This window comes from Schistocerca serialis, chromosome 4 (assembly GCF_023864345.2).
Source record: "Schistocerca serialis cubense isolate TAMUIC-IGC-003099 chromosome 4, iqSchSeri2.2, whole genome shotgun sequence".
Taxonomy (NCBI): domain Eukaryota; kingdom Metazoa; phylum Arthropoda; class Insecta; order Orthoptera; family Acrididae; genus Schistocerca; species Schistocerca serialis.
This window is the reverse complement of record NC_064641.1, coordinates 818,110,590-818,616,693: the sequence shown is the minus strand read 5'-3', so window position 1 is coordinate 818,616,693 and position 506,104 is coordinate 818,110,590. Positions and strand designations below refer to the sequence as shown.

Here is a 506,104-nt window from a genome sequence, read left to right as displayed (position 1 = left end):
CATGTGGTGCACCATTTTCCAGTAGGCATGACTTTCTTCAGTTCGGCAGAATCATAGTGGCAGTACTGTTTATCCCTCACTGTTTGCTTGTGGTACAAAGGAAATGGCTGTTGCAGAGGGACAAACACAGTGGAACAATAGGCACTCAAGTGATCTATCACCACAAGCCTTAAAATAGAAGGGGAGTCATAGTACTTTTTCGAAGAGAAGGATGAGAATTTTCAATGTCTATTATGCAACTGCTTAATCATTGGGCACCAAATATTTATTATAGAGTGGCATCATGGCATGATGCTTGAAGAACTTAAACATTTAGGTAACAAAAACCAAAAAATTACAATGATCAACAGACGATTTTTATAGGATTCATTGTTTTGTATTCAAGAAGCACTTTGTACTAAATTTCCAAGCATGAGCCCATTATGAAATTAGTGGTACAAATAGTAAATTGTCATAAGTCAAATGAATTATTATACTTGTCAGTTTCAATAGTTTTTTATGGAATTGGATGACGAGATTAGGGACATTATACAGGGTGTTACGAAAAGGTACAACCAAACTTTCAGGAAACATTCCTCACACACAAAGAAAGAAAATATGTTATGTGGACATGTGTCCGGAAATGCTTACTTTCCATGTTAGAGCTCATTTTATTACTTCTCTTCAAATCACATTAATCATGGAATGGAAACACACAGCAGCAGAACGTACCAGCGTGACTTCAAACACTTTGTTATAGGAAATGGTCAAAATGTCCTCCGTTAGCAAGGATACATGCATCCACCCTCCGTCGCATGGAATCCCTGTTGCGCTGATGCAGCCCTGAAGAATGGCGTATTGTATCACAGCCGTCCACAATACAAGCACGAAGAGTCTCTACATTTGGTACCGGGCTTGCGTAGACAAGAGCTTTCAAATGCCCCCATAAATGAAAGTCAAGAGGGTTGAGGTCAGGAGAGCGTGGAGGCCATGGAATTGGTCCGCCTCTACCAATCCATCGGTCACCGAATCTGTTGTTGAGAAGCGTACAAACACTTCGACTGAAATGTGCAGGAGCTCCATCGTGCAAGAACCATATGTTGTGTCGTACTTGTAAAGGCACATGTTCTAGCAGCACAGGTAGAGTATCCCATATGAAATCATGATAACGTGCTCTATTGAGCATAGGTGGAAGAACATGGGGCCCAATCAAGACATCACCAACAATGCCTGCCCAAACGTTCACAGAAAATCTGTGATGATGACGTGATTGCACAATTGCGTGCGGATTCTCGTCAGCCCACACATGTTGATTGTGAAAATTTACAATTTGATCATGTTGGAATGAAGCCTCATCCGTAAAGAGAACATTTGCACTGAAATGAGGATTGACACATTGTTGGATGAACCATTCGCAGAAGTGTACCCGTGGAGGCCAGTCAGCTGCTGATAGTGCCTGCACACTCTGTACATGGTAGGGAAACAACTGGTTCTCCCTTAGCACTCTCCATACAGTGACTTGGTCAACGTTACCTTGTACAGCAGCAACTTCTCTGATGCTGACATTAGGGTTATTGTCAACTGCACGAAGAATTGCCTCGTCCATTGCAGGTGTGCTCGTCATTCTAGGTCTTCCCCAGTCGTGAGTCATAGGCTGGAATGTTCCGTGCTCCCTAAGATGCTGATCAATTGCTTCGAACGTGTCCTCGTCGTTCTAGGTCTTCCCCAGTCGTGAGTCATAGGCTGGAATGTTCCGTGCTCCCTAAGATGCCGATCAATTGCTTCGATCATGATGCACAAATTTTAACTCTAAAAGATTTTTGTGCTGCAACACATGTTAAATATAGTTATCAACTTTTTAGGAAAGCTGATCCAATTGCTGTAGAGACCTTTGTGAACCTTATCAAGGAACAAGAGTGGCAAGATGTTTATAGTGCTGATACAGCAGACGATAAATATAATGCTTTCCTCAAGACTTTTCTCGTGCTCTTTGAAAGTTGCTTTCCGTTAGAACATTCAAAACAGGGTACTAGCACAAACAGGCAGTCTGGGTGGCTGACTAGAGGGATAAGAATAACCTGTAGAACAAAGTGGCAATTATATCAGAACGTTAGAAACAGTCAAAATCTAAATGCAGTGGTCCACTACAAACAGTATTGTAAGGTGCTTAAAAAAATTATTAGGAAGGCAAAAAGTATGTGGTATGCAGATAGAATAGCTAAGTCTCAGGATAAAATTAAAACCATATGGTCAGTCGTAAAGGAAGTGGCTGGTCTGCAGAGACAGGTCAAGGATATAGAATCAGTGCGTAGTGGGAATGTCTGTGTTACTGATAAGTTGCATATATGTACAGTATTTAATAATCACTTTCTGAATATAGCAGGTGAACTAAATAGAAACCTAGTCCCAACAGGGAATTATATAGCGCTCGTAGAAAAAAGTGTTCTGAGACTGTTACCTGAAATGCTCATCCATGATACTGACAAGAGGGAGATTGAGTTAATAATTAAATCACTAAAGACCAAGAAATCTCATGGATATGACGGGGTATCTAGCAGAATACTGAAGTATTGTTCTATGTATGTTAGCCCAGTACTTAGCCATATCTGTAACTTTTCCTTCAGGAGTGGTCGGTTTCCTGACCAATTAAAGGACTCGATAGTGAATCCACTTTATAAACAGGGAGACAGGGATAATGTTGACAATTATAGACCTATTTCTATGCCATCGGTGTTTGCTAAAGTTATTGAGAGGGTTGTATATACAAGGTTACTGGAGCATTTAAATTCACATAATTTGCTGTCAAATGTACAGTTTGGTTTTAGAAATGGTTTAACAACTGAAAATGCTATATTCTCTTTTCTCTGTGAGGTTTTGGACGGATTAAATAAAAGGTTGCGAATGCTAGGTGTTTTCTTTGATTTAACAAAGGCTTTTGACTGTGTTGACCACAAAATATTACTGCAGAAGTTGGACCATTATGGAGTAAGGGGAGAAGCTTACAATTGGTTCGCCTCTTACTTTAAGAACAGAAAGCAGAAGGTAATTCTCCGCAATATTGAGAGTGGTAGTGATGTTCAGTCCCAATGGGGCACTGCTAAGTGGGGCGTTCCCCAAGGGTCGGTGCTGGGGCCACTGCTGGTTCTTATTTATATAAATGATATGCCTTCTAGTATTACAGGTGATTCAAAAATATTTCTGTTGGCTGATGACACTAGCTTGGTAGTGAAGGATCTTGTGTGTAATATTGAAACAGTATCAAATAATGTAGTTCATGAAATAAGTTCGTGGCTTGTGGAAAATAATTTGATGCTAAATCACAGTAAGACTCAGTTTTTACAGTTTCTAACTCACACTTCAACAAGAACCGATATTTTGATCAGACAGGCATATTATAAGCGATACGGAACAGTTCAAGTTCCTAGGTGTTCGGATAGATAGTAAGCTGTTGTGGAAAGCCCATGTTCAGGATCTCGTTCAGAAACTAAATGCTGCTTTATTTACCATTAGAACAGTATCTGAAATAAGTGACAGTTCAACACGAAAAGTAGTCTACTTCGCATATTTTCATACGCTTATGTCATATGGTATTATTTTTAGGGGTAATTCTTCTGATTCAAAAAGGGTACTTTTGGCTCAAAAACGGGCTGTTCGAGCTATGTGTGGTGTAAGTTCGAGAACCTCTTGTCGACCCCTATTCAATAGTCTGGGAATTCTGACATTGCCCTCACAGTATATATTTTCTTTAATGTCATTTGTTGTTAGCAATATTAGCTTATTCCCAAGAGTTAGCAGCTTTCACTCAGTTAATACTAGGCAGAAATCAAATCTGCATGTGGCATGCACTTCCTTGACTCTTGTGCAGAAAGGAGTGCAGTATTCTGCTGCATCCATTTTCAATAAGCTACCACAAGAACTCAAAAATCTCAGCAGTAGCCCAAACACTTTTAAGTCTAAACTGAAGAGATTCCTCACGGCTCACTCCTTCTATTCTGTCGAGGAACTCCTGGAAGAGCTGAAAAATTAAGCAAATTCAAGTGTTACATTGTTGATTTTCTTTATTTAAACTTACGAATTGTCGCCTGAATATGTTACTTATATTTCATTTTATCTGTTTCTACTATCGTGTTATAATTTCATGTATTGACTCGTTCCATGACCATGGAGACTTCTCCTTAATTTGGTCCCACGGAACAATAAATAAATAAATGTCTTCCTTTCGGGATACCTTCATTCTGGCAATCTGTCTCGATACTAATGAACCGCACCGCTGCTATTGCCCCGTGCTAATCCATACATCAAAAGGGCATCTGCCAACTCTGCATTTGTAAACATTGCACTGACTGCAAAACCACATTCGTGATGAACACTAACCTTTTGATTCTACGTACTGATGTGCTTGATGCTAGTACTGTAGAGCAATGAGTTGCATGTCAACACAAGCACCGAAGTCAACATTACCTTCCTTCAATTGGGCCAACTGGCGGTGAATCGAGGAAGTACAGTAGATACTGACGAAACTAAAATGAGCTCTAACATGGAAATTAAGCGTTTTCGGACACATGTCCACATAACATCTTTTCTTTATTTGTATGTGAGGAATGTTTCCTGAAAGTTTGGCCGTACTTTTTTGTAACACCCTGTATATTACAGTGAAATTCGTTGCAATGCCATCAATTGATGGGATGTGAGAGTTTCTGGAGACTGTCGATCAGTCAGTTTGATGGGTTATGATTTTTCCCAATTTTAAATATGAAATCGCATATATTGATGGGTTTGACTGGTCTTCATTGTGTTGCAGGAGACATGTAGTCCCTAAAACAGCCATAAAAATGGCTGACATCATAAGAAATAGTAAGTTTAAGTGGCCGGCAATCTAAATGTTAAGACAGTGTTGATACCTGCAGCAGTTTTTCAGTTTAAGACCCACTATCATTTAATTTCTGATGGAAATGGGAAAGCACGGATCAGAATTACAAAATCCAGACTTTACTGCAGACCTCACATTTTTAATAGAATTGACTTCTCACTTGAGCATCCAAGTAGTGCATTGAAAGATGAGAAGCAATGTATTTCTCAGTTTATGGGGAAGTGGAAACAATTAAAAAGAAAATCTGACTTTGGAAGCGACAATTTCCCTAGGTTCTCTTCTTTAAAGGAAATGCAAATTTTGAAGAATTCATTGCAGCACATAGAAAGCATAATATGAACAGTTTTTGAAATGTTTTCAGGACACTGCCAATCTTTCATCCATTTTTGAGTAGTTTTCAAGACTGTTTATCTTTTCAGTTGAAAGTTGCACTGTGCAGGTGCATATGGAACTGATCAATCTGCAGTGTATTTCCAGTTTAAAAGACAGATTTTCTTACGTTAATACTGTCCATTAGTTCCATGAAGTTTTTCTTTGGAAGAGATTCTGTATCTCCATAATGAGACTGCAAAAGTTATATCAGTTTGTCAGTCAATATATGAATGTTATAGGTTAAAAAAACTAAACAACGGCCGAGCGGTTCTAGGCACTTCAGTCTGGAACCGCGCAACTGCTACAGTCACAGGTTCAAATCCTGCCACGGGCATGGATGTGTGTGATGTCCTTAGGTTAGTTAGGTTTAAATAGTTCTAGGGGACTGATGACCTCAGATGTTAAGTCCCATAGTGCTCAGAGGCATTTTTTTGAACCAAACAACAAAATTACGTGGCAGCCTGAGGAAAATCTGTGAAACAGTCTGTGTTTGTCTTTGTGTCAACAATTTGCGTGTCATAAAAATTTTATTTTGTGTTCAGCTAACCAAAAAATAAATAATAGTGAAAATTTGTTTTGTTTGTGATCTCTGTTACAGAGAAATGGTGCCATTATAATGTCAGTAGAGTAGTTCCAGAGAATAAAATCTGTCTGTAACTACACATAAAAGAAACAGTTGCTCCACCTTTACCTTCTTGCTAGAGAGACTAGTTGTTTCTGACTCTCTTTCTATATTCAAGAAAGCTTAATTGTTGTAAGAGTCTACAGGGAACTATGTGCCACACACAATATTGCTGGTGTATTGTAGTTGCAGATACAGCTTTAAAAAAATAAAGAAAGAAAATGAATATACAGTATTCTCTTGCACCAACAGTCAGTTACAATATAATTTTGCTTTTCATTGGCAGTGGGGAAAGTGTGCAGTCAGATGGAAGAACCACATGCATGCAAGAGGTCCGCATATGTGCAAGAGCTCCATATACTTACAGAAATGTTGACTATCCCTGTTGTAGACAATTCAATGTTTTTTTTAAGTGACCTTAATGTCATAACTCATACTGTATTATTTTGAGCTTATATATATCTGTGTGTGCCTTTATGGCCATTGTAGTTTAGGTTAAAACTTGTTAGGTTATCATACTGCATCATTTTCTGTTTTTTTTCTCAATGTTTCTGAGCCATTGGAGGATCCATTCACCAGGGGTATTCTTCAGCCCCCTCAGATTTGATGATAAGCTTTGACAGTAAACCAATGTTTGTGAATATTCCCAGTCTGGAAATTTTAGAACTTTTGAGAAGTCACCGGCATCAGATGTATGTGGCATGATTCAACTCTACCTTCAGATCAGTTATTTTTTAGGAAGTTTTTTTGCTGCAACACGTCATCTTATATCCTCACTTATTGTGGAATTTTTTATGTAACATTCTGAGCTACAAATTATGGATAAAACAGTCATATAGAAAAGGGTATCACACACTTTTCACAACGCAGTAACTGATGCAAAACTATTTGCCTACAACACAAGCTCTGGTGATAGCCATAAAAACAATGAAACACAGTTGCACACAAGCAGAAGACGTCATTGGACATCAATTTCTGGTCAACCACTGACCCCTCTTCCCAACTCCCTCCCCCCAAATACCCCAACAGCCCCTCCAGCAATGAGCAATAAACAAAAAATTCTGTGTCAAGCTAGTATAAGAGAATTTATTTTTAAGTATCAGTTTTCTGTATGCATAAACACCTGAAATTATGTTAAACATAAAACAAATAAACATGACTGATAGCAAAAAATACAAATAAATAGTTATTCCACAAAGTCACAATTCTCAGACATAGCCAGTATGGCCACAATTAATTAATGGATAAAGCTACTCTGTAATTGTATAGTTGTTTGTGATACATGGGCATGTTTGTTAACATATGTTCACGTAGTGAGGCAAACTGTATATGTTGTTGTTGTCTTCAGTCTGAAGATTGGTTTCATGCAATTCTCCATGCAACTACATACTGTAGAAGCCTCATTATCTCCAAATAATTACTGCAACCTACATCCTTCTAATTCTGCTTACTGTCTTCATATCTTGCTCTCCCTCTATGATGTTAAACCCCCACACTTCCCTCTAATACTACATTGTTGATACCTTGATGTCTCAGAATGTGTCCTATGAGCTGATCACTTCTTTTAATCAAGTTGTGGCATAAATTTTGTTGTCTCCCCAACGCTGTTCAGTGCTTCCTCATTAGTTACCATCTAATCCCCAGCATTCTATGGTAGTACCACATTTGAAAGGCTTCTATTCGCTTCTTGTCTAAACTGTTTATCATCCATGTTTCACGTCCATCTTGGCGACACCCTGGACAAATACCTTCAGAAAAGACTTCATAACACTTCATTTATATTCGATGTTAACAGAGTTCTCTTCTTCAGAAATGTTTTTCTTGCAGTTGCCAGGCTACATTTTATATCCTCTCTACTTCAACCACTGTTTATTTTGCTTCCTAAATAGCAAAACTCATTTTCTTCTTTTAGTGCCTCATTTCCTAATCAGTATATAATTCAATTTATTTCGGAACAGCATCCAGATATCTCAATATTTCCGTAACACTGAAGAAGGGGTTTACAGAGAGCTTGCAATTCAGATATGTTATGGTGTACAGCAACCCCCAATGATGTTCCAAAGTGTCAACGGTAGAGAAAATCAATGTGTACTGGCTGATTCCTCAATGCTCCATCACATGATCACCCATTTCCAAAGCAGTCAGTACTGTACATGTTGACTGAGGTGGGAAGGAAATGTAGGCACAACAGTCAGCAATGTGAAAGAATTTATATATAATGGGTACAATGTCAAGACTATAAAAAAAGAAATGAATGACTGGAAAGTTGTTACCATGAGGAGAATAAGTGGAGTGCTTTTCCTTTACTTAAAAATGTGACCAACCCCTTAGGGAACTTCCTCTGGAAAAATGGACTGACACGTATTTCAACTGAAATGAAATAAAGAATTTTATAGCCAATAAATAGATTCAGAGAATGATCTGCAGACATCGTGTGTCTATGCGGATGCCATAGTGTATGTGAACACACACAGAATGAGCAGCTGTAGAATGAGTCAAGGTCATGGAAGAACGGGGGATGCTCAAACAGGCTCTGGTCAAGGCAGCGGAAGAAACATGTGGAAGGACATCAACAAAAGTTAGACACAACAAAACTCCATGATAAAGTGATGGTATTTCAGAAACTGTCAAGAAGAAGAAGAAGAAGCATAATCATGGAGAGAATGGTTGAAAAACAGAATGGAATATAATAGAGACAAATGGAAACGACTAAGCAGAGCTGCTAGGAAAATGATAGTGCTGGGAAAAATTAAAAAAAAAATGGATGAGAATCTTTAGGATGACAAAGAGATGTACCACATATTAGGTAACAGAAAGAATCAAAAAGAAAATACTTCAAAAGTCTTAAAGAAGGAAAACCTATGTGGGAGAAAGAAGTAATTTTGAAAGTAAGGAAAAAGTACTTCCAGAAACTGAGAAGAAAAGGTGAAACAAATACACATCGTGAGACTGAGGGAGAATAAAGAAATATCACCATCATAGAGGAAATCGAAAGAGAAGATCTGCAGATGGAGGACGTAGAGAAAGCTGTGTTTGATGCTTATGACACCATTAGAAGGGAAGAGATATGGCAAGATCTGAATAGGCTGGAATTGCCAAAAGAAATAAAAGAGAGAATCAGAAACATATATAATAAATACTAGAACTGTGTTATAATAGATGGCAAAAAATCAGAATGATTTACAATGGACAGAGGGGTTCAGCAAGGAAGCAGGCTCTCACCAGTGCTTTTTAATATAGTCTCAGACAACATCGTAAGGAAAGCTCACCAAGAATGAACAGCAGATGATATGAAAATCATAGTATATGCAGATGGTGTGATGACTTGGGAAGAAAATTAGCAGAAATTGGAAGAACCAGTAAATACCTGGCAGAGAGTAATTGGAGAAGCAGACATGGAAATAAGCTTAACAAAAAGTGAAGTAATGAAAATCAGCAGGAAAAATGAATGATGTAAGTTGCAGTGGAAAAATTATTAAAGAAGTAGATGCTTTTTAAGTACTAGGAAGCAAATTAACCATAAAAGGAAATATCAAGCCAGGAATTTCGGAGAGAATAGAAAATTGTTTGAAATTGTATTATTGTATACTGGTCATAATTGGAAATTGGACGGTACCTCCCAAAGCAAAGATCATGATATACAAGTCATATCATTTGTCAGTTTTGATGTATAGATCAAAATTTTGGGCTTGGACAAAGAAAGATCTGAGCAGAGTACAAGCAACAGAAATGCACTTTCTACTAGTGATCCTGGGTTAGGATGAGAACGGATAGGATAAGGAATAAAACAATTTCCAAAACACCCTGCACATATAGCCCCTAAAAGAAACTATGGAGGGTAATAGGCTTAAATGGTTTGCCCCCAATAAAAGAATGGGACCAGAAAGACTTCTGAGAAGAGCTGTAGAATGGACAAAATCTTGACAAACACCAATTGGAAGACAATGAACAAGATGGAGAAATTGGGTAAAGGATGATGTGAACTGAAGGGGACAGCAATTGGAGGCGATGCTAAATGATAGACTGTGGAAGAAAAGAGAAGCTTGGAAGAGGCTCTGTGAACAACCTGCATAAGCAGAAATGATTCAGGAAGAAGAAGTAGAATAATAATCTGTAGCTGAATCTCACCTAGGACTAGTGAGGCATCCCAGGCTGTTCCAAAGATAGTAGTCAAAAAAACAACAGGGAAGACTGTTTCATATTCCCAGGGGTGTGAATTCCACCCCTTGATATAACAAAAATAACTCACCAATGTGTGTCGTGCAAAAGCGTAGAAACTAGAGAAACATGTGGCATCAGTCAGACAGTCGGGAGCTAAGGAACACTTGACAACAAACTTGTTTGTGTCCGTAGTTACCAACACCTCTCTTTCTCTGCATCCACTGGGAAGGAAAGAAGTATTCATACATCAAAGCAAATCAAACAGTGAGCCACTGAACCAGTAACAGCTGTCATTACTGAAAACTGCTTTCTAAGTAAATTGTGGAAAGTTCACACACTGTGGAAAGTATAGTGAAGTGAAGCTCACTGAAGAAAGAGCCTTGTGGAACAGGAACAAAATATTGTGAGAGAAGGTGAAGATGACATTTTATAATAATGCAGTAACTTTTGGCCTTAATGTTTTGGGCTCTTTTGAGATCCATTTTCAGTTATGTCTAAACTAAACAATGGAGAGCACATGAAGGAGCAACAATAATTTCCAAAGGATAGATTGCTACTCACCACATAGAGGAGGCACTGAGTTAGAGACAGGCACAGTGAAAAAGTATGCTTGAACTGTTCAGCTATCAGACTATGTCCTTCATCAGAAAGAGAAAACAAATACACATTCTCACAAGCACCCTCACACACATGGCCTCAGTCGCCTCTAGGCACTGGGTGTATGGGTGGGTGGGTGTAGAGGGGCGGGGGGGGGGGGGGGGGAGGAGGAGGAGGAGGAGGAGGAGGAGGAGGTGGTGGTTCTCTTTCTGATGAAGGACATAGTCTGAAAGTTGAACCATTCTAGTATACTTTTCCATTGTGCCTATTTGCGACTCAGAGCGTCCTCTATATGGTGAGCAGCAATCTGTCTTACCCATATTGTTGTTGTGTCCAAAACAGATAATTATTCAGTGTTCTCAGGAATGTATCCTCATTCATCAGATGATACAGTATATAATGGAAAACATTTATTATATTAGTTTCCTTTCCATTCAGTCTTCTGCTTATGCTGTAGAAAGAGAACCACTACACAGAATGATGTCAGATTTGAACAGCATTTTATAGATACAGGGGAAACGTCATGGAACAAAAAGAAAATTTGACCAATAGATGGTACTGTAAGCATCAGAATATGCATACCAACAGATGTGTGGCACATGGCTGTTCCTCTGTTTGCATCCAAGATGCCCAACTTAACTACCTCCATGAAGAATTGCTTGCTGCTGGTAAAGCTGTTTCACAAGAACAGTGATTGTACGCCAGTAGTCCTGCAGAACATCTCGACACTCAAGGATATGAAAAAAAAGGCAATGGTCTGATGTCTGCTAAGGGTCTAGAGAAAATGATTACAAAAGTAGAAAAGACAGGTTCTGCATATGTGTGTGTGTTTTCTACTTTAGAACACACCTTTTGGCTGAAAGCTCAAGTGCATATTCATGTTTTTGCTGTGGCTATATGCAGCTCAGCTTCTCCTCTATATGGTGAGTAAACACTCTATCCTTTTCATAATATTGTCATTATTCTATCCTGGATTGTCCATTGTTTGAAAATGATAACAGAGCATGTTGTCATGTTTATGTGTGCCGTAACAGAGTTTGTGGGATCACGTATTGGTTTCTCTGCTGAGAAGCCATTATGGATGCGAAACTGCACATACCTACATTTAATCCCAAACACATCAATATCTACACTTCACCCCAAACACGTCAGTCATGATGTCCTCTCCAGGATTGGGACTTTGTCAAAGCTTTTATGTGCCAACACAGTGCCTCATGCAGTCACAGAACTATGAATTCTGCCTTCCAGTTGGCATGCTGCACAACTGTGTGACAAACCGGAGACACAATGATTACCCTGGTACAATCCTAGGCTGCTAAAAGTTGGTTCTACCAGCCAATTTGAGAATGGTTTTGGGATGATTCCTACATTCATCTAGTCATTTATTGGCCCTAGGTTACACTTTACATAATCAACCCAAATAATGTACCTTTCAAAACATATTCTGTTTAGCTACGTCTGTTATGATGTAAAGTCAAGCACTGGCATGCTAGTCGGGAATAATAGAGAAGAGATGGCTGTGAGAAGACGCCAACCAATAGCATGCTGACCGACCCCTCTCCAGAACGACAACACGACAGCAGAGGCTTCAAGATTAGGCACATGGATAGAGTGTCAAGACTCATTACTTCACTTGTACAGACTTGGAATTGTTTATACTGAACCAGATCCATTATTTCATATGTCACCCTTTGCTTGTGACACTTCTGTTTAGTTGTCAAAGCATTGTCAATTACTTTTTTGTAATAAAACTCTTCAATATGATGTGTTTGAATGTTGTCTGGTGATCTGAGAAAGTAGGTTTCTTAGACACCCCACATTTGATGATGAACATGGAGACATAATAACGTCAGTTGACAGCAAAAGATATAAATCAAGAAAATAACACAATAAATCCATTAAAATGAACAGATGTGGAGTTTTATAAGGAAACTGTACTATAGAAGGTATCAAAGTTGAAGAAGCCTTATTTTAAATCTTATTCCCTGTTTCTCCACTTGGAGGGGTATCAATGCAGCATTTTTATTGGTATCCAGCAGTATTTTCTACTCGTTCTGACTCTTGTTCACATTTCAGATTTTTAATTTTTGGTTTAACCTAATAATATGTGAGTATGAATAAATTATTTTCAAAAATGTTTTCAAGCTTTATTTCGTAAATCCTTGGACAGCCTGGATTTAACTGTATGAGGCTGAAATTTCAGGTCATTATATAAAAAATGTGACATCCATGTCCTTAGGTTAGTTAGGTTTAAGTAGTTATAAGTTCTAGGGGACTGATGACCTCAGATGTTAAGTCCCATAGTGCTCTGAGCCATCTATATTAATAACATATAGATATGTACTTTGCATGTATTATAGAAATACAAATATGTTTAATGTTTAGGCACCAATGTAATCATGTTCAAAATACCAAGATAGCTATTAATATTTTGAGATACAGTAAGTTTTGTGTGCCACTCACCAGATTTAGTTTATGGGGCACTCACATTTTCAAACTCGCCAATCAGTTATATCAAAATGCAACTTTTGACACTTGCTCCGTCTTAGAAAAAATTCTGCTGACACCTGTGGACATACACACATCAGAGCTTCTCCCACTTGATGAAGTTTGCTGAACTGTATACATCCCATTAACTACAACTCATGTACAATCAATTACAGAAGAGTGTAGTAAAGTTTCAAAACAATTCCTATGATGTGTAAGGAAACAACACTCACACATTTCAGACATTCTTGGAACAGAAGAGATGGTGATTTGATTTTCGTGAAACAGTAGCACTGTTCCAGTTATCAACACATGTCACTCCACTCACAGTCCCCTATATATCCAGCTCGTGGCTCAAAGATTCAAAAGCTTCTCACCAGATAACAGCATATGATAGATATGGAACATTAATGCCCTAATTCTAATTACTGCATATTACTTTAGAGCGTCATATGTGTTCCATCAGCAACGAACGGGTTAAATGGCTCTGTGTGTGGTAAACAGTCTAATCTTGTGTTTGTGGGCCATATGGGAGTGATACACAGAAGGCAACAAAATATTTCCAGATTTTACTTAGGGTTGGGTCTTGAGCTCTGTAAAATACTTTTGTGACATAGTTGAGATCAATCTTCAAGTGCAGTTTTTTCACCATTTTTGTGACACACTCATGGGTCAAACAGTTCTGTCATAGTCCATACCACTTTTCTTGCCAGCTGCGGTGGCTGTGTGGTTCTGGCGCTGCAGTCTGGAACCGCGGGACTGCTACGGTCGCAGGTTTGAATCCTGCCTCGGGCATGGGTGTGTGTGATGTCCTTAGGTTAGTTAGGTTTAAGTAGTTCTAAGTTCTAGGGGACTTATGACTTAAGATGTTGAGTCCCATAGCGCTCAGAGCCATTTGAACCATTTTGGACCACTTTTCTTTGTATCTGTTTAATATTCACTGTTAGACCTATTTGGTATGGATCCCACACACTCAAGCAGTACTCTAAAATGGGTTGCACAAGAAGTTTGCAAGCAGTCTCCTGATATTCTGCCAACAAACCTGTCTGCACCTTGCATTATCTATGGCTTTCCAAATATTTGTATAACTTGACATTCCAATAACAACCTACTGAATATGTAATCATAGGTCACTGAGTTTTTGTGTTTCGTGTTGTGCACATTTTTACATTTCAGAACATTTAAAGAAGTTGGCAATCTGAGTACCACTTTGAAACCTTATCATGATCTCCCTGAATATATGTGAGGCTTTTTTTTTCAATACTACTTAATTACTGATAACAGCATCACTGCAAAGAGTCTGAGACTACTATTAATATTGATTACCAGGTTAGCAGCATACAACATGAGTAGTACGGGCACCAACTCACATCACTACAGCACTACTTAAGTTATCTCTACATCTGTTGATGACTCTCCATTCAAAATAACACACTTTTCTCCCCACCAAGAAATTCTCAATCTAGTCACAAATTTTGTTTGATTCCCCATATGTCCATACTTCTGTTAGTAAGTATTAGTTTGGCAATCAGTCGAAAACTGTTTGGAAGCCAATAAATACTGCATCTACTGACTGCTTTGATCTGTGGCTTTCAGGATGTCTTGTGAGAAAAGTACAACTTGGATTTACACGACTGATGTTTACAGAATCCATTCTGGTTGGTATGGAGGAGGTCATTCTGTCCGAGATACCTCATTGTGCTTAAGCTCAGAATATTTCAATAAAGTAAAGTTTGTGCTGTTAGTGTATTCTTACCCGCTATCCATTTGATTCTCTAGTAAGTATCTGAAGTGGGAAGTTCCAAAATAAGTGAAAAGTTTGTATAGTGTAGGCTCAGTTCTGTGTTTACCTTTTATTTCATCTCGCAAAAAATACAGGTTAAATCGTTTTTGTTTCTCCAGAACTTTTGAATTACCATCCAAACTTTAGGCCTAAACTTTCTAAGAAATTTAATATATTAATTGAGTAGTCTAGGAAGTTATTCTTGTTTTAACTTACACTAAAGCTAAAATTTGTTTGCCATGAGTGAGGAGTGTATAACTTGCTGTAGGATTGTTAGTTCTGGGGTGTGGGGTGAGAGTTGTTGCAGTTTCTTTAATGTGGGTGACTGTAGTGGCGTGGGGATTGGGGAAGTAAACAAGGCTCACTGGTTGTGTAGGATTTGATGTAGAGATAGGAAGATAGTGGAACAGGAGGAGAAGATTGCTGCCCTTCAGGTGGAACTAGATAAAGCAAAACAAGGTTAAGGGGGGAGAAGGGACAAGAGAGGTGGGAAGTGACAACAGGTAGTAGAAGAAATGGGAATATGAGTTTCTCAGACAGTTTTGTTGTCAATATGGAAAACAGGTTTGATCTGTTGTTACAGTTGGAAACTGATGAGTCACAAGTAGATTTAGGAGTAGACAGGACACAACAAACTTTCAAAAAGTGTTTGAAAAGTAAAAAGTCAGAAAAATAAGGAAGTTTTGTTGTTAGGTTGTTCACATGGTAAAGGTTTTGGGCAACTGTTGAAGGATGAACTAGAATCAGGTTACCAGGTCACAAGTTTTTTTGAACCTAGTGCGAGTCAGGGTCAGGTGATAGAGGATGTAGGTTCACTTTGCAAAAACTACACAAAGGAAGACAGTATGGTAATAGTGGGTGGGGTGGGCAACAACATAGATAGGAACCCTAATTATTCAACTGAGATTGACCTGGTAAAGATAGTTTCAGCAACAAGACATACTGGTGGTGGGCTCGTGTCTGTTCTGAGGCACCATGACCAGCCTCATTTAAACTCTTCTGTTACGAGAGTTAATTTAGAGGTGGAACATCTGCTTGGATCAGGTATGGGGTCGTCGGTGTAGTTCCTGCTGACTCTATCAGCAGGTGGGACTATATTATGCATGGCCTTCACCTCAACAGGGAAGGGAAGGGAAGGGAAAACTGTCTGGGCTAATAGCAGATAACTTGGAGGGGGGGTGGGGGGGGGGGGGGGGGGGGAAGCACTGTCACAAGTGGTAAAGTACCAGTGGTTACAAGTGAAAGAACAGCACGTTCTTTTACGGTAGGGAGGGTCGAAACAAAAGATTTTCAGAGACAAGCTAAAAATTATATTCACATTGATAAAACAGGCATCCAGAAAGCAAATTTTAATGTACACAATCCATGCAGACAGCCTCTGATTGAAATTAGAGACACTCAAAACTGACAAGAAAATTAGGTTCATCCAGTTGTAATTCTCCTTCAGGGACTCACACCTAGTGAGTACGTGGCTGGCGACCACAGGGTCCCGAGCTGAGTCCTGGCATTGCTTCCACTTACTTATGCCAGGCTCCTCACTTTTATCTTTCCTATTTGGCCACCCTCGGCCAACTCTTGCTCTTTTCCGACCCTGACGCTATTAGGTTTCGAGGGCTAGGGGTCTTCCATTTCCAACCTATACTTCTACTGAGCCGAATATCTCCCGGGATAAGGAGATTACCTTCTATCAAGTGCCAACGGCCTTCTAGGAGGGCAGATGAGCGGCTAGAAGGAAGGGCACTCTCTTGCCCTTGGGGTGGGAAACTGCTCCTAAAGGCGGAGGAGCCACAAGGTGGCCAATGGCATAGAATGGAGAAGGCAACGGGAAACCACTCCATTAAAGACCCGGACGGGTATCCCAAGTATCAACAGCTTATGATGAAAAGCTCTTTGGTTAAATTCTCCAGAGGTAAAATAGTCCCCCATTCGGATCTCCGGGCGGGGACAACTAAAGAGATACCAAAATCCAAAAGCATTAATGTAAGAAGAATAGCAACATGGAACGTCAACTCACTTCTTAAATGCGGTAAACTGGAAAACTTGAAAATGGAAATGAAACAAATGGATATTGATGTACTGGGAGTCTCAGAAATGAGATGGCCAAATGCTGGCAACTTTTGGTCAGGGGATTACAGAATCATACACACTGGAACAGCACAAGACAGTCCCGCCTGGAGACACTGACAGATTTCAGATAGATTATATAATGGTAAGACAGAGATTTAGGAACCAGGTTTTCAATTGTAATACATTTCCAGGGGCAGATGTGGACTCTGACCGCAATCTATTGGTTATGAACTATAGATTAAAACTGAAGAAACTGCAAAAAAGTGGGAATTTAAGGAGATGGGACCTGGATAAACTGACTAAACCAGTGGTTGTACAGAGTTTCAGTGAGAGCATAAATAGCAGAAATGGGGGAAAGAAATACAGTAGAAGAAGAATGGGTAGCTTTGAGGGATGAAGTAGTGAAGGCAGCAGAGGATCAAGTAGGTAAAAAGACTAGGGCTAGTAGAAATCCTTGGGTAACAGAAGAAATATTGAATTTAATTGATGAAAGGAGAAAATATAAAAATGCAGTAAATGAAGCAGGCAAAAAGGAATACCAATGTCTCGAAAATGAGATCGACAGGAAGTGCAAAATGGCTAAGTAGGGATGGCTAGAGGATAAATTTAAGGATGTAGAGGCTTATCTCACTAGGGGTAAGATAGATACTGCCTACAGGAAAATTAAAGAGACTTTTGGAGAAAGGAGAACCACTTGTATGAATATCAAGAGCTCAGATGGAAACCCAGTTCTAAGCAAAGAAGGGAAAGCAGAAAGGTGGAAAGAGTATATAGAGGGTCTATACAAGGGTGATGTACTTGAGGACAATATTATGGAAATGGAAGAGGATGTAGATGAAGATGAAATGGGAGATATGATACTGCGTGAAGAGTTTGACAGAGCACTGAAAGACCTAAGTCGAAACAAGGCCCCGGGAGTAGACCACATTCCATTAGAACTACTGACAGCCTTGGGAGAGCCAGTCCTGACAAAACTCTATCATCTGTTGAGCAAGATGTATGAGACAGGCACAATACCCTCAGCCTCAGCCTTCAAGAAGAATATAATACTTCCAATCCCAAAGAAAGTAGGTGTTGACAGATGTGAAAATTACCGAACTATTAGTTTAATAAGTCACTGCAAAATACTAGTGCGAATTCTTTACAGACGAATCGAAAAACTGGTAGAGGCCGACCTCGGGGAAGATCAGTTTGGATTCCAAAGAAATGATGGAACACTTGAGGCAATACTGACCCTATGACGTATCTTAGAAGACAGATTAAGAAAAGGCAAACCTACGTTTCTAGCATTTGTGGACTTAGAGAAAGCTTTTAATGATGTTGACAATCTGTATATTGAGCAAGCAGTGAAGGAAACAAAAGAAAAATTCAGAGTAGGTATTAAAATTCATGGAGAAGAAATAAAAACTTTGAGGTTCGCCGATGTCATTGTAATTCTGTCAGAGACGGCAAAGGACTTGGAAGAGCAGTTGAATGGAATGGATAGTGTCTTGAAAGGAGGATATAAGATGAACATCAACAAAAGCAAAACGAAGTTAATGGAATGTAGTCGAATTAAGTCGGGTGATGCTGAGGGTATAAGATTAGGAAATGAGACACTTAAAGTAGTAAAGGAGTTTTGCCATTTGGGGAGCAAAATAACTGATGATGGTCGAAGTAGAGAGGATATAAAATGTAGACTGGCAATGGGAAGGAAAGCGTTTCTGAAGAAGAGAAATTTGTTAACATCGAGTATAGATTTAAGTATCAGGAAGTTGTTTCTGAAAGTATTTGTATGGAGTGTAGCCACGTATGGAAGTGAAACATGGATGAAAAATAGTTTAGACAAGAAGAGAATAGAAGCTTTCGAAATGTGGTGCTACAGAAGAATGCTGAAGATTAGATGGGTAGATCACAAGAGATGAATACACCAAGCAGATTCAGAAGGATGTAGGTTGCAGTAGGCACTGGGAGATGAAGAAGCTTGCACAGGATAGAGTAGCATGGAGAGCTGCATCAAACCAGTCTCAGGACTGAAGGCAACAACAACAACAACAAGTTATCTGTCAATACAGGAATTGGCGAAAGTTCAAGATATACCTTTTTTAATATATTTAAAAATTATGGCTGGATTGTGTACCATAGGTCAAAATGCAACAATGCGGGTGCACTACAAGCAGCACCTTGTCAAAGTTCTCAAAATGTGTCCAATGCGCTATCAACATGATAGCACCACAATATTAGCTGTTGTGCACCACCAACAAGAATTTTCAAATTGAGCAAAAGGGGGGGGGGGGGGGGACAGAGAGTCACACAGTTACAATATAAGTACAGTAGGAAGAAGTATCGTTAGCTCTCCAATTAAAAGATATAGAAAAAATAGAAATAACAGAAGCTAGCAGTTTTAAAATCTTAACAGTGCTTACAATATTGGAAGGTTGCATGAAAAGTCAATCTTATAACAATGTTGTTTGAATCTCATAGCAATTCTGTAAGAAAATAAGCAAAAAGAAATATTATACAGGAGAAAGTAAAATGAAATTATAGATGCTCTGCACTTGAGGGAGTAAAAACATACAGCGACAGACACTGCTATGTATTCAAACTGACTACAGATACCCATGTTTGCAAAGTGCATAAAGTAATCACAGTTTTATTATAATGTGAGTAATGGGGAAAATTTGAAAAGAGGAAATAAAACAAGAAAACATAAATACTCTGTAGGATAAAGAGTAAGAGTATGTAAGCAGAAGCTTTTAAAATTCAAATTTAAATTCTCCTCTGCTGCCAGAGCATCAGTTCTTCACTTCATGCAGCCAGGTTCCGCTGAGATGCAGTCACATACAGAAATTTGTGGCAATGTGGAAACTAGTGCTGATGTGTTATCCATAGTTTGCAGAATTTACAACCAAATCTTGAAGTTTAGTCTAGATAAGAATATAGTTTGTTCAGGAATTGCTCTTCCTTATAATAAATATTTTAATCTCTTCAAATTCATTGAATAAATTCCCTTTAGCTGCAGTGTGCAAAAAATTTTTTGTTGTTATATAATATACATTGAGCTTTCAACAGTGTGATTTCTCTCTTTTTTGCAGATATGAAAGTGATGGTGCAACAACTGAATCCACTTACCTACCCACTTTTTACATAAGAACACACACACACAAACGCACATACATGTGCATGCTCTTTCAGGCCAGGGGGGATAATAGTTGGCTAGAAAATGTTTGGTAAAAACAGACTGCATTATGAATGAAACATGCACAACACTGGTGTAATATTCTACAATATTTATTATTTGTTACACAAACCAGTTTTCAGCTGTTACACCATCATCATACACAAAGATAAGTATGTGGTGCAGTGAAATTTTGTCAGATCAAATACTTTAAACTAGTGCATCTACAGAGTACCTCCAATTCCAGACACAAAAATGTTAATGTTCCAAAACAAGAGGGATCATTTCAGTGTAGATGTGATGAAATATTATTTAACTAAGACACAATATCCAACATTAACAAATGAGCTATAGACAAATTACAACAGTTGCACATAGAAGAAGATAATTTAACATTAAACTTTGGTAACATATTCCAAAGATGTGGCTGGACAAAACAATCTTGTCTTTAATAGGTCCTAAATTCCAAGCAGATGATAAGATATGATAGTGATATTAAGCAAGTGAGTGAAGCAGCTATGATTATAAAAAATATTTTTTTTAACACAGTGAGAGAAGTTATAGTAACTGAAATAAAGGTAAAAGGGCATGAGAGTAAGAGGGGTAATTTACAACATGGCCTGGATGTGATTGTGAGTAATATCTGGAGTTAGAAGTGGGGAGTAAGGGAACTGTGCCTGGTCATTGAGTACTAACCTAGGTGTTCATTAACTTGTTCACATTTTTAACTTCCATTATTTCAAGATAGTTCATATTTTTTCCTTTATGGATGTAATGTAATATTAACATTTCACCTGGTAACTATGGCCTTCTTTAAGCAGGTGATCAGCAAAAGAACAGTCTCCTTTTCTAAGTTTCTAACTTCTGTGGTGGCCCTCCAAACATTTACATATTGTTCTCCCAGACTCACCTGTATACACACATCCAAAAAAAAGTTTGGGATCACCTTGGTTCCAAGAGTTCTGGAACCTGTACAGAAAATTGGAATAGAGATCAACATAAACATCATTTCCACTCTTTTTATTGCTCATGAAAACCACACATTGCATGTTGTACCACCACACAGTGAGACTTTCAGAGGTGATGGTTCAGACTGCTGATGGTACCTCTAATACCCAGCAGCATGTCCTCTTGCAATGATGCATGCCTGTATTCATTGTGGGATACTGTTCACAGGTTCATCAAGATATTGTTGGTCCAGATTGTCCCACTCCTCAACAGCGATTTGGCGTAGATCCCTCAGAGTGATTCATGGGTCACGTCATCCATAAACAGCCAGTTTCAATCCATCCCAGGCATATTAGATAGGATTCATGTCTGGAGAACATGCTGGCCACTCTAGTCAAGAGATGTCATTATCCTGAACGAAGTCATTCAAAAGATGTGCACGACGGGGGCGTGGATTGTTGTCCATGAAGACGAATGCCTCACCAATATGATGCCGATACGGTTGCACAATCAGTCGGAGGATTGCTTTCACGCATCGTACAGTTGTTACAGCACCTTCCATGAATACCAGTGGCATACATTGGCCCCACATAATGCCACTCCAAAACATCAGGGAACCTCCACCTCGCTGCACTCGCTGGACAGTGTGTCTAAGGTGTTCAGCCTGACCGAGTTGCCTCCAAACACATCTCCAAAGTTTGTCTGGTTTAAGTTTGTCTGAGTGGTCCACTCGGCATGTTGTTGGGTCCATCTGTACCACGCTGCATGGTGTCGTGGTTGCAAAGATGGACCTCGACATGGACATCGGGAGTGAAGTTGCGCATCATGCAGCCTACTGTGCACAGTTTGAGTCATAACACGACAGCCTGTGGCTGCACAAAAAACATTATTCAACATGGTGGCATTGCTGTCAGGGTTCCTCCGAGCCATAATCTGTATGTAGCAGTCATCCACTGCAGTAGTAGCCCTTGGGCAGCCCGAGTGAGCATGTCATTGACAGCTACTGTCTTTCTTTATCTCCTCCATGTCCGATCAACATTGCTTTGGTTCACTCCGAGACGCCTGGACACTTACCCTTGACAGCCCTTCCTGGCACAAAGTAACAATGCGGATGTGATCAAACTGAGGTACTGATCGTCTAGGCATGGTTGAACTACAGGCAACATGAGCCATGTACTTCCTTCCTGATGGAATGACTGGAACTGATCAGCTGTTGGATCCCCTCGGTCTAATAGGCACTACTGATGCATCGTTGTTTACATCTTTGGGTGGGTTTAGTAACATCTCTGAACAGTCAAAGGGACTGTATCTGTGATACAACATCCACAGTCAACATCCATTTTCAGGAAACTAGGAACCGGGGTGATGCAAAACTTTTTTTGATGTGTGTAGAATTTGCCACAATTACAAATAATTTTATATATTCCACTCTTTTCCAAAGCCGGAATGCTGTCTTTACCATTGGGCAAAAAGTGTCCAACAGTGTTGTGCATATAGAATGATGTTTTTACATTCCTGGATTTAAGCTTTCTGGCTATTTAGGTTGAAACTTTTCCTAAGTATGGATTGTGCATCATTTATTGTATTTTTGAGTTTGTCAGTTAACTTATCTTTGTACCTTATGATGACATAACAGCCAAAAACCAGTTTGTGCAACAAATAATAAATATTGTAGAATATTACACTAGGGTCGTGTGTGTTCCATTCATAATGTATAAAATATTAAACCAAGAACTGACAGAATAGTCAATCAATGCAATGAACTACTTTGCTGAGGCCCTGTATCTTCCAATTAAGCTGGTATCCATCAATATTGTATTCATTTCAATGAGTGATGTGCATTACTCCAGAATTCAAGGTGTTGTGATTGAAGCCACCAATTCCAAATCATCACCTTCCCAATGAACTATTTATGAACAAGTGACCCCAGTAGGAGATTATTCAGCAGATGAACATTAACATACACTTAACATGACACCTGTACAAAATACGCTGCCACACAAGACTTCATATATGAAATCCCAAGATATTTAAGATACTGCTAGGTGCCATACACAATAAGATTATCCACTACTCTTATGTATCACCCACTCAACGTGACCATAAAGCCACCCATGATTATCTATCACATCACTGAGAATATGCACAGCAACATACTGAGCATAGCCTTACTTACCAGTGCCATTCTGAGGCATGTCACAGTAATATCATCTAAGCTGAAGTCATCTGATCTAACCATGTCTGAGTCTATGGTTATTGTCACCATTCAAAATAAAACTTTTGTGGACCACTTCATATGCAGTTGTACATTGTTTTACTTTGCAACATCAGATGAACTACCAATAAAGCTTACCATAATGCAGAGATCGAACCACCTCCAGCTACAAGTTAACTTTCAGCCAACCCCATCGCGATCTGTTCACACAAGGCATCCTGTATTGAAACTTTTCACTTGCTGTGACACCATATACATCACTTTTTGTAACATCCGTGATTAGACTACTTTTATTATTGCCTATCACTGGTAGACTATATCTTTCCTCCCATCCTACAGGGGTCTCCCTCTCTTCCCTCAAACTGTGTCTTACTTTTTAGTTTCAATGGAAGTATTCCTACAACAATACTCTAGAATATTTGAGACATCTCTTTCTCACCCTCTTGGACATGGCTTCCACCAGCCTGTTATAGACTCACATCGCATGCTGCTATTTCTCATCACCTTGAGTAACAATGGCCAAGCATGGCTGCTGCAAAGCTCCCTGAATTCTGCTGCTCTGATTCATTAAAAATTATATAACACACAAACCAAATGCTGCATTTAGATGTGGGTTATATCAAAAAATTCAAAATTCTAGCTACATATTGTATGATGTATTCTAAAGACGTTTTGCTTTTCCTCAACTTAATGTATCACATAAAATCCTTTGTGGAAATGAGCATGGGCAGGGAAAGAAGATGTCAATGCCACATTTCGCAGCTTCCCCATTGATTATGAAACACAGAATAAATTACAAAACCAATGTTTAATTATGAGTTGCATGTAAAAGCCTGAGATGATGATACTGTTAGTGCTACTGCTAGTGCTAGTGATAATGACAGCAAAATTAAACAGCAGTGAAGGCACAGTCAAACAACATTTGAGAGTGATCAACCAGAAATATCTAAATCACATATGGTGGATCTTCACTAGTCTGCTGGATTATATCCTGCACGAAATGTTACTTTTCACAGTGCAATTTAGAATACATACTCCAGTCAAAATTGCTTCATCCCACAATGCTTTTGGTAGACTTATTTTGGACATGAGTTGACAACTTCAATATATATTTAAAGAGTGACATTGTTTCCACAAGGTTGTTATTTTAAATTAGTACTTTATATTGCACTAATAGACAGTTTCAGGAGTATGCTCATTTTTAAGTGTGCAATAGATGTGAACACATCAACTTCGTGCGTGACCTCAGAGTAGGCATCCACAAACAATGCATATTAGCCACTCATGGTTAAAGTGCAAGAAGCTACATATGTCTGGTGCATGGAAACTATTCTGATGTCAAGTACAAGGATGATGTACCCACATCTACTGTGCATTCCCAGATTTTACTTTTGTTCACCATTTACATTATTTTCAGGAGATAACTGTTGTAAGCTCTGTTTTTTCAATAAATTGTTTTTCTGTCTTTGTATATGGATCAATCAAGGAAAATAAGCACATTTATAAAAGAAAATACACTCAGAGACAAAAATTCCTGTCTGTAATGGTGCACTAACCGACAGCATTAAGTTTATTTATTTATTCCTTCGTGAGATATGTCATTGGTTTACACACACACACACACACACACACACACACACACACACACACACAAAAATCATCCAACATTGGCTGTTGTTCTTGTAGTTGTAGATGCTGAGAAAGTGTACCTGCCGAACACTGTTTTCACTCTTTTCAGAAATAAAACAAAAACACACTCAAATCAAATGGAGCACAGCAGCAATTACTGCATGGTAACTACAACAGAATGCTCGTGATTTACAATACTGCTGCCAGGGAGCAGTGATGGTACGTAAGTGGTGTAACAAAGTACAACTGAGCTGAACTTTTTGTGACATGACAAAAGTTACATCTCTCAAGTTGCACTACAAAAAACTGGGAGTTCACACATGCAACTGCATTATGCCACTAGCTGTGACGACACTTTTATTGCGTGTGTGAGCCTGGGTTTATAGTCCCATGGTGCTGAAAAAGCACACACAACCTACAAAGCACATCTTTAACTACTTTGGAATATACCAACTATGGATGTAATGACACCCAATCAAAATGGAATGTTTGTCAGGTTGTATAAGATTCAATAAAATTAATGGAACCACCAATCTCCCTTTCTTTATTTTTCAATGTATTTTTCAGCATTGCAAATAATGACCTTTTCATCAAAGTACTTTTAACAGAGATATTTGAGTTTGAGTCACTCTTTTCTGGTAATATTTCATCACCTTAAATTTCACTGTTAAAAAAATCATTCATGTAGGAAGATCATACAGGCATACCCCTGTTTGACGACTGAATAGAATCCCTTGTAGAGAATATAGAGACTGGCATCCTTCATATTGAGAAGTACCTGAAAGAGTTGAAAACAAGTAAGTAAAAACAGGTCCAGATAGAATCCCAGTTTGGTTCTACAGAGAGAACTAGGCATTGGCCCATTACCTATCTCGTATTCACCATCAATCTCTCAACTTAGTACAGAGTACCAAGCAACTAGAAAGAAGCGCAGGTGACTCCTGTATACAGGGTGTTAATTTCAACTGAGGACACTGAAATATCTTGAAAACTACACATCAGATCAAAAAAAGTTATGATTCCAATTTGTTTGTCTCGGAGGGGGTCATCTAATGATACCACACTTGACTCACTACTGTACCCCATGCATGAGTGGCGGGAGAAAACTATGAAATCTTCAATGGTAATCCCCATTTTTTTATTGCAGATTATGTTTTCTTCATTTTGCTGCAGATGGCACTGTACTCAGAGGAATAGAAATGAGTATACAATCATATTTTACATGCTATTGAACGGCCATTGAATATCCAATGGCATGTGGGACCCCATCTCCATGCTACGAGGTTAAGACAAGCCAGTATTTCATAAGTTCTAATTGAAAACTCCATTCACATTTTTGTATTCCTCCAGCATACCAGACAGGGGACTACCAAATGCACCTCTGTGGCTGTGGCTTAATGTGACTGCTGCTGTACTTTTCGAATTAGAATAAGTGTTCAAACATAATACTGCCAACTTCAATACACTTGGTGATCCACTTTTCAAATGATCGTACACAGGGCAGAAGCATACCTGCAGGAATGTCAGCACAGGTGTTTCTGATACAGTCAACATTGTCTTCACGACCTGTTGGCACTTGCTGATACACCCTAACTTTTAAATATCCCCAAAGAAAGCAATCCAGTGACGTCAAATCTGGTGACCTAGTGGGCCAAATAATAGGGCGACCTCTGCTGATCCACCAACCAGTGTAAACATGGTCTAATACCTCCATACTTCAACTGCTTAAAGCGCTGGGTAACTATCATACTGAAACCACTTATGTTGTCGAATTTCCTGCAGTAGTACCAGTAGTTCCTGTTCCAAAAATGTTCAATATTTGCAGCCATTCAATGTGCCATCAATAAAATACAGACCAATAAGTTTGTTCCCCACGATGCCACACTGTTCATTAACTGACCAAGAATGTTGATGGTTGACGTGCCATAACTAGTGGGGATTGTCTACATCCAGTAATCCATGTTATGCTGTTTAACACTGCCATGGTTTGTGAATGTAGACTCATCAGAAAATAGTACCTCCCCAAAGAATGTGGTGGTAATTGCATTTGTTGATGTGCCCATTCATGAAACACTGCCCAATCATGGAAATTGGTGCCATGAAGTTCTTGATGCAGTGACATGTGATATGGATTATACTTATGATTATGCGGTATTATAACAATACTACCTACAGACATACTGGAATTGTGGTGTAATTGTCATGCACTTATCCATGGGTTGTGGTGCACTGCCGCTAGTACAGTTATTTCATTAGCTTCTCCTGTAACAAGTTTGTGTTGTTTCCTTTTGCCAATCTGTACACTGCATCAGACATGAAGGTGTTCACAACCTTGTAAAAGAACGAATGAGATGAGCTTTCTCTGGAAAATGCTTGGCATACAAGGCAACAGCATCCTCATTTCTCCTACTTTCAGCATAAATCAGGATCATTTCAATTTTTGCTCCTGAAGTTGCAACATTCACTGTCCACTTGCACACATGCCCTCCATATAATAGCTAGGTGTGCAGGCAATAAGAACTGTGCAAGTATTTTAATGTTTAGAGCCACTATCTGTTTTATGTCTGGATGACACATGAGCTTCAGTTGCAGTGGAATGCCTGTTATGATATGTCATAGTTTGTTATATGGCCATGGTGGCATGACAACTAGTCCCCTGCTCAATATGTTGGAGGAATACAACATTGTGAATGTGGTTTCCAATTAGAAGTTATGAAGTACTAGCCTATCCTACCCTCACAACGTGGAGGTCTGGTCCCATGTGCCATTGGATATTCAAGGACCATTGAGTAGCATGTCATGAATTATGACTGTGTATCCATTTTGATTCCTCCAAGTACAGCACCATCTGTGGTGAGGTGAAGAAAATGCTTCAGAGAAAATTTATGTAGATTATGCCTAGAACTGTAATCTGCAATACATAATAGCGGTTTCCATTGAGGATTTCAAAGGAGCCCCCCACCAGCCATGTGCAGGATGGGGTGGAGGGTCAAGTGTGGTATCATTGGATGTCCCCCTCTGAGGCAAACAAATTAGCACTAAAACCTTTTTTGATCTGATATGTAGTTTTCAAGATATTTCAATATGTTCAGTTAAACTGAACACCCTATATAAGAAGGGTAAAAGAATGGGCTTGCAAAATTACAGATCAATATCCTTTACATTGGTTTGCTGCAGAATTATTGAGCAATTCTAATACATTAAATTTCCTTGAGACAGAAAAGCTTATGTTCACAAATCAGCACAGATTTAGAAATCACTGCTCTTGCAAAAATCTGCTTGCCCTTTCCATACACAATAACCTGCAAAGGACACTGGGCATATTCCATATTTGTAGATTTCTGGAAAGTGTTGGACACAGAGTCCCACTGCTGACTGTAAACAAAGTTCTGAGCATATGGTACGGGTTCTCCGGTATGTGAGTGCCTCACAGACATTCTGAATAATGTATCCCAGTACATTTTCCCAGACGGCAAGTCTTAATCAGAGACAAGGGTATCATCAGAAGTGCCACAGGGAAGTGTGATAGGACTGCTTTGCCTGTTGGCTTCTGTCTTGGGTTCTTCAGCTGACATTTGTTTGATAATTTTCTGATGTTTTGCCAGCGTGAGCAACCCCGACCGTTTTTACTCGCAATATTCAGGAAACACGCATTTACATCTTTGCATTACCTGCACTATCCTGGAGCACAAACTGCAATATGCCTAATCTCAAATTGCTTTGTGTGGCCAGGGATGAAGAAAGACTACCGCGAGTGGACACGATGTTGTATACAGCTTCAGTGCAGTAAGGTTGGTCGGCACTTGCATGCACCTATTGGAAACTTTCCTGAAACAACCACTTGTTTTACACACATACATGTCGACGTCATGGGACTGTTACCACCTTCAAATGGCCATTGATTTTTGCTGACAATGATCGACCAATTCATGCGTTGGCCAGAAGTGGCCCCAGTGGACAATGTCTCGGCAGAAACCTTGGCATATGCTTCAAATTAAACTGGGTGTTACGATTTGGCTGTCCTTCGCACATCACCATAGATCATGGTAAACAATTTGATCTGATTTGTTCACAAACCTAATGGTGTTCTGTGTGATGAGCCACCAAAACACAACCAGCTACCATCCGGCCAGTAACAGCATGTAGAGCATTGGCACTGCACTTTGAAAGCAGCCCTGATATGCCATGATGCCGGATGGACAGAAGCTCTCCCAATGGGCCTGCTTGGCTTATGAAACTCTTAAAAGCCAGATCTAGACAGTTCCTCTGTACAACTATAGTTCAATTCTTTTATCTTGGTGGCTCGCGCATGCCCGCCCAGACGCTCGAGATTGCTGCGTTGCCAGTTACCTGCATTCCGCGCTGTGGGCGATTTTGTCACTGCACTGCCCGCCTGTGCAGACACATTGTGTTCCGACTGCTTTGACACTCTTTATCATTCGATTCCACAAAAACTATTTGGCTCAAAAATTAGATTTTTACCTATCTTCTTGACTGATACCTTCCCCCCATAAATGACTTAATTTTGTTTCGATGTTCAACGCAGTTATTATGCAGCATTAAATATAGTAAACCTTTGCACGAAATTTTGAAGAGTTTGCAGAGATAAAAGTCCATAGAGTATACTTTCCGTATGGTCGATTTTAGTTGCCACAATGTTGAGAATGAAATGTGGACAAGATACCTATATATTTCATTTAATTTAAGTACCACATAAGTGTCGTATGTAATATTGAGAAATATTCCACCTTTCGCGACTGTAACAAAAGTTTTACTTACACTGGGCACGTTTGACTTTATTTTAAAGCACTTCAATCAATCAAAAGGAAGTAGACAAAATACATTAAACAAAACTGTGGACTTACAAAAACATTAGGATGGACTTGAATATACCGTCTGTCAGTGAAGTGCTCAGAGCTATGTCAAATATAATTTTGTGTGTAGCACACACAAACAGCATTTATTTGCTAAAACACTGATGAGCTAACACAAACGTTGAATATTGTGCTACCGCAGCACAAAACTACGAAAGGTGACTTGGCAATGAAGGACACAAAACACAGTCCTCTTATGATGCTTCAAAAGAGAGAAACGCGTCTGGTCTAAATAAGTTGCTTATTACAGTTGCAGAGGAGGGATATATTTCAATACCATTGGTAAAACTGCGACTGTGGAACAAAAACAAGAAATAGAACATGAATACCATTGTGTATGTGCCATACCTTTCACCGATGGAAGTGCTTTAAAATAAAGCCAAACGCGCCGTGTGTATATTAAACTTTTATTACAGTCGCGAAAGACGGAATATTTCTCAATATTACATACGACACCTATGTGGTACTTAAATTAAATGAGATATTGTTATACAGTAAATATTATATGAAATTTAGGTATCTTGTCCACATTTCATTCTCAACATTGTGGCAACTAAAATCGACCATACGGAAAGTGTACGCTATGGACTTTTACCTCTGCAAACTCTTCAAAATTTCGTGCAATGGTTTACTACATTTAATGCTGCACATCAAACAAAACTAAGTCATTTATGAGGGGAAGGTATCAGGCAAGAAGACGTGTAAAAATCAAATTTTTTGGCCAAATAGTTTTTGTGAAATCGAATGATAAGTGTGTCAAAGCAGTGGGAACACCATGTGTCTGCACAGGCGAGAAGTGCAGTGATGACAAAAACGCGCACAGCGCGGAATGCGGGGAGCACGTGTCTGCTGCAGCGAAAAAGTTAATGAAGAGGCAAAGCACTAGAAATTTCATTCACACGAATAAAATTCGTGAAGTAAGGCACTCCAATATTGTTTTTAAAAAAAGAAAATATTAAGCACCGCACAAGGTTTGAACTCATTATCTTTCACTTGGCAGCCCAACACCTTAACCGTTCCGCTACCTCAGCTCACCAAACAGTCTAACTCCATAAGGACTCTTAACACCTCACGCAACTACTTATAAACACTGTTGGTATGACTATGAATTATTCACACTTCGTCGAAGTACAATAGGAAATAAACAGTTCTTTATTGTGAAAAAGCAGTTCGTGAGATTGAAACAAACACCTTTCCTTGCTATCGCCTGAATTAGGAGTCTTATTGCTTGTTTGGTTTAATTAATTAATAGTATGAAGCAATTGGTATAAAGAATGCTTTTTCCAAACTTTCTGTGAAAGAAAGCCTGCTATCAAGACATTGCTTTTGTTCTATTACTTTATTTATGACTGAACATTTCTAAAACTGAAGACACTCGTCCGTGCTCTGCACTGCTGTCGAGATCTGGCAACGTCGTTCTCTGTTCATTGGCTGACTGTGTTTTGTGACGTCAGATGCGCAGAACGAACCTAAACTCGGCCGCCAAGATATATGACGCGCACTTTAGTGTATGGAGAGTCATTACAACTGCCTGGCGAGTTTGTAGACATGACTCCACAGCGTGATATAGACCCGTCTACGTTCATCAGTCACCTTCGTGATCTTGTCAGGGAAATTCAACCTCCACAACTGACCAGGCACAGAACTGTTGCCACCTTAGTAAACAAAGACATCAGGACATGGACTCACATTATGTTACAAACTCATGGCGTCAAACTGTCCTCCAGGCACCGTACACCAGGCCACATCGAATCCTCAGTAGGGGAGGAGCACCCTGGGTATTCTTGTGAATGGAAAATGAGCCTCTGTTACAATTGACAGGGTCAAACCAGCCTACATCTTCAACAAGCCACCCCGCCACTGAGACTCGGCGAACACAGCTTCACTCAGAACTTGGTCTGGCAACAGCAGCTCCGGCACCACCACCGAGCAGGATGTCAACTCCGGTGGACCAGTGCACCACCAGGTCAGGTCGGCGCATGCACTTCCTGGTGTGCTACCTGGATGGCACTCCACTCCTGCCAAGGGGGCTGTTGTAGCGACCACAATTAGCAGTGCAGTTCAGTTCACGAGTGCATCACCCTTGTGTCACACTGCAAGTATTTTATTTTGCACTGATAAATTACTTCTGTGCCAGCCACCAGGAGTGCAGTGCTGTGTCCGTTACTCTGTGCTGTTTATTCTTAGTATATGAATCAAGTTTTTTTAAAGGGGTGTAACTCATCATTTCACTGATTTTTAGTTTTTTGTTGTTTCAGAAACCCAATAGATATGCCTATCGATTAGTTCTAAAAGGGCGTTTCTAATGTCTCACATTGAGTGAGAATTGCAGACCAAAGATCATAGTTTTTTTTAAAAAATGGGCATATGTCACTGACTTCCACCTCTTAAAAAAAATCTGTTGGTAGCACTGTAAATAGCTGTTTCAATTTTCCGCTTATTTTCTAACCTGTGATATACCGCCTTCGTTCCATTGCTGTTCAGTTGACAATTAGTTCACATCAAATGATAAAATGAGTGACATTGATAGCGTGTGTAGTGGTGATTATGCTGACAAATCATGTAAAAGGAAATGTGGTGCAAATCCGTCATTATATAAGGTAAACAAAGTAAAAGCAGCCCAACTCAAGGGTGAAGGTCATGTTAACCACAGAGGCAACATTGTTGAGGCTAAAAAAACTGTGTTTTCATGCAGGTAAGCCACTTTGCTTCCATTATTTTGCTCTGTTTTTGTGTTAATGATTTAGATATACATTATTGTTTCAAAGCTATACTTTATGTTTATAATTAAAGCAATTAATAACAATATTACTGATAGGTAACCAAAGTTGTTTTAAATGGTAGCCTCCATCTTCTTCATAACAGCCGTGTACTAGTTGTGTTTACTGCAACAATTACTCATTTGTTTCTTTCTTTTTCTATCTTCTGTTAGAGGTACAAGAAAGTTTTTGGACAATCTTGGGAAAGACAACTGTTTGGATGTGTTTTCAAAATTTTACAGTATTCTTAGTAAGAATGCCCAGGATTTGTATCTACAAGGCTTGATTGATGTAGGTGAAGTTAAACAGAGAAGACCAGAGGGCAGAACTAATCCGAAGGTAGTGAAAAGTGCTACTTTCTCTTACCACATTCTTGTAGGAAGTGATCAAACGAAGGTGTGCATGAAAGTTTTTCTTTCAATTTTTTCTGTGAGTGAAAAGTGAGTCAGAAGAATCAGAGATTTAAAAATGGCTGGATGTACTCCAGAAGATAAAAGAGGTAGCACCTGAAATGCATGAGGCAATTCATGATCATATTATATCTTTCCCATTGTATGAATCGCATTATTCTCAGTACAAAATATGCTACCTGAGCCCTCAGCTATCAATAAAAACAATTGGAAACTGTTCAGAATGAAATATCCTGAATTCAGAACTGTCTCATACTACACATACTGGTATTATTTTAACAAGAACTTTGGCTACAGATTTCGTAGGCCTCAGTAGATGTATGTTGTACCTGTGAAGAACTTAACCAGAAAATTAAAGCCCCTCATCTTAATGAGGTTGCTAAAAGGACAGCTACAGCTGAACTACTAATACATAAACACAGGAGTAGGAAGTTTTATTCTGCTCTAAAGCATGAATTATCTGTAGAGGGGCAAAAAGAAAGTAATGTTTTGTCCATCACAATTGACTACATGCAGAATACAAGCCTACCAAAGATTCCAGTTCAGGAGCTTTTCTATTTAAGACACCTTACTGTTAGTATATTTTGCATCAGTAACATTAAACAAAAGAAGAATACATTGTATGTTTACCATGAAGGGAATGGTAGAAAATTGCCAGATGAGATCTGTTCTTTTTTATCAGCTTTTATAAAAGAGGTGCCTCAAATTAAAACAGAGCTCCGTTTATTTTCAGATAACTGCACAGGCCAAAACAAAAATCAGACACTTTCTCAATATCTTCTCTCACTCACAGACACAGATCGATTTAAGAAACTACAACCATTTTTCCCTGTGAGAGGTCACACTTTTTTACCTAGTGACTGTGATTTTGGAATCATCGCAAAACATCTCAAAAAAATTGATAGAATCTATTCAGCGCACGCGGTTGCTCATCATATTATAGAGAGTTCTGTACCAGGAAAGTTTGCGGTGAAAGAAGTGGCAACCACAGAAATTCTGGATTTCAAAAGCTGGTGGCCATTGCACTACAAAAAGTATGCTATCTCTGAAGAGACTAAAAGTAAACCCAGAAATGAAAGAATTAAGTTTTCAATTAGTACACTTTATCACTTTGTCTATTCCCATGAAAGAAAGGGTTACATTAAGGGGTATTCAATAATAAATGGTATGGTCAGACACACTTTCTTCATAGCTCTCAGTTCAATGACACCTGCTCCACCATCATCACCATCGCACTCTTCTGGGAAACTTCCCATCAGAAGATCAAAGACTGAAGACCTGAAGAAAATCGAACTCTACATTCCTCAAGAGCACAAGTATTTCTACACAGAACTATTTTCTTGGCCAACTGAACCTGAAAATGCCACAGAATAATAAGAATGCATTTTATGTAATCTAGCTGATGACAGTACTAGTGTTATATTCTTTAATAATTATTGTGATTTGTATCATAAACCATTGCTCTTAATAGTATTTTGTATACCTCTGAAAACTAATTAAACAAAATTTTAAAAAGACAAAGCAAAGTTTGCTTAATTCTGACATGGTTTTTTTTTTTTTTTTTTTAATTTAGGATGTATTTTTTTAAAAGGGTGTAAATCAATGAAGTTTATAGCTCAATTACACATAGCATAATTACTTAAGGTGAAAATCTTTCTCACTTAAACTCAGACATTACTTTGCTAATCACATAAAATCACCAAAAAGCATCTGTTTCATAGTTTGGAGTTGACACAGTTTGTTGTGTGTCCTGAAAAATTTACTCAACATTAGATATACCCTTTTAAAAAAACTCGATTCATATAGTTTTTTACATGTTCTTATTTTCTCCACATTAATTCTTAAGTATCTTCTTTATACTTTGTTCTTGAGGAACCAATCAACAAGTCACTCATTCATTTTCACGTGTGTCTTCCACTGACCTACACTGCGTCTAAAAGACATCTTGTATTAACTGCCGAATGAACAAACAAAGATCTTGTTATCTCAGCATAGGAGATATCATTGTGCATTATTTATCATAAACTAGCAGGCTAACCAGTCAGATGGGCCAGTATCCAGCCCTACTGCCAAAGTATCATTAAAAGTATATTTGAAGGGACAATAGAAGAGAAAAATGCAAAAGACAGACTGAGACTAGAATACATCAACAAGATCATGGAGATTACCAGCTGCAGCACTGCTCTCAAGAGGGTGGCTGAAGACAGAAATTAATAGTGAACTGCTGCTAACCAATGTGATGGCTGAAGACCTAAGACCTGATATGTGCTCCATAATCATGTTGTAGCTGAATGTGGCACTGTGTGCATTATCATTGGACATAATATAAGAGTGCCTAGCAGATATTTTTACAAGACTATCATTCTTGATTATTCATGTCTAAGGAAGGTTAGTTTATAGTGTTCTGTCAACATTAGGGTCAGTAGAAGTGAATATTAGCAACGTTGAAGAAGGATGGAGCACTATCAAAAGAAACACCACTGAAAAAAAAACACAAAAGATGCAGAGAAGCCACAGGGTATTTAGCAGGTCATAAAAAAAGTCCATGATGTTAAGCACCCACAAACATTCTTCCATAAGCATCTAGGATCCTTGTTCATAATCCAGTGACCACATTTTGTATTCAGCAATGTCTTGATTTGAGCTTATTAGCAGTGTCATTATATGAAGCACTGATCTAATCAGCAATTTCAACATGCTGAATATGACTGATCATGTACTTTGAATAATTGATTAAGGTGTTCTCTTTCATGGCAACAAGGCTGTGACAATATTGTTCCAGTACGGATTCAGGAATCTTGGGCCTCACTATACTACATTTGGCATCTCTGCAGAAGGCAGTCCATGCAGAGAGAGAGAGAGAGAGAGAGAGAGAGAGAGAGACAGAGAGAGAGTGGAGAGCATTCTGAGGTACTGTTTGAATGGAGTGGTTGTAAAGAATGCTTGAAAACTAGGCTACTTGTTGACATGTCTCTGATTACAGCAAAGATAACTAATTATATGCACTAAACTTATTACTGCTCCAGAAAGAAATATGTGCATTACTGAATAACAGTCATTACCACTATATCATCAAATGGTTTCTTTTCATAAATATATTTATCAGTTCTTACTACCACCAAGTAACAATAAAATTCTGTAAGCAATAATACAAAAACAGCATTGTTATATTAACTGGATGACTCAGGGTAGGAAATTACAGCTAGAAAGACTAAAACAGGAACAGTGATGTGTGTGGACCGATTCATGAAGTTAGTTATTTATACCTGTACCACAATACAGCACTGGCAGACCAAGTATTGAGGCATATTCAAATCTAATCTCCATTTGAGTCCCTTACATTTCTTAATGAAATACTAAGCTGTCATATGACAAAGAATTACAAACATTCCGAAACTAAAAATTGTTATACAGACTGCAGAACATTTTAGAACAAAACTATATCCATACAGTGTCTGTACTATTGTATCACAAAGTTTACATGTCCTTGGCACAGTTGACAGTTTCTGAAAGTAAGCACCACCTGAAACTTGATGGGTATGAAGGGAGGGAACTTAAGAGTACCATAAGTTGTCATTCTCAAATTTCATCTTCTTCGTCTGCCACCTGCTCGTCCTCGCCCTCCAGAACCTCCGTGCGGGCAGCAATCAGCTCCTCTGCAGCCATCAGCTCTTCCTCCTCCACAGCCAGCTTGTCTATCCTCTTCAGACGAGGCAGCTCGGACAACAATGACACACGGTACTCCTCCTCTGCAGCCTCGACCATCGGGTTCTCCGAGATCACAATTGTCTCCAGCACGGGCAGGCATGCCAGCTTCTTCAGCTCACTCATATCTTCAATCTTACAGCCGCGCAGGTTGAGGTATGTCAGATGAGCCATTTTGTTACTGAAGCCCGTCAGCAACCTGAGAGGATTCTGCCGCAAGTGGAGGACACGCAGACTGGTGAGCGATTGCAGGTCCTCGAGTAGTTGGATAGAGTTCTGTGCCAGGTAGAGGTTCTCAAGTGTAGGTAACTGGATGCCTGCAGTGGAGGTGAGCGCATTGGCTCGGAGGTCTAGGGTGCGCAGCCTTTTGAGGATGTCAGGCTCCAGGCTGCAGATGTCACGGATCTGGTTGTGACCAAGTTCAAGGCACTCCAGCAGAGGATGCTCGATGCCATGTGTGTGTGTGATGCGGTTGCCATTGAGGATGAGCAGCTGCAAGTAGGGCATTGCTGGCATGGCAGCCGACTCCAGCAGGTTGTTCTCTGCCTTGATCATCACCAGGAATGGGATGGCCGCCAGCACATCCAGGCTTCCATCACGCAACCTGCACCATTCGAAACGCCGTACATGTACATTTCAAGCATTCCGTTTCCACATCTATATGTACACTCCAAAAAACTACTACAGTATACAAACCAATATTACTAAGTTTTTGTCCTATTCCATTCATGTATTGTATAGAGGAAAAATGACTATCTATGTGACTCAGTGTACACAGGAAGTAATAAAAGTGGAAGTTGAGGAAAGACAAGTCCACATTAATTCAACTGGTATGTTCCTTCAGAGAGAGGACATGGCCCACCCCTTTCCTGAATCTTTTCCAAAGAGCTAGCGTATAGGCAGTAATAATTTTGAAGCTGATGAGACTAATAAGTCTAACCATTCTTTATTAAGAGAAAGGTGCATTCTTTGTTGAATTGAAACCTCAAATTTTAGACAGAAATCTAACATGTCATCAGGATAGACAGTGTATGACAACAGTCAGTTCTTGACACAATGACAAGTGTCTGATGATGCACATAGATCTGAAACCTTTGTTCATGTAGGTAAATATTAATTGCTACTGTCTCCTGGTAGTTTCTGTTTACACCTTGCAAAGAACAATATCTGTACACCTCTAAACATAACTGCATTAAAAGATAAAGCTTTAAATCTCTGAATTGATCATGTTTCTTAAGATAAAATACTATGCAGCCAGAACTGCTGCAATATCTCAACATTTGTTTGCTGAGCAGGGGATGTCTGGAAAATTTCCAACCACATTTAGTACACATATGACTTATTAACTAGGGAGAAAAATACTGAGTGTGGATAGTAATAAGATAGCATGTAAAAATAACAAAAAAGAACTGGCTGTGTCATATCCACAATATTCGGGATCAATAGGCTGACTAGTGACAGTTACAATGACAGCTGTCCCACATGGTTTTCAAAGCTGGTACACTTACTATCTAGAAAACTAGTTTGGAATAATATTGCTTTGTAACTCTAGCTGTCGTGATGGGAATGGAAAGATGATGACATAGGAAAATGATCAAAAATGACCAAGTGTATTCGGGTAATCAGCTAGAAATATAAAAAATAAATAAAGGAGCTTTATGCAGATAGCCCCTCAATAATGCACAGGGATTGCATTAGTAGTATCTGGAGTGTTTTAAATATTGTTTTGCAAGAGTTTCTGGATGCTGCATTTTCGACTGTTGTTACAATCCTCCTTTGTCCTACGAAGGAGCTTTTGCAAAAATTATCTCATACAACAGCAGTGACTCTTCTTGGACATAATGTACATTCTTCAATATGTCCTTTACTGTACATCTAGCAAGTATTTTTATTCCATATGGTATTGTGATTAGTTTATTGAGGTAGTTGATAAGTGTGTGTCCCAATTCATGTTCTCCTGAACCAATATTCATAGAAATTTTGTGGAGTTTACCATTCCTAATTGTTTACTAAGGCGATTTATAGTGAGGGTTGTTCTATTTGGTCTGAAGGACCAGTGTGACAGTTTTCTCTATGTAAATGATTGTTTATAGTGAAGGTCCATTAGAGTTTGATGAAGACATATTATAAATAGTTGGACGGAACAACACATCGAGTGTTGGAAGTGAATACCTTCTAAGTGACATGATTCCACACTCAATATGAGAGTATCTGATGGGTTGCTCATTTTCCTGCTATTTCCCAGTAGCTACACGCATTCCATCAGATGTGAGGGAAATATTGCTACTGAAGTGGCAGTAATTGGAAAGTTTGTAATTTCTCCTCATTAGAATACATAATTGGTACAGTTGGAGATAATGTCCCACTGATACCACTCATTATAAGATGCAGATACAGCGGAGACATTACCTACAACAGTTTCAGACATGAAGTTTGCAACCGAGGCAGTACAATTTTGCTGTTTCTCTGCATATAACAAACTGAATGGTTGGCATAGAATTGTGTCCAGTTATGAAATTCGAAAGTGGTTGGTGTTCCACTGTGACTAAAATGGTGTGGTGAGTGTTGTAAAGTAGTTCTTCCATAATCATGAAGGCATAAACTGAATCCATAACAAATGGATGTAAATAGTAAAGAGGTCAAAGGTGCTAACTGAGAGACAGGAAAATACTATGATGCAGACAGTGTGAAAAAATAAAATAATTACTGAAAAATCACTTCTAATTACACTCAATCAAATCAGAGTCATGTTGATTAATGTTATTGTTATTTCTCATGGTATACAGGGTGAATCATCTAAAACTTGCCCCACAAATATTGCAGAAATGGAAAGTGCTGTTGATGTGCAGTTTTCGCGCAATGGATTGGTAGTCATGGGCTGATATTGTTAGCCAATCAACAGACTTTAATAATATTTAGAAAGTGTATTTTATATGAAAAAAACTAGAATGTCAAGGGTGTTTATTGCAGGATTCTAGTGTAAGTCCTTTATGAGAGATCATATTTTGAAAAGTTTCCACACTGACAGTTGTTTGTAGCATTCAAAATGCGTAGTTGCTAGGTACGATGTTGTTATTCCTTGATGGCACTGCGACTTACTAGTCAGTTCATGTATGACAGTCCAAGCAGTAGATTGTGAATGGACAATGGGATTTATCAATACAGAAAAAGCTGACATGCTCATGGTGTATGGAGAGCGTAGGAAGAATGTAGTTTGTTCTTATATGGTGTATGTGGCAAGATACCCCAATAGACGTCAACCATCTCAGCAATCATTTATCAGCCAGTTGCATGAAAGCGATATTTTAACACCTAGATAATATAACAGGATCATAACATAAGAGAGGGGAATTCATGTTCTTGCTGCCATTACAGCTGATACACATGTTAGCTTACATGCAATTGCACAAGGAAGTGGCATGAGCCAGGCAAGCGTCCTATGCATTCTCCATCAACATAGGTTCCGTCCCTATCAAATCTGTCTCCATCAAGAGCGGCATAGAAACAATTATAGGAATTGCATTAACTTCTGTACATGAGCATTAAAACAAGATACTCCAGATGCATCATGTATCTTGTTTAGTGAGGAAGCCATATTTACTAACCATAGCCAGATAAACCACCAAAATATGCACTACTGGTTTGTTGACAATCCATGTTGACTTCATCATATGGAATGTCAGCATCCATGAAGTGTAAATGTGTAGTATGGAATAGTGAATCAGCAGCTCACAGATAGAACACTAAACATGCACAAGTATCTCAGCCTCAGTATCCCAGCCTCCTAATAGACCATCTTTCACAGATGCTACAAGACATTTCTCTGCAGACTAGGAGGAATCTGTAGTATCAATATGATGGCTATCCAACATATAGTACACAAAGTATTACAGCATGTCTTCAGGAATTGTTTCCAAATTGTTGAACTGGACACAGAGAACCTGTACCTTGGCCAGCCCGTTCCCGGGATTTGATGCCTGTAGACTTTTTTCTGTGGAGAAAACTGAAAGATGGTGTCTACAAGGGTGTACCATAATACACAATGATGTATTACTGCAGCCTGCTTGGACATCTCTGCTGAAATTCTAGCAAATGCGCAGTAGTAGTTCCATATTGGATTGGAAGCATGTATTGCCACTACAGGCGGTCATTTTGACACAACTTGCAATGGCCAGTTGTCTTGTTACTGTTCATAATCCACATAACTAGCATATGCACTTCTGTTGTTCTTTGGTGTGTGCTACCACAGGTGTTGTTAAGTGTTGGTGTGGGAACTTTTCAAAATATGACGTCTCATAAACAACTCACACATATAATCTGCAACAAACACCACTGACATTCTAATTTACTCTAATTTTAGTTGGTTAATGTCAATACGCATTGTTCCACTTGAAAAGGTATATGTTTGCACATAAAATAAAATATCTAAGAATTATTACAATCTGTTGATTGTCTAACAGTATGAACCTCTGACTACCAATCCATTCTGTGAAAACCGTAGATCAATAGCACTTTCCATTTCCACAATATTTGTGGTGCAAATTGTGGGTGATTCAATCTGTACATGCTGATGTGCAAAACTTAAGGACAAAAGTAACTTTCACATGATGTGTCACTGCCAAGTACCACAGCTCAATGAAACTTGGATCATTTATAGAAAGAACTGCTACAGTATGGCACAGAAGGTAATAGTAAGAAATAAGCAATGAGACAAACAGAAATGACACTTTTATTCAAAGACAATAATTACGCTGAAGTCATTATGGTTTATGATGGCCATGAACAGTATAAACCATGGGAAACGGTTCTTAATAGACAAGTCTAATCACCACACATGGTAACTGCCATGCTCCCACTGTCCACCTAAAGGGTTTGGAAACTCCTCAGACAATGAAGCATCACAGGTTTGCGCATGTACAATGCATTGCCTCCCTGGACTGTATCGATCACAAGAAGGACAACAAATGGCAGGACAAGCACCACCAAAGGTCCTCTGTGTCAGGGATCTACATCCTCCGCCATGTCGTGTGCGGAACTGGATCAGCATGAATTCCTCCACACCCCATCTACATAGGATGGCACAATCCAACATGTCAAAAGTTCACTCCACTGGCACTTTTGGCCAATTCATGCACTGGTTCTTAGCAGCCCATTCAGTCAGAGCATGGTAGGAAGCCACCACAGTGGGACCTATGACTGTACAGTAATATCCCAAGACATACCTGTGGGCCAACCATGCCAAAAGCTCAACCTACATCATTAGGGTTTATCAATGGAATAGTCTTTATGTCCATTGATGTTTATTCACTGTGTGTTCCAGGCATATGCCTGTTACTGTCTGAGGAACTGTATTATTTTTTGCTAAGATGATATTTCCTTCATTGTTAAATATTTCCATTGTGGTTGCAATAAACCCTTGTTCTTTTTTCCTGGGTCTCGTTATTTATAATCAGGCATCTCTCTGAGGGAGATACAGCAGTAATGCATACTCTCCAACATGTTCCCATGCTGCCCACGAGGTTGTTAAGGAGTTCTTGTGGTAGGGCATTCCATTCCTCCACCAGTGTGGTTGGCACCTGCTGGCTGGTTGTTGGTCCACGTGGATGTGCTGCAATATGTCTCCCAAATGCATTCGATACATGCTTGATGGGATTTAAGAATAAAGTTGGGGAAACGAGCAGGTCAGTCCATTCACTGAATATCCCCTTGTTCCAAGAGCTCCTTAACCTGTGCACTTTGATGTGGTTGTTCACTGCCATCCATAAAAATGTAATCAGGGCCGAATGCTGTCCTGAAAAGACACATATGGGGATGAAGTATAGTGTCACGATTAACAATGATTGGTGAGTGTACCATGTTTGAAGATTTGGAGACCAGTATGGCCATGCAACATCATTCCTCCCTGCTCCATAGCACCTAGACCATCAAAACAATCATGTTTGACAATAATTATGAGTACACTACACACCTTCATATGGCGGGAGATGGGAACACTTAACTTTTTAAGCAGATACTTGATAACAGTTAAAGAGTTTGTACATTTGATTAGTCAGTATATGCTACAGGTAAAAATTTCTCAAAGACCATCTCAAAAAAAGGGGGGAGGGTGATTCAGGGTTGTCTTACTGTCTGGTAAACACAATAAATGAATTGAAATATTGTGTGAATGGGAAGAAAGACAGATCATTATTTGAATATATTACTGACAATAACACACTGGAAACAGAAACAACTGTAAAATACGTGTGAGAAAGATCTAATATGGAAAACTATGTAAAGAAACTTTTAGTGAAATAACAGACAATACTGATCACTCATGAGGAAATGTAATTCACACATAATAGACAGAACTTAAAAAACCCTTATTAAACAGATTATTTAGTATCTCTCATCAGTTGGTGATTCTTATTACATTATCTGATCAAAAGTATCTGGATTCCCTTTGTAATGTGGAATTGATTACTAGATATGAGAGACAGACTCACCACTATAAAAGAAAACAAGGAGTATTATGTTGATAGTAGCAAAGTAGTAACAGCAGAATATGTCAATCAGGAGAGCTCAGTTACTTCCAATGTGGACTAGTCATAGGATGACACCAGAGTAACAAATCCATTAAGGATATTTCGACTCTTCTAAAGCTGCCCAAGTCAATTGTTGGTACTGCAACTGTGTGGTGGAAATGCAAAAGAACAGTTACAGCTTAACCTAGACCAGACAGACATCATATACTGATAGAGAGTTTTGATGGAAGGAAGTAAGATTAAAGTTTAAGGTCCCATCAACAGTGAGGGCATTAGAGACAGAGCGCAAGCTCATATTACAAAGGGATGGGGTAGGAAATTAGCTATGCCCTTTTCAAGGAAACCATCTCAGCATTTGCCTGGAGGAATTTAGGGAAATCACAGAAAACCTAAATCAGCATGGACAGATGCAGATTTTAATTGTCATCCTTCCAAACGCTCATACAGTATGCTAATCACATGCCACCTCACTCGGTAGGGAGTGTAGAGAATTGTGGAGGCTAGCAGTAAAAAATCAGATGAAATCTGCAGAAGGAACTTGTGAGTTCCATAGTGCTACTGGTAGACCAGCTAGCTCAACAGCTATATGTGGGGATTAAAAACAATTGGGTACAATGGTCGAGCAGCTTCTTGCAAGCCACAAATTTCTGTAGACAGTTTTACCTGACACTTGAGGTGGCGTAGAGGGCAACGCCAGTGAATGTGAGAAAATAGGTGATTTGGAGTGATGAATCATGCTAACCTCATGACATTCTGATGTAAGGGTTTTTTGACAAATGTCTGGAGAATATTACTTGTCATCGCATGTAGTGCCAACAGTGAAGCATGGAGGAGGAGTTTTTTTTTGTTGTGATTAGGGCATGGTCCCCTTACTGCACCTAAGAAAACATTAAATGTGGAAGGATATGAACATATTTTACAGCATTACGTACTGAATGAAGTAGAGGAACCATTCGCAGACTATGATTGTATCAGCATGACAATGCACACTACTGTAAAGCAGCATCTGTCAGGCAGTTATTTGTGGACAATAACATTCCTGAAATGTACTGGTCTGCCCAGGGTCCTGACCTGAACCCAGAGGAATACCTTTGGGATGAGTTAAAACATCAGCTTCACTCCAGATCCCAGTGTCCAACATCACTACCTTCTCTGGGATCAGCTCTTGAAGAAGAATGGCCTGTCATTCCTCTACGGACATTCAGACACCTCACTGAAAGTGTCCTCAGTAGAGTTCAAGCTGTCATAAAGGCATAGGGTGAACACACCAGATATTAATGTCCACCCAAAGGTTTATGGATACTATTGATTAGATAGCGAAAATATAAGTAAAAAAAGTAGGTACACAGGATATAAATAAGAGTGACAAAGTCTGTCATGGATTATTTAGCAAGAATGAGAGTTATACACAGATGTTCACCAAATTACGGTGGAAGATGTTACATGAGAGGTGGTATGTTTCAGAGTTTTACTATTGAAATTCTGTGAAGTAACATACTACTTCTTCCCTTGTACATCTTGTGACATAATCTGGCACAAAAATCAAGGAAATCAGAGCTCATACCATGGTTCAGCAAAGTCATTCTTCCCACAATGTACCACTGCAATTGGAACAGGAAAGGAAGGAAATGGTAGTGATACCCAGAAGTGTCTTCCACTAAATATTACAAGATGGTGTGCAGAATGCAGATGTACAGGGTGTAATGAACTGATGTCAACAGACTTTGAGGGTCTGTAGAGGGTGTCATGAAGAGCACGTTGAGAATAGGAATCCATGTCAGAAACATCGTCCGAAGACAGGCACTTCAACATTTTAAAGTTATAGAAGCAAACACCTGCAGCTAGGTCGCCTAGTTCGGCATCAAATGTAAGTTTGAACTGTGATGGATCATAAGTGGAGCTCCTAGCAACATACCTGCATTCATTATATTATATCGTGTCAAATATGGCCATGCCTGTAACATCTCCATAGAGCATACAAACTCACTTTTACTGCCAAAGGACTGGCCCTGCTGCAATTGTTGGCCTCTTATCTTCAATACTTTCTACAATACCTGGATGAAGTTTTTGGACATAAGCAGCTATCCTCAATACGGTCCTCATGACCCATCCTACAATCCCTAGAAGTTTATCTGTATGATTTCATTACAACCAATCTGCAGATGTAGAAAACTGAGGTGCCTTGTGAACTGGATGACAAATACCTTCAAGTGACTGCTGTTTTATACTGACACAAATTTCTATAAAATAGTGATAAATTTTGTTAAGAGATGTGATTGTCAGTAAGGGTGATTCGGAAGAATTTTGCACGAATTTTCAGGCTGGCATAACTAACAACTGTTTGGTATCAGACTTTTGTCAAAATGAATGAAGATCAGTATCATGCAATCGCCAACATTTGTAAAAGTGTCCGTGTCTCATACAAAATTAAGTTGAATGAAGTTCATGTCAACAGTGCCAAAGCTGATCAGTTTTGAATTAAAATGATTAAAGAAGCGCATCTCAAGGTCAAAAGATAGTAAGACTAATACAGCAACTCTAAACTTCATTTACTAATGCCACCAGTTGTGATTTTTCTAGATGCACCTTGTACAATCACAACAAATGAGCAGTTCACTACAGATGTGTTCTTGATCTCTGCCAGGACGCCAAAGCGGTGAGCCCCTACGCAGCCTCATGGAAATTGGTATGTAGAAATATTCTGAGCAGGTGAAGGAAGTAATGCAGATTTGTGTAGATCCAAATGGTTAATACATTGAAAGTGATCGCAATTGACTCAACAGATCCTATAAGAATGAGTTTTTCCTTTTTTATATTTTTTTATAGGTGATGAAGAACAGAAACTGTTTATTGTTGTTTGTAGACAAAGAAGAAGTCTTTAATAGTGTATCTCTAACCATTCCATAGAAAAGCTTAAACATCAAGAGGAATAAATCCAAAAATAATAAAAGTAATTCAAACATTATTCAACAGTAAAAATAGGCAAAATGTTGTAAACAGCATTTCGAGGAACTATGCAAGGAATATTGTGTTTCATTTACAATATATTAAATATATACAATAACTCAAAAATGTAAGAAAGTCAGTAAAAGAAAATAAAGCACCATCATTAAAATTCACAAATGGCTACCTGGTTTTCACCTAAGAATATTAGGACATAGAGCATATGAATAAAAATAGTTATAATTCTGCATCATCCACTACGTGTTTCGATGGTATCTATTGTTATCAGGTGGAAGGTGTCTTTTACAAGGCTGCTCTTGTTTTAAGCACTGTCAGTATCAACGCAGCAGCATATTATGTGGCCAACAACTGCAGGATGTCTTGCTATAGTTTGTTGGAATAGCACAACATGCTATACATGCAATAGAAATCCAACAGTTGGGGACCAACAAGCTAGTAGACAACAATCCTCAATTGACTGCATCAGCTTGTTTAAAAAAAAACTGTTAATGATGCCATCAATGTTAAAGCTAAGTGCAAGTGAACTTTGTGCACTACTGAACAATGCTTTAAGCAACATGCAAGCACTGATGGCATTACAAGTAGATGTGCCTTCACAAGAGCAAGACATATTAACACCACTGCTCCTTATTAAAAGGGCTGAGCAGTCTATAACAAGAGTTTAAAAGCAGTGAGTTCTAACAGCTTCCTGACATTTTAAGAAAGGTGCACTTTTCTGTGCTGCATGTCACATAATCAGTCTTGAGCACTGCGCAAGTACCACACATTCAAACAAACCACATGGCACAGCCGACTATTAATTCATAGAAAAGGTGCAATCTGCTCAGAAACAAAACACCATGTATCGGTACTAGAGGGTTCCTGTATAAGCAGTTTAATGTTGTCTGTTGAATGTTTAGTTTTGCTGAAATTAACTGACACCTTGCCTGAACATACATAAGGAGTGTTGAAATGACAAGGTACAAAGTGTTGTAATAGCCAAACTACAAGAACTTTGCATAGGCCCCTTTGGGTAACATAGTGAGACATCTAGGTAAGTGAATGTAGTGTTGTCACCTTCACCCAAAAAGATTCAAAGTTATGCCCTCAGAAGACAAGGTGTTGCTGACCAACTTCTGTGGTCCGATACTCATTGACTCTCTCAAGCACGGACAAACCATTAACAGTGATGGGTATAGTGAGACACTCCATAGCCTACACAGGTCCGTCAAGAGCAAACAGCTTGGACTGCTCAGGAGGGGATGATTCTGCTCCAAGATATTGAGCATTTGCATGTCTTCACGGTCACGGAAAGTGTAACAGCCAAGTTCATGTTGGTGCTGCTTGAGCATCTGTCCTACAGCCTGGATGCTGCTGTGTGATTCCATGCATTTGGTCCACTTAAACACATCTCAATGTGAAGCACTTCAACTCACACGACAAAGTGAAGGACACAGTGGAGCTCTGCTCCTGTCACAGCCACAGGAATTCTGGGAACAAGGAATACTTTGGCTCATGGAACAGTGGGAAGTGGTGCTCAAGCCTCTAGTGATTCTGAATGAAGACTTCAGTTACAGCCATGGTGGTGTTTCACACCATAATTGATCCCAGTATGTGGTACTTGCAAAGTGTACAATTAACTGATCCAGAGTTTTGGTTACCTGGAAAGATTGATGTATTGCTAGAAGCAGAATCTTGTCTGCCCATTCAATGGTCAAGAACTATCTCCATAGGAGATGATCATCCCATGCTTCAAGAGACAGAAGTAGATGGAATCATATCAGGCCAGTAGAAAATGGTAGAGTACACAAATCTGTCACTGCGGTAGGTCATCTTGTGCTTTGTACAAAGTGACATGGTTGCTCAAACACATTCAGTTTTGGGAGGCAGAAGAATTACAAGTTACAACGACAAAAGAGCAGGACAGTATGAAGCACATTTCACTGTACACAGGATGAGAGATTCCACAGGCAGATTTGTTGTCTGCCTTCCATTTCACCAAGAGCAAGATAATTTAGGTGATTCTGTCCTCACTGCAGCAAATACTTCTCTCAGACTGAACAGAATCAAGCGAGGGAACTGAAGCTTAAGGGAAGCTACACTGACTCCATGAAGCGATACGATGACATCTGTAGGGAATCATTTGTTAGAGATACAAGAAATCATATTAGCTGCAGTATGGAACCATGTACCTATTACGGAGAATCCATTTCATCTTTTATCATGAGGAGCATCTCCTGCAGATCTCCAAGAAAACAGCCTTTGGTGGGAGGAACCAGCCTGGCTTAAAGAAGACACCACTTCACAGCCTGTAACTTACCTTTAACGATTTTGCATCTCAAGAGTTGCCACAAGAAAAGGCTAAAGTCCTCTATCACATCAGCGGAGCACTCGGAGATGGTCTCATCATTCAGTTCTCGAAATTATCATGATTGCAGCGGATAATGGCATACTGTCTCCGGTTTATTATTAATTGCAAGACTGCAGAGGAAACAACAATAATTGCTGAATGGTATCACAATGAACTGCAGGACATCTTGCTACGATTTGTCAGAATAACACAACAAGCTGTACATGCAATGGAAATCCAACAGTCAGAGACCAACAGGCTAGTAGACAGTACCGGTAATAGAAAGCTCAAATCACTGTATTGTATCCTTGGTGACATAAGTTACTACAGGTTGGAGGCAGGCTACGAAATGCTTATCTGTCATATGATGAGAAGCATCAACTCATACTGCCACTTCACCATCATCTCACGAGACTAATAGTGGAAGATGAACATCGTCGCCAGGCAGGATTAGCTGAGCGGTCTAAGGTACTGCAGTCGTGGACTGTGTGGCTGGTCCCGGCGGAGGTTCGAGTCCTCCCTCGGGCATGGGTGTGAGTGTTTATCCTTAAGATAATTTAGGTTAAGTAATGTGTAAGCTTAGGGACTAATGACCTTAGCAGTTAAGTCCCATCATCTCAGGAAGCAATAGTGGGCACCTAACAGGCGAAGTCCAGCACAGCATGTTCTGTGTCAGTGCTTGACTTTTCTGCGATTACTGGTAAAGCCTGCACAACACTCATGGGAAACTTGCCACACCCTTGTGTAGAAGCTGTGAGGCCTCTGTTCCATTATGAGATTAATTACACAGGACCGTACTAAGTGAAAACTGGCTCATGGCGATCTAAATTAAAGGAAAAAATGCTATGTTGCCCCTATTTGTGTGCTTGGCGACATAGGTGGTGCATTTGCAGGTACTGGTAGTTGGCAATATGACTGTTGAGGCATTCCTGTCAGCCCCTAGAAGATTTGTTATCACCACAGGTTAGGTGCCAAAACCTGTACAGTGACAATGGGGCAAACATTATCAGGGCTGTAAGGAACTCTCAGAGTTACAAGCTGCTATGAGCAGTCATTATGAGCATACACAGGTGTAGCAGGATGCAAACCTACTTCCTCCGACACAATAACCATGAACCTCTAACCGTACTACCACAACGTTCGCATACAACACTCGGCATTTGTAACATTTATCTTAGGCTCTCCTAAAAGCTTTTTTCTACTGGCATGTTGTTAACTGACATTTAACTGTAATAAATTGTACCAAGATTGACACTTGTGGTAAATCTTTAATGCACCATTGTCTTGAAACGGCATACTGTCATAACACACAGGTTATAACATTACGGTATGTAGACAGTATATCATGGCAATCAACTGCGACCATAAACAAAAGAGAACTTGAACTGTCCCTGGAGTGAAGATCTGTGCAAGGGAATGAGCCCTACCTCTATTTCGAAGAGCTGCCATCCTACGTCCACGTTCTGTACTTCCACAAAAGCGGAACTGACGTAAAGATCATAGGGATCGCTGACTTGTTATGTTCTGGTGAGAGCCGCAATCGAATCCCTTTATGCACCAGGATTAGTCTCTTCACTCATTACAAAGTAAGAAAAAGAAAACTACAATCCACAACACAAAGTAAATTTAAATACACAAAGCTAGTGACTACAGGACAATTGTTTGCTGCAATTGGCTGTGGTAGTTCAGGCCCGCTCTTTATTGGCAACCATAATTCAAAACATTTCGCACCTAAAACTGCCACAATATAGTGTCGGCATAATACAGAAGCAACATAATATGGATCAAATCTAATCTGGAGGCGTCAAAGTAGCAAGCGAGGGCCCTCACATGACGTGAAAATGTTACTCGTTATTCTTGTTTCAGCTGAGCTGTCCCTAAAGATAACTGTTGTCACTTATATTTGACAGCGTAGATCACTAGATGACTTCCCTGCTCGTAAGTTGTCCTGCTCACATGTATGCCTTTATTTATCAACCTGAACTATCCAAAAGCAGCATGGAAAATAGTTAAAGCAGAAACAGGGCTAATTGCAGAAAATTTACCTGTTCCTCTAAGTGCAGTTGAACTAAATAATAGTTTCATAAATTCTGGAGAATTAGCTATGACAGATGAAAGTGATTTAGATGATAGTGAGGACAGACATTGCAGGAAACAGAGTTGACAGGAGACTTGCCAAAATTTGAATGGAGAACCATTTATCCTCTGGATATACTGGATGTAGTCAGATCACTAAGCAACTCCAGAACTGAGGACATCCATGGTTTTTCTAATTTTACCATAAAGAAAATAATAGACACTATATGCATTCCACTGTCTTACTTAATCAATAGGATGTTTACAGAGGGAACATTTCCAGGCTGCCTTAAACTGACAATTGTATTGCCCATATGCAAAAAGGGAAACAGAAATTCACCCCAAAATTACAGACCTATAGCAATAGTACCAACATTATCTAAAATTATTGAAAAATTAATGAAAGACCACTTAAACGATTTTTTTGAGCATCACAACCTTCTCAATAAGGCTCAGTATGGATTCAGAACTGGGCTATCAACAATAAAAGCAGTTCAGGAAGTTTTCTTATCAATTTTACAAGGTTTTGAAAATAGGGAACATACCTATACAACTTTAGTTGATTTAACCAAGGCATTTGACACTGTCTCACATAGCATTTTAATTAAGAAACTAGAAAAATATGGAATAACTGAAACAGAACTATTACTGCTGAAATCATATTTGACAAACAGAAACCAAATGGTCTATATAAATTGAAACAACAAATCTGACCTTCTCAAGGTAAAATATGGAGTCCCACAAGGATCTGTACTGGGACCTTTCTTATTCATTGTGTATGTGAATGACCTGCCCAACACATTACCATATAAATCTGTAATGTATGCTCATGACACAACTTTTATAACGTCACATAATGATGTGAATGTTGTCAAACAAATGAACAAATCCATGATGGAAAAGGCAGCTCACTGGTTCCATGAAAATAGGCTGTCCTTAAATAAAAATAAAACTGAACACATCCTCTTTTCCCTTAGAGATATTAATGATGGACCTAATGAACTCAGACATTCAGTAAAATTGCTAGGCATTTATCTTGATACCAAATTGTGCTGGAATACCCACATAGAAAAGCTGTGCAGTAAGTTGGCAAGAGTTCTATATCTCCTTAAACTGAAGGATTGTGTCAGTAAGGAGTGCATACTTATGGCATACCATGCCTATTTTCATACTCATCTGCATTATGGACTACTTCTTTGGGGAAACTCTGCTGAGGCGAAAGATGTTTTCCTCTGGCAGAAGAAAGCCATTAGATGTATTTTTGGTGTGAGCAATTTAACATCTTGCAGACAGTACTTCATTGAGCACAAAATTCTTACAGTTCCCAGTCTATACATACTTAAAGCACTTATGCATGCCAAAGAGAATGCCCACATGTATGAAAGCAGGTCAGATGTGCACTCATATGAAACCAGCAATAGGAACTTATTAGACATTCCTTGGACATGTTTGAGTAAAATCCAAAATAATTTTTTAAATGCTGGCAAAACATTTTATAACAATACATCACATGGAACGAGGGAATTGCATGAGAATAGATTTAAAGTGGTGGTAGAGACATGGTTGAAAGAGAAAGCATTCTATAGCATAAGTGAATTCCTACATAATGAAAAAATATGGTTCTCTATTATTATAAATGTGATTGTGATCAAAGAAACTGTAATTTATGTCATACAACCATACTGACCTTTTGTATAATCATATACCATATTTTAACTTTCGTGTACTCATTTGTACCACTATCTGTATAACTATGTAACTACTGACCTCACGTATAATCATTTGTATAACCATCTGATGGTGCCTATACAACCCAACAGTTGTCTACAGGTAAATAAATAAAATAAAATAAATAAATAAATAAATGATACTGGAGTTTCTTGCAAGTACAATGAATAGTAAATTAGCAAATGTCATTATTGCTTTAATGGATTATACCATTCTAAAAAGGAAGAAATAAGCTAAAAATCTCTCGAACCTTCATACTTGGTCAAGGGACCCGATCATCTTTGGCAAACAAAAAAAGGATGTAATTTGTAAATATCATCAGCGTCTCATCCATTTTTTCGTATCTTCAACTCTCTTCACTTCCTTATGAAGCATAGTACTAAGGTTTGGATATGCTGTTTTATGTCAGCTGTGGCTTCCCTATTAGATGAACTTCTCATAAACTAAGTAGTGTGTCCAATTATTATTTGTATTTGCATAGTCCTTGTTTGTAATTTGCTAGAAATACAGAAACGATCTATTCAATTAAATTAATCTATTTATAATTTCTAAAGAAATCTTCACTGAAGTAATAAAACGCCACACACCTTGTGATTTATCTGTACCAGAGAAACAGCACAATTTTCTCGTTTTGTCTCAAAGTGCTGCGACTCGGTCAACATCACACATATCTGGTGATTTTGGTGCATATTCGTGTTGTTGCAATTCAACTGATGTCTCGTCCATGAAATTTCTTGATTAAACTACACATTAGCGAACACATATGTCTAACCCGCTGTTGCAAATAGCGCCAGACATTTTTTACCGTATTAAGATCAGGTGATTTAGTGGGCCAGTTGAGGTGCAATAGTGCATCTGAGTGTTCATCAAATCAAGAACATTTACATGCAATACCGTGAAATGGTTGTTGTCATCTTGGAAGATCAGAGTGCCCACAGCATGCTCATGGTGAAGATGTAGGAGAAAGGGCTGAACTTGGTAGCCTATTATGTTTAAATAAACATCCTGGTTTATGCTCACCTTGAATGTGGGCCCAAGTCATGACATGAAAAAGACCCTCAGAACACCACAAACTATCTCCAGGAGCCGTCGGCATACTCAGTGACTTGCATCCATTGAAAAGAGGAAAAATTGCAACTTGTTGGATCCAATTTGCGTGTTGTTTGGCATATTGAAAACATGCAGCTTTATGTGCCACTGTGACAAATGGCCATTTTCGAGGTACTCGACTCCAGATGTCTATTGCATCCAGTTTTCCTCCTAATAATCACTCGGGAACTGGTTGACATTGACTGGCATTCAGCGGCAGCGGCAATTCCTGTCTGGTTTGAATCCAATTGTCACTGAAAAGGAGGGCCACTCATCTCTGTTCCATGTCAGTTACAGTCTTTGTATGGCCACTATTCTTACGCTGTGCTATGTAGCCATGAGAGGTACACTATTCCTTGTAGATGTGCAATCCACACTGATACACCAACAGATCGAGCAACTTCATTCACAATGGGGTCGTGGATACGTCCAAACTCAATAGCTCCTCTCTGCCATTATGTCACGTCTCCAGGTCAATCTATCTTACAGTACTGATTCTGAGTGGCACATATACCAGATGGTGATGAAAAAATGATGAAGACAACACAACACCCAGTCCCTGCACGGAGAAAATCCCTGATGCAGCTGGGAATCAAACCTGGGCCCTCTAGAATGGCAGTCCGTCACGCTACCCATTTAGCTATCGGGGCATACACGGGGTGCAATGAATACACAGAAATGCCATATTTAGGGTACTTTTCCTACATGTGTTGTGCATTAAGAGCCACTACACTGACTGTATGTGACTGTATGGTGTGGATTCTCAAACACATTTATTCTCGGTCTGCTCTCCTTTGAAGAGAATATATCCAGAGGACCTGTCGGGTGTACAGTGACATCCTCATGTCAATGAAACCTCCATGTACAGCATGTGATTCCTTCTTTGGAAGAGCCCAAGTGAGTGGAAACCACTGTTTTCATGCAAAATAGGGTAACACCTCACATCGCTCGTCGAGTGTAAGATCTGCTTAATGCAAGCTTCCACGAACGTGTTATGTCCAGAGGTTTTCCAGATACATGGCCTGCAAAATCCCCTGATCTGAATCCATGTGGCTTTTGGCCTTGGGGATATTTAAAAGAAAGCATTTACCAGGGACATGTTCGATCTCTACCTGATCTGAGGACCAGCATATAGGAAGACATTGCTCAGATTCCACTGGAACTGCTTCGAGGAACTGCTGATCACATAATTTTATGTATGCAGCGCCTCATCGACGTCTCCAGTCCTCATATTGAACAAACTGTGTAACTGGTGGTCAATAAAAAAATCAACATTATGCATTACTCACTTGTATGACCTGCTCTGCCTATGTCCCATTCCTAATCCATCACATATGGAAACATTTCCACATGTTTTTTTGCATTCACCACGACTGATTTGCACCTGGTGACCAAAACTGGAACTAATTTTTTTCCAGCATAAATTGATTCCAGATTAATGCATTAGAATATCTGTTAAGTTACACTGCCATACGAGAATTACAGCCCACACTGGACCTCTGTGACTAGCTGCACCTTAATTTTAACCACATGGTCTATCATTTCACTGCCACGGTGTCAGCTGTGGAGGGTCATATGAACGCCTGGTACCAGTTCTACACTAACTACAAGCTCTCAAAATAACCCAGTGTCTTCTTTTAAAAAAGCGATTTTTTTGTCTAGTGTGATTATTCATCTGCCAATAGTGCATTCAAAAGTGGAAGATACATACCACCTACAAGAATGTTAAAGAGACCTTTACAGGAAAGAGAACCAACTGTATGAATATTAAGAACTCATATGGCAAAGATCGAACAGCTGCTAGATGGAAGTAGTATACAGAAGGGCTCTATGAGGCAAGTAAACTTGAAGACAAATGAGGCCCCTGAAACAGATAACGATGCCTCAGAATTATTGAGATCCTTGAAAGAGCCACCTATCACAAAAACATTCCACATTATATGCATGAAGTATGGGACAAGGGAAATGCCCTCTGACTTCAAGAATAATATAATAATTCCAACCCCAAAGAAAACGGGTGGTGACAGGTGTGAATATTAAAAAACTGACATTTGAATAAGTCATGCTTGCAAAATATTGACACAAATTATTAAGAGAACAATGGGAAAACAGGTAGAAGCCTATCTTGGAGAAGATCAGCTTGGATTCCAGAGAAATGGAAGAACACCCATGACAAACTGACCCTATGAATTACACTATGTGATAAAAAGTATCTGGTCACCTGGCTGAAAATGACTTACAAGTTCGTGGCACCCTCCATCGGTAATGCTGGAATTCAATGTGGTACTGGCCCACCCTTAGCCCTGATGACAGCTTCCACTCTTGCAGGCATATGTTCAATCAGGTGCTGGAAGGTTTCTTGGGAAATGGGAGCCCGTTCTTCATGGAGTGTTGCACTGTGGAGAGGTATTGATGTCAGTCAGTGAGGCGTGGCACGAAGTCAGCGTTCCAAAACATCCCAAAGGTGAAAGGTGTTATATAGGATTCAGGTCAGGACTCTGTGCAGGCCAGTCCATTACAGGGATGTTATTGTCGTGTAACCACTCCGTCACAGGGCGTTCATTATGAACAGGTGCTCGATCGTGATGAAAGATGCAACAGCCATCCCCGAAGTGCTCTTCAACAGAGGGAAGCAAGAAGGTGCTTAAAACATCAATGTAGACTTGTGCTGTGATAGTGCCATGCAAAACAACAAGGGGTGCAAGCCCCCTCCATGAAAAACACGAACACACCATAATACCTCCGCCTCCAAATTTTACTGTTGGCACTACACACGCTGGCAGATGACATTCACCAGGCATTCACCACACGCATACCCTGCCATCCAATTGCCACATTGTGTGCTGTTATTTGCCACTCCACACAACGTTTTTCCACTGTTCAATCGTCCAATGTTTACACTCCTTACACCAAGCGAGGCATCGTTTGGCATTTACTGGTGTGATGTGTGACTTATGAGCAGCTGCTCGACCATGAAATCCAAGTTTTCTCACTTCCCGCCTAACTGTCATAGTACTTGCAGTGGATCCTGATGCAGTTTGGAATTCCTGTGTGATGGTCTGGATAGATGTCTGCCCATTACACATTATGACCCTCTTCAACTGTCGACAGTCTCTGTCAATCAACAGATGAGATCTGCCTGTACACTTCTGTGCTGTACGTGTCCCTTCACGTTTCCACTTCACTATCACATTGGAAACAGTGGACCTAGGGATGTTTAGGAGTATGGAAATCTCGTGTACAGATGTATGACACAAGTGACACACAATCACCTGACCACATTCGAAGTCCGTGAGTTCCGCTGAGCACTCCATTCTGCTCTCTCACAATGTCTAATGACTACTGAGGTCGCTGATATGGAGTACCTGGCAGTAGGTGGCAGCACGATGCACCTAATATGAAACACGTATGTTTTTGGGTGTGTCCTGATACATTTGATCACATATTGTATCTTAGATGACAGGTTAAAGAAAGGCAAATCTATGCTTATAGCATTTGCAGACTTAGAGAAAACTTTTATCAACGTTGACTGGAATATACTCTTTGAAAATCTGAATGTAGGAGGGAGGAAAAGATTATATACAGCTTGTGCGGAAACTAGACTGGAGTTATAAGAGTCGAAGGACGTGGAAGGAAACCAGTAGTTGAGAAGGGAGTGAGACAGGGTTGCAGCTTATCCTCGATGTTTTTAATCTGTATATTGAGCAACCAGGATAGGAAATAACAAAAAAAAATTGAGAATTGATTTAAGTTTCAGGAGGAAAAATAAAATGCATGAGGCTTGCCTGTGACATTGTATTTCTGTCGGAGATGGAAAAAGACATGAAAAAGCAGTTGAACATAACGGATAATGTCTTAGTAAAAGGTTGTAAGATGAGCATCAGTAGAAGTTAAAGAAGGGTAATGGAATGTAGTCAAATTAAATCAGCTGATTCTGAGATAATTTGATTAGAAAATGAGATACTTAAAGTAGAAGATAAGTTTTGCTATTTGGGCATCAAAATAACCAATGATGGTTGAAGTAGAGAGGAAAGAAAATGCAGACAGACTAATAGCAAGGAAGGCATTTCTGCAAATGAGGAATTTTTTAACACCACATGTGAATTTAAGTGTTAGGAAGCCTTTTTCTTAGGTATTCGTCAAGATTGTAGCCTTGTACAGAAGTGAACCATGGATAATAAGCAGTTTAGATAGGCAGAGAATAGAAGCTTTTGAAATGTGTAGATAAAGAAGAATGACGAAGATTAGATTGGTAGATCATGTAAGTAATGAAGAGGAACTGAGTCAAACAGGGGAGAAAAGAAATTTGTGACAGAAATTGAAAAGAAGATTAGAGTTTAACATCCTGTCGACAGTGCAGACATGACAGAAGGAGCATAGGCTCGGATTACAGAAGGATGGGGAAGGAAATTGACCATGTCCTTTTCAAACGAACTGTTCTGGCATTTGCCTACAGCGATTTAGCCAAATCATGGAAAACCTAAATCTGGATAGCTGGACAGGAATTTGAGCTGTAGTCCTCCCAAATGAGAGTTCATAGTGTTAACCACTGTGCTAGCTCACTCAGTAGCACAAACTGGTTAAAAGAAGGGATCAGTTGATAGGATGCATCCTGAGGCATAAAAAGAATAGTCAGTTTGGTAGTGGAGAGAAGTGTGTGTGGGGGAGGGGGAGAGTAAAAATTGTACAGGGAAACCAAAGCTCGAATACAGTAAGCAGGTTCAAAAGTATGTAGGTTGCAGTAATTGTGCAGGGATGAAGAGGCTTGCACAGGATGGACTAGCGTGAAGAGTTGAATCATATCAGTCTTTGGCTGGGAACTATAACAGTGATTTCACTAATTAAAAATTGGTCATACTGACTAATAAATAGTATCATGTATAAGCCGCTAATGCCAGAGGAAGATGGTCACCTATTGTTGGACACGTCGATCAAGAGAATGTTCTGAAAGGCAGCTGCAGCGGAGATGTCGCAGAGGCGGCAGCCGGGCAGCCGCATTGCCAGGTAGGCATAGCGCAGCCCATCGGCTGCCTTGCCCAGGTGGCTGAGCGCCGCACTTGCCTGCTCGCGTGTCAGCACCTCCTCTGGTTCCTCCTCAGGCACCGGCTCACCAGCTCCCACCTCTGTCGGAGTCCTGCACAGGCAAGACCAGGGAAACGGAATACCGTAGAGGGGCAATGCTGCGATGACAGCTAGGCAAACTGAACAACCCTATGCCATGTTTTATGTGATCAAAACCAAAATGGACATGCTATAGGATAGTGGTAGATAATGTTTCAAGTAACTAAGGGATAACATCCAATAGTTACAATGAGAAACGAAATTACTCCTGATTATAGCGGGCGAATGGTGGACAAAAATTTGAAAACTCCAAAAACGTAACACGCCACCATGCTTAATACAATGTAGGAAAACCATTGGCATTCAAAACAGTCGTTAGCCATCTTGGAATGGATAAATCGAGATGTAGTATGGTTTTCAAAGGATTCTTATAGCATTCTTCCTGCAAAACTGAGGCAATTTCAGGTAAAGGTGAGGGAGGAGGATAGTGATCACACACCCTTCTCTCCAAAGTAAGTTATAAGGATCAATAATATTGAGATCTAGTGACTGCATACGGCAGGTGAGATGTGACAGTTCATCCTTGTGCTCGCAAAACCATTCCTGGATGATGCGAGCTCACAGGGTAATCATGGGGCGCACGGAACACCACAACATGCATGCCCAAATCATCACCGAACACAGGTCATATTTCAAAATTGGGATGTAAACTCTGTCAGAAGTTGTAAACAGTGTGAAACAAGACTTGTTCGACCATATCACTTTCTTCCATTGCTCGATACCTCGAGTTTTATGATTTTGGCACCAAGTTTTCCAGTTAGGGGAATTTGCATCACTGACGAGTGGTGTTGAATTCCAGTTTGCCCTGCTATTCCCTACTTATGGAGGTCCTCTCATGTTCTTAAGGCATTGACAGGTTTTGCGAATGGGACATCCAATTTTGTACTGCGTTTTGTAGTGTCGTCTTATAATTTTTCGTCATAATCCTGTTCAGTGACTGTCTGTCATGAAAATTCAACACACACTTTTATGGTTGCCATATACTGCGGTTTTTCCAGATTTATCAGTTTTTTTTTTTAATTTTGATACTCCATTTTTTATTTCTCCTGAGTTTGTAACTAGCCTTTTTTAAAGTTCATGTTCATGCAAAAACTTTCCTGAATTTCAGAAGAATTTTAAACGCTAGGGAACTATAAGTAGTATGGCAAAGCTGGCATCAGACCATTTCATTAGTGCAGGTTGCCTACATTATGAGCAAGCATACATTCAGAGGCAAACCTATTGTTCTCTTTTGATTGTCAGGTCCTTAACCTGTTGTTCTGCTAAGTGGATTATGAGTGCCTGGGAATAATCCATCCTTCCTAGAAACCCCCATCCATCCCCCTCCCATCCCCCTCCCACACCTCTCTGGGAACTCCCTTCGGCAATACAAGTACACTTCCAGGCCTGAATTATTCGAATAGCCACTCCCAATATATCAGTTTGATTGACTAATTAATTAAATTGATCAATTAATTAACCCCACCTCTGTGGGAAATCCCCCAGCCCTCTCCCAATCCGGAAACTGGTGAGAAAAGGACTCTATCTGTGCTGAAGAGGAAGGATATCATGTCAGGAAATTCAAATCAATGTCAGTTACATAGCAAAGGATATAGTGTTTATTTATAACATTCAGTTTGCAGAGGTTGGATCTCTCTTTTATTTGGTGGGAAAAACTTACATCAAGCAACTACATGTCCTAATTAAGTAATTACACTGTTGCAGATTGGAGATGTTGTCCTGTTGGAAAAAATTTCGTTCATGTGCTCACCGTGACACGCAGTGATCGACTGAGCTAGCTCACAGTGCCACCACCAGAGGACGTCCCACATCCTCACCCCTCGCTACCTCTCACCCCCCTCCCCCCCTCCCCACCAATCCAAGAACAAAATTACAGGTAAAAGACTCACTCTGTGCTGAAGACAAAGGATCTCAAGCAACGAAATTCAAATCAGAGTCAGTAATATATTGATATATATTCTTTTGCAGGAGACACGGCTACCCCTCTTCGGTAAAATTCACAACTGACCTCCACTCCCACCACCAACGCTCCCCATGACGTAATAACTGTAATCACTCAGGAATTGAATGAAGTGTGGTACCGTAGTCACTGTTTGAGGTCTCCCACATGTGTGTCAAAACGGCCCAATGTCCTAATTACAGACCATGTTACTAAATACCACCAACTGCAGACCAGATATCACCCTCCCTTGATCACACAGTCCCCAAACAAAGCATCAAGTGGCGGCATATTGTTGATCAGCAAATGCCAGACTCACTTCCTGTCTCTGTCTCTCTCAAGAGAACATCTCCAAACATACAGATGGAGGTTTTCATCTCTCCTCAGAACACCATATTCCTATTGGCTAATGCTGGAGACAAAAGGAGAGTTGACGCAATTTCGACATCAGAAATTAATTGTTTAACAGTTTACATGAGACAAATAGATAGCTTAAAACACTCACCACTACCTTACAGTGATCTTCTTCATAAGAAAACACATTTTCATTGTATGAGTATCACATGCAAACATTAAGCAAATCAAGCAATGAAATTTCCATCACAAATAGATCATTCTTGTATGAATATACATTGGAGAACACAAACGCTCTCCTCCAGCACAACGTTTCCATCTAAACATATCTAATGAAAAAAAATCCTACCGATCACACAAATTCGTGATCGAGAAACCCGTGCCATCGGCCAATTGCAGGGTAGTTCCATCCATGCCAGCCACGAAGGAGGCCCAGAACAGCAACAGCTATTCCAGGAGCTGCATACCTATCTCCCGGCATCCACAAGCCCGTCATACCGAATGCTCAGAGATTAGAGCGACTGTCGCCAAGCAGTCAACCAATCAATTTACATGGGGGGGGGGGCAATAATCATCCACTGCAAACATCTGTCATGTTGAATCTTCTCTTATACAACACACATGTCTGTTTCTGTCTCTGGTCACCCACTGCACTGGTCACTTCACCAGCCCCAACTGCCCTGGGCAAGACCACACTGGTCGGTGCATTCTTTGTAACTAACAGCCTGTCACACAATGATCTAATCCGTTACTTCCGGTCACCGAAGCCTTGTGACCATACCTGCCACTAGCCCCAACACCCTCCAAGACAACAAAGCAAACAGCTGCTCTTGGATGTCTACAGTAGTTCTAACCAACTCCACCCCAACATAGACCCTCCCCCCCATCCCCCACCCCCGTCTAAAAAATACATTTTACGCAAACCGAGTGAGCCATGTTGTTGGTCATTCACCTCGAATTTCTCATGTGAAATAGAGATTTCTCCATTTTATACAATTATTAACAAGGACAAGAAATTGGTGCAAACACATGCTTTCACATCACTAAAGTATCGTTACTTGTTGTGAAAACTCTGTAACAGTATGGCGTAGGCTATATTTCCTCTAAGTATTTTTTCATCAACTAGAAAAAATCTTTTCTAATCAGCTTGATATCTGTTACACCCTGCCTCACAGGACTATAATATTAAACTCATTTATGGCTCATGACACGGTGCTAAGATCTATCTCTTGTGTACGATGCACCCTCACTTTCGAACACCCCTTAAAACAACCAAATGCCTCGTCACATACGAAGTCTCTTAAGGTAATAGGACAGAGAAGTTGTAAATATCAGGTTTATACTACGTATCACTTTATAAATTCGGTAATACATTTAATTTTATTACGATAACATCTTTCCCTGTGCAGGTGGAAGATTGAAATTTTCGTTAAAAGATATCGCCGCAGCGAAAAAACGCCTGATTACCACTCCAAGTCAATAATTAAATTGATAGGCCAATTAATTAAACTGTTCATGAGAGTCACTTGCATTTGCAGTGCTTTTGCTCTGTTTTCAGTATATGTGTATCTGTGCATGCGTCATGGATGATTCCCATGACCCAGAGTAGACCCGAGCTAGTGTTCGAGTATGGATCAAAATGTTCAAATGTGTGTGAATTCCTAAGGGGCCAACCTGCTGAGGTCATCGGTCCCTAGTCTTACACACTATTTAAACTAACTTATGATAAGAACAACACATACACCCATGCCCGAGGGAGGACTCGAACCTCCAGTGGAAGGGGAGGGTGGATCCACCACACATTATATCCGGAGTGATATTCGGATACAGATCCACAATATGCTATGTCCGGGGTAGCGTTTGAAGGTGGATACACTGTGCAATATATCCGGAGTGATGTTCAGAGGCGGAGCCACCATACGCCATGTCTGGGACATGGCTCAAAGGTTAGTCCACCATGAGTTACATCCAGAGATGTGTTCTATGTCTTGAAGTTGGATCCACCAGTGGGAGGACTGGGTCATGGGAGCCACTAGTAACATGCACAGACATAGATATACTTAAAACAGAGCAAACTCAATGCAGCTGTAGAATATTTGGTTGGAAGTGACTGGATGCATTCGAGTACAGTGCTATACCATACAGTCCGACCAAGAAAATAATGCATTTGCACTAAGTGTTGACAACTGTGTTACATTTACAAGCAATTTTAGACTACACGACGAGAAGTGATGTCATGATCGCTTGGGCTGAAGTGACACAAAATCGATAAAATTACGAAAAATGACCGAAAATAAGTATAAATTGAGGGGAAATACGCCAAATTGTGGGGAAAATTGAGAGGAAATGAGGAAGTACTTGCATGGTGCAACAAAATTCTTGTACACGGGGACGAGTACGTGACAGCAAGTGAAATACGAGAAAAAGTTGACATGGAAGCACCAGGAACCAGGGAAACAGTCATTTTTCGTCGACAGCGATAAGAACGTTGAAATAAAATGTATAATGTGGATGACCACCAAATGTAGATAAATAAATTTATGTATGTCGGATCATGTGCCCAGGTAAGACCCCAAAGTTATCATCAACATCTTATAAATTTTTATAAAGTGTCCTTAGCTAAAAAGCGTTGCATTACCAGGTGGGATGATTGCAACATACAACTACAAAATGGATCGCGTGTTTGACTTTGTGCAAGACTGTTTCAGAGTTTCAAACCCTAACAATCAGTTTTTACAATGTGCTTCTCTGTACTCTCCACCAATCACAACCATGTTGTGTCAGCTACCAAATACCTTACAGAACAGTTGCTGTATAGCTTTTTAACAACATCCTACTGTATGTCTATCGAGGTAATAATGATACATGCAAGTTGACTGTTGTCTTTGATGCTTTCTTGGAAAAGAGAACCATTTGTATTAAAGGATCTGCTTTAAAGGATATTAGAAAGTATATGCAGTGATCGATTGAGAGGGCTTGTAACGAGATATGATTTAACGGAAGATTGATGATGCATTCTAGAGAAATGGACATGTTGCTGCAGGTCATTTATCACGTAATTAACCATTTTTTTCCGTTGTTCTCTCAGGGTGCATCAACTGTGTGGTATAACTCGCGATCGACTGGTACACAACTGCGTGTTATGTGTGTGATTTAAAGCGCTATCCACCTGCAATCGTTAACAGCAAATGTCTCCACAGCACTGTCAGGAGAGGGTTTCCAATGCATGTGTGGTGAATCATATTCATCGATGGAAAAACTATTTCAGCATCCTCCTATAGACAAACGAAGCTGTATGCGAAGTACTCCATTTCTCTGTCACGTCTTGGGCATAAATCGAGTCCTCGGGTTTCATATTGGTACAAAGCGACTGATACTATACTTTTCATGTTCGCCCTATCTAAAATGCATGCATGTGGGTCATCACTGAGAGGGCAAGTCTGAGGGTTTTTTAGTAGGTTCGTATATAAGATACTCAAATATTCTCGTAGAAAATAAAACAGCACATGGTATGTCAGCAATATGACCATGTACATATTGAAAACCGTGGAAAAAATATGAGAAATGACATAAAATCGGCAAAATTCGAGGATACCTGGCTTAATCACGAAAAATTGATGTGAAATACGTAAAAATGAGGGAAATATGGTGATAAGTGTAAAATCCCGAAAACATACTAAAATTACTGAAACTGACTGAGAATACATAAAATCAGAGAAAAATACCATGGAATGATTAATGAACAAAATCAGTAAAATTGCGTGATCTGGAGGAGGGGAGCAGACTGATGCTACATATATGCCTTAGAGGAGGCATTCTAGAGGCGTGGCGTCAAGGAGAAATGGCGATGTTATCCCGCACATGAGCAATACAATCTAACATCGGACCATGACTTGTATATGCAAAAGGAAGGTTACTAGGGGCAATGGTTCAACTGTGATAGGGCTGTCACATCCCCTCTGGCTTCTGATTGTGGTGTTTAATTCCTCGTAAGATATCACTTCATCTTCATATGCATTTTCGATGCCATCAATCATTTTATAGCGTCGTTGTGAACATATCATAATTTCCGAACTGTAATCGGGTTTGAACTTCATTAACAGGAGACGTCATACACCTCTGTAAACCTATGTAGTGTTTGTGACACAAAGAATCGATGTTTTCTTTGGTGTGCAGATAGTAGTTATATCACTTTACTGTTTGTCACCATAATTTATTGTAGAGAAACTTGTAGGGAGACTGTATGTCCTGTGCTGGAACTGTATTCCTTACATTGGATTATTGACAGCATTGCATTTTATACCCTAGTATTATAGCGTGTTTAAGTGTACAGCCGTTTACCTTTTGGAACGTGTTTGTGTTTGACGATCATTTCTCTCTTTCCATTATCTTCTTGGTACGGACACCAAACACCAGAACTGACAGCGCAGTTGATTTATGTAAAATGTTTCCAACTCCATCTATCTGGAGCTTCGTCATGAGTAAAACTGCGCATTTCTTCTTAACTGTCTGTTATATCATCACAACACTCTCACTTCTACTACACACCAAAAAGAGTGCTAACCTCCTCAACAACAGCGCATCTGGCGAGGTCTTGTGCGCTTGGATGGGCACTGTGAGTAAGATTGGTGCGGAACAGTCTTCACAGAACAGCAGTTACTGACTCAGCTTGCTCTGTTCCTTAATGAGACGTGGAATGTAGCATACATAATACCCTCTTACTTCTGGTCAGCTGCAAATTTAATTGGTGACAGTGTTGCAGGGAGAGTTGGTGAAAGACAATGAGGGGAGACTTTTCAGTCTCTAACTTTATCCTAAGGATGTGAGAATGCTCTGTGATTCCCATTCACAAACAGAAAGATGGGTAATCGAAATCGTAAATTATGCACTACGATCAAAGCGCTAGAAGTATGTAGATCAGTATAGAACACTGTCTGGTACACTTTGGTATATATATTCGAGAATAACGGTGATTGGACGTACTGCACAGTCATTTATCTATGTTCACATCTACTACATGGTGGGTGGGGGGTGGGTGGTTAGTGTTTAACGTCCCGTCGACAACGAGGTCATTAGAGACGGAGCGCAAGCTCGGGTTAGGGAAGGATCGGGAAGGAAATCGCCCGTGCCCTTTCAAAGGAACCATCCCGGCATTTGCCTGAAACGATTTAGGGAAATCACGGAAAACCTAAATCAGGATGGCTGGAGACGGGATTGAACCGTCGTCCTCCCGAATGCGAGTCCAGTGTGCTAACCACTGCGCCACCTCGCTCGGTCTACTACATGGTACTCATAAAGTAGTAGAGGGGTGGTTTAGCGATGATTCACAAACTGATAATCATGCTGTTGTGTCACTGGTCGGCATTGAAATTACGGAAAAAATGGTAAGATTGCTAAAACTGACAACACTGTCAACTGTGGTGCTTATTGCATAATATTGCCCCAGCAGAAGCATAGTTTACACCAAGCAATGTCTTGCTATCAGTCAGAGCCAATGGATTAAAAAGCGTTAATGTCAGTTTAGAACCTGACACAGACACAGACTTTGAAGTCGCGGTGCAGAGAACAAAATGTATGGCAGTGTACAAAGCTGTAGACATACACTGCTTGGGTATGTTACAGCAGAAAAAAGCCAATGAATCAAACAACAACGCAGATACCTCTCTTACGATCGATAGTTTGTGGCATGTGGTCCTCCTACAGCGACGAAACTTTACACTGGTCTGTATAAGCGACTTCAATCATTGGCCACCTGCACCAATGGACCAAATGTTTCCCAATACATCAGAAGAGAGAGATGTGGTAATATCTTACTGACGAGGGGACTTTCTGATAGGTGCATCGAGTTATGAGCTCCCACTTCACCTGCTTATAGTATGGGTAGGCATCTATCACACCCTAAAATTGTAGGTGCCAATGCGGCCTCGTTTTTGAAATATTGCCTGTTAAAGAAGTTTGGGCAGCTCTTTATATACAGAAAAGTTTCACAGTTCTGCTGGCAAGTGAACGAGTGTGCCGGCACGGTAGCTCAGCGTGTTCGGTCAGAGAGATGGTTGGCCTCTGTAATAAAAAACTGAGTGGAAGGATCAACAAACGATCTAGCCAAAAGTGGGAAGCGAGCGAGACTCCCGTCCAGGGGTCCCTGGTTCGAGACGCGTCTATGTTACTTTTGTTTCCTTTTTTTCAAATGCCTGTTTTAACTTATAATTAATCATGAAAATTCAGCAAGGAATTGATTAAAAGGAATTACAAGCCTCTATAAATCAAAATTACACATTGAATCTCAAATTTTGTTTCTATCTTTTCCGTTTCTTTTATTTTTTTTTATTTTAACAGTATTCCATAACGTCATTGCAGTGGCGTTTCCAGCGGATTTGAGAAAATACAGATGCGATTGCGAAGAAAATGAATGTGTGTTCGTACTATGTTCGTGGTGTCGAAACTACAAATGTTTTAATTGTTTTTATAACAAGTATCATCCGTCGGAATGTACTCGTCAAAATATAGGAAATATCGATTAACTTTCCATTAAATGAAACATATTTTTAATCCCTCATTCGTTGGTATTTTTTTTAATATACCCTACCTCAACGGAAGAAAATTAAAAATACAACGAAAAAAAATTGAACAATAATAAAATATTTTAAGAAATTACATTACGGTTAATTTCCTGTTAAAATAAAAAAACGCAAAAGATTAAAACAAAATTTGACATTCAGTGTGTGTACCTTTGATTTATAGAGGCTTCTAATTCTTTTTAATCAATTCCTTGCGGAATTTCCATGATTAATTATAAACTAAAACAGACATTTGAAAAAAAAGGAAATGAAAGTAGCATAGACGGGTCTCCAACCAGGGTAGCCTGGACGGGAGTCTCGCTCACTTGCCACTTTTCTTCTTCTTCTTCTTTTTTTTTTCTTTTTTTTTTTTTAATTGTGACGAAAATGAACGTGCATTCGTATAATGTTCGTGGTGTCGAAAGTACAAATGACTCGGCTACTCGCTCACTTGCCACAACCGTGAAACTTTTCTGTATATAAAGAACTGCCCAAACTTTAACAGACAATATTTCAAAAACGAGACCGCATTGGCACCTACAATTTTAGGGTGTGATAGATGCCTACCCACACTATAAGCAGGCGAAGTGGGAGTTCATAACTAGATGCACCTCCCAGAAGGCCCCCTCGTGAGTTCTCTACTGGGTGACTTTACTGGAATTTTTATAGTTCGTAGTTTTTCTCTTTGAATGGTAGAAAATAACGATGATAGAGAGAATGTTTGGGTGACAGACATGAATGCACCTGTATGTAGTTTTCGGATGCACAGCAATGCAGCTGTAAAATCTTTGCCCTTCTTCAAGTTCCTGTATGATGTGGCGTCTTCCTAATTTTCCTGATAAGAAACACCACCATAACTGTTTGCACTGTTTTTTCTACTACCTCATGTTGCAGGAGAAAGCTTCATTTGGTGTTGGCCTTTCACACGGTACACAGTTGGTGGAGCTATGACAACACGATCCCATTTCCACTGAGTGGTCAAAACACGGTCCTGTTGCATTAACTCAGCTCACCCTGTTTCTCCACAGGATCCAGAAGGTGGCAGATATAGCGCTCTCTGCTCAGCTCCGACTTAAATGGGAACAAGCACATGGACAACACAGCAGGGAAGGCGGGCCAGAGACTGAGCAGCAGTCACAAGATGCAGAGGGACTGTCTAAAACTACTTTGGAGTTTTACTGTAGCATACAGGTTTGAAAAAGGTGACTAGTTTCGAGATATGAGTTTTGCTGGAGTTTTGCTGTATGGCTTCCTTAGCGGATTGGTTGGAAAAACATAACTGGTTTTGAGATGTAAGAGTGCCACGAATATGATTCTCTAGTTGCCGTAATCATTAAAAGACATCTCCATGGGATCCAATGCAAGTATGTGGTTGAATGGAGAGACTTGCTTCTAAATCGCAGACAGCATTTTTACCAGAAAGCGTAACACTATCAGCGACTCTTGTGTGTACCTGTAGAACCAAGACCACTTTTTGTTCAGTCACTTTGATCGTGCTTTTAATAGCACGGTTCTTACGCAAATGTATGTTGCCAGAAATAGAATCCTTTGGTGGTCAACTTCAAATGTCGGTTCTCAACAATGTTCCCCAAAAAGAACATTGTCTTCCCTCCAGCTGCCTGGCTGCAGAAAGAAAAAAAAAATTGCTCGTCAAGCAATTTAATTAACTAGCCAATTAATTTGATATCAATGATGTGCTGTCTGGCGGGTGGAAGCGATGGCTAGTGCACCACGGGTATGATTATTGAGTTAGAGTGGTAATCAGGCGTTCTATCCTTGCGGTGGTATCTTTTAACGAAAGTCTTCCACCTACACAGGGAGAAACGATATCGTAATAAAATCGGATGTATTACCGAATTTATAAAGTGATACGTAGTATAAACCTGATATTTACAACTTCTCTGTCCTATTACCTTAAGAGTCTTCGTACATGAAGAGGCATTTGGTTGTTTTAAGGGGTGTTCGAAAGTGAGGGGGCATCCTATGCAAGAGATAGATCTTCACACCCTGTCATGAGCCAAAAATGATTTTAATATTCTAGTCCTGTGATGCGGGACATAACAGATATTAAGCCGATTAGAACAGATTTTTTTCTACCTGATGAGAAAAAAATTGGAGGATATGTAGCCCATGTTATACTGTTACAGGGTTTTTACAAGTAGCGATATTTTAGCGATGTGAAAATGCATGTTTGCACCGATTTCTGTCTACATTTCACATGGGAAATTTGAGGTGTATGGTCAACAACACTGGATTGGGTAAAGTTTATTTTTTAAACTGGGCGTCTACGTCAGAGTGGAAATGTTTAGAGCTACTGCATACATCCAAGTGGCAGCTGTTTGTTTTGCAGTGCACCTAGGCTGGTGACAGGTGTGGTCATGACGCTTGGTGACCGGAAGTAATGGATTAGCTCAGCCTGTGACAGGAGGTTAGTTACAAAGAAAGCGCCAATCTGTCTGATCTTGAAATTTCCTGGCAGATTAAAACTGTGTGCCGGACCGAGACTCGAACTCTGGACCTTTGCCTTTCGCGGACAAGTGCTCTACCGACTGAGCTACCCAAGTACGACTCACGCCCCGTCCTCACAGCTTCAATTCTGCCAGTACCTCGTCTCTTACCCTCCAAACTTTACAGAAGCTCTCCTGCGAACCATGCAGAACTAGCACTCCTGAAAGAAAGGAGGACCATTTGCTTAATAACTTGTTTGTCCATCTTTGGAACGAAATACATAACTGATTCTGTGTCTCAGGGATCTGACAGTTTGTCGGTAGGTTTGTGGAGCTATGTGGCATTAGATGTCTATGCGCAGGTCACGTAATTCGCGTAAATCATAGGTCAAAATTTGCATATGCGGTGATGGCACTCAACAGCAGTATTAGGACAAAGTGGGCATCATCTCACTCGGCATTGTTGCCAGATTTATTCAACATGGCGGATCCAAGATGGCGGCCATATATGTGGCAATATTGCAGTGACTTCATGGAGGGAAGTTCAATATTGGCAGGAAAATAAGTCAATGGGGCTAGCTCAACTAACCTAACTAACCACCCCTCCCCTCTCCTCGCCCTCCTCCCTTTCCCCTCCTCCCCTCCCCTCCCCCATCACGAAATTGGCAGGAAAAGCACTCAGTCTGTGCTGGGCTGCCAGAGAGGACAGACGTAAGTTTTTATTTTGCATGCATTGATCCCCTCTCCTCCCCATCTGGAAAATGGCAGGAAAAAGACTCAGTCTGTGCTGGGCTGCTGGAAAGGATGGACGTAAGAATTGCACTGTTTTCTTAAACAATTTGAGTTATCAGAGTCAGTAGGTCCATTCAGTGTGCTCACCATGAGGTCCAGAGTCCAACTGACCTAGGTCAAAGCACCACTACCAAAGGGCACTGTCGCCCCTCCCCCTCGCCCATCCTGTGACGTAATCCAAGATGGCGTTCTGGGGACTCACTCTGTGTGTAGGTGCTGGACTGGGAGGACGGACATAATTGCTTACTGTGTCCAATGGATGTGATGTCTGTGCTGGAGGAGGAGTGTAATGGGAATATTACCTGTAACTATGCATCTGAGGATCGTGTGGATAGCAATGATATTTGGTGGAAATGAATAAGCTTCATAAAATAATGAAGATCCAGCAAGATCGCAGCACAATTGTGAAACCATCCCAAAGACACTTCGGGCGTTTTTGTGAGAAATAGCCAGGTCTTTGAGCACGAGCTGCTTCAATAGTTACTAAATACAAATGAATATTTCTCTAAATACACTGTCAAAAAAGATCACTGCACAGTAGTTTGACTCAATTTTTCGATGTATACCGCCACACTTCAACACATGCCCTAAAAAAATCGTGGCACATTTGTGAAACCTCCCTGAGACACTTCACATGCTTTTATGGGAAACAGATCCAGAAACCGATATCAACCACAACATCTGACTCCACACGTCAAAACGGTGATACTTGGAAGTCGAAATAAATATCTCTCTAACTCTTAACAGACGATTACCACTTTTTGAGTTTTAGCTGCTAGTTTGAAGGCACTGCCAAAGGAGAAACTTTTCCCAGTCTACTTTACTGAATCGGCGAGTGGCCTTAGTTTGCATTTGTTGCTACTGGAGTCAGGGACACTATTTTCCTCACTTCTCGAAGCGCACGCTAGCGTCAAAGCACAGACGGTAAAATCAGAAAAATTCCAAGTAATCTCCTACAAACGAGAAAAATGACTGGAATTCTCGGTGTACTACAGTTTCTGGTTTGGGTATGTTTTAAAGATATAATGGCAGATAAAGGACAGAATTTCGCCAGAGGTGGATGGTCTGCTTGGACATGCCTCTGAACACTCGAACGAAGAACACATGACAGTACTCTCAGGCGTTACAGAACTTTCCGTAGATACCAAACCCCTGTCTTGTTCTATCCAGTCTGTAGAAGCTCCTGTGACCCACACAAAGTATATCTTGTGAATGGAGCATTCTGATTGGCCTTACTGAATTTACCTGGGAAACTGCTGCTGCTGCCAGTATGGAGCACTGTCGCCATTTTCTGCAGACAGACAAATTACGAGACTTTCAGCGGCAAAACTATTTTGTACATATCGAAAAAAATATATGGCAGTCATTCTGTACTCACTGTTAAACCCTGCATATTGGTCTACAGATCATGAAATATGGAAACTATCGCCAAAGACGCTTCCTCAATTACACAGCTCTGCTACTGTCAAGGAAAGCTTGAATTTTTTGGTGTGAAATCTGCTAAACTGCTGGAAATTTGAGAAGATTCAATATAGGCGTGTGTATGTGCTGGACAGTTTCTCACTTCCATGTAAATTGTCCGGTGTCTGCTTCCGCGCATTTCCCGTCTTTATGTAGTACAGAGAACATCAGTTGTGATATGTGTCATGTGCATCCATATGGTGAAAACAACTTGAAGAGACTTTTTCTGATTCTCTAGAAATGAGATACGCTTAGTGAAGCAGAAGGATGATTTGGAATCTGTCACATTGTTGACATCGGTATTCGTGAAAAAAAAAATACGAGTGGAACATCCAGTTTCTTCTATTTTCGAGTTTTCACGTAAATATCATCGCAGACAAGATAGTTTCTAGTTACTCAGTGGTTTGCAGCATGTCCCACCTCGCTAAAATTTCGGGTTGCTGTAGCTATAATCTCCAGTCTTTATCTTCGGAATTATACTGTGCAACTGAGCAGTAGCACGCTGCTGTGTGCTTGATTTCGAGAACTATCGCGTAAATGGTATGATATTCTAGCAAATCATGTGAGAATACATATGTTCTTGTAACCCCAGAGTCTGGAGATGGCTGTAGAAAGCATGGCAGCAAGTAAGCAAGCATGTCGGAGCCGGAAACAGTAATGCTTTTGTGCTAAGGTGAACCACCCCAGCCTTTGCACATCAGTTCAGAGACTGACATTTGTATGATGTCTTATGGCCTATAGCTATACGCAGCATGCAGAAATGGTTTTGTATTGTGGAGGGTACGAATTGTGTTTACTACATCGGTATGGTATGTGTTGATATAGCTCAGTTGGAGATCGGTTTCACGCTGAAAAATGCAAACTTTCCTCGAAAGTAGCAGAGCAGTGTAATTGAGGATTAGTTTTTGGCGATAGTTTCTGTATTTCATGATCTGTAGACCACTTTTGCAGGGTTTAACTGTCAGTGCAACATGACTGATGTAGATTTTTCTTCGATCTGTACCAAATCGTTTTGTCACTAAAAGTGTCGTAATTTGTCCGTCTGAAGAAAAAAAAGGCGGACAGTGCTCCTACACCGGCAGCAGTTTAGCAGGTTTCACACCAAAAAATTCAAGCTTTCCTTGACAGTAGCAGAGCTGTGTAATTGAGGAAGTGTCTTTGGCGATAGTTTCCGTATTTCATGATCTGTAGACCAATATGCAGGGTTTAACAGTGAGTACAGTATGACTGCGATATAAATTTTTTTCGATCTGTACAAAATAGTTTTGCCGCTGAAATTCTCGTAATTTGTCTTACTGCAGAAAATGGCTGACAGTGCTCAGACACTGGAAGCAGCGGCTGCTTGGCAGGTAAATTCAGTAAGAGCCGATCAGAATGCTCAATTCACAAAATATCCTTTGCCAGGTCACAGAAGCCTCTACAGACTGGTTTGTACAAGACAGGGGAAAGGTATCTAAGAGAATTCTATGACATCTGAAAGTTACGTGATGTTTTCTTTATTTCGAGTATTCAGAGGCACGTCCAAGCAGACCATCCATCTCTGGTGGGATGCTGTCCTTCATCCACCATTATGTCTTTAGGGCATCTCCAAACCAGCAGTTAAACGACACTGAGAATTCCAAACATTTTTCTCGTCTGTAGGAGGGTGCTTCAAGATGCGACGAAAATAACGTCCCTGACTTCAGCAGTAGCAAATCTAATCTAAGCCCACTCACCATTTCAGTAAAGCGCGCAGCAGCTGTAGGACTCGGCAATTTCTCTCTCTCTGGCAGTGCCTTCAAACAAGCAGCTAAAACTCGAAAGTGGTGATCGACCTGTTTAGAGTTACAGAGATATTTATTTCAGCTTCCAAATATCATCGTTTCGCTGTGTAAAATCAGATATTACGGCTGATGTCTGTTTCGGGGTCTGTTTCCCACAAAAGCACGTGAAGAGTCTCAGGGAGGTTTCAAAGAGTGCCACGAAGTTTCTAGAGTCAGTGTGATGTGTGTCGGTATTCATTGGAAAAACTGAGTCAAACTACTGTGCAGTGATCTTCTTTGAAATGTGTATTTAGAGACATATTCATTTGGATTTAGTAACTCCTGAAGCAGCTTATGCTCAAAGACAAGGGTATTTCTCACAAAAGCTTGCGAAGTGTCTCTGCGATGATATCGTAAGTGTGCCGTGATTTCTAGAGTCTGTGGTCAAGTGTGGTGGTGGTGGTATTCCTCGGAATGAAATGTGTCATTGTCTAAATAGTCATCTACAAAACTCTCTCTCTCTCTCTCTCTCTCTCTCTCTCTCTCTCTCTCTCTCTTGTACAGTGGTACATGTAGTTTCTGTGTTATCTTCAAGTTATATATGTGACAATATTCCGCAACACCAGATGTAATAACTCCCAAAGCAGTTCGTGTTCAATGACAAAGGGTATCCGTGCACTGGGGATGACGAGGGCTGCACGTATTTCCAACGTGACAGGAAGTATGTGGCCTCTCCTGCGGCTACCGTGTGGCCATGTTGTAAGCCAGCATGTGGCCTCTGGGTGCTGGGAGCACGTGCCCCAGAATAAACATCGTGCCCCTTGCGCTTCAGAAGAGTGACTGGACTTTCATTGAATGATGTATAGTTACAGCACACACATTTATCAGCATGAGCTGCGAAGTGTGCCTTAGTCCCATCCTGCTACATCTTCATTATTTGGTGTAGTGTATTCGTCTTCACCAAATATCATTGCTGTCGACACAGTCCTCAGACGCATGATTACAGATAATATACCCATTAAACTCCTCCTTCTCCAGCACAGACTTCTCATCCGTTGAACACAGTAAACAATTATGCCCATTAAAATTACCAAATATGCAGCAATCAGTTGCAAAATCATGTTTTATTTATTCACTTTTGCAAATCGATTTTAACTGATTAACAGCCATCATCGGTGCTTTCAACCAATATGTGCCCTGAGTAGTAATACTGTCTTAAGCAGAGGTTAAACATAAAGTTTGTGATGGACACTCTGAAACTGTATTAATATATTCACATTTTATATGTTTTTTTTAATTGCGGTATATTTATAATTTTTTTTATCCTCCTCAAGGACTACCACCTTAACATCGGTGGGGAGGTTTGTGTGTATCAGTGATCCACTGAGCTATGTTCCCGGTAGGGTCACCCATGCCAGACAGCTCAGTTGGTGAGATTCCAGACAGAGAGTAGACCCCCAGGGGGCTCCTGTCTTGGGAATATGTGTGTGGCAACCACATGGACCCTTAGCTAAGTCTGAAATTACTTCCACTTACTTGTGTCAGGCTTCTTATGTTTCCTTTCCTATCGGCCTCCCTTGGTCAACTCTTACTCTTTTGACCACAAGGGTATTAGGTTGCGAGGCCGGAGGGTGTCTTTCATTTCTCTTTCCTATTCTCCAACAATCAAAGGTTGGCAAAGGACCCGGAGTCTGCTCAGGTTGCCGACACCTGTTTGCAGAAACAAAACTCTGGGAAACGTCCACTGAAGTTTGAGAAATCAATCAGACGTCAAGGATTTCAATGCAGCTCTGCCAAAAAACCCTACTCCCACATCCTAGAAGGCTTGAATCGTGAGACTACTAGACAATGTATCACACACAGTGGAGACAGGCTACAAAGCCAATGGGAGAGGATGAAAGGCGAACTTATTTCTGACGCTTTTAAATAATCAGAATATATTGGCTAAGGGAAATAGACCAAAAAGAAAATCCAGGTCCTCCTAGAAGGGGGCTAAGCAGATGGCTGGTGACAAACTCTCAGAAAACACAGGCTACTCCCAGTACCCAAACAAGCCTCGGAAACAGGACGATCTCAAATGAAAATGACAAGGGGCTATGAAAAAGGACAAAAGAAAATGGATAAACGGACACATTAAAGTAGCAACCTGGAATGTGAGACGAATTTCCCAAAAGGAGGTAGAACTAGTAAATATACTAAGCGATATGAAAATCGATGCTGTAGCACTCACAGACACTAAAAAGAAATTCAGAGCAAATAAATATGTAGGGGATTACATTATATTCTATAGTGGTGTTGAACAGCATAAAAGAGCAAGCAAAGGTGTAGCACTACTCCGGCATAAAAATGGTAAAAAGACATTCAGGATTGTACATAAGTAACTGAAAGAATACATACAGTCAGGCTGAAACCGTTAATACGTAACGCCACCATTATAAGCTTATATGCACTTGAAGAAGGGAAAAAAGATAAATCTGAGAGCTTCTATGAAGAACTACAGAAGACTGATTAAATACAATGCTACTGATCAGATTATTATGATGGTTGATATCAATACCAGAATAGGAAATATCCCAGTAACAAACGTTGTAGGTCCGTTTGGAGAACCAATATGTACTGAAAATGGGAAATTAGTAAGAGATTATACCATGTACAACAATTTAAAAATCATACAGTCACTTTTTAAGAAAAATGATATACGCTAGTATAATTGGGCCAGCAGATGTCTTAGATCAGTAATTGACTACATCTTAGTAAATGATATATTAGCGAGCCAAGTAAGGGATACAAGAGTTTATAGAGGACAAGATATAGGATCAGATCATTTCTTACTAATCTCCAGAATAGATCTTTTTACAAAATGGAAGAAAAAACCTAAACAGTAACAAACCAACAAGATCAAAGCGTTTGTAAGGTATACTTGCTTGAAGAGGACTGTATCACACACCCGTACCAAAGCAGATTAAATGAAGAACTGGCAAACATACGAATAGAAGAAGAATGGCAAACTCTGAAGAATACTGTATGCAGAGTAGCAGAAGAAGCTCTCGGTAAGAAGAAAAGAATACAGAAAAGAAAAGACCTAAAAATTTGGAATGAAGATATAACGAAAGCTGTCAAAGAAAAACAGGATGCATATACAAAATACTTAAGCAACCCCATTATTGAGAACAAACAATACTACAAGAAGAAAATAAATAATGCTAAATCCGTAGTAAGGAAAGCACATCAGGAACACTAGGATAATTTTATTTCTAATATCGAACATGATATCCACAGAAAACGACAAATGGCATATAAGGTTTTAAAAATGTTAAACACAACAGAAAAAGAGAAAATTCGTATGATATTGAGGAAGAACTGTTTATAAATCATTACAGCGAATTGTGGTATGATCATACAGCGCAAGAAACTGAATTTGAACAACTAGATGAATTAACATCCTCACTAACATCACATAAGAACAGAAAAGCAACAGGAATAGATAGCATTAATGCACTGAATTATTAAAATATGGAGGAATGATGCTACACCAACGACTGCTACATCTCTTCAATGAAAATTGGAAGAAGAAGAGTGTCCCCGAAGACTTGAAAACAGCTAGAGGGATATCATTTCTTTTAAAAAAAGGAAATAAAAGCCTATACAGCAACTACAGAGGAATAAGTTTACTGAACTCAGCATACAAACTGTATGCTAAGAGTTAAAATAAAAGACTTAAAAAGTAGCAGAAGCAGTACTGGATGAGTAATAAATAGATTTTAGGAAAGGACATTCCACAATAGATGCAGTTTTTATTCTAGGGCAAATACTGGTAATAGAAAAATCAAGAGAGAATAATAAAGAAACACACATTGTTTTTATTGACTTTAAAAAACCTTTTGACAACGTCAATAGACAGAAACTTTGGGAAATAATGACGAATTGTGGATATCCAAAGCATCTAGTAAATACGATAAAAAGTATATATCAAGACACAAATATCACTCTAGATCTCAAAGTTAAACAACTAATGAGATACCACTAACAAAGGGGTACGAAATGGCTGCTGCATCTCTCCAACTTCGTTCAACATCAACACTAATGAAATAACACATATATGGAACTCAGAATTTCAGAACGGCATCTACCTAGACAGGAACATTATTTTCAATAATTTACTGTATGCTGATGATGCAGTGATCCTAGCGGATAAGGAAGATGACCTTCAGAAAGAAATCTACTTGCTAAAACAATTAAGTGCAAAATTTAACATGAAAATTTCAAAAGAAGAAACTAAGACAATGGCCTTCATGGGGAAAGAACCAATCAGAACCAAAATAGTGATAGATCAGAAGATTTTAGAGCAAGTAAATCATTTCAATTACCTCGGATGGGAAATGACATATGGTTACAGCAGATATATTGAAATTAAGCTTAGTAAATTCAGCTGGGCATGTTGAACAATTAACAGAAACCTAAAAATCAAAACCAGGAAAGACACTCAAATTAAATTTTACAAAACTGTTGCAGTTCCCACACTGCTTTATGGAAGAGAGACCTGGGTGATTACTAAAAAGCAAGAAAGCCTGATTCAGGCACAGGAAATGAAATTCCTTAGAGGTGTTAAAGGTTGCACAAGAGAAGACAGGCTAAGAAATCAAGATATTAGAAAAGAACCGCAAATCTTTAGCCTCAATGATAAAATTCGAGTTTACAGAAGAAAAAAATGGTTCTAAGCACTATGGGACTTAACATCTGAGGTCATCAGTCCCCTAGACTTAGAACTACTGGGTGATCAAAAAGTCAGTACAAATTTGAAAACTTAATAAATCACGCAATAATGTAGATAGAGAGGTAAAAATTGACACACATGCTTGGAATGACATGGGGTTTTACTAGAACAAAAAAAATAAAATATGGCTAGACGCGTGAAAGATCTCTTGCGCGCATCGTTTGGTGATGATCGTGTGCTCAGCCACCACTTTGTCATGCTTGGCCTCCCAGGTCCCCAGACCTCAGTCCGTGCAGTTATTGGCTTTGCGGTTACCTGAAGTCACAAGTGTATAGTGATCGACCGACGTCTCTGGGGATGCTGAAAGACAACATCCGACGCCAATGCCTCACAACTCCAGACATGCTTTACAGTGCTGTTCACGACATTATTCCTCGACCTCAACTATTGTTGAGGAATGATGGTGGACTTATTGAGCATTTCCTGTAAAGAACATCATCTTTGCTTTGTCTTACTTTGTCATGCTAATTATTGCTATTCTGATCAGATGAACCGCCATCTGTCGGATATTTTTGAACTTTTGTATTTTTTTGGTTGTAATAAAACCCCATATCATTCCAAGCATATGTGTCAATTTGTAGCTCTCTATCTACCTTATTCCATGCTTTATTCAGTTTTCAAATTTATACTGACTTTTCGATCACCTGGTACTTAAACCTAACTAACCTAAGGACACCATACACAGCCATGCCCAAGGCAGGATTCGAACCTGCGACCACAGCAGCAGCACGGTTCCGGACTGCAGCGCCTAGAACCGCTCGGCCACACCGACCAGCACAGAAGAAAATGGAACTAACATCTACAAAGAAAGGAGAATGAGAAACTTCCCTAAAGACAAGAAATTATAAGTCCCATGGGAGGAGAGACAGAGGAAGATCACAAGAGATGGGTACCGTAACAGGCAATTCCTGCCAACTAGCTGAAGAGAAGATGATGACGATGATTGTTCTTATTCGGATTTTATCATTTGATATTATTTTCTTTTTAACAGTTTTAAGTGATCGAAACAGATAATATATTCAAGAAAGAGAAAGACAAAGTGGACACAAAACATTAGGCCACCTGTTTTGTGTTATTTCTATTTTTGTTGTTCAGGTCCATCCAAGTCGTGAGTCTGTGCTATGTTTGTATATGTGAAAGTCTGAACAATGCAGTGTACCAAATAGTTTCTGTTGCAAGATACACACACACACACATATATATATATATATATATATATATATATATATATATATATATATATATATATATGTGTGTGTGTGTGTGTGTGTGTGTGTGTGTGTGTGTGTGTGTGTGTGTGTGTGTGTGTGTGTGTGAATTGAATGTCCTAAAAAATTACTTACATGTATGAAATGTTGGTGAAGTAGTGTATAAATACGATCAGAAATTTATGGATGAAAAAATGTGTCTAAGCTTGAAGCAAATAATGATGGATTTTTGTCTTATTATTCACGCAGTTCCATAGGTTTTACATTACTGACAGGTTTGTATACATAAACTACAAGACAATAACTGACAACGAATGGATAGCTTTCTTTTTGCATCCATTTTTATTAGTTATTTTTAACAGGGCTTAACCCCATACTGTAAGTGTAATACCACCACAACAGAAAACGATGTAAACAAATTGCTCAAAGATGGTAAACCTCACTAGTTAGTATGGATTTTATATATTTTGGTTTCAGTCGAACTGAAGTTAACCACCAAGATTACACGAGTTAGAAGGAAACATACGACGCAGTTAAATGTAAAACACTAATTCCTGGAACATCAGCTGCTCATCACCAAAAATCTGAAACTTGTGACTATGCTGGTACATAGTCGAGGAGGTTTCCTGAAGCTAGGAGATACTACGTTATAAAAATGAGAGCAGAAAACGAACTTGATTAGAGGAAGACGCAATTTAGATAAAGATTGTTTTCGAAAGGATTTAAAAAACTGGACAAAAATTAAAAGATCATGGCTAGCCTATAGTAAGAGTAAAATGCTTTGATTGTGTAACCTGCACGTTATTTTCTCAATTTAAGTTCTGAGTCAAAATCATTCATAGCTGAACAGGAAGGGATGGTTTATTCCAAAGCTCTTAGTGAATAATTAGCTGGTAGTGAAATTCGCCGAACCATAAACTTTGTTTTTGCTTGTGGAAGTCAGTGGTGTCTACTTTTGGAAATGGGGCAACTAATAGAGAGCTACAAGACCAGATAAAATAACAGGAATCTCGTTGGAGAGCAACGTTGCACTAGAGAGTCCATTAAGAAGAATAACAGAAGTTGATGATTGTGGTGATTCAGAGAGTGGAAAATTTCTAGATACCACTGATCTCATATCACACTATAGGGCCCCCTTTTGTCAGCATATTGAAAGCCAAAAGAAAGGGCAAATTAGTTATTTTTCCAAAAATATACAAGATGAGTTCTTTGACATAATTCCCAACAAAATAAGACAATATATAATTAATGATATTCTACATGCTAAATATTTTTCATTGATGTTTGACTGCACTCCAGAAAGGCCCCAAGTTTCAGATGACTCAAGTAGTTCACTATGTTAAGTCAGATGACTCAGAAGTTGTGAAAAGTTTCGTGATTTTTTTTATAATTGTAGACATAACAGGAGAAGGTCTTAGTCAAGAAAGGTTGTAAAAAATAAAAGAATGTGGACTGAACATGAAATACTGCAGAGGGCAGTCTGATGACAATGGGGTGAACTTGGCTAGATAGTAGAAAGGGACCAGTCAAAAACGCTTGAGAAGAATAAACTGGCCTAGTCCTCACTCTTTAATTTAGTAAAAACACATCTTCCGAAGCCCAACTATCTATCGTTTATATCTATTGCTTATGGCTTCAGCTTCAAGATGGGAAATCTTACAAAACTATGTCCCCACAAAATTAAAATCCCAAGGAAAGGGTAGATGATTTGCAAGGGTAGAGGCTGTGAAAGCTGTTTAAAAGCATTTTGATAAATCTGTAAATGCTCTCGAAGATTTTGCTGCTTATAACTTGTCGACTCTAGAAACAAAAACGGATGCAACACCTACTTTTAAAAATATGAGAAAACTGAAATTCATTGCTTTAACTTGTTCTTGGATGCAGTATTTAAAAAAATAGATCATATCAATCAGTTTCTGCAAAGCGAAGATCTTACCAATGATGCAGGTGCTCGAAATATTCAAGGCCTTATGAGCTTCCTTAAACTTCTCAGAAGCTATTAATAAGGCCAACGTATTAGCAGAAGTCAATGAGATATAAGTGGGATTCTCAGAGCAAGGATTAGAGGAAAGAGAAAATGGTATATGATCTTTGTGAGGATGAATTATCCGAACATTCACAGAAAAATCTTTTGAGAATGTCCCTGTCAAAGATAATTTACAGAGTGATAATGGAGCTGAGCACCACGTTTAAGATACTTGAAAAAATCTGTGTAAAATTTAGTTTTTTTTGTGATGCCCAAATTCAAGAATTATTAGTGGAGAACTTAAAGGCGATAGCAGTGGAACTGGTAGATACATATATAGAAGATATTAACTAGAAAGGATTTATTTTTGAAATTAAAAATTTCAAACAACTTGCACCTGTCAACATAGAGAGGCTTTGAAGATGGCACTGCATTGTCCACATTAAGTTTAATTTTAAGAAAATAAATTGGTAGAGGGGTATCCAAATCTTGCTACATCTTAAAAATATTTCTTAGCATCCCAGTTTCAGTTTTCTCTGGAGAAAGGAGCTTCAGCAAGCAGAAACTAATTATAAATTATTTGAGGAGCATGATTACTCAACAAGTTCCCAGCGATTTGTTGAAAAATACTTGGAAACCGAAATTTTAATTTCGTTGTTTGTACAAGGAGTAATCACGTTTTATTTTTTTAATTAATTTTTATTCGTTTTCATTTTTACCTTAATTCAGCCAAGTTAATGTTACGAGATGGCGATATTTATTTCCCAATGTGTTACCTGAATTGTTGTTATAAAACTGATGGTCTTTATGGGGCAGGGGGGGGGGATGGAGGATGAAAGAAGAAGGGGCAAATTTAAGCTTGCCCAATAATCCAAGTTCTGGCCCTTTAAGGGACACATAAGGGATACTCGAAAGATTGTCTGATAAATAGACAACACAGACAGCATTTGCTTATCATTATATTAAAATGGATAATAAAAGTGCCATATGGAAGCGTGCGTATCTACATGCACATTCATGTCTGTGCCTGAATAATAAAACCACAATATAGTCATGACATAAAACACAAAACAGAAAGATATTTAACTGAGAAAAGTGATAAAGCATTTTCCCTAGTACATGGCAGCGGCCCGATCAGTAATAAAAGAAAAAACAGGGAAAGAGCCAGCCAGTATGAGAACAAGGCAAAGTTGATTAACTGTTCTACATATGCTTGAATAAAAACCTGTTCTCAGTAACAGATATACAGGATAGGTCAAATAATGTGAACTGTGGTGTAGTAATGGGATGGTTGTGTTTGACAGTCAACAACACAGGTAAGGCACCTGTCACGCTGGACTGTGTGTTCAGTCCGGAATAGGCATCAGTGGAGGTTGTTTACGAGTAGTCCATATTTCGTGTTTGCATTCAGAGGCCGAGGACGACGTGCAATGAAAGACCTAATAGAGTTCAAAAGAGGGCAGATTGTGGGGCCAGATTAGTGGGAGCATCAGTAACCTAGACAGCCAACTTATTGATGTTTCAAGAGCAGCTGTTTCAACAATCATAACAGCCTACACAAAACATGGAAAGACATCATCGTGTAAACGCAATAGTGGGCGCAAATCATTATTAAATGACAGAGATCGTTGTACGCTAACATGGATTGTTTCAAAACGACACAAAACTACGCCGTCTAAAGTGAGCTCAATAGCCATCTTCAAGACCCCTTATCTATGGACACTGTCCTCCGAGAACTACATAAAGCGAATATTCATGGGCGAGCTGCTATACCTAAACCATTATTGACGACAACCAACGCAAAGAAGCGTAAAACATGGCGTCAGGAGCTTATATCCTGGATGGCTAATCAGTGGAAACACGTCATATGTTCCGACGAGTCAACGTTTCCGTTATTTCCAACATCGGGCCGGGTTTACGTCTGGAGAACGCCAAAAGGAGCCTATAATACTGATTGCTCGATTCCAACGATTGGTTATTTTCCAAAATGATTGCCTGTCGAAGTCGCTGGGTCGAAACGATACATATCGAACGTGCGATCGGAAATCGATCATGCGACCCCAGTGGCGGGCGTTGTGGTCAATTATTTATGATCGTCATTTTTATCTGTTTTCCGTCGTACCCTTCTTGCTCTAAATTACATAAGGCCGCGAATTATTTGTGAGTTGCTAGGGAAACCCAGGCGATTTATGTCGTTAGTGAGTAGGATGTCTGGTGTAAGCATGGAGTTGGAAGTGTGATGGTGTGGGTAGCCATATCATGGTATTCTGCTGGTCCCATCATTGCTCTCAAAGGGCGAGTTACAGTCAACGGTTACGTGAACATTTTAGTTGATCAGGTGCACCCCATGATTTAAATGCTGTTCCTCAGCACGATAATGCACCCATTTGCACAACCAGGACAGCAAAATCGTGGTATGACCAGCATGCATCTGAACTACAGCATCTTCCCTGGCCAGCACAGTCCCCAGACTTCAACATTATCGAACCCTTGTTGGTTGTGTTGGTGCGCAGACTCCAGGGCAGATTTCTGCCTCCCTCGTCACTACAGGAGTTAGAAGGGGTTCTGATCGAAGAGTGGCATTACATTCCGCTGGAGACTATACAACAATCATAAGATGCAAGAAGAATCGCAGTTGTATAAAGGACAAATGAGGGTCCAACCCTTTATAAATAAACCATTCCCAAGCAAGCACAGGTGTTCACATTATTTTGCCTATCTCCTCTATATCAATAGAACAATTCCTTTGATTTTCAGACAACATCCCGTTGTTTGTCTATGCACACATGCGATTTACCTTAACAGTTTACATCATTCCTATGTACCAGCCTGTCCTATGGACCACTCTAGTGCGTTGTACCTGTACCCTCAAAACCCAAGTAGCTATTTCGAATACATCGTGGTTTCTCCGCATGCCTGCTTGGGTAATCACGCCTGTGCAGATTCTCCACCCCACACTTTTTAATTTGACTGCACAGGAGTGCGCGTGCAGGTAAGCCCGTTAGGTCTACCTGAACGTGCGTGGCGGCTTGTACAGTAGATATACAGTTGCACCTTTTTACAGCATTTATCGCAAACAGCTCTACCCTCTGCAATTACCCGTCATCCGGTTCAAAAGATTATCTTGGAGGGTCCATAATTCAAAATATAGATTTTACTGTTTGATAAACGTACAAAATAATCACTTAGAGATAAAAATTATGTGCGCAAGAGTGCGTAATCTTCCTTTAGAACAAGTATCTTTCTAGAGGGTAAGTTTTTTTCCGTTCTTAGTTTGTCGGACTACTGTCGCTTCTCGTAAGATAATAAGAGGCGTGTTTTTTTTTTTTAAGTAAGTACCGTTTTGAAATTACAAAAAGACCTGCTAAGATATCTCAATAATTTTATTTTTACATGAAAGCCTGTACCTTAATTTACGTTTCAACATAATTTCCGTCAATATTGAGGCACTTATCATAACGTTGTACCAGTTTTTGAATACCCTCCTCATAGAAGTCTGCCGCCTGACTGCATCACCACTGTTTTGAGTTCGTCATCGTCTTGAAGACGCTAACCGCCCAGGTGTTTCTTAAAGTGCAGGAGCAGATGGTAGTCACTGGGCGCAAGGTCGGGGCTGTGCGGAGGATGATCTAGAGTTTCCCATCGGAAAGATGTGATGAGATCTTTGGTCTGATTCACCACATGCGGACGGGCATTGTCTTGCAGCAAAACGAAGCCCTTGCTCAACTTCCATGGACTGTTGCTTTGATTCTGGTGTGACGTAGGCCACCCATGTTTCATCACCCGTAACAATTTGGCTTAAGAAATCATCACCGTCGTTGTGGTACCGCTCAAGGAAAGTCAATACACTGTCTAAACGTTTGGTTTTGTGCACATCTGTCGACATTTTCGGAACCCAACGTGCGCACAATTTTCGGTAATTCAAGTGCTCGGTCACAGTGCCATACAAAACATTACGAGAAACATTAGGAAAGTCATCCCGCAAGAGGAAATCGTAAAGCGTCTGTTTTCTCTCACCTTATTGTCCACTTCCTGCACCAAACTTTCATTAACGACCGTAGAACGCCCACTCCGTTATTCATCATGCACATTGTGCGGCCATCTTTAAATGCTCTCCCCCACTTTCTTAACATTCCATCACCCATAATGTTTTCTCCGTAAACTGCACAGATCTCACGATGGATATCGATCGCTTTTAGACCTTTAGCACTAAGAAATCTTATAACAGCCCCTACTTCACAGTCGGCGGGACTCACGATTATCGGAGGCATCTTAAACACTCAGTAGACAGCGTAAACAAGGAAGAATCAGACTGCAATGGTGTCAGTGCGTAGATTAAGGTACAGGCTTGCATGTAAAAATAAAATTATTGAGATATCTTAGCACGCCTTTTTTTAATTTCAAAACGGTACTTACTTAAAAAACACGCCTCGTACATAAAATTTATCATTCACCCTGCTGTCAAACATTTAAACTTTACACGTACGCTTGCTGCATTTTAATTTTCGTACTTTGACAATTACTTGAAAGCAAAATTGCTGTTTTGGCGCAGATGACACTACCTACAACAACACGTTTCCAATGAAAAAGCGACGGTATGCGAACACAGTGGTATAACTCGTCAGGAAACTTCGCATAACACTTTGATCTGTCCGATCTTTAGTAGACAAGTTATAAATCGATTGCTTTCAAAGACTGGCTCAAATGCTAATACGATAAACAACAAATAATTTCTGTTACACAAGTAAAATTTTCTAGAAAACTGCATATGTCAATTTTATAGCGGTGAGAGATACTCTTGTCACATAATCCTAAGAGAATGATTTACCAACCGTTTCTCCTGTTCTTCAGCAACTTCCTCGTCTTCACCCTCTTCCTCCTCCTCTTCATCGATTTCGTCTTCGTTTTCAGACATTGCGATTCACTTTCTAAAACTCAGTAGAACACTTATTTGTCCTTGGTTTACAACTTTTTCCTCAAAATAGCAGACTCTACAGTGAACCAATTACTAAAGAAATAGTAAACAGAGCCGACCTTTGTTTTGCTGCTGAAACTACACCAGAGGATTTATTCTTGGTTGCTAGAGCATGATCATCGATGATTTCAACCACAGTCTATCTACCGTTTCATCCACTGAGTAGGAATATCTATGGAACGAAGGTGGAATAGTGGATGGAGGTATAATTATACCTTCACGGTCTAATGCCAACACCATCTATTGGTACTGCTTACTTATTTGTATTCTCCATTTGCTTCCATATTCCGCAAGCTGCCGTACGGCTCGTGACGGAGGGTATGTTGTACCACATTCTGCTCCGTTCGCAAATAAAGCCATGGAAAAACGACTGTCTGTATGCATCCGTATGAGCCTAATTGCCCTTAACTTATTGTCGTGGTTCTTTCGCGAAATGTATGTTGACGTCAGTAGGATCGTTCTACAGTCAGCAGCAAATGCCGATTCTCTAACTTTTTTTGGATAGTGTTTCTGGAAAATAGCGTCACTTCCCTCCAGGAATTTCCATTTGAGTTCCCGAAGCATCTCCGTAATACTTGCGTGTTGATCGAACTTCCTTGCCACAAACCTAGCAGTAAGCCTCTGAATGCTTCGTCATCTTTCTTTAATCCGACCTGGTGGAGATCCGCAGCACTCGAATAGTGCTCAGAATGGGTCGCATTAGCGTTCTAAATGCGGTCTCGTTTACAGATGAATCACACTTTTTTTATATTCTCCCAATAAACTCAAATCGACCATTCGTCTTTCCCCGCTACAATCCTTACTTTTTCGTTCCATTTCATATCGCTTTGCGACGTTACGGTTAAGTAATACTTATTCGATCTGACCATGTCAAGTAGCACACTACTAACGCTGAATTAATCAGGAATTGTTTTTCCCACTCATCTGAAGTAACTTTCATTTCTCTACATTTAGAGCTAGCTGTCACTCATCACATCAACTTTAAATTTGGTCCAAGTCGTCTTGTAATCTACTACAGTCACTCAACGACGACAAGGGCGCCTATATGATAATTTGTACGGCGGGGCCAAAGCGTGGGGAGAGGGGTGGTGGTATGGAGTACATCTCTCGGTATGTACAGGTTAATCTCAAAACTACTGTAGGGATTTTGATAGGGTTTTCTGTAATCCAACGAGCAGCGGAAACGAGGCCATAGCCACCTGTGAAACTCCTCGGAAGTACAGCTCTATGAAGCGCCACGTAGTCCTCTCGAAACTGCCAAAGAGTGTGCGGCGACGAACACTTTCTGCCTGTTGCCGGTACATTAAAGGAAGCCGAGCGTTGGCACACATTCACTCAATGTGGAGGTGCCCTAACATATTCAGATATTTTCTTTTGGGACAGTTTGAAATTACACGTACGAGTGTATTCGTGAATTTCCTCAAGAAGGAAAAACCCACATCATCCTGGCACCTTAAAAATGGATATGGAATGGGATCCAGAAATCCTGCTGATAACTACTACGATTTTAGAAGACTTCTTCATGTCGTTGGGGACACATTTCTACAAAAAGATGACAATTATGGTCTGCCAGTTTCTCCTTCCCTCAGATCAGCAATCGCAATTCACGTATAATTTTCATTGCAAATTCTTCGAAATACTGTAATCATCAAATTGCGATGTGAGTCAATAAGATGCTGACGAAAAAAATATTTTTACCGAATACTTCCCCGCCATCGTTTGAGAATAATTCCATAGCGAAAAACTGTGCGAATCCAAAATCCATAGTTCTTCATTTTTTATGCAAAATGTAAAACTTTTCCAAAAAATAAAAAAAAACCTTCAGCAGGGAACGCAGCTTCGCTTCGTTCACACACAGAAGGTTATTCCAGCAGTGCAGCACACGATTATTTGCGCGGCAGGGTGAAAAAGGTCTGCCAGAAAGAGTCCACGACAAATATTTGGGGAATAGTCCGCCTTTTTAGTTGGGTGGTAAAGTGCTTACCTCCCGTACAGCGGGCCCGGGTTCGATTCTCGGTCGGGTTGGAGATTTTCTCCGCTCGTGGACTGGGTGTTGTGTTGTCCTCATCATCGGCGCGCAAGTCGCCCAATGTGACGTCATCTGCGATAAGGCTTGCACATGGCCGCCGGACTTCCCCTGGTGGGGCTCCCATCCAACAATGCCATACGCGCATTTATTCATTTGCGGAACAGAGTCTGAACAATGAATCATTGTTTACTAGGCTTTAAAACTGGACGGCTGTCACGGGTTATACGTCTACGTTAGGTGCATTTTTTCTGTTTAATTTTATTTGTAGCCTTCAGAAATGATCCATTCAGCCAGCCTCCGATATATGATACGCTACAAATTAAAAGTCCGCCCCTAGTAGCTGAGTGGTCAGCGTGACGGAATGTCATTCCTAACGCCCCGGGTTCGATGCCCGGCTGGGTCGGAGATTTTCTCCGCTCAGGGACTGGGTGTTGTTTTTTCCTTATCATCATCATTTCATCCCCATCGACACGCAAGTCGCCAAAACGGCGTCAACTCGAAAGACTTGCACCAAGCGAACGGTCCACCCGCCGGGAGGCCCTAGCTACACGGCATTTCCATTACAAATTAAAAGACATATTCAATCACGCACATACATACACATCCATTAATCGCAAAGAATATTTACGTGGCCCATAAACAAATTTACCGCCACACTCGACAAGTCGTCCGGTGTACATTCTACTTACAATTAGTGGCCGGCCTTGGTGGCCGAGCAGTTCTAGGCGCTTCAGTTCGGAACTGCGCGACCGCTACGGTCGCAGGTTCGAATCCTGCCTCGGGCATGGATGAGTGTGATGTCCTTAGGTTAGTTAAGATTAAGTACTTCTAAGTTCTAAGGAACTGATGACCTCTGATGTTAAGTCCCATAGTGCTCAGAGCCATTTGAACCATTTTACAATTAGTGCTGACTTTGCAAAGCCGGAGCGGGTTGCTAGCTTTTAATATTTTGGAAGACGAAGGGCTACTTTAATGTAGCCATAAAAAATTTCCACTTCCGTCCCTCTTCAAAACTTTGTCAGGATACGAAGCCACAGCACTCATACTTACAAGAAGCAATACGTTATTTTAACTATTTTATTGAAGCAGTGAATGTTTTGCTACACAAATTGAGGAGGAAAGCCCTTGTACTTTAACACAGCAAGCAAACTAACAATGCACACCTCAGAAGTTTTTTCATCAGAACTTAAATAAAAAGCATAGATTACTTTATGGATTTGACACTAATATTTATCCGAAAAAGCGAACCATAAATTTCTTATCTTTTTGCCGAGCAATTCAGTCACTTTGTCCTCGAAACCATGATTTTTCAGTCTTTTGCTGTGGACACTAAGGAGACACAAACCTAACAGACAGTCCACTCTAGTTGTACTTCCAAGCTAGGCCTTCAGTCTACATAGTGTGCTGAAGTAACGCACTACGGTGTAAGCTATGGAGGGTGTGGTTTGGGAGAATATACGCAGTCTCCTTACTGCTGGTTAAAACATAGTTTCTGCAAGTACACCATGGAACTTTGTTTTCTTCGGAACACTCTTTTTTGATCGAGGCTTCGTAACATAATCTGCCTTCTACTTTCAAGTTGTCGATTTGACAAGCCGTTTGCAAACTTTTTATGTCTCTCATGAAATATTCTTTCTCCTTTTTCATTAAATGTTGATGAAGAATTCCACCTTTGAGAGGTACCGGTATGCCTTTACCTTTTTCATATCTTGCGATGAGTGACGTGATTAAAGAGTCCATGTAAAGATTGTAAATTGCCTCTTTGAAAGAGTCTTCAGGCATTGAGAAATTGACATTCACATTGCATCTGTGGGTCTGCCTTCCAGTCGATCTTCGGATTTTTATATCTATGTCAAGTTGCTTACAGTCTTCTTTTACTGCCCTGAAAATATTTGTGAATTCGTCATTGCTTTCTCTCTGCTTTTGAAAATTGGCTAGCAGCTCTGTGTTGATGCATCTGTAGACTGAGTGGAAATCAGTATTACGGGCGTTGACTGAAAAGTAATGTCTCCACCTTCGTAACTCTTCAACAGTTGACAGCATTGGTATGCGGCAGGTACTGGCTTGTTTTGTAGCATGGAGGTAAGAATAGTTCTTACCTCCATGTTCTGTAGCCTCTTCTCTACAGCGTTGCCAACCATGCGGTAAATTATCGCGATATACGATAATTACAACGTGAACACGATATACGATAGTACATTGCTGATATTTGCGGAATCTACGATAATTTTTGTGAAGCTTTAAAATGAAAATAAATTGATACTTGTAGTAGTTTTATACGTTAATAATCTGTTTTCAGTCCATACTCCATTCAATATAAGCAATTTCCTCTTTTTCTCTCGTCCACTCCCCGCAACAGTCCAACGACTCTTAACATTGTATATTCGCTTCCGGGGAATACCCCTACTGCCTAACAAATAATGTTTCACAACAATATGGGCTATTAGGGCTAGGCCATCGTCATCAGTTGCTGGTGAAATTGGGACTTGAATGCAGGGGTAGTTGTCTTTGTGCTCTTAAAAGAATATTAATTTTTTGTTCTTAAGGGAAATTAAAGTGTGGTGTTCTTTAAATAAATACTGTAGTAGTGTATTCAAATATAAATAATGGAAAGTGACAACAGAGATGTAGATTCTCCGCGGACCCCACAGAATAAATTGAGGCTGCGTGGTGAGTTGAAATTAAAACGTTTGAAACAAAAGTTCAGAAAGGAATGGTTGACTGATTTATCTTTCAAGTTTGTAGATGTGAATTCAGTGCTGAGTTGACTGTAGTGAAAAATCACGCTAAAGGGAAAAAACACGTAAGTGCTGTAAAATGTGTCGGGCCTCTACAAAAGAAACTTGACTTTTCATCACAATCAAAATCGTCTGATACATTTGATAAGCAGGGCAAGAGGAATGAAATACTGCTATGTGGATTTTTGGCAGAACATAACAACTCTATTTATACAGCCAATCACTTAACAGATGTAATTAAAAGTGCCTTTCCCGATCCTAAAATAGTTGAGAACTTGAAGTTGGGTAGAACTAAAGCCACAGGGGTGATAAAGAATGTCATAGGTAAATGTCATTTGGATGAACTGAATGAAGTTTTACGGAGACAAAAGTTTCATAATTGATGAATCTATCGACATTTCCGCTACGAAAAATTTGTGTATTTGTGTGCGGTATTTTGATGAAGATAGCTCCAAAATACATACTAAAGTTTGGCAGTTGTTACAGCTGTTTGACGAGAAAACTGCAGAGGCCGCTCATGAAGGTGCCACTGCTAATCGTTTATACGATCTCGTACGTAAAGCCTTGTCAGTACATAATATTCCTCCTGAAAATTTAGTAGGATTTGCTTCGGATGGGTGCAACACAATGATAGGGAAAGATAATTCTGTTGCTAGACGAATAATTAGAGATTTTCCTGGTATTTTTATACAGAAATGTATATGTCATTCATTGCACCTATGTGCAAGTGAGTCTTGCAAACAATTACCAAGACTATGTGAAGACACAGCAAGGGATACATATTCAATCTTTAAGCATACTTCAAAAAGAATAGCCCAGTTTGTGGAATTCCAACAGTTTTGTAATGCCGAACCTCACAAGATACTGCATCCATCTCAAACAAGATGGTTATCTTTGTTAACTGATGTTTCACGTATTCTAAAACAATGGAATGCATTGCAATTATTTTTCACTTGCAAGTGGGAAGAAGAAAGACTGTATGCAGCTGAACAGTTAGCAAAGGCATTCAGGGACAACTTTGTATGTGTATTTTTTATATTTCTCGAGTGGATTCTACCGAAATTTGTGTCTCTGAATCAATATTTTCAAAGCGAGAAATTAGTAATTTGCTCTTTGCATGATAGAATGTGCAAACCGTACAAAGAAATCCTTCTCTGCTATTTGTCTCCTGATATATCAATAAAACTGATTTGACAGACATAGATCCAGCACACCCAGCCTAACTTGAGCCTTATACGCAAATGTATTTAGGTGTAGGTGTGATGGGTTTCATGAGCCAATCTGAAAACATCTCACAAAAATCTAAAGTGACTGATTTCTACTACAAAGTGCAACAGTTTCTTATAGTATCTTGTTGTGAGATAAAAAAGCGGTATGATTTCAACAATTCTGTTCTAAAAATGTTGAGTTGGTTAACACCAGAAATAGCATTGTCAAAAAGTGCTGCAAGGCCGTCAACGCTTGTTCCACTTATAAAGTCGGTTCAGAGGATTTCTCCAAAAGACGAAAGGCGTATGCAAATGATTGATGATCAGTGGAGAGCATTGCCACATGCAGAATTTCCCGAAAATCTACGGTCTAAAGAGGTGGACGAATTTTGGTTGTTCATAAAGTACGCTAGGGACCTTCATGGTAACCAAGAGTTCCTCCAAATAGTAATCTTTGTGCTAGAATCTAGATATATTAGTTTTACCACATTCTAGTGCTGATTGTGAGCGGGTCTTTTCAAAAATGAATCTAGTGAAGACACCATTGAGAAATAAGTTACATTCGGGTACAGTAAGCGCAGTAATGCTCACTTCCCAGCGTGTGAAGAATTGTGTACAGTTCGAACCAACCAGTGCAATGATTGCATCAATGAACACGTCGAACATTTATGCTAAGAAGAAGGAATCTCATCGGGATAGTGACGCTGATTTCGCCGATGTGGAGTTCGACAACGATGCTTATTAGGGTGAGATTAATTATATTATTATTTTTTATTATATTACGTACACAGTGCTACTTTTCGATCGGGGTTAGCGAATTTTCCTTGCATAAAATCTGTGTTCTTTGGACACTTCCGAGTTTATCTGGTTCTGAACGTATTTTTAGTACTTAGCATCGCAATTAGAGACGTTTAGGTTAGTAATTAGGACGTTTTTTGGATAAAAATTTTAAAAGATGAGAAGACTTTGCCATTCGCGATTGAAAACAAATATTGTGTACGTCATATTATCAGCATTATTGTTTTTGTTTTTGAAGGATTATCAATATACGATAATTTTAGATAAAAACGATAATTTTAAATACAAAATGCCATAATTTTATCTTCTGAGGTTGGCAGCGCTGCTTCTCTACAGCTCTAGTTGCCGGGAAGCCTTAGCATTGAACGGTTGTATTGTTACAGTGGAAAGTATGGAACCCTGCGCAGACGGCCGGTCAATGCGATTTAAGGAACGTGCAATCATTGAATTCTTGACAGCAGAAGGCGTCACCCCAAAGATGAGTCATCAGAGAATGGAAGCATTTTATGGCGATTGTGTTGATGTGAGTACTGTACGTCGTTGGGCGAGTAAGTTTCAAGATGTTGAGGCGGGAACATCGAACCTCCGTGACAAACAAAAAGTTGGATGTCCTGTGACAGCAACCACCGAGTTTCACAAGCAAAATATTGACAGATTGATTCAGGACGAGAGTAATTTCAAGCACAATCGGAATTTCACTAGAAAGTGTGGGTCACGTTATTGTTTTGCTTGGCTATCGGAAGATCTGCGCACGATGGGTACCCCAGGTGCTGACTCCTGAAATGAAAGCGCACAGACTCGAAGTTTGCCAGGAACTCCTCTCGCGTCACGAGATTGAAGACGCACAGTACTCACATCAACACAGTCAACATAAATTGCTTTCATTCTCTGATGAATCTCCTTTGGGGTGACATCTTCTGCTGTCAAGAATTCAATGACTGTACGTTGCTTAAATCGCATTGACCGACCGTCTGCGCTGGGTTCCATACTATACACTGTAACTACACAGCCGTTAAATGCTAAGAATTCCCGCCAACTGGAGTGTAGAGAAGAAGCTACGGAACAAGCCAGTACCTGCCGCATACCAATGCTGCCAACTATTAAAGAGGTACGTAGGTGGAGGCATTACTTTTCAGTCAACCCAAGTAGTATCATGGAGTTTGTTTACTGTTGGCTCTAGATACGAAGAATACCTTCATGTAATGTGTAGACAAATAATAGATATAGCTGACCATGTTGCGCTATCTAGTTGGTTGGCACGTAATCTAATGTCTTGATTGTTTTCACTGTTGTTTGTAAAGTGACTGCCAAGAATTTCTTTGAATACTCTGATTGATGTATATTTGCGTGACCACCTAGTTTCGTAGAGCAATGTAATGTTACGTATAGTTTTCCTATGCAATTCACTTTCTCTAAGGAACCTAGTAACTCCTTTTATTGTTCCGACTGTGTTACAAATTTCCTGGACACTGTTAACGTCATTGCCAACTAACTTAAGTCCGTGCGATGCACAATGGAAGTGAACAGTTCAAGTATACTTTTCTTTAATCCTAGCTTAGACTCCAGTTTCATGGCCTGCCATTCATGAACAGCCATCAAAGCCCAAGCCAATTAACTTATTCATATTAATGATCAAAATTTTCGCCAAATTTTAAAATAGGCGAAGAAATTCCCTCAGCATCCAATGTAGTTCGTTCTGCAAACCGAAAAATTCCTCTTTTACTGTAAAATTCAGTTGCTGGTCTACAAATCGCACTCCCACCGACAGTTGTTCTTTTCCTCTAATAGGCCGGCCAGAGTGGCAGAGCGGTTCCAGGCGCTACAATCTGGAGCCGCGCGACCGCTACGGTCGCAGGTTCGAATCATGCCTCGGGCATGGATGTCTGTGATGTCCTTAGGTTAGTTGGGTTTAAGTAGTTCTAAGTTCTAGGGGACTGATGACCACAGCAGTTAAGTCCCATAGTGCTCAGAGACATTTGAACCATTTTTTCCGCTAATATCAGCCCTTTCATCGGCCAATTATGAAAACGCTGCTGATCTGCTTACCTCATCAACAATCTCGTGTCGTAACGCAGAAAAATATGTACTTATTGAATTGTTTTGGACACTGTGCAATGTATATTTTGCTTTTCCAGTGCGGTTTTGTAAATGATCCTCCAATAATGTGCCACCCACATTTACCCAAACAAAAGCAAATATTGAAAATTTCCTCCATTCGAATTATTTCCTCTGTGGATACGTCACGAGTGTCAAAAAATATCGAAGCAGCAAAAACTGATTTCTTTTCTATTGGTATTTACAAACTCTGTGATCCCACTGTCTAACTCGTCTAACTTTTCGATCACGTATTTCTTTCTCGTTTCTGCAGACTCACAGAATCTTATTGCCTTACTTTCTTTCGTTCTCGGGCCTGTGTCCCCCTCCAACGCGGGGTCGGCTTTGTTATGACTGATTTGGCAGTGTTAATTGCAGAGGGTGGCCAGATGCTCTTCCTGCCGCCACCCTGTACCCCCCGGGACAGAAGTAGTGTACCCCTGCTGTCTGCGTCTAGTGTAAATCATGAAATAGTGCGAACGTTTTCAAATGTCTGTGAGTCGTGTAACTGATGCAGACCTTGGGGACCAGCCCAGTATTCACCTAGCGGGATGTGGAGAACCGCCTAAAAACCACATCCAGGCTTGCCGGCATACCGGCCCTCGTCGTTAATCCGCCTAGCCATGAGAACTTCCTTTGAATAGGGCATTTTATAATTTTTTTTAATCATCAATGTCCATTTGAAATCATGAGACGAATTTAGAGCTTTTGGGTTTGTTAGCAACAGATACTTGATTTCGTCTGGCACTGAGTGGTTTAAGCATTCACCTAAATCAAAGCTATGAGTAACTGCTAATGAATGAAGCTTATTGACAGTAGAGACTGAAGATGATGGGTTGATGTCATCCAGCTCAGTAGCGTCAAGAGTAGTGATATCAGAAGACTCAATACTGATGATGGAAGAACATTGTGGCAAATGACACTTCTGATGACTGGCGATAGTGGAGATTCTTCTCGACAGATAACGTGAAGTTAGAAACTTGTGTTGATAATTAAAAAAAATTCAAATGTCTCTAAGCACTATGGGACTGAACATCTGAGGTCATCAGTCCCCTAGACTTAGAACTACTTAAACCTAACCTAAAGACATCACACACATCCATGCCAGAGGCAGGATTCGAACCTGTGACCATAGCAGCAGCGCAGTTCCGGACTGAAGCGCCTAGAACCGCTCGGCCACAACGGCCGGCTGTTGATAATAAACTGGAAGTTGTTGTGGGACGTACTTTCTAAGGTATTGGACCCAGAACTTTTAATGAGTCGTGCCAAATTCCTTTTCTGTGTAACAGAAACACCTTTCTGCCAAAAGAAGTTTCTGATATCCCTCACTGAAAAAATATAAGGAAACTTAAATTCAGAATAAATTAATAATAATCCCCTTCAGAATCTCTAACCAGCCATTGTAAACCGGCTTAAGAATGTAGTGTCTTTCACATTTTCTTCGGCGAATTGCGGTAATGTTGAGGGTCCTGGGTTGTCACTGATAACGCCACTACTATTACCATAGGCTTGGATGATGCCTATGAAGCGAACAATATTTATTTTGTAAAGTTTGGTAGTGTAGAAAACTCAAAACATTTATAAATTTATGTGATTATTCAATTATTTCGAAACTTACATACTTTGGTCAAAACTGCATCTTCAAATTGAAACTTGTGACAGTACATTCCGAGGCGCCGGAGGCCATCAAGAATCGTCGGATCGTAAATTCAGCATTGAGGCCCTCATCCTGTTTCTACATAAACTTTTGGCAATATTCATTTCACTAAAGCACCTCTCTACTTTTGGATTTGACCAATGCAGCACTAGAAGTATCCCAGCCAATTTGCCGAGTTTACTAAAAGGCTTTTGTTTACTTGATTTCACATATTTTGATACTTCAGGTCACTTGAGTTCTACTTAAAAGGGAATGACTGGTTTGATACCTACTTCTAAAGCTAATGATGTGATACTCTCTTTTACTCTTCTTAAACAGTTTTTTAGTGTTATAGATGGCACTTAGTGTAGCACTTCCAACATTCTTCGGGATACAGTATTGGAGTTCATTGGCAAGGCATGCTATAAAGTTTTTGCGAATTTTCCGAAATCACATTTCAATATCCACAGTCATTTTACCGCTCGGACGCAAAATTCCCACCTGCTTTTCAAAAGCGGAACCAAGCGTGGCTTGGGATGAAGAAAATTCTTAACAGTTACAAAAAATAAAGACCCTTTGGCACTCTTTCACGATTACCATTTGTACAAGAGCTCTGATAAAAACAATGAGCTTGGTGAGATCAGCAGACCTAGAATGGAGCGCCTATTAACCTTATTGCACTCTCGCTGAACTGATTATAGAAATACGAAAAACATCTTGTTGTTATTGCCTCTATACACTTTATGTAGTGTACAGTGTATAGCGGTTTTCGTTCACTGAGGCTTTCCTGTTATACTCCCACTGACTCAGTATTCGTTCACAAGACTGGCTCAACTGAGATCCATCTTGCTCCGGCGATTTATAGTATCTTCAAGGGATCCTCATCAAATAGTTTATTATAAAAATCATTATAGTTCTTTTGCCTTGTCCAGGAGCGGTAAAACCTACTGTGTGTTTCTGAAAAAATGAATTCCAAATGGGCTAGTAATTATTCTTTGCAAGAATCATCAAGGGCCAATAGGATGGAGTGACAAGAACCACGCATTTTCTGCAAATCCAGTTCAAAGTCAGCTAATATAACTTTCGGGACTCCGGCCGCGGTGGTCTCGCGGTTCTAGGCGCACAGTCCGGAGCCGCGCGACTGCTACGGTCGCAGGTTCGAATCCTGCCTCGGGCATGGATGTGTATGATGTCCTTAGGTTAGTTAGGTTTAAGTAGTTCTAAGTTCTGGGGGACTGATGACCACAGAAGTTAAGTCCCATAGTGCTCAGAGCCATTTGACTCTAACAACTGTTTTTGCGTCAGTCTCTGTTTCAAAAATGGTGAAACTGCACACCATTTATTTTCAGAGAAGTATAAAATACAAACACCTGGTTGTTTCGTAATAGTAATGTCTGTATTCTCGTCCACAAGTATGCTGTACGAATAATCACCAACATCGTTTTTCAACAAAACTTTAAGAGTGTGGCTACATTATATTTATTACACTTCACTGGATTTTGGGCCATGTATTTTCAGATAGGTTATTTGGAAACACCGTTTGTTCAGCTCGATGAGATGAACAAACTGTATAACAAATATTTAACCTGAAAACACTAATTCGTTACAGAATCTCAAGAGGCCAGAGATTTGCAATAGTATTTGTAGATTTCAAAAAAGCATACGACTCGGTAGATAGAGAAACATTACTGAAAGTATTGGAAGAATTTGGGGTCGATACGAAAACAATTCAAATTATCAAACAGACGCTAACAAACAGTAAGGCCAAAGTTAAATTTATGGGTGAAATTTCAAGGAAGTTCGAAATTAAAACAGGTGTTAGACAAGGTGATGGTTTATCCCCAATCCTCTTCAACTGCGTACTGGAAAAGATATTGAGAATATGGAAAGAAGAACTCAAAGGCACCAAGAATGACATCAGAATTGGAACAAAAAAAGAAAAAATAGAAGTGGACTGTTTAGCTTTTGCAGACGATCTGGCAATAATTACAGAAAACGAAGAAATAGCTCAGAACTACCTGGAGAAACTACAAGAAGTTTCGGCCAGAGCTGGACTGCAGATTTCATTTGAAAAAACCGTGTATATGTCTAATCATAGAAATAACAAGAAAAATCTTATTACTAAATACGGCAATATTAAGAGAGTAGAAAAATTTAAGTATTTAGGTGAAATAATTCAAGTGAATGGTTTAGACAAGAGTGCAAACCAGGCGAGAGCAAGGAAAATGGAATTTGCTTTTCAAAAAACCAAAGACATATATAACAAAAAAAACATTTCGATTCAAGCTAAATTAAGACATTATAAAATTGTCATTAGACCAGAATGCCTGTATGCATCGGAGTGCCTAACTCTTAACAAAAAGGGGGAAATAGAAAACATGGAAAAGAAAGAAAGGAAAATTTTGAGAAAAATATTAGGACCGAGAAAGATTGGAGAAGAGTACAAGCTAAAGAGTAATAAGGAAATATACAAAACTATTGAGAAAGTGAGTGAGGCAATGCGTAAACGCAGACTAACGTTTTATGGTCACCTGTCGAGGATGGATGGAAACAGACTAACAAGAAAAGTGTTTGAACATAGTAACAGGAACGAAAAAACCAACAATAAATGGATACAGATGGTGAAAAAGGATTTGGCCTATTTTAATGTCACCCGTGAGTCAATCAGGGACAGGGAAAAGTTTAGACAAATAGCGAACGAAATTAAGTGTTTTCCAGAAGAAACGAAACTAAAGAATAATAACAGGAAATGGTCGGAAGAGCGGAGGAGGAACCACTCGAAAATGATGAGGAAATATTGGGAAGAGAGAAAAAAAGATCAAAAAGCCGGGCAAGTGAATTGTTGAACGTGGTCCAAAGATGGCCGAAATCGAAAGAAGAAGAAGAAGAAAATACAAACACCTGGTTGTTTCGTAATAGTAATGTCTGTATTCTCGTCCACAAGTATGCTGTACGAATAATCACCAACATCGTTTTTCAACAAAACTTTAAGAGTGTGGCTACATTATATTTATTACACTTCACTGGATTTTGGGCCATGTATTTTCAGATAGGTTATTTGGAAACACCGTTTGTTCAGCTCGATGAGATGAACAAACTGTATAACACAATGGATACCCTCAAATTATGTCATTCTGGTCTCGGCTCTAGTTGTTGTGACTGATATTTCGGTCCCGCATACTAGCAGTTTAGAGGGTACTGACAAAATCGTATCTTTGTTTTATCTATCGGCACTTTTTGTATCCAGTCTCTTAGCTCATCGTCCTTTGGCCGTTCTTCTCTAAATTGGTGCATTTTTTAAATAAAACGTGTACGCGTCTAAGAAAACTGGCTTTGTATTTAAAGTGAGAAAAGTTAAATAAATGCACTAGGAACGATTAGAGACTGCTACCAGTGTATTGTTGGTAATAAGAATGGCTGGAATCGTTCCGCAGACTGTGTGATTGTTTATTCAGGCAACACACTGTGGTCCAACTGCATGCAGTCTGTCAGCCCGTTTAATTGTGTGGCTCGTAAAACCGGATTTGGTAAACCGATTTCCCAGTACCGCTTCTGGGTGGTCATGTAAACACTTCAAAACCGTTCCTGGAAACCAGCTTCTAGTTGCCGGTTTTCCAATTCCACAATCATTTTCGCTCCCATGTAAACCCAACCGGTTTTCAGTCGTGCTTCATCTGTCAGGTTTCGTCTTGTTTTTAAAAATTTTTGACAAATATGGATGGAGTGGCTTTTTGTACAGTGAAGGGGAAGTAGAAATATTAGGGTGAAGCTGTTTACAACTCATCTAATTGAAGAGAAACAGCGATTGTGCTGACTAAATCAGAATCTGTAACAGCTGTTTCCCAGGTGCCATATTTAACTGTGCCAGCGAATCCGCTTCATATGTAAACACGACAGCGAAAAATTATATTTGAAATTCGGTCTTCGTGTTTAGGAAGATGTGTCGCATGTAAACGTAGTGTGTTATTGCGTCAGACATCACGCAGTAGGCAACAATAATCAGAATACTGATTGTAAAACAATGTTTAACCTCTATTTTCTGAACGTCCGTCCAAAATATTAATTCCCTATTTTCGGTTGCCGGCAGAAATGATTATTTTCCGGCCTTAAGGAACGCTTTGTGCAACAAAGCTTTAATTAGGTTATTATATTAGTAAGAGGCGCTTTATGTGTAGAAAAATATTGGGACACAGCGTAATAAATAATTAATACTGTAGTACCATTTACGTGAAGTGTGGCTACATAATTTATAACCAAGTTCTAGGTAAATTCGGTTATGTGCTTCCAATCAATGCACTGACTGTATGCACAATTCGAGCAATTGTCACCTGCAGATAACATTAACATATGATGGTCTGTGCCATTTACTCCTGATTACAAGGTTCCGAAGCCATTAGCCTTATTTCAAAGTAGTTGGATTAAGAAACTGTATTACGATAAACTTACGACGTTGAGAATAATTGTGCCTGATAAGTATAAGAGTTTCTCTAAGAATGAGCGAAGTCTGAAATGATTTCAGTACAAAGGTTTTTACAGTCAGTGTTATTTTTAACAGAATAATATTGGGTACTAGGTTGCAGTAGCATAGCTGGCTCGGTTCTGGTATGATAGTCTGGCGATATGAGCGTCATTGATGATGTCACCGATGAATCACGAGATTTCCACACCACTCCAACTTCTGACAAATGCCAATTTCCCGTTGTATAAATTGACAGGTGATTCAAATTTTGGCCAGAAATTCCAATTTTAGTGGGAAATTTAAAAATAGCCCAATTGCACTCAAATGTTTCCTACATATAAATTGGCGGGAAATCCAAGAGGAAGTATTGTCCTGCTGGTTGACTTGGAATACTGGCCATGGCGCTATGACATCACAATTTGAGAGCTCAGATGTATCAGGCTATTTATAACGGGATAGAATTCTGGCATACTGGCCTAGACTTGAGATGATGCATTGCCATGCTGGCTGACTTGGAATACCGGTGTAGCCTCAGTATGACGTCACAATCCAGCTCAGACCTGCCAGACTATTTATAACAGTGTAGAATTCCGCAATACTGGCCCAGACATGAGATACTGGGACAGGTTCTATAACATCAAAACATGAGTTCTGGACTATTGACACTACATCTGAAACAAAGGATATTTGTGAAGGTCCAGGCCTGCCAGATGATCTGCTTGACATGCATATCTCCTTGAGCTACTGTTCACTCACTTCTAAATCCAAATTTGAAGACACATTCCGTGATGCAGCTCGCAACAAATTGCAGTGGAAATCAAATACATTTGAGATGTATCACAGAATTGCACAAAATATCAAAAATCTTGTTGTATATAATAGCCTAAAGTCTTACAATTTTAGCTCTAATATTTTTGGAGATATATATGTTTAAGTACAAGAATGCATTTTGCCCTAGTCTGTCCTTAAGAAAAAGCCAACCCTGGAGATCCATGAAGACAGCAGTGGCAAATTTCATAACAAACTGAGGCCATGGATGGTTACAGAAGAAAATATCTAACATATACATAACCTTTCTAAGGCTTTTGGTTGTATCTGTCATACAATTATTCGAAAGAAAGTGCCACTTATTGTGTAAGATGGAAATCTGTCACCATTATAAAAACTTTTGTTAAAAAACATACAGCAGTGTGCAGAAAACATAAATCTGCTAACCTTTTTTTTTTTTAAAAAAAAGTGTTTCCTCTGATGTTCTGGAGGTAAAGTATGAAGTTGCTAATGCTTTGAAACAATAAAAAAAAAGATCTGGTTCAGAATAACAAAATGATTGACAGATAGTTGTTTACGTGACAGCTGTCATGCCAACAACCAAATGAGCTGGTCATCCATATTTTTAAATGTATATATCAGGCTGCATCATTATGAAACGCTACATCAACTAATTGCCAATGTTTTCGTTGACTTCAAAGTGGTATTCTTCAGGGCAGTTAACTGTGACTCAAAGGCATCTTAACAATTTGCATTATATATCTGGCACAAACTTGCCTTAAGGCTTTCAGGACACAAACACAAGAGCATTTTGCCTATTTGCATCAAGTGACAGTTAATTTCCCTGAAGAGGACCCCTGCAAAGTCAGTCAAATGTTGGCAATTAGTTGCATTATGTTTTACGCTGAGGCAGCCAGTAATACAGTTGTGTGAGTTCTGGCATGATTTTTTTGTGGACTGATGTCATCAGTGAGTCTTGGGAATCTCTACTCCCCACCACCTGTAACAAACGCCAATTGTCATTTGTATAAAATGTCAGGTAATTCAAGTTTTCGCCAGAAATTCGAGATATTGGTGAGGAATTTAAAAACTAGCTAATACGGTTCACTATGGATGGAGGGTTGTTGTCCTCAGTATAAACTGGCAGGAAATCCAAGATGAAGCATTGTCTTGCTGGCTGATTTGAAATATTGGCCCTTACTGTATGACATCACAATCTAAGAGCTCAGATCTGTTATAACAGGATAGAATTCCAGCATACTGACCCAGACTTGAGCTGATGCATTGTCATGTTGGCTGACTTGGAATATTGGTGTAGCCTTTGCATGACATCAGAATCCAGCTCAGACCCATCAGACTATTTACAACAGTGTAGAATTCTGTCATACTGGCCCAGACAGGATACTGGGGCAGGTTCTATGGCATCAAAATCCAAACTCTGGAATACTGGTACTACGATGTCTGAAACAAAGGATGTTTGTGCAGGTCTAGACATGTCTGCTGATCTGCTTGAGATGTTTCTCCCCTTGAGCTAGTATTCCCTCGAAGGCGTATGGTCAGTGCTTCCCCTAAAACCTAGTTTGAATCTCTCCAATTGTGTCTTTATTTACACAAACACAGGATGAACAGTCCTCCAGGAGACACCGCTCCAACTGTGTCCCCTAAGTTAAAGTCCAAACTGTTCACTGTATAGCAGGAACACTTGCATCCTTATTTCAATAAATACATTTGCATGGAAAGTTCCTTTTCTGCAGTCGAGAAATCCGCCACCACACACCACGGCCATCCACAGAAGTTTGGGCATAGCTATCAACAGCCACTGTTGCTGTGTTACCTAAGACATAAAACTCTGGCATGTGGTAGTAAGCCCACCACCCATCAGTGACAGCTCCAGGCGGAGAGGGAGACAACAATCCTACTTCTAATTCAATAAATGTGCAGTCCTAAATTATTGACAGCACACCACCGTGAAACGGCATCTAGAAGGTGCTGACCGGTGCACTAATGGCGAGAGCGGGCAACTCCCCACCTCCAGTAAGACAGAGTTCAGCGCCCTCTGTCAATGCTGATTTAACCAGCTGCCCATCGGTGGACAATCGGGTGTGGTCGCAGTTTTCCAGAGCATCAGTATAGAGTAATTGTAAGATGTTACTTAGCCTGTGTTCTGTGAGTGGTAATAGAGACTAAAGTACTTGTATGCAGGAGGCACAGAAAGCATGGGAATGAAGAGAAGTTAAGATAACCTCATTTTCTTCTTAGAAATAAAGAGTTCAATTAATCTTCAAGTGATTTGTACAGATGATTTTGTTACAGGCCATCGCACCTTCTCTCCTTTTTTTGTGTTGGTGCTGAAGCTTGCAAAAGCCAACACAACAATGATCTAATGCTGTGGTGGACACCTGTGCGGTGGCTTTGAAGCCAAAAAAAGAAAAAAAAGTTAAGGTGTTATGCTTATAAAATTCACAACATAAATAAATGATGTGTGGAATGGGTGGTGTCTATTTACCAACAATAAAATAAGCAACATCACAGAGCTGTGAAACATTTGACCTTGTATGTACTAAATGTGTAGCAATAACATTTGAGAATGAAACACGCTTATACTTACTGAAAAGGCAAATTGTTCCAATCAAACTGTGACAAATACATGTGATGGGAAAGTATGATCTTTTTTGTGATAATGTTGGTCAATACCTTACTTGTACATACATATCAAGACCAAAAACTGAACTACTTTTGCAACAGAGTGCACTGGCAACAGAAAGCAAATGACTGTAGTATCACCCAGGGACACAGCAGAGATTGCTAAATCCATCTGGTGGAAGGAATATACCAGTAACAGGTGATGACTCTAGCCACCACATGATTCACACGTGCCAGCAATGTTGGCTGCACTCCATCTCTCTGGACGGAGAGCTATCACTACTGGGATCATGCATGCTGACTCCACTCACAAGTCATCCTTGTGTAATGGCTTGCAGAGTATAAATAGTCGATTTTCTAAGACTTGTAGTTTAGCAGAAGCAGTGTGAAAGTCTGCAGCATAGAATAATATGATAATTTTACAAGTTACTTCGACACACTGATTTTCACTGTAGATAAGCCTTGGTGTGACAGAATATCTGGTACCGATGCACACAAAATATTACACTAGCCATGGTCGTGAACAAAAAAGTGAACCCCCCCACCATTAACACCAACATGATATTTGCTAGAAACTCACCAATTCATTCATAATTCCCACATAAGCAATCCATATTTAGCTCATGTTGTAACTTCTGGGAACTGTATTTAAGGCGTCGAAATCAACAAATATGCTACGAAATAACCAATTTTCCACATACCAGGTGTGGTCTTATGCTTACTACAAAGAATATTTTACCAACAAACTCCATCTCACTATTTATGGCGTATGGTGCCTATATGTCAGACATTTCCCATAAGATTTCTGAATGGAAGCAGCTGACATGCACACTGCGAGTGACTGAATTTTCCTGTCAGTTTTATGGTGAAATCAACAAATAATGTATTGAATTCAATGAAGTTCCCACCTAAACAAGCTTTAAGCCCTTTTCCAGGGGTGGTAATTTTAGTGTAGGTACACCTAAAAAAGGGGTTAACACTTATTTTGGTAGAAACTTCAGTGAACATTGTACCAACAACTCCGAATTTTGCCGTGCTGGCCCACTTCCAGTCACCAGACATTAGATGACAGAACAGTTTAAACACGAAAAACAATCACCAGTGTCAGGCACCAGACCACGGCACAAATCGTATTTAACACTGAGCAGAGGTCAGGAATACTAACTTTATATTCCAACACATACTTGACAAACGTAATCAAAGAACAGTAAAGATATGTTCACCACAGTTAGTCTTTCTATAGCAATCCGTATTGTAAAGTGCAAGTTGCAGAAGTTCATCACACGCGAATGCTTAAAGTTACTTGGCAAGGACACATATTCATTTGCCCATTGCTCCATATCCAAGTGCAATAGCAAAAGGAACCAACTAAAAGTGATGTAAGATATTCTCCACAATGTGTTGTATGCTGGCTTACTCCCATCAATAATATATTGGAGCAAGGCAGCACCAAAGTACTTAACACTGCATATCAGACAGAACTAGCTATACATTCCAACACATAATTGGCAACATAATCAGGGAGTAGTTTAAGATATGTCTACCATAGGCTGAGTCTCTCCATAGTGATCCAAATTGCAGAGTACAAGTTGCACAAGTTCATCTCAGTGGAACATTTAAAGTTACTTGACGGAGTCACAAATACATTCCCCAATTGTTATGTAGGTAGAATAGCAAAAGGGGCCAAACCACTCTTCCTTCTCTCTCAATGGTCGTATTTAGAAAATCAAGAGATGTACATTCATCCTCCCAATGGTGGGCCATTTCCTTCTGATACATGAAATTTCAACACAAAAAACTGTTGACAGTGCCAGATGCTAGACCACAATGCTCCTGTATTTACCCACTTAAAGTTTTACAGAGGCACATATTAAATCTCCCATTGCTCCATATGCAGGTCGAATAACAAAAGAGCTCAGCTAGTAGTGACATAAAATATTCACCACAATGTATTGTATGCGGGTTTGCAGACTATATGCAGTGTATTTCTAAGGTTTAAGCTTAGCAGAAGCAGCATCAAGGTCTTTAACACCACACACAAAATGCACCTCTCATTTTTTATGTATTACTAGAGTGCCTGAAGAGAAAAATGTGCTATAATAGCTCATGCAGATGTGTGGGTCACTTTGGCTCTGTTGGCATTAGCATTTGTAGTAGGCCAATGGCCTTGTTGCAGTGGTAACACCAGTTCCCATCAGATCACTGGAGTTAATCGCTGTTGGGCTGGGCTAGCACTTGACTGGGTGACCATCCTGTCTGCCAAGCACTGTTGGCAAGTGGGGTGCACTCAGCACTTCTGAGGCAAACTGAGGAGTTATTTGATTGAGAAGCAGCAGCTCCTGTCTTGTAAACTGACAAAACAACTGAAGAGAAGTGTGCTGACCACATACTGCTCCATATCTGCACCCAGTGACACCTGGGGTCTGAGAACGATATGCCGGCTGGTTGGTACTAGTAGGCCTTCATGCTCTGTTCAGTTGGAGTTTCAGTTTAAACATTTGTAGTAGTAGTAGTAGTAGATTCAAATGGTAAGCCCCTTGGTGAATTCAGATTGCATCTATGATTTCCAGCAGATTTATATCCACTACTCTCCTGTATCGTTCAGGCCCACTACCCATCAAGAGTGAAGTCGCTGCTATGAATTTTTAGCATGCTATTCACATCTAACATTCCAACACAGTAAACCATTGAGCAGATTAATGCTCTTTCTATGATGTCACCCACAGACACTATCCTGCATGTTTTTAAGTTTACAAATCCAAGATGGCAATCTGTAATGTCTTAGATGATGACAGAATCTGAAATGGCTGCCCTGGGGATAGGAATCCAGTTTAAAATAGTTGTCCCAATTTCTGTGGCACTGCAGTCATCTACCCCCATCACTCATTCTCAGCACAGGCATACTAGCCATCAAACGAACCCACATTATTAGTGTACTCCTTACTGAAAGGCCAATCATCATCATCACCATCATCATGAAGCTTCATCAGAGATCTACCACCTCCAGACAGAAGAAACCGACTCACTCTTACTCCATTCTTGTCTCTTAAACTTCAACCTCAATTCAACAGCTCCCTGCTGTACACAATGCAGTGTGTGATACACCTGAGGAGCAGCAATAGCAGCAGGATGAGATATGAACCCAGCATGAAGACACATTCCCTGATGCGGCTCCCAACAAATTGCGGAGGAAATCAAATACATTCGAGATGCAGCAGGAGCAGAAACTGAGTCAGCATGTAGAAAGCTCCCTGATTCGGATCCCAATGCGCTGGAGTAGAAATCAAGTCTGTGTGGAGAACTGTTTCCAGACTTTGAGTTTGCACTCTATCCAACTCCTGAACTCATGCACCACTCATCAAGCCTCAGCTAAGTCATTACAGATGCTTTTGTTCGACACTGTTAATCAGTTGACCGTCAACAGGTTGTAGTGTGTTAATGTTAGTTTGGCACCTGACACATACTTCAGAGTTATAATGGAAATAGAGAATGTTCGCTGGGATACAAAGCTGCAGTTCAAATCAGACAATAGAAACTCCAGATAGGAATATCAACAATGTAGGAAAATACAGATTGCTACTTACCGTAAAGAAGACATGTCAAGTTGCTACAGGCATATTTAAAAGAAACTCACATATAGCTTTCAGTCAGCCTTTGTCAGTAAAAGACACACACACACACACACACACACAACTGAGCATCACCTTATGCATACTACTGCCAACACCAGCATATTGGGCCATAATATGTTTTGTCTTGTGATGCTAGAGTTGGTGGTCATGTGAGCATGAGGTGTGCTTGCTCAAGTGTGTGTGTGTGTGTGTGTGTGTGTGTGTGTGTGTATTTGTATGTGTGAATAGTGTGTTTGTGTCTATTTTACTGATGAAGGCCATGGCTGAAAGCTATATGTGAGTGTCTTCTAAAGGTGCAGTTCAGTTACGTGGAGGTTGATCAGCTCTGCAGTAAGCAGAAGGATTGTATGAGAACTGAGTACAGACCATTAACATATCAATATCTTTGGTATCAAAAACACATATATCATCAACATATTTGGGGCAAACCCTGCACAACATGTATGTTTAAAGTGATCAAGTGTCACGAACCTGCTTGGCTTGTGCGATGCAATATGGATCACAGGGGGGGGGGAGACTCTGTCTATGGCGAAAGTATGTAAGTATGTTAAACCACTCTTTGATGATATTCTCAAGTATATTTTTTTGGAACATGAAGTACACAATGAGGGTGAGGACTTAAATGTGTGTGTATGTGTGCTATACCTAACTTTGTCAGTATTACTCCTATAAACAGAAACTCCATACAAGCAGAGTTTATAGATGGTATTCCTAAATCTGTTAGTGTTCCAATTGGTTTGCTTCAAACATATTTTGAATTTAAAGAAAGCAAAAAACAGTTATTTGGAAAGTATTGCAGAGTGACTAATAAGGTTGATGTAGAAAAAAAGAGAATGACAATGTTTTCTTTAATGACGGTTATTTATTTTCTCAGTTCACAAAGTACAAAATGTATATTAGTTGTGCATAAAAGTTGTAGATAATAAATAATACTATCCTCTACTCCATCATACATATAGCCCATGAGACTCAACAGTTCGGATGTTGAAGAGAGAGCCTTAGTTGTTCAAACATCTGCAATGTCTGAGAGACACATCTCAGTCCAGTTGCTGCTGCTATGTTCAAGTACAGTTTATATGAGATGAAATTTTTATCCTAAAAAGTGTAAGAGTTATATTTTCTGATACAGCTTCTCACAGTTTCTTCCAACATATGACCATTATCAAGTACCTTCCTATCACATTCCTACAGCACTGGGAATAGTCTGTGACACTTTCAACTATTACAAAGGTAGATTTCCAATGAGGTGGCAAACATACTCTAAGAAAATAAAGCATAGGATACAGGGAAAAGAACTGTAACAAAATAACATATAGAAGAATTTATAAGACTGTAAGATCAAGAGTGAGATGGTTGTATTGACAATGGATAAGACAAACTTACAGTTGATCTTGTTCATTGAAGAAAAACTGGCAGCTGCTGTGATATTCAAGACAGTTGTTCCATCAGAGAACTAATTTCAACATCAGTCAATCCTAATTTACACAGTTTGTTCACAGGTCTTTAAGATGCTTTCTTACTGATTTTGGTCAGTATTCCTCCTGCTATCGCATTTCCATCCCCATGTAGCAGACGTGGTTTTTAAGCTTTGACTGAGATAAAATGAGAGCTTGAGAAATTCTTATAGGTACCATGCACATTTTGAAAGTGTTTGTGAGTTGGACTTGTCATCCTACCAATAAGTTGATGGATACATCTCAGATAACAAATATTTGTATCAAGCAGGTGAACAACACAAGGTGTTTATGGCAGGAGAGAGACTACCACTCGTGAGCATCACTCTATGCCAGGCCACAAAATCCCACAACCATGTTTGGGTACAGCGCTACACTACATGGTCAGGCTAATGCACTGTACCACCCCGTATGGAACCACATTCGACTGCGGTGGTGTATTTCTGTCAGCCTAATGTGCTCAACAACTGCTGAAAAACCACATTCAGATACACATTCAGGTATAGCACTATACTGTGCCATCTGTCTAAGGCACAGAATCGCCTGGTCCAAAACTGAATCTGACTACAGTGCTGTATTATACTACCCAGCTATTGAGCTGCACTACCTGTACATAGGGATGATGCTCATATGCTCATGATGGGGAATCTCTCCCCCGCCCCCCTCCCCCACTGCCACAAACACCTTGTGTAGTTCCTTTGTTTGATGAATATACATGTTTGTGATTATCATGTATGCTTCAACTTCTTGGTAGGATGACAAGTCCAACTGAAAAACGCTTTCAAAATGCATGTGGTACCTTTAACAGTTTCTCAAGTTCATCTCAGTCAAGGCTTAAAAACTATGTCTACTACTTGGGGATGATGATGTGATAATAGCAGGAGGAACTGCATTAAATCAGAAAGCATCTAAAAGACTTATGAACAAACCAAGTAATTCAGTATTCACAAATGTTAAAATCGGTGCTCTGATGGATCAACTGTCTAGAATATTACAGTAGCTGCCAGTTTTTCTTCAATGAACAAGATTAACTGTATGTTTGTCTTATGCATTGTCAATACAACCAACTCACTCTTGATCTTATAGTCTTATAAATTCTTCTATATGTTATTTTGTTACAGTTCTTTTCCCTGTATCCTATGTTTTATTTTCTTAGAGTATGTTTGCCACCTCATTGGAAATCTACCTTTGTAATAGTTGATTAGATTAGATTAGATTAATACTAGTTCCATGGATCATGAATACGATATTTCGTAATGATGTGGAACGAGTCGAATTTTCTAATACATGACATAATTAGGTTAATTTAACAACATACTTAAGTTAATATAACAACTTTATTTTTTTGTGTTTTTTGTTTTTCTTTATTTTTTATTTTTATTTTTTTTATTTTTTAAATATTTTTTTTCTTTTTTTCTTAATTTATATCTAAAAATTCCTCTATGGAGTAGAAGGAGTTGTCATTCAGAAGTTCTTTTAATTTCTTCTTAAATACTTGTTGGTTATCTGTCAGACTTTTGATACTATTTGGTAAGTGACCAAAGACTTTAGTGCCAGTATAATTCACCCCTTTCTGTGCCAAAGTTAGATTTAATCTTGAATAGTGAAGATCATCCTTTCTCCTAATATTGTAGTTATGCACACTGCTATTACTTTTGAATTGGGTTTGGTTGTTAATAACAAATTTCATAAGAGAGTATATATACTGAGAAGCTACTGTGAATATCCCTAGATCCTTAAATAAATGTCTGTAGGATGATCTTGGGTGGACTCCAGCTATTATTCTGATTACACGCTTTTGTGCAATAAATACTTTATTCCTCAGTGATGAATTCCCCCAAAATATGATGCCATATGAAAGCAATGAGTGAAAATAGGCGTAGTAAGCTAATTTACTAAGATGTTTATCACCAAAATTTGCAATGACCCTTATTGCATAAGTAGCTGAACTCAAACGTTTCAGCAGATCATCAATGTGTTTCTTCCAATTTAATCTCTCATCAATGGACACACCTAAAAATTTGGAATATTCTACCTTAGCTATATGCTTCTGATTAAGGTCTATATTTATTAATGGCGTCATACCATTCCCTGTACGGAACTGTATGTACTGTGTCTTATCAAACTTCAGTGAGAGTCCGTTTACAAGGAACCACTTAGTAATTTTCTGAAAGACAGTATTGACAATTTCATCAGTTAATTCTTGTTTCTCAGGTGTGATTACTATACTTGTATCATCAGCAAAGAGAACTAACTTTGCCTCTTCATGAATATAGAATGGCAAGTCATTAATATATAATAAGAACAACAAAGGACCCAAGACCGACCCTTGTGGAACCCCATTCTTGATAGTTCCCCAGTTTGAGGAATGTGCTGATCTTTGCATGTTACGAGAACTACTTATTTCAACTTTCTGCACTCTTCCAGTTAGGTACGAATTAAACCATTTGTGCACTGTTCCACTCATGCCACAATACTTGAGCTTGTCTAGCAGAATTTCATGATTTACACAATCAAAAGCCTTTGAGAGATCACAAAAAATCCCAATGGGTGGTGTTTGGTTATTCAGATCATTCAAAATTTGACTGGTGAAAGCATATATGGCATTTTCTGTTGAAAAACCTTTCTGGAAACCAAACTGACATTTTGTTAGTACTTCATTTTTACAGATATGTGAAGCTACTCTTGAATGCATTACTTTCTCAAAAATTTTGGATAAAGTTGTTAGAAGGGAGATTGGACGGTAATTGTTGACATCAGATCTATCCCCCTTTTTATGCGAAGGTATAACAATAGCATATTTCAGTCTATCAGGGAAAATGCCCTGTTCCAGAGAGCTATTACACAGGTGGCTGAGAATCTTACTTATCTGTTGAGAACAAGCTTTTAGTATTTTGCTGGAAATGCCATCAATTCCATGTGAGTTTTTGCTTTTAAGCAAGTTTATTATTTTCCTAATTTCACAGGGAGAAGTGGGTGAGATTTCAATTGTATCAAATTGCATAGGTATGGCCTCTTCCATTAACAGCCTAGCATCTTCTAATGAACACCTGGATCCTACTATATCCACAACATTTAGAAAATGATTATTAAAAATATTTTCAACTTCTGACTTTTTGTTCGTAAAGTTTTCATTCAATTTGATGGTAATACTGTCTTCCTCTGCTCTTGGTTGACCTGTTTCTCTTTTAATAATATTCCAAATCGTTTTAATTTTATTATCAGAATTACTGATTTCAGACATGATACACATACTCCTGGATTTTTTAATAACTTTTCTTAATATAACACAGTAGTTTTTTTTAATTTTTGATAGTTTCTGGGTCACTACTCTTTCTTGCTGTCAGATACATTTCCCTTTTCCGGTTACAAGATATTTTTATACCCTTAGTAAGCCATGGTTTGTTACAAGGTTTCTTACGACTATATTTAACTATTTTCTTGGGGAAGCAGTTTCCAAATGCATTTACAAAAATGTCATGAAATAAATTATATTTTAAATTGGCATCAGGTTCACGGTACACCTCATCCCAGTCTAACTGCTGTAGGCTTTCCCTGAAGTTTGCAATTGTTAAATTGTTGACTGAACGTACTACTTTGGAGGACTGTTTAGTATTGCTGAATGGAGCCATGTCATATATTGTAACTAGCTGTGCACCATGATCAGAAAGACCATTCTCAACAGGCTGAGCATTTATCTGGTTAAACTTATCTTGGTCTATAAAGAAGTTATCGATCAGTGAGCTGCTATCCTTTACCACCCGAGTAGGAAAATCAATAACGGGTGTCAAATTGAAAGAACCGAGTAATACTTAAAGGTCATTTTTCCTATTACCCTCTTTCAGAGAATCTACATTGAAGTCCCCACAAATAATAATTTGCTTCCCCCTGACTGACAGGTAGCACAACAAGGAGTCCAAATTTTTCAGAAATAGATGAAAATTTCCTGATGGGGACCTATATACAGTTACAATTATAAATGTGCCTTTATTTAATTTAAGCTCACAGGCACATGCTTCTATATGTTTCTCTACACAAAACTTTTTTGTTTCTATGCTTTTTGCACAATGATAACTTTTGACATATATGGCAACTCCTCCTTTCTCCATATTTTCTCTCATTACATGTGCAGAGAGCTTATATCCACTTACATTTACCTTATCCATATCAGTAACTATTCCCAGTGCTGTAGGAATGTGATAGGGAGGTACTTGATAATGGTTATATGATGGAAGAAATTGTGGGAACTTCTACACCTTTCAGGGTTAAAATTTCATCTCGTGTAAAATGTATGAAGTCTGTTGGACATAGGAGCAGTAAATGGACTGTGACACCTCCGTGACATTGCAAATGTATGAACTAGTAAGGCTCTCTCTTCAACATCTGAACTATTAAGTCGCATGGGCTATATGTATGACAGAATAGAGGTTAATATTATTTATTATCTACAACTTTTATACACTGCTAATATACATTTTGTACTTTGTGAACTGAAAATAAATAACCATTATGAAAAAAAAAAAAAAAACATTGTCATTATCTTTTTTCCCATCAACCTTATTAGTTATGCTTTCTAAATAACTGTTTTTATATGCTTGAAATTCAGAATATATTTCACGCAAATCAACTGGAGCCCTAATAGTTTTAGGAATACCACCAGAAAATCTGCTTGTATGGAGTTTCTGTTTGTATGAGTAATACTAACAAAGTTAGGTATAGTACACATATTTAGTTATTTATTTACTTGGTTTTGGTCCTGTGACATCTTGTACAGATATAGGAAATGTCAATAAATGATACAGAAAGTTAAAAATTACACACACACACACACACACACACACACACACACACACACACACACACACACACACACAGAGAGAGAGAGAGATATAATAAGATCAATACAATACTGTGGACTACAAATATCTATCAGATCAATACACTGTTGTGGACTACAAATATCTACATTAATACAATGTTACATGTACAACTAGTACACTTTAATAAACAAATAATTACCATAAATTGTTTATTAATTTAACATTATAAAATGCTGTTTCATTCTGAGAGGTATTCATTTACAGAGTATAAACTGTGGTTCATCAGAAATGACTTCAGCTTTTTTTTTAACAAGCTGTCTTGCTTTATCGACTTGATGTTGTTAGGAAGGTGGTTATACAATTATGTGCCTCTATGAAGGACACTCTTCCGGTAGGCCGATGTTCTGGCATATGAGACATGAATGTTATTGCCATTTCTTGTTGTGTAATTGTGCACAGAGCTGTTCAGCTGATAGGCATTGGAAGTTCTTAAATATTCTCTTACAAGGGCTATTGTTTTAAATATATATAGGCATGGAAGGTTCAGTATCTTTAGACTAGGAAAAGGAGAGTGACATGAACCTTGCCTCTGTATGTTGCAGATGATTCTGATAGCTTGTTTCTGGGTTTTGAAAACAGATTGACTACAGGGTGCATTCTCCCAAAATATTATTCCATATCTGATTGCTGACTGGAAATGTATGTGATACGCCTGTATTACTATTTCTCTACTACAGCTTGTGCTTAGTATCTGTAGCATGTAACAGATTGAAGATAGCTTGGTTGTAAGAGCTTTAATGTGTGTATTCCACTTGACATCATCAACTAATTTTACAATTTTGTTGTTTATTTTCAATGCATATTCATTTTGTTGTTTATAGTGGGATATATGAAAGTTCATAACCACCATTTTCCCAGTGTTAATTATGAGTTTATTTTTTCAAATCAGTGTGTTAGCTCCAGCAATGATGCATCTGTAGTTAATTGAAGCTCTTTTTGGTCTGCCCCTGTAATCAAAATTCTGGCATCATCTGCAAATAAAGTTTTCTGTTAGGCATGGACAGTGTCATTCAGGTCATCAATATACAAAAAAAAGACGATAGGACCTAATGTTGATCCTTGTGGCACACCATATTTGATGGTAGTTTTTTCTGCTGTGTATGTTGTTGTTCTTGAAATGTTTTCAGTTATTGTGTCTTGTTTGAGAACAACTTTTTGTTGCCGGCTTGTAAGATATGATCTAATCCATTCATTTGGAGTACCTCAAATTCCCTTTCTTTTCAGCTTACGTAGTAGGATACCAAGATCTAAAATATCAGGTGCTTTGGATAGGTCCAAGAATATTCCAGTAGCCATTTCCTTTTCATCTACAGCTTTTACAATGGAGTGCAAATATTCATAGACTGCTGTGGTTGTGGATCTAGATTGCCTGAAGCCATGCTGATGATTTCACAGCAATGAGTTTTTGTTAACAAACTCTAGCAACCTATTACAGAAGAGCTTCTGTGCTACAGGTCTGTAATTGTTAACATTGTCTGTGGCTCCCTTTTTGTGCAAGGGGGTTACTTTTGCAATCTTTAGAAGATTTGGAAAGGTACCTGTGGAAAAGAAGTGATTAACAACGTGCTTCAGAGGTTCTACAATATGATATCCTGTTTGGTTTATAATACAATCTGGAATCTCATCAAAACCACATGAAAGTTTCTTCAGTGAGCTCATTGCCAGTATGAACTCACTCTGCATGACCTGCTTAAGGTACATAGACCCCATAGGAGGTTTACAGTTCTCAATGTAGTGCGTATTAGTATTCTGAAAGTTGCTTTGGACAAGATCATTTGCAGCTTTGCCAAAGTACTCATTCAAGATATTAGCTACAGAGGTAGCATCAGATACTTGATTGTTTTCCAGGTTTAAGTTAATATTTTTTGCCGCTGGTTTTGTGTGTGTTTCAGATCTGAGGATGTTCCATGCGGCCCGTGTTTTGGTTTTTGATTTGCGGATATTGTCATCATTTCTCCTTTTCTTTGCCTCTTTAATAACTATGTAGTAGATCTTATTGTATTCTTTGATATAATTTTGCATTTCTAATGATATATTATTTTGTTTTTTTATACAAAGGTAGAAATCTTTTCCTTGCACTGGAGATTTTTATGCCCTTAGCAATCCAACTTTTGTTTCTGGTTGGTTTTAATTTACATTGCTTTAGTGGGAAGACTATGTCAAGATAGTACTTATATGATCCATGAAAGTTATCAAACATTCTATTTACATCTGTTTCATTGAACACTTCATCCCATGTTTCTCGGCTTAATATGTTGCAAAAGTTTGCTATATTGCCATCACTGAAATCCCCGTACTCATTTATTTTAATGGGAGACATTTTCTCTGAACATAATTCCAGGCCGGCCGGAGTGGCCATGCATTTCTAGGTGCTACAGTCTGGAACCGCAAGACCGCTATGGTCGCAGGTTCGAATCCTGCCTCGGGCATGGCTGTGTGTGATGTCCTTAGGTTAGTTAGGTTTAAGCAGTTCTAAGTTCTAGGGGACTGATGACCTCAGAAGTTGAGTCCCATAGTGCTCAGAGCCATTTGACCCATTTGAACCATAATTCCAGTAAGAACAACACAGCCTCATGATCACTGTATCCCATCTTATCAGCTTCACTACTGTATGGAGAAAAGTTTTCTTGAATAAAAATTTGGTCGGAACAGTTTTACTATACCTAGTGATTCTTGTTGGTGTGTTTACTGTGGGGATTAAGTTGAAACTCTTTGTCATATATAGTAATTCATATTTATAGTTTGAGGGTTTCAAAAAGTCTATGCTGAAGTCTCCACAAATGATTTTCTTCGGTTCTACAACATTTAACATCATTTCAAATCTACACTGGAATTCTTCTATGTCAGTGTCAGGGGATCTGTATATAGTTATAATAACTAGATGAATGTCAGTAAGTTCAATTGCCACCATTTCAAAGACTTTTTCTTTATTCAGTTCAGGATATGTTTGGATTGCTTTATACCTTAAATTCTGCTTTGCAAAGATAGCTATCCCTCCATTTTTATAATAAGAGCTGCAAAATGAACTGACTAGTGAAAAACCAGGGCTCTTTAGTGTTTCTATTTGCAGTTCTTCTAGCCAATGTTCTGTTATACAGATAAGATCTACATTTAGGTCATAACACCGTATTATTTCTAGTTCTTGCAATTTGTTAGTCAGAGACTGAATATTATGATACATTATGTGAAATGGCAGAATGTTGGATTTAATTTGCTTACTGCAGCTACTGCTTTTAGTCATTTCTGATGAACCACTTACCTCAAATAAAGTCCTGACCATGTTTATCTTGTGTTGTTCTTCTTTGCTTGGTTTTCTCCTAAACAATCATTCAGGTGGGAAGGTAGTACTCTTTTCCTTCTGCCCTGCTCAGTGGACACTGCTGCTGATGTTGTTTCTCCTCTATTTGTAACAGAAGCTGGGACTTCTGCACCTGTATTCACAATGCTAGCATAACTTTTTCTTGGGTATCGTCCTTGACAGGTATCTGGTGTTGACACTGATTATGTAGGCCTACTGTCAGTGTGGGAGCAATCTTCTGATGCTGTTCCTGTGGTTTGGGACACTTCACTGCACTTTGATAGACTATGATTAGCGTTCTATGAAACTGTTGGTACTGTCTGAGGTAGAGGAATGGTTGTTAAATTAGGTGTGCAATGAGTACCTCTCAAAATTTCCATGCATCTATACGTACAATTAACTTCATACACTTCATATTCCGAAAGATACTTGAGATTATAATCAAAGAGTGGTTTAACATATCCTTGCCATAGACTGAATCTCTCCCTTGCGATCCATATTGCATCATGCAGGTCGTGCAGATTCGTGAAACTTGGTCACTTTAAATATACACACTATGCTGGGTCTTGAGAAGTTAACTTCATTGTGTCACCCCATAACATGTTTTGCTGTTGTGAAAGATATTGTTTTGAGTGAGTGGTTTTTACTTGATTGTCATGAAATGCTCGATGTATTTCAGCTTACTACATAGCTGCTCCCACTCTATATCACAGAGCTGCATCTTTGTACTCCATTGGACATTCTCTGTTTCCACTATAACTTTGAAGTCTGTGTCAGGTACTAAACACACACTTCAACACATTGATGGTCAACTGAGAAATAGTGTTGGACAACAGCACGCTGTAACAACTTAACTGAGGCTTGATGTGTGGTGCAGACATTGGATATAGTGGGCAGTCAGAGTCTGGAAACAATTCGTGTGTCCTGTTCCAGAATGTCAGGTGCAGCATCAGAGAACTTAGCTGCTTGCTGACTTAGTGGTGCCAGTGATGGATGTAGTGGAAACTCAGATTCTGGAGACAGTTCCCAATGCTGACTTGATTTCCACCCCATCATGTTAGGATCTACATCAGACAGCTTTCTGCATGCTGACTTGATGTCAGCTACTTTTGCTGCTCAAATTTACTTTATTTCCACTCCAATGTGTTGGGAGCTGCATCAGGGAATGTGTCTGCATGCTGATATCTTCTTCTTGTTCTTCTTCTTCTGCTGCTGTTGCTGCTTCTGCTCCTCACATGTATCAGGCACTTCATCATCTACATCAGGAAGCTGCTGAACAAAGGGAAAAATAAATCCACATACATACACATGCACAATCACACATACACATACTGAATAATAAACCTTGAAAGAGCGGAATAGTTTAAGACTTAGAGTGTGGAAGTCAGTTTCTTCTCTCTGGACATAGTAGATCTCTGATGATGCTTCATGATGATGATTAGCCTTTCACTATTGAGTACAGGGCACAAGTAATGGGTTCGATTGATGGCTAGTAATCCTGCTTTGAGGATGGGTTGTGGGGGTAGCATTAGAACAATTGAAGCATGTGCACAAATAATGCTGTATGGCACATTTTGCAGTTGTTGGGAAATTGACAAAAACTGTTAGTTCCAGAGAATTAATACGATATAATAATGTAATAGCAGATATTATCAAAACTAGACATGATTGTCTTAATGGGAATTCCACGATCATTCATTAAATAAAATATGGCGTTTTAGTCTTCGATTGCTATTCTTTATTTTCAATTACCGGTTTCGGGCTTTCCAAAAAACATCGCAGTGGCATTTCAGAATGAAGGGCAAATGGCACATAGACTAAGACATAAACCAGCAACGACAAAACAAATGAAATACAACAATTCTGGAGTATATAAGATCAAATGTGCTGAATGTGACAGTTATTATATAGTACAAACAAGGCGGAATTTTGAAATTCGATGCAGGGAACATTGCAGTCATAACCATCGAACAGCATTTGGAACACATGTAAAAGAGAGTAAGCATGAAGTGAGTAATATAAATGAACGAATGGAGGTGCTACATAAAGCTCCAAAAAGTCTCTATCTCAACGTGCTCTAAGAGGTTGAAATATACGCTCATCAAAGAAAAACCCCAGGTCTACTACTTAATGAGCAACGCACAGGAGTTATTATGAGATTTTTAAAGACCTGTTTTAGGCTTACTCTTGAACGCAACAGCAAGCCCCAGTAAGAAACAGCTACGGCGGAATGGCCCTTAGCGTGCTGGTGGGGAGGTGAACTGGGCGCGGCGGAAGAGGACTCGGCGTGGCGTTGTATACGTTCTGACATAGGGAAATCCACTCCACCACCAATCAAAACAAAGAAGAGGAAACACACATTTTCGAAAGAATATCTACATTTTAATTATATTTTATGTTTCTTTATAAAGAAATTTTAAATTAGAGTAAACTTTTTTCGTTTCATGGTCCACTCAAAAAAAGATTGGTTATGAACTGTAGATTAAAACTGAAGAAACTGCAAAACAGTGGGAATTTGTGGAGATGGGACCTGGATAAACTGAAAGAACCAGAGGTTGTACAGAGTTTCAGGGAGAGCATAAGGGAACAATTGACTGGAATGGGGGAAAGAAATACAGTAGAAGAAGAATGGGTAGCTTTGAGGAATGAAATAGTGAAGGCAGCAGAGGATCAAGTAGGTAAAAAGATGAGGGCTGGTAGAAATCCTTGGGTAACAGAAGAGATACTGAATTTAATTGATGAAAGGGGAAAATACAAAAATGCAGTAAGTGAAGCAGGCAAAAAGGAATACAAACGTCTCAAAAATGAGATCGACAGGAAGTGCAAAATGTGGTTAAGCAGGGATGGCTAGAGGACAAATGTAAGGATGTAGAGGCCTATCTCATGAGGGGTAAGATAGATACTGCCTACAGGAAAATTAAAGAGACCTTTGGAGAAAAGAGAACCACTTGCATGAATATCAAGAGCTCAGATGGAAACCCAGTTCTAAGCAAAGAAGGGAAAGCCGAAAGGTGGAAGGAGTATATAGAGGGTCTATACAGGGGCGATGTTCCTGAGGACAATGTTATGTAAATGGAAGAGGAGGTAGATGAAGATGAAATGGGAGATATGATACTGCGTGAAGAGTTTGACAGAGCACTGAAAGATCTAAGTCGAAACAAGGCCCCGGGAATAGACAACATTCCATTAGAACTACTGACAGCATTGGGAGAGCCAGGCCTAACAAAACTCTACCATCTGGTAAACAAGATGTATGTGACAGGCGAAATTCCCTCAGACTTCAAGAAGAATATAGTAATTCCAATCCCAATGAAAGCAGGTGGTGACAGATGTGAAAATTACCGAACTATCAGTTTAATAAGTCACAGCTGCAAAATACTAACGCGAATTCCTTACAGACAAATGGAAAAACTGGTAGAAGCTGACCTCGGGGAAGATCAGTTTGTATTCCGTAGAAATGTTGGAACACGTGAGGCAATATTGACCCTACGACTTATCTTAGAAGAAAGATTAAGGAAAGGCAAACTTACGTTTCTAGCATTTGTAGACTTAGAGAAAGCTTTTGACAATGTTGACTGGAATACTCTCTTTTAAATTCTGAAGGTGGCAGGGGTAAAATACAGGGAGCGAAAGGCTATTTACAATTTGTACAGAAACCAGATGGCAGTTATAAGAGTCGAGGGACATGAAAGGGAAGCAGTGGTTGGGAAGGGAGTGAGACAGGGTTGTAGCCTCTCCCCAATGCTATTCAATCTGTATATTGAGCAAGAAGTAAAGGAAACAAAAGAAAAGTTCAGAGCAGGTATTAAAATCCATGGAGAAGAAATAAAAACTTTGAGGTTTGCCGATGACATTGTAATTCTGTCAGAGACAGCAAAGGACTTGGAAGAGCAGTTGAACGGAATGGATAGTGTCTTGAAAGGAGGGTATAAGATGAACATCAGCAAAAGAAAAATGAGGATAATGGAATGCAGTCGAATTAAATCGGATGATGCTGAGGGAATTAGATTAGGAAATGAGACACTTAAAGTAGTAAAGGAGTTTTGCTATTTGGGGAGCAAAATAACTGATGATGGTCGAAGTAGAGAGGATATAAAATGTAGAATGGCAATGGCAAGGAAAGCGTTTCTGAAGAAGAGAAATTTGTTAACATCAAGTATTGATTTAAGTGTCAGGAAGTGGTTTCTGAAAGTATTTGTATGGAGTGTAGCCATGTATGGAAGGGAAACATGGACGATAAATAGTTTAGACAAGAAAAGAATAGAAGCTTTCGAAATGTGATGCTACAAAAGAATGCTGAAGATTAGATGGGTAGATCACATAACTAATGAGGAGGTATTGAATAGAACTGGGGAGAAGAGGAGTTTGTGGCACAACTTGACTAGAGGAAGAGATCGATTGGAAGGACATGTTCTGAGGCATCAAGGGATCACCAATTTGCTACTGGAGGGCAGCGTGGAGGGTAAAAATCGTAGAGGGAGACCAAGAGATGAATACACTAAGCAGATTCAGAAGGATGTAGGCTGCAATAGGTACTAGGAGATGAAGAAGCTTGCACAGGATAGAGTAGCATGGAGAGCTGCATCAAACCAGTCTCAGGACTGAAGACCACAACAACATTACTTTAAAAATTGTTTCATTAAAAATAATATTCGCCATTAATATATACGGTGAAATAATAACAGATGCAGAGTTGTTATAGGTAGAGGGCACTTTTTACTGTTACCAATCAGGTTACTCTTAAAACTGCGATATAAGGTTTTAACAGATTAAAATTTACTTTACTTATAACAGCAAACCGATTGTTCTGTACGGACAAGTTACTCTGTGACTGCAATATAGGGTATGTTGACATTTAATGCGTTCCAAAATTTCTTTTTGTAAACTAAGATATTTCTATCACTGACTGTATCTCTCTTATTAATTATATTTTTAACTTTGTCTAACTGTTCTGAAGATGGGCAGCTAGCTCAAAACTGGTAATTGAAAATAAAGAATAGTGATCGAAGACTGAAACGCCATGTTGTTGTTGTTGTTGTGGTCTTCAGTCCTGAGAGTGGTTTGATGCAGCTCTCCATGCTACTCTATCCTGTGCAAGCTTCTTCATCTCCCAGTACCTACTGCAACATACATCCTTCTGAATCTGCTTAGTGTATTCATCTCTTGGTATCCCTCTACGATTTTTACCCTCCACGGTGCCCTCCAATGCTAAATTTGTGATCCCTCAATGCCTCAAAACATGTCCTACCAACCGATCCCTTCTTCTAGTCAAGTTGTGCCACAAACTCATCTTCTCCCCAATCCTACTCAATACCTCCTCATTAGTTACGTGATCTACCCACCTTATCTTCAGCATTCTTCTGTAGCACCACATTTCGAAAGCTTCTATTCTCTTCTTGTCCAAACTAGTTAACGTCTGAAATGCCATATTTTATTTAAATAGTAGATATGTATTGTTTGTGCATACAGACTGTGGAAAATACTAATTTCTTGTTTTTAAAATTGCGCTAAGCATAGATTTTTCGAAAATAAGTAAGTTTTAAAATGGAATAATGCTGTATGGCAATGGATATACAGCATTATTCCAGATCAGCCAGTGTTCTGCTGTAATTATCAGGTGTCTAGAATCCAAAAAAAGTAAAACCTGTAAGAGATTTAAAACAAGATACTAAATAATATTTATTGTAAACTGAATTGCTTGATCTTAAAAAAAATAATACAGCGTTAGTTTATCAAGTTTAGGCTCAAATCTAGTACATTATAGTCAGTTGTCACACTGCAGTTTTTCATAAAACTGCCTGTATTTTGATTCCATATATTTCGTCATGTCCAATAGATTCCTTTTCTTCTCCTTATGAACTTTCAGTGTCCCGTTATAGAGCAACCGGAATTCAGAAGGCAATGGACAATTTTTTACTTGATGTTCACAACCATGCTTTACAATACAGTGTCTTTCCCATGGACGAAGCACATTGTGGGTACAGCGCACGCATAAACCTCGAGGATCCTCTCTAGACAGCTTCAACCAAAGTACATCGGTAATTTTCAAAGCAGGCGGCTTCTTCAAAAGCAACTCGATGTATCCTATGTCCTTGAAGTCTTCCATCATCATCTCGTGAATGGTCAGTTTTGAAGGATCGACAAAGGCCTCAGCAATGACTTGCTTCCATTCTGAAGGAACCATGACTTTTGACTGCAAAATCCCTGTCACAAGGTAGGAAACTGTGACCTGAACATAAAAACTTCTGATGTATTTCTGTAAAGTACTTGCAGCTAATCAGATAGAAATAAAGCACTAAAACTCTCCAGTTGTTGTTCTGTCCGACACAGCGGTCAGACCAAACAATCAATTTTCGTTCCATACCTTCTTCAAGTGTATCAGAATTGTGCGTCACAAATTTAAGCAGACAGGAAACTATTTCGGCTGAACCTGTCCTTGCGGTGGATTCATCTCACAAATTTACGGTTATGTTTCCAGTAGCAACGTCATGAATCATGAAATTAAACGACGACAGCTGCCTCTGGTAGAATACCGTGGAATGAGTCAATGTAGGACAAAGTAAAACCTGTTGTAGGTCATCACATATAACATGTATATTGTTATTCCACTTAGCCATTTCCGTATCATTTTTTAGGGCTTTGTATGCTTGGTCTGCCCTTGAATGATGTGACTGACTCTCAATTTCGATCTTGTGCAGTTCTATTTCATCTGAAGCTGCAATAATTTTGTTAAACAACAAATCGCACAAACTGCAAGTATCTGATCTAGGTGTTCCGAAACGCAGATTAAAATCTGTTTGAAACACACTTTGATAGTATGACCTGCTTATTGACTTATCAGGAAACTTTTCGGCAAGCAACCGATACATTCTACAGAGATTGAGATCGGGGTGCAGACATTCTTTTGAGGATTTATTCCTGCTGTAATGGCTCATCTGCTTTGGGAGACTCGATATGTGTTACCGAATAAGGGCCCTGTAGTCATTTGATATGGCATGTAGCCTTTTGCAATGTTTTCCTCTACCGTCTTTAGGAGTGGTTATTCCACCTTTTACTTTATGTTGCAAAGTCTGCATTCGTCGCTGGGTGATGGAGAATATGTCAAGCAATGTTTTTTGACACACTTCTTTTGAGTAAACTTTGTATTTGAAAGTAGCTTGTTTCCGTGAAGTATCGTCTGTCTTACCTCTCTTGCGCCTGGCTGGCAAGCCTATTTCCATGGATTTTATTAAGTATATGGACTGCTCATCATATGTTTAGGCATGATATTCTTCGTACAGCTTTAACTTCATTTCCAGGTTTATGTCGTTGCATCCTTCTTTTGAGCACACTTCTGCATTGCATACATGATCCTAAATCATGAAAACAATCACTATTACTACCTAATATTCAACTAGATTATCAAATTTCACATTCTCTTTTAATAATATAGCATTACTCAGACTGAGTATTCTACTTTTTCGCCAATTATAACTACAGAACTGTAGTTAATTTTATTCATGTTACATACTTCTACTGTAATGTTTTCAGAAGATACATATAACATGTCATTAGAGCCATGTACTCTACGGGGCACGTCGCCGCTTTACAGGACGCATATGCTTCTCTAAAGACATACACCTTTTTACAAAACCCATACAGCATTATTCCACTCACCTGTGTTGGAGGCTGTTTTGCAGGAACTACCTTTCCTTTTCGTGATTTATGTTCCAGTCCAGCATCACGAAGCCTTTTCCTCTTGATATACTGCCAACTACCAATGTTAATTTTCCTTTTTTGTGCATTATTTGCACCTTTCAAACCACTTGCGGTAAGTGTCACCTTGCTGCACTCCGCCATTCTTCTAACATACAGCATTGTTCATACAGAGGCGTGAAAACTGTGCGCGTCTCGTCGCTGTTTAGTGCTGCCCTCAGACGGTGAACATGTCAATTATAACAGCAGGCAATGCAGACTGCCATATACAGCATTATTCCACGCGATTCTACGAAATGTCAAAATGTGCCATACAGTGTTATTCGTGCGCATGCTTCAATTAGTTTGGACTGTGTTCATATTTTCAGGTAACCACCTCAAATTCTGGTGTCATTGAAGATGTCATGGAACAGCATTTTGTATCCTAAAATTAGAATCATGCAGGTTAGTACCTGCAAGGGGATGTCATAGAAATAGTGTTACCCTGCTCAGTGGTTTACTATGCTGGAATGTCAGATGTGAATAACATGCTAGAAATTCATGGCAGAGACTTTGTTCTTGATGGATAGTAGGCATGGATGCTACAGATGAGTAGTGGATATAAATCTACTGGAAATCTTGAATGTCCTATGCACAACATGAAACACTTATAATTTATGTGAGGGATCACTTAAAAATGCAGTGCCAGCTTGGCCATTGGATCATATTTTGTTTGTAGGAAGGATGTCTACATTGATATCAAGTTTTATAAAGATGAGGTGACTTATCGAACGAAAGCGCTGGCAGGTCGATAGACACACAAACAAACACAAACATACACACAAAATTCTAGCTTTCGCAACCAATGGTTGCCTCATCAGGAAAGAGGGAAGGAGAGGGAAAGATGAAAGGATGTGGGTTTTAAGGGAGAGGGTAAGGAGTCATTCCAATCCCGGGAGCAGAAAGACTTACCTTAGGGGGAAAAAAGGACAGGTATACACTCGCACACACACACATATCCATCCACACATACAGACACAAGCAGACATATTTAAAGACAAAGAGTTTGGGCAGAAATGTCAGTCGAGGTGGAAGTGTAGAGGCAAAGAAGTTGTTGAAAGACAGGTGAGGTATGAGTGGCGGCAACTTGAAATTAGCAGAGATTGAGGCCTGGCGGATAACGAGAAGAGAGAATATACTGAAGGGCAAGTTCCCATCTCCGGAGTTCGGATAGGTTGGTGTTGGTGGGAAGTATCCAGATAACCCGGACGGTGTAACACTGTGCCAAGATGTGCTGGCTGTGCACCAAGGCATGTTTAGCCACAGGGTGATCCTCATTACCAACAAACACTGTCTGCCTGTGTCCATTCATGCGAATGGACAGTTTGTTGCTGGTCATTCCTACATAGAATGCATCACAGTGTAGGCAGGTCAGTTGGTAAATCACGTGGGTGCTTTCACACGTGGCTCTGCCTTTGATCGTGTACACCTTCCGGGTTACAGGACTGGAGTAGGTGGTGGTGGGAGGGTGCATGGGACAGGTTTTGCACCGGGGGCGGTTACAAGGATAGGAGCCAGAGGGTAGGGAAGGTGGTTTGGGGATTTCATAGGGATGAACTAACAGGTTACGAAGGTTAGGTGGACGGCGGAAAGACACTCTTGGCAGAGTGGGGAGGATTTCATGAAGGATGGATCTCATTTCAGGGCAGGATTTGAGGAAGTCGTATCCCTGCTGGAGAGCCACATTCAGAGTCTGGTCCAGTCCCGGAAAGTGTCCTGTCACAAGTGGGGCACTTTTGTGGTTCTTCTGTGGGGGATTCTGGGTTTGAGGGGATGAGGAAGTGGCTCAGGTTATTTGCTTCTGTACCAGGTCGGGAGGGTAGTTGCGGGATGCGAAAGCTGTTGTCAGCTTGTTGGTGTAATGATTCAGGGATTCCGGACTGGAGCAGATTCGTTTGCCACGAAGACCTAAGCTGTAGGGAAGGGACCGTTTAATATGGAATGGGTGGCAGCTGTCATAATGGAGGTACTGTTGCTTGTTGGTGGGTTTGATGTGGACGGATGTGTGAAGCTGCCCATTGGACAGATGGAGGTCAACGTCGAGGAAAGTGGCATGGGATGTGGAGTAGGACCAGATGAATCTGATGGAACCAAAGGAGTTGAGGTTGGAGAGGAAATTTTGGAGTTCTTCTTCACTGTGAGTCCAGATCATGAAGATGTCATCAATAAATCTGTACCAAACTTTGGGTTGGCAGACCTGGATAACCAAGAAGGCTTCCTCTAAGCGACTCATGAATAGGTTGGCGTACAAGGGGGCCATCCTGGTACCCATGGCTGTTCCCTTTAATTGTTGGTATGTCTGGCCTTCAAAAGTGAAGAAGTTGTGGGTCAGGATGAAGCTGGCTAAGGTAATGAGGAAAGAGGTTTTAGGTAGGGTGGCAGGTGATCGGCGTGAAAAGAAATGCTCCATCGCAGCGAGGCCCTGGACGTGCGGAATATTTGTGTATAAGGAAGTGGCATCAATGGTTACAAAGATGGTTTCTGGGGGTAACAGATTGGGTAAGGATTCCAGGCGTTCAAGGAAGTGGTTGGTGTCTTTGATGAAGGATGGGAGACTGCATGTAATGGGTTGAAGGTGTTGATCTACGTAGGCAGAGATACGTTCTGTGGGGGCTTGGTAACCAGCTACAATGGGGCGGCCGGGATGATTGGGTTTGTGGATTTTAGGAAGAAGGTAGAAGGTAGGGGTGCGGGGTGTCAGTGGGGTCAGGAGGTTGATGGAGTCAGGTGAAAGGTTTTGCAGGGGGCCAAAGGTTCTGAGGATTCCTTGAAGCTCCGCCTGGACATCGGGAATGGGATTACCTTGGCAAACTTTGTATGTGGTGTTGTCTGAAAGCTGACGCAGTCCCTCAGCCACATACTCCCGACGATCAAGTACCACGGTCGTGGAACCCTTGTCCGCCGGAAGAATGACGATGGATCGGTCAGCCTTCAGATCACGGATAGCCTGGGCTTCAGCAGTGGTGATGTTGGGTGTAGGATTAAGGTTTTTTAAGAAGGATTGAGATGCAAGGCTGGAAGTCAGAAATTCCTGGAAGGTTTGGAGAGGGTGATTTTGAGGAAGAGGAGGTGGGTCCCGCTGTGACGGAGGGCGGTACTGTTCCAGGCAGGGTTCAATTTGGATGGTGTCTTGGGGAGTTGGATCATTAGGATTAGGATCATTTTTGTTCATGGCAAAGTGATATTTCCAGCAGAGAGTACGGGTGTAGGACAGTAAATCTTTGACAAGGGCTGTTTGGTTGAATCTGGGAGTGGGGCTGAAGGTGAGGCCTTTGGATAGGACAGAGGTTTCGGATTGGGAGAGAGGTTTGGTGGAAAGGTTAACTACTGAATTAAGGTGTTGTGGTTCCAGATTGTGTTGATCGGAATTTTGAGGTTTTGGAGGGAGTGGAGCTGGAAGTGGGAGATTGAGTAGATGGGAGAGACTGGGTTTGTGTGCAATGAGAGGAGGTTGAGGTTTGCTGGAAAGGTTGTGAAGGGTGAGTGAGTTGCCTTTCTGGAGGTGGGATACCAGGAGATTGGATAGTTTTTTGAGGTGGAGGGTGGCATGCTGTTCTAATTTACGGTTGGCCTGTAGGAGGATGCTCTGAACAGCCGGTGTGGATGTGGGAGAGGAAAGATTAAGGACTTTTATTAAGGATAGGAGTTGATGGGTGTGTTCATTGGCTGAGTTGATGTGTAGGTGGAGGATTAGGTGGGTGAGGGCAATGGATTGTTCAGTTTGGAACTGGTATAGGGACTGATGGAAGGAAGGGTTGCAGCCAGAGATGGGAACTTTAAGTGTGAGGCCTTTGGGGGTAATGCCAAATGTCAGACAAGCCTGAGAAAATAGAATATGGGAGCGTAATCTGGCTAGGGCGAAGGCATGTTTGCGGAGGGAATGTAAATAAAACTTATTGGGGTCGTTGTGGAATGTTTCCCTCTATTATATTGATGTCAAGTTTCCTTCACACCAAGGTATGTCTACAGTGAAAATTGGCATTAGTTAAAAAGTGATACTGCCACCCACCTAAAGAGCATGTGGGTTACTGTGGTACAGATAGGTAAGAATCCTATAGTCAGTCGAGAACCTGTTGCAGTCTGAATTCACCATTGAGCTGAATGTTTGAATTTTGAATCTGTTGAATATACCAACACTCCTATTTCTACTTCAACTACTACTACTACTACTACTACTACTAGTACTAACGCTAATGTGGTACCACACCAACAAAGCCAAAGTGACATACAAGTCTATGTGAACTATTATGGCACAATTTTTTGTACAAGCACCCTTACAATTCATCAGAAATGAGAGGTGAGTGTCGTGTGTTGTACTAAAGACTTTGATGCTACTTCTGCTAAGCCAGAAACCTTAGAGAGACGACTGTATATACTCTGCGAGCCTGTGTACAACATGTTGTGGAGAATATTTTATATCACTGCTAGTTGACCCCTTTTGCTACTCCACCAGCATATGGTGCAATGGGAGAATGGTGCAATGGGAGAATGGTGCATTGGGAGAATGTGCCTGTGTCATGTAACTTTTAGTGATTAAATACAGGAGCACTGTGGTCTAGCATCTGGCACTGCTGACAGTTTATGTTAAAGGGAACAGCCCACCATCAGGAGGAAGTATGTGCACCTCTTGATTTTCTTGACACACACATTGAGATAAGCATTCAGTTGTGGTGAACTTGTGTAATTTTTACTCTGCAATTTGGATTGTTATGGAGAGACCTAATCTATGGTAGACATATCTTAAACTACTTTTTGATTATACTGTGAAATATGTGCTGGAATACGAAGTTAGTGCTGTTTTTGATGTGTGTGGTGTTAAATGCTTTGATGTTGCCTTGCTCCAATCTATTCTTGATGGGTAATAAACCTACGTATGACATATTGTGGAGAATATCTTTAATAACTGCTAGTCAGTCTGTTTTATTATTCCACTTGCATATGAGGCAATAGGAGAACAAAAAAGTGTCTCTGACAAGTAACTTCAATTACTTGAGTGTGGTGAACCTGTGCAGCTTGTACTCTGCAGTACCCTGGATTTATCTTAACTGTTCATTGATTATATTTTCAAGTACATGTTGGAACATAAAGTTAACTTTCGTGACTTCCGCTCAATATAAAACACATGGTGTGCTGTGGTTTGGTGTCTGACACATGACTATTTTTTGTACTGAAATGCATTGTGCTCTGGTGTATGGCACTGGTGACTGTGACAATTATGTGTTTTCTTCAAGCCTTTATGCAGTGGCGACTCACAAGTGGAGTCAGCAGCGGTGGCTCATGAGTAGTGTCAATGTGAACAGTCCCAGAGGTGACAGTCCTCTGCCAGGAGAGATGGCAAGTCTGCTTGTGTCTGTGTATGTGCGGATGGATATGAGTGTGTATGCGAGTGTATACCTGTCCTTTTTTCCCCCTAAGGTAAGTCTTTCCCCTCCCGGGATTGGAATGACTCCTCACCCTCTCCCTTAAAACCCACATCCTTTCGTCTTTCCGTCTCCTCCCCTCTTTCCTGATGAAGCAACCGTTGGTTGCGAAAGCTAGAATTTTGTGTGTGTGTTTGTGTTTGTTTGTGTGTCTATCAACCTGCCAGCGCTTTTGTTTGGTAAGTCATATCATCTTTGTTTTTAGATATATTTTTCCCATGTGAAATGTTTCCATCTATTATATTCATATATATATATAAAGGCATGACCAGCTCGTTTGGTTGTTGCCATGACAGCTGTTGCACTAACACTAGCCGTCAATGACTTTGTTATTCTGAATCAGAGGAGACACTTTTTTTAAAAAAAAAGATTACCAGATTTAAGTTTTCTGCTCACTGCTGTATGTTTTTAACAAAAGTTTTTATAATGGTAACAGCTTTCCGTCTTACGCGATAAGTGTGCACTTCCTTTCGAAGAATTGTATGACAGACACAACCAAAAGCTTTAGAAAGGTTATGTATAAGCTAGATATTTTCTTCTATAGCCATCCAAGCTCTCAGTTTGTTAAGAAATTTGCCGCCACCAACTTCATGGATCTCCTGGGTTAGCATGTTCTTAAGGACAGACTAGGGTAAAACACATTCTTGTACTTAAACATATATATCTCCAAAAATGTTACAACTAAAATAGTAAAACTTGATACTATTACATACAACATAATGCTTGATATTTTGTGCAATTTTTGTTTTTCAAAATGCGCATCGACATACATTTCATAAGGATTTGAATTGTTAATTACCATTGTTTCTATAATGTACCTTTTCTCGTAAACTAATCAAGCAATAAAACTGGAATTTCACAGTTTACATCTGCATAAGATGCTTAAAACATGTGGAACAGATCTTTGTTTGAACTGTGTTGTTGTTGTTGTGGTCTTCAGTCCTGAGACTGGTTTGATGCAGCTCTCCATGCTACTCTATCTTGTGCAAGCTTCTTCATCTCCCAGTACCTACTGCAACATACATCCTTCTGAATCTGCTTAGTGTATTCATCTCTTGGTCTCCCCCTATGATTTTTACCCTCCACGCTGCCCTCCAATACTAAATTGGTGATCCCTTGATGCCTCAGAACATGTCCTACCGACCGATCCCTTCTTCTGGTCAAGTTGTGCCACAAACTTCTCTTCTCCCCAATCCTATTCAATAATTCCTCATTAGTTATGTGATCTACCCATCTAATCTTCAGCATTCTTCTGTAGCACCACATTTCAAAAGCTTCTATTCTCTTCTTGTCCAAACTATTTACTGTCCATGTTTCACTTCCATACATGGCTACACTCCATACAAATACTTTCAGAAATAACTTCCTGACACTTAAATCTATACTCGATGTTAACAAATTTCTCTTCTTCAGAAACGCTTTCCTTGCCATTGCCAGTCTACATTTTATATCCTCTCTACTTCGTCCATCATCAGTTATTTTGCTCCCCAAATAGCAAAACTCCTTTACTACTTTAAGTGTCTCATTTCCTAATCTAATACCCTCAGCATCACCCGACTTGACTACATTCCATTATCCTCGTTTTGCTTTTGTTGATGTTCATCTTATATCCTCCCTTCAAGACACTATCCATTCCGTTCAACTGCTCTTCCAAGTCGTATGCTGTCTCTGACAGAATTACAATGTCATTGGCGAACCTCAAAGTTTTTATTTCTTCTCCATGGATTTTAATACCTACCCCAAATTTTTCTTTTGTTTCCTTTACTGCTTGCTCAATATAGAGATTGAATAACATCGGGGAGAGGCTACAACCCTGTCTCACTCCCTTCCCAACCACTGCTTCTCTTTCATGTCCCTCAACTCTTATAACTGCCGTCTGGTTTCTGTACAAGTTGTAAATAGCCTTTCGCTCCCTGTATTTTACCCCTGCCACTTTTAGAATTTGAAAGAGAGTATTCCAGTCAACATTGTCAAAAGCTTTCTCTAAGTCTACAAATGCTAGAAACGTAGGTTTGCCTTTCCTTAATCTTTCTTCTAAGATAAGTCGTAAGGTCAGTATTGCCTCACGTGATCCAGTATTTCTACGGAATCCAAACTGATCTTCCCCGAGGTCGGCTTCTACTAGTTTTTCCATTCATCTGTAAAGAATTCGTGTTAGTACTTTGCAGCTGTGGCTTATTAAATTGATTGTTCGGTAATTTTCACATCTGTCAACACCTGCTTTCTTTGGGATTGGAATTATTATATTCTTCTTGAAGTCTGAGGGTATTTCGCCTGTTTCATACATCTTGCTCACCAGATGGTAGAGTTTTGTCAGGACTGGCTCTCCCAATGCTGTCAGTAGTTCCAATGGAATGTTGTCTACTCCGGGGGCCTTGTTTCGACTGAGGTCCTTCAGTGCTCTGTCAAACTCTTCACGCAGTATCGTATCTCCCATTTCATCTTCATCTACATCCTCTTCCATTTCCATAATATTGTCCTCAAGTGCATCGCCCTTGTATAGACTCTCTATATACTCCTTCCACCTTTCTACTTTCCCTTCTTTGCTTAGAACTGGGTTTCCATCTGAGCTCTTGATGTTCATACATGTGGTTCTCTTATCTCCAAAGGTCTCTTTAATTTTCCTGTAGGCAGTATCTATCTTACCCCTAGTGAGATAAGCCTCTACATCCTTACATTTGTCCTCTAGCCATCCCTGCTTAGCCATTTTGCACTTCCTGTCGATCTCATTTTTGAGACGTTTGTATTTCTTTTTGCCTGCTTCATTTACTGCATTTTTATATTTTCTCCTTTCATCAATTAAATTCAATATTTCTTCTGTTACCCAAGAATTTCTACTAACCCTCTTCTTTTTACCTACTTGATCGTCTGCTGCCTTCACTACTTCATCCCTCAGAGCTACCCATTCTTCTTCTACTGTATTTCTTTCCCCCATTCCTTTCAATTGTTCCCTTATGCTCTCCCTGAAACTCTGTACAACCTCTGGTTCTTTCAGTTTATCCAGGTCCCATCTCCTTAAATTCCTACCTTTTTGCAGTTTCTTCAGTTTTAATCTACAGGTCATAACCAATAGATTGTGGTCAGAGTCCACATCTGCCCCTGGAAATGTCTTACAATTTAAAACCTGGTTCCTATATCTCTATCTTACCATTATATAATCTATCTGATACCTTTTAGTATCTCCAGGGTTCTTCCATGTATACAACCTTCTATCATGATTCTTAAACCAAGTGTTAGCTATGATTAAGTTGTGGTCTGTGCAAAATTCTATCAGGCGGCTTCCTCTTTCATTTCTTAGCCCCAATCCATATTCACCTACTACGTTTCCTTCTCTCCCTTTTCCTACACTCGAATTCCAGTCACCCATGACTATTAAATTTTCGTCTCCCTTCACTATCTGAATAATTTCTTTTATTTCATCATACATTTCTTCAATTTCTTCGTCATCTGCAGAGCTAGTTGGCATATAAACTTGTACTACTGTAGTAGGTGTTGGCTTCGTATCTATCTTGGCCACAATAATGCGTTCACTATGCTGTTTGTAGTAGCTTACCCGCATTCCTATTTTCCTATTCATTATTAAACCTACTCCTGCATTACCCCTATTTGACTTTGTGTTTATAAACCTGTAGTCACCTGACCAAAAGTCTTGTTCCTCCTGCTACCGAGCTTCACGAATTCCCACAATATCTAACTTTAACCTATCCATTTCCCTTTTTAAATTTTCTAACCTACCTGCCCGATTAAGGGATCTGACATTCCACGCTCCAATCCGTAGAACGCCAGTTTTCTTTCTCCTGATAATGACATCCTCTTGAGTAGTCCCCGCCCAGAGATCCGAATGGGGGACTATTTTACCTCCGAAATATTTTACCCAAGAGGACGCCATCATCATTTAATCATACAGTAAAGCTGCATGCCCTCGGGAAAAATTACGGCCGAAGTTTCCCCTTGCTTTCAGCCGTTCGCAGTACCAGCACAGCAAGGCCGTTTTGGTTATTGTTACAAGGCCAGATCAGTCAATCATCCAGACTGTTGCCCTTGCAACTACTGAAAAGGCTGCTGCCCCTCTTCAGGAACCACACGTTTGTCTGGCCTCTCAACAGATACCCCTCCGTTGTGGTTGTACCTACGGTACGGCTATCTGTATTGCTGAGGCATGCAAGCCTCCCCACCAACGGTAAGGTCCATGGTTCATGGGGGGGGGGGGGGGGGGGGGGGGGGTTTGAACTGTAGCTGCTTTGAAATTAATTTTTTTTTCAGTTTTGTGTTAGCCAGTACTGCTCTGTTCTTCTCAAATTCTAAAGGAGAACTTTTCTCAGAGGAAAGATAATGGAAAAATACTGCACAGGTTTACTTAGTAAGTAATTCTTAACAGCTATGCCAAATTTCAGGATGTTTGTTGTTATAGTTCCTGCCAAAACTTACATCATAGCTCAAAAAAACCGGTTTGCGGTAATTTGCATGTAATGCTTTTATTTCAGTTTTTGACAAGATTGCTATACCTCTAGCGACTAGTGCTGTTCATATCCATAATCTTTATTCTCTTCCTCATCTTCCTGGGGTGATCTCCTCCCCTGCTTCTTTTGCCTAGTCAAGTTTTGCATTTTTCTCCTGCTGCGTGAGCTTCATCCAGTCACGCTTCATTGATGCTTCTGAGTGTCTTCAGTTTGAATGCACCTGGATGGAAGTCTAGTCTCTGCAGGCACTTAATCCTACCTACATTTCCACTATTGAGCACCAGACAGGACTCACATGCAGCTATTTTCACAACATTTGAGGACACAAATACTGTTTTTGGACAATGCATCCATGTAAACTGATTGTAGCTCTCATTTGTATTCTGTGTTTTTGCTTGTACACATTTTTCAGCAGTTCAGGATTGGGTAGATACCTGAAAGCTGGTTTTATAATGTCTAAAACAGAAAGTGGCAAATCATATTTGTGGGTGTATGGCTTTCCACTGGGTTCTGCCTGAAGATATTTGCACCAGATATGTCACAAAGGGAATGCTGAGGATTATCATATGTGGAAAGTTTGTGAAAGAATATTGCCCACGCAGCTTGCTGCATTGTTTTCACACTGTGTAAGTTATCCCTGATAGCTTTTCCATAATATATTTGTAAAGTGTGTATTCCCTTGTCTGTCAGTCTGTTAACACCTCTCAGTGGGTTTCCATCTTCTGATTTATTGCCTTTCATTTCTTTCTTCAGTCTGAGAAGTCTACCTCCCATTAGCTTTTGAATGTTCAAAAGCTTCACACATTCCAGTCTTTCAGTTTTATTTTGTGAGCCATAAGGATTGCTCTCTAAAAAAAGTCTTAAAAGCACCTAGCTATTTCACATACCTAACACCATATTGTTCAACTGACCTTTGGAATATTAGTTTCATCTCAGCTGCTTCCATCCACAACTGGTAATTCTTACTCCACACTTTCTTGTGTTCCTACTGCCATTTTTCTTCTTTACTGCCATCGTTGTTCTTTCTTGTATCACACTGACAGCAATATTTGCTCATTACTTAGAAGTCTAAGATTTTTCCCTGTATCCACACTAATGACAGATGATACACGATGAAGTGATTTATGGCTCCTCTTCATGCAGGTTCCATCACAAGAGACACACATTCTGTCTTCACTACGCAGTGTCCTTCTTCCCCTTCACTGTTAATATCTACAGCTCCCTCAACAGCTGCTTTCATGTCCTCCTTGCACTCAACTTCAAGAACACTGAGGAGTGTTCTGTTTTAATCAGTGAATCTAGTCACTGGTGCAGGCATGCTCGTCAAGCCACAAAGCAAATTTTTGCCTTCTCTGCCTACACCTAAGCATCTCATGGCCTAACACAATCTTGTATTCACCTCGTACATCTTCCTAGCAGAAGTCTTGAACTGAACATCATATTTACAAACTTTACATGAAATATATATATTACATACAGTGCCAATTCTGTCACAGTCATTATACAGCCTAAGGCCCTTTGACCCACAATTACCATATGCACATGAAACATTAATCATATGCGCAAGTATTTTCAATGGAAAACTCATCTTTGGCACTGTACACAGCATCATCAATTCCTTCACTAACTTTTTTCTTCGGTGAACTCAGTGACTTTGTCAAAGATTGTTCTTCACACTTAGGAACAGCATCTGTAACAATGTTATTTAAATTTCCTGTACCTTTCACGTGTGAAATTCGACATTTCCTCACTTTTTAGAATGTGCATCCACTGTTATGACCCATTTTGAGCAAAACATGTTGATATATGCAAAATTAAAAACTGAAATAAGTTTGCAGCACATACTCTTAAAAAACCATGTTATAAACAAAGGAACAAGAAAATATAATTTTCCTCACAGTCGTTTAGCCTCATCTGCAGTTCGTTTTGATTGCGTGTATAAAAAATTAATACACAAAGAATTTCTAGCATAGAGAAGGCATGGTTTACATAACAGAAAGAGTGGGCATGGCAGGTGCAGACACCCAAACAAACTTTTTTAAAATATATTTCTACCTAGAATTTGATTATGAAACTTTGCAATGTTATTCTTAAAGAATCAATCTAATAAATTACATAATTTTTTCTCTACATCTGCCCTTGAGGGCCAGAGTGGCTTGGCCCCACCAGAAATTTTGTGATACAATTTTATTCTGTGTATTTTTACATTATTATATCAAACACTTTGACATTGTTTGAGTGACACAGATGAGAGGTAATAAGGCCCAGTTTCCACTGCTCCATTGCAGAGACACAATGTTGCTCGGAGCTGCCTGCAGTCTGTCCATTCTACCAGCACCAGGGGCCAACATCAGGTAGCCCATATTCCCTCCACACCCCCTGCTCTTAAAACTGCAGTCACAGTGACATGACCAAGCAGTTTCCCTTTCTCCACTTTGCCTCTCACCATAGCATAGCATATGGCCAGCTCAGGCATGCCTCCTGGATGGACCAGCTCATACATCCTCACCCTTCCCCCACACCCCAACAAAACCTGCAGCCTCTCCCCCATCCTTGCCCTCATGTCCACTTGTCTACACAATGTCTGGGGCCAGCCAGCTAGCACCTGAAGCTGGAGCCATACCGAGGTGATCCTGTACTGCTGGCAGAACTGCCAATGCTGCCTGCCCCTCCCAGAAAAAAACTATCTTTCTGCAATTTTTTCTACACAGATATATGATATTTTGTAATTTTCAAGGTAAGTGTAATGAAAATAAAGCTTTATGGAAGAATATTATATAAATTAGCTATACAGACAAAAAATATTACACAAATAAAATGTGTCAGTGAAGCAAATAAACTATGAATTGTCCAAACTTTCTAAAAGAATTGAAAGTAAAACAAAATCTGTCCTATTGTTTATAGCAGGTACTGTACATTGACTTTACCATAGTGTATAATAAAGAACAGATTATATTTGCTTGTATTAAAATATTTATTAACAGTGTACGAATGATTAATAGGAAATATGTGTTAAAAGCACATTCCTTGTCAAGAATTGTGTTCTTATTATAATTTTACTTTCAATTTCCTTGCTTTGAGGGTAGCAAACTCTGATAATGTCACTGAAGTAAAATTTAGCAGCTGTGTCATATTCCACTGACAAGATAGCTGAATTTGACAATCTGCTTCACTTACACTTGCCCATAAGTAGTTTTTTATCATCTTTAATTTGTTGAAAGTGCATTTTAATTGTTATAAATATCCTCAATGTTATTTTGATATTTGTATAAGCATCTTTTAATGCATATGTCAAAAACAAAAAATTCAAAATATCTAAATGGCAGTTTGTTACTGGGATTTGAAAGCAGCTATTTCATTAACTAGCTCTGGTTTATCAATGTTTATGTTGTATTTGGCACCAAAATCTGCTGCATATGTCTCAAAATAAGATACGGAGCTCTCACTGAATGCTTTTCTGGCAGTAAATTAAAGCGAGATGAAATGATGTGCCATATTTCAGATCCATTTTCCGTATTGCTTATTATTCTATAAAATATTTTGAAGCAGTGTAGCTTAAACAGTTTCACTCCAGTTCCTAGTTAACAGAAATCAGTAAAAATAGGTAGGCTTCCTTTAAATAGCATATTACACTCCTGGAAATTGAAATAAGAACACCATGAACTCATTGTCCCAGGAAGGGGAAACTTTATTGACACATTCCTGGGGTCAGATACATCACATGATCACACTGACAGAACCACAGGCACATAGACACAGGCAACAGAGCATGCACAATGTTGGCACTAGTACAGTGTATATCCACCTTTCGCAGCAATGCAGGCTGCTATTCTCCCATGGAGACGATCGTAGAGATGCTGGATGTAGTCCTGTGGAACGGCTTGCCATGCCATTTCCATCTGGCGCCTCAGTTGGACCAGCGTTCGTGCTGGACGTGCAGACCGCGTGAGACGACGCTTCATCCAGACCCAAACATGCTCAATGGGGGACAGATCCGGAGATCTTGCTGGCCAGGGTAGTTGACTTACACCTTCTAGAGCACGTTTGGTGGCACGGGATACATGCGGACGTGCATTGTCCTGTTGGAACAGCAAGTTCCCTTGCCGGTCTAGGAATGGTAGAACGATGGGTTCGATGACGGTTTGGATGTACCGTGCACTATTCAGTGTCCCCTCGACGATCACCAGTGGTGTACGGCCAGTGTAGGAGATCGCTCCCCACACCATGATGCCGGGTGTTGGCCCTGTGTGCCTCGGTCGTATGCAGTCCTGATTGTGGCGCTCACCTGCACGGCACCAAACACGCATACGACCATCATTGGCACCAAGGCAGAAGCGACTCTCATCGTTGAAGACGACACATCTCCATTCGTCCCTCCATTCACGCCTGTCGCGACACCACTGGAGGCGGGCTGCACGATGTTGGGGCGTGAGCGGAAGACGGCCTAACGGTGTGCGGGACCGTAGCCCAGCTTCATGGAGACGGTTGCGAATGGTCCTCGCCGATACCCCAGGAGCAACAGTGTCCCTAATTTGCTGGGAAGTGGCGGTGCGGTCCCCTATGGCACTGCGTAGGATCCTACGGTCTTGGCGTGCATCCGTGCGTCGCTGCGGTCCGGTCCAAGGTTGACGGGCACGTGCACCTTCCGCCGACCACTGGCGACAACATCGATGTACTGTGGAGACCTCACGCCCCACGTGTTGAGCAATTCGGCGGTACGTCCACCCGGCCTCCCGCATGCCCACTATACGCCCTCACTCAAAGTCCGTCAACTGCACATATGGTTCACGTCCACGCTGTCGTGGCATGCTACCAGTGTTAAAGACTGTGATGGAGCTCCGTATGCCACGGCAAACTGGCTGACACTGACGGCGGGGGTGCACAAATGCTGCGCAGCTAGTGCCATTCGACGGCCAACACCGCGGTTCCTGGTGTGTCCGCTGTGCCGTGCGTGTGATCATTGCTTGTACAGCCCTCTCGCAGTGTCCGGAGCTAGTATGGTGGGTCTGACACACCGGTGTCAATGTGTTCTTTTTTCCATTTCCAGGAGTGTATTTGCTTCAAAATTCGGTGACCCTGCTATGAGATCCTACAACATGGTAGTGAAGTACCAGCAAAAACTTCATTGTTGAACTGAGCTAGTTGTATAGGCAGCAGCTGTATGAATTATGTGCACTGTTAACAGATAACTGAAGTGATGCAAGTTCAGCCCTTCATTCCAACCCCCTCCTCTACCACCATTCATCAACAGGAAATGTTGCAGACAGCAAACAGCCCCATCTCTCAGTAATGTTCTGCATTCTGGAGCAGTGTTGTTAAAACTCAAACACATTTAAAACAGATAAAGTAGATTGCTTGCTAAAAATGCCCTTTAATTTATTAAGTGTGGAAGAAAAGCAATAAATCAAGCAATTAGGTGCACATCAACTAACTACAAAATTACACACACAACACAAAAAAAAGAGTTTACTTCTGTGTATAATTTATTAATAGCTACAGTATTTCTTGGGTTAGGCCTATGTTTGTAAGTGTATAATTTCCATATTTACTATTTTTCCTGTGTTTTTGAAGCAATAAGTTATAAGTGAATGTTATATAACAAACAGTTTGGAGCAATCCCATTATAAAGTTTATTGACTTTATTTCTGGGCCCCACCAATGAAAATGAGCACCAGCCACAACTGTGGATCCCCCATTTATGACCCCCCCCCCCCCCATTCTGTGTTCATTTCAGATGATTTGTTCATCTATGAAAGTCATTAGTCTAGCCTTTGTTACCATTTCTCATATTTACTGGTGTAGGGCTTTCTTTCTTTCCTGACTTTTGCTGCACATTTATGAGTTGTTGTGCCAACTTATGCCTTTGCAAGAACTGGGCAGCTTATCATCTAATGAAATGTGCAAGCTTCTCTCAACCTATTACTCAACAGAACACATGTCAGTGCGATGTGTTTAGGGTTTTACCGTTGTCAGAAACGCCCAAACCAATCTTACAAAGCCTGGGCTGCAGAATTAAAAGGGTTGAGCCATTGTTGTAAATTTATCACTAGTACCTATCCCGAATTCTACACTGATCACATGATGCGTGAAGTTATTATTCATCTGGCCCTGGATTGAGAAGTCCATGGAAAAGCACTTTGATGTGAGAATCTGACACTTGTGTATGTGCTCAGTATAGAAGTCTGTTGAAGTGTCATGGGCCACAGGCGATCAGATTGCTGCATGGGGAGAGCTATTGAAGTTGCTCAGTCAATCCTCAAGAGGCACACTGCAAGTTATCAGGATGATGGGCAAGCCATTGCAGCAGTACAACCTTCACCTCAGCGCCATATGGGGCAGCATCAGTTATGGCCAAAGCAGCGACAAACCACATCACAACAGCAGCCATGTGCTTCCTTTCTGCCTTGCACATAGTGCTTTGTCCAATATGAGTATGCTGTGTGTCCTAAGCATTCGGCTGTTTGCAAGAAGTGTCAAAAGAAAGACTGCATTGTATCGGTATGTAACTCCTCTTCAAACATGGCAGACACAGTAGCACCAGTGGACATAAACTGTACCATTCCAATGACTGTCTCCCAAAACAAATTGTTTATTGACTTCCATGTGTTTAATAAACTACTGAAAATGCAAGTGGACACTGGAGCTGCAGTGACTTTAGTAAATGCACAAAGATACATGACTTGGGCTCCCCTCCCCTAACATAGGTGTCATGGAAGTTAGTTAGCTACATTAAACAGCAGATTCTCACTCTAGATCAATTGTCTGCTCCTGTCTCTTACAAATCTGTTGTTCACTCTCTCACCTTTCTTGTTGTGTATCATTTCCTTACTACAAACATGTTTGGGTTAGATGCTTTAATGCTTTCAGTTTTCCATTCCCGGTGTGGTAAATTCAGTGTCAGCTCAAGTTCCATATCATCAACTGGACTCCTTCTGCTCAGAGTTTTCATCTCAGTTTTCGCCTGGGCTTGGTTGTGCTACCAATTTTCAGGCCCACATTACCATGAAAGAAGGTGCCTGTTCCATTGTGCAACTCTGTGAAGTCAGAATTAGACTGTTTGATGTCACTCAAAGTCATTTGGCCTATTTCTTTTGCTGAATGGACTACACTACTGGTCATTATTAAGAAGCTGCCAGGTAAGCTTTGCATTTGCAGTGACTTCAGCATCACAATAACTGCACAGTCCATGATAGATACATACCCTTTGTCCCACCCTGATGAGTTGCACACAAAATTATCAGAAGGCCGCTACTTTTCCGAGACTGATTTGTGACAAGCATACCTCCAGGTCCTCTTGGATGAGGCCAGCAGGTGCCTTCTCATTGTCAATACACCTTTTAGCCTATACCAGTATGAACACTTGCTTTATGGCATCACTAGCGTGCCCTCAATTTATTAGAACAGCTGACAGCAGGTCTGGCTGCATAAATTACCTCAATGATATCATTGTTTTGAATTCTTATGCTTAAGACTACCTTAGCAATCTCTGATCATTGTTTTCTGTTTTGCAGTCTGCGGGTCTCAAGTGTAATCTTGCCAAATCTCAATTTTTTCAGCCATCAATTGAGTACCTAGGTTTTGAGGGTTTTTGCACAGGGGTCAAGCCATTTTGTCATCATGTGGATGCAACTGAGGCTTTGCTACAGCTGATATCCATTAAGGAACTGCAGGCTTTTCTTGGTTAAGTTGCGTGCTACAGTAAGCTTTTGCTGGATGCATCCACTGTTGCTGAGCTCTTGCATGTGCTTTTGCATAAAACTGCGCCTTTTTTCGGGTACCCCATGTGTGGTCACTTTTCAGCAATGTCAGCATCTCTTATTGGCTGCAGATCCCTCTCAGTATGGTCTTGGCACAGTGTGGGAGCACAAATACTGCAATCCTACAAGCTGCTGAGAGAGACACACTGCCTCCAGCAGGGCCCTCTCTATGCAACACCCTTCGCACTTGCTTACACTCCTAAGACTTCAAGTCCTGTTCAGCAGTTCATTCTCAGATTGAAAAGGAGGCTTTAGTACTTGTGTTCACCCTCAAGAAATTTCACATCTTTTTGTACTGTTCTAACACACAAGCTGTTGGTTGCTCTTTTTAACCATTCAGCTGCCATACTGGACAAGGCAATGCATCGTCTGCAGCAGTCAGTTCTTTTCTTGTCCTGTTATCATTATCAGATCCAAGGACTTTTCTTGTCCTGTTATCATTATCAGATCCATTACTGGCTGGCAGCGCAACATGAGAAAGCCGATGCCTTATCTTGTCTTCTGATCAGGCCAGACCCAGCATTCGATCAGAACACATTGCTTTGTTTCTATTTGGATACTGAGAGCCAGAAGACGGTTGATGGTTTTCCCATCACTAGTACCACAATAGCATCAGCCATGACCATGGATCCTGTACTTAGTCGGGTCCTCTCTTTTGAGCACTAAGGTTGGCCAGAAAAACCACTCACTTGCACCTCACATCTCTTGCATAATTACTTCTCCCTCCAGGACCACCTCTCTGGGTTTGATGACGTTCTTTTTTTAGCTACAGAGGATGCTGCACCCTGAGTTGTGATTCCCCCTTCCTCACACCATAATGTATGGAGCTTCTGCACATCAGTCACTGGGGAACCTCTAACACTAAAGCTCTGGCCCACCAGCATGTGTATTGGCCAGGCATAGATGAGGACATTATGTGGCTTATTGCTGCTTGCACTCACTGTGTTCACCAATAGGCAGCCTTGGCAGTGTCTTTTTCCCCCTAGTAAACACTGCAGCACCTGTGGGAACATCTACATGTTGATTTTGCTGAGTCCTTCCTAAATCAGTATTGGCTCATTGCAGTGGATGCCTATTGCAAATTTTTCTACATGGCGCTTTGTCCGACCATGTTCACAGTGGCTACTATTTTGGCCTTGTCTAAGATTTTTGCAATCGAGGGACTTCTTTATATCATGCTTACTGATAATGCCCCCCCCCCCCCCCCAGTTTGTTTCTAGAGATTTCCATCTTTTTGTTAGGCCAGTGGTGTTCATCAATCTCACAGCTCCCCCATTTCATCCTCGACGTAGTGATGCCAAACACATGGTTCGGACATTAAAAACTATGTGGAACTATTTATCTGGCAGGCCCCCTGAAGCTGCTTTAGACCATTTTTTGAGTTTGCACCATTTCACTGCAGTGGGGGACAGGAGCCCAGCAGAGCTGCTACATGGATGCCCATTACGGACCCTCCTTCACTTGCTACATCCAACACCGCATCCACCGGTCTTGCTGGCTCCACAGCAGTTCCAGCCGGGTACTCCTGTCAGGGCTTGTAGTTTTGGCTGTTGGCTGAACTGGGTTCCTGTAGTCATTGAACATCACCAGGGCTGGCATCTATGCATCGTCCGCACTCCTGATGGGCGGATGTCCCATCACTTCGACCAGTTGTGGCTTCACAAGGCAGGTTCTGTTTCAGAGGACCCACCACTTCCCCTGTTTCTGCTACCACCGATGCTTGTCCCTGTGTCACAGATGTCTGTTTCGCACTGCAGCAGGGGTCGCTGCCCGGCAGATTGCTGTCTGGGGATCCTGTCTCAGCCCAAACTCCTCTACTGCCGTCACCGGTGCAGCCCTCAGCTGCACTTGACACCACAGTTGCTGCTGCCTCTGTTTCTAGGTCCTCTACAGCCATTGTCACTGATGGCCTGGCTGATGCCTCTGGCACTGACCGCTGACCTCAATGAGGAAATCGCTATGGAGACACCGTGCCCGGTCCTGCCCTACAACCTCTCACAAGAGGGGGGCGACACGCCAACCTGCCCCCTCATCCTTCTGCCCCTACCTCACGGTGACTGCCTGCCACATGCTGCAGCAACCACCTTCCACAGGTGATGAAATGGACATCATCACTGTCACTGGTGTTTCCCATAACTTGTAATCTCAGTGCCTTGTGAGATCAGAGTTTTCTTTTTTCATGGTACCAGTGCTTTTTCAGTACCAGTGCTCTTTTTATACCACTGCTTTTTCAGTACCAGTGCTTCTTCCAGTACCAAGAATTTTTGTCTGTACCATGCATTTTTTCTGTTCCATGTACTTCTTTGTGCATGGTGTTTTTATGTATTTATGTGGTTTTCCCATGCTCTAGAAAGGAGTGATGTACCTTCGCTCATGATGTGTGCGGTTTCAAAGATTGTGCGTCCATACATTTCACTGGCCTGCTTATAGAGGCCACTTGAGTTGACCCCATGGCCCACTCTGGTGAGCTGCTAAAGAAACAGTATCATTAAAGCAATCCCAAATGAGTGCTGCAACCAATAATGCCCAAGGGGGACAAAACTCCACCCAAAGACCTTCTGCTAAAAATTTCAAACAGGACACAAAAATCCCCAGAAAGATATAAAAAAAATGTATAAAATGCATATTTGAACCATCAGCTGTTTTTATTTTACATCCAAACATCTAACACTTTTGATCTTCGACCATCTTTGTGAATGAAGGGTTAAAATTGTTTAAGCCACCATATTGCATTAGTCGTTACTTAAAATGTACAGTGTATGCCATGAATGTAAATATATGACACAGGACTTTAAAAGCAAACATACGAATACTAAATGTATACAGAGCAGTGCTGAAGAGAAGGTCAGGGCTGATATGACTCAGGACTTTAAAAGTAAACATATGAATACTAAATGTGTACAGAGCAGTGCTGAAGAGATCAGTCTTGATGTAAATGTATATTGTATGCCATTAATGTAAATATATGACACAGGACTTTAAAAGCAAACATAAAAATACTAAATATATAAAGAGCAGTGCTGAAGAGAAGATCAGTCCTGGGGACGTGCTGCAGTGTGGTGGCACAAGAGGAAACACCCCAGAAATCGACAAGGAGGGATTTCAACTGGTGAAAAACAACCACCAGCTGTTCTCCCATCCACACTGACTGACCTCAGTAAGGGTTTGACGCAATTGTACTCAAGAAAACATGCATGAGCAAACAAGGGAAGAGGAAGAAGCAGAGGGAGAAACAGACACTTGAAGGTACAGAATTTCCCTGCTAATAATGCAGTTTCAGAAAATTATAAGGAACTGTCCTACATAGTCAAGGAGATGTGTGGGGAGAACAAATTGACTACCAAGACAACTGGGTGAGACAAAATAAAATCTCCCTCAAAACATTGAGGATTACACTGCAGTGAAGTAAGCTGTCCAGAATAGGAAACTTCCCTTCTTTACCTTCCCTCTGGTGGCAAGAAAGCCAATTAAGCTGATCTTTTGTGGGATCCTACATAAAATCACCACAGAGGACATTAAACAGTACCTTCAGGGCAAGGAGTTGGAGGTCATTTCAGTGACCCTGATGTTCCCGAACCGTCCTTGGGCCTTCACACAATCATCCTCCCAGACTCCAACAAGAACTGGAAAATCTGGGAGGTACAACAGATTCTGGGGCTTTTAGTAATGCCTGAGAAGCTAAAAAAGAAATCGGGACTGGGGTGCTATTACAGTTACCAGACCCACAGCCACATCGTGCAGGACTGCTAGATGCCAGTGGTATGTGTCAGATCTGCAGGACCACACATGTTCATGGAATGCCAGGTACCCAGGGTAGAGGAGAAAGAGACATGTGCCAACTGCAAGGGAGTGCACCCTGCTAGCTACATTGGATGCACGGAGTATAAAACTCTAAGAGACAGGCAAAGGGGGAAAAAGAGTGAGGCCAAAAGACCAGAGCAAAACTGATGCACAACTCTAGCACTCAGACCACCACCACCACCACCACAACCATCACCACCACCTTCTCCAGGATGACAGGATAGGTCGATAATGCCTAAGGTCTTTGCCTTGTCAGCATACTCTGGTGCACTTGTCAGTGACCCACAATACCATCCTCCACCACCCAGTTGTAACCATGTCTCCCAAACTGTGAAAAACTGTAGAGAAACCCCCACTCTGTCTGTCCACAACAGACCAGTCCATGAAAAGCAGCTGAGACTGTGACCATGGAACAGCTTGCTTCTTCCATCCATTTGCTGCATACTTAGATGAGCCAGCTGATCAATATTCTCATGACCATGTCGCAGCTTCCCCAAACCTCAAATCAGCAATACATCAGACACTTGTAGCAGTGACTTCAACTGGAAACCCCATCCCCCACCATAGACAGAAGACACAACATACAGGGTCTCAAAATTTGTGCACCTAACACAGATAACCTGACTCTACAACCAATAGAGCTCAGAGTGTTCATGGAAGAGGAAGATATAGACATATGCCTATTGAGCGATGGCTCCTTATCGATTCTTCCCTGCCTCCCATAGTCATATGTGCCTATGGTGCCACAGTTCCCTTTTTGTACTGATTCTTCTTGCGAAGCAACATCTCTGAAGGTGCATCAAGGAGGTGGAGGAACTTGGAGGGAGTCAGCATGATGAGGGGAAGTGAACAGCTGGGTACAGTGGATCAGGGAGACCAGCGGCGCAGACTAACAGTGGCCAGCTGTATTTCTCAGGCACTTGTTTTGGTCACGGCCTTAGGGTTTCTTGCCTGCTGCAATTTTTGGGGAGACTGTGTCCAGTTGTACGAATTCCTTTTGTCTTGACGTCCATTGGTTTTGATTCAGGTGATTCAATCTGTGTGTGACTGGATGTTTAACGCTGCCCTTACAGTATTCAACTTGTCTTTGCCTTTGGCACCTTTCATGCGCAGTGGCCATACTATGAGAGCTACTGGCTTTGCCTGGTCTTGGTGGCTTTCTGAAGGGCTGAATTTAATATGATTACTGATTGAGCCCCCTTTTTTTTGTTGGTATTTTGTATTAATTGTGTATTTGTGCCTTTTAGTGCCACTGTAAGCATGGTTTTTTGGATTATTTATTGCATGTGGGGTTTGGTCATGTAAGTCCGGTTACAGTGGCCAAAGGCAGTTATTCAATTAATATCATTTATTCTTTTAGTGTATTGGTGATTACTTTGAAGGTTGCCCTGTTTTTATCAAATATTGGTGACCACCCCTTTTTAATGAGAGTATTGTTAATTGAAGTTTAGCCCTTTAGTATTCTTTAAGCAATTTTGTGGTGTAACTGGTCTGAGTTTTGTTATGAAATTCTGACTGAACTGAAATGTTTAACTAGCCATATGGACACCTGAGACTAAAGTAAATTAAGTTTACTAGTTGCACTTTCTGCTGCTAGTTATTTTAGCTGTTGCCTTTTTACTGTTTTCATACATGGGGGCGGGGGAATGGATTTACACCTTATTTGTCTAATAGGTATACAAATCGTCTTACAGATTTCCTTTCTTAAAGTGTTGCATAGGCATCTAACAGATGTGAAAATTGTTTAATTCCAGTTCTGTAGAGTTTAAGCTCATTGCTTTCTGCCTTATTGTAATATTTGCCAACAAATGGCTTGGTGGCCTGACATTATCAGCTATGTTTGTTGCTGATATTCTTTATAATTGTGACCAGCCAGCTGATAAAACTTGAAGCTGCCTTTAATTCTCATGTTCTCTTTTCTTGAATAGAGATCTTTGTTATGAGAGTTAAAGATAAGTTACTACTCTTTGATATGTTCTTGTAAGGGCTTTATTTATAATTGTTAAACCACTTCTTTGGCCCTCCCTTATTTAGTGCCTTTTGTTAACAGCAGCTTGCCTCAGCTTGCAGCTGACTTCTCTACACCTCATGGGAACAGGGCCTGTTGATGTTACACACTGCCTTGTGTTTTGTTACCTTGTGTCGTGGCATGGGGAATTGGCCTAACCACGGTAATTCAGGCCGTCTGTTGGATGGTTGGCTGGTTGATTTGAGGAAGGGGAGCCAAGAGATAGGTCATTGGTCCCATCGGCTTAGGGAATGATGGGTAAGGAAGTTGGGTGTGTCCTTTCAAAGGAACCATCCCGGCATTTACCTGAAATGATTTAGGAGAACTCACGGAAAACCTAAATCAGGACAGCCAGACATGTGTTTGAACTGTCGTCCTCCCAAATACAAGTCCAGTGTCTAACCACTGCACCACCTCATTCAGTATTGTCTGTTGGAATGATTAGGTTAGTTTAAGTTGTCTTGTGTATTTTACACCCCAAATTATTATCCAAAATTGTACCCTTTCCCTCACAACATCTTGCTTATTAGGGTTTTAGATTTAAGTAAGTGTGCTGTACCAGCTTTATAGTTTATTTAATGATGTTTCTTTTAATTGGCTTCAGCCTGAACTGCCAATGTAGTGCTTTCACCTTGTATCCTCTAGAGCCATTTTAATGTTGTTTATTTTTTAAAAAAATTATAAAGAAAAGTGGGGGTGGAATATTCTGCTTGAATAGTATACTTGCTTCTTTTCTTGATATAAGGAACTATCAATGTTACTATGAAATAACTTGTTGCCTTTTTTGTTAGTGATAGTACTCTAAATTGTAACAGTTTCTGTGATTAGTGATATACCTTGGTTGAGAGCAAACTGGATGTGGGAATAGGCCCAGAGGCCTCATTTTAACCATTTTATTAATGTGAAGTGCTACTGTTGTTTATTGCGTGTATACCTCTGATACACATTTTTGATATATTTGCCCTTTGATTGTTGTTTGTTAAAAGAGAGTCTGATCATTACTGTGTTTTATATTATTTGTTGTTATTTGAATAAATGTAATCAAATGACAAATGACATTATTACTCTGGGTTGCTCCCTCATGCTTCCTTATCCTTCCATCCTATGTAAAGGGTTATCACGCGAAACATTGTTAAAACCAGGAATAAGAGTCTCTGTACCAAATTGCAATTTTTACAGAAATGAACATCCCACTGGTGGAGGTGGGGTCACAGTATATGTCAAAAGGGGCATCAAACATCACCAATTATACCCCACAATTACCAAGCTAGAAACCACAGTAATAGAGGTAGCAACAGCAACTGGACCCCTCCTCGTCACTGCAGTTTATTGAATGTTAGAGGAGGATGACATACCTGCATTAAGCCTAATCAGAGGCAAACTGCTAGTAACAGGAGATCTCAGTGCTAAACATGCAGACTGGAACTCAAGATATAGTAACCAAGCTGGTCAACAACTGCAACAATTCGCAGGGACTCACCAGTTTCAAGTATGGGAACCAGAGGAACCGATACACTTTCCCAAAACGAAGGGGAAGACCAGACATCCTTGACATTGCCATCACAAAAAATCTGGTGGGCTTTGTGTCTAGAGTATCAATAAACAGAACATCTTTGGATCACAACCCTGTCTTTCTAGAGGTCAGCATAGAAGAATGGCTCTCTACCCAAAAGTGCACTGTGATGTTCAAACATATAAATAGGGAACAATTCAGCAACACAATAGCTGCAGAAATCGCCAATGCCCCACCTCCAACAGCAGTGACTGCAGATCAGGCACTGACCAACCCCACAAGGGCAATCATACAAGCTGCTGAAGGAGCCACACTGCCTCCAGTGGGAGGGCCCTGCTCTACGCAACTCCCTCCGCTCTTGCTTGCACAAATACAGCAGAAAAACAGGATGGCCAAAGATTGGAAGGTCACCAAAAACAAAGACACAAGGAGGTTGCTCAACAAACTACAGAGGGAATCAAAAGCAGACCGCAATGAATACCGCAACCAGCAATGGTCTGCAAGGCTGTCAACTCCCAAAGTAGAAGATAACGGCTTGTGGCAAGCTACAAAGCAGTTCATAAAAAGACGCGTGAAAATGCCACTTCTGCATGGTGAACATGGACTGCAGTTCAGAGCTATAGATAAAGCTAATGCACTAGTAGACATATTTGAAAAGTGATTCAATCCAGCAGAGGCACAGGGCCAAGAACACTTTGCAACTGTCAGCCAACAACTGGTTGCCTTCCTCAAGGTGGAAGATGAAGATGACAACATGCCATTCTGCAGCCCTGAAGATGTAAGGCACAGCATCATGTCTCTGCAAGTTACTGAAACACCTCCCACCACTGGCTATCACCCACCTGGCAAACATACTCAGCAAACTCATATGATCACAAAAATTCCCTTCTCAGTGGAAACACACAGAAGTAATAGTGATTGCAAAACCAGGAAAAGACCTGGTGTTCCTGCAACAGTATAGGCCAATTAGTCTACTGCCCACCCTCAGTAAACTATATGAGTGCCTACTACTGATGCCTATGCAGGATCGTATTAGACAAGATGGTGTTGATGATGATGATGGAGGATGATGATGATATTCGGTTTGTGGGGTACTCAACTGAATGGTTACCAGCACCCTTATAAATTCCCAATCTTTGTCCTTTGCCGAATGATGATGAAATGAATAGGACAATACAAACACTCAGTCCCTGGGTGAAGAAAATCCCCAACCCGCCCGAGAATCAAACCCAGGACCCTGCAATCCAGAGGCAGCAATGCTTGGCACTGGACCACGAGTTGCAGACTTATATTAGATGAGTGCAAATATTGCCAAAATTTCAGTTAGGCTTTCAGCAAAAACATTCTGTTGCCCAACAAATTATGGGTGTCACTGAAGCAGTCACAGAAAGCTTCAGCTGAAAGGCATATTGCAGGGTTGTCTTACTAGATGTAGCAAAAGCCTTCAACTCTGTCTGGTACACTGTCACTACACAAAATGTGCAACCTAGGCTTCCCCTGAAAGATTGTCAAAATAGTGACAAACTATCTCTCTGGTGGCACTTTTGCAGTTAAGATCAATAGATCCTTGTCAACCAGGAGAAGAATCAGTTCAGGTGTGCCCCAAGGTTCAGTCCTGGGGTTGTCCTTTACAATGAGTGCGCTGCTGACATTCCAATGACACAGCATGTATACACTGTGCAATACACAGATGACACTGCATTCTTCTCCTGTTCAACAAACAGGAACCTGGTTACAAGAAGTATGCAAATCACCCTCAGCTCTGAGACGACACAAGCCTTGCTGCTCACCAGACATCATGGCAAATGCCATCCTCCAAGAAGACCCTATCAACTGCTAAAACTGCGTGGCCAAACTCTCCCTTGGAGAAACTCTGCGAGGCATTTCAGTATCACACTTGACAAACGCCTGACTTGGAAGTGCCACATTGAGGAGATTCACAGAATTGCTTTCACCAGGATGCACATACTGTACCCAGCCCTGAACTCCAGCAGTTCTCTCGATCCCAGTACAGGTGTAGTGGTCTATCAAAGCCTAATTAGGCTGATACTAGAATACATATGCCCTGTATGGGGCTTCACAGCCAGACTAATGGTAGACCAATTACAGAAAGTACAAAACAGAGCTCTAAGGAGAGCTCTGCATGTGCCAATGCTCTTCGCCAGAGCAGCCCTACACAAAGCTGCAGGCGTAGAACTATTAACCACGTTTTTCTTCTCCCTGGCACAACTGTCACAAATCGAGTTAATAAACAGCTTTGGGCAATGTGACCAAACACATGACACATACAAAATACAAAAATCACTACTTGAATAGCAGAATAGGCAACAAAGGAAAAACTTCTCGCCAAAATAAGAAATAATGCAAGAACAGGCAAATAGCATAACACAATGTCCTAGAGAAGGAAATGTCAACCAGAGACAACAACGTTTACAAAAACAGACTCTTAGGAAAGAGGACAAAAAGGAAGTGAACACATGGTCGGCCTATTATGTAACCTGTATTAGGCTATTTACTGTTGTCCAGTCATTGTGTACAGTGTGAACCACAACTCTTACTTCATTGTATCTTAAGTGTTGCTCTGTAAAGTACTATGTTCAATAAATTGTGTTTTTCCTGCTATAGCAGATACATTTTAAGATGTGATTATTTTTTTTCTTTTTTACATAATTCCAGAGCGTTTTAGAGATGTTAGAAAGCGTCTCTGTTTCTAGTATTCTGTAGCTAGACTGCTTTTGCTTCAGCTATTATCATTGACATGTATGCTTTCTTCTTGCTCTTGTAAGCTTCATCACTGGCCTGTCCTTTATCTTCTTGTTAATTTTCGTATAATTCTCTCAGTTACTTTCTAACTTTTTTTAATATCCATGACGATCCATTTCTTGTTTGATTTACCACTAACAGTCTGACATACAGATACCTTTGGGAAGGTACATATATGTTTTGTACCCTTGATTCTCTGCAACTGACACAAAACCCAGCAAATATCAGCTGCATAGAATTTGTTTTTGAAATTTTACTGAGAGAGATTGGTATCATGTCTCATGCCTATGTTCAGTGGCATATTGTAGTGTTTCTTGATATCTTGTAATTTGTCATCTGACAGGTGAAAACTGCACCATTTATATTGTATGGAAGCAGGAAAAATGTTTTTTTACACTCAGTTCTCTGCAGCTTACACAAAATTCATCTTTCATGACTAAAATATTAACTTAAGCTGCACAGAATTTGTTTATAATTTTTTTGTGGTGGACTGGTATCTACATTTATGTTGTGACTCAATATACAAGGTGAAACTTGCATTACAAATATTGTGGTAATGGAAAGTGCTATTGATGTACAGTTTTCACAGAATGAATTGGCAGTCAGGAGCTTGTATTGTCAACCAATCAACATATTGTAACAACACTTGGAACTAATATTTTTTGTGCAAACACACACGTTTTTTAATGGAACATTGCCTATTGACATTAACGAACTAAAAATAGGTTAAATTAGAATATCAGTGGTGTTTGTTGCAGGGTTCTGTGTGTGAGTTGTTTAAGAGATAACATATTTTGTGAAGTCCCCACACCAACACTTAACAATATCTGTGGTAGCACACAATAAAAAACAACACTAGTGCAGACATTAGTTATGTGGATTCTGACGAGTCACAAGACATACCAAAGGTTGTGTTCGAAACGACCAGAGCACCAGCAGTGGCAATACACGCTTCCAGTCCAGTATTTAAACAACTGCTGCACGTGTGCTAGCATTTCAGGGAGATGCCCGAGTAGGCTGCAGTAATACATCATTGCATACCAATGGGCATAGTTGGTATGTCCTTGTAGACGATGCCTTTCAGCTTTCTCCACAGAAAAAAGACTAGAGGCATCAAATCCAGGGAGTGGGCTGGCCAAGGTACAGGTCCTCTGCATCCAGTCCAACGATTTGGAAACAATTCATGAAGATATGCTGTAGTATTTCATGCACTACGGCCTGGACAGCCATCATGTTGGCACCACAGGTTCCTTCTAGTCTGCAGAAGAATGTCTCCTAGCATCCGTGGAAGAGGGTCTGTTATCAGGGTGTGCACGTTCAGGGTTCTTTCTGTGAAAAATGGACCTATGAGCTGATGGTTCACTATTACACGCTACACATTTACACTCCATGGACGCTGACATTCCACTTCACAAAGACAATGGGCATTGTCAACAGATCAATAATGCGTATTTTGGAAGATTACCTTTCCATGATTGGTAAATGTGGCTTCATCGCTAAACAAAATACGTGATACCTCTGGAGTATCTTGTCTTAATGCACATGTACAGAAGTTAACATGATTCTCATAATCATTTCCATGCTGCTCTTGATTGTTTCCATGCAGCTCTTGATGGAGAGAGATGGAGAACTCTCAATGGAGAATGCGTAGGTCACTTGCCTTACTCATGCCACTTCCTTGTGCGATTGTGTGGGAGGTAACATGTAGATCAACTGCAACAGCAACAAGAACATTAATTTTCCCTCTTGTGTCACCACTTGTTTCCTTCTGTTATGTTGTCTAGGTGTTACACTATCTCTTTGACATAAATGGCTGAAGAGGTTTGTAAATAATTGCTGATATGGCTGACATCTGTTGGGATATCTTAGCGCATATACAGTACAAGAACAAACAGGATTCTTCCTACTCTCTCCATACACCATGAGCATGCTGGCTTTCTCTGCCTTGGAAAATCCCATTATCCACTCACAACCTACTGCTTGGACTGTCACACACTAACTAACAAGCACACTGCAGTGCACTTAAGGAACACACAAGCACACTGTAAACAAACATAACCAACAGTGTACATGGAAACTCCACAGGTTGAATGGCACAGACAAGTGTCAGTGTGGAAACTTCTCAAAATATATTTCATAAATGACTACACTAGAATCCTGCAACAAACATCACTGACATTCTAATTTACCCTACTTTTAGTGTATTAATGCCAATAGGCATTGTTCCATTTAAAAAGTGTATGTTTGCACAAAAAATACACTTTGTATGTATTATAACAATCTGTCAATTGGCTAACAGTACAAACCCCTGACTATCAATCCATTCTGTGAAAACTGCACATCAGTAGCATTTTCCATTTTCACAGTATCTGCAGTGCAAGTCTTAAGTGATTTTCCTGCTGTCTTCTCAGCTGTTCTCTACATTACCTGTTGTGTGTAACTGTCTCATGAACTTGTTGTACTGAGACTGTTATGGACTAGTTGTCAAACATGTGATATTGTTACCACAATGTTTTTTGGGACTATGTCACCACTTATCGAGTGCTTAAAACTTCTGTGTCATTAGGAACCATCAAAAGTAAAAACCAGCAGCAAACATGCATTGTCAAACATATAGCTCTTTCTAGAACATCTCATGTTGGCCTGTTACACTCACAAGACTCAGTTTTTACTTTTGATGGTGTCTAATGCCACAGAAGTTTTAAGCGTTTGATAATGGAATTATATAGTACTGAAATGTTGTGGTAACAATATTACGCATTTGACAACTGGTGTGTAACATTCTCAGTAAAGTGTCCTCCACATAATTACCACCTATTCTATTTTTCACAAGAATGATAGCCTGCTTAAATACCCTAGTTTATACAAACTAAATTCAACCACTATGTTGTCTTCGTTCTACACCTCATCTCCCAGTTCAATTGTTTGCCATAAATGGTCTAAGATAGCAATGTTCACATCCTGATTTTTTTGATCTGTCAGTGGGTGCATTTGAAGGAACATACTCCATTAATGAGCTCGATGTGTCTGCAAACCTTATCAATTTCTAGTTTGAACTTTAATGTGTATGTTGTCAAAGTTTGCAGGGTATTTGGAGTTGTAAATATTCCATCTTCTGGCAGTGGGTATGTGCAGTTTTTTGAAATTGTACTTGTTGAGGTGGCCTGGTTACATGTGATTCTTGTAATATCACCAGCCACAGGGAGGCCTAAAATCTATTATATAAGGACACTGGGTTTGTGTAAACTGTATTCAGTCTGTGTGTATTTTTATTTTTTAAGTTTATCATATAGACAGCTTTATAAACTTACAAAATGTTCAGAAAAACACTGCACCATAATTCCTTGTATTTTTTGTGGCTGTAATATCCTTTTTACACTGCTTTAAGTTTTTCACAAGTGTAGTTCAGTTCAGTTCAGTTCAGAACAGTGTGAGCAGTGTAAATTATAATAAATAGATTCTGCATATGAATTATTGAAACCAGCGAATAATTTATATATTTGGGAAGGAAAATGTGGTGAATTTGTAGTATATGCAGAAATTCAAGAAGGATCCCAGGGAAAAGGAAGTCACTACAGTATGAATTTCAATGACAAATATACCACCAGAGTCAAATTTGATTTGCACGTGTAGGCACACCAGTACATGTCAGTCTAAATCAATCAATGTACATTTAACTGGAAAACTGACACCCCCACAGACACATTGGCTCCACACCCTTACAGACATCAGTCTGCCGGACCAAAGAAGACAACAGGCTGCAATTAAAAAATGTCACAAGTTTCATGCTGCCTAAGTTCCACAAGTACTTCTGATCCACATTATAGTGGATAACAATCCACACTCCCACCTGAAGTCCCACAGACCTGTGTGGGAAGATGATGTCCTGTTGCAATGTAATCCTTTCTCCTGGGGAAAGCTTGGAAAGAGAGATGGAAGATTTCTGTTCTAACATCTACGAGGACCTCACTATACATGTACGTATATTCTCTGCGTGACACCATGCGGTGCAAGGCAGAAGGTACACTATACCACTATGGGTCATTCCCTTTCGTATTCTATTCATAAAGGGAGTGAGAGAAAAATAACTGCCTGTGTGTCTCCATATGAGCCCTAATTTCTCTTATCTTGTCTTTGTAGTTGTTATGCGAGATTCACATGGCAGTAGAATCATTCTGCAGTCAGAGTCAAATGCTAGTTCCCTAAAACTTTCTCAATAGTGATTCAGAAAAAGACTGTTGTCTTCCTTCCATGGATTCTGATTTGAGTTTATGGAGCACTTCCGTAACACTCATATTTTGGTCAAACCTACTGGTAACAATCTAGCAGTGCACCTCCAATTTCTTCCTTCAACCTGACCTGTTGGGGATCCTAAACACTCAAACAGCATTCAGTCATGGGTCACACAAATGTTATATACACAATCTCCTTTATAGATGAGCTGCACTTTCCTAGAACTGTCCCAATAAACTAAACTCTACCATTCACCTTCCCTACTACTGACTTTACATGCCCATTTCATTTCAAATTCCTTTGTGTCATTACCATTAGGTATGTAACTGACATGAGTGTGTCAAACAGTATATCACTAATACTATATTTGAAGATCAGAGGATTATTTTTCCTACTCATTTGCATCAACTTACATTTTTCTGCATTTAGAGGAAGCTGCCATTCATCACACCAAATAGTGTGTGTGTTTGTGGTTTATGGTTGCTCAACACCCAAGCCAAATGGAAATTCTGTCTAAGTTTTACTGAACCTTCTTACAGTCGCTCAGTACTGACACTTTCTCACACACTACAGTGTCATCAACAAATAGTCACAACTGCTGCCCACCCTATCCATCAGATCTTGCAGTTCTATCACACTTCACAGTGACACTCCCAGTGTTGTCCTTATCTCTAATCAACACTTGCTGTCTACGATTTGAAAAATCATGAAGCCACTCACCTATCTGGAAGCCTAATGTGTATGCTCTGGCCTTTGTTAACGGTCTGCAGCGGAGCACTGTGTCACTGCAATGCAACACTCATGCCCGAAACCAAACTACCCAAGTGCAAATGTCCTGCTAAATTAGCTTCAGCATTAAACAGATTCCTGTCTTCTGAAAGGTTAACACCTGCCAAAGACAGAAGTCTGGCAGAGCTCCTATGTGGGCATCTTCACAGGATGTTTCTGGATCTCCTGTTTACACCCCAGAACAAAAAGCAGATGCAGCTACACTATGTGGATGTGCACTGGTGTGGGCATTCAAATTTAGATGGAGTCCCACGTAGGTTCAGCGTTCCACGGCACAAAAGCAAGAATGCCAGGTGTTGTTGGGCAGCTGTGCTGATATCAAAATCTACTCTGGTTGTGGCTCACTGGACAGCAGCCTTCCTCATCAGGGGGTCTGCCACTGCAACCACACTGTAACATGGACACTGATCTAGCTTCACTGATGGTTGAATCACCAGACCTACCATGTCCCACAGGGATACGTATGCTCCCAGAAATCTCTAGGCCTACGCAAGACACTTTGGATCCAACACCACTGTTGGCAGTGGCCCTGAACATCTTTGAGTAGCCCAGAGCATGGCCACTTCCACAAAATTGTCCTCCCCCTCACTGGACAGGCAGTTACAGTCCCTACATGCCAGTTCAAGGAAGGAAGGATTTATTAACCTCACCAGACATGCAAGTGGAAGATATGGACACTTTAATATGTATAATTCTGCCAACATCCAACACGTGCACCTGCTGATATTGCAGGGTCGTCACATAACTTCTGATGCATATGAATTTGAGACCATCCGGTGGAAGACACTCTCTCAGTTGATATTATTTGACTTATTTGCCTCTACATGTGAACTACAACCCCACTGCTATTAACCTGGACTGATTTTGACTTCTTGCATGTAGTGCTTGGACTGGTGAGCACCTGGTTCCTGCCAGCACCTGGCTTAATGTAACTTCAATTAATATTATAACTACTATTATGTCTGCATTGTGAAGTAGTAGTGCTCGGACATGCATCAGTTTCAGTTTTACATATTAACCTGGAACTATGGCTTATATTAATTCCCATCCAAATTTGTTATTGTTTGGTTTTGTGAACTTAATAAACAGTTTTAATCTGTTGTTACATATGTTTATTTGTGTTCCATAAATGCTGTTAGCTTTGAAGTCAAGGTTACAACAAGAGTCTTATGATACATTGGCTAATGATCCTGAGAGGTAGGTTCAGCTGCCTTGTCAGTAGGCACAATGCCTCTTTTCTCACATTGTACAACAGTTCTCTTAAGTTTATCCATCAAGTGCAGGTGAATGTAATGGATGTGTTTCAGTGTAGTCACATTTGTGTTGGATGATGATGAAAGAAGGGAATGTCTAGCCCAGGTGCCACCATATAGCCTACTGCTCTCAAATAATACTGAGGTTTCCAATGAGTTTAAGCAACTGTGTTGCGTGCCCTCATTCCATGAAACACTGCAGAGAGATTTGGAATTTAATCCAGAACAGTGGCATGATATCTGGTGATCAGAAACTTTATGCCACCACCTCTGCAAATGCTCCCACACATGTAAAGGTGCTCAAAATTTCTTCAATCACAGGGATTCAAACTGACTATCTTCAAGTCAAGCCCCATAAGTATCACTTCTATCAGGACCAAAAGGCAAGATTTTAATCCACCAGGAAGTTTCATGACAGTGCACACTCTGCTGCAGAGTGAATATCTCATTCTGGAAGATTACACTGTTTCGCAGCATGCAGAGAGTCACTGGGGGCATGCCTGTAGCAGTGTTTTGCAGAGTGTCGATGTGGAAAATAAAGGAACCGCTGTGTGCACAACATTTTTCCAGTAACAATGAGGCAGAAAAAAAATTTTTCTGAGTCAAACTCAGGACTGCTACAATCATGGCATAGAGCAAGTTGTACATCATTAGCTGAAAATGTGTAAATTTGTAGGGAGATTAAGTAGAGAAGAATTAATAAATCTTCAAAAGTTGAGATTTCTATCCACCCAAAGGTACAAATCTTATGTGACTTGGCCATCCCTTTATATGTCACACATTCAGTGGTGGCTCACCAATGTCAGCACACATGCTGGTTGGTAAAGTGCTTCCTGCTTATTCATTTTAACTAAAACAGACACATTTGACACCACATCTGTTTTTTATTTTGACCTCTGAACAGGCATAAGCCTCAATATTAAATAAAGAGAAGGGGAAAAAGAACAAAATTGTAATTCAGTAACAGCATTTAATATTTCAAAAAAAGTTATATCTGGCCATGACTGTAAACAATGAATGAAATAAATAATAACATGCTACTACGCAACATGGTGATTGTGCATACAGTTGCACAGCAAGAAATGAGTTATCTACATAGACTGTACACGAAAGATTTACATATTTGACACAAACAATACACACATACACACATGCTCATATATGTATATATAACTATATTAAGTATAAATAATCTTACTTGACTAGTACTGAAGGATGATCACATTAATTAAGCCTATTCACAATCTCTTCACACACATTTTCCACATTTTGTCACATTACATCACATCTTCTTACAAGAGAACATTTCTCAAATAAATGTGGAGAAAAAATGATAGGCATTAAGAGAAGCAAAAAATTAGGAACAATGTCAAGTGATAAATGGAAGAATATTTCAGCCACCAAGTTTTGTACAAAAGAACAAAGCAGATTAAACAAGACGTAAAAAGCATTGCATTAAACACTTTCAAGTAAACTAGAATTGTTTTTAGACTGCTGATATTAGGTTTCCCTGAAAATAACCATTTGTCACACAATCATATTGCTCTGTGATTTACAAATAAACACACAAATCTTGCACAAGAATAACAACCAATAAAATTTTCACATCACTTCTTTGTTTAAGCTGTAAGTTTGTAAATACTATGTCCATTCCTGCTGCTTATGAAACAGTTCTGTCATTCTAAGACCAATATACCTGTACTTCCCCTAGGTGATTACAACACAATATTCTTGATCATACACACAGCTTGTTTTATGAAAATATCGATTTCAGAGCCTTTGAATTATAATGCGGCTTACGAGTCTAAATACTTATGAACACAAACAGCACGTCCTCAAGATATTTTTTTTAAATATTAAATTTTTGAAAATTAGACTAATTTTAAATGAATTGTCAAAAGCATACTACAAAGTTTTGCTTTCCTCTATCTATACAACAGTAAGTGGATAATAGTGATTCTAAAAGGAAAATTTCTTTCATGTCCCAAAAGTATAAAATCAAAGACATATGTATAAATTAAACAAAAATGACAGAATGTCACCACACATACCCTACAGTATATACTGAACTAGCCACATACATTTATAACAGTAACAACAACAACAATAATATTGTGAGACTGTATAATTCTTAGCATGTTGAAAAATGCTTAAAAATTCACAGTGCCGCATGCAGTTTCAGTGCATGTAATCATATAATGGACATCAAAAATGTGCTGTTATATTTTCAAAGCCTCTTTAGAGGACATAGCAACTAGTGTGTGAGTGCAGTAATACTGAAGTATATACAGCCTCAGAATTTTGCCAGGTTTGTTGAAATCATGTGTTCTGACACAGAGATTCAAGTTTCAAGAAATGGTTTGGTGAATAATATGGTACAATTGTATGTAGCCATGAAGAGAATTTCAAAACCTCCCTTCTATAATCATAATGAAACAGAAATGTCTAACCTCTGTATGGCAAAAAGTTTATTTCTACAGTTGCCAGGTGAGCTAGGAGTAAAAATAATAAAAGAACAAAAAGGAGCAGCATTCAATGTAGTATCATCAAATAAAGAAACAAATAAACGTATTTCTGAGGAAGATAAATATTATATTGCTTGAATACAATATTTTGCTTTGAAGCAATCATAATGTGCTGTATGAGAGTGTAATTGACTAGGAATTATAGCTGATTTAGTACTACATGCAAATACTACTGTATTTAAATTTTGAGCAATCCCAATAAAGACACTTAGAAGTGCAGCTACTAATGAATTTAGCTGCACCAAAGAAATTGGTATATTATTATATTTGTTGGAACATGATAATCTTCAGGCACAAATAATTTGTGTTCTTTAATATTGTGAATTACTGCATAAACAAACAAACCTAACAAAATTCTGAAAGCATACATTATGTAAAACATGTATTGCAAGCTTGTAAAGAGACAAACTCAGTATGTCTACATTTTGTATAAAGCTCAAGAAATTCAATAACTACAGAACTGGAATGACAAGAATTTATTGTAGTTTCTTTTAATACTAAAACCCAGTAGCATATAAAGCAGAAATCAAATGAGGTTGAAAGTAAAAATAATACCAGTTAATTCAAAAATATTTGTTTCAGATGATATTAATTACAAGTAAACATGTATTAGCATATTTGCAAAAGCTGTAACTTGAAAGAAACATGCAAAGTATTCCATCTCAAATTTGTCAAGATTGTTGGCCCCTTGTTGATGCACCTCTCTTATTTGAAATGAATACTTAAAGCTGTTCCATTTAGAAATCTGTGCTGAATAAAATATGTGGACGCAACATAAATTTAGTTTTCTAAACACTTTAATGTCATTTATTTGTTTAATTTTTAAATATATATTCAAGGCAAGCACTGGTTGGCCGGAATGCGTAGCAAAATGTTTTGCTGATTCAGCAAAGGTGACAGAGATAGCTTCAATTCTTGAGCTGTTAACATCTCTTGTCAACAACTGCAAAATTTCAGTGTACAACAAACATTTTTTGAAAGTCTCTATGTGACATATTCATTTTATATGAAATTACTCAGCACTTATGCAGTAAATCTTTATATGAAAATTCTGTGATAATGCAATCAACTACATGAAGCATTATCTAAGGAGACTAAAAAAATCTGCAGTCAACTAATTTAGGTATCCTGATAAAGTTTTGTAGTTGTGTTTCTGTCTCACAGTTTCATACCACTGCTTACAGCATAAATCTTTACATTGAGAAATATCTCAGTCTATGTTTAATATGGATATAAAAATAACTGCCGCATTATTACACTGTTTGCAGCAAAGTATTTAAATTTTTATGCTATGACAATGCAGAGAGCTGGATATTCATAATTAAAGTACTCACAACAAGAGAGAAGTATTCATTTATATGAAAGAAATGTTTAATATGAACATTTGCAATTTCTTTGCTGATCAAAAATCAATACATATAAATTTTTTGTGTGCATGCTCATAGTAAAATAGCAAGCTTTGTCCGAAACTTTGGGACCTGAGAATTGATGGGGAAGCAAGCTAATATATTTCTTATTTTTCACATTTCAAACAGAGGAAAAATTTACAATACAAAATAAATTTCTCTTGTAAAATATCTTAATGATTTTCATGTACACATTACATGGAACAGATCACTGACCATGCTGTATTTCATTTGCCACATTTCACTGACAAAAGATTAACTATAGCCCTTGGCTAAAATCTCCCATACAAAAAGCAAAGTACCAGTCAATGCACAAGTGAATTGTAACAGGCAAGATACTTGTTTCATTTTACACAAATATTAATTATGTTGATAAAATATCACTATTAAGTCTTTTAACCTCTTCCAGCTTTGGTAACTAGCTGTAACATCGTATATCTGACCTGTAACTGTAAGTGATATAACAGGCGATTCTACAGAAAAATAAAATACTAAATGCCACAAAACTCATAAAGGGAACTCTTCCTAAACTGCACATCTTAAATTACACACAAAGATGCAAAACTCAATAGCTAATGCAGCTGATTCAATATGCCTGAGAATTTAGTTAACCATGTGACACTGTTGAATATGCTGTTTCCAGCATAACAAAACAGACTTCACAACAAATCACACATGCTGTCCTGATGAGTAGCCCTCATACGGCAGCTTTCTTTGGTCACAATTTGCTGTATTTCTACCAATGTGCTACTTTATAACATTTTGGCATTTCATTCTATACCAAATGTGTTTGTCTCTTCAACTGCCAGAAGTAACTTCTCATAAAGTACTTCTGGTGTAGGGTATGGTGGCAGGTCCAGACGGTTAAAACATGTGTGAGCCCTAAAACATAAAACAAATCTTTTATGTACAAAAGAAAATACACACTGAAAATTATTTTTACAAATAATTACAGTTTCTGAAAGTGAATAAGAAGGAAGAAAGATGCTTAGTGTGAGACTTGCGGCAACAGTAACCTTATACTAGAACCTCTGCCATCCCCACTATTTTTAAGTTCACTAAAATAACACTGCAGAGTTCATGGCATTTTATTGATATCATCAGTTACAGTTAAAACTCCTATAATGATGGCAGAAAAAAAAGAGCTGCAATGAAACCACATTATTAGATAATGACAAATTTTATGAGCAACACAGAACACGGACTTGATAGTAATGTATATTCAAATATGTATTCTTGAATAATCAACTCACACATTGCCATTTCAACATTAAATGACCACACCAGTAAGGGATATGAAGAATATTCAACGGCAAAGTGATAACAAAGTAGAGAAGTGACACCAACAGAACTTTCTGAGCTGTGAAGCAAAGAAATGGATGGTAAAACAGGAGTCCTACCAACAAATGGCATTTGAGAAGCACCTACAAATAATGAATACTCACAGGTAGCATTTACAAAATGTACAAAAAATAGTCTCCTTGCGCATCAAAGTCATGTATTTCTGTTCTCCAAACACCTTTTACATCAAACAGATAAAAACCTTTTTGTTCTAGATCTTATGTATAACTCAGTATTTCTGATGGCTGACTCAAACTTCAGTATGCTGAGGGTCTTGCCCCAAAGGCCTTCACAGACAGCCACTATCCCCCAGACCTGGTCCACTAACAGATCTCATGTGCCATTTCCCCTAAAACCCCAAATCCTTCCACCACCCCCAAGTACCAGCCATAAAGAAATACCCTCTTTGTCACCAGTACCAACCCAGACTAAAACAACTGAACCACATTCTTTCCCAGGGTTTTGATTATCTATCATCATGCCCTAAGGGTCACCCTACCCAAGATCCTTCCCAACCCTCCTAGAGTGGTGTTCCATAACCCACCCAACCTCCACAAAATCCTAATCCATCCCTATGCCACTCCCAATCCTAACCTCTTACCCCGAGGATCTTATCCCTGTGGAAGACCCAGATACAAGACCTGCCCAATACACCCAACCAGCACTTCCTATTACATTCTTGTCATGGGTTTGTCTTATCTCATCAGGGACTGGGCCATCTGTGAAAGCAGCCATGTCATTTACCAGCTCTGCTACAATCATTGCACAGTTTTTTTTATATATATATATTGGTGTCACTACCAACCAGCTGTCCACCAGGATGAATGGCCACTGCCAAACTGTGGCCAAGAGCAAAGTAGACCACCTGATGGCAGAACATTCAGCTGAACGTAACATGCCTCATTTCAATGGCTGCTTTGCTACCTGAGCCCCCTGGGTCCTCCGCTCCATGACTAGCTTTTGTGAACAGATGGGAGTTATCCTTACAATATATTCTCCACTCCTGTAATTATCCCAGCTTCGACCTATGGTAAGATTCTGTCCCCACACCCTCTGCCCAACAGTTTCCATCCCCCTCTGTCCTATCACATCCCACCCTCTTTGTTTGCTGCCATTTGCCAATGCACCCGCTCATGTTTCCCCACTCCTCATTTTCCCCACAACCTCCTGATGCCACGCCTGTTGGCATTCCAGTCCCTGCACACTCCCCCTTACCTATACACTGCTATCCCTTCCCCTTTCCCACCCCCTCCAGTTTGCTGCTTCAATCCCACAAGATAGTTACATTCTAGTCCAAACTGCCAGAGTTGGCAGTTATGTGTGCGTGAGGTGTGCTTGCTTGTGTGAATGGATGGTGTGTGTGTGTCTCTTTTTCTGACAAAGGCTGTGGCTGAAAGCATATGTGTAAGTGTTTTAATTATGCCTGTCTGCAACTTAATGTGCCATCTTTATGGTAAGTAGCAATCTATCTTTTCCTGTATTGTTGATGATATTCCTACCTGCAGTTTCCATTGTTTGATTCATATGTGGTTATATGACTTAATGCAATGTCAAAGCCTGTGTCTGAAAGTTCTAGGAGGGATATGGGAATATATTATAATTCTAAAATGACACTTTGTGAATTAAACAATGATTTATTGTGTAATCACTTGAAGGGAAAAATATGGGTAGGCTGCACACCAATCTACAATGCAGACTGAGTGTGACACTCTTATAACTGAATGTGTTACAGGGACACAAATTAAAATGACAACATGATGTAACTACTGGTATATGAAAATTATGACAACTGCTTGTCTTGATCTCATGCTCTGACATTTATAGCCAAATAGGTCTCAGATGAGACTGTTTAGAGCATACTTCTACTAAGGTTTAGTCTGTTCATGTATCTTGCCAAAATCTTCAAGCCCTGTCAGGCTAGGATAAAGTTGCTGGTATTGCCATGTGAAAGTTCCTGGAAATTCAGTAGTCTGACCCAGGTGAAAGACTATTGGGACTGAGGATAATCAAGCTGTGGCTTCAGACCATGGGGTTTGCCCAGCTGCTTTTGCATCCCTATCTTGACACTTGAAGTTTTGCTAAACAGACAATAACGTGGACCTTAGAAACAGTTATGGACAATGACTTGCAGATAGTTTAGTGATGTTGGAAGAAAATCTTGAAGAGACAAAATGATGCATAGTAGAGTTGTCAGAAATTTGGGTGTATTACTGAAGAAGAACACAACACGGAGTATATTCAGGTGTAGCCTTTATTGTAGACAAGAAAATTAAAATGAATAGTACAACTGAAGGAATTTTGATTAGAACACAAAGGTTTGTCCTAAAAATAAACAAATGTTATTCTATGGAAATCAAATCTATGCAAAAATGTTCTTGCATTAAGATAAGGAGGTAAACTTCTCTGATGAATTACAGAAATATAAACAACAGCAAATATCGCTACAAGAGGATAATGAGGGATTTTAATTTGAAAAAAAGACATAAATTAAATAAAAATTATTCAGTGGGAAACTCTGGATATGCAATCAGAAATGATAGAGATCACGCATTATTAGAATTTGGAAAGAAAAATGTCATTGCTTTTACCAGTTCTTCCAGAAAAAAACCAATAGCACTACAAATGAACCCAACTATTCAGGATGTTACAGTACCTAACCACATTTAAATTGCAAGTAATCACAAATTAAAATGAAGACAAGAAAATAAAAAACTATAGATGAGAAAAAAGGCTCATTAGGGATGAAGAAAAAATGTAGATTATGGAAATTTATTTAAGAACAGGGTATTACATCAGACTAAATATTATGCTTATACTACATCTGTTTAACAAATGTATTTTGGATAATAACAGATTATGCTTGCGTGAAGATAGTGAAAAAAAAGGAACGTCAAATGAAACAAGGCATTTAGTAAAGAAACAAAAACAATAATATGAACACAGCAGAGTAAAGACTCTTCAGTGATGTCTTTGAGATGGTGTGAAAAGATATAATGAAAACTTGATAAGTGAAGAAACAGAAAAAAATAAGACCATGGAAAAAAACATAAACTTTTGTTGGGTAGACATCAAATTTCATCAGTTAACATGACTAATGGCACAGTAGGTCTAACTAGCAATAGAGACAAAACTGTAGGAGAATTTTAAGACTTCTTTAAGTGTTTGCATAATTTAAGAGATGGTTTGCAAACACAGACAGTTAACAATGAAAATAGTGGCATCCAGAAGTAAGGCTACATATTTTGTATACAGTCATTTGAGATATGAAAATAGGAAGGACACCATGACATCATGATATTTAAATAGAAATGATTAAAGCTGCAGGAAAAAATACAAAAGGATTTTACAACATTATTTAAGAATATCTGAGGGCAAGAAAATTCGCTAAAGTGGAATAACATTGTAACTGTTTGACTTTAAAAGGAAGGAGAAGACAAGATATATAATACAGATTTCTTGGCCTCGTCTCTAATGTACATGGTACTCATCTAATTATCGAAATCTTTAAGGAAAAAACATTGATTTACATCAGGCACAGGGAAGAGCAAGCATCACAGGTGGATGTAGCACAAAGGAATACTTGCAAGTTTTGGACAATATCATAGAATAGGGTAATGAGTATGAATCACCACTTTGACTAGGATTCTCTATACATTTCAACAACATTTGTGCTAACAGCCCTTGAGAAAGTATGCGTCAGTTCAACCTATGTCAGTACACTGAAGAATATATATGTGTCAAAGCTGCAGCTTCCATTAGACATTGACAGGGTAATGAGATATTTATAACTGAAAGAGGTGTTAGAAAAGGAGATTCCACATTGGTAAAGTTTTTCTCAGCAGCTCTAGAGAAAGTTCCAAACTGGGAAAACAGAAAAGGAATGTGAGTTAATTGAACATGTTTTTTGTCACTGAAGACACGATACTTTTTGCCACTAATGCAGATAACATTCAATAATGAGTGGAGAGAGTTCATAGAGCTAGTTTGAAAGTAAGGTTGAAAATCAGTTACATAAAACTAAAACAGTGTACACAGTCAAGTCACATTAACATGACTACCACCTATGTGTGACATCAACTTGCAATAACTACTCACAAATGGCAGATGGCAGCACTAACAGTGGAAGGTACATAAAGTGTGTCGGGGGACACAGAAACAGTGCAGCTGTTGTTGTATTATAGGAACACAGTGATTTATCTTACATCCAAAAGGGCATGATCATTAGCTTTCAGACCAAGGGTGGAAGTATTTCTGAACCAGGTAAGTTTGTAAACTGTTCATGTGTTGCCATGGTTAAAATATATTATGCATAGCTAAATGGCACTATCCAAAACAGACATCAAGACAACTGTGCTGCACCAGGGGCCACAGATGATGGGGTGAACGACGGCTGCGGAGATGTGCATGAATGAATAAACATGCAATTGTTGAGCAACTGACTGTCCAGATGAATTGAGGGGCTATCAACAGTGTCTTCTCAATGACCATTCAGTGAACACAGCTGCATATGGGCCTCTGCAACAGGCATCTGGTTCATGCACACATGCTGGCTGCTATTCATCAGAGATGAATGCAATGGGCATCCACTGAGAGGCAACAAGTAGCCTTCTCAGATGAATCGTATGTTATGATATATATCAGACATATGACTGTTGGCATGTATGGCTTGAAACATCTGAAAACGCACACCCTGCAACGATCGCTGGAAGGGTCCAGGTCAGAGGAGGGAGTGTTATAGTCTGGCATTCCCTGAGTGATCTTGACACTATGGAAGGCACAATTGATCAACAAAAGTATGCATGTATCCTTGAGGCCACGGCTACCCCTATATGCAGTCTGTTTTTCTTCAGCACAATGGCATCTACCAGCAGGACATTTAATGTGTCACACAGCTCACAGTGTATGTTCATGGTTGAAAGAGCACTAGGATGAGTTTAGCAATTTACCCTGGCCACCAAACTCCCCAGATTTAAACCCAATTGAGAATCTGTGGGACCACCTGGATCAGGCTGTTTGTGCCGTGGTTCCTCAACCAAGAAATCACACAGCTGGCCATGGTACTGGAATTGGCATGGCTCCATATCCCTGTCAGTACCTCCCAGAGACTCAATGACACTTTTCCTGCACATCTCACAGCAGTTCACTTTGCAAAAGGTGGTTATTCAGGCTTCTGACAAATAATCACATTAATGTGACTTGACAGTGTATAAACAACACATTATGCAGAAAATGGTACAAATTAACAATGAAGTCAGTAACGCAGTTGATAAGATTAGGTTAAGTGAAGTCAATGATTGAACTGACAGCAAATGAAATAAAAACAGAAGAATACAATGGAATGAAGCGCTTGTTGTAAGCCAAAAAGAGCCTTCAAAAACAAGTTTTTCGTGTGTCTGAAGGGCAATGTGCATGCTACTAGTTTTAATTTAAAAGCAGTGAGATAGAGACTTTTAATGCAAGAGACATTCAAAACCTAAGACATCCTTGGCAAGCAATGGAGTGATGGATGTTGAGAATGGCTAGACATGACAGAGGACAGGCTGAAGTCAAAGGCATAACATCATCCATAATGGAAATGAAACAGGTAAATGACACATGTAGCAAGGTGAATGGATAGTAGATGGAGAAAGATACTATTTTGCTGGATTTGAAGAGGTGATATAAGACCAAGAAAATGGCCTAATGAAAGGTGAGTGGATGACATTAGAAAACATGCAGAAGTGACATTGATGCATAAATGTAAAAGTCTGCAGAAGGCCTTACTCCAACAGGGGATATCAAATGCCTCACTATGATGATAATGATGATGATTACGATGATGCAGATTAACAAAAAGTATTATTTTCAAGAATACTGACTGTCCTATTTTAGAAATACTAAGAACAAAATTTTATGTTCATCTAACAGCCACATGAATATCATTACTTGCTTTAAAACTATCATTAATACCAGAAAACTTCATATAACACGTATTAATTTATGCTACAAAAAGGTGAGTGTTAAAGACTAATTGCCTCTTTTTCTGTTAGTTATGCTTTAATTGCCTCTTTTTCTGTTAGATATGCTTTGTAGTTTGTATCTGTATCCTCATGGCTCAGTAAACCTCCATAGCTGCAGTAATGTGAGTGAATGAGACAAACAGCAAATAATAAAAGTGAACAAAGAATGCCACGATTTTACAAAATGAAATGTTTATCATTATATTAATGGATTCTAAGTCATGCCTGTCTGTGTGCCATTGAATAAATGTGATTTTCATTTTGTTGGAAGCATTAATTTGTTGTGGCATCTTCAGTAACCAGAAATGAGAACTTTCAGTTTGAAAGCCATAGACAAGTTGATGTAAGAAGGCCCCTGCCAGCAGCACTGTTGCCATCTTCCAGCTGCATAACACTAATAACAATGAAACATTGCCACAGAAATGTATACAAAATCATATTTCACGATTGGTAGAGGTACAAAAGTGAAGCTGCTCCACCCAGCCCATTGTAACAGTCAGTGATCCTCTTTTCTGATTTGAATATAGGAATAGTTTTCTCTGCTTTTAGTACGTTAATCAGTTGTCCTGGAATTTCGCTTATTGAAGGTATGCAGTGGCCACTCATTCTGTCTCTATGTAATTTTGATGCGTGAGTCGTTTCACTTAGAATATCTACTGTAATAAAACCTAGTTTTAAATTAAATTAACTAGATTACTGTCAGTAATATGTGCATAAAACCTCCAGGTCAAAGGAATAGAGAATGCAACAGCCTGGCATGGTTTAAATGATGGCAACTCAAAGAAATGGAAAATGATATCATTTCAGCCATCACTCTTCTGCCTACTACTGATGTAAGGAACAACTTGGGATGTCCAAAAGAATGTGTCATAGCAAAAACTCACGAAAAATTAAGCACTGCAAAACCTGGACAATATAAAAGCAATTGCCATAATGGCTATATACTGAAGAGGTCAAGAAAGCCATGCATGTTAAAAAGCAGCTATATCAGAAGTTCCTTACTTCTGAGACAGAGCAAAATTGTAATTATTATCACAAAGCTAGGAATACAGCAAAGACAGCAGTTGTGGTGGCAAAATCAGTCCTCTCCAGTCAAATCAGTGTTAAACTTGAAACACCAATTGTAGATCAAGAAATCTATCAACTTGCGAAGCAGCATCATAGACAAAGAGTGGATACAGAAAAATTCTGTGGAATCAGTGCTGAAGAAGATAAACATGTCACCAGAAGGAAGCAAGGAGCAGAGCAATGGTGGCCATATTTTAAGAAAAGTTGCAATGAGGTGTTTCCACATGTTCCAATTCCAGTGTTAACACTTGTACAGGGACCCACTGCGCCAACCACTAGGAATGATGTAGTTGGTGCATTGCATAATATGAAAAATGGAAAGGCAATGGGACCAGGGAACATACCTGCAGATCTGTGGAAATCAAAGCACTGGTTTTCAGCTGAATGGTTAACAGATTTCTTCAACAAAATTATTGAAAGATCCCACCTTATTGTACATGTAGCACAAAAGTTCCATTTTAAAAGTAGAGCGGTAGCTGAGCTGAATGTAGCAACTGTTGCCCAATATATCTTCTACTACACACAATCAAGGTCTTGGAACACCTCACTGATAAAAGATATCAATCTCACCACCAATCGATGTGGACTCGTAAAGGGCAGTGGGATGACAGATGAGATCCATGCTGGCTGAAAAACACTATAAGATGTCAAAGCACCTACACCTTGCGTTCCTCGACCTTGAAATGGCATTTGACTGAGTGCCACATGAGTAGCAAGGTGCTCAGATTGCTCTACCATGACTCAAAGAGCCAGATACAATCTGGCAATTTTTCTGTTTCTGTAGAAGTTCATCAGGGATCTGCTCTCTTGCCTCTCCTCTACATCACAGTCAAGGATACAGTCACAAGAAATCTTCAGAAAACCACAACCTGGACATCACTGTATGCTAATGTGCTATCGATGTGTGATATGTGATTTATTCATCTCATTACGTACAATTTTTCAAATCATTTGATTTGATGTACAGGAGACATGTCAAGTTTACAAAAGAAATTTTTTCACTTTTTTGAGAGAAATACAAAAGTTTACATTATATTTTACATTTCTAAGTAATAGCTACACATGTACATAAAATAATACATGTAATACAATCCCTGTGTTCAGACTGTGAAGCTGTCCTCAAATGAATTCATCGACAGAATAATAACACTTTTCCACCAGAAGAGTAAAGAGCAATCTTTTCAGTGAACCAATCTCCATTTTAAATGTATTACTGCCTTTTATTTTATTGAAAATGTTTAATGCCATATACTCTGGCATTTGGGCATAAAGTTTTAAACAATGTGTTGGAAGTTTGAAGTTATCTCTGTGGCGAGTGCTGTAGTTGAGGTCAAAACGGAAAGTGACTAGTGTATGTTGATTTCTATATAGGAACACCACCATCTCATATATGTAAAGTGAGGGCATAGATAGTATTTTTAAATTTTTTAACAGTGGTCAACAGGATTCCTGTTTTTTTGCAACATACATGTTTCTAATTATTTCCTTTTGTAATAGTAGGAGCCTAGTGACATTTGCTGAATTTCCCCAGAAGATTATGCCATAACAAATAACTGACTCAAAGTAGCAGTGCTAAACTATCTTTCTGGTATCCATGTTTGTGGCACCTGACAAAATACACATTGCAAATGCTAAGTTGTTCAGTTTATTTGCTAAGTAATCTATGTGTACCTACCAATTTAAATTTTTGTCAAGATTTAGGCCTAAGAACTTCACATGGTTTGCTTCTGTGATATCCTGATCATTGCAAGTCATCTTTATTTCACTCCTTTCTACTGATTTAGCTTCAAATTGCATCATTTTGGTTTTAGTTACATTTAGTTTTAGTCCATTTTGATAGAACCAAGATTCAAGTTTTTCTAAAGTACACTCCTGGAAATTGAAATAAGAACACCGTGAATTCATTGTCCCAGGAAGAGGAAACTTTATTGACACATTCCTGGGGTCAGATACATCACATGATCACACTGACAGATCCACAGGCACATAGACACAGGCAACAGAGCATGCACAATGTCGGCACTAGTACAGTGTATATCCACCTTTCGCAGCAATGCAGGCTGCTATTCACCCATGGAGACGATCGTAGAGATGCTGGATGTAGTCCTGTGGAACAGCTTGCCATGCCATTTCCACCTGGCGCCTCAGTTGGACCAGCGTTCGTGCTGGACGTGCAGACCGCGTGAGACGACGCTTCATCCAGTTCCAAACATGCTCAATGGGGGACAGATCCAGAGATCTTGCTGACCAGGGTAGTTGACTGACACCTTCTAGAGCACGTTGGGTGGCACGGGATACATCGGACGTGCATTGTCCTGTTGGAACAGCAAGTTCCCTTGCTGGTCTAGGAATGGTAGAACGATGGGTTCGATGACGGTTTGGATGTACCGTGCACTATTCAGTGTCCCCTCGACGATCACCAGTGGTGTACGGCCAGTGTAGGAGATCGCTCCCCACACCATGATGCTGGGTGTTGGCCCTGTGTGCCTCGGTCGTATGCAGTCCTGATTGTGGCGCTCACCTGCACGGCGCCAAACACGCATACGACCCTCATTGGCACCAAGGCAGAAGCGACTCTCATCGCTGAAGACGACACGTCTCCATTCGTCCCTCCATTCACGCCTGTCGCGACACCACTGGAGGCGGGCTGCACGATGTTGGGGCGTGAGCGGAAGACGGCCTAACGGTGTGCGGGACCGTAGCCCAGCTTCATGGAGACGGTTGCGAATGGTCCTCGCCGATACCCCAGGAGCAACAGTGTCCCTAATTTGCTGGGAAGTGGCGGTGCGGTCCCCTACGGCACTGCGTAGGATCCTACGGTCTTGGCGTGCATCCGTGCGTCGCTGCGGTCCGGTCCCAAGTCGACGGGCACGTGCACCTTCCGCCGACCACTGGCGACAACATCGATGTACTGTGGAGACCTCACGCCCCACGTGTTGAGCAATTCGGCGGTACGTCCACCCGGCCTCCCGCATGCCCACTATACGCCCTCGCTCAAAGTCCGCCAACTGCACATACGGTTCACGTCCACGCTGTCGCGGCATGCTACCAGTGTTAAAGACTGCGATGGAGCTCCGTATGCCACGGCAAACTGGCTGACACTGACGGCGGCGGTGCACAAATGCTGCGCAGCTAGTGCCATTCGACGGCCAACACCGCGGTTCCTGGTGTGTCCGCTGTGCCGTGCGTGTGATCATTGCTTGTACAGCCCTCTCGCAGTGTCTGGAGCAAGTATGGTGGGTCTGACACACCGGTGTCAATGTGTTCTTTTTTCCATTTCCAGGAGTGTATTTTTGGCTTCTTCTGGAATATTTTCAGATACCTCGTTTTCAATTAGAACTGATGTATCATCAGCAAATAAGACTGAATGAACATCAATAGCAAGTGGTAGGTCATTTACGTAAAAAAGAAACAGATAGGTACCCAATATCGAACCTTGTGGGACTCCTTGGGGAACTGTTTTCCAGTCTGATGAATAATTGGTTCCATTTGAAGTTAAAATTACTCTTTGTTTCCTACCTGACAGGTAAGAGCTAAACCATTTTAAAGCAGTGTCACTGGCCTCTGAAGATAAGACTGATCTGCAGTCTCAAGTCCAAACCCGGAAGAGCAACCTTGCAGAAGTAGGTCTACAACTAAACCTAAAGAAAACAACAGTATCTCACCACAAATCTAAATGACCCAGATACCATCAGAATCAATGGTATTGATTTTCCAACAACAAGGGCTTTTAAGTACCTACACTCAGTAGTTGCTGAAGATGGAAATCTCGGTGCAGAAATCTCTAACCACCTGAGCAGCACATGGCTCAAATGGCGCTCTGTGACAGGTGTACTCTGTGAGTGGAGGAGACCAAATAGGGTCAGGTTGAAAGTATGCTGATCTGTAATTTGTTCAGTTGCACTGTACGATCCTGAATGCTGGCCTTCAACAAAAAAAGTGGAACAATGACTTTCCGCCATAGAAACAAGGATGCTCAGGTGGACATCTGGATTAGCACTGCATGCTCACATCACAAATGATAAAAGTTCATAAGTTATACAGGGTAGCATCATTGGCAGACAAGATTAAAGACAGTTATGATGGTATGGGCACGTTCATAGAGCAGACACAACAGCAGTTGTTAAGATTGATTTTAGTTTGAGAGTAAATGGTAAACAGCCTTTAGGACGACCTAGGCATTGATGGCTTGACACACTACACAATGATCTCAAGATCTCAGGCCTACACCCCCATCAAGCACAAGAGTGGATAAAATGGTGACAGAGAGCCAAAACAACATACCCTGCCAGAGTGTGGGACAAATGTTCAGGAGGAAGAAGAAGAGTTTCAGTAAAGATAAAGTATACTAGCTTATTCTACGTATAATGTAAATCATTACCTTGGAAGTGAGTTTGGCTTTCCCCACTTCTCAATGCAAAATTTCCGTGGCCCAGTACTGCCCCTCAGTGCAGCAAATCCCTCATAGGGAATGCTAGATGTTCCCGTCACAAACTGCAATAATCTCAACCTCTGTTCATTTGTAAACCTCTCTATTGCTGCCCAGAACCACTGCATTACTGGATGGTTATCATGATACCCTGTAACATAGTGGGAAACATCATTTTAAAATCTAGTATTATCCGTGTGACACTGAAACGCTTTGTAAAATATGTAAAAGAGTAATTCACAAAATATTGACTCAAGTATGATAATATGATAAATACTCTCTGCATTTACAACTAACTTTTGTTGTATTGTTGTATACTCTTGAATGCACAAAGGGTGAAACAAGTACAGAAAGAGCAACAGGAAGCCACTGATTTGAATGAAATCACTGCTCCCTTCATGACTCAGAAGTGCATTGTAAATCACACATTCTCCAAGCAGACTATTCATGCTCAAACTTCACTTTATAAATTGTTCTGGCAACAGTTATATATGAGTGACATTGTACTTGTGACGTTGTATAACACTTGTCTTTAAGGCCAGTCCAGACACTAGTGTTTGCCTGCTTAAATCACACCTGCACAGACAGATCACAGCATGTGGACTGGGCTTAACATCTCAATCCTCATGGTGTCTGAGTGGCCTGCACTTGCTTTTTCATCTTCCACAACGTAGCCTTCTTTCACCCTCCCCCTAACCCCCTCTGGAGGAAGGAACTAGTAGTTTCAAAAGCTAGGATAATGTTGTCACTATTATATGTGTCTCAGGGCAGTATTAAATATTTTGTCTCCTAAAGTTAAGCACTGACCAGCAATTTTGTCTCAGTTTATTAGCTACATACTAAGAACACCAAAAAGAAATTCTAGAGAGTATGACACAGTAAACAGTGTTTAAGTGAGCAGTCATTTACAACAACTCATTATGGCTATAAATTCAAGACACTCTCTTGACATCAAATTCCTGGCAGAATAACTATTAAAATTAACAAACATACAATAATAATTGTGCACCACATATTAAAAGGAACTTTTTTAATTAAAACTGCAAACATTTATCCACATTATTTTGGAGAATAATTCTTGAGATTTGCTGACCTGATCTGTATTCTGTGTTTTTCCTCCAGTCAACAAGATCAATTTCTGCAGTTCCAGCAATAACTAATTCCAACTCACGGGCATCAAAAACGGACACAAGGCGAGGGTCTACAACTTCGTAGAAACCTCTGACTAGTGATTCTGTTTGTTCAGCTACTCCTCTCTCCAGCCTCCAACGCACGATACGTTCGAGATACTCCTTTTAAAAGAGAAACAGGATAGTCTTTAATTTAAAAGTGCAATAAATTTGAGAATCTGTTTTAGAATTTATTGTTGTTATGACTGTTATTGGTTTTCATCTGCAATGAAACAGATCATCAAACCGTATGTATCACACATGGACTGAGTCATTCAGACAAAGTCTGAGTGTTTCATTTCATGGATGGTAACAGAAAAGTAAGATACAAAATTTGCTACTGAAGATGATGGATATCAATTCTAATTTTGGGAAGCTTAAGATAAAGTACTGGTTGAAAATCAAGAACCTTGCTTTTACACTGTTTTGCTCCACATTTGTTTTCTGGTTATAATAATTCTACCAACAACACATATGTAATTTTACTGTTTACCACTAAAGAAATATGAAAAAAGAAAAATTCCCAAAAATTGTTTAGACAATGGAAAATCCAGGTTGAAATAATGATAATGTTATCAAAATGATAGATTGCTACTCACCATATAGAAGAGGCATGGTGTGTAACTTGCACTTACATGAATGTGTGTGTGTGTGTGGGGGGGGGGGGGGGGGGGTGTGTGTGTGTGAGAGAGAGAGAGAGAGAGAGAGAGAGAGTTTTCTACATTAGAAGGAAGCCTTTTGGTTGAAAGCTCACATGTACAGCAGTCTTTTTCTTGTGCCTGTCTGCGACTCAGCAGCTCCTCTATATGGTTAGTAGCAATCTATCCTACTCAGACTACTTGAAGCAGGAGGACCTTATTTACAAATGTTATGGGAAAGAGAATCCAAAAATAAGAGTGTATAAATGTGGCTGACATTCTGAAGGGAAGTAGGTTGCACAAATGTAGGATTCAGAGGAAGCCAAAGGAACAGCACATAAATTGAACAGAGAAGAGTAAAAGAGTTGAGTGAGCAATGAAGGGTCCTTGTATTGGGTGTTTATAAATAAAGTACAGCTTCTTACAGAGATCCAGTATTGGCTGAAATTATCATATGGCAGAGAAACTTGGCAGATATTCTAATGTGTAAATGCAGAACCACTTTACGCCAGAAAAAAAAAAAAGTTCTAATTTTGGTCACCAGTTGCAAATTTGGCACTGTGAATGCAAGAAAAATGTATAGAAATGTTTCCATATCTAACAGATTAGGAATGGGATGTTGACAGAAGAGGACAAACACGAGAAATGCAATTTTGCTATTAACTACCCCTTACACATTTTGTTCAATATGAGCCTCAAAGATGTCGACAAGATACTGTACAGTGCCAGATCTGCATCTGGTGGACAAAACTGAAACTATTTTTTTTTTCAGTGTAAATTGGTTCAACATTAGCACATATCTACCAAGTTTTGTTGTCATATGATACCTACAGCCCACACTGGACCTTGGTGAGTAACTGCACTTTAATTATAACCACGCGAAATGTCAAACAACAATGAACAAAGAATTTAAAGATGAGGAACAGAAACTGTTCTGAATACTTGGTTGGTAATATTTATTATAACAATCATCAGAAGTTAACAGGGAACATTCAAGCAGCAAGGTACCGTGTTATGCATCAACACATTTGCAAATACTTTAACATATTACATTTACCATCACATAATTCTGGCTCAAATAAATTTTTGCCTTGTAGCTTGAACAGGCAGTGGGCTGGAGTTTGGTCTTGAGCAGCTAATGGGAATAGTTCCTGTAGTCCACTACCATCAAAGATTTGAATATCGGCAAGTTATACTTTTTCTTTTATAACAAAATAAGTTGGTTGGGTTGTTTGGGGGAAGAGACCAAACTGCGAGGTCATCGGTCTCAATGGAGTAGGGAAGGATGGGAAAGGAAGTCGGCCGTGCCCTTTCAAAGGAACCATCCCGGCATTCGCCTGGAGCGATTTAGGGAAATCACGGGAAACCTAAATCAGGATGGCCGGACGCGGGATTGAACCGTCGTCCTCCTGAATGCGAGTCCAGTGTGCTAACCACTGAGCCACCTCGCTCGGTACAAAATAAGTGAATCATAAATATCATCTGTCTGTCACTCAACTTAATATCTCCAATGTTTCTGAACAGGGAGGTGCTATAACTATTAAATGTTCTAAATTTTTTTCAAAGCAGAATGCAAAAATGAAGACTTTTTAAGAGATCATAGTGTTTAATGGGCACAAAACAACTTAATGCCATGTGCTAAACTGTGAAATAAAAGGATTTTGCCAACTGTGAGCAAGGTCAAGTATCTCACAAGAAACATTCATGTTCACTTTAGCATTATTGATTCATTTAACAGATAGTAAATTTAAAAATTGCTTAAAAGTTAGAATGTACAGTGGGAAGTGTTGGTCCATAGTTGCTGATGGCTTTGAGTAACAATAAACCCACACCAACACACCCAGTGTGTTCATCTCATTTCCTGGATACACATTTTATTACAAACAGTTAAAGCAGGAAGAAAGATTAGAGTTCAATTTTTATTGATGTTGAGATCATTAGAAATGGAATACGAGTTCAGCTGCACAAAGTTGATGAAGAAAAATGGCTACTGTCTTACTGAATGAATAATAGATCTAAAAACAAAGATGATGTGACTTACCAAACGAAAGCACTGGCATGTTGATAGACACACAAACAAACACAAACATACATACAAAATTCAAGCTTTTGCAACCAACAGTCGCTTCATCAGGAAAGAGGGAAGGAGAGGGAAAGACGAAAGGATGTGGGTTTTAAGGGAGAGGGTAAGGAGTCATTCCAATCCCGGGAGCAGAAAGAATTACCTTAGGGGAAAAAAAGGACAGGTATACACTCGCACACACACACATATCCATCCACACATACACAGACACAAGCAGACATTTGTAAAGGCAAAGAGTTTGGGCAGAGATGTCAGTTGAGGTGGAAGTACAGAGGCAAAGATATTGTTGAATGACAGGTGGGGTATGAACAGCGGCAACTTGAAATTAGCGGAGGTTGAGGCCTGGTGGGTAACGAGAAGAGAGGATATACTGAAGGACAAGTTCCCATCTCCGGAGTTCTGACAGGTTGGTGTTAGTGGGAAGTATCCAGATAACCCGGATGGTGTAACACTGTGCCAAGATGTGCTGGCCGTGCACCAAGGCACGTTTAGCCACAGGGTGATCCTCATTGCCAAGAAACACTGTCTGCCTGTGTCCATTCATGCGAATGGACCGTTCGTTGCTGGTCATTCCCACATAGAAAGCTACACAGTGTAGGCAGGTCAGTTGGTAAATCACGTGGGTGCTTTCACACGTGGCTCTGCCTTTGATCGTGTACACCTTCCGGGTTACGGGACTGGAGTAGGTGGTGGTGGGAGGGTGCATGGGACAGGTTTTACACCGGGGGGCGGTGACAAGGGTAGGCGCCAGAGGGTAGGGAAGGTGGTTTGGGGATTTCATAGGGGTGAACCAAGAGGTTACGAAGGTTAGGTTGACGGCGGAAAGACACTCTTGGTGGAGTGCGGAGGATTTCATGAAGGATGGATCTCACTTAAGGGCAGGATTTGACGAAGTCGTATCCCTGCTTGAGAGCCACATTCAGAGTCTGATCCAGTCCCGGAAAGTATCCTGTCACAAGTGGGGCACTTTTGTGGTTCTTCTGTGGGGGATTCTGGGTTTGAGGGGATGAGGAAGTGGCTCTGGTTATTTGCTTCTGTACCAGGTCGGGAGGGTAGTTGCGGGATGCGAAAGCTGTTTTCAGGTTGTCAGGGATTCCGGACTGGAGCAGATTCGTTTGCCATGAAGACCTAGGCTGTAGGGAAGGGACTGTTTGATGTGGAATGGGTGGCAGCTGTCATAATGGAGGTACTGTTGCTTATTGGTGGGTTTGATGTGGACGGACGTGTGAAGCTGGCCATTGGACAGATGGAGGTCAACGTCAAGGAAAGTGGCATGGGATTTGGAGTAGGACCAGGTGAATCTGATGGAACCAAAGGAGTTGAGGTTGGAGAGGAAATTCTGGAGTTCTTCTTCACTGTGAGTCCAGATCATGAAGATGTCATCAATAAATCTGTATCAAACTTTGGGTTGGCAGGCCTGGGTAACCAAGAAGGCGTCCTCTAAGTGACCCATAAATAGGTTGGCGTATGAGGGGACCATCCTGGTACCCATGGCTGTTCCCTTTAATTGTTGGTATGTCTGACCTTCAAAAGTGAATAAGTTGTGGTGTCAGGATGAAGCTGGCTAAGGTAATGAGGAAAGAGGTTTTAGGTAGGGTGGCAGGTGATCGGCGTGAAAGGAAGTGCTCCATCGCAGCGAGGCCCTGGACGTGCAGGATATTTGTGTATAAGGAAGTGGCATCAATGGTTACAAGGATGGTTTCCGGGGGTAACAGATTGGGTAAGGATTCCAGGCGTTCAAGGAAGTGGTTGGTGTCTTTGATGAAGGATGGGAGACTGCATGTAATGGGTTGAAGGTGTTGATCTACGTAGGCAGAGATACGTTCTGTGGGCGCTTGGTAACCAGCTACAATGGTGCGGCCGGGATGATTGGCTTTGTGAATTTTAGGAAGAAGATAGAAAGTAGGGGTGCGGGGTGTCGGTGGGGTCAGGAGGTTGATGGAATCAGGTGAAAGGTTTTGAAGGGGGCCAAAGGTTCTGAGGATTCCTTGAAGCTCCGCCTGGACATCAGGAATGGGATTACCTTGGCAAACTTTGTATGTAGTGTTGTCTGAAAGCTGACACAGTCCCACAGCCACATACTCCCGACGATCAAGTACCACGGTTGTGGAACCCTTGTCCGCTGGAAGAATGACGATGGATCGGTCAGCCTTCAGATCACGGATAGCCTGGGCTTCAGCAGTGGTGATGTTGGGAGTAGGATTAAGGTTTTTTAAGATGGATTGAGAGGCAAAGCTGGAAGTCAGAAATTCCTGGAAGGTTTGGAGAGGGTGATTTTGAGGAAGAGGAGGTGGGTCCCGCTGTGACGAAGGACGGAACTGTTCCAGGCAGGGTTCAATTTGGATAGTGTCTTGGGGAGTTGGATCATTAGTAGCAGGATTAGGATCATTTTTGTTCGTGGCAAAGTGATATTTCCAGCAGAGAGCACGAGTGTAGGACAGTAAATCTTTGACGAGGGTTGTTTGGTTGAATCTAGGAGTAGGGCTGAAGGTGAGGCCTTTGGATAGGACAGAGGTTTTGGATTGGGAGAGAGGTTTGGAGGAAAGGTTAACTAATGAATTAGGGTGTTGTCGTTCCAGATTGTGTTGATTAGAATTTTGAGGTTTTGGGGGGAGTGGAGCTGGAAGTGGGAGATTGAGTAGATGGGAGAGACTGGGTCTGTGTGCAATGAGAGGAGGTTGAGGTTTGCTGGAAAGGTAGTGAACGGTGAGTGAGTTGCCTTTCCGGAGATGAGAAACCAGGAGATTGGATAGTTTTTGAGGTGGAGGGTGGCATGCTGTTCTAATTTGTGGTTGGTCTGTAGGAGGATGCTCTGAACAGCCAGTGTGGATGTGGGAGAGGAAAGATTGAGAACTTTTATTAAGGATAGGAGTTGACGGGTGTGTTCATTGGCTGAGTTGATGTGTAGGTGAAGGATTAGGTGGGTGAGGGCAATGGATTGTTCAGTTTGTAACTGGTGTAGGGACTGATGGAAAGAAGGGTTACAGCCAGAGATGGGAACTTGAAGTGTGAGGCCTTTGGGGGTAATTCCAAATGTCAGACAAGCCTGAGTAAATAAAATACGGGAGTGTAATCCAGCTAGGGCGAAGGCATGTTTGCAGAGGGAATGTAAATAAAACTTAATGGGGTCGTTGTGGGGATGTTGTGAGGGTGACATGGTATTATAAGGTGGAAAGTGTAACATGAGGCTGAAATGAAAATGAAAATAAAAATATATTGGGAGAGATAAAGGTGAACTAGAAAGCAAGTGGAGATCTGAATGAATAATAGAAAATCCAGGACAGAATGTGCCAATATTATGAAAAAGTGGTTGCTGCTCACCATATATTGGAGGTGCTAAGTCACAGATAAGCACAACAAAAAGGCTGTCACAAAGTCAGCTTTTGGCCAACAAGGCCTTCATTGGAAATACATAAAACAGACACATACACACACACACACACACACACACACACACACACACGCTAATGCAACTCATACACATAGACCACAGTCCCTAGCTGCTCAGCCATACTCAGCAGCCAGAGACTGTGGTCATGTGTGTGTGAGTTGCATTTGCAAGAGTGAGTGTGCATGTGTATTGTATATTTTTACTGAAGACCTTGTTGGCTGAAAGCTCACTTTCTGACCGTCTTTTTGTTGTGCCTATCCGCGACTCGGCATCTCCGCTATATGCTGAGTAACAACCATCCTTTTCGCAATACTGAATTAATAATAGCTATATTTTTATGAACTGATGTTACAAATCCTTGTCAGAATCACTAGAATGTGAGTTGAATGTTGGTTCTCTCAAATGTCATACCAGGATGTTAACCACTGTGTAATTTCCTTCAGAAATGGCAACCATATTTAAGCTTTTATGGTTTTAAGAAGGGATGCCCATTTTTGTGTGTCTCAAATTATGATATTCATTCTACAGTTTTTATGTACCAGTTAGTTTAAAAAAGAAGATCAGAGCCGTCTTAAAATTTTCATTGACAAAAGTAGTGATGTCAGAAACACGGCAACATACTCTTTTTTATGGCTGCTCTTTATAACTAAAGGTGGTCATACTCAATATAGAAATTATTCTATGAAGAGTATAAAACATCAAATACTATTGTACCTTCTTGTTTTTTTCGGTGACAATAATATTTCGGCCACCAGGCTTTAGCTCACGTTCTACTACTTGACCAAAAACCTCCTCTGTAACAGCAAAATTAAGATCCAGGAAATCACCAGTGATATCATTTTCCTTGATCCACAGAAGACTCTGATGAAATTCTGCATCCAGTGATTCAAGATCACTCAAGGATACTGGCCTGCAAAATTAGGGAATACAGCTTTTTGTAAATAACAAAATTGAATGTTGCCATTGTTTAGTTACTACTGTCTTAAATTCTCTCCATAGTTTTGTTATACAGCGACACATATAATTTATTATTGTACAACAAGTATTGGCCTGTTTCATGCTCACAGTACTTACAGTCTCAAGAGAGCCTTGTAAAATGGCCGGGTAAAGAATGCATCCAAGAGGTACTGATGCACCAAAGCCAGCCCTAACACTCGACCACTGAAACGGAACCTGTAAAGATATAAATTTACAGTAAAACGACATTTAACCCTATGTCATGCAAAACCTACAATGTTTCAATCAATATGCACATGATTGCTATATGTGCCACAAATATACACTAAAAACATACAAAACAATGGAACTAACACTAATACATTGTAACATGAAGAAATGAGACATAAGGCACAGAAACATGCCTTAGTCCATGGCCTAGTGTTCATAATATTGATATCACCAAGAGAGATACATTTAAATTTCGTTGCCAATGATTGACATATACACACAAATAAATTAAAAGGAGCTGCATTCATACAAGGTTAAGTGCAGGGGTTGAATCTGCCCCGCTGCACACAGTAGTACACACATTTTCACCAGTGTTTGATGTTTTAATTTACAACATTTCATTAAGCAAAATTACATAGTCCTTGTATAAGGAATAGAGCATATCCTGAATATAGCACATAATTCCATGTTTCTGACTATTGCACATCCTCCAATTGTGTCTAGTGCAGCTGTAGGTGTCAGTGAACTAGTCAGAGACTGGCTGGAGGAAACAGAAGATGCAGTCCTTTGACTAGAGTGTAGAACTGGCCAGCAGATGCAAAGTTGCTAAATAGTACACTTCAAATGGTCAATTGTGATACCATGATAGGAAGCTATGAGAAAACAGAGTACGTGATCTTTTAACAGAAAAGGGCAAACAGACTTTTACATTGTGTGTTGTGGCATACTTTACACACCACATAGGGAAGCATTTTCTTTGAGAATACTGTTGCATTTATAATTAAAAATAAATTATCTTTAGTTATGTTATATGGTGAAGCTAGGTGGCTCAGGAATAAGTGCCAGGCTATAAGTTCAAAGGCCTGGGATCCACCAATTGTTTTTCTGTTACTTATCATGGGTCCTTCACTTCTAGAAACAATTCTGGGCTAAAGACGGCTTTACTTATTTACGTCAAAATACAATTAAACATGAATCAATCTCAATGAAATAGTTTCTTTTAATATAATTAGCCAGACCAGGCCCAACAAAATTTTTGTTACATAGAAAAAACATATATTTCAGTAATCTTAACTTATTTTTTCTGATTTTCATGTCAAAACTAATAATAATATGTTACTTTAAATTCAGGTGGAATCTTCAAACTTTTCCATACTCTGCTAGTAGTTTCATCCTTGTAGCAAACAAAAATCCATTATGTCCTGCTGATTCTGTATTCATTATTCAGAATTTGAATGTTTTACTGTCATGTGCTCAAAAGAGATTTTTTTTCTTTACTGCATTTTTAATCCTTCTGAGGTGCACATAAACAATCATGACAATTCATGAAGTTTTTTGAGTCCAAAAACATCACAACCTTCTAAGGAAAACAATAGCTAGTCAGCCACATATTTGAATTTCTCATCCTTTCCCATTCACATGGAGGAAGTCATGGAGTCCAACTGAAGTGGCAGGGTAATGCCCACTCCAAGAAATGTGCTCCATAATGGTCAAGATTCACCTAAAATGCTTAAAAAGAACCATGGAATATCATAAAAATGAAGGGATTATCATTTTGAGCACAAGCCTCTCTATTTCTATTATACTTATAACAGCAGAGCTTTTAGCTGATGATAACAGCTTAGCGTATACAGAAACGTATTTGTATTTATTCCTTTTACAAACAGGTGCGCATCTTTTCTGTCAATTATATTGGGGACTTCACTGAAAAGTTTACATTTCAAATACAAGGAACAGTTAACAATTTTTCATTTGAGGACATTGCTGAAGCATATATGCAACCCAGTGCGACTCTGATGTGGGTAAACACTGACTTACAGCCAAGGTGTTAGTGTGGACTTTGAACAGAAACTTTTTCATCACCTCTTAAACATTTGTACTAACTAAAACTGTATTCATACATTGCAGTAGCAGCTTGTAACTACACATTCACAATTATGTCACAAAAAGCTCATTTTTGGGCCCATATTTACTGGAACACTGTTTCTATTATCATATACTTTCACCTATGTCACTTCTCAGTATCAATTATGTTAAATCCTGCATATTTTTATATAAACTCTAACACTCATTTGCACATAATCCTTGGTTTTAAAATAAGCGGCAGCATTAATAAGAAATATTTCATCACATAGCATATTCAAAAGCACAGGTCACACCTGTCCACAAATAAGGTAGAAGATCTGATCCACAAAACTACCATCCAGTATCCCTGACATCAGTTTGTTGTAGAATCTGGAACACATTCTGATATCAAACATAATAAGGTATCTTGAACAGAATGATCCCCTCAGTGCCAACCAGCATGGATTTCAGAAACATCAATTATGTGAAATCCAATTTGCACTTTTCTCATATGAAATACTGAAAGCTTTGGATCAAGACTATCAGGTAGCTGCAGTATTTCCTGATTTCTAAAAAGCATTTGACTCAGTACCACTCATCAAAAGTAGGATCATATGGGTTACCAAGTGACATTTGTGACTGGATAGTAGGAAAGAACCAGCATGTTATCTTGGATGGAGAGTCATTGTCAGATGTAGAAGCAACTTCAGATGTGCCCCAGGGAAGTGTTGTATATTAATGACCTTGCAGACAATATTAATAGTAGCATTAGGCTTTTGCAGATGATGCACTTATCTATAATGAAGTACTATTTGAAATAAGCCGCATAAATATTCAGTCAGATCTTGATAAGAATTCAAAGTAGTGCAAAAATTGGCAACAAGCTTTAAATGTTCAGAAACATAAAAATGTTTAGTATCTTATGACTAGAACATCAATGAGTCACTGTTGGAATCAGAACATCAGTGAGCCACAGTTGGAATCAGCCAGTTCATACATATACCTGGGTGTAACACTTCGTAGGGATATGACATGGAATGACCACATAGGTTCAGTTGCAGCTAAAGCAGATGGTAGACTTCTGGGGAAGTGCAGTCAGTCTACCAAAGGAGATTGCTTGCAAACCACTCATGCAACTGGTTCTAGATATTGCTCAAGTGTGAGGGATCTGTACTATATTGGACACAGAGAAGGGCTGCATGAATGGGCACAGGTTTCTTTAATGTGTGGGAGAATGTCACAGAAATACTGAAGGAACTGAACTGGAAAACTCTTCAAGATAGACGTAAACTATTCTGAGAAAGTCTATTAACAAAGTTTCAAGAACCAGCTTTAAATGGTGATTAAAAATAAACTACAATCCCCTATGTACCACTCATGTAGGGATCATGAGGATAAGATTAGAATAATTACTGCATGCACAGAAGCATTCAAACAATCATTATTCCTACACTCCATACGTGAGTGGAACAGGAAGAAGCCATAATAACTGTTGCAATGGAACATACTCTCTGCCATGCACCTCATGGTGGTTTGCACAGTGTAGATGTAGATAACACACAATATCTTCTGATTCAGTGTGAGGATCATTTATCCATCAACCTTTTCTGCACTGTGAGCAAAGAGGGAAATTTGTTTTCCATATGAATTGTGTTCTGCCTCTACAATACAGCAAATGGACTAGTGGCTGGTTCAGGCATTGAAATATTGTGCAGATAACTGAAACAAAAACTCGGCAGAATGCCCAGAAGCACACTTTTAATCAATTGCACTGAGAAAACCTTGAGAGATCACTTCCATCTACTGGCCACTGTCAAAGAACCACCTCATCTGTTTCATCATCAGTTCTTATGACAGTCCTAGCTACAAACTCTGGTTTACTTGCCAGTTAACTGGACCACTAACTAACTACATTCCAGCTATATTATTGCCCCATCTGTCTGCTCCAACTGCACACTGATTGCTTGTTGGCTCCTATAGTAGCTCTGGATATAACTGGAGTGATTACACTACTCATACTCTCAACTTATTCACCAGTTAATCCTTGACCTGCTGACTAGCTCCAATAGCATCTGTCCATAGCATCAAGTAGAGTGCAAATAGGCTTTCATCCCCATACACGGATTAATCATCTTGCCAAACATTCAAAAGATAACTTATAAATATTGTATTTGAAGCATATAACACATCGTCATTTGTCACCCCTTTGGGAGCTACCAATACTTTTGAAACAGTTATACGCTAGTAAATAAACTATACTTCACAAATGTTGTATTTATTCTACATCTACAAAAAACTATTCCGTATATATTTTTAAAGCTCTCAGATTCACTTACCACTCATGGTGATTGTCAACAAATGCTGACATGGGTGACACTTGCACAGTGTATGTATCATTTGCAGAATATTCAAACAACCCATAATAGGGATTGAATAATTCTCGTGAAAGCAAGAAGAAGAACTCTCTTGATGGGCCCCCATAATCTAGTCCTTCCTCCCGATCAAATGTGACATATAACTTGCACTTCTGCAAATCTTTCTTGGAGGCAGCCATTATTTTATTAAATGCGTCTTCAAGTAGATGCTCACGACGAATGTGTAGCCTATGAAAGATAAAATTCACATTACAAATGTACAACAGCCAGTTCCAACATCATTCAAAGCAAATCTTAAAAAATTAAAATATACAAAAAACATTACAAATGGTGTCACTACTATCAGTTACAATATTGTAAAAAAGAGAAGGCATCGTACAAAATGAATCTAAAAAAAAATTAAAACATACAGAAAATATTACAAATGGTGTCAGTACTATCAGTTACAGTATGGTAGCAAAGGGAAGGAAAAACACATAGAATTTAATACCTTGCCATTTTTGCTTTACGGGCTTTAGGCCATAGTCCAAGGCACACTTCTGTGCATATTTTGTCTCCTGATGCTGGAGCCATCATCAGAGGTCATAAAATCTTATAGTGCAGTTTACAACATAAACACACCCAGCAAATGAAACTGTTTCTAAGTACTGAGACTGTTTCTAAGTATTTGCACAACAACTGAGTCATGATGTCATCATACCTTTGCTTAAGATTGCAGAGTCACACCTATATTTGTTTGGAGCTTGTAATGAGGTAGAGTAGGCACTGTATGCTTTATCTAGCACTCTGTAACACACTTGTACAATTTCAATCCTCCTTCTTTTCTATTAAAGTTGTTTTTGTGCTTTTCAATGCCTATGGCCTCTTTGTGTTAGGTCGTAGTCCAAGGCATGGTCATGTGCTTTTACCTTTAGTCTCTTAATGCTGGAGACATCATCAGAGGAATCATATGACACAAAGTCTACAGAAATTATTGCATGTGGTATGGCCACTTTGATATTGAGAAATAGAGGATTCAGAGTATAATCTTCAGTTGTTCAGAGCCCCTCCGCCCCCCTCCCCTCCCTCTGTGATCTTCCTGCCTTTTATCTTTAATAGTATTCTGTAAAGTCCTGGTTGGAATACAAATATATAGAGTTAGTATACGTAACCACTCAACAGGCACATAAAAACATCATTTCAGTCTCATTTTATGTGGCTTTCAACAGTAGGGCCACCAACTTTTTACTGGGAAACAAGGGATCAAGAAGGAAGCCTACAAAATAAGCATTTAAAATGCTTTTTTTTTTTACAAAGAACAGTAGGAATACATTTATAACATGCATGCTTGTTTTATTTTACAATATTGCTTGTACTTATTAACAGTCTTTGCTTCTTTTTCACAAAGATTCATTAGATTTTACATGTGTAAAGCATTATGTACACCTAAAATTAAAATTCACTGCAGCTTGCAGTTCTGCTTTTATAAGATCAGGGGTACATTTGTTGCAGAATTCAGTCTATTTATGGTTCATTAGGGGAAAAATACTTTTTGCCTCAGCATTTGAACTAGGAATAATTCTTAATACAGGCCCAACTACTTTTAGCAAATTTGTAACCTGAACATTTTCGGCTCTCAAGATACAGAAAACATTGAGCCACCTTCTGTTTGCATTCACTTCCATGCACAAGCCTTGATTCAAAGTATCTTCTGTATTATAACGTTCAAAATACAAACAATCTTCAACTACATCACCTAACCAAAATGAGTCAATTACCTCTTGAAAATGCTTAAATTTTAGATTGGACAATAGACAAAGGAGCATCCAAGATTGTACTGCCAATGGCAAATGATCTTCAAATATGACATTCTTGACTAAATATGTTTTCAATTAAGCTTAAAAGCCTGAAAGATTATCTTCAAGGCGTTTTCTGAAACAGTTAACTCATTAAAAACTTTATTTACTCCACTACCAAAATATTTCATTCTTTGCTCAGTTTTACTAATCAGAGACTTGGTCACATGGAAAGTTTCCATTATACTAACATCAGAGTGTTCTAAAAAGTTAGAACATTCTAAAATGACTGCACCAGCATGGAAAAAATGTTGAATAAATGTCTGAGGTCAACTGTCATTCAGTGTCATTAGAACCATTTAAAAATAACTTCAAAGCTTTGGGACAACCATCATTACTTCTCGTGTAACATTTAATGGGTTCCCAATTTGTAATGATTCTGACAACTGCTCGCGTTAAAGAAAGCCATATTGTTGTTAAATATTGGAGAATTTCACTTCATTCTACACCTACAAAGTCAAAAAAGGACAAACTTCCCTTCACTTTGCAGAGACGGAGAAGAGACCATACAGTTTTAGGGACTGTTTACTTGGTCACCACAGGGGTAGAAATAGTAGAGAAGGCTGTGGCACATCAGTTGAAATAAATTGTTTTGTTGACCATTGCAAGAGTAGAAACATATGGGATGACCTTGAAATAATATGGGACACGGGAGCTAACCAAACAAAATAGCCAAAATACAGGATTTCCCGGGAGGGATAATTGGCAACCCTATTCAGCAGTTCAATGCATCAACTATACAGTGAGCAGTTGCCTTTGCTCCCTGCCTTATCAAATTTCTTTGCAATTGAGAAATGTTGAGCTCAACCCTGGTTTGGATTTCATGTTATGCTGCACGTCTCTCATAATTATCTCAGTGCTGTGCATTGAATTCAGACGTATGAAAGAATATCACCTCCAATAACAAATGCATAGTGTTCAATTGGCCTTCCAATTAAGGAAACCACATATGCAAAATACAGTTACTCGTTGCATACCTTTACTTGGCCGCTCGTGATCGGTGGAAGTCAGCTGACTTCGTGCTGCTTTGGAATGTTTAAATTCATTGACAACATTGGCTATGCAACAGTATCGTGCACCATAACAATAAGTAGCCATTGTGAATATAGTGCTGATCCTGTTGTGCATAGTGATTGTTGATATTATTTACAAAAATAAGTGAAGGGGCTTTACCTGGTCTTTCTAGTGACTCGCCATAAACTTTTGTGTCACCTCTGTGACACTTTTTTCCATTACATGTTTGTTTCTTCTATACACTACAAGCTAGCTGTTCTGGAGAAAGGAGGTATTCAGTATTCAGTTTATTCACCATTGACCACTTACAGCGGAATAGGTCTGAACATTAAATATACAATTAACAACAACTTTACAGTAAAGTTTTTACAATTTAATTCCTTTTCTTTTAGGAATATTCTTATATACTAATGTCAATGCTTATTTCAAAATATTCTGTTATCTTATAAAATGGGTGTTTGAGAAGCCAGTCATAAACCTTACGTTTGAAAATATTATTGGTCAGTGACCGAGCAGATGCTGGAAGTTTATTGAAGAGTTTTAAACTCATTATTTTGTGTGAGTTTGCAGTCTTTGTGAGTCTGTGTCTTGGTATGTCAAAGTCCAGTTTGCCTCTGGTGTTGTGGGGATGTATGTTCTCTCTGGTCTCGAACTCATTTAAGTTGCTTTTGACATAAAGCAGGGCTGTGTAGATGTATAGATTCACCACAGTTAATATCATGTGCTTGATAAAGAGGGGATGGCAGTGTTCCTTGAGCTTAGCTTTGCTTATTATTCTAATTACTTTTTTTTGAATTTTCAGAATTTCACTGACAAAGCAAGAATGTCCCCATAACAATATGCCGTAGGAAATGTGTGACTGAAAGAGGCCAAAATATACCACCTTTAGATACTCATCAGTGACTATATCTGTCAGTCTCCAGATGAGATAACACACTCTTGCTATTCTCTTGCAGATATGGCTAATGTGTTCCTCCCAGTTTAATTTTGAGTCAATGTGGAATCCTAATAATTTTATTGATTTGCTTTCAACAGCTGTAGTTAAACCCAGAATTAGCTCTTGTGTTTTATCAGGATTACACAGGAGTTCATTAGAAGAAAACCAATCCATTACTAGTTCTAGTTTTTCCTGTGTTGCCTGATGCAGTTCTGCTGTGTCATGGTGTGTATTGAGCAACGTTGTATCATCTGCATAACACACAACTGAACTTGCTCCTACATGGTAAGGTAAGTCATTAATTGCAATGATAAACAGAAAAGGACCTAGGACCGAGCCCTGAGGCACTCCGGTCCGAACTTCCTTCAGTGAGGAGCATCTATTTTTAATTGATACATACTGTCTCCTGTTACTTAAGTATGATTCGATTACATCCAAAGATGGTTTGTGTATGCCATAAAATTCCAGTTTTGCAAGTAGGGTGTTAGATGGTATGCAGTCGAAGGCTTTGCTAAGATCGCACAGTACGACTGACACTAGATCCTTATTTTCGAATGCAGTTAACACCTGGTTAACAACTTCAGTGACAGCAGTAGTGGTGTTTTTACCATGCTGATATGCAAATTGTCTGTTGGAGAGGAGATCATGCTTATCAAAATAGTTATTTAGTTGACTGTACATTACATATTCAAAAACTTTAGAAAAAATTGGGACAATAGAAACTGGTCGATAGTTTTGGGGCAGATGCTTATCTCCCTTTTTAAAGACCGGTATTACTTTAGCAGTTTTGAGTGCACCTGGGAAAACTCCAGATTCTAAACAAATATTAAAAATAAAAGAAAGAGGTTGACAGATAAGGTGTATTATTTTTTTCATTAGATAATTAGAAAACCAATAACAGTCCATGCTTTTGGAGTTGGTGAACCTTGCCACAGCTTTTACAATATCCTCTGGGGTGACAACATTCCAGTGGAAAGTATACATACTATGGGGCACAGCACAAAGATGATCTAGTGCACAAGTGCCATTTTGCTTGATTTTGTTTTTCAGCTCACTCACTGAGGTTAGGAAGTAATTATTTACTTCTTCTGGGACCAGCATTGCATCTTGTGTATGGGTTTGTGAATTATATTGGTTGATGATATCCCATGCTGCTTTACATTTGTTGGGAGCACTTTCAATGTAATGTTCACATGCTTGTTTTTTGGCCAAGGACAGTTTGTCTTTGTAGATTTTTTTACATTTTAGATCGCCAGGCAACGTGCTACGGGCCATTCACAAGCTTCCACTCCTAGCGCCCTTTGCTCTGGAGCCAGTATGATAAGTTTTTATTCAAGAGTGTGTAGATCTTAATTTTAGATGCATAGCAGAAACTTTGTCCGATTCATGATGCAGATGACATTATGGTTGTGCACAAGAGATTCGTTTCAAGATTCAGATGCAGTAAATAATATAAACATACAACAAAGCATTCTGCCACCTATCATATTTCATTTGTTTACATAAAGCATATAGGCATTTAAAAGTAAATGTAAATAACTGCCAGGGTCAGATATCCAGAGCAAAAGGATTTCATTTTGCTGCCTGTATTAATGAAAAAGTTACAACTGAACTCTTACTGCAAGCTGTATAGTGAAGAAAACAAAATCTAAAACATCAAAGCACATCAGTTTGTGTCTCACAAAATCACGCAATACAATAACCTGATAGCTCAAAAAAATAGCATACTTCAGTTTTCCTGGTCCTTGCCCATATCCTTTGGACTCCAGTTTACGATAGAAATTACGCAGCTTTGCTTCAAAATCCCGGCGGTAAGGTGCTGGGGCACGTGCATTGGCTCTAGAAAGGCCTGGTGAGGCCTGTGGTGACAGCTGAGGAGAGCCTCGAGGTGATCTGGTTGATGCAGGCACAGCTGGGACATAGCTCATAATCTCCTGCTCGAACAGGCTGAAAAATAAAATATATCCACTTGTCAAAAGAGAGAGACATTTGTTAGAATTACTGAATTTTTTTTAGCATGAACAAGTTTCTGGGTCCTTTTTATAAGGCACCTGTTGATCTAAGACATTTTTACTGTTTTGAGCTGTTTTTCTATTCGTACACTAAGAAGCCAAAAATACTAATTGCCTTTATGTAGCTCCACATCTACATACAGAAGTCCTGACTTTTCATTTATCATGCCAAGACAAGAGCCAATGTGTTGTTGGGCCTCTGTTCTGCAGCCATGTATGATTTTACATGCAGGAGTGGGAAAAACTGCAGAAGAACTACAGTCAACCTAACAAGAACAAGAACAGAGATTTATATCTTGTGGGTACAAGAGGTTTCTCACAGACATTGTGTTTAACTGCAGTCCATAAAGCAGTCAACTAAGCCTTTCTTTGTTAGATATCTTGTTAACTTGCAGTCATCATTGCTAATTTGTGACCAAAACACTTAATGGAGACAAGATTATGAGTAAAATCTAAACTGCCCAGGCAACTGTTTAATGTAGTTTAAAGGACATATGCAGGAAGATGAGATCAAGAAGATGCACACAGTAGTAAAAACAACATATGTGGCAATTTCTTTAGCAGGGGAGTATTCAGTGTGTAAGACACATCCACAGACGTCAACTTCAAATTGTCCGTATAGCTCAAGTAAAAACTAAAGGATACAGTAATCCATGAAATTCTGAACATACCAGTATACTCCAATATTTAAGTCCAGTCAACAATAAAAACATCAGAGACAAACTGCTAACGTATTTTAAATGACAGTAAGTGAAGAAAAAGGACACAGTCCTGTTGAATGAGGAAATTATGCCCAGCCTGACAAGTTATGCCTAACACGGGTTATCTGCTTCTAGATTCTCAGATCGGAAAGGGAGCTCTTCCTCAGAAAGGATAATGAACTGAGAAACTGGGTGTGGCTCCTACATGATGGACCATTTTGTCGGTAGGCAGTGGTGTTTATGGAGACCATAAATCTACATCTACATCCATTTTCCAATAACTTCCGGGAATTCAGCCAGGTAACACTTTCAGCGACTGCCGATATTTCGGCGGGAGAACACCCCACCATTTTCAAGGCAATTTACCTGGCTGAATTCCTGGAAGTTATTTGAACGTTGTATATGCCAGGAGAAACTCAGGTCTCACATCTACATCCATACTTTCCAAGCCCCTGTGAAATGCATGGCACAGGATACTACCTGTTTTATCAGTTATTAGGGCTTCTCTTCATTACATTCACATACAGAGCAAGGGGGATGACTGTTTAAATGTCTGTGTGCACACTGTAATTAATTTCATATTGTCCTCATGATCCCCATGAGAGTGTTACTTAGAGGGTTGTAGTACATATCTAGATTCATCATTTGAAACCGGTTCTTGAAACCTGGTAAGTAGGCTTTCTCGGTAGTTTCTATCTATTTTCAAATATCTGCTAGTTCAGTTTCTTCAGCATCTTTGTGACATTCTCGCACAAGTCAAACAAATTTGTGACCATTCATGCTGCCCTTCTCTGTAAACATTCAATATTCCTTGTAAGCCCTATTTAACACAGGTCCCACACACTTGAAAAATATTCCAGGATGGATCTTACGAGTGATTTATACACAATCGCTTTTGTAGACTTGCCCCCCTTCTAACAGCCGTGTACCGCAAGTCTCTAGAGGAACGGAGGGTTCCAAATGATTGGAAAAGAGCACAGATAGTCCCAGTCTTCAAGAAGGGTCGTCGAGCAGATGCGCAAAACTATAGACCTATATCTCTTACGTCGATCTCTTGTAGAATTTTAGAACATGTTTTTTGCTCGCGTATCATGTCATTTCTGGAAACCCAGAATCTACTATGTAGGAATCAACATGGATTCCGGAAACAGCGATCGTGTGAGACCCAACTCGCCTTATTTGTTCATGAGACCCAGAAAATATTAGATACAGGCTCCCAGGTAGATGCTATTTTTCTTGACTTCCGGAAGGCGTTCGATACAGTTCCGCACTGTCGCCTGATAAACAAAGTAAGAGCCTACGGAATATCAGACCAGCTGTGTGGCTGGATTGAAGAGTTTTTAGCAAACAGAACACAGCATGTTGTTATCAATGGAGAGACGTCTACAGACGTTAAAGTAACCTCTGGCGTGCCACAGGGGAGTGTTATGGGACCATTGCTTTTCACAATATATATAAATGACTTAGTAGATAGTGTCAGAAGTTCCATGCGGCTTTTCGCGGATGATGCTGTAGTATACAGAGAAGTTGCTGCATTAGAAAATTGTAGCGAAATACAGGAAGATCTGCAGCGGATAGGCACTTGGTGCAGGGAGTGGCAACTGACCCTTAACATAGACAAATGTAATGTATTGCGAATACATAGAAAGAAGGATCCCTTATTGTATGATTATATGATAGCGGAACAAACACTGGTAGCAGTTACTTCTGTAAAATATCTGGGAGTATGCGTACGGAACGATTTGAAGTGGAATGATCATATAAAACTAATTGTTGGTAAGGCGGGTACCAGGTTGAGATTCATTGGGAGAGTGCTTAGAAAATGTAGTCCATCAACAAAGGAGGTGGCTTACAAAACACTCGTTCGACCTATACTTGAGTATTGCTCATCAGTGTGGGATCCGTACCAGGTCGGGTTGACGGAGGAGATAGAGAAGATCCAAAGAAGAGCGGCGCGTTTCGTCACTGGGTTATTTGGTAACCGTGATAGCGTTACGGAGATGTTTAATAAACTCAAGTGGCAGACTCTGCAAGAGAGGCGCTCTGCATCGCGGTGTAGCTTGCTCGCCAGGTTTCGAGAGGGTGCGTTTCTGGATGAGGTATCGAATATATTGCTTCCCCCTACTTATACTTCCCGAGGAGATCACGAATGTAAAATTAGAGAGATTAGAGCGCGCACGGAGGCTTTCAGACAGTCGTTCTTCCCGCGAACCATACGCGACTGGAACAGGAAAGGGAGGTAATGACAGTGGCACGTAAAGTGCCCTCCGCCACACACCGTTGGGTGGCTTGCGGAGTATCGATGTAGATGTAGATGTAGATTACATTTGTCCAATATTCTATCAATGAAATGAAGTTTGCCTCCTGCTTTACCTACAACCGAGCCTATGTAATTGTTCCACATCATATCCCTACAAACTGTTACACGCAGATATTTGCATGAGTTGACTGATTCCAATTGTGACTCGTTGACAGTGTAGTCACGGGATACTATGTTTTTTGTTTTGTGAAGTACACAATTTTACATTTCTGAATTACTAAATTCTAATTATGAAATGTGTTTATCTAATGGCTGGGTACCGGAGGAAGGAACTTGCTGAGTGTGGGAAGCAGCACTGAAGTTGATAAGCAGCCAGTGTCCAGTTTCCACTAAATTCATGAGCAGATATGTCATGATGTGTATGGCCAAACTTGGTACACACAGGCCTACTGCATAATACTTACTATCTGAAAAGAAATGCTGTGGGGGTAAGAATCAGCAACCTTCTGTTGGGGTAGAGATGATAACATGGAAAGAGAAGGGACTAGGAGGAGATGAACAGATTGAGAGGGGCAGAGAGGAAATGGACACAGATAGGGGGAGTAGGAGGTGGACAGAAAGAGGGGGAAGGGGAAATGGAAAGAAAGCAAAGAAGAGGAAGAAGACAGAGAGAGGGAAGGATGAGATGGACATAGAGAGGGGGGAGAAGGAGATAGACAGAGAGACAGGGAGGAGGAGGCAGAGGGGAGAAAGTGACTGACTTAGAGTTAGAGGAGGGAGCAGGAGATGGACAGAGGGTGAAGGAACAATTTGATAGAGGGGGAGGAGCAGAAGGACAAAGAGATGGGGGAGGCGGAGGTGGATAGAAAGGGGAGAGGAGGAGAAGGACAGAGTGAGGGTGAGGAGGAGATGGACTGATAGAAGACTGAAGTAAATACATACCCATGCAATGCCAGGTACTCAGCTAGCATTATATATAGCCATACACATGTCTTTCCAGAATATACACCCTAACAGTCATCCCATTGTCCTTGTTTGGTGCAAACTGAATGTCACTGATTCTCACATTCAGCCAAGAACAACTAAGAGAAATGTGTGTCAAGTACAGTGCATTTCTAGAGTGAAAAACATCTGTGAACTGTCTCATGAAGACCCAAGTTGTTCAATGTCATATTACCATCTTGTATCTGGACAACTACAGAAAACATGAACGGTGGCATCAATATTAGCATGAGTCCCACAGAGTAACGATAAATGATGAGCCCTTTGGTCAGACATCTAATACAATATCTTGCCACTATCAATATGGAGACCGGCAATGGTATTGTTTTTGGGGGAAATAGTTCCACTTTTGGCTGCCAATCCAGGGACCTGAGCAAATACGTCACACGTGAAATGGCCGTTGACCCTCTACACAGGAAATAAATACTGACCTGGCATGTATTCGGCACTTCCAATCTTGTTATAGAATTGTCCGTACACGGATTCTCAAAAACAGCTGCACTCTGACTTGAACATTTTGTGATTGTGGTTTGCTGTTTAAGATGATGTCTTTGTTCATCAGCAATGACTTTAGCAAACATTACTCATAGCTCTAACATCCCCTCTACTACTTTTTAGCCACCAATTTTGCATTGATCTCTGTTTCCACATGCTACGTGGTTCACAGCAGTGACCCACCTAGTATATCTAAGGCAACAACACAAAAAGATATGTCAAGTAAAAAAAAAGCTTGTTCTGAGCATATGACGATGTGTGGTTACCCACTCAAAATTTGTTATGCATTGTAAAGAAACATCAAAGGTTGTGGTAATTGTACCATTACCAGAAAGAACCAGTATCATATATTAAGACACCTGTCTCTTACTGTCATTTGCTTTTATGTCCAAATAGAGAAACAGATAAAGCATCAATATTTCTTGATATCGGGTACCTTCATCTTAATACAGATACCTTTTTCACTCAATACAATTAATGTGATACTTTGACTCATTTAAATGCTTTTATCCTTGTAACAATTTATTTCATTTTTTTTTATTCAGCCAAAATTTTGGAAGCATGACAGATCCAAGACCTTCAACAATAGAGTGCACAAGTAGCAACAGGTCTATGATTGAATGAGCGGTGTATGTATGACTGACAGAGCAAGTGTATGACAACATATGCGATCCTTTGCCAAGCTTCATAACATTTCATTTCCAAGTTTGTTCACAGGGATTCCTCTTGCTTTCAACTTACTATTTGTTTTGTACTGTTGTTTGCTACAGTTTACACTGAGGTGACAGAAGTCATGGGATATGTCCCAATATCGTGTCGGACGTCCTTTTGCCCGGCGTAGTGCAGCAATTTGATGTGCCATTGACTCAACAAGTTGTTGGAAGTCCTTTGCAGAAATATTGAGCCATGCTGTCTCTATAGCAGTCCATAATTGCAAAAGTGTTGCCAGTGCAGGATATTGTGCACGAACTGACCTCTCAGTTATGTCCCATAAATGTTGAATGGGATTCATGTTGGGCTGAATCATTTGCTCGAATAGTGCAGAATGTACTTCAAACTAACTGCGAACAGTTGTAGCTTAGTGAAATGACATTGTTGTTCGGTAACATGAAGTCCATAAATGGCTGTAAATGGTCTCCAAGTGGGCGACCTTAACCATTTCCAATCAATGATCGATTCAGATGCACCAGAGTACCCAGTCCATTCCATGCAAACACAGCCTGGACCATTATGGAGCCACAAACAGCTTGCACAGTGCTTTGTTGACAACTTGGGTCCATGGCTTTGTGAGGTTTGTGCCACACTCGAAACCCACTGTCAGCTCTTACCAACTTAAAATCGGGACTCATCTGATCAGGCCACGCTTTATCATTCATGTAGGGTCCAGCCGATATGGTCACGAGTCCATGAGAGGCGCTGCAGTCAATATCGTGCTGTTAGCAAAGGCACTCGCTTCGGTCGTCGGCTGCCGTAGCCCATTGACGCCAAATTTCTCCGCACTGTCCCAAAGGGTACGTTCGTCATACGTTCCACCCTGATTTCTGCGGGTATTTCACGCAGTGTTGCTTGTCTGTTAGCACTGACAACTATACTCAAACGCCGCTGTGTTGTCTATATTGAAAAGTGATGCCTGAAATATGGTGTTCTCGGCACACTCTTTGACACTCTGGATCACAGAATACTGAATTCCCCACCGATTTCCGAAATGTAATGTCCCATGCGTCTTGCTCCAACTACCATTCCGCGTTCGAAGTCTGTTACCGTCGTGCATCCACAATCACGTCGGATACCTTTTCGCATGAATCACCTAAGTACAAATGACAGCTCCGCCAACACACTGCGCTTTTATACCATATGTACGTGAAACTACCGCCACTTCTATATGCGCGTATCGCTATTCGTCCAATTCGACGTTTTTATGATTATTCTCTAATTTTATATTTCAAGTTCCAGATTTTTAAAAGTTTAGACTTATGAAAATGGGCTATTGCACTCCATTGTAGATAGATTATGAGACGATAGCAACCATACCCCAAACATTTTATCAAAGTTAAGTAACAATACAGCTATCGATATTTTTCTTTCGGTACTTTTAAGAGTATGATACCTTTCTTACGACACCTACTACTCTCGAGTAAAGTATCGATGCTTTTCGTTCGATGTGCCCTTATACGTCATTCTGCGTGTTCACGATGAAAGGCGGCCTGCGTAGGATGAAGATGGTCGTTGCGCTTCAGATACCCCAAAATATTGATGACAGCTTCATTCTGAAATGTGGCGAGAAAGGGGATGGCAAGTGCAGATCCGGGGAGCATTTGTGATCGCTTTGCCAAGTAAATGCTATTTTAACATGTCTATGCAAGTTTACGTCGTTAGTGAAATATCGATATGAACTCCTTTGACTGATCCAAGTATAAATGACGTTTAACAATCTACACTTTATGGATGTATTCTGTGGACATGTGTTGCTCTAAATGGGTATGGTATAAAAATGGAAATGTCGTGTGGCTAGGGCCTCCCGTCGGGTAGACCGTTCGCCTGGTGCAGGTCTTTCGATTTGACGCCACTTCGGCGACCTGCGCGTCGATGGGGATGAAATGATGATGATTAGGACAACACAACACCCAGTCCCTGAGCGGAGAAAATTTCCGACCCAGCCGGGAATCGAACCCGGGCCCTTAGGATTGACGGTCTGTCAAGCTGACCACTCAGCTACCGGGGCGGACAATGGGTATGGTGACTTATGTAGAGAACTGTGCTCAAGTGACTGTGTTTTTCTTGAACTGTTATTAGCGAAAAAAGGTTTATGACGAGCAAGTGCCACTGAAACTGTCTGTGATTGCGGGGTCTAGACCGGTACTCTTGCCATATAAATGGAACTGTTAGGAAGCTGGTCATTGTCCAAGGTCAGCTTAATGCGTGACCAAGTAAAACCGAAAAACACTGGTGTTGTGCCCATTATTGTATGACTGTGTTCAATACTCAAAAGTTTTAATGTAAGAGACAAGGAACGCTACCGAGAACAAGAAGATGAGGCTCGTACCAGGTTAGTAAACACTGAAAATGGTGAATGCGCGCTTTGATTTTATACCGTATAAATTATGAAGCTGTCACAGTTGTGAAAGTTTGTTGCTGTTATTGTTCTTAAAAATTGCATGATTGGTGCTTTCCAGCATAGTTGGACGAATGCTTTTCAGTCGATGTATTTATCTTAACTGTAGTGTACTGGAAGCTATGCTAATAAAACTGTAAAACCGTCATGCCTGTATATTGGTCTGTTTGAATACACTAATTTCCAAAACTACTAGACGAATTTCGAAGGGTTTTCACAGGTAACTTGAGCGTAGCCTGGAGAAAAATATGGACACTATTGCATCATACTTGCAACATGGAAAAAGAAGATATCGTAATTTAAAATTTTATCTAAAATCATCTGCTCCGCTTAGTAGTTCGGATGATAAATCACCATGGTGTAGTACACCAACCAAACAATAGATGACGCTGTTAGTTTCGTAGTACATCAAAGAAGCAATAGATGGCGTTGTTAACGGTTTTTTTTTCTTTCTTTTTTTTAAATACCTGTGGCAGAAGCATTAAGTTTAGATCAGCGACAGAGTTAAGTGCCACAATCTCATCTTTAGGAATACAGACGACCAACGAATTTGCTTGGCTGGGATTTACAGATTTATTGATTTCACTTTGTGTATTAAAAACTTCACGACCTTGCTTTGCTTATTGAAGTTAAAATCTTCTGGGTTGTTAGGCCGCGTTATATTTCTTTTAAAATGTTCGACGTTTCGACCTCTCTGCTGGGATCTTCCTCAGGATCTCTTGGTGTCCACTACTGCTAGAACACTGTCAGAGACGAGTGTCGCGTCCACTTATAAAGGGGGAGTTTTCTGGCGTTCGTGCCGGGGAAGTGGTAGTATTGGTTAAAATTCATATGGCTACCATTGGCGGGCCATAGTCATAGGCTAATGCAGAAGAAGGGGCGTTGGTAGCTCATCTACCGTGGATACCATTGGCGGTCATCGTCATTGGATAGAGAAGCATAAACAACGTGCTGCAAGTCACTTCGGCGGACAATAATATTTTGGGCAAACATTCCCCTCTCTTGCTCTGTCCGTTTCGAATCTAGCCACTGATGACGACCAACCAATTGCGGTAGCAGGCATTTCAACCAATAACGCTTCTCCAGCATAAGTGTGGAATAGTGCCTTTCTATCCAATGTCGATGACCGCCAATGGTATCGACAGGAGATGAGCTACCAACGCCCCTTCTTCTGGATTAGCCTATGGCTATGGCCCACCAATGTAAGCCACATGAATTTTAACCAATACTATCACTTCTCCAGTACGAACGCCAGAAAACTCCCCCTTTATAAGTGGACGCGACACTCGTCTCTGACAGTGTTCTAGCAGTAGTGGACACCAAGAGATCCTGAGGAAGATCCCAGCAGAGGGGTCAAAACGTCGAACATTTTAGAAGAAACATGACGCGGCCTAACAACCCAGAAGATTTTAACTTCAGTGACAACGGCCATGAAAGCCTGCAGACTTACATTGCTTTGATTCTTTCAGGAGGTTTTATTTATATTCTCCACTACGACAACCGAATTTATTAAGATTGCTTTGTGATTTGGGGCCGGCCGAAGTGGCCGTGCGGTTAAAGGCGCTGCAGTCTGGAACCGCAAGACCGCTACGGTCGCAGGTTCGAATCCTGCCTCGGGCATGGCTGTTTGTGATGTCCTTAGGTTAGTTAGGTTTAACTAGTTCTAAGTTCTAGGGGACTAATGACCTCAGCAGTTGAGTCCCATAGTGCTTAGAGCCATTTGAACCATTTTTTGTGATTTGGGTGCCTACTAATTATATGTTTATTTGGTTTTGTTTAGGAATAAAAAAGCATAGAGAACGGTTGAGTCTTTCTGAATACACCAGAATGGCTAAAACACTGAGGCCTATGCGGTCTCAAGAATCCAGGAAGATCGTGAGGCTAGACTTGCTGCGGCTCCAGAACATTAGGCTGTAACTCGCTCTTTGGAAGCTTCTTCCGAAAGCGAGGTGTAACGTAACTCTGATTGAGAGCATCAAGCATTTTCTCACTCTTGAGAAACCTTCACTCACAGAGACTTAAAGTTACTTCTCTACTATGTAACATCGTAGAAATGGAAATTTTAATGGGAAGTGGCACAAAAAGGAAATGCTTATGCCCCAAATCGCACTTATTCCTAACAATTTACCATTTCGCTTTAAAAGTGTACAATTCCCAGTGACCTTACTTTTTGCCATAACCATAAACGAAACGCAAGGCCAGTTGCTGCGTCCTGTGGGTGTGGAGTTTAAGTTTCAGTTGCTATAAAGCGAAGGTAATGGATCAGTGTGTCTTCAGCAATTGTGCAGATAGCCTCGCAGATGTATGCGCGAACTGTACCGTCAAATTAATATGGTACTTTATTCAGTGTGGTGCAATTACAAATAATGATTACTGATCAATAAACCTTGGATAGTACTTGCACAACTGTTCAACTTCGCATAGTAGTCCATGATTCAGCTTGAGGAGTAGCTGGATTTGAAGAGAAATCGGTCATCAACAGTGGTGTAACAATGAGTGGTGAACTCAGCGTAGCGGTAGTCAGTGTATCTGAAGAAATGGAAGAGGCCATTGATGATGAGAAAAATTCCGACGTGTGCTTCTCGTCTTCGTACAGCTGCCCATGCAGAGGTAACAGCAAATTAGCTATCAGATCTCTTTTAAGCGTGTCACAAAGTTTTCGTAAACCAGGGAGTACAGATTGAAACATAATCCAGTCAGCCTCTCGGAGACGGCAATAACCTCGAGTGTGGCACCTAGCTGCCAACCCCATCGTAGAAAACATTCAACATATCTCACGTACTTTCTGGAGAATGGAAAGAGTTACAGCTCTCCTTCCATCGTTAAGAACAATTTCGTTACGTTAGCTATATTTCGTACGCGGCACTCTACAACCTAAAACCCATCAAACGTAAACTTACCAGCGACTACATTCCTCACTGCAAACTTTCCTAAATATGTCCGATGGTTTTCTTATTTGCGATGTATCACAATAACTGTCGACAACAATGAAAAGCTGTGTCACACTATAAGATGTGGAAAAATCAGGTTTTCATTTATTTTTTCTTGCCAGATAGTTTCCTCATAATCGAAACAAAAAGACTGCACATCGAAGAGCGCCCGCGAACCTCGAAACAGCGGTTTTTAATTTTTCACACGTAATGTAAAAGTTTTACTGTGAGAATTAACTACAAAGGCAGATGTGACTTTGCCTTATCTACATCAAACGTTTTTTAGGTACATCAGATGACTAGAAATTTCGCTCACCGTTTACCGTACGACACGCGTGGAGCGACCAGCACTGCCTATTCCGTCGGACTACGGACTATACGAAAGAGACAATGTGTCGGTGCCGCATCGCTGTCATACCAGTGTGAACCAATTACGTCTATGCGCTCCGCCGATGCGGGTTGCTTTTTCGTCGAATCGCGACTCACATCGCGTATCATACCGCATATACAGAAGAATAGAAAAGAAAACTGATGATCTGTTAGATGACAATCAGTTTGGATTTAGGAAAGGGAGAGCCACCAGAAAGGCAGTTCTGACGTTGCCCTTGATAAGACTGAAGAAAAATCAAGACATTTACACAGGAGTTGTGGACCTGAAAAAAGCGTTCGACTGTATAATATGGCGCAAGATGTTCGACATTCTGAGAAAAGCAAGGGTGAGCTATATGGAAAGACCGGCGCTATGCAATATGTATGAGAACCAAGCGGGAGCAATAAGAGTGGAAGACCAAGATTGTGGTCGGATTAAAACGGATGTAAGACAGGGATGCAGTCTTTCATCCCTGCTGTTCAATCTGTGTGCCGAAGAAGCAATGACGGAAATAAAAGAAAGATCCAAGAGCGGGATTAAAATTCAAGGTTCAAATGGATCTGAGTACTATGGGACTTAACATCTGAGGTCATCAGTCACTTAGAACTATTTAAACCTAACCAACCTAAGGATATCACACACATCCATGCCCGAGGCAGGATTCGAACCTGCGACCGTAGCGGTCGCGCGGTTGCAGACTGAAGCGCCTAGAACCGCTCGTCCACACCGGCCGGCCGGATATCATTGTTCAGATTCGCTGATAACATTGCTGTTCTCAGTGAATGTAGAGAATTACAGGACCTGCTGAGTGGAATCAACAGTGTAATGCGTACAGTATGTGGGCTGAGAGTGAACGAAGAAAGACGAAAGTAATGAGAGGTATCAAAGATGAGAACAGCTAGAAACTCAACATCAGAATTGGGGACCAGGAAGCAAACAAAGTTCAGGAATTCTGCTAACTAGGCAGCAAAATAATACATGACAGACGGAGCAAGGGGGATGTAAAAAGCAGAGTAGCACAGGCAAAAGTGGCATTCCTGGCCAAGGGAAGTCTACTAGTATCAAACACAGGCCTTAATTTGAAGAAGAAATTACAGAGAATGTAGGTTTGGAGCACAGCATTGTATAGTAGTGAAACATTGCACTGTGGGAAAACCGGAATAGAAGAGAGTCGAAGCATATGGCATGTGGTGTTATAAAATAATCTTGAAAATTAGGTGGACTGGTAAGGTAAGGAATGAGGAGGTTCTCCGCAGAATCGGCGAGGAAGGGAATATATGTAAAAAAAACTGAAGACAGGATCATAGGACATATGTTAAGACATTTGGGAACAACTTCCACGATACTAGATGGAGCTGTAATGGGTGAAAACTGTAGGAAAGAAGATTAGGATACATCCAGCAAATAACCGAGGACGTAGGTTGCAAGATAAAAGGTTTGGCACACTAGAGTAATCCGTGCCGGGTCGCATAAAACCAGTCAGAATACTGATGACTGAAAAAAATGCACCACATTAGTGTGGACCGCGCCAATGGTTGCCGCTTGGTGCTTACAGAGACATGAGCGTCCCAAAGCAAGGTGCATAGCGCAGCCGGCGTCGTTATCTTCCGGTCGAGAGCAGAGCCCATGACCTCTGGCGCGGAGAAAGCGTTCCGGGCGGGAGGTAGTAGGCGCTGCGAATCCAGCGTACCGCACCTTAGGTTGCAAGTGTTCGTCCTATAAATAACTGGTTGTGCGAACACAAGCACAGAAGATTCGTGACGCAGCGGCAACAGTAAGGTCACGTAGCTACAGAAATACAGACGAACCTCGATAATTCCAAGTTCAAGGGATATCTGAAAAAGTTCGAATAATCGAGAGTTCAACTGATCAAGTAGAAACAAGAAAAAGTCGAAGAGTAGCCGTACACTTCGAATTATAAATATTAACATACAGTGCGTGGCAGAGGTTGCTTAGCACGGTACCATATGATTTTTTTGCCCTTCCAATGGCGCATGGAGCGCGGGAAGACTGACTACTTCAATCCCCCTGTGCGTTCTGTTATTAGGTTCAAATGGCTCTAAGCACTATGTGACTTAACAGCTGAGGTCATCAGTCCCCTAGACTCAGAACTATTTAAACCTAACTAACCTAAGGACATCACACACAGCCATGACCGAGGCAGGATTCGAACCTGCGACCGTAGCAGCAGCGCGGTTCCGGACTGAAACGCCTAGAACCGCTCGATCACAGAAGGCCGCTCTGTTATTAGGCTAATCACTAACGTGAGTGATACACAGGAAGCTGAAGAATATCTCTAAATTCTTCACTCAATACTGGTTCCTGAAATCCTGTAAGTAGGCTTTCGCGGCGTAATTTTCGATTTTCTCCAGGAGTCTGCCAATTCAGGTTTCTCCAGCGTTTCTGCGACGCCTTCCGCGACTCAAACATGTCGCCATTCGTGTTGGCCTTCTTTGCATATCTTCAATATTTTCTGTTACACTTATCTGATATAGGTCCTATATACTCGGGCAATATTCTAAGACGTGACGCGCAAGTCTCTTGGGAGGAATCCTCGTTCGTAGACTGCTTGCATTTTACCAGTATCATGCCAAATACACCGAAGTCTACTACCTACGACCGAGCCTCGCTGATCGTTTCGGAGATGTTCGTTGAGGGTAGGTAGGACATTGTTTCTGTGGTTGTGTTGCTGCCGAGGAACTACCTGTCTCAAGAAAGATAGTGCACCATCATTACCTTGGAAGAGGGGGGTGGGGGGGAGGCGGTGGCAGTAGCTTTTAGGGAACGTGGCGTTATGGTTTATGATGTAATGTTGATACTGATATTTCGTCGGATGTGAACTGAAAGATATCACCGAAATATAAAAGATCGTGGAAGCATGAGCCGCAATTTTAGTTATTTTGCCAGAACGTGGGAATTGGCTAAGACAATTGCTAAAATACGTTTCGAACACTGAAACGATTGTTTCCAAATTTCGCAACTTTTGCTGATCTTATGACACTAATTTTTTTTCCAAAGCTGTTGCGTAGTTCCACTATCATTGGCCAAGTCTGTGCTGCGTCTCGCTACGTACTATTTGATGCGAAGGACGGGAGAAGCGTGCTATTACTAGTCAAGTAAGCTTTTGCCTTTGTGAGCTTTGCGTTTGGCATCACGATATGGAAACGCTTATTGGCTAATTGCTTATCGGGACGAGGAATCGTTTGTGACGACTGGATTGAGTCAAATGTGTCGCCTTACTCGTATGCTTGAACATAACGGCCATTCCAGTCCACTATTCTAGTAAATCATAGGATGGCACAGTGGCACGCCAATTTACGAAGTCAAATCAGTAGTGCAGCCGAGAGAGAGAGAGAGACACGTTGAACAAAGGCGTAAACACAATAATGGTTAAGCAACGCAGCGCTTCAACTGTCCAGCGCATCCATTAATGAGATATTGCGCAGTCAGAAAAGCGTTTTTCGGCACTTGCGTCAGTCTGTATATTGTTTTTTATATCTGTCAGCAAAATAGTAACTACAAATAAAACATTGTGTATTGGAATGAATATTTTTGTTCTTAGATAACGTCGGTATTGTATGTCGGAGAGAGTTCAATGATATTTGATATCAAGAGAAACAAATGCGAATTACAGAGATAATAAAAAAGAAAGTCATTACCGATCCAACACCCTTCTGCCCCAATTTGTCGGTCTTAATCACTACTAAGCAAAGCGTCAGTTGAATGACGGCAACAGTAAGGGCACGTAGCTACAGAAATAGATACAAGGATTTGTGGAACAACTCTTGTACAGTGAAACGACTCGAGTTAAAGTTCGTCAGGTGAGCGGTGCCAGTTTTTTATGAAACGGCAAAAGCTCAACGCTCATTGACGGCTTGGAAGGATAAAACACGTAAAGCGGAACTCCGATTGAACGCTTTCATAATATGCTGAACGAAAGCAAGCACGACATGTAAATAGAGTGGCACAGGTCGTCAAGCTCTCCGTCTGAGAGTGAACATCAATCATCTAAATAGCCGAACCTTCACGTCTTCTTCTGCAGGGTAGCAAATAGGACAAATTTTTGTCTGCGGTTTAATCTCTCTTCCATAAGCAGTAATTATATCAACATTGTGCTAATTAACGCGACAGATGGCAGCCGAAGGGTGCGAGTTAAAATTCATAGTGGGCATCTGTGTTGTTATATCCTGTCTGGCCGTCGTCCAGGTTTAGTGCTATCGTAATGTTGACGGCTGTGGACCACTCTGATCAGATGGCGGTACATGACTTTCACTGCGTGGCTTTGTTTACACGTCGTGGTGCCAACAAAGCTAATATTGGTAAGCTTCTGTTAACACGTTGCCGGTAACAGGACATCTGAGATGGTGCTGACACGAATTTTTTATTATTATTAGTGATCCACGTATTCTGCTTTTAGTTAAGTTCCTGCGCACTTTTCAGTGAATGTTGAGGGTTTCTTATTCTTCAAATAGACATTTAAATATATAATTAAGAAAGCGAGTTACACCGAACGTATGTCATTATTAGGAGAGACAGTATATAAACAGTTTACTTTCTGTACTAAGTACGCTATGCTAACGCTGGCATTAAGAAGCACCGTAAAACTGGGATGAGGGAATTCGGTACCAGTGAGAATAGTTTCATATTAGAAAATGGAGAAGAGGGACAGGAAGTTCCGGATTTGACATGTCTATGAACTTTCTTATAGGATAAAATGTATTCTCACTTGTGGGGCCTGTTTAGCGCATCTTTCTTTTATTTACCGAGCACAACGAAACAAAAGGTATGTTATTACGGGGCCTTAGTACCTAGCCAATGATCATATCATATTAGGACACATCGGTAAGTGATATTACTAGGTTTTCTTTATGTTCATTGTAATGACGACGTACATATTACGTAATCAACCAACCCAAGTGGCATATCTTCTCGCCAAGGGTCTAATTATTATGTACTAAGTTTGCAGGACCAGTCGACTACGAACCAAGAAAAGTAATACCCTAACTTTCCGATCACCGTCGTATTAGATGTTGCAAGATCGTGTTTTAATTTCTTTCAAACGACCATTAAATGTTGCTACTGAGCTGTGACATCACTACATATTATAAATTAAAGTCTCCCACCGCCTCTTTATATGTGAAGGCTAATCTCAAGAACTGTTGTAGGGACTGTGGTACGGTTTTCACTAATAAATTCACGAGGAAGATTTGTGTGCATAATTTATAAACAGTCGTGAAAAATTGACTGAACTATGATGTTCGTCGATTAAGCCGTGCACCTTGAGAACTTTCCTGGCGTACGCTGCTTAAATCGTTTAAGTTACACCAGAATTAGGTGCTAATTTTCAGTGGTCTGTAAACAAAATTACCGCTCCGCCGCCCGCAAATACTTAATGCTGCCAGTACGAAGCGAGGCGGCTCGCTAGTAGCTGTTATTCTGAAATTTGTCGTTACGACAATGCCAGTTGTCATACAAAACGTCAGACGATTATTTGACGGGCAAAAACATCAAATTGATGTCTCATTGCCCTTAGGCATCGGATGTACCGCCAAACGACTTCTTTCTGTTCACTTACATCAGATAAAAATGACTGAACAACAAATCTGATCACTTCAAGAAGCTGTTGTATGCTTTTAACACCATGTTTCTGAGACAGCAACAGCAGGGTGAAAATGTGTTTTCTAAACTGTTACGAAAGGACAGAAGTGTATAAATCCCACATACGAATATTTTGAGAAACAAGAAAACGATCTGTACAGAAAAAAGTTTTTCCTCTATTGTTGTTGTAAACACGTTACAGGTGGCGGCCGTATTGTTGGGTTGTATGCTGATGTACGGCACGAGGTGGCGCATGGGTTAAGATACTGCAGCAGCAACATTTGAGAGGAACCTGGTTGAGATCCCCATCCGACGACGTTTTTTGTGATTTCCCCAAATCCATTTAGGCGAATATTGGAATGTTTCCTTCATAGAGCCTTGATCTTCTTTTCTACCTTGAACTTGATGAGCCATGCTCCGTATCCATTGGTCTCGACATGGACACGTGTCACGTCTTATGGAAAATTTGTACGCTGAAACCACAGTTTACCTTTCGAAATGCACTAACTGGTTGAGCATAGGTGCAAACGTTGTCCCTGACACGTTAGGTACAAACGTTGTCCTTGAATTAAAACATAGGGATGCAGGCCTTAAGAGTACAGTACCTTCACATCTGTGTTTTGCGAATTACTGTGAAGTACTTCTTATTGCACCACATACTAAGGACTCATCGTGTTCCATTCACGAGATAAGCGTGGGAAGAACCTGCGAGCGAACTGCTGTTCCCAAATTTTATTTTCAAGATCTCTGCGGCACAGGTAAGGGGCCAAAGGACATTTACCGCTGAACTACAGTTCAATGGATGTGAGGCGTCTTTCTTCGAGTGTCTTCCAGGTAACGTTTTTCTACATTTCTGTCACTCTCCCTCGCCAGTCAGACAAGCCTGCGACCATGCGCACAGCTGTTCCCTGTATATGATTAATGTCATGGGACGTATGCATTAGAGCAATACGCAGTACACGTGTTTTGTACCGACATGATGTAGTTCCCATACATTTAAGCAGTATTCGTGTATTGGTCGTGTAAGTCTTTTCGTACGAACTCTCTTTTGAAGATAAATTGCAGTTTCCTAGCGTGGCTTGGCATTTGATTTTTCTACAGATGAGCATCAATGGGAGTTCCACATCATATTTGTAGACATAGTTCCTTCCCATTATTTGTTGACACGATTGACTCTTTAATGCTGTAGTCAAAGCACATATTACACTTCTTTACTGACACACACACACACACACAATTTTTTCAGTTTCGTGTGGAACAATGTTTAGCTCCAATCCCGCAGTTCCGACCGAGGTTCTCAGAACCTGTAATGCCTTTCCTTTTATTGCCAATTTGGAACCCCAGAACTAGTTCGCCTAGTAATTGGCCGAAACGAATCGCACCTCTATAATGGATCGATTTCAAACAACCCGCTCTGCAGGGGAAAAAAACATAGTCAAAGCATAGCAGGCTTTTACTTTTCGTGAAGCGCACAACTTCACTATAGCAGATTCATCTCCAGGTTCAACCAATTTGTGCATTTCGAAAGGTAAACTGCGGTTTCAGCGCACAAATGTTCCATAAGACGAAGCACGTGTCCACTAGAAACCGTGATTGCATGTTTAAAAAATTAAACAAGAAAGTAAAATCGTGTAAGAGTTCAATAATAACGAGACACTGGTCCAGTTGTTTCAAGAACAATAGGAAAAACCACACATCGGAAGTCGGAACCAGGCGTTCCTGAATACGACTCTGGCGTCTCACAGCTGATTACGTATCGTTTGAAGAATTAAACAAGAAAGTAAAATCGTGTAACAGTTCAATTATAACGAGACACTGGCCCAGTTGTTTCAAGAACACTAGGAAAAATCACACATCGGAAGTCGGAACCAGGCGTTCCTGAATATGACTCTGTCGTCTCACAGCTGATTACGTATCGTTTGAAAAATTAAACAAGAAAGTAAAATAGTGTAACAGTTCAATTATAACGAGACACTGGCCCAGTTGTTTCAAGAACACTAGGAAAAATCACACATCGGAAGTCGGAACTAGGCGTTCCTGAATACGACTCTGGCGTCTCACAGCTGATTACGTATCGATTTACTGATGTACGTACAGTTTCTAACCGCGAGAGTCAACACACCCACGATATAACCTAAAAAACGTAGAAGCACACACATGCAAACAAGCAACACTGTGCAAACACATTCGCCTCTGGATGTAACTAGTATCACGATTTTTTTCCCCCACACAGAAGCATCACGCAGGAGGTGTGAACCGACAGCCTTCTAGGGGCAAGATTTGTTGACACACAGGAGAGGGCAGGGTGGCACTGATTTGCGTCGCACACGCGTAACCGGGCAAGCGGCCGCAGGCGCACGTGTTCGCCGGCTACTCACAGGCTGAAGAGCACGCCAAGAGCCTTGGTGAACAGCCCCATGGTGGCTGCGGCACTGAGCCGTCTGCGACGGCGCTCCGTGGGGCGGCGGAGGTGGCCGACAGCTGGAGGGGCGCCGGGCAGGGTGGGGGGAGGGGGGGTGGAGGGGCGGCGCAACCCACAACACAACACAGCCCAGCACGCTGGCACGAGCGCCGCCGCCGGTATTAATACGCGACAAAATACGACCAAAAAAAGCGGACCGCTGCTTCCCATTCACTCTCGGCAGCGCTCACATGTGCGCCTCGCTGTCACCGCTACGGATACAGAACATCCGGCAGACCGTAACTACTCGAGTGCCACGTGAGGGCTACGAGAATTCACAGATTTGATGCCCTCCGGGCATAGTGATGCACATGTTTTTGTTATTGTTGTGATCTTCAGCTCGAAGACGGGTTTAATACGGCTCTCCTTCAACTGTGGTCCTACGAGAAAGAAAATAGGAATAACCCATTGAATTACAGAACCATATCACTGACCCTAATTTGCAGTAAGATTTTGGAGCAGAAAGCAGGTGTTGACAGATGTGAAAATTACCGAACTATCAGTTTAATAAGTCACAGCTGCAAAATACTAACGCAAATCCTTTACAGACGAATGGAAAAAGTGGTAGAAGCCGCTCTGGGGGAAGATCAGTTTGGATTCCGTAGAAATGTTGGAACACCTGAGGCAATACTGACCGTACGACTTATCTTAGAAGCTAGATTAAGGAAAGGCAAACCTACGTTTCTAGCATTTGAAGACTTAGAGAAAGCTTTTGACAACGTTGACTGGAACACTCTCTTTCAAATTCTGAAGGTGGCAGGGGTAAAATACAGGGAGCGGAAGGCTATTTACAATTTGTACAGAAACCGGATGGCAGCTATAAGAGTCGAGGGGCAGGAAAGGGAAGCAGTGGTTGGGAAGGGAGTGAGACAGGGTTGTAGCCTCTCCCCAATATTATTCAATCTGTATATTGAGCAAGCAGTAAAGGAAACGAAAGAAAAATTCAGAGTAGGTATTAAAATCCATGGAGAAGAAATAAAAACTTTGAGGTTCGCCGATGACATTGCAATTCTGTCAGAGACAGCAAAGGACTTGGAAGAGCAGTTGAACGGAATGGATAGTGTCTTGAAAGGAGGGTATAAGATGAACATCAACAAAAGCAAAACTGGAATGTAGTCGAATTAAGTCGGGTGATGCTGAGGGAAATTAGATTAGGAAATGAGACACTTAAAGTAGTAAAGGAGTTTTGCTATTTGGGGAGCAAAGTAACTGATGATGGTCGAAGTAGAGAGGATATAAAATGTAGACTGGCAATGGCAAGGAATGCATTTCTGAAGAAGAGAAATTTGTCAACATCGAGCATAGATTTAAGTGTCAGGAAGTCGTTTCTGAAAGTATTTGTATGGAGTGTAGTCATGTATGGAACTGAAACATGGACGATAAAGAGCTTAGACAAGAAGAGAATAGAAGCTTTCGAAATGTGGTGCTACAGAAGAATGCTGAAGATTAGATGGCTAGATCACATAACTAATGGGGAGGTATTGAATAGGATTGGGGAGGAGTTTGTGGCACAACTTGACTAGAAGAAGGGATCGGTTGGTAGGACATGTTCTGAGACATCAAGGGATCACCAATTTAGTATTGGAGGGCAGCGTGGAGGGTAAAAATCGTAGAGGGAGACCAAGAGATGAATACACTAAGCAGATTCAGAAGGATGTAGGCTGCAGTAGGTACTGGGAGATGTAGAAGCTTGCACAGGATAGAGTAGCATGGAGAGCTGCATCAAACCAGTCCCAGGACTGAAGACCACAACAACAACAACAACAACAACATACTGCACTCGAACATTATGAATCACCTTGAAGAAAATGACTTGTTGATACATAGCCAATACGGATTCAGGAAATATCGTTCTTGTGCAACGCAGCTAGCTCTTTATTCCCATGAAGTAATGAGGGCTGTCGACAAGTGATCTCAGATCGATTCTATATTCCTAAATTTCCAGAAGGCTTTTGATACCGTTCCTCACAAGCCACTATTAATCAAATTGTGTGGATATGGAGAACTGTCTCAGATGTGTGACTGGATTCGTGATTTCCTCTCAGAGAGGTCACAGTTGGTAGTGATAGACGGTAAATCATCGAGTAGAACAGAAGTGATATCTGGCGTTCCGCAAGGTAGTGTCATAGGCCCTCTGCTGTTCCTGATTTACGTAAGTGATCTAGATCTAGGCGATAATCTGAGCAAAATTCAAATGGCTCTGAGCACTATGGGACTTAACTTCTGAGGTCATCAGTCCCCTAGAACTTAGAACTACTTAAACCTAACTAACCTAAGGACATCACACACATCCATGCCCGAGGCAGGATTCGAACCTGCGACCGCAGCGGTCGCGCGGTTCCAGACTGTAGCGCCTAGAACCGCTCGGCCACTACGGCCGGCGATAATCTGAGCAGCCCCCTTAGATTGTTTGCAAATGACGCTGTAATTTACCGTCTAGTGAAACCATCAGACGATGAATTCCAATTACAAAATGATTGTGAGAATTTCTGTATGGTGCGAAAAGTGGCAATTGGCACTAAACAAAGAGAAGTGCGAGGTCATCCACGTGGGTACTAAAAGAAATACGATAAATTTTGGGTATACAATAAATCGCACAAATCTAAGGGCTGTTAATTCGACTAAATACCTAGGAATTACAATTACGAGCAACTTAAATTGGAAAGACCACGTAGATAATATTGTGGCTAAGGCGAAACAAAGACTGCGCTTTGTTGGCAGAACACTTAGTAGATGCGACAAACCCACTAAAGAGACAGCCTACATTACACCTGTTTGTCCTCTGGTGGAATATTGCTGCGCGATGTGGGATCCTTACCAGGTAGGATTGACGGAGGACTTGGAAAAAGTGCAAAGAAGGGCAGCTCGTTTCGTGTTATCGCGCAATAGGGGTGAGAGTGTCACTGACATGATACACGAGTTGGGGTGGCAGTCACTGAAACAAGGACGGTTTTCTTTGCGGCGAGATCTATTTACGAAATTTCAATCACCAGCTTTCTCTTGTGAATGCGAAAATATTTTGTTGACACCCTTCCACGTAGGGAGAAATGATCATCATAATAGAATAAGAGAAATCAGAGCTCGAACGGAAAGATTTAGGTGTTCCTTTTTCCCACGCGCCATTCTAGAGTGGAATGGTAAAGAAGTAGTATGAAAATGGTTCGATGAACCCTCTGCCAGGCACTTAAGTGTGAATTGCAGAGTAACCATGTAGATGTAGATGTAGACTGTGACCCTGCGCCTCTACAACAATAAATTATTCGCCGCCAGTTATGACGATCAAACGCTCGAGCTTTCCATCCCCTACAGCCCATCTTAAGCAGGTCCTCCATGACTCCATCTATACATCTGTTTCTCGGTCGACCACGCCCTCTTTGAACCTCTGGATTCCATATAACATCCTTTTAGTTACTTCTTATTACTCATCGGTACCACGTGCCCCACCCATCTCACTCCGGCTGATTTCACCATTCTTCTAATGCGATGATGCAGTGTCTGTATTGTTCAGAATTTCGATGCAATGCACTGCAATATCGTCTTTATCCGTCGATACCAGGCAAGCGACTTTCAATTAAAATGTCTCCTCCGTACGGTAATTTTCATAATGAATGTATGTGTGCAGGTTGTTAACGCATGGTTGACGACATTTGGAAGTTGGTTCTGGCCGTGGAGCTTGCTCGGAGAGCCTGATGGTAAGGCAGCCGCCCGCGATAAGAGGGAAATCCGGGTTCGAGTTCTGAGCTGGCACTTTCACGGCCGGAAATGTCACCATTAATAAAATGTTCCCGGCTATTATTATGCCGTGGTCGAATAGATTCCACTTTAAAACCCGACATTTCGTCCCCATCTGCGGAGGACATTTTCAAGGGTGATCGTAGCTTTGTTGAAAGTCCGGTTCACACCCTGGCTCGCAACTGACTACAGAAACATTCCGCTTCCGAGCAGCGGCGTGACGTCACATGTTTTGAACACACGAGCGCAGTTGACCGTTGTCGACTGCCGTCGTCTGCTTTTGCTATAATCCCATGGTGGCAGACTGGTACACATCTTCTTCATCATCGGAATCTAAATGTCATCCAATTTCACGCCCTCCTCCTTCGTATAGAAATTCCTGGAGTGTTTTGCAATCTGTATAACCTGTCTGTATAACCTTTCATGGTGTCCGCTTGTGGTTGCCAGTACTTGAGTCCTATAAAAATGAGTGTAAGGCATGTTCCGCAATAGCTGATCCGTCAATCTTCCCTCTTCTGCAATTGCCAATTGCTCTTCGCGTCCTTTCTTGATAGTTCTTTTTTTTTTTTTTTTTTGTGGTACTCACGTACACCTCCCAGTACACCTCTCCACAACTATACAGAATCCTATAAATACCAGCTTTTTCCAATGGTTGGCGAGCATCCTTGGCCGATTTTAGGTGATCTTGATTCTTCCGTGTAGGTGTATAGACTACCGCGATGTTCCGCTTTTTCAGGATTTTTCCTATGTGGTCAGTCACGTCCTTAACGAATGGCAGGAAAACTTTGGATTTCATGGGTGCTTGAGCATCGCTATAATTTCTTTTAACCTCAGTGAACGAATAACTATTCTTGAGCAATACACTGGTGAGATGTTTTAGTTCTGCGTCCGGCAGAAATGAAACTAACTTAAAATGGCCACCGAGTCCGCTACCTGCAGATAGAAGTCGTGGTGCTCCAACTCTCACAATCGGCAGAGATGGATTACTTGTTTTAATATTGGAGAGACGGAGTGCAATTAAATTTAGCTTCAAGGCACGTGGTCAACGGCCTTGCCGCAGTGGATACACAGGGTCCCGTCAGATCACCGAAGATAACCGCTGTCGGGCGTGGCCGGCACTTGGATGGGTGACCATCTGGGCCGCCATGGGCTGTTGCCATTTTTCGGGGTGCACTCAGCCTCGTGATGCCAATTGAGGGGCTACTCGACCGAATAGTAGCGGCTTCGGTCAAAGAAAACCATCATAAACCTATACGCATCCTCAGCTGAGGATGTCACGGCGGTTGGATGGTCCCGATGGGCCAATTGTGGCCTGAAAACGGAGTGCTTTTCAAGGCACGTGGAATAATCCAACTGATGACGGCCGCAGTCGCAGACAATGCATATTTGTCGGAAGATAGTCTGTGCCAACAAATGAAAGAGTATAATGTCACACGCAGGCCAGCCAACCACTTCAAAGCTCATAAAAAAGCTAGTGATCCCATGCATATCAAAAGAGCAGAGTATCTGCACAAGTCAAATTCATTCACTAAAACAATTTCGGGCTCTACTTTTAAGCATAAAAGTGTCAAGATTACCACTTCAAAACTGACTATTCCAAAGCCAACCCAGGCAAATCTTTTGGAACAAAATATCACCTGTTCCTTCTATTGATATACCATGAATTTTAAGAGGAACACAACAACTGCATGCAAATGGCTAAAGTCAGGCTGAAAATAATGTAATTGCCAAGAAAAAGAGGGATGAGAAAAGAAAGGAAACAGAAATAACGGACAAAAAGATCATCAAAGAGAAATACTATTGAAGAGAAAAACAGACTGAAGTAGCTAAAAAGGAACAATACTGCAACTAGATCACCGTGTTCATATAATGCAAACACTGTAGAAACGAAAATAACTTTGATGAATGGGATGAAGATTTATGTGTTGGGTGTTTTGAAACCTACTACTAAACTAATAAGAATGACTATTGGAGTCAACGAGTTTCCCATTCACGGTGGTCACATGAATGTTGTTCAATATTTGGTAACAACTGTAACTGGTATGGTGACAGAAAGATACGCTAATGCTTGAAAAAACCAACTACTCATTAGAAAAGCCAATGTTCAATCAACTTTATAATAAACTGGTAATATTGTTTCGGATTAAAATATTTAATATTATTATTCTTGATCATATTAGTTGGATTAAAATATTTAATATTACTATTCTTGATCATACTGCTTTGGATTAAAATGTTTAATAATATAATTCTGTATTCGGATCACCATATCCCACATGGAAATGAAAATGCCGTGTGGCCAGGGCCTCCCGTCGGGTAGACCGTTCGCCTGGTGCAAGTCTTTCGAGCTGACGCCACTTCGGCGACTTGCGTGTCGATGGGGATGAAATGATGATGATTAGGACAACACAAAATCTCCGACCCAGCCGGGAATCGAACCCAGGCAGTCAGGTATGACATTCCGTCGCGCTGACCACTCAGTCGCCAGGGGCGGACATGTGTCCCAAATAAATATATGTAATTTTAATTGTCCCTTTTCTTCACGTATAGCCATTTTCATATGGTCCGTCTCTCTCGGTTGTTGTTGTGGTCTTCAGTCCTGAGACTGGTTTGATGCAGCTCTCCGTGCTACTCTATCCTGTGCAAGCTCCTTCATCTCCCAGTACCTACTGCAACCTACATCCTTCTGAATCTGCTTAGTGTATTCATCTCTTGGCCTCCCTCTACGATTTTTACCTCCACGCTGCCCTCCAATGCTAAATTTGTGATCCCTTGATGCCTCGGAACATGTCCTACCAACCGATCCCTCTCTCTCGGTACAATGGTCCATCTCACCCATACACCTGAGTGTGAGATGGACCCTTCATGTATATTTTCATTTTATCATATCTCTTGTATTTTAAGTGGCAGTGCCTCAATAATACATTGCAGTTAAGTTAATACGAGGGTGTATATGAACAAGATGCTAATTCTCAAAAATGTTGAAAAACATACAAATTTTATGCTGAAGAAGAAACGTGGTTCGACTCTCCCGGACTTACCGTATCGTTGAAATTACCATTACATCAGTCGATCTTATTCTTATTAGGTTCAAATGGCTCTGAGCACTATGGGACTTAACATCTATGGTCACCAGTCCCCTAGACTTAGAACTCCTTACACCTAACTAACCTAAGAACATCAAACACATCCATGCCCGAGGCAGGATTCGAACCTGCGACTGTAGCAGCAGCGCAGTTCCAGACTGAAGCGCCTAGAACCGCTCGGCCACAGCGGCCGGCTTCTTGTTAGGAATGTCTTGCTAACTATACGTGCAAGAAAGGATCCTGGCTAGAACGCCGAGAAGAGGTGGCGCAGCCCTACGACGTTGTTGCTATTCTCCTACGCGTCGCCAGTAGCCGCAGTAGCGTGCGTTGTCCTAGAGTTCCCGGAACGGCCCTATCTGCGGGCCACGAGTACGACGGAGGCGTACGCGGCGCGGCTCGCGTTTCGGCATAGGTGCGCATCTTCGGGGGCGTGGCGCGCCGAAGCTTCCGGTCGCGGCCGCGCCTGCCGCCGGCGCGCGATACGGGGAAAGCGGCCACGCGATACCAGTGGGAAGCGCAGCCCGCGCCACGGGGCGACCTCGGTACTCGTCTGGTGTTCCGTGGGCGCCGACCACAGCCGATCACCCACCAGCGCTATTCTCGTCTATCGCTTTAAACGATACTCTAAAGCCCCCATCAAAAGCATTACGCACTATCTTCCAGATGTTAATTAAGTGCCCGCCGTTTTGCACGGAAGTGCCAAAGAAACTGGTGTAGCCATGCAAATACAGAGATACATAACCAGGCAGAATACGGCGCTGCGGTTGGCAACGCCTGTATACACTACTGGCCATTAACATTGCTACACCAAGAAGAAATGCAGACGATAAACGGGTATTCATTGGACAAATATATTATACTAGAACTAACATGTGATTACATTTTCACGCAATTGGGGTGCATAGATCCTGAGCAATCAGTACCCAGAACAACCGCCTCTAGCCGTAATAACGGCGTTGATACGCCTGGGCATTGAGTCAAACAGAGCTTGGATGGCGTGTACAGGTACAGCTGCCCATGCAGCTTCAACACGATACCACAGTTCATCAAGAGTAGTGTCTGGCGTATTGTGACGAGCCAGTTGCTCGGCCACCATTGACAAGGCGTTTTCAATTGGTGAGAGATCTGGAGAATGTGCTGGCCAGAGCAGCAGTCGAACATTTTCTGTATCCAGAAAGGCCCGTACAGGACTTGCAACGTGCGGTCGTGCATTATTCTGCTGAAATGTAGGGTTTCGCAGGGATCGAATAAAGGGTAGAGCCACGGGTGGTAACACATCTGAAATGTAACGTCCACTGTTCAAAGTGCCGTCAATGCGAGCAAGAGGTGACCGAGACGTGTAACCAATGGCACCTCATACCATCACGCCGTGTGATACGCCAGTTTGGCGATGACGAATACACGCTTCCAATGTGTGTTCACCGCGATGTCGCCAAACACGGACGCGACCATCGTGATGTAAACAGAACCTGGATTCATCCGAGAAAATGACGTTTTGCCATTCGTGCACCCAGGTTCGTCGTTGAGTACACCATCACAGCCGCTCCTGCCTGTGATGCAACGCCAACGGTAATCGCAGCCGTGGTCTCCGAGCTGATTGTCCATACTGCCGCAAACGTCGTCAAACTGTTCGTGCAGATGGTTGTTGTCTTGCAAACGTCCCCATCTGTTGACTCAGGGATCGAGACGTGGCTGTACGATCCGTTACAGCCATGCGGATAAGATGCCTGTCATCTCGACTGCTAGTGATACGAGGCCGTTGGGATGCAGCACGGCGTTCCGTATTACCATCCTGAACCCACCTATTCCGTATTCTGCTAACAGTCATTGGGTCTCGACCAACGCGAGCAGCAATGTCGCGATACGATAAACCGCAATCGTGATAGGCTACAATCCGACCTTTATCAAAGTCGAAAACGTGATGGTACGCAATTCTCCTCCTTACACGAGGCATCACAACAACGTTTCAACAGGCATCGCCGGTGAACTGCTGTTTGTGTATGAGAAATCGGTTGGAAACTTTCGTCGTGTCAGCACGTTGTAGGTGTCGCCACCGGCGCCAACCTTGTGTGAATGCTCTGAAAAGCTAATAATTTGCTTATCACAGCATCTTCTTCCTGTCGGTTAAATTTCGCGTCTGTAGCACGTCATTTTCGTGGTGTAGCAATTTTAATGGCCAGTAATGTAAGACAAGTGTCTGGCGCAGTTGTTAGATCGGTTACTGCTGCTACAACGACAGGTTATCAAGACTTAAGTGAGTTTGATCGTGATGTTGTAGTCGCCACACGAGCGATGGGAAACAGCATCTCCGAAGTCGCGATGAAGTGGGGATTTTCCCGTGCGACCATTCCACGAGTGTATTGCGAATATTAGGAATCCGGTAAAACATCAAATCTCCGACATCTCTGCGGCCGGGAAAAGATCCTGCAAGTACGGGACCAACGACGACTCGGAAGAATCGTTCAACGTGACAGAAGTGCAACCCTTCCCCAAATTGCTGCAGATTTCAATGCTGGGCCATCGACAAGTGTCAATGTGCGAACCATTCAACGAAACGTCGTCGATATGGGCTTTCGGAGCCGAAGGCCCACTCGTGTATCCTTGCTGACTGCACGACACAAAGCTTCACGCCTCGCCTGGGCCCGTCAACAACGACATTGGACTGTTGATGGTCCAACCTCATGGACAACCTCATGAGTCCATGGACCGTGCATGTCAGCAGGGGACTGTTCAAGCTGGTGGAGGCACTTTAAATGTGGGGCGTGTGCAGCTGGAGTGATATGGGATCCCTGATACGTCTAGATACGACTCTGATAGGTGACACGTACGTAAGCATCCTGTCTGATCACCTGCATCCATTCATGTCCATTGTGCATTGCGACGGACTCTGGCAGTTCCAGCAGGACAATCCGACGCCCCTCACGTTCAGAATTGCTACAGAGTGGCTCCAGGAACACTCTTCTGAATTTAAACGCTTCCGCTGGCCACCAGACTCTCCAGAGATGAACATTATTGAGCGTATCTGGGATGCCTTGCAAGGTGCAGTTCAGATGAGATCTTCAACCCCTCGTCATCTTGCGGATTTATAGGCAACCTTGCAAGATTCATGGTGTCAATTCCCCCCAGCATTACTTCCGACGTTAGTCGAGTCCATGCCACGTCGTGTTGCGGCAGTTCTGCGTGCCCGCGGAGGTCCTGCACGCTATTAAGCAGGTGCACCAGTTTCTCTGGCTCTTTAGTGTATACAGGACCTTCTACCACTAAATGCATAATAAGGCACTCACTGAGATTACGGTGATGTGAAGCTACCTTGCCGCTGAATGAAGTACAAGGTGACTGTAAGTTATCCACTGCTGAAGGACGACGCAGCATAAAAAGACAGCTGTATTTCTGGCCCCTCATCACTCGCAGTTAAGGAAGGAGTTTTTTCCTTTCTTCCCACAGAACGTAGCAATTATCTTGACCACCCCATAAACCTATTTCCAGAAGCAAAATAAAAGAAAGAATATGAATCAAACACATGTTGTTTCCTATGAGGCAAACATTAACCAGCGTGACTGCCTATCCTTTAACGTTGTACATTACGAATGTATGAAGAGCAGTACGTCTTTTTTAAATATTTTTTTGGTAAGTGGAATACTCTCTCTGCAATTCTGAAGGTAGCAGGCGTAAATTATAGGGAGCGAAAGGCTATTCACAACTTGTACAGAAACCTGACGGCAATAATAAGGGCTCAGGGGCATGAAAGCGAAGGGAGTGAGACAGGGTTATAGCTTATAGCCGATGTTATTCAACCTATTCATTGAACAAGTAGTAAGCAAACCAGAGAAAAATTGGAGTACGAATCAAAATTCATGGAGAAGAAATAAAAGCTTGGAGGTTTGCCAGTGACATTGCAATTCCGTCAAAGACAGCAAAGGACTGGAAGAGCAGTTGAAAAGAATAGACAGTGTTGTGAAAAGAAGATATAAGAATGAACATCAACTAAAGCAAAACAACGATAATGGAATGTAGTCGAATTAAATCAGGTGATGCTAAGGGAATAGGATTAGGAAACGAGACACTTCTACTGACTTTTGCTATTTTTCGGAGATGAAGAGCCTCGCACAGGATAGAGAACCAGCATGGAGAGCTGCATCGAACCAGTCTTCGGACTGAAGAAAAAAATGGTTCAAATGGCTCTGAGCACTATGGGACTCGACTGCTGTGGTCATAAGTCCCCTAGAACTAAGAACTACTTAAATCTAACTAACCTAAGGACATCACACACATCCATGCCCGAGGCAGGATTCGAACCTGCGACCGTAGCGGTCGTGCGGTTCCAGACTGTAGCATCTTTAACCGCTCGGCCACTTCGGCCGGCCAGTACGGACTGAAGACCACAACAACAACAACAACAACAACAATCCGGTTCCTCTCCTCAAGATTTGCTCGTAAACGTAACACATTGTGCCAGTCACATAAACATAGCGCCATTAAAATCGTAACACAAAACTGATTTTGACTTTCCTGTAATACCTGACAGCGCAGGTATCCGAGGTAACTTATCCATTTGCTCGAGCTTACAGTATACAAATGGAAACGGAAGGAAAATGCACATCAGTCATTTTGTCAGCCACATATCCCTGCCTGTGTAATTATTTTAGCTATCCTCTTCTATTACTCGTGTTTTAATTGACAGTTTTAGAACATTTGACCATTTTTCCGCTATCTTAAGGGATGTGAGGCAGTGTGATAGTGCGCGTGACCGTGAATGAGACTGGTACGGAGTCAACGAAATTTTATGTAAGATTGGCTATTTCTTGTCTCATAACATGCTAAACTGTTTAATCAGATTTATTTATACTAATTTTCGTAATGGCGCTGATAAACACATCGCTGAGTGCCTATAAACACACACACACACACACACACACACACACACACACACACACACACACATACGGGTGCGCGCGCACTTATATATACGGTGTAAATATTCAACCGTCTTAGGTTGAATGTCTGTGTGACTACAATGTACACCAACGAAGAAAAGGTGGAAATGCTAATACTGAGGAAATCATTTGTTACATTTTCTATTTTGGTTCAAAATGGTTCAAATGGCTCTGAGCACCATGGGACTTAACATCTACGGTCATCGGTCCCCTAGAACTTGGAACTACTTAAACCTAACTAACCTAAGGACATCACACACATCCATGCCCGAGGCAGGATTCGAACTTGCGACCGTTGCAGTCGCGCGGTTCCGGTCTGAAGCGCCTAGAACCGCTCGGCCACTTTCTATTTTGTTTCTGTACAAAATGTTATTTGGGATGCCCAAGACTAAACGGGATACATTCTTTCTTTCAGTCATTATCTGTTTCACTTTATTCGGATCTTCTGTTTGAAAAGAAACAAAAACAGTGGTAGTAAAATTCTAGGAGACTAATTTACAAATCAAACATCTACACAAATGTACGTCCATGAATACGTTACCTCGCAACCGATGAGACCCTGGAAAACAAAATGTTAACATTGTTGGAACCGAAGGCTACAGTTGCGAATTAAGAGTTATATGTGTTTACTTTGAGAACGCTTCTCAGAGCCTCTTCGGCTGACGAGTTTATGTAACGTATTCATGTCTATTCTTTGCAACAAGTCTGTTAACTCTTTCTTACACCGAGTCAGCAGGTCCGTGAAAATCGACCGTCCCGATTAGTCAGCAAAATTGCAGCCTCACTGTTTACAACCTTCGTAATGGTTTTAACAGAGAGAGCTCAGATTCCTTACGGACATCAGAGAGCAGATTTTTCAGAGAGAGATTTTTAAAAATCTCATCATACAAAAATTCATCCGTGCGCAATTGTTTTATTACACCCATCAAGGTCAGGCACGTTGTGGAAAACCTGCACCGTCATTATTCGTAAAATATTATTGTATTCCTAAATTCTGGTGTCTTGGAACGGCTTGCAAACTTCAGGAAATTTTGGAAATTTTTGGCGAGGTACTATGGGACCAAACTGCTGAGGTCATCGGTCCCTAGTCTTACACACTACTTAATCTAACTGAAACTAACTTACGCAAAGGACAACACCCACACCCATGCCAGAGGGAGGACTCGAACCTCCGACGGGTGAGCTGCGCGACCACACGACTTCCCCGCGCGGCAGCAAACTTTTGAATGAAGGAAGAGACATTACCGTTCGTGTGCAAGAAATCAGCAAATATTTTGTCCTCCGAAACTCACTGTATGCTTTTCCGTAGCTGTTTCCATCTAATAAATATAAACCATGCTCCTTTTCAATTAAATAAAAGGAAATAAACAACTTCGTAATTCAATACTTTTTCTTTCCCTTCAGTTAACATTAAATAGTTTCGTCACATTAAAGACGGTTTTTTTAAAGAAGCAAATAGCAACCCGACGAAACAATTACTACTCTAATGTGGTTGAGCCTTTTAAGTGGGATCGAGTCGACAATGAGAGCAGAAACCCGGCAGCCGAAACATAATTTCTAGAATCGGTAGAAGAATGTTTACAGGTCCAACCAGAGGCGGTATCGGGACTCCGATTTACTGAAAACGGACTTGAAAGCCAATGTAATCGGACTAAACAGTAAATCCCCACCCCCGATTGTTTAAAGAATCGAACTCTCATCTCTTAAAATGATATCCCCCGAAATATGTGTCATTCCGTGATACAATTTTTTAGGTACATGCAGTGGTTTGTGCAGATAATGTCTTTAAACGTGTTGTGAATAGAGTTAGTAGCAAAGAAGTTATAAGTTAGAACGTCATGCCTGATACCACAGTTTTATTGCATGAACAGCGAAAATGTAGTAAGCGATAAACTTTTTTCCTTTCATCATTTTGTGGGAGTGTCAACGAGAAAAAGTTTAGCATTAAGGTTTGAAATTACGCGTTAAGTTTGTAGGAAGTCGCTAAGTGCTCTCACTGTCGAATATTGGATGAATATAGTCTGGGTAATCGTGTGCCTCAAGGCATATGTAAAGTCAAACTGTAATAGTTAACTTACTGTGTTAGCCGCGCGGGATTAGCCGAGCGGTCTAGGGCGCTGCAGTCATGGACTGTGCGGCTGGTCCCGGCGGAGGTTCGAGTCCTCCCTCGGACATGGATGTGTGTGTTTATCCTTAGGATAATTTAGGTTAAGCAGTGTGTAAGCTTAGGGACTGATGACCTTAGCAGTTAAGTCCCATAAGATTTCACGCACATTTGAACATTTTGAACTTACTGTGTTAAAACTTTAAAATCAAATTATGGCTCTTAACGAGTAATTGAGTAATATATGACAGCATGTCTAATTTTTAAATTCGGTCAAAAACTATATGAAATATCGAAAATCAAAGTTTTTTGTCCCTGGAAGCCATTAGATACGCATTGTACAACTGGGACATCCCCCCAGGTTAGCCCATTTAGTACTACAGATAGTGATTTAAGTAGGCACGGCGGAATTGCGGCGGGGTGACACGGGCACGTGGCGGTCAACAGGTGGGAGGCGCTCATGCGCATGCGCGGGTGGGGCAGGCGCCGTGGGCGGAAGTCGGACGGAAACAGTGACGCAGCGGGAGGGCACGAGGGGGCGGGGGCGTGTGAGGGGAAGGAGCTTTGATTTATGTTTACGTCTGCACGCGACCACACAGCAACAGCAAGCAGGTCAAGCGCACGTCTAAACACCGGCGGCGGTAGTCTCTCAGATATACTGCGACAGACAAGCCACCCTGCGTACGAAACATGATCATACACGGAATCTGCTTTGTGTGTGGAAGGGGGGGGGGGGGGCGGGGCGGGGCGGCGGTCGTATATCTATTTGCGTAGGAAAAGGCTGTTTTCGACGCTCTCCCTCGGCGGCCGCCGAAATGGGTATCAAATTTCTTTCCGACTACTCCATTCACAGACATCGTCTCAAAGGGGTGCAAATCTAACACACGTGCGATTCTAACGGATAACGGCCGATACTGTGTACACTCGAAGGATATAAATAGTGTAGAATCATTTTACGGCTTTTTAAACTCATTACTTATGCCCGTGTTTTCGCAATAATAAGGTGCTTTTGTCTCAAGCAAAACACAGTGTTATTGTTTTTCACTTAACACTCAGACGTGTTTCTGTCCACGCTGAGGATTTTTTAGTTAGCTCCCTATTTGTTCATTTACATGACGCGTGCATTGTCTAGTAGAAGCCTATTTTCTTTACAGTTTTCAGCTGAAATTTTTCGTCGCATTGATATTAATGTTGTGCGATTATTTATATACATTCATTTGTATCGAAGATCTCATGCCAGTCTGCTCTGTAGCAATAATTTCCCTGGTTCGCAAAATCTCCGCTATAAATGTGCGTATGAGAACAGGCAGAGAACGTGGCATTACGGCACAAAATCAAAGGCGGAAACTGTAGAGAAAGTCGATCTGTCGTCTCTGAAAACTTGTCAGGATGTACGTCAAGGACAATAAAACTATGTTTCGCTCGAGCTGGCTTACTGAAATTGCTGGTGAAAAATCATGAACACTCGAGTTAATTCTGCATATCTGACAGGCGGTGCGTATTTAAACGCTCTTTGCTATGAAACATTTGTTGAAGTGGAAGTATGTCCGAGGCATCTGGAGAGATGTTTTACGAAGACGCACAATTGGATGTGTGTGATGTCCTTAGGTTAGTTAGGTTCACGTAGTTCTAAGTATGGCTACTTTGGCCAGTCCGTCGGAAGCGATACGCAACAATTTGGCTACCTTAAGAGAGTCGTTGTTAGTCACGCCAGTTGCTCCTCGTGTTGGACGATGCGTTTCGTCAGGTGACGAGGAATTTGGCTACCTTAAGAGAGTCATAATTACTCCTGATGACCTCAGATGTTAACTCCAATAGTACTTAGAGCCATCTGAACCATTTTTGAAACCTACGTGCAAATAATTCAGTAGTCTTGGGAGCGTTGTTATGTCACTACATACTGCACCCCGTCAAGAGCAGTGCAACTCAAAACTGCAGTACTTGAGAAAATTAGAGTGAAAGTACACTCCTGGAAATGGAAAAAAGAACACATTGACACCGGTGTGTCAGACCCACCATACTTGCTCCGGACACTGCGAGAGGGCTGTACAAGCAATGATCACACGCACGGCACAGCGGACACACCAGGAACCGCGGTGTTGGCCGTCGAATGGCGCTAGCTGCGCAGCATTTGTGCACCGCCGCCGTCAGTGTCAGCCAGTTTGCCGTGGCATACGGAGCTCCGTCGCAGTCTTTAACACAGGTAGCATGCCGCGACAGCGTGGACGTGAACCGTATGTGCAGTTGACGGACTTTGAGCGAGGGCGTATAGTGGGCATGCGGGAGGCCGGGTGGACGTACCGCCGAATTGCTCAACACGTGGGGCGTGAGGTCTCCACAGTACAGCGATGTTGTCGCCAGTGGTCGGCGGAAGGTGCACGTGCCCGTCGACCTGGGACCGGACCGCAGCGACGCACGGATGCACGCCAAGACCGTAGGATCCTACGCAGTGCCGTAGGGGACCGCACCGCCACTTCCCAGCAAATTAGGGACACTGTTGCTCCTGGGGTATCAGCGAAGACCATTCGCAACCGTCTCCATGAAGCTGGGCTACCGTCCCGCACACCGTTAGGCCGTCTTCCGCTCACGCCCCAACATCGTGCAGCCCGCCTCCAGTGGTGTCGCGACAGGCGTGAATGGAGGGACGAATGGAGACGTGTCGTCTTCAGCGATGAGAGTCGCTTCTGCCTTGGTGCCAATGATGGTCGTATGCGTGTTTGGCGCCGTGCAGGTGAGCGCCACAATCAGGACTGCATACGACCGAGGCACACAGGGCCAACACCCGGCATCATGGTGTGGGGAGCGATCTCCTACACTGGCCATACACCACTGGTGATCGTCGAGGGGACACTGAATAGTGCACGGTACATCCAAACCGTCATCGAACCCATCGTTCTACCATTCCTAGACCGGCAAGGGAACTTGCTGTTCCAACAGGACAATGCGCGTCCGCATGTATCCCGTGCCACCCAACGTGCTCTAGAAGGTGTAAGTCAACTACCCTGGCCAGCAAGATCTCCGGATCTGTCCCCCATTGAGCATGTTTGGGACTGGATGAAGCGTCGTCTCACGCGGTCTGCACGTCCAGCACGAACGCTGGTCCAACTGAGGCGCCAGGTGGAAATGGCATGGCAAGCCGTTCCACAGGACTACATCCAGCATCTCTACGATCGTCTCCATGGGAGAATAGCAGCCTGCATTGCTGCGAAAGGTGGATATACACTGTACTAGTGCCGACATTGTGCATACTCTGTTGCCTGTGTCTATGTGCCTGTGGTTCTGTCAGTGTGATCATGTGATGTATCTGACCCCAGGAATGTGTCAATAAAGTTTCCCCTTCCTGGGACAATGAATTCACGGTGTTCTTATTTCAATTTCCAGGAGTGTATTAATTCTATAAAACTTGTACTGAAGTAGTATAAAATTCCTTTAAATCTGAAGTAAGAATTGTTGCTAGCAAGTTACTTTAGTCTGTGTTTTTCGTCCATATTGGGGCGGGGCACTTCACACGTATTTTTCAGTGACAACGTAAAAATTACAGTTTTTCGACTTGCGTCACTTGTCTTGTCGGGTTGCGAAATGTTTCTGTAGGATCAAAAATGTGAAGCAGTACGACGATAGAACGTCGTGGTTCCTGTGCGTTTTCTCTTTCTCAGCTGGAGATGAGCTTGTTCGCTTTTATCCGCTCGAATGTAAATAGCGATATATGTGAATAGAAATGCAAAGTTAAGGTTTGCAATGACAGGTCAGACCATTGCGACAACTGGCAACGCTATACCTTACGCTGCCTGGTCGCGTTGCGGACGCGAAACGAGGAAACGGAAGTGTGTAAGTCCATTCTGGCGCCTATACGGGCCGCATATCGAGAAAACTTGTGGCACGGCGCCTGGGAACGAGCATCTCGGAACGGCAAACTGGCTTCTCGGCTGTTCGCGCGCAACTGTAGTGGGCATCTGTGGAATGCGATTGTAGGACGATAAGGCGATAAGATGTTGGACGTCCACACATGGTCACAGAAGGCGGAAGTCGAGGACTTGCCAGCTCTGTAAAGAAGGAGGGGGAGCGATCTGTAGTAAATCTGGCGACAGAGTAGGATCCTGGTGCAGTCAGAAGTGTTTCGTTTCACACCGTTCAGAGCCCGCTGAAACATGGGGTTCCACGGAAGGTGATCCTTGTAGCCTCTCACGTTGACCCAGTGACATCGTCATTAATGATTGTAGTAGCCTCTGGTTCATCAAGTTTGACCATCGAGCAATGGAGATGTGTTGTTTCGCCGAATGACTCAAGTTTCTTGTTACACCGGGTCGTGTCAATATACGTCGACACCTAGGCGAACGGCTGCTTGAAAGGTGTAGCGCGTAACCGACGTAAGACGTTGGGGGGGGGGGGGGAGGGTATTGGGCTATTTGAAGGGGAAGGGAGGACAGCATTGACCCTGGGTTTCAATGGAACCTACGGTAGTAATCTTAGGCATAACGACAGCTGAGGATTACGAGAACATCATTGCTGACCACCTAGATCCCCTCACGCTTGATGTCTTCCCCAGTCGTGGAGGAATCTTCCAGCAAGCTAACTGTCCTTGTCACCCGCCCAGAATTGTACTGCAGTTATTTGAGGAACATGATAGTGAATGCAGATTGATGTCTTGGCCACAAAATTCGCCTGACCTGAAACCGATGCTTGGCAGCGCCGCGCCGACAAGAGAGAAGGGAAGAGAGGGAGAGAGGGGTTATGGAGGACATGCAAATGAAACACTGGTCGCAGCTAGCAGGGCCAAGTTCGCACACTTCGAAGTCCGTACTTATACAAAGTTTAATTTGCGCTGGCAGCTATTAATGGGTACACGCACATCTGGATTGTTGCAGTCATAATATCTTATGGTAAGTGTGGCATCGCCCGAAGATCACACCCAAAGTCAGCAACGCACGTCGATACCACAGATATTAGTTATGTCTTGCTACGATCCACAACGATGAATAGGGGAGGCTAAAGAAGACATGCCCTCTCTTTTAGCACGGTAGTGCCTTCTCACGGAGGTCAATATAGAGCCAAGCATATTCGAGGACGTCTTTCACAAAGTTCTTGTGGATATACTGCACTGAGGTGGCACTTTACGCAGGTATAGTATGCAACTGTTCGTTTTTTGAATTTGATATGATTTATTTGTGTCAGGTTGTGTCAGATGTAAGTGTCAGGAAGTCGTTTCTAAAAGTATTTGTATGGAGTTTAGCCATGTATGGAAGTGAAACATGGGCGATAAATAGTTTGGACAACAATAGAATAGAAGCTTTCGAAATGTGGTGCTACAGAAGAACGCTGAAGATGGCTAGATCACATAACTAATGAGGAGGTATTGAATAGGATTGGGGAAAAGAGGAGTTTGTGGCACAACTTGACAAGAAGAGGGGACCGGTTGGTAGGACATGTTCTGAGGCATCAAGGGATCACCAATTTAGTACTGGAGGGCAGCGTGGAGGGTAAAATTCGTAGAGGGAGACCAAGAGATGAATACACTAAGCAGATTCAGAAGGGTGTAGTTTGCAGTAGATACTGGGATATGAAGAAGCTTGCACAGGATAGAGTTTCATGCAGAGCTGCATCAAACCAGTCTTAGGACTGAAGACCACAACAACAACATGATTTATTGCACAGTTAACTAGTGTTCGCGCAAATGTGGACTCATGAGATGAAGGTGTCACAGTAATATCTTTTTCTGGGCCAAGTGCTCACGAAAATAATGAATTTTTGACATAAGTTAACAAAATGATCACGAAAAAAAATCGCTAGGTTTTAGGATTCTTACATTTCACTGCCTCGTGGTATCCATGAGGAATTCGTTCCGATACTGTACCACGATCTTTTGTTTCAATCACATTTCATCACCTTATGCCTAAACCTCCATTATTTTCGTATGCACTACGACTCCAGCGTCTACTTGCTCTTGGTCCAAAAAATATTGTTCTTGAAAACCTCCACTTGAGGAAGAGCCTGCAGTAGCTCGAAAACTACTTAATGGTCCAAATCTGCACCATAATCAAAAAGCGAATAGTTAGATATTATACCTACATGAACCGCCAATTTAAACCACAGTTGCAGTTCATCATCCACAAAGGATATAACGGAAATAGACAGTTACTGCGTAAATCGTCAACTGTAACTCTCTTTTCTCGCTGGGTGTGAGCGAGTTTACAAGCCCAAAGGATCTTCTTTCGAACCTCGTCAGTCCTAAGATTTTTTTCTCTCACTTATCGCTTGGTTTTCCTGTCGTTAATGTGAAAAATGCCGAGCGGTACAGTAACTGGAGTCCACGTTCAACTGTAGTTTCCCCTTATAAGTGGCTGGCTGCCTCAGTTGGGTTCAAATGGTTCAAATGGCTCTGAGCACTATGGGACTTAACATCTGTGGTCATCAGTCCCCTAGAACTTAGAACTACGTAAACCTAACTAACCTAAGGACATCAAACACATCCATGCCCGAGGCAGGATTCGAACCTGCGACCGTAGCGGTCACGCGGTTCCAAACTGAAGCGCCTCAGTTGGGGGACAAGAGTGGAATACCAGTTCCAATAGGACTATGGTTAGCAAAGGACCACGGTGTTCACGCGAACTTTGAGATCGACGACAGCTTCACCATTTTTCATCATGCCCATCTAAGAAGAATGTGCATTTTTCGTTAGCAAAAAGAAAATACTTAAAAGTTTCTCCCTCATCTTCCTCCCGTCACCTTCGCAGGTCTTTTTTCCTTTCCATAATCCTGGCCTACTGCACTACCCTCTGACACCTGACTCCTACAGTTTATCCCAACCTGAAAGTCTCCCATTAACTTCTCCCCTCCTCCCCTCTTCCTTCTCATTACAGAGTGCCATGGTTAAGAGGATCTGGACGTGAACACGGCAGTATATTGCTTTTGATCTGCAATACTTAGGACGCTGCGGTTTTATTTCAACACAGCATAACATCACTAGGAAGCAATATTAGATATTATTTTTATTTATCTAAGATAGTTTGATTATTACAAAAAATTTTCTACGAGATAAATTTTGAATGAAAGTTTAGTTATCGGCACCTTATCTGGGGCATCATGCGTTAATATCAGTCGAAATATAGCAGGCCTCTTTCATCATTCATGGAAACTCACTGTCTGATAAAAAAGTGTACCATCCAAAAGGGGAGAGGGAAACGAAGTGAAACTTCACGGATTGACAGGATATGTGACGTTGTTTCAGTGATTACAATATCGAGACAAATTTACAAGGAAGTTGGCAGTACGGGCCCATTTGTCAGTATGACGTTGCACCCTTTCTGGCCTGGATGCACGTACAAATTCATTGCGCAAGGGTGTCATAAAGCCGTCGTATCCTCTCCAGGGGAAAGCTGGCCCAAAACTTTTGCAGCTGGTTCTTCATATCGTGGATATTGGCACTGGCACCCGGTTTTCCTGTCTGCTGGTCCCTCACATGTTCTATTGGGAACAGATCTGGAGATCTTGCTGGCCACGGGAAAACCTTAACATAACGTACATTGCGACAAGGGCCATGTGTGGATAAGCATTGTTCTGTCGAAAAATGGTACCATGATCCTGTCGCATGTGAACTATCACATGAGGACGCAGCATGTCCGTGACGCACCCGTTGTGCCGTCAGAGCTTCTTCGGTCACTACCAGCCGTGACCGGAAATCATACCTGACGGCTCCCCACACCATGACGTCAGCGGCAACACGAGTAACGCCGCTGTGCCTCTTAAAACATTAGAAAAATGGGGCCTTTCCCCTGTTCGACGCCATAATCGCAAACGATAATCACCCGCGCTAGTGCACAGACGCGATTAATCTCTGAACACAAAACGTAGGCATTCGTCACCATTACATGGTTCCCAGACACAGCGCCAGTCCAAACGCAGCCGTTTGCGTAATAATATTAACAGCAGCGAACGCGTGAGATGGTAATTCACTAGTCCGGCTGCTGTCAGTCTCCGACAAATGGTGCGGGATGAGACAAAATCTTGCAAGGAGTCCATTACTACACTCCTGGAAATGGAAAAAAGAACACATTGACACCGGTGTGTCAGACCCACCATACTTACTCCGGACACTGCGAGAGAGCTGTACAAGCAATGATCACACGCACGGCACAGCGGACACACCAGGAACCGCGGTGTTGGCCGTCGAATGGCGCTAGCTGCGCAGCATTTGTGCACCGCCGCCGTCAGTGTCAGCCAGTTTGCCGTGGCATACGGAGCTCCATCGCAGTCTTTAACACTGGTAGCATGCCGCGACAGCGTGGACGTGAACCGTATGTGCAGTTGACGGACTTTGAGCGAGGGCGTATAGTGGGCATGCGGGAGGCCGGGTGGACGTACCGCCGAATTGCTCAACACGTGGGGCGTGAGGTCTCCACAGTACATCGATGTTGTCGCCAGTGGTCGGCGGAAGGTGCACGTGCCCGTCGACCTGGGACCGGACCGCAGCGACGCACGGATGCACGCCAAGACCGTAGGATCCTACGCAGTGCCGTAGGGGACCGCACCGCCACTTCCCAGCAAATTAGGGACACTGTTGCTCCTGGGGTATCGGCGAGGACCATTCGCAACCGTCTCCATGAAGCTGGGCTACGGTCCCGCACACCGTTAGGCCGTCTTCCGCTCACGCCCCAACATCGTGCAGCCCGCCTCCAGTGGTGTCGCGACAGGCGTGAATGGAGGGACGAATGGAGACGTGTCGTCTTCAGCGATGAGAGTCGCTTCTGCCTTGGTGCCAATGATGGTCGTATGCGTGTTTGGCGCCGTGCAGGTGAGCGCCACAGTCAGGACTGCATACGACCGAGGCACACAGGGCCAACACCCGGCATCATGGTGTGGGGAGCGATCTCCTACACTGGCCGTACACCACTGGTGATCGTCGAGGGGACACTGAATAGTGCACGGTACATCCAAACCCTCATCGAACCCATCGTTCTACCATTCCTAGACCGGCAAGGGAACTTGCTGTTCCAACAGGACAATGCACGTCCGCATGTATCCCGTGCCACCCAACGTGCTCTAGAAGGTGTAAGTCAACTACCCTGGCCAGCAAGATCTCCGGATCTGTCCCCCATTGAGCATGTTTGGGACTGGATGAAGCGTCGTCTCACGCGGTCTGCACGTCCAGCACGAACGCTGGTCCAACTGAGGCGCCAGGTGGAAATGGCATGGCAAGCCGTTCCACAGGACTACATCCAGCATCTCTACGATCGTCTCCATGGGAGAATAGCAGCCTGCATTGCTGCGAAAGGTGGATATACACTGTACTAGTGCCGACATTGTGCATGCTCTGTTACCTGTGTCTATGTGCCTGTGGTTCTGTCAGTGTGATCATGTGATGTATCTGACCCCAGGAATGTGTCAATAAAGTTTCCCCTTCCTGGGACAATGAATTCACGGTGTTCTTATTTCAATTTCCAGGAGTGTAGTTTTAGGACGGCGCGCGTAGATGTGAAGCGATTACAATGTGCTCGGTGCACAACATGGCGATCCCCCCTTGTGGAGGTCAGAGTGGTCGACCGAAACCACGACGACGAGTATACCTGCCCTCACGTTCCAACATAGTTCAACATCGGGCAACCGTGACATCGACCAGCCGATGAAATGTAGACCCACAATCAGGCCCCTTTCAAACTCTGTAAGGCACTGATAACGCTGTCTCACACGAGTAGGCGGCATCTCCATTCCCTTCAAAGTCAGTAAACACGAACAACGTTAATGCACTCACGTCACCGTTCTGCCTGCACAGAGAATTGGAACTCTGGTCATCTACATACCCGCCGATACTGTGTACGTATAGGAAGTCACAGCGACATACGGCAATGTCTTCTGGGTGCTTCAATTTTTGGTCAGGGAATGTACGAGGTGTGGCTAGAAAAAAACCGGACTAGTACTGGTGAAACAATAAAACGAATGCAATAAGGCTGAAAGTCGCGTGGCCTGTCACGTGACTCTCGCTCCGCCTACTGCTCGAGTTTCATCTGCCTCCTGCACTCAGTCTGCCCGTGGCGTCTGTTTTAAGTAGTTGACGTTTTGTCTGTGCGTCGGAAAATGTTGAGTGTACAGAAAGAACAGCGTTTTAACATCAAATTTTGTTTCAAACTAGGAGAATCTGCAAGTGAAACGTTTGTAATGTTACAACGAGTGTACGGCGATGATTGTTTATCGCGAACACAAGTGTTTGAGTGGTTTAAACGATTTAAAGATGGCCGCGAAGACACCAGTGATGACACTCGCACTGGCAGACCATTGTCAGCAAACACTGATGCAAACATTGAAAAAATCGGTAAACTTGTTCGACAAGATCGCCGTTTAACAATCAGAGCAGTGTCTGAGTTAACAGGAGTTGACAAGGAAAGTGTTAGGCAGATTCTTCATGAAAGTTTCAACATGAACAAAGTGTGTTCAAAAATGGTTCCAAAGTGTCTCACAATTGAACAGAAGGAACGCCGAAGAATGATTTGTTCTGACATCCTGGAAAACATTGAAAGTGATCCCACCTTCTTACAAAATGTTATTACTTGCGATGGATCGTGGTTTTTTACTTACGATCCCGAAACTAAACGCCAATCGATGCATTGGAAAACTCCTGGTTCTCCACGACAAAAAAAAGCACGAATGTCAAAATCGAAATTCAAGGCAATGATGATTGTTTTTTTTTTTTTTTTTGACATCAAAAGGATTGGGTACCAGAGGGACAAACAGTGAATCAGCATTACTACATTAGCGTCCTGGCTACCCTACGTGAGCGAGTACGGAGAAAACGGAACGATTTGTGGAGAAAAAAGTCATGGATCCTTCACCAAGACAATGCCCCAGCTCACAGTGCGTTGTCAGTGAAGACGTTTTTGGCAAAACACAACATTCCCATCTTAGATCATCCACCCTACTCACCTGATTTGGCCCCCTGTTACTTTTTTCTTTTCCCTAAAGTCAAGTCAGCTTTGAAAGGAACTAGATTTGGGACTGTTGAAGCAGTAAAAGAAAAAGCGACGGAAGTAATGTATGGACTTACCGAAAATGATCTGCAGCATTGCTATGAACAGTGGAAAATTCGTATGGAGCGGTGTAGAGACCGAGGAGGACAGTACATTGAAGGAGATAACATGAAATTGTAAATAATTGTAAATAAATGTTTTTTCCAGCATCAGTCCGGTTTTTTTCTAGCCGCACCTCGTATGTTATGCTCCACATCGTGTAGCTTGGAGTATAACTGAGAAAACAAAAAAAAAGATAGATTTTATTTTATCATTACATCGTTTAGAAGTACCTTTAATGTAATATGTAGGTACCTATACACTACAAGATGTGCGGCATAATACAGGGTGATTATAATTAAACTTTCAAAACGCTGTCGAAATAACACCACTGGTCAGAATGACGCCAGATTGCAACGGAATATTATCGAAGGAGAGAGAAAACGTATGGCAGAAGAAAAAAATAGTATGAAATTGATCAATAGATGGCGCTATATGGGTCAGAATACGTAAATGAAAACACCTGTCATGCGCACGACCCATTGAAGTTCGTATAAACATGCCGAGTACACGGCTTTTCCTCCTTTCGCGTCTGCGACGTTCGCCATGACTGTCTCAATGCAGGATCCCGCTCCGCTTGCAAAACTGTATTACATGAATGATGACTGTGCACACGTCGCTCTGTAGAAGTTCCGGACACTGAAGGGTTTGAAAACAGGCGTTGGTTCGATTACTGCCATGGGTCTGGAGAAAATGATTCGGAAATTCGAAGAGACGGGTGTGCAACCTGGTAGAGGGACGAAACGATCTGATTCGAAGTCAGTGGAAGCAGTGGCCACAGCAATGGAGGTGGAGACGAGTGGTGGTGTGCAAACGTGTAGTGCACGGAGAGTTGCCGGAACGTTGGAAAAACCCGTGAGCACGGTGCGTAAAATCCTACGAAACATCCTTCTTTGTTTCCCATTCAGAATTACCCATGTGCACGAGTTGCTTCCTGTTGACCTGCCTTTGCTTTAGAATTTCTGGATCGCACGGAAGTGGACAATGATTGGCCGTGGAAGACTTTGTGGACGGACGTAGCCCACTTCCATCTGACAGGATATATCAGTAAACATAATTGTCGAATATGGGCAACGGAAAATCCACACGCAAATCAACCAGTACCACTGCATCCCGGAAAGGGCACTGTGTGGTGCGGGTTTACGGCATCATTTATCAAAGGGCCATATTTTTTCCAAGAGACACGTGCTTCCGGTCCTGTTACCTGTACCGCCGCTGGTAAGCGCTCTATCTGTCTTTGGCGCAACCACGGCATTTCAACTCCCCAACAGCGTGGATGTGTGGCTGGGATCATTTCTATGCAAGATGGCGCACCTACGCATATCGCAAAGCCAATTAAGCAACTGATGAAGCGCCATTTCGGAAATGCTAGAATTATCAGCCGCCATTTCCCTACAGCCTGGCCGTCCCGTTCACCTGATCTTAAGCCGTGTGACTTCTGGCTGTTGGGCTATCACAAAGATGTTGTGTTCAGTGTTCCGATTGCAAACTTAGCTGCATTGAAGGCACGCACTGCGCAACACATTCTGAAGGTGACGCCGGAAACACTTCGATCAGTTGTGGAACATGCTGCTTCTCGATTTCAACTTGTTGCTGAAAACAGCGGACAGCATATCGAACATGTTTTGCGCCAGTCACACGGGAGTTAATAATACGATTATATTTTGACTGATACTTTTTATGTGGTTTTTGGTCTCAGGACAATTAAAGATCGATGTGAGTGATGCCTTTTTATGCGCTTTTCGGTCTCACTACAGTGAAAAACAGGTTTATCCCATCCGATGTGATATGGCGTAGTCGTGGTGGATGGGCTTACGTAACTAACAGTATCACACCTGTACACCCTTGCACACTGCGTAGTACAGTTTATTTAACGTCAAACGTACACCTTATCATTGTTGTATGATTCATTTGTCATTTGTTGTCGACCACTATTAAATTATGATGCTTAAGCGCCATCTATTGCTACATTTTGTAACTATTTATTTTTTTCTGACATGCGTTTTCCCCCTTCTCAACAATATTCCGTTGCAATTTGACGTCATTCTGACCAGTAGTGTTATTTCTACAGCGGTTTGAAAGTTTAACTGTAATTACAATCACGCTGTATGTTTCTATGGATGTCGAGTGAAGCCTGCCATAGTTTGAGTGATGTTAGACGCAAGGCCCACCAGATAATGCCACTGAGAACTAAACGTGCATTCAAAATTAATCTCGTAGACAAATTGTAATAATTTACCATAGATAAATGAATTTAACTTCTAAAACTGCTTTCTGTAATGTCACGCAGTGTTGACATAAAACCGCAACGTCCTTGGTATTATAGATCAAGAGTACTGTGTTCTCAAAGTATGGGATTAAAATGCTACCTTTCACGTTCAGGTCCTCTAAAGGCACCGCAGCGTACTCAGAAGAAAGGCGGTTCTAATGCCGGCCCAACCATCCATACTCAGTTTCTGTATTTCCATCTTGTGTAAATGGAACTGGACTGCGGCTGGTCGAACACTTGAAAGTACATACCAACAGCCTTAATTTGAACTAACAATTTTATTTAGCTGTCAGTTTCGGTACCTCACTGGCACCATCTTCAGACCCCTAAATACGTAGCTAGGTAAGACATCTAATCGTTTGTGCTGTTATGGAGACCACTGTATCCAACTGGTTTCCGTAGACTTCTCGGCAGACGTCGACCCGTCACACAATTACAGTTGTTGCTAGAGGTGATGATGCCACTGAGGCACCGAAACTGGTACCTAAATAAAACTGTTAAATAAAATTACGGCTGTTCAAACAACTTGCGGGAATGCAGCCGGGTGAGGTCGTCGACAGCCGCCGATATTTCGGCAGGAGCACACCCTGCCATTTTTAAGGCTGCGTTCCCGTAAGTTATTTGGACATTGTATACGTCGGGGAAAACTCAGGACTCACAAAATTACAGCTTTTGGTGTCTATTTTCTTCAAGCATCAGTACTCAGGATTCAGTAAATCTTTTAAGGGGCTCCGGAAAGGCTCAAAATCATGAAAAGTTCAATTTTTACTTTATTGCGTTTTCTGAATCTGCAGACTATTACCTTTTAATAGATATATAATTTATTCAATTCCGAAGACTACAACTATTTTTAAATTTTTTTTGAAATGTGTTCTACATGGGCGTGACCCACTGTGGCGCTGTTAAACTGCTGTCAAATGGTGTTATTATTAACGCCCGTGTTCATCAGGTACATTTTAGTGATGTGAGATAAAGTATGTGTTGTGGCTAACCTGTGATGGTTCAATACATATCGCTGGTGTGATTGTCGATTGTTTCATGTTTATTTACTCTGTCGTTATCTCGAAAATATTCGTAATGAATTCTGTTTCTTGAGTCTCTGTTTTGTTGAAGTATAACAATGAGTAAAAGTAAAGTTATTAGAAATCCTCTGAAGGCTTTTCAGAAAAGGAGAAATGTTGGAAAGCCAAAGGTATGTGTTATTACTGTAAACAATAAAGACAATAACCAAGTGAGTGAACCTAATCTCTCAAGTACACCTGCCCATAGCAATCAAAGTGGGAAAGAAAATACTTCACAGAAGAAGCTTGGCTCAATGAGTGAAAACTATGAATGTTTTATGGGCGAATCGGATGTGAATGAAATATTTGATATGTCGGTTCTCAAAGGAATTTTTTCAAACTGTGTAAGATGTATTCATCGTAGTGAAGTTGGTCTGGAACTCTCCATAATAAAGCACGTAGGACTTGCTAGTGAAATACAACTGAAATGTGATAAGTGTTCGTACATGACCACCTTTTGGAACAGTGTTGCAGTAACCGCAACTGAAGAAAATGGTAGCAAAATCTACGAACACAACAACGAGCGATGCTTGCTTTAGACAAGGAACGCCTTCGGGCTGCAGACAGGGCTGTAAAGAGTCTAGAAATACAAGCAAGAGTAAACAGGAGGAGGAACAAGAGGAAGCTGGAGGAGGAGTTTGCAGAGGATGAATATAATCCATCCTATGGACCTGGAATGCACTAAAAAGTTAATCCAATCTTTGTCGCTCGATTCCCAAAACTTTTATTTTCTCATACTAATTACATGTTTTCTAAGGATCTTCCAAACATATTTGTTTCAAACTTTCAGTAAATGTTACACAGTACCTTCTGCATAATTTAACACAGCCTTTTTCCAAAAAACTGTTTATTTTTGAATATATAAATAAAAAATTGCAAAAAAATGTTGTGAATTTTCATTACAATTGAAAAAAAATCATCTTTAATAACTGAACTAAAATTTTGTAAAATCCCTGTGTTAAGTTGTAGCCCATATTCCAATAAATAATCTGTAAAAAGTTCAACTTCCTACCTCAAATACTTTGTGAGGAAAGATGTAATTTATAAGCGTTATTTTAACATTGCAAGTATAGGGCGTTCCGGAGCCCCTTAAGGCAAACGCCGGGACGATTCCTTTTAAAAAGACGCGCCAGAATTCCTTGCCCACCTTTTACCGAACTGAGCTTGCTCTCCCGTCTCTAGTGACCATGTCGTCGACGGGGCGTTAAATCTTCGTCCCTCCCTGCCCTCCTCCCGATGCGACCCACGGCCTCAGCAGTTGCTCACAGTACGCTGCGGCTTGTCAGGTCCGCTACCGCGCTTTCTGTTAACATCACGTGCCGGCGCTCGAGATGCGGCCGCCAGATAGCGGGGCTGCCGCGGACGAGACGAGATGATATTCGGCGCCTCCACCGCATCGGTCGGCGCGGCCTGTCTAGACGGCCAGCCGGGGGCCACCTGAGCGGAGCAGGTCACACGCCAGTCGCGCCGCCACAAAAAACTCCTCTCACTTGCTGAAGACCACTCCGTACTCAACTCCCCCTCGTCAGACCTGCCGTCTCGCAGCGCCTGTTTAAGTCACTGTCTACTACCAGGTGTGGAACCCAGACACTCTGATCTGATAAGATTCACGGTGCCAGTGACACAGTTCTGCCGCTGCGCTACGTAACGGAAGGCAGACTGAAGAAAAATAAGGGTACTTCGGACCTAGAGAAGGTCTTCCGCAATGAAGGGTCCAATCAGATTTTTTAAACAAGACCACCTTCCAGAACGAGATTGTCACTCAGCAGCGGAGTGTGCGCTGATATGAAATTTCCTGGCAGATTAAAACTGTGTGCCGGACCGAGACTCATATCAGCGCACACTCCGCTGAAGAGTGAAAATCTCATTCTGGAAACATCCCTCAGGCTGTGGCTAAGCCAAGTCTCCGCAAAATCCTTTCTTTCAGGAGTGCTAGTTCTGCAAGGTTCGCAGGAGAGCTTCTGTAAAGTTTGGAAGGTAGGAGACGAGGTACTGGCAGAAGTAAAGCTGTGAGGACGGGGCTCAGTTGGTAAAGCACTTGCCCGCGAAAGGCAAAGGTCCCGAGTTCGAGTCTCGGTCCGGCACACAGTTTTAATCTGCCAGGAAGTTTCAAGACCACCATGCCGCCGTTGTCTGTCAAGTTTATTTATTCAGTACACGATTATGATTTCGGTACGTAAGCGACTGTCAGGTGCTTAAGACAGTGTAAAGATGTAAACTTTCACTGCCGGATTTGTCACAATCGATAAAATACTCCGGACTACCATGCATGACTACAGCAAAATTCCGCTTCCGCAGAGTGGCGTAACGTAACATTGTTTGGAATACGCGAGCGCAACTGGCCGTTGTCGACTGCCGTCATACGCTGTTATATCATCCCACCATGGAAGACACACATCTTCTTCAGCACCAGAATCCAAATTCCATTCAGTTTCACGCCCTACTTCCTCCTATTAAAACTCCTTGGATATTTCACAATCTCTATGGCCTCTCTTTATAGCATTTTGTGGTATCCGTTTGTGGCTGCCAGTACTTGAGTCCTGTCAAAATGAATGTGGTGGTGTCCTGGCTGTAAAGCATGTTCCGCAACAGCTGATTTGTCAATGTCTCCTCTTCTACAATTGTGCTCTTCGAGTCGTTTTTTGACAATTCTTTTTGGAGTACGCACTTACACTTCCCCACGACTACGCGGAATCCTATAAATGCCAGCTTTTCCCAGCGGTCAGCGAGCATCTTTCTCTGAGTTTAGCTGATCTTGTATCTCCCGTGTGGGTGTGTAAATTACCGCGATGTTCCACTTTCTCAAGATTTTTTCCATACGGTCACGTCTCTAATGAATAACAGGAAAACTTTCGATTTCACCGGCGCTTGAGCATCACTATGATGGTTCAAATGGCTCTGAGCACTATGGGACTTAACATCTATGGTCATCAGTCCCCTAGAACTTAGAACTACTTAAACCTAACTAACCTAAGGACAGCACACAACACCCAGCCATCACGAGGCAGAGAAAATCCCTGACACCGCCGGGAATCGAACCCGGCAACCCGGGCGTGGGAAGCGAGAACGCTACCGCACGACCACGAGATGCGGGCCAGCATCACTATGATTTCTACGCGGTGCTCTTAACCCTCTTTTCACCTCAGCGAACGAATAACCATTCTTGAGCAATGCAGTGGTGGGATGTTCTAACTCTGCGTCAAACAGCTCTCGTTCACAGATTTTCTTTGCTCTATCCGCCAACGTTTTTATGGTTCCCCTAGAACTTACAACTACGAAAAACCTAACTAACCTAAGGACATCACACACATCTATGCCCGAGGCAGGATTCGAACCTGCGACAGTTGCGTTCGCGCGGTTCCAGACTGAAGCACCTAGAACCGCTCGGCCACAGCGGCCGCCTCGCTTTTGTTGCGGGTGGTGGTTCGAATCTCGGTGTAGGTAGCGGTCTGTGTGCGTGGGTTTTGAGTGAACTGTGTGGCCCAAGCTACCATCTTCTTTCTTGAAAACTAGGACATCGGGTTTTAAAGTGAAATCCCTTCGACCACGGCATAATATCCCGGAATATTTTATTAATTGTGCTTAAGACAGTGCCTCATATAAGTTAAAAATAACCATCAATTATAGCAACAAAGAGATAATTGTTTAATGATAGAATACTTTTGACACTAACTCTGTTTTAACCACATGACAATCGCTTAAGTGCCGAAATTGCAGTCGTGTACTAAAAATTAAAAGAGCTGCAATGGGTTGTTCAAAATGGCTCTGAGCGCTATGGGACTTGACATTCGAGGTCATCAGTCCCCTAGAACTTAGAACTACTTAACCCTAACTAACCTAAGGACATCACACACATCGATGCCCGATGCAGGATTCGAACCTGCGACCGTAGCAGTAGCGCCGTTCCGGACTGAAGCGACTAGAACCGCTCGGCCACCGCGGCCGGCTGCAATGAATTGGAAATAACAGGGAATCAATTGCAAAATAATGGTTTGTTAAACCTTGACCATGGGTTCGATAGTTTTGAAACTGTCTTCTTCAGTAGATATTGTAGGTAGAGTCACGTATTATCTATATCAAATCTGGAAGTCGTTGATTCTGTCTAACACATGTGCGTCTCATCTACCTAATCACCATTTAAAATACATGATTTAAAAGCCTTAGGTCGCTACTGTAGAGCTTTGTCTTAGAACTTTATCAAATACCACACATTTGACAATGGATCCAACAACGTGTAGAGTGCCACTTGAAAGATCTGTATTTATATGTATGACATTTACACATAAAAAGTGGCATCGGATCCTACAAATCGTATGTATGCCACGTAGTAAGCCAGTCGGCGCATTTACTCTGCATTGGAGGTGTTGCCATAGATTTCTTTTCTTTTAAACATTTTCTGATATGTAAGAATATCTTCCTTAACTAAGTGTCACAGGCACAAGGTTTACTGCAATAAAAAGAGCCGAGTAATTAAAACCACAAATGTAGTAAAGTATTATGATGTGGGTTTAAAATTTTGGCGTGGCTGGAGCAGCAACCGTAGGATGAAATCTTCTTTGTGAAAATAATAAGCAGCCAGTCATCTCCAAAATCGGAAGTTTATATAAACCCCTTTACTATAATTTCAATGTTTATAAAAAAGTCTACTTCAGAAGGAAATAGTGACAGCCTAAACAGATTAGCAGTGAAAACATGTTAAGATATATAGTGAACATACATATTGAGAAATATAGACTGTCACTGTTTCGCTATTAACCTGTTTAGGCTGTCGCTGTTTCCTGTTGAAGAAGAGGTCTTTCGTAAATGTTGAAACCATATTAAAGGGTTTAAATAAACCTTAATGAAGATAAGTGTAAATGTCGTGTGACTAGGGCCTCCCGTAGGGTAGACCGTTCGCCGGGTGCAAGTCTTTCGATTTGACGCCACTTCGGCGAGTTTCGCGTCGATGGGGATGAAATGATGATTAGGACAACACAACACCCAGTCCCTGAGCGTAGAAAATCTCCGACCCAGCCGGGTTTCGAACCCGGGCCCTTAGTACAAGAAGATATTATGATGGGCTTGCTTTAAAATAAAAGACTTTCTTTCTAATACGAAACTGATTGTCTGTAAACAAAAACCACACTGCACGCCACACATGTCGTAAAGGTTCATTTGAATGTGGTCGTACGTCACTGGAGGTTATCAAAGCCTCATGTCGCACCAGTATGTCACATGTAACTGCTGCCACAGGCAATAATGAAAAATAAACATAGGCCTACAACTTACGTTCCGTTTGCCCGGCTACATAAATCATGGAACTATCGTACAGTCGCTGTTTGCCCAAGTTTGGTTCAAATGGCTCTGAGCACTACGGGACTTAACGTCTCAGGTCATCAGTCCCGTAGACTTAGAACTACTTAAACCTAACTAACCTAAGGACGTCACACACACCCATGCCCGAGGCAAGATTCGAACCCGCGACCGTAGCAGCAGTGCGGTTCCGGACTGAAGCGTCTAGAACCGCTCGGCCACAGCGGCCGGCTTGCCCAAGTTTGCTGAGGGCAATTCTATCAGATTACGAGACAACCTGTTGCATCCAAACAGGAGGCCTGGCTTCCACACGGCACACCTCCAGATCTTCTATCGAAAGCTCTGGATCAAGCAGTGCGCTACGCGTGTGATCGGCTGTAGGCGTTTGTAGCGCGTGGCGTCAGGCGGCACCCACCAGGGTCGTTGGGGTGAGACAGTGAAAGGAAACTAGGAAATTCCTCAAGGTGTAAGATAGCGTACAGTTTTATTTCTTCAAGGTCTTCATCAGAGTCCGCAACAAACAAAACAAAATTTTCGAACTAACGCTATTGCTCTCAACGCTCTTTTACGTGGGGCACCTCTCACCTCCCGCCTGCAAAGTTCATTGGCGTAATAAAATGACTGACCATGTCGAACATACGTAGCTGTCCAGCAAATAATGCACTTCGTTAAACACTTGTGTTTAATATACACTCCTGGAAATTGAAATAAGAACGCCGTGAATTCATTGTCCCAGGAAGGGGAAACTTTATTGACACATTCCTGGGGTCAGATACATCACATGATCACACTGACAGAACCACAGGCACATAGACACAGGCAACAGAGCATGCACAATGTCGGCACTAGTACAGTGTATATCCACCTTTCGCAGCAATGCAGGCTGCTATTCTCCCATGGAGACGATCGTAGAGATGCTGGATGTAGTCCTGTGGAACGGCTTGCCATGCCATTTCCACCTGGCGCCTCAGTTGGACCAGCGTTCGTGCTGGACGTCCAGACCGCGTGAGACGACGCTTCATCCAGTCCCAAACATGCTCAATGGGGGACAGATCCGGAGATCTTGCTGGCCAGGGTAGTTGACTTACACCTTCTAGAGCACGTTGGGTGGCACGGGATACATGCGGACGTGCATTGTCCTGTTGGAACAGCAAGTTCCCTTGCCGGTCTAGGAATGGTAGAACGATGGGTTCGATGACGGTTTGGATGTACCGTGCACTATTCAGTGTCCCCTCGACGATCACCAGTGGTGTACGGCCAGTGTGGGAGATCGCTCCCCACACCATGATGCCGGGTGTTGGCCCTGTGTGCCTCGGTCGTATGCAGTCCTGATTGTGGCGCTCACCTGCACGGCGCCAAACACGCATACGACCATCATTGGCACCAAGGCAGAAGCGACTCTCATCGCTGAAGACGACACGTCTCCATTCGTCCCTCCATTCACGCCTGTCGCGACGCCACTGGAGGCGGGCTGCACGATGTTGGGGCGTGAGCGGAAGACGGCCTAACGGTGTGCGGGACCGTAGCACAGCTTCATGGAGACGGTTGCGAATGGTCCTCGCCGATACCCCAGGAGCAACAGTGTCCCTAATTTGCTGGGAAGTGGGGGTGCGGTCCCCTACGGCACTGCGTAGGATCCTACAGTCTTGGCGTCCATCCGTGCGTCGCTGCGGTCCGGTCCCAGGTCGACGGGCACGTGCACCTTCCGCCGACCACTGGCGACAACATCGATGTACTGTGGAGACCTCACGCCCCACGTGTTGAGCAATTCGGCGGTACGTCCACCCGGCCTCCCGCATGCCCACTATACGCCCTCGCTCAAAGTCCGTCAACTGCACATACGGTTCACGTCCACGCTGTCGCGGCATGCTACCAGTGTTAGAGACTGCGATGGAGCTCCGTATGCCACGGCAAACTGGCTGACACTGACGGCGGCGGTGCACAAATGCTGCGCAGCTAGCGCCATTCGACGGCCAACACCGCGGTTCCTGGTGTGTCCGCTGTGCCGTGCGTGTGATCATTGCTTGTACAGCCCTCTCGCAGTGTCCGGAGCAAGTATGGTGGGTCTGACACACCGGTGTCAATGTGTTCTTTTTTCCATTTCCAGGAGTGTATATACATACACAGAGAGATAATAAAAGTCCAGCGATACCTCCTAATGTCGTGTCCGACCTCCTCTTGTAGTGCAGCAACTCGGCATGGCATGAACTCAACGAGTCGTTGGAAGCCCCCAGCAGAACTGCTGAGCCATGCTGCCTCTATAGCCGTCCATAACTACGAAAGTGTTGCCGGTACAGGATTTTGTGAGCGCGCTGACTTTTCGATTATATCCTACAAATATTCGATGAGATTCACGTCGACCTATCTGAATGGCCAAATCATTCGCTCGAATAGTCCAGAATTTTCTACAAAGCAGTCGCGAAGAGTTGTGGGCCAGTGACATGGCGTATTGTCACCCATGAAACTTTCATCGTTCTTTGGGGACATAGAGTCCATGAATGCCTGCAAATAGTCTCAGTTGGCTCAGTTGGACCCAATCCATTCCAGGTAAACACAGCCCACACCATTATGAAGCCACCACCAGGTTGCACAGTGCCTTGTTGACAACCTAGGTCCATAGCTTCGTTGGGTCTACGGGGCACACTCGAATCAACAGGTCTTAGCAGCTGATATCTGGACTCATCTGACCAGGCCACGATTTTCCAGTCATCTAGGGTCCAAACAAATGGTCACGATTCCAGGAGTGTTGTTGCAGGCGATATCGTGCTGTTAATAAAGCTACTCGCGTCGGTCGGCTGCTGCCATAGCCCATTAATGCCAAATTTCACAGCACTGTGCTAACGGATACGTTCGTCGTACGTCCCACATCGATTTCTGTGGTTATTTCATGCAGTGCTGCCTGTCTGTAAGCACTGCAACTCTACGCAAATGCCGCTACCCACGGTTGTTAAGTGAAGGCCGTAGGCCACTGCGTTGTCCTTGGTGAGAGGTAATGCCTGAAATTTGGTATTCTCAGCACACTCTCGACACGGTGCATCTCAGAATACTAAATTTCCTAACGATTTGCGAAATGCAGTATCCCACGCATCTAGCTCCAACCACCATTCCTTTCTAAGACTGTTAATTCCCGTCACGCGGAAGACTTTTGACAAGAATCACCCGAGTACAAGTGACGCCTCAGCCAATGCACTGCCATTTTATACCTTGTGTACGCGATACTATCGCTGCCCCATGATTATTTACAGTTCAGTGTAAAGATTATACAAACTTTCTGCACAGCCTTTGCATCAGAAAGCTATACTGGCATAAGTAGATAAATTCAATTTTAGGGTCTTTGGTGACAGTGAGTTGTTAACCACTGTGCTCTTCAAGCGATTACAATGGTGTGCACTTCGAGTTTATAATATCTGCTAACGAAGAACTATCGCGATCGCAGACAGCTGCGAAAACAAGACCCTTTCAAATCAGGGCAGCTGGGCATAAATATCTAAAAACGATTGCTACAGATTACATCCTTCGCCAGGGTCAATATTTGTTGACGGCTACCAACTGATTTGTGATTAACAAGTCAACATCATCGTAACCATCATCAGGCATTTGACATCTAGTGCTGCCTAGAGGCATCCACTAGACTTTTCCATTGATTACAGCCTTCCGCGATATAAGTCCATGATGGTCAGGCAGATTTTCTAATAACTTCTAACCATGTTCCAATAGGTCTCTCGATCTTTTCTTATCACTGGAGTCCGACAAGTAAATTCCTTCGTCCCTCTAGCCTTCGTCGTAGCCGGCCAGACTGACCGAGCGGTTCTAGGCGCTTCAGTCTGGAACCGCGCGACCGCTACGGTGGCAGGTTCGAATCCTGCCTTGGGCATGGATGTGTGTGATGTCCTTAGGTTAGTTAGGTTTAAGTAGTTCTAAGTTCTAGGGGACTGATGACCTCAGCCGCGCGGGATTAGCCGAGCGGTCTCAGGCGCTGCAGTCATGGACTGTTCGGCTGGTCCCGGCGGAGGTTCGAGTCCTCCCTCGGGAATGGGTGTGTGTGTGTGTGTGTGTGTGTGTGTGTGTGTGTGTGTGTGTGTGTGTGTTTGTCCTTAGGATAATTTAGGTTAAGTAGTGTGTAAGCTTACGGACTGATGACCTTAGTAGTTAAGTCCCATAAGATTTCACACACATTTGAACATTTGAACAACTGATGACCTCAGATATTAAGTTCCATAGTGCTCAGAGCCATTTGAACCATTTTTGAACCTCCGTCATAATTACGTCACCCAATTCACTCGGTTCCGTAATCCATTGATTTGTTTTCTTGTGTTTCCCACGATTGCTTCCTGAGCTACAAGTCAGCAAGTTTCACACTAAATATTCATATATTATGCAGTATAATTGATTGTCCTTGCATGACCGACAGGTACGGTTACAAAAATTTCCAAACCCCTATGAAAATAGCCTATTTTCGTTTCTCATTTATGTAACTTAATAAAGAGTGATAAAAACCTTGTTGATATTGAACCAAGTCTCTCAACGTTGGAGCTCCTTCACGCCACACTTCAGCTGTTATAAAATTTTCTCTCTCCTCTGTGAGATGTTTGGTTTCTCAGTAGGAATAGTTGCTTGGCTGCAATACACTCTGGTCGCTGTTATTACCTTGATGTTATGTCGCTTCAGGAGAGCCCAAAGGAACGCGTTACTACCGGGCAGTATTTTAGCTCCTCTGGTATTCAATATTTCCACCAGCCTCTGCGTAATAACACACGAAGTTTCATGTATGCTGATGACCTCGCCCTCTTTTCCCAGAGTGAGATCTTTGAACAGGTGGAACTATATGTTAACGCTGCTTTCGAGGAGTTAGGTAAATACTGCTGTAAGAACCAGTTAAAACCAAATCGCAGCAAAACCCAAGTGTGAGCGTCGCTTCTGAGGAACAGACAGGTTCTCAGGAAACTTCGAGCGATTTGAAGGGGAGTGGAGTTCCAATACAGTTCCCAGCTCAGATCTCTTGAGTGTCATTCTTCACTGTACAGTGACTTTCAAGCATGATTGCCTGAATGTAAAAAAATTAAGAAAAGCTCTCTGCAGGAAATAACATATTGCGCAAAATTACGGAAAAATAAACAGCAGCAAAAAAATTAAAACTACAACTTTATCTTTGTGTTAAGTAGCAGGTGCATATGCTATCCCAGTTCGGTACAATTCTGCCCATGCTAAACAACCAAACATCTTTCTTAATGAGTCTTGCAGACTCATTATTGCATGTCTGAAGCCTACACTGCAGGGTAAATTTCACTGTTCAGCTGGAATTACCTCTCCAGACATCAGGCATGAAGTAGCTGCATGCAGAGAAATGTATAAGATGTCTACCTGCGATGAACTCCCATTATATGGCCACCATACTTCTCCTTCAAGACTTTCGTCCAGTAAAACAAGTTTCATGAAGGCAACAGGTAACATTCGCCAACAGATGTGTTCACGATTATCTATGAGGAAGACGAGCTCTGAATGTCATCGGAAAATGTAGCTGCCGGTTTCATTGAAAACTGGCCCTTAAGGAAAACTCTGAACAGGCTGAGAACAGGGGTTGCATGTTCAAAAGACAATTTGTAGAAATGGAGTTATTCAATTTGCAGAAATGGCGTTATTCCACAACATTAACTCTTTGTGTCTGTGGAGTTCAACAGAAGTGGAGTTATTCCGCACCATGAACTCTTTGTGCCTGTGGAGCTCAACAAACTACAGAAACTTATATCAATGTACACATGCCCTGCCAGATGTACCACTGATGGCCTGATGTTCATAAGCTCAGAAATCGTAATGATTGCCAAATACTGGGCTAAAGTTGCTTTATATTGACAATTTTATTTCTTTTGTATCAGAACTCTTCAAATTAGCATTACTTCCTAAGTGACTCTGGAGTTCACAAAACTATACCAATGTAGACTATTTCCTGCAAGAAGAAAGATTGCCTTCAGATTTTAAAGTTGCACTTAGTTTATAAGTGCTGTTATATATATATATAGGGTGCTTCAAAAATGACCGGTATATTTGAAACGGCAATACAAACTAAACGAGCAGCGATAGAAATACACCGTTTGTTGCAATATGCTTGGGACAACAGTACATTTTCAGGCAGATAAACTTTCGAAATTACAGTAGTTACAATTGTCAACAACAGATGGCGCTGCGGTCTGGGAAACTCTATAGTACGATATTTTCCACATATCCACCATGCGTAGCAATAATATGGCGTAGTCTATGAATGAAATTACCCGAAACCTTTGACAACGTGTCTGGCGGAATGGCTTCACATGCAGATGAGATGTACTGCTTCAGCTGTTCAATTGTTTCTGGATTCTGGCGGTACACCTGGTCTTTCAAGTGTCCCCACAGAAAGAAGTCACAGGGGTTCATGTCTGGCGAATAGGGAGGCCAATCCACGCCGCCTCCTGTATGTTTCGGATAGCCCAAAGCAATCACACGATCATCGAAATATTCATTCAGGAAATTAAAGACGTCGGCCGTGCGATGTGGCCGGGCACCATCTTGCATAAACCACGAGGTGTTCGCAGTGTCGTCTAAGACAGTTTGTACCGCCACAAATTCACGAAGAATGTCCAGATAGCGAGATGCAGTAATCGTTTCGGATCTGAAAAATGGGCCAATGATTCCTTTGGAAGAAATGGCGGCCCAGACCAGTACTTTTTGAGGATGCAGGGACGATGGGACTGCAACATGGGGCTTTTCGGTTGCCCATATGCGCCAGTTCTGTTTATTGACGAAGCCGTCCAGGTAAAAATAAGCTTCGTCAGTAAACCAAATGCTGCCCACATGCATATCGCCGTCATCAATCCTGTGCACTATATCGTTAGCGAATGTCTCTCGTGCAGCAATGGTAGCGGCGCTGAGGGGTTGCCGCGTTTGAATTTTGTGTGGATAGAGGTGTAAACTCTGGCGCATGAGACGATACGTGGACGTTGGCGTCATTTGGACCGCAGCTGCAACACGGCGAACGGAAACCCGAGGCCGCTGTTGGATCACCTGCTGCACTAGCTGCGCGTTGCCCTCTGTGGTTGCCGTACGCGGTCGCCCTACCTTTCCAGCACGCTCATCCGTCACGTTCCCAGGCCGTTGAAATTTTTCAAACAGATCCTTTATTGTATCGTTTTTCGGTCCTTTGGTTGCATTAAACCTCCGTTGAAAACTTCGTCTTGTTGCAACAACACTGTGTTCTAGGCGGTGGAATTCCAACACCAGAAAAATCCTCTGTTCTAAGGAATAAACCATGTTGTCCACAGCACACTTGCACGTTGTGAACAGCACACGCTTACAGCAGAAAGACGACGTACAGAATGGCGCACCCACAGACTGCGTTGTCTTCTATATCTTTCACATCACTTGCAGCGCCATCTGTTGTTGAAAATTGTAACTACTGTAATTTCGAAAGTTTGTCCGCCTGAAAATGTACTGTTGTCCCAAGCATATTGCAACAAACGGTGTATTTCTATCGCTGCTCGTTTAGTTTTTATTGCCGTTTCAAATATACCGGTCATTTTTGAAACACCCTATATATATATATATATATATATATATATATATATATATATATATATATATATATATATAGGTTTCGTGTATGCTGACGTTAGGAGCTTTTGAGACTAATAAATAAACAAAAATAGTTTCAGCGCGTTGCTGTCCCGACTGCGCTCAACATCCAACTCAGTAGCATGGGACCCAGTAAATATGGAATACCATATAAGTTCCAGGCCACATCAAGTCAGCATATGCATGTCTATTGTATTCTGACTCTGTGGACGATGAATAACTTCGGACAGTACAGTGTGAAATTGGTGGAGCTAGTCTTTCCGACGCCAGTGTTTAGGTCACGGGCGTTACGTTTCGTAAGAGCAGGAGGTCGCTGGGAACGAAGTACATAGGTGGATACGAGAGCTTGCGCCGTGGCCTTGACCGTGTGGAGACTTCTCGATACATGGCCCGTACAACTACGTGGACACCTCGTGTTCCGGCCGATCTCGAGTGTCTCTGGACTCCAGAATGACCACCACAGGTATAGCATCTAGCCGTGTTCAGTGTAACTGACATAATTTCATTTTTAAAAAAGTAACGTTATTCAAAAATTTCGCTACCAGATCCAGTATTTCACGAACAACAGCCGGACAGCATGTCTCTTCCCATCTTTTTCATACAGAAGCTTCGAAATTGCTTACTTTTTCGTTTTGTAGCACTAAAAGCGGGAATGTTTCGCGTTGACTTTTGGAACCTACACACGTGTTAAGGTACTGTCTGTGAAAAATGATCGTATAAGAAATCGCTTTGTTAAATATCAGTTAAGAGAATGGAAAAAATAGAAGTTGTTACAACGCTTTGGGTGGCAAACGGCTACACACAATTCAGATTTCCAAAATGCTTCGCTTTCGCATGTTTTTTTTCTCGTCTTCGTCTTATCTTCTTATCTTCGTGTTGTCAAGCAATGTGAACCATTGCACTGCTACGGTACATCATCCACTGTGTATCTAACACCACATCGTTCTCCCCATCTCCTTCCTTCATTCTTTTTTTTTTTTTTACGTCTTTAATTCTATATCCTTAAATGTACACCGGGATGTTCGAGTTCTGACCGATTATACACTCCGAGTCTTTGCAGGTAAATACCACTTGATCTGGCGCAGGTGGTGGGGCATAGGGAGTCCCAGTTGGCACTATTTGGGAGGTAGTTTCCAGTTCCTGTATTTGCTGTGCAACGAAAGGAAACCTCTTGAATACCTTTACCGAGAGAGATGGCACAACGGTTAGCACAGTGGAGACCTTTCGGAGGAAGATGGTTCAAATCCACGTCCGGTCATCATGATTTGGTTTTCCGCGAATTCTCTAAATCGCCCCAGGCACGTGCGCGGTTGGTTCCTTTGAAAGGGTACGTCCGATTTCTCACCCTTAAAAAAATCCACGCTTGTGCTCCTTCTCTAATGACATCAAAGTCGAGGGGACGTTAAACCCTAATCTTTAATCTTCCTTTTTCTTCAAAAACCTTGGTCAGTACCGGGACGTTGAGACTGTTTTTACTTATATTCTGCGACAAGGTCACAGAGAAAAAACATGAAAGCCTTTTGTATGCAAAAATGTATTTGTTACTGTGTGCACAAAGTCGATAACTTGATGTTTTTGGAGAACGAAAACCACCTCTTATAAAAATTAGCATGGGTTCCGCTAACAGAGATCTTGCGAGAGTTCCGCCATGAGATTCATAGCGCTGTAGACAACGCGCTCGGGTTGCTGCCGTGTTCCTTGATTCCAGGAAGACATTTGACACCGTCCCGCACTCCTGTTTAGTGAAAAAAATACGATCTTATCGAGTATCAGACCAGATTTGCGACAGGATTCAAGACTTCCTCGCAGACTAACTCAACACGTCGCTCTTAACGGAACAAAATCGACAAATTCAAAAGTAATTTCCTAAGTACCGCAAGGAAGTGTGGTACGACCATTACTGTTTACAGTGTATATACGAGGGTGAGTCAAATGAAAATCTTAAATTTGTAATAACAAATCGAAATTTCGCGCCATTATCCTGTAAGATGGTATGCGTGCTACAAACAGCGTGCATAATGGCCTGTAGGTGGCAGCGTAATGCAGATGCACACATACTGTCGCAGTATCAGTATAAAGATGGATGCCCCACTTGCGACTTCAACCAGGGAAGAACAGCGTTCTGTTATTCGGTTTTTGCGTGGTGAAGGTGTGAAACCTATTGAAATTCATCGACGAATGAAGGTTCAGTACCGTGATGCATGTTTGTCACATCAGCAAGTCTACGAATGGAGTAGGAAGTTCGCAGATGGTGTGACTTCAGTGGAAGATGCTCCTCGTCCAGCTCAGGCACAACAAGTTGTGACTCCACAGAACATTGCAGCAGTTGAAGCCACAGTGAAGGAAAACCGCCGAGTGCCACTGAATGACATTGCAGCATGTTTACAGATTAGTCATGGGTCAGCACACCACATTGTGCATGATGTGCTCCAATTTCACAAAGTGTCTGCAAGATGGGTGCCACGGCAGCTGACTCCTGAAATGAGAGAACGACGTGTTGATGCTTGTGAAAAACTTCTTCGGCGCTTTGAACGAGAAGGCTTCCTTGCAACAATCGTTACTGGGGACGAAACCTGGGTTCACTTCCACCAACCGGAAACGAAGAGAGCGACCATGGAATGGCGTCATTCCTCATCACCAAAACCAAAGAAGTTTCGAGCAGAACCATCACCAGGGGAGGTTTTGGGACGAAAAAGGCGTCATTTTGAAGCATTACATGCCTAGAGGGACCACTGTCACCAGTGCATCATACACAGATCCCCTAAAAAATCATCTGCGGCTTGGAATCAAATCAAAGCGACGTGGATTGCTGTCAGCAGGTGTCCTTTTGCAACATGACAATGCAAGGCCCTACACTGCCCGTACAACAGTTGCAACAATCACAGACCTGCATGTTGAGTGTCTTCCTCATCCACAATATTCACCAGACCTTGTCCCAAGTGATTTCCATACGTTTGCACCACTCAAAGACGAAATGGGAGGAAAGAAGTTCCGTTCTGATGAAGAGGTACGCCTCGCGGTGCATGAGTGGTTGTGCGGACTACCAAAAGAATTTTTTTTCTAAAGGAATTTATGCACTTTGTTAGCGCTGGAGGACCTGTATTGATGTTGGGGAGATTATGTTGAAAAGTGATACAGCTTTGTACCACTTCTGCACAATAAATAATATTTTAAAAAATATTTAAGGTTTTCATTTGACTCATCCTCGTAAATGATGCACTATAAGGCATTGGAAGCTCTTTATGACTGTTCGCAGATGGTCTGGTTGTCTACAAGAAAGTAGCAACGCCAGGAGACAGTATCAATTCGCAGAACGGCCTGCACAGGATTGATGAATGTTGCAGGCTCTGACAATTGACTCTCGACGTGGATAAATGTAACTTATTGTTCATACGTATGAAGAGAAATACACTACTTTGCAACTGCAGTATTTAAGAAAAATTGCTGGAAAACTGTCTAGAGGTAACTACCCAGAGCGATTTTAAGTGGGACAATTAGTAGAAAAACCAGATGAGAGACTGAGATTCATAGGAAGAAAAGGAAATGTAACTCATCCACGAAAGAATTGGCTTACAAGGCGCTTGTTGGACCGTTTCTTGAGTATTGTTCATCGATCTGGGTACCAGGTAGTAGTAGACGCAACGGAGAGCGCCGCGTTTCGTCACAGGATCGTTTAGTAGGTGCGAGAGCGTTGCAGAGATGCTCAACAAACTCCAGTGGCAGAGGCTACAAGAGAGGCGTTGAGCATGACGGTAAGAGCCGGAAAGCGTATTAACTCATACGTATCTCACGAAATGATCACGATGAGCAAATTCGAGAAATTAGAGCTAATCAGAGGATTACCGCCAGTCATTCGTCCCAAGTGTCATTTGCGACTGGAACAGGGAAAGGGGGAAGGGGGAGAATTAGGTTAGTGATACCCGAAGTCCCCTCTGCCACATATCGTAAGGTCGGTTGCGGAATATGACGTAGATGCCATGCATGTGCAGTGTGCCTACAGAATGCCGTACAACTTTCATCCTTCACCGCTTCTCAGTTTGCATTGTTAACACCTATGAGGACGAAAAGGGTGTTGTCACTTGCTGTCCGTGAATGCTCTGGAATTCGCGGGCGTGCTGTCGTGTTTTCTAAGCGCATGTCTGAGGCAGAAACGGAGTAATAGTCAAGGCTCACAAGTACTGGCGCAGAAACGTGCCTCGTCAGACTACTGCGCCAACTCTCAGAGGCCGTGCGCCACCCTGTGACAAATAAGGTTGCAGTTATAACCGCCGCTACTGACGACGTTCGTGAAGAGTTTGCGGAAAGCAAGCTTCTCGTAAGTGTAGCCAAGTGCCACTGAGGAAACGTGCAGCATTTGTATATAAGGACCGTCTAAGCCTGATTGAGAACATTAAATGTATTCGCAACTGCGAATAAGGACAACCAACAGCTGTAGAATGGACGACGACAATGAAAATTTGTGCCGGATCGGGACTCAAACCCGGATTTCCCGCTTTTCGCGAGCGGTCACCTTACCATTTGGCAATCCGTGCACGACTTACTGCCAGACCAAAACCCTGTCATAAGCATTGTGAGTCAATGTTTTATGGACAATAACATTCCTCAATTGCGATGTTACATCAGCATGACAATGCAGCGACTATAATGCAGCCTCTCATACAGCAGCGTCTATAAGGCAATGGTCTGTGGACGACACTCTTGGAAACTGTCAACACGTTTGGTATGAGTTAGAGAGTCTGTAGTGTTTCTAGAGGAGGCCGAAATGCACGCGTTTAATTACACGCTGACTGGCGTGGGGTCTGGAACAGGACAATATCTTGAGAATTGCAAATAAAGTACGTCTATGATGTAATACTTAACTTTAATCCACAATTGTAGAACATCCCTCTTGATGATATGCTTCACATAATAAATATCAATTGTATACGGCGCCTTGCTAGGTCGTAGCAAATGTAGCTGAAGGCTATGCTAACTATCGTCTCGGCAAATGAGAGCGTAGTTGTCAGTGAACCTTTCCTTGCAAAGTCGGCTGTACAACTGGGACGTGTGCCAGTACGTCTCTCTAGACCTGCCGTGTGGCGGCGCTCGGTCTGCAATCACTAACAGCGGCGACACGCGGGTCCGGCGTATACTAATGGACCGCGGCCGATTTAAAGGCTACCACCTAGCAAGTGTGGTGTCTGGCGGTGACACCACAGAGTCCACCTAGTTCCAGACCTCAGCGTTTAGCACGACTACCAACATGTAGATCTACATGACTGCAGTTCCCCCTTAAAGTGCCTGCAGAGCTTTCTTCAGACTATTTCTCAACTGTTCAACTAACAGCGCGTGGGAAAAGACTTAAATCTTTCTGGATGAGCTCTGATTTCTGTTATTTTATTATGATGATCATTCCTCCCTATTTACACTGGCGACAGTAAAATATTTTCACAATCAGAGGGGAAAGTTGATGGCTGAAATTCCGTGAAAAGATCTCGGCGCAACGAAAAACGTCTTTGTTTTAATGATTGATATCCCTATCATAACCGTGACACTCTCTCCCATAGTTTGTAATACAAAACGAGCTTTCCTTCTCTGAACTTTTTCGATGTCCTCCGTCATTCCTATCTGGTAAGGATCCTTCTCTGGTTTCGGCTCTTGAGGAATTGCCATTCCTTGAAGATATTCAGACACCTCATTGAAAGTGTCGCCAGCAGAGTCCAAGCTGTCATAGAGGCGAAGGTCCATTAATACGTTTCCAAATACTTATCATCAGAGTGATGACATGAAGAAAGTTTTGTGAATGTGTGGTGTAAGGCCGGTATTACACTATCAAATTTCTCTGTCAAAGATTTGATCAAAGATGTGATCAAATATTCCGTCAAATATATTTGACAAAGATGTTTGACGTAGCGCTAGAAGGGGTATTACACTGTCATCATACTTTTCGTCAGAGTTCAAGATGGCTGACAACAACTTGTTATTAACTGCAGCAGTTGCATGTACCACAATTGCACTGTGTGCACATGCGGAAGAGAAGCCGGGCGGGGGGGGGGGGGGGGGGGAGGCGGGGGGAAGGAAACATACCTGGGTGAAGCCGTGGGTTTTACGACGACACGATAAAAGCATTCAACAAAACTTGTTACGTGAGCTTATAGTGGAGGACGTCAAGTCGTACATCAATTACTTAAGAATGGATGAGCATACATTTCTGTATGTGCTCAATGAAGTATATCCTCATATTACAAAGCACAATATTCACTTAAGAACTGCTACATCTGCAGAAGACAGGCTCACTCCGATTCCTTGTTACAGGAGAGGGTTAGGTTAGGTTAGGTTAGGTCAGGTCAGGTCTCCAATCTTCTTAATCTATTTTTGTATTCAGCATGCCTCACGTTGTAAAGCGCCTCATCAGCTTCATACATCTCTATTAATTTTGTAGTTGTCGGCACACATTAATTCTATTTACCGGCAATGTTTATAAAAACACTAGACGACAGAATGCTGCAGCGCTCCAGAGATGAATAGTTCGCGAACGAACGGGTGCAAAGGAACGGTTCACCAAGATGAACGAAAGGACCGAGGAACGAATACCAAGGAACGATCGGTTCATAGTTCACTTCGGTCGCGGCCGTCTACTTATAGTTCCCGGGAACGAGGAACGATCGGTTCATAGTTCACTTCGGTCGCGGCGGTCACTTCGGCAGTTCTCGTTCCAGCCTCGGTCGCGTGCTCGTCTCAGTCTCGGTCTCCCTCGGCTGCACTCGTCGTTCTTCGCATGACCACCTGTCTCAGTTCCACTGCCGACTGCTCCTAGTTAGTTCACTATCAAGTTGTTCGTTTCGTTCACTGCGCTCGCCTATTTTACATGTGTTCCAAACTGTTCTTGCACTGGTTCCGGCTATTTGGCGTCCACGACCGGTAATCAAGAAGTATTTTATAGTTACGTAAATTACATAAAAATTACGTTGTATGTCTTTTCAGGTAACAAAAGGGCATATCAGCTCACTTCATTATATCGATTGACAGCAGAAGACATACTTATAACAAGGCAAGTTTTTTTTGTTATTCATATATTTTTTGGTTTCATCGACTTGATTTAGCAGCTAATTTTCAATAGTTTGCTTAATTTTTAATGTAAGAAAATTCATATAAAACGATTTTCGTGTATCTTTCACATATAAAACATCACATTTAGGAAGGCTCTAATTATTTTTAAGTTTGGTTGTTTCCAATTTGCATTACCTGCTAGTTCGATTTCTTTAGAAAAAAAAAATGTGGGTTGTGGGTCATTTTGGCTCAGTAGGAAAAGCAATGCGTATCCATTTGTAAAGACATAGATTGCCAAAAATCGTATTTACTTATTATCTCAAAAACATTTGTTCAGAAGTAGCTTTCAAACCAAAAACTTCATTACTGCGAACTTAATAATTATTATTATTGCTAAATTAATGCACCATAAAAACCTAATTTTTACTAAGCGTGTGACGCAAGTATGAGAAAACCACAATTTATTTTATGCTTCCATAAAGTCTCTACTTCGCCTATGAACTCAGAGACAATGTGAATTATATATAGGGTGTAAACGATTATTGTTTACAACGTAGCATAGCTATGTAGTGGAAGTCGAAACGAAGAATTTTATGCAAGACACTTGTGGTCTTTTAAGTTGGGAAACAGCCACCAACAGGGTTACAAGACTACATGAGCTATAGCCCATGCGCGTCGCGTGAGATTTTCATGTTCTCTTCTCCAGCTCTCTACACATCGTCATCGATTGTTTCGCAATTGTTGCTTGCATTAGCTTGTTATTTCTTCACTGCCTAATTATTACATGTTTGTCTGTTTGTTGCATCTGCTCGTGACGGGCAACACATCGTCCGTAATTGCCGAGCAGAATGTACTCGGGGCCGGTTTTCCGTGCGCTACCCTATATTATTTCCCTCCGATCAACACACAAGGCTACGGTTGGCTAAACGAGAGGTTCTATAGAATCACAGATTTTACTTCTAAAAGTGTATAAGAATTCTGTAATGAATAAAAACTCTATACTCCAGGGGGGAGGCAAGTGCCCCCTCTTGGTGCCCTCCATCCTTCAGTCACCTACACTACTAGTTTTCAGTTTTTCATAAGAACCATATACCAAGCACAGATGAATGGTGAACGAGTAAAAATGAACGGTTCGCAAAAAAGAACGATCAGCAGTGAACTAGTTCCCAAGGATGAACGAGTTTGCCCGTCTTTAGTGGTAATATGTCACATTGCAGTGAACAGAAGACAAGCGACTTCTTTGATCAAATCTGCAGCGAGGCCCTAGATTTGATCAAATATTGGACGACATTTGACAAAGTTCCCTATTACGAGGTGCATTCAAGTTCTAAGGCCTCTGATTTTTTTTCTAATTAACTACTCACCCGAAATCGATGAAATTGGCGTTACTTCTCGACGTAATCGCCCTGCAGACGTACAGATTTTTCACAACGCTGACGCCATGATTCCATGGCAGCGGCGAAGGCTTCTTTAGGAGTCTGTTTTGACCGCTGGAAAATCGCTGAGGCAATAGCAGCATGGCTGGTGAATGTGCGGCCACGGAGAGTGTCTTTCATTGTTGGAAAAAGCCAAAAGTCACTAGGAGCCAGGTCAGGTGAGTAGGGAGCATGAGGAATCATTTCAAAGTTGTTATCACGAAGAAACTGTTGCGTAACGTTAGCTCGATGTGCGGGTGCGTTGTCTTGGTGAAACAGCACACACGCAGCCCTTCCCGGACGTTTTTGTTGCAGTGCAGGAAGGAATTTGTTCTTCAAAACATTTTCGTAGGATGCACCTGTTACCGTAGTGCCCTTTGGAACACAATGGGTAAGGATTACGCCCTCGCTGTCCCAGAACATGGACACCATCATTTTTTCAGCACTGGCGGTTACCCGAAATTTTTTTGGTGGCGGTGAATCTGTGTGCTTCCATTGAGCTGACTGGCGCTTTGTTTTGTGGATCGAAAAATGGCATCCATGTCTCATCCATTGTCACAACTGACGAAAAGAAAGTCCCATTCATGCTGTCGTTGCGCATCAACATTGCTTGGCAACATGCCACACGGGCAGCCATGTGGTCGTCCGTCAGCATTCGTGGCACCCACCTGGATGACACTTTTCGCATTTTCAGGTCGTCATGCAGGATTGTGTGCACAGAACCCACAGAAATGCCAACTCTGGAGGCGATCTGTTCAACAGTCATTCAGCGATCCCCCAAAACAATTCTCTCCACTTTCTCGATCATGTCGTCAGACCGGCTTGTGCGAGCCCGAGGTTGTTTCGGTTTGTTGTCACACGATGTTCTGCCTTCATTAAACTGTCACACCCACGAATGCACTTTCGACACATCCATAACTCCATCACCACATGTCTCCTTCAAGCAAATTCAGAAAACGAATGACTGCACGCTGTTCAAGTAAGGAAAACGTCGCCATTTTAAGTATTTAAAACAGTTCTCATTCTCGCCGCTGGCGGTAAAATTCCATCTGCCGTACGGTGCTGCCATCTCTGGGACGTATTGACAATGAACGCGGCCTCATTTTAAAACAATGCGCATTTTTCTATCTCTTTCCAGTCCAGAGAAAAAAAATCGGAGGCCTTAGAACTTGAATGCACCTCATACACCATCAAATATCTTTGACAAAGATATTGGACAAAGATATTTGACAAAGAAATTTGATAGTGTAATACCGGCCTAAGCAATGGTGGCTACGGTGTCATAAGTGAGCTAGCTCTACGATTGTCAAATCAATGCTAGGCCGCAGGCGTGTATGGGCGCCAGCCAGCCGGCCTGTGTCACTGTCAGCTGCCGCGTCGCTCGGCTCCGGCCCGCCTTCCCCAATTCTATTTAGGTTGGCCCGCGAGGCGCACACCGTGGGAGAGGTGGCGGCGCGGCGCGCCTGGGGACCAAACACGCGAAAAGAGTTGGAGCGGGCCGGCCTAGGCTGGGCTGTGCTGTGCTGGGGCGCGTAGGCGGTGGCGGTGGCGGTGGCGCGGCATTGAGAAGCGGCGGTAACCCCATAGCGCGGTCGCGGGCGCGCATTGACGGTCCGCGAGGCGAGACGGGCAACACGAGGCGCGCCATTGTCAGCGGCCGCAGCAGGTGCAGCCGGCGAGCCGCGCAAACAACCCGACACTTTCCCAGGCACGGCTCCAGCTGGCCGGCCCACGGCGCTGCCCGCCTACCCTTCAGCGCCGTCGGCCACAGTCTGGGCTACCAGTCAAAATCCTCCAGCTACCAGCCGGACTGGCTACCAGCTGCGGAGTTCAAATGGTTCAAATGGCTCTGAACACTATGGGACTTAACATATGAGGTCATCAGTCCCATAGAACTACTTAAACCTAACTAACCAAAGGACGTCACACACATCCATGCCCGAGGCAGAATTCGAACCTGCGACCGTAGCGGTCGCGCGGTTCCAGACTGTAGCGCCTAGCACCGCTCGGCCACCTCGACCGACTGCTGCGGAGTCTCTGCAGCCAAACACTGGACTCATCTTCTTAGAGACGATCCCGTGAAGGCTTCCAGATTCTACACTCATGCTCATAAATCAAGGATAATTGCAGAATCTGGTGTCTCACAACGTGGCACTACACAAAACTGGCGCTAATAGCATAGGCACAAATGGAACACACACACGTCACAGATCTGTAACTGCGTGGTATTGGTGATAAATTGAGAAAACCGACCCGAAACAAATGTGCTACAAAACTCCATTGTTTCCTGCGCATGTACCCCGACATCAGTATGGGTATTGTTGTGGTGTCACCGCCAGACACCACACTTGCTAGGTGGTAGCCTTTAAATCGGCCGCGGTCCGTTAGTATACGTCGGACCCGCGTGTCGCCACTATCAGTTATTGCTGACCGATCGCCGCCACACGGCAGGTCTAGTCTAGAGAGACTCCATAGCACTCGCCCAAGTTGTGCAGCCGACTTTGCTAGCGATGATTCATTGACTAAGTACGCTCTCATTTGCAGAGACGATAGTTTAGCATAGCTTTCAGCTACGACATTTGCTACGACCTAGCAAGGGGCCATATTCAGTTACTACGAATGTATTCTGAACAGATAATATTGTGAATCATGTACCGTCAAGAGCGTCGTTCATCATTAATGGATTAAAGTTAAGTATCAAACTAATTACGTCCGCTTTCTGAATTCTAATTCCTTGTCATGTTCCAGACCTCACGTCAGTATAGTCCTTCCCTCCTCACGCCAGCCTGCGTGAGCTAAAACGCGTGCATTTCGGCCTCCACTAGTAACACGGTCTTGGCTCTCCTGCCATCACAACAATTATCACCATGCACACGCACACAGGCCGCACAACGGGTTGGCATACTCTGGATCAGGTGGTCGAGCGGCTGCTGGGGTACACCCTCCCATTCTTCTACCAGTGCCTGTCGGAGCTCCTGAAGTGTCCTAGGGGTTTGAAGACGTGCAGCGATACATCGACCAAGAGCATTCCAGACCTGCTCGATGAGGTTAAGGTCTGGAGAACAGGCAGGCCACTCCATTAGCCTGATATCTTCTGATTCAAGGTACTCCTCCACGATGGCACCTCTGTGGGGCCATGCGTTACCATCCTTCAGAAGGAAGGTCAGACCCACTGCACCCCTGAAGAGGCAGACATACTGGAGCAAAATGATGTCCCGATACACCTGACCTGTTACAGTTCCTCTGTAAAAGACATGCGGGGGTGTATGTGCACCAATCATAATCCCACCCCACACCATCAAACCACGACCTCCATACAGGTCCCTTTCAAGGACATTAAGGGGTTGGTATCTGGTTTCTGGTTCACGCCAGATGAAAACCCGGCGAGTATCACAGTTCAGGCTCGTAAGTGAACATAACCTGGGACCACTCTTCCAATGACCATGTACTGTGTTCTTGACACCAGGCTTCACGGGCTCTCCTGTGACCATGGGTCAATGGAATGCACCTTGCAGGTCTCCGGACGAATAAACCACGTCTGTTCAGTCGTCTGTAGACTGTGTGTCTGGAGACAACTGTTCCAGTGGCTGCAGTAAGGTCCCGAGCAAGGCTACCTGCAGTACTCCGTGGCCGTGTGAGGGCACTGGTGGTGACATATCGGTCTTCTTGTGTTGTTGTACACTGTGGACGTCCCATACTGTAGCGCCTGGACACGTTTCCTGTCTGCTGGAATCGTTGCCATAATCTTGAGATCACACTTTCTGGCACACGGAGGGCCCGTGCTACGACCTGCTGTGTTTGATCAGCCTCCAGTCACCCTAGTATTCTAACCCTCATAACGTCACCAATATGTGTTCATTGAGCCATTTTCAACACACAGTCACCAACAGGACGTCTGAAAACGTCTGCAGACTTACCCGCTGCACCCATACTATGACATGTACCAACTCACCTCTGCGTATGTGAACTGCTGCCAGCGCCACCGTGTGACGACTGCAGGTAATATGCACCGCATGATCGTACCCCGAGGTGATTTAAACCCGAAAACCGTCCGCCAGAGCGTTGTTTCACCATGTATCCTTAATTTATGAGTATGAGTGTAGATTCGCATCTGCAATCGTAACTGTGTGCTGCGGTCTCGCCGCGAGAACTCTGCTGCCAGACGCGCGAGTGTCGCGGTAAGAGGAAAGCGCTCCGTCCTTGTTGCCAACTTCTGCTGTTCCATGACTAGTTCGATGTTGGCACCTGAGGTTGTAGCGGCTGCGTCAGCTGACATGCCTCCAAGCAGCCGCTAACTCTTCTGCCATTATGTGATGAAAAGCATCTGGACACCCACTGGTATACACCAAATGGGATGTGTCCACCCAACGCCTTTATGACGGCTTGAACTCTGCTGGGGATAATTTCAATGATTTGTGCGACTATCTGAAGGTCTGGACGCTATTGTCTGGAGCGAAGGCGGCTTTCTAACTCATGCCAAAGATATTATTTTGGATTCAGGTAGGGACTCTGGGCAACTCTTCTGCCATTATGTGATGAAAAGCATCTGGACACCCACTGGTATACACCAAATGGGATGTGTCCACCCAACGCCTTTATGACGGCTTGAACTCTGCTGGGGATAATTTCAATGATTTGTGCGACTATCTGAAGGTCTGGACGCTATCGTCTGGAGCGAAGGCGGCTTTCTAACTCATGCCAAAGATATTATTTTGGATTCAGGTAGGGACTCTGGGCAACTCTTCTGCCATTATGTGATGAAAAGCATCTGGACATCCACTGGTACACACCAAATGGGATGTGTCCACCCAACGCCTTTATGACGGCTTGAACTCTGCTGGGGATAATTTCAATGATTTGTGCGACTATCTGAAGGTCTGGACGCTATCGTCTGGAGCGAAGGCGGCTTTCTAACTCATGCCAAAGATATTATTTTGGATTCAGGTAGGGACTCTGGGCAACTCTTCTGCCATTATGTGATGAAAAGCATCTGGACACCCACTGGTATACACCAAATGGGATGTGTCCACCCAACGCCTTTATGACGGCTTGAACTCTGCTGGGGATAATTTCAATGATTTGTGCGACTATCTGAAGGTCTGGACGCTATTGTCTGGAGCGAAGGCGGCTTTCTAACTCATGCCAAAGATATTATTTTGGATTCAGGTAGGGACTCTGGGCAACTCTTCTGCCATTATGTGATGAAAAGCATCTGGACACCCACTGGTATACACCAAATGGGATGTGTCCACCCAACGCCTTTATGACGGCTTGAACTCTGCTGGGGATAATTTCAATGATTTGTGCGACTATCTGAAGGTCTGGACGCTATCGTCTGGAGCGAAGGCGGCTTTCTAACTCATGCCAAAGATATCATTTTGGATTCAGGTCGGGACTCTGGGCAACTATTGCCTCATAGATGCTGCCTTATAACTGGGTGTATTGTCACGTTGATAGAAACAATCATCGTCTCCGAACTGTACGCAGTGCAGTCCTTCTGCATTTAGTTTTTCTCAAGTCTGATAAGGCGACCACACCCTAACCACGAAAAACACCCCCATATCATAACACCACCTCCTCTGTATTTCACTGTTGACACTACGCATGATGGCAGGTTACGTTATCCAGGCATTCGTCAAACCCAAACCCTTCGATTGGATTGCCACAGGGTACAAAATGATGCATCACGCCAGATAATTCGTTTCCAGTCATCCACTGTCCAGTGGCGTTGCTCTTTACACCACCTCAAGCATCGCTTAGGACTGACTACAGAAAAGAACGGCTTATGAAGAGCTATTCGACCATTCTATCCCATTCTTTTCGACCCCCTACGCATTCAGTGTGCTAGCTGAACTGCTGATATCGCTATGGAACCCGCGAGTATTGCTTCCACTAATTTCATGCTATCTTTTATAACAATCATCCGCAAAGCTCAAAGATCCCTGTCAATCACTACTTCAGGGCTGCCTGGTCTCGGTTTAGAGCCGGCCGATGTGGCCGATAGGTTCTAGGATCTTCAGTCTGGAACCGCGCGACCGCTACGTTCGCAGGTTCGAATCATGCCTCGGGCATGGATGTGTGTGATGTCCTTAGGTTAGTTAGGTTTAAGTAGTTCTAAGTTCTAGGGGATTGATGACCTCAGATGTTTAGTCCCATAGTACTCAGAGCCATCTGAACCATTTTTTCGGTTTGGATGCGATTGGTGTTCCCACCTCACTGTTGTATCACGAACAGTCGACTTAGCTTCAAAGGATTGAAATGTCCGTGATGAATTCGTTACCGAGACGACACGCAATAACTAGCCCACGTTCGATCTCACTGAGCGCTCTTCACAGATCGATTCTGCAGTTACTGCTTCTTTCCTGGTAACACAATACTCCTCTCCTCCTACTGTATTTTTATAACGCCCCTTGTGACATCTAGCAACCAATTCCGCATTACATAGGGGTTTCCGGATACTTCCGACCAGACAGTGTACTAGCATCAATTGCATCACATTCGTGGCAGTGTGCGCCATTGCACGATCTGTATTTATGTTTTCCACTCAGGATATTGGTATCCTCTGGGGCGCTTGATCTGCTGATTCTTAGAGAGCGGAGAGAATGCCTCTGCCAGATGGCAGACGGACAGAAATACACCAAAAGCTCAGTTTGAAATTTTTTTGAATTTCGCTGTAAATGTTGGGAAACATCATGGTGGCGCTCTCAGCCAACACCTGTTCAACATTGTTATGATTTATCCGTGTAGCTCAGTGATTCAGTGCATAAAAGCCAGTTTATGTTTCCTGGGATTATTCTCCTGTAAACATAGGATGATCACAGAGTCTTGCCCAGATTATAAAAAATCATAAGAGAATAACCATTTGACCATTTGACTTAATAAGCTACATTTGATGCCGTTACATGGCTTAGTGTTACTAGTTTTTTGTATTTATTTTTTTTAAAGACCGTTTACGTTAGAAAACCTCAACGTGTGCTCCCTTTGTAACTTGGAGAATGTCGAGGCAGTTCCTGCCAGGTGTTTCGTAACATGTGTTCTGTCACAGTACCCACAGCAGCTTGTATCCTAGCCTTCAGTTCGTCGACGTCAGAAACTGGTGTGACGAATGTGACGAAGACTCTGTCCTTGATATAGCCCCAGAAAAAAAAGTCAAGGGGCGTAATGTCTGGATAGCGGGTGGCCAGGGTGTTGGACCGTTCCTTCCAATCCACCGATCCGGACATTACTCCCCTCTCCAGACATTACGGCCCTTGACTTTTTTTCTGGGGCTATATCAAGGACAGAGTCTTCGTCACACCAGTTTCTGACGTCGACGAACTGAAGGCTAGGATACAAGCTGCTGTGGGTACAGTGACAGAACACATGTTACTAAACACCTGGCGGGAACTGGAATACCGCCTCGACATTCTCCGAGCTACCAAGGGAGCACACGTTGAGGTTTATTAACGTAAGTGGTCTTAAACTTGTGACACTAACCTATGTAACGACATCAAATGTAAATTATTATGTCAAACGGGTATTCTGTAACAAATTGTTATAATGAGGGCAAGCCTTTGTGCTCACCCTGTATATTGATGGCATACAGCAACCAGCCACAAATTGGTTTTAAGTTACTTTATTCAAAAACTACCCTAACCGTTTTCGACTTTAAACAATTTATCATCAGTCGACTGTCATGCATTCGGCAAACATTGGTTTGCTGGTGAGATGCCCTAGCATAAACAATAATTCACAGTTACAACGTGCAACAAAAATGGTTGCGCTACAGATTTGTCTTAGAAATCAAAGTACGTGAAATGTCCGTCTGGCGCATTTGTTTCTGTAATTTTCTTCCAGCGTAATATATTCGCCAAGGTCCTCGCATTTTCATCATCACATTCGTTGGTTCGCATTACAAAACATGAAACTGAAGAGAAAGGAGAAGTCGAGGTGTTCGTTACAGAACTAGCGAATATCTTTGAAAACATATTTCGCTGGAAGAAAACTACAAAAACAAATGCACCAGACGGACATTTCTCCTAAGTTGTATTCTAACACAAATCTATAGCGCAATCATTTTTGCTACACATTTGTAACTGTGAATTAGTGTTTATCCTAGGGCAATTTGTATCATTTGTTCTGACTAAATCATGAATGCCGTCTAATGATGAACTGTATAAAATAGGAACTACTAACAGTACTTTCTGAACAAAGTAACCTAAAACCAATTTGGGGCTGGTTCCTCTAAACCAGCAACAATTTATAAGAGCCACGGTCTCTAACCATATTTTTATTTGACAAAACTGCAATAAGAACTGTTTTCTGTCATTCATCCTATTTCTACTTTTGGCAGTGATTTGTCGATGTGAAAATTCGTCAACGTGTACACTGTTCCGAAGTGCACGTTACTCTGTTGGTTGGCCACTGTAACTAGCTGTTCAAAGATCGAAGGAAGATCTCCAGTTGCGTCATGTCCAGTAAATCATATAGCCTGGAAGCTTTTGTATGCCGGTGACGAGGTAATGACATTCGAAAACGAGGAGCATGTTGCAGTAGTGGAGAGCAGCATCAGAGAGTGCTACTGTGTGTATCAATAGCATTAAAGTGGAGCTATCTAAATAATAATTTTTCCCTACTTGACTCTTTTTTATTTCATTTGGGTTGGTTTTGTAATTTTAGCTACATAGAAATTTTCAGGTTAATTATTTTTTTCCTGTAATAATTAGTCACATTGCATACCATAGCGAATATTAAAAATATCAAATGCAACCTAAGCTGTGTCATGCTGGGCTACTTCGAGTCATTACACCCAGCCTATTTGATGAAAATGCCTAATTTGATGGGACTGTGAGTTAGTATACCGAAGTATCTACGATCAATGATATCGCACAAAAGAGCAATAGAAGCATTTGACTGGATAACGACATCTCATAATAAACGATGCATACTCAATCGGTTCAAACCAATGGCAAAGTATAGAAAATAGCCATTAGACCTTCAACGAATTTTTGGCAGAGTATATGGCTACATTCATCAGTGATTCGCACGTCACGGTAGTCATGTAGAGTCACCATTGCGAATAGGGTCTGTGATCACTATGTACGTGGTAGCTTAAAAACAGCCTGCACCACAGTATCCAGACTGTATGGTCACGTCTTACGCAGAGCAGATGACTATGTCGCGATGAAATGCCTTTCCATCCCTACATGTAAGAGACGCAGGCCTTTGACCAATACATGCCTGACAACTGTCCAAAAGGACATTAAGAATTTGGGACTAGTCTTACAAGATCATGCTAACGATGCAAATGGTGCATCACGTTCAAGAAACTCGATCTCATCTGGCGTGACTGTACGAAGACGAAGCAGAAGGAGATGTCGATACCTTCTTTAGAAGGGTACCTAGAGAACAGTCTTTACTACGAATCATTTATCGAAGTTTCGTAATTAAGATGACAAGCTCTGGGTAACAGGTCTGTGGCGATGTGAGCAAGACCCAATGTCTCCTACATTGTTCAAAATGGTTCCAATGGCTCTGAACACTATGGGACTTAACATCTGTGGTCATTAGTCCCCTAGAACTTAGAACTACTTAAACCTAACTAACCTAAGGACGTCACATACATCCAAGCCCGAGGCAGCATTCGAACCTGCGACCGCACCGGTCGCGCGGTTCCAGAATGAAGCGCCTATAACCGCTCGGCCACAGCGGCCGGATCTCCTACACGTAACATATCAAATGGACCATCTTCTCTACAACTATATACCTGCACCCATCGATATGCACCTCTTCGCACCACTGAAGAATGAATTGAACCGTCAGTCATTTCGTAAAGAATGCGGACCTACGCCACTGGTTAAGCTAAATAAAGTAGGACCACTTAAAATTTGGGGTAGAGTATTAAGTTGGTGTTCTCCGAATACAAAGAAGAGGAAGGTTGTTTTGCAGTGTCATATAAGCGGAAATGTGCTGGACAGCGTAACGTGAAGTGTTCCTCAGGGCTCGATATTAGGGCCGCTGTTTTCCTGATTGCGGATGAACTGTAGTAGCTAACGTTACAGCTCACATCGTTTGACTGACACAAAATTCTAGGCTCGACATTATATGTCGTCCTGAGTGATTGATTAACGCACGAAGAAGGGACAGGAGCCAAATCTAACACACACCACACTATCTAGCGCACACAGAAGCTGTGGGTCAACTACTGGGCGTCTGGGCAAAGTCAAATCATCTGCGAGCGCAGTCCCAAGCACTCCAACCTTTGAACAGAGACGAGAAAAAAACTCCACCCGAATAGGCCATGAAGGCCTAACGGTACCGACTGACCACCATGTCATCCTCAACCACAGGCGTCACCGGATGCAGATACGGAGGGGCATGTAGCCAGTACACTGCTCTCCCGGCCGTACAGAGAAATGTAAGCTAAAAACGAAGAAGAATATGTGAATGGCGAAAGAGGCGATGCAGGTCGGCACTCTTTTTTTTAAAAAAAACCATCGATGGTAAAGGATGATATTGAATATTCTGACAGGGCACACGAAAGAATGTAATGGAAATAATTCCAAGCGAAGGTTGCCAAGCGGTGTTTGCACTCAATGGAACTTCATGCGAACATCTTGTCATCTCACGGTGGTACTTCTCAGGAGAAAGCGGACGTCATCCTCTGCACGAACCGACTCTAAATCATGAACATGTCGGAAATAGTAGGAGGGATTGGCACAACAGCCTCTACGTGTTTAGGTCTTTTAACGAATGTATGAAAAAGTAAAAGTATGCCCTCAATATGACTGAGGCTTGGTGACCTCCAATGTTCGGCGTATGCTCTCGTGTCTACGAAATATCGATCAAATTTCTTTGGCCAAATCCGACCACTTGGGACGGATGGGTGTATGTTGTCTATGAGAACGTAAAGGTGGTCGGTGATTGCTGAAGCTGAACAGCCGAATGCATGTAACTTGTCGGTAGTTCCCGCTTGTGCGGCAGATACACGTTTGATCTCAGGTACAGATTCTTTATAATGGGACAAGAGCGACAGAATGAGTTGCATCCAGCTGCCTGCAGCGTTATCGGGTGTACTGTTGTCCATTTGCTCTCTGACGCCTCTCGAATCAACTGACTGTGACCCCTGCTGCACAGACATTGCTGATGGAAGTTGACTCTGGCGGCGATCTTATGCGGCTCTTATTACTCACAGTTAGTCATTGACACAGTGGCCCGTAAAACCTCTGCTACGTGGACAACTTTCAGAGATGATTTGACTTGTTCTGGTGGCTTGACAACTATTATACGCACCGAAATTTCGTGTCGTATCCGTATAGTGACAATTATCGCTTAGAGGAGGTCTGTTGGAGTCACTTATGAAACACAACACCTGCTCCATTCGGTCGGGTGGCAGCGCCGCCCTCTCCCCAGGCTATTTAAAAACGCGTACTGCTGTTCAGATCTTTATAATGAAGTTATAAGGAAGGTAATCATGCTGGTTAATGAGCGACTGGCAGCTAAACAATATTTGCTTGATAATTTTTTTTTCTGGGCAGAAAGTTGTTTGAGGTGGTCAAGATCAATGTGTATCTGCCAGGATAGACGTACAGCTAAGCACTGGCAGTCATGTTTATGACATTCCGGCCGTGAATGGCCTGGGAATGGGAGCTAGAGCGCGCGGCGTGAAGAAGACGTGAAGGGTGCACGTGTGGGGGTGCGGGGGATGGGCGCCTCCCACGCAGAGCTCAGGCACCCCCGACAGAGGGCAACGCTCGTGGGACGCGCGCCGCACAATGGGCAGCCAGCGATGACCTTCCGCCGACAATGCGACCCGCTCGCGAGGACGAAGACGAGGCTCTGCGTCGTTTCCCCAGGCCGGGCTGTAAATCGCGCCCAGCGCCACTTCGGCCAGGGCTGCACAAACTCCAGACTCGTACGCTCTTCCATCCAAGGAGGACCCCAGTTCGATGGCAAGTTAGATACTATGACTGTGTTTGTAGCCTTGTAGGTTTGAAGATCCACTGAATTATTTTCCTGGCTTACGTCTCAGGTAGAGGATTTCGAAATAAGAGGATATAAAGGGTAAAACTTCCTGGCAGATTAAAACTGTGTGCCGGACCGAGAGTCGAACTCGGGACCTTTGCCTTTCGCGGGCAAGTGCTCTACCATCTGAGCTATCCAAGCACGACTCACGCCCCGTCCTCACAGCTTTACTTCTGCCAGTAGCTCGTCTCCTGCCTTCCAAACTTTACAGAAGCTCTCCTGCGAACCTTGCAGAACTAGCACTCCTGGAAGAAAGGCGTGCTTGGGTAGCTCAAATGGTAAGAGCACTTGCCCGCGAAAGGCAAAGGTCCCGAGATCCAGTCTCGGTCAGGCACACAGTTTTAGTTTGCCAGAAAGTTTCATATCAGCGCACACTCCGCGGCAGTGTGGAAATTTCATTCTGAAAGCGTCGGAGCAACAGCACTGCCCTGACCCACGCGAAGCATGCAGCGCTACTGAGTCGCTGCTGGGCTGTCCCTATTAATACATATCGACGAAACATACGAGGGCTATTTGGAAAGTAAGGAATGATAGGTCACGAAATGGAAACCACAGTGAAAATCAAAACTGTTTTATTTGCAACAGTTAGCTACACCTTGCAGCTACTGCTTTACACAGTTGCCGCTCCGACTTAGACATCTGTCGTAGCGTTGTACCAACTTTTCAATTCCCTCGTTATAGAAGACAGCTCCCAGTGCTTTTGGATAATTTTCTACTCTGGACTGTAGCTCGTTGTCTGTGGCAAAATATTGTCTTCATAGCCAGTGGTTCATTTGAACAGAGATGAACCTCAGGGGTAGCCAATTACGGGCTGTATTGTGGGTGACAAACACTTGCCATCGAAAACGCTGCAGGAGCATCTTCATTACCCCTGCAGAGTGAGGCCGAGAATTGTCGTATAAAACTAACTGCATGACAGTTACGTTATGTGGATTGCATAGCTTCGGGCGAAATCTTTCGCCAAACCCTCATACTTGGCGGGAGACACTAATTTCTAGCCACCTTTACGTTCTCACTGTGAGCTCAGAACTGAAAAGAGCCACATGATGCGATCGACAGGCGTACTAGACACAGTGCCCAACGCTTCTGTTCAAAGCTTCATCAGATTTTCAGTGTACTGTATTTTCCATTTCGAGACCGATCGTTCCTTGCTTTCCGAATAACCCTCATATATCGCATTAGACTAATTTGGGAACACTCTAGCCAAATTCCGGTTGAAAAGTAATTTTGATGCTAATGGAAATCAAATCGACGCTTTTCGTAGACACTGGGCATCGGATTACAGACGTGATGAGCAGTAAGTGTTTTGGGCTCACTCCAATGCGACAAATAAATTGCAAATATGTGCCGAAACACCAGAGAAAATACGCCTGACGACACTTAGGAGACACACCCCGTCTATAAGTTTTGATTTCGATAGGCAGAGAGACGGACAGCAGAGCGTCGCTTATCGAAATGAAAACTTATCCGAGAACCACTTCTCTCGGGAGTGTGGCATGGCTCAGTCCTGGGTCTCACATTGTTCTCCTTGTATGACACTGGCATCTTGTCGATGTCCTGTTGTAAATATCATTTCTTTGCCGACGACCTGTAGCTTTACAACAGTGCTAGACCAAAAGTTATCGATGCCGCCATCGGCCAGATGGACAACGATCTGTCTCCAGTGATGAAATGGGTGCAAAGGCTACGACTTAAACTAAGTGCGAAGAACTCACAAGAAATTTTAGCATGCTGTCAAGTATTAATTAGTTCTGAACTCCGCGAAAAACTGTCTCCTATTCTTCTCTCGACATTATCGCAATACCATATCAGAAAAACGGCGAAGAACATGGATGCAGCTTTGGATGAGCACTCCAACTGGGCATGCAATACTATCACTGTCACTACGCTTCGCAGGAAGACTCCCACCTGCCCCTATGTCCTTCAGAATAGTCCCGCAGCGAACGCAGGGTCAGAGTGGTTACAACGGATTTGGTAGTGTTAGTGTTAGGGATGGCCAGATGCCCTTCCTGCCGCCACCCCGTACCGCCCAGGACGGAATCAGTGAACCCCAACTGTCTGCATCTAGTGTACATCGTGAAATAGTGCAGACGTGTTTCAAATGTCTGCGACGCGTGTAACTGAGGCGGGATTTGGGGACCAGCCCGGTATTCACCTAGCGGGATGTGGAAAACCGCCTAAAAACCACATCCAGGCTGGCCGGCTCACCGACCCTCGTCGTTAATCCGCCGGGCGGATTCGATCCGGGGCCGGCGAACCTACCCGAGTCCAGGAAGCAGCGCGTTAGCGCGCTCGGCGACCCTGGCGGGTCCCTATGTCCTTCAGAATATCGGAACATATTTCCACAGGATGTGGACTTGTGTAATTCCTCGTTTTGCCGAACCTCCACTGTTGCGGCGCAGTTGATCACGACCCGAGCAGTGAAAGCTCTACATGGTTATAACCAACCACGAAACTTTTCCCTAAAAAATTAACACCTGCCTGGACAGTTTATTTCTGCCAAACATTAACGCGAACGCGTCCGTATTTGCTGAGCGTTTCACAGTTCCTGTTATAGGAAAAAAGTAGGAAATTTGTGACTTCCTGTGACACCAAACTGCTGAGGTCATCGGTCCCTAGGCTTACACATTACTTACTCTAACTTTAACTTACCCTAAGGACAACACACACACCCACGCCCGACGGAGGACGGGGGAGCGGCGCGCACCGTGGCAAGACGCCCAAGACCACGCGTCCCTGTTATAGGCTTCTAGAGGGTTGTACAAGGTACTTAGCAGACAAAGTTCTGATAAGGTACCAATGTCTAGAAATGCACCATTTGGATGTAACATACAGGATGAAAATTATTGAATTATATGAAAAGAAACGTAAATTAGATACAAACTACGACATGCACACACTTCATTGAACATACACTCCTGGAAATGGAAAAAAGAACACATTGACACCGGTGTGTCAGACCCACCATACTTGCTCCGGACACTGCGAGAGGGCTGTACAAGCAATGATCACACGTACGGCACAGCGGACACACCAGGAACGGCGGTGTTGGCCGTCGAATGGCGCTAGCTGCGCAGCATTTGTGCACCGCCGCCGTCAGTGTCAGCCAGTTTACCGTGGCATACGGAGCTCCATCGCAGTCTTTAACACTGGTAGCATACCGCGACAGCGTGGACGTGAACCGTATGTGCAGTTGACGGACTTTGAGCGAGGGCGTATAGTGGGCATGCGGGAGGCCGGGTGGACGTACCGCCGAATTGCTCAACACGTGGGGCGTGAGGTCTCCACAGTACATCGATGTTGTCGCCAGTGGTCGGCGGAAGGTGCACGTGCCCGTCGACCTGGGACCGGACCGCAGCGACGCACGGATGCACGCCAAGACCGTAGGATCCTACGCAGTGCCGTAGGGGACCGCACCGCCACTTCCCAGCAAATTAGGGACACTGTTGCTCCTGGGGTATCGGCGAGGACCATTCGCAACCGTCTCCAAGAAGCTGGGCTACGGTCCCGCACACCGTTAGGCCGTCTTCCGCTCACGCCCCAACATCGTGCAGCACGCCTCCAGTGGTGTCGCGACAGGCGTGAATGGAGGGACGAATGGAGACGTGTCGTCTTCAGCGATGAGAGTCGCTTCTGCCTTGGTGCCAATGATGGTCGTATGCGTGTTTGGCGCCGTGCAGGTGACCGCCACAATCAGGACTTCATACGACCGAGGCACACAGGGCCAACACCCGGCATCATGGTGTGGGGAGCGATCTCCTACACTGGCCGTACACCACTGGTGATCGTCGAGGGGACACTGAATAGTGCACGGTACATCCAAACCGTCATCGAACCCATCGTTCTACCATTCCTAGACCGGCAAGGGAACTTGCTGTTCCAACAGGACAATGCACGTCCGCATGTATCCCGTGCCACCCAACGTGCTCTAGAAGGTGTAAGTCAACTACCCTGGCCAGCAAGATCTCCGGATCTGTCCCCCATTGAGCATGTTTGGGACTGGATGAAGCGTCGTCTCACGCGGTCTGCACGTCCAGCACGAACGCTGGTCCAACTGAGGCGCCAGGTGGAAATGGCATGGCAAGCCGTTCCACAGGACTACATCCAGCATCTCTACGATCGTCTCCATGGGAGAATAGCAGCCTGCATTGCTGCGAAAGGTGGATATACACTGTACTAGTGCCGACATTGTGCATGCTCTGTTGCCTGTGTCTATGTGCCTGTTGATCTGTCAGTGTGATCATGTGATGCATCTGACCCCAGGAATGTGTCAATAAAGTTTCCCCTTCCTGGGACAATGAATTCACGGTGTTCTTATTTCAATTTCCAGGAGTGTATAAATGTCATTGCAGATAGAAATTCTTCCAATCCATATGTGGCATACAGCAAACCAGTGCTTAACAGTATTAGTTAAAAACAGTCTTGGTTGCAATTTTTATTTTTTTATTTTTCAACGACGCGATTCGCCTTATTTAGGCATCTTCACGTTATCTTTTCTAGATGGACGGGAGAGGCACCAAGATCTGCATAACACGTTCCCGTTCACAGGAGCGAGTAACAGAGTAAGATGGGGGCTCAGGTAGTAAGCATAATGCAGCACAGCGTCTGTGCTAGCATTTTATCTTTCGCTATTCAGAGCCGATAATTTGCGTTCTTCTTTCCGAATTACCCGTAACATCGGCACATCCGTAGTGAGAAGTATTCTGAGAGTGCTATAGCAGCAACAGCAGCTTCCGCTGACGTAAGCAGTCCAGGTGGAAACGAAATGCGGTTATATGGCCGCCAAAGCACCAATCTCATTTTCCTTCCATGTTTTGGACGACAGCATGCACATTTGAGCAGTTCCGTACTAACCCTAAATAGAAGAGTAAAATAAATAAATAAATAAAATAAAGTAAACCAAGCCACATCGTAGTGTCAAGATCATAAGACTTGTTGGCCGCCGGGCGCGGTGGACGAGCGGTTCTAGGCGCTTCAGTCCGGAACCGCGCGACTCCTACGGCCGCAAGTTCGAATCCTGCCTCGAGCATGGGTGTGTGTGATGTCCTTGGGTTAGTTAGGTTTAAGTAGTTCTAAGTTCTAGACCTGACCTCAGACGTTAAGTCCCATAGTGCTCAGAGCCATTTGAAACATTTTTTTGTTGGCCACATTCGATTATGTTTGTTGGAAACCGATTTTAATATTCCCTGTAGGTGTTTGTGACCGTCGGAGACCAGATTTAATGATCACGGAGTACGGCCCAAAACATACAAATTACATATGTGCGCTTCAGTTACTTATCCATTCGCACCCATCTGAACCAAACAAAGTGAGTCTCCACCAGAGACATGGTGACTGTGGAAACGACATTCCGCACCCTTGCGTTCTAGGCTGCCCTTTTTCAACACCATATTTTATACAACGAGTTCAATACTTCCCTGTAGCTACTTTACACAAATCATGAAAAACTACAGCCCATGGAGAACAGTTAGTACTTATGCATGATCTTGCAGTGCTAATCACTGTAATATGTTATCCAGACAATTGTATTCCCAAAATGTCGTCACCCTGCATTAATTATTTTTTGTTGTTGCGATTTTTTTCCATCAGTGTATTTTATACGTAAAGATAAACAGAGCGACGTCTTCCGCTAACAACGAGAACCGCATTAAACATACGATTAGCAGTATTTGTTTGGACTGAACACATCTACGCATTGCGAAAAACTGAAATGCAGGAAACTGCAGAAACACCAAAGGAAATCAGCCAGACACCTCTTAGGTGAGTCACCCGGTGTTCGGGCCGCACGTGGTAGCCGTGAGGTTTGAGGCGTCTTGTCACGGATCGAGTGGCTGGCCCTGTCGGAGGTTCGAGCCCTCCCTCAGGCATGGGTGTGCGTTGTCCTTAGTGTGTTAGTTTAAGTTAGATTAAGTAGTGCGTAAGCTTAGGGACCGGTGACCTCAGCAGTTTGGTCCCATTGGACTTACCACAAATTTCCATTTTTACACCCGGTGTACGAAGATTTGTCACTAACGAGCATATAGGGCGAGATGAAAAGCACAGCCCCGTTCACTGAATCAGGATGAACACTGAAACACTGCGGGAAACTAAATGAGAGAGAGGGGCGCAGGTGCGTTTGCTCGCCGAGGGAAAGGGACAGAAGCGAGTAGTGCATGTCCTAGGGTGCGCCAGTGCGTGCTGCGCCTGCGTGACGTCCACTCTGTGTGGCCAGCATTTGCCGCGCTCGGTTCCGCTTACGTCACGTTGACACGTGGACGGCGCTCCCATCTCCCTGGGAGCAAAAACTTTACGCTGCGCTCACCATCTCGGCACTTCACGTGCGAGAGAATGCGTGCACTTTATTTTCTCGTTACTGCCATGCTGTAGCAGCGGGACAACAAGAAAATGAGGAAAAAACAGTGTGGACATGAAGAACAGTAGCTTCATGTCGCTGCTGTTAACTGCAGCATATATACTGCGTTGTCAATTGGCAGATAACGTCAGTATAATTTTACTCTACTAGCTGACAAACTCGACACTGCCCGAGTATTCTTTCTCCCAAATTTCTATTAGAAACGAATACAAAAAAATTAACTGTGTATGTAGTGTAATATCGAAAAAATTTCATTTCCATATATTCGTGGAAACACTTTTGAAATTATGGAACAGTCGCACAAAGGAACATGCATAATGTACAAGTAAGTATCCCAGACAATTTCTGTACGCTGGGGGCAGCTTCTTCACGTGTCTGCAATGCCCTTTTGTAAACGTCTCTATGGCAACGGCTCTTCATAGCTCTACAGACGGCTATAGGTTCTGCCAAAGCCGTCTGCATTTCGCAGCTGAAAGCTGTCAAAATCATTGCCAGGTGGCAGGGATTTCCTTAAGCTGACTCGCCTGTAGGAGTGTCTCTGTACTAAAGAATAAATGTATTGTAACTGCATGCATGATGCAGCATTTTTTCACGCATCTCACTGTTTATGACATCATAAATCATTCAGCAGCATACGTGGATATGGTCTGCGAAATATCTTGCGAATACAGTTATTAGCAAAGCAGTGACAAATTTAAACGTCATGCGTGATGCAGCAATTTCTCACACATCTCAGTGTTTATGACGTCTATCTCCTGAACTATGGTTCGTACCGAGGTATAATTTTGTAGTTGAATTTAGCGGCATATTTGGATACATTTTGACAACCTGATCAACAAACAACAGGAATACACTGATTAATTATTCGTCATGTAAATGCATTGCAGGCATTTGAAGATGAATAAAATGTTCGAAACCGGTAATGACAAGGAACAATAAATTATTTTAAAAATATATAATTTATTTAGTGTTTGGTTGCTGTTATAAAACGTATATGAGTACAATTTTTTTATCTTTCAGTTGACCATCTAGGCTCACGTAACAACTTCAACTCTCCTTCTTTCTTTATTGCGCCCTATTTTTCCAACAGACCATCTTCTTCCCACGCTGTCTTCTCCTTTCTACTGTGCATGTCGCTCCCCATTTCTTATATCGTCTGTCTTAAGATATTTCTAAATTTAGTATTTTGTTCTTAAACAAAAAGTTTCCTTCAGTGACTTCTCGTTGTTTGTTGTTGTTTCTTTACAATTCTTTTCTTATTTCTGTAATTCCTGCTCTTGTTCATTTCTTTTTTCCAAAAATACATGGGTATTTGTTTCAGTAGCCCATTCTGATTCATTCAGTAGAGGTTCAAATGCTCAAATGTGTGTGAATTCTTAAGGGACCAAACTGCTAAGGTCATCGGTCCCTAGACTTACACACTACTTAAACTAACTTATACTAAGAACAACACACACACCCATGCCCGAGGGCGGACTCGAACCTCCGGCGGGAGGGGTCTGTAGAAGTGTCCACAGAAAATTAACATTGGCTTTGCCATTATTTCTGATATTTTCTTTATATTTTGGTTATCTCCTTAATACTTCTTATTTTCCAACCATTTGTAATTTGTAACGCACCCTTCATTCAACTATTAATCCGCCTTTCACGTATCTCTATCGTCTATTATAGTTTATCGTCAATTATTCACATGCATATAAATGTTCTGGTCATACTGTGGTAAACTGTTTCAGTTCTGTATTTCTAGAGAAATCAACGGCTGTACCGAGGTGGATGCAACAGTTCCTGTCAGATCGTCGATGTTAAGCACCGCCGAGCGTGGCTAGTACTTGGATGGTGACCGTCCGGGTACGCCGCGCGCTGTTGACCGTTCTATCCTTGCCTTTGCGGCACAAGGCGCAGGAATGCTAGTGGCGTAAGGTCCATAATCACCAGCCTTATCCTGGATTACATTCCAGACCTCTCCGCACTGTATTGCGGAGTGTGGACACGCGACACTGTAAATGAACCGCCCGTCGGATGGGGACACTGCACTACACGCACAGCCATTTCGGTCACCTGCACTTAACAGATACTCTTAAGCACGTGCACTGCTCTCATACTTCGCGAAGGAAAGGTACCTCCTGCGACCGCGAAGGATAGGGAAAACTTTTCCAATTAGGCGACAGGAGATGCCATTCGGGATCTCCAACCATTCACGCCACACGACTTTACTTTCTATTCCCAGATATGCGCTTCTTCATGCTGAAAGACCACTGAAGCTCCTTCTAAGAATGGGAGATGGAACCCCCCCCCCCCCCCAAAAAAAAATCAGCGCTGTTGTGAAAACCAACTGATACATACAGAAGTAGAGGGATACCTCGAACACCTGGAGACAGACTTTTGCAAAGGATCTTCAAAGCATGGACTCTGGGAGGAAGCTGAAAAACCTGACAGCTGGTCCGAGGTTTTGGGCAAGAAATGCGCTGGACCTCCTTGGAGATGCCAAACGGCGGGAGTGGTCGAGTCTCAGATAAAAAGAGGTCCGCGAGTTTCCAGAATGGCGGCACGCGCTGGTTGCCTAGCCAGGAGGTGGAACGAAGGCTGCAATGAAATCTGAGGCTGTGCAGCGGGAAAGCCGGTGAGTTTTGCCTGCCTAACGGAACCCGGGGAGAGCACAATACGCGATCCCAGCGGGCGGGGGTGGCCGGTACTGTCCGATACAGCGTGTCTGATGGCTGCTCTCATGCGCAGGCACCGACAGCGGCGACTGGCGACCGTGTCAGGCTGTAACATTATCAGCGGCATATTTCCTGTGAGCTTCTGTCTCCCTTTTTGTGTACTTTACAAAGAAATACTGCTACATCTACACCTGTACTCTGAGAATCGCTGAGAAGTATGCGGCAGAGGACAGTCTTCGTTATAGCATACATTATGGGCTCTTTGCGTTCCATTCACGAATGGAGCGTGAGAAAGAACGGCTGCTTGTACTTTCTGCCCTGTAATAAGCTTCTTGAAGTTTTCTTAATCGGTTCTCACGAGATGTGCGACATCTTCCTCCGAGTGTCTGCCAGTTACGGATGTTTAACTTTTCTACTGTACAGGATAAGCACAAAGTCTTTCTCTTATTACAAAAATTTATTTCTCAGGAACTATTCGAGATACAGCCATGCGGTTTGTTACGAATGATAACTTAACTCATAAAGATTGCATGTATACAATTCCAGATGTCTATACTTTTTTTTGCAAATGGCCGCTTGACTCATGCATTTTAGATGGATACACTACTGGATGTAGACAGCATCTGATTTCTTTCTTGTCTCTCTCTTGTTACAGACAGCGTAATTTAGGAGATCTGCTGTCACAATGGTCTCTATTCAAGAGGAAGTGCAGTGTCTTTCGTGGTTCCACAAACACAGTCGCCGATTACAGTTCAGCAACAGTTCCGAAGTGCATGTTCGATATCCGCCAGATGTTAAGAGCATCGACGGATGTTACGAAAGGCTGAGATAGATTGGCAGTGTGGCGACAAGGCAAGAAGCTCACCTGGAGTGAGCGACGACGCTGCTGCATGCAGCATTTCAGTGCCGCACGGGGAGCATCGACGCCAAGTGCTTCTAGACAAACGAGAATACCATAGAGCACTGTGGTGAAGATTTTAAACAAACAGTCAGCAGACTGTAACATTGCTAGTAGAGTAGCGCTCGACCAAACCTACGGTTTTGGTACAATACATAAATGACATAGAAAAACGTAGGGTTACCGGTAACGTTGGTAGCATTGTTAGGGAAAGAAACATAAATGAATGTGTGTGAGAGAAAAACTGGGAGCCGACGACTTCTTCTTGTTTTTTGTCAGTGTAATTTTTTTTTTTTTGCACTTAATTAGAACTGCACTTCGCTGTGTATTCATATCCTTACAACATACAAATTGTGTTTTGTAAATGATAGAAATTAATGATTTTATGTGACCAAAGCAATTACTTTTGATGCAAGTACAGTTTACATGCACAAACGCAAAAATTGCCGTTTTTTGAACTCAATAGAAAGTTCTTCATAATGATCAAAGGCAAGAGTTTCCTGTTATTATTAGTAAGTATGAAAGTTGCTTATGAATAACAGAAACATTATTTCTATAGGGTCGACGGAGTGCTGAGCCGATGTTTCATATATTTTTGTTTTGAGTTTTTTTGTTTTATTTCACCTTTTTGTTGAGGAAATGGCGTTGTCTTTCGCTATATGATACATCTGTATTGTTTTTTTTATTTCTACTACAACATCCCTCCGTTTTACGTAACGAATCAACCATTTTCGAATACAACCTAAATTAAATATTGACAGTTTCAATTTTACTATAAATACTGTTTATATTTAAGTAACAGAAAGGAGGGTAACTATGTAGGATAAAAATGTTCTGTAAGTTACGCGGCCCTTTCTATATCCTCACTCAGTTTCTAGAGAATTCACTGTTTCCGGTTTCTAGGGGAATCTAGTAAGACACCGATCGCATACGCAAACAAAGCGATCGAAATGAGGTAGCGCCAGATCGGTATGCAACACACCTAACAGACAGGTAACGCGGTTTCGTTCTTAACTGAGGAAAGTCACCGTAGTCTACGCTAGTTTTGCAACTCTAATTCTAGTACACCGATCGTCAAAATCGTGTACTCCACAAAATTATCTCTTCTAACTACGACTTTTTTTATTGTATGGAAGGGAATAATGACCAAATCTGTTACATTTTACGACTATTATACTCTAGACTGTGACTTAATATGTCATCAAATAGTATAGGGTTATTCACAAGTACCTCCAGGTTTTCAGAAGATGACTGAGCGAAAACTGCAAGCCATACAGAAAAATAACACATATCAGCAAATAGAGCATCCCTTCTTCAAGTCTTATTCGTCATACATGCAGTGGCGTAGTTGCGCTTTGGGGGAGTCTTGTCAGAACATGTGCACAAATCATCGCCGCATCGAAATAGTTCGTGTCTACAGAAAGGCAACCCAGTGAATAGATTTCCAAAGTGGGTTGCTGTCGTGCCTTCCCGAGCAATCGCACCAAAGACTTCAGTCAATTGCACATCCATATTGAAGTTTGCCGCCTCTACGTGCTAGGTATGTAGTAGTTTTCGCGGTCTCGTCATCACAAAATCTGGGGGTACTTACGAATAACCCAGCATACAGCACGCCTCAAACCTTTTGGGTCAAATTGAAGCAGGTGATAGTGGGTCCACAACTGATTATATTGACATAGGGAACCAATGGCCGGAAATGCATATTTATTGTGTTATGGACACATGCAGCGTGGTCTGGATAACAACGACGTAGCTCACAGTAATTGTTCCAAGTGAAGACCACCAGTCTCAATGCATGCACAGCAACGGCACATGAAGTTCTGCCGCATTCGCACAAAGATCCGTGATGTCTATTGTACTAGGAACCAAGCAGCTTCGAACGTAGCAAGCAGGTGCTCATCCATTCCTACCGGGATTTCATACGCCAACGTCTTGATGTAAACCCGCAGGAGAATGTCCACAGAGATGTGAGATCTGGCGATCGTGCTGGCCATGGATTAGGACTCCCCTTCAATCCGACGATCAGAATATGTGTTGTTCAGGTGCTCGCTGACGTTAACATCGAAGTAGGATGGTGCACTGAAACCACACAACAAGCGTTACAGTCTCCAAGAACTGTGGCAGCACATCTCGCAGAAACACCACGTAACGTCGACTGGTCAAATGTGGAGGCAGCATATAAGATCCTATTTGGTGACCTTCGACAATGTCCGCCCATACGTTGACAGAGAATCGTTGCTGATGGCCACCGATATGAGTGGCGTGGGGATTGTCCTCACTCCAGACATTGCTGATGCGACTGTGGAGAACACCATCACTGGTAAATGAGGCCTCATCGCTGAACAATACACACTGGTGAGGGGTGACGCTGTTTATCGCCAGCTGCCTGTTCCAGTGTACAACAGGCGTCCGGCATCTTTGCGCAATTGCGGCAGATCTGCACTGAGACTGGCGTTCGTCGCACTAAACAATTGCTATGAGCGGCATACGCTGTGTATGGCATAACACAATAAACATGCATTTCGGCCATTTGTTCCCTATCTTACGCTCATGCTCATAAATTAAGGATAATGCTGATACATGGTGAAACAATCCTCTGGTGAGCGGTTTGTGGGTTTAAATCACCTCGGGGTATGACCATGCGGTGCATTTGACCTGGGGTCGTCGTACGGTGGCGCTGGCAGAAGTCCACATACGCAGATGTGCATGTCAGAGTACGGTGCAGCGAGTAAGTGTGCAGACGTTTTCAGACGTGCTAATTGTGACTGTGTGCTGAAAATGGCTCAGAGAACACATATTGATATACGTTATGAGGGGTAGAATACTATGCCGACTGGAGCCACAGGTCGTAGCGCAGCAGGTCGTAACACGGGCCCTCCGTGTGCCAGAAAGTGTGATCTCAAGAATACGGCAACGATTCCAGCAGACAGGAAACGTGTCCAGGCGCTACAGTACGGGACGTCCACAGTGTACAACACCACAAGAAGATCAATATCTCACCATCAGTGCCCGCAGACGGCCACGGAGTATTGCAGGTAGCCTTGCTCGGGACCTTACCGCAGCCACTGGATCAGTTGTCTCCAGACACACAGTCTACAGACGACTGAACAGACATGGCTTATTCGCCGGAGAACTGCAAGGTGCATTCCACTGACCCCTGGTCACAGGAGAGCCCGTAAAGCCTGGTGTCAAGAACAGAATAGATAGTCATTGGAACAGTGGTCCCAGGTTATGTTCACGTACGAGTCAGGTATAGTCTGAACAGTGATTCTCGTCGGGCTTACATCTGGCGTGAACCAAGAACCAGATACCAACCCTTTAATGTTCAAATGGCTCTGAGCACTATGGGACTTAACATCTGACGTCATCAGTCCTCCAGAACTTAAAACTGCTTAAACCTAACCAACCTAAGGACATCACACACATCCATGCCCGAGGCAGGATTCGAACCTGCGACCGTAGCGCCCCTTAATGGCCCTGAAAGGGACCTGTATGGAGGTCGTGGTTTGATGGTGTGGGGTGGGATTATGATTGGTGCATATACACCCCTGCATGTCTTTGACAAAAGAACTGTAACAGGTCAGGTGTATTGGGACGTCATTTTGTACCAGTATGTCCGCCTTTTCAGGGGTGCAGTGGGTCCCGCCTTCCTCCTGATGGATAATAACACACGGCCCCACCGAGCTGCCATCAAAGGAGGAGTACCTTGAAACAGAAGATATCAAGCGAATGGAGTGGCCCCATCGAGAACGTCTGGGACGCTCTCAGTCGACGTATCACTGCACGTCTTCAAACACTCACAACACTTCAGAAGCTCGGACAGGCACTGGTGCAAGAATGGGAGGCTATACCCCAGCAGTCCGCAGCTCGTGGTCGTGCGGTAGCATTCTCGCTTCCCGCGCCCGGGTTCCCGGGTTCGATTCCCGGCGGGGTCAGGGAATTTCTCTGCCTCGTGATGACTGGGTGTTGTGTGCTGTCCTTAGGTTAGTTAGGTTTAAGTCGTTCTAAGTTCTAGGGGACTGATGACCATAGATGTTAAGTCCCATAGTGCTCAGAGCCATTTATACCCCAGCAGCTGCTCGATCACCTGATCTAGAGTATGCCAACCCGTTGTGCAGCCTGTGTACATGTGCATGGTGATCATATCCCATACTGATGTCAGGGTACATGCGCAGGAAACACTGGCGTTTTTTAGCACATGTGCTTCGGGACGGTTTTCTCAACTTATCACCAATACCGTCGACTTACAGATCTGTGCCGTGTGTGTTACCTACGTGCCTATGCTATTAGCGCCAGTTTTGTGTAGTGCCACGTTGTTTGGCACCAGATTCTGCAATTATCCTTAATTTATGAGCATGAGTGTAGTACAATCGATCACTTCGTTGAATTTGACCCAAAAGGCTTGGGACACTCTGTATAACAATTGCTACTTTGATGTAGCTTCTCAAACCGTGTCTTGTTATAGTTCGTAGATGACTGCGCGTAATCTGGTAAAAACATGAGGCTTGGCCACGCTCTCTGTCTATACAGGAAAGTGTTGGGGCTCTCAGAGTGGGGGATCTGTGGCGTCATCCGCGCAGCTAACGGCCCGCAGCGCGACAAGAAGGCGGTGGCCCGCTGGGCAGGCGCTATTGGCAGCTCATTCTGCCGGCCCGTTCGGCATTCACGGCCTCCGCAGAGCGAGGCGATTCGTCAGGCGGCGTGTGCACAGCAAGCGGATCTTCTCGCGCCGGGCTACCGGAGAGGCAACGAACCCGCGGGGCGGCGTCCACCGCGGGGCGACCGCGGCGAATGCGAACGGGGGCACAGTGGCCTGGGTTTTCTGCTCCTGCGCGCCTCGTCCCGTTAGCGGCACGAAGGCGGGCAGCAGAGCCACTGGTACCAGTCCGGGCGGTGGCGCCTCGGACGTATTGACATGCTCCGCGGTCCAGTCGCGACGCGTCGCGAGCCTTATTGGGGACGCCGCTGGGCACTACTTTTCCTTTCGACGGCGACGCGCGCTGAATGTGATCAGCGGACGACGTCGCCGCCACTTCTTTCGCCGTCTGTAGCGGTTTCCTCTCCTGCTGGGTGACTAGCTATTACAAGACGAGGTCATTTACGATATAACTTTTCTAATTTGGGATGGGTGGCAGGTGCGATCTACTGAGCTCTGGCCATAAGAAACTTCCTGTTTGTTAGCCTGTAATGTCGTGGTGGTACTGTTTCGTTGGCCTCTGCTTGATATGAATTACTAGCCCAGCCCTCGTTACATACATCGCCGCCAAGTGAAACAGCTACATCTGGAAGAATAGCAAATAACGAAATTTTAATTCCTGTACGCATATTGTACAGCTGGAAGAATATGTGATTAAGTTACGTATACACGTGGCCGTTTTTCATTGTTCAAAAAAAAAAAAAAAAAAAAAAGTGTGTGTGAAATCTTATGGGACTTAACTCCTTAGGTCATCAGTCCCTAGGCTTAATACAATACTTCACCTAAATTATCCTAACGACAAACACACACACCCATGCCCGACGGAGGACCCGAACCTCCGCCGGGACCAGCCGCACAGTCCATAACTGCAGCGCCATAGACCACTCGGGGTTTCTCATTCTCGGAGAGCTTTTACAGCAATACGAATCGTGGAAATAGCGCCGAGAGACAGCTCCCCGGCTCTGTCAAAGAGTGAGCCAAGATCTCTTCCCGAGTTTAGACAAGAAAACTATACCGGTGTTTTTGGGAGAGCCGAGAGTAATCGGAGAGTGCCAAATTTGTGCCGTAATTCACAGTTTTTACATTACCACATCTTGCTAATATATTTTGCCGTACTTATGCACATATCAAATAAATGTAGCCACGAAACTAAGTGTTTTGAGTTTACCTCCTAAATGAAACTTCTAGACTTAAACAATACTACGCGACAAATAACATATACAAACATCATAGACATATTATTATATAGAACTAACAAGCGAAAATAAAATAATTGGCACTGACTCGATCCCACGTTAATATAGTAAACAAACGAATGAAAGACTTGCGCGCTGTCCTACGGGGCCACATTATCACGGCAACAAGCCGCTTTATAAACGTGTACCAACATTGTGGGGACAGTTGAAACTACTGTCGGTACGCACTGTCAGTGAATGCCAGCGATGTGTCGGCGAAAACGAAGTAACGAAGAAAGTTGCCAGGAAGTGGATTTAGAACGAAGTTGTGCATTTAATTAGTTTGCAAGCGGGAAAGCCAGCGTAGTGGAATGTACAGTTACTGGACTCAAATTCTTTCCAAAGTCGACCCCTGAGTTGGTTCTAAGCGTCCAAAGCGCATAATGATCACGCTTAACTCGAAAAAGAATCAATATGTCGAAATAAGATATTCGGAATGTAACAGTGTACACCGGGACAAGTATTTTGTGCAATAGTTTTTATATTTACTGTGATGCGAAAGTCACACAATTTGTTTGGCACCATAACCTAAACTAAGCGACTTCTTCCCTTTAGGAGTGTGTGCCAAAATAAGACGCCAGAAATCAACACATGTCACTTAAGTTTCTATGACGATGATGATGATGATGATGATGATGATGACTGCTACTCTGCGAAATGCGTTGTGAACAAGAAAACGTTAATTTAAGAAAAGGAGAAGTCAGTTTGCCTCACAAACCATTGTCGCAGAACATTTGAGTATTGACAAATAGATATGCAGATTAGAAGGTGAAGACAGAGGTGGAAGGAGACTTCAACGCATGGGTAAGCAACGAACTTGGCAAGCTATATGGACTACAATGAGGTACAAGAAGTTCGCTGATCAAACATCAGGTAAGTGGTAACATGTGACTCACAAAGTACCGCAGTCAGAATCCATACACACTTTCAGACCTATACGGTGCGAGTAACAAATTACGCGACGTACTACTCCGCAGATCTACTCATAAACGTTCACGGATGGACCCGGATTAATTCTCTGCACTGCTATACCATTACAACCGGATTTTGATAAGAGCCGCCAACTTCGCTTTAATCCGCGAGACAGGGTTGAATTTTTCACTATTCCAAAATGAACCACGCCTGTGCAATAATGCCCTTACTATTCTAATAACTGTCAGAAAGATTGCTACGTCCGAACACTGCACTGGAAAACCTATAACGTCAACGGTTCATACACTGCTTCCAGCTAGCTTCTAGGAACATCTGCTCTTAATATCTAGAAAGTCAGAACAGGACTACAGTTTAAAGTCATTAAGGAAAAAGTGTCACGAAAATATCTCACTCAGATATCCATGGAAACAACTGGAATTATTGGCTTCAACATAGCCAAGTCCTTAAATATCTTCAACATTTTGCGGACCTGCCAGCAACTGCGTAAATATTAATTTTAATTTTAATAATTAAAGCCTGAGTCGAAACAAGGCCCCGGGAGTAGACAACATTCCATTAGAACTACTGACAGCCTTGGGAGACCCAGTCCTGACAAAACTCTACCATCTGGTGAGCAAGATGTATGAGACAGGCGAAATACCCTCAGAGTTCAAGAAGAATATAATAATTCCAATCCCAAAGAAAGCAGGTGTTGACAGATGTGAAAATTAGCGAACTATCAGTTTAATAAGTCACAGCTGCAAAATACGAGGGCGGTTCAGAAAGTAACCTCCGATTGGTCACAGTGCGGGTTGTGGGGGGAGTAGCGACGCCATCTGTGCGTTCACGCACTCAACAGGTCAGTCGGCGTCAAGCCGTGGTCGAGTGAACGTCGTACCTGCGCTAGTTTAGTTTTTGTGGCAGTTTGAAATGTGTGCTGCAATAGAAAACCCCGCCAAATGTGAAGTGCGTGCTGTCATAAGGTTTTTTACAGCCAAAGGATATTCTGCAGCAGCTATTCATCGTGAGCTTTGTGCCGTGTACGGACCAAGAGTTATGAGTGAAGGAGTTGTCCGTGAATGGGTACGTTTATTTAAAAGTGGACGAGAAAACGTTCATGATGAAGAGAGGAGTGGTAGACCATCATTGGTGACTGACGAACTCGTTCAGACAGTTGATGCAAAAGTTCGTGAAAATCGACGTTTCTCAATGTCGGAGTTGTCTACTGGTTTTCCACAGATTTCTAAGACTCTCTTGTACGAGATAGTGACAGCAAGATTGGGTTACCGTAAGTTCTGTGCACGATGGGTGCCCAAAATTCTTACCGACCACCACAAAACTCAAAGAATGGCCTCTGTATTAGACTTTCTGTCACGTTATGAGGACGAAGGAGAACCATTGTTAAACAGAATCGTGACCGGTGACGAAACCTGGATTAAGTACGTGAACCCCGAGACAAAAGAACAATCAAAGATGTGGGCACATTCAAATTCGCCTACCAAACCAAGAAAAGCCTCGCAAGATTTTTCTGCCAGAAAACTGATGGCAACGGTGTTTTGGGATGCCAAAGGGGTGTTGTTGGTTGAATTCATGGAACGTGGTACGACCATTAATCAAGACGTGTACTGTGAAACAATAAAAAAGTTACAATGGGCTATACAGAACAAACGCCGTGGTATGCTGACTTCCGGTATCGTTTTTTTGCACGATAACGCCCGTCCTCACTCTGCTCGCAGAACAACGGCCCTTCTTGAGTCCTTCAAGTGGGACGTTATCAACCATCCACCTTACAGCCCAGACCTGGCGCCAAGTGATTATCACCTCTTCATGCATTTGAAGAAATGGCTCGGGTCACAGCGGTTTGATGACGACGAAGAGCTCAAAGATGCGGTCACAGGCTGGCTCCAGGCACAAGCGGGTGATTTTTATGCAGAAGGAATTTCAAAGCTTGTGAAGAGATACGATAAGTGCCTCAATCGCTATGGAGACTATGTAGAAAAATAGTGCAAAGATGTAGTTGTAAGATGTATATATTAAAATATTTTTATTTAACTTGGTGTATTTTTTTAAATCAACCGGAGGTTACTTTCTGAACGGCCCTCGTACTAACGTGAATTCTTTACAGACGAATGGAAAAACTAGTAGAAGCCGACGTCGGGGAAGATCAGTTCGGATTCCGTAGAAATATCGGAACACGTGAGGCAATACCGACCCTATGAATTCTCTTAGAAGCTAGATTAAGGAAAGACAAACCTACTTTTCTAACATTTGTAGACTTAGAGAAAGCTTTTGACAATGTTTTGACAATGTTCAAATTCTGAAGGTGTCAGGGGTAAAATACAGGGAGCGAAAAGCTATTTACAATTTGTACAGAAACCAGATGCCAGTTATGAGAGTCGAGGGACATCAAAGGGAAGCAGTGATTGGGAAGGGAGTCACACAGGGTTGTAACCTCTCCCCAATGTTATTCAATCTGTATATTGAGCAAGCTGTGAAGGAAACAAAAGAAAAATTCGGAGTAGGTATTAAAATCCATGGAGAAGAAATAAAAACTTTGAGGTTCGCCGATGACATTGTAATTCTGTCAGAGACAGCAAAGGACTTGGAAGAGCAACTGAACGGAATGGATAGTGTCTTGAAAGGAGGATATAAGATGAACATCAACAAAAGCAAAACGAGGATAATGGAATGTAGTCGAATTAAGTCGGGTGATGCTGAGGGAATTATATTAAGAAATGAGACACTTAAAGTAGTAAAGGAGTTTTGCTATTTGGGGAGCAAAATAACTGATGATGGTCTAAGTAGAAAGGATATAAAATGTAGACTGGCAATGGCAAGGAAAGCATTTCTGAAGAAGGGAAATTTGGTAACATCGAGTATAGATTTAAGTGTCAGGAAGTCGTTTCTGAAAGTATTTGTATGGAGTGTAGCCACGTATGGAAGTGAAACATGGACGATAAATAGTTTGGACAAGAAGAGAATAGAAGCTTTCGAAATTTGGTGCTACAGACGAATGCTGTAGATTAGATGGGTAGATCACATAACTAATGAGGAAGTATTGAATAGGATTGGGGAGAAGAGAAGTTTGTGGCACAACTTGGCTAGAAGAAGGGATCGGGTGGTATGACATGTTCTGAGGCATCAAGGGATCACCAGTTTGGTATTGGAGGGCAGCATGGAGGGTAAAAATCGTAGAGGGAGACCAAGAGATGAATACACTAAGCAGATTCGGAAGGATGTAGGTTGCAGTAGGTACTGGGAGATGAAGAAGCTTGCACAGGATAGAGTAGCATGGAGAGCTGCATCAAACCAGTCTCAGGACTGACGAACACAACAACAACAACAACAACAATTAAAGCCTCAGTTGCACCGTTTGCCTATAATTTACATAGGTTTCAGTCGGGATAACCCAACCTTCTTCAGAATAACCGTAACTACCGTCTTTCCATAGTGGACATCGTCAAGCTAAAACTACAAATCCATAAATTATCGTCAGACTGGAACTGCCTCGGTCCCACTTCGCGACCGTGATGCGGCAGCCACGAGTGAGATAGGGCAGAGTTACTAGTTCGCTAGACTGCAGGTAAGCTACCATCGTCAGTGATGCCACTTGAAGAGTGAAGCAATAAATTAAACTTGGGAAGGAGGAACTGAGTCTAAAGAAAAAAAAAATGCTGGCCCTTTATTCGGCAGTCTTCGTACTCCAGTTAGAGCACAGTTAACTTCATATTATGCAGTAGTAACAGGCGGGTATCTGGTCGTCGTCCGGAGTGTCCAGCGCGGGTGGGAGGGCGTGTCGTGCGATGGAGGAGGATACCGTTACCGTTTCTTCCGGACTCTGCGGGGACCGCAACGCGCTGGCTGCCGGCCGCTTTTTGCTCGGATTCTTCTCGCCACCGGAGCGGGCGCAAATTACCTCCCCACAGCCAGGAGGCTGCCCGCATGTCGGACCGTGACGAGGTTCAGAGCTGCGCCACTGATGAGACGGGTTGCCCGCTGCGCCATAGCGCCGGCATCGCCTGCCCCGCTCCTTTCTCCTCTCCCAGGCCGTCGTTGGCGTTTCACGACTGTTTGGGGATCAGGAACAGCAAGCTACATCGACTGTGCGCTGTAGTGCTGTTAAAACGGACTATCGAGCGTAGACCCATCGATGTCGACAATGATAAGCCAAAACGCCGTGCCCACCAGCTTAGCGCCGATTCTATGTGATATGGATTCGAAATGTTCTTGGTAGGTTAACGGATGTCTACGCACAGGTCTCGCGTTCCTCGTAAATTACGGGCCAGCTGTTTGTGGGAGCAGACCTGATGCCCGACAGCGTTCCGAGGGTGCTCCACTGGGTTCAGATCGAAACCAAATCATCACCGTGAGTTCACTATCATGCTCCTCAAAGCACTACACAATAATTCTGGCATTCATACAATGAAGGCTTTCACGACCAGATGGTACTGTTGTTGATAATTCTTCCGGGTTATATGGCCGTGGTCCATGGAATTCTTCTATTCCTAACGTTTCGTCCAATACTACGTTGGACACCCTCAGAGGTATGGCTGGTACTGCTGAGTTTTGGTTCACCAGTTTATGTGTGATTTTTTTCTCCCATGCTTATTGTACAGCGTGTCCGAGACGTCCACGTTCCCATAGGTCAAAACAGTAAATTGATAATTGAAATACTTACACATAAAAAGTATGTATGAAGCGCAACTCTATTTTTCTTAAACGGTGACCTATGTACCTCCATGTTCTGTTTGATATCGTGCGGAGCACATCACTAATTATGCTTCGAAGGGCTTCCTCAACTCTTGCGCGATGTTTCGTTAATCTTGTGCCTTCGTTGAGACACATGGGTTTTCTTTACTCTCCATAATGAGTTCTCTGATGCGGTAAGGCCTGGACTTTGCGATAACCACTTCATTTAGGCTGGCGATGTCGAACCACACATAATCTAACGGTCGCGATAATGTTCATCAAGGAACTGATGCAGCTGACTAGCAAAGTTGAAAGCACACATGATCCCTAATTTCCTTGTTTTAGAGCTGAGGTATTACCCACGTTATTAACCTGTCCTAATAATATTTTTCATTCACGTGTTCGTCAAAATATATATTACCAACAGGTATCACGAAGACATCTCGGCTTCTACTATAGAGTGAGGCGGATTCAATTCCAACTCATGCACGTACTGGGAATTTTCAAATGGCTCTGAGCACTATGGGACTTAACTTCTGAGGTAATCAGTCCCCTAGAACTTAGAACTACTTAAACCTAACTAACCTAAGGACATGACACACATCCATGCCCGAGGCAGGATTCGAACCTGCGACCGTAGCAGTCGCGCGGTTGCAGACTGACGCGCCTAGAACCGCTCTGCCACTCCGGCCGGCTGGAAATTTTCCTTATACCAGAAAACCACATTCCTACTATGTGAACTACGATGTATCTACATTCATCAGAAAATAACACTCTTGAGCCAGACACGGCATTTGAAAATTGTGCAAAGCATTGTAGACTACAACTGACATCCTCATATCGTTGCAGGATAATTCATTCACAAACATCGCTCTACATCTTTTTTAATGTGATTATGCATTGTTGACCAGAGTTCTTGAATTTCAACTGCCCTTTTCACCAGCTTCAAAACAAGAATACGAATAAAACAACTATTCATTTCTCCAACTGTGCAAAGTGCAGAAGGGTACAAGGACTTTTTCATTTTCCTGTAATGATATTCTCTTGCCCGTCAGACTGAAACTGGGATAGATGTTAGAGATACAGTTGCAGCTCTTGAGCCGAAATCATTTATAAAACGCATATTTTGGAACATTAAAATAATAAAATATATAGACTCTTTTATAATTAATTAAGAAGGATAATTCTACACTGAGGATGTTAAACTGTTTGTTGACTTTTAAAACACAAACAGCTCTGGTAGTCTTCACAACAAGAACTACCCACTTCATTCACTGCAATAGGTTGTAGGTAGAGAAGACCGATATTATATTTAGTGTTCATATCAATACTTAAATACCGAAAGAAAAGTAGCTACATCGACAATCATTCAAGATATTGATGATAACAGATATTTAAACTTTCACTGCTCAAAAAACGACTTAAGTTCGTAGTCTTTCAAAGCTGGAGTCATTTTAGATAAAATTATTTTGGGTATTGGGCCCCGTCATTGGAGACTACTCAAAACAACTAGACTGCTTATGTTTCGGCCGACTTCCTGCGGTCCTCTTCAGGACGTTCATCCAGTGCAGTGTCCTGCCTTGAACAGGAGCGCAGAAAGTCGGTCGAAACGTCAGCAGTTTACTTGTTTTAGTAGTTTACAATGACGCGGCCCATTACTCAGAAATAATTTTATAAAAATCATTTATAATGTAATGCAAATAAGAAGATTATGCCACGTTTTCACAAACCAGCTTTAGAGTAAAATCAAATACAAACGTATGGAGTATAGGACAAGTATTCTGACCGTAAGTTAAAAATAGGCCTTGACATAAATTTTATGCTACCCACAAACGTCATTAATACAGTGCTTAATTACAAGTTGGTTTGCCTATTTAGAATAAGGTGATTAACTTAATGTGTCCGTTGAAACAGACAGCACGGCCGGTTTCCTTCCCGAGTATCGAATTATTCTGAGTTTGAGCCCCGTCTCTAATGACCGTCGTGAAGAATCCTGATTTTGCTTCTCCCCCTTCAGTACTTTGCTCAACCCTTCTACTGAGTCTCTTTCTTGTTCGGTGTTTTAAGAAATGGATGCTCTTGAGAGTAAAAATTGCCTAATGAGTGTGTGGTGGAATTATTTTGATGTTGAGGATACAAATTTCCCAGTCCCGTTTTTCTCTAATTCTTTTGTTTGATAGGTCAATATGAAGTAGGGTCCAGTAATGAGAAAAGCTGTATCGGAGACACTGGCATTCAATAAATGTCATGAAGAAACATGTTAGATCGGATTTTAAAGCAATACTCGGATTAGAACATTCTTTTATAATGAACTCCCATTCCCCTAAGCATTAACATATTCTTTTTTTTTCTTTTTTGCATTCATTTTGGTTAAATTCTTACCAGAGGTTGCGCATTCCTTAGTTCAAAGCGGAATCTTAAGTTTCGTTAAAGACGGGAATGGAATAGAAAACTATAAGTTGTGATGATGAAAAGATCAGAGAATGAAAAACATTAATAAACAAATGTTTTTCGTCCTTTGGAAAAGCTTTTAATGTAATCAGTTTTCTCTCATATAGTGTTCCATTTCTGTTTTGTCGAAATTCGATGGCTAGCATTTAAAAATACAAGAGACTTGGTTAATATGTAAACCACTGCTGCATATTTTGAGCGAAGAGTACAATATTTGGTGTAACGCTCCTGTGGCTTGGTGGCCACGTGACATGTGGCTGATTACAACTCCAAAGATCAGCGGATCGATCCGTGGAAGATGCTCTGAAACTTCGATTTCGACACTTAACATGAACACCATATAACGACAATATTCGTTGCATGTGAAGAATGTTACGCTGTATCAGGATACGGATTCCACTTTAAACTGCGTGTGAAGTGAACTGGATTGTGAACAAAAACAGAAGGGCAGACACAGAAGCTACGCAGCCGTAAATTCATCAGCAATGATTGTCACACAACACGAGGTTGTTACACTGTTCTCGGTACTATTTGGTGGTCGCTAGTACGGCCATGTACATTGGCGTAGCATTATTGCGTATTTACCAACACGAACAGGATAGTGGTGGGCCTTCTGAGAGGTATTGTGTCCTGAGGCAAAGACAGTATGCATTATTATCTTGTAGGAGCAGCAACTGTCATTACGGCAATACGTGGAAAATCCTAGCTCATTAACCGAGCTGCCTCGTCGGCAGCTGCCCGGAACATTGTGGTCTCGCTGAATAGACAGTTCTTCTCCACTGTATACACAATAATATCGATTACGTCAGTTAACTGACTTAATTTTTCCGCAGATTTTTTGGAGATACTTTTCTTGCGATTGTCAGTCTGCATTCTATTTCCTGTCTACTTCGGCTATCATCAGTTATTTTCCTCCCCAAATAGCACAATTCATCTACCAATTTTAGTGCCTTATTTCCTTCAGCATCGCCCGATTTAATTGAACTACATACTTTTGATGAGATTCATCTGATAATTTCTTTTCTAGACACTACCCACCCGTTCAACTGTTGTTGAAAGTCGCAGAGTTATAGTCTTATCGGCAAATCTCAAAAGTTTTTATGTCTTCTCCCTGAACTGCAAGTCTCTTTTCAAATTTCTCCTTGGTTCCTTTCACATCTTGCTCAATGTACAGATTGAATAATGTCGGGAATCAGGTTTCTGTACACGTAATAAATAACATTTCGCTCGGTTCTACTTTTATTTTATTCCTTCTATCTTGAAGGAACCTGAGTCAAAATGCACGTCGAATGTTCCCATTGCAATGTTCGCTCAGAAATTTGTTGAGATGGACCTGTATTCACCGGTAGCTGCAGTTCCTGTCGGGTTTGAAACCCTGTCGGTCTAGGCGCGCAGTCCGGAACCGCGCGACTGCTACGGTCGCAGGTTCGAATCCTGCCTCGGGCATGGATGTGTGTGATGTCCTTAGGTTAGTTAGGTTTAAGTAGTTCTGAGTTTTAGGGGACTGATGACCACAGATGTTAAGTCCCATAGTGCTCAGAGCCAAACCCTGTCGGTTATAATATTTCTACTATCACTGTCCTTTCACCGTGTTACATAGCATTAGTGGAACACCACTCATCGCACAAACATTGGACTGTCCTCGTTGACACACCAAACTTCATTCACAATGTTGTGATGGGCGTGTCCAAATACGATAGCCCATGTCTGCCATTCGAGCACGCCTCCACGTCGATCCATCTCACAGCACTGCTTCCATACAGCAGACTGCCACATCCCACCATTTCGCTGCTGTAGCTTGCGTCAGTTGTGGAGTGTCCCGCGATAGCTTAGTAACATTTACACTCTTCAGCGTTCCAGCCAGTAGGACTGTTGATATTTGTAAAAACATTGGGAGCCCGATATATCGATATTAAAAAATATCATTATCGGCTACACTATTAGTGAATGAAAGTATCGATATATCAAAGGAAGAATGTAGACCTATCTGCTTATAAAAGTAACGGTTGAAAATTTAAATATACTGCCAGTTTTAGAGCTGTATATTTAAGTATTGATTTATTATTAAATATTCTGTAAATCAACAGGTTAGCAGCCCGTGTATCCTCCTTACAGAAAGAATTGAAAGGAAAACGATGCACGATCACGCCTGGCGATAGCCACTTTCCTAACAATGGTAACTGCATGTAAGTGGCACAATGAAAGGTGTCCGATGGGTCCGTCGTTCTGTGTCGTCACACATCGGATTTGTCCGGAACACGTCATGTCGACTTCCCTGTCGACCTTGCAACTGCAGTGTCAATATTGCGTGATAAACCTAAGCGTTCCAGTTTCTGTTGGTAGCGGCGAGCGCTGATTACGTCAGCGTTTCCCCTCACACGTCTCCGCTCACCGCAACGACCAGTCTTGTTATTTAGATTTCAGTTCATCATATTCAGCGACCAGGGGCGATTCTAGAAGTCGTTCAAGGGAAGGGGGGGGGGTAATGGGGGGAGGGGGTTCGAGGGAATGGAATACGGCTTGGAGAGTTGGGGGTCCTCTAACGACAAATTGGTAAAATTTGGTGCTGCGTTAAGTAGTTTTTAGTAATTGTTTTGTAGTTCAGGGTAAAAAATATGTATTAATAACCAATAAAAGGCCTATTTTAAGATAAATGATACTTATTGGTTTAGGTAGTAAGATATTTGCCGCTCTTATTCTTTTGTTAAAATGTGTTTGAAATACACTGCAATTTTGCTACACAATTATAGAAAAAATTATTGAGTCTGTTGGAGTAATATATCCGCTGATTTCTGAAGTCATTTTATCCAGTGTAATATGATACTACATGGGGGTGGGGGGGTGCTATAGCCCGCATAACCCCCCCCCCCCCTTGCCACCGCCCCTGTCAGGGACTGTTTTTGAAGAATTCCGATGTCTTTGTCTTCACATTGAAATTCATGTTATTCCATTCAAACCGCTATGCCCCAGTGAGAGTTCTTCTTTTGCGCCACATACACTTGCTTCACATAGTCACAGAGGAAGGTTGGGGGTGATGAAAGCTCAAAAAGTAGTAAGACTCCTTCACACAGTGAAATTAAAATTATGTTCTACTAGAAGTTCTGAGGAACAACTTCAAATGTTTACCGAAGATTGTGAAAAAAATGTAATATAAAATAAAAACATCGGCAATCGATATTGCCCTTTTGATATCCTTATATCGATATATCCCTGTGAAAGGGAAAGCCAAAATATCGATACGTCAGAGGAATTCGATACATCGATAGTCTATCAGTAGCCAGAGTGACCAGTACTTCGTCCGGCGGATTTATCTCGCGCCGACCGCGGTGGCCGAGCGGTTCTAGGCGCATCAGTCCGGAACCGCGCTGCTGCTACGGTCGCAGGCTCGAATCCTGCCTCGGGCATGGATGTGTGTGTTGTCCTTAGGTTAGTTAGGTTTAAGTAGTTATAAGTCTAGGGGACTGATGACCTCAGATGTTAAGTCCCGTAGTGCTCAGAGCCATTTACCTCGCACAGCGCCGTGTTTGACTCTTCTGTATCGACATCGGTTAACAAAAGGAGGGCAGAGGTTAGAGTTAAACGCGGCCATTAGAGGTGGGGCATTCTGTTTGCTGGACGAGAAGAAATGGTGCTGTCTCATCTAAGGAACTCCCTGCCATTGGCTAATATGAATCTGAGAAATCTCGCTAAACGTATTTCAGTATAGCCGGACGGAGGTTTGAGCCCGACCGAGTCGAGCGTCTCCACGCAGTGTACCACCTCCCTCAGTGGAGGCAGGGCAGTATTCAGTTATATGCTAATAGATTCGCGCCACGCGCAGCTGCCTGCTGCCTCGGATTCGAACGCCACCTGCCAGTATGAAACGCAGACTGCCGGAGCGCTTTGCAGTTTTAGTGCGCCGTTACCGGCACCGGCTCCCGCCTATGGAGAAGGTCGTGCTTTACGATTCCACAGGCGTCGGGTATTGTCGCTTAGGATGGATTCCGAAACGCTTTGAACGGGTCGAACAATATGGACGTGTCATTGTAATGCAGTGCGCCGAGAGGATATGGTTACCGTCTGGCATTTCTTTTGTGTTTTCTTCTGCGTACAAACTTCTTTGTTTACACGGCTCTCGGGACTGCCGCGCCCGCCGGGGGTTCCTTGCCACCGGTTCTCGCGCCCTTGGGCTTAATGCTGGCTTGAGCCGGGCGGTGTGGAAGAAATGTGGCTGAAGTCCCTATTAAGCGAGCGGCTGTCTTGTCTAGAGTGATTGCTAGTGTGTCTACTGCAGCGCCCCTAGCATATTATTTCTGTACTGTGACTCGCTTATGGTGCTCTTTTGTGTCAACAGGAAGGCGACAAAACTGAGTGTGTTTTGACAGCTCTGAAAGTTGTAAGTGAGGTTATAAGAGACAAAAAGTTAAAATAATAAACGTTAACGAAATAGCGTTCAACCTGAGAGATAAATTTTCGTATGATCAGGAGTCACAATCGTGCGCAACTGTCTAAACCAAGATGCTTTCACGATTTATTATTGTTTTATTTCCTTCTGGATGCACTATTGAAGTTTCGTCTTTGTGCCCATTTTCAATCGGCCCATTACTTTCACTTCGTACTGTGGCTGGCATACCATGTAAATGGCATTAATATGACGTTCGCTATATAGCCAAATAATTAATATGATCTTCTTGGTGTGTACTACGGAATGCAGTGTAATTAATTTCGAAAGGAAAACAATAAATAACTTGAAAATGGCTTAAATGCCGAAACTCCATCCAGTGGAAAGTAAAATAAAAGTCAAATAGTGCAAGTATTATCGTTTAGTCGACCAATGATAAAGGCTATGTAGCAATACGACTTCTCTCTAAAGAGGTTCGCCGGCCGCTGTGACCGACGATTCTAGGCGCTTCAGTTCGGAACCGCGCAGCTGCTACGGTCGCAAGTTCGAATCCTTCCTCGGGCATGGATGTGTGTGATGTCCTTAGTTAGGTTTAATTAGTTCTAAGTCTAGGGGACTGATGACCTCAGATGTTAAGTCCCATAGTGCTTATAGTGCTTAGAGCTATTTGAACCTTTTATTTATTTATTTATTTTTTCTAAAGAGGTTCCAAAGTCCGATGAATGTACGGGAAAACGTAAATCGCGAAATTACCACAGCATATCTTCCATATCTTCATATAGGGTACCACAGCCGTACATTTGCTATGTGAAGACGACATTTTTCCACCCAGGCTCTATTATTTATTAAGATTTCTTTTTAGTCACACAAATAGTTTCGATTTCTGAGGCCATTTTCAAGCGTTTACATATTCTAGTGTTAACGCGGGAGGCTAAAATCACGAGGAACGCTTGAGCTCAGCTACTATAGTACGAGTACATATTATGAAATAGCACGTAACAACGTAAACAAACCAAGGTACCACAGGCGTAAAAGTAGAAGCGAACTCATATGATTTGCTCCCTTTCGTGGAGGTTACAAGCTGAGGCTCGGAAAACCTATCAGGCTAGTACAAACGATTCACGCGTAACATTTAAACGTGACAGCTAAAATAAGCTCCGAAATTCGATTTTCGCCCTCCGTATGTTAGGTCACATATAAAGTGGTGTAACATTTTGTAAACTTGGAACACACAAACAACTTTCGAATGAGTAAAGACAAACCTAGTTTCGTGAACAAAATTAGCAAGTGATTTGTCGCCAGCCGCTGTTTGAGTACAAGAGCCTTTGCAACTAAAAGAGAGAGTGAGTTTACAATTTAGCCAGTTACGCTTCCTTATTGCTTTGCAGTTTAATTTGCTATTGAAACAGATGTGTCATCATGCACATATCTCTTTACAGCTAGTAAAGATTAAATGCGCTTTTCTTCGTTAAAATAAAGGAAATGAGTAGCTTCCTGGTCAGTCCAGTACTTCCGGTTCTCCTTCACCATATAAAAAATCGCTTTGTCCTCATTAACCGACATTTAAAAAAAAAGCAAATAGCACCCTGACGACCCAGTTACTACTCAAATTTCGTATAGCGAAAATTTATTGTGGGAGCTGAAACTCGCAGCCAAAACCGCATTTCCGAACCTGATATTGGAGTGTCAACATGACCAACGAAATTTGATATTGGTAAATCAGTTCACAGTAAATTGGATTTGGGAAGGAAGGAATGAAAATTGCGGCTTAAAGTTACATAGACATCAAAGTCGTTAGAGACGGATCACAAGTTCGGAATAATTAAAGTTCGGTCGCGGCTTTTCAATGGAACCACCCCAGCATTTGCATGGAGCAGTTTAGGGAAATCACCGAAAACTTAAATCAGAACGGTCGGACGCGGATATGAACCGCCGTTTTCCCGAATGCGAGTCCAGTGCTAACCATTGCGCCATCTCTCTCAGTTGGATATGTGAGACCATGTAGACGTAACGATGTATATATTGCAACAGTCACAAACAGAGACACGTTGGTGCTACGGCAATTTGGTGAATATTTTGGGAGACATAGCAAACATCCGTACATCTATCTTCCGATAGCCAATGGATGACATCTGTTACTACAAGGATAAGCCAAAAATTATCCTCAATGTTGACTTAACTCTTCTTATATTGTCAATACCGATCTTTATCCTGTTACGTTATGCTAGCCGGCGAGTGTGGCCGAGCGGTTCTGGGCGCTACAGTCTGGAACAACACGAGCGCTACGGTCGCATGTTCGAATCCTGTCTCGGGATGGATGTGTGTAGTGTCCGTAGGTTAGTTAGGTTTAAGTAGTTCTAAGTTCTAGGGGACTGGTGACCTCAGAAGTTAAGTTCCATAGTGCTCAGAGCCATTTGAACCAATTTTTACGTTATGCTGTTGTGGTCCTGCTATGAAAATTTGATCCTACTTCCTGTATATGTCTTCCTTTTGTTGTAGATAGAATATGGCCAATCCATTAGCAGTTTTGCACCAAAGAGGAACAACGAGCGGTGATACGGTTTTTGTGGTCGGAAGATGCATCGGGGACCGCAGTCCGTCCAAGCGCACAGGTGCTACGCATGAGGAAGGAGCCCGGACAACCATCGACGGCCACAAACGATGACAACATTGAGCGGACAGGTGATGTCGGTTCTGGCAGACGGACGAGTGACTGCTGACGAAGTGACACATCGTCTGCAAATTAGTCATGGCTTTGCCTACGAAATCATCCACAACAGATTTGGGTTTCATAAAATCTGTGCAAGATGGGTCCCGAAACAACTCACGACGTTGCGTAAACGAACGCGCTTGGACATCTGTCAAAAACATTTGGATCGGTACGGTAGCGAACGTGGCGGCTTCTTAGACAGAATCATCACAGGTGAGGAAACATGGGTCCATCATTACGAGCCGGAGAGTAAACGGTAGGGAATGGAATGGAAACATCCACAATCGCTCAGCAGGAGAAAGTTCAGAACCAACCATCAGTAGTAAAACTAATACTTACTCTTTTCTGGGACGCACAACGCCCAGTACTGGAACATCATCAGCAAAGTGGCACAACAATAAACAACGCGCGTTACAGTGAGATGCTCGCTGACAGGCTAAAGCCTGCAGTTCGAAGCAAACGCCGAGGACTACTGTCAGAAAGGTGTTGCACGCCCGTTCACATACGACTGTCCCCAGTGTTGAAACGCCTTGGAAACTCAAGTCTAAAGTAATGGCTCATGCTCCGTCTAATCCTGATTTTGTCCCTTCCAACTACCACTTTCTTGGTCCACCCAAAGAGGCTTAAGGGACCGTCAGTTCACCTCGGGCCAAGAAGTGAAGGACGCGGTGCATGCGTGACTCGCTGCTTAGCTGAAAATCCTCCTTTCTGAGGGAATCAAGAATCCTATTTGTATTGCAATAAAAAATTATAGCTACATTGCGGATAATTTTTGGCTTACCCTCGCATATTTTTGTGCAGTTGCAAAGACACCATCCGCTGTAGTTATAGGTCTTTTTTATTTGCAGTCGACTTCGGTTTTACATTACACCATCTTCAGAACTGTCTATCATACCTGGTGATCGTGTGGGAGGGGGGAGTTTATCATTATACACTACTGGCCATTAAAATTGCAACACCACGAAGATGACGTGCTACAGACGCGAAATTTAACCGACAGGAAGAACATGCTGTGATATGCAAATGATTAGTTTTTCAGAGCATTCACACAAGGTTGACGCCGGTGGCAACACCTACAACGTGATGACATGAGGAAAGTTTCCAACCGATTTCTCATACACAAACAGCAGTTGACCGGCTTTGTCTGGTGAAACGTTGTTGCGATGCCTCGTGTAAGGACGAGAAATGTGTACCATCACGTTTCCGACGTTGATAAAGGGCGGATTGTAGCCTATCGCGATTGCCGTTTATCGTATCGCGACATTAGTGCTCACGTTGGTCGAGATCCAATGACTGTTAGCAGAATATGGAATTGGTGGGTTCAGGAGCGTAATACGGAACGCCGTGCTGGATACGAACGGCCTCGTATCACTAGCAGTCGAGATGACAGGCATCTTATTCGCATGGCTGTAACGGATCGTGCAGCCACGTCTCGATCCCTGCGTCAATAGAAGGGGACGTTTGCAAGACAACAACCATCTGCACGAACTGTTCGACGACGTTTGCAGCAGGAAGGACTATGAGCTCGGAGGTGGTGTACCCAACGACGAACCTGGGTGCACGAATGGCAAAACGTCATTTTTTCTGATGAATCCAGGTTCTGTTTACAGCATCATGATGGTCGCATCCGTGTTTGGCGACATCGCGATGAACGCACGTTGAAAGTGTGTATTCGTCATCGTCATACTGGCCTATCACCCGGCGTGATGGTATGGGGTGCCATGGGTTACACGTCTCGGTCACCTCTTGTTCGCATTGACGGCACTTTGAACAGTGGACGTTACATTTCAGGTGTGTTACGACCCGTGGCTCTACTCTTCATTCGATCCCTGCGAAACCCTACATTTCAGCAGGATAATGCACGACCGCATGTTGGAGATCCTGTACGGGCCTTTCTGGATACAGAAAATGTTCGACTGCTGCCCTGGCCAGCACATTCTCCAGATCTCTCATCAATTGAAAACGTCTGGTCAATGGTGGCTGAGCAACTGGCTCGTCACAATACGCCAGTCACTACTCTTGATGAACTGTGGTATCGTGTTGAAGCTGCATGGGCAGCTGTACCTGTACACACCATCCAAGCTCTGTTTGACTCAATGTCCAGGCGTATCTAGGCCGTTATTACGGCCAGAAGTGGTTGTTCTGGGTACTGATTTCTCAGGATCTATGCAACCAAATTGCGTGAAAATGTAATCACATGTCAGTTCTAGTATAATATATTTGTCCAATGGATACCCGTTTCTCATCTGCATTTCTTCTTGGTGTGGCAATTTTAATGGCCAGTAGTGTACATTTCAAGAGGATGCAGAAATATATATTCCGTTATGCTGAACCTTTTTTCCTGTTTACGGAGTGAATGGCGATAGCACATCAAATAGACTAGTCTCGTTTAGCCTATTTTATGTGCTACCGCCTTTCACATTCAAATGGTTCAAATGGCTCTGAGCACTATGGGACTTAACATCTGTGGTCATCAGTCCCCTAGAACTTAGAACTACTTAAACCTAATTAACTTAAGGACATCACACACATCGATGCCGGAGGCAGGATTCGAACCTGCGACCGTAGCGTTCGCGCGGTTCCAGACTGAAGCGTCTAGAACCGCTAGGCCATACCGGCCGGCGCCATTCACTATACAAGCAGGAAAACAGGTTCAGCTTCATGGAATAGATCTTTTAGTACCGTCTATGAGATGTATTGTGGTGATCACCTGGTATCATAGAGGGGTCTGAAGATGGTGTACCGTAACACCGAAATCGACTGCAAATAAATAACATTGGCCTGGTGCGGATAGGGCTCGCGCATGGATGGTTCCGTACAAACAACTACATGCATAGACAGTTCATATAACTTCCCTGGTACTCGAGGGAGCTGTAGACGGTAAAAACTGTAGCGAAAGACAGAGGCTGGAATACCCCCAGCAAATAACTGAGGACGTAGATAGCCAGTACTATCCTGAGTTGAAATAGTTTGCACAGGAAAGGGCAATTCATCCATTCTGGAATCGAGAATACTGAAAATTTTTTCCTGTTATCGACATTGATATTGGAAAGATATCGATCCAAGGGATTCACAGGGCTTCAAGGATGTTTTAATTTTAAGTTTGAAGTCGGCTAACAAATGACAAAAGAAATTACGAGTATTCAATTTGCTGATGTTTTTCCTCACTTGCACTGTAGAACGTTGCTTTTGCCAAATTTTATGATTCTAAGTCAACGGGCAGTAGGCCTACCCTACAGGTTTTAACGAGTAAATTTGCGAGTACCAAAATGTGTGACATATTTGGCAGTATCTTTTCATTACACTGACTAAGAAGTTTCCATTTTTTACACCGGTTTGTATCCGTAGATCTTAGCATGTGACTTAAATTTCAATTTGATACGTCAATCTGGTCCTGACAAAGAGGGGTCTAACAGACGAAGGGACAGACAGATAACAAAAAAAAGTTTTTTTTCCCGTCTGATGTAATTACAAATTCACAATTTTCGGGTTTTTCCTTTATTTGTACAATAGAACTTTGCTTCTCGCTAGATTTCGTAATTCTAGGTCAACGAGAAGTACCCTATAGGTTCTGACGAGTGATTTTGCCAGCATCAAAATGTGTGACATAGATGGCCGTATCTTTTGGCTGCATTGACTTAGAACTAATGTTCATTATAGCGCCAAGGAGCCATACACATCAGTAAGTGACATAAGTTTCAGCTTGATACGTCTTTCCTTTATTTGTGCAGCGAAATCTTGCTTCCTGCCAAATTTCATGATTCTAGGTCAACGAAAGTATTCTGTGGGTTTTCATGAGTGAGTTTGCGAGTATGAAAATGACATAATTGGCAGTATCTTCTGATTTCATTGACTTAGAAGCTTTACTTTCTTACATCGTTAAGGGACCGTAGACTTTAATATACGACACAAATTTCGATCTGATATTTGCACTCTTTCCTGAGAGAAAGGGTTTTAAACAGTCGGAAAGACAGACAGACAGGCAGGCAGCCAGATACACAAAAAAAAAAAAAATGATCCTATAAAGCATTTCGTTTTTACCGGTTAAGGCACGGCATCCCTAAGAGACCTACACTATTGGCCATTAAAATTGTTACACCACGAAGATGACGTGCTACAAACGCGAAATTTAACCGACAGGAAGAAGATGCTGTGGTATGCAAATGATTAGCTTTTCAGAGCATTCACACAAGGTTGGCGCCGGTGGCGACACCTACAACGTGGTGACATGAGGAAAGTTTCCAACCGATTTCTCATACACAAACAGCAGTTGACCGGCGTTGCCTGGTAAAAGTTGTTGTGATGCCTCGTGTAAGGAGGAGAAATGCGTACCATCACGTTTCCGCCTTTGATAAAGGTCGGATTGTAGTCTATCGCGATTGCGGTTTATCATATCGCGACATTGCAGCTCGCGTTGGTCGAGATCCAATGACTGTTAACAGATGGGGACGTTTGCAAGTCAACAACCATCTGTTCGAACAGTTCGACGACGCTTGCAGCAGCATGAACTATCAGCTCGGAGACCATGGCTGCGGTTACCCTTGACGCTGCATCACAGACAGGAGTGCTTGCGATGGTGTACTCAACGACGAACCTGGGTGTACGAATGGCAATAGTCATTTTTTCGGCTGAATCCAGGTTCTGTTTACAGCATCATGATTGTCGCATCCGTGTTTGGCGACTCGTGGTGACGCGCATTGGAAGCGTGTATTCGTCATCGGCATACTGGCGTATCACCCGGCGTGATTGTATGGGGCGCCATTGGTTACACGTCTCGGACACCTCTTGTTCGCATTGACGGCACTTTGAACAGTGGACGTTACATTTCAGATGTGTCACGACCCGTGGCTCTACCCTTCATTCGATCCCTGCGAAACCCTACATTTCAGCAGGGTAATGCACGTACGCATGTTGCAGGTCCTGTACGGGCCTTTCTGGATACAGAAAATGCTCGACTGCTGCACATTCTCCAGATCTCTCGCCAATTGAAAACGTCTGGTCAATGGTGGCCGAGCAACTGGCTCGTCACAATACGCCGGTCACTCCTGATGAACTGTGGCATCGTGTTGAAGCTGCATGGGCAGCTGTACCTGTACACGCCATCCAAGCTCTGTTTGACTCAATGCCCAGGCGTATCAAAGCTGTTATTACGGTCAGAGGTGGTTGTTCTGGGTACTGATTTCTCAGGATGTATGCACCCAAATTACGTGAAAATGTAATCATATGTCAGTTCTAGTATAATATATTTGTCCAATGAGTACCCGTTTATCATCTGCATTTCTTCTTGGTGTAGCAATTGTAATGGCCAGTAGTCTAGAACACGGCTGGTTTCTGTTGCCGGATGTGTGGCGGTGCTGGGACGGCGTGGAGAGAAAACAATAAGGCAACAAGTACGTAAGTTGTTGGAGACTACAGGCGACGTTTTGTAGGGTCACGCGTCGCTCTGAGTGAAGATGAGCTGGCGTGGCGGAGCACGTAGTTCCTCGTCTGATGGACGGCGTCGTTGGGCCCCGCCCATCGCTGCTTTGTATCTGCTCCGGGGTTGTAACGGCCGCTTTTCAGTCTCTGACCTTCGGCGACCCCCTGGAGGAGCGGTGCTTTGTTCCAGCGCGGGGGTGCGGCATTTCCTCCGCTCTGGAAGAGTTTGGAAAGTCGCGTCCTCCTACGCCGCCGCCGCCGCAGTCGCCACCGACGTCCGACCGGACACCGCAACGCGTTGCGTAAGCAGAGCGCGTGCGCATGCGCGGTAGCTGCCGGCCAGAGAGGCGCCGCGGCACGCGCGCCGCATCCTCCCCGGACCATTGTCTCGGCGCGGCTAACGGAATCGCGAGTACGCTTCACAATCCCGGCGAGAGGAGCCGTGCGAACCCAAGGCCGCCACGCCGCGCAGCGCCGGACGCTGGTCTCGTGGGAGGGGCGTCTCTCCGCAACGGGATTATGCTGTACCTCCCGCCGCCACCACTACCTCCGCTCCGGCCAGCCACAAATCTTACAACAATCGAAGCCCCGTTGGAGTCAGGCTTCCATCTGCACGGGCACGATTGTTTTCTTACTCGCCCCTTTACAGATGAGACGCTACCATTCCATCAGAAATGCCTAGTCTTGTTTTTCGACTGTTATGTAGCAGGGATGACACCTTCAGCTGTATTTATAAACTACTGGCCATTAAAATTGCTACACCAAGAAGAAATACAGATGACAAACGGGTATTCATTGAAAATATATATAATACTAGAACTGGCATGTGATTACATTTTCATTCAATTTGGGTGCATAGATCCTGAGAAATCAGTACCCAGAACAACCACCTCTGGCCGTAATAACGGGCTAGATACGCCTGGACATTGAGTCAAACAGAGCTTGGATGGCGTGTACAGATACAGCTGCCCATGCAGCTTCGACACGATACCACAGTTCATCAAGAGTAGTGACTGGCGTATTGTGACCATTGACCAGACGCTTTCAATTGGTGAGAGATCTGGAGAATGTGCTGGCCAGGGCAGCAGTCGAACATTTTCTGTATCCAGAAAGGCCCGTACAGGACCTGCAACATGAGGTCGTGCATTATCCTGCTGAAATGTAGGGTTTCGCAGGGATCGAATGAAGGGTAGAGCCACGGGTCGTAACACACCTGAAATGTAACGTCCGCTGTTCAAACTGCCGTCAATGCGAACAAGAGGTGACCGAGACGTGTAACCAATGTCCCATACCATTACCCCGGGTGATACGCCAGTATGACGATGACGAATACACACTTCCAACGTGCGTTCATCGCGATGTCGTCAAACACGGATGCGACCATCATGATACTGTAAACAGAACCTCGATTCATCCGAAAAAATGCCTTTTTGTCATTCGTGCACCCAGGTTCGTCGTTGAGTACACCATCGCAGGCGCTCCTGTCTGTGAAGAAGCGTCAAGGGTAACCGCAGCCATGGTCTCCGAGCTGATAAGTCCATGCTGCTGCAAACGTCGTCGAACAGTTCGTGCAGATGGTTGTTGTCTTGCAAACGCCCCCGTCTGTTGACTCAGGGATCGAGACGTGGCTGCACGATCAGTTACGATGCTTGTCATCTCGACTGCTAGTGATACGAGGCCGTTGGGATTCAGCACGGCGTTCCGTATTACCCTCCTGAACCTACCGATTCCATATCCTGCTAAAAGTCATTGTCTCTCGACCAACGCGAGTAGCAATGTCGCGATACGATAAACTGCAATCGCGATAGGCTACAATCCGCCCTTTATCAACGTCGGAAACGTGATGGTACGCATTTATCCTCCTTACACGAGGCATCACAACAACTTTTCACCAGGCAATGCCGGTCAACTGCTGTTTGTGTATGAGAAATCGGTTGAAAGCTTTCCTCATGTCAGCACGTTGTAGGTGTCGCCACCGGCGCCAACCTTATGTGAATGCTCTGAAAAACTAATCATTTGCATATCACAGCATCTTCTTCCTGTCGGTTAAATTTCGCGTCTGTAGCACGTCATCTTCGTGGTGTAACAATTTTAATGGCCAGTAGTGTATTTCGCCTATGGGTGTTATAAGGTGTACATCAAGTTCGAAAACACTCCAGACGGTTGCAGAAATGTAGTTCACCCTCGACAGAGGTGACTTACAATACTCTCTCGAGTACAGCTTGTCAGTCTGGGACCAATAATGTAACTACGGTATGGCAGCTGGGGCATGTGTCCTGATCGCCTTTTCCGGAAAGGGGCAGTTTTGCGAAAGGCTAGAAAGAATGAAGAACGACAAAGGAAAAGGGGAAGAGGGAGGAGGAAGTAGAACAAGGAGCAGGGGAGGGGAAGATGTATTGGAAGGGGACAATAAGGAGATTTCGTACTGGACTGCGTTGAGCTACAGTTCCATAAGATCTATCTTGCCTTGGACGTTGAGTGTTGCTCATCGGTGTCGGATCCGTACCAGGTCGGGTTGACGGAGGAGATAGAGAAGATCCAAAGAAGAGCGGTGCGTTTCGTCACAGGGTTATTTGGTAAGCGTGATAGCGTTACGGAGATGTTCAGCAAACTCAAGTGGCAGACTCTGCTAGAAAGGGGCTCTGCATCGCGGTGGAGCTTGCTGTCCAGGTTTCGAGACGGTGCGTTTCTGGATGAGGTATCGAATATATTGCTTCCCCCTACTTATACCTCCCGAGGAGATCACGAATGTAAAATTAGAGAGATTCTAGCGCGCACGGAGGCTTTCCGGCAGTCGTTCTTCCCGCGAACCATACGTGACTGGAACAGGAAAGGGAGGTAATGACAGTGGCACGTAAAGTGCCCTCCGCCACATACCGTTTGGTGGCTTTCGGAGTATAAATGTAGACGTACACTCTTGTTTCTGTATGTCTACCCTTGCGCCAGGAGATCTGGGGGACTACGGCCGTTCATTATGGTAAGAAAATGATACACCTACAGCCGTCCTTATGTTGTCATTTAGTGTGTAGCTGCCAGTTTCGACGCTTCAATGCACTATCTTCAGGCCTTAGTTGATGTTGAAGGAGATATGAGAATCGCAGATGATGCTGTTGCCTATACCAAAGTAGCAACGCCAGAAGATAGTAAGAATTTGTAGAACTGATGAATGGTGCAGACTCTGGCAGTTGAACCTGAACGTAAATAAATATAATATATTGTGCATACATAGGAAAAGAAATCCACTACTCTACAGCTACACTATTGATGACAAACAGCTGGAGACAGCGTCTGCCGTAAAATATCTTGGCGTAACTGTCCAGAGCAACCTTAAGTGGAATGACTACATAAAACAGATAGTGAGAAAAGCAAACGCCAGACTCAGATTCATCGGAAGAATCTTAAGGAAATATAATTTCTGCACGAAAGAAGTGGCTTATAAGGCGCTTGTTCGCCCGATTATTGAGTACTGCTCATCCATCTGGGATCTCTATGAGGTAGGACTGATAGAGAAGGTCCAACGAACAGCAGCGCGTTTCGTCACGGGATCAACGCTGGTCCTTTCACACGTGTTTCGAAGCACAAACTCAGCATTCGTTGGTGAACATTGGGCTCCCCAGCAGACATACCCTAAATACGATTATTCCCATGTTGTCCAAACGATTCCAATGGGGATGGAATCATCGACGTTAGACTGTGGAAGAATGGAAACATGTCGTCTGGGCGGATGAACCATTTCTTGTTCCAGCAGGTCGATGTTCGTGTTCCTAGGTTTCCATCGGACTCGCGGTAGTGATCGAAAGCACGATAAGACGTGAACGTGAAACTACCTGCGTCCCTTCATGCTTGATGTATTCCCCGAGAACGGTGGCATTTTCCAACAAAATAGCCGTCAATGTCTCACAGCCAGAATCGTGCTACAGTGAGTTGAGGAGCCTGTTAGCCAACTCACGTTGATGAATGACCAAATTCGCCTAATCTTAACACGATGAAACACATCTGGAACGCTATCGAGCGACAATTCAGCGCCCAAAAATGCGTAAACTGGTGCTATTTACCTCCCGAAATCTACCAAGGACTTTTCGAATCCATGCCACACAAAATCGCTACTGTATTACATACCAAAAGTAGACTATCACTCTGTTAAGCAGCTGGTCATAATGTCTTGGTTCATCAGCGTACACCTCGCGAGATGACCACGACAGAGAAATCAGAGTAGTTAGGATTCCCGATAGTTGTTCGTCTCCCGCACCACCTGCAGACGGAAAAGGAAAGAAGTAATCTCCACTACGCACCGTAAGGTTGCTTGTGGAGTACAGATGTAGACGTGAAGAGGGGTGGGAGCACCCATTTCCGATTCCTACACACGATCATGTTACTGGCGCCAGTAGCAGCGTAAGACCAGTTTTTGTTGGCTCCTCTTTTGTAATTGGAGGCTGACCATGTAGGGTATGTCGCCCGTATGGACAGTGCCAGGACACTCGACAAGTGAAGCCGGACTGGCGCCAAGCTGGCTTCGTGCGAGGAATCAGTAAGCAGGTGCTACTTGTCAGTAAATGACTCATTCCAGTACGAGGCAATGGCGTGTGGAAGTGGCTTGCACACTTCTAGGAGCTGCAATTTCTGGAGAACGAAGATCTTTAATCGTTTCCACGCAAAGTGATCGGACGTCGTTAAGTTCGAACGCTGTAACTGATAACCTTACGGTCAATTCGAGTATACGAGATTTTATCCACATTCTTTTGTTTTAATGAGGATAAGGGCGCTGATAACCTCGCCGTTGAGAGCCCATAAGCTCCACCCACACACTCAGTTCACCTTATGACATCTGTTCGATACGCCATGACTGCTGAAGAATTTTAATCGTCCGTGTGGTCTGGAAAGGACACCACATTACCTCGTGAGGACCTTCTTGAAAACACAAGGGGCGACATTGCGACTACAAGTGCGGTAAAAGCTTCCACTAGACTTGGGGTTCACGTGCCAGCTTTATCTTCGACCACCCGATTACTAGGTTGTTTACTTATTCTAATTTTTTATTAAACTGGTAATTTCATAAAATCTATCTACTAAAAAAGTTATTTTATTTACATGTCTTATGCCTTTGTTCTACTCAACTAAATCTAGGCATCCTTTGGACTGTCGCCAGTTAGCTTAATGACCTAGATAACTATCCATTCGAGTATTTTCAGATGTCACATCTTTCCCCACCTCCATGCCCTCACATATGGATTCTACAAATATCATACCCCCCCCCCCCCCAGGGCATGTTTATCAATATATTTTTAGTTTTTCTCGTCTCGTGTAGGTTTCCAGAGTATTGGGCGCCAAGTTCAATTCTTCGTATTCCGTTGTTTCTCCATCCTTTCCTCTCCTCAATTCATTTTGAACCTGTTTTCTTGTCTTTCCTGCATTGCTATATTTCTATCTGTAATATTTGTAAAACCGGCGCTATACGACTGACTGCTGCTACACGCCCTTTTTTATTATTTATTTTAGGCCTGCATTGGACCACTCTAGTCAGTTACACAAAGGCTTATACAAAAAGTTGTTATTATTCAATAACTCGATTCAGTTCAATAATAATTCAATAGTACAATTCAATAACACAATGATGATACAAAGGATTATTATAATTATTGTACAAAGAGTTTTTTGTTCTTCTGTCTGCCCAATATCTCTTCATTCTTCCAGATTTTTTTTTTCCTTTCTCAGTTTGAGGTCATCCTGCCTTTAGTTCCTTTATTAATTTTCTTCTGTAGTCTGGTTTGCGTGTCTTGTAATATTTTGGGGTTGTCTGTTTTGTTTCCTACGTTACTGTAATTTGGAGTTCTCTCATATCTTCCTTAATTTCTGTAATCCATTCCCCTTTCTCTTAACTTATTTTAATATGCAATTTAGTCTTTTCTTCGCAACCAGGTGAAAAACCAGGTAAATTCTTCGACAGTCTGATGATGGAACTTTCGCTCCAAAAAACGTATACGAAATCAAACCTAAAAGGCTGAATTACAGTCAACATACAATATTTGTCTCTTGCTAATCTGTGTGCCACTTGAAATGATTAAAAATTCGTTAAAAAAGTTTATTTCCTGACAATAATAACAGAACCAGTACGTGCACGCGTCGGCCGTCCATTGCACTCAGTAGCGCTGGAAGCAGAAAAATGGAGGCTCCAAAAGAAGACCAAAGGAGTGTAGTGCCTTTTCTGACAGAGGAAGAAGTGCGCGGAACGAAAATCCATCAAAGAATTGCACAAGTGCACGAAAAGCACTGCACGTCCGTTGGAACGGTCAAGGCGTGGCGCAAGCAATTCAAGGAAGAACCAGTGTCTTTGGCCGATGACGGAAAAACTAGATCAGCACACGGCATTGACGATATTACTAACCAGCAGGTGGGTGCCCTCATTATTGAAGACCAGCGAGTGGCGAGTTACCATTGCCCCAACGAACGAGCGTCGGAACGGCAACGGACATAGAGTGTTCTCCAAACACTTGTGCCATTCCTCGACGAATTTCCTTTCCACGCACTCCTTTCGCTGTTATGAAACGCACTACGCCCATTTGTTCTTCTTTTGAAGCTTCCATTTCTCTGTTTTCAGCACTACTGAGTGCAGTGGACGGTCGACGAGTGCATGTCAAGGTCCGTAAAAAAATAAGTGCATGTGCTTGATCCATCGTCACATGGATGTGCGTCTGTGTCCCTCTAGCGGCGAGTGCGGAAGTCTCAGCGGTCGTACAGGGACCGCGCCTTCTTGCGTAGACAATGGCAGTACGATCTATTCAGCGGTTTTCATTTTACAGCCTCTGGCACGTTTCTTTTTCAATGGCCCTAATAATATTTTAGAACACTAAATACGTTTTCTATGTCCTACGTAACGTTTTATAAAGGTTTTTATTCTTTTTCATTTTTATCTAAAAATATTTGAGAAGATGAACGTAACTGAATCAATAAATAAGTAAATAAATAAATAAAATTTACAGTCTCAAAAGAAAGAAACTGTGGCGACAAGAGACCCTAAGCACCCCTAGATGTGGGATGGGAACTCTGGAACTCCTGGAGCACAACATTTACTTCAGGCTACTGTCCAGTACTGCAAGCAGCGGCGAAACTGTGCCCTTTGATACACAACATTTCTGTGAATACGCGTAGGCCAGTAGTTCGAGGGCCGGCTTTTGTGACCGAGTTGTTCTAAGCACTTCAGTTCGGAACCGCGCTACTGCTACGGTCGCAGGTTCGAATCCTGCCTCGGGTATGGATGTGTGTGATGTCCTTAGGTTAGTTTGGTTTAAGTAGTTCTAAGTCTAGGGGACTGATGACCTCAGATGTTAAGTCCCATAGTGATCAGAGCCATTTGAACCATTTGAACTAGTTCGAGTAATGCATACGGAGAAGTCGTCCAGTGACATTAATTTGGTGGCGAACGTCTTTTCTTCATTTATTCAAGGAGCAATAAAGGTGCCGTCAGCCGAAGTAATAAAAGAGTTACTTATTACTCGCGCAAACAATGTTGACACTCGGCGCGGTGGCTGATGGGCGCAACTGTAAATGGGAAATGCCTTTACGGTCGCTTTCATCAGCCACCGCGCCGAGCGTCAACTTTGTTTGCGCGTGTAATACACACCTCTTGTAATAGATATGCATTGTAATGTGACATAAGCGTGTAATAGCAAATATCGCTGCAATGTAAATACCTATTACTGAATGAGAGGACTCAGGCGTTACGGGTGCAGCTGGGAACAAATACCTCTTTGGCAATCCAAATTTCGGCGGTTATCTGTTGTTTCCCTCCATAAGTAAAGGCAAATTCCAGGGCGGAGATATGGTTCCTTTGAAAAGACCATGCGATATCCTTCACAGCTTCCACTACTTCGACGTTCGACAGTCATCTTACCGTTCTGATACCAGTTTTAGATTATTTGTATTCTATTCAGAGATCATTTAGGGAGATATTTTGAAGCTCATATCTTTGCTATGACATTCCATTCAGCTATTACGAAAGAGGTGACACGACCAACTGATAGCATACTTTCCAACTTGATAGCACTGTTTCCTCAGTTTTTTTAACGGTCATCGCCAACGAAAGGACGTTTCTGACAAAAAACTTCTGTTTGTGATTGTTTCATTACCAGCTCAGGAGAAGGGGTGAGCTGTTACATGTAATTGTGGTGTTCCTAGTCTTTATTGAAAGCTTTCAACACCTGCTTTATTATTGTTGTGGACGCTTCATTCGTACGACTTGAATAAAATATATGATCAACCTTACATTATCTAAAGAAAGAGAGATTTTATGCGTATATGAAACGGGATTATTTATTTACGGAATGGAAGGATAGACCACAGACATGAAAAATTATCCGTCTTGTTTGCGTGTATAGAGACATGGACTTCGACAGGATATTAAACCCTGTCTTCCATTCATAATAAATATTATTTCAAGCTCACTGAAAATAAATTACAAATATACAAAATGAGAGGTAAATACGCTAACAATGTCAGATTGATTCACACCATCCATGACGACCAATTTATTGCATAAGGAAGGCGTCTGTAAGAAACGTGTCAATCAAACTAGTGATAAAATGAAACTAGTTGAGGGGAACCAGCGTGAGACTATTTTAGAGTTTTCATACAGTTATTAATGTTTTACTTTCTGCTACCGAACTGGGTAATATCGACGTAAGCTTGGCTAGAGTTTTAATTCCACTTCCGTAATCATACAACTGTGTTTTAAAAAAAAAATCTTCTGCAAACGACAGCTCTAGCACAAGCTTAACTTTATTTTAAAAATAACGTTCTAATTTTCCAGACAAATTCTGTGCTGAGTTCCAGGTTCTTGCAACCTCCGGCACGAGTTTAAAGCTAGCGCATCTGGCAGTACGCATACCCAGACTTTTAACCTTATCAGTAGTTATTAAACACTGATGCTCATTTGGTCAGCGTGACGAGTCGGCGTGGAATTTGCCTGCGGGGACGCGAAACAACGAAAAGTTTCCCACTGTAGCTAGAAAGATTTGAAACATGTGAATTTGATATCCTTCACTTTACAGTCAGAACTAACGAATATTCAAGTAAGCCTTCAGTCGATATTGGGAAGCTGAGTGAACTGCATCTCAACCTATCCCGCTGTGAAAAAATCTGAAGCAATCGCTAGCAATAAAACATGAGACCTCAGTAGCCAGGGCCACGTTCAATCAGAAGAACGTAAAAAAAAACAATGGTGCAATATTTTGTCGTGTTTTACGCCAAAAGGTGTTTAGTGCTGTAACCTGAAGTGAAATTATGCCTAAAACATCCTTGTCAAACACAGGAACTCCTGGAAAATATGTATGCAGACGACATTTCCAGCAGAAAAGCAGACAAAAGTTGGCATTAACGATGTTTTAAATGAGAAAATGAAAAAAAGTATGGTAAAATAAGTATTTTACGCATTTTTAGCACCTGCAAAGAGAGATTTGAAACACATTTTTCAATTAAGCTGAGATGTTTCTCAGGGTGATTAGAAACTGAAACATATTATTTTTATCTATTACTCAGCGTAAATTCATTTAACGACAAGGGTTTTGGATAGCCTATGAAACTTTGACGCTGATACTTATTCGTTGAAAGAAACTGTTTGTATCGGGAATTGGTTTACTTATGTATTTACAAAAGAACTTTGTAATGGCTAAATACAAATGCCAATAAATAAAAATAATAACAAATAAAATAATTGTATTTCTATGCCAATATTCGGTAATTTCCAAGGAAGACGCATTTTTTTAAACAGGTGATGGGTGCATAGTACTGACAGCTATTAAAATAGACAGCAAATGCTGATACTTGTTATTCGCTCCGATAAATTATTTTTCGACACATCTGCATTGTACTAGATGAGTAATTGCACTGTGACATTTTTTTCTGAAGCGGGATGGTTTTACCGACATGGATATCATCTTTCTTCGAATATTATAATCGTATACCTTGTAGTATTTATGTGAATGAGCATGGCCTACTGCGCAGTTAGTAAACTGAAATTATCACAAACGCTGATTGTTTACTTATGACGTTATATTCAACATTAATGTTACACTTATTTGTCCTATATTTATACATTTATTTATCAGTAATAATTAGTTATAACTGTTGCTTCTACAGATGCAAGTCGAAATACCTCAAAGGACGAAAAGTCACTTTTCACAGGTAAGTACCACAAAGGTATAATTGTCATACTAGTAAGAGGCGCTTAATGGGTTGGAAAATATCGACGCCTACTAATTGTGAGTAAAGAGTTCATATCGTAGGGTTAACTTCTGTGGCTATTGCCACATGTTTATAAGACAAGTGACAGGTAAGTTAGGTAGTTGGGAGTGCGATGCCATTCAGTTCGTTCATTGTACACAAATTTCGAGCACTTTTCATCTGCAGATAAGATGTACATATATAGAATTGCCTCCGAATTACACTAATCTCCAAACCACTGATTCGTAGGGCCTCAGAGATCCGTCGCATGCGATATGGCACGCAATCGGTCGTCGCATCGACCGCGCTCACATGATCGATTTACCAAACAATTTCAACCAGTAGTACGTGCTCCCCTGTATTCGTCTTTAGAGAAATTGTGCTAAGGAAAATAACTGCTATGTTTAGCTGCTGTTGCAGTTCATCTCCGCATCCCCACGAATAGACACAAAAATAAATTTAAAAATGTGGGAATTGTAATTTATCAAAATTGTTTTGAAACACTTTTCTTGTGAACTGTAAGTCACTTCACAGAATAAGTTACATTTTTTCACTGACGCCACGTAGGTTGTGTACTTCTTTCCAGTGTGCCAATAATTCATTTTTTCACTTATTAGCCCGCAATTCTTTTTTCATTCATTAGCTCCGTTGTTTACCTGTAACTATTTACACCGTTTGTTTGAAATCTCGACGTGTCTAACATGTTGTCAGTAGCAGGACTGCCAATTACCGTAACTGTTCATATAAATTGTACGAGGGAGAGCTGGTTTATATAAAGGGAATAGGGATTTGAGTATAGCTGTGTCACTATAATAAAACTGCCCTAAACATTTAAATTAAAAGATACACTTAATACTACTGTATGTCGTTCTGTTCATAAGTTAAAAACTTTAATATCGGGATTAATTGCTGGTTAAAAAAGTCCAAAATCAGATGGAGCTCAGTATTGTGTCTGTTAATATAAACTTCCCATTAGTGATACTTCTACAGCATAAGCTTCAAAACACTTATCACTGCAAAATCATCGGAAGGGGTTGGAGGTATTTATTTGGTACCGTTGCGTTTCTTCAAATGTATGGCAACTCTGCCTTTAGCTTCACTTCCCAGACTGGTTCGTGATTTCTAAATAACTATAAACTCCAACGTAAAGTTCTTACTCATTGTCACACATTGTTACTAACCAGGCAGCAGCCATATTGCGTGCTCGAATAACGTGTGAGGTCCATCAGATTGCCTGGAATTTCCATGGGAAATGCGACCGATCAAAACACACACACACACGTGCGATCTACGAAGCGATCGATCGCTCATGCGACGGATCACAGCGATCCGTCGCTTGTGTGTGGGGTATAAAGACGTATCTAGTTAACAGCTGTTCACTGGCGATACTATAGAGAGCATTAGCTATTTGCTGCCTCCAAGTTCATATGGATCTGTATGGCCACCATCTACAATGCACTGTGAATAAATGCAGCGCTTGGACAACACTTTGTAGTGTTCCGCCATATTAGCGGTACGTTTGAAAGATGTCTGCCTGGCTGTACTAGCGTTTTAACGACACTGAAAAGCTGGTGAGCGTTTGTGGACGACCGTACGCCCGCATCCTAGTCATGTTACTTGGAGTCAATGTACGGTATGTTGGTGATCAAAATATATTTCTTAGTATCTCACTTCATTGATATTTCTACTTTGTGTCATATATTCATGTTTTGATTTTTTTTATTCTGCGTGACTAAACTGTAACTCCAATCCAAACATGTGTGGTAAACCACAGCCTTATGCTTGTTTCACGAGCAAGTAACGTCAGTGGTAACCACAGTGATAGAGAATATTGTTTCTTTGCTAGTAACATGCTTGCAGGTGCATCATTCTGTATCAAGTCTTTCTCGTATATTTTAATTTATTTTCAAAGAAATTTCCGTGTCATCTGTTTTTAACGTGAAAAACTGATTTTTCCTAAATGATGATTTCGAAAGACTGTGGTAGTGATCGAGGTGCCCGCGTCGAGAATGAATCCAGATAACTTCTGACACTAGCTTCGTCAGGACAAGTAACCGTTAATGTCGTTAAGACTACTGACCATCAGGACAAAGGGGGAAGAGTGCGAAGCAGCAGCTGTGCCCGCATAGCCACCATCTGCCGTTGCTTCTGCACCTGCCGCACCACATAACTCCGCTATACTAAAGTCACACTGCCTCGTAAAATTCGTGCGGTCGATAATTGGTGCCATTTCCTTGAATCTGTGCGATCGTTCGCCCCGCCTACCTGGGGAAACAAGCCCATTTAAATGTAAATAATGAGATTCTTTAACGTAACAGACCGTCGATTCCATCAAATCATACGATTTAGAATATTGTTATGCAGCCTAAGCGAACAGAGGAGATACTTTTCCCCAGCAGAGAAAGCTGCAAGGGAGAGGGGGTATCAATGGTGATGTTTCAGTCTGATGTCAGGACAGTAATAAGTGAATGATACTTCATTCTACAAGCTCCAAGCAGAGATAGTCATATCTGTAAATAATTTGCCCAATTATTTCTCTCATTAGTTAGAAACTTACAGTATAGCCTATTCCAGTCGGACAAATTTAGCTGTAAGAACTCTGCTCGTTTCCTATTCTGTTCCACTTCTTAAACTGCTAGTGTCAATAATTTTCACGTCCAAGAAATCATTAAGTTGGTACAGTTTACTTTGCTTCTCGTCACTAAATTAAAGTTATTGGCATTCTTGACTAGAGACATATTGGTATATTTCCTTTGCGTAAAACGAGTATGTTCATGATAAGTGTAGGTGGCTGATGAGAGCATGTGGAGTTTAAATAATGTCTTGTGTTGCTAATGAAATTGCCTGGACAGCTGTGTGTGTTAGCACACTGCTTCTGTGATTTGGGGAGGCACACCAGCCTTGAATGAATCCGCCCTGCGGATAAATGTTGGGGACTGATGTGCCATCCAGCCTGAATGAGGTTTTAGGTGTTTTCTCACACCCAACTAGGTAAGTACCGTGCTGGTACCCCCATCCCACATCAGCCGCACAATTTGCAGACATTTAGAAAATGTTCCCACACATTCACTTAGGATAACATTAGATGCAGACAGATGAAGGACACACATTGCTTCCTGGAGAAAAGGGGTGGATGTAGGAAGGACGTTGGGCCACCTTCTACCACTAACATTGTCAAATCCAAAAATTAACATGCTGACCCCATGAAGACCCAGGATAAAGGTCAGATAAAAGTAGTAGTTTGGGTTACTAATGCTAACGAGAGAGAAGTGAGTGGGAGGATCCCATGCTGGCATGTAGCCTACTACTCTTGAATGCTACCAAAGATACCACCAAGAGCAACATCACCATCCAATGGACTGACAACCATGAACAGTGTCACGTGTCCTTATTTCGTGTGACACTGTTGAGAGATCTGGAATTTAACTCAAGGCAGTGGTGCAAAGTTTGAGGATTAAGAGCTTTACATCACCATCTCTTCTCCCGTTCCTGACCAAATACTGGTGAAGAACATTTCTTCCATCTCTAAGATTTGAACTGCCTACCTCCTGAGTCAAGCACCACCACTCAGTGTGTGTCAGTGACCTCAGCTACACAGCTCAAGTTCTTCTGTCGTTAATCTTACTATACAGCAGTCTGCGGTAACATGCTGCAGACAGAAAAAAAATATTGGTTTGCACAAAGTAAGGAAATAGGCTATATCTGGTGACTATCTACAATTATCATTATGTATTGCTCCAGACACCTTGGTAGACTAACAATATCTTCAAAATATATTTAACTCAAAGTATCTAGCAAGTACCACAATACAGTCTTAATGTAACACAGATGCCATCAAAACAGTAATAGGATATAAGAAGTAATGGTAGTATTTGTAGTAGCAGCAGCTTTATGTATCCGCAGCTGTATGTATCCGTAGGTTACTTCGACAACAATATTGGGCCTATAGGTTATTTGCTTCACTGTGTCTGCCTGTCAGTTTTTGTAATCCAAGCTAGTCAGTTCTGATCCTTGTCATTTACAAGCCAGTGACAGTGGTAACTGTCCTTAATGGTAACACCTCGAGTGGGTTGACACAGAGGTTATGACATTAAACCTGCATTCGGAAGAATGGCAATTCAAATCCTCATTCGACAATCCTGATTTATGTTTTCTATGGTTTTTTTGAAAAGACACTGCCAATTTCCTTCTCAGATCTGAATGTGTAATCTGACCTGACATGTTAAACCCTAATTTTCCACCGAGCGAGGTGGCGCAGTGGTTAGCACGCTGGACTCGCATTCGGGAGGACGACGGTTCAATCCCGTCTCCGGCCATCCTGATTTAGGTTTTCCGTGATTTCCCTAAATCGCTTCAGGCAAATACCGGGATGGTTCCTTTGAAAGGGCACGGCCGACTTCCTTCCCCATCCTTCCCTCATCCGAGCTTGCGTTCCGTCTCTAATGACTTCGTTGTCGACGGGACGTTAAACACTAATCTCCTCCTCCTCCTCCTCCTAATTTTCCTTCCTTCTTAGTGGTAACAGTTTCACCCAAATGTAAATCCTCATGGTCAACTACTGGCACATTGGCCTGTAGAAGACCAGTATTTATCTGGTCCATTTTCAACACACTGACATAGAGTTGAAAGCATGTTGGATAAAGACCATACTGAAATTCACCATCTAACCTCTGTGTTCACACAAGCAGCCATCAGGAACATGATATCAGGTCAACAACTCCTAAAAATGCCAATGTAGATCTGCTAATGCAGCACAAGAAGCTCAGAACATACAATTGCTTCCTTTTTGTTGAGCAGTGTCCAGTAAGTTGGAACATTTTTAAACAGATACGAGATTGCAATGGTTTTTCACCCATTTTCGTTGTGCCCTATTTAGAATGGACATGACATCAGAGTTCCAGATATTTATAATAACTTCGATGAATGCCATAGCAGATGTGACGCAGTCTATTGTAACAGTTTCATAGTGCTCCACTGAATACCAGTGCAACCTCAAGTACAAAACAGCTTTTGGACCAACATGGAATATGGTCTGTGATTCAAAATTACTGGGGCTCAATCTTCAAGGGGGCCATAGAAATAAAACTCAATAGTGGTACAGGCTACGCACTCAGTAATGCATGGAAGAGAGCTCTCAATACAGATAGATTACAGTTTAATAAGAGTTATAAAACAGTGGGGCACGAATTATCATTCGTGCTAATACAATCTTCGGTCACAGGAAGCACAACAACCATATTCTCACGGGATTCCCATAATTTCTATGACAATCAATTCAATTCGTGACACGGAAGATTAAGAACGTTCTTGAAAGTTTCCTTCTAGAGTGGTAAGTTTACTGCATATTTCATGCAAGAAATCACAATGAAAGTTCTTATGGTTTAACTTTACACTTCACTTTTCGTCCACAATTAAAGTAGGAAAGATGTGGAATGGTAGGGAAAAAGTATGTCTCCTATTTTCCACCTTTTACACTTTCCTCCCACCAAAAGTTTTTCAAATAAGAAAATTAAACAAGCTGTTCTTATTTTTGGATCTATCTTTCAGTTCTGTTAAAGTTTCTTCTTCTCAGCAATCGTTAAGTAAATGCTTGTTTATAGTCCAACAGTTAAGTATAAAGCCCTCTTGTATCTCAAATATTACTTACATTTCACTCCCAGATTTCAGTCTTGTACTGATCACATTAGACTTTGAGTAGTGTCACAGCCTTATGAAAATGACATGAAGTGTGTTCTGACAAACTCAAATCAACGGGATGTGTTGCAACAGCCAACAAACAAAAGGATTTATAAATTACTCAGTACAATGTTTTGCAGGAATACAATACTCTGCTGTTGAATAATGAAAGTGTTGAGTCATTGACAGGTACATAAAAACAAATGAAAACTTTATTCCTAAATTATTATTACCGAGAAGTGAACAAGAAAGGGCTATATAATTTTGGTGAGAGAAAATCTGACAATTTTTTTTTTATAGCTTGGAGGATAATTAACATAAAATCAAACTCTAAACTACTATCAAAAATACATATTGTCTAACAGAAATCGGGTGTTGAATATAAAGTGTAAGGGTACAAACTCTTTGTGTCATTCCAGTCTACATAAGGAAAGCAAGTTGATACTTTTTCAGTTACAGAACCATGATACGTTATTATTAATATTGGTTCTATTACATTGTGAATATCGAAGTTTCCTCTGAGTCGTGGAGCAACGGTGGCGCTCTATAGACAAATTTGGACAACAGGTGCAGGCTATAGGTTCCAGTTGGTCAAGTGGCTGGATCGAGGTTTTGAAAGAATAGACAAAGAGAAAGTGCAATGATGACTTTGATTGAAAGTAATAGCATTGAAAAGAAGCTATTGGAAAACAGCTGAAAAAGTTGAAAACAAGTAAGTTGCCCGGCCCAGATGGAATCCTAATTAAGTTTTAGAGAAAGTGCTCTTCGGCATTGCCCCATACTTAGCTTGCGTTTATTGTGAAATTGTGAATCTCTCACCGAGCAGAAAGTCCCATGTGACTGGAAAAATTCAGTCTGCCTTTTCTAACACAGTATCCTGTAAACCCCAGATGAATTTGAAAGAGGTAGATAATGTTTCCTTAGATTTCTGGAAATCATTTGCCACACTGCAGACTGTTAACGAATATTCAAACAGACAGATTCTCCAATATGTGAGCGGCTCAGACTTTTTAAACATTAGAACCCAGTACATTGTCTGAGACAATGACTGTCCATCAGAAACTGGGAGCGCCCCAGGGAAATGTAATAGGACGACTCTTGTTCTCTATACATAACCAGTCTGATGGATAGGATGAGCAGCAGTCTATGATTGTTTGCTGATGGTGCTGTAGTGTATGGGAAAGTGTTATCTCTGAATTATTGTAAGAGGATAGAGAATGACTTTGATAGAATATCTATTTGGTGTGATGTATGGTAACTTGTTCTGTTGTGGAAAAATGTAAGTTAATGAAGTTCATCAGGAAAAACAATGTTGTGATGTTAGAAATCAGTGTTAGTGGTGTACTGTTTGACAGAGTCATGTAAATTCTGTATCTAGACCTAACACTGTAAAGCAACATGAAATGGAACAAGCACATAAGATCAGTTGTAGGAAGGGTAAATGGTCAACATTCATTTGTTGGGAGAGTTCTAGGAAAGTGTAGCTCATCTCTTAAGGAGACCACATACAGAACATTAGTGCAATACATTCTTGAGTACTGAACAAGTGTTAGGGACCCCACCAGGTCGTATTTAAGGAAGACACCAAAGCAATTCAGAGACGTGCTGCTAGATTTGTTACGGGTAGTTTTGATCAACGTGCAAGTATTATGGAAATGCTGCATGACTTCTCATCCTGTCAAAAGCTTGCATATATATTTTCTGTAGCTGATGAGAGACTGTGTAAGGAAATGCTAGTTCTTTTGTATAAGTAATAATACTTACATTTGCCAATGGCCATTAAAAAAAGGCTTGGAAATCTGAACAATTATGAGTTCACTAGAGCTTTTGAATGCAAACTGCTGCAATAGGAGCTACAATTGCATTCTGGTATTGCATTATATACAGAACAGACATGTCTCCCATACTGTGTTAAAGCTATTCTTACCTGAGTAGAATGGTGAGGTCTATGTCATCACTTAAACGATCCAGTGCTTGTGTGCCATCAACACGAACAGCATTTACTTTGTCACGCAAAGCTTGTGAAGTTCCCATGGCTGGATGTCTCTCCTTCAGGATGTCGACAATGTTTGGCTGTCGTAAGAAAGCTACCACTTTCTCATTGTAAGCAGTTGGAATTTCAGGTGTTGGCATAACACGAGCGATACTTGCAGCATTTAGGCCAAGGTTTGGCCCACAGAGGCAACTCACAGGTGGTCGTGGTGGTGGAATAGGTGCCTGTAAACCATGCAGTACAATTTTATTCCTGTTCAGTTTTCATAAAACTGTTGATGTAATGCAAAATTATATTTGCTGCAAAGCAAAGTAGTGATGTTGCATATGTTTGCTACAATATGCATGCAATCAACGAGCTGGTTATTTTGGTAAATATCAGTGAAAGAACGAACGAAAGTGAAGTTTAAATGGGGAGGATGTAATGGGCAGGAATAAAATGCATGATATGAATTTTAACATTTTAAAAGTACAATCTTTTAATTTTTAAGAATACTGTGTCCTTACAGTGAAAAACAGCTGATGTTTTAAAAGGAAAATTTTAACAGCTGAATGACTCAAAAGATCTACTTGAAGCACTTATTCTCTGGTACATCATTAGTTTCTCCATTACAATTTCTCCTCACTCCTGTTTTCATCTGGCTCAGCAACTGTTGTTCATGTCCTATTCATGATGTTGAAACTATGTTGTCCAGTTTACATCACAATTATCTTTCCTCTCATAAACATTAATTCTTACTCATTGGCAATCCTAAATCCGAGAGTTGAGAAATATCTGGGTAGACTCGTACAATTTTTCACCAAATATTTAAGCTAGAACACGGGAGCATGAAAAATGTAGTCATACTGAAAATGTGTGTGTGTGTACAGAATTAAGCTCATTTTGGCAAAGAAAAGATATTTTTCTGCTGAATTGAGAACAAAGTTTTCAAGTGTCATCATCATCATCATTTAAGACTGATTATGCCTTTCAGCGTTCAGTCTGGAGCATAGGCCCCCTTATAAAATTCGTCCATGATCCCCTATTCACTGCTAACATTGGTGCCCCTTCTGATGTTTAGCCTATTACTTCAAAATCATTCTTAACCGAATCCAGGTACCTTCTCCTTGGTCTGCCCTGACTCCTCCTACCCTCTACTGCTGAACCCATGAGTCTCTTGGGTAACCTTGCTTCTCCCATGCGTGTAACATGACCCCACCATCTAAGCCTGTTCGCCCTGACTGCTACATCTATAGAGTTCATCCCCAGTTTTTCTTTGATTTCCTCATTGTGGACACCCTCCTGCCATTGTTCCCATCTACTAGTGCCTGCAATCATCCTAGCTACTTTCATATCCGTAACCTCAACCTTGTTGATAAGGTAACCTGAATCCACCCAGCTTTCGCTCCCATACAACAAATTTGGTCGAAAGATTGAACGGTGCACAGATAACTTAGTCTTGGTACTGACTTCCTTCTTGCAGAACAGAGTAGATTGTAGCTGAGCGCTCACTGCATTAGCTTTGCTACACCTCGCTTCCAGTTCTTTCACTATGTTGCCATCCTGTGAGAATATGCATCCTAAGTACTTGAAACTGTCCACCTGTTCTAACTTTGTTCCTCCTATTTGGCACTCAACCGGTTTATATTTCTTTCCCACTGACATTACTTTCGTTTTGGAGATGCTAATCTTCATACCATAGTCCTTACATTTCTGATCTAGCTCTGAAATATTACTTTGCAAACTTTCAATCGAATCTGCCATGACAACTAAGTCATCTGCATATGCAAGACTGCTTATTTTGTGTTCACATATCTTAATCTCACCCAGCCAGTCTATTGTTTTCAACATATGATCCATAAATAATATGAACAACAGTGGAGACAGGTTGCAGCCTTGTCTTACCCCTGAAACTACTCTCAACCATGAACTCAATTTACCGTCAACTCTAACTGCTGCCTGACTATCCATGTAAAGACCTTTAATTGGTTGCAAAAGTTTGCCTCCTATTCCATAATCTCGTAGAACAGGCAATAACTTCCTCCTAGGAACCCGGTCATATGCCTTTTCTAGATCTATAAAGCATAGATACAATTCCCTGTTCCACTCATAACACTTCTCCATTATGCATATTTTAATCACATGATGGCAGTGTTATTATTTTCATAAATTGAAGCAAATGGTTCTGAATGAATTACATGTTTGCTCTTTGGCAAGGCAGTAACATCACAAAGCACGGACTTGTTTGATAAACCCAAGGAAGGGCATCTGCCGTATGCTAATAAAAAGTAAGTCATAATAAAAACAAAATGCACACCCGTATACTTCTTGTATAGTATCAAAGCAACCAATTAAAAAGAAGGTTAAGCTGTCATCATCCCAAAGATTTGTTTGTGCACTACAGTGCTTTACTATGGGTGGTTCTATTGGAAGTGGTAGCTATTGCCATCATCTAGCCTTTGAACTGAATTACCCAGACAGTTAATTGAGGAACACTCAGTTTAATGTGTATTTCGAACCATGGTTGAAACTTAGCATTTTTCATGCTAAGAAATGTTGCCGTAGCCTGGCATTTAACCACTAAACTACCATTTTTTGCAGTATTATGATGAACGAAAAGGCTGTTCCTAACCCATGGGACAGAAACTGTTGTGTGAGCAGTGTACAGACCAGGAAATCATTTGTCAGATGTTTAACTTTCAAAACCATTAGTTCCTCTTCTGAAGGCAAAGAAAAAAATAGCAAAGGATTTAGAGAAACATAATCAGTTTTGCAATTTACAATTCAGTATAATTAGTAATTATAACAAAGATTGTACAAAATTATTCAATTGGTTGGGATAATGGGATGATAATTAGACATTGTGTTTCAGAAGTTCTCAAATGTTTTGTTCATGCCTCCATTGTACTTTTAATATAGACATTCAGGAATAAGGTTTTTATTTGCATATGTATGTAAACACACAGAAATGGATGATAATCATATATTTTTAAACAATAGTATGATGCAAATACCTCTCTTCAAACATAGCAATAAGAGACAAGAAGAATTAAGCATTTGAACTTACATACAGCTGTGGACCATTGACTGTGTCTGTTCTTTCAGACATGCAAGTAAAATTAAGCAGCTACACAGATTTAGGCCTACAATTAAAAAAAATAATAATAAGAAGAAAGGCAACCATTCACCTATGGCGATTGATGTATGGAGCATGGAAACATATAACAGAAAACAGTATTTACAATAGCTTTCAAGCTCTTGCTCTTTTTATGGTAAAAGTACACACACACACACACACACACACACACACACACACACACACACACACACACACACACACAAAAATATATACTCCCGCAGCTATGGAGTGAATATCTGGGTGTCTGTGTGTACTTTCATGTAAACTCCTTCAGCTGTGGAGTGTATGTTTGGGTGTCTGTGTGATTGTGTGTATAAATGTCTGTACTTTTACTAGAAAAAAGGCCAAGAGCAAGAAAGCTAGTGTGAATACTGCTTTCTGTTACATGTTTCTACACTCCACACCAGTTCACTATATGAAAGTGGTTGTCTTTCCCCTATTTCATGTATTGTTCAAACCAGGAATTTCTATTACTGTTACATGTTTCTAAAAATCTAAACTGTGAAGAAAGTGTGATATGAAAAGATGTGCTGAGATAATAACTTAATAAATTTTACACTGCTCTGAATTTCTGGGAGTATCCTCTACAAATGTTAACACTAACAGCGTTGTGCTTAACACGTGCATTTGGTAAATGAAGTATTACTGGCTTAAAAATTTGAAGAAAAACCATGCGTTGTTCTGAAACCTCCATTTCTGGGACACCTTGAGCAAAACTTGATGTATGCCTCATCTTCAAATTTTATTATTTGTGGATGAAGCTATCCTTGATGTATTTCTTTTCTTCTCTGCAGTGTGCAATTTTTCTGCCAACTGGTTAATTGTGAACAGAGTTAAACAAGATTTGATCATTAGACCTCTGTTTCTGAAGATTATCATTTAATGTAAGTCAATGCAACAATGGAAACAGTAAATCATGTTTTAAGAGGGTCATTAAGCTCTTCGTGTTGTAACTATGGATGAGAATTCCAACTGAAAGAAGCACTTTCCGAATCTTCTTCAGTATCTAAGCCCAGCAATTTCCTTATTTTGTGGCATGTCGCTGAGACAAATGAATTGGACACTTAAGATATTTGACTTGTGCTTCACTAATATTTTATGGAGTACTATTCTGGGTTAACTCGTGTTTCAGAAATAATGTTCACTTTTGATCTCGTTGTAGTGCACTCCAGCACAAAAACAGAAATAAAGTTTTCATTGCATAAAAATGGGTACCATAGAAATAATACCTGACACATGATAGCCGACACCAGCTTGTAGACAACTTTTTAGTAAATTAAATATTTTAGTAATGATTTGAATGCACACATAATCTCTAATGACATTTGCTCTAAATCATTCAAAACAGTTCAAACTGCATAACAACTATCTGTGATGGAAAAATAACCTGAAGTACTTTTGAATAAACCAGACTTTGGCTCAAACAAAGATTAATTGCACTGCAGTAAACATTTTTGATTGCATGCCCAATGATTCAAAATGGATGCATTCAGCAAAATTCGCATAAAAAGCAGACAAAATGTTTCTTCATGGCAGCTTTCTCCATTTTGTAGATAAATTTTCATTGATAGATTAGTAGCATACATAATGTAAAAGAATAGTATTTTTAATGGTGCTCATCTCAATTACTCTGTAATGAATTAAATAAGCCACCACAATATAAAGATGTAGATACCTTCTTTCCAGTTGTTATATTTCCTTAACTGGCATTACAAAGCACTGTACAATATGACGGCATGGTCTTGCATTTATCTGTATTAGCAGAGGCAGTCATTTAATTAACTTACATTACGCATTTAAATGATAGCTTTAAATGATCTGAACAATTTTCAACAACATAGGAAAAGATATATTGCTATTTACGTTAAAGATAACATGCTAGGTTGCAGACAGGCACAATTAAAATATACTTACACTAAGCTTTTGGCCACAGCCTTCATTGGAAAATGAGAAACACACACCATTCATTCACACAAATAAAGCACACTTCAAGCACACAAGACTGCCAGCTGTGGCAGTAGCACTTTGAGGGTGTCTAGCTTCATTACAACTAAAGTTCATTGAACCTGCTTGGCTTACTAAAGTTGATTAACCGAGTATGGTGAGATACTATAATCGCAAAAAACAGTGCTGAGCATTTTAAGGGTGTCTGTATTGAAACTGTTACTAAAATTGCCTCATGGTCACTAACACCAGTGACTACTAAAGCACAAATAAAGAAAACTACGAGTAGGATTTACATGGCCCAAGTTGCCAGAGTTGTTAGTCATGAGTGCGTGAGATGTGCTTGCTTTATTGAATGAATGGTGTGCGTTTCTCTTTTTCTGATGAAGGCTGTGGCTGAAAGCTTATGTGTAAGTGTCTTTCAAGTGTATCTGTCTGCAACTTACATGTTATCTTTACAGTAAGTAGCAATGTATCTTTTCCTACACTGATGATATTCCTACCTGGAGTTTCCATTGTTTGAACAGTTTTTAAGCAGCGCAAGGCTACTTTTCTAAACTAGATCAAAGAAGTAAAAATTGAACAAATAAAAACAATTTCTTGTAGATAATTTTTCATTATTGAGTATTTAATTGCAAGAATAAAAACTGAGGCATATGCTAGTGAAACAGACAGCCTAAAAATGCCTTTCATGACCAAGAACATGCTAGTGAAATGTATAAAGGAAGAAGTTGCAGCACATTATATGTCACAAAAGAAAATTACGCTCTTTAAACATATCTTAGCCTTTGCATTGCATGAGGTATAGTCTCATGGAAACAAGAGTTTCTTTTTTACAGAAGCATTCTTACGCCGTCCCACATATTATATGCAAGCCGGAAATTCACTGATTGTGCAACACTGAACTAATGCAACACAGTCAAGCTACTAATGGAATACGAAAGGTAGATCTAATAGTTTACAAGCCATGCATGAAAGACTGAGAAGATGAAACATGTTAGGCACTGGATATGTTAACTTACACGGCCATGACCCAGCTCCTCCTCACCCGCACTTCGGCTACGTCGCCGAGCACCAGGCAGGAACAGTTTGTGGGGATTCAAGTAGGGGGACTCAGTTGGCAGGCGAGGGTCAATGAAAGTTGTCGTCTTGGTTGTGTGGTCGATGAAGAATTGCTACAATATGCAACACAGCATACATGCTACTATCAAACCACCAGTTCCCAAGCAGCTAAATATTCATTGACAACAGTACTTGTTCAGTTAAACATGCTTCAGCCAGCATCCCTGACACGCACACAAACATACTCACTTAACACAATTTTTATTTTAGAAAGATTGTTATAGGAGACTCTCTGTATTAGTAGTTACGGATTGCAAATAACTGACATGCAGCTGTTAGTGATTATAATTTCTTTAGTACAATATACAGAATACATATTCATGTTGAAAAGTCACAGCAAGGCAAAGCCTTGTTTTCCTATCTAATTGACAAGTATTATTAAAAATTTATCAAACACTCTTAAAGGAACTTTCTTAAAATCTGTACTCATCTGTTAAGAAGATGCACTTATGATTCCACATCCTGATTTAAGAATGAAGCTTTCAATGAATTTGAAGATTTGCTGTATTGTAATCAACATCAAAAGAAAAAATGTGTTATGTGAATCACCAAGAAAAGTATGCAGATTAAAAAAAATCATGTGACAGACCATAAGAAGAAACTTTTACACACATTCTCATTGCAATATCATTATCACCATAGAGACCATAACAAACAGGAAATGTATACCGAATAGGAAGATGAATAAATATCACATTAAACCAGAATATAGTATTACTGATAGCCCATAATGCAGTTCAACATCTTGGTGTACAGGACAGTTAAAATAAGCTTCTGTAAGTTAAAGGAACCATTCTAAAGATGAAGACAGTAATGTTTGTGTGGTATACAGTAGACTTTCTCATCTTGCTCATACAGCTGGTAATTTTCAGTTGTATACATGTTATCATTACACTCACATTTCCTACAAATGTTCCTATTATTGTTCTGAATTCATGGTTTTATATCCTGTCTTCCAAGAAGCTTGAGAAAATTATACATATAATTTTATGACCGCTATATATAAAAAATGAATCAATTTTATTGATTTCATGACATCAAAGGAATGGATGCAATGGGGATAAATTCAATGAAGATGAAGATGAAATATCATGAAATGATGTTAGTGAAGCAACATTCTTCAGTTCTGAAATCCACTGTAATGTCTGGAGGCATGCTCAGATAGCCTTATGGTTAAGGGGAGTAATCACAGAATGCAGAAAATCCAGGTCTGGTACACATTTTCCATATCATGAAATATTCGTTACATAGGAGTACAGATTTTCTGAGTGTTAATTTTCGACTATCATTTAATTTAATTGATATTGTCCCTATTACCTCCATTCATTTCATGTCAATAGAACTAATTCTATTAATATACAATGCTTGATAAAGAAAGTGAAGTATGCAGACATTGTTGGATCTCAGTGTAACTCTGTACACACACACACACACACACACACACACACACACACACACACACACACACACACGACTGGAAGGCATGTAAATAGTTGCCGCTCTCCGTGGTAGACAGAACGGCCTCGTGAGTGTTTTAATATTGTTCACATTTAGTGTTGTTACCATGCCTTGCCAGGTATATAATAGGCATAAACAGTGTCAGATGTTGACTGATCACTGTGAAGGACAGGAGCTGCCACATTCTCATGTGAGATATCATCATCAGCTTCTGGTAGTTTGAAGGTACATCATTGTGGGGCTCCATTTGGCCGGCTGATTGAATCGTGCAATATCCAGGTTTCTGTAGCATAGAATGTGACTGTGGCCAAATGTTGGACTTCATGAGAAGGTTAGGGCAGGCATGCTCATCGTCAAGGTTCCAGTTGACCACATCTGACCACCATAAAGAAGGATTGCCATATTCTGCACCAAGGCCAATGTAACCCCTTAACATCTACACCTACCATCTGAGAACAGGTAATGGGCTCCCACAATAATCTGTGTCAACACCCACCATGGTTGGAGACTAGAGACAGCTGGACTAGGGAATTACTATCCCATGCCTTGGCTGCCATTAACATTAAAACACAAATGGCTGCATTTGGAGGGATGCTAATACCATGAAGCATTAACTACTGGTGAAAAAGGTTACATTGTGTTCAGTGTTGAATTGCATTTCTGCACTGCCTTGTATGACTATTGCTGCAAGTATGGCGGTAACCTGGGGAGAGGTCCCATTCTTCCAGTGTTCCATCCACAGCAGTGTTATTTCTGGCATCATGGTATGGGGAGCATTGGGTATGACTTCAGGTAACAGCTCATAGATACTGAGGGAAGGCTGATGGCACTGCTGTATATCACCGACACCCTGCACCCTCATGTGCTCTCTCATATGCGACAGTATCATGGTGCCATTTTTCAATGGGAAACTTCTCTTCCACACATGAGACATATGTCTATGAACTGTCTGCATGATGTTGAGGTATTCCTTTGGCCTAAATCTGTCCTTGATACAATGTGTGGGACCAGGTTGGATTTCAGCTCCATCCCAGTGCCAGTATCCACAATATCAAGGACCAGTTAAAACAGTTGAAGGCCAACTTGCCTCAGGAGAGGATACAATGGCTTTATGACTCCCTTCTCAACTGTGTCAGTGTGTGCATCCAGGCCAGAGGGGGTACAATGTCATACTGAGAAGTGGGCTCAAACTGTCAGTAAATTTGATTCAGTTTTGTAATCACCACACTCAACTTGTGAAGTGTCATTTCATTTTCTCCTCCTCCTCTTGGCTCCTCCACTCTTTTTGTCAGGCAGGGTCAATTAATAGCATAACAAATAATTGTAACTAGGGTATAGAATGGCTGCTAACTGAATGGACAAAATTGTGTTTTATGTTCACATTTGCACTGTTATATATTGTAAGAAAGCAGCATGTCTGTAAAATGTATTATGTTAAATTTGAAAAACAATGAAACATATGTCGAATGTGGACAAAGCTTTTGATTGTATGGTTGATAATGCTTTAGGTCAAAAGTAAACTACTGATTTCATGAGTAAATTCTGCTGTGTACACAATAATTCAGACATTATGCTGCATGTTCCACAGGAACTTGTCCAATTGTCTGGACAGAGTCGAATCCCAGAAATGTTCGTTCTGCTACTGTTGACTAATGAGGAGAAACAATAGCACACTAAAGTTGGCAAGAAGTTCAAAAACAGATTGACAACTCACTTATCTTCTGAATATTATTACAAAATGAAATGGAAAGACTGACCTCTGGCTGATTTCAAAAAGCTTTGACTTTCCTCATTATAATTATTCTGATTTAATGCCTTAAGGTGACCAAGGCTGAAGGATAAAAACATATGTAATGTATGAAAAATTTCCCACATCATGATAATGCATGGAGGTAACTTTTTTACTCTGAGCAACAGTATCCACTGCAAATTATTCCCATGTCTTTGAGCTTTGCCTGCAACAGTTTACCAAGTGAGTCATCCATGTATGACCCATGGCCTGACCTGCAGCTCCAGTATGCATGTGCTTTCTCTTTTGCAGCAAACATCTCAGGTTCATATAGAAATCCAATTTTTTGGTGACCATTTTTTATCTTCAAAAGTCACCAGAGTCTACTTCGTAGTTCTATATAATAATGAGAAAGTTGACAGGGTAAAAATTTGAGACAGTTCAGAAAAAAACTACCATTGATCAGAAAACTCCAGAAATAGCTTCCAGAGAGAGCCCTATACCAGCAAAAACCAGTGAGAATGGGTTATTTGCTCTCAAAAAAGGTAGTTTGAAAGTGATGAAAAGAGTTCAGGTGTAGTAAAACACTCTATAGTGATATGTTATGAGGAATTTTGGGCAGCCACAGGTCCAGACCAAAGTGAAGCAGATACTACTAACAGCTACAGGACAATGACATTTTAGTAAGCAGACCCTGTATGCTGACACAGATACAACTCAATCAAGGAGTGGTAATTATAAAATCAGGGATACGTGTTAATAACATATGTTTTTTTTTGTAGAGTTATGAAAGTGTGTGGTACTCTATAATGACAGCCACTCTGTAATAAATGTTATCTAAGTACAGCTGTAGGAGACATTCATCAATATAAATGGAACAGGAGGGATTGCAGGGACTTGTAATCGATACCTTAGGTCATGAGTATTCCACCTTTCTCCAGCTTTTGTTGTGTCAATAAATCAAAGTGCCTTATCTGAGAATTATGAAATGTATGTGTTAATGTGCATAGCTTTATAGAGCCAATATCGGTACCTAAATCCTTTTTGGCACTAGGTCCACTTTACAGAATGACATGTTCTGATGCCTAAAAAGAGTTTATTGAGAATTATGTGTTGTACTTCATCATTTGTATACTATATTTTTACTGCTTTCTTTGATTTACAGCTTCTGGCTATTTAATGTTTGCTATAGCAATCAACTTGGTGCCTCACAAATTGCAGAGTTTGTTTTGTGTGAGACACAGCCCTTGGAAAAAGGCCTCAAGCATGTCAATTTTCTCTTACATGATGCACTGCCAACATATACTGCTAGGCAGGTTTTTCTTTTTCAGCTCTTATTGCAGGAATCTACTGACTGCATATTTATGAACATTTAGGGGTACAAAGGTCTACCCTGAAGCTGAACCCTGAGTCACATTACCTTTGCCTTTCTTCCTCCTCTTGACTTGGGACGTGAATGATGTACCATGCTTGAGGTACCGTACCTCGAAAGAGTCTTCTCACCAAGAAAATTTCTTTCACTTGTAATATATCACAAGTGCTGGTTAATAAAGATACCTATGACTACTTTGTAAGGATTAGTTCATTGTACTATGGAAATATATCTCACCTCAGGTTTTCTTATGCGGAGTAGTTCCATTATAATTTGTATTCATACTGACATGTATCAAAATGTTCTTTTTTAAATTTAAAGCTGTAAACCATATCTGCAGTTATCTTGAATACTGCAAAAGATTCACTCACTAATTTACTCTAACACGTCTTTGTTAGATAAGTACATATAAGTGACTGGATACGTGGACTTCTTTGTAAGTCGTCAGTGCTCAGTAGTAGTCCATGAATGTTGAAGGAATACAGAAAAAAATCTCTCTCTCTCTCTCACACACACACACACACACACACACACACACACACACACACACACACACACACACACACACATACACACACTGAGGAGAGACGTAGCCAAAAAGTTCTATTTCGTATTGAGAAATTCATTTTTTAATCAGTTCAACATACCTTTCCATTCCGATCAAACTTAGTTTCCCAGCCACGTGGTAGATCCCTCACAACATCAGCAAAGAGGTTGACTAAGCTCACAAGATCACGGTTGTGCTGGTATCTCTCAAATGAATGAGGATCTCTTCGAATCTTTGAAATCATGTGCTTCAGGGAACCATTTCGATTATACATGGCCAGTGCCTCCTGCAACAATGTATTTTTATTAATATAGTACTAATGTGCATGGTACTAAAACAGATTACAATGACTAACCACTTAATGGGAACCAAGATCTTTTTATCTTCTTCTTCTCTTTTTTTTTACTTGGGACAGCCACAGTTACAGTGTATGCTTTGTACAAATTGAAGTTAGTAAATATGGCAATTTCCATTTCTTGCCTGTTAAAAACATGACTGGCATGGCGCAACCATTGTTAATTTGTTCATTTCTGATTAATAGCTAACTAGTTTCCTAGAAGTGGAATTTTATATACCCTGGTAAGCTTCATGTGATAACATGAAATGAGTGCAAAATTGTTCAGGCTTTCGTGGCCACTTGTTGACAAACTGCCTATTGGCTTCTGTCTCGGGTTCTTCGGCCGACGTTCATCTAATGATTTTTCTGACGTTTCGCCAGCATGAGTGGCTGGCATTGTCAAAGCTTCACCCTCCATTGCCGGTGGTGAACTGGAGCCGAGCTCGGGGGCGCAGACTATATGTACCTGGCGCGCCAACGTCCGAGGGCTTCTCCGCTGTCATGAGTGGCATTGAATAACTGCTGGAAATGCATAAACTTAGCTGCACCTACAGTTAGCCTGTTTTTATCAACAAGAATCATTCGATGAATGATGACTACATCAATAGCTATCAAAAGCTGCATGGGATGTTATCAAGACCACCTATGCATAAGTAAGAATAGCAAAATTACTTTTTCTGATGTGAGTGTCAGATTCTAAGTGACAGTGTGGCTTCAAATCCAGTTTGTTGGGAGTGAAAGCAGTTAAATATATTATTTCTTTTGTACTATCATCAGTTGAATAACAATTATTGTTAATGCCATGCCCGTTGATCTCTTGAAGGTATTTGACTCTGTCAGTCACATGAATCTGGTAAAAAAACTCTACTGCTATGGATTTAGAGGCTCAGAACTCTTTGGTCAGGCCATACTGTGATAGTAGACGGCAAATAGTGCAGTTTAACAATAGGAGATTAAATGTCCTTAATGTCATATGGGATGTACCACAAGGTTTTGTGTCTGGACCTTTACTATTTATAATTTGTGTCACCAACTTGCCTAGTATGATGTTGTGTAAACGCACACAATATCCAGATGGCAGTACTTTTGTTACAGCTGGCGAACACTTGACAGCATTAAAGCATCAAAGTAAGAATCATGCCATAGTGTCCAACACATGGTTTGGCATTGATTAACTGTGATGAGAAAACTGTAAATATTCCATTCAGTTTATGTATTAAAAAACATGACACTGAATATGCTTCTACTAAACTTCTTGAGATTCATCTTGACTCAAAATTAACATGGGAAGGTAATATTACACATTTGAGTGCAACATTACCATGTGTCAAACATTATTAAGTAAACTTAAATTTTGTGTTAGTGATAAAACTATTGCCCAATGCCTAGTCTGCATTTTTTCTTCAATCACTTATCATATGGAGTCATATTATGGGGTCATTTCTCTGAAATAAAACCTTATTGTGCAAGAAAAGGCAATTAGAAGCACCTGTGGAGCCAAACACACAGAGTCTTGCAGAATTTATTAAAAAAAACCTGAAAATACCAATTGTTACATCCCTCTATATTTTACTTTTTTTGAGAAACACAAAGGAAAACCAATAGAACTGTTAACTTAAACAGCCTCTTCGTCAATATATTTTAAAAACCAAAGATTGTCACAAACATAAGGATTTACAGTTATTTGATTTTCTTTTTTTCCAGCAAAGGCATGCGGTGTGATAGTTCATTCAGAACCACCATACAAAAGTGGCTTAGGAAAAATGCACTTTATTCAATGGAAAAATTTAAAATGTACTCCAAAGATGGTCTTGTATACTAATATTGATTAATTTATATTGTGTGTGTATATGTAAATATGGTAAGAAAAGTTCTGGCAATATGTAAACAGTTTAAGAGTAAAGGAGACAACTCACTGAATAGTACAAGCATTGAGCCCTCATCAGGCACACAAAAAAGAATGAATACTATGTGTGCTGGGTAGCTCATTAAAGGATCCATCCAAAATCTAGAAAAGTTTTATGCCTCTCAGAGACTTCCACACTTCTGCTTTTCGAAGAGTTGTCTCCTTTACTCCTACATTGTTCTAATGGATATGTAGTGTTTGGTTTCGAAGAAATTATAATATGATAGTTATGGCCTATTGTATCTAAATGGTTCAAATGGCTCTGAGCACTATGCGACTTAATTTCTGAGATCATCAGTCACCTAGAACTTAGAACTAATTAAACCTAACTAACCTAAGGACATCACACACATCCATGCCCGAGGCAGGATTCGAACCTGCGAACTGGAGCGGTCACTCGGCTCCAGACTGTAGCGCCTAGAACCGCACGGCCACTCCGGCTGGCGCCTATTGTATCTCACCATATCTTTCTCACAGTGTATATAAGTATTTGTACCTGTGTATGAATATGTAAACAAAATGGCTACATAAATTGAATTTATATGGTTAAAGATGGACAGTTAAATTATTGAATTATTCATAACAAAATTTTTGGGCTTGTTGCCTTCCAGGAAAGTTTTTGCACCCAAAATATTCTTGAAACTAGCAGCTAGCCGAAACCCAAAGTAGAAACCTCTCTTTGTTCATTTCTTTTGTCATTTCTGACTATGTAGGTTGATGATAATAATAATAATAATAATAATAAAAAAACATTTTTGTATTCAGAGGAGCAAGCTTGTGATTTATCATGTAAATGAACTTTCATGCATTTCTTTTTGTCCTCATGTGGATGATCACATATTTTCCCTTATAGAGAGAATTACAGCACCATTCAGATATTGTGTCTATGTCATTTGTCTGTGACACAGATTCCCATATGGAGGAGACAGAAATAGGCATCCTTGGTGTATAGAAGCAACTGAAAGGGTTGAAAATAAGTAAGTCACCAGGTTCAGATGGAATCCCAGTTCAGTTTTACAGGGACTACTCCATGGCATTGGCATATTACTTAGCTTGTGAGTCTTGCTCGGGTTGTTGTTGTGGTGGTCTTCAGTCCTGAGACTTGTTTGATACCGAGCGAGGTGGCGCAGTGGTTAGACACTGGACTCGCATTCGGGAGGACGACGGTTCAATCCCGCGTCCGGCCATCCTGATTTAGGTTTTTCGTGATTTCCCTAAATCACTCCAGGCAAATGCCGGGATGGTTCCTCTGAAAGAGCACGGCCGACTTCCTTCCCCATCCTTCCCTAATTCGATGAGACCGATGACCACGCTGTCTGGTCTCCTTCCCCAAACAACCAACCAACCAACCAACTTGTTTGATGCAGCTCTCCATGCTACTCTATCCTGTGCAAGCTTGGGTAGCTCAGAAGGTAGAGCACTTGCCCGCGAAAGGCGGAGGTCCCGAGTTTGAGTCTCGGTCCGGCACACAGTTTTAATCTGCCAGGAAGTTTCATTTTTGCACACACTCCAGTGCAGAGAGAAAGCTTGCTTAGCTCTGCTAGTACTTCATTTGTAAGCTAATGAACTGCTTTCCCCCTGGAGAATTCTTTACGAAAGCCAAACTAACAGGCAATTAACAAGTTCTACTCAGTTTTGAAATGACTGGAAAGAGTAAAATAAGTCTGTAATTAAACCTTGTTTGGTTATCTTGAACTATGCTCTAAAACACAATTGCGAAAAGACCCTGAGTGTCATCATGGCAGCAGCATTGTATGTTTATGTGTGTGTGTGTGTGTGTGTGTGTGTGTGTGTGTGTGTGTGTGTGTGTGTGTCTACTTTCTACTAGAAAAAGTCAGAGCTCAGAAGTCAGTGAACACTCTTTCCCATTACGTGTGTCTATGCACCACATATCAGTTTTATATAGGTGAGTTGTTGCCTTTCCCATATTTAGTGCATTGTTCCATCCAGAAATTTCCTTTATTGGTATGGTTGATTACAAAGATAGATTAAAGATAATATGAGGGTGGTTCCAAGAGTTCTCAGAATCACCACGAGAGGTCAGCGCTAGCGCAACGAGCTGTTCACGTGATATTCATTGGACTGTTGCCTGTAAACATGTGCCACATCAGTGTTCTTGGAAGAGAACTGTGCCGGTGATGTGGCTCTGTTGTTGTTCACACATAGTGATTTGCGAAGATGGAAATAATCGAGATTCGAGCAATGATAAGATATGAGAGCAAAGGACAGTCAAGCCGATTTCTAGAGTACACTGGGGACTCTGCTCCTTCACATTCAACTGTTGCCAAGTGGACAAATGAATTAAATTTGATCAGGAGAGCTTAGATGATGATCCACACAGTGGTCGGTCAAAATGCGTCACTACTCCAGAAATCATTGCAAAAGTGCACAAAATGGTCATCGGAAAAAAATTATGTGCAATATGGGTCCCGTAACTCTTGACACTGATCAAAAACACATAAGAATGGACACATCGGAAAATATTTGGCCCATTTTATGAGAAACGAAAAAGATTTTTTGCACCGGTTTGTGACCATAGATGAAACTTGGGTGCACTACTATACCTGGAGACAAAACAATAGTCAAAGCAATGGAAACATGCTGATTCTCTGCCACTAAAGAAAGCAAAGACAATTCCTTCAGTGGGAAAGATCATGGCATCAATGTTCTGGGATGCGAAGGTGATTCCTGTTGTAGATAATCTCCCCACTGGGCAAACAATTATTGGAGAATATTGTACCTGGACAAACTGCAACAAAAGACACGTGAAAAAGGGCCAGGTTTAGCATGGAAGAAAGTAGTCTTCCATCAAGACAATGCGCACCCGCACACACGTGCTGTGATCATGGCAAAATTACACGAAGTAAGGTGTGAATTGTTACCGCACCCACACTATTCACCTGATATGGCTCCGTCCAACTTCAATCTCTTCCCAAAACTGAAAATTTTTCTTGGTGGATGAAGATTCACTTCAAACGAAGAATGATAGCTGGAGTTGACAACTATTTTGCAGGCCTGGAGGAAACTCATTTTTGAGGTGGGATCAAGGCACTGGAACATTGTTGGACCAACTGCATTAATCTACAAGGAGACTACATTGAAAAATTAAAAAAGTTTCAGTGATGTAAGTACTTTTTTTTTCTATTCTGTTCCAAGAACTTTTCAAACCACCCTTCTACTATCAAGTCAACATTCTGCTAGGAATGTCATCACAGCAGAAAAGTTACCATCTGTAGCTTCTAGTGACATAACTCTGTGGTCTCCTCAGATGTTGTATTTCTGTAACAAATGTGTGTTGGTGGCACATGTAGTATCTGTAAAGGTAAAGCTAACACACTTGTATCTGGCTGTATGTTACTAGGTTTGGCGTTAGCCAACAATTTGAAAGTACCACCACTGCTACCAGAACCTTTCCCAGGGACTCAATTTTGTTTGGACTGCTATTTTTATTTGGTTTTTAATTAATAATTTTCAAAATAATGTTGGATTTATTGTTGAAGTGTTAAATTTTTGTAGCATATTGCATGTGTTTCGCTTTTTTAATAATAGATTGGAGGAGTTTACACTACTGATAATTATAGTTTCAACATTGACAATAGTTCTCTTCTGAATTAGATAAGAGCTCTTTTCCTTGCACAAAATACACCGATACCTTACTATATGACTGTTCTTTGTACAGCATTTAACTATAATGGCCTTTTCACGTTGTGGTATTTTTTCTTATTTATGGCCCATAACGTTTCATTACACACCCAGTGGTGGCACTCTGTTTAATTTGTTACACGTCCAGTAATGACATGAGACACTGTTTATATTCAGCTTATCTCTTCAGGTGGCTCTCCTGCATTTTGGTTATGTCATTACTTTATTTACCTTGCTATGAGAGAGGTGGGTACCAACCTGATCAAGCTTTCACTGAAGACAAGACAGGACTATTGGAAGTGAATGCCTGAAAGATCTTACATCTCAAAATGTGAAAAAAAAAAAAAAAAACAATTAACTTTGCTCCTTGGTGCTAATGCTGCATGTGAATTTAACCTAAAACTACTTTTATTATATCTTTCCAAAAATTCAAGGTGGTTTTAAAGAACTGAGCTAGAAACATTGTCTGTCACTTGGAGACCAAACAAGAAAGATTAGTAGTAGTATGGTATTCTGCCTTCTAGCAGATCTTGTCACTTCCACTTTTGTCTGTCCATAGCCTGTCTTTTCATGTCTGAATATTTGTCTCCTTTGATATTGTCCAGCATTTGATATCTTCCTTTTTCCTCTTCCCCTTTTTCCCTCCACCATTCCTTCTATTCCTTCCTTCAATAAACAGTCCCTCATCAAACACTGTCCAATCCAGTTCCGTTTTCTCTTTCTGATGACTTTCAGCATTTTTCTTTCTTCCCCAACTCTTCTTAATACTTCTTCATTCCTTAATCGGTCTTCCCATTTCACTTTTTCCATTCTTCTCCATATCCACATCTCTAGCGCCTCCAATCTTCTTCCATCTTCCTTCCTCAATGTCCAGGTCTCCGCACCATATAGTGCAATACTCCAGATGTAACATTTGCCAAGTCTTTTCCTCAGATCTTTGGTTAGTGGTCCACAATGTAATTTCTGTTTCCTCTTCAATCCTTCTTTTGCCATTGAAGTTCTTTTTCTAATTTCTGCGGAGCAATACATATCATTCATTATTACACTTCCCAAGTAATTGAAGTTACTCACTTGTTCTATTTCCTCTCTCCCTATTTTCATACAGCATTTTCTCCCCTTTCCTCCAATTACCATGCTTTTTGTTTTCTTCTTGTTAATCTTCATTCCATATTCTTCTAATTTTGTGTTTAGACCGTCTAACATTTGTTCCATATTGGATGACTAAAATTATTTTAGGAGGCTAGTTTAAAAATTACTTTTGCCCAGAAATAAAAATTAAAAAAAAACGGAAGGACAATAACTTAAGCAATAAGGCATTGCTTATTTTGGATAATTCTCCAGGGCATCTGGCTAATTTATCTGAATTAGCTGATGATGTGTAGATTATCTTCACAAAAATACAACAGCTCTACTCCAGCCAGTGGATCCGTGTGCAATAGGCACTTTTTAAGTCCTCAATGAAGAAGGCAGGGCTAAAGTATCTTGAGGAGTAAACTCAGCCATTGTCTGTTACAAAATGCTGCTAAATGAGACACAAAGCAAAGTGAAGCAGGCAACTTTGCACCAAAATTTGGAACTGAGCCAATCCACTAAAGTGGAAAGAGAGGATGGCAGAATATAATAGTCATTGATTTTTCATATCAATGTCCATCAGTAGATTAAAACAGTTTCTAAATTTATGAGCTAAAGACCATATTATTTTATTAAAAACTTGGAAAAGATCCAATTAAATTTTTAAGAATCTGTATCAAAATTATTGATTCATTATATAGATTTTTGCTTTATGGCCAACTTTTATGGAAATCATCTAGGCCTTAAAGCGAGGTATCGGTGTACTTTAATTTCAGAATTTATCTATCCCTTGTTTTTGCTTCTTTTCAATCTTACTCCTGTTTTTTGAACAGGAATGCTCTAGGAATATGTTTAAGAAAGAGTTAAATTTACCTTCTACTTTGAGTTTCTTGCTAGCATTCTTCCTAAATTTCTTTCTAAACACTATGATTGAGTTGTTGTTAACGATTCTATGATACAATATTTTTCTTTTGTGTTGTGTAGCCAGTATATTTCATTATTAACATTGACCATCATGACTATTGATTTGACAGCTAAATCAGTGTAGGTTGTTGGACCATAAAACAAAACTCAGTGGTTGTTGCACTTCTTTCAATCCTCGTAGTGAATTTTACTGTGGAAATTAAACTACTGCTGGACATCAACTCTAGGTGTCCTTAGTAGTACTATCTGACAGAGAAATGACACTAAAGACTTTATAAATAATGTTCTCCATTTAATTTTGCATAACACCATTCAAATGGTTTCTAGGTGCTCTCTGAAGCTTAAGATACTTCCTGTTGGTGACCTGTAAACTGCAACCTTTCTACAAAAAACAGTATCATATGCAGACAATTCACAGAGCTCCCGATATTGTCGACTAGATTTTTATAACCCTAAGTCCAATCATAAATTTTGTCTGCTACTTCATGGGCTCATATTTTGTTTGAATGCCTTCCGGAAGTCAAGAAGCATGGTATCAACCTGGGTACTATTGTGAGTGGTGAGTTTGGTCTATGGACAAATGGAGTGATCAGAGTTTCACAAGATATTTATTTATGGAATCTATGTTGATTCCTATAAAGGAGATTTTCACTTTCCATACAGATTTTAATGTGTGAGCATAAAACAAGATATTTATACATTCAATCATCAAATAGTACAGGACTTAAATAATTGTATATCACCAGTTGGTATTTCCAAGGCATTTGATTGTGTAGATCATGATACTCTCTTGGAAAAATTCCATGTTTTATGGAATTGATGGCTTTACACACAGCCCGTTTGAATCTACTTAAACAGAATGTAAAAAGTTGTGATGAATAATTCAAACGACGTCGGAAAGGTTGAAAATTTTAGTGAGTTGGGAAAAATCACAAATGGAGTCCCACAAGGTTAAGTTTGGAGCCCACTTCTTTCCCTATACAGAGTGAACGTTAATAAAAAGTGACAAACTGCAGGGACAAATTCCTGACTGGAAATGGAAGAAAAAATGTACTGTGAACATGGGTCCAGAAATGCATCATTGCCATGGTAGATGCTGCTGATGAATGCCATGTGTTCCTTGTGTGTTGCTGGCTGTGAGATTGATGGCAGCGTACTGGAAGCAACACAATGGACCGATATTCATTTCAGGAACAAAGTGAGATGGTCTTTGTGTATGTCTAATCAGGTGGAAATGGTTGAGAGGCAGCACGGCTATACCAAAACTAGTACCCTCACAGACACCAACCATATCACACAACATTTCAAGCCCTTTTTGAGTGTTTGTGTGATAATCAATACTTTCAGATAGATGAATAGGCAGGGGACGGGCAGACTGTGCCTACACCAGATGTGGAGGATATAGAGACACACCGTAGTACAAGCTCCAGGCAAGTGGCTTGCCAACATAAACCTATCTCTATCTGGCAACATTGGATTCAGCTGGCAGCAACAGCACACTGATGATGAATGTGAGTTGCAGGGATTCACAAGCTTTCTACCACTGTCTGCCTCCTGCCCTGCCATCACAAACCCAGAACAGTGTCTAGCTTATAAGGCATCACTGCAGTCTATAGTTCCAGTGACCTTAAATTGAAAGTTGTTTGTGTTATCGGTAACGGTACAATATTTTTGTTAGTAGCTAGTTTTGTAATGGAAAGAAATAAAAGGTATTCATATGATGTGAGCTATAAATTGAAAGTAGTAGTATATACAGAAAAACATGGAAACAGAGCAGCTAAGCGGAATTTTGGCCCTCCATCAACAGGAAAAAAAAAACCATTCATGATTGGCGTGCTATTAAAGAAGAACTGAAAAAAATGAGGAAGACTAAATGTGCAAATAGAGGACTGAATCCAAAATGTCCAAGCCTAGAAAATGATGTATTGAAATGGATTTAAGGACCCCATCAAAGTGGCATTAGAATTAACGCAAAAATTATTCAAATACATGCTCGTAAGCTAGCGCTACAATGGAACTTAACGGAAATTAAGTTGGAGTTAGTTTGTGCTACACGTCTTTGAAACATCATGGACTTAGCATGTGATCCAAAACTAACATATCTCAGAAAATGCCACAAGGGTATGAAGAGAAAATATTATCTTTCCATTGCTTTACTATTCAACATTGAAAGAAAACCAGTGTGGAACTAAGCCATATAGCAAATATGGATGAAACTCTTGAGGCATTTGATGAACTGAGTAACAGAACTGTTGCCATGAAAGGTGCTAAAACTGCAACTACTAGGGCTACAACTTAAATAGTGGCAACAATGTATTCACAACCGATACAAAAGAGTTACATGTTTGCACACGTTACTGGCCTTCAAAGTAGTCACCAGCGTTGTGTGGAACCCATTGCCAGCGATGTGGAAGGCGTAGTATATTAGCAGAGTCCTATCTGTTGATGGTGCGAATGGAGCGGTCTACTGCCTGTCGAATGTCTGGAACAGTTCTAAAGCGAATGCCATGAAGTGGTTCCTTCATCTTCGTAATCAAATTAAAGTCACAAGGACTTAAGTCTGGGGAGTATGGTGGATGGTACAGTACTTCCCAGTCCCATCGACCGAACAGAGCAGCCACAGCTTGCGCTGTGTACAGCCACGCATTGTCATGCATAATGATGGGTGGGTTGCAGGTGATCCTCCAAAAATGAACAGTGCATTGATGGTCTACCAGGAGGAATGTAATGTGTTAGGATAACACCATCACAGTTGTACATGAGAATCACCATAACTCTAAACCACTCCATTCACACCACCAACAGAACAGGCTCTGCTAATGGTATACTACACCTACCACATCACTGGCAACGGGTTCTACACAATGCTGTGACTACTTTGAAGGACAGTAACAGATGCAAACATGTAACTCTTTTGTATCGGTTGAGAATAAATGGTTGCCACTATTTAAGTTCCAACCCTCGTATAAAAATAAGTGGACATGAAAAATGCACCACACTGTTGTTCTTTCATGTTGTGCTGATGGTACTCAACTTAATCCAGTGATCATTTTCATGTTTAAAACAATGCCAAAACATTCTGAAATACTGCCAGGTGTGACATGACAAAGGTTTGATGGATGAAGCTGGTATGCAGTTATGGATTAACAGAGAAGGGGAGAGAAGGAAAAGTGCTTTATTGAAGAAGAGTTCTCTTCTTGTGCTAGATCAGTTTAGTGGTCATTGGGGAAAAAAACAACAGTGAAAGAGAAATTGAGGCAGGGAAATACAGAGCTTACTGTTATTCTGAGAGAACTTGTACTTCACAATTGCAACCTCTTGATGTCTTGACAAATAAACCATTTAAAGTGTATATGGGAGAGGAATGGAACAAATGGATGAAACCCAACATGAATTCGCACCAAAGGGAGCTTTAAAATGACCTACAATCAAACAAGTGTGTCAGTGGATAAAACAGTTGTGGTTTAGAGAAAGAGAAGACATTATTGTTAAATCTTTCAAGAAGTTAGGCATAAGTGATGCTCTCAAGGCCAGTGAAGACCATCTTATACACTCCTGGAAATTGAAATAAGAACACCGTGAATTCATTGTCCCAGGAAGGGGAAACTTTATTGACACATTCCTGGGGTCAGATACATCACATGATCACACTGACAGAACCACAGGCACATAGACACAGGCAACAGAGCATGCACAATGTCGGCACTAGTACAGTGTATATCCACCCTTCGCAGCAATGCAGGCTGCTATTCTCCCATGGAGACGATCGTAGAGATGCTGGATGTAGTCCTGTGGAACGGCTTGCCATGCCATTTCCACCTCGCGCCTCAGTTGGACCAGCGTTCGTGCTGGACGTGCAGACCGCGTGAGACGACGCTTCATCCCGTCCCAAACATGCTCAATGGGGGACAGATCCGGAGATCTTGCTGGCCAGGGTAGTTGACTTACACCTTCTAGAGCACGTTGGGTGGCACGGGATACATGCGGACGTGCATTGTCCTGTTGGAACAGCAAGTTCCCTTGCCGGTCTAGGAATGGTAGAACGATGGGTTCGATGACGGTTTGGATGTACCGTGCACTATTCAGTGTCCCCTCGACGATCACCAGTGGTGTACGGCCAGTGTAGGAGATCGCTCCCCACACCGTGATGCCGAGTGTTGGCCCTGTGTGCCTCGGTCGTATGCAGTCCTGATTGTGGCGCTCACCTGCACGGCGCCAAACAAGCGTACGACCATCATTGGCACCAAGGCAGAAGCGACTCTTATCGCTGAAGACGACACGTCTCCATTCGTCCCTCCATTCACGCCTGTCGCGACACCACTGCAGGCGGGCTGCACGATGTTGGGGCGTGAGCGGAAGACGGCCTAACGGTGTGCGGGACCGTAGCCCAGCTTCATGGAGACGGTTGCGAATGGTCCTCGCCGATACCCCAGGAGCAACAGTGTCCCTAATTTGCTGGGAAGTGGCGGTGTGGTCCCCTACGGCACTGCGTAGGATCCTACGGTCTTGGCGTGCAGCCGTGCGTCGCTGCGGTCCGGTCCCAGGTCAACGGGCACGTGCACCTTCCGCCGACCACTGACGACAACATCGATGTACTGTGGAGACCTCACGCCCCACGTGTTGAGCAATTCGGCGGTACGTCCACCCGGCCTCCCGCATGCCCACTATACGCCCTCGCTCAAAGTCCGTCAACTGCACATACGGTTCACGTCCACGCTGTCGCGGCATGCTACCAGTGTTAAAGACTGCGATGGAGCTCCGTATGCCACGGCAAACTGGCTGACACTGACGGCGGCGGTGCACAAATGCTGCGCAGCTAGCGCCATTCGACGGCCAACACCGCGGTTCCTGGTGTGTCCGCTGAGCCGTGCGTGTGATCATTGCTTGTACAGCCCTCTCGCAGTGTCCGGAGCAAGTATGGTGGGTCTGACACACCGGTGTCAATGTGTTCTTTTTTCCATTTCCAGGAGTGTATATGAAGAGAACCACGATGACGACAAAGAGGAAGAGGAAGAGGAAGAAGGATGTTCAGGTTCAGTTTTCAGGGATTTAAAAGGCCAGTTTTTTCACCCATGAGAGATTGTATTTTTAACCAGGAGATCTGAGAAAAATCCGGGAATATTTTTTTCCTTGTCCGAGTATACACCCTGTAAAAGGAACAGTCATGATTAATCTGTAGAAAGTCATTGTACCTCATTGATAAGAGTGTACAGAGTACTTAGGGATAAGTGCATGAGGTGTAAAATCAGATATCAAATTATCATGCCACACATCTTACAAGCCTGCATAAACAGCCTGACTCACCCAATTTCCTTGAGAATCCCACTACACTGTGAGCCACTATTAAACGAGACCTTGCTGAGCCTACTAAGCAGAATAAGGCGGGTCTGTTACAATTTCACTTAAAATGGACATTTTACTAGCTCTTCCTTAGCCCACAGCAGAGAAAGAGGCATGTCCAACAATGACTTCATTACTCCTAAGTCACACACAGGTTCCTCACACAAACCACAGGCATTCACAACTTCCATTTACAATTACCTATGAATAAATGTATTTAATTGGATAGACAAAAAATCTACTCACCAAGCAGCAACAGCACACACACATAAAAGACTGTTGTAATTGGCAAGCTTTCGGAGCCAGTGGCTCCTTCAGGCAGAAGAGTTGAAGGGGAAGGAAGAAGGGTGGAGAAAAAGGACTGGAGAGGTCAACCTTTTGCCTGAAGAAGGAGCCACTCGCTCCAAAAGCTTGCTTATTACAACAGTCTTTTATGTGTGTGTTCTGCCGCTGCTTGGTGAGAAAATTTTTTACCTATCCAATTAAATAATTCTATCAATAATTGATTGTTTTTGTTGTTATATAGGAATAAATATATATATCAGAAGAAATCGCATGCTTTTTGTCAAACTGCAGTCCTCATCAAACCATCTTCTTGCAGCTGTTTAGGGTATTCAACATACATATATGTTGCCCATCATCACAATGGTTTATGAAGTTTGTAACAAGACAACAAAGTAAATAAAACATATGGTGGTACTATGTAAAGATCAGCCAAAGCTGTCTCGGCAGAAGAATAAACGAATTTGAACTTAGGTGATGGAAAGTAAGAACGATCAGTCATGAAACAATGACATATATTAAAATTACATATTGGCATAAAATCTGACAGTGGCACTCTGTTAAAATGCTGAACTAACCGCATTCATGTGCAGTATTGAGAAGAAATCTGGTCGTGTGATGAATTTGACAGCAGGCATTTGATGTATTGCTTCTGCTGGTGTCACGTGTGGAGTTCCACTGCTAGTGCTTGCACCAGCTTCTGCCTGAGACATGTCAGAGCTGCAACCAGCCTCATCCGTTTCTGGCCTTCGTGATGTGATGGTCCTGCGAATGCTCTGATACCTGCAATAAAATGAAATTGCATGTAGAACACATCCACTCTTCCTCCTTCATTCTCCATAACTCTGATTTGGATGTGCTGAATGAAGAAAATTGATACTGCATTTTCTCAAGAACCAGTCATCGAGATCAGTGGTTCATAATCTTTTTCAACTCGGCACCTATATTGCTGGGTTGCAAAGTCTGCTGCCCCTTCCTGTATCCATGTTATCACCAAAATTCTTCAAAGTTCAAACTCAGAGTTATGTCCTAAACAAACCTTTCTAAGTATCCAACATTACCACCATAACAGCTGAAAAACTGGATAAGTTTATATGCTGGATAACTTTATATTCTGATTAATCAAATTCTCTCATGTCCAAAATACATTTTGTAATGTTTTCAGTGAATTTTTTCAGTTTGCTTTTTTGAGAGTGAATCATAGATTTCATAATACTGAACATGTTTTTATAAAATTTGATGTTTTAAACACCATATAGTGGAGATGCTAAGTCACAGGCAGGCACAAAAAAGTGACTGCTAAATAAGTAAGCAGCGTCTGGCTTCAGCAGCCAGAGACAGCGGTCGTGTGTGTGTGTGTGTGTGTGTGTGTGTGTGTGTGTGTGTGTGTGTGTATTGCATTTGCATGAATGTGTTAATATATGTTTTCTAATTCAGAAGAAGGCCTTTTGGCAGAAAGCTTACTTGTTTAGCAGTCTTTTTGTTGTGCATGTCTGCGACTCAGCATCTCTTCTATATGGTGAGTAGCAATCTAAACCTTTTCACAATATTGGCATACCATCCTGGATTTTCCATTCCAGAATATCTTATTGCTGCAGAACATTAAGTCATTTCAGGCTCTGAGACTATGTTTAATTTCATTTTAGGTGGGCTGGAATGTGGGCTCATCCCGGCGGTACTGCGGTGCTGGGTCACCATGTGACAATGCTGAAGGAATCCCCCAGCACTCTGTCATGAGCCAAAAATGAGTTTAAAATTCTGGTCCTAGTGAAAATCACCAAAGATGTATTTTAATCAGGTAAGTCATGGATGGGAAAGGCATTTTTGGGGAAGGATAAATAATTCAAACATAAAATACCATCACATCAATGAAAATAATGCATTTTTGAAAATATAATATAATTTGATGGATAAAAAATCTACTCACCAAACAGCAGAGAGGGAAAACATATTTAAAAGTTAAGGAAATGTGCACGCTTTTGGAGCCAATGGCTCCCTCTTTTGGCAGAAGGATAGAAGGTGAAGAAACAGGGATGAAGGATGCAGTGACACATGCATGTACTTCCAAAAGGCTGCGCATGCTGCAGTACTCTATATCAGCTGTAGGGGGTGCCTCAGATTTTTGTGTGTGTGTGTGTGTGTGTGTGTGTGTGTGTGTGTGTGAGTGAGAGAGAGAGAGAGAGAGAGAGAGAGAGAGAGAGAGAATCACTGTCAGAGCCTGCAAAGGACCCCTGTCTACGTAAGGCTAGCTGAGCCGAGTTACACTCAGCCTCAGTTTTCTATGTGTATTGCCACAGCTCTTTGTGTATGTAATTAGTTCCGGCTAAATGTTACTTAAATACAGTGTTCAAGTTGTTAATGCTTCCATAGAATAAAGTTGTGTTCAGTCTACTGTCCTGTTGTACGTATACTTAATTACAACGTAATTGGCGATGAGTGTGGTCCTGTTCTCTGTGCAAGTTTCTACTCTGGTTGGTCTTCCATTTATTCTCATGGTGCCTGATGATGGTGTTACAGAGGACATTTTATGTCAGTTGGTCTAACAGTAAGAATCATTGGTGATGAGTGTGGTCCTGTTCTCTGTGGAAGTTTCTACTGTTGTTGGTCCTCTGATTATTCTCACAATGGCTGATGATGTTACGGAGGAAATTTCACGTTGGTTGGTCAAACAGCAAGAATCATTCGCCATGGCATTGCATCACCAATCACAGGTGCTGGGCAACTAAACTAAGGTACTTCAGTCATTGACTTCTGTTTTGTCTATTCGGCTTGCTCCTGCATCTGTGTCTCCCATTGTTTTGCTTTCTGCAACCCCCATTGTTCTTCTGCCTCCCTTTTCTACACACGATGAGTCTGTTGAGGGATGGGACACATAAGAGAAATGTCTGCGACAATGCTTTCAAGCTTTTGTGATTGCTGATACTATTTTATGTCGTGCCTTGTTCCTTTCATTGATATTGCCAAGAATGTATAGATTCCTATGTCAGCTTGCCCCTTTGCAGTATCCATCTTCTTTAACATTTGACCAAATGTATGAACTTCTTCCAGAATATTAATTTAAGTGCACCCATGTTACTGCATCTCGAATTGAGTTTTACCACTGTAGGAAGCATGGGCAGCTGAATTCCATAGGTTAAGTCATTGTCGTCATTTTATGACCGATGTGCATAAAGATCTATATTCTGATCAGAGCATCATTCATGCTATCATTCAAGTAGCTCCAGATTGTGACATATGAGAGTGTGCCCTCCAGTGTGAAAATCCATCCCTCTCCAAAGTTTTAGGTACTGCACAGTCGTTCGAGGTGTCGCGAGCTGCAGGTGACCAAGAGCTGCGGGAAACGAAATTGAGTCATGGTGTGAGGTATCAGCAATCCAACCCTCACCTCCACACCACACTTCAGATAGTTTGCAGGGGGAATTGGTCACAGTGGCCTATATATGATCACAGTGTCAAGGTGGCTGGCCTCACTCCCAGCAGCAGCTGCACCAACAAGGTAAACAGGGCAGTAAACAGCAATGTTCACATTCTGTGCTCCTGTCCTGCCCTTATTGTTTTATTAAACATGAGTGCCCAGGCTGCACAAAATCTTGGGCTACCTGTCATAACTGCAACACAAAAGGTCACATTAGTTCTATTTGTAATGCAAAAACTGAGCACAATGATCCTGATGTGGATATGGATGTAAACATTGTATAGGCTATTTCTGTTGTGCCAAACAAGCTTTTCATTGATGTTTTTTGTAAAATTCTGCACATGCAAGTGAATACAGGAGCTATGGTAACCGTGTTAAACTCACAAACTTATATGGACCTGGGCTCCCCTCCACTTCTACCTGCGTTATGAAAGTTAGTAAATTACAAGAAACAGAGTATTCCTGTTCTTGGCCAAGTCTCTGCCCCAGTGACCTACAAGTCAGTAATCTGGTCACTTACATTTCTTGTTGTATATAACGCGCATACGGAGAATCTTTTTGGATTAGATGCTTTTAAGTTATTTGGTTTTACCATTTTAGATGAAGTGAATTTAGTGTCTGAACAAGTGCCGTATACACTGTTCGATACATTATGTTCTGAGTTTTCCTCTTTGTTCTCTCCTGGATGGGGGTGTGCCAAAAATTTTCACATGCTCATGACCATGAAATCTTCTGCTTGGCCTTGTTTTTTCTGGGTCCATCTGGTTCCAGTGGCACTCGGGTAACAAATCAAAGATGAATTCGATTGCCTTGCAGAATCCGGCATTGTTCAGCCTATTGGATCAAATGAATGGTCTACCACATTAGTTATAGTAATGAAACCATTGGGCTGGTTACACCTCTGCAGTGATTTTAAAGTTGCTGTGAATGCACAGTCTGTAGTGGATACGTACCCAATACCATGTCCAGACAAATTCTTTGCGAAGTTAGCAAAGTCAAGTGGTCAACATTTGTCAAAAATTGACTTGTCAGATGTCTATTTACAGCTCCCATTGGTTACGGAATCACGACATTTGTTAGGTGGCAATACCTCTTTCGGACTGTATCAATATTTGTGGTTGCCTTTTGGAGTCACCAGCACTCCTGGTATTTTTCAACATTTTTTGGGACAACTTACAGCATCTTTCCTGTGTTGTGCAAACTCTTTGGATGACATTTCCGTTGCCTCCAATGTACAACATTTAAAAAATCTCCATACTCTCTTTTCCTAAGCAGCCAGGTTGAAGTGTAATTTAGAGAAAGTAAGGTTTTTAAACCTTCTGTCATTTATCTTTGGTTTGAAGTTTCTTGCAAGGGTCTCAAATCCCTACATCGACACATTTCTGCTATTGTGTCACTTCCATGCCCCATGTCAGTCAAAGAACTTCGGGTTTTTCTAGGCAAAGTCACCTACTACCATAAATTTTTGCCTGGGGCAGCGACAATTTTGCAGCTGTTACATGTGTTGCTGCACAAAGGGACACAGCTCCACTGGTCATCAGCTTGTGAAACCACATTTTGCACCATTAAGACAATGCTGCAGTCTGTATCCTGCTGAGTGACATACCAACCAGGCTTTTATTTGGTTCTTGCGATGGACACTTCACAGTACAGGCTGGGGGTGATACTGTCTCGTAGGTTTCCCGTTGGCTCCATGCGAGGTATTGCTTATGCCTCAAAAATGCTGACTTCTGCTCAAACGAGATACTCTCAGATAGAAAAGGAAGCTTTGGCCATTGAATATGATGTGAAGAACTTCCCTGTTTTTCTCTATGGTGCCAAATTCTTCCTGGTCACCGATCACAAACCACTGGTTTTCTTATTCAGACCTTCTGCATCGTTACCAGATAAAGCGGCACATCGCATTCACCATTGGTGTCTTTTCCTTTCATGTTACAACTAAGAGATTCATTTCTGTTCTGTGAATCAACATGCAAATAAAAATGCCTTGTCCCACCTGGCAGCTGGTCCGGAAGCAGGATTTGATCAGTTGGAATTGCTTTGTTTTCCACATTGATGTCACCACACAGCATGTGGTTGATGGTTTTCCTGTATTAGCATATGGGTTGTGAAGGCTGTATCTTCAGATCATGTTTTGTGGGAGGTCATAACATTTGTACAACATGGTTGGCTGGATTCATCAGACGCCTCTTTAATTACTACATCTTTTGACAGCAGTTGTCTGTTGTGCATGGTATTCTGCTTTTGGACATGGATCATGTGGCCCCTCAGGTAGTGGTCGCCTCAGAGCTTTGTTTGGGGGTTGTTAGTTTATTACATGCAGATCATTGGGGTGTACCATGCACAAAAGCATTGACCTGTCAACATGTGTTTTGGCCCAGCTTGTACGGTGGCGTTACCTGCCTTGTTGTCTCCTATTCACGGTGTGCAACGCATCAAGCAGTTCACCAGGCATCATTGTCTCCTTGGCCGATGCTGTCACGTGCATGGGACCATGTACATGTGGATTTCGCTGGTCCCTTTCTCAACACTTATTGGCTGTTGGTTGTTGTCGCATATTCTCATTTTCCGTATGTTGTTCATTGTGTTTTCACAGCCACAACTGCCACCACTGCAGCCTTGTCAATTTTTTTTGTTTCTTTTTTTTTCTTTCGTTAGTGTCCAATAATGGTCCACAATTTTCAGAACAAGAGTTCGCAGCATTTTGCAATTCCCATGGTATCTGTCATATCATCGCCCCACCATTCCATCCACAATCTAATTGTGAGGAACACCCAGTGTGAATGTTCAAAACTCAGATGAAAAAGTATATTGCCAACTCTTCGTCTGACACTGCCTCAGATCTGTTTCTCTCCTTGTAGTGTTTCCTGTCGTTTGGCGAGAAGAGTCTAGTGGAGCTGCTTCATGGGTACCAGCTAAGGACACTACTACACCTCTTCTAGCCAGATGCGGCTGTCTGGGTGCGCGGTTTTGGACGTCAGCCTGGATGGATTCCAGCTATCATCGCCAGATGCTGTCTGGTGCGCAGTTTTTGAACGTCACCCTGGACGGATTCCATCTGTCATTGCCAAATGCTAGGGGCAGCATCTCTGCGACATCTGCATGGAGGACAGACTCTGCTTGGGGTCACCATGTGGATGCCAGGCACTCCCCGACGTCATACCGTTGCTTATAAGCTCATCCATATCAGATGTCACATCAAATGCTGCTTCCGGTTCGCCACTCCTGTGCAGGTGAGGGCATCCATCCTCGGTGGCTGAACAAGCAGTTCCTCTATTGCTCTAACACCATTGTCAGAGATTCTGTGACATATTCCTGAGCAACTGCTGATACCAGTATCACCAGCACCATGAGCACCATTACCAGAACCAATGCCTGAGGTCGATATGGAAACATACCTGGCATCGCCATATGGTCTGACACGGGAAAACAAGAACAGTGTGTGTCGACACTGGAAGCACTTCAGAGCATACACCACCTCAGCCAGAGCCCAGCGGGTGAGGAGCACAGCATGGATGTCTCGATAATCCATGATCTCCCTATGAGAGGAGGAAAACAGTGACCTGTGTGTGTGTGTGTGTGTGTGTGTGAGTGAGAGAGAGAGAGAGAGAGAGAGAGAGAGAGAGAGAGAGAGAGAGAGAGAGATATATATCACCATCAGAGCCCGCCATGAGCCCCAGTCTATTAAAGGCTTGCTGAGCTATGCTTAGCCTCGGTTCTCTATTTGTATTACTACAGCTCTTTGTGTATGTAATTGGTTCCTGCTGAATGTTACTTAAATACTCCTTTCAAGTTGTTAATGGTTCTGTGCAATAAAGTTGTGTTGTTCAGTCTGCTGGTTGTGTTGTATACTTATACCTAATTAGAACGGAGGAAAAAGGACTGATGAAGTTTAGGAAATGGTAAGATTTACAGAAAAGTCACCCAGAACCCTGTGTTAGGGGAGACTCACTGAATGAAATGAGAAGAAAAGACTGGTTGTTGGGGGCTGCACCAAATGAGATTTGAAAAACCTCATTTGGCACAGTCTCCAACAATCAGTCTTTTCTTCTCATCCCATCCAATAAGTCTCACCTGACCTGCGCTTCTGGGTGATTTTTCCATAGCTCTCCTTCCTTCCTAAACCAACGGTCCTTTTCCTTGATCCCTCTTCCTTCCCCTTCATCTCTTCTGCTACAAGGAGGAGACACTGGCTCCAAAAGCTTGCACATTTCCTTAACTTTTATATGTTTTTTCTCCTGCCACCCCTTGTGAGTAGAGATTTTTATCTACCCAATTATATTAAAATACTGTCGGATATAGAAGTAGAATATAAAAGAAAATTAAAGGTGCATGTTAATATTTCATGATTAGAAGACTAATGTCTAATGCAAGTACAATGAAATTCAAATAAATATAATAATAGTAGCATTTGTTAAATTAATCAAACGAATCTGTCATCAGTGGTTCTCTTGTACCTGTTCCTAACTTTGTGATATTTGGTTCTGTCTTCACTACTCTGAATCACGGGCCACTCATTTCACTTTGTTTATTTCATTTGATGGGAGCTACTACACTGCACAAAAGTAAGTAGATGGAAAAGTTAAAATGAGCAACTTTACTTCTTGACGCAGAAGAGGATTAGGAGTTTTTTACTTTCAAACAGAAACATTTCTAGCCATGTCGTTGAAAACATGTTTGCTTTGGAATCGTCTTTCAAGTTAGCCAACTGCTCTTGAAAGCTTGGATGAAATCATCTTGCAACCACTGAATCCTCATTGATATTCTAAGGGCACCAAGTTTTCATGTCTTCTTGGGCTTGTCTTAAGTGTAAGCAAGAAGTATTCAAGTCAGCATCTGAAAGTGTCTCAAAGTTTGTGCTAACCTAAGTTAATAGTTTGCTTCAATTCATTACATTCCCAGACTTTCAGCTGTGGGGCACCATCTTGGATTTTAAGAATGCAATGTGCTTCCTCAGCCTCATCTTTGATCAGAGGTTAATATGGTTACCATACCTCCATGATTTAAAATGTATAAAGGCACTAATCATCTTGAAATATCTTAGCAGTAAGAACTGGAGACCAGATTGGTCCTGTCTGTTCACATTCTATAGAACTTTTGTCTGCACCCGATATGACTATGGCAGCATAATGTATGGCTCAGCGAGACCCTCCTAATTAAAGATACTGGATGCTGTCTGCTGTGCAAGCATTGGACTGGTGACAGGAGCCCTCCAACCCAGTCCAATGCCTAGCCTCTGTGCAGAGATTGGTGAGCTGCCTCTTACCATTTGGTGATAACTGCTCATGGTGCAACTTGTACACAAAGTGAGGTTCCTTTCAAAACATTCTGTTATTGATATTAGAGCTGAACAATCCATACTAGGTTTACCAGTCACCAGGCAACTAAGCCCTTTCTTGTCTATCTAAAGCCACTTGGTGCAGTAGGCGTATCAGTTCTTAAACAGGGATGGTTGAAGGGCCCACTCTTTACCTGGACATGATGGAGTAAAACAAGATCAGTTCTCTGCCGGTAGTTTTAAAAAAGGTTTTTAAAAGAACTCTTATTGAAATATTGCAAACACATGTTGGTTTATACCAACAGATAAAAGCTAGGGGACAATGTTGGGTATTCTATTATGTTCCTCGCTTTGTCATTAAAATTCGCCTACAAAGGCACTTCTCTTTGTACCATGCAGAGCTGTGGGTCTTCAAGAAGACACTGGAGCACATATGACTTCTTGATGGATGGACGTCTTTTGTTTGCATGTACTCTCTTGTGCTCTGCTGGTTATTCAACAATGTTCCCAGCAAATAGGGTAGTTCAGATGGTCCAAGACACTATCCACCTCCTGCACAGGCATAAGGAAGAGGTGGCCTTCCCTGTGTCTCTGGGCACATGGGAACTGAGACGAACAGAAAAGCTGACAAAGCAGTGAAAGCAGCCCAGCCTACCAGAAAAATACCGCAGTTCACCCTAACATCCCACTACAGGCTATCGTGTCATGGGTAACAAAGATAGTGTTCGCTGAGTGGGAAAGACAGTGGCTTGAAGCAGCCAACAACAAGTTTTGGTCAGTCAAACCAATTATTCAACCATGGTGTACTTCCTTTTGAGCTCCAAGGAGGAGTGAAGTGGTCCTCATGTGGCTCTGTATCAGACACTGCCCAATGACACAAGCTTATCTCTTGCAGCATGAAGATCCATTGGAAATGCGATTGGTTTCAATGCATTTTTGGGTGGCTGGCTGTCCTATCATTTCTGCAATCAGCCAGTCATCTTAATGCCATTAACATAATTAATACTGTTAACATATGACAATAGTATGAGTAGATATACCGGAGATTGTATCTGAAACTTTTTGTGGCAGTGGCTGTAATTGTATGACCTCTGCTTTTCGTTGAGAAAGGGTGCTGATGACCAAGCTGTTTAGTGTCCAACTGTTTTAAGTCCATTCAGCTTAAGTTGTTTGTGTGGAGGTTCAGTTTGGCAATGAATGAAGATAGTACACCTTCAGCCTTAAAGAAATTCATTTGTCTCCCCAGAGTTCTGAGTTGACCTCAATAACTCTGACTTTGTCGAATATATCTAAATTAAAGGCAATGCTAATACATCCTAATTAGTTTGCATCACGAAGGCTTGGGCCAATTTGTCAGAGAAACTTGAGTACTATATTAAAACGTTCATAGAAACATCACAAATAATTTCCTCTTGACAGCCATGTCACCTTTGCAAAACCCGGTAGCTGAGTGGTCAGCGTGGAAGAATATTAATCCTAAGGGACCGGGTTTGATTCCCAGCTGGGTCGGAGATTTTCTCCGCTCAGGGACTGGGTGTTGTGCTGTCCTAATCATCATCATCATTTCTTCCCCATCAACGCGCAAGCTGCCAAATTGGCGTCAAATCGAAAGACCTGCACCTGGCAAACGGTCTACCTGACAGGAGGCCCTAGTCACACGACATTTACATTTTTTACCTTTGCATTTAGCAACAGACTTCTCATTTTTTCATCTTTCTCTTTACAGAACTTGTAGAAAAATCCGAATGCACTCTTTTTCCTGTATACAGCAGTTCTCTTATCTTGTAAGCAGCATCAATGACATACTGCAGAAATTCATGCAATTTCTCACTTAAATTTTTAGTGATGAGGTGCTGCCTCCGTATTACACAATGGATTACATTAACAATGGTTGTAGTTAATTTTAAAACTACTGTAAATTTGTGATATCAAGCTGCCATGGATGCAGGTCCATCAATTGCACATGCAAGTATGTTCACTGATGGAAGTTTTTTTTTTTTTTTTTTTTTTTTTTTTTTTTTTTTTTTTTTTTTTTTTTTTTTTGAAGATTCTTCCAATTCCTTGTATACAGAAGAACCTTTCATGCTGGTGGTCGAATGTCCAACACCCAACATGTCATTGTGATTAAATAAGCCAGTTTTAAGTTAACAGCAATGTTTAATTGTCTGTTATAGCCTGCTGATCATAAATTTGCGTTCTATACCCTTCAAGACACTAAAAAAAAAAATTTCCACTTAAAAGACCATCTCATTTGTTCCACTTGAACCTGTGCCATTACCAAATGAAATGATTTCATTGTGGCACAAGTGTCAGGCCCCATCACTATAGGGACAATTTCTTTAACTGTGGTGACTGTATGATATTTCCTACATTTTGCTATTACTAACGAAACTTTATAGGAGGAAGAGGCTTTTGCTTGTGCTGAGAATAGGTTTTACGAATAATTTTCCCATAGCGTTCAGTTTCTCAAACTTTTTGAAGCTTGGGAAACTGAAATTGCCTTCCATAATTTGTCAAAATGCAATTTTCCAAGGTGATTACTTCCTATTAAAAGCATCTATGAAGCCTTCTTGATTTGAAAAAGCCTTTTCACAAATGGATGAATACATATTTCAAATTTCATTTGAATATTGGTGGTACTTCTTTTTCGCAGCAATTGTGATAAAATATATTTACAAAATGCACTGGTTATGTCACTGCCTATATGCTACAGATTTTCACTGTGCTGTAGCTAATATAGGTGTAATGTACCACAACATCCACACAGCTTCAGCAGTTGCTATACTGATATTTCACTGTTGCTGAATAGTTGATCCGTGTTCAGTCACAATGAAAATGACCTCCTGGTGGGAGCCATAATACCCAGCTAGAGAGCCACTGAACTAGATTACAATGCACCTGACAAAGAACTATACATATTTACCTCATGATATGATATGATAAGAGGTGAAAGAGGATGTATAAGATGAAGAAATAGCATATCAAATAAACTATGAAATATTACCTCCGGTCCAACTGTTGTCTCTGCAGCTCATTACTGACAGGCCTGCTGCGGGAAGCTGACCCTGTTGTGGGGCGTTGCCAAGTTGTTGTCCTGTTCACATGGTCAATATAGAATATCCGACCGTGACTGTCAATACGAGCTTCCCAGTCTGTAGAAACAATAATACTGAGATATATTTGCCTGAAGTACAATGAGTATGGCACTCTTGCTACTACACAAGAATGACGAGTACATAACACATTTTTGAAACAAAAAAGTTCTCTAGGCGATATAATCTAGCCTCCGAACCACCAACTTACTTCTTTTGGATCATGTTCCACTCAAATGCATACATTAAATTTATTTTAATCCAGCTGAAAATAGCTCTGTAGTCTGATTTCTGGGGTCATGAAGCAAAAGTTAATTTCACAAAAAAGTGTTACCGAGATCTGTCAAGTTACTTTTACTGTATAAGAATTTTGTTACAACTTGCTTATACAGGAGATTGTCTCTCATTGTCAAGTGTGTGAAAAACTGAATAAACTAATATCCATGATCAATATCTGTCTCTCATTATCAAGTGTGTGAAAAACTGAATAAACTAACATCTATGATCAATATCTAATTATCATTCCCAATTACTTAAACTGTACTGAATTAGCGAATGGTTGGAAAGCAAAAGTTATAATTAGAAAAAATACACCCAACCCAAGTGCAGTTGCGTATCTGGAAGAACAATAGTGCATTTTGCGACTAATTGTGGTGTTGTATACATTCAGTGCCTTTGTTCCTGATTATCAGAAAAATATGATATACAAAGTTATATTTGATGTTATACCTTTTATTTACCAGTAGTGATCAAATAGCTCCATCTTTCCCTCCAAAGCATCTCACAATCACAGAGTAGTCTCATCTCATAATCAGATATGCAGTTCACTTGGTTTGGCTGTATCTGATGTTTCTCAGAAATAATATGTTAGTATTAATAGGAATAATTCACGCACACTTACAAGGTGGAAGAGGTTCCTCTTCTGAAGACAATTCAAGTCTCTGTGTCTTAGCAGACCTCTCAGGAATAGAAGGGAGACGAGTTGAAGACATGTGGCGTAATGGCAAAATTGTACATCCCTCTCCTAGCCTCTGATGATGCATAAACATTCCAGGCATCTCTGAAAGCTGATCACTATTCCCAGCTGATGTAGATGCTGAAGACTCTCGGGAACAACTCGGCCCTGGAATTGGTGTGGGTGAGGAAACACGTGCAGTGCCAGAACGAGTATCATCTGATGTTTGTGGATAATCCCTTGCTGTGGAGTCTTCATGCAGAGGAATCATCATAGGTTCACTGGCACGAGTTGGGCGTGCATGATGCGTTGGAGTCGGAGGGCACATGGGAATGTCTGATGCACCTGCAGCAACCACACGAGACAGAAGACGATTGTAAGGTCGAGCTGTTGCCGACATTCCAACGAACCTCTCACATCGTCTGAAGTCCTGCGATGGGTGTCCATGCAGCGTCGATGGCAGAGGTGGATGACTGACCTAGAACATGACACCATTAGGTTTCAAATTGCATACTGTACTCTGATAATTTCAGATTATTATATGTAGAGAAGTGCTGACTACATGTACCACAAGTAAGTCAGTAAATGATCATGTAATTATATCACACTATTTTTTTCTTACACTTTACATGTAATAACGATGGACAATAAAGAAGTTAACAGTCCATAAATATAACAGTTGTGGAAGTGACCTAACCTTCAAAAGAATGATACTGAACTTTAGAAGAGTAAAGACAGCATGCAGAGAGTTACCACTTACTGTGAGATACCAAACCAAAATTTCACGATTGACAGGAAACTGTGAGAGATAATGCAGTTGCTCAGAGAAAGAGGGAGAAGATGAAAGAAGAAAAGAAGAATGACCAACGAAGGCGGAAATAATTATAGACAAACACGTGCATTTATGTATGAAAAAACAAGCTGATAAATCTGAACCTTTCTACACTCTTAACTCTGTACCTTTTCATTGGTAACAAATATATTAATTAGTCCAAGAATACTAGAAGTATATATAGTAGTAGTCAGTAATATCTTACTAGTCTGTTTACAACAATACTAAACTAACTTAATTTTGTTGTCTGTTCTCATTAAAATTATTTATTTATTCCCACCTCACTTCATCCATCATTTGTTATCACAGTCAACTGTTACATATTCCTAGAAAGATTTCTGCACTGTATTAAATTCTCTCTCATTAGGTCTGCTGCATCTCACTTGAGCACAATTCGTTGGTACTCCTAATTAGTTTCTTAGCCTTGTTTCGTCCAAACTATTCTGTGTTTGTGCCAAATGGAGTAATTTGTATTAGTTGTTTGGTGTCGAGTGCTTGACAGTGAGATAATTAGTGTCCATGCATAAACAATTATATGGCTACAGCAAATAAATTACAAATATTACAATAATATTTTGAAATTAATAGTATTAAAATGATGGAAAAGGTACATCAAGGCATACAAAACGGTCTTAGATTTACAAATTAAAAAAAAAAATTTATTGTTGGTTCTGAATAAATTACTGTAGAAAGTGATCCTATATAACTTTTGGTAGGAGCTGAGAAAGCATGAAATAAGTGAGTGTCTTTCAATACAGATCACATTATCACTCAAAATAGACCACAAACCCCAGTCGAATTATGCACTATCCTCTGGTTAGAAAACTGGGAGCAGTCTTCACAATGTGACATACAGATTTGTTTGAACAGGTTCTTCACATTGGTGAATCCAGTCAGCAGATGGTGTAGTCATGTCTCAGAAGACAGTGCTCTATTTGGATGAGTGAGGAACACTTAATCCCAACCACTAACTGAAACAAGCCACACACAATCAGCTTGCGCAGCCTCAGCTTATTGTACCTCATCTCCAACCACCAATCCTCTGTGATACATGATTCTGATTATCAATAGTGGAATCTATGTGTCAACTGAAGTAATTGTGTGATCACTGCTGGCAAAGAGATGTCACAGTGTGCCACAGTCAATGTTGCCCATACCTCTTGAGCTGCTGCAAATTCATTGCCTTGAATCCCACATTTCTGGCACCTAGCAAAATATTACGTCTATCTCAAGATGTTTTAGGTGACGGAGGATATCCTGTATGAACTGATATGGTACTGAAGTCTACAGCATAACGTGCACTCTGAGAATCACTGCAGATGAAGAATTCTGTGTGTCATCTGCTCCAGTGCTCTCAAAGTCACACATATTTTTGTTAACAGACTGAATTCATTTAGTGCTTCAAATTTTCAGAAAAAGCCAAGGCTATTTTTCTATGTTAAATCATCAGCATTAGCTGACACAATCGTGGTGCTGGCTTCAAACAATGTAAAAACTGAACTCACAAAATATGTGCTCTGCTGTGTACTGTGACTTTCTTGAGAGCAGAAGGGGGCCATCAACACCAGACCCTAGTTTCATTTCTTCACAAGAAGGTCAATTAGATTCTCAAGAAGCTCCAACTTATTTTTGTAATCTTGAATTACGAGGGAGAGAACAAGTGAAAGATTTCCAATCTGCAAATGCTAGTTATGTAACCAACTCTGCATTACTACCTCTGCTGCTTTAGCTTCAAGAGTACAAAATTTTTGATGAGTTTGAGAAAGGCAAACTACAATGAGTCCAAGAAATAAGCATATTTAAAAGAAGAAGAAGAAGAAGAAGAAGAAGAAGAAGAAGAAGAAGAAGAAGAAGAAGAAGAAGAAGAAGAAGAAGAGAACTCGTAGTATAATTCCGAAGCACTAAACTAAGCAAAGTTCATGAAAGGAAAAAATGGGAATGAACTATGAGTACTTTTCAGTTAAGCTATAGTGATTCACGCAAAGATAAGTGCAGCCATGTAAATGCTGTAATGTTCCTTACCTGCCGTGACAGAGGCCTGTGAGTGCGTGGTGGTGCCTCGTGTTCTTCTGAAAGACTTCTTCCTCCAGGATCTAAAAAGTCTTGTCTCTCCCTCTCTGCCATTAGGGGACAGATGGAACCTTCTCCTGTGCACACAGAATCCTGTGATAGTTGTTGCGGTGATAATAGCTGTTCTTCTAAATTTGCCACATTATTCACAATACCAGAAACAATGGAATCTGTACTGGAGCTGCGGTTGCTGAGAATCATAGTACCAGTGTCTGAGCTTGAGCTGTTGCTACATTCCGTAGTAGTTGAGAGAACAGTTCCCGATTCTGATGCAGAATTGGGAGAAACTGGAGAGAGGGAAGAAGATGTGTTTGGAACTGATAAGAAGCTTGAGAGATCAGACATATTTGGATCTGAAGTATCACAGTCTTGACAATCTTGATTACTGGCACTGCAGTTTGGTGTTGCTGCTCCTTCCGACAAGGAATCTGTAAGTATTACAGGTGTAGCCCCAGTATGGTCTTGTAAAGGTGCTCCTTCACTTAAGTTATGACTGTCAGATGTGCCCTCTCTACCTGAGCTTGTTTGTTTCTTTGTAACTGACACACCACATTCATCTATTGGCAGATTTGTTTGACTAGAGACAGATGATGAAGCAGGTGTACAAATGTCATTTCTTTGGCTTTTCTGGTAATTTACTGGCCTTCCGGAACTAGCACTTTGGTATTTTGACCTGTCAACAACACAAACTTCTGAAATGGCACCAAATGGTATTTGTGCAGAAACTGTGGAGCTACTGTCTGGAATTTGCAATGGCTCTAAAACACTACTAGCCTGTGGTAAAAAAACTGAATCTTCCTCTTCTTCTTCTGCATCCTCATCAAGCAAATTTTCAACTGAGGAACTGTCTACTAAACTGCTGTCCTGCTCAGGGGTAGCCAATGGTGCAGCAACAGCTGAAGTCTGCCCTTCATTATCATTATTAGTATCTCCCACACACCCATTTACAGCCAGCTGTGTTGGCCTCTTGCTAGAAACTCCAGTTACACCTTCACTATCCAAATGAAAAGCATCATGTCTGTGAGATCTCTGTAAATCAGACTGTGCCGAACCACTGACTTCACCCTGGGCAGGTGCAGTATCACCAACTCTCGAGTTTATAGTAGGAGGAAACTTTCCTCTGCAAGCATCACTACTATCACTTTTAGCCTCCTCTACAGGAATATCTGATTGTCTCACCGGCTGGGCTTCATCAACACTGCGTACAGAAACAGCACGTTCACTGTTTGTCAATGGTCCACTAGCACTGTGTCCATTGTAACACGAAACAGGTTGTGCATTTTTATGACTAGAACACGACGTAACAGCTGTCACTGTAGGATTAAGCTCATCTGTGTCAACAATCTCAAAAGCAAAAGTGTCTTCTGGGTTAACAATCTTCTTAGGTTTAGGAGGCAGACTAGGAGCTGTGTGTCTGGCCGTCTTAGGTTTGTTGTGACGTGGCACTTCTGGTGGATCCGACCCAGGGCCCGCTCCAGGATACGGTAAGGCGCACATTCTCTCTAGTGGACGGTGATGCTTCGAACAACCATTTTGTGGGGGAAATGCGCGAGGTGGCAGTGGTGGAGGAGGCGGTTCTGTGCGTGGGTAAAGAGTTTCATATACTGAGCCACTACCACTGACAGCAGGAACTGTAGGTTTGGTCCATATTGGATAGTATTCCACATTTGCACCACTAGGAAGTGATGGTTCACTGTGAGATGGAGGCACGACAGCAGAAGGCAGTGGCTGCGGAACAGGAGCCAGATCCAGCAGCCTTCTCGCCACAGCACCTTCATGAGAGTTCCACGTATGTAGCACATGTGAAGTAGATCGACTGCTTTCACCAGGGGGTAGCAGGGCTGCTGTGTCCGAGCTGTCGGACTCGTCATCTGGAGCAGGGTACCCATTCATCAGGTGCCGCTGAGTCAGCTGCTGCAGGTTTCAAAAAGCACTGTGTTAACACTGACGTAACGTGAACTTAGTTCAGTAATATCCCTGTAAAAAATGAATGGTTACCGACAGTAAGGAAGTTTATTTTAAGATATTACATTTCAGGATAATATCCTCTCCATGAGACCAAAGTGTTTAGAGCAGAAATTAATTTTAAAAACTATTATATAGACCATGGAAACATCATGTAGAAGCTAAAATCATTAAAGTGCATTGTGTTAATAAAATGAAGTAGGAAAGTATGCTTAAATTAGAAGTGTAAATTCTGCACACTAAAGGAAAATTCATCAAAAGATGTTGTGATTGTGCCAGTGCAAAAGGCTGCTGCTTTGATCAGTATCTAGTACTTATAATGTTGAATGGTGCAGGTATCTGCATGCAGTTATTATTCAGACATGATTTTCTAAAATGTACGAAAAGCACAATGCCGTAGAATCATTGAGGCAGTTTATTACATTCTCGGCAAGTAGCAGAGAAACATTTGCTACTGTTAAAATAAAATTGGCAGTACACTTGACCATATTTATGAAAGGATGCATCACAGCCACAAAAAACATACACTTGTTCATTACAAGTTAGAGCAATGAATAAGCCTTTCTTGCTCAAAAGGTAAAACATAATCATTTAAATAACTTACTGATATGAACAAATGCCCTTACTGTTTACTTTTTTGAATATGACACCTTACAGCATCACAAATAAGAGAAATATCGAAAAAGAGGCAGTGGCCTTGAGTTTTTGGAACCTTGGTTTCTCCCCAGCATGATATTAAAACTACTTTTAAAGTAAAACAAAAGTTCTGTTTAATGTGAAGCGAAGATAACTGTTAGAGCCTTGAAATTTTCCTTCTCAAATGTTTTTATATTCTGATTCACTTGCAGCCGAATCGAAGTCTGTAACACCAGTTTTTACTAAGAACCGAGATATAAACAGGTAGTTATGTTAAATATTCCTGGTACACAGCTACCTATAGCATATCCCGTAACAGGAGGTAAAATATAATGCAATGAAGGGAAAGGTAAGAGTGTGCCTATACAAGTGTCATGTCTTGAATACTGAAGGAGTAAGCTTGACAGGTTCCTTATGTACAAAAGTGACCACCAGGCTTAGATTCTAGTGCACAGTTGCTTACTTATTTTTTAGTAGTCCAGGCCAAGTTTGTAATAATGACTTGTATCTATGATACCTGCATAGCTGGGCACAAGATCATTAATTGCTAATTAGTGATGTTCGCTTTTCAAGTACTGGATTAACTTTTAAGTTAGTTTTTTAAAAATGTGAATGGATTCATCAACTTCTGTTAACATTCTTTGAGTCCATTAAGGGGGAAACCAGATTGGGAGGTTCAAAAAATCAGATTTTTTTAATTGGGTAAATCGTTAAATTAACTATCCAAGAATAAGCTGTCAAAATTTCAAAGCAAAATTTGCATTCATTTAGTTTTTACCAGCGTAGAACCGAGTACACATCGGGTACAGGCTCAAGTGCAGATAGGGCGGAGCACTACCTCAGGTAGACTGGACCGGTTCAACCTCACAGTCGCTTTGTATACTAAGGTATCCTTGAAATGGAACCTCACCTTTGTAGCTTTCTTTTCAAATAACGGCGTAGGAGGTACTAGAAGCATTAACACAACAGATTATTTCGGTTATATTACATTAGAGCATTGCTGTACTTTACTTGGAGTCAGCCTTCTATGAGTCTGTTTGTAACTGAGACTGAGAAATGTCTTTACATCCAAAAGGCGGCCATGAGTGTAAAGAACGCCGTAGTAGGCAGCATGAAAGAAAGTTCCATGGGAACCAGCACAATGATAAACAGAATGATAACAACGGAGCTCGCAGTGCTAGTTCGAAAAAACTCTACAGTTACTATATGGTGCTGGAATTGCAGATTAATCAGTAAGCATTTTACATTATTGTTAACTTCCTTGAATTTCTAGTTCCCGAGAATTTATTTTTCGAACATGTTTATCTCGAAATGACTTTTTTATTATTTGTGTGCAGTCTAACTCAAAAAGTATAGAACCAATCAGTATGAAAATAGGTAGTATGATTCTTTATAAAATTATGAATTATATGAACCAACTTGTGAGGTGATATGATTTTAAGGGTATTTTTCTTTGCCTAATTATGGAAAAAAAATCATGAAAATTGAAGTAAATTGTTCCAATGCCTGCAAAATTTTTAATGTTCATTATTTTCACCTGCATTGAGGTTCATATTTGTAGAAAATAAGTTATTAATGTAAAATCAAAACCTTTGTGATTTCAGATGAAAATCAGAATGGCTACACTACACGCAATTGGAGAACTATACTCACACCTTTCAGCAGACATCACAGTGTAACTTTGTTATATTTTGCTGAAATTCTTCAAAAAAATTCACAAAAACTGTTCGAAATATGAATGAAATGATGTCAAAATTTGATTAAATTCTAATTCATTCTTCCCACCCAAAAAAATCTCAAAAAATCAGTGTCAAACAGTCTCCTAATGTGGTTTTCCGCCTTAGTATTAATTAGGTACCTACTATTCATGACAAAACTGATGCCATGCTGCCCACAAAATCATGTTCTGTCATGTAGGTGTGTGGATCTCTGGGATGTGCGCAATTGATGTAAATAATCGTGTGCGAGCAAGAACAGCTAGATGTTGGTGGTTTATTGTTGTTTGTGTGCCAAGTTAGTGTTAAGTACTACTTTTTGTTAGTGGATTGACTGTAGAATGTGAATCATGGAGTCAGATTCTAGCTCCATAACTGATGAAAATCTGTGGCCACTTGTAAGTGATTATGCTAATTCAGTATCCAGATTGGGAGAATAAATACTTTTTGACTGTAAATGGAGCTTGCCTAAAAAATCAACAATTATGGCTAACACTTCGAGCCTTGACAATGTGAAACAATACATAAGGACAGCACATGAATCGCAATATATACAGTTTGAAGAAAGAGTGAAGGCATGATCTGGTTGAGGGAAGTCAAAAAGAAAAATCAGTCTTGGGCATTCAGATATTGACGGTGGAGCCAGTAGCAGTAATCTGGTTAAAAGAATATGACAGATGTGCTGGATAGTCTTTTTGGCATTGCAGCAATTGACAGTGGTGTGTCTTAAGCTAGTGTGGACCAATGCATAGTAAACTTATTAGTGATGAACATGATTCCTTTACATATCGTTGTAGCAAGGTCATTTGAGAAGCTGATAAAAACTTTAAACCCCAGCAAAAGTCCAATTTTTGAGGAACCATTGGGCAGATGCATTGCTGATGAGCATCTTCGATGAACACAACATCTTATCAAGGAAGTATACTACCTTTTCACTGAAATTCAAACTAACCTACCTATGAGTATTTTACATGCACAAGTCATTACATAGCCTTTCTAGAACAGGGCCATTAAAACCAAGTGCACAGAGAGACGTCTTTAACCGTATAGATATTATGATTTCTAAGTGACTACATTGAATGCATAAAATGAAATAATTTTAGATTTTGTTGCAATAGTCGCATGGATTATAAAGTGTAATATTTGATTCATCCCTATGTCTCGAGTCCTTTACATCTCTCAATGACCACAAGGTGATTAAATGAATCTTAAATTGTTTCAGTTTACTTGGCAAAATTAATTGGCTGACAACCACAGATGATTGCTATTCAGCTCGCAACAAAAGTTATTTGGGCATGACTGTTCACTAGTTAGATCCTGGCACAAGAGCCAGAATGCATGCAATGTTGGCATGCATATGATTAAACATTTGCCATTCACATGATGTATAGGCATAGGCAGTGACTCATTTTCACTATAAGTTTCATATAGTTAAAAACAGATTAGTTAAGGAGATAGATAATTCCATTTACTTGATTATGTTAAAATATTTGTTAGAAATTTGAAGATTAATATAATAATACACATAAAAATTGAGCTAATCGTATTTTCTATTTTATAAAAAGAATATGTGAAGTACAATTGTTTTGACTTTTCCAGTGCTGTAAACAAACATGACTGATGTTTGTTAAAAAGTAATATCTTTTGCTATCAGTTACATTACAGAAGACAATTACTTTCTCATTTTATAGTGCAAAGCAAGTGAATGTACATGTGCTTTTTCTGTAGTAACCAAGTAATATATGAAATCGAACCAAGTAATACAAATATGGATTTATTTATAAACCTCTGAATGATAATGAAAATAAGCCTCTCGGGACTCCACATGTAAAAAGACAAAATAATCATACAGAAGGTGCAACATAAGCGATATACAGAACAACTCATGTGAGTGGTACAAACTAAAAGAACATAGTGAGGGCGAGTCACCGCTACTCCACGTGTATATAGGCACAAGTCAGTGACAGATGGCACTGTGTGTACTGTGCCATGTGCACCCTTCCCACTGTGTCATGTGCACCCTTCCTACAGGTGTCATCTAGTGGGCTGTCCACACTGATACAGTTGGCAGTTGATTTAAGTATATACTTGTGGCAATATACACTCACACTCACATGCTCTAGTAACAGGATAACAGCATTTTCATGTTGAGATATATTTACATCTTTGAAAATTCTAAAAAAGGACTTTACTGATTTTTTTCTTGTTACTTTTATTAAACATAAAATTCAGTTGAATCATTTTTCATGTAGAACCACCATCAACAATGGCAGTAACTATGTAAAGGCATTTGTGCAATTTGGTACAGAGACTAACATGCTACGGACTGCCATCACATGATACGGACCTGATGAAGCTGATGTCACCATTCTAAATCAACCCTCTGAAGGTGATGAATTAGAATTCCTTTCAGCAGAAAACCTGACCATTGCCAGCTCAGTATAGGCGATGACAACTGGAAAACTTCAATACTTTACCAGTTTATATGAGGTGTGCTGCACATACATTTAACTTGATTGTAAGCGAAGATGCAAATTCTGGTTTTAAATCTCCCTATAGAAATTCTATGACCAAAGCACATGCTCTTTGGAAACAGCAGTCGCGAAGTATAGTGGCACCAGATAGCATTCACACTGTATTAGGCAGGAGACTGGTACTTCCAAATACAACTAGGTGGAACTCTGTTTAAGATGTTATTGTTCTTCTTAACATAATATTAGGAACGTAAAGATCTGCTCTTCATGGACTTTGATTCAGCTATAGATCAAACTTTCAGTGATTAGAATGTGACCATTATGACAGAACATGTGAAGGTAAATTTGATAAAATAAATGCATAACTTCTTCTTACCTATGAATTCAATACATGATATTATTACTAAACTTGTTCGCAGATTATGGTACCCATGGTCAAATTCAAGGAGATGCCCAAGAATGTCTAGGTTCACTCCTGCCAGCAGTTGTGGCAACTGTATGTAAATTGAAGAATGTAATGGCTAGGGGTCTTGCAAATTGCACAGCTTTAGCCAGTGCCTTATTAAGTGGCATAGATAAAAGGTTTGGACTCTACTAGATGATGAACAATGCCAGCTTGCTGTGGCTTTTCATGCAAAATTCTGGTTGATATGAGTGGAAAAATGAGACAACAGCTGAGTGGAAGCAGTGAGAAAACAAATGGAAAAAGTTGTAGAAAAGGCTTTGAGGAACAAAGTCGCTGAAAGTTCAATGGAAAGAGATACTTTGAGCAGCAGTGGAAGCAGCAATAACAAAGATGAAGAAGAAGGTAAGAAATAAAGCCCAGAGTCTTGTTAAAATGCCACTGGACATATAAATAAAAGACTCATTCAATGATGCAGTATATCTTTGGGAACACGTTTTAGTAATTTGTTTATTAAATATAATACCCTTATATCCTCAGGAGCTGCTGCTGAACAACTTCATTCTGTGGGCAAAGACATTTTGTCTCCTAAATGACCCTCACTCTTGGATGATAACTTTAGCATGTCGATGTTCGTGAAGGGAAATGTACACCCTATGTCAGATCTGATTGTTCTGTGATTTAACTTTGATAACTAAATTATTATGAAACAAAATGATTAAGCTGCTTTCTTATTTATCTTCAATGCCCTACCTTAACTTCCCCAACTAAAACATTTTTATTGAAGGAATGGTAATATTTTTGATTCACTTGCTCATTGCACTATACCCACAACATAAAGCTACTGTTATGAGTTAACGTTTAACTTTAAATTCTGATGAATCTCCTGTAAAGTAATGATTTAATGTTTAATGAAATTACGTGTTTAGTAACAGATTAATGAACAGTGAAGTTAACGTTTTGATTAACATCGCCCAGCTATGGAATAGGCCTATTACAGGTGATGTTCACTACATACTTTAGAACTTTGATGTGAAAGGTACTGAAAACACCTTTTGTATCAAAAGGAAAATATATATAAATTAGGTTTTAAAAAAGGTTCAGATGGCACAATGTGTAGTTTAGTGTAAATGACTGAATGCTGATGTTAAATGAATAATATTGGTTTTGCTGCTTCGTACACAGCTTTACAGATGAGTTATGCTTAAATAATGTTGTGGCAAATGAGAAAGTAATTCATATCACTTGCTGAAGGCATTACTATCATCAAGAAATTATAATACACTACACTGTATGTGATCAGCAAAATGCAGACAAAACCCGAGAAAAGTGCTCACAAAAAGACTGCATGAGATGCCTTTATATCTTGTCAAGCGTTCTGAGATAGTCATTAACAATAACAGATTTTTGCAGATTATGCAGCTGTCTGCAACAAAATGTCTGCCAGGTTATTGATATTTCTATACAGTATGAGCAGCTTCCCTGGCTCACACCTGAAGTTACTTCTACATCTATCAAAGACTCCATCTAAGATAATAAGCTGCGTCCTCCCTGCTGAGAAATCACTAATCCAGTCACAAATTTCATTTGATACCTAGTATGATCATACTTTTATTAGTACGCATTGGCATGGTACTGAGCCACATGCTTTTGAGAAGTCAAGAAGTACTGCATCTAATGATGTTTTGCCATCTGTGGTTTTCAGGATCACATGCGACAAAAGAGTGAGTTTGGTTTCATGTGACCTACTGTTTCAGAATCTGTGCTGTTAGGCATTGGCGTCATCAGGCTGTTCAAAGTACATTGGATTGGAATATGTTTTCAGATTCCACAACAGAAAGATGACAATGATATTGGACTGTGGCATTGTGGATAACTTCGCTACCTTCTTTGTATATGGATGTGACCTGCACTTTCTTCCAGCTGCTGCACATAGTTTTTTGTTTGGTAGGTTTATGGAGTATTATGGATAAAAGAGGAGTAACTTAATGGCAAATTCTGTATAGAATCTGCTAGGGACTGCATCGGGTCTTGGTATCTCACTCAGTTTTAGGTCTTTCTCAATGTTTCTGACACTAATAGTTGTATCACTCATCGTTTCGGTTGTATAAAAATTAAACTGGGCCACTACCGGTTGTAGTATATCATTTTCTCACCGTGCCTTGATGTTCATCCTATTGATTTTTTTTTCCCCGGGGCCAGGGGATGAAGGCTATTTTAAAGCCTGGAGATAATGAACCAGTCTTCCATGAATGCTGCTAAATGTTTGGAGGTGTGGACAAAGTACTATTTTCAAGTAAGTGTGATTTTTATCAAGATAACTGATGTTTTTCAGTACCTGTCCAAAATAAACCCTAAGAGAAAGCATCTCTTTATTGAGTTTTGGAAATGTCCATTGTATATGTTTGCACTGTGCTCCTTCAGCTAATCGGCCTAAAGGCCCATATGTTAAAAAAAATAATTTCACAGCATGGTTTTTGGAGCTCAAAAAACGGGAAGTCAGTTGGTAGCCTTCATGGGTTGCAGGAGAGCGTGTTGCAGAATGTATTTTGCAAGTCAGTAAACAGTGATCAGTAAAGTTGTTTGCAGAACATTTCAAAGGAGTTCACAAATTTGTTTCTGTATGTGGGTGAGGGATATGGCTTGCAAATTTGTCTGTTTTCATGTCGAATGTTGCACTTCATTGGGTATCTACGGACTCTGTAGGAACAGATTGCATAGTAGAGTTTTGTGCCATTAGTTAACTGGAAGTGTAATTTAGTGACTGAGGTGAACTCGGCAATGTGTATTAGAAGACAATAAATTCAGTTTGTTCCTGTGGAAATTTGAAATGTGGTGTTTTTGTGTGTATTCTATTTCTTTACTTTCGACTGTTATGCTAGTTCCTTTATGGCTGAGATTATGGTCAGAAAATTCTAGTAACCAGTTGGAGATGCTGTTGTGTCTACGCTGCTCAGTTCCAATCCAGTGACTGAATCTGAGTCTTGAAAGTAGTTGGGTTGCCGCATCAGTATAGGAATAGTAACAACTTTACCCTTGTGTCACAGGTGCAAGCGATATTGCTGATCCTTATTTAGATTGATAGTGTTTACGCAGTAGTGCAGTATATTAATCTGGATCTGCCAACAAACGTTTCCAGTTGAATCAGTGCACCAGTATGTCATGTGAGTTGTCACGCACGCTGCTCATCGCTAAAGCCTGTGTGGACAACAGTTGTGTACTTGAGTGGAAATTTGTACGATGTCACATAAGCTCTGAGGAGTTATGGAGCATTTTATTCTGATTTTTTTTAAAGGAACATTTGAAAACAGAGTTTGGCCCTTATGCTTTTGCCTTGCTACAAACCATAACATGTAGACATGACAGTAACAATCGGCTTCTGATATTTCATTTCTGTCTTTTGCAAGTGTAGGCAGCATAAAGACCAGAGGCCGGTGTTTACCTTAGGGATGGCGGTTAATGCCGAAACAACTGGTTTTAGGTTATGCCAGATTTTTCCACGGCAGTTTAACCTGACTGTGTAAACTGCTCAGAATAACCAATTTCTGAAATAACTGATTTTCAGTCTTTTATTCCTATTATTTTCCATAATAAACATAGAAATTGAAAGGTGATTGAAAAATTTCGACCCTCTCCATTTCAATGTATATAGAACCAAAATATTAAATTAAATAGGCAAACAAAAGAAAACTTAGTCCGTTCACCATTTGCTCTTTTCTTGGAAAGTGATAAGTGGTTGAATACTGCAGAACATCACCGGTATTATCATACTGATTCTAATTTTTTGAAACTATGCTCAAAAATCAGGTTGTGTTTAGGGATCATATAAGTATTTGAGCATTATGAGCAATCAGGGGTAAAGATTGAAAACTGAGTTTGAAGAACCGTGTTTATCCTGCTAATTTGTCTGTTTTCATGGACCACAAGCAGATGAAGGCATATTATGTAGACAAAAGAAGCAGATCAGCTACTTTCTATTTTTATTGTATGCTATGAATGAACTGTTCTTAAGTTTCGAATTTATTACTTCCTCTTTATTATTTCATACAAATGGTAGACAAAGCTTTAGTATTTTAAAGCAGATGAAGCATTTTACTTCATTGTTGTATCACAACGTAAAAATGTTTCCAGGCTAGGGTTGGTATCATTCTGGAATACATTGAATGTCTGGTGACGAGAACGAAAAACTCTTGCATAGATCAGGTAAGTCTGGTGTGCTGCACGTACACGCATACCTTAAGGCACGAAACACGGCAACGGAGAGAGACATTGTGGTCTGAGCAATGCTGAATCAGTTCTTATGCCATGTGCTTGTTGCTCGTTTCTGTCGTCATTGGTAGTGAAACAGCATTGATCGCTTTTCTCATTCTCCACGAAAACGCAATTTTCCTAACTAGTGCAAATGTTAGGAATAAAAATTACTCGTTTTTTAAAGGTGATATTTCAGTTTTTTACTCGGTTATTAGTAAAACTTCAAGAAGAATATAATAATTACAATCCCAAAGAAAGCAGGTGTTGACAGATGTGAAAATTACCGAACTATCAGTTTAATACGCCACTGCTGCAAAATACTAACACGAATTCTTTACAGACGAATGGAAAAACTGGTAGAAGCCGACCTCGGGGATGATCAGTTTGGATTCCTTAGAAATGTTGGAACACGTGAGGCAATACTGACCCTACGACTTGGGCCTATCTTAGAAAATAGATTAAGGAAAGGCAAACCTATGTTTCTAGCATTTGTAGACTTAGAGAAAGCTTTTGACAATGTTAACTGGAATACTCTCTTTCAAATTCTGAAGGTGGCAGGGGTAAAATACAGTGAGCGAAAGGCTGTTTACAATTTGTACAGAAACCAGATGGCAGTTACAAGAGTCGAGGGGCATGAAAGAGAAGCAGTGGTTGGGAAGGGAGTGAGACAGGGTTTTAGCCTCTCCCCGATGTTATTCAATCTATATTGAGCAAGCAGTAAAGGATACAAAAGAAAAATTCGGAGTAGGTATTAAAATCCATGGAGAAGAAATAAAAATTTTAAGGTTCGCCGATGACATTGTAATTCTGTCAGAGACAGCAAAGGACCTGAAGGGAATGGACATGGTCTTGAAAAGAGGATACAAGATGAACGTCAACAAAATCAAAACGAGAATAATGGAATGTAGCCGAATTAAATCGGGTGATCCTGTGGGAATGAGATTAGGAAATGAGATACTTAAAGTAGTAAATGAGTTTTGCTATTTGGTTAGCAAAATAAGTGATGATGGTTGAAATAGAGAGGATATAAAATGTAGACTGGCAATGGCAAGGAAAGCATTTCTGAAGAAGAGAAATTTGTTAACATCGAGTTTAGAGTTAAGTGTCAGGAAGTCGTTTCTGAAAGTATTTGTATGGCGTGTAGCCATTTATGGAAGTGAAACATGGACGATAAATAGTTTAGACAAGAAGAGAATAGAAGCTTTTGAAATGTGGTGCTACAGAAGAATGCTGAAGATTAGATGGGTAGATCACGTAGCTAATGATGAGGTACTGAATAGAATTGGGGAGAAGAGGAGTTTGTGGCACAACTTGACTAGAAGAAGGGATCGGTTGGTAGGGCATATTCTGAGGCATCAAGGGATCACCAATTTAGTATTGGAGGGTAAAAATCGCGGAGGGAGACCAAGAGATGAATCCACTAAACAGATTCAGAAGGATGTAGGTTGCAGTAGGTACTGGGAGATGAAGAACCTTGCACACGATAGGGTAGCTTGGAGATCTGCATCAAACCAGTCTATGGACTGAAGACCACAACAACAACATTAGTAAAAAATTAAAAACGCCTGTTTTAACCGAGACCAAACAAATACCGGACAAAAACGGTTATTCAGAACTAAAATCCGGTATCGGTTTTAACTGGTCGGTTTTCCCCATCCAGTTTACCTGCGGTGAGGCGCGTCGGTGGTGATGCGCCTTGCGCTTGGGCAGCCCGCCGGAGGTGGAGGCCGCGGCTGCGGGGGCGGCCCTGGGGTGGTGGGCGCGCAGGCGCCTCGCCGCCGCCTCCGGCTCCGAGTCGCTCTCCGAGCTGCCAGCGGGGGCGGCAGCGGGCGGCGGCCGGCGCAGGCTGGCCACGGCGTGCCGCCGCGGGGACCGCTTGGCCGATAGCGGCTCCGACTGCGCCAGGCACGACAGGTTCAGCCCGCTGTAGTAGCGGAAGCACAGCAGCTTCTCGCAGTCTGCAACAGGCGCGCGGCCGTCACACAGCGTTCACTGCATACCCGTACACCGTCTATCCTCCTTATTTTATTTGCTTAACGGGAATTTTTTAATTCCGCGTGCTTTATACAATACTGGCCATTAAAATTGCTACACCAAGAAGAAATGCAGATGATAAACGGGTATTCATTGGACAAATATATTATACTAGAACTGTCATGTGATTACATTTTCACGCAATTTGGGTGCTTGGATCCTGAGAAATCAGTACCCAGAACAACCACCTCTAGCCGTAATAACGGCCTTGATACGCCTGGGCATCGAGTCAAACAGAGCTTGCGTGGCGTGTACAGGTACAGCTGCCCATGCAGCTTCAACGCGATACCACAGTTCATCAAGAGTAGTGACTGGCGTATTGTGACGAGCCAGTTGCTCGGCTACCACTGACCAGACGTTTTCAATTGGTGAGAGATCTGGAGAATGTGCTGGCCAGGGCGAAAGTCGAACATTTTCTGTACCCAGAAAGGCCGGTACAGGACCTGTAACATGCGATCGTGCATTATCCTGCTGAAATGTAGGGTTTCGCAGGGATCGAATAAAGGGTAGAGCCACGGGTCGTAACACATCTAAAATGTAACGCCCACTGTTCAAAGTGCCGTCAGTGCGAACAAGAGGTGACCGAGACGTGTAACCAATTGCACCCCATACCATCACGCCGGGTGATACGCCCCAGTATGGCGATGACGAATACACGCTTCCAATGTGCGTTCACTGCGATGTCGTCAAACACGGATGCGACAATCATGATGCTGTAAACAGAACCTGGATTCATCCGAAAAAATGACGTTTTGCCATTCGTACACCCAGGTTCGTCGTTGAGTAGACCATCGTAGGCTCTCCTGTCTGTGATGCAGCGCCAAGGGTAACCGCAGCCATGGTCTCCGAGCTGATAGTCCATGCTGCTGCAAACGTCGTCGAACTGTGCGTGCAGATGGTTGTTGTCTGGCAAATGTCCCCATCTGTTGACTCAGGGATGGAGACGTGGCTGCACGATTCGTTACAGCCAGGCGGATAAGATGCGTGTCATCTCGACTGCTAGTGATACGAGGCCATTGGGATCCAGCATGGCGTTCCGTATTACCCTCCTGAACCCACCGATTCCACATTCTGCTAACAGTCATTGGATCTTGACCAACGCGAGCAGCAATGTCGCGATACGATAAACCGCAATCGCGATAGGCTACAATCCGACCTTTATCAAAGTCGGAAACGTGATGGTGCACATTGCTCCTCCTTACACGAGGCATCACAACAACGTTTCACCAGGCAACGCCTGTCGACTGCTGTTTGTGTATGAGAAATCGGTTGGAAACTTTCCTCATGTCAGCACGTTGTTGGTGTTGCCACCAGCGCCAGCCTTGTGTGAATGCTCTGTAAAGCTAATCATTTGCATATCACAGCATCTTCTTCCTGTCGGTTAAATTTCGCGTCTGTAGCACGTCATCTTAGTGGAGTAGCAATTTTAATGGCCAGTAGAGTACATTCGATTCTCAGATTCTTTTTTATCTTGTCGGTACACCTGTTCCTGATGTGTGTTTGCGCTGTCAGCTGTTTTGAATATGTAGTTTACTGTTGTCAGAACTTATACGTGTTTGCGAGTGCTCGGCGAATTTTTACTTTCGAAACAGATGAATCACAGAAGTTGCATTTAATTTTGTTTGAAAAATGCAATGAAATGCAGTAAAGCATTCGAATTGCTGACTGTAGTTTCCAACATTCTAATACGAGCAAGACAAGAGTTTGCAAGTGGTATAAACATTTCAAAGAGGGACGAGTGGACTTTGAAGACGACGACCGCCCTGGACGTCCTAGCACATGAATTACTGGCGAAAATGTGGAAGAAATAAAGGAAATGGTTCTGGAATACCGCCGAATCACCGTCAGAGAGGTTGCTAGCATTATCAGCATATCCTCTGGCTTATATCGAGCAATTCTCTCGGGTATTTTGGTCATGAAGCATGTAGCAGCAAAGTTGGCTCTGAAATTTTTGAATATGGACCAAAAGCGACGTCGCTTAGACATCGCTCAGGAGTGCTGAATGAAATCGACAACGATCCAGAGCATGTAAATTAGGTTATAACAGGTGACAAAACCTTAGTTATACCGCTATTACTTCGAAACTAAGGCCCAATCGTCCCAATGTCTGAAGAACCAATACCAAGAAAAATTCGACGAGTTCCATCACGTATGAAGGTTCGTCTCACGGATTTCTTTGATTACAATGGGATAGTTCATCGTGAGTTCCTGGCTTACACCTGTACGATCATTAAGGAACACTACCTGAACGCTATATGCAGTCTGCGTGAAGCACTCCGAAGAAAACGACCAGATTTGTGGCAAAACCAGTCGTGGAAACTATCAAGATAATGTTCCGCTCACACGTCAATGATTGTTTATGATTTTTTGTCAAAACACGAAACCGTTATGTTACCTCGGTTACATTCGCCGGAATGGTCCCTCGCGACTTCTTTCTATTCCCGAGGCTGAAAAGAACAATGAAAGGACGTCGTTTTGCCACTGCTGATAGATTAAAAACAGAATCACTGAAGGAGGTGAACACCATAACAAAAAGTGAGTTCCAGAAGTGCTTCCAAGACTGGAAAAAGCGCTGGCACAAGTGTATTATATCTGAGGGGATTAGTTTGACGGGTCGAAAGTTGATGAATAAATAAATATTTTTAAGGAAAACAAAAATTACGGTTACTTTTTGATCACACCTCGTATACATCTGTTGTTACAAAGTTTTGACTGCACAATACCCTCAACAAAATAAGGATACTATCCAGTCATGTTGTCAGTAAATTACAATCATGTTTCTTATGGTAATTAGTGTGTTAACATACACTGATGTCCCATTTATCTTGACCGTCGCAAATAACTTTTTGTCCTTATATAAAAAAATGTGTCAAGCATATGTCGCGAAACTTCCTGGCAGATTAAAAGTGTGACCCAGACGGGGACTCGAACCTGGGAAAGTGCCTATCGTGGCAAGTGCTTTGCCGACAGGACTGTGGCCTCCAATTCGAGTCCAGGCTCGGTGCAAGTTTTAATCTATCAGGAAGTTTGAAATCAGCACTGACGCCGTTGCAGAGTGACAATTCATTCTGGAGGAAAATGTTGTTTAGCCTCCAGGGGGACACTAACCAGCATGACTGCCTTTCTTTTATGAACACCAGTACGTTTTCTATAAGTAGCACCTTATATTTTTTAAATTCGGTAATCCATTTCCTCTCCTCCACCTTATTCGGTGTGGGGCGGCGGCGGGGTGGGTGGACTGCTGTGGCTTGTGGGGTTGTGAACCACTGAGGGCTAAGGCGGGACGAAGCCTCTCCGTCGTTTCTAGGTCCCCGGTTTCAATACACAAGTACACAAAAGTCCTGAGGGATGAGAAGACCCATCATGCTTTCACAGCCGTGTCAGGAAACTGCTACGAAAGCAAAGAGGACTCCACTGCAAATACGTAACGAAAAGCCTACATACAAACAAAAATTCAACGAAGTCAGAATTAGCAGAAGGAGAGCCATTCGTGAGGCGTTAAACAAATTCTCAAGTCCAATTCTGTTTAATGCCTTGATAGAAGATTCTAATAACGTTTATTCTTATGTTCAGTTATTAAACGGATCGAAGCCATCTGCCCAGACACGCTGTGACCATAATGGCATCAAAACGGAGGATGACCAAAATACTAAACGTCTTTTTCCAAAACTGTTTCACTGTGGAAGGTCGCACTGTAGTTCGCACGAACGTCAGAATGAAACCTATCGAAATAAGTGACAATGGGATACAAAAGCAACTCAAATCGCTCAACAGAGGAAGGGCCACTGGGTCTGACGGTATAACAGTACGATTTTACATAGAGCATGCGAAAGAATTTGCTCCTCTTCTAGAAGCAGTGTACCGTAAGTCGTTGGAGGGGCGAAGCGTTCTTAGTGATTGGAGAAAAAGCGCAAGTCTTTCCCATTTCCAAGATGGGCCGTAGAACAGACATACAAAACTATAGGCCTATAGCTCTGAAGTCAGTATGCTGCGGAATTCTGGAACATGTTTTATGTTCGAATATTATGACATTATTGGAGGTCGAAAATCTCTGTAGGAATCGGCAAGGATTCCGAAAACAACAATCATGTGCAACCCAGCTTGTTCCGTTCGTTCACGACACCCAAAAGCAGTGGATACAGGCGCCCAGGTAGAAGCTGTGTTTCTTGACTTCCGCGAAGCATCGATACAGTCTCACACTGCCACCTAACGAACAAAATACGAGCGTACGGAATACCAGACTAGCTGTGTGATTGGATTGAGGAGCTTCTTGCAAACACAGCATAGCCTATCTTTCTCAGTGGAGAGAAATCTTCACACGTAAAAATAGCTTAGGACATGCAAGGAGGGAATGTTATAGGGCAGTTACTTTTCACAATGTACACAAATGAACTAGTGGATAACGTCAGAAGCTCCATGATGCTATTCGGGGTAATGCTGTTGTGGCCTATGCAGAGAAGTCACAATGCTAGATAATTGTAGCAAAATGCTAGGTGAAATGCAGAGGATCGATGCTTGTCGCAAGGATTGGCAGTTGATCCTAAACATAAACAAAAGTAACGTGTCGCGCATACATAGGCAGAAAGACTCATAAATGTAAAATTATACGATTGCGCACAGTCAGGGAAAAAGTCGCATTTAGTATCTAGGAGTATGCGTATGTAGCGATTTAAAATGGTACGACCTTATAAAACTAATCTCTGGTGAGACAGGTGCCATAATTAGAATCATATTTGGAAGAATCGTCAGGAAGTGTAGCCCAAACAAAGGAGCTAGCTTAATAAACCTCCGTTCGACCAGTATTTGAACATTGCTCGTTTGTCGGAGGTCTACACGAGATGAGACAGACGAAATGAAAAGGTCTTAGAAGACCAACGCGTTTCCTTACAGGAACATTTAGTAAGGGCGAAAGCGTTGCGAATGTGCTCAACCAATTCCAATGGCAGACGGTACAACAGAGGCGTCCTGCTTCACTTTGTAGTTTTAGAGTTAAAATTCCATGCGTGTGCGTTCCCGGAAGAGTCAACCAATATATTTCTTCCTCCTACGTATATCTCGCGCTAAGAGCATGAAGATAAAATTAGAGAGATTAGAAACGCAGTCTTCCTGCGAATCTTTCGCGACTAGAACAAGAAAGGGTGGCAATGACAGTGGTACACAAAGTTTCCTCCGTCGCACAGCGTAAAGTGGACGTAGAAATAACGGAGGTGATTAACTAGGGGTGCATAAATTAAGCTTCAATCCTGCAAACGTTTTTTGTTAATAAAATACATTTTTTTAATTTTTTTTTCAGCCAAACGGGCGTTGCTTCATAGATTACCCTCTTTTTAGGATAATATCAAAAAAACCAGACGAATGGAAAAACTAGTAGAAGCCAACCTCGGGGAAGATCAGTTTGGATTCCGTAGAAACACTGGAACACGTGAGGCAATACTGACCTTACGACTTATCTTAGAAGAAAGATTAAGAAAAGGCAAACCTACGTTTCTAGCATTTGTAGACTTAGAGAAAGCTTTTGACAATGTTGACTGGAATACTCTCTTTCAAATTCTAAAGGTGGCAGGGGTAACATACAGGGAGCGAAAGGCTATTTACAATTTGTACAGAAACCAGATAGCAGTTATAAGAGTCGAGGGACATGAAAGGGAAGCAGTGGTTGGGAAGGGAGTAAGACAGGGTTGTAGCCTCTCCCCGATGTTATTCAATCTGTATATTGAGCAAGCAGTAAAGGAAACAAAAGAAAAATTCGGATTAGGTATTAAAATTCATGGAGAAGAAATAAAAACTTTGAGGTTCGCCGATGACATTGTAATTCTGTCAGAGACATCAAAGGACTTGGAAGAGCAGTTGAATGGAATGGACAGTGTCTTGAAAGGAGGATATAAGATGAACATCAACAAAAGCAAAACAAGGATAATGGAATGTAATCTAATTAAGTCGGGTGATGCTGAGGGAATTAGATTAGGAAATGAGGCACTTAAAGTAGTAAAGGAGTTTTGCTATTTGGGGAGCAAAATAACTGATGATGGTCGAAGTAGAGAGGATATAAAATGTAGGCTGGCAATGGCAAGGAAAGCGTTTCTGAAGAAGAGAAATTTGTTAACATCCAGTATTGATTTAAGTGTCAGGAAGTCATTTCTGAAAGTATTCGTATGGAGTGTAGCCATGTATGGAAGTGAAACATGGACGATAAATAGTTTGGACAAGAAGAGAATAGAAGCTTTCGAAATGTGGTGCTACAGAAGAATGCAGAAGATTAGATGGGTAGATCACATAACTAATGAGGAAGTATTGAATAGGATTGGGGAGAAGAGAAGTTTGTGGCACAACTTGACCAGAAGAAGGGATCGGTTGGTAGGACATGTTCTGAGGCATCAAGGGATCACCAATTTAGTATTGGAGGGCAGCGTGGAGGGTAAAAATCGTAGAGGGAGACCAAGAGATGAATACACTAAGCAGATTGAGAAGGATATAGGTTGCAGTAGGTACTGGGAGATGAAAAAGCTTGCACAGGATAGAGTAGCATGGAGAGCTGCATCAAACCAGTCTCAGGACTGAAGACCACAACAACAACAACATCAAAAAAACGTTAAGATCGTAGTTTATGTAGATACAAGCAGACAAGTGTTCACTAAACCAGAGCGAACACCACACACACACACACACACACACATACATACATACATACATACATACAGAGAGAGAGAGAGAGAGAAGGGGGGGGGGGGGGGAGGGAGGGAGACGAGGCATTGGTTGAATCGGAACCTGAACAAGCAGGTGTCAGAAGGTGTAAATCATATTACGTTTCCTGAATTTATTAAAGTCAAGCACTAGTTACTTCCTCGATTACTCTTAGGGACCTCTTCTCCTGACGACTGGACCGTGGTTTGCGGCGCTGTTATCTTGTTACTTTTTGATCAAGTGGAGTGAAGTGAAGTAAACGCATGATGGGCGAAGCAAGGAGACAGAACAAGCAAACAGAGACTTCCTGGTCAAATGAAGACTACTAGGATCAAACATCGGCGTTAATTCGAGGAAGAAATGCCCGATAATTTACGTTTGGAGCACAACATTGTGTGGAAGTGAATCACGGCCTGTGAGAAACCCGGAAACGAAAAGAATCGAAGCGTTTGAGATGTGGTGCAGTAGAAGGATCTTGGATATTAGATGAACAGATAAGATATCAGGAGGTTCTTTCGCAGAATCGGCGAGGAGACGCAGTACTGGAGAACATTGACAAGAAGGGAGAAGGCGATAGCACGTGTGGTGAGTCATCAAGGAATAACTTCCATCCTACTTGAGGGAGCCGTAGAGGTTTAAAAGGAAGGGCAGGAAGACGGGGATTGGAATATATCCAACAACTACCCGAGGACACTGTATTAAAGAGGATGGCGTGGGAGAGGAATTCGTGACGGGCGGCATCAAATGATTCAGAAGGCTGATGGAAGAAAAGATAAAATTTGACAAATTCTTGAAGTCCTCTTCGAAGGATTTTTCCAGTGCCACAGAAAAAAGTATGATTTCCATTACGAAGCGAAGTCGCTATCATAATTTGGCTCCTATAACTGTTACAAATTACTAGCGCGCGTCAGAAAATTCGCCACATTGTCCGTCGTAACTAACAAGGGAACATCACCAAATTGACCTTATTTTTGCAAGATATGTATCAGCCACAGCACTCGATCGCACGATAAAACCTGGGACATAATTCTGATAATTTGCAGTTATGACGTTATGAATGTGCAGCTTTTATGAATGCTAGCTTACCTGTTGTCTGGCACTTTCTGTCCGAACGCGAAGTACTGTACATCGCTTTGTCCATTGTGTCAAAGTGCGCGGTTTCTAACCTGCAGCTAGTGCCAGAGATCTCTTTGCTTTGAACAGTTTTATGTTGCAATTCACAAATGTAGCGTAAATGAATGAAACGAATGAGTGTGTCAATAAAGAAGAAACAGAGTGCTATTTAATTATTAACAACGCTGTTTTCCGTCAATTTCTTTGGACTGTAAAAAGGACACCGTTCATGTGAAATTCACAGATTCGCTGTTCTTCAACGCGAATGGCATGATTAAATCGAAAATCGATATCATTAACTTAATCTCATAATAATTCTTCCCTTGCTTACGTTTATAACTTTGATTTAATCCTTCTGAACACGTATGTGAAGTTGACTTATTACATACCCTTTTCGCGTACAATAGCGTGTTCTCTGCCGGCCGCGGTGGCCGTGCGGTTCTAGGCGCTCCATTCCGGAGCCGCGCTGCTGCTACGGTCGCAGGTTCGAATCCTGCCTCGGGCATGGATGTGTGTGATGTCCTTAGGTTAGTTAGGTCAGTCCCCTAGAACTTAGAACTACTTAAACCTAACTAACCTAAGGACATCACACACATCCATGCCCGAGGCAGGATTCGAACCGGCGACCGTAGCAGTCGCGCGGTTCCAGACTGTAGCGTCTGGAACCGCTTGGCCACCCCGGCCGGCTGGTGATATTTCCTTGTGCGTGAAACAGCATCTCAATATTTAATCGTTCAGGATATGTTTTTGGTAACTTGTTTGAACCGACTCACCCTACATATTTCTTGAATTTATTAAAGCCAAAGGGTCATTACTTCCTGGATTGAGAGCAATCCTATGCGGCAGCAAGAAGGTGACTTTGTGTCGAGAAGGCTATACACACACACACACACACACACACACACACACACAGTGTAGTGTACTGACCGTGGTGCGTGAGCGCGGGCTGTGGCAGGTCCAGCAGCCACATGGCTTCTCCGGAAGGCGCGCCCACTCCCTCGCTAAGGCAGGCCAGCCACTGGGACGGCTCGTTCTCATCTGCAACAACAACCATAGCACTTACACTCCCTGCACGCATCTCCTCTCTGTATGGTACAAAATTACGTGGATGGTAGTCCACCCACAAAGGAGATAGCTTATAACACTCTCAGTCGACCAATACTTGAGTATTCGTCTTCAGTCAGTGATACGTACCAGGCAGGATTGATTGAGGAGATAAAGAAGAGAAGCACTTTTCGTTACAGATCATATACACATTAGAGGGGCATGAACGGGAAGCAGTGGTTGGGAAGGGAGTGAGACAGGGTTGTAGCCTCTCCCCGATGTTATTCAATCTATATATTCAGCAAGCAGTAAAGGAAACAAAAGAAAAATTCGGAGTAGGTATTAAAATCCACGGAGAAGGAATAAAAACTTTCAGGTTCGCCGATGACGTAATTCTGTCAGACACAGCAAAGGACTCTGAAGAGCAGTTGAACGGAGGACAGTGTCTTGAAAGGAGGATATAAGATAAACATCAACAAAAGCAAAACGAGGATAATGGAATGTAGTCGAATTAAATCGGGTGATAACTGATGATGGTCGAAGTAGAAAGGATATAAAATGTAGACTGGCAATGGCAAGGAAAGCGTAGCCATGTATGGAAGTGAAACATGGACGATAAATAGTTCGGACAAGAAGAGAATACAAGCTTTCGAAATGTGGTGCTACAGAATAATGCTGAAGATTAGATGGGTAGATCACATAACTAATGAGGAAGTATTGAATAGAATTGGGGAGAAGAGGAGTTTGTGGCACAACTTGACTAGAAGAAGAGATCGGTTGGTAGGACATGTTCTGAGGCATCAAAGGATCACCAATTTGGTACTGGAGGGCAGCGTGGAGGGTAAAAATCGTAGAGGGAGACCAAGAGATGAATACACTAAGCAGATTCAAAAGGATGTAGGCTGCAGTAGGTACTGGGAGATGAAGAAGCTTGCACATGATAGAGTAGCATGGAGAGCTGCATCAAACCAGTCTCAGGACTGAAGACCACAACAACAACAACAACATATATTAGTTCTGAAGTCAACATCCCTTTTTCTTATCACATAGTAGCCGTATACAGTGGTGAATGAGGTATCATTAGAAAGGTTTTTCAAGCGGCTTCTGACATTCCTACTGATTTTGGCTAAAACTTACTATTTGTGAAACTTTTTACGAAGCTAACTTATTAATAGCGAATGAGAGACTATCTTTTCGTATTATCTTATTACAAATACCATTTTATTTGTTTTAAAGTACTTATTAAGTTTTATCAGCATTGCCACAGATAATAACCGTGACCACTGCGGTTCTTCCATTACCTCTGCCCTTCGTACAAGCTGACTTTTCTAAACGAATATATTTTCCGAAACGACAACCATATTTGTCCACGTCGCCTTGAATTGTGATTTACCTACTGCTGCTGCGGCCTAAAGTGTTAATGTAAAGCACGAAGTTTTATTAAAATGTCGAAATACCGTTAGAGGTTTCGTGTCCGTAGTCATACTGTAGATAAGAAGCGAACACTATGTACTAACCTGTACATTTCGCATTTATTTATTTGTATTTTTTATCGTATTTCTCATTAAATTTCTCTTCAACAACCGGTAAATGTAAATATTACGATCAAAAGTTGCAAATTAAAGCAATACTGATAGGAAATGTGTATACAGGGAGGTGCTATAAATACATGATTATTATTTCACGTCGTTCGGTTCATTTTTAAATATATTTTCTCTTCCCTCCAACTACCCTTATCCAAACGATTACACTTCTGCCAAATACTGTCATTATTTAAAACTATAAAAGTGCGAATGTTGCGCAAGGTTCCCCTGGTCATTTACTAACCGCCGAAGCGTCACGCAGCAAGAGACGCGTTCTGCGTCACAGTTAAAATTCCGAGTGCTTACTTTACGAAAAGAATCAACAAATACTGGGTGTATAAAAGCATGTGTCACAAATTTTAGGGATTTATTCTTGACATCAGAACATTACAAACAGTTCATACCAACATGAGTCCGAAAATCCTTTGTTAGGGAGATGTGAAAAGATTTATTACTCATGCCACAAAAACGATATCAAACACATTTACATTTACAAAAATTGCTCCAAGTAACCACCGTCTGTTTCCATCCATCTCCCGAGACAATGAACGTTGTACAAACCTTCTGGTGTGTTCTTATTTGGTCAAATGCATTTTAGATACGCTCCCTCAGAACGTGACATTGGGTACTGGAGTTGAATACAGCCACGATTGTCCCCAAAGGAAAAGAACGATCGGAGTCAAATCCGGAGATCAGACCATGCTGTGGATCCCCCTCGACCAGTCAATCTCTCGGAAACTGGTTATCAAGCTACTGGCGAACCATCCATGTAAAGTGAGGTGAAACGCCATCGTGCATAAACCACCTTGGTTGGATGACTTCGAAAGGTACTTCAGGGTAATTAAGCAACTCATGCCTGAGGAACTGAAGACAGGTTTGTCCTGTAAGATGTTGCGAGAAGAAGTAGGGGCCAATGAGATGATCATGAATGATTCCACCCCACACGTTGAGGCTGAACCTCTGTTGATGGCTGTCTTGTCGCACTTATAAGAGTTTTCGTAAGGTTAGACGTGACTGTTATATTGAAGGAACCATCACGCTTAGAACTGAAGAAACACAACACGCCGCTCTAAATGCGTTGACAAAATGTCTGCCTCATTTAATCCTTACGCCCCTTTAAGAGGATACAGGTGCAGAATATTCTGATGCAGAAAATTTCAGATCGTCAGGTGATTAACGCCTTCCCTTCCTGCAATCCTCCTCGTACTGGTTGATGGGGTTTCATCCACAGAATTCATTCGCCAAGCTCATGCGTTCGTACATCGCATGGTCTCCCGTCATCTACAACGCTCTTCTCGCATGAGCCTCTCTCACGCAAGCGTTGGTGGAGTCGTACCAACGTCCTTGCACTAAGTATATGCCTCCCAAAATAACGTTCAACACAAAGTTGATGTGCTGCGTCTGCATGCACACTCACTGGGCAGTACATGTAGTATTTATCTGCTACTTCAGACATCATTGTGATGTGTTGGGATAGAAATTATTCCTCTGACTGTTGAGTCAGAGGAAACAAAGCAAATGCCATGACCAACTGTAAGAAGAAAGTAAGTAAACATGCATATTGGCGGTAAATTTTATAACCAGGAATCACTACAGAGAATTTCTTTCATACCTCCCTAAAGAAAGATTTTAGGACCCTTGTTCATTTGAACTCTTTGTAATGATCTGATGTCAAGAATATATCCCAAAAGTTTCTGACACGGGTTTTTATACATCTTGTATATTGCTCGACCGACGTATCCCTCGCGAAAAGACCACGAAGGTAAAATTAGAGATTAGAGTTCAAAATCGTTTTTGCCACCTCCATTTCACGACTGGATCAGGAAGGTTGGAATGATAGTGACATACAAGGTACCCGACGCCACACATCATATCACTATAAGGTGAATTGTGGAGTATAGATCTACATGTAGATGGTATGGCCGTCAATTTACTGCAGCCTAAATTAAAGCGTTTATCCGTTTTTTTCTTTTTTTGTTTTCTTTTCTTTTTTGGGAGGGGGCAAGAACAGCTCTTTTGTGCACCTATATTTTTGCTTCTATTGCCATTTCAGCTTGACTTATCTTTAAAGGCGAGCAAGAAGTGTAGGTTCACATTAATTTGTGAACATTCTGTAAAGCAGTTGAAAAATTTTAGTAAATGTGAACTATATGATAGAATTTGGACTCGTCTACATTTAGCAACATACGTAGTTCGGTATTAAATGATACGGAGAATGGGAACATTAAAAAGAACCTGTAATATGCTAGAAAAATTCAAAAGTCAAGATCGCATAAATATTTCGTTATTTAAAACAACTGGTTTGACAGACTTTGCTGTCATCTTCAAGTCTGTAACAAAATGTTTCATAATTTGAGTTAATACGTAATATTTGAGATTAAAGTTTTGGTTTGGCATTTGGAACTGTATATTTACACAGCTTAAAAAGTATTTTGTTATGAAACGTCTTCAAGGTGGACACGTGTCATAACAAAAGGATTTTTTGAATTATGCAAATATACAGTTCCACATCCGTTTTTCGTAATGCCAAACTAAAACTTTTATCTCAAATATTATGTCTTAACTGATGTTGTGGGACATATTGCATGTGTATGCACTTCGTTACAGACCTGAAGATGACAACAAAGTCTGTCGAAACCGGTTGTGTCAGATGAAGAAATATTTATGCGGTCTTGGCTTTTGATTTTCTTGGCAGCTAAATCAGATCGCTCTATTTGTCTTCTCATGTTGTGGAGAGGTGATTAGGGAAAACCGAGGTACGTAATGCGACTAAATTATGCTTTTATTTTTTAAGATGCTTTTATATCACTGTTAGTAGCAGCTGAAAATTTATAACATACAGATAAAATATTTTATTCTACCTGGTATTCAACTCTGCGCGATCACGGAAACCGACAATACTTCGACCTTCATTCATCCCAGTTGGAGTAATTTTTATTCCCTTCTGCTGTTACTCAGAAACTACACTAACCTTTGCGTTACCGCCTACCACACAGGGGGCCTGGGTTCGATTCCCGGCAGGGGACTGGGTGTTGAGAGTCCTTCTTCATCATTTTCATCATCATTGACTCGCAAGTCGCCGATGTGGCGTCAACTAAAAAGGACTTGCAATACGGCTGCCGAACTCCGCCTAATGGGGCCTCCCGGCCAACAGTGCCATACGATCATTTCCATTTTTTACACTAACCTATACCACTCGGTCGTACCAGGAACTAGAGGGAAGCGACGCTGTGTCATCCGTGTACGTGCTTTTACTGCATTACTGGTAAGCGATCCGTTCTAAGAGGCCTCGGCTGGACGGTACTCGTAGAAGTCCCGGAGATCTCCGGCAGGTAGCAGGAACTAAGCGCAGCAGCAGAAGGCAAGTATGTGGCAGCGAAAATAAATTAACAGTCGGCGAAGTCAAAAGAAGACAGGCGTTAAAGTTCCCCGTAACCTTGAACCGCCGAGGAAACAAGCGCTCCGCGGCAGCGCGCGGCCTTCCAGAATAAGTTGTTGTGTCATTAGCGGCTGTAGGATCCGCGAAATGACGCAAATGCAATTTATGAACGGCCCGAACTGCCCCTCAGGGAAAAACGCCGCCGCATCGTGACGGGCGGCACTAAAAAAGCGAAATTAGGAAGAAGTGGCGCAATCCAACGGCGGACGGGAGGCTGCTTATGATGTCAGCTTTCAGCAGCACGATCTGCGCTAAACTCACGTGAAATGCCAGCGCCAATACGCTACTGGAGAGAAACAGGCAGGTATAAAAACCTGCCAACGAACGAATCAGTATAATAGACGATTTTCTACCACGCATACTCAAACTTGGGATGGTCAGTGAAACGCTTCAAGAGGAAAACAAGACCTTACATGCTGAAAGAGGCACCTAACAGGGTCATTCTTAACGGAGAGAAACCTTCACACGCCAAAGTAACTTCAGGTGTATCCCAAGGCAGCGTTATGACCTTTAATTTTTTGCAGTGTATATACACTGAAGCGCCAGACAAACTGGTATAGCCAAGCGTTTTCAAATACAGAGATATGTAAACAGGCAGAATACGGCGCCCGGTCGGCAACACCTATATAAGACAAGTGTCGGAGGCAGCCGGCCGTTGTGGCCAAGCGGTTCTAGGCGCTTCAATCCGGAAGCGCGCTGCTGCTACGGTCGCAGGTTCGAATCCTGCCCCGGGCTTGGATGTGTGTGATGTCCTTAGGTTAGTTAGGTTTAAGTAGTTCTAAGTCTAGGGGACTGATGACCTCAGATGTTAAGTCCCATAGTGCTCAGAGCCATTTGAACCATTTTTTTTTTTTATCGGAGGCAGTTGTTAGATCGGTTACAGTTGTTACAATGGCAGGTTAGCAAGATTTAAGTGTGTGTTTAAACGTGGTGTTATAGTCGGCGCCCGAGGAGACACAGCGACGAAGTGAGGATTCTCCCGTACGACCATTTCACGAGTGTGCAGTGAATATCAGGAATCCGGTAAAACATCAAATCTCCGACATTGCTGCGGCCGGAAGAAGATCTGCAAGAACGGAACCAACGACGACTGTAGAGAATTGTTCAACGTGACAGAAGTGCAATCCTTCCGCAAATTGCTGCAGATTTCAATGCTGGGTCATCAACAAGTGTCAGCGTGCGAACCATTCAACGAAACATCATCGATATGGGCTTTCGGAGCCGAAGGCCCACTCGTATGACCTTGATGACTGCACAACACAAAGCTTTATGTCTCACCTGGGCCCATCAACACCGACATTGGACAGTTGATGACTGGAAACATGTTGCCTGGTCAGACGAATCTCGTTTCAAATGCTTCAAATGGCTCTGAGCACTATGGTACTTAACAGCTGAGGTCATCAGTCCCCTAGAACGTAGAACTACTTAAACCTAAGGACATCACACACATCCATGCCCGAGGCAGGATTCGAACCTGCGACCGTAGCGGTCGCGCGGTTCCAGACTGAAGCGCGTAGAACCGCTCGGCCACATGGGCCGACTCAGAACAGTCAGACTTTATTACGAGGCAGACCAGTGTTCAAAGTCGTAGTGCTTACGAAATAATGATAATTGAGAACGCAGACTTCATTTTCATGTTTCGTAAATTCTACTCTGTCAAAATTGTGAGGATTTATTGCCATTATAGATCTTAAATTAACTGCGTGGCATATGTACTTTTCCAATTTTCAGACGTCAAATTTTCAAAGATTATGTTTTAGTGAACTGTAATTTCTCAGATATTACGCACCAATATGTACTATTCACTGATTTTTTAACAATTATTATATTAAAATACACTTCCTGATAAAAAAGTGAAGAACCCAGAAGATATAGCAGGCCCGGCAGGTGTGGCCGTGCGGTTCTAGGCGCTTCAGTCTGGAACCGCGTGACCGCTACGGTCGCAGGTTCGAATCCTGCCTCGGGCATGGATGTGTGTGATGTCCTTAGGTTAGTTAGGTTTAAGTAGTTCTAAGTTCTAGGGGACTGATGACCACAGACGTTAAGTCCCATAGTGCTCAGAGCCATTTGAACCATTTGACATAGCAGGATGTCCATGTAATTTCTCACACATACACACCTTCGATGCATATGTAAAGGATTAGAGCTCCAATCCTCTATGACAACCAGAATGGACATCAGAGTGCGTTAGTGTGTGTTTATTGTTGTTACCCGGTCTGGTAGGGTATGTGAAGGGCGAGAACGGTGTCAGACGTTGAGTGATCACTGTGAAGGAGAGGAAATGCCGAGTATTCGTTTGAGACAGCGCTATCAACAGCTGACATAGTGTGGAAGGAGCCTCACTGTGGGTCTCCATTGGGCGGCTGCTCAAATAGTGGAATATAAAGATTTTAGGGACATTCGAATGTGACAATGGCCACATGTTGGACTGCATCGGAACGTGAGCTCAGACAAGTTCCTTGTCAAGGTGTCAGTGGACCAGATCTGACCACCACAATGGAGGATCGCTATGTTGTGCACCAGACACACAATAATTCCTTCGCATATGCTTCTGTCACCCGAGAGCAGGTAATGGATGTCATGCAACAATGAGTGTCATCCCTTGTTATTGGTCAGACACTAACAGCAGACGGACTAGGAAACTACAGTCCCGTGCATATGCTGCTGTTAACACCACAACTCACACGGCTGCATTTGGAGCTGTTCCGTTTCTGGGATGCACACACTGCTGATGAATGGCGTCGCGTTGTGTTCAGCGATGAAAATCTCATTTTTCAGATATTTTGGAGAGACACGACGAGGTTATTCCTATCGTCATGGTATGGGGAACCACCGAGTATGACCTCACGTCACGGCTGCCAGAGATTGAAGGAACTCTGACAGCACAACTGCACGTCAACTATATCCTGGGACATCTCGCGTTACCTCTCACATGGCAGTACAGTGGCGCCATTAACTTAGACGTCAACTCCATCTCGGTGCCAGTATCGACGATATCAAGGACCAATTACAACGGTTGTGGGCCAGCTTGCCTCAAGAGGGAATACAATAGCTTATGACACCTCTCCCAACCAAATCATTGTATGCATCCAGGCAAGAGAAGGTACTACGTCATACTGGCAAGTGGGTTTATGCTGTGAAGTTCTTTGTAAATTCGACGTAATCACTGAAGTTACATTACATACCCTCTCAACTTCTGATGTTTCATTTCTTTTCCTTCTCACATTCTCAGTGCTTCACTTTTTTCGTGTCAGGTAGTTTATTTGATGTATACTGAATAATGACGACTAAACGACTTGTTATTATATCAAAAATTTTGTACATTTCAGAGTTATTATTAATAAAGTCGTATAAATTTGTGTCACGTTAAAAGTGTAGTTGACAGCAGGCTGTGTTGGAAAGTGAGGGAAAGGGTGGGTGAGGGAGACTGGAACAAACTGTGTAACCCGCCGATTCCTCCCCAGGACCAAACCCTGGATTTGCCCTTTGGTGCTCGGCAGCAGGAGACGTGATAACTAGTCTCAGATTTGAAGTTCCTTGAAAATGGGTGGTATAGGTTATTTCACCTTTTCCGCTGATGCGGGAATCGGGTCACAGAGAAAGAATCTGGTTACATCCGAGAGCAGGAAACTGGGAATTAATGGCGCGGGACACGATTGTGACACGAGAAGTAGTCCTTTTTCCCCGATTAAAGGCATTACCGCCTATCAGAGGAACGAGGCAACAAAAGCCGGGCGACAGCCGATTTCCTCGGCCGGCTGTGTTGCATTTCCGGGGAATTACAGTGCGTGCCGCAGAGACACGGCGCGTATGGCGGTGCGGAGAGACGCACTTCCGGGGCGGAGCGTCGCTGCGGCTGTGGCATTGTGTGGGGAGCTCTGGGGGGGACGGGGCGGCAGGTCCGACAGCCGTTTGTCACGTCGCGCCGGCACAAAAGTGAGGCCCGCGAGATCGGTTCTGGGGGGGTCCCTGCAGCCGCGTATCCACAAAAGCGGGAAGCGGCCAGGATATCTCCATCGCCGCCAGCCTTCTGTCAAACGCCGTCATACGCTTCCGCCTCTCGCCATCCTTCACTGTCGCCGGCTGCTGCTGCCGAAGCCTTTACAGGCACTTGTTCTCAGTCTTGTTACCATCACGTCCTACTGTCTCTCACGTGGCCGCCGCCTACAACACAACCACTCATAAGTAGAGGCACCTGTTTGTCGTGAACATTTTTGCACGATTTCGTCATTTTTAAAAAGTTATTTCGGTATATTTTTCGCTAGTTTTTTTCCATGTCGTCAATAATTTCGCTAAATTTTATTTCCACTTTTCAGCAGTAAAAGGTAAAGGAAATACATTTATGACACATTTGCAGTGAAAAATCTTTTATTTTACATAAAAAAGCATAAAAATTATAAATCTTATTAAAACACAAATACCAAATCATGTAAGTTTGGAAACATTTATCCTGTCCTAATCAATGTACACAACACACAAGTCAGTCTGAGAAAGACAAGGATACCATGACTTCCATGTTACTGGGAGTCCTGTCAGACATTATATTGGAATATCTAGAAAATGACCTCTGACTATCAACATTACTGACTGGGATCCACAAAGCCTTCACTGCAGCTCCCACAAATGTCCATACTCTGCTTTCAGGGAAAGAAGAATACCAATCACATCAACATCTTTACCTTCTCCTCTAGTAGTAGTGCGCCTTCTCCTTGTTCTTATTATGGGAAGAACTGTTATTAATGTGTTTCAGGCACGTGTCCTTTCTCTTCCACTCAATTTGCACATAAGTATCTTCCTACTTTTGTCGAAAACATAAAATCCTTCTGACGAAAATTCCTCTTCTCGGTCGAAAACTGTCACTACCATATTAATCATCTGTAGCACGAAAACAAAACACAAAATACCACACTCGATGTACCAGCGATCCACAACGATTTCCAACACGCAATACTGAGTACACAGCCAGAACATTGTAGAATGTCTTTAGAATACTCGATATATTATACATATCGAAATAGTGTACAATCGATATCCGCATTGTATTACCATAACTCCAATCGAATTTCCGCAGTTAAGTTCAAATGACGAGATTTTGCAAAGTTTCGCGATTTAGCTTAAAAGTATATAGTTTCTCGGTTTCAGCAAAATGTGTAAAATTTCGTGGAAATTTCGCGATTTCGCGCTTTGCGAAAAACAGGCGCCTCTACTCATAAGTAGTCTTGGCAAAAAATTAGTCTCTCCCCGCAGACATATCGCCAATATCGTGTAATACCGTCTCCCAGCTTCAATGACGGCTACAATTCGGAGAAGGTTGCTTCAGGTAGGCCTGCGTCATATCCGGCTGGCGTTATTCATCGTTAATTAGTTACCGTACAGCAACCAAATTGGGGTGATGTTGACTGTTACGTTTCACTCACTGTTACAATTACTCCCAGACACTTTATGAGGGGTAACGTCCATTGGTTTAGTGGTACAATCGAAGTGCGTCACGGTGCCTGACTGTAGAGCTTCTGCGTGCAGGCCTGTGGACACTGCTATTATCATGTTTCAAGCAGGGAGTGTACGCAGTAAACTCACCATAGGAATATACGCAGAAGGAAAGGCAACACTTGGCCTGGAGAACGTTGAAATAAACACGACCACCGTCTGTACGAAATTTTACTCCTCGTGTAAGCTGAGAAGCTCTCCGTAGCTCAGTGTCGATGTGTGTGGCTACTTTGCGGCGGACCGGGTTCGATATCCAGTACGGCCAGTTACTCTTCCTTGTTGGGAGGACTGGTGCGGGGTGTACTCGGCCTCGTGAGGCCAGTTGAGCAGATACTTGAATGAGAAGTAGCGGCTCCAAGGTCAAAAAAGCCGGCGAAGCTGTGTGCTGATCCCACGTCCTTCCACACCGCATCCAATGACGCCATAGACATAGAATGATACGGCGGTCGGTCGCGACTGGCCTACCTGGTCCAGAACACGGAGCTTTGCTTTGAAGATGAAGCTACAAGAGGGGCATGTGTGACTCGATAACGTTGTAAGTAGGCTGTTTAGGTTCTTATATTGGTAACGCCACCGCCACGTAGCGCTCTGTATGAAAATCACTGGCTGTGCTGTGTGCAGTCTGTGGCTGGTTTGCATTGTTGTTGGCTATTGTAGTGTTGGGCAGCTGGATGTTAACAGCGCGTAGCGTTGCGCAGTTGGAGGTGAGCCGCCAGCAGTGGTGGATGTGGGGAGAGAGATGACGGAATTTTGAGAGCGGACGATCTGGACGTGTGTCCATCAGAGACAGTAAATTTGTAAGACTGGATGCCATGAACTGTTATGTATATTATGACTTTTGAACACTATTAAGCTGGCAGTAGTGGCGCTCTCTGTATTGCAGTAGTTCGACTAACGAAGATTTTTGTGAGGCAAGTGATTTGTGAAACGTATAGGTTAATGTTAGTCAGGGCCATTCTTTTGCAAGGGTTATTGAAAGTCAGATTGCGTTGCGCTAAAAATATTGTGTGTCAGTTTAGTGTTAATCAGAATAGGTAAAGAGCGGAATGTCTGAGTACGTTCAGTTCTGCTCAGCTGTTTGAAAATCAAATAATGTAAGAGGTTTATCAGCACAGTAATTCATTAATTTTTCTAAGGGGACGTTACAACGTGTGTAAAAATATGTTCTAGATATAAAATTTTTAATGACGCCACATAGTATCTGGAAGCGCTGGGGGATATCAAAGCACCTGGAAGTAACAACACTCCAGCAGCCATTGAACGTCGTGACGTCACTGCTGCTGAAGAAGAAACATGAAATGAAATTATGTACAGTCAATCGTTGCAATGTATTCCTGACTGAGTGAATGCAATAAATTACTTGAACTGGGCTTGGTCAAGATTCTACGTTGGTTGCTGTCGAATTTAATTTGAATTGAAACATTCAATTACAGTGAAGGAATATACGGCGATTGCCTATAATATATCTGAAGAATATACTGAAACTACTTTACAGCATTTATTCTCGTTATGATTAGTAGACTGGACTTGGTTGTGAGATAATAACGAAATGCGATAGTTTATTTTGAAGTTTAATATACAATGCAAGATTTTATTCAATGTGGAAAATTAATTACGAGAAGAGAAAGCTATTTATTCTTTGGAAGCTATAAATACTTTTAGATTTCATGGAGGAAATGATTATCTATTTAAAGTTAAGTGTTGAAAAGTTTTATTTCAATGGGCGAAAAATAATTCCGAACAGGAAGAAAATATTTACTCTTTGGAAACGCTAGTATTTCTGAGAGATTTTGAACTTGAAGATTTCGCATGCGGGGAAGAACAACGCAGTCACATCATTTTACTTACGGCCATCAGTCTAATAAACTACTGCGCTTTTAAGGAGATTTGAATATTAGGCCCTTTGAATCATTTAAAAAGTGGAAAATTGTGATTCTTCGAAGCACAAAACCCATCTCCAGTCAGTCAGGAACTAGCCCAATGAAGACATGCAGCAATATGTTCCGCTAAGAGAAATGGCATTTGTGAGGTACCCGATGCCATATATCCAATGGATGCAGTTCCCTTCGCAATGTTCGTTCGGAGACGGTTGAGATGAACGTGCATTCAGCGACAGCAGCAATTCCTGTCGGGTTTGTTAGTGATTCTCATTGACAGGACGTGACACGTCTTCGGTCCCTGTCGGTTAGGTTCTTTCTGCGACCATTGTCCTTACGCCGTGGTACATCACTGCGTGTCGTACACCGTTCTTTGTAGACACGCTGGACAACCCACCATATTTGCAACATCATTCACGGACACGTCTAAACACGATAGCTCCTTTCCTGCCATTCTCTCACGTCTCCACGTATACCCATCTATACAACCGACCGGCACATACTCAGCACTGTCACGACTTACGTCACCTGTGTAGGGTCACAACTACAGTGCAGAGACGCCAGGTTGCTCTTTTAACGGGATAGTAGGTATTTTGTCCGGTGGGATTACCTTAGATGTAACAAGATTCCTTTGACTCTACTATGCGTGAGATATGATCGCAAGCCGCAGGAGTGTCTGTACCGAGGACTGGAGGCACGGCTCGCGTGTCTGGAGAGAAACCGCCTGGAGTCTGGAGAGTATGACGCTGACCCACTTGCTTGTAGGTCGCCCGGACGTCCGTCCGCATACGCCACGCCTGCGCCGCATCTACTTCAGTTTCGCGAACCACACCCGGCGTGGAGAGGGGAGGGGATCCGTGCGTTTTTCCCCGATGTCGAATCTCGCCGCCGAAGAAAATTCGGGACTTTCATTCGTTATGTGAAGTTAGAATAGGATATATAACATTAAAAGCACCAGATGAGTTTTGCCATGCAGGTAGTAAGATAACTGACGATATGCGAAGCAGAGAGGATAGGAAACGCAGACTGGCGATAGCAAGAACATAGTGTATTTTTCCAGGGAGTTCAAGTCTCTCCTTGGCATGAGCTATACCAACGTGTTACAATCATTCGACGTCTTACGAAAAGTTCTACGGCCTTTGTTATGAAAAAGAATCCAAACATTGGAAAATACACTAGAATTACTCGCACTGGTATGGTGGATGCGATTTTCTTTACAGATGCATTGCCTTTTTCCACAACCCTTCCGACAAATCTAAGTTTTCCACTTCCTTTCCATAATACTGATTTTACGTGCTCGCCCAATTTCATATCGCTTCTCAGTATTACATCTTAATATGTTCACTACTAATCTTGTAATCGGATGCTACCCGGTTCTTTGTCTTTGTTGTGGGAAATATCTCGCATTTATTCACACTGATAGAGAACTGCCATTTCCCTACACCAAGTGGAAATCTTGTCCAAGTGTTTCTGTATTTACTTTCTGTAGCCCGCGATGATATTTTCCTGTAGACGATAGGATCCCCAAGAAACAATTTTAAGGTGCTGCCGATCCTTTCAGATGAACCGTTTATGCATATGGACAACGTAGGTGGTCCTACAACTTCTCCTTGCGGCTCATCCGATGTTATTTTCGTTGCTGTTGGATATTAGCCGCGCCTTATAGAGTTCTGGGTTTTATTAGTCAAATACGCATCGAGCAAATCATGTATTTGCAAAGGTACGTGGTATGGTCCTATCTTGGTCAGAAGTCGATGGCATGGTATACAGGACGATGGAATCTAAGAAATGACATATTGTCAAATAGAAGTAAGCGACCTTATAAATGTTCAGACAATAATTTATTATTGTCAAGATCGACACTAATTACTACAAACATTCATAATACCGGTTTCAGCAGATTAACTGCCATCTTCAGACCTTACAAAAGGAAGTCTATCTGCTCACCAGCATCTGTCGTTTGCTATACATCGTGTAGGCACAGCAAGCTGTGATTCGCACGAGTGGTTTTCTAGATCTACATCTACACCTACATAGATACTCCGCAAACCATTATACGGTGCGTGGCGGGGGTACCCTGTACCACTTCTAGTTATTCCCTTTCCTGTTCCACTCGCAAACAGGGAGAGAGAAAACGACTTTATATGCCACAGTATGAGCCCTGATTTCTCGAATATTATCTTCACGGTCCTTACGCGCAATGTATGTTGGCGGCAGTACAATCTTTCGGCAGTGAGCTTCAAATGCCATTTCTCTAAATTTTCTCAATAGTGTTTCTCGAAAAGAACGTCCCCTCCCCTCCTGGGATTCCCATCCGAGTTCCCGAAACATCGCCTTCTCACTTACGTGTTGTTTGAGTCAGGCTCTGAAGTGCTTCGATGTTTTCCTTCAATCCGACCTGGCACGGATCCTAAACACTCGAACAGTACTCAAGAACAGGTCGCACCAGAGTCTTATATGCGGTCTCCTTTACAGGTAAACCACTCTTTCCTAAACTTCTCCCAATAAACCGAAGTCGACTATTTGCCTTCCCTACCACAATTGTCACGTGTTCGTTCCATTTCGTATCGCTTTGGAACGTTACGCCCAGCTATTTAAACGGTACTGTGCTATTTAAACGACTTTGCTGTGTCAAGCAGGACACTAGTGATACTGTAACCGAACATTACAGGTATGTTCTACCTACTTATCAGCGTTAACTTACATTTTTTCACATTTATAGTTCAAATTCATTACATCAACTGCAAATTTTGTCTAAATCGTCTACAGTCACTCAGCTTTGTCACCTTACCATACACCATAGCGGCATCTTCAAACAACCGCAGATTGCTACCTAACCTGTCCGCCAAATCATTTATGCGTATAGAGAACAACAACGGTCCTATCACGCTTCCCTGGGGCACTCCTAACGATACCCTTGTCTTTGTTGAACATTCGCCGTCGAGGACAACATACTGGGTTCTATAACTTAAAAAGTCTTCGAGCCTCTCACATATCTGTGAGCTTATTCCATATGCTCGTACCTTCGTTAACAGCCTGCAATGGGTCGCCGTGTCAAAAGCTTTCCAGACATCTAGAAATATGCAATCTGCCGGCTGTCGTTCATCCATAGTTCTCAGTATGTGAGAGAGAAGGGCAAGTTGAGTTCGCACGAGCAATGCTTTCTAGAACCATGTTGATTCGTGGACATAAGTTTCTCACTCTCGAGAAAGTTTATTATATTCGAACTGACAATACGTTCAAACCTTCTGCAGCAAACCAAACATCGGGATATTGGTATGTAATTTTGCGGGTACGTTCTTTTTACCCTTCTTATATACTGGAGTCGCCTGCGCTTTTTTTCCAGTAGCTTCGAACTTTGTGCTGGGCGAGAGATTCACGATAAATGCAAGCTAGGTAAAGGGTCACTGTCGTAGAGTACTCTTTGTAAAATCGAACTGGAATTCTACCCGGACCTAGTGATTTATTTGCTTTCAAATCTTTCATTCTCTACGCCTGGGACGCTTATTACTATGTCGTCCATACGGAAGTCTGCCCAATGGTAAAATGACGGTATGTTTGTACGAGTCTCCTGTGTGAACTACAGAGTGTTTATAAATGAATATCGGGGTTTTAACGCTTTATAATATTTATTATATTAAACTTACAGTTATAAATGATATGTCAAATGAAAGAGCAACTCAAATATGGTTCAAATGGCTCTGAGCACTATGGGACTTAACATCTGTGGTCATCTGTCCCCTAGAACTTAGAACTACTTAAACCTAACTAACCTAAGGACGTCACACACATCCATGCCCGAGGCAGGATTCGAACCTGCGACCGGAGCGGTCACGCGGTTCCAGACTGAAGCGCCTAGACCGCACGGCCACACCGGCCGGCAAAGAGCAACTCAAACAATTTTACCAAGAACCTTATAAATGTTCTATGTGAGCACCATTTGTCACACGGCACACATCAAGTCTATAGCCGAGTTCTTCCCAAACGTTGATAAATGTGTCTTCAGTATTGTAGCAACAGCTGCTTCAGTCCGGTTTCTTAATTCAAGTTCTGCTGGTAGCGGAGGCACGTACACACGATCCTTGATGAGGCCCCAAAGGAAAAAATCGCATGGCGTTAGGTCGGGTGAACGTGGAGGCCATGCAAAACAAGCCCTGTCATTGGGCCCCTTGCCGCCTATCCAGCGCTTGGGAAGAACTCGGCTATAGACTTGATGTGTGCCGTGTGACAAATGGTGCTCACGTTGAACATTTATAAGGTTCTTGGTAAAACTGTTTGAGTTGATCTTTCATTTGACATATCATTTACAACTGTAAGTTTAATGTAATAAATATTATAAAGCGTTAAAAACCCGATATTCGTTTGTAAACACCCTGTATTTCTTGAACGAGAATTTAAAACCTCGGCTTTCGTTTTTCCGTGAATCCGTACTGATTCTTTGAGAGTATCTTGTTTTCCTCTAGGATCGTCATAAAGTTTGTGCTTACAACTTGTTCTAGGATCCCGTGACAGACGGACGTCGTTTCCCAGAGAATTGCTCAGAATTTTTTTTTATGTGGCGGGAAGGTCTCGAAAGGAGTCACTTCCGGCCTCGTGAGGGCAAATTAGGCGCAGCCTTCATTAAGGAAGCAGCGACATTGGCACGACAGCCCGCAGCGTCCTTTGCACCGCACACCAATCTTGTTTTATTTTAGCGCGGCAGCTCCGCGCCTGGCGGGTAGGCCGCCCGCCACGCCTCTCGACTGGGCACGAGCCGGTTGTGGGCTCTCAGAGCTGAGCCGGCCGGCCAGGCGGCGTCGGGTTGCGCAAGCGCGCAGTGTTTGGGACTGGCGATCGCCAGCCAGCATCAGCTTCCTGTTTACCGCCGCACATCCTCCCTGGTGCCGGCTGCCCACGCATCCGCGACGCCAACGGCGCACGGCCACTTGTCTCACGGGATCGTCTCGAGACCGACACACAAGCGGGGACATCTTGCTAATACATTTTTTTTATACGCTGCCTGGCAAATAAAATGAAACACACAGACGGGAAATGGGAGACGAACTAAAACTGGTTGCAGGCACTGATTCGGCTGGGAAGCGAGCCATAAAGCCGTTGTATCCTCTCATGAAGCAAGCTGACCAACAACTGTTGTAACTGGTCCTTGATATCATTGATACTGGCACTGGGTGTAGTCGACGTCCGAGCTGGTCCCAGTCTTGTTATGTTAGGAAGAGATCTGGATATCTTGCTGGTCACGGAAGTACATCGTCACCCCAACATCAGGCACACAGTTCAGAGAAACACGTACCATGTATGGTCGAGCATTGTCATCTTGAAAAATGACACCACGATACCCACATGAGAGGTAACAGATGAGGAAGCAGGATGTCCGTGATGTACCGTTGTGCCATCAGAGTTTTCTCAGTCGCTATCAGCCGTGACGTGAAGTCATTCTCGCCGGGAAGACTAGCACCGTTGTGCCTCCCCAAAACATTGGAGTAATGGATCTCTCCCCGCACCATACTCGTCGACGCTGGTAATCCCGAACCGCAATCCATTGCAGATTATAATGTGACGTAATTCATCAGCAGTCCATGGTTCCCGATCCAAACGCAACCACTTGTGTGTATTGTTTATGCGACGACGATTCTTTAGTTCATCTGCTGTTTGTCTCTGCCGGCCGGAGTGGCCGTGCGGTTCTAGGCGCTACAGTCTGGAGCCGAGCGACCGCTACGGTCGCAGGTTCGAATCCTGCCTCGGGTATGGATGTGTGTGATGTCCTTAGGTTAGTTAGGTTTATTAGTTCTAAGTTCTAGGCGACTGATGACTTCAGAAGATAAGTCGCATAGTGCTCAGAGCCATTTGTTAGTCTCTGACTGATGCTGTGGGTTCGTACAGAATGTTGCAGGGCGTCAATGACTTGTTCTCGGATGACGGGCGCATATTTGGAGTCACGGTGACCAACCGGCCAAATGGAAGCTACAATGAGGCCTCTTTCAAACTCTGTTAGTTACTGGTAACGCTGTCTCACCCGAGTAGGCTGCGTCTCAGAATCCGTCGCAGTGATAACCCACCTTTATATCCTACAGGTTGGGGTAGCAACACTAAACACGAACAACACTACTGTACTGTGACGGCCCTACTACCTATCACAGAGAATTGCTCTTATAATCATTTACATACCCGCCGAAGTTGTGTACGTTTGCCATCCAATCATGCCTTGTGGGTGCTTTCCTTTTTTGTTAGGCAGTGTATTTTTACATATTGATATTTGCGAAATTTCCAGTTGTCACGATAGAGTATCGTGAGGACGAAGTGTCTGAAAAAAGGAAAGAAATTCTAAAGAAATTACAACCTTCGTTTAACACCGGATACTTTTCCGTTGCGTTTATGAGGGTTAGAGCACGTGGATTTCTTTGCGGGCTGACTGACTGTAGAAAACATTCGAGCCGGAAAAAGTCGTCTATTAATAGGCTAACACTGCCTGCTGGTACCAATAAATCTGATATGTTTCGTAAGCCCACGGGTGGAACCAACAAACCGCAGGGAGTTGAGGGAAGGCAAAACAGAAAGGGAAAGATGATCCATTAAGACAAAGTGACACAATTACCGGCTTTCCCAAAGGTAGGCGGAAAGACAGAAGGATAAAGCATTCGTCTCAGACAATTGCTCGCGGAGCCGTGGTCTTGTAGACCTGTGTTCATGTAGGAAAAGGTGTTCTTCCTCCGCGCACATTGCTCCTTTCCTTGCGGATGTATGGGGTTTGTGTCGTATGTGTTTTTGTTCTGTAGTGGCGAGTGTAATGGCTGTGTGTTCATTGTAGTGTTGTTTGTATTGAATGATGTTGATGATGATGATGATCATGATGACGATGATGAGAGAAGAGAGGGTGAAACCCAGTGCCGGAACATTGCCTTCTACTCTCGAAAAGCACTGTGGCAGCCAGCAAGCTTTACGTTCCCATCCGACTGACGGACCCGCATCAATGATGTCACATGCCCTCGCGTCATGAGACCCTGCAGAGGCTTGTAGTTTAATCCAGGACTTTGGCGCAAGGACTGGTGATAAGGAACTTTACGCCATCACCTCTCCTCTCCTTGCCGGTCAAATACTAACAGTGAAAAATTCATCTACCACTAGGATTCGAACCGGCTTTCTCCGAGTCGACCGCCACCGTACAGGCGTGCGTGGGCGATCCTGGCTACACACACGTTTTAGACCGTATAAATTATGAAACTGTCAAAATTGTGAAAATTTATTGACATTACAGTATTCAAAACAATTACATGATACGGGTACTTCTCAAATTTTTCGACAAATGCTTTTCAGGTGGTGTCTTTTATCTGAGCTGCTATTTCTTGGAAGTTATGCTAAAGCGATCTACTAACAACTAATGTAAACAAATTATATACATTGCTTTAATAGAATAATACTAATATATTGTAATACTTTCAAAATGGCTGCCGGCCGCTGTGGCCGAGCAGTTCTAGGCGCTTCAGTCCGGAACCACCCTGCTGGTACGGTCGCAGGTTCGAATCCTGCCTCGAGCATGGATGTGTGTGATGTCCTTAGGTTATTTAGGTTTAAATAGTTCTAAGTCTAGGGGACTGATGACCTCAGATGTTAAGTCCCATACTGCTTAGAACCATTTGAACCATTTGAATCAAAATATCTCGTTACTAGTGAGAATCAAGGCCAACTACTTTTTGGGGGGAAGGATGATATAACAATTACCCCCTCCCCAGAACCGAACACTAAAACCGCGCCTCCGGTGGCAGATATGATGTCCAATAAATCTCTGTCTGAGTCTGAACGCCAAACTAGTTTGCCCAAGAAGATTGATGGATAAAATACTTAACTAAAGGATGTACGCAGGGCTCCGTATTTGGATCAGAGTTTTGGGATACTGACCTAGATACTCTGTTAGAGAAAATAAGGCAAGTACCCAACCGAACTGATGCATGAAATACGTCGAAGACTTCATGACAGTAACAAACTGAGGCGTCTTGCCACGGTTCGCGCGGCTGCCCCCGTCGGAGGTTCGAGTCCTCCCTCGGGTATGGGTATGTGTGTTGTCCATAGCGTAAGTTACTTTAAGTTAGATTCAGTAGTGTGTAAGGCTAGGGACCGATGACCTCAGCAGTTTGGTCCCATAGGAACTTTTGCTTTTGTTGATGTTCAACTTATATCCTCCTTTCAAGACACTGTCCATTCCGTTCAGCTGCTCTTCCAGGTCCTTTGCTGTCTCCGACAGAATTACTATGTCGTCAGCAAACCTCAAAGTTTTTATTTCTTCTCCATGGATTTTAATCCCTACTCCAAGTTTTTTTTTCTTTTTTTCCTTTACTGCTTGCTCAATATACACATTGAATAACACCGGGGATAGATGCAACCCTGTGTCACTCCCTTTTCAACTACTGCTTCCCTTTCATGCCCCTCGACTCTTATAACTGCAGTCCGCATATCGTGGTCTCGCTGTCGCTTTCGATTCCTGGCAGGGTCAGAGATTTTCACCTGCCTCGAGATGACTGAGTGTTTGTGTTGTCTTCAACATCATTCATGAAAGTGGTGAGATTGGGTTGAACAAAGGTTGGGAATTTGTACGGGCGCTGATAACCACGCAGCTGAGAGCCCCACAAACCAAACATCATCATCATAATCATCATCATCATCTTATAACTGCCATCTTGTTTCTGTGCAAACTGTAAATAGCTTTTCGTTCCCTGTATTTTACCCCTGTCTCCTTCAGAAGGTAGTTATGGACAGGCACTGTTTACTTGCCAAGAATAAACATTATGTAGGTCTCAACTTCACTTATAAATCGTAAATCCAAAGGAACAGCATGAAGCGCTCCTACTATCTCGACATTTGGCGGTTTGAGTTCGAGTTGATTTTCTTGGGATTATGAAGTCCCATTCCTTTCACGCAGGTCGATGATGAATGTGTGTATCAATTCAGAACGTTAAGCGGCCAAGTTGGAATCCTTGTACCGGCGGTCTGCTGTTGCCCTCCAAACCCATTGTTTTCGGGTGAATGGAGCGTCGTACCGTGCCAAACGAGACAGTTGTGCTGTTCGTGGAACGCTGGAAACTGTTACCTGTCGTTTCCGGGACAATGGTTCGCCCGCTCGGTTACCGGATCTGGCTGGCCCAGATGCTCTTTTTCTGGGAATTCCTGAGAAACTTTGTCTTCCGGGGCGTATCGTGAGTACTCAATAACTCAAAAAGCCGCTGTTGACGAGATGCAGTCACGCGTACGCCAACATCCGGAACGTATAGAAGACTGCTCTGATTTAAAAGGAGTCTGTTCATGCGATGTAATATGTGAAATTTAAGATTTGGTTGACAAGTTACATATGTGAATCAATTATCAGAAAAACCTTTCTTTTTTCTCCCCTGTTTGTTGTGCAGCATTTACAACACTTCTGTTTCCTTCAGACAAGTCACAGGAACAGAATCGTGAACAGTTTCTGTCATAGTATGGTAATCTTCAGAAACAGTTTCTCAAGTTGAACAATACGCAGCGTTTTACCGCGATTGCATCTAACAGGAATAAACAGAATTCCATGGTAAATGCTAGTCACATTTATAATCGACAGCAAGTCATTTTCCCCCACAGTTACAACAATTTGAAATATGGTAGCTCACCCCGTGCAGCTATGCTAGTAACGACTACCACGCTAAACTGCGTAAAAGAAAATCAGAAAAAATATCACAGTCTAGGGGAGAATAGAAACAAATGCCTGCTTTACCCCAAAAATCACCAGGAACTCGCCTCAGTGAAAACGGCAGACAGAAGTGACGTTAACATTTCGTAGCTAGCGTTCACAGTAGAGTAAAAGTTTTTGAAGGACGTCATGGTTGTCACCAAGTATAAAATTATTTATTTAAAAATAACTATTCTAATTTCGGCCGTGTGGCCATTATTAAGTGGAATAGTGCTGCGAATTCGTGCTTCAGCACACGCCAACTTTAAAAAAACATTAATGACATTTATATACTTAATCGTCACATTCCCATGTGTTGGATATTTAACGTTGTTATCATCTTTTACATAAATCACATCAAACCTCAACTCGTGTGCGCTGTATAAATAACAGCTGAGGCTATTGGCTTGGTTGATAGTTTCTTTTTCGCCAACAGTTGTCATTTATACATGGCGTTTCGGAAGTGATGGTCAATATTCAGGAATATGATCATACGAAGCAAAAAGGTCAAATAAACATGGGCTCTAAAAAGCATACATTAAGAGCTATGACTAATTCTTGATCTTCAATTCTGTGCAACAAATATCTTCTACTGCAAGCTCTTTGCTTTCCATATTTTGGGAAGTGGTAGTATGGACAAAATCAAGAAAAAAATATGTCCAGTAAACATGTGGTCTAAAGTGCGTAGCTTAAAAGTTATGAGCAATTGTTTATTAAAAGATTTGTGTTTCAAAGTGGCGAAGAGCACCTGTTCATTACAAGAGTTCTGTTTCAAAGTAGCAAAGATTGCTCATATCTCTTAAGGTACGCATTTTAGACCACATGTTTACTGGGCATATTTTTTGTTTGTTTTTGTTTTGGTGCATACTGCCAATTCCCTAAACATGGAAAGCAAAGAGCTTGCAGTAGAAGATATTTGTTTCACAGTATCGAAGATCAAGAACTGCTCACAGCTCTTAAGGTATGCGTTTTAAGGTCCATGTTTGCTTGACATTTTTGTTTAGAACGATCATTCCTGTCATATCCCTGAATATTGATCATCACTTCTGAAACACCCTGTATATTACACACGAGTAAGAGTGTGACGTGATTTATGTTAACAGATGATAGCAACGTAAAATACACAACATATTGATACATGGACGATGGCATACGCACTTGTCAGATATTTTTTAGGATTAGACATGTGCTGAAGGACAATTTCGCAGTATTCCACTCGATAATGATTCAATCAAAATCGGCCATGAGGTCCGTTAAAGAAATGACAGTCTTCTGCAATAACTTTACGCGTGCAGTGTACACAACTATCTTTATTTTAAATTTTCTTAGCAATGTTTGGAAATCACAGGTGTAGACATCAGCAGCAAAGAAACTTCGTTAGGCATGAAGGCGCGATCAGATAGCCTAATGATTGATCCGATTGCTCGCAGTAATTAGATAATCTGGGGTCGAGGTACGGGCTGCCGTGTATTTTAAATTTCACAAAATATTCAATGAAAATCTGTTAAGTATTGTCTAAGATGTTTTTGCAGGTTTTCGGGAGTCAGTTGAGAATAATCGCGGACTGATATTTCTAAAAGCTGTGCATACGTAGTTGAAAAGAGGTCTTCTGGAAGTGCTGTTAAGCAGTAACAAAGACGCGATTCGTGCACATTCGTACAACGATAACGGGAGGATAACGCAAATAGAGGAAAAAACGGATCTTATGGATGAGCGAAATGAAGCTGGTCACATGTCTTCGATGCTGTTTTCGAAAAGATCCCAATAGAACTCTTCGCGCCGGTCGGGGTGGCCGAGCGGTTCTAGGCGCTACAGTCTGGAACCGTGCGGCCGCTACGGTCGCAGGTTCCAATCCTGCCTCGGTCATGGATGTGTGTGATGTCCTTAGGTTAGTTAGGTTTAAGTAGTTCTAAGTTCTAGGGGACTGATGACCATATATGTTAAGTCCCATAGTGCTCAGAGCCATTTGAACCATTTGAAGAACTCTTCCCACTCTGAATTGGACTCGAATTCTGGAGGGCGACGATACAAATCCCTGCCCGCCCATCCAGAATTAGGTTTTATGTGGTTTTCGTAAATCATTTAAGGCAAGTGCCAGGATAGTTTCTTTGAAAAGGAGACTCCCGAATTCTCCCCCCGTCCTTCCCTTTCCTGTTAATAACAGACAACGTCGACTCCCCTTAGTCGAAATGACAATTGACCACCACCAAGGCCGTAGATAAGATGGAAAATTATTCTGTGCCACCGACAACCAAATTTTCCAAAATTGTGAGCTCTTTCCATGTTAATGCATTTTCTGAAAATTGGTCTTGAAAGAGACGGAACGGCGCCATGTTCACCACGACCGCCGGACGCTCAACTATATTACACTACTGGCCATTAAAATTGCTACACCAAGAAGAAATGCAGATGATAAACTAGTATTCAATGGACAAATATATTATACTAGAACTGACATGTGATTACATTTTCAAGCAATTGGGGTGCATAGATCCTGAGAAATCAGCACCCAATAACAACCACCTCTGGCCATAATAACGGCCTTGATACGCCTGGGCATTGAGTCAAACAGAGCTTGGATGGCGTGTACAGGTACAGCTGCCCATGCAGCTTCAACAAGATACTACTGTTCATCAAGGGTAGTGATTGGCGTATTGTGACGAGCTAGTTGCTCGGCCACCATAGATCAGACGTTTTCAATTGGTGAGAGATCTGAAGAATGTGCTGGCCAGGGCAGCCGTCCAACATTTTGTGTATCCAGAAAGGCCCGTACAGGACCTGTAACATGCGGTCGTAAATTATCCTGCTGAAATGTAGGGTTTCTCACGGATCGAATTAACAGTACAGCCACGGGTCCTAAAACATCTGAAATGTAACGTCCACTGTTCAAAGTGCCATCAATGCGAACAAGAGGTGACTGAGACGTGTAACCAATGCCACCCCATACCATCACTCCGGGTGATACGCCAGTATGGCGATGACGAATACACGCTTCCAATGTGCGTTCACCGCGATGTCGCCAAACACGGATGCGACCATCATGATGCTGTAAACAGAACCTGGATTCATCCGAAAAAATGGCGTTTTGCCATTCGTGCACCCTGGTTCGTCGTTGAGTACACCATCGCACGCGTTCCTGTCTGTCATGCAGTGTCAAGGGTAACCACAGCCATGGTCTCTGAGCTGATAGTCCAAGCTGCTGCAAACGTCTTCGAAGTGTTCCTGCAGATGGTTGTTGCCTTGCAAACGTCCCCATCTGTTGACTCAGGAATCGAGACGTGGCTGCACGATCCGTTACAGCCACGCGGATAAGATGCCTGTCATCTCCACTGCTAGTGATACGAGTCCATTGGGATCCAGCACGGCGTTCCGTATTACCCTCCTGCACGCACCGATTCCATATTCTCCTAACAGTCACTGGATCTCGAAACGTCGAGCAAGAGGTGGAGTAATGCACAGCCAGAATCCGCTCACGTGTAGCCGTCACACGCAGGTCTTATAAGACACCAACAGTACCCCTCACCTGGAATATGAAGACGGTGGTAAGTGGTTGTTAACATGGGGCCGTGCAGGGAAAACGTCCCTCCAGGCGCGCGTCAGGCAGCTAGTATGCGGACGCCGGTCGCGACGCCCACGCAGTGTCGGAGTCACCGGAAGGCAAGGGAGGGCAGGTCCCGCACAGGTATGTGGCCACTGCCGAATTGCTTCCGCGACTCGTGACGTCACCCGCGCACACTTCACTCCTCAACAACCGCCAGTGATTACGAAACAGTTCCGCCACACCTATAATGTGACATTTTGGCAAGCCGTATATGCTTCAACAGTAGATCATATATACCGTTTCTTTTCCGCACAACTTATTCTATTCTAGAAGCGAACAGAGAAAGATGATTCAGTACAGAGACTGCATAGACGCTATTTCGTAAGCTTACGCAACGCAAGTATGCAAGCTTCCACGCGCCTGCGACTGTTGGGAACGTAACGGTTCTCGCGGGCGTACGTTACAACTGTAGCCAAGAGAGAGAGCTTCTGTAAAGTTTGGTAGGTAGGAGACGAGGTACTGGCGGAAGTAAAGCTGTGATGACGGGGCGTGAGTCGTGCTTGCGCAGCTCAGGTGGTATGCCGGCACGGTAGCTCAGCGTGTTCGGTCAGAGAGCCGATTGTCCTCTGTATTAAAAAAGATGAGGAAAGGAATCAATGATCAACTTGAACGGACGCCATGTGACGTCCGCACAGACCAAACGCAACGAACTATACTGAAAAAAAAAAGATGGTAGAGCACTTGCCCGCGAAAGGCAAAGGTCCCGAGTTAAGGTCTCGGTCCGGCACACAGTTTTAATCTGCCAGGAAGTTTCATATCAGCGCACACTCCGCTGAAGAGTGAAAATCTCATTCTAGAGAGATTCAATTGAGAGAGCGCTAACCCGTCCTCTCACCAGTTGGCTAAAATTTTGATAATGACTGGTATATGGTATCTACCAACAATTGACTCGCAAGAAAAGCTCTTCTTACTGTTCACTAACTCACCCTGCAAAACTTGCAATGTTTCTACGAAAACATAAAGTCAAGAATTTTAGACACGGCGTCTGTAAAATGCATTCTGAGTTGTATAATTAGTTTTTCATTTTTTGGATTGCATTTTAAAATTGTAAGCATTTTTAGTGAGACGTCTTTGTCTTTTATTTTGCACTGGACAAGCCTTCTTTGATACCCTTTTCCTATAAACGAAGCAACTTGGGCGGGGCTTAACCACATATAAACCACGACCTTTTTTCTTCTCAGTCAGAAGGTGCTTACTTAAAACAAGTGACTTATAACTAGTGCCAACAAAGCTAACATATCACCATGGAAATTTTAAAGTTGTCATTTTTAAACAGTCATGGATAAAGGTTATGTTTCTTGCACATAACACGCCACCGTAGCTGAGGCCGCTAACGCACGCCTATGCGACGGGGCCACAACTCGAAGCTAGAAGGTACGAATCGTGGTGGTAGTAGCAATTTTAACCGCCAGTATTTGGCTAGCAAGGGGAGTATATCCGGCGGCATCAAATTTTTTATCAACAGACTTTGCATAAATGTTCTGGATTACATTGCAATCCTCTCCGCAGTGGCTCTGAGCACTATGCGACTTAACTTCTGAGGTCATCAGTTGCCTAGAACTTAGAACTAATTAAACCCAACTAACCTAAGGACGTCACACACATCCATGCCCGAGGCAGGATTCGAAACTGCGACCGTAGCGGTCGCTCGGCTCCAGACTGTAGCGCCTAGAACCGCACGGCCACTCCGGCCGGCCCTCGAGGGGATGGCGATCCATCCGTTGGTAGGAAGATTAGGGTTTGACGCCTCTTCGACATCGAAGGCATTAGAGATGGAGAACAAGCTCACAATGTTTCAGGAATGGGGTAGCAAATCGGCCGTGCTCTTTAAAAGGACCGTCCCGGCATTTGCCTGTAGCGGTTTTGGGAAACCACGGAAAACCCACATCTGTATGATCGGAGCCGTATTTGAACTGTCGTCCTTCCGAATGCGAGTCCAGTGTGTTCACCACCGCGCCACCTCGCTCGGTGCGACCGTTGGACAGAAACGTTACACTCGCCTTGCTGCTATTTGAGAGGAGTAGACTGTTTTTCAGCTTGTACCTTCTCTCATCATCTTACAATAGAAACGTGTCACCGCAAATGACACACATCCATTACAGTCACCCACACTCAGCACGTACACGTAAGAGATGTTTCTCCCATACCGTGAGGAAACGGGCCATCGGTGCGCGGAAGAAAAAAAACCTCTCCGATTAGTTGGCTGAATTATCTCCTGGGGTCTCCTAGCCAGTACAACACGACGTTTTATTACACCACTTCCCTAACGCAGCACCGCAAAAAGGTAAAATACTTACATTCGAACAGTATTCCCTCCGCCTGGCAGTGAAGCCCATGACTGATGGTATTAAGCGGAGGTGACGTTCACATCGTTTGCCCTTTTTGTAATACGACGGCGTCAGTGACGAACTGCAAGCTCGGACTCGACAAAGATAGGAAAGGAAATCGTCTGTATCTTTTTCAAGGAAACCATGCTGACATTTAAACTGTTTAGGTATACCACGGAGAACTCCAATAAACCCAATCTGAATATGTCAAGGCTGTCAATTCAACTAAGTACCTGGGTGTTAAAATTACGAACAACTTCAGTTGGAAAGACCACATAGATAATATTGTGGGGAAGGCGAGCCAAAGGTTGCGTTTCCTTGGCAGGACACTTAGAAGATGCAACAAGTCCACTAAAGAGACAGCTTACACTACACTCGTTCGTCCTCTGTTAGAATATTGCTGCGCGGTGTGGGATCCTTACCAGGTGGGATTGACGGAGGACATCGGAAGGGTGCAAAAAAGGGCAGCTCGTTTTGCATTATCACGTAATAGGGGAGAGAGTGTGGCAGATATGATACGCGAGTTGGGATGGAAGTCATTAAAGCAAAGACGTGTTTCGTCGCGGCGAGATCTATTTACGAAATTTCAGTCACCAACTTTCTCTTCCGAATGCGAAAATATTTTGTTGAGCCCAACCTACATAGGTAGGAATGATCATCAAAATAAAATAAGAGAAATCAGAGCTCGAACAGAAAGGTTTAGGTGTTCGTTTTTCCCGGGCGCTGTTCGGGACTGGAATGGTAGAGAGATAGTATGATTGTGGTTCGATGAACCCTCTGCCAAGCACTTAAATGTGAATTGCAGAGTAATCATGTAGATGTAGATGTAAACTCAGTTAGAAAGAGTCCAGTGCCTGCCACTGTGCCATGTCGCTAGATTTCTCGCAATGAACCGTCACACTTATTTGCATCGGAAAAAATCTACATGGAGTCTATATTTGTGAACCCCTGCCCATTTAATGGAATTAATTTGGACTCTTCACTAGAGTAGCTTGTTTAGTTACGTCTTTCCTCTTCGAAAGCAGTTCGCCCGTCCAGTGCACCTATTCACCCCCTACGTCAGCTGCGTTTCATTCGGTACCTTGCGCCTCCTCTTTCCGGGTCCGCCCATTGTTAGCGGCGCGGGCAACGGTTTCCGCTTGTATCGGGCGGAAGTAACCTCTCTACAAACTCCGCACGGAACCCTCTGTATTATTCTCAGCACCAGTGTTGCACCAACAGTTTCCGGCGTAGGCAAGCAGATAGATGGCACAATGAACATCTCGCAATATCCTTCTTCCAACGAAAGCCTTTTCCGTCTCCGGAGAAGTGGTCGCTTCTCTATTAAAACCCGTCGAATTATTAACCTTTTTCATCGGATGCTCACAGGGCTTAATTGCTGACCAATATAAAATCGAGCATTTCAACAAACATCTGCAAAAAATAAAAACGATAAGGTTCCTCGCGTTGTAAATATTGTGGTTTTTGATTTCCAGTAATGCTCTGGAAGAGTTTGTGTTGTTTCTTTTACATTGCTCCTTGCACATACAGTATATCAATGGCTGCACAACATCGTTAAGTAACAGCCCACTACGTCGATACAGAAGTGGAGATCCTATTAAAAGCCCAAAAAATGCTTAATGCTGAGTCTTTAATGTCATATGATTACTAAAAAAATTCGCCAGCCCGCGGGTTTTCTTGAGTTAATTTCTGAGCCGATCTACGAGCATTGCATGGCACGAAAAAATAATCGGAAATGCCAAATATTCAACCGCTAAATGCGAAATCCACGTACCCAGAGATATTCTACTTCCCATACCCATATAGGTTCCATTTTCTGTCACTAAACATCGTAAATACCTAAAGGAGCTTACTTCTTCCAAGCTCTCTTCTTTCAAAGCTATTTTTATGGAACCTTCTCGTAAGCTGGTTCTAGTCACTCTGGTTTTTCCTCCCTTTACCCTTATTCACAATCCTTCCCCACTTTTACAACCCCCTCTGTCACAAATTGCAGACCTTCCTCTGATTCCGCTTGATTACTGTGTACTCAAGTGTCCTCATCCCTTCTCCTTCTACTACCACGAGTTTCGCTTTTCCTAATTCTTTACAAAGACCGCGTTTTAAGTTTCTACAAAAACAATGGAATAAAAACTTTTCTTGATGCAAATCTTTTAATCGTTTCTCAAAATATTAACGTCAGAACCAATTCTGCAGACATTTGTTTCTTCTCTAATGATGTCTGAAAAACATTGTTTCATACGGATTGTTGAGGAGTAAAGGAACAAAAACAAATCGTTATACGATAAAACGGGTGTGAACGAGCAATGAATAGTGATTCCATATTTTTCTCCGACTAAAAAATCAATTTTTACATGCTGTGTTACAGCTGGCATTGTCGCAATGAAGAATGATGCGATTTTTTCACATGTTTTTACTGACTTCATCGATGAATTGTGACAAACAAATTGTTGTATACCATTCATCACTAACTGTTCTCCGATCCTCCAAACCAGTGGTCGCGACATATCCAGTATAACAAAATAGAAAAAAAACAGCGGACAACTGCTTGGAAGTGTTTTGCGGAGGAAACAATTTTTGTGGGTTTCCGGCAGTCTTGAAATATCCAAATAGTTGATTGCTGGTTAGTTTCAAATGGTTGAAATGGCTCTGAGCACAATGGGACTTAACATCTGAGGTCATCAGTCCCCTAGAACTCTGAACTACTTAAATCTAACTAACCTAAGGACATCACACACATCCATGCCCGAGGCAAGATTCGAACCTGCGACCATGGCGGTCGAGAGGCTCGAGACTCAAGCGCCTAGAACCGCTCGGTCACAACGGCCGGCGCTGGTTAGTTTGTATCTAAGAATCGTTTCTTGTCACTACATTGTAGACGCATTTTGCTTTCTTTCGTAGATTTTCTACGCACTTCTCCACACCAACTGACAAGCGTGATTTTGAGTCTCGGACAAATTGTGGAGAATTCATCGGGATCAGATATTTTTGACAGCTAAGTGTTGATGCAAAATCAAATGTACAGCTGTCTCCGATATGCCTAAGGATACCTCATGCCTGCGGTAAATTACACGTTGCTGCTCTTCAGTTATGTAGCGCACAGCATCTATTTATTTAAAATACCATTTGGTTTTGGTCGAACTGCACACGAAATTAATCGTTGACATAAGCACGACAGCTAAGAAGTTCTTCCAACCAATTGCAAAAGAGCCTTTTCTGAAATTGAATGAAGCCATCTGAAGCGTGGTTACTGAATTAGACCTTTACGAAAATCGTAAAAAATATTCAACGAAATCGTGTAATTTACATTTTCCCACAAGCAACGCTCTTTAAACGCTCACTGTAAAGGACCTGATTTGGGGCATGTCATCTTGTTAAGAACAACTAATGATAAATTTTAAAAATAACAGTATTGTCACATATCACTAGCGTCATCTAGTAGTCGTTTGTAAAAAGTTAAGGCGATTCTCGTATCTCTTAGTTTATCAGCTTAAATACTGAAAAGTGTTGACAAACGACATCCTTATCTGGTGTGTCATTTGGCAGAGTCATGGTGGGGAAGTAGCTCTGTTTTGAGCCACCGCCGTGTTAACAAATGGAACAACACAAACAGAGATGGCGTGACAGCGACAATTCCCTTCGTCGTCTGCACACTTCCGTTTGCAGAATCAAGTGGCGCTCGTCGTGGAGAAGACGTCCGAGTGACATCGCTGCAGTTTTCGTTCTCGGCTCATACGCTGTACTGCATGGTTTGACGGATATGAGACTGAACTTAATGACAGCTACCAACTGAGAGAGTTTCGGACGTAGCTGAAAGCATAAAACAGATTTATCTGATAAAATAGATTTTTATCAGAATGATTTTAATTCAGCGCTTGTCATCAGCGAAGCACCTAATCCATCATCTTGAATATTGTTGCACATAATATATATATGTTTAGTGAATGCAATAGCTATTCCCAAATAAAATGGGAGATTATTTTAGAATGTATGTGGAAAGATATTCTTTAATAATTCTTGAATATGACTGTTGTGGTTGTAATTAATTGTTTGTTTGGTTAAGATCTTTAGAAAGTTAAAAGTAGGGATGGCGTTGTGTAACATGTAAATGATAACATCAACTTTCGAAGGATTGCGACACAGATGTGTATTAATAGTCACTAATTAATTAATGTTAACATACCAAATGCGCACTGTACTGATTTTCGTCCTCTTAAAACCCTGCTATTGAGAATTCTTCGCTCGTTGGTAAACAGATCCGTGAGAATGATTTCATTGCATTTGTGCAAAGATCTTTCACGGAACAGAAAGGGATCTTATACGTTACACCGGGTTATGCAACTGTTTATGGTAAATAAAGGTTTTCTTTTCGCAAAGCTCGTCCAGAATTACTCCTACGAAATGCTCGTCTACTGGTGGAGAGTCATTATTCACATATCTCCATTATTTATTACAAATACACTACTCGCCATTAAAATTCCTACACCAAGAAGGAATGCAGATGCTAAACGAGTAGTCATTGGACAAATATATTATACTAGAACTGACATGTGATTACATTTCCACGCAATTTGGGTGCATAGATCCTGAGAAATCAGTGCCCAGAACAAACACCTCTGGCCATAATAACGGCCTGGGCATTGAGTCAAACAGAGCTGAGATGGCGTGTACAGGTACAGCTGCCCATGCAGCTTCAACACGATACCACTGTTCATCAAGAGTAGTGATTGGCGTATTGTGACGAGCCACTTGCTCTGCCACTATTGACCAGACGTTTTCAATTGGTGATAGGTCTGGAGAATGTGCTGACCAGGGCAGCAGTCGAACATTTTCTGTACCCAGAGAGGCCCGTACAGGACCAGTAACATGCGGTCGTGCATTACCCTGCTGAAATTTAGGGTTTCGCAGGGATCGAATGAAGGATAGAGCCACGGGTCGTAACACATCTGAATAGTAACGTCCACTGTTCAAAGCGCCGTCAATGCGAACAAGAGGTGACAGCGACGTGTAACCAATGGCACCCCATACCATCACGCCGGGTGATACGCCAGTATGGCGATGACGAATACACGCTTCCAATGTGCGTTCACCGCGACGCCAAACAAGGATGCGACCATCATGATGCTGTAAACAGAACCTGGATTCATCCGAAAAAATGACGCTTTGCCATTCGTGCACCCAGGTTCGCCGTTGAGTACACCATCGCAGGCGCTCCTGTCTGTGATAAAGCGTCAAGTGTAACCGCAGCCATGGTCTCCGAGCTGATAGTCCATACTGCTGCAAGCGTCGTCGAACTGTTTCTGCAGATGGTTGTTGTCTTTCAAACGTCCCCATCTGTTGAGTCAGGTATCGAGACGTGGCTGCACGATCCGTTGCAGCCATGCGGGTAAGATGCCTGTCATCTCGACTGCTAGTGATACGAGGCCGTTGGGATCCAGCACGGCGTTCCGTATTACCCTCCTGAACCCACCGATTCCATATTCTGCTAACAGTCATTGGATCTCGACCAACGCGAGCAGCAATGTCGCGATACGATAAACCGCAATCGCTATAGGCTACAATCTCACCTTTATCAAAGTCGGAAACGTGATGGTACGCATTTCTCCTCCTTACACGAGGCATCACAACGTTTCACCAGTCAACGTCGGTCAACTGCTGTTTGTGTATGAGAAGTCGGTTGCAAACTTTCCTCATGTCAGCAAGTTGCAGGTGTCGCCATCGGCGCCAACTTTGTGTGAATGCTTTGAAAAGCTACTCCTTTACATATCACAGCATCTTCTTCCTGTCGGTTATATTTCGCGTCTGTAGCACGTCGTCTTCGTGGTGTAGCAATTTTAATGGCCAGTAGTGTATTTCGATACAGGCATCTCGAACATATAGAAACCAATATTTTGTACGAGTATATCGTCCAACCGACCGACATAGTTGGGTAGCTTACACAGTGGGTAGAAACGGTTAGATATTTTATCTCATTGGACCGTAGCTGGTTGCTTTTCTTTTCATGACAAACCTGGCTTCGTTGACTTTTCAGACATCCTGTAAAAATTCTGCAATCGGACGGAGTACGTGTGTAATGTGGTATTTTTTCTTCTTGTTTTCAATTATAATGGAAGTAACTTCTTCTCCGTTGGACAACTACGAGTTGGCCAGCCTGAGTGGCCGTGCGGTTCTAGGCGCTACAGTCTGGAACCGAGCGACCGCTACGGTGGCAGGTTCGATTCCTGCCTCGGGCATGGATGTGTGTGATGTCCTTAGGTTAGTTAGGTTTAATTAGTTCTAAGTTCTAGGTGAATGATGACCTCAGAAGTTAAGTCGCATAGTGTTCAGAGCCGTTTGAACTATTTTTGAACTACGAGTTGCAAAATATCGAGTTCATCACAATATGGGTCTAGTCTCGACGACAAATTTCTCATAGTTCAGTAGCACGACGGCCACGCGCGCCCCCTGACAGCTCACTTCAATGAGCCTTGCTGTGACCACGTCCTGTATGCGCCAAGTCCCCAGCACGCCATCGCCAGACGTCGGCGCCACACCGTTTCCGTGTGCTCTGCGCCCAACATTCTCATCCATTTACTCATCGCCAGTCCATAATACCACTTTTTATCTAGTGTACACTTCCGCCATCAGTATTATGTCCTTCTAAGGTTCGTATGAGCAGTTGCCAGCGGGCTCGTGCGCATGCGCAGAGCTGAATTCGCGTATGAGCAGTGCCTTCCTCCCGCTTCTGGCTACTTGAGGCGTTGCTGTTGGCTGTACGAGCAATAGCAGCAAGTAGCCAGATGCTACCCGTAAACATTTTTCCGGCGCGCCCAAGCTGCCAGTTTCGCGCATGCGCAGAGCAAGCTAAGTTATAGTGGGGGGGGGGGGGGGTCCTTCCCCACGTGACCCGTGTATATGTGTATATGTTTCGTGTCTTCGTAATATTGCTGGTCTCATCGTTTACAGCTCCCACGTCAAATGAAATCAAAACACATTTCTGTGGCCGGGAGCCATCAAGTGAATTAATATACATTCTCATAACCATGAAAGACCAAAATAAGTTAGTAGTTTCAATTTTCTGATATTATATTATTTCCACGTTATTAGCAATCAACCATTAATGCCTTAATTAAGCTATTTCTGTCTGTTTTATAGAGAAATTCGCTTCTATTATTTTTTTCCGCTGAGGCAGTTAGTTTATTTGAAACGAAGTGTTTCATTCCGCACTATCGGCTACTTTCAACTTCTTTCAATTTCTAGTGCAAATTTTCATTTTCTAGGACGAATGACATTATACCACAATAAAGAACCAAACATTAGAATACAGTACTGGACCTCCAAGAAAATTGGTATCACGAGAACCACATGAAAAGCTGAATGTCAGGTACTTCAGAGTGCATCTGGACATAGAAGTGTGCAATTAGAGCGGAATGAACCATTTTAGTATGGTTTACGAAATTCCGATGCTGTTGGCGTACTCTTTGATGTCCTGTTCCATTTATGACACTGTAAGATCTCTTAATGCTATATACGTACGAACATACGTAAACATTTACTTGAAGCTGACAAAGTAGGCAAATTTGGTCAGTAGTTTTGAACTAAATATTTCTTTTTTCAAGTATAGTGTCCGCACTCGTGGTCGTGCGGTAGCGTTCTCGCTTCCCATGCCCGCGTTCCCGGGTTCGATTCCCGGCGGGGTCAGGGATTTTCTCTGCCTCGTGATGACTGGGTGTTGTGTGATGTCCTTAGGTTAGTTAGGTTTAAGTAGTTCTAAGTTCTAGGGGACTGATGACCATAGATATTAAGTCCCATAGTGCTCAGAGCCAAATATAGTGACAGCTGTAGCAGGATTTTACAAATCTGCCTTCTGTGAAAGTGTTTTTCGAAAACAAGGCACTTGTCTAGTACTTCCTCTAGGCCTGAAGTTATTTCTTAATTTGTGTTTACGTCTTAAATTTATAGAATGCCATTCTGACAGCATACCGTTTTTATCATTTTAACTCCCCACATGGCTTCATATTTATTCCTAGAGTAGAATATAAACTGTCAGTTGAACAGTTTCTTTGCTTCAGAGACAACCTTGTTAATTTTTTACACATTTTGAAATAGTCATGAAATTTATTGTTCTTTATTCCGGTGTAAGCTACACAAGAAACTGTTTCATTTCCCTTTTTTTTTGTAAGAAATTTGTATTCCATCCTACTAGCTTTTTGCAGTGCTGTGTACATGTAAACCTGTTGGAAATGCCACATAACAACCCTGCAGAGTACGAATTAAAAAAAAAAAGAATCTGTCAAAGTCACCCGTTAGCAAAATGTTATGGTACTTCGAGCTCTGGTGTCTAATTATTAAATGATATTTTGCCAAGAACTGCTCCCTTATTTGCATCCTTTATCTGGGTGGGACATGATAAAACAATTGCTGTAAGTACAACTCTGTATGTCCTATCAATAACATGCCGCAGGGCTGCACATGGTCACGTGATGCCCCGCCACGTACGACATTCCACCAGAAATACGACGAAAAGCGTATGAGCAGAGCAAGCACCAAGCACGGGCTGCCTACGTCATCGTAGCTGCGCATGCGCAGTACAGTCTGTTGTCTGGCGCTCTCTGGTAACTGCTCAAACGAACCTCTAGTCTACACCAAAGCCTTTCAAGGTCTCCGGAAGCACAAAGCGTCTAATTCAATTGGTGACGAGTGCAGTGTGCAACTACGATATCCGGTAGTTGGCTTGCCGTGTATTTGGGGCGTAACGGTGGGCAGGAAACGGAAGCGGGCACGGAGCTCGGTAAATGGTGACCGGCTGTGTGGGGATGGCAGCCCCCCTCCCCTCTAGCGGAAGCGCTTCCGCGTGCTGGGACGGGGCCGAGGGATCACCGCGGGCCCAGAGCCACGGCGGGCCGCGTTAACAGCCCCAGCCGGAAGAAGCCTTCAGCGGCCGTCACCGTCCCAGCGGCGCTCACCCCTCGCCACGCGACACGTCAGCGCATTGTCGCGGGGGCGGAAGCGCCGAGGCGCGTATTGTGCCCTTCCGCCGCTGGCTGCACCCGCGGTCGCACCGTGCGTGTCTGAGGTGGCGTGCGCCTCACCTATCGGACTGACTCACCACCCCGTGTGTGTCGCCTACACCTCAAGTGACTCACCGCCCCTCTCCCCTATCGAGTTCTCCTGTCAAAGGGTGCCAGGCAGGAGCGCCGCGTGCGCTACTCAGCGCCCCGGTTGCCCTCAGCTCATTGTTACCTCTTTCTACACTGCAGCATCCCCTAAAACATCACAGGACGCCGACTGTCTCACAATTTTGTGCCGGCCCCTCTCCCCTGGCGAGTACGTACAATGCACAATTCGCGAAACCATATCTGTTTTAGTTGGAAATTAATCTATAAATTAAAACAAAAAAACTTGCCTTCCAATTTCCTGTGTGCCCCGAGAGGAGAGCAAGACGGGATGTACTTAATATTATTCCCTCCGTACACGAGTAATATTGAGCCAAGCTATTTTTAAATCAAGGCCTTTCAAACTGTCATTATTTGTAGCCTCCAAGATGGCGGTGGCAGAGCAGTTCCTTGGTTTGAGGAACGACGCCAGTACCGTAGGGACACATCCCTGGTTAGGAACAGACAGGTAATGGCATTCTAATACAGAGTTCTCTCAGAACTCGCTGGTAAGACGAACATAGGTGTTTATAGGTGGCATGGCGCGCACATTGTTTATGTTCTGTAACACACGACAGATAATATCAACACAAGATAAAATTCAAAAATTAAATAACAATATAACATCCCGACAGCACATGATAACCACGGCGCCGTTAACTCGGGCGCTCTTAATAAGTGCCGGAAGCCAACACACACAAATCTCAATAAACAATTCTCGCTTCTTAAAACGAAACATTAAAAGCCAAGCGCACATGAATAGTCAAACCACAGTCTTAGAAGTGCCTTAATGACACCAAACGCGACTATTCCACCAGGTTAATAATAACACAGTGACAAAAATACAGAACATACCACTAAATGCTGTTACACAACCAAATTGACGAGATCGTGTTGTTCAGGTCCAAGAAGACCACATATACCAAGAAGCAGTAATCCACTATGTATATACTGTACAAAACCGCCCTTCTTAGGCAGACTTTACCTAACACATCGAATGCCAAATATACCATACATGAACGCAACTCCGGGCAGGACTCCAGTTAAGCAAATAAATTAGCACCAAAAGATATCGTAACGAGCCACACACACAGCAAAATGTTCCAACAACGCTGTCCCACATCAAAATGAAGTTCAGAAACCGCTGCAGGAGCTTCCAGCGGAAAATCTGACGAGCCAATCGAGCCCACACCCTAACGTGGTAGACGGCTCCAAAATTCAGCAACTAGTTGTCTCCGGGCCAGAGTATCACAGGACCCCACTGGACCTCCACATCAGACAGGCAGGAAGAACAAGTACGCTGGCTCCAATTAATCACCATCGCATGGCCAGCACAGCGGCGACTACCCTCTCGCTTTCCGCCGGCCACCGCAAACACACGCCAGCGACGCCATAGCAAATCGCCACGGAGCGCCATCCGCACCAGGACAGCGAACTATAATCGATTACAGTGCGCGCTATGACCAAGATCACAGGATAGCTGCGCGCTCCATGTCAATAGGAACTGTCCTTTAGGGTGGGAACAGAAGACTGTGTCTGTCCTGAAAGGCTGCTGTTTTCTCCCTGGCAGCGAGCTTTTAAATGGGACCCGGTAGAGTAGCTCAGTCTCACTTTTGTCAGTGTCAACACGTAGCGTCTGTCACAGAGGACCTCGTAGACCACTGGCACCCTCTGTCGGCAGGACACGGCGAGATGCTGCGGCCTGCAGGCTAGGCAACGTCCACACTGATGCTCCCCATTACCAGCACTTCTCTCTCGCTCATGTCAGTCTTTATAGGGGCTTCATTGATTACATTTTTGTAGCCCTTATTTCAATTTTCACTTAATAACTTGTGAACTTGACATTAAACACTAGCGCACTCTTTCCTCCCAATATCACTGCAGTAAATAATATGTAAATTGTTAAATAATTAATTTTTAGAAATATACTTTTCATTTACGTCTGTTTCGATCTATCTCCGAAAACACTGGCAACCCTGGTCATGTTTCATGTACAGTACTGGCCATTAAAATTGCTGCACCACAAAGATGACGTGTTACAGACGCGAAATTTAACCGACAGCAAGAAGATGCTGTGATATGCAAATGATTAGCTTTTCAGAGCATTCACACGAGGTTGGCGCCGGTGGCGACACCTACAACTTGATGAAATGAAGAAACCAACCGATTTCTCATACAGAAACAGCAGTTGATAGGCGTTGCCTGGTGAAACGTTGTGGTGCCTCGTGTAAGGAGGAGAAATGCGTACCATCACGTTGCCGACTTTGATGAAGGTCGGATTGTAGCCTATCGCGATTGCGGTTTATCGTATCGCGACATTGCTGCTCGCGTTGGTCGAGATCCAATGACTGTTAGCAGAATATGGAATCGGTGGGTTCAGGAGGGTAATACGGAACGCCATGCTGGATCCCAACGGCCTCGTATCACCAGCAGTTGAGATGACAGGCATCTTATCCGCAAGGCTGTAACGGATCGTGCAGCCACGTCTGGATCCCTGAGTCAACAGATGGGGTCGTTTGCAAGACACCAACCATCTGCACGAACAGTTCGACGACGTTTTCAGTAGCATGGACTAACAGCTCAGAGACCACGGCTGCGGCTGCCCTTGACGCTGCATCGCAGACAGGTGCGCCTGCGGTGGTGTACTCAACGACGAACCTGGGTGCACGAATGGCAAAACGTCATTTCTTTTCGGATGAATCCAGGTTCTGTTTACAGCATCATGATGGTCGCATCCGTGTTTAGCGACATCACGGTGAACGAACATTGGAAGCGTGTATTCGTCATCGCCATACTGGCGTATCACCCGACGTGATAGTATGGGGTGCCATTGGTTACACGTCTCGGTCACCTCTTGTTCGCATTGTCGTCACTTTCAACAGTGGACGTTACATTTCAGATGTGTTACGACCCGTGGCTCTACCCTGCATTCGATCCCTGCGAAACCCTACATTTCAGGAGGATAAAGCACGACCGCATATTGCAGGTTCTCTACGGGCGTTTCTGGATACAGAAAATGTTCGACTGCTGCCCTGGCCAGCACATTCTGCGGATCTCTCACCAATGGAAACGTCTGGTCATTGGTGGCCGAGCAACTGGCTCGTCACAATACGCCAGTCACTACTCTTGATGAACTGTGGTATCGTGTTGAAGCTGCATGGGCAGCTGTACCTGTACACGCCATCAAAGCTCTGTTTGACTCAATGCCCAGGCACATCAAGGCCGTTATTACGGCCAGAAGTGGTTGTTCTGGGTACTGATTTCTCAGGATCTATGCACCCAAATTGCGTGAAAATGTAATCACATGTCAGTTCTAGTATAATATATTTGTCCAATGAATACCCGTTTATCATCTGCATTTCTTCTTGGTGTAGCAATTTTAATGGCCAGTAGTGTATAACTGAAAAAGCTGAACTAGTATGTAAATGAAACCACTCAAACTCTGCGAGTGAGTGAAAACTATTTGCATATCTGACGTGGCCATGGAGACTAGTTTCATTCGCTTGTCTCATTCGACTTAAGAAAACGAGTGAACGCAAAATCAGCCGGTTCGCCTGCCTGCTGTCCCACGACTAGGGAATTCAGACCGCGTCGCGCAGCCGCCTCTTCGCTCCCACACCGTTTGTAGGAGTGTACTTGGCAGCCGGCCGCCGCCCCTGTGCAGCTGGAGTCCCGGAGGCCGAGTGGCCCGCCGCCTCGCGACCGCCACCGCCCGCTCCGCCCCCGCGAATCGCCGCGCCCTGGCCTGCCCGTCCGCCTGTCGGCGCGACATCCTGGAGCTGGAGCTGGCCTTCGTGCCGCCGCGCGACCTTTGTAGGCCAGCCGCACTTTCCCCGCGACTCGCCGCTACCGCACTCTCCACCAGCTGACGGCCGACTGACTTCGCTCGCGACTCTCACCTCATTAAGCGTCACAGCTCCAAGGTGTCGCAAAGCGAGCTCTCCACATTACTTCTGCACAAGCTGTCGCGTCTGTTTAATTTTACACCTCACCTCACCGCCCCCTCCCCTCCGCTTGACCCTCGGTAGCCTCATTAGACATAAGAGTGCTCCACTGCAGTGTCGATTCGCTGCCAGATGCTTCAGTTAGCTACGAGGCGTGTTTTTTTAAAGTAAGTACCGTTTTAAAATTAAAGAAAAGACGTGCTAAGATATATCAATAATTTTATTTTTACATGAAATCCTGTATCTTAACCCTTTGTTTCCTGACATAAGAAAAAATTTGCTTTTTAACATTTTCTTTGCAGAATTTTTGCTATTGTGGCCTCAAATGACGGTAGAATTTTTTGTAAAATTTTATTTTATTTTGCACAACTTTTTTCTCTCCTGGTACTCAGAAGTACCGTTAGACTCCATGGACAGAATCACAACATGCGCAGAAAAATGCTCCAATTTTTATAACTTGTACTTTATTCCACGTAAATATTAAATATTTTTACATTAGAAAATTAATTAACAGAAATATGATATTTCTGAATTTTTTTTTAAATTTCGCATAAATTTATTCTAGAGCAACTTCACAATGCATAGTAACTTAGCTATACATTTTTGACAGTGTATCAATATCACATATTTAGTGATACCTCATGAAATCGTAGGAAACAGTTCTTTTTTTCATTGCAGCACAAATATACTTTACATGTACTACATTGTGAATGTGATCTCGACTGAATTTTATTTTTCGTACACATTTCGCATCGTCCTCTTTTACAACTGAACACTACAAAATGGTTTCCTCGGTTGCCAAGACGTACATCCTTCGGAACAGAAAAGTTATCCTTCGTTCTCTTTGGGAGAGTTATTTCATCTTTACCAGAGTATCTCTTTTTGAGATTTGGCACTTGCTGTTCATTCATTAGCCCTAGTGCCACAGCACGCCTGAATTCCAGCAGTGGCAGTGCCCCATGTAGATCACTGAAAATGACGTAAGCATTGACAAAAGCAATTTCTATTGCTCCACAGAAGAGACGGTGCCACCATTTCTTTCATCGCTTGTCAAGACCGTAAGTGGAACGTAATCTGTCCGCATGATCCACACCACCCATGTTTTTATTGTAATCACATACAATAACTGGACATGGTATAGTCATCTTAGTTCCATCTTTCTGATTTTTTGTCACTACGCTCTGTTCAGTGCCATGGAAGTTTGACGCAAAATACACTACTTTATTTTCCTTCCATTGAAATACTGTTAGGTCTAAAGATGACTCTCTGTGATTTGATTTAGACATTTTTCTTTAGGTAAATTCCCTGGCAAACCTTTCCTGTTTGTTCTAATTGTTCCACAGGCAAATGTATTTACCTATATCTGTGTGAGAAAAAGTGGACGGAACAACTAGTGAGAGGTAATGCATTGTTGCTACAATAAAGTGTTCACACAACCTGACGGTACTAATAAGTCCGCCTTATATTTTCCACTTTATCTCATTCACATGTAACGTAATGCTTCAAACTATTATAAAAAAAACAAAGAAGGTAAGTACGTACAATGGAAAACTCACCGGAAGTTTCAATAAATTGCGTACAAATTCAGGCAACACCATGGAAACAAGCACATACAATCTTCTGCTTTCACAGCAGCGCGCGAAAAACAATTTCAAGCTCTGACCGCCAGAGAGGTCTATGTATTGCACAATAACATCTATGAAACAGTAGAGCAGAGTTACTGTTACGTACCGACAGGCTCTCAGATCACGAAACTGCACCACGAGAAAATAATGAAAGTCCAAACTTACTGGTACTTTTAAGTACCGTCAGGCAACAAAGTGTTAATGTACGCACTCACACCATTACAGTCTGATTCTTCCTTGTTTACGTTGTGTACTGTGTGTTTAAGAGGCCTCCGATAATCGTGAGTCCCGCCGACTGTGAAGTACGGGCTGTTATAAGATTTCTTAGTGCTAAAGGCCTAAAAGCGATCCATATTCATCGTGAGATCTGTGCAGTTCACGGAGAAAACATTAGTTCCAATGGCTCTGAGCACTATGGTACTTAACATCTGAGGTCATCAGTCCCCTAGAACTTAGAACTAATTAAACCTAACTAACCTAAGGACATCACACACATCCCTGCCCGAGGCAGGATTCGAACCTGCGACCGTAGCAGTCGTGCGGTTCCAAACTGCAGCGCCTAGAACCGCACGGCCACTCCGGCCGGCGAGAAAACATTATGAGTGATGGAATGGTAAGAAAGTGGGTGAGAGCATTTAAAGATGGCCGCACAAATGTGCGTGATGAACAACGGAGTGGGCGTCCTTCGGTCGTTAATGAAAGTTTGGTGCAGGAAGTGGACAATAAGGTGAGAGAAAACAGACTCTTTACGATTTCCTCATTGCGGGATGACTTTCCTACTGTTTCTCGTAGTGTTTTGTATGGCACTGTGACCGAACACTTGAATTACCGAAAATTGTGCGCACGTTGGGTACCGAAAATGTTGACGCACAAAACCAAACGTTTAGACAGTGCATTGACTTTCCTTGAGCGGTATCACAACGACGGTGATGATTTCTTAAGCCAAATTGTTACGGGCGATGAAACATGGGTGGCCTACGTCACACCAGAATCAAAGCAACAGTCAATTGAAGTTGAGCAAGGGCATCGTTTTGCTGCAAGACAATGCCCGTCCGCATGTGGCGAATCAGACCAAAGATCTCGTCACGTCTTTTCAATGGGAAACTCTAGATCATCCTCCGTACAGCCCCGATATTGCGCCCAGTGACTACCATCTGTTCCCGTAATTGAAGAAACAACTGGGCGGTCGGCGTCTTCAAGACGATGACGAAGTCAAAACAGTGGTGATGCAGTGGTTAACAAGTCGGGCGGCAGACAGAGGGTATTCAAAAACTGGTACAACGTTATGACAAGTGCCTCAATATTGACGGAAATTATGTCAATTCTATTCGCTTGTAATCACTCGTCTTTCGCCGGTTGTTGGTCTTTCAGCGAACCGTCACAGGCAGTTCGCGTCCTCTCCGCTGCGGCGCTACCAGTACACAGAGCTTTCGTCTGCTATCTTTTCTACTTTTGTTGTTATTGCGACGAGTTGCTTGAGCGAGCCCTGAGACTCTATCCGCTCCTCAGTTCTCTCTGACAGCATTGGTAGAATGCGGATGGCACCACCTTATGCCTTCTGCCGTTGCTGGTGATTTTTATTCAGAATTTAAGCAGCAAAACGGTTGAATATGGGGCGTAATATCTTCCAATTCTGAAATATGCCTCGAAGTCCCGGGTAATAAAGGAAGAGAAAGGAGCAAAATACAAGTTGGTGACACGAATGTCTTGAAACACACTACTGGAAATATCTTATGGCGATGGTGTTGTGGAGCTTTAATGAAAGCTAAGAACTGCATTATGCAATACACAGCTGTAATGGTATATCTTATTAGAGAAGATCGATTTCGGTGTAGGGCCGGAGCGTCATCGGTCCCACCTTTTCATTTGCGTATTTGCAATAGCGGTTATCAGATGTATACTGTTCCATCATTGATATTAGTTGTATATACGTATATTTATGTCCCTTTAACCTCATAGACGTTTTTGTGTGGTATAGTTATGCACTGTACAGAATTCGTGGGAGTTTATGACGTTAAACCGATGTAATGTATATACAGCGAATATCAATGACAGGACACTGTACATCTGATAACTGTTATTGCAATTACACAAATGCATAGCTGAAATGTTTTTGGACCAGATGGTAATCTGAAAGTAGACCGAACTTGATCGTCTCTCATAAATATACCGATACAGCTGTGTGTTATATAAAGCAGTTCTTAACAAATAGTACTGAAGCGACGAAGATGGAAAAGTTAAGGAATGTGGAACCACTGCAGCAGAAGATAGGAGAATCAAGGCTTAGATGGCATAGATTTGTTAAGAGAATGAAGGAGAAAAGCATACGAAGAAAGATACACGAGATGGAAGGGAAAAGGCCAGAAGAGAGGTGGCTGAAAGGAGTGGAGGACTGCGAGCGAAAGCGAGGAGAGGACTAACACATGGTGGAAAGAGAATGCCTTCACAAAAGAAGACGAAGTAAATATTCCAGTATTCGAGTCGAGAACAGCTGCCAACATGAGTAACGTAGAAGTAGATATCCTCGGAGTAGTGAAGCAACTTAAATCACTTAATAAAAGCAAGTCTTCTGGTCCGGACTGTATACCAATTAGGTTCCTTTCGGAGTATGCTGATGCATTAGCTCCATACTTAACAATCATATACAACCGTTCGCTCGTCGAAAGATCCGTCCCCAAAGACTCGAAAGTTGCACAGGTCACACCAATAGTCAAGAAAGGTAGTAGGAGTAATCCACTAAATTACAGGCCCATATCGTTAACGTCGATATGCAGCAGGATTTTAGAACACATATTGTGTTCCAACATTGTGAATTACCTCGAAGAAAACGGTCTATTGACACACAGTCAACATGGGTTTAGAAAACATCGTCCCTGTGAAATACAACTAGCTCTTTATTCACATGAAGTGCTGAGTACTATTGATAAGGGACTTCAGATCGATTCCATATTTCTGGATTTCCGGAAGGCTTTTGACACTGTACCACACAAGCGGCTCGTAGTGAAATTGCGTGCTTATGGAATATCATCTCAGTTACGTGACTGGATTTGTGATTTCCTGTCAGAGAGGTCACAGTTCGTAGTAACTGACGGAAAGTCATCGAGGAAAACAGAAGTGATTCCTGGCCTTCCCCAAGGTAGTGTTACAGGCCCTTTGCTGTTCCTTATCTATACAAACGATTTTGGAGGCAATCTGAGCAGCCGTCTTCGGTTGTTTGCAGATGACGCTGTCGTTTATCGACTAATAAAGTTATCAGAAGATCAAAACACACTGCAAAACGATTTAGAAAAGATATCTGAATAGTGCGAAAAGTGGCAGTTGACCCTAAATAACGAAAAGTGTGAGGTCATCCACATGAGTGCTAAAAGGAACTCGTTAAACTTCGGTTACACGATAAATCAGTCTAACCTAAAAATCGTAAATTCAAGTAAATATCTAGGTATTACAATTTCGAATAACTTAAATTGGAAGGAACACACAGAAAATGTTGTGGGGAAGGCTAAACAAAGAATGCGTTTTATTGGCAGGACACTTAGGAAATGTAACAGACCTGCTAAGGAGACTGCCTGCACTACGCTTGTCCGTCCTCTTTTAGAATACTGCTGCGCGGTTTGGGATCCTTACCAGATAGGACTCACGCAGTACATCGAAAAAGTTCAAAGAAGGGCAGCACGTTTTGTACTATCGCGAAATATGGGAGAGAGTGTCACAGAAATGATACTGGATTTGGGTTGGAAATCATTAAAAGAAGCGAGGTGGCGCAGTGGTTAGACACTGGACTCGCATTCGGGAGGACGAGGGTTCAATCCCGCGTCCGGCCATCCTGATTTAGGTTTTCCGTGATTTCCCTAAATCGCTCCAGGCAAATGCCGGGATGGTTCCTTTCAAAGGGCACGGCCGACTTCCTTCCCCGTCCTTCCCTAATCCGATGAGACCGATGACCTCGCTGTCTGGTCTCCTTCCCCAAAACAACCAACCAACCATTAAAAGAAAGGCGTTTTTCGCTCCGACGGAATCTTCTCATGAAATTCCAGTCACCAACTTTCTCCTCCGAATGCGAAAATATTTTGTTGGCACCGACCTGCATTGGGAGGAACGATCGCCACGATAAAATAAGGGAAATCGGAGTTCGTACGGAAATATATAGGCGTTCATTCTTTCCGCGCGTTGTACGAGATTGGAATAATAGTGAATTGTGAAGGTGGTTCGATGAACCCTCTGCCAGGCACTCGAATGTGATTTGCAGAGTATCCATGTTCCTCGTGGTCTCGCGGTAGCGTTCTCGCTTCCCGAGCACGGGGTCCTGGGTTCGATTCGCGGCGGGGTCTGGGATTTTCCCTGTCTCGAGATGACCGGGTGTTGTGTCGTCTTCATCATCACCATCATCATTCATCCCCGTTATGGTCGCAGGAAGGCAACGGCCAACCACCTGCACTAGGACCTTGCCTAGTACGGCGGTGCGGGTCTCCCGCATCGTTCCCCTACCCTATGTCACAGAGTATGGGACTTCATCATCATCATGGAGATGTAGACGTAGATGAGAGAAGATGATGGAGAGGCCTACGTTCCAAACAGATGCAGCCAGTGGCTGGCAATAGAACATGACGATGGTGGTGGTATAGGAGAGTCAGCTGCGCTCTTCTCCAGTCCCTTGGGACTTTGCACTGGAGAGGAATTCGCGGTAAATGGAAGTAAGGGGCCAATGGCGAAGAGCACTCTCTGCAAAACCTAGCAGGCACTTCAGCCAGATCCGGCGAGTTATTCCTGGGCAGCAGCGCACAAGAAGCAGGACGTGCGTCGTGGAGCCGGAGGAGTAGTTGGAGATGGAGGCGTCCGCTAATTACGGCAGCTCTGGGTTCCCAGGCGGGCGGCCGGACGCGGCCGGGCGCGCTAATTTCCGGCTGCGAACACAGCCAGGCCACGGACGGCCCACCGCCGCCGCCGCGCACAATGGCCGTCGTTCCCAAAGCTCCTGGGAAAGGCCTTCGAGGAAGCGGGCACGCCTCCGACTTGCAGTTCCGCTGCTCACGCGCCCAAACTGCCGCGCTCTTAAGCGAGTCTGCCTGCGATTAAGCCGTCCTCACACGGGGCGAGGCGGCTGACGTTGACGTGGACGCGGATGGAAGTGCCGGTTAACTCGATTTGCGACTGCAGTGCTCTCCGGCGGTACCTGTCAGCTTTATCTGACTCTCAAACCACACAATTTGTGTACGAGAATGGACGTGCGTAAAATTCCTACGTTAGCTCTATTGGTTCAAAAAATGGCTCTGAACGCAATGGGACTCAACATCTAAGGTCATCAGTCGCCTAGAACTTAGAACTACTTAAACCTAACTAACCTAAGGACACCACACACAGCCATGTCTGAGGCAGGATTCGAACCTGCGACCGTAGCGCTCACGCGGTTGCAGGCTGAAGCGCCTAGAACCGCACGGCCACACCGGCTGGCTAGCTCTATTGAATCGCACATTTCCTGCCGTGTCCACACACTAGTCATGTTGTTCTGTCTGTAGTATACACAAACAAAAACTTCGGTATCCGCGAAAATGTAATAAGACAAAAAGGAAAGATACACGTCCAATCAGTAAGTACATCAGTTTATAAAAGATCATAGACTCGAAAATCACCACTGACAGGGATCGCTCTCATACACTGACGGAAAAAAATCGTAGCACCAAAAAGCAGAGTAATGAAATTTACGGGATATACTTCTCTAGGTAACATACACTATTGGCCATTAAAATTGCTACACCAAGAATAAATGCAGATGATAAACGGGTATTCATTGGACAAATATATTATACTAAAACTGACATGTGATTACATTTTCACACAGTTTGGGTGCATAGATCCTGAGAAATCAGTACCCAGAACAAACACCTCTGGCCATAATAACGGCCTTGGTGTGCCTGGGCATTGAGTCAAACAGAGCTTGGATGGCGTGTACAGGTACAACTGCCCATGCAGCTTCAACACGATACCACAGTTCATCAAGAGTAGTGACTGGCGTATTGTGACGAGCCAGTTGCTCGGCCACCAATGACCAGACGTTTCCATTGGTGAGAGATCTGCAGAATGTGCTGGCCAGGGCAGCAGTCGAACATTTTCTGTATCCAGAAAGGCCCGTACAGGACCTGCAACAGGCGGTCTTGCATTATCCTGCTGAAATGTAGGGTTTCACTGGGATCGAATGAAGGATAGAGCCACGGGTCGCAACACGTCTGATATGAAACGTCCACTGTTCAAAGTGCCGTCAATCCGAACAAGAGGTGACCGAGACGTGAAACCAATGGCACCCCATACCATCACGCCAGGTGATACGCCAGTATGGCGATGGCGAATACACGCTTCCAATGTCCGTTCACCGCGATGTCGCCAAACATAGATGCGACCATCATGATGCTGTAAACAGAACCTGGATTCATCCGAAAAAATGACGTTTTGCCATTCGTGCACCCAGGTTCGTCATTGAGTATACCATCGTAGGTTGGTTCAAATGGCTCTGAGCACTATGGGACTCAACATCTTAGGTCATAAGTCCCCTAGAACTTAGAACTACTTAAACCTAACTAACCTAAGGACATCACACACACCCATGCCCGAGGCAGGATTCGAACCTGCGACCGTAGCAGTCCCGCGGTTCCGGACTGCAGCGCCAGAACTACCATCGTAGGCGCTTCTGTCTGTGATGCAGCGTCAAGGCTAACCGCAGCCATGGTCTCCGAGCTGATAGTCCATGCTGCTGCAAACGTCGTCGAACTGTTCGTGCAAATGGTTGTTGTCTTGCAAACATCCCCATCTGTTGACTGAAGGATCGATACGTGGCTGCACGATCCGTTACAGCCATGCGGATAAGATGCCTGTCATCTCGACTGCTAGTGTATGAGGCCGTTGGGATCCAGCACGGCGTTCCGTATTACCCTCCTGAACCCACCGATTCCATATTCTGCTAACAGTCATTGGATCTGGACCAACACGAGCATCAATGTCGCGATACGATAAACCGCAATCGCGATAGGCTACAATCCGATCTTTATCAAAGTCGGAAACGTGATGGTACGCATTTCTCCTCCTTACACGAGGCATCATAATAACGTTTCACCAGCCGACGCCGGTCAATTGCTGTTTGTGTATGAGAAATCGGACGGAATCTTTCCTCATGTCACCACGATGTAGATATCGCCACCGGCGCCAACCTTGTGTGAATGCTCTGAAATGCTAATCATTTGTATATCACAGCATCTTCTTCCTGTCGGTTAAATATCGTTTCTTAAAAAATGGCTCTGAGCACTATGGGACTTAACATCTATGGTCATCAGTCCCCTAGAACTTAGAATTACTTAAACCTAACTAACCTAAGGACAGTACACAACACCCAGTCATCACGAGGCAGAGAAAATCCCTGACCCCGTCGGGAATCGAACCCGGGAACGGGAAGCGAGAACGCTACCGCACGACCACGAGCTGCGGACTTCGTTTCTTAGCACGTAATCTTTTGGTGTAGCAATTTAAATGGCCAGTAGTGTATTAATAGGGTGTAAGTTTTAGTATAAAACCAATCGAATATGTATTACAACTGAGAACGACAATTACACCATGGCGCCTCCTAATTTCTACTTGAGACATAGAGAGCTCTCTTGTCTCTTAATGGTTCAACCTCTCGTGGCGTATTGCTGAACTACCGCTGAACTTAATTTGTGTTTCACGCGACGAAATGGCTCTTCAACATGAAATAACAGGAAGTGAGGTCACAAAACTCGTTCATTTCCAAGTCAATGTTAGCTAACTCGTCCTGTGTGAGGCCGCCTTTAAGGCCTTAAAATGGACCCCACAAGTGACGGCGCTTTAGCTCGAACTCCTCGAACGACACACGGGCACCTCTGAAAGGCCTGTTTCAGTAGCGGATTATTTTATTAAGTATACAGCGTGTGCCATTTATCTCGATCTCTCCCAGTAACTTATTGTCCAAAAGCAAATTAAAAAATAAAAAAAATGTAGCAGCGGGACATCAATCAGCACGATTACCTTTCTTTTATCTTTGTTTGCTACGAAGAGATGAGCACCCCGTATATTTTATTCGGTGTCCTCCAGTCTCCTCAACACTTGTTAAAAAACGTATCAAGGTGTATCATTCACGTAAACTTGTCGTTATTCAAAAAGTAATATAAAATTGACTTTTACTCTCTCGTACTAGCACAGAGTGCCGGTAGTCCAGATTATATTACTCGTCTATTTGCTGTAATTGCAAATGTAAAAAAAGAACAAAGAAAATGCACTATGTCAACCATCTTCAGTCGAAGATTTCTGTGAGTACAATGAACACCAACGAAGAGAAGACAGAAATGCTATTCATATATCTATTGATAATGTAGGTTAGCAGTACAATAAATGCAATGTCTTCTAATTTACAATGCGGGTACATGTTGTGCAGTACTATAGTAATTTTAAACTATATGATGTGTACAATAAAGGCAGTAATTGATTAAAAACGGTTTCTTTTGTAGTGGTTGAAGGACGGCTAATGCTAATCAGACTAACTCTACAGACAGCGATATCCTGTCAAGGACCCACCTTTCCGACGGATGTTTTCTCGTCTTGTTGTGACGTTTCAGAAACAGGAAGTTTTAGGCCAAAAAAACGCAATCGACGTAGACTCACACAGGCGAAGCAGCCAGATTTATTGTTCCGATACAAGAAAGACCATTATGCTGGTTGATGTTCACCTGGTAGCTAAACATCATTTGCTTGGTACATTTTTATTGACGTCTGGATAAAAGTTATATGGCGTTGTAGAGATAAATAGGAGACCCTGTAGTGTTCAATTGCGCATGCTGCGATCCTTAGGTAAAGTCACCCTTAAGGAAAAGACCTATAAGGAATCTAGCCGGCCGCGGTGGCCGTGCGGTTCTAGGCGCTGCAGTCCGGAACCGTGGGACTGCTACGGTCGCAGTTTCGAATCCTGCCTCGGGCATGGATGTGTGTGATGTCCTTAGGTTAGTTAGGTTTACGTAGTTCTAAGTTCTAGGGGACTGATAACCTAAGATGTTAAGTCCGATAGTGCTCAGAGCCATTTTTTTAATAAGGAATCTACATTGTTGGCCATTAAACTTGCAGCATCAACCAGGAAAGCAAATAAAGTAATTTTACTTACTGTACGCATACAGTGCAGTAGGAAGAATACATAGACCTGACATCTCAGGCGCAATAGTGCCTCTAATCCGGCTGGACGTAAACGGAACTAATCTGAGATGACCAATGCAAGATTACGTCATTCGTAGTAGCTCCCGAGTAGTGGGATGCTAGACCCTCGGGATCCGATGTTTTCAAAGAGTAAGGGATCTGGAGAATGTGCTGACCAATACAGCACCCACCTCCTTGGCAACGGTTTCCAGACTAACTACCTTTCGATCCATACTCAGCAACAACAAGTCACACACAACACTACACTACAGCAACCCCCGCAGTCACACAGATGCACAGCAAGCTCACTAAAGGACAGTGTTGTAGGTACAGGGACGGTTTGTCTCACGGTAGTGGTGTGAGTCCCGGCTCGGCACGTGGTGAGCCGTGGCGATATTGCTATTACGGCTACACAGGAAACGGGTGGGCAGCGCGATTTACGCGCTGTCTGGTTCGCCCTCCCCCCCTTCCCCCATCCCTCCAGCCGCCCCCCCCTTTCCCTACCCTGCGACCTGGAGACGTCAGCTGGCCGGAAAGACCATTTCCTTTGCTAATAACACTTGGCGCGGGCGGTGTTTGGGCGGTATTTTGGAACGGCGAGGAGGAGGCGGCGGTGGCCGAGGTCGGGAGGGGCGTAAATTTGCATATCCGGCGTCTTTTCCTGGCCCCGCCAGACCCTGCAGCCAGTAGGCAGCGGCGCACGTGCGGCACTGCGCCCTCTCCGAGTCTTGGCTGCTGCCTCCCCCTGGGGACACTCCCTCATCGTAAAACCGCACAGTGGGAGACCTGAAGTTAAAGTCCCTTTGCTACGGAGCAGAAGCTCCAGCCCTCCCGAAATCCAGCCTAGAGTAAACAACGATAGGAAAAACTTTAGAGAGCAAGTCTGAAGATACGGCCAACAATCAATATTCAAAGCACCTGTAAGACTAGCGTTATACTATAGCAATCAAGTCTGGCCATCAGGCCGGCCGCGGTGGCCGAGCGGTTCTAGGCGCTACAGTCTGGAACCGCGCGACCACTACGGTCGCAGGTTCGAATCCTGCCTCGGGCATGGATGTGTGTGATGTCCTTAGGTTGGTTAGGTTTAAGTAATTCTAAGTTCTAGGGGACTGATGACCTCAGAAGTAAAGTCCCATAGTGCTCAGAGCCATTTGAACCATTTTTGTCTGATCATCAAAAAATAAACAGGAGCGACCCCCCCCCCCCCCCCCCCCCCCCCCCCCATATAATGCGCTTGTTATGGTGGTCCGGAGGAGTAACAGTGAAAGACGACGTGCGCAACGAATTTATAAGTGGTATTTAAGCGAAAAGCTCCCACGTTCCAGACTGAGATGGTACGGTCGCATAACGTGTCGTGAAAAAGTGTCTTTCCATGAATGTAGAGAGGATAGGGAGAGGAAGACCTCAAATCAGCTGCTTGGCCAATATGCAAAGTGATATGAAGAACAAAAATTTTGTATATCGTTTGTTTTTCAGACTCATTTCCACATATTTTACTTTTTCGATCTCCGTGGATCATCTTCAGATCTGTGTAGTTGCGCAAACAACCTGTAGTGTTTGTGAAGGGCCGCCCTTGTAGCCGAGCGGTTCTAGGCGCTTCTGTCCGGAACTGCTCTGCTGCTACGGTCGCAGGTTCGAATCCTGCCTCGGGCTTGGATGTGTCTAATGTCCTTAGGTTAGTTAGGTTTAAGTAGTTTCTAAGTCTCGGGGACTGATGACCTCTGATGTTAAGTCTCATAGCGCTTAGAGCCATTTGAACCATTTGAACATCATGAAAGTGGTGTTTGTTCTACTGATGCCTGAGGCGTTTGTTTCATGTGCCTCCTCTCTTCAAAGTTCTCTTGTATTTGCTGAATGTTATCAGATAGGGTGGGTACATCACCAGCATATAACAGATTACACGGTGCTGGTTTCTGTATCTTAAAGTTAAATAATCCAGTACAACACTAAACAGTAAGGGACCTCGGGCGCTTCCCTTATGCACAACTACATCAACATCAAAGCTCTTTGCTGCGCCTGCAGAACTCTTGACGCAAGTTCGGACATTGCTATATTGGTAATAATAAGTCGTGCATATTACTCCGGGATATGATGCGAACGTAATGCTTGCTGTGTTATTATTCTTGGTTCTAGGTCAAAAGCCTTTTCTACTTCTATAAAGAAAAGGGTTCCATCAACGTACCTTCCATTAGGAATGTGGGAGCACTCAATGACTGTGATATGACTTTCAAATGATAGAGCACAGCTATCAATCGTCTTTTTCTTTCAAGTTTTATTACGCAAATCAAAATTTCGGCTAGTGCCTATCCATTATAGGTTATGCCACGGATTGTAACTTTTGATAATATCGGCCGATTATGTACTTCTTGTATTTTTCAGCATTGATTAGACATTATTAGGCACTAGCCAAAATCAAGATTTTCCTAATAAAACCAGAAAGAAAAGGACGACTGATTGCTGTGCTCTGTCAATCGAAAGAAAAGGGTTTTCTTTACAGGAGGAGAACATGAAAGTGTTGTACGTAGAGTATAGCGACGTACAAACAAAGAATCGTTTTTGTTCCGTTACTCAGTCAAGTGACTGATTATGTATCATATGAAGGAATGCGCACTAGAGACCGCCAAAAGAAGATTCTGCCATTTTCTACAGTTTTTGTTGTTGTTATATTTGAGGTTGTGTTTTGCTCAGCGTTTATAAATATTTCGCATTCTACACAGTTAAGTGCTGTATAATATATTGAAGCTATTTGGAATATATTGTTAATTCTTCGGGTACAGAATGTTATGGTGAGTTAAAATGCTAAATATTTCTAGAATTATCTACGTAAGATCTGCGCAGTTAAACCATATTTCGTCGGTCGTGCACCATCTTGTACCTTGAAACGGAAGAAGTTCTTCTTATCATGAAATATATGATAATGCAAGCTTACTGAGTTTATTTCATGTCTTAACAGTTTTACCTGTCTTGAATATGGACATTTGTGTTTGTTTCCAACAGTTTTTATTAACTTGTTACTGGTTGAAATGGACATATTTTGGCCCTCCTTTGGTATCTTTGTTTCAGTATCCTAGAGTAACCAATATGAAATTACACATATCTTCCTTATTTTCTTTCTTTGCAAGGAAGGTGGCATCCGAGCATAGATGTAGATGTAGAGTCATGTTATGTATGAAAACGTAAGGAAAAATAGTTATGTACATTGATGTTGTCATTTCATTGTAACTTTATCTCAGTGTAATTTCTCTCTTGTCTTTGTACTTCTGGAAGCTCGGCTCCGTAGGGGAAAATATAATCTGTGTATAAATTTTTCATGAGCACAGGAGAGACAACTGATGAGCAGTTCTGTTCGAGATGGTCTCGTAAGTCGCGGGTGTGGTAAAAATCGGGCAAAGTTTCATTAAATTCTGAAGAAAAGAACAGTTTTGTCAGTGTTGTAGGAAGAAGAAATTCAGATGGAACAGTTACAAAGCTGAGAACGTCTTTATTTACGAGGAAGGACGAACAGTACGTGAAACGTTTCAGAAGGAGAGGGTTGGATTCTGGTCACTAGTGAAGAGGAAGAAATGGTCCATAGATCGCCGCAGAAGAGTATGAGCAATAACGGAAGACAGCAGGAGAAGACAGAAGTAATCACAAGTAAAATTATCCTCTGGAGAGACGATGGAAGGAAGAAGATGACGAAGAGACGCCACTTTTTCTCAAAATCAGCAGCCATCAGGTTCAAAGAGCAGCAAAACGAACAATTTACGTGCTCTTTGTGGTCATAAGAGAGACAGGAACTTTACTGTTCTACCGCTTTTCAAGTGGAGGTAGACAGATAGCTCTTTGTGACTTGAACTGTGGACTCTTTGTTCTAAATTGTATTCCAAACGTGTAAGAGTATCTAACATCTGATTAAAGAGTGCTGCACGGTAAAACAGTGTTCATATCTCTTAAAGTGATGATTAACGGTATTCTGCTGTGCACTAATTATGTTTGTCACCCATTAGACTTTACTCGCGGTCAGAACTTTGCAATCCGTTTATATTAAGTATAGGTGCTTACATTACATTTTATGAAAGACTTACTATCAATGTTTATTACATCATTGTCATTTATGGGACTGCCTTTCAACTAGTTTGTGGATAAGACCAAGGCGATATTAATTTACCGGAATTCACGAATTTTAAAATATAGTTGTCATGAAACAGAATATATCATTGTACTTAGTCGACAGTTACTTCAAATTAAAATTGCATACGAAAGTAGTTTGTTATTTATTGGGGCACTGAGAACCATAAGGGTCGAAAGTACAGAAATAAAGTTGTCAGAAAAATAGATGTTTGTGAAAATACAATTTATAGACAAAGTATCAGTCACATAGCCTGAATTGTTTTTTAACGTCTTATACTTCCTATGAAAAATAATGTATTCACTTTGTTATGATATATTAATTATTAATATTAATTCACAAAATTTCCATGTATAGGCTAGTTATCATAGTGTCTTTTCACAGTTGTAGAGTTTGTCATCAATGTGAAACTAAATCAGACCGTAACACACACACACACACACACACACACACACACACACACACACACACACACACAATTATGACCTATTCCAACACTTCTTTATATTCATTAAATACTTTCTGTGGTCTTAGGCTCAGATAAAACTGTCGATATACCTCCGATCATGAAGTATTACAACTACTTACATGACATGGACATTACATTATGTTGTGTACCCTACATAACAATTGAGCAGTGCAGAGCAACAAAATAATGCTTTGTGCTTTGGGCCCATATTGAAATGAATATACGAGAAATCGATGATAAAAGGTTTTCATGAATGTTCATATACAGTACACAGTGTGGGGCTACAGCTGGTTCACCGCTAAAATCAATATACGTCAGGAGAACCCATACATGCTAGTATCTCAAAATCGGTGACAGTGTGCTTTATAGGCACTTACGCTTCTCAGCACTTCTATTGCATGCAAGTATTGGTTGTTTTACAAATCATTTACTTCCAGTTATAGTTCACCTTGCTACATGATTCTACCCCAAGCAGCAATTAACATTTCTTATTGTAATCGATCTGAATTCTTGCGACACTAATCTGTTAACTCGCGTTGCAAGCATATGTTCAGTCCACTTACTCTGTGAATAACGTTTTACATAAAACATATTTGCGTTATTTGACCACACATAGATTTTCGATAGCTAACAGGTACACATCTATAATCACCATTACAGCAGTACTTTATATTTATTTACGTATTTCATTGATTGCATTGGTTTAAGTTGGACTGAAGGCGCTTCTGTATGTGGAGGGATAAGTTCAGTCAAGTGCAAGGAGAAATGCTAGCTGCTAAATTACTTGCGTTCGTACATCCGCTCAGTTAGGAAGCCTTCCGCACCTAATTAATTTTGACAGCAAGGGGCGTTATATTTAGCCACAAACGTGTTGTGGTGTATATATTCCATGTTTATGGCAGTATAGTGTACTCTGGGAATCTAAGTTTGTACTCAGTGTGGGAATAGTATTGGTTGGCTACGACGTATTTGTGGATTACTACGGTAGCATATTCTAAAACTCGTCAACTGCTTACAAGCTCCAGGGAATTTTATAAAACTGTCTTCACACGAGTCGTGGTCGTTACTTAGCAGGGAGAGAAGAGAGAGTAAGTTAGCACCGTTTTAGTTTTTGATAATACTTCTGGCTAATTTGTTTTCACTTATTAATGATTGGTGGGTAGTAGAGTAATACGTAATAGATAGAATCCAGAATGAGATTTTCACTCAGCAGCGAAGTGTGCGCTGATACGAAACTTCCTGGCAGATTGAAACTGTGTGCTGGACCGAGACTCGAATTCGGGACCTTTGCCTTTCGCGACTCGAACTCGGGACCTTTGCACTTGCCCGCGAAAGGCAAAGGTCCCGAGTTCGAGTCTCGGTCCGGCACACAGTTTTAATCTGCCAGAGAGTTTGAATAGAGAGGTTATTATATACTGTATTGACAAGATTTACTCGACTGCAACGTTTGTAAATTTCAATCGAATATTTGTTGCTATGTACATGACCATGTTGTGTCTTGTAACGTGTTTTCCCATTCTGAGAAACCTTAATTTTCCAGAGTAGTTTCTTTAAATTCAGAAAAATAACTGCAGCACATAAAAAGTGAATGCTTTCATTTGAAAAGGGAGTAAAAAAATTAAATTTATATTACAGTGTTGACTAGAGAAGAAAGTCTGAGAAGTGGACCAAGGTAAAACACACTCCCTTCCCAAGAACAATAATACAACAAGATTTAAATATTAATTCTGATAAATCAATGAGCATTGCACAAGTATACGCGACCCATACAAAATTTGTCTAAAAACGATAATCCATACAATGAAGGGCAGCAGCAATGGTCACAGGTTTGTTTGACACATAGCAGAGAGTCGCGGAAAGTTGGAAATACCTGAACGGCAAGCACTTCAAGAAAGACTCCGGCTATCACGTAGAAATTCTAGTAAAAAAGTTTCAAGAAACATTATATAGTGAGAAAGCTATGAATATACTACAGCCACCTACATATTGCCCTCTTGCGTCTGCGAAGACAAGATTAGACTAATTTCAACGCGCATGGGGTCATTTAAGCAGTCATTCTCTCGGCGCTCAATACGCGAATGGAGCGGCGACAAACTCTAATATAGGGCTTCCCAACGTGTGGTCCGCGGACCCCTTGGGGGTCCGCCGGCTCTTTGTAGGGGGTCCGCAGCCACCTTTCACCAAATCGTGTAAAATAATGAGTAAAATTATTGAATAAAAATGTGAAAATCAAATTCATCACTAATTTTTTTTCCTGTGAAAAGCATTCGAAAGTTGGCAATAACATTCGATCTTTGGCGATAATATTTGACAGTCGGCAACACAAACCAAAACATTGGTGCGGCTCCCGCTGTCGGAGGTTCGAGTCCTCCCTCGGGCATGTGTGTGTGTGTGTGTGCGTGTGTGTGTGTGTGTGTGTGTGTGTGTGTTATCCTTATCGGAAGTTAAACTTAGGTTAATAGTGTGTGAGACTAGGGACTGACGACCTCAGCAGTTAAGTCCCATAGACTTTACATACATTTGAACATTTTTCTTCGGATTTCACGAAAAACCACACAGACACACACACACACACACACACACACACACACACACACACACACACACACACACACGAGACTGTTACGAAATATGCATGCTCCTTACACAACAGTAGCCAAACAGTGGAAGTGAACAGACAACAGGCGGCAGCTTGTCAACAGCGAACAGTTTGGACGTGACGTCGATTGCTCTTGGAGGAAGGCAGCTCCAACGTGTGAAATGTCAATTACCAAGTAATTTTAACCGGCTATAGTGTGTTGAACAAAGGGAGTAAATCCACTAGTAAGTGTCTGGATACAGTGGGAATTCAAATTGGATCGTTAATTTCAAGTTGTTTTCATATATCTCTAAACCAAAGACTACTGATACTTCGGAGGGGGGGGCGGGGGGTCGTTGGGAACATGGCACTTGCATTAAGAAGCTTTCAGTTCCCATGGGTTTTGTTCTGTCACAGGCATCGACGGAAAATGCAAAATTGTAAACTTTGGCGGCGGATGGATGAATGTGTGTGACGCTCCAACGCAATTTCGCCGCGCAGCTAGGAGAGACTTGTCGATACCAGGGGACATGTCGATTACCAGGGCATAAAGTCTTTGTTAATTTCATTCCGTGTGCTCAGTTAGACAGTAACTACGCTTCGCAGACAGGCGCGTGAACAATATATACAATGTCAGCATTTGAGAGAGGCCGCGTAGTTGGGCTCAAAGAAGCCGGTTGGAGTAATCGAATGACGGACATTTGCCACGCCGGACATTTGCGACACTTGCCCCTTCGCCAGTTAGTTTGAGCAGCGATCCCTCAGGTAAGGGACGCCCTTCCTCGTACTTCTGTCCGCTTTCAAACCGCCGTCTCCACATCTTACTCGATACAACCACTACGTCAGGGACCTTCTTCTTCGACATCTTGGCGAAATACAGAGCTTCTTTTCCGAAATCGAAATATTTATAACTTTTGGGAAACGAAAGCAATACCGACGATTATGTCAGTATGTAATTACTTCTGCCAAGTATAAATATAGATCCCTCTGTTGTAGGGTAGCTTCCTTTCACGCTTGCTGATTGCGATAGAAACAGTCCATCGGCATGGGAGCAACAAGAAAGGAACGATGTAAAGAGAACGCCAATGTACGCTAATCATTTCTTTTTGATCACTGCATTTGTGCCTATTCTAATTACTACAACTGCATGCCCAAAAGACAATGAGGAAAGAAGAAATGGGAATGCTTGAAAAGAATAACGACATACTCCATATTAATTTACTCTCTAAAAGCCGATATCCCTTGCGGCGAAACATTAGTTAATAAAGTGTAGCGGGACAATGTTCAAAACATGACTGAAAATACGTTCACTAAATAGAGATAAGAACATCTATGATTGACATGTCATCTGAGGTCGACGTACAATTTTAAAACGTTAGAAATAAGGAAATAAAGTAATAAAGAATGCCATGCTTGTAACGTACGTTGTTGTTCTACATTGTTTAGCTCTGGTATTTACAGGGACACAGAGAAAGCATGCTAGGTTTTGGAGGGAAAAGCCGTAATTGTAATGATCTGCACTACAACAGAAACAAGAAGCACAACTTAAGGAAAAATATTGTAATGTGTGTTTCAGCTCACAAGCGACATTAAAGCAGATAGTTCCTGTGACTTAGTATGGGCAGAGGTTAGATTCGACAACCGGAATAAATTAATAACTGGCTCCTTTTACCGACCCCCGGTCTCAGATGAAACAGTTGCTGAACAGTTCAAAGAAAACTCGAGTCTCATCGCAAATACGTACGCTACTCATACAATTATAGTTGGCAGAGACTTCGATCATCTTCCGTATGTTGACAAAAATACATTTTCAGACCCTATTGTAGACAGAAAACAACTTCCGTAATTGTTCTAAATGCTTTTTTAAAATTATTTTGAACAATTAGTTCACGAGGCCATTCAAATTATAAATGGTTACGAAAACGCACTTTACCTCTTAGCCACAAATAATCCTGAGCATCACGACGGATACAGGGATTAGTGAACACACAGTCGGCCGAGGATCAATTCCGTAACAAAGAAATTCACCAAAACTAAACGCGAAATATATCTATTTATAAAAGCAGCTATAAATTAGGTTGACGTCTTTCTAAGAGACAGTCTCCAATCCATCCAAACTATGTAAGTGAAGACCATATGTGGCTTAAGTGCAAAGAAATAGTATCAACAGCACTCGAGAGTTTCATACCATATAAACTAATAAGAGACGGAACTGATGCCCCATGGTACAGGAAACACGACAGAAAGCTGCTGCAGGAGCACCGAAAAAGGCACGTATAATTTAGACGAACGCAAAATCTCCAAGACTGGCGAAGTTTCACTGAGGCTCGAAATTTGGTGCGGATTGCAATGCGAGATGCATTTAATAGTTTCCACAACGGAAGGCTCTCTAGAAATGTGGCGGAAAATCCAAAGAGATTCCGCTCCTATGTTAAGTAAACCAGCGGAAAGCTCAGTAAGTACCTTTACTGCGCATTAGCGATGAGGAGGGGGAGGGAGAGACAAGGGACCCAACCCCTCGGAGCAGGTAAAATCGTGGCAAATGTGCGCACACCGGAGTAATCGGCGAATCGCTCGACATTTGAATAGAAGCGATGCTACTATTCGACGATGTTGGCAGCAATGTGTGATATCTACATCTACATCTACATACATACTCCGCAATCCACCATACGGCGCGTGGCGGTGGGTACCTCGTACCACAACTAGCATCTTCTCTCCCTGTTCCACTCCCAAACAGAACGAGGGAAAAATGACTGCCTATATGCCTCTGTACGAGCCCTAATCTCTCTTATCTTATCTTTGTGGTCTTTCCGCGAAATGTAAGTTGGCGGCAGTAAAATTGTACTGCAGTCAGGCTCAAATGCTGGTTCTCTAAATTTCCTTAGTAGCGATTCACGAAAAGAACGCCTCCTTTCCTCTAGAGACTCCCACCCGAGTTCCTGAAGCATTTCCGTAATACTCGCGTGATGATCAAACCTACCAGTAACAAAACCAGCAGCCCGCCTCTGAATTGCTTCTATGTCCTCCCTCAATCCGACCTGATAGGGATCCAAAACGCTCATCAGTATTCAAGAATAGGTCACACCAGCGTTCTATAAGCGGTCTCCTTTACAGATGAACCATATCTTCCCAAAATTCTACCAATGAACCGAAGACGACTATCCGCCTTCCCCACAACTGCCATTACATGCTTGTCCCACTTCATATCGGGATATCATCGGACCGACGCGCAACTGGTGCTTCAGTGACCACAGGGACCATTAGTAGGCGGCTCACAGAAAAAGTCGGGTTGCCGACCCTAAGATGCATGAAATATTTTCCAGGACACTTTTATTTTGCCCACCTTGTAAAAGCTTCTACGAAATCCTTGTTGACTCCCAGAGCTCTATACGAGTAGTCACTAGTCTCTCAGCACCTGCAGTTCTTATTTTCGCCTTTCCGGATCCAATGGTGCAACTGGAGGAATGGTATTGAGGGACTTGTTTTTCATATTGACCTGGTGGCTGCTGGTGGGTGGCAATGCTTCTCCTTCCCGGACCCCTTTCTGCCTTTTGCTAGCAGCGACTTCGCCTTTCGTCACGAGTGTGCGTTTCCGAGTCTGAAAAGCGCCCACTGGCGGCAGCGTTAAGCGCCCGAGGCAGCCAGCGCGAGCAACAGGTGGAGGCCATTGTCTGCGCTCAAAGGGCTGGCGCTAGCTACCCCCACCCCTCCGTCTTTGTTTGCTTCCGCGCTGCCGCGTCTACAGAAAAGCTCGCCTCCTCACGGCGAGAAATGTCAAGAAACGCCGCAGGCACGTCGGGAATGAACGGGAGGGCAGCGTACTTCTCTCGGAATGGAAATAAAGGTTGTTGCAAAAGACCGCACTCGCCGGGACGGCGTTACAGCACGGACGAAGCGTTTTTCTCACACCCAGTCTCCTCCAACCTCACATTTCTGCGAAGCTGTTCAGGTAGTGTGTGCAATCGAGCTGGCTGTTCTGGCCACAAAGTCTTTCGCGATAGTTTTCAATGTGAACCCAAGCCTTGACGTAGACCAGAAGCTTAAGTCAATTTCAGTTAACCGTGAGGGGTATAGGACGGTTTTGCTAAATGGTAGCAAATTGCAGGAAATCATCCCCGAGAGGACAAGGAGCAAGAAAGTCCATATGCGTCTTTGACCAGAAATGCATTCCAAGGCAGGTACACCGACTTGAAGGTGGAGCTAAAAGATCTTTGACATTGTAGTTTTCGATGAATGTAAGCACACGTGAACACACCAGGCAAGTGGGAATGATTTGTCTATATTATTGCTTTGGATGCACGCTCAAGAGGGCAGTGTGGTGGAGCATCATCATCTTGTTGCATGATCCTTCCTACCACCAAAGGCTCGTCCTCCAGCGGTGGAGGCAGGTTCACCCACAGGAAGTACAGATACACTGAAGCACCAAAAAAACTGGTATAGTCATGCATATTCACATACAGAGATAGGCAGACAAGCAAAATACGACACTGCGGTGAGCAACGCCTATATAAGACAACAAATGTCTGGCACAGTTGTAGATCGGTTGCTACTGCTACAATCGGATATTATGAAGATTTAAGTGCGTTTCAACATGGTGTTAAAGCCGGCACACAAGGGATGGGACACAGTATCTCCGAGGCAGAGATGAGGTGGGGATTTTCCTGTACGACCATTCCACGTGTGTACCGTGAATATCAGGAATCCGGTAAAATATTAAATCTCCGACATCGCTGCGGCCGGAAAAAGATCCTTCAAGAACGGGACCACTGACAATTGAAGAGTATCGTTCAACGTGACGGAAGTGCAACCCTTCCACATACTGTTGCAAATTTAATTGCTGGGCCATCAACACGTGTCAGCGTGCGAACCATTCAACGAAACATCATCAATACGGGCTTTCGGAGCCGAAAGCCCACTCGTGTACCCTTGCCGACTGCACGACACAAAGCTTTACGCCTCGCCTGTGGCCGTCAACATCGACATTGGACTGTCGATGACTAAATGTTGCCTGGTCGGCGCTGATGGTTATGGAGACAACCTCATGAATCCACGGACCTTGCATGTCAGCAGGGGACTGTTCAGGCTGGTGGACGGTCTGTAATGGTGTGGGACGACTGCTGTTGGAGTGATATGGGATCCCTGATACGTCTGCATACGACTCTGACATGTGACACGTACGTAAGCGTCCTGCCTGATCACCTGCATCCATTCATGTCCATTATGGATTCCGACGGACTTGGGCAATTCCAGCAGGACAATGCGACACCTTACATCAGCAAAATTGCTACAGAATGGCTCCAGGAACACTCTTATGAGTTTAAACACTTCCGCTGGCCAACAAACTTCGCAGGTATGAACATTATTGAGCGTAATTGGGATTCCTTGCAATGGGCTGTTCAGAAAGATCTCCACCCCTCGGATTCTTCCGGACTTATGGACAGCCCTGCTGGATTCGTGGGGTCCATTCCCTCCAGCACTACTTCAGACGTTAGTCGACACCATGCCACATCGTGTTGTGGCACTTCTGGGTGTTCCTAGGGGCCCTACACGACTCTTTGATGTAAGTCACGCCTTTGACGCGCTATTGGCCGGTCATTGGCCGGTCCCGAGTAATCACTTGCCCACACACTGAGGATGTATCGGTGCTCATCGTCCGTTGTCACCGTACCATTGTGATTCTCTGTAGCCCAAAGGCGGGCGTTGTCAAGGATGACGATACCATCCCTCGTAAAGATAGCCTCATCTGTAAATAGGATGGGTGACGGAAATCCCAGCGTTGTGGTGACTTGTGCGACTGACCATCGGACAAAACAGTCGCCTCAGGGGCAAATCTGTAAATAATAGGACTTGCACGAGTTGTAAGTGATACGCATAGTGACAGTCGTCGTGGAGAATGTGCCACACGACCATACGGCTTACCCCCCGCTGGCGCGCCATCTATCTGGTGCTGATACCGGGGTCACTGTCAACCTTCTATCTCCACCTTCAAGTGGACGGACCTCTGCCTGGCTCGCAACTGACTACAGCAAAATTCCGCTTCCACGCAGTGGTGTGACGTCACATGTTTTGAATATGCGAGCGCAATTGGCTGTTGTCGACTGGCGTCGTCCGCTGTTACTATCATCCCATCGTGGAAGACTGGTGCACATCTTCTTCAACACTGGAATCCAAATTTCATTCAGTTTCACACCCTTCTCCTTCCTACTGAAATTCCTGGGGTGTTTCATAATCTCGATGGCCTCTCTGCATAGCCCTTCGTGCTATCAGTTTGTGGCTGCCAGTACTCGAGTAAAATCAATGCAGTGGTCTCCAGACTGTAAAGCATGTTCCGCAACACCTGAGCTGTCAATCACCCCTCTTCTGCAATTGCCCTTGCGCTCTTCGAGTCGTTTTTTAACAGTTCTTTTTGTAGTACCCACGTACACCTCCCCACAAAGACACGGTATCCCATAAATTCCAGCTTTTTCCGGCGGTTGGTGAGCATCCTGGGCCGATTTTAGGTGATCTTGTATCTCCAGTGTGGGTACGTAAATTACCGGGATGTTCCGCTTTTTCAAAATTGGAAATTTGTGTTAAGGTCGTATGGGACCAAACTGCTGAGGTCATCGGTCCCTAAGCTTACACACTACTTATTCTAACTTAAACTAACTTCCGCTAAGGACGACATACACAGCCACGCGCGAGGGAGGACTCGAAACTCCGACGGGGGGAGCCGCGCGGCCAAGATGCCTCAGACCGCCGCAGTGGTTAGCACACTGGACTCGCATTCGGGAGGACGACGGTTCAATCCCGCGTCCGGCCATCCTGATTTGGGTTTTCCGTGATTTCCCTAAATCGCTCCAGGCAAATGCCGGGATGGTTCCTTTGAATGGGCCCGGCCGATTTCGTTCCCCTTCATTCTCTAATTCGATGAGACCGATGACCTCGCTGTTTGGTCTCTTCCCCCCAAACAATCCAATCCAATCCTCAGACCGCGAGATACCCCGCGCGGATCCGCTTTCTCAATGTTTTTCCTATGCGGTCAGTCATGTCCTTAATGAATGTTCAAAAGTTCAAATGTGTGTTAAATCCTATGGGACTTAACTGCTAAGGTCATCAGTCCCTAAGCTTGAACACTACTTAACCTAAATTATCTTAAGGTCAAACACACACACCCATGCCCGAGGGAGGACTCGAACCTCCGCCGGGACCAGCCGCACAGTCCATGACTGCAGCGCCTGAGACCACTCGGCTAATCGCCAACGTTTTTATGGTGTCTCGCTTTTGCTGTGCTTGGTGGTTCGAATCCGGTGTAGGTGACGGTATGTGTGCGTGGGATTTCGGTAAACCGTGGGGCCGAAGCTTGGGCCACACGGTTTACCGAAAACCCACGCCAGCCATGGTGTGAACCGTCATTCAACAAAGCTACGACCACCCTTGAAACTGACCTCCACAGATGGGGACGAAAGGTCGGGATTTAAAGTGAAATCCCTTCGACCACGGCATAATAGCCCGGAATATTTTATTACTTGAGTTATTACATTCTTCTTGACCTCCGTGGGTATTTCGCCTGTCATACACAGCAGGTGGATCATATTTTGCTGCCTGTAACGGTATCAATTTAGATTCAGGAAAGTAGCATCTCAGTGAACTGCTCCTATCTGAAGTTTCACTGGTACATCGGCGATTCCGAGTGCAACATATGCGGCGCACAGAACTTCAAAGGACTGAGGAGGCGTACAGCAACTGGGACACGAGCTTTGGCAGTGTAGAGAAGGAAGGAGCGAGCAGCGGTCAGGAGGTGGACACACGTGCGTGGGCGGCGGCCAGGAAGGAAGCGCGTAACGAGGCCCGGGCCCGCCACTGGCGCCAGTCCGCTTCCTTCCGCAGGAAGCGCGCCGCAGCTGGCGCCACTCGCGCCGCTGGTCCGGCCGGGCCCACGTGCGGGGACCCCTGTCCACTCTGCTGCCGGCTCAACACTCCACTTCCTTTTAACTCGTCATTCTTCTGTCTAGTTCGATGGTGTCCTCCAGGGATGGCACTTACCGCTGAAACAACCGGTTTTTGGTAATACCTTTTTTTTTCAACGACATTTTAGCCGGACCCTTAAAACCAGCCGGTTTCTGATATAACCGATTTCCTTTTTTTTCCCTATTTCCTGTAGTAAAAGTAGAAATTGAACGAAGACTGGAAAATTTTCACTCCGTCAGTTACGAGATACAGAGAATCAAAATATCAAATTAAACAGGCAAATAAATGAAATTTTATTGCGCCCACCAATTCGCTGCTTTTCTCGAAAAGTGGCTGTGGTAAGTGGCTGACTACTATAAAAAATCACCAATATTCTCCCATTTATTGTAATTTTTTGAAACTCTGCTCAAAAATCATATTCTAATCTGGGTTCACACCACTATTTGGGCATTACGAATAGTCAGAGCTAAAGGGTGTAACTGAGGTTGAAGAACTCTGTTTTTCGTATTAATTTATCCGTTTTCAAGGGTCAAAACCAGATAGACACAGGCAGCAAACCAGCTTCTTTCTATTTTCATTGTCAGTTTGTTGTGGCTTCTCCTGTTTCTAATCTTTTGAACCAAATGGAGCATTCTTCTTCATTGATACTGCACTTTATAAACACTTCCGGACTAGAGATCCTCTCATTCTGTGATACAACTGATTCCCGACGACGACAGTGATGGACTACCATATAGTCCAGATTCTGCAAGTCTTACACACTGCAAGTATACACATGTGCCATATAACAGGCCACGCCACATGGTAACAGGTACATTATTGTGGCAGCAATGCTGTACGAATTCTTATACCGCGTGTCTGTTGCTCGTTTCTGTCGGCATTGTTATTAAAAAAGCAGTAACAGCTTTTCTCCCATTTTCTGTAATAACGCAATATTTCAAAGCAATGCTAATTTTACGTATGAAAATTGCTCATTCTTTATAAAACTTTATTTAAAGTGAACAATATTAGCCGGCCGCGGTGGCCGTGCGGTTCTAGCGCTGCAGTCCGGAACCGCGGGGCTGCTACGGTCGCAGGTTCGAATCCTGCCTCGGGCATGGATGTGTGTGATGTCCTTAGGTTAGTTAGGTTTAAGTAGTTCTAAGTTCTAGGGGACTGATGACCTAAGATGTTAAGTTCCATAGTGCTCAGAGCCTTTTGAACAATATTAGCACTGCTGCTACGACTAATTTATATTTCGTTTTTTACCCGGTTATTAGTAAAAAAACAAAACCTGTTATAACCGAGACCAAAGAAATACCAAAAATACCGGTCATTCAGAATTAAAATACCTGTATCGGTTTTAACCGCTCCTTTTTTTCCCATCCCCAGTGTACCCCATCTTTTCCTATCTTATATCTCTTCCTATCTCTTTTTCATCACCATCTTCTGTTATCTGTTTTGCAGCTTCTAGTCTTGCTTTGTGGCTATTGTTTCTCCCCTCTACTGCTGCTCCCATCGTCAACTTAACCATTCCCGAATTCCTTGATAGGTGTCCCCACTCACTTGTCCATTGTTTTGGTAGGGTTCTTTCCTCACCTATTCCTCTTAGTTCTTATTCGTTTCTTACTTCATGTAACCACTTAACGTTTAGCGTTCTTTGGTGGCACCACATTTCAAATGAATCCAGTTTCCTCCGGTGGTCGAAGTTTCACTTCCATACAGTGCTTTGTTTCTGGCGTATACTATGAAGAGCTTTTTCCTCAGTTCCATATCAAATGAGAATAACAGTAGCGCTCTTTTATTTCAGAAGCCTTTCTTCGCCTGTGCCAATCTACTACTGTTATTTTACTTTTTTTTGCCGACCCGCATAGTCTTCCCTTGTAGACAGGTAAATTCCTTAGTTGATTCCATTATTACGTCGTTCCCGATTTCGATATTAAGCAAAGACTTATTTTCTGCGTACAGGGTAGCCAAAATAGAACTGCCACGGAAAATATTTCATGCAGTTTTAGATAGGCAACCCAATTTACATCATGTGCCCTGGGTAAGAATGACGCAAGGTGGGCTGCAAATAGTAAGGAGCATGGAATATTTTCCCTGGTTGTTTTATTAGTGTCATTCAAAAAGAAAAATAGGGAGGAAGATTAGGGTTTAACGTCCCGTCGATATCGAGGTCATCAGAAACGTAACAAAAAATCGGAGTGTTTCAAGGATGGCGAAGGAAAACGGCCACGTCCTTCGAAATGAACCATCCCGGCATTTGCCTGGAGAGATTTAGGGAAACCGCGGAAAGTTAACTCCGAACCGTTGTCTGCTTATTGCGAATCCAGTGTAGCACCTCACTCGATCATTCAGAAAGAAACGAACCGGAGGTCGTAAGAGGAAAACTGCTGAAGGGATCGGAATGCCATTGCCTACGGAAGGACGTGTGGTCCCTGTAAGAGCGCTGAGATCCTATATTCGCCGCAAGAGGGGCATTGGCGTACAGCCACGTGACGACAGAGCGACTACGTGCACGCGACGATTCTCCACTGCACTCAGTCGTCCTGAAAACAGAGTAATGGAGGCTTCAAAAGAGGAGAAAGTACAAGGAACGGAAATTCATCAAAGAGTGGCGCAAGTGTACGTAGAGAACTGCATGTTCGATGCGAGGGTCAAGGCGTAGCAGAAGCAATTCAAGGAAGGACGAATGTCGTTGGCCGATGATGCACAATCTGGATCGGTACACCGCATTACCGATGCCACTGTCCAGCAGGTGGATGCCGTCAGTAGTCAAGACCGGCGAGTTACGGTGGCAGCCACTGACCCAGAAGTCGGACTGGGCGTAGAAATTGCAACGATATTCAGTGCTCTCCACGCAATTGTACCATTCTTTGATGAATTTCCGCTTCCCGCTTCGATGAATTTCCGCTCCCCGCCCTTTTTTCTTTGTAAGAAAACGAACGATTCTCCTTTCGTCTTTCTTTTGAAGTCCCATTTCTCTGTTTTCAGCAATACTAACAAGGGACATCTTTGACCATCAAGACTTAGAACCGCACGAAACTGTGCTTAGAATAACAATGAATACAAAAAATTACATTTAAGAAGTTAATTGACTAAATATAATGATCGAAATCATTTCGATAAAGATTTAAAAACAAAAAAGGATCAATGTAATTGACGAGTTTCGAACCGACAGTCTTTTGAATGTGAGATTAGCGCCCTACCCATTATGCTATCAAACTAATCTGCAATGTAATTCCCTTTTAAAGGTATAGAGCATTACGCGAAATACCGAAATTTTTCGTCGATTAGTCGCAAAGGCTGCGGGGTGTGAATCCTTGGACCTTAACCTACATCATCGTATAGCCTGTTTCAAAGAGTCCATCCCACAGCTGGGCACCTCTCCTTGTAAGCATGCTGTCCACTTCTTTAAACAAGTCTTGCAAGTCTGCCTCACACTAGGCCAGAATTGTTATGTCGCATGCGAGTTTTAGCATTGGTATCTTATTATTCCTATTTTCACTTCCTGCATTGTTTCTTGACACCGCATGAGTTATTGTGTTCAGTAACTGGACTAGGGACTGCCGGCCGGAGTGGCCGAGCGGTTCTAGGCACTTCAGTCTGGAACCGCGCGACCGCTACGGTCGCAGGGTCGAATCCTGCCTCGGGCATGGATGTGTGTGATGTCCTTAGGTTAGTTAGGCTTAAGTTCTAGGGGACTGATGACCTCAGAAGTTAAGTCCCATAGTGCTCAGAGCCATTTTTGACTAGGGTCTCGTCCCGGTGTCGCAAAGGTGGCTCTTACTATCTACGGCCGGATGACTTGTTCGCTGTAGCGGTAGTAAATTATATAAACAAACCTTCCTCGTCAACCAGTCTGTCTATTAGCGAAAACCGTAAACAAATCCCCACTGTAGTTCCTGACATTAGCGTTCACATACAGACAGAAAAATGCCGTGGGGAACTTGAATTTATAATACGTGTAGATTATCAGCTATCTATCCACAAAATTTTCCCTTAAAAATGGAGAAGATAATGGAAAATGTTGAAAGCTATAGCAAGGTACGGTCTTGCGCGTACAGCTACCTCCACTGTAATTGATGTTGGTACATGGTTTATTTTTCAGCATCGCAAAGGGATTTAATTTGTTGATGGCCATCGTATGCGACAGGAAAACTACTCTACCGTACTCGTCTGAATAGCAACTGTTAACTGATAACGCGTTACTATGATAGGAAGCACAAATAAACCAGAGCGGGAAGTACATACGTTTAGCCATATCGTTGCTACCGCAGACTGTATTAGCGAGGTTGCGCTCAAGCATCTGATACGCGAAAAGGCGTTGTTTGCTTGAGTCACTCGACCTTCTGTCGAGTGTTGCTGCTACAGGCAGCCGCCGGCAGAGGTGATTATTTGGCCGAGTTATTTAGGATTCTACACTGGATAACAGTCAGTCACCACGAGCACTTTAGTCACTAACATTGGGTAATTATTTAAACGGAGAGCAGGTAGGTGCAAAGAAAACCTACAAACTGTCACTCTGCAGTGGCCATGGGTACCTATATGACAGCATCTTTGGAAGACTTTCGCAGACCCAGACCCATAACATTGGAGCTTGGACAGATCGTCTAGAAGATAACGTCTATCCTCTCCATTCTATTCAACAGTAATCAGAACATTGTCACTGACGAAGATGACGTTTTTTTTATAATAGTCTGTTTTCCGGCATAATCACACACAATTTCAATAAGAAATTACTGGTTTCAGACGTGACCAGTCGATGCCAGAGCGCATCCGCAAGATGGTCGGGGTGGAGCGAAGCAGCTTGAAGCAAGCCATTTTTATACAACGATCACAGATGTTGATAAGAAAGCTTGGAGGGAAGGAAAGAAATGTAGTTTTGTGATTTCTTTAAACGAAACAGACAAAGCCTTATTTTATGCTTATACAGTGGCCAAGTAAAGATCAACGTGATATGGTTGTTTTTACGTCATCACTGGACTGACATTTTTGTCTGTCTGTAAAAGTTCAGTTCTTCTCACTGCACTTATTCCTCAATGTAAAGGACGAAATTCGGTACGTTTGCCATTCATCCATACTGCTGTAGTCAGAGTTGTGAAAAACTAGGACTCAGTGCACTGTGTCCCAGTTTTGCCACTGATACAATTTCACTACTTGTATCTTCATCGATTTCACTTTCAAATGCTCTTACATAAATAGAAATACCCTGTTTTCTTGTTTACGTAGTCACCACCGATTATCATAAACTCTGTTATTATACAGAGAAATTTAGTGCCGCTTTAGTATCCACTTATAACGAGTCTGGCAAGATTTCTGCATGTGGCTGGTGTACGGTTCGTTCCGAAGACGGCGTGTGAATGATGATGATGATGATGATGACGAAGATGATGAGGACGACGATGATGACGCTATGTTTGACGGGGCGCACGAAATACAGGTCTTTGGCGACGGGGCACACGAAATGTAGGTCTTTAGCGCCCATACCAGTTCGTTATTAGAAGGGCGTGTTTAAAATGGATAAAACCATGAAATTATACCACCAATAAAAGAGATCCAGTATCCATAGTCGTTAAGAACATAACTGAAAAAATGAAAAGTTTGAACTGGGATTGCACGAAAATGTTGCTGGTTGATCATTAGACATGAAAGGATGAGCCAAAGTGTTGCCATCAATTATCCAGTTCACCTAATGATGTCACACGAAATACTAATTCTAGCAATGCCCTACAAACAGTTCATAAACGCATCATTGTTTTATTGGAGACCACTGCTGTCCAAAAATTTCTAACTTTCTTTTGTCAGTCGGCCGCTGTGACCGAGCCGTTCTAGGCGCTTCAGTCTGGAACCGAGCGACCACTACGGTTGCAGGTTCGAATCCTGCCTCGAGCATGGATGTGTGTGATGTCCATAGGTTAGTTAGGTTTAAGTAGTTCCTAGTTCTAGGGGACTGATGACCTCAGATGGTAAGTCCCATAGTGCTCAGAGCCATTTGAACCATTTGAACTTTTGGCAACCTGATCGCAACCATGTTTATTATGTTCACTATTTCAGTTTCGACTTTTTCATGTGCAATACATCGTCCCTCGGCATATGTCTAACACGTCACGCAAAAATTTACACATCTTTGTCGTTCTCAAACATACTGCGATTGCTATCTTTTCCCTTACTAATGTAAAAAATCAAATTGCCCTAGTACCCACGGACATGCTCATATAGGAAATGAAGTTGCTTAATGATGACACGTATATTCAGATTTCTACCTGACTTGCGCTGAGGTATGATGGCAAAATGATTCAAATGGCTCTGAACACTATGGGGCTTAACAGCTGAGGTCCACTAGAACTTAGAACCATCATACTTAAACCTAACTAACCTAAGGACATCACACACATCCATGCCCGAGGCAGGATTCGAACCTGCGACCGTAGCGGTTCCAGACTGAAGCGCCTTGAACTGCTCGGCCACTCCGGCCGGCGCTGAGGTATGAGGTATTGAACTTTGGTTCAAAAGCAGAAATTGCTATAGCTGACGTAACAAACATATTTGCAGATACAACGAGAAAATGTTGTCGTTTAGAAACATCATACGCAGTTAAGTGAAAGACAAATCGCGATGAACGTACCACTAGCCTGCGGAGGTGGCGTTATTACAACGTAATCCGTTGGTAAACTCCAACCACTTTGGTGTCGCTCAAAGAAACGGGAGAGATTAGGGGAAACTTGCCTCTGCGTGTTTGCAGTGCAAAGATACATCCTAGATCACGCGAGGAGAGCTGAAACAGCAAGTACGCACTTCCAGGAAACGCCGGTTTGTGTTACGCACGTATCTGGGCGCAATGCGTGCTCACCGCGCGATGTGTGTGTGTGTGTGTGTGTGTGTGTGTGTGTGTTTACCGGCGAGTGGCACCCCGCTCGACTAAAGACACACAATCAGTCAGACAGACGCTTCCTCTCGACCCAAGTAAAAATAAGCCGCACTTTCCTCTTTAACGACAGTTGCTTCCTCTGATCTGGTGTGATATTCCGGGAATCGAGTGCGAGTTGCCTCTCGCTCTTAGAAAGCTACAGCGTTCTCAGAAAATACCGGGAAGAGTTTGAGGTCGATCGCAACATTCCTGGACGGACAAGAACTGCGCAATTCAAGAACGGTCTGCACGAATCCCGCAACTGGCCCTTCAGACAAAGCAGCTTGTACGTGTACAGGCTGTTTACTATTATAGGGGACGAGTTCAGGACAATGAAGCAAGCAAATAATCCTAATAACCATGGGTCCGGAAATCAACAGTTTCCCCGATACGAAATATGCACAAGTGCAATCATAAATGTCATAACACTGTCAGTATCTAAGGAGGAGGAGGAGATTAGTGTTTAACGTCCCGTCGACAACGAGGTCATTAGAGACGGAGCGCAAGCTCGGGTGAGGGAAGGATGGGGAAGGAAATCGGCCGTGCCCTTTCAAAGGAACCATCCCGGCATTTGCCTGAAGCGATTTAGGGAAATCACGGAAAACCTAAACCAGGATGGCCGGAGACGGGATTGAACCGTCGTCCTCCCGAATGCGAGTCCAGTGTGCTAACCACTGCGCCACCTCGCTCGGTAGTATCTAAGGAAAGTAAGGCGTAAATCAGAAACGTGGTACACTGCCCTCATTTGATTTTATCGTCATATCAGATACATAAGTACTAGTAAATAGCGTTTCGAAAACAAGTGTATCGGTTGTGGCTCGCGAACCACGGCCTCCCAGGTCACCCGAATTTATATTTTTTTGGGGGGAGGGGGGTGTTTCAAAGCTTTAAAAGCTGTTGATAGCGTCGACGAACTCCGATAATGCATTGTCGATGCTTATGAGTGCATTCGGAAGGCGCCTGGGATTTTTCAGCGTGTACTGGCCTTCAGATGAACGGCGGTCATGTGGAACAACTATTGTAACGGGTTGTCCTTAAGTGCATATCTCCAGTCTGGATCCTGGGGGAATCTGTTGTAAGGTGTTTATGTGCTCGGTCGTAATACGTCGTATCGGGGAAACAACTGGGTTTCCTGTCCTATGTTTATTAGGACTATTTGCTTGTTTCATTATCCCCCACTCGCCCCTTTAGTTCGTACCTATAACAACCAGAAAGCCTGCATTTGGGCAGGCGAGTCCTCTGCCCTTTGGAGAACGACAGATGTGTGCGAGAGATTTCATTCTCTTTTTAACTCTTTGTCTGAATTGACTCTCTCCAACATTTACATTTTTAGGAGTGGCATGAGAGGAATACAAACATACTCAAGCAATCCGCTCTAGGTCCATACCAAAAAACAGACGAGAAAATTTATTAGCCCACCTCCACAGTGGATAATGAATAGCAACTGTATCTGCAATTGGCGGTTTATGTACGTATGGTATGCAACCAGTCGGTTTTTTTAATATGATGCGATTTATTGTAGCATTAACTAGTTTTCGAGCCACTGCCGGTTCATCATCATTTGGGGTTACAGGAACATTATTTACTGAACCATGTGCAGTCGTGTTTGTTTACTGTAAAACTAAGTGCACCTGAATACTGTGAGTGTGTGTGTGTGTGTGTGTGTGTGAGAGAGAGAGAGAGAGAGAGAGAGAGAGAGAGAGAGAGAGAGAGAGAAGGCTGGCAGGCATGTATATCGGAATAAATGTGTCATGGATACCAACATTTAACTCAATTACCATGACCCACATAGTTCAGAAAATAAAGCTTTTCTGACCTCCATCTGATGATGAGCCTGCAGTGGCTATGAAACTACTTAATTGCACAATAAATCTTATAAAATTCAAAAAAGCGACTGGTTGCCTATCATACCTACATAAGCGTCCAAACCAAAGAAAGAGAAGAATGTATAAAACTGTGCTATGTTAAAATGATGAACGGGTAACACTGCACTTATTGAAGTGTGTTTCGTAGGCAATATTATCGTTGGCTTAAAAATGTCTTCTCAGTAAGCATACAAGTAATCGAAGTTCGGTGTTATACGTATATTTTCTGTTCTTTACACACTTTTTCATCGTATTTCCGTCAGTTATAGAATTCGATGTAGTTTGTACAAAACAATCGTAATAAAAGTGTAACAGCACTGTTTAGTTTAACGCTGTTACACTCCTACAATATAGCTTATAAACGCACTGCGGGGCATGACCAAAGCATAATCAAAGGCCAAATGCTAGATGCGGAGTTCGTGTACTGGCGATTAGAGCAGTTTTGAGCACGTTGTGGAGTTCAGGTGTTGTGCACGTGAATGTTGCTTTGTTTGTGTGAGCCGACCTCCCTGCCCATCTACTTTACGACACGTTTCGTAACGTGCGACAGCAAAACGACCTTTTACTTAGTCTTTTATTAGGATGGGAAGATTTAACTGCGGTTTACGAGATCGTTCATCGGTCAAGCAGGCTCAGCAGTACGTTCCCTGGGCAACAAGTTGTGGCGTAGCAGACGTTGTCAGCCCTCGCTGAAGACCCGGATTTGGTACTCGGATGGAACACGGTTCGATTCCTTACCTACCAATTGTAATTAACGTTTTCGATGCTTCCCAACTGCCTTCTTGTCGGAAGTCATCGGGAAAGAGTGTATTTTGCACAACATTCCACAGCCTTTATCAGCAAACATTACAGAGCGAATCAACAACAGCACAGTATTTATCCACGAACTAGCAACATCTGGTGAACGTACAACACAAAAATCTTGTGGCTACTGTACGGCAGCTTGTTTTGAACAGTAGTGCTACTGACAACATGACTCGTGCATATGATGTTATTTATACACCGGGTGATCAAAAAGTCAGTGCCGGCCGGAGTGACCGTGCGGTTCTAGGCTCTACAGTCTGGATCCGCGAGACCGCTGCGGTCGCAGGTTCGAATCCTGCCTCGGGCATGGATGTGTGTGGTGTCCTTAGGTTAGTTAGGTTTAAGTGGTTCTAAGTTCTAGGGGACTGATGACCCCAGAAGTTAAGTCCCACAGTGCTCAGAGCCATTTGAACCATTTGAACCAAAAAGTCAGTATAAATTTGAAAACTGAATAAATCACGGAATAATGTAGATAGAGAGGTACAAATCGACACATATGCTTGGAATGACATGGGGTTTTGTTAGAACCAAAAAAATACAAACGTTCAAAAAGTGTCCGACAGATGGCACTTCATCTGATCAGAATAGCAATAATTAGCATAACAAAGTAAGACAAAGCAAAGATGATGTTCTTTACAGGAAATGCTCATTATGTCCACCATCATACAATAGCTGTAGTCGAGGAATAATGTTGTGAACACCACTGTAAAGCATGTCCGGACTTATGGTGAGGCATTGGCGTCGGATGTTGTCTTTCAGCATCCCTAGAGATGTAGGTCGAACACTATACACTTGTGACTTCAGGTAACCCCAAAGCCCATAATCGCAGGGACTGAGGTCTGGGGCCTGGGAGGCCAAGCATGACGAAAGCGGCGGCTGAGCACACGATCATCACCAAACGACGTGCGCAAGAGATCTTTCACGCGTCTAGCAATATGGGATGGAGCGCCATCCTGCATAAACATCGTACATTCCAGCAGGTGTTTATCAGCCAGGCTGGGGATGATGCGATTCTGTAACATATCGGCGTACCTCTCACCTGTCACGGTAGCAGTGTTGCTGTCCAGCGCCAGTTGTCAGACATTTTGTGAACTTTGTTTTTTTTTTTTTTGGTTCTAATAAAACATCATGTCATTCCAAGAATGTGTGTCAATTTATACCTCTCTATCTACATTACCCCGTGGTTTATTAAGTTTTCAAATTTATACTGACTTTTTGATCACCCGGTATATTTGACGATGCTAGTGCTGATTTTGCATTTAACATTTGACACTCCCACTACGGCTGCAGTACATTAGGACTTTGTTTTTATAAAACAGGAATGCCTCTTCATACTTAAAGCGCACAAACGCATATATATGTCAGTAGTACCTTTCATTATGGTCTATTTATTGTTTTTAAGCTGTAGACAATCTGTGAGTGTATTTATGTTTTTTCCCATTTTTTGCTGCAGATCTGATGATGGTCATTATAGACCGAAACTGGTAATCAGTTAACAAAAAGTTTGTGACCATAGACGTAAATTAAACTTTTATGTTAAAACAATACATAGCGACTTCTTCTGGTGGGTGCCACAGCCTCGATAAATTCATAAAAAGAGAACATTTCCAGCAAGTTTTATTAAATAAGTTAATTACTTCATTTATCAGAACTGCCCTGTTCCGAAGTTTAGCTCATTTTCAAATGTACAAATGGATGTGGACACATCCTTCCATTTCTACATTTGAAAATGCACTAACTTCTAAACTGGCCAGAAGTACTTATTTTAACCTAGTTGCCAGGTGGCAATGATATTATCTGTTCTTTAAACACTTTTTCATCGTATTTCCGTCACTTATAGAATTCAGTGTAGTCTGTACAATAAATCATAATAAAAATGTAACAGCACTGTTTAGTTTAACGCTGTTACGCTCCTACAATACAGCTTATAAACGCACTTAGCTTCTGTTTGATCGAAATTAAAAAAAAAATTTAAAAAAGTTGCACGCACTTAACTAAATTGAGAATCTAAACCTACATCTAAAATACGAACCGAAGATATTTGGTAATCAGGATGTAACGAAGCCGTATTTCAGTTAGGAAAATCTAGAAAATAATTCCAATGACAGACTTTGTAAGATAAAATTATTAAAAACAAATTATTTCTTTAATACACCACGGGCCTTCGTTTCCAACTGATACACCACGCGCCTTCGTTTCCAATGCGGTACTAAATGCAGTTTGACGGGGATTTTTCCTGGTAGTTTCTAGCAGTACTATCTAGACAGTGTCGACCTGTCCGCCCACACTCTCGACTTCAAATGTCCGCTCACATGCGTAAAATATTTTTGCGCGTAGGTGAGTGGTAGTACTGAGCGGGGAAGCACAGTGGTTAGCACAGTAGACTCGCATTTGGGAGGACGACGGTTCAAACCCGCGTCAGGCTATCCCGATTTAGGTTTTCCGTGATTTCCCTAAATCGCTCAAGGCAAATGCTAGGATCAGTAATTTTTGAGAACATTTCTCTTGGAGTACAGCGGCTTTTGCATTACTTATAAAGGAACATAAACAGTCACAACCGCAATACACTTCGTTTTTCCTATGAGGTTACCGGTTTCGGTCTGTTTTAGGCCATCTTCAGACTTCTGACCTTGATGGTAGACGATGGCTGTGAACAGAGCAGGCGCTACAACTCCACGAACGCTAACTTCCGGTTGTGACTGTTCATGTTCATTTTCAAATGCTAGGATGGCTCCTTCGAAAGGGTACGGCCGCTTTCTTTCGCCATCCTTCCCCAATCAGAGCTTATGCTCCGTCTCTAATGACCTCGTTATCGACGGGGCGTTAAACAATAATCTCCTTCTCCTCCTCCTCCTCCTTCTCCTCCACCTCCGGCGAGTGCTAGTCTGTTCAGAAACACGTTCTACATTCCTGCTAACATACGGTCTTTCTACTTAGATTACTGAACACAATTTTTCACTAATTTCATGTAAAAAGGGGTGAATGAATTGTATGCGACACTTAACGCTATATTCTAAATACACCTCTCAAATTACGTTCTTCCACGTTTTCAGTGCAATGACAAGAATCGACAGGCATGCATCAATTACGACAGCAAAAATGTTACACATAAAAAATACGCATATGCAACTATTTACCCTATAGAAATATTCAACACCTGAATGTAGGAAGACTCAGTCAAGTGGAGCGCCTCGTCGGATACTTCATGTCCAGTACAACCTCCCAAAAATGTAAACGACGAAAATCCAAAGGATGGGAAAAAGTATTAAAAAATCAAAAAATTACTTATCGATTTTATAATTCGATTAACGCATTACAAAAAGCAAGAAAGAGACACAGGCGAAGTTTCACACAGTCATGTCAGAACCTAGAATGCTCTATGGACCCGAAACCTGCGTTCGCACGCCAAAGGATGTGTGCAGGATCCAGGCTTTGGAAACGAGATTTCTCTGTAGCGTTAAAGGCTGCTGTGGGGAACATCTCTTTAGAAATGAAGGAGTTAGAAGTGAATTACAAGTTGATTCAATAAACGAGGAAACAGATCTAAATAGAAACAGGTGGTGGGAACCGCGCAGATAGAATACACTCCTGGAAATGGAAAAAAGAACACATTGACACCGGTGTGTCAGACCCACCATACTTGCTCCGGACACTGCGAGAGGGCTGTACAAGCAATGATCACACGCACGGCACAGCGGACACACCAGGAACCGCGGTGTTGGCGTCGAATGGCGCTAGCTGCGCAGCATTTGTGCACCGCCGCCGTCAGTGTCAGCCAGTTTGCCGTGGCATACGGAGCTCCATCGCAGTCTTTAACACTGGTAGCATGCCGCGACAGCGTGGACGTGAACCGTATGTGCAGTTGACGGACTTTGAGCGAGGGCGTATAGTGGGCATGCGGGAGGCCGGGTGGACGTACCGCCGAATTGCTCAACACGTGGGGCGTGAGGTCTCCACAGTACATCGATGTTGTCGCCAGTGGTCGGCGGAAGGTGCACGTGCCCGTCGACCTGGGACCGGACCGCAGCGACGCACGGATGCACGCCAAGACCGTAGGATCCTACGCAGTGCCGTAGGGGACCGCACCGCCACTTCCCAGCAAATTAGGGACACTGTTGCTCCTGGGGTATCGGCGAGGACCATTCGCAACCGTCTCCATGAAGCTGGGCTACGGTCCCGCACACCGTTAGGCCGTCTTCCGCTCACGCCCCAACATCGTGCAGCCCGCCTCCAGTGGTGTCGCGACAGGCGTGAATGGAGGGACGAATGGAGACGTGTCGTCTTCAGCGATGAGAGTCGCTTCTGCCTTGGTGCCAATGATGGTCGTATGCGTGTTTGGCGCCGTGCAGGTGAGCGCCACAATCAGGACTGCATACGATCGAGGCACACAGGGCCAACACCCGGCATCATGGTGTGGGGAGCGATCTCCTACACTGGCCGTACACCACTGGTGATCGTCGAGGGGACACTGAATAGTGCACGGTACATCCAAACCGTCATCGAACCCATCGTTCTACCATTCCTAGACCGGCAAGGGAACTTGCTGTTCCAACAGGACAATGCACGTCCGCATGTATCCCGTGCCACCCAAAGTGCTCTAGAAGGTGTAAGTCAACTACCCTGGCCAGCAAGATCTCCGGATCTGTCCCCCATTGAGCATGTTTGGGACTGGATGAAGCGTCGTCTCACGCGGTCTGCACGTCCAGCACGAACGCTGGTCCAACTGAGGCGCCAGGTGGAAATGGCATGGCAAGCCGTTTCACAGGACTACATCCAGCATCTCTACGATCGTCTCCATGGGAGAATAGCAGCCTGCATTGCTGCGAAAGGTGGATATACACTGTACTAGTGCCGACATTGTGCATGCTCTGTTGCCTGTGTCTATGTGCCTGTGGTTCTGTCAGTGTGATCATGTGATGTATCTGACCCGAGGAATGTGTCAACAAAGTTTCCCCTTCCTGGGACAATGAATTCACGGTGTTCTTATTTCAATTTCCAGGAGTGTACATGAAAATAGACTTCTCACCCTTGACTACAACGTCAGAGGGAGAAGAGAAAGGGGAAGACGACGGAAGAGATGGCTCGACATTGTGGACTGGAACAGGGGAAATGACATAACCCGTGAATGAAGGAGAAGAAGAAGAAGAAGATAATTCTGTTAAGTAACGTAGCATAGTACTGTTTACTGTGAAGAACATTCCAACAAAGCCTACAGAAAATATTATAATTTTGAAAAAGCTTACGTGTCCGACACCACACGACCATCCCGTATACAAAGATAAACGTGGCTATGAAATACACACCGAGCGAGGTGGCGCAGTGGTTAGACACTAAACTCGCATTCGGGAGGACGACGGTTCAATCACGCGTCCGGCCATCCTGATTTAGGTTTTCCGTGATTTCCCTAAAATCACTCCAGGCAAATGCCGGGATGGTTCCTCTGAAAGGGCACGGCCGACTTCCTTCCCTAATCCGATGAGACCGATGACCACGCTGTCTGGTCTCCTTCCCCAAACCAACCAACCAACCAACTATGAAATACACTGAAGCGGCAAAGAAACTGGTATAGGCACGCATATTCAAATACAGATACATGTAAACAGGCACAATACGGCGCTGCCGTCGGCAACGCCTATATAATACAAAGCGTGACTGACGCAGTTGTTAGAGCGGCCGCTACTGCTACAATGGCAGTGTATTAAGATCTAGGTGAGTTTGACGGTGGTGTTATAGTCGGCGCACGAGCCATAGGACACAGCACATCCGAGGTAGCGATGAAATGGGGGGATTTTCCCGTATGACCATTTCACGAGTGTACCGTGAATATCAGGAATCCAGTAAAACATCAAATCTCCGACGTCGCTGAGGCCGGAAAAAGATCCTGCAAGAACGGGAGCAACGACGACTGAAGAGAATCGTTCGACGTGACAGGAGTACAACCCTTCCGCAAATTGCTGCAGATTTCAATGCTGGGCCATCAACAAGTATCAGCGTGCGAACTTTTCTACGAAACATCATCGATATGGACCCTGCAGGATTCATGATATCAGTTCCCTCCAGCACTACTTCAGACCAGATCTGTCGGCAGATGATGGTTGAAGGTATCGTTATAGCATGCATAAAGCTTCTAATACCTGTATTGCTGGCCCCTGTTTTGATGAGAAACGAGGTGGAATTTTCCCGTCGGTCAGCGGCTTGAAGACGGCGTAGTAAATCGCCGAAACTGGTAGCCAAATAAAAGAAGTCTGGAAATTTGGCGGCTGGAAGGTGTTTAATTTGACATCCTGTATCGAACAGCCAAGTCTCGCAATCACCTCTGAAAAGGTGGAGATAGAGAGACTTCGGGCATTAGTGGAGTCCACGCCACGTCGTGTTGCGGCACTTCTGCATGCTTGCGGGGACTCTACACGATATCAGACAAGGGTACCAGTTTCTTTGGCTCTTCAGTGCAAAAATAATTCAAAAGCCAAGATCGCTTAAATAATGTTTACTGGATAACCGGTTTCAACACACTAAATGTGCCATCATTGGATCTGAATGTGTAATTTCGTAAAAGTTTACGTGTCCGATACCACCCTATATAAAGGGTAAACGTGGCTATGAAATAAAGCAAAATGCAGCCATTCTGGAACGACCCCTCGGAGACCAGGGTTATCCTTCACCAGAATATTGAGAAAAAATCCCTCAACAAATATCGGAATTGTAGTTGGTTGCATCATTCACCAACTATCTTTAACGGCCGCCGAATTCACAAGATCCAACGTGAATAAAATAACATCGAAATTTTGTTGGAGTATTAAAGACAATAAGAGACTTGGTATTGGGACGTCGCCTTGTGCACTCGGCAAGCAGCAGCAGCAGCAGTGCTCGGCAACACGGCGAGGCCAGACCAGCCGGTATACGGAAGGCGGCGAGAGAGGTCCGCGGTTTGTCGCCAGCCTGGAGGCGCGGGGCCCCGACGGGGTGGTGGTACACTATCCCCCCTCCACCAACCACAGCCACCACGACGCCACTGCACCTGTCCTCCCACGCACTGCTCTGTACTGGCCGCTCAGCTGGGGCGTGTGGGCGAATCGAGGCCCTGAGCATTTCACCAGACCCGTACGTCACCGCAGCCACCACATATCACGCCGATCCTCACCCTTAAGCCATCTTCACAGGGGACGTGTTTCTCGTTGCGAAACACGCCAAACCACATGGTGTCCGTCACGGTTGCTGCACGCATAAAACAGTGGTTCCCAACCTTTTTAGGACCATTACATCTACATCTACATTTATACTCGGCAAGCCACCCAACGGTGTATGACGGAGGGCACTTCACGTGCCACTGCCATTACCTCCGTTTCCTGTTCCACTCGCGTATGGTTCGCGGGAAGAGCGACTGCCGGAAAGCCTCCGTGCGCGCTCGAATCTCTCTAATTTTACATTCGTGATCTCGGGACGTATAAGTAGGGGTGAAGCAATATATTCGATACCTCATCCAGAAACGCACCCTCTCGAAACCTGGCGAGCAAGCTACACCGCGATGCAGAGCGCCTCTCTTGCAGAGTCTGCCACTTGAGCTTGCTAAACATCTCCGTAACGCTATCACGCTTACCAAATAACCCTGTGACGAAACGCGCCGCTCTTCTTTGGATCTTCTCTATCTCCTCTGTCAACCCGACCTGGTACGGATCCAAAACTGATGAGCAATACTCAAGTATAGGTCGAACGAGTGTTTTGTGAGCCACCTCCTTTGTTGATGGACTACAATTTTCTAAAGACTCTCGCAGTGAATCTAAATCTGGCACCCGCCTTACCAACAATTAATTTTATATGATCATTCCACTTCAAATCGTTCCGTACACACACTCCCAGATATTTTACGGAAGTAACTGCTACCAGTGTTTGTTCCGCTATCATATAATCATTTAATTACCACTGATTGTAGTCAGACACTAGCTAATACCACCGCCGTCCCCCACCCCTGCCGTTTCTTCTAACCCCAACCCCCCCCCCCCCCCGCAATTATCACCAACTTTATCACACAATTAAACTGTAGAATGGAACACTTTTCGTGGAACACTTTTATTTTTAAAATGATGAAAGATGAGTGATATTTAGTTCGTGTGTGTGTGTGTGGGGGGGGGGGGGGCGGGGAGGGAGGGGTTAGAATGAATGATGAAGGAATTCGTGGTGCATCGCAAGTGCTACCCACAACTCCTAACTCCTTCTCAGCTAAGAGGGCTAATTATTCACAGTGAAGGTAGACATTTGTTATAAAACATACTTCCCCTGCATTACTCCTCCCCATTCCCGAACTTGTTTGACCCGCACACTGCAACCCTATTTAAAACAAATCAAGTGCCGATATGTGCACTATACCTACTGTTTGTAAATCACTTGATTGCTGCGCTCCTTACTGTTCCACCGTATCGACAAGCGCCAGCACGCAGATCAAGAGCGATACAGCATAGAGGGCTGTGAGACGACATCAGCCAATAGCGCGCTGACTAGGACATCACCACGATAGGAGCAACCTCTACAGTCTACACGAAGGGAATAAACGCGACGCGACGCCTTGCCTCGGCCGCACTAGATGGGGGCACTAGAAGAGCCGTGACTTAAGAACTTGTGTGATTAGCTTGCATGGAAATTGTATATATCGAAGGACATCGATTATTTGCATGTCGCCAATTGCTTGCGACCCATCATGTAGAAACGAAAATTAATTGTTGTCAATTCAAGTACTGTGATAAACTCCATTAATATGATTAGCAAATCATGTATGTTGTCTAGCTATCCGAGAAAACAGCTCCCTAAGCACCCTAAAAGATACGAGTGGGCAGCATCCCACACTTACTTCTGAACTGACAAAAAATTGGAAGACTTCAGGCTGTTAATGCTTGGTGGCTAACTACTGTAATAATAATAATAATAATAATAATAATACTGTGTACAGCACTATAGTAACTCTTATGTCGTTACTACTGTGTCGTGCTGTTAATTTTTTTACCAGTTTCGAAGCGAGTAATGAAGCAATTGATGGGCTATTGCAGGTACTATCTACAACTTAGAGAATATACACTCCTGGAAATGGAAAAAAGAACACATTGACACCGGTGTGTCAGACCCACCATACTTGCTCCGGACACTGCGAGAGGGCTGTACAAGCAATGATCACACGCACGGCACAGCGGACACACCAGGAACCGCGGTGTTGGCCGTCGAATGGTGCTAGCTGCGCAGCATTTGTGCACCGCCGCCGTCAGTGTCAGCCAGTTTGCCGTGGCATACGGAGCTCCATCGCAGTCTTTAACACTGGTAGCATGCCGCGACAGCGTGGACGTGAACCGTATGTGCAGTTGACGGACTTTGAGCGAGGGCGTATAGTGGGCATGCGGGAGGCCGGGTGGACGTACCGCCGAATTGCTCAACACGTGGGGCGTGAGGTCTCCACAGTACATCGATGTTGTCGCCAGTGGTCGGCGGAAGGTGCATGTGCCCGTCGACCTGGGACCGGACCGCAGCGACGCACGGATGCACGCCAAGAACCGTAGGATCCTACGCAGTGCCGTAGGGGACCGCACCGCCACTTCCCAGCAAATTAGGGACACTGTTGCTCCTGGGGTATCGGCGAGGACCATTCGCAACCGTCTCCATGAAGCTGGGCTGCGGTCCCGCACACCGTTAGGCCGTCTTCCGCTCACGCCCCAACATCGTGCAGCCCGCCTCCAGTGGTGTCGCGACAGGCGTGAATGGAGGGACGAATGGAGACGTGTCGTCTTCAGCGATGAGAGTCGCTTCTGCCTTGGTGCCAATGATGGTCGTATGCGTGTTTGGCGCCGTGCAGGTGAGCGCCACAATCAGGACTGCATACGACCGAGGCACACAGGGCCAACACCCGGCATCATGGTGTGGGGAGCGATCTTCTACGCTGGCCGTACACCACTGGTGATCGTCGAGGGGACACTGAATAGTGCACGGTACATCCAAACCGTCATCGAACCCATCGTTCTACCATTCCTAGACCGGCAAGGGAACTTGCTGTTCCAACAGGACAATGCACGTCCGCATGTATCCCGTGCCACCCAACGTGCTCTAGAAGGTGTAAGTCAACTACCCTGGCCAGCAAGATCTCCGGATCTGTCCCCCATTGAGCATGTTTGGGACTGGATGAAGCGTCGTCTCACGCGGTCTGCACGTCCAGCACGAACGCTGGTCCAACTGAGGCGCCAGGTGGAAATGGCATGGCAAGCCGTTCCACAGGACTACATCCAGCATCTCTACGATCGTCTCCATGGGAGAAAAGCAGCCTGCATTGCTGCGAAAGGTGGATATACACTGTACTAGTGCCGACATTGTGCATGCTCTGTTGCCTGTGTCTATGTGCCTGTGGTTCTGTCAGTGTGATCATGTGATGTATCTGACCCGAGGAATGTGTCAATAAAGTTTCCCCTTCCTGGGACAATGAATTCACGGTGTTCTTATTTCAATTTCCAGGAGTGTATTTTCTTGAGTTATGTAGCATTTGTTACGTACATGTCCCACTTTTATGATCAGTGATATATGGGACAAAGCACAACATGGGTTAACTGTGTGAGGAACCTGTAACCTCCACTGCATTAATGCTACTAATTGAGAAGAATAATTATTTATAACTTACATAATCAATATTAGAGTCTTACAAAACTGATATTTTGAAAATAGTTTTGTGACTGAAACAGAATCGAATCGTTTACTTTTTACCCTTCAGAAAATTTCATTTTACCCCTCAGGGGCTAATTACCCGTAGGTTGGGAACCAGTGCTCTAAAACGACCTGCGAAATCTCACGGAACGTGCTCCTCACCGTGATTTGCAACTTTAGCGCTCTCCACTATCAGTTCTCGGGTCCATGTGGCGAGCACATCACACACTTTGTTTACAAAAATGGACTCGCGTTATGTAGCTGCATTAGCTCTGTTGGCGATCGCCGAACAAAAGCGGAGGAAATTGCGAAGAAGATTCTGGGCTTTTCGATGGCTATAATAGCGAATAATGCTGTACAACGATTTGAGATACATATTAGCAGAAGTTATTCTTTAGCTCAATTGAATCTCTATCTCATTTTCGGTTTTAAATTAAATACAGTTCAACTACAATGTCTAATCTCAGTTTGTCCATGGACGATATCTATATTCTCGACGTTGTATTGACAGCCATCACTCTGAAGAACGTAATCCATAGCATACATTTCACGGTCGAGGTTCGTTTCGTAATTTCATTCGAAGACACCAAATTTTTAGGAAGCTACTCACTAGCACTGAAAAAGATATTTAATGGTAACATGCAAAAATTGCTCAGACCATAAAACCAGGAGACAGATATACATATTTTACACAAAGTTTTATAATAACAAAAAATTTCTAATGGGCAACTTGTGTTTGCCTTTTGACATAGACTGGAAGTTGCGTGAAGACTTATGGCCACTGGGGAAACAATCCGGTCGTTGGCGTAAGCAAAAAGAATTGCAGCAACTGCATTGTTTATAATAAATAACTTCCAATATTGAAGATAATGCTTCTCTTAAATTTATAAAAAGGATTCAGAATCTTTTAGAAAACAAAACGGGAAAAACCTTCCACCTCTGTCTTTACGATTAACGATGCCATCAACTGCGCTGGGAGTTCGGCACAGCTGTAGCACCTCAGTTATATTTTATATAATGTGTAAAGCCTATAAACAGGAATGTCATTAGTTGATATTAAACTATGACATCATGTACCTAAAACGACTCGTCCTTGGAATTTCCTCAATGTGTTGATGCTTTGAAACAGTTTACGACCTCTGCTATAATACAAAAACTACCAAATACGGAGTACAACTCTGTACGTCTTAACACATTATGGCGTCTCTTAAGTTCTGCTTGTGACGTGAAACCAATGCTATTTCTGATTGGCTACGTTCCTCTCCACGCTTTCTTTCACGCTTTGCAATGTAGTGGAACGTGGAATTTCACGCTTTGACGTCAACAGATCCTCGCCCACGAAGATTTTGACGTCCCGAAGCCGTACTCATACGGCAAGCATTTCTCAACGTGCAGCAAGTAGTTTCAATGGTGCTTAGTAATCATTCAAAAATGAGTTGGTGCAGCACACGAAATGTGCTCCTCGTCATGATTTGTGACGACAGAGCGCTCTCCAGCGGCGGTTTTCATCAGCATCTGGCTCGTAAAGCACACAGTTTGTTTACGAAAATGGAAACGTGTAAAATAGCTACGTAGCTCTATTACAAGGCATATTTCCTGCCAAGTCTGTACGCTAGTCACGTTGTTCTGTCTTTAGTATACACAAACAACAACTTGGGTATCCTTGAATGTGATACATGGCAAAAAGGAAAGCTCCATGTCCAGCCAGTAACGAAATCTGCCTTGAAAACGTCTATCACAAATGGTGTTATACCAAAACTGAAACTTCCTGGCAGATTAAAACTGTGTGCCGGTCCGAGATGCCAATTTACATTAGTCTTCCACATAATTTCATCATTCTCAAGTAAGGGACCAAAACCAACAATGTATGACACTACATGCCACAACACAGTCGCAAACAACACAACAATCATAAAACAAATAAACACCGGCACTACATACTAAGACTGTAGTAATAAGGTAATGTCGTTTGGGAGGGGAAGGTTCGAAGAACTTTTATTCCGAGGCTCCTCCTCCGCAATGGCATCTTGCATAGTGTTTAAAGTATACTGCACACAAGCGGTAATGTATTGATCGTCTTATTGTGAGCAGACAGAAGTACATTCTCTTCTCTATTCAAAGCTATAATCAATGGATTTCATACATCAGAAATGTATTAAATTATTTAAGGAACTATATTCTATTTCAACTAACAAGTTACAAACTTCTCATGTTAAGATAAAATTCATGTATTCCATGTATGACGTGCTCAAACAGCATTTAATCTGCAAAATGGTTCAAATGGCTCTGAGCACTATGCGACTTAACTTCTGAGGTCATCAGTCGCCTAGAACCTAGAACTAATTAAACCTAACTAACCTAAGGAGATCACACACATCCATGCCCGAGGCAGGATTCGAACCTGCGACCGTAGCGGTCACGCGGTTCCAGACTGAAGCGCCTTTAACCGCACGGCCACACCGGCCGGCCTTAATCTGCATAATCTGTGTAAACATACATTAGCGCAAACCATTTCAGATGAGAATAGCTCGTGGTTGTACCGAGACCTTCTCATCTGAAATACATAGAAATACATAGAAATAGGCCATTACTAACCAACATGCTCTCTCTATATTACAAATTATTCTCAACCAAGCTCATTGTATTACATTTTCTTCTTGGTATTTGTTTTGTATAAATTATATTCTCATCAACTAGGTAGTAACAAATTATATGGAACCATTTTAACAATTGTCAACCATTCAATTCGCAGTAACCACAGAGAAATCTTTATAAAAATGGTTCAAATGGCTCTGAGCACTATGGGACTTAACATCTTAGGTCATCAGTCCCCTAGGACTTAGAACTACTTAAACCCAACTAACCTAAGGACATCACACACATCCATGCCCGAGGCAGGATTCGAACCCGCGACCGTAGCAGTTCCGCGGTTCCGGACTGCAGCGCCTAGAACCGCACGGCCACCGCGGCCGGCTAATCTTTATATATTATGTTCTTTATATTATTTAAAAAAAAACATTAGCACCTGTCTGGAACCGCGCGACCGCTACGGTCGCAGGTTCGAATCCTGCCTCGGGCATGGATGTGTGTGATGTCCTTAGGTTAGTTAGGTTTAAGTAGTTCTAAGTTCTAGGTGACTGATGATCACAGCAGTTAAGCCCCTTAGTGCTCAGAGCCATTTGAACCATTAACACCTGTATACCAATAAGACTGTAACAATGAGAAGTGTTTGCTATTAGATTCAGAAGCATCCGACCCACCTTACATTTCAAGGCGGTGGGTTACTCTGTACTGTTAATGAAATAAATAAAATAAAAAAAATAAAACATTCTGAAGTTTTAGTAAAACGCTAAGGTTATTCTTATTGCCACAACTGCTGACTGCTGAACTTGTGCAGTCATGCACATTGTACAGTACGGAAGGTGTATTGTGCAACTCAAAAAACATAGCCGTTGCATTGCGATTCATCTGTCATTTGTCGCCAACCCCATTTACGTTAAGCCATCAGTTAGTAATATATATGTGGTGTCACCGCCAGACGCCACACTTGCTAGGTGGTAGCTTTAAATCGGCCGCGGTCCATTAGTACATGTCGGACCCGCGTGTCGCCACTGTCAGTAGTCGCAGACCGAGCGCCACCACACGGCAGGTCTCGAGAGACTTACGAGCACTCGCCCCAGTTGTACGGACGACTTAGCTAGCGATGCACACTGACGAAGCCTCGCTCATTTGCAGAGCAGATAGTTAGAATAGCCTTCAGCTAAGTCAATGGCTACGACCTAGCAAGGCGCCATAGCAATTGATAGTTATCGTATGAAGCATGTCTCATCAAGAGCGATGTACCACAATGATGGATTAAAGTTAAGTATTCCAGTAGCTACGTACTTTTCTTTATAGCATTCATTACGTATCCTGTTTCAGACCTCACGCCAATCTGCGTGAGCGTAACGCGTGCCTTTCGGCTACTTCCGAGTGGCGTGGCTGTCTTACAACGCCACAACAATATATATATATATATATTGCTTCGTGACGTTTCCCCCTGTGCCAATAATATGCTGTTCAAATTTGACGTCATTCTGAGCAGTGGTTTCCCTTCTACTGCGTTTGAAAACCGGTACTTTAATTATGGCCATCCTGGATATAGGCTAGAAGGGAGGTAGCTAGCGCCGCGCTCTGCCCTTCGACCGGCCGTGTGGGGACGAGTGAGCTTTTCCCGAATCCCTAATGGCCTCGTCGCACGTGGACAGTCCCACTATAGAGAGAGTGTGTGTGTGTGGAGACAATTGCATTGACCGGCGGCAGGAAGAGGGGAGTGGGGAATGTGGGGCAGTATACAGAGGCCAGCGGCGTGTGAATGAAAGCGGCTATTGTGGGAGCAGATAGGCGGGTTATCGCGCGGCCCAGGATGCGCCTGCCGGCACGGATCACTTGCTGGACGCGAGCGCCGGAAGTCCGCCGCGATAATGGACGCTCTAATTGTAATGGCCAGTCTGCTGCCGGCCTCTGTGCAACACAGAGCAGCCTATATATACACTGAAGCGCCAAAGAAACTGGTATAGGCATGCGCATTCAAATACAGAAATATGTAAACAGGCAGAATACGGCGCTGCGGTCGGCAACGCCTATATAAGACAACAAGTGTCTGGCGCAGTTAATAGATCGGTTACTGCTGCTACAACGGCAGGTTATCAAGATTTAAGTGAGGTTGAACGTGGCGTTATAGTAGGTGCACGAGCGTTGGGACACAGCATCTCCGAGGTAGCGATGAAGTGGGGATTTTCCCGTACGACCATTTCACGAGTGTACCGTGAATATCAGGAATCCGGCAATCAAATCTCCGACATTGCTGCGGCCAGAAAAAGATCCCGCAGGAGTGGGACCAACGACGACTGTAGAGAATCGTTCAAAGTGACAGAAGTGCAACCCTTCCGCAAATTGCTGTAGATTTCAGTGCTGGTCCATCAACAAGTGTCAGCGTGCGAAACATTCAACGAAACATTGACACAAAGCCTCGCCTGGAACCGTCAACACCGACTTTCGATTGTTGACGACTGGAAACACGTTGCCTGGTTCGCCTGCAAACGCGATAGGTTACAATCCGATGCGAGCAGCAGTGGCTCGATACGATAAACCGCAATCGCGATAGGCTACAATCCGACCTTTATCAAAGTCTGAAACGTGATGGTACGCATTTCTCCTCCTTGCACGAGGCATCACAACAACGTTTCACCAGGCAACGCCGGTCAACTGCCGTTTCTGTATGAGAAATCGGTTGGAAACTTTCCTCATGTCAGCACGTTGTAGGTGTCGCCACCGGCGCCAACCTTGTGTGAATGCTCTGAAAAGCTAATCATTTGCGTATCACAGCATCTTCTTCCTGTCGGTTAAATTTCGCGTTTGTAGCACGTTATCTTCGTGATGTAGCAATTGTTTGAATATTAACCGCAAATGCTGTTTGAATGTTGTGATCACTCTGAATAACAACAATCCGAAACTTATTTTTTAACATAGGAAAATAGCCCATTCTCTAAGCATCGTCTAATTTAATCCGACTCCATTCCATTGCCCTAATTTTGCTTTTGATGATGTTCATCTTATACCGTCAGGACACTGTCCATTCCGTTCAGCTGCTCTTACTACCTCTGAGCGATTTACAATGCCATCGTTAGCACACTGGACTCGCATTCGAAAGGACGACGGTTCAATCCCGTCTCCGGCCATCCTGATTTAGGTTTTCCGTGATTTCCCTAAATCGCTTCAGGCAAATGCCGGGATGGTTCCTTTGAAAGGGCACGGCCGATTTCCTTCCCCATCCTTCCCTCACCCGAGCTTGCGCTCCGTCTCTAATGACCTCGTTGTCGACGGAACGTTAAACACTAATATCATCATCATCATCCTTACAATGCCATCTACATGCCTCAAAGTTTTTATTTCTTCTTTCTTGACTTTAATTCCTAGTCCAAATTTTTCTATGGTTTCCTTTACTGCTTGCTCAGTGCACAGACTGAATAGCATCGAGGATAGGCTACAACCGTGTCTCACTCCCTTCGCAACCACTATTTCTTTTTAAACTTCCTGCCAGATTAAAACTGTGTGCCTGACCGAGACTCGAACTCGGGACCTTTGCCTTTCGCGGGCAAGAGCTCTAGGGCAAAGGTCCCGAGTTCGAGTCTCGGTCAGGCACACAGTTTTAATCTGTCAGGAAGTTTCATATCAGCGCACACTCCGCTGCAGAGTGAAAGTCTCATTCTGAAAACTATTTCTTTTTCACGCCAGATTGTAGTCTGGCTTCTGTACAAGTCGTAAATAGCTTTTTGCTTCTTGTATTTTACCCCTGCTATCTTGAGAATTTCAAAGATTATATTCCAGGAAACACTGTCAAAAGGTCTGTCTACGTATGCACATGATATAAGCGGAGTTTTGCCTTTCCTTTCGTACGGTCAGTATTGACACGGGATATAGATGGGTAAAAGGAAACTTCAGTACAATAGTTATTGGTAATGTTAACTAAGTGCACTGTACTGAATGTAAATAAAATGTAAATCTTTGACATCTTCACATCGGAGAAACCCCCTGTGGGGTGGCGGGTGGAATAATTTAGAATAAATGTTTTGTATTTATGCTGTTTGCCGTTCTCAACACTGGCTCTCTAACTACAATATTGGCAACCAGAAAGTGATTAGCAAAACGTGAAGCCTGTAATTAGAATTCCTAGTGCCCATTTCATCTGAGAAATACACTTATAGCTACAGCTTATAGCTCTGAGGAATTAGGAGATTGTCTGGGATTCATAATCAAAAACCATTCTCTCTAAAATGTTCACTATATTCTGAAAGTCACGGACCAAAAAGAATCCACACAATCCAACTACCAGAGCAGTTCAGAGTCTAATGCGCTGATGCCACTGTAACTGTTCAAATTAAATGTTTAAGTGAATGCTCGCCATAATTTGATGATAATGTTCATCAAACGCCACGCTAAATAATGGTAGAATGTCTGTCCTGCAGCGGCACGCGAAAATACGACATACGCAAACTAAAGATAGATCATTAACGTCGTCCCAAAATTAACAGTTCACTCGAAAACGATTTCATGGTTACGCGTATCCCGAGTAACTTATTACGGCATCCGAGGCTGTTTATAGCAATGATACCGGCGCGACGCGACTCCCGGCACAGGTGGTGCGCTAATCAGTGTCTGGAGAGAACTGGGGACTTCCTCTTTTCTCGCGCAGCGTTCTTACATACAAAGCCGCAGTGCGGACGGCTAAGGGAACGCCTGATCAAATCTGCTCTCCCGACTAGCCGCTGGGCTAGTAATGCACCACTTTAAGTTATTGAATAAATCATAGCTTCCTTTGCTGATGGCCGATGAAGCTTTCAATTTAATTGTGCAATCAGCACACAAGTAAGTAATCATAATAAAAGTCTGACGTGGCTAAGTCAAGTATTTTGGGCGAGAGAATTAATTTAACACACGCAGTAGACGAGCTCTGAACCTGCTCTTTGGAGATACGCTATAGCTATAGTTTTGTAGTTATTCTGTTGAAACTTCTCACATCTTTATGATTATAGCGGATCTCCCTTCTACTTAAATTTAAACATCCTAGCTTTATTTATTCGCCTACTTAATCTATCTTGCTTCCTCAATTTTTAAGATAAAAACCAGAAAATCATGAATTTCAACTAAAATTTTAATTTGTGAGATCCAGAATACTGTTTCTACTAAATTATTATGCAAAAGGAATCTAAATATAAATTTTTAAGTTTCTAGCTCTTTCCTGTTGCGCCAATGATTTTTACAGAAAAACATACAAATTTCGAAAATGGTTGAAGTTATTGAACTGATATCCAACGCATATTGATTTTGTATTACTCCTGACATGCTAGAAACGTTTCAGGTTATTTACTTCATTTTAAAGTATTGCGCAATATTTATGACGTCAGAGCAAGTTGCAGCGGACTAGGCTGGCACACAATGGAAAGACTGATGTGAATTTTATAAGGCGTGAGTATGCTGCTTCCCTACACCCTCTCTACGTGGTATTCATGGAGAACGACAAATGTAATGTAATGCAATGTAAAACTTTCTCTAAGTGTTCGCTGCCGCGCATGCGCACTAGAGCCGTTCGCAGACTTTCAGAGATCGTTGCTTGAAAAGCCCAGTCAGCACAGTGTGGGAGTTCGCAGCGTCGCTACAGCAGGATGTGGGGGAGCCTTCGACCAACGCAGCAGGCTGGCCGCGCCCTCGAACTTGCCGGGCGTCGAACACGGAGCTTGCATAACCCTGGCCGGCCGGATGTGGCGACCCGTTTGTGGGTCGCATTAGCCATGCCGCAGGCGCAGCTCGCCGTACGGTTTAGGACTCTGGGCCGCCTGCTGAATGGCAGCGAGCGGGAATACTGTGGCTAGACGTCTGCGCGGATGTGTGAGACATCAGGGAATAACTTGCGTGGCACTAGACCTAGAGGGGGCGGTAGAGGGTAAAATCTGTAGAGGAAGAGTGAGATTGGACTGTATCCAACAAATAACTGAGGGCATTTGGTGCAAGTGCCACTCCGAGGTGAAGAGGTCGTCACTGGAGAGGAATTCGTGGCGGGCCGCATCAAATCAGAACACTCATAACGAAAAAAAAAGAAAAAAAAGACGCATTAACAGTTACTTGCGGATGAAACACCTGCTGATGTGGATATACTGTTTGATTAGATATGGTCAGTAGTAATAACTATTATTGTTTATGTTTTTAGCCGTAATTATTACTAATTCTGGAAGGGTGCCACTATTTTGGCTGCAATGCACTGTGTCATGTGTAGGATATCTACCGGGGCTAAAGATTGCATAGCGTCCAGTTGGGTGACACATGACATCACGTGGACGTGGGACACTTTAATTAAGGTTTACGGCTATGGTTGCAAGAGCATGAGTGGGCAAGAGCCTCAGTCCTTTACCTTGTGTGTTCCTCAGTCCTTTACCTTGTGTGTACCGGGTGGTACAGCGGTAAAGTGCGTGCCTGGAGTAGAGGATATCATGTGATGGAATCCAGGTCTGACCGTGGAAATTTTCAGTCTCTCTTTGATCTAGCCATCACCTCTCACTGGTGCGAGGGGTCAATAGCAACGACACTCCACGTTAAAATGTAAGTTCCCTTTCGTCGGTTGTCAACTCGGGTACATTAGGGAAACACTGTCGCCCAAGTGCCGTCCGAGTGAAAGACTTGGAGCCGGACACTGAGATACAGACACCTTGTGTTAAGGGGCAAATTGCAGTAGCAAAAATCATCTAGGACATCATCGCCAAAGTTTGTAATGTACGAGGGTGAGCCAATAAATAAGCCGCAAACGCCAGATAGCGCATTTCGTTTTAAAATTCGCGCCTATACGTCTCTAGAAGGTGGCAACATATGTCACACGGATGGCAGCCGACACACAGTATTTCACGACAAATGGTTAATAATCTGTAGTCAGACCAAGATGACACGTCCATTACGAGTGATTACCCGACTAGAACAACGCGATTTTTGTGGGCCGGGCGACTGTCCGCAGGGCAAGTCCATAGCGAAATTCGTCCCATATATAGTTAGAACTGTATTTAATGGAAATTTGTGCTAAATTGCGTACAGGAAGTCTGCAAAAGGTAAAAAAAGAGTCACAAAGAACGAGCGTCCTCGCTGCCCTGGTTATGCACTGATGGCACATTGTTTCCTCTTCTAGGGGTATTTCGCTACCCTCATGACACAGCGGTCTTGTAGGTTGCAGCAATTTAAGGAGCCAAATAAACTTACATTTCGAGACGTCACGCGTTAGATGCGAACGCTGCCACAAGAATTCTACACCTTGTTGAAAGTTGGAACAAGTGTTAAAAGTTTACAGAAGGGAGTACGTTGAAAAGAAAAATATATTTCACGTTGGTACACGCGTCCTTGATATCCCTATTCCAATTTTCGACTTATTTATTGACTCACCCTCGTACATAGGTACATGTCAAATACTGATGAAAATTCAGATCATTGGAAAAGTACGGACAGTAATGCTGATTTGTATACACCAATAGATACTTTCCGTTATTTTTCCACAAAATCGTCTCCATTATGCATCGCTGTTTGAGACCAGCAGTTTTCTCTAGCTTCGTCGTCAGAACTTGCAATCTGAGTCAGTTAGTTCACACTGTCATGATCGTGAAAGCGCTAAGTTTCGTCATCGCGAAAGCTGCATTCTCTTTAATCATCGCATCAACCGTTTTCACCAACGAGTCAGTCATGTTTGACAGTTACCCTTTTCGTTGTATATCTTGCAATACTTTCACATCCTGAATCGCCCACTTACGAAACATCGACTCATTCAAGCCTCGCTCCCCCCTCTTCTGCCCTCCCCCACCCACCTAGGAAAACTCAGAGGACCAGTGGTGAATGCCACGTTATTAATATTGTGAGTTGTGAGGAACAGAAACAGAATTTAAAAAAAAAGAAAAAAGAAACATAGATGATCGAAAATTTATCGCCGAAGCTAGTCTGGGGATCCTGCAGGGTATTTTTCAAAGGAATCATGTGATGATATACTCCAGGGAGGTGCCTAACTATTATCGCCACATCAGAATTAGGGTTATTAGACATTATCAAGCCTTTGAGGCCAGCAATGATGTTAATTACATTTTACTTTAATTTTGTTAGTGATTTTACGTGTGTTACGCGGGTATACGAAACAGCTCTTATACACAGTAATGACTGCCCAGTACAGACGCTTTTACCACAATTATAGTTTAGAAGTAGCCCTCCCGAATGTGAGTCTATTGTGCTAACCACTACGCCACCTCACTAGGCTCGACCAGGGAGGAACTTAAGGGTAAGGTGATTGTTTCAAGAAACACTGTGAGGAGAACGGTGGGCCGAGTAGACGCTGGGGCGATGTGACGTTGCGAGACGCGCCTCGAGGCCAGTCGTACGTAGCGCATCTGTGAGATCCGGGAGGAAGGCGAGTGCCATTAGCGAGTGTGTCCACGGAACACCGCGGCCTGCCAGGTACCGGGAATCGTGACGGTCGCATCTCGAACGGCGCAACGCCCACTACTTTGCGCAGCCAGGTGAGCGCGCCTCGGCGGTGATAGGGCGGCGGAAGTGTGTGTCATCCTGCTTGGTATGAGGGTACGTGGGAATCCGGAGAAACGAGGAAACTGGCGGGGTGGTACAGGTGCATCTGCGGCGCCACTTCAGGAGCAGTGATCAGAAGAGAGCAGTAACAAGCTACAGTCGCGAAGCTCAACACGCCACTATGCTACTCTGGTCTCACCCACCCACTGTCGGGGATAACCTCCACAGGACCCACGACTGGTGCAAGAAGTGGCACTTGGACCTCAAGCAAAATAGATGTACGGTATTGCCCATAAAAAATGTGGAGCGATCGAGGTGGAAGTTGAGAAAACCACACATCTGACATTCGCCGGTGACATTGCCCTGTGAAGATCTAATGACGATGGGAGCCCTGTTGTCTAGCTCTAATGAAGAGACGAGTTGGGGGGCCAGCACATCAGTTGGAACTTGTAAGGTGCCTCTTAAGTGAGGAAGACATTTTTACCAGTTTTAATAAATTATTGTCTCTTATTGATGTATTCACGATAGTTAGGAAGTGCTGTAGTCCGTAGCCGGCCATGAGTCGGAGAGCATTTCCCACGCTGGCTGGCTAAGTGACGAAGCGACCATATGTCGCGCGTGGTGGGGTGGGGCTCGGCGCTGGACCGCAGCAACAAGCGTGAGCCTGGGAAATATACATGACGGGAAGTACCGCCATCTTGGCGCCAAAGTCACCGATTTTGTTTATTTATATTTAATAGTTAAAGTCATTTATGAGAACATGAATACTAGGAGGAGCCTCTGGATGTTTAAAACCATTTATCATAATTTTGCCTCGTTTAAATTCACACCCGTTCATTAAAAAATGCATATCTTATTAATTACGAACTTGATCGGAACTCCACGAACTGTGACGAAACTACTAAGAGATACGGACTGCGCGCCAAAGTCGGCAGTCGGCGTTAAGAGCTCTTCCTGTCTTGTTCGATGGTAGCCATGCTCTCGGTTACGAGTAGTTTGTGCCACGAGTGTTTCATTATTGATCTAATAGGAATAAAAATGATATTACGGCATTCTGAATGTTAATTTCGAGTAAATAGATACCCCAAAGTTGATCGACAGCAATCTCAGATAATTAGCTTCCACCAACAGAGACATCCGATGCGCCAATGAAGAATCTGCACGGGACGACATTTCCGAGAGCTGCACCGCGCACAGGTAGGGGCAAATCCGACGACACGACCCACCAAGGCGGATAAAGGAAGGTCCGACTTACACTCGCAAATTCCGGGTGGAAATGCTGACCAGTTATACTGTACGTCACATGTACCACCCTCTACGGACTCGCGGCTAAGCTGAGTAATAACAGTATCAGTTTGGAAGCGAGGGGATCTTGCAAACTCGCCACTGTGTTCCTCGAGCCACTCCGTCTCACTCCTGGCCTTGTAACATGGCGCATTATCTTTCTGAAAAATGCCGTTGCTGTCGTGAAACATGATCGTCACGAAGGGGTGTACATGGTCTGCAACCAGTGCGCGATAATCCATGACTTGAGGTGACATGACGTGACGTTCCGTTGACTTCTAGTGTGAATCGGCCGTAAGGTAGCAGTGGAGCGCGACGTTTTGGAAAGACTATTCTCTCCTTCCATCTTCTGGAGAACTGCCGGTGTATCACAGGCCATCTCCTCAGAACAGTTTAACAGCGACCCGACCGAGTGTTCATGCAGCTGGCAACTACCATCCGTCGTCCACAGCTGCCGCATGCGGTGCAGACCGCTGCCTCTCCCGTCTTATTACTCCAAACCTTGGTTGCCCAGCTGCGCTGAGGGCAAAAGCTTTATCAGCAGGCGTTACGCTATCACAGAATGACAGTGATGTAACTGGTTGCGTATTTACGCATTAAGATGGCATTGTTTTCAGAGTAGTCGCCTAATAAAACGAAACGTGCTGTGCGAGAAAAAACAACATGTTATTAATGTTGTGGGGACAGAAAAACAAAATAAAAAAAACCCATTGACCATGAAGAATTATCGCCAGAACTACTTGGAAGTGACAAATTCTTTGCATCAATCACAACCCGCAAATCCTTTATTTTCTTACGTAGTAGATAACGATGTAACCCAAAAAAGATTATCAGCATTGATGCTACTAGATCACATTACATTATAGTGAATAACATCACACTGAAAAGGTCCATGCAGGGATGTTGTCGTTACGCGAAGCAGACGCATTTTAAGCCAATCATTGCTGTCTTTGGCCCTAACAACAGGAACCATGAGCTTTTCATGTCAATCACTGGTTCCCTACCGAAGAGCTCCTTAAAGCTATTTCCTTGGCATTATCGTCCCATTTGATATTAATCAGCCGACCGACTGCTGGTTCATTCTCTGTCCAAAATAGTATTTGAAGAGTAGGTGATCCGCCCCGCCGTTCACTGCTCGTCCACTCTTAATATAAACCATCTCTCTCTCTCTCTCTCTCTCTCTCTCTCTCTCTCTTATCCTCTATTTCACTTTTTACGCTGCCCAGCTGGCTATGGTAAATTCGCTTTAACCTGTTACAGTATCGGATGCGGTGTGATGTTTGACACAATATTAGCTACGCAAATATTATTGCCACCTACTTCTTATTTTGAGCGAAACGGGATAAAGATGCACTCGGTACCACAGCTACCAGATAACAGAGAAAGCACTCTTCTTCCTTCGTTCGTGAAAAGTGAAAACGACTCAGCAGAAGAGATGTACAGAGTGAACCAGACCTCTGTTAAATTTTTCAAGATGGTAGTATGGACTAAAATAAGGCAAAAATGTCTGATAAACATGGGAACTAAAATGCATACCTTAAGAGCTATGAACACTTGCTCATTTTCGATAGCCGGCCGGTGTGGCCGAGCGGTTCTAGGCGCTACAGTCTGGAACCGTGCGACCGCTACGGTCCAAGGTTCGAATCCTGCCTCGGGCATGGATGTGTGTGATGTCCTTAGGTTAGTTAGGTTTAAGTAATTCTAAGTTCTAGGGGACAGCTGACCTCAGAAGTTAAGTCCCATAGTGCTCAGAGCTATTTGAACCATTCCGATACTGTAAAACACATGTCTTCTTTTACAGATTCTTTGCTTTCCATATTTTGGAAGAAGATAGTATGGGCCAAAACAAGGGGAAAATGTCCAGAAAGGGATCTAAAACGGATATCTAAAGAACTATGAACACTTGTTCATTAGAAGAGCTGTGTCTCACTGTAGCGAAAATGAAAAAGCGCTCATAACTGTTTGCACTTCAAAGCCCATGTTTACTGGATATTTTTGCTTTTTTGCCATACCGCCACCTCAAAAAGAATGAAAAGCAAAGAACTCTCAGTAGAAAAGGTGTGTCTCACAGTAGCGAAAATGAACAAGTGCTCATAGACCTTAAGGTATGCATTTTATAACCCATGTTTACTAGACACTTTTTTCTTGTTTTAGTCCATATTACTGACTCTGAAAGTTTGTCAAATGATTCAAATGGCTCTGAGCACTATGCGACTTAACTTTTGAGGTCATCAGTCGTCTAGAACTTAGAACTAATTAAACCTAACTAACCTAAGGACATCACACACATCCATGCCCGAGGCAGGATTCGAACCTGCGACCGTAGCGGTCGCTCGATTCCAGACTGTAGCGCCTAGTACCGCACGGCCACTCTGGCCGGCCAAAGTTTGTCGGTGGACTTCTTGTTCACACTGTAATTTGCTCAAGCGATCGCCTTATCGATGGTAAAATAGATGGAAAAGATAATGAAGAATGACGCCACATTGGAACCACGAAAGTAGGATTGCGTTATTTTGCAGCCGCGGGACGGGTGATTTATACAGCCGCGCGGGATTAGCCGAGCGGTCTAGGGCGCTGCAGTCATGGAATCTGCGGCTGGTCCTGGCGGAGGTTCGAGTCCTCCCTCGGGCATGGGTGTGTGTGTTTGTCCTTAGGATAATTTAGGTTAAGTAGTGTGTCAGCTTAGGGACTGACGACCTTAGCAGTTAAGTCCCATAAGATTTCACACACATTTGAACATTTTTGATATTATACAATGAGCTGATCATTTTCACGGCCCAACCTCGGCGTAAGGGCATAGTTGAAGTTCGAAAGTATTGATGCACTACTACGCCATGTTTTTTTGTGAAGAGATAGTATGTTCGAATGTCGACATACCTTTTTCTACTTAATGTAAATGATAGGTGAAATGATCACTGAGCAAGGAAGCCACGTCACTAAATGGATGTGATCCAAATGGTCTCAATCAAAGCGAAACAGGAAACAAATGTGTGCGTTTAAGTACATTGCGCATTTTAAATTTACCGGTTAACGTTATTGTCGCCACTGACAGTGTATTCACTGTCGCAGAATTCCACAGCAACAGGCTGTACGTCACCTACCCTTCCATATCGAAATATGCTATTAACTCTTTGGAAAAAGCAAACGAAAGATGATTAGGATATACCAGCTATATCTTTAAATAATATACGCTGAGTATTGCGATGCCTAAATTTCTTTACAAACATTGCGTAAAAACGTATTTTCTCATTCGAAATAAAATATTGGTCTAAAATCTTACCTCTCACAACATGTGAGACAGTTCCATAGTAGCAAAATTTTCAAAAAATGAAAAGTAATCTGAAAGAATAAAGAAGCCAATAAATCTTTCATTCTATTTTCCACAATCTACCGGTGAAATGTGATGCAAGGAAATAAACATGGTAAAGACAAATTAACACTGGCACTTTTGATGATGCACGATGAAGGAGTGAACCTGATTTACGAAGAAGGTTTCCGTTTGCTCATCTGCTTGCAAGAACAGATTTGCAATGAATGTGTGGAAAAACTCAGTATCGCACTAGACATTCCCGTAAGTCCAGGTCTCGCCTGAAATGCCTGCGAAGTGCGAACTGTATGGACAGAACTTAAATGGACTTTGCTGACGCGGGTGAACAAGTGTTGCCTCTGTAAGGTCATCTGTAGAACGAGTTTCCCAGCTGGGAGATAGCTCGCGCTATCTTAGGTTGAAGTTCGAAAGTCGAGGTCAGACCTAGCAAACAGGAAACAGGAAGCCGGTCAAAGTAGTAGCAATGTCGTACGACTGCCGATGAGACTGAATCCTTAAATGACCTTAAGCTGGTCACCAATGCTTATCTATCTCTATCTTCCGACAGTTAAAGTGCCAATGGAGTGGTACAATTTGTTACGAGTTTCCCCCTTTACGTATCTTGCGACAGATTTTTCCAAAGAAGCACGACGTTGCACTACGTCTTAAATCGCGAAATAATGCCACGAAATCGACCGAATCATTGGTATTGGGGGCAGTTAACTTTTTTCCCTAAAATCCTTTATGGGAGTCAGGCTATCATCGAACTGACTAACCACTTAACATAATGATATCGTCAAACCGAACGGAGGTTCGAACACCGCAGTTTATTAGATATTGTCGAATCCATGGTTTGTTCTTATAATATAAACAAATTCTCCTTTTGATTTGCGGTACTTTCCTTTGCGCAATTAGACGCAGTTGACTGGAGTGCAGGCAGTTAGTACACACAAAGGCATTACTCGCAATACCTGAAGAAGGCGAGGACATCACACGGCGAAATACTGTGCATAAAATGCAAACCACAACTCAACACCCGGAAATATACTAAAAAGCTATCCATTCTGTTCAGTCGTTCTTGCAAGTCTTTTACCGTCTCTGACAGAATTACAATGCAATCGGCAAACCGAAAAGTATTTGTTTCCTCTCTCCGAAATTTAATCCCCTTGCCAAATTTCTTCCTTGGTTTCCTACACGGCTTACTCATGTAGTCGGTGGCAAAAAAGATGCATAAATTAAATATGTGGCTGTGTGGTCAATCCACACTGGTATTTAGATGAATCATTATTAGCCGCAAGGTAGCGACGTCTTTCCGAGTTTCGAAGGACGACTCATACAGACTTATATATACATGCAAATAGTTGCCGCCATCCTTCCCAGAAGATGAGTGTTGGTCCGCAAAACACACAGCACTGCTGACGAGAAGAATCTACGCTTAAGAAACAAATGGGTATTCTCAAAGAGATGTACGTAAGACGCTAGAAATAAACCCTGACAGCGAACATAAAGAACGAAGAAGAGGAAGACACAGACAGATTTAAATTCTTTGCTTTCTGTACGTACAACCACCCCACCTTAAGGAGTGTAGCGGAGGGTACTTTGTGTATCACTCTCACTTCCCTCTTTCCTGTTCCAGTCGCTTATGGCTGAAGGGAAGCACTATTGCTGGTAAGCCTCCGAGTGAGCTCGAATCTATATGATTTTATCTTCATGGTCCCTTCAAGAAATATACGCAGGAGAAAGCAGTATATTGGTTGATAAAATATTTAACACTACACCATAACGTGACGCACAACGCCTCTCTTGCAGCGTCTGCCACTGGGATTGATTGAGGATCTCAGTGGCGCTTCGCGCTTACTAAATGAATCTACAACGAAATGTGCTGCTCTTCTTTGGATCTTTTCTGTTCCCTCTATCAAACCTATCTGGTCCGGGTCCCAAACTGGAGAGCAGTATTCAAGTATTAGTGGAATTAGTGTTTTATAAGCTACTCTCTTGTTGGTGATCTACATTTCGTGAGGTAATACGGATTTCTTGTCATATGTTGGACACCTTTCGTCAAAAATAGGTTGAATCCTGACCAAACAGAGATATAAAGTGATTTTTCAAAAATGGCTCTAAGCACTATGGGACTTAACATCTGAGGTCATCAGTCCTCTAGACGTAAGACTACTGAAACCTAAATAACGTAAGGACATCACACACATCCATACCCGAGGCAGGATTCGAACCTGCGACAGTAGCAGCAGCGCGGTTCCGGACTGAAGCGCCTAGAACCGCCAAAACACTGGCATGTTTCCGCCTTGGGATATAAACATGGCCAGAAGTTGGAAACAAAACTTATACGACCAAATGGCTCTTCCATTGCTGCACAGTCCAGATTTTACAGCTTCAGCATCACGTTTTCCTGTTACGGGCATTTAAATCACTGATGTATGGTTTAGAAATTCCAACTCGCCATGCAGTTCCCAGTTTATGGAGCTCCCTTCGCGTTGTTTAGGTGCTGAGAAGATTCGAGAGGGGACATTCAGATCTGCAATGACTTCTGCACCTGTCATCCTCTATCTCTTGTCACGATCCTCTTCGTTGTCCGTCTGTCACAATCACTCAACAGACAATTCCGGCCGTGTTGTGACTTAGCGAATGACTTTTGAATTTCCAGCATGCTGGGTTAATGACAGGACAGCAACTTGTGTTAACCAATCTGTTGTAGATAAAATGCAAAGTTGAGAATGGTTCGGCCGGCCGGTGTGGCCGTGCGGTTAAAGGCGCTTCAGTCTGGAACCGCGTGACCGCTACGGTCGCAGGTTCGAATCCTGCCTCGGCCATGGATGTGTGTAATGTCCTTAGGTTAGTTAGGTTTAAGTAGTTCTAAGTTCTAGGGGACTGATGACCACAGATGTTAAGTCCCATAGTGTTCCGAGCCATTTGAACCATTTTGAGAATGGTTCAAATGGCTCTGAACACTATGGGACTTAACATCTGAGGTCATCAGTCCCCTAGAACTTAGACTACTTAAACCTAACTAACCTAAGGACGTCACACACATCCATGCCCGAGGCAGGATTCGAACCAGCGACTACAGCGATCGCGCTGTTCCAAATTGAAGGGCCTAGAACCGCTCGGCCACATCGGGCGGCGGCAAAGTTGAGAAATTCAGTTCTTTTTATTTAATTGATGACTGGTTTCGGGGATGATTTGAGGGTAGATCCTGATACCTGAAACCAGTCATCAATTAAATAAAATGGAACTAAATTTGGCAACTTTGGCTGTTCTCTTCATCAAATTAGCGGATGACATTTTCCCGCTTTCCCTGTATGCGATACCAGTCTTCGATACGGTGCCTTTGGAAACATAAAATACTTCGACTCCCACCATATGAACACCAACAATATGCGGACGCTCTAAATCACTTAGCTCCGTCATAATGCATTCGCAACTACATGGAACATTGTTCTGAGCACGACTGACAGGTTGCGGCGTTTATGCAACTTCACTGCCCACTGCAACTTTCTGTTGCTATGTTTTAATGCAGAGTACAGGAAGATTTTGTTACGGGAGGGTAGCCAGTAGGTAGGATCAAAATGCAAACTCATCGGACGACGCGCCAGATGGTCACATACCGTGAGAACGGCCGGGGAAGCAAGAGCTTTACAGTATTGTAGGAGAGAGACAGTGGGGATTCACGTACCACGCTGGGCGCCAAGAAGCGGGTCTTTTATTATTTACATTTGCTGTTTAAATATTAATATACAGATCCAACAAGGCTGGTGAGGTTATATCACTCAGTTCATCAATAAATAATAATTAAAATTTTAGTCACTGTCAGTGGTTATTGATGGAAAGGATGAACCAATCACATGTGCGTCCTGAAAGGGCAGGAGCCAAAATACTGAGATAGCTCACTATTCAATCTGCGATTTGTTTTCGAGGTGTGTGAAATGCAACTTCGTTGTTATAAATTTGCCTCGGAAAACATATTTGTGCGACGCCACGTTGATTCTGAGATCGTGTGAAGTATTGATATGGCTTTTGCAGGGCTCTCGAACTGATGATTAATGACTGGGTCTCATAACCTTTTCCTTGATTTTTTTGGCTTCTATAAGTAGAAATAAAGTCCAGTGGTAACCCAACACACCGTAATTTCAATTTTAAAAGCAATGAATTCTTTCTCGTTTGCCACTTCGTTGAGCACTGTTTACTGTTTACACATCAGAGCCTGTGGCTAGCGGAAAAGAAATCAATTGGGATGACAATCTTTACAAAACGAGAGGTAAGCAAGTTGCCTCGAGCTGCGACAGGGATAGTGAGCATGGACGTAATTTGCTGAAATCTACCGTGTTTTGTTAATCCTGGCACATTTTTTCGTGGGTATTTGAGGGGAACAATTTGAGTATTTTGGGAATTGTACTAGACGTACCCTCATGAATACCAAACGATTGGCGTCCCTTGGGTGGGAAAATTGTGTTTAAACAGCGGTTAATTTTAAGAGGAAGCATTATACCCTCATTATACTTTACAACTTGCTACATTTTGAGGACATTGCAGAGGTGCCTTTTGTGGTCAAATACGAATCTGCAAGTTTAGCTAGCATCAGCATTTATGTTCAAGCACGCATTTGTTTCCGCATTTTTTACCTAACCTTGTGTTAGAAAAAGATGAAATAAAGTTTATGTGGCTGCACTCCCGAAATTTTATGGATGAACAAGAGGGCTGCTTGCGAGTCGTTAAGGTTGTATGCAAAATCGAGCGACTGTCTAAAGGCATTATAGAGGGACTGTCTATAGACATTTAGTTAGAAAATGTATACAGACAGTCTGGACACATTGTCTCGTGTGCACACTTGAGTGCCTTGTTCCTCGATATTTGCTAAATATGGCTGACCTTGATGGGATCGCGCCTTATGCAGGGACAACTGTTTCCGGGGGGGGGGGGGGGGGAGGGGGGGGCTGTGTTGTTATTTACTTTCGACTTTGGAAGTAGAAGACAGCATATTTTTTCCAACGTCACTCACTGACTTTTAATGATTTTTTTCTCTAGCCCTTTGATAACCAATTTCTCCTTGTTGCGATTTTTATATTCAAAATTACTAACTTCCCACAAACATACGCCACGTGAAAGTTTTCAATCTGGTGCAACATTTCGCCGTATTCCACATCTTGATACGTTACGTTTAACAATAAGAAAAAAGTAACAAAAAAACCGACGAGGTGTTTCCACGGCGCAAAGAGAATTGTTGCAGGCCGTGTCTACCAACACGTCAACACAACGAAATGTCGCGCAACATTGTCTCAGAAACCTTTCCCGTCTCCAATCTCAAAGGGGAATCAAAAGTTCTTCGAATTTATTATAAAAGCGTGTCTATAGACAAGAACTTTCTCTCAGGTGTCTATAGACAAAATCGCTCGTTTGTCTACAGACACTGTTCAGTGGAGGGTGGCAGTTATTGTACTATATGAAAAAAAAAGAACGTAAATTAGTTACAAGCTACGGCGTGCACACACACTATTCAACATGTAAACGTAACTACAAATATTCGGCTTTAAGTTACGACATGTCCGATATGCCTGCCATCGTTGGCGACGATGTGGCGCAGACGAATAACGAAATTCTGCGTGACCCGCTGAAGCGTCGAAACATCGACGCTGTTGATGACTTTCTGAATGGCTGTCTTCAGATAAAAATTGTTCAAATGTGTGTGAAATCTTATGGAACTTAACTGCTAAGATCATCAGTCCCTAAACTTACACAATACTTAACCTAAATTATCCTAAGGACAAACACACACAACCATGCTCGAGGGAGGACTCGAACCTCCGTCGGGACCGCTGCACAGTTCATGACTGCAGCGCCCCAGACCGCTCGGTTAATCCCGCGCGGCGTCTTCAGATCAAGCACCGGTTTTGGAGTTTTCCTGTACACCTTTTCTTTAATACAGCCCCACAAAAAGGAGTCGCATGTGCTCGGATCCGGAGAATATGGCGGCCAACCGAGGCCCATGCCAGTGGCCTCCAGAACCAGAATGCGGTCCCAAAGTGCTCCTCCAGAACACCAAACACTCTGCTGCATCGACTGGCTCGAGCTCCGTCTTGCGTGAACCACATCTTGTCGAAATCAGGATCGCTTTGGATAATGGAGGTGTAATCATCTTCCAAAACCTTCACTTATCGTTCGGTAGTCACCGTTCCATCAATGAATATCGCACCGATTATTCCGTGACTGTACACTGCACATCACACAATCACCCGTTGGGGTTTAAGAGACTTCTCGATAGCGAAATGCGGATTCTCAGTCCCCAAAATGCGCCTGTCTTGCTTATTGGCGAATTCATCCACATGAAAGTGAGCTTCATCGCTAACCAAACCATTCAAACGCATACTAATTCCCATCATGCTCTACGGCCAACCGTGCATTTTGACCGTCCTCACGCAAACCGTTTAGAAGTTACGACGATTTTAATTACTATAGTTCAATTATTGTCTGCCCGTACGAAAATCGTTCTACTTTGTATATAGGCAGTAGTGCCCGCTTTTAATTACTATAGTTCAATTATTGTCTGCTCGTACGAAAATCGTTCTACTTTGTATATAGGCAGTAGTGCCCGACCCGGCAGCTGGGCCGGTGGAGGCGGAGGCGGCAGGCGCGGCTTGGCGCGGTGTGGTGTGACACGCCCCCGCAAGGCAGGCAGCCCATTCATCGCGACGACAGGGGACGCGCCGCGGGCCGCCCTCACAGAGGCCGCACTGTCGCTGCGTGCGACGCGTTTTTGCCGCGTGACGCGTGCGCGCCGGCCGAGTGGCTCGTCTAATTATAAACTCGCGCCGCACCGCGCTTCCTCCGGCCCTCGGCTTGCTATATACCATCTGCTTCCGGCGACCGCGCGATATTAAAAATACGCGCGCGCTTCCTGCCGACTGCCGGCAGCCAACAGCGCGCCCACCTGGGCCCCGCCAACGTAGGCCGTACGGCCCCGTCACCAGCCTCTCACATGTTACCTCTCTCTCTTTTGCCTTTGTTTTCTAAGGCTCTACGACTTACCTCGCCGCATTTATCACTCGCAGGACGGGCCCCAGTCTGTAGCTGCCACTTAAACTGCGGTTACATGATGAACCATATAAATTTAAAGCTTGAACTGGGTCCGTGCATACGTTCGTAGCGTTTTTACACACGTTTAATAAACACAACAGATACACATGCCACGAGACTTAAGTTCAAATGGCTCTGAGGATTATGGGACTCAACTGCTGTGGTCATCAGTCCCCTAGAACTTAGAACTACTTAAACCTAACTAACCTAAGGACATCACACACATCCATGCCCGAGGCAAGATTCGAACCTGCGACCGTAGCAGTCGCACGGTTCCGGACTGCGCGCCTAGAACCACGAGACCACCGCGGCCGGCCGAGACTTAAGTCATCGACAATATACGAGGTGCGGCTAGAAAAAAACCGGACTGATGCTGGAAAAAACATTTATTTACAATTATTTACAATTTCATGTTATCTCCTTCAATGTACTCTCCTCCTCGGTCTCTACACCGCTCCATACGAATTTTCCACTGTTCATAGCAATGCTGCAGATCATTTTCGGTAAGTCCATACATTACTTCCGTCGCTTATTCTTTTACTGCTTCAACAGTCTCAAATCTAGTTCCTTTCAAAGCTGACTTGACTTTAGGGAAAAGAAAAAAGCCACAGGCGGCCAAATCAGGTGAGTAGGGTGGATGATCTAAGATGGGAATGTTGTGTTTTGCCAAAAACGTCTTCACTGACAACGCACTGTGAGCTGGGGCATTGTCTTGGTGAAGGATCCATGACTTTTTTCTCCACAAATCGTTCCGTTTTCTCCGTACTCGCTCACGTAGGGTAGCCAGGACGCTAATGTAGTAATGCTGATTCACTGTTTGTCCCTCTGGTACCCAATCAATGTGCACAATCCCTTTGATGTAAAAAAAACAAAAAAAAACAATCATCATTGCCTTGAATTTCGATTTTGACATTCGTGGTTTTTTTTTTGTCGTGGAGAACCAGGAGTTTTCCAATGCATCGATTGGCGTTTAGTTTCGGGATCGTAAGTAAAAAACCACGATTCATCGCAAGTAATAACATTTTGTAAGAAGGTGGGATCACTTTCAATGTTTTCCAGGATGTCAGAACAAATCATTCTTCGGCGTTCCTTCTGTGCAATTGTGAGACACTTTGGAACCATTTTTGAACACACTTTATTCATGTTGAAACTTTCATGAAGAATCTGCCTAACACTTTCCTTGTCAACTCCTGTTAACTCAGACACTGCTCTGATTGTTAAACGGCGATCTTGTCGAACAAGTTTACCGATTTTTTCAATGTTTGCATCAGTTTTTGCTGACAATGGTCTGCCAGTGCGAGTGTCATCACTGGTGTCTTCGCGGCCATCTTTAAATCGTTTAAATCACTCAAACACTTGTGTTCGCGATAAACAATCATCGCCGTACACTTGTTGTAACATTACAAACGTTTCACTTGCAGATTTTCCTAGTTTGAAACAAAATTTGATGTTAACACGCTGTTCTTTCTGTACACTCAACATTTTCCGACGCACAGACAAAACGTCAACTACTTAAAACAGACGCCACGGGCAGACTGAGCGCAGGAGGCAGATGAAACTCGAGCAGTAGGCGGAGCGTGAGTCACGTGACAGGCCACGCGACTTTCAGCCTTATTGCATTCGTTTTATTGTTTCACCAGTACTAGTCCGGTTTTTTTCTAGCCACACCTCGTAAAACAACTTCCAATATACAACGTTAAATTTGAAAACAGACCTGTAAATTGGCTGTGCGAAAATTATTATAACACATTATTCTTATAAAGAAAGGCATTTAACGAATGATTTCGCCATATTGTCTTGTGCTTTTGATTCGGTGAGTGTGTACTCCACTACTGGCCATTCAAAAGTCCCGCCCGCAGTTTGGCAGAAAAATGGCCACCGTATCGCCCGGTTGGCCACTCTCTCCCTATACAGGCTCTCTACCAGGTGTGTGGCGATTAGCTTCTGTTTGGCTAATACGTCATGCCCCAGTCAGCAGAGTGGAATGTGAAAGGGAACGACGTGACGCGCTGTCGCATGACGGGCCACGTTCCAGTGTCAGGGCCGTAGGCGGACTGCAGAAGGCGACGCCAACGTGTTTGGGAGGCCTGGAGCTGGAAGAAGCGAGGGCGCGTGCGCCCCCCCCCCCCCCCAAAAACCCAGCAGCAGGTGCGGATCTGCGGGCGCGGCAGATGGGCAGCCCTGCGCCCTCCTACCTGGGCGCGTGCCATCTGCCATCTGCCTCACGCAGGGCAACAGCGAGGTGGCGCCGGCCAGCTCTGTCACTGCCCTGATGCAGTATCAGGAATCGCTGCTCAATGAGCTGCCTGGGAAGCGTTGGCTGCATCAAATGGCTCTGAGCACTATGGGACTTAACTTCTGAGGTCATCAGTCCCCTAGAACTTAGAACTACTTAAACGTAACTAACCTAAGGACATCACACATCCATGCCCGAGGCAGAATTCGAACCTCCGACGTAGCGGTCGCGCGGTTCCAGACTGTAGCGCCTAGAACCGCTCGGCCACTCAGGCCGGCCCTGGGAAGCGTCGTCATGAGAATAGGACACGCCGACTGACGCGTCCTCCGAGTTTGGCCCTGGTTTGAAAATTTATAAGTGGAAGGCGACGTCTCCGTGAAGTGGTAATGTTGCAGTCTTCCCGTAAAAACCATTTACTGGATTACTAGTTTCGGCAATATCTACTGATAGTTTCAGATTCGTAATGCTGAACCTAGTAAACCAGTAACTGTGTTAACATAGCGATCTTGGCAAATACACTACTGGCCATTAAAATTGCTACATCAAGAAGAAATGTAGATGATAAACGGGTATTCATTGGACAAATATATTATACTAGAACTGACATGTGATTACTTTTTCAAGCAATTTGGATGCATAGATCCTGAGAAATCAGTACCGACAGCAACCACCTCTGGCCGTAATAACGGCCTTGATACGCCTGGGCATTGAGTCAGAGCTTGGATGGCGTGTAAAGGTACAGCTGCCCACGCAGCTTCAACACCCTACCACAGCTCATCAAGAGTAGTGACTGGCGTATTGTGACGAGCCAGTTGCTGCTACCATTGACCAGACGTTTTCAATTGGTGAGAGATCTGGAGAATGTGCTGGCCAGGGCAGCAGTCGACGATTTTCTGTATCCAGAAAGGCCCGTAGAGGACCTGCAACATGCGGTCGTGCATTATCCTGCTGAAATGTAGGGTTTCGCAGGAATCGAATGAAGGGCAGAGCCACGGGCCGTAACACATCTGAAATGTAACGCCCACTGTTCAAAGTGCCGTCAATGCAAACAAGAGGTGACC

At 42.3% G+C, this 506,104-nt stretch overlaps 2 protein-coding genes across 2 annotated transcripts; both read right to left on the bottom strand.

Moving 5' to 3' along the window:
- Nucleotides 1-161,005: 161,005 nt before the first annotated feature.
- Nucleotides 161,006-371,560, bottom strand: LOC126473410 (E3 ubiquitin-protein ligase HECW2-like). Its single transcript, XM_050100432.1, has 13 exons — nt 370,466-371,560; nt 367,558-368,089; nt 366,569-366,716; nt 355,450-355,654; nt 341,470-341,655; nt 330,014-330,303; nt 195,000-195,218; nt 189,447-189,713; nt 185,173-185,271; nt 184,813-185,008; nt 177,911-178,109; nt 176,770-176,968; nt 161,006-164,862 (listed from the first exon to the last, which is right to left on the bottom strand). Exons 1-13 carry the CDS (start codon nt 370,856-370,858, stop codon nt 164,751-164,753), a joined length of 3,045 nt encoding a protein of 1,014 aa, XP_049956389.1. The 5' UTR covers nt 370,859-371,560; the 3' UTR covers nt 161,006-164,750.
- On the bottom strand, nt 371,166-392,863 carry LOC126474792 (phosphatase and actin regulator 4-B-like). Its single transcript, XM_050102268.1, has 4 exons — nt 392,713-392,863; nt 383,623-383,915; nt 371,288-372,427; nt 371,166-371,186 (listed from the first exon to the last, which is right to left on the bottom strand). The coding sequence occupies exons 1-4, from the start codon at nt 392,861-392,863 to the stop codon at nt 371,166-371,168; spliced, it is 1,605 nt and encodes a 534-aa protein (XP_049958225.1).
- Nucleotides 392,864-506,104: the final 113,241 nt, after the last annotated feature.

What these genes read in the sequence shown, in the direction of transcription:
- LOC126474792 (XM_050102268.1), bottom strand. Translation starts at nt 392,863, where the DNA reads ATGCGTGCAGGGAGTGTAAGTGCTATGGTTGTTGTTGCAGATGAGAAC. An exon ending in GCCCGCGCTCACGCACCACG is followed by an intron (nt 383,916 to 392,712) that starts GTCAGTACACTA and finishes CGCCTGTTGCAG; the next exon opens with ACTGCGAGAAGCTGCTGTGC. An exon ending in ATTCAGTTTTTTTACCACAG is followed by an intron (nt 371,187 to 371,287) that starts GCTAGTAGTGTT and finishes TGTTGTTGACAG; the next exon opens with GTCAAAATACCAAAGTGCTA.
- LOC126473410 (XM_050100432.1), bottom strand. Translation starts at nt 370,858, where the DNA reads ATGTCTGATCTCTCAAGCTTCTTATCAGTTCCAAACACATCTTCTTCC. An exon ending in CAATACTGCACATGAATGCG is followed by an intron (nt 341,656 to 355,449) that starts GTTAGTTCAGCA and finishes ACATTGTTGCAG; the next exon opens with GAGGCACTGGCCATGTATAA. An exon ending in AAACACAGAATACAGATCAG is followed by an intron (nt 176,969 to 177,910) that starts GTCAGCAAATCT and finishes ACTATGTTACAG; the next exon opens with GGTATCATGATAACCATCCA.